Source organism: Megalobrama amblycephala, linkage group LG7 (genome assembly GCF_018812025.1).
Source record: "Megalobrama amblycephala isolate DHTTF-2021 linkage group LG7, ASM1881202v1, whole genome shotgun sequence".
In the NCBI taxonomy this organism is placed as follows: domain Eukaryota; kingdom Metazoa; phylum Chordata; class Actinopteri; order Cypriniformes; family Xenocyprididae; genus Megalobrama; species Megalobrama amblycephala.
The window spans coordinates 11,030,507-11,466,330 of NC_063050.1; the positions used below are offsets into that span (position 1 = coordinate 11,030,507).

At 37.4% G+C, this 435,824-nt stretch overlaps 25 protein-coding genes, 1 long non-coding RNA gene and 1 pseudogene across 40 annotated transcripts in view; 3 read left to right on the forward strand and 24 right to left on the reverse strand.

Annotated features, from left to right (window-relative positions):
• The window catches only part of LOC125271676, a 5,113-nt gene extending 4,079 nt beyond the window's left edge, over positions 1-1,034 (reverse strand). Inside the window, exons 1-2 of one of the 2 annotated variants that reach the window (XM_048195821.1) lie at positions 360-1,034; positions 6-124 (exon numbers count right to left, since the gene is read on the reverse strand). In XM_048195821.1, the coding sequence (XP_048051778.1) occupies positions 6-124; positions 360-366 (126 nt within the window). In that variant the 5' untranslated portion in view covers positions 367-1,034. The remainder of the gene's footprint in view (positions 1-5; positions 125-359) is intronic. The other variant, XM_048195820.1, reaches the window with a different exon arrangement.
• A 12,117-nt stretch (positions 1,035-13,151) lies between these two features.
• On the reverse strand, positions 13,152-14,357 carry LOC125273111 (CD209 antigen-like). Its single transcript, XM_048198380.1, has 4 exons — positions 14,154-14,357; positions 13,511-13,813; positions 13,313-13,434; positions 13,152-13,244 (listed from the first exon to the last, which is right to left on the reverse strand). The coding sequence occupies exons 1-4, from the start codon at positions 14,260-14,262 to the stop codon at positions 13,152-13,154; spliced, it is 627 nt and encodes a 208-aa protein (XP_048054337.1). The 5' UTR covers positions 14,263-14,357.
• A 14,037-nt stretch (positions 14,358-28,394) lies between these two features.
• On the reverse strand, positions 28,395-31,285 carry LOC125271372 (C-type lectin domain family 4 member E-like). 3 transcript variants are annotated; one of them, XM_048195446.1, is made up of 5 exons: positions 30,979-31,283; positions 30,336-30,641; positions 30,132-30,265; positions 29,960-30,063; positions 28,395-29,711 (listed from the first exon to the last, which is right to left on the reverse strand). In XM_048195446.1, exons 1-5 carry the CDS (start codon positions 31,085-31,087, stop codon positions 29,570-29,572), a joined length of 795 nt encoding a protein of 264 aa, XP_048051403.1. In that variant the 5' UTR covers positions 31,088-31,283; the 3' UTR covers positions 28,395-29,569. The 3 variants fall into 3 exon arrangements, with proteins under 3 accessions (XP_048051403.1, XP_048051404.1, XP_048051405.1); XM_048195447.1 differs by having other exon boundaries at positions 30,132-30,253; positions 30,979-31,282; XM_048195448.1 differs by lacking the exon at positions 28,395-29,711 and having other exon boundaries at positions 30,010-30,265; positions 30,979-31,285.
• A 16,613-nt stretch (positions 31,286-47,898) lies between these two features.
• LOC125271377 (CD209 antigen-like protein 2) lies at positions 47,899-53,050 on the reverse strand. The gene is made up of 5 exons (XM_048195452.1): positions 52,894-53,050; positions 49,822-50,058; positions 49,637-49,746; positions 49,463-49,566; positions 47,899-48,418 (listed from the first exon to the last, which is right to left on the reverse strand). The coding sequence occupies exons 1-5, from the start codon at positions 53,000-53,002 to the stop codon at positions 48,286-48,288; spliced, it is 693 nt and encodes a 230-aa protein (XP_048051409.1). The 5' UTR covers positions 53,003-53,050; the 3' UTR covers positions 47,899-48,285.
• Positions 53,051-60,639: 7,589 nt separating this feature from the next.
• On the reverse strand, positions 60,640-107,867 carry LOC125271369 (CD209 antigen-like protein C). Of its 5 annotated transcripts, none has more exons than XM_048195440.1 (5): positions 102,398-107,867; positions 100,130-100,513; positions 95,308-95,429; positions 62,152-62,255; positions 60,640-61,813 (listed from the first exon to the last, which is right to left on the reverse strand). In XM_048195440.1, the coding sequence occupies exons 1-5, from the start codon at positions 102,498-102,500 to the stop codon at positions 61,702-61,704; spliced, it is 825 nt and encodes a 274-aa protein (XP_048051397.1). In that variant the 5' UTR covers positions 102,501-107,867; the 3' UTR covers positions 60,640-61,701. The 5 variants fall into 5 exon arrangements, with proteins under 5 accessions (XP_048051397.1, XP_048051396.1, XP_048051395.1 ...); XM_048195439.1 differs by lacking the exons at positions 60,640-61,813; positions 62,152-62,255 and adding exons at positions 73,750-74,359; positions 74,679-74,782 and having other exon boundaries at positions 100,142-100,513; XM_048195438.1 differs by lacking the exons at positions 60,640-61,813; positions 62,152-62,255 and adding exons at positions 73,750-74,359; positions 74,679-74,782.
• On the reverse strand, positions 64,172-66,823 carry LOC125271365 (CD209 antigen-like protein C). The gene is made up of 5 exons (XM_048195434.1): positions 66,553-66,823; positions 65,789-66,262; positions 65,602-65,717; positions 65,419-65,522; positions 64,172-64,792 (listed from the first exon to the last, which is right to left on the reverse strand). The coding sequence occupies exons 1-5, from the start codon at positions 66,650-66,652 to the stop codon at positions 64,651-64,653; spliced, it is 936 nt and encodes a 311-aa protein (XP_048051391.1). The 5' UTR covers positions 66,653-66,823; the 3' UTR covers positions 64,172-64,650.
• LOC125271378 (C-type lectin domain family 6 member A-like) lies at positions 79,381-85,711 on the reverse strand. The gene is made up of 5 exons (XM_048195453.1): positions 85,444-85,711; positions 85,135-85,239; positions 84,936-85,057; positions 80,063-80,166; positions 79,381-79,912 (listed from the first exon to the last, which is right to left on the reverse strand). Exons 1-5 carry the CDS (start codon positions 85,628-85,630, stop codon positions 79,777-79,779), a joined length of 654 nt encoding a protein of 217 aa, XP_048051410.1. The 5' UTR covers positions 85,631-85,711; the 3' UTR covers positions 79,381-79,776.
• A 137-nt stretch (positions 107,868-108,004) lies between the features above and the next one.
• Positions 108,005-110,008, reverse strand: LOC125271384 (C-type lectin domain family 4 member E-like). Its single transcript, XM_048195464.1, has 5 exons — positions 109,808-110,008; positions 109,326-109,448; positions 109,126-109,229; positions 108,952-109,055; positions 108,005-108,622 (listed from the first exon to the last, which is right to left on the reverse strand). Exons 1-5 carry the CDS (start codon positions 109,908-109,910, stop codon positions 108,487-108,489), a joined length of 570 nt encoding a protein of 189 aa, XP_048051421.1. The 5' UTR covers positions 109,911-110,008; the 3' UTR covers positions 108,005-108,486.
• Positions 110,009-113,840: 3,832 nt separating this feature from the next.
• LOC125271381 lies at positions 113,841-115,115 on the reverse strand. Its single transcript, XM_048195460.1, has 3 exons — positions 114,543-115,115; positions 114,160-114,465; positions 113,841-113,907 (listed from the first exon to the last, which is right to left on the reverse strand). Exons 1-2 carry the CDS (start codon positions 114,871-114,873, stop codon positions 114,191-114,193), a joined length of 606 nt encoding a protein of 201 aa, XP_048051417.1. The 5' UTR covers positions 114,874-115,115; the 3' UTR covers positions 113,841-113,907; positions 114,160-114,190.
• A 9,142-nt stretch (positions 115,116-124,257) lies between these two features.
• Positions 124,258-129,528, reverse strand: LOC125271379 (C-type lectin domain family 4 member E-like). 3 transcript variants are annotated; one of them, XM_048195455.1, is made up of 6 exons: positions 129,335-129,528; positions 128,859-128,981; positions 128,659-128,762; positions 128,485-128,588; positions 128,181-128,305; positions 124,258-124,888 (listed from the first exon to the last, which is right to left on the reverse strand). In XM_048195455.1, exons 1-6 carry the CDS (start codon positions 129,453-129,455, stop codon positions 124,827-124,829), a joined length of 639 nt encoding a protein of 212 aa, XP_048051412.1. In that variant the 5' UTR covers positions 129,456-129,528; the 3' UTR covers positions 124,258-124,826. The 3 variants fall into 3 exon arrangements, with proteins under 3 accessions (XP_048051412.1, XP_048051414.1, XP_048051413.1); XM_048195457.1 differs by having other exon boundaries at positions 128,292-128,305; positions 129,335-129,527; XM_048195456.1 differs by lacking the exon at positions 124,258-124,888 and having other exon boundaries at positions 127,773-128,305; positions 129,335-129,527.
• A 2,211-nt stretch (positions 129,529-131,739) lies between these two features.
• Positions 131,740-136,057, reverse strand: LOC125271368 (CD209 antigen-like protein B). The gene is made up of 5 exons (XM_048195437.1): positions 135,889-136,057; positions 133,031-133,420; positions 132,832-132,953; positions 132,649-132,752; positions 131,740-132,395 (listed from the first exon to the last, which is right to left on the reverse strand). The coding sequence occupies exons 1-5, from the start codon at positions 136,013-136,015 to the stop codon at positions 132,254-132,256; spliced, it is 885 nt and encodes a 294-aa protein (XP_048051394.1). The 5' UTR covers positions 136,016-136,057; the 3' UTR covers positions 131,740-132,253.
• A 5,120-nt stretch (positions 136,058-141,177) lies between these two features.
• On the reverse strand, positions 141,178-144,293 carry LOC125271380 (CD209 antigen-like protein 2). Of its 2 annotated transcripts, none has more exons than XM_048195458.1 (5): positions 144,089-144,293; positions 143,766-143,870; positions 143,572-143,708; positions 143,398-143,501; positions 141,178-143,097 (listed from the first exon to the last, which is right to left on the reverse strand). In XM_048195458.1, the coding sequence occupies exons 1-5, from the start codon at positions 144,207-144,209 to the stop codon at positions 142,953-142,955; spliced, it is 612 nt and encodes a 203-aa protein (XP_048051415.1). In that variant the 5' UTR covers positions 144,210-144,293; the 3' UTR covers positions 141,178-142,952. The 2 variants fall into 2 exon arrangements, with proteins under 2 accessions (XP_048051415.1, XP_048051416.1); XM_048195459.1 differs by having other exon boundaries at positions 141,254-143,097; positions 143,572-143,693; positions 144,089-144,288.
• Positions 144,294-156,484: 12,191 nt separating this feature from the next.
• LOC125273112 (CD209 antigen-like protein E) lies at positions 156,485-158,419 on the reverse strand. Its single transcript, XM_048198381.1, has 6 exons — positions 158,278-158,419; positions 158,170-158,187; positions 157,771-158,103; positions 157,475-157,584; positions 157,303-157,406; positions 156,485-156,871 (listed from the first exon to the last, which is right to left on the reverse strand). Exons 1-6 carry the CDS (start codon positions 158,417-158,419, stop codon positions 156,724-156,726), a joined length of 855 nt encoding a protein of 284 aa, XP_048054338.1. The 3' UTR covers positions 156,485-156,723.
• A 9,881-nt stretch (positions 158,420-168,300) lies between these two features.
• Positions 168,301-170,514, reverse strand: LOC125271367 (CD209 antigen-like protein B). Its single transcript, XM_048195436.1, has 5 exons — positions 170,196-170,514; positions 169,507-169,947; positions 169,285-169,394; positions 169,111-169,214; positions 168,301-168,679 (listed from the first exon to the last, which is right to left on the reverse strand). The coding sequence occupies exons 1-5, from the start codon at positions 170,287-170,289 to the stop codon at positions 168,532-168,534; spliced, it is 897 nt and encodes a 298-aa protein (XP_048051393.1). The 5' UTR covers positions 170,290-170,514; the 3' UTR covers positions 168,301-168,531.
• A 481-nt stretch (positions 170,515-170,995) lies between these two features.
• LOC125271364 (CD209 antigen-like protein C) lies at positions 170,996-201,743 on the reverse strand. 2 transcript variants are annotated; one of them, XM_048195431.1, is made up of 5 exons: positions 201,518-201,743; positions 200,896-201,369; positions 172,274-172,395; positions 171,577-171,680; positions 170,996-171,311 (listed from the first exon to the last, which is right to left on the reverse strand). In XM_048195431.1, exons 1-5 carry the CDS (start codon positions 201,615-201,617, stop codon positions 171,176-171,178), a joined length of 936 nt encoding a protein of 311 aa, XP_048051388.1. In that variant the 5' UTR covers positions 201,618-201,743; the 3' UTR covers positions 170,996-171,175. The 2 variants fall into 2 exon arrangements, with proteins under 2 accessions (XP_048051388.1, XP_048051389.1); XM_048195432.1 differs by lacking the exons at positions 170,996-171,311; positions 171,577-171,680; positions 172,274-172,395 and adding exons at positions 199,502-200,297; positions 200,503-200,606; positions 200,686-200,807 and having other exon boundaries at positions 201,518-201,732.
• A 5,310-nt stretch (positions 201,744-207,053) lies between these two features.
• Positions 207,054-216,443, forward strand: LOC125271383 (CD209 antigen-like protein D). Its single transcript, XM_048195462.1, has 5 exons — positions 207,054-207,272; positions 214,348-214,449; positions 214,544-214,665; positions 214,734-214,837; positions 215,209-216,443. Exons 1-5 carry the CDS (start codon positions 207,149-207,151, stop codon positions 215,345-215,347), a joined length of 591 nt encoding a protein of 196 aa, XP_048051419.1. The 5' UTR covers positions 207,054-207,148; the 3' UTR covers positions 215,348-216,443.
• Positions 216,444-230,958: 14,515 nt separating this feature from the next.
• On the reverse strand, positions 230,959-237,543 carry LOC125273113. The gene is made up of 4 exons (XM_048198382.1): positions 237,407-237,543; positions 237,097-237,187; positions 232,567-232,712; positions 230,959-232,504 (listed from the first exon to the last, which is right to left on the reverse strand). The coding sequence occupies exons 1-4, from the start codon at positions 237,541-237,543 to the stop codon at positions 231,817-231,819; spliced, it is 1,062 nt and encodes a 353-aa protein (XP_048054339.1). The 3' UTR covers positions 230,959-231,816.
• Positions 237,544-251,583: 14,040 nt separating this feature from the next.
• LOC125271385 (C-type lectin domain family 4 member E-like) lies at positions 251,584-309,674 on the forward strand. Of its 3 annotated transcripts, none has more exons than XM_048195465.1 (5): positions 251,588-251,786; positions 308,581-308,682; positions 308,784-308,905; positions 308,974-309,077; positions 309,419-309,674. In XM_048195465.1, the coding sequence occupies exons 1-5, from the start codon at positions 251,687-251,689 to the stop codon at positions 309,552-309,554; spliced, it is 564 nt and encodes a 187-aa protein (XP_048051422.1). In that variant the 5' UTR covers positions 251,588-251,686; the 3' UTR covers positions 309,555-309,674. The 3 variants fall into 3 exon arrangements, with proteins under 3 accessions (XP_048051424.1, XP_048051422.1, XP_048051423.1); XM_048195466.1 differs by lacking the exon at positions 251,588-251,786 and adding an exon at positions 303,396-304,268; XM_048195467.1 differs by lacking the exons at positions 308,581-308,682; positions 308,784-308,905; positions 308,974-309,077; positions 309,419-309,674 and adding exons at positions 259,185-259,286; positions 259,373-259,494; positions 259,565-259,839 and having other exon boundaries at positions 251,584-251,786.
• LOC125271371 (CD209 antigen-like protein C) lies at positions 274,660-280,062 on the reverse strand. The gene is made up of 5 exons (XM_048195445.1): positions 279,914-280,062; positions 276,513-276,857; positions 276,317-276,426; positions 275,362-275,465; positions 274,660-275,246 (listed from the first exon to the last, which is right to left on the reverse strand). Exons 1-5 carry the CDS (start codon positions 280,020-280,022, stop codon positions 275,111-275,113), a joined length of 804 nt encoding a protein of 267 aa, XP_048051402.1. The 5' UTR covers positions 280,023-280,062; the 3' UTR covers positions 274,660-275,110.
• On the reverse strand, positions 286,086-288,055 carry LOC125271363 (CD209 antigen-like). Its single transcript, XM_048195430.1, has 4 exons — positions 287,342-288,055; positions 287,141-287,262; positions 286,814-286,917; positions 286,086-286,689 (listed from the first exon to the last, which is right to left on the reverse strand). The coding sequence occupies exons 1-4, from the start codon at positions 288,036-288,038 to the stop codon at positions 286,554-286,556; spliced, it is 1,059 nt and encodes a 352-aa protein (XP_048051387.1). The 5' UTR covers positions 288,039-288,055; the 3' UTR covers positions 286,086-286,553.
• Positions 309,675-319,028: 9,354 nt separating the features above from the next.
• LOC125271356 (CD209 antigen-like) lies at positions 319,029-324,152 on the reverse strand. The gene is made up of 5 exons (XM_048195419.1): positions 323,331-324,152; positions 322,063-323,241; positions 321,863-321,972; positions 320,873-320,976; positions 319,029-320,744 (listed from the first exon to the last, which is right to left on the reverse strand). Exons 1-5 carry the CDS (start codon positions 323,473-323,475, stop codon positions 320,609-320,611), a joined length of 1,674 nt encoding a protein of 557 aa, XP_048051376.1. The 5' UTR covers positions 323,476-324,152; the 3' UTR covers positions 319,029-320,608.
• A 4,094-nt stretch (positions 324,153-328,246) lies between these two features.
• Positions 328,247-330,588, reverse strand: LOC125271374 (CD209 antigen-like protein E). The gene is made up of 5 exons (XM_048195450.1): positions 330,379-330,588; positions 329,789-330,070; positions 329,603-329,712; positions 329,259-329,362; positions 328,247-329,162 (listed from the first exon to the last, which is right to left on the reverse strand). The coding sequence occupies exons 1-5, from the start codon at positions 330,485-330,487 to the stop codon at positions 329,027-329,029; spliced, it is 741 nt and encodes a 246-aa protein (XP_048051407.1). The 5' UTR covers positions 330,488-330,588; the 3' UTR covers positions 328,247-329,026.
• A 3,718-nt stretch (positions 330,589-334,306) lies between these two features.
• LOC125271387 lies at positions 334,307-365,335 on the reverse strand (annotated as a pseudogene).
• LOC125271386 (complement C3-like) lies at positions 339,380-343,673 on the reverse strand. Its single transcript, XM_048195468.1, has 6 exons — positions 343,482-343,673; positions 342,522-342,581; positions 342,339-342,429; positions 342,013-342,061; positions 341,581-341,671; positions 339,380-340,279 (listed from the first exon to the last, which is right to left on the reverse strand). The coding sequence occupies exons 1-6, from the start codon at positions 343,656-343,658 to the stop codon at positions 340,259-340,261; spliced, it is 489 nt and encodes a 162-aa protein (XP_048051425.1). The 5' UTR covers positions 343,659-343,673; the 3' UTR covers positions 339,380-340,258.
• Positions 352,855-365,374, forward strand: LOC125271395. Of its 2 annotated transcripts, none has more exons than XR_007185588.1 (3): positions 352,855-352,910; positions 357,342-357,436; positions 365,242-365,374. It is a non-coding gene; the product is annotated as an uncharacterized LOC125271395 (long non-coding RNA). The 2 variants fall into 2 exon arrangements; XR_007185587.1 differs by lacking the exon at positions 352,855-352,910 and adding an exon at positions 353,296-353,477.
• A 3,593-nt stretch (positions 365,375-368,967) lies between these two features.
• On the reverse strand, positions 368,968-405,289 carry LOC125271346 (complement C3-like). Its single transcript, XM_048195407.1, has 41 exons — positions 405,155-405,289; positions 404,465-404,657; positions 404,131-404,293; positions 403,951-404,024; positions 403,706-403,794; positions 402,335-402,417; positions 402,133-402,220; positions 401,885-401,990; positions 401,508-401,628; positions 401,300-401,415; positions 401,043-401,189; positions 400,735-400,938; positions 400,459-400,650; positions 400,227-400,382; positions 399,991-400,120; positions 399,834-399,905; positions 396,778-396,978; positions 396,488-396,602; positions 396,315-396,406; positions 395,430-395,569; positions 395,107-395,316; positions 394,614-394,671; positions 391,004-391,090; positions 390,689-390,892; positions 390,499-390,574; positions 388,702-388,861; positions 387,814-387,909; positions 387,526-387,676; positions 385,773-385,936; positions 385,489-385,647; positions 382,146-382,205; positions 381,866-381,956; positions 378,010-378,058; positions 377,628-377,718; positions 377,199-377,288; positions 375,285-375,390; positions 371,531-371,620; positions 371,354-371,434; positions 371,094-371,177; positions 369,817-369,952; positions 368,968-369,291 (listed from the first exon to the last, which is right to left on the reverse strand). The coding sequence occupies exons 1-41, from the start codon at positions 405,223-405,225 to the stop codon at positions 369,153-369,155; spliced, it is 4,935 nt and encodes a 1,644-aa protein (XP_048051364.1). The 5' UTR covers positions 405,226-405,289; the 3' UTR covers positions 368,968-369,152.
• A 603-nt stretch (positions 405,290-405,892) lies between these two features.
• On the reverse strand, positions 405,893-433,948 carry c3a.6 (complement C3a, tandem duplicate 6). The gene is made up of 41 exons (XM_048195405.1): positions 433,848-433,948; positions 432,928-433,123; positions 432,617-432,785; positions 432,419-432,492; positions 431,958-432,046; positions 431,738-431,820; positions 431,078-431,165; positions 430,802-430,904; positions 430,605-430,725; positions 429,276-429,391; positions 428,081-428,227; positions 427,651-427,854; positions 427,047-427,238; positions 426,760-426,912; positions 426,554-426,683; positions 426,404-426,475; positions 426,068-426,262; positions 424,516-424,633; positions 423,942-424,033; positions 423,683-423,822; positions 422,178-422,390; positions 421,875-421,935; positions 421,689-421,775; positions 421,407-421,610; positions 419,624-419,699; positions 419,369-419,525; positions 417,698-417,793; positions 417,463-417,619; positions 415,120-415,283; positions 414,205-414,360; positions 414,013-414,072; positions 413,819-413,909; positions 413,650-413,698; positions 413,390-413,480; positions 411,689-411,778; positions 411,260-411,365; positions 410,327-410,416; positions 410,158-410,238; positions 409,986-410,069; positions 406,722-406,857; positions 405,893-406,541 (listed from the first exon to the last, which is right to left on the reverse strand). The coding sequence occupies exons 1-41, from the start codon at positions 433,916-433,918 to the stop codon at positions 406,400-406,402; spliced, it is 4,944 nt and encodes a 1,647-aa protein (XP_048051362.1). The 5' UTR covers positions 433,919-433,948; the 3' UTR covers positions 405,893-406,399.
• Between the last annotated feature and the right edge of the window lie 1,876 nt (positions 433,949-435,824).

Consider the following 435,824-nt stretch of genomic DNA (forward strand, 5'->3'; position numbering starts at 1 on the left):
GTTACCTCATCAGATACTTCGTTGTTTTCTATGAGGGATTCAAAACTCTCCATGTAAAGTGGATAGGGTCCAATCCTTCCGATGCCTCTTCCATGCAGTCCTCCAGACTTCATAATTTGTAAGACTGCATAAATGATTATTTTCCCCTTATTTAAATGTTTTTAAGCTATTGTTTTAATATTCTATATTTTAGTGTTGAAATAATGTGCAAAGATCACAGAATAACATTTTCTACAGAAAATACAGGCCTATAAAGTACTCTTGTAGTCTTAGACTACACCCTTTTCCCTTTATTGTTTATTAAAATACATTGTATACAGGTAGCCTAGCTAATGCACATTACAAAAAAGCATACTTACCATTCATTTATCTCAGAAAGAAATGCTCCTTGAAAGCAGAGGAATAAGCTGATAATAAAACATTGGAAACATTAGCATTACCTATGGAGAACAATGACACCAATTTTAAAGCATCAAATATTAGGATAAAATTAAAGCTGAAAGCAGTGATGAAAGGGCCTTTGCACCCGGTGGCTTTAGGAAAACCGGTGGGCAACCGAATTTCATACTTGTACGTTAAACGTAGCACGAACTGTGCTTAATTGACATTTTGAAGGTGCCGCTGTCAAGCCATTTTGCCACACCTAATTGTGAAACCCTTATGAGACATACATTTCCACCACTTCTGACACGTGTGCAAAGTTTCATGAGTTTTCGAGAATGTTTAGGCCCTCAAAAATGATTTCAGAGAACAACAATAATTTACTGAGCAATTACAATAGGGTCCTCACACCATCAGTGCTCAGGTCCTAATAAAATAAGCTCTCGTGCTTCAAGAGCAACATGTCTATAATAAGTCACGCAGGTATTGTGCTACTCTGCAGTGGTACCTGAAGCAGTATAAAATAGTCATATGAATCTATTGAGTACTGCAGCCCTGAGAGCAGCATATAGTACACTAAAATAACACAGTAAAATGAATCTATTGAGAACTGCAGCCCTGAGAGCAGCATATAGTACACTAAAATAACACAGTAAAATGAATCTATTGAGTACTGCAGCCCTGAGAGCAGCATATAGTACACTAAAATAACAGCGATATGAATCTATTGAGTACTGCAGCCCTGAGAGCAGCATATAGTACACTAAAATAACACAGTAAAATGAATCTATTGAGTACTGCAGCCCTGAGAGCAGCATATAGTACACTAAAATAACACAGTAAAATGAATCTATTGAGTACTGCAGCCCTGAGAGCAGCATATAGTACACTAAAATAACACAGTAAAATGAATCTATTGAGTACTGCAGCCCTGAGAGCAGCATATAGTACACTAAAATAACAGCGATATGAATCTATTGAGTACTGCAGCCCTGAGAGCAGCATATAGTACACTAAAATAACAGCATATGAATCTATTGAGTACTGCAGCCCTGAGAGCAGCATATAGTACACTAAAATAACAGCGATATGAATCTATTGAGTACTGCAGCCCTGAGAGCAGCATATAGTACACTAAAATAACACAGTAAAATGAATCTATTGAGTACTGCAGCCCTGAGAGCAGCATATAGTACACTAAAATAACACAGTAAAATGAATCTATTGAGTACTGCAGCCCTGAGAGCAGCATATAGTACACTAAAATAACACAGTAAAATGAATCTATTGAGTACTGCAGCCCTGAGAGCAGCATATAGTACACTAAAATAACACAGTAAAATGAATCTATTGAGTACTGCAGCCCTGAGAGCAGCATATAGTACACTAAAATAACACAGTAAAATGAATCTATTGAGTACTGCAGCCCTGAGAGCAGCATATAGTACACTAAAATAACACAGTAAAATGAATCTATTGAGTACTGCAGCCCTGAGAGCAGCATATAGTACACTAAAATAACACAGTAAAATGAATCTATTGAGTACTGCAGCCCTGAGAGCAGCATATAGTACACTAAAATAACACAGTAAAATGAATCTATTGAGTACTGCAGCCCTGAGAGCAGCATATAGTACACTAAAATAACACAGTAAAATGAATCTATTGAGTACTGCAGCCCTGAGAGCAGCATATAGTACACTAAAATAACACAGTAAAATGAATCTATTGAGTACTGCAGCCCTGAGAGCAGCATATAGTACACTAAAATAACAGCGATATGAATCTATTGAGTACTGCAGCCCTGAGAGCAGCATATAGTACACTAAAATAACACAGTAAAATGAATCTATTGAGTACTGCAGCCCTGAGAGCAGCATATAGTACACTAAAATAACACAGTAAAATGAATCTATTGAGTACTGCAGCCCTGAGAGCAGCATATAGTACACTAAAATAACACAGTAAAATGAATCTATTGAGTACTGCAGCCCTGAGAGCAGCATATAGTACACTAAAATAACAGCGATATGAATCTATTGAGTACTGCAGCCCTGAGAGCAGCATATAGTACACTAAAATAACACAGTAAAATGAATCTATTGAGTACTGCAGCCCTGAGAGCAGCATATAGTACACTAAAATAACACAGTAAAATGAATCTATTGAGTACTGCAGCCCTGAGAGCAGCATATAGTACACTAAAATAACACAGTAAAATGAATCTATTGAGTACTGCAGCCCTGAGAGCAGCATATAGTACACTAAAATAACACAGTAAAATGAATCTATTGAGTACTGCAGCCCTGAGAGCAGCATATAGTACACTAAAATAACACAGTAAAATGAATCTATTGAGTACTGCAGCCCTGAGAGCAGCATATAGTACACTAAAATAACACAGTAAAATGAATCTATTGAGTACTGCAGCCCTGAGAGCAGCATATAGTACACTAAAATAACACAGTAAAATGAATCTATTGAGTACTGCAGCCCTGAGAGCAGCATATAGTACACTAAAATAACACAGTAAAATGAATCTATTGAGTACTGCAGCCCTGAGAGCAGCATATAGTACACTAAAATAACACGATATGAATCTATTGAGTACTGCAGCCCTGAGAGCAGCATATAGTACACTAAAATAACACAGTAAAATGAATCTATTGAGTACTGCAGCCCTGAGAGCAGCATATAGTACACTAAAATAACACGATATGAATCTATTGAGTACTGCAGCCCTGAGAGCAGCATATAGTACACTAAAATAACACAGTAAAATGAATCTATTGAGTACTGCAGCCCTGAGAGCAGCATATAGTACACTAAAATAACACAGTAAAATGAATCTATTGAGTACTGCAGCCCTGAGAGCAGCATATAGTACACTAAAATAACACAGTAAAATGAATCTATTGAGTACTGCAGCCCTGAGAGCAGCATATAGTACACTAAAATAACACAGTAAAATGAATCTATTGAGTACTGCAGCCCTGAGAGCAGCATATAGTACACTAAAATAACAGCGATATGAATCTATTGAGTACTGCAGCCCTGAGAGCAGCATATAGTACACTAAAATAACACAGTAAAATGAATCTATTGAGTACTGCAGCCCTGAGAGCAGCATATAGTACACTAAAATAACAGCGATATGAATCTATTGAGTACTGCAGCCCTGAGAGCAGCATATAGTACACTAAAATAACACAGTAAAATGAATCTATTGAGTACTGCAGCCCTGAGAGCAGCATATAGTACACTAAAATAACAGCGATATGAATCTATTGAGTACTGCAGCCCTGAGAGCAGCATATAGTACACTAAAATAACAGCGATATGAATCTATTGAGTACTGCAGCCCTGAGAGCAGCATATAGTACACTAAAATAACAGCGATATGAATCTATTGAGTACTGCAGCCCTGAGAGCAGCATATAGTACACTAAAATAACAGCGATATGAATCTATTGAGTACTGCAGCCCTGAGAGCAGCATATAGTACACTAAAATAACACAGTAAAATGAATCTATTGAGTACTGCAGCCCTGAGAGCAGCATATAGTACACTAAAATAACACGTATGAATCTATTGAGTACTGCAGCCCTGAGAGCAGCATATAGTACACTAAAATAACACAGTAAAATGAATCTATTGAGTACTGCAGCCCTGAGAGCAGCATATAGTACACTAAAATAACACAGTAAAATGAATCTATTGAGTACTGCAGCCCTGAGAGCAGCATATAGTACACTAAAATAACACAGTAAAATGAATCTATTGAGTACTGCAGCCCTGAGAGCAGCATATAGTACACTAAAATAACACAGTAAAATGAATCTATTGAGTACTGCAGCCCTGAGAGCAGCATATAGTACACTAAAATAACACAGTAAAATGAATCTATTGAGTACTGCAGCCCTGAGAGCAGCATATAGTACACTAAAATAACACGATATGAATCTATTGAGTACTGCAGCCCTGAGAGCAGCATATAGTACACTAAAATAACACAGTAAAATGAATCTATTGAGTACTGCAGCCCTGAGAGCAGCATATAGTACACTAAAATAACACAGTAAAATGAATCTATTGAGTACTGCAGCCCTGAGAGCAGCATATAGTACACTAAAATAACACAGTAAAATGAATCTATTGAGTACTGCAGCCCTGAGAGCAGCATATAGTACACTAAAATAACACAGTAAAATGAATCTATTGAGTACTGCAGCCCTGAGAGCAGCATATAGTACACTAAAATAACACAGTAAAATGAATCTATTGAGTACTGCAGCCCTGAGAGCAGCATATAGTACACTAAAATAACACAGTAAAATGAATCTATTGAGTACTGCAGCCCTGAGAGCAGCATATAGTACACTAAAATAACACAGTAAAATGAATCTATTGAGTACTGCAGCCCTGAGAGCAGCATATAGTACACTAAAATAACACAGTAAAATGAATCTATTGAGTACTGCAGCCCTGAGAGCAGCATATAGTACACTAAAATAACACAGTAAAATGAATCTATTGAGTACTGCAGCCCTGAGAGCAGCATATAGTACACTAAAATAACAGATATGAATCTATTGAGTACTGCAGCCCTGAGAGCAGCATATAGTACACTAAAATAACACAGTAAAATGAATCTATTGAGTACTGCAGCCCTGAGAGCAGCATATAGTACACTAAAATAACACAGTAAAATGAATCTATTGAGTACTGCAGCCCTGAGAGCAGCATATAGTACACTAAAATAACAGAATGAATCTATTGAGTACTGCAGCCCTGAGAGCAGCATATAGTACACTAAAATAACACAGTAAAATGAATCTATTGAGTACTGCAGCCCTGAGAGCAGCATATAGTACACTAAAATAACACGATATGAATCTATTGAGTACTGCAGCCCTGAGAGCAGCATATAGTACACTAAAATAACACAGTAAAATGAATCTATTGAGTACTGCAGCCCTGAGAGCAGCATATAGTACACTAAAATAACACAGTAAAATGAATCTATTGAGTACTGCAGCCCTGAGAGCAGCATATAGTACACTAAAATAACACAGTAAAATGAATCTATTGAGTACTGCAGCCCTGAGAGCAGCATATAGTACACTAAAATAACAGCGATATGAATCTATTGAGTACTGCAGCCCTGAGAGCAGCATATAGTACACTAAAATAACAGCGATATGAATCTATTGAGTACTGCAGCCCTGAGAGCAGCATATAGTACACTAAAATAACACAGTAAAATGAATCTATTGAGTACTGCAGCCCTGAGAGCAGCATATAGTACACTAAAATAACAGCGATATGAATCTATTGAGTACTGCAGCCCTGAGAGCAGCATATAGTACACTAAAATAACACAGTAAAATGAATCTATTGAGTACTGCAGCCCTGAGAGCAGCATATAGTACACTAAAATAACACAGTAAAATGAATCTATTGAGTACTGCAGCCCTGAGAGCAGCATATAGTACACTAAAATAACACAGTAAAATGAATCTATTGAGTACTGCAGCCCTGAGAGCAGCATATAGTACACTAAAATAACACAGTAAAATGAATCTATTGAGTACTGCAGCCCTGAGAGCAGCATATAGTACACTAAAATAACACAGTAAAATGAATCTATTGAGTACTGCAGCCCTGAGAGCAGCATATAGTACACTAAAATAACAGCGATATGAATCTATTGAGTACTGCAGCCCTGAGAGCAGCATATAGTACACTAAAATAACACAGTAAAATGAATCTATTGAGTACTGCAGCCCTGAGAGCAGCATATAGTACACTAAAATAACAGCGATATGAATCTATTGAGTACTGCAGCCCTGAGAGCAGCATATAGTACACTAAAATAACACAGTAAAATGAATCTATTGAGTACTGCAGCCCTGAGAGCAGCATATAGTACACTAAAATAACAGCGATATGAATCTATTGAGTACTGCAGCCCTGAGAGCAGCATATAGTACACTAAAATAACACAGTAAAATGAATCTATTGAGTACTGCAGCCCTGAGAGCAGCATATAGTACACTAAAATAACAGCGATATGAATCTATTGAGTACTGCAGCCCTGAGAGCAGCATATAGTACACTAAAATAACACAGTAAAATGAATCTATTGAGTACTGCAGCCCTGAGAGCAGCATATAGTACACTAAAATAACACAGTAAAATGAATCTATTGAGTACTGCAGCCCTGAGAGCAGCATATAGTACACTAAAATAACACAGTAAAATGAATCTATTGAGTACTGCAGCCCTGAGAGCAGCATATAGTACACTAAAATAACACAGTAAAATGAATCTATTGAGTACTGCAGCCCTGAGAGCAGCATATAGTACACTAAAATAACAGTAAATATGAATCTATTGAGTACTGCAGCCCTGAGAGCAGCATATAGTACACTAAAATAACACAGTAAAATGAATCTATTGAGTACTGCAGCCCTGAGAGCAGCATATAGTACACTAAAATAACACAGTAAAATGAATCTATTGAGTACTGCAGCCCTGAGAGCAGCATATAGTACACTAAAATAACACAGTAAAATGAATCTATTGAGTACTGCAGCCCTGAGAGCAGCATATAGTACACTAAAATAACACAGTAAAATGAATCTATTGAGTACTGCAGCCTGAGAGCAGCATATAGTACACTAAAATAACACAGTAAAATGAATCTATTGAGTACTGCAGCCCTGAGAGCAGCATATAGTACACTAAAATAACAGCGATATGAATCTATTGAGTACTGCAGCCCTGAGAGCAGCATATAGTACACTAAAATAACACAGTAAAATGAATCTATTGAGTACTGCAGCCCTGAGAGCAGCATATAGTACACTAAAATAACAGCGATATGAATCTATTGAGTACTGCAGCCCTGAGAGCAGCATATAGTACACTAAAATAACACAGTAAAATGAATCTATTGAGTACTGCAGCCCTGAGAGCAGCATATAGTACACTAAAATAACAGCGATATGAATCTATTGAGTACTGCAGCCCTGAGAGCAGCATATAGTACACTAAAATAACACAGTAAAATGAATCTATTGAGTACTGCAGCCCTGAGAGCAGCATATAGTACACTAAAATAACAGCGATATGAATCTATTGAGTACTGCAGCCCTGAGAGCAGCATATAGTACACTAAAATAACACAGTAAAATGAATCTATTGAGTACTGCAGCCCTGAGAGCAGCATATAGTACACTAAAATAACAGCGATATGAATCTATTGAGTACTGCAGCCCTGAGAGCAGCATATAGTACACTAAAATAACACAGTAAAATGAATCTATTGAGTACTGCAGCCCTGAGAGCAGCATATAGTACACTAAAATAACACAGTAAAATGAATCTATTGAGTACTGCAGCCCTGAGAGCAGCATATAGTACACTAAAATAACACAGTAAAATGAATCTATTGAGTACTGCAGCCCTGAGAGCAGCATATAGTACACTAAAATAACAGCGATATGAATCTATTGAGTACTGCAGCCCTGAGAGCAGCATATAGTACACTAAAATAACAGTAAAATGAATCTATTGAGTACTGCAGCCCTGAGAGCAGCATATAGTACACTAAAATAACACAGTAAAATGAATCTATTGAGAGTACTGCAGCCCTGAGAGCAGCATATAGTACACTAAAATAACACAGTAAAATGAATCTATTGAGTACTGCAGCCCTGACAGCAGCATATAGTACACTAAAATAACAGTAAAATGAATCTATTGAGTACTGCAGCCCTGAGAGCAGCATATAGTACACTAAAATAACACAGTAAAATGAATCTATTGAGTACTGCAGCCCTGAGAGCAGCATATAGTACACTAAAATAACAGTAAAATGAATCTATTGAGTACTGCAGCCCTGAGAGCAGCATATAGTACACTAAAATAACAGCGATATGAATCTATTGAGTACTGCAGCCCTGAGAGCAGCATATAGTACACTAAAATAACAGTAAAATGAATCTATTGAGAGTACTGCAGCCCTGAGAGCAGCATATAGTACACTAAAATAACACAGTAAAATGAATCTATTGAGTACTGCAGCCCTGAGAGCAGCATATAGTACACTAAAATAACACAGTAAAATGAATCTATTGAGTACTGCAGCCCTGAGAGCAGCATATAGTACACTAAAATAACACAGTAAAATGAATCTATTGAGTACTGCAGCCCTGAGAGCAGCATATAGTACACTAAAATAACACAGTAAAATGAATCTATTGAGTACTGCAGCCCTGAGAGCAGCATATAGTACACTAAAATAACACAGTAAAATGAATCTATTGAGTACTGCAGCCCTGAGAGCAGCATATAGTACACTAAAATAACACAGTAAAATGAATCTATTGAGTACTGCAGCCCTGAGAGCAGCATATAGTACACTAAAATAACACAGTAAAATGAATCTATTGAGTACTGCAGCCCTGAGAGCAGCATATAGTACACTAAAATAACACAGTAAAATGAATCTATTGAGTACTGCAGCCCTGAGAGCAGCATATAGTACACTAAAATAACACAGTAAAATGAATCTATTGAGTACTGCAGCCCTGAGAGCAGCATATAGTACACTAAAATAACAGTAAAATGAATCTATTGAGTACTGCAGCCCTGAGAGCAGCATATAGTACACTAAAATAACACAGTAAAATGAATCTATTGAGTACTGCAGCCCTGAGAGCAGCATATAGTACACTAAAATAACAGCGATATGAATCTATTGAGTACTGCAGCCCTGAGAGCAGCATATAGTACACTAAAATAACAGCGATATGAATCTATTGAGTACTGCAGCCCTGAGAGCAGCATATAGTACACTAAAATAACAGCGATATGAATCTATTGAGTACTGCAGCCCTGAGAGCAGCATATAGTACACTAAAATAACAGCGATATGAATCTATTGAGTACTGCAGCCCTGAGAGCAGCATATAGTACACTAAAATAACACAGTAAAATGAATCTATTGAGTACTGCAGCCCTGAGAGCAGCATATAGTACACTAAAATAACAGCGATATGAATCTATTGAGTACTGCAGCCCTGAGAGCAGCATATAGTACACTAAAATAACAGCGATATGAATCTATTGAGTACTGCAGCCCTGAGAGCAGCATATAGTACACTAAAATAACACAGTAAAATGAATCTATTGAGTACTGCAGCCCTGAGAGCAGCATATAGTACACTAAAATAACACAGTAAAATGAATCTATTGAGTACTGCAGCCCTGAGAGCAGCATATAGTACACTAAAATAACACAGTAAAATGAATCTATTGAGTACTGCAGCCCTGAGAGCAGCATATAGTACACTAAAATAACACAGTAAAATGAATCTATTGAGTACTGCAGCCCTGAGAGCAGCATATAGTACACTAAAATAACACAGTAAAATGAATCTATTGAGTACTGCAGCCCTGAGAGCAGCATATAGTACACTAAAATAACACAGTAAAATGAATCTATTGAGTACTGCAGCCCTGAGAGCAGCATATAGTACACTAAAATAACACAGTAAAATGAATCTATTGAGTACTGCAGCCCTGAGAGCAGCATATAGTACACTAAAATAACAGTAAAATGAATCTATTGAGTACTGCAGCCCTGAGAGCAGCATATAGTACACTAAAATAACACAGTAAAATGAATCTATTGAGTACTGCAGCCCTGAGAGCAGCATATAGTACACTAAAATAACAGTAAAATGAATCTATTGAGTACTGCAGCCCTGAGAGCAGCATATAGTACACTAAAATAACAGCGATATGAATCTATTGAGTACTGCAGCCCTGAGAGCAGCATATAGTACACTAAAATAACAGCGATATGAATCTATTGAGAACTGCAGCCCTGAGAGCAGCATATAATACACTAAAATAACAGTAAAATGAATCTATTGAGAACTGCAGCCCTGAGAGCAGCATATAGTACACTAAAATAACACAGTAAAATGAATCTATTGAGTACTGCAGCCCTGAGAGCAGCATATAGTACACTAAAATAACACAGTAAAATGAATCTATTGAGTACTGCAGCCCTGAGAGCAGCATATAGTACACTAAAATAACAGCGATATGAATCTATTGAGTACTGCAGCCCTGAGAGCAGCATATAGTACACTAAAATAACACAGTAAAATGAATCTATTGAGTACTGCAGCCCTGAGAGCAGCATATAGTACACTAAAATAACAGCGATATGAATCTATTGAGTACTGCAGCCCTGAGAGCAGCATATAGTACACTAAAATAACACAGTAAAATGAATCTATTGAGTACTGCAGCCCTGAGAGCAGCATATAGTACACTAAAATAACAGCGATATGAATCTATTGAGTACTGCAGCCCTGAGAGCAGCATATAGTACACTAAAATAACACAGTAAAATGAATCTATTGAGTACTGCAGCCCTGAGAGCAGCATATAGTACACTAAAATAACACAGTAAAATGAATCTATTGAGTACTGCAGCCCTGAGAGCAGCATATAGTACACTAAAATAACACAGTAAAATGAATCTATTGAGTACTGCAGCCCTGAGAGCAGCATATAGTACACTAAAATAACAGCGATATGAATCTATTGAGAACTGCAGCCCTGAGAGCAGCATATAATACACTAAAATAACAGTAAAATGAATCTATTGAGAACTGCAGCCCTGAGAGCAGCATATAGTACACTAAAATAACACAGTAAAATGAATCTATTGAGTACTGCAGCCCTGAGAGCAGCATATAGTACACTAAAATAACACAGTAAAATGAATCTATTGAGAACTGCAGCCCTGAGAGCAGCATATAAGTACACTAAAATAACACAGTAAAATGAATCTATTGAGTACTGCAGCCCTGAGAGCAGCATATAGTACACTAAAATAACACAGTAAAATGAATCTATTGGAGTACTGCAGCCCTGAGAGCAGCATATAGTACACTAAAATAACAGTAAAATGAATCTATTGAGAACTGCAGCCCTGAGAGCAGCATATAGTACACTAAAATAACACAGTAAAATGAATCTATTGAGTACTGCAGCCCTGAGAGCAGCATATAGTACACTAAAATAACACAGTAAAATGAATCTATTGAGTACTGCAGCCCTGAGAGCAGCATATAATACACTAAAATAACACAGTAAAATGAATCTATTGAGAACTGCAGCCCTGAGAGCAGCATATAATACACTAAAATAACACAGTAAAATGAATCTATTGAGTACTGCAGCCCTGAGAGCAGCATATAGTACACTAAAATAACACAGTAAAATGAATCTATGGAGTACTGCAGCCCTGAGAGCAGCATATAGTACACTAAAATAACAGTAAAATGAATCTATTGAGAACTGCAGCCCTGAGAGCAGCATATAGTACACTAAAATAACACAGTAAAATGAATCTATTGAGAACTGCAGCCCTGAGAGCAGCATATAATACACTAAAATAACAGTAAAATGAATCTATTGAGAACTGCAGCCCTGAGAGCAGCATATAATACACTAAAATAACAGCGATATGAATCTATTGAGAACTGCAGCCCTGAGAGCAGCATATAGTACACTAAAATAACAGCGATATGAATCTATTGAGAACTGCAGCCCTGAGAGCAGCATATAATACACTAAAATAACAGTAAAATGAATCTATTGAGAACTGCAGCCCTGAGAGCAGCATATAGTACACTAAAATAACACAGTAAAATGAATCTATTGAGTACTGCAGCCCTGAGAGCAGCATATAGTACACTAAAATAACACAGTAAAATGAATCTATTGAGTACTGCAGCCCTGAGAGCAGCATATAATACACTAAAATAACACAGTAAAATGAATCTATTGAGAACTGCAGCCCTGAGAGCAGCATATAGTACACTAAAATAACACAGTAAAATGAATCTATTGAGTACTGCAGCCCTGAGAGCAGCATATAGTACACTAAAATAACAGCGATATGAATCTATTGAGATATTATGGAACCTACTGACTCCAGCTCGGAGAGAGTTTTTCCGTATTTCTGTTTTGTTGTTTTACAAATAGTGACATTGATATTTTTAGGCTGCGGTCAGTAAACACACGGAACTAATGCAGGAAAGCACGGAACCATTATGATGAAATTTGTATAGATCGAGACGGGTATTTTATTATCATTCGGCGTGTGTGTATGTGTGTTCGTTCAAGAGCAAGGAGTAGCGAAATTTACACAGCAACACAACTTGAGTAGTTCTTTCCCTGACAGCAGCCATAGTTCACTAAAAATAACAGCGAGGCATAACACTGCAGCCCTGAGCAGCGACGCGCATAGTTTAACGTTACCAAAAATAACAGCACAACCACTTCTTGCATGCAGCGGGAGATGTATAATGTCACGGAGATCTGAGCCAGTTCTGTCGTAGCATATTGGCCTCATAGATCCTTTTTTTAATGCAAGCATTAAAATGAAGCCTATTTACCCCATTTTCACAAAAGCAGCATTGGTGCAGTCGACGTATAATGGAGCCGAATCAAAATTCATACTATAAGATGAGTGTTTCTTTGCATTTTAATGTTTATCAGTTATCTGAATTTTAACAAAATATATAGCAAAATTTACTTACCTTACATTACATGCGCTCTCCCAGTAACATCAGTTTGAAGTGTTCCCTCTAAAATTTCAAACGGCTTGACCCCGCCCCGCCTCTGCTTCAATTTCATTGGTTGAATCTGTAAACCAATCATTTTCTTTCTGCCCTTAGAACATGTTTGAGTAAGTAAAACTCCCATCTGCCTGAATGTCAGTCAAACCAATCCACACATTGTCCTTGACTAATGAAGATATGTATCTCTGTGTGAATAAAAACAGGAATAAGTGTGATTCCTCTCATTCATGAACAGACTCTCACACAAACTCACCTGCTTCTCTTCAGTTTTGATAATGACCAGATCACCACCTCGATCCCTGCAGTACTTCCTGCTGTCAGACCAGCTCATCTTATTATTAGAGATAAACAAGCCATCTAATCTGCACAGACATCCTAACAGAAACACTTGTTTTAAAGCTGTGTACATGAAAGATAAATAAATCTAGGAAAACAAAAAATGTATACTAACCTTTAAAAGCTTTTGTCTCCAGTGTATTACTCAAAGACGTGACTCTGGTCTCCAGCTCCAGTTTCTTCTGACTCAGAGAGCTGAAGTTGTTCTTCAGTTGGTCTTTTTCAGTCATTAGTTCAGTGTAATTGTGCTGTAATCTGTTGATGGTCTGATTGAACTCTTCAACTGTGTTCTTGTAACTCTTGAACAGAGATTCTCTCTCTGCTGTGTTGGAGATGTGCTGCAGTATGATGAAGACCAGCAGAACAACACAAATGATCCCGAGACACACTGTCATCAACACCAAACACCTGCTTCCTCCTGACAAACAGAGAGAAAACACACAAATATCAGTGAATACCCTTCATATTATAAGAAATTAAGTATCAAATCAACCTTTTTTCAGTAATCTACCTTTGTCTTATTGTGCTTTCATATTCCTTTACAAGACAAACATCACAGTACAGTAAAATATCTAAAGATGAACATATTGCAAAGGTAAATAAAATGAAAAAATTAAATATACAAGCAGAAACACTGACATATTGTTCTTAGAATTTTTTCTTTTGAACTTGTACGTGACACTTCCTCAAATACTAGTGACACCAATAACAATACCATCTGCGACACCATTTCTACTTTAAAGTAATTGTTTGCTTACTGCACTTTTGATCTTTTCCTTCATCCTTGCTGTGATTCAGTGTTTGAGGTCCAGTTGTGTCCACAATATCTCTGCGTTCAACATTTTGATAAATGTCATCAGAATCCATTATTAGTTGTGTCTGACAGTATGTCTTCACAATATGAGGTGTGGTCCTCAGAATGATGAGTAGTGTTTTTACATTAGTGTTAAACCTTCACAGGAAGTGGTTTCATTTCACAATGACCTTAAACAAGAATAAAGACTTGCAGACCAACTCAAAAACTCTTTGCAGACTCATATGACTACCCACGTAGAAGGCAACGTTCTTGTGACCTTGTGCAATGTTCCCTAAAAGTTCTCTAAAAGTGACGAAGATTCCGAACATTTAAAGAACATTTGGGACGTTCCTAAAACGTCCTCTTTTGGTACTGAAAGTGCTGCTGTTTAAGGTTCCTTATATTACTTTAGGGTGACGATTTTGGTTATATTATGGTCAAAAAAGAATGTTACAAAGAGGACATTTGGGAAGTTAACAGAACATCCCATAGTAATAGCCCCCTAAACATTTCCATAACATCCTGAATGTTCCCTGAAGGTCCACCAAATAACGTCCCCCAACCCTTAAAAGAACTCCACATCGTGACCGTCTCTGAACGTTCTGGGAACAGTACTAGGTGACAGGTTAACCCGCTAGAAATTTTCCCAGAACATTCTCTGAGAATGGATATGTTTGTGTATTGAACATTCAAGCACATGTTATCAGCTTCAAAATCCAACAAGAGGAATCTTTGACCACTCAAATGGATTTGAACACCTTTAAACAGGCCAAACTTTGTATTGATGATGCAGGAAACAGCAGCAAGTGCCCTGAATCTGATGTTTCGAGACATATCCAGCAGCATCAGCAGTTTCAGAACCGGAAGTGAGAGACGGGGCTTAGACAGTCATAGTTGCGCTACCCATACACATAATTTTCTTTTGATAAATATAAGCTGTTTTCACATGGATTTTGATCGAATTCATGACTACAATATTTAACAACAATATTTTTAAACAAAGTGCCTTTTCTGTTCATATAATATGCATGAGATATCATGATGTACAGTGAGCAAAATTTTCAAAATATTGATCATGCTTAATTTCAATGAATGGATAAAACACAGTAGTTTATACTTCAAGGATATAGGCTACAACTATACTAGTGATAAAGTAAGACGACGGAGTTTTATAATTCTTATGTTATTAATATCTGGAAATATTTCACCAAATCCTGGTCCTTACAATGATTCCGATCTCACTTTTAAAGTTCCTGCTGATTTTAAATCTAGATCAGGCCTGGGTTTTATTCACATGAATGTGAGAAGCTTGCTTCCAAAACTGGACTTGGTGCGCATTTGGGCAAAAAATACAAGCCCTGATGTCTTAGTAATATCTGAAACATGGCTTAATAAGACGGTTTTGGATAAAGAAATAGACATTGATGGTTACACTGTTTTCAGGGCTGATAGACCAAAGAGGGGAGGAGGGGTAGCAGTTTACGTGAAGGATAGATTTGAAGTTACACTATTATTCTCTGAATCTGTAGTAAAAAAATACGAACTACTAGCTTTAAACCTTATTGTCTCTAAAACTTTACATCTTACTGTAGTAGGATGTTACAGACCTCCATCAGCTAGTAAAGATGCCATTTCCTCGCTGATGCATGCGGTGACTTCTTTAAACTATAAGGAGCTTGTTCTTCTAGGAGATTTTAATATGAATTGGGTTCAGTCGGGGTCTGATAGTTTTAAATCAATTTGTGACACCCTGAACCTCTTTCAGTTAGTAGAGACACCTACTAGACCTAACTTAAAGGATCACAAAAAGTCCACATTACTTGATCTTATATTTACTAATGCTCCCCATAAATACTCTTTAGTCTCTGTATTTGCCAGTGATGTCAGTGATCACTGCGTCATTGCCACAGTCAGAGATACCAAACTACCTAAACATAAGCCACGTATTATCACGAGACGATGTTTGCGTCATTTTAATGAGCAAGGTTTTCTTTTTGATGTAGCACATTATAATTGGGATAGGATTTTTCTCATCCCTGACGTTGAGTCTGCCTGGAAATATTTTTATGATGGCTTTATATCGTCTGTCAATAAGCACGCCCCTTTTAAAAGATTTCGTGTCCAAGGTAGGGACAATCCTTGGTTTTCTGAAGCCCTATCTGCTCTTATCCGTGAGCGTGATGTTGCTTGGGCCAAAGCTAGACTAACTGACTCAAGCTCTGACTGGATCTGCTTTAGGCAGCTTCGAAATAGATGTACAGTTGCTGTCAGAAAAGCCAAGGCTGATTATTTTGCTGTTAACTCAAATAATCCTAAAAAATTTTGGCAGAATATAAAACTGTTAACAGGCCGTAAAAATATCTCTAGGTTTCCTTCGTGTATAAATACGGATTCTTCTAGTATCTCTGATAAAGAGCAAATGCTCAATTGTTTTAATAAGCATTTTGTTGCTTCCGGTTGTCTATTTAAATGTAAAAATACTACATGTCCTGATACAGATTTCATTAATGCAGAAAGTCGCTTTAAAAAGCAGGAGTTTAGATTTAAACAAATTACAAATTCAGATGTTTATAAAGCACTTAGATCATTAGACACAAATAAATCACCAGGTCCTGATTGTGTGGAACCTCTGTTTTTAAAATTAGCTGCAGATATTATTACTTCCCCTTTAACTTACATTTTTAATCTCTCATTAAATTCTGGTGTCGTTCCTGAAATCTGGAAATCAGCTTTTGTTGTTCCATTGTTAAAGGGAGGAGATTCTGCGGAATTAAACAATTATAGACCAATATCAAAGCTTTGTGTTTTAACAAAGATTTTAGAAAGTTGTATTAGCGAACAGTTAACTTGTTACTTGAATACAAACAAAGTGCTGTCTGTTAATCAATCTGGTTTTCGCAAAAAACATAGTACTACAACAGCTGTCCTGAAAGTTATGAATGATATTGTGGGATCAATTGATAATGGTGAATTTTGTGCCTCTCTTTTTATTGATTTATCAAAAGCTTTTGATACGGTGGATCACGAAATTTTGCTGCATAGGTTGAAAAGCGTTGGTCTATCAAGATCTGTTATCCTCTGGTTCAAAAATTATTTATGTAGAAGAACCCAACGTGTACAAATTGAATGTAATTTATCCGACTCACTGGAGACTGTTAAAGGTGTTCCCCAAGGATCTGTGCTGGGGCCTCTGTTATTCACTATTTATATAAACAGTCTCGATTATGACATTCAAGATGTTAACTTTCATTTTTACGCAGATGATACGATTATGTACTGTAGTGCTTCTTCTGGGCAGCAAGCCCTGTATAAACTTCAGTCTGCTTTTGATGTTATTCAGTCACGGTTCTCCAGTTTAAAACTTGTTTTGAATAGTGATAAAACCAAGTACATGGTATTCTCAGGTTCGAAAAAACTTGAAGGTAATTTAATTTCTCTACAGACCCCACAAGGTACCAAGATTGAATTAGTAAAAGTGTACAAATATCTTGGAATTATTGTTGATGATGCTCTATCTTTTGGTCCTCATATCACACAGCTGAAGAAAAAACTGAAAATTAAGCTTGGGTTTTATTTTAGGAACAAATTTTGTATGTCATTTGATGCAAGAAAGCAATTAGTTTCTGCCACTTTTTTATCTGTACTTGATTATGGCGATGTAGTGTACCAGTTTGCTCCATTATATCTTCTCTCTTCTTTAGATGCTGTTTACCATGGTGCTCTTAGATTTATATCTAACTGTAAATCTTCAACTCATCATTGCACCTTTTATAGTAGAGTGGGTTGGCCATCTTTGCCTAGTAGGAGAAAAATACACTGGTACTTAATCATCTACAAAGCCATCTTGGGGATGCTGCCCTCGTATCTTTCTTGTCTTCTTCAACAGAAATCTGTTACGAAATATTTCATACGCTCACAAAATTGTTTTAATTATTTTGTTCCATTTGCTAAATCCGAATTTGGTAAGAAAGCCTTTGTGTATGCAGCCCCGTTTGATTGGAATCACCTTCAATCGAAACTGAACTTTAAAAATTGGCTGTCTTTAGATCAATTTAAAACAGTTATCCGGCAAATGGAAGATGATGCAGTGAAATGTAATTGTTTTTAATTCTGTGTTTTTAATTCTGTATGTATGATGTAAATTTGTGATGAAACTATTTGTATTGCTGCCATTTTGGCCAGGTCACTCCTGTGAAAGAGATTTTTGATCTCAGTGAGTCTCTTCCTGGTTAAATAAGGGTTAAATAAAAATAAATAAAAAATATACACAGTTTTTATTTAAAAAAGAAAATGTGTAATATGTAAGTGTTTCCCATGACCAGCAGAAGAACATAAATGAGCCAGAGAAACATTATCATCAACATCAAACATCTACTTCCTCGTGACAGAGAGAAAAGACACGAATACCCTTCATATTAAGTTTCATTTGTCTCCATGTAAACTACAAAACACAAATTTGTGACAATGCTGACGTCATGCACATGTGTATTACGTGTTCAGTCTGCAGGCTCATAATGTTTCTTTACAAAGTGACATCGCCAACTACTGGCCTGGCAGCAGAAAACAGCTTTTTATTTGTTTTCACAGATCCATGTGAACGGGGATCATTTTGACAACATTGTTTGATGTATGCGAAAAACGCAAAGGAAAAACTTTTCCATTTTTAGTAAATTGTTGTTGTGTAAACATACCCTAAAATGTTTTAAAGGTGCCCTAGAACTAGTTTTAACAAGATGTAATATAAGTCTAAGGTGTCCCCTGAATGTGTCTGTGAAGTTTCAGCTCAAAATACCCCATAGATTTTTTTAAAATTAATTTTAACTGCCTATTTTCAGCCATAATTACATATGCACCGATTTAGCGCGCGGCCCCTTTAATTCTGGCGCTCCCTGCCCCCCACGAGCTCTCGACTGCCTTAAACAGCATTTAAACAAAGTTCACACAGCTAATATAACCCTCAAAATGGATCTTTACAAGATGTTCATCATGCATGCTGCATGCATTGCTTCGATTCCAGTGAGTATAGTATTTATTTGGATGTTTACATTTGATTCTGAATGAGTTTGAGGCTAACGGCTAATGCTACACTATTGGAGAGATTTATAAAGAATGAAGTTGTTTGTGAATTATACAGACTGCAAGTGTTTAAAAAATGAAAATAACGACGGCTCTTGTCTCCGTGAATACAGTAATAAACGATGGTAACTTTAACCACATTTAACAGTACATTAGCAACATGCTAACAAAACATTTAGAAAGACAATTTACAAATATCACTAAAAATATCATGTTATCATAGATCATGTCAGTTATTATTGCTCCATCTGCCATTTTTCGCTATTGCCTTGCTTACTTAACTAATCTGATGATTCAGCTGTGCACAGATCCAGACGTTCATGGCTGCCCTTGTCTAATGCCTTGAACATGAGCTGGCATATGCAAATATTGGGGGCGTGCATATTAATGATCCCGACTGTTACGTAACAGTCGGTGTTATGTTGAGGTTCGCCTGTTCTTCTGAGGTCTTTTAAACAAATGAGATTTATATAAAAAGGAGGAAACAATGGAGTTTGAGACTCACTGTATGTCATTTCCATGTACTGAGCTCTTGTTATTGAACTATGCCGAGGTAAATTCAATTTTTCATTCAATGGCACCTTTAAGCTCTGCCACTCTTGACCACTTCTAGAAGTAGTTGAAAACACATTTGACTGGACTACTTTCGTACATTCTTTAAACAGATGTGTTAAAAACAACACAACCTGGACCTGTACCATGATGGTAGTTGAACAAACTCAGGCTTATAGGATTAGTTTCGAGTTGACAAAACCAAACCACTCCAATCCGGCTTTGTTGGTACCATGATGCTGATCATCAACTATCTTTGTCAACTCAGGCTTTGATCCTGAGTCCATCGAGCGTGTGCACACCAATGAGTGACATCAGTGGTGAACAGCCAATCACATGCCTTGCAAAAGAGAGAAACTATGATTCACTTCTCGCGAGAGAGCCAGCGTGATTCGAAACTCTTTTGCTGAAGGTTAAGAGATTGAAGAAAATTTAAAAGTATTTAAACTCAGACAAAAATACTTGTCCATGAAAGATGATACCTAAAACCCAGGACTGGCGCAAACTAATATTAAAGCCAGCTAATCCGGCTTCATGGTACAGGAACCCTTAACAAACCTGTGTGTCTAGTTAAGGACAACACATTTTGTGTTACTTTTAACTCAACCATTGTGTTATTCTTCTAAACACAGGCAGAAAATATTTAACACACTAATGTGAGAGAGAGACCCACATGGAAAAAACCTATATAAACATATATGTTTCAATATAGGTTTTGATATAGGTTTTACATATATGTGACATATATAAAATTGGCCGTTTTCCTATATTATATGTACATATATGCACACATATATGTACACATATATGCACACATATATGTACACATATATGCACACATATATGTACACATATATGCACACATATATGCACACATATGTACACATATATATATATATATATATATATATATATATATATATATATATATATATATATACATATATGTACATATATGTACACATAATATAGGAAAACGGCCAATTTTATATATGTCACATATATGTAAAACCTATATCAAACCTATATTGAAACATATATGTTTATATAGGTTTTTTCCATGTGGGACCAATTTCACGTGTTCGTGTAGCGGTGTGTTTTCTGCGTTGTGTCGTAATCAAAGACAGACTGCGAAAAATCTTGCCATCAGGTCCTCACTTTATTCTGTATAACACAAATGGCAATATATGAGGACTTGTGCAGCATTCAAACAGCATGCGGCAACGCACAACGCTGAGAAAGAGAGATATTAAAAGTAACTTAAGTAAAGAAAAATAATCAACGAAACATCTGAATGTACATCACAGAGGGGTTTTGGATTACAATCATACAAATATATCATGTGAATTCAGCTGTTACATGAAACATGGCCTTAATTGAATCACCGCAAAAACTTTGTGCGACCTACCGCTGCGATGTCTCATGCAGACTGGGAAGCAGCAAAGTGCGTCAACACCCCAAGTCAGCATGGCGGCAGGAAACCCCAAATATGGTCATGGCAAGTGGAATCACAAAATAATTGTCTAAATACATAACTGCTACATTCGCACATACATAAGTTCTTGCATAATTTTTTTCGTTAATTCTTAGTTTTTGCCTTGATAATAGAAAATATGAGCTAGGCATCATGTATGACAGTCAAAAATGAGATATGAGCTACAAAATGACCAGATCCTGCCATTAGCTATATAGAAGACATATCTTGTATGTATAGGGCATATATATGGATATGAAGAAGCAATACAGGAGACCTATATTTCCTGTATATGCACATATATGCACCTCAATTTTGCCTATATGTGGCATATATACACATATATGCAGTATATATACGCATATATGCAGCATATATATAGCATATATGCAGTATATATGCGCATATATGCAGCATATATATAGCATATATGCAGTATATATGCGCATATATGCAGCATATATATTATCATATATGTGCATATATGCCGCATATATGTACATATACACTGCATATAGGTTTCATATATGCGCATATATCCACATATAGGTTCTTTCCATGTGGGAGAGAGAGAGACAGAGAGAGAAACAACACTGTGTCCAACACAACATGTGTTAACTATCATCCAATCACATTGCTGCTACGTCACTCCACAAGCCGTTAAGCAAGTTCACGCCTCTTTCTTCATCAGTGGATGACTTAACACACAAGTTTTAAAAACAACACAACCTGTGTTATATCCTTACACACCCGTGTGTCTAGTTAAGGACAACACATTTTGTGTTACTTTTAACTCAAACAGTGTGTACTTACACTGTAAAATAGTTTTTGAAGCTTTTTGAAGAATATGAAAGTGTGGTTTTGGCGGAACCACTTGGAAGGCGATCATTTGTTAATATAAAGCATATACATTTACATTTTTTTATCGAAAATGAGCGATCGTTTCGCTAGATAAGACCCTTATTCCTCATCTGGTATCATTTAAAGCCCTTTGAAGCTGCACTGAAACTGTAATTTTGACCTTCAACCGTTTGGAGGCCATTGAAGTCCACTATAAGGAGAATAATCCTGGAATGTTTTCATCAAAAACCTTAATTCATTTTCAACTGAAGAAAGACATGAACATCTTGGATGACATGGGGGTGAGTAAATTATTAGGAAAATTTTATTTGAAAGTGAACTAATCCTTTAAATTCTTACACATCAGTGTGTGAGTTTAGGGACAACACTCATTGTGTTAATTTTGACACATTCACTGAGTCAATGATTTTAACAGAGTAAATGTGTCAGGAAGGTGATCTGCTGTTAACAAGCAGAATCAGCAAAGAAAATCACAATTTTTAAGTCATCATAACTTTTTTTTTGTGTGTGTGTGTGTGTGTTTTAATTATAACAACCAGACCAGCAAAGAAAAAAGATGATCAGGGGCCTGTACCATGAAGCTGGATTAGCTGGCTAGCCAGGTAAATTTCAGATTAGTTTGCGCCAATCCTGGGTTTTAGGTACCATAAAAGTAACTTGATTTTTAGCGGTGTTCATCGCCATAGTAATTTACGCTCCACGGCTAACCTGCTCCGGGGCAGGTTATGTTCTGGGTTAGAGATTTCAAACTGAAATTGGACCAATCAGATGTAAGCTAATGACACTGACACACTCAACACAATAAAGTCACTCCCCCAGTTTCTCTTCCTCCAAATTAAAGGTCATTATATAGTAAAAACAAATATTTAACGATGAAATTGTCTGGTTTTAATGATAATACAATTTATATGATTTGTATAATTATATGATCAATATTTTTATATTAATCCATTACACACACGCAAGTTTAGTGTAACAGTAGTTATTAAGCACTTAATTTCAATGAATATTAATATATATATAGATCATATGTAATATAGGCCTAAACTTCACAACTTTCACTTGCACTGATAGAGAAAGATCATTTCTTTTATTTGTCCTCTTTCACAGACAAGTATTTTCCATTAGTGTAAATGCATTTAACTTCTTCATTTTCAGCGAAAGAGTTTTGAATCGTGCTGACTCTCTCGCGAGAAGTGAATCAGTTTATTTCTGTTGCAAGGCATGTGATTGGCTGTTCGCCACTGATGTCACTCATTCATGTGCACGTGCTCCACAAACTCAGGATCAAAGCCTGAGTTGACAGAGAAAGTTGATGATCAGCATCATGGTACCAACAAAGCCGGATTGGAGTGGTTTGGTTTTGTCAACTCGAAACTAATCCTATAACCCTGAGTTTGTTCATCCACCATCATGGTACAGGCCCCAGGTGGTGTTGGTTATGTTTTCACATAATCATTGTTTGATCTGAATCACTGAACTCATTTAGAGCCCAATCTCTGAGTTAGATTTACATTATTGATTACAGTAGCACTGTGATTCTACAGCAGAAGATCAGCTTTATCAATATAATCTGATTTAAAATAAAATAAAATAAAAAGCTCTTTCATTTAGAGACACAGACATCAAGAATCAGCCTGTAAATCTCAACAGTGGTGAGAATAATAAAGCATGTTGCAGTGCATTCTGGGAGCCACCAATCAAAATTCATCCATGGCTCCCATCATGCATTGCTGCATGAATAAATTATGAGCTTAACTGTCTTAGTAATTTCCTTTATTGTCACTATTTTATTTTGTTCTGTTTATGTGACTTTCAGTAGCTTGTTTTCTAATGTGATCTGTTTATCAGAATATGTTGCTTGTCACCGTTGTTGAGATTCACAGGCTGATTCCTGATGTCTGTGTGTGCCTAAAAGAAAGTTTTAGCTTTTTTTTTTTTTTACCAGCACAACAATTTGAGAAAATACTGGGTTACATTGAAAAAGCTGATCTTCTGCTGTAGAATCACAGTGCTGCTGTAATCAATAATGTAAATCTAACTCAGAGATTGGACTCTAAATGAATTCAGTGACTCAGGTCAAATAATGATTATGTGAAAACATAACCAACACCACCTGATCATCTTTTCTCTTTGCTTGTCTGGCTGTTAGACCTCAGTTAAAGCAACCAAACAAACTCTACTATTTAAAAGTCAAGGGTGAAGATCTCAACTAAAGCAAACCCTCATCTCCACGATGGTAACTTAATATTGTGATTTTCTCTTTTGGTGATTCTACTTGTTAACAGACAAACCTTCCTGACACAATTACTGTGTTAAAATCATGATACAATGAATGTGTCAAAATGAACACAAGTCATCCAACGATGAAGAAAGAGGCACAAACTTGCTTAACGGCTTGTGGAGTGACGTAGCAGCAATGTGATTGGATGATAGTTAACACATGTTGTGTTGGACACAGTGTTGTTTCTCTCTCTCTCTTTCTCTCTCTCTCTTTCTTTCTTTTCACACATGATCAGCTTAAAATGACACGAAATGTGTTAAAAAAGTTATAACACAAAAAAGTGTATTATTAATTAACATATCCTTTTTGAGAGTGTGGTGTAGATGCTCACGTGGTGGAATGTGTTCAAACAGCCACAAAAGACCACCTACTCTCCGCCTTCTAACCTAATGCATAAACAATATAGGAAGCACACTAGCCAGCCTGGATTTAAGTGTTGGCTGAAGACAAAAGTTTGGTTTGAGGGCAAAAAACTTTGCGTCAGCTTATTCTCCCTGCTGAAAAAGCTGGTATGCTGTTTTTTTCAACAGCATTGGATCGAAAGTGGACAAAAGAGACGGATTAAAACAGCAGTTGTAAACAGGAATGTGTCTCCCTCGTCTACTTGTGATCCGATCAACAAAAACACATCTTTTATATCTTAGCAGGTGTAAACAGAGTCTAACCCTTATGGAACAAAAATATATATGGGAATATACTGCAAAATATAATGCAATATATTACACAAGACATTTCCATATATGGAAAACTAGTGCTTATATTTTTTTAATATACTGCAATATATGCATTGACCATGTATGACTATTTATTGATACATATAAAATATTTAGAAATGAAGACAAAAATATCATTACATATTAATAAAGTTTTATTCTTTATTGTGTACATATATTGCACATACATGTTCTCATATAAATGTAAATATATTATCACACATATACATTCACAGAATGAGCTACAGCAGATTTCTAGTTCGCAGCATGATTTGCTTCTGACTGTTAAAGGAGAGTAAATGTTAAAATTAGGTGTTATTTTATGTGTTTTGCTCAATAGTAATATAGGGGGAGATCTGTTAGTGTTTAAAGTTATGTTATTTTGGAATTTAAAGGTTTTCTGGTGTGTGTGTGAGTTTTTGGGGTCAAGAGTAGAAGAGTAGAGCCTGAGGTTAGGTTGATGATCGGCTGAACATCTTTAGGAATATAATTGCTTTATTTAAAAGCTAACAGCGGTGCACTCTTCAGCACAGTGATAGTCCCCTTGATAAATACTTTAGTACATGCAGATGTGCTTTTGTTAGCTAGCTTAAAAAATTAAACATTTGTGATGTAAAAAGTAAAAAATCTGAGAAATATATTACATCATACGTGTCTCTGTGCATGTGTATTTATACTGCATGAATAGATATATCTGCATATATTACACGTGCAGTACCATATGATCACATATGTCTATTAAGTAACCAAATTAAAGAATCAAAATCTGTCCTTTCCACAGTCCCAAGATGCAGCAAAGATACTGAATGACAGCAGCAAGTGCTGTGGATCTGATGTCTTTTTCTTCCTCTCTGATCACTTTAATGGAATAAAACTGCTCTCTTCTGCCGCCTGCTGGACTGGAGGAAATCTCTGCTTTGAGCAATAAAGCAGATTATAGCCTACTCCAGAATGAAATATAAACAAAAAATGCTGTGATAATAGTCAACCATTTTAATGAAAACAGAAATCAATTCAAATCTCAAGCAGCTTCAGAGACACACAATATCAGCACAATAGGGGGAATTATTGTAATATGGAGCACTTTAGACTTGTAGTTTGTGATTTTCACCTCAACACGTCAGCTGGAATAAGCAATAAGTATGAGCAAGACATGAACACATTAGATGTTACTGTTTCACATGAAAACTGAAATAGACTGACATTGTTTTAACCTCAATCAGAAATGATACAATCACAATAAGAATGATTCGATAAGATAATAAAAGTTAAAGCATGATAAGACTTGATGAAACCTATTTCTCACAAATGTGTCTGAACATGAGAGATCATTCCAGTTGTTTTTCAGGATTCAGTTTAACACATTCCTCATCTCCTTTGACCCAAAACCTGAACAAAATCAGATTTTCAATTATCAATTAACACCTGCCAGCTGGAGTGGCCAGGATAACCACCAGAGGGCGCTCATTCAGTCTCCAGTCATCCCTCCACCACACGGGCCTGGCCCTCCGTCCCTCCTCCGATTCTGCCTCCGTGCTTCTCCTGGATCTATGTGACTATCTGCTCCTTAAAGGTGCAATATGTAAGAATTTTGCAGTAAAATATCCAAAAACCACTAGGCCAGTGTTATATATTTTGTTCACTTGAGTACTTACAATATCCCAAATGTTTCCAATTATTATCCTATCCTAATTGTTATCCTATTGTTTAAATCTATTTTTTTTTTTTTATTTCTTGCGAGTACCATGCTTTACCTTTCCTCAGAGAAAAACACTATTGAAAACTACCTGCTCTGCTTCATACTACAGTAACGTTAATAATCACATCCATGAACATGATTTCTTCCTGAGTCCTATCCCCATTCTTTTCCACCAGCCGTTGAGGTAAAGACTACATGTCCCAAGATTCCACGCTCAAACTTGGTGTCATCAAGCTACGCTTTTGTTTTGAATAGGTCTTTAGCCACTTGCCTGGCAAGGCCAGACTGATATATATTCTACAAGATATATCAGTCTGGTCAGTCTGCCATCCGTCGCGATTCGGGCCAACTCCAAAACGTACCGACAAATCAGATTTGTTTATTTCAGTGACGCAAACAGCGTCCAATATTTAGTGACGCAATATAGTGACGCAATATAGTGACGCAAACAGCGTCACTCTAGTGCGCCGAAAGTCCCTTCAATAACGAGCAGAGCAGACCATGTCTCTTATAGCAGCTTTTTTTTAGCCTTTTTAAATAAAAACACTCCAGCGATTCGACAAGATTCGATCACAAGAATGCATTAGAAGTGTACATTTAAATATTGGATGATGTTTTGAAAGAAACAAAGACTGCTCGCGTCTCTAATGAAGCTTGTGCTCGTCCATTCTCGCTTCATTGTGTTCAAAATACATGGCGAATCTCATTCAAGCGAGCACAAAAGCATTAAAGAGCTTCTTTGGTTTGTTTGACATCTGTAAAGAGGCTCGTTGTGTCGCCCGCGCCACTGCTGATCCCAGCACGAGCAGATTAGAGAGAGAGAGACCTAGTTTCGATTTCGTCCTCAGTTTGTCAAGATTCATTACATCTTTGTTTATGCCATCTAGAATCTCAGCACTGATCGGGTGACTGTATGTTTTAAACAGTTTATTGAACAGCTTGATGGCCTGATACGATGTCACACGCACACACAATTGGCAATAACACCACGTATTCTCAAATTCTTACTGCAACAACGACACAAGTCATTAACGTCGCTTTCTCTAGCGCTAGCCATGTTAAACTACTCTCCGTGCTTGCCAAAAAACTATTGTGCTTGCCCAGGGCCGTTTGTTTACTTTTCGCTGTTGACTCTCGTCGCTTTGCTAACGTCATATCCGCCCTTCTCTGATTGGTTTACTCCGCTTCCTGTTTGCTCGGATTTGCTCCGCCTTAGAAATCGAATTGATTCAGTGGTCGATCCGCTGGTACAGTGGTGAGGCTGGATTTTCCAGGCTATTTAGCCACCTCTAGCAAACAGAAAATATTAGATAGTGCACCTTTAAAGGATTAGTTCACTTTAAAATTGAAATTAGCCCAAGCTTTACTCACCCTCAAGCCATCCTAGGTGTATATGACTTTCTTGTTTCTGATGAACTCAATCACAGTTAATAAATATCCTGATGCATCCGAGCTTTATAATGGCAATGAATGGGGCAACAAGTATGAAGCTCAATAAAGCTCATCCATCCATCCATCATAAACATACTCCACATGGCTCCGGGGAGTTAATAAAGGCCTTCTGAACTGAAGCGATGCATTTGTGAAAAAAAAAAAAAAATCCATATATTAACAAGTTATGAAGTAAAATATCTAGCTTCCGCCAGATCGCCTTCAAGCGTAACTGATGTCGTGTCAATTACACTTTTTTTTCATAAGTTGAATAGGGAAGGCGTAGGACGTTGCATAATCGCTTTGAACTGCGAGAGGCGTTGCAATTTCTTCCTAAGTTGAATAACGTGTTAAATCAGTGTAATTGTGTTGATGGTCTGATTGAACTCTTCAGCTGTGTTCTTGTAACTCTTGTAATATTAGTGCAACGATCTGAAAGATGTTTTGAGGTAAAATAATGTGTAGCTTTTATCTATTAATGTTCAATTATGGAATTACATTAGTGTCAAAAGTAATGTTTAAAATTAAAACATAAAAATATCAGTTAATTGGTAGAAAGTCACTTGAGCTTCACTTTTGACCTGATGTTTCTGTTCCTCTCTGATCACTTCAGTCTGATAAACCTGCTCTCTGCTGCGCCCTGCTGGACAGGAGGAACTCTCTCCATATATAGTGCAATAAAATCCATTATGAAATAATAACAAAATATAACAAAAATGTAATAAATATAATTAAATAAATGTTTTTTAAATGCCATTTTATTCAAAGAGAAGGCAAATCGACACAAAAGAAGTTTCACAGACACTAAATATCAGAATAATAGGAGTGAATTATTCCAACAAACGAGATGCATGAAAACAGATCACTGTAAATTGTAATGTAGAGATGCATTTTCTGTAAAGCTGCTTTGAAAAAAAATGTATATTGTGAAAAACGCTATACAAATACTTTTTGAATATTGACATAGAGCATGACGGAGCAACACACGAATACATCAGAGGTTTGGTGTCCCAGATCATTTTCACTTTGTGAGAAACTGGATGTTGCGAGTTTATTATAGCAATAAAAATAATGACAATTTTACATTTCCTTTCATCTGAAAATCGCCTTGTGATTTTGTATATTACAGAAAATTATAAAATAAAATTGATATTGTGAAAGCAGTTTATATAAAATGAATGTAGCAGACTGTTTTAAAGGCAGGCACCTCTATCAGAAATTCAGAATTTACAATAAGAATGATTCCATAAAATAAAAGAAGTAAAACCACAACAAGACGGGATGAACCCTATTTCTCACAAATGCCTTTTCTCTTCTCAGAGCATGAGAGATCATTCCAGTTCTTCAGGTTAGAAGATGAACAAGAAGAGATCATTTCAACACAGTCCTCCTTTCCATGTTCATCATTCGGCTCACCTTCCATCCAAAACCTAAATAATTCTATTTTTTAATTATTCACAACCCCAAATTTTCTCATTCAGGAATACAAAATAAGTAGATGTTTTTTATTTTACTTATAAGTATAATTTATTGTGGTTGTTGTCATGATTGTGTTTGTAGAAAATATGTTTCCAGCTGTTTTCTTGTTGGGTTATGATCGTCTCATTTTTATAATGAGAGTACAAAAGAACAACTAACTAAATCCATAGTGATTTTCTGGGAGTGTTTTGTCACTTACCCTCGTCTCAGTGGTGAATTATCCACCCATTTCATGTTGCCCTCCTTCTGAATGTCAGTCAAACCAATCCATACTCTGTCCTTGACTAATGAAGATATGTATCTCTGTGTGAATAAAAACAGGAATAAGTGTGATTCCTCTCATTCATGAACAGACTCTCACACAAACTCACCTGCTTCTGTACAGTGTCGATAATGACCAGATCAGCTCCTCGATCCCTGCAGTACTGCCTGCTGTCAGCCCAGTTCATCACCTTATTGGAGATTAACAAGCCATCTAATCTGCACAGACATCCTAACAGAAACACTTTTTTTTTTTTTAAAGCTGTGTACATGAAAGATAAATAAAACCATGAAAACAAAAAATGGATACTAACCTTCTTTAAAAGCTTTTGTCTCCAGTGTATTACTCAAAGACGTGACTCTGGTCTCCAGCTCCAGTTTCTTCTGACTCAAAGAGTTGAAGCTGTTCTTCAGTTGGTCTTTTTCAGTCTTTAGTTCAGTGTAATTGTGCTGTAATCTGTTGATGGTCTGATTGAACTCTTCAACTGTGTTCTTGTAACTCTTGAACAGAGATTCTCTCTCTGCTCTGTTGGAGATGTGCTGCAGTATGATGAAGACCAGCAGAAGAACACAAATGATCCCGAGACACACTGTCATCAACACCAAACACCTGCTTCCTCCTGACAAACAGAGAGAAAACACACAAATATCAGTGAATACCCTTCATATTATAAGAAATTAAGTATCAAATCAACCTTTTTTCAGTAATCTACCTTTGTCTTGTTGTGCTTTCATATTCCTTTACAAGACAAACATCACAGTACAGTAAAATATCTAAAGATGAACATACTGAAAAGGTAAATGAAATGAAAAAATTAAATATACAAGCAGAAACACTGACATATTGTTCTTAGATTTTTTTTTTTACTTGTACGTGACACTTCCTCAAACATTAGTGACACCAATAACAATACCATCTGCGACACCATTTCTACTTTAAAGTAATTTTTTGCTTACTGCACTTTTGATCTTTTCCTTCATCCTTGCTGTGATTCAGTGTTTGAGGTCCAGTTGTGTCCACAATATCTCTGCGTTCAACATTTTGATAAATGTCATCAGAATCCATTATTAGTTGTGTCTGACAGTATGTCTTCACAATATGAGGTGTGGTCCTCAGAATGATGAGTAGTGTTTTTACATTAGTGTTAAACCTTCACAGGAAGTGGTTTCATTTCACAATGACCTTAAACAAGAATAAAGACTTGCAGACCAACTCAAAAACTCTTTGCAGACTCATATGACTATCCACGTAGAAGGCAACGTTCTTGTGACCTTGCGCAATGTTCCCTAAAAGTTCTCTAAAAGTGACGAAGATTCCGAACATTTACAGAACATTAGTGACATTCCTAAAACGTCCTCTTTTGGTACTGAAAGGGCTGCAGTTCAAGGTTCCTTATATGATTTTAGGGGGACGTTCCATTTTGGTTATTTTATGGTCAAAAAAGAACGTTACAAAGAGGACATTTGGGAGGTTAACAGAACGTTCCCACACGGTCCTCTGTTGGTCATTTAATAACGCTCCCAATATGAGTTTATTTTGGTTATTTTATGGTTGCACGAGAATGTTACAAAGAGGACATTTGGGAAGTTAACAGAACATCCCATAGTAATAGCCCCCTAAACATTCCCATAACATCCTGAATGTTCCCTGAAGGTCCACCAAATAACGTCCCCCAACCCTTAAAAGAACTCCACATCGTGACCGTCTCTGAACGTTCTGGGAACAGTACTAGGTGACAGGTTAACCCGCTAGAAATTTTCCCAGAACATTCTCTGAGAATGGATATGTTTGTGTATTGAACATTCAAGCACATGTTATCAGCTTCAAAATCCAACAAGAGGAATCTTTGACCACTCAAATGGATTTGAACACCTTTAAACAGGCCAAACTTTGTATTGATGATGCAGGAAACAGCAGCAAGTGCCCTGAATCTGATGTTTCGAGACATATCCAGCAGCATCAGCAGTTTCAGAACCGGAAGTGAGAGACGGGGCTTAGACAGTCATAGTTGCGCTACCCATACACATAATTTTCTTTTGATAAATATAAGCTGTTTTCACATGGATTTTGATCGAATTCATGACTACAATATTTAACAACAATATTTTTAAACAAAGTCCCTTTTCTGTTCATATAATATGCATGAGATATCATGATGTACAGTGAGCAAAATTTTCAAAATATTGATCATGCTTAATTTCAATGAATGGATAAAACACAGTAGTTTATACTTCAAGGATATAGGCTACAACTATACACAGTTTTTATTTAAAAAAGAAAATGTGTAATATGTAAGTGTTTCCCATGACCAGCAGAAGAACATAAATGAGCCAGAGAAACATTGTCATCAACATCAAACATCTACTTCCTCGTGACAGAGAGAAAAGACACGAATACCCTTCATATTAAGTTTCATTTGTCTCCATGTAAACTACAAAACACAAATTTGTGACAATGCTGACGTCATGCACATGTGTATTACGTGTTCAGTCTGCAGGCTCATAATGTTTCTTTACAAAGTGACATCGCCAACTACTGGCCTGGCAGCAGAAAACAGCTTTTTATTTGTTTTCACAGATCCATGTGAACGGGGATCATTTTGACAACATTGTTTGATGTATGCGAAAAACGCAAAGGAAAAACTTTTCCATTTTTAGTAAATTGTTGTTGTGTAAACATACCCTAAAATGTTTTAAAGGTGCCCTAGAACTAGTTTTAACAAGATGTAATATAAGTCTAAGGTGTCCCCTGAATGTGTCTGTGAAGTTTCAGCTCAAAATACCCCATAGATTTTTTTAAAATTAATTTTAACTGCCTATTTTCAGCCATAATTACATATGCACCGATTTAGCGCGCGGCCCCTTTAATTCTGGCGCTCCCTGCCCCCCACGAGCTCTCGACTGCCTTAAACAGCATTTAAACAAAGTTCACACAGCTAATATAACCCTCAAAATGGATCTTTACAAGATGTTCATCATGCATGCTGCATGCATTGCTTCGATTCCAGTGAGTATAGTATTTATTTGGATGTTTACATTTGATTCTGAATGAGTTTGAGGCTAACGGCTAATGCTACACTATTGGAGAGATTTATAAAGAATGAAGTTGTGTTTATGAATTATACAGACTGCAAGTGTTTAAAAAATGAAAATAACGACGGCTCTTGTCTCCGTGAATACAGTAATAAATGATGGTAACTTTAAGGTCCGTGTACGTTTTGATAGTTTGTTTTCCAATTTGAAATGAAATATGCAGAAACGAGAAAACGGTCGTTTCCCGTTTTTTCGTTCATTAAAAAAAAAAAACGGAAAAACAAGATTTTGACTCGATTTTCGTTTTTTTCGGGTCACGGATAGAAAACGGAAACACAACTTCAAAACTCGTTTTCCACATGTGGGCGATCATTACACGCCCCTTTCAGCTGTTTGGTCAATCAAATCTGAGCCAGTGACGTCATCTTCAGTTCGTTCAACAAAATAATAGTCCTCTGCTGCTATATCAGTAGATGTCATAAATCGGCTTTCTTCTGTGCAACCTAACACGTATTTCACAGAAATATGTTTGCACAGATAAAAAAAAAGTTTTAAAAAAACCTACAGTAAATTTAATTAAGTCTGTTTTTAAGCTGTCATTGTTTTTAAAATGTAAAATGTAAATGCCTCTACATCTGTTGTTACCAAGCGCATGACATCCTTTGGGATACTACCACCGATCAATAGGCTATACATAATGATAGACTATTCTCTATTATAGATCAGTGGCTACTGCACTCTTTTTTTTCTTTCTTATTTTAATGTTTTGTTTACATTTTATACATTTAAATTCAATCATTTAGCAGACGCATTCCTTGCAGTAGACTATGCAGTCATATTAGAAAATAGGCTATCCACTAGGTGGCAACACCTAATAACGGTATCACCATCGGGGGGCTTTTTAGTTTTCCTTACTTATAAATGGCCATGCTGATTTTATCTCTTAAATTAAACACTTTTATGAACACAGTGAACATTATTATATGTCACAGTTTACTTGCTATCCTCACTTTTTCTGTCTTTCCTTCGCTTTTGAATGAATTAGCTATAAATGGCCCCGAACATTTTACTTTCAATTTCGATTTAACGGCTATTGGCGATTCTGCGTCAATTGCTTTAGTGGACAACAGCAAAACAAAAACTCTCGTATATTGAACATAGAACTTTTATTATCTTTGTAATTATTTTATTATCTTTTATTATCTTTGTAATTATTTTATTTTGTAAATATTCGTGGCTTAAACAGCGGGAAAATTTACTGTATGCAGTTCTGTGGATGTTTTGAAAAACTTAAACTAAACGAAAATTATTGTTGCCTTGTCAATATAATTTCTGTTTTTTACCCTGACTTTCAACTGACGCGATCATCGTTTCATTACCCGACAAGATTATATTAAATTATAATTAAACGAAATTTGATAAATGTCTGTGAATCATTAAAAAAATCCCAGGGGGTTAGTTTTAGCCTACATGAACAAATAGCAGAATAAACAACAGAACATGAGGATTCATCATCATCATGCACCTGCCGCGCTTCTGTGTACGGAGAAAAAAGGATTCAATTATATAAAAGGAATAAATAGCCTATGTCTACACTCTTAAAACAGATGTGTTAAAAACAACACAACCTGTGTTATATTTTAACACATCTGTGTGTCTAGTTAAGGACAACACATTTTGTGTTAATTTTAACTCAACCAGTGTGTTATTTTTTCTTAATACAGGCATAAAATATTTAACACACTAATGTGTGTGTGAGAGAGAGAGAAACAACACTGTGTCCAACACAACATGTGTTAAACTATCATCCAATCACATTGCTGCTACGTCACTCCACAAGCCGTTAAGCAAGTTTGTGCCTCTTTCTTCATTGGCGGATGACTTAACACACAGGTGTTAAAAACAACACAACCTGTGTTATATCTTAACACATCCGTGTGTCTAGTTAAGGACAACACATTTTGTGTTACTTTTTTTAACTCAACCAGTGTGTTATTCTTCTTAACACAGGCAATGTGTTAAAATATTTAACACACTAATGTGTCATAAATCACACAATGTGTGTCATAGATGTGCTATTTTTGACCAGTTAAAATGAATGCAATACACACTCTTAAAACTGACTCAAAATGTGTTAAATTCTTACACATCATTGTGTGAGTTTAGGGACAACACTTGTGTGTTAATTCTGACACATTCACTGAGTCAATGATTTTAACACAGTAAATGTGTCAGGAAGGTGATCTGCTGATAACAAGCAGAATCAAAGGAAAAAATCACATTTTTAAGCCACCATTGTGGAGATGAGTGTTTGCTTTAGTTGGGCTCTTGAACCTTGACTTTTTAATTATTAGATTTTGTTTGGGCTGTTGTAACAGCTAGTCAAGCAAAGAGAAAAGATGATCAGGTGGTGGTTATGTTTTCACATAATCATTATTTGACCTGAACTCATTTAGAGCCCAATCTCTGAGTTAGATTTACATTATTGATTACAGCAGCACTGTGATTCTACAGCAGAAGATCAGCTTTATCAATATAATCTGAAGGATTTCTCAAAAGTTGTTCTGATTTAAAAAAAAGAAAAAAAAGAAAAGCTCTTTCATTTAGAGACACAGACATCAAGAATCAGTCTGTGAATCTCAACAGTGGTGAGAATAATAAAGCATGTTGCAGTGCATTCTGGGAGCCACCAATCAAAATTCAACCATGGCTCCCATCATGCATTGCTGCATGAATAAATTATGAGCTTAATTGTCTTAGTAATTTCCTTTATTCTCACTATTTTTTTTTTCTTTCTCTGTTTTATGTGACTTTTTAGGAGCTTCTTTTCTAATGTTTCTAAAATCAGAATATGTTGCTTGTCACTGTTGAGATTCACAGGCTGATTCTTGATGTCTGTGTGTGCCTAAAAGCAAGGTTTTTTTTTTTTTGATCAGAACAATTTTTTAAGAAATACCTTTGAATTATGTAGAAAAAGCTGATCTTCTGCTATAATCAATAATGTAAATCTAGCTCAGAGATTGGGCTCTAAATGAGTTCAAGACAAATAATGATTATGTGAAAACATAACAAACACAACCTGATCATCTTTTCTCTTTGCTTGTCTGGCTGTTATAACTCAGCTACAACAGCCCAAGCAAAATCTAATATTAAAAAGTCAAGGGTCAAGGGTTAACTTAAAATTGTGATTTCCTCCTTTGATTCTGCTTGTTAACAGCAGATCACCTTCCTGACACATTTAATGTGTTAAAATCATAACACAATGAATGTGTCAAAATGAACACAAGTCATCCACTGATGAAGAAAGAGGCACAAACTTGCTTAACGGCTTGTGGAGTGACGTAGCAGCAATGTGATTGGATGAGAGTTAACACATGTTGTGTTGGACACAGTGTTGTTTCTCTCTCTCTCTCTCTCTCTGCACATGATCAATTTAAATTGACACAAAAATGTGTTAAAATAGTCATAACACAAAAAATGTGTTATTAATTAACACATCCTTTTTGAGAGTGTATGCGCGAAATTTATTTCACTTAAGTAATTAACATATTACCAAAATGAAAGGGGGAAAAATGCGACAATATGCGTGTCGGTTCATTTTTGAGAAGTTCACAGAAAGGAAACCGAGACGGCAGAAAATGTCTTTGTTTATTTTACGAGCAATGTTTTTATTGTGAGTGTACAAAAATAATAGGCCTATTTAACCCTTCACAGATTCGAATGGTGTTACATATATTTGACCATAAATGTCTGAGTATTTTAAGTTTCCGCTTTTATAAGAAAATTCAAGTGAACGCGTCGGCGCCTCACGCGCACAACATCAGTTTGAGTAACTTGACATCACAGCCTGTTAACTGTCAAAATAACATAGCCTACATTCAACCAAATATATAAAAAGTTATACTGCTCATTTTAAGTAGTCTGTGTATAGGCTACAATAAAAGCGTTCAAATAATAAATATAGTTTAGCCTCCAAATCGTGAATATTGAAACATTTGGATTTGTGTCAAATTAGACAGGTAGTTATAATGCCGGTTTCTGTTTCAGTTCAGCTTTAAATTAATTTGTTTTGGCTTAACATTTATATATTATTTTTGTCATAACTAAAATAGCTATGTAGCTGTAATTTTGATCTTTAATGTTTGATCTTTACATATTCCCTCAATCTTTTAACCAAAGGGTTATTAACATTAGCCTATATTCAGCAGGCAATGTTAGGCTATATAAAATAAATAAAGAGAGATGAGCTATTGTTCGTTTTTCAAAATTGCTTACACTACTTATTTATTGTGATTTATTCTATTTATTCAAAATAGAATAAAATAAAAACTAGTTTTTTGTTGTTGTTTTTTTAAATCTGTGCTTTTCATCCGCTCCTCTGTGTGTGTAGCGCAGTTTCACCATGCATATTAAACTACAAACAGCATTACAACAGTCTGTGTGCTGATTAACATTTCTGAAATAAATATTTCTGTGAAATACGCGTTAGGTTGCACAGAAGAAAGCCGATTTATGACATCTACTGATATAGCAGGAGAGGACTGTTATTTTGTTGAACGAACTGAAGATGACGTCACTGGCTCAGATTTGATTGACCAATTGGCTGAAAGGGGCATGTAATGACCACCCACATGTGGAAAATGAGTTTTGAAGTCCTGTTTCCGTTTTCTATCCGTGACCCGAAAAAACGAAAATCGAGTCAAAATCTCGTTTTTCTGTTTTTTTTTTAACAAACGAAAAAATGGGAAACGACCGTTTTCTCGTTTCTGTGTATTTCATTTCAAATTGGAAAACAAACTATCAAAACGTACACGGACCCTTTAACCACATTTAACAGTACATTAGCAACATGCTAACGAAACCTTTAGAAAGACAATTTACAAATATCACTAAAAATATCATGTTATCATAGATCATGTCAGTTATTATTGCTCCATCTGCCATTTTTCGCTATTGCCTTGCTTACTTAACTAATCTGATGATTCAGCTGTGCACAGATCCAGACGTTCATGGCTGCCCTTGTCTAATGCCTTGAACATGGGCTGGCATATGCAAATATTGGGGGCGTGCATATTAATGATCCCGACTGTTACGTAACAGTCGGTGTTATGTTGAGATTCACCTGTTCTTCTGAGGTCTTTTAAACAAATGAGATTTATATAAGAAGGAGGAAACAATGGTGTTTCAGACTCACTGTATGTCATTTCCAGGTACTGAACTCTTGTTATTGAACTATGCCGAGGTAAATTCAATTTTTCATTCAATGGCACCTTTAAGCTCTGCCACTCTTGACCACTTCTAGAAGTAGTTGAAAACACATTTGACTGGACTACTTTCGTACATTCTTTAAACAGATGTGTTAAAAACAACACAACCTGGACCTGTACCATGATGGTAGTTGAACAAACTCAGGCTTATAGGATTAGTTTCGAGTTGACAAAACCAAACCACTCCAATCCGGCTTTGTTGGTACCATGATGCTGATCATCAACTATCTTTGTCAACTCAGGCTTTGATCCTGAGTCCATCGAGCGTGTGCACACCAATGAGTGACATCAGTGGTGAACAGCCAATCACATGCCTTGCAAAAGAGAGAAACTATGATTCACTTCTCGCGAGAGAGCCAGCGTGATTCGAAACTCTTTTGCTGAAGGTTAAGAGATTGAAGAAAATTTAAAAGTATTTAAACTCAGACAAAAATACTTGTCCATGAAAGATGATACCTAAAACCCAGGACTGGCGCAAACTAATATTAAAGGATTAGTTCACTTTTAAATAAACTTTTGCTGATAATTTACTCACCCCCATGTCATCCAAGATGTCCATGTCTTTCTTTCTTCAGTCGAAAAGAAATTAAGGTTTTTGATGTAAACATTCTAGGATTTTTCTCCATATCATTCATTTCAATGGGCACCAAACGGTTGAAGGTCCAAATGGCAGCTTCAGTGCAGCTTCAAAGGGCTTTAAACGACACCAGACGACACCAGACGATACCAGACGATGAATAAGGGTCTTATCTAGCGAAACGATCGGTCATTTAAAAAAAAAATTTTAAAAGTTTACGTTTTATAAGCACAAATGCTGGCTTTGCTCTTTTCTCCGATGCGATTACGTGACGTCACGTAATACGCAATTACGTTGAAAAGGTCACGGTTGACGTAGGCGTAGCAACCACAGTTTCATTCGCTCAGGATTGTGTATAGGAAATCTATGAAAAGTCACAAATTTCTGTCCTGACAAAAATTTTCTTTTAGGCTTTCTAATATTAAAACACCCTGGATACGCACACCTTTCAAGCGTGGGTTTAAAATATTCTAACTGACCGCCAGAGTGAGTTTTTTTTAAGGCGACCCTTATTTTAGAACGTTTGCTCTTATTGTTTCCATGGTGACGCGTGCGCGTCATGAGCGCTGAACGTAGCCACAATAACACTGTATGAGAGATGGATCACTATTATTTTGTTTTTCCTTTTTTATTTAAAATATTCGCAAACTTGCTTACGTCTTCAACTATATGATATTCCGATTCTCAAATATGTGTGAGTGAGTGTGTTTTGTCGTTTAAAAACCTTTATAAATGATCTTTATCTTGATCTATAATGCGAGATGGGCGCCGCCATCTTAGTTTGCACTGCAGTTCACAGAGTTCTGTCAGTCTGATTTACAGCAGGTGAATACTAGCCTGGTAATACCAGACTCTGCTACTTCACTTTGCTTCGTAGACAGAGTCTGGAATGGCATAATAGAGAAGTGTTTTCTCTCTCGCTAGGGGACGCTTGTCTGAAGTTTAAAATCATTGGTTACCCGTAAGCCAATCAGATACGTTTAGTTATGACGTATGTTATCCGCCTGTACAGCCGCATCGAAGCACAGACATCATGCATCGAACTCAAATCTATGATTGAACTTCCACTGTAAACCTGTTGTAAACACATGATGATGTGAGCGAAATACCGGAGTGAACATGGCTGTAAACGACTTTTGCAGATTATGCAAAGTTAATGCATCCCGAAGTTTGCATCCCGTGTCTCGTTTCCCATTTCCGCGGTCGTTTCGGTTTTCGATTTCTCTAACCTACAATGTAAAACTCAGCGCTTAGCATCTACGTCACGGCTCTCAGCCCGCCCTCTGTTCGTTGATTGGCCCGGCTGTTTCCAGACCGGTGGCAAACACAAAGCTCTGACGCTGTATCAGACTGAGTACAGAAGCGAAATGAAATTGAGCGGAAGTAGGAAGTCTGACGTAGTCAGGCTAGGTGAATACATCAGTTTCTCCTGAAATATATGCAAGTAAGTGGCTGGTGAACTAGAAGAATAAGAGAGTAAACTTTATAGTTACTTAGACCCATTATGTGTGTCTGATATGAATAAATGTCGGCAAATTATATTTGAATTCACTGTTTATTGATGCTTCCACTGACGTCTGACATCAGTGTGTATTTTATAAACTCCAAATGTATTGTTTAATGGTGCTTATGCGTATTTAAATGTCTGAAACCTTAAAAGAAACATTATGTGGCTGAAAACACTGCATAGCTGTGATGACAAGAGAGCGCGAAAGCACAGTTTAGCTGCGTTCCATTCGACAGGGTCCCTACGCAGTGTTCACTGCTCCTTACTCCCTGAGCACGGTATATCCGTTGAAGTGGACTTCGCTGACAATAATCACTCATTTGGAACACACTACAAACGTCATCAAAAAAGCCAACGACGGTGTCGCGCAGATTATGATATAACAAATAAATAGATATTATAATTTACTTTCAAATTTAAAATGGACTTAACATATTTTAAGCTTTAGCCTCTCATGCCATATGAAAATAAATTCTCATTTTGGTTAACTGTATAAATGTATTCTTAATCCACCGTCTGGGTCTCATCTTGTGCACTTTCTTTTCGACGCGCAGCACATAGCAAACACTTCTGAGGTAAATAAAGTAAAATAAAAAATGACAGAGCCTCAGCTGCTTTTCAACACTTTTACTTTGTCATGCCTATTCATACAATAAAATATGCAAATACACTCATCGCCATAACCATTCATACTTTCGTTCGTATAATAATAACAAAATGTATGAATACTCAAAATTCAAATGTAAATTCCTCCATTGGAGAGCCGTTAAAAAACTCAACGGCTCTGCTCCATCGTAGTTCTGAATGGTGAAGCGGTGCGGAATGACAGTTGGGTGATTTTACCTCTCTGCTTCCTGTGATGTGTGATGTATGCAATTGTGTTATTACTTCTTACCTGTTGAGGGCGCTCTCCATCTGTAAATGTGTGGGTGGTGACAACCTGTGGGAAACAGAACAAGACAAGAGTAAAAAGAGATTGTCACGTGTCTCTGTGACTTATTAAAATATACGCACTACAAATATTACAATATCACATGATGTATCGATGTTCCCTTATTCCCTATGCCTTTCGCAGTGCCCTTCGAACTGAACATGTTCGCTCCCTTCAGAATGGAATCTCACTTAAGATGGCGAAATACCCTGTGAAGTCCACTTCGCAGTCCACTTGCGGTCGAATGGAACGCACCTTTTGAATCTAGCAGTTCTGTGATGTCGCTGAACATTCTAAATCCCATATGTGGAACCGTACGCCCAGGGGCACAGAAATAAACATCCCATATGTGGGAACGTACCGCTCAAAGGGTTAAACAATAAACTGACACAAAGACATTTGAATATGTGTATACGATCCTCCTTCCGCACATTTGTAATGTAAACGTTAGCTGTGTCTGAAACCGCTCCCTATCCACTATATAGTCCATATCGGGTATCGGCCATTTTGTAGTGGTGTCCGAATTCTGAGTGAACGATTTCATTCCCTACATTCGTTCACTACTTTATACCCACAATTCTCTCTGATTTCGAGTGTACATTCGATGTACACTTGCTGAAGAACTATTTTCCAAACTCCAATTTATTTAACCTTTTTTTTTTTTTTTTTAAATTAATCACTACTTGAATAAAACCTACTAAAATGTATGGGGACATTATTATATAGATGAATTAAAAAAAAAAAAATTATATTTATAAAAATATTATTTTGTTAACACTGTTAACTCATTAAACTTTAAAAGATGATAATTTAGTGGATGATTTAAAAAAAAATCGTTAATCATAGGTAGCGTATTCAAATCATAACGGTCGCCTGAGGGCGCTCAAAGACCACTTAATCTGTGAGCGTGAGAATTTCTAACAACTTTATTAAAAAGGATAAATACATGAAATTAAGTACACTTGTTAATGTGTTTATTTTTGTTTGCAGTATTTTATAGTATTAAATGATTATGAACACATTAAGCATGACAAAAAAATTATACAATCGATTAAACTACAAAGCTGGCACAGAGGCATGTATGATTACAAAATGAAGTCATTATGATTGTTATTGTTATTAACATTGTTTTATAATGTAAATAACATGTAGGATAAAATAGTTTTATCGCGTGTCGAGCCGTTTCTGAGACGGATATCTCAGATGCACAGTGTATACGTCAGCGTCCGAATTCACTCACTTCATTTCGTTCACTCCATACAGATATAGTGCACTCAAATGTGCACTCACCTTTTCAACGTAATTGCGTATTACGTGACGTCACGAACGTGCATCGGAGAAAAGAGCAAGGCCAGCATTTGTGCTTATAAAACATAAACTTTTTAATTTTTTTTTTAAACGACCAATCGTTTTGCTAGATAAGACCCTTATTCATCGTCTGGTATCGTCTAAAGCCCTTTGAAGCTGCACTGAAACTGCCATTTGGACCTTCAACCGTTTGGTGCCCATTGAAATGAATGATATGGAGAAAAATCCTAGAATGTTTACATCAAAAACCTAGCCTTAATTTCTTTTCGACTGAAGAAAGAAAGACATGGACATCTTGAATGACATAGGGGTGAGTAAATTATCAGCAAAAGTTTATTTAAAAGTAATACTTTAAAGCCAGCTAATCCGGCTTCATGGTACAGGAACCCTTAACAAACCTGTGTGTCTAGTTAAGGACAACACATTTTGTGTTACTTTTAACTCAACCATTGTGTTATTCTTCTAAACACAGGCAGAAAATATTTAACACACTAATGTGTGTGTGTGAGAGAGAGAGAGAGAGAGAGAGAAACAACACTGTGTCCAACACAACATGTGTTAACTATCATCCAATCACATTGCTGCTACGTCACTCCACAAGCCGTTAAGCAAGTTCACGCCTCTTTCTTCATCAGTGGATGACTTAACACACAAGTTTTAAAAACAACACAACCTGTCTTATATCCTTACACACCCGTGTGTCTTGTTAAGGATAACACATTTTGTGTTACTTTTAACTCAAACAGTGTGTTATTCTACTTACACTGTAAAATAGTTTTTGAAGCTTTTTGAAGAATATGAAAGTGTGGTTTTGGCGGAACCACTTGGAAGGTGATCATTTGTTAATATAAAGCATATACATTTACATTTTTTTATCGAAAATGAGCGATCGTTTCGCTAGATAAGACCCTTATTCCTCATCTGGTATCATTTAAAGCCCTTTGAAGCTGCACTGAAACTGTAATTTTGACCTTCAATCGTTTGGTGCCCATTCAAGTCCACTATAAGGATAATAATCCTGGAATGTTTTCATCAAAAAACCTTAATTTCTTTTCGAATGAAGAAAGAAAGACATGGACATCTTGGATGACATGGGGGTGAACTAATCCTTTAAATTCTTACACATCAGTGTGTGAGTTTAGGGACAACACTTATTGTGTTAATTTTGACACATTCATTGTGTGATGATTTTAACACAGTAAATGTGTCAGGAAGGTGATCTGATGTTAACAAGCAGAATCAAAGGAGAAAATCACAATTTAAGTCACCGTTATGGAGATCAGGGTTTGCTTTAGTTGGCCTCTTGACCCTTGACTTTTTAATATTAGATTTTGTTTTGGCTGTTGTAATTTTAATTATAACAACCAGACCAGCAAAGAGAACAGATGATCAGGGGCTGTATTCACAAAACATTTTATCTTACCACTAAGAGTTCTCCTAAATAGCAGTAAAAGTTCTTAGCTAAGAGTTTTCTCTTAAAACCTATTCACAAAGCTGCTGAGACAAACTTTTACTAAGGAATAGACTGAAGTCTTAAGCTAAGAGTAAGGGCGGGGTTGACCTCGTTGATATGGAGTAAACAAACAGTGATTGGCTGATGGGGGAGGAGTCAGCGATTTAATCATAGAAATATTGTAGAATGAGGTGTCATGTTTCCATATTAAAATAAAGGTTTTAAAATACAAATGTTGACATATTCAAATAAATGTTTTTTAATAAAAATGTTCCCACAGTCAAAATAAAATGTTGAGATATTTTTGCCATAAAGGTTTTAAAATGTGGGCTAAATGTCACTAATTAAACTAGTAATTGTCCACCTCTTGGATGTCTTCATCTCAAGAGAATGCAGAATTCAACCGACAAATTATGTTTTATAAACAAAGTTTGGGAGAAACACTTTCAAACGGTCTTTCTAATCAGCTCGAGAAGAGGAATAAATACACAGACTATATATATATATATATATATATATATATATATATATATATTTTTTTTTTTTTTTTTTTTTTTTTTTACTCTATTAAATTATTTGTAAGTGTGAACCCATGAAAACCACTGCCACAGGTAATCAGACAATATTTATTTATTTGTTAAAGATTAATTTTTGGCGTCTCATCGTAGATTCAAATCTATAAATCAAATTTTTTTTATTGCATTGCATTTTATTGCATTTATGAAGAAAAGGTTCAGCACCTAAGGCTCTGTCGCTGTTGCCTCAATGATGTTTAGTGTCTTTGGGTGGATTAGGACTGTTTGTGATTTGGTCTTAGTGACTTAGGAGTCCTCTTGACTACTCCTAACATTTCACAGATTTAGGAGCTAGTTTTAGCGCTAAAATGCTTTGTGAAATACTCTTAGAGCAAAAATGTAGGACTCCTAAAATTAGGACTGACACGCCCATTATTTTTAAGAGCTTCTCCTAAATCGGCAATTTAGGAGCTACTTTTAGCCTTAAGATATTTTGTGAATACGGCCCCAGGTGTTGTTGGTTATGTTTTCACATAATCATTATTTGACCTGAATCACTGAACTCATTTAGAGCCCAATCTCTGAGTTAGATTTACATTATTGATTACAGCAGCACTGTGATTCTACAGCAGAAGATCAGCTTTTTTTAATATAATCCAAAGGATCTCTCAAAAGGTGTTCTGATAAAAATAAAAATAAAAAAGTCTTTCTTTTAGAGACACAGACATCAAGAATCAGCCTGTAAATCCCAACAGTGGTGAGAATAATAAAGCATGTTGCAGTGCATTCTGGGAGCCACCAATCAAAATTCATCCATGGCTCCCATCATGCATTGCTGCATGAATAAATTATGAGCTGAATTGTCTTAGTAATTTCCTTTATTCTCACTATTTTATTTTGTTCTGTTTATGTGACTTTCAGTAGTTTGTTTTCTAATGTGATCTGTTTATCAGAATATGTTGCTTGTCACCGTTGTTGAGATTCACAGGCTGATTTTTGATGTCTGTGTGTGCCTAAAAGAAAGGCTTTTTTTTTTTTTATCAGAACAATTTTTGAGAAATTACTGGATTATATTGATAAAGCTGATCTTCTGCTGTAGAATCACAGTGCTGCTGTAATCAATAATGTAAATCTAACTCAGAGATTGGGCTCTAAATGAGATCAGTGATTCAGATCAAATAATGATTATGTGAAAACATAACCAACATCTGATCATCTTTTTTCTTTGCTGGTCTGGCTGTTAGAACTCAGTTACAGCAGCCAAACAATCTCCACTATTTAAAAATCAAGGGTCAAAAGTTCAACTAAAACAAACCCTCATCTCCATGATGGTAACTTAATATTGTGATTTTCTCTTTTGGTGATTCTACTTGTTAACAGACAAACCTTCCTGACACAATTACTGTGTTAAAATCATGATACAATGAATGTGTCAAAATGAACACAAGTCATCCACCGATGAAGAAAGAGGCATGAACTTGCTTAACGGCTTGTGGAGTGACGTAGCAGCAATGTGATTGGATGATAGTTTAACACATGTTGTGTTGGACACAGTGTTGTTTCTCTCTCTCTCTCTCTCTCTCTCTCTCTTTCTTTCTCTCTCTCTCTCTCTCTCTCTCTCTTTCTTTCTCTCTTTCTCTCTCTCTCTTTCTTTCTTTACACATGATCAACTTAAAATGAAACAAAATGTGTTAAAATAGTTATAACACAAAAAAGTGTATTATTATTATGAGAGTGTGGTGTAGACGCTCACGTGGTGGAATGTGTTCAAACAGCCACAAAAGACCACCTACTCTCTGCCTTCTAACCTAATGCATAAACAATATAGGAAACACACTAGCCAGCCTGGATTTAAGCATTGGCTGAAGACACAAGTTTGGTTTGATGGCAAAAAAAACATTATGTCAGCTTATTCCCCCTGCTGAAAAAAAAACAAAAAAAAAAAACAGCATGTGCTGGTTAAGGTAGGTTTTGAAGCTGGTATGCTGGTTTGAGCTGGTCCATGCTTATGCATATGCTGTTTTATTCAACAGTATTAGATCGAAAGTGGACAAAAGAGACAGATTAAAACAGCAAGTGTACACAGGAATGCGTCTCCCTCGTCTACTTGTGATCCCATAATTTAATAAAGTATTCAATAAAGTAATAATCAAATTTTTTATAATCTCTAAAACGGGTGTGCCTCATACGTCCTGAAAAGTGAAGCTGCGGGCTCTTTGATCGCCCTCTGGAGGCTGGATGCAGTACAGGTCATAAACCCCGCCCGCTCAATGCAGACGAATAAGACTTAAGTTAAAACATAAAAATGAATTATGCTTCAAATAAAATTTTCTGACTGTCGGAGCTTCGAGGGGAGATTGAAGATAAATAAATAACTATTAATTTTCAGTTTCTGTGTTATTTCACACAGACAAAATGAGCTGTTCAGCAGTAAACTGTACTAACCGACCTACAGGATCTGACGGATATCTGAGCTTTTCTCGGTAACATTAAATGTGGACTTCATAAGCTAATTAATAAACGTTATTAGTTAAGATAACACGCCTAACGTTAGCCCTGACGGAAAAAAAGCAGGTGATCATTATCTGGCAATTATAATAATTTTTATGGGTATAAAATAATAATTAGCAGGATAAAACTAATGATAGCTTACTCTAATTAATTATAGAGCACTGTCTACAGCAATCGATCTCCTGTAACGTTAGTTTAAACCTTTTATTTAAAATGGCAGGACCGTTTCTGACATTTTAGAGTTTCTAGAGACATATTATATTGAGTTCATCTACTGAATTTGCTGTTTCAAAAATATTATTGCTCTAGAAACAGAATAGCCTATTATTTTATAGGTAGAATTTTAAATTACATATAATTTATAAAGAATAGTTAAAATACATCAATGATGACGCAGCCGTCTGGGCGGAAGTTTGATACCGCGACTCCGCCTCCGGGCTCCACTGACGAGTCTTTCTGCGCATGCCCAGGTTCCAAACCTTTTTTTTGGGACGTTTTTTGCGTAACGTGTCAGCGTCCATCGGCGTCCGGCTTCAGTTCAATACAATGGAAGGAAGCGGCATCGCGTCATCCATGTTTTTTTACAGTCTATGCTCTAAAATGAATACAGTGATATCTGTGTTACACCTGTCAGCTGCCCAGTATAACCAACAGAGGGCACTCATTCTTCCACCACTGGGGCCTGGCTCTCTGTCCCTCCACCGGTTCTGCCTCCATACCACTTCCCTCCTGGATTCAAATTTGCAGCATTAAATTTGAAATAAAAACAAAATGCTATGATAATAATGTCGAATGACAATTTTATTAAAACAAGCAATTTAAAAGCAGTTTCGCAGACACTCAATATCAGAATAGTGAATCAGAGCATTTAAACATCTGTACTTTACTGTGATTTTCACCTCAACACTTCAGACTGGCTCATGATAACAGCTAGAATAAGATCATGGAGCTGCTTGTGATGGAACAAGACATGAACACATCAGAGGTCTGGTGTCTCAGATCACCCTAATTCACATCATGAGAAACAGGATGTTGTGAGATTACAAAAGCAATGAGAAAATAATGACAATTTTACATTTTCCTTTTAACAAATTCATATAACATCACATGGCAGAAATTATACATTCAAGTATATAATTATACATACAAGACTAGATACAATTTAATTCTCACAAATCCCCTTTCTCTTCTCAGAGCATGGCAGATCATTCCAGTTGTTCACAGGGTCTTTTTCAGGATCCAGTTCAATACAGTCCTCATTTCCATCGTTATTCGGCTCACCTTTGAACCAAAACCTGAATAAAATGTGTCAGTTTTTCAGGTATTCAGAGCCCCGAATGTTCAATGAAAGTTCTTGCTAAAGCACATAATTTGTTGTAAAAAAACAAAAAAACAAAAACAGCAACAAAAACAAGGCAATGAGATGATAAAAGTTTTAATCATTGTAAAACAAATTGACTGTTTTGTCTTTTAACTGACTAAAAGTAGTTATTTGACATTGATAGACTTTCATCAATCTAGTTTTGTTGGCACAGATCAGACAGATCAGATTTTGGTTTGTAAATACATTGTTGGATTTTTAAAAAATTTTTAGATACAGATTTACAGAACCAGCATATGAATCTCAACAATAGTGACACGCTTTCATGCTGCAATGCATCCTGGGAGACACCATAGAATAAAACTCATGGCTCCCAGCATGCATTGCAGCATGAAGTATGTTACCATTGTTGAGACTCATATACTGATTCTGTATGTCTGTGTATCAAAAAATAAAATCCTACAGTGTATTTAAAAAAAAGAAATTAAGAATGTCTCATCTGTGCCCACAAAATTGTTAGTTAAAATGTATTAATATGAAATTAGTCTAATTTTTTAAGATTGTTAAACTTTTTCTGATCGTTTCTGTTCATAGTTTTTTTTTTTTTTTTTGCAACAAATTATTTGATTTAGTAAACACAAAGTCAAACTGCCCAACTAACACTGAAACAATGATCACCATAATGGTGATCAAATAATTTCAATAAAATAATAACATCTAAACCTGTTAATTCTCAAAAAGAACTGTAGATGAACTGTAGACCAATGTTGGCAATAAAAACCAAAGAGTTCTTAATTAATCTTTGAAGTCTGTCTGTTATTCTGATATTTTTGTTTAAATTTTTACCAATATTAAATGATTGCATTTTAAGGAATTAATTGATTAATTCTAACTCAATTCTTATTTGTTGAATTTAATTAATAATATTTCTTGTAATCTGTTGCCACAATTTTATTTATAAATGAGGAGCTTAAGGCTATTCATCATTAAAGAGCATCCAAAGTGTTTTAGCACTTACCCTTGTTTCAGTGTTGAATTATCCACCCATTTCATTATCTTCTCGTTCTCAATGTCAGTCAAACCAATCCACATTCTACCCTTGACGAATGAAGATATGCACCTCTGCATGTGAATAAAAACAGGAATAAGTGTGATTCCTCTCATTCATGAACAGACTCTCACACAAACTCACCTGCTTCTCTTCAGTTTTGATAATGACCAGATCAGCTCCTCGATCCCTGCAGTACTGCCTGCTGTCAGTCCAGTTCATCTGCTCAGCAGATATTAAGAATCTGCCACTTCCTTTCAATAAATACAGACTATTTTATTTATTGTGTTGGAAAGTGCAAATATACATATAAATCCATTTGTACAGACCTTGTTCATATAACTTCCTTAGTTCAGTCTCTAACTTCAGTTTCTTCATTAGTTCAGTGTAATTGCCCTGTAAGCTGTTGATGGTCTGATTGAACTCTTCAACTGCGTTTTTGTAACTCTTGAACAGAGATTCTCTCTCTTCTGTGTTGGAGATCTGCTGCAGTATGATGAAGACCAGCAGAAGAACACAAATGATCCCGAGACACACTGTCATCAACACCAAACACCTACTTCCTCCTGACGAACAGAGAGAAAACATAGATAATAACTGTCACTGTCTCCCAGCCAGCACACCCATGGAGGCCCCACATGGGTTAGCCCAGATCTCTTAGGTCCACACTCTTCAGTGTGCACACTACATGCTGTTAAATGTAACACTGAATCAGTGTTGGAGTTAATGAGATAATTAGGTGATAACGAGCAGAATCACTGAAGGACAGAGGAACAACAAGAACTACGACTTCAGCCACAGCCTTAGATGAAATCAACTGAAGATAAAAGACATTAAATATCTCAAGATCTGATCAAACATCTCCACAAACAGCATTACCAGCTTCACTTATTACTAACCAGACTGACTTTATTTCTGTCACACGTCTACAGAAGCTCTTACTGAGAATTAACAGAAGTTTAGATGTTGATGATTTGTTGAAAATAATAGTTTTGTTTGATGTCACCATTATCAAGGTCAGTGTTTGCTTTAGTAAGCCAGTTTTACACTTGGCTTTTTAAGTGTTAGTTCTTCTCTGGTTGTTGTAGCTGTTTGTTGGCATTAAAGGCAAGAATTAATGTGATCAGCTGCTGTCAGCTAGCCTGACGAGGTCATACTCAATTCTAGTTCGAATATGAGTCTGATACTGCTCCATTGGGCTTTGATTATGGGGGCGTATTTCAACCAATCCAGGAAAGGCCTCAAATGGATAGACCTACAACCAATCAGAGCTACAGAGTAAGTGACGTATGTTGAGCGACGCATAGTTGTCAACAGAACTCTTCTTAGCGACCATTGGGGCCAGCTGATAAATCAAACTTTTGCCGAATCCCGTAGGAAGGACGGCAAAGACATCTTTCCCATCGACAAATGCCTTGATCGCGGTCCTCTGTTCCTCTTTTAAAATTAATGCGCTGTCGATATCTTCTATAACGGACGCGATGGCGGAATCTACACATCTCAGTTCTTCAACAACAGCCATCGTTGTTGTAAACTAATTGACCTTTCGCAAAGACCCGCCCCCCTTAGTTACTGTTGCTTTGTCCGACAAGCCGTGGCGCTGTCACGCCACACAGAGTGGAAAATACATCGCGGAGCAAAGAGGAAACTGACAACACATCGACAGACGAGACAGAGCAGGTTACTTATGATATTAAACAAAGTCCCAGCTTTCAAACTGTGTAGTTATTAAAAAAATTCAAACCATAAAAACCGTTTTGTGGCTCTTTAATGTGTTGTGACCATGATCGTGACAGATTGCTGTAGCGCCTCAGCTCAAGAGGCTCGTTAACCGATCTTCCTACTAGTCCATTTATAGCATCAAATGAACATGAGAATGAATGTTGTTTCAAACGCGGAAAGACGTCAATATGCACAAATTTTCAAGTTTAACTCCACCGATGTTAACCGATGTTAACTCCTGACTGCTTTGTCAGACAAAATGGCGGATCGGCGTTCTGATTGGTTAGATCGCTTGTCAATCAAACTCCCCAAGCGCTCTTTGATGACGTGGCTGATTACGTTTCTGGTGATAATCTGTCAATCATCGCCCTGACAATGTGATTGGTCCGAACAGTTTCTGTTCGGGCATAATTACTCCTCTACGGATCGAGTCCAGACAGAACTCCCCGACCTCAAAATGTTGTGGGCGGGGCTAAGTTCGGCTGGCATCCAGGCTAGCTGTCAGCTGTTTGATGATAATAAAATCCTCATGATCTAATGACTAGAGTTTCATATGAGCAAAATCTTAAGTTTGTGTTGGGTCTCTTCTAGAAATACAACAATAAAACAGTTTTAATCAGAAAAGCTGAATGAGTTTTAAATCACATTGTTTACTAAACACTTTAAACTCTATCAAAGATTCTCACACACAGACATCAAGAATCAGCGTATGAATCTCAACAACGGTGACATGCTTCATGCCACAATTCTGGGTGCATCTTGCAAAACTCATCCGTGGCCCCCAGAATGCATTGCGGCATTAATCATGTCACCATTGTTGAGATTCATAGGCTGATTCTTGATGTATGTTTGTGAGTAACTCTCACCATAGTTAAATGTGAAACTTGGACATCCAAGTGTGACGTCAGAGACCCGGCCCATGCTGTCCTGCAGCCCATTCTTAAGATTTTGGCCTTGTCAATCACAGTACTGATTGTCCAGATAGCAAGCGATGATCGAAATAATGTTAAATCAACATTAATGTGTCAACCTTAACCTCATTGAATCAATATCACTTTTGCACCCTCAATTAACGTTGAAAAATGTTGAAATCTCAACAAAAAAAATCAATGGAAATGGCATTGAATCAATGTTATAATGTGATGTTGGTTCATCATGCTTGCACTCTCAGAAGCAAATGCTTTTGCTTCATGATGAAAACTATATCTCCTGATCATCATTGTTTCTGGTTTTCTTTGCAACAAATGATGTGTTTTGGTAAACAGTTACAAAGACCACAAACTCACATAAAAAGCCAAAAGTCAAACTGCCCAACTAAAGGAAACTTATATATATATATATATGGTAAATAAACCTACTGTATCTGAAAAAAAGTTTATTTAATTTGTATCTCTATTGTATTTGTCATACTGTTTGTAAATATCTTTTTTATATAACAATAATTATTGTGAAATACAATTTCTCATATTACAAATAAAATGGTCATATTGCCCACCCCTTGCTCACCCCACCATGAGAAATATGATCACCTACTGTTAATACATTAAATATAAAAGCAGAAACACTGACAAAATGTTCTAAGAAAAAATATTTGAAATTGTATGTAACAGTTCTCATTTCCTCAAAACATTTAACAACATCTACGACACCATTTCTACTATAAAGTAATTTCTGCTTACTGAGCTTTTGATCTTTTCCTTCATCCCAGCTGTGATTCAGTGTTCGAGGTCCAGCTGTGGTCTTAATATCTCTGGGTTCATCATTTTCATAAAAGTCCTCTAAATCCATTATTCACTGTGTCAGACAGTGTGTTTTCAAAGATGAGGTGTGGTCCTCAGAATAAGTAGTGTTTTATTATTATTATTATTATTATTTTTAAATAGTGATAACTATAAACAGGAAGTGGTTCCATTTCCAGTCAACAATTTGAACTCACAGTGATCTCACCATGTGGTCACAATGTGAGGTCACCCCACCTAGAAATTTTATTGTTCCAGAATGTTCTGAGAACATTGTTATCTGCTTGTAATGCTAGTTTTATTTTTGTTACCAGAATGTTTTCCTAAAAGGTAAGATAACATTCTCTAAAAATATTCTAAACATGTTTAGTGATAACATTGATAGCACATTATTCCCTAATCTTATTAGGTTTTAGTGGGAAGTTTCCAAGCGACACTGGACTCCGACGTTCAGATGTCAAATTTTGGTTGAAAGTGAAAATTGGGTTGAAGTCAAGCTCCATTGCCATTAAACAACTCCAAAAACAGCATTATCAGCTTCAGTTATTACAAACAAAATACTGGCAACACTGTTGCAGTTATTTAGTGTAAACTACAGTATGTTACTGTAAAGACAACCAGTCACTAAATTAAAACTCGAGCTACCTCATTTCATTTGCAGAAACGGACTGTCTTTAATTGTCCGACTGCCATTTAAATTTATAAACTAATATTTATATAATGCAAATAATTTCAACATATTATTAGTGTAAACTTATTTCATTAGAGTTCACTATAAATATTTTAAATAAAGAGATTATGACTGAAACAACAACTACACAGTCACTATCTATTAAATAAAGCAACAAACAGCATATCGTCAACAGTTTTTGATCTTCTTATGAACTTAAGCACAGGCTCTACTCTTCAGCACAATTGTGGCCCACAAAACTCAATTTTACAGTAAACTACTGGCAACAGTAATTTACAGCAGAATCACTAAAGAGAAGAGGAACAACAAGAACAGAAAAAAGAGATGAGCAGAAACACAAGAAACTGTCTTAAAGCCATTACAGATTATTACACTTATTACTAACCAGTTTGACTTTATTTCTACAGAAGATCTTATTGAGAATTAACAGAAGTTTAGATGTTGATGTTTAATTGAAAATGTTTGGTTTGATGTCACCATTGAGGAGATCAGCGTTTGCTTTTGTTGAGCTTTTGACCCTTGACTTTTTAACATCAGTTTTTTTTTCTCCCTCTTTTTTAATCCCTTGTGTTACATTGTTAATAGAAAGAAGTTTTACCAAAGATTATAGAATAACACAAGACGTGTCACTCATATTGCTTTGAATGGGAGAAAGTGAAACGCACAATATGGCGGAATAAGTCCTGCCTTCTAAATAAGAGCCAGTCGCCGGCTGGTAAAGTCATCGCGTCACTGCAGCGGCCATTAGAATCACCGGTTTCTATAGAAACAGTCAGACGCGCGCCTCCGAAGAGACGCGCATTTAGGTCTGCGCATGCGCATTAGCTTGATCCAGCCTGAAAAATACAGTTTTTTTGTCATGATTCGAGTGTTTGGAAAATAAATTATATGACAGTTGTTGTCAGATTTCATTGGTGATTACAAATATGAAATTTAATCGAAAGCTTGGCAAACAGCTGTGGAGAATTTGTTAGACCTTATTAGACCTGAATCACTGAACTCATTTAGAGCCCAATCTCTGAGTTAGATTTACATTATTGATTACAGCAGCACTGTGATTCTACAGCAGAAGATCAGATCTATCAATATAATCTGAAGAATTTCATTCCATAAATTGAATAGGGAAGGCGTAGGACATACAGCTTAAGCTTTTTGAAGATTACGGAAAGCGGAAGCACTTGCAAGGCGATCATTTGTTTATTAAGCATATACAGTTGTATTTTTTTTAGAAAATGACTGATCGTTTCTCTAGATAAGACCCTTATTCCTCATCTGGTATTGTTTAAAGCCCTTTGAAGGAGAATAATCCTGTAATGTTTTCACCAAAAACCTTAATTTATTTTCAACTGAAGAATGAAAGACATGAACATCTTGGATGACATGGGGGTGAGTAAATTATCAGGAAATTTTTAATTTAAAGTGAACTAATCCTTTAAGCCAGGACTAAGTATTAGTTAAATAAGCATATTTAAACTGGATTTATAAAAATATAAAAATTTATAATACATTTTGAAATCACCATTATAGAGGTGAGTGTTTGCTTTAGTTGGGCTCTTGACCCCTGACTTTTTACTCTCTTTTTGCCTGCCTGTTGTAATTGTGCTTCTAAATCACATTTGTTACAACAAATACCTTGCAGCAGAAGAACAGATAAGATTACTTACTGATCATCTTGGTTGCTTGTTGGTGATGATTAGGGCTGGCTAATAAATATGATTGAATCGAATTGTAATAGTAATCATAACCGTAATCGAATCGAAAGCATGTGAATAGAAATAGAATCATGAAAATTGTGTCAGTACTTTGATACACTCATCACAGTGGCCTGATATAGTATTCAGATCAAGTTGCTTCATATTATTATAGCCCTATAATACTGCTGCAGATTATCCTATGCTGCTTTGATATTTTGAAAGATTTAAAGTAATTACTCAGACAGCATCATGAAGACTCACACAGACATCAAGATTCAGCATATGAACCTCAACAATGGTGACAAAATATTCAGCTCAACAGATCAGCTCAACAGATCAAAACAAGCTACTAAAGTCACAAAAAAGTTTTTTTTGATTGTCACCATTGTTGAGGTTCATACGCTGACTCTTGATGTCTGTGCGAGTCTACATGACACTTATCAAAACACTGTGTATATCTCACTGTGACTTCTTCATGATTATTGTAAAGCTTATGTATATAATGCAAATCTAACAGCTGATGCAGTCAGAGATCACATGAGATCAATGAACCAAGACATGATTGCATCAGCATCAAGTAAACAGTTTCAACTGACCAGAATCTGTTTTGTATGTGTCATTATAATAAATGTGCTTTATAAACACAGTTATTGCAACAATACTGATGTTAAACACTCAAGGGTCAGGAGCCCAGCTAAAGCAAACACTTACCTCCATAATGGTGACATCAAACTTTATTATTTTGGGTCTTAACAGGTTCTTTATACAGTAGTGGTGCTACATAGCACCTCAACCACCCCAAAGAACCACTGAATAACCATACAGGGTTTAACCCTTAAATGCATACCTCGGGTCTTTAGTGACCCGGGACGTCATTCACTACCCTCCTCCTCGTTCATTTTTTAAAGTTAGACATCAACCTTCTTGGTATTCCTAAATCAATTCATTATAAAGAATATAACAAGAAAAAAATCATAAAATTATAAAAGAATGCCTATTTTTGTATCCATTTTTTGTAAAAATTGTATAGTGTCGCAAACGACCCGAGGAGTGTATAAGTGTACATATATTTTTTCTGCACAACAATAATTGAATCTTAGATGATGGAATAAGTGCAGTTCACCTTTATTCCACAAGGTGGCAATGTCTGATACACAATGCTGAAGTGACGACTCATTCAGACAGAAAACGAAATAATAAGAGAAACATGAAATGGCTCAGCGATTTACTGCAGAGCAAGTACTGAACGCAAACAAATATGACTGTAACTGTCACTGGATGGATCTGGTAAAGCTGTTAGCGATCGAAATATTGATTCTGAAGATGTTGAAAATTAGTTCTGAGAATATGTTTGAGATCGCGAATGGACTCATATTCATGACCTCAAACATTAAACTAGCCCATTATTTGCTGAATTTACTGGGAAATGAGCTCTGACGAGGACAGCGATGATGGCATAAAACATCTGCTCAAACGAAGCCCTTTCAAGCTCCAAAAGGTAACAAAATATGATTTATTTTATTCTTCTGTAATTGTTACTCTAATATCAGAGGAGTTTTATATTATCACGACAGATAGAGATCCTTCCCTGTTAGATATAGATCTGGGTCGATAAAGACCCGAATATGTAAGAATGATTGGCGAAACAGTCATGCATTTAAGGGTTAACAGACCTGGAGAGGCCTACGACCCACTGTCTCTCGCACCCACTGTGAAATTTGGTGGAGGATTGGTGATGATCTTGTTTTTCTTCAGTAAGGCTAGAATCGGGCAGATACATCTTTGTGAAGGATGCATAACTGAAGCCATATACAAGATTATCCTGGAAGAAAAATTGCTTCCTTCTGCTCTGACAATGATTCCCAACTTGAAGGATTGTTTTTTTGTGCAGGATAATGCTCCAATCCACACAGCCAGGCCAATCAATGTGATTTTGCATTAGGACATTACAGTGGTAACAAAATATAGAAATTGTTTATGGTACAAAAAAGTGAACTAAATGTCTTTGAAATGAAACATTAATAATGAATTATGTGATAAAAAATAAGACTGATTTCATAAGATAAAGCATGAAAAACAGGATGAAACCCTAATTCTCACAAATCCATTTTTTCTTAATTGAGCATGGATCATCATTCCAGTTGCTCAGGATGCTTCTTGAAGGATTCAGTTCAATACAGTGCTCCTTTCCACCAGTTATTCGGCTCACCTTTGAACCAATACCTGAATAAAATAAGTCCGATTTTCAGTTATGAAAAGATTTTCAAAACCCCAAAAGTTTAATCATATCAACATTAATGATTTTTTTTACTTATTCAGCAACTAAACTAACTAACAAAAAAAAAAAGAAGAAGGTCACAAGCAATTCACAAATCAAGAATAGCCGCAGTACCGCAATGACAAGTGTCACGTAGTTGCTTGAGCAGAAGTGAATGTGCAGAAAAGTAAAAGAGATGAGAAGGGTTATTTTTCTGCTGAAATGAAACAAAAAATGTCTTTGGTTATGGTGCTTGAGCTGTCTTCAGCTGTATTCTGAAGTGATGCTCTCGCATTTAAAAGAGAATAAAACAAATATGCAGTGATTCTTAGCACTTACCCTCGTTTCAGGAGTGAATTATCCACCCATTTCATTCTGCCCTCGTTCTCAATGTCAGTCAAACCGATCCACACTCTCTCCTTGATGAATGAAGATATGAGTCTCTGCATGTGAATAAAAACAGGAATAAGTGTGATTCCTCTCATTCATGAACAGACTCTCACACAAACTCACCTGCTTCTCTTCAGTTTTGATAATGACCAGATCACCACCTCGATCCCTGCAGTACTTCCTGCTCTCTGACCAGCTCATCGACACACTGAATGTGGGGTAAAAAACTGGACCACAAATATTTTCATATCAACACTTCTCAAAATTGGCTTTTCTCAACAGTGAGATCATTGACTCTGGTCTCCAGCTCCAGTTTCTTCAGTGTTAGTTCAGTGTAATTGTGCTGTGATCTGTTGATGGTGTGATTGAACTCTTGGACTGTGTTCTTGTTACTCTTGAACAGAGATTCTCTCTCTGCTGTGTTGGAGATGTGCTGCAGTATGATGAAGACCAGCAGAACAACACAAATGATCCCGAGACACACTGTCATCAACACCAAACAACACCTGCTTCCTCCTGACGAACAGAGAGAAAACACACAAATATCAAATAACAACCATTCATATTATTAGATAACATTTCAAATCAACCATTAATCCAGCTTTCTCTATAGATAATTGATTGGGCTATTAGCTTGTTCATGATAACCCTCAATATGCAAACAAGAACCGTCAAAATGCAAACAAATATGTATATTTGCACACATCTCTTCAAATTAAACTTACTGTACTTTTGAGTTTTTTCTTCTTTTCCTTCATTCTGGTTGTTACTTGCTGTTCCAGATCCAGTTGTGTCCTTAATATTTGTGCTTTCAGCATTTTCATAAACTGCCTCTAATTCCATAATTCACTGTGTCTTACAGTTTGTCTTCACATAGAAGCTGTGGTCTTTAGGATGATGACTACTGCTTTAAAATAGTGCTAAAACCACACAGGAAGTGAATTCATCTGACACTGATGGCCTTTGAGAGAAATATAGACTTTTTTTTATCCTGAAACTGTAGATGACCATGTCATGTGAACTACAAAACCATGCTTGCAGCTACAAAAGACAAATGTCAACAAAATACATTAAATCTCTCAAGATATCAGCAGAGGAGGATTAAACAACTCCAAAAACAGCATTACATCTTCACTTATTATTGTCCAGCTTGGCTTTATTTCTGCCATACATCTACAGAAATTCTTAGTGAGAATTAACAGAGGTTTAGATGTTTTGTCACCATTATGGTGATCATTGTTTGCTTTAGTTGGGCTCTAGACCCTTGACTTTTGTTATTTTATTTCTGTCAGCAATTGCAGATGTTTTCAGAAAATGATACTGTGTTGATAAAGGAAGAGATTGAAGAAAAGGCAGAATAGCAGTCAAATAATACTCCAATGATTAGACCACTTTCTGATAATGTCACTTTTAATTAACAGCCAATATCATCTTATAATGTCTCAAGCATTTCTGACAAATAATACAGAAGTCAGCGAAAAACTAATAAAACTATCAAGGGTCAAGAGGCAAACTACAGGAAACACTGATCACCACAATGATGACTTCAAATGTTTGTTCCTCTTTTCTTCAGTGATTCTGTTTGTTAACTTCAGGTGTTCATCACTAATGGTCACACTGAGCGGTGTTCATTAACACAGGATATTTTGCTGTGTAACATCCAAACTTAAGACATTTTTAAGCCAGAAAGTTAGTGATCCCTAATATTTAAAGGATGTTCAAAGAATCTTGTTCAAATAAAGTTCTTTCAACATTATGAGTACATTAAATAAATAAATAACTTTTAAGCAAACAATGTATTAATGATTTGAGCTAACCTTTTGAGAACATAATTAAAAAACAGATAACATTGAACAAACACTTTATTAATGTTAATGGAAAAACGTTTTTCGTAACTTTGAGAGAACCTTCCCAGAATGATAGCCAAAGTTATGAGAACGTTCCCTGTTAGCTGGGTCATAGCCTACATAAACTCGAAATCTCTCAAGTGAACACCCTGTGTCACATGCTCATAAATGGTACATTTATTTCCTTGAAGTGAACATGTGCCCTTCGCTAATGGCCTTGAGGGAGGCACTTCGTGCTTATGAGCCTATTAAAGGCACACAAATGCCATGTGGAATTTGCCATTAGTTTGTAATAGATCGTGTAATTCTCTGAAAACAGTACAAATTATTCTTGAATAGTACAAGCAGAAGTTATTCTTTAGAAGAATGATATTATTGGAAAAGGTACTTTCTTAAAGGGTTAGTTCACCCTAAAATGAAAATTGTCATTAATCACTCACCCTCATGTCGTACTCAACCTGTAAGACTTTTGTTCATCTTCGGAACACAAACTAAGATCTTTTTGCTGAAATCTGAGAGATTTTTGGTCCTCCATTGACTGGCTTTGCAACTACCACTTTGACAAAAAGTTCATAAAGAGATCAGAAAACTAATCCATATGAATTGAGTGGTTTAGCCCAAATTTTCTGAAGAGACTTGAACACTTTTTATGATGAACAGATTTAATTTAGGCTTTTACTCACATGTAAACATTGATCAGTGAACATAAACAGAAGCTCAACTGAACATGAATGAAGAACAAACCTCTTCTGGAAGTCCAAACATGCTGCGTAACACACGAGAATGAACCTAATTTAGAATCGCTTAAATAGCCAAATTTAATGTACTTAAAAATTTATTTTATTTCATTATTTCATTATTCATTATTTTAAGTGTATGAAGTAAAAAATAAGCAAGTATTATAGAAAAAAAAAAAAAATAGCTCAACGTGTTCTGTCCTATAAATTTACCCAGCCTGTGGGCTAACTAACCTAAACTGGTCACAATAACAATGATTCAGTAAGATAATACAAGTTAAAGCATGGAAAGACTAAATCTATCTCTCATAAATCCATTTTCTTGTGTCTGAATTAGAGGATGACACGGGAGTGGATTTTCACTCCTGTCCCGTCCCACTCCCATAGAAAGAAATCTTGTCCCGTCCCACTCCCAGACCAAAGTTTAAAAAATAATCCCATCCCATCCCGCTCCTGGTAAATTGACTCCCACTCCCATCCCGCTCCTGTTTAAACTGACTCCCGCTCCTGTACCGCTCCCATATATTTTTTTCTTCAATTAGTGTTTAGTTAATACATAGAATTTGATTTAATCTGCTCTCCATCCTGTTTTAGACCAGCTGCTGAGCCCCTGTTTCTAGATTTTCTTTTAAGTTTAAGCATGTCTTACAAGCAGCGTACATCGTGCTATCACCGTCACATTCTACTCTCATAAACTTAATTAATATTTCAGACTTTACGACCAGTTCTGTGAAACTAATAGACATGTCATTACTTCTGACTTTGCGCTGTAAATCATTTTTTGCCACATCGACTTCTCCGCGGCTGTTAGCTCCCTCCATCACTGCTCTTTGAATTCCGGCGGGAAGCCGTGACAAAAAGCACTGATGGCTTCTGGGACGGCTGGGTCGTGTAGTTATTTTTTAATTGCGTTACATTGTGGGCGTATTAAAAGGAAACTACAAAATGGTGCATTTACTTTTTTCTTTTTTTGTCGTCTTTGCTATTGGTTGATTCCCGCTCCCGTCTGCTCCCGTTAACCATTTATCCTGTACCGTCCAAATCCCGTGATTAATAGCAAAGATGACTCCCATCCTGCAGGAATCCCATGGGAATCCCGTGACCCGTGGGATTCCCGAAAAAATGTCAGCCTCTAGTCTGAATATGAGAGATCATTCCAGTTGTTCAGGGTTGGTTTTTCAGGATTCAGTTCAATACAGTCCTCATCTCCAGCCAAGTTATTCGGCTCATCTTTGACCCAAAACCTGATAAAAAAAAAAAAGTCAATTATTCAGAACCCCAAATGTTTAATCAAATCAGCCACAAACTGATCACTTATTCACAAACTAACAAATGAGGAGCATCACAAGCAACTCATGAATCAACAGTATTCAAAGTACCGCAATCATATGTTTCAAGAGTGAACTAAAGTTGTACTGAAGCAGAAGTGAAAGTGCATGAAATAAAGAAAAAGAGTTTTCTTTTTAGTAGATTTTTTTTTAAGTTGATTAATTGTGGTGGCTGTTATGGTAAAATGACATACAGTAAAAAATAAATACAGTGATATCCTTGTTTTATCACTGACAAGTGCTTTATCGCTTACCCTTGTTTCAGTGGTGAATTATCCACCCATTTCATGTTGCCCTCGTTCTCAATGTCAGACAAACCAATCCACACTCTCTCCTTGATGAATGAAGATATGAGTCTCTGTGTGTGAATAAAAACAGGAATAAGTGTGATTCCTCTCATTCATGAACAGACTCTCACACAAACTCGCCTGCTTCTCTTTAGTGTCGATAATGACCAGATCACCACCTCGTTCCCTGCAGTACTGCCTGCTGTCAGACCAGCTCATCGACTCACTGGATATGAAAAAAAAACCTTGACCACACACATTTTTGCATATGAACAATTTTTAAAACTGTATAAAAACTGTGATAAAAAAAACAACTTGTAGATGTGTAAAATGCTAAGTTGCACATCATTGGTGCAGAGACTGTGCCATATGTGTTTTGTAAAATGTTTTTAACTCAGGCACCACAATCACGCACTGGTTAAGTGTGTCCAATTGAGGGTACATTTACACAACAACAATGTACTAAAAACAGGAAAGTTTTGTCAAAATTCTTTGTTAAAATGCTCCCTGTTCACACGGATCCACGAGAACAACTAAAAACACTGTATTCTGCTGCCAGGCCAGTAGTTGGAGATGTTACATAGTTAAGAAATACTACACGTCTATCGACTGATCTTCTAATATGCATGTGCATGACATCACCATTTTTCCAAACTCACATTTTTGAGTTGATAACTGTATCATTTGAATCAACTTGCACTTTGAAACCTGTTTCCAAGAGTTTGGCTCCCAAAATGCCAATGACATGTAAATAAACAGCAAAAATGCATACAAAAGTTTTAGTTGAAAACAGTGTTGTGTAAATGATCTTAAAACACTTGCTGTCTTCACGCTTGAACACTTTGGCTGAACTACACTATATTTGCAACTTTAAGAGTCACCATAAGGTATGCCCAGAGACTAAACACAGAAAAAGATCAGTGAATTAAACACAGAGGTGTAAAGTCCAGGGGTCAGAAAGTAAAAGTCCTGCCATATTTTTTATTCCACCCACTGAAGCAGTGTTAAAGTTAATGAGATAATGAAGTGATAAATTGAGTGATGATTGACCATTATTGAAGACACCTGATGATAACAAGCAGAATCACCAAAGGAGAAAATCACAATTTTTAAGTCACCATTGTGGAGATGAGTGTTTGCTTTAGTTGAGCTCTTGACCCTTGACTATATAATATTAGATTTTGTTTGGGCTGGTGTAATTTTAATTATAACAGCCAGACAAGCAAAGAGAAAAGATGATCAGGTGGTGTTGGTTATGTTTTCACATAATAATTCTTTGATCTGAATCACTGAACTCATTTAGAGACCAATCTCTGAGTTAGATTTACATTATTGATTACAGCAGCACTGTGATTCTACAGCAGAAGATCAGCTTTTTCAACATAAACCAAAGGATTTCTCAAAAGTTTTACTTTCTGACCCCTGGACTTTACACCTCAGGGTATGCCTCCAATGTTAAAAATAAGCGTAATGCAGGATGCTGTGATTTAATGAGTGAAAAGAAGGGGTTAGCATGAAGGGCATTGTCACTTCCTTTAAAGAAAAAGATTCCCGAGCACATTGAGATGAGACTCAAGCTCTGAGAGCGCTCGTCCAAGGGATGCATGGGTGACCTACAAGTGCCACAATTGTGTTGTGTCATTTTGCACCAAACACCGCTTGAAAATTGCTCTTTTATACATGAGTAAATTCACTCAGTTACTTGCCAGACAGCCACAGGGAGAGGCATCAGTTTCACCTAAGATCGCTGCTTCAGTCTGATAAACCTGCTCTCTGCTGCGCTCTGCTGGACTGGAGGAAATCTCTCCATAAACCAGGGGTGTCCAGGCTCGTTCTTGCAGAGTTTTGCTCCAACCAGATCCAAAACACCTGCCTGGAAGTTTCTAGTATGCCTTTTGAACACCCCCACCATAGTGCAATAAAGCAGATACAAAAGAATGAAGTAGAAAAAAGTGCCAAATTTACTAGATAATGAAGGTATTGACCATTTATTCAATGAGAAGGCAAAAATCAATACAAAAGCAGTTTGACAGAAACTTAATATCAGAATAATAGGGTGAATCAGTTCAATTTGGGACATTTTAGACTTCTGTAGTTTACTGTGATTTTCACCTCAACACTTCAAACCAACAAATGAGATGCATGATAAGAGCTAGAATAAGATCATAATGACACAGAGCTGCTTGAGATGGTGCATCAACACATTAGAGATTTGGTGTCCCAGATCACCCTGATTCACACTGTGAGTTTATTACAGCAGTAAGAAAATAATGGCAATTATCATCTTGCAATTTTGTAATTTACAGAAAAGTTTGAAATAAAATTGATATCATGAAAGCCGTTTATATAAAATGAATGTAGCAGACTGTTTTAAAGGCAGGCACCTCTATCAGAAATTCAGCATTCACAAGAAGAAATGCTTCCACAAAATAAAAGAAGTAAAACCACAACAAGACGGGATGAACCCTATTTCTCACAAATGCCTTTTCTCTTCTCAGAGCATGAGAGATCATTCCAGTTGTTCAGGTTAAAAGATGTACAAGAAGACATAATTTCAGCACAGTCCTCGTTTCCATAAGCATCATTCGGCTCACCTTCGCTCCAAAACCTAAATACATATTCAATTTTCAATCATTCAAAATCCCAAATTTTCTCTGTTACGAATACAAAATAAGCAGATTCTTTTGAATTTATTTATATGAAGTATCTCTCATTGTTGTCATGTTCACTGTAAAAAAAAAAAAAAAGAAAAAATCTAAAAATCCATTCACTCTACTTAACTTTTCGAGTTATCTTTTTGCTCTGACTCAGTTAAATTGTCTTTACGTAGAATATTAAGTATGTTCAACTTGCCAAAATTTCCAAAATATAAGTTTGAACTTATAAAGTTTAGTTGGATTAACTTTATGAAAGTAAGGTGAACTTACTTTTTTAACTTTTCAGTATAAATGTTCCCTGTAAAATGTTTTTTGTTCACTCAACTTAACTTTTTGAGGTACTAATTTCCACTGATTTATTTAAGTTTTAATTACTTAGAATTTTAAGCAAAAAGATAACTCAAAAATTTAAGTTGACTGAATGGATTTTTAGATTTTTTTTTTTTTTTTTGTAGAAAATATGTTTTCAGCAGTTTTCGTAATGTTGCAATGGTTCAATTTTGATAAGGAGTGTACAAAAGAGCAACCAACAAAACACACAGTGATTTTCTCTTAGTGTAAGTGTTTTAGCACTTACCCTTGATTCAGTGGTGAATTATCCACCCATGTTAAATTGCCCTCGTGCTCAATGTCAGACAAACCAATCCACACATTGTCCTTGACAAATGAAGTTATGCACCTCTGTGTGTGAATAAAAACAATACAAAATAGGAATAAGTGTGATTTCTCTCATTCATAAAAAGACACCACAGAAACTCACCTGCTTCACTTCAGTGTCGATAATGATCAGATCAGCTCCTCGATCCCTGCAGTACTGCCTGGTCTTAGACCAGCTCATCTTCTCATCAGATATCAACAAGTCATCTAAACTGCATTCTAATAGAAATACACACATTTTTAAAACCATGTACATGTAAAGATAAAGAAGGGGGGAAATGGATACTAACCTTTATTAAAAGCTTTTAACCTCAGTTCAACACTCAAAGACGTGACTTTGCTTTCTAATTCCAGTCTCTTCTGTCTCAAAGAATCAATGTTTCTCTGAAACTGGCTTTTCTCAGCTGTAAGATCATTGACTCTGGTCTCCATCTCCAGTTTCTTCTGACTCAAAGAATCAATGTTTCTCTGAAACTGGCTTTTCTCAGCTGTAAGATCATTGACTCTGGTCTCCAGCTCCAGTTTCTTCTGACTCAGAGAGCTGAAGTTGTTCTTCAGTTGGTCTTTTTCAGTCATTAGTTCAGTGTAATTGTCCTGTAAGCTGTTGATGGTGTGATTGAACTCTTGGACTGTGTTCTTGTTACTCTTGAACAGAGATTCTCTCTCTGCTGTGTTGGAGATGTGCTGCGCTATGATGAAGACCAGCAGAACAACACAAATGATCCCGAGACACACTGTCATCAACACCAAACACCTACTTCCTCCTGACAAACAGAGAAATCACACAAATATCAGTGAATACCCTTCATATTATTAGAAATTAAGTTTCATATCAACCGTTTTAGGTAATCTCTCTATGTCTATAGATGATAGAGATGCCTTTTTAAATAGCATGTTCTTTTATAAGACAAACATTTGAAGAAAAAAAAAAACAGCAGAAACATTGACACATTGATCATGTAACACACTTCTTAATATTGTACAGAACATTTCTAATATCCTCAAACACTATTAACTAAAAATCCTCTTGGCTATAAACTAAATTTCTGCTTACCGTGATTTTGAGCTTTCCCTTTATCCTTGTTTTTACTCCATTTTTGAGGTCCAGTAGTGTCAGTATCTTCATCACTCTCATAAATGGCCTCTAATTCCATGATTTGCTCTTGTGTCTTACAGTACGTCTTAACAGATGAGGTGTGTTCATCAGAATCATGAGTCGTGTTTTTAAATGATTGCTAAACCCTCATGGGAAGTGATTTCACTTGGCACTGCATTTAATAAAAAAAATAGACTTCCAGTTGGAAACTCTCCTCAGACCCAAACTATGACTCTATCTTCTACATTTAACCCTCTACCGCACGCATTATGATAGACCTATAGAAACAAATATTTGACTTTTTTTCTTTTCTTAGAATATCTTAACTTGAAGTGCTGTAAAAAAATTGGGGAAAAAAATGTTATTTTAAGGTACTTTATGATAATGTTGCCATACGGCAACAACATACAATAGTAGAACAAAACTTAGAATAAGTGTAAGTGTATATAGTTAATATTTTTCCTCAGAGATGTTGTTTGTATTGAATCAATTGGTGCTATTATAAGCTTTAACAGTAATTATAAACAACACCTTATACATATTTTCCAACATCTTGTGCTTTTATTTATTCCATTCTCTTTTGCTGGATAATGCTTTAGATCCTTTCATCACATTTTTCATGAATATTTAAATTGTACATTTATACCGTTAAAAACAAATATAATACTGTTCATCATGTATCATAAAACATTGACATAAAACCAAAAACATTGCAGTTCATGAAAATTCAACATTACGCAATCTTATGAGAGGAAGGTTATGAACATGAACCCCCATAATCCTTGAAACTTCACCTTTTTTCTGTACGAAATTTCACAAAGCAGTTTTTTTCAGAGGTGAGGCACAGGTACACATCACATTTGGTGCACTTCACCCTAACAATACACTTACATCCACTTGCACCTGCCTTTTCGAGACACCATGGTAGGCCAGTGGATGGTCTGGTCCAGTATATGGCTGTGGTGGCAGTGGGCAGGCAGGTCTCCAGTGTTGATTTAATCCATAATACAAATGCCATGGCAGTCCATAACATATAACTAATCAACATTATATCTCTAGCATTAATGTTGTTATTGTTACAGCTTAACAGACTGCAGCTGACCTTTGATAGATAGCTAACCTATTATAATAACGTCATTCCATTATTGCACAGTGTTGCCGCTTGGCAACACAGACATTTTATCGATTTACCAAAAACTAATTTCATAAAAAACTTTTTTGAGTGGTGAATACGTCATCATAACTTACCTGAGATGATGTTACCAATTTTTTTTGTGAAAGTGACATGGGCGGGTCTTTGTTTGTTACTGACGTTTTAGTTTGCTTTCAGCTTTGTCTTTATATATAACTGGGCTTTTAGAGAGTGTGTTCTGTTAAAATGGTGAACTGGAATTATTAAAATATGCAGAAAAAGTAAGTAGAAAAAAATTCCATGAAATACACTTCATATAAAAGCAGAAACATTCACATAGTGTTCATAGAAAACCATGACTGAAATTGTATGTTCAGTTCCTCTATACTTTCCTCTATACAGTTCCTCTATACTGAATTGTATGTTTCAGTTCTTCTAGACTTTCTGCTTACTTTGCTTTTGAGTTTGTCCTGTATCTGTGACTCTTTGAGGTCCACGTGTCACGTCTTTGTGTTTAACATATTGATGAATGCTATCTAACTCCATTATGATTACTTCACAGAAGAACAGGTGTTGTTTAGAAATATGAGCAGTGTTTTTAAAACAGTACTAAACCTACACAGGAAGTGATTTTCTCTGCATGACGAATGGGTTACAGAATCATATGATGAAGAAGTGGTAACAGATGATGTAATCACTACAGATTTCTTTCTTCTTTGAAGCATAAGGATTAGCATGCTTCATTCAAACGTATACCTCTGAACAAATGAAAACCATGACAGTAAAATTTTAACAAACATTTGTCCGATTGCAGATCTAAGTAAAGAGCATCAAACTCTTTAACAGGTCTCTTTCTCTCTCTCTGCTGTGATGGTGATGCTTTCTGGGCCTGTCCAAATACCAACTCTTGTGGTCTTGGCTACTTGAAAGCATGTGTATGTCACAGGAAGCATCACTGTTAGAAATGTTACATTTCCAGAACATTCTCAGAGCATCCCCACTGGTGTTAAGGACGTATTCCCAGACTGTTCCGAAATGCACACGATGTGGAGTTCTTTTAAGGGTCGGGGGACGTTATTTGGCGGATCTTCGCAGAACATTCAGGACGTTCTCTGAACATTTAGGGAACCATATTTTATTTGGAAATTTGATGTTCCTAGAATGTTCTCAAAATGTCCTTGATTTGAAAATTAGATCTGTTCAAATAAAAACTATAAAATTAAGGTAAAATATCCTAATCTATTTTCTAATTTTTCTTAAATGTCTTACAAACTTCAGACAACAGCCTAATTCCACTCTTTCAAGCACCACAACACAACCATAAAATACTCTTTCCATACATAAATTCTCCTAAAAGAAAGCTCTTCTTGTGTAAAGTGTAAAGTGTAAAGTGCTACACTTTCACTTCTGCTTTAGCTTCTGCATTTTGTTTAACTTGAAGCAAGTTAAGGAGGCAATGTTTCCTCAAAAAATTGGATGAGAAAATAATCCGCAGTATAAAAATAAAATAATCTCGCTTCTTGTTTTCATACACTCTTAAAACAGATGTGTTAAAAACAACACAACCTGTTATATCTTAACACATCCGTGTGTCTAGTTAAGGACAACACGTTATGTTACTTTTTTTTTAACTCAACCAGTGTGTTATTCTTCTTAACAAAGGCAGTGTTAAAATATTTAACACACTAATGTGTCATAAATCACAGAATTTGTGTCATAGATGTGCTATTTTTGACCAGTTAAAATGAATGCAATACACACTCTTAGAAAGGATGTGTTAAAACTGACTCAAACTGTGTTAAATTCTTACACATCAGTGTGTGAGTTTAGGGACAACACTTGTGTTAATTCTGACACATTCACTGAGTCAATGATTTTAACACAGTAAATGTGTCAGGAAGGTGATCTGCTGTTAACAAGCAGAATCAAAGGAGAAAATCACAATTTTTAAGCCACCATCATGGAAATGAGTGTTTGCTTTAGTTGGGCTCTTGAACCTTGACTAAATAATATTAGATTTTGTTTGGGCTGCTGTAACAGCTAGTCAAGCAAAGAGAAAAGATGATCAGGTGTTGTTGGTTATGTTTTCACATAATCATTATTTGACCTGAATCACTGAACTCATTTAGAGCCCAATCTCTGAGTTAGATTTACATTATTGATTACAGCAGCACTGTGATTCTACAGCACAAGATCAGTTTTGTCAATATAATCTGAATGATTTCTCAAAAGGTGTTCTGATTTAAAAAAAAAAAATAATAATCTTTCATCTCTTTCATTTAGAGACACAGACATCAAGAATCAGCCTGTGAATCTCAACAGTGGTGAGAATAATAAAGCATGTTGCAGTGCATTCTGGGAGCCACCAATCAAAATTCATCCATGGCTCCCATCATGCATTGCTGCATGAATAAATTATGAGCGGAATTGTCTTAGTAATTTCTTTTATTCTCATATTTTATTTTGTTCTGTTTATGTGACGTTTTAGTAGCTTGTTTTTAATGTTCAGAGTTGATCTGTTTATCAGAATATGTTGCTTGTCACTGTTGAGATTCACAGGCTGATTCTTGATGTCTGTGTGCCTAAAACAAAGATTTTTTTTTTTTTTTTTTGATCAGAACAACTTTTAAAGAAATACCATTGAATTATATAGAAAAAGCAGATCTTCTGCTGTAGAATCACAGTGCTGCTGTAATCAATAATATAAATCTAACTCAGAGATTGGGCTCTAAATGAGTTCACGTCAAATAATGATTATGTGAAAACATAACCAACACCACCTGATCATCTTTGCTTGTATGGCTGTTTCAACTCAGATATAGCAGCCCAAACAAAATCTAATATCAAAAGTCAAGAGTCAAGAGCACAACTAAAGTAAACACTGATCTCCATGATGGTAACTTAAAATTGTGATTTTCTCCTTTGATTCTGCTTGTTAACAGCAGACACATTTACTTAGTGATGTTACGGTCTGTGCTGAGGCTTCGGAGCGTGTGTCGAAAAATCCCGAAAGCTTTCAGTGAAGCGCGTATCGAGGCTTGTATCGCTTTAGACCAATGACGTCATTGATGACGTTCGAAGCCTCGCTTCTGCCTGACTGGTTCGAATGGTTCGACTGGATGCGGTTCAAATCTTGGTGCGACATTTTGACAGACATATAAACCATGGGATCCCCTCAGAAAAATTGCAAAATAAAGTGTATCACAGATCACATCAGGTCATCTGTAATGAATCTGCTTGTTTTACACTCTTTGACCACCAGGTGGTATTGTGAGCAAATGAAGCCTCGAGAAATGAACTCTTTTGTGAACCACTTGGCTGAAAAGCTTCAATGCTTAATGAGGCTTCATCTCGCCATCACTACATTTACTGTGTCAAAATGAACACAAGTCATCCACCAATGAAGAAAGAGGCACAAACTTGCTTAACGACTTGCAGAGTGACGCAGCAGCAATGTCTCTCTCTCTCTCTCTCTCTCTCTCTACACATGATCAACTTAAATTGACACAAAAATGTGTTAAAATAGCCATAACACAAAAAATTTGTTAATTAACACATCCTTTTTGAGAGTGTATACATTCTGTATCTGCAAATCAGTCTGCAAAACTGATTAAAAAGTAACTAAACACCTCACCCACTTAGATATCAAGGCTTTGTGTCACATCACATTCAAACTTGAAATGACTTAAAAACACAACCTGTAAGGGTTTTTAATGAGCAACCAGCTTAGTGAAAAGCCTATTTTAGGCGTCACTGTTAAACCTTGCTGTAAAAAAACAAATCAAACAAAACAAACAAACAAACAAAAAAAAACAGCCAAATTCTGACACTGTAAAAATTGCTGTTAAAAACAGTCAAATTTCGACAATAACATACTGTTTTCCATTAAAACAGTAATATACTGTAGAAAACAATGCATTCTGGGTAACATTTGACGTGTTTGAGAAAGTAACCTACAGCAATATACCACGAAGTCGACACTCTGAGGCTGTGTTCCAAATCACACCCTATACCCTCATTCACTATTCCCTACATTAGTTCACTAATATAGTCCACTTGAGAGAGTAAATGAAAACACATGTGTGAATTCAGACACTGATGAACACCTGCTGTTAACAAGCAGAATCAATGAAGGAAAAAGAAACAGCAAGAACAGAAAAAAGATTAAATCAACTGAAGATGAAAGAAGACAAGAAAACAACTCCACAAACAGCATTACCAGCTTCACTTATTACTAACCAGACTGACTTTATTTCTGTCACACGTCTACAGAAGCTCTTACTGAGAATTAACAGAGGTTTAGATGTTGTTTGGTTTTGTTTGATGTTACCACGATGGAGGTCAGCATTTGCTTTAGTTTTTTATGTAGCTCATGGCATTTTTTGTAACAATAAAGGATGTTCATGACAAATCATGATAAAACAGGTGTAGCGTTTAATCCATTAAAAAATAAGAATGCCTATTATCGAATCAAAATCCACTTTAGATCACAATCTGTTATTACAAGCATTCGATGATGGTTTCAAATGGGTTTTATGCAAAGACAATAATCACACAATGCTTGATGCTTGATGCTTTTATTTATCTTAATTTAATGCTGTATATTATGTAGTGGACAATGTTAAAGCCACATATGAGATACATACATGAGGAAAAAAGCATTTTTCAAGTAAAGTGTTACAGTTGTTATAAAAAAAAAAAAAAAAAAAAAAAAAAAAAATATATATATATATATATATATATATATATATATATATATATATATATATATATATATATATATGTATATATATTAGGGCTGTCAATCGATTAAAAATTTTAATCTAATTAATTACATGATTAATTAATCTAAATTAATCGCATACATAATTTTTGCTGTGAAAGTATTAAATATTTCAATTCAAATAAATCAATGCAGGGTTTTTCCTGGGTCAAAAATGGTCTTCGTGGTGACAGACATGGTCATCCACACAAACGGTAAAAAGTGCCCTATTTTATAGCTTTGTAAGAGAAGATGTTTTTTACTAAACCTGAAAAGTTTTAAAAAGTAGCATTTAGAAGTTATATTAACTAATAATATAATTTTCCATATACATATACAATTGAATGCACCTAGCTAACAACAACTTGCTTTGTTCTGGTTTCACCTCACTCCAGTCTAAAGTAACTGATTTTATAGGTAGGCCTAATTTACTACACATTGTCATTTAAATAACCTGAAAATATTGTAGATTATTAAGACTAATTTTACTAACCTTACTCTTACTAAATGGGGTAAGCACACTTATGTTCTCATTTCAGAGTTGTTCAAGTAAAGGATTCATTATAGACTGTGTGGAAGAATCAGTTGTTGTCATGATTCATTAAAATTAATCTGTTCAAATGAGTCATTAGGTCGCGAATTGGACATTAGCGGACGTTGACGCGTTGCGTGCGAATCGCGACTGTTATTAGGATATTGCAAAAGATTTGTCAACACAGAAAACACTTCACCACTGGATAGGATTTTCTTTTTGTTTACTTAAAGTGTGGTTTATGTGACAGCTGCATGTGCAGGGTGCCTGTCAGAGAAGATGAGGTGACGTTCTTAAAAAACATTCTCCGAATGCGCCTCGTGAAACATGGATTCGGTCTTACAAACTTTTAGCATTGTGTCAGTTGATTTAGATGATTATGTGTGAGGTAGGGAGAGTGCAAAGACGGTGCTTACTTTGAGAGAGCTCTCGCGCACGAGGGAAGAGCTCTCTGCTCGTTCTGTCCGTCAGCGCAGCAGTCATCTCCCTCCATCATTTTACAGTCGAATGGTGGCTAGAACGGCTCCAGGTTCAAAGGTCAATACGGAATTAATTAATCTGCGTTAATTTTTTTAACGTGTTATTTTTTCTCAGATTAATTAATCGAAATTAACGCATTATTTTGACAGCCCTAATATATATATATATATACATATACATATATATATATATATATATATATATATATATAAAATAAAAATAAAAAAATGAAATGTATTATACGATAAATTGTTAATAATGTTTTTTTATTCAAAGAGAAAGAAAATCAAAAGCAGTTTTACAGCACTCAATATCGTAACGCTGAATAATAGGGTGAATCAGGGCAATCTAAAACACTTTACACTTCTGTACTGTGATTGTCACTTCAACACTTCAGACCAACAAATGAGACATGATAACAGCTAGAATAAGGTTATACTGACATAGAGCTGCTTGTGATGGAGCAAGACATGAACACATCAGATGTAAAGTGTGCAGCATCATCCTTTCACATGAAAGCAGCTCATGCAATTAAATCAACTGATATTGTCTTAAAAGACAGGAACTGTAATAATGAATTATGTGATAGGGGCCATATTCAAAAAAACATCTTAAGGCTGAAAGTATCTCCTAACTTGCTGATTTAGGAGAACTAAAATAGATAAAATGTTTTGTGAAAACAGCCCCAGAATAAGATTGAAAGATAAGCATGATGAAACCCTATTTCTCACAAATCCCTTTTCTCATCTGAGAGCATCTGAGATCATTCCAGTTGTTCAGGGTGTGTTTTGTAGGATTCAGTTCAATGCAGTCCTCATCTCCACCACGATAGTTATTCGGCTCACCTTCGAGCCAAAACCTGAATAAAATGTGTCAGATTTTTTAATTATGTATTGTTCAACCAAAGTTTATATCCATTCAGAAAATTACAACTAAAGAATGTCACAAGCAATTCTTAAATCATGAGTACTTCCACTTGCACAATGACAGTTTCAAGAGTAAATTTAGTACAGTAGCTCAAGCAGAAGTGAAACTGCTGAAAAGTAAAAACGTTATTATTATTTTTTTAATAGAATCTATTTTTTTAGGGAGTGTATTTTGGGTTTTGCTGCTTGGGTTTGTGGTAAAGCTGTTTTCAGAAAATTTCGGGAAATCACATATGATTTTTTTGCACTTACCCATGTTTCAGTGGTGAATTATCCACCCATTTCATGTTGCCTTCATTCTCTGTGTCAGACAAACCGATCCACACACTCTCCTTGAGGAATGACGTTATATGCCTCTGTGTGAATAAAAACAGGAATAAGTGTGATTCCTCTCATTCATGAACACAGGCGTTACAACACTGCATATTTTAAATCTCACAACTGTTTCAGGTCTTGGATTCGCTACTAATTAGCTGATGAGCTGAATCAGGAGTGTTTGTTTAATTAGACATGGAAAATGTTCAGTGTTGTGGGAGCTCCAGGAACATGGTTGGGAACCTCTGCATTAACGGACACTCACACAAACTCACCTGCTTCTCTTCAGTGTCGATAATGACCAGATCACCACCATGATTCCTGCAGTACTGCCTGCTGTCAGACCAGCTCTTCTCCTCATTGGACATGAACAAACCATCTGGACCCCACACATATCCTTACAGAAACACAACTTTTTAAAACTGTATACATAAAAGGAAAAACTAGGAAAAGGAAATGATGTACACAAACACTAACCTTGTTTAGAAGCACCCTTAATGTGCTGATATATAATGGCAGGAATCAGAAGAAGACAAAGGATCCCGAGACAGACTGTGGTCAGCACCAAACATCGACTTCCTTCTGAGAAACAAGATGAAAACACAAATATTAATGAATACACTCCATATTGTCAGAAATAGTTTCAAATCAAGCTTTGTAAGTAAATTATTTTGTTTTATAACGACAAACGCCTAGATTTACTATTGTAAAATATGCTAAAAAAAAAATCTTATTATTGGTTAATACATTTCATATAAAAGCTTCAAATCAGACTTTCTGCTTACTGTTATTTTGAGCTCTTCCTTCACACTGGCTGTGTCTGTCAGGTCCAGCTGTGTTCTTATTATTTCTGCGTTTATTATCATAATAGTCCTCTAATTCCATTATTTGTGCTTGTGTCTTGCAGTACGTCTTCCCAGATGAGCTGTGGTTCCTATAATGATGCCTACTCTCATTAGGTCATTTAATATAGTGCTAAATTTACACAGGAAGTGATATAATTTGACACTGTCCTTCAATGTGAATAGACTTCCTGAAACTCTCTTCAGACCCAAACTCTATCACCATATCATCTTGTACATTCAAACACAGTGAGCTAAAACCCCATTTTGGCAGGTAAAAACCTAACAGGAGTTTGTGACCACTCAAATGAACCACCTAAACAGCCTTAGCAGACCTTTGTATTCATGGCAATTAACAGAAAGATAATGAATAGTGTTTTTTAAGCTGCGCCACTGAAATACTGAACTGATTTACCTTTAACTCTGAGCTGACTGAGATTTGGTAGAATGAAGATGATACATTCTCTCCATATCAGAAAAAGTCAGTCATAACATCTCTGTTTCTACTGGCATTTGTTAACAGATATAGTCATTGAACCTGTTTTCCAACACAGTGTCTTCTGATTCAAGGAGTTGTCTTCATTTTTTAAATATGTTCACTTCTACACAATGGAAATGAGAATTAGCAAAATGGTGGATCTGTGCCTTTGTTACAGCTTTTCTCTCAAGTGACACACTCCAGATACTTCAAACCTTTCAGAGATAAACATATTTATTAAGCTAGTAGTCCAGTTCTTTCAAGTCCACAAGAATACTGTACACTGTGTATTAATGATCTACAAGTGAGAATGATCTTTAGCTCCCTCTAGTGTACGAACATTAGGGCACTTTCTGACATTCAGCTTTAACTGAGGTTCTCTTATCTGATAGATGAGATGCACATGAGGTGCTTGTCATCTCTTAAAGATGCACAAACCCTGCTATTGGGGCATGTTGTCACAAAAGGAAAATGTGTAAATTAACTGTCTTTTTCAAGGTAAGAGGAATATTCACTGGAGTAAAATGCATGATAGTTTAAGTGGTTCATTTGTTCCAAATAATTTGTGTTTTTAAAATTCTACATATTATCTGATTAAAACACTGGATCTCATGCTGTAAAAACACATGGTTACAATCAATAATATAAATATAATATAAATTTATAACATAAATTACATGATGATTATATCTTAATCTTTAACAAGCAGCCATTATCTGATCATATTTCTCTTGCTGGTCTTGCCATAACAAACAAAGTTTGAATGAAAAGCTAACACCGAAAAGTCGAGCATCAAACTGACCAACTAAAGTAAACACTGATCACCATAATGGTGATGACAACTATTATTTTCAATAAAACATTAACATCTAAACCTCTGTTAATCTCAATAAGAACTATGAAAAATGACAGAAATAAAGTCAGTCTGGTTTATAATAAGTGAAGCTGGTAATGCTGTTTTTAGAATTGTTTAATAACTCTGGAGCTTGACATCAACAAAGGATGGGTTTTCATTTTCAACCAAACTTTGATGTCTGAGCAATGCGAGTCCACATCCAGTACCCAAATGGGAAGCTTCCTGCTAAAAATGTTATAAGAATGTTTATTCTTTGTTTGCTGCTATTTGGACTCCTTGGAATTCTTTGTCTCATTGGGGCTTGTCTGGCATTTTTATGTGTTCTTTCAAGCAACAATAAATAAATAAATAAATAATTTCCAATAGGAAGTGCATTATCATCACACAGTATGTTTCTACAACAACGCAGCACTGCATCCATTGCTCCAAACAAAATGCTGTGGGTTTACGTTGGTTTTCAACAATTTTCTTCAAAGAGATATCAATATAATTCAAAAGCGGTTTCACATACACCCAGTTTAAGAATAGCTGAGTGAATCAGGGCAATCTGGGACATTTCAGACCATATTCTGTAGTTTACTGTGATTTACTGTGAGCTGCAGAGTTTAATTTGGATTTGTCTGTGTGTTTTTTGACTCTTATAGATGAAGTTTAGCCTGACGTGGTCATACTCAATTCTAGTTCGAATATGAGTCTGATACTGCTCCATTGGGCTTTGATTATGGGGGCGTATTTCAACCGATCCAGGAAAGACCTCAATTGGATAGACCTACAACCAATCAGAGCTACAGAGTAAGTGACGTATGTTGAACGATGCATAGTTGTCAACAGAACTCTTCTTAGTGACCATCGGGGCCAGCTGATAAATCAAACTTTTGCCGAATCCCGTAGGAAGGACGGCAAAGACATCTTTCCCATCGACAAATGCCTTGATCGCGGTCCTCTGTTCCTCTTTTAAAATTAATGCGCTGTCGATATCTTCTATAACGGACGCGATGGCGGAATCTACACATCTCAGTTCTTCAACAACAGCCATCATTGTTGTAAACTAATTGACCTTTCGCAAAGACTCGCCCCCCTTAGTTACTGTTGCTTTGTCCGACAAGCCGTGGCGCTGTCACGCCACACAGTGGAAAATACATCGCGGAGCAAAGAGGAAACTGACAACACATCGACAGACGAGACAGAGCAGGTTACTTATGATATTAAACAAAGTCCCAGCTTTCAAACTGTGTAGTTATTAAAAAAATTCAAACAATAAAAACCGTTTTGTGGCTCTTTAATGTGTTGTGACCATGACCGTGACAGATTGCTGTAGCGCCTCAGCTCAAGAGGCTCGTGAACCGATCATCTCTTCCTACTAGTCCATTTATAGCATCAAATAAACATGAATGAACATGAGAATGAATGTTGTTTCAAACGCGGAAAGATGTCAATATGCACAATTTTTCAAGTTTAACTCCACCGATGTTAATCTTCTAACTCCTGACTGCTTTGTCGGACAAAATGGAGGATGCAGCGTTTTGATTGGTTAGATCGCTTGTCAATCAATCTCCCCAAGCGCTCTTTGATGACGTGGCTGATTACGTTTCTGGTGATAATCTGTCAATCATCACCCTGACAATGTGATTGGTCCGAACAGTTTCTGTTCGGGCATAATTACTCCTCTACGGATCGAGTCCAGACCGAACTCCCCAACCTCAAAATGTTGTGGGCGGGGCTAAGTTCGGCTGGCATCCAGGCTAGATGAAGTTCCCATTGACATGCATTATATGACTGACAGACTGCAACAATTGGAGTTAAAACTCATCATTTGTGTTCTACTGAAGAAACAAAGTCACCTACATCTTGGATGCGCTGGGGGTAAGCAGATAAACATCAAATTTTCATGTTTGGGTGAAATATCCCTTTAAACAGAGATAGTACTGACTAAAACAAAAAGTAAGAGCCCAGATGACGTCACTCACCTGTGAATGATGAGGTTGCCGCGTGTTTGAGGTGGGGTTTGAGATTTGACTATAAACTCAGCGGTGTCTCTAGCTTTTAATAGTATGACTTTGGTGGTCAGCAAGCTGTCAAAAAAATCTTATAATGAACCAATACAACCAGAAACAACTGTTCAGACTTACATGTGAAAGGTAAATCCCCCATGTGTGGTTTGGATTGTGCGACGGTTTGTAAAACCTCAAAATAGTCAGGCATCTATTCTTCAGTCCACTTATGAGAGTTATGGCATGTTGCCCACACAATATGGCGGCACTGTTGACCTGCGATCCAGCGGGCAATGAGGCGTGGTATGTATTTTATTATGTCTATGCAGGAAATAGCAGCAAGTGCCCTGAATCTAATGCTTCAGTCTGATACACCTGCTCTCTGCTGCGCCCTGCTGGACTGGAGGGAATCTCTCCATAGAACAATAAAGCAGATACACAAGAATGAAATACGAAATAAAACAGAATTTTGTGATAATAATGTAAATTGACTATTTTATTAAAACAGGAAGCAGTTCAAAAGCAGTTAAATTTCACAGACACAAAATATCAGAATAATAGGGTGAATCAGAGCAATCTGGGACACTTTAATAACTGAAATTTACTGTGATTTTCACCTTCAGACTAACAAATGAGATGCATGATAACAGCTAGAATAAGATCATATTAATATAGAGCTGCTTGTGATGGAACAAGACATGAACACATCAGATGTAAAGTGCAGCATCACCCTTTTACATGAAAGCAGTTAATAAATGAAGAAATTAAAAGACAGGAATCTATATAATGTATTATATGTGAACAAAATAATATTGAAATTGATTCCATAAGATAATACAAGTAAAAGCATGACAAGACTGGGTGAAACCTATTTCTCACAAATACATTTTTTCTTATCTGAGCACAGGTAATCATGCCAGTTGTTCAGGGTGTCTTCTGTAGGAAACACTGCGATACAGTCCTCTTCTCCATATCTGTTATCTGGCTGATTTTTGAACCAAAACCTGAATAAAATGTGTCAGATTTTCAGTTATTCAGAACCTCAAATGTTCAGTCAATCTGGAGGTTTTGACGTCTTATTTTTTAAAATGAGAATTAAAAAAAGACAAAATAAATACACCTACATGATTTTCTGGGAGTGTTTTTGCACTTACCCTTGTTTCAGTGGTGAATTATCCACCCATTTCATGATCCCCTTGTTCTCAATGTCATTCAAACCAATCCACATTTTCTCATGTATGAATGAAGTTATATGCCTCTGTGTGTGAATAAAAACAGGAATAAGTGTGATTCCTTTCATTCATTAACAGACACTCACACAGCCACAGGGACATATTTTATCAGGGGGGTGCGGGGGGGGGGGGGGGGGGGTCAGGGCTTGATATTGCATGGTGGTGACACCTTATGATACTCAAATGTAGTTTGGTGCTCTGGAGTTTACACAGAAAGCAAAGACTGAAGACGTGAAAAAACGCAAGGTCTCAAGACGTGTTTTTTCATGAGTTGTGTCATGCGCAAGACACTGCAAAAGACACAATCCATGAGCGCAATGGTTGAACACGTCCTTCTAGCATGTTTACATAGAAAAACTATGGAAAAATAGCACCGTGAAATAGAAAACACGTTCTGTGAGAATGGCCCTAATGCTGATGAATGCTTTAATCAAGACCTCTTTATTTCACCAATGTCTGAAAATGCATTGTCAAATGAGTTCTGAGACATGCTGGTCCTCAACACTGTAAAAGATTCATCTTCGGTCTTGTAATTTTCATTAAAAAATTAAGGTGATAATTAAAAATAGTGTGTATATTTTATTAATAAAATTGTGGTTCAGTGTTGTGTCGAAAATATTGAGAACATTTCACTAATAAAACCAAGAGATACATTTTCCTTTTTTAAAGGAAACTTAATCGGTTTTGAGGCTTGAATTGAGGAAACAATTAAGCTAATAAAATTAAGAAAAGAAGGCTGCCTATTTATTTTAAGAGAATTCAATTATGCGGTTTTAGATGCAGCTTTGCATATGGCTGGAAATGGAGAGTGAATATTGAAATTGAGTGTTATTTTATGCGTTTTTGAGTAAAGGGAAATATCTGTTAATGTTTAATGTTCAGTTATGTCTGACATTTGAAAGAGTTTTGTTACCAACCAAAGCAGAGCTTATGGTTAGGTTGTGAATAATTGCATGTACCAATAATATGAAGCATGTTGTTTTGTTCAATGAGCAATAACTTTGCTATTGCCAGTGCATAGCAAATTATTCATTATTCATGATGATTCATGCCTCCACGCATACTGTGTTTCTTGACAAAAAGTGTCTTACAAAATTTAAATTTCTCTATTGTTTTATATGAACGAGTAGACAGAATAATTTTACATCATTTTGAAGCAAAAACTCTAGTCTACAACCTCCAATACCCAGAAGTCTTGTGAACACAGTTTTAATATATATTTTTGGCCTTATTTCAGTGACTTAAGTTTTTTGTTTTTTCAATAATCTTGCATAAACGTTATTCCATTAAAAATACAAACATGTACATACATGTTGCTCACATATAATGGTAGCCTAGTTTGTGCTGAATACAGTGTAATGACACTTTTGCCATTAATATGTTTATGAACAACTGAAAAAAGCACAAATGTCAGGGCATGTCAAAACTTCTCCAGGGCCCAAAATCAGCCTCAGACTCCAGAGGGTTAAAGTGGTTATGTTCACAAATCATAATTTGAACAGGCAAGCATACTGTATGCGGCTTACCTAATGTAGCAAAACATACGTTTTCTTGAATTCTGAATCATTATATAATACCTAGAAAGCACGCATAAAGGTGCTCCCTTTATAATCACTAAACTGTCACTCGTCTTAATTCATTCGATCTCACAGAGTTCTGCTAATTGATTAAGGTGACTGTATAATGAATATCTTATTTAGCCTACATATTATCTACACTTTTTTGTTGCAAGTTAAATTATAATGAGAGGATTTGAGTGCGCAGATCTCTGGACAAAAACTCAGGCGTTTTGAGTGGTGAGGGGATTCTAACTTAAACACGTCTGATTGGCCAATGAGCTCAAGAAATCATCAGATATGTTTACATTGCTCAACGCTGCAAAAATACATTGTAAATAGAAAAACATGTTTATATTAGTTTTGACGCTCTCAAGAGCACAATCACCAACTCTGTTTATGTTTATCAGTTTATGATGACACTGAGAGTATTCGTGAGCGTGCAGAATTCAGTCAGAGTTCTGAGTTCAGATCAAGCACTAAATAAAAATCCGGCATTTCAGTGATGACGAATTTGAATGCCTCTGATTGGCCATTGCAATTATATGCTGATCAGAATCATGTGTGATTGGTTATAGTGCGCAACGCTGTAAAACGCATAAAAAATATAATGCAACATGAGCAGGTCTATATTTAATGCCGCAATCAACGCTTTTCATTTAATTTTCATTTTCACTTTATTATTAGATTTTAAATGTGCAGGTGCATTTTTGGCTGAACCCCCGTTAATTTTTGATCCGTGGCCATGGGAAGGCTAAGCTATCCCCAGCCTTACACACCTATGTGTCTGCAGAAGCTCTTATTGAGAATGAACTTATTGAGGTTTAGATATTGACGTCTTATTGGTCAAGAAAAAAAAAAAAAAAAAAAAGAGAACATTAACTCCCTGAGGTCTGAAAACGCGCCGGCGCGTTTTGCAGGATTTTTTTCACATTGCAGCAAAACAGACTTAAAATACTCTGTCATTTCTTGTCATAGAGACATAAGTAATATATCAATTGAAACTATAGAATGTCTTCTTTTATTTGTGTACACTCAGAGTAAAAACACAATGTTGTGCTTTTTGTAAAATAAAGAAAACTAACATGATGCGTGATCTCTCCTCTGAACAAAGTCCAATCTGATAGTTCTCAGAAAATGAACTGTAACTTATGAATACTAATGACAAAAAAAGGACACTTACGTCTAAAGAAATGTTGAAATGTCAGGTTTTAAATCATGCAAGTCAAATCGAAAACAAACATTCTGTGTTTATGTAATCTGTATGAAAAAAGAGCCATGTCAGAAGTCCGTGATTCAGCTCATTACCCGCTAATGCGGCCACGCCCACGGAGCCAGCGCTATTCAGAGGCAAATTCAGAGGCAATACATGCATTCATCGTCTCAATCGTGTATTGTCTTGAAAAGTGTTTATTTGGATGTTAAAGCAATTGGTTAGTGATCTCTAGAAGACATGCCGTTAGTTCCTAGTTCCTTTTCTTCTTTAGAATAATTTGTGGACTAAATGTGCACAGAGAGCGCCCTCCGGCTGCAAGTATGAATTAAAAACACAGTATCCAACACTCATAGTGATGACAATAAATATTACTTCTCAGTATAGAAAATTGACATAAATATATAAGAATCCATCAATATTTCTCCAAATGTGCATGCTTTTAAGCTAAAAGCCTATATGAAATGCCATAGAGGTAACATAATTGTTCAGACACTTTGCACCACAGAAATACATTATATTTTAAAGAGTATAATAGAATACCATTATTTTGAATTGTAATAATATTTCACAGTATTGCTGTTTATGATGAGCTGAGACATAATTACAGAGGTTTTTTTTCACAGCCTACCTGACTGAAAGGCCTCATTAATATGCAAGTCATTTCAGGTCATTATTATGTGATTCTTTTGTCTTCTCAGGTGTAAATGGCCCATTATTTATGCAGATTCACGCCTCCACGCATACTGTGTTTCTTGACAAAAAGTGTCTTACAAAAACTAAATCAATATATTGTTTTATATGAAGGAGTAGGCAGCATAATTTTTACATAATTCTGAAGCAAAAACTCAAGTCTACAACCTCCAATACCCAAAAGTCTTGTGAACACAGATTTAATATACTTTTTTTGGCCTTATTTCAGTGACTTAAGTTTTTTGTTTTTTCAATAACCACGCATAAACATTATTTCTTCAAAAACACAAACATGTGCATACATGTTCCTCACATATTATTGTAGCCTAGTTTGTGCTGAATACAGTGTAATGACACTTTTGTCATTTATATGTTTATGAACAACTGAAAAAAGCACAAATGTCAGGGCATGTCAAAACTTCTCCAAGCCCCAAATCAGCCTCAGACTCCAGAGGGTTAACATCTTAGGCTGGCCATACACTTGAAGATTTTAAGCCTGGTTTTGAGCCCGATTTGCACCCCTGAACGATCGGGGGGCGCAGCCCGATTCAAGGCTTATCGCAAATGAATTTTTTGTCCAAAAATTCTCTATTATATATCATTACGATTATTTAACTGCTCCCAATCGAGACAGAGCATCCCCGATCTCAAATCCTAAATATCAAGCATGTCAAATCATCTTCTGTGTCCATTCAGAGGATTATAATGCTAAAAATCATCTGAAACTGTCATTTTGTCTGTGATCTCCCACAGTTTTAAAATTGGTTAAGATTTGAAAATCGTCTAGTATGTGGCCAGCCTTAACCTCTGTTAATTCTCAGTAAGAGCTTCTGTAGATGTATGTCAGAAATAAAGTCAATCAGGTTAGTAATAAGTGAAGCTGGTAATGCTGTTTGTGGAGTTGATTAATCAGATCTTCAGAGATTTAATGTCTTTTATCTTCAGTTGATTTCATATTCGAGGCTTCTCGCAACCAACTTTTTGTCCCAAAATTTTGTGGCATCGTTACGATTATTTTACTGCTTCCGATCACGTTGGGGCCCGCACAATCCCAAATCATAAATATCAAACATGTTTAATATGATAAATCTTGGTTTTGCTGTGTATATTCATCAAGTCATAAAACCATATTCAGCAGCATGAAATAATTTTTATGAATGAAGTAATTTTATGGATATAGGGGGAAAATAAAAAACAAAACAAAAACAAAACAAAAAACTTAATTTGAAGTCATGTCATCTTAAATTCCAATGTATTGAAACAGCTGTCGGAAGGGGGTGTTGCAGCACCCTCAGCATCACTAGTTCCCGCGGCCATGGAGTCACAAACTCACCTGCTTCTCTTCAGTGTCGATAATGACCAGATCAGCTCCTCGATCCCTGCAGTACTGCCTGCTGTCAGACCAGCTCCTTAACTCATTGGATATGAACAAACCATCTGGACCCCACAGATATCCTTGCAGAAACAAACATTATAAAACTTTATACATAAAAGATGACAAAAAAGAAAAAAATAGATACACAAAATCTAACCTCGTTTAGAAGTGCACAGAAAGTGCTGATATATAATGGCAGCAATCAGAAGAAGACAAAGGATCCCAAGACAGACTGTGATCAGCAACAAACATCGACTTCTTTCTGAGAAACAAGATGAAAACACAAATGTTAATGAATATTGTCCATACTGTCAGAAATAAAGTTTCAAACTCTGAAATAATTCTGATTATTCATTTCATATAAAAGCATAGATACTGACATATAGTGACTGAAATCTAACAGTTGTCATTTCCCGACACCTTCTTGATGCCTACTCTACTACTACAAATTAAACACTCTGCTTACTGCGATTTTGAGGTCTTCCTTCATTCTGGTAGTGTCTTTGAGGTCCAGTTGTGTTCATAACATTTCTTTGTTTAGCATTTTCATAATAGCCCTCTAATTCCATTATATCTTCTTGGGGCGTGCAGTACATCTTGACAGATGAGCTGTGGTTCTTAGAATGATGACTTATTTTAATAGTTAAATTCATATAGTGCTAAATTTACACAGGAAGTGATTTCATTAGGGGCTTTCACACAGAGGAACCTTTTCATAGTTCCTAGAACTATTGGCTGAAGTACCCGGATTTTGCCGTGTTCACACCGCAGGAACTAGGAAGCATTTTAGTTCTACTTTTGGGGGAACTAAATTAGCTCCTACTTCAGAGTAGGGTCTAAACCAGCTCTATGGAACTATCTGTGACATGAGTGTACATTGATTAGTCAAACACATTTCAAACACCAGCACTTGGTATTTCTAAAAAACTGTGTAAACTTATTTACTTCACGAACATGGAAAACAGTGATAATGGCATTTACCTTTTGGCTGCAGGGTTGTGTTATTTTTTCTGCCTCGGCAATACTGACAGTTGTCATAGGAGATGACAAACCTGATTTTGGCAGGTACAAAAACCCAACAAGAGGAATCTGTGATCACTCAAACGAACAACCCAAACAGCCCTAACTGAACCTTTATATTAGTGATAATTAACTGAAGGATAATTGTGGCAAGCAGGGCAGGGCCAAGAGCCGTGGGAACAGAGAGAGGCCGGTGGTGCGAATGCTAATGAACACCGGTCTGGAGTCCCACAGAGGAGCTCTGGAGGAATAAAAGGAGGAGTGACGACAACGAAGGACAAGAGAGGACCAGGCCAGGGACATTTATGTTGCGTTTTATTATGTTTATATAAATGGCGGTAGTCCATGAGGGGGTGCTGTTTTACTTTTGTTTTGTTGTTTGTCTATTTTTGGATTAAAGTTTATGTTGAAAGTCCAAAAAATCATCTATTGTGTGGTGTCATTATGATAATTTAACCGATCGAGACGGAGCATCCCTGATCTCAAATCGTAAATGTCAAAATATCAAAATCGATTAGTGTGTCCCAGGCATTAGATGAAATCAACTAAAAAGACATTAATTCTCTCTTATTACAAACCAGACTGATTTTATTACTGTCATTCATCTACAGTTTTTTTTGAGAATGAACAGAGGTTTAGTAATGATGTTTTATTGAAAATGGGCAGTTTGTGGTTTTTGTAACAGTGTTTCTCTTCAAATCATAAAAAGTCACCCATCAGTCAAAACTTTAAAAAAAAAAATAATAATTTGGTGCTGTTATGTGCAGCAGAGTAAACGACACTTGAGTTTACTGCATGTGCGTCGTGTGTAGATGTGTTCCGCTGCTTGCAAGCAGCCTATTTTGATTGCACTCGCAAATTGTGAATACACTGCAGGCTCACTCCTGCTCGAATCCAAGGTAAATCATCAACACTATCATCTCTTACATGGCTAAAATGCATGCGCAGCTTACTTTACTTCCTGAACAAGTGCGCACCCAAGTCTGTGTTGCTTTCATATTCACGCAAACCGCGGCACAGTTCGAGTGCAGCCGAACTCAGACCACCTCCTCGTCTCGGGTTCAGTACCCTGGTGTGCACCCGGGTTCGCATGAAAGCTTTCACATTAGTGATTTTTCATGCGGACCATGCCCCTTTCCAACTAAACTCCCAATGTGAAAGTCTCCTTAGAGTTTAAATGAGCTCATTTTAAATATCTTCACTTCTACACAATGAAAATGGGAATTTGAACATTAGATCTAAGCTTTTGAAAGGTTTATTTTCTTAAAATGTTTCATACTGCTTTGTGTGACTGTCTTCATACTACATTTAAAACCAGTCTTACGGATTAAAAGATTTATTATGCTACAGCATTCCAATTTCTACAAGTTTACACATTTTCTAATAAATTTTCTACTGTGTATTAATCTCATTGTGAGAATGATTGTTAGCTCTTCTAGTGTATGAACATTGAGACACTTTCTGACATTCAGCTTCGACAGTGTTTCTTTTATCTGGAGCTTTTATTTCTTAACTGTGCATCCTCTTTTCGTTTCCTTAGTTCTTTTCATAGCATCCTAGCTCATAAGCATGGGAAAATTCTGCCTTGTGGGTTATGAGGCTTCTGTAATTTTTAATTAAATTTTTTTAATGTAATTTAATTTTAATCTAATTTTTACAGTAGCATTACTGTAATTTTACTGTATTCTTTGATTACAGTAAATAACTATTTTTAAAAATGTGCTGTATTTTTTTACAGTAAACTATTTGAAAGTGTGTATTTGCTGTATTTGTTTATATGAAGACTGGCAGCTGAATTTTAAATTTAAACTATTAGCCGCATATGCTTTAAACATGTTTAACTGCATAAAATGTTGTATAATGCACATATAAACTTACTTCACCTATTATTTCACAAAACAATTAAAAAAAAAAAGACTCTTCTTAATCTTGAAAAACAGGTATTTTATTTACCTTTTTTTTTTTCTTGAATGGACATGAATTTACATAGTTTTAAATTTCTTGAAACATATCAACCATTATGGCCCTTCACACCAAAAAGAAATACACAACTGCATGACTTTAAATTTAGTTTACTCAAAAATGAAAATTCTGTCGTTAATTATTCAACATCATGTCATTCCACACTCATAAAACCTTTGTTCATTATCAGAACACAAATGATCATATTTTGAATGAAATCCGAGAGCTCTCTGTCTTTTTTTTTTTTTTTTCGCAAACAAAGCATTTGTGTCATTTCATAAAACTGAGGTTAATCCACTGGAGTCACATGGATTACTTTAATGATGTCTTTACTAGCTTTCTGGACCTTAAATGTGCGAGTTACATAGGCTGTCAACGGAGGGACAGAAAGCTCTCGGATGTCAATAAAAACATCAGTTGTGTTCCGAAGATGAACAAAGGTCTTAAAGCTTTCGGTCCCTCCATAGCAAGCCTTCACAACTGGAACTTTGACACTTCAAAATGTTCATAAAGAGATCATAAAATTAATCCATATGAACCAAGATCAAAGATCTTCACTTGTGTTCTAAAGATGAACGAAGGTCTTACGAGTTTTGAACAACATTAGGGTGAGTAATGAGTAATTCATTATTTTAACACTTCATGAACATTAAGCCACTTCCAACATGGCCAAACAACAAAGGCCCAAGTGAGTGCAACAAACTTTGATCCCAAAAAAAGGAGAACAATTCAGCTCCAGATGCTGTCCAATCACAAATGCAAAGTGTGGCTAGAAATAGGAACAAAGAGGACAATATATTAGATATGTAACAAAACATAATGATACAGTCATAACCAGATAGAGGGATGATAGATACAGTCAGATACAAGTATAGAATAATAAAAGTTTATAATAAAAGTAAAAATAGATCTTGGTGTGTGTGTGTGTGTGTGCGTGTGTGTGTGTGTGTGTGTGTGTGTGTGTGTGTGTTTCTTACTTTTCAGAAGTTCCACTGAAAATCCACCACAGAAGAGTGGCAACATGTGGGCTGACCACAACCCGTTTCTTCTGAACCGTCTGGCCTGTTGTTTTAGCACATTTTCTTTCGTCTTTGTTCCTCTCTCCGGATAAATACAGAACAGATTTAGATGTCCCACTAATTAAAATACATTATTTATCTTGTTAGTTTGCTAGCGTCAAATAGGGAGACATTCACCCTAAAAAAATTAGTTTCCTCTCTGTGTTAAAGGCCTCAATAGATATAAAATACATAGTATACATAAAAGACATGTTCGCGCACGATCAGTTTGTTCAAGTGTCAACAAACACACATATCTGTACATTTTATTTCAAGTTAAAAAAGATTTGGTTTTGCTATGGTAATAAATTATTTATACAAGGCAAACTTTATTTCAAACAGAGATGTTAAAGTCTTTGCATTACCTTAAGTTAGCAAATGTCCACTTGACGTGAACTATATTCCGTGACCGGGCTGATCACGAGGCTTTTTCGATTTGGCCCGTGTTAACAGATGACTGTCTGCCTAAACAAATGTGATTTACGCCATAAAATAATCACGACCAAGTGTGCTGATCAACACAAAGTTTCCATGGATTCCAACTGTTGTCAAAAAAACCATGCAATGATTAATTTTCGGGCCATAGTGCTATAGCGCCGGGGAATGTGTGAGATCCTATTGCGACCACGCTGAGGAAAACCCTGCGCAAATCTGCTTCACGCCCCGTGGACGGAGGATGCGTCAATCCGAGGTTACCAACATGAATTGCGAATGTAGAAACATATATAGTTACCAAAGATGGAGAAGGAAAATGAAATAAGTCACTTACCACAGTTGTAAATCACTCCTCTTAATGCTAACGTTACCTGAATCTCGACCGTTGGAGATCCCACAATGCCTTTGTATGTTTGAAATTTACACCAATATTCTGTAAATTTGAGGCAAACCGCCACGCCTCTCAGAATTCATTGCAATTTACAGCAATATGCTGTATTATTAAAATACAGCCAGCTGTTGTAAAATATTGCTGTAATTTTTACGATGAATTCATTACAGTGAATTCATCGGTTTCACAGATGACAAATGAAGCTTCACTTTAAGTGTGCTGGATTTTAAGTGGTGCTGCACCATACTGTCATAGTCATAATTTTAAATATACACCCTGTCTATAAAAAGGATATACATATCAAAAGTTTTATCACATGTAATACTAAAAATGTTATATATTTAATCAAGTGTCCTCGCAAAAAAGTACATGTTGGAGAAACATCACGTCGCTTAAGGGATCGTATTACAGAACACAGGAGCTCCATCAAAAGAGGTGATATCACAAAACCAGTAGCAAAACATTTTAAAGAATGTAATCATCCTATTGTCACAGAAACACCAGGCTCCACCGTCACCCAATCACAGCGCACCCCGTCACCCGAATACTAATCACGCACACCTGCACGTCATCAGCACACTCATCACTGGCAGGACTCTCAGTCATACACGCTCACTGTCTGGTCTCGTTAGCATCTTACCTGTATGCTCACCTCAAGGACTCCATTGGACTACTTACCTGTCTCCAGTGTTTCTCCTGTTCTCCTCCTGTGTGCTCCGTCTTCGTGTGTGTGCTCCAACGTCAACATTGTGTCTGGATACCTGCATTCTGCCATCATCCTTCACCTACAAAACAAAGGACAGTATTACCATTCTCATTACCACTATTCACCCGAAGATTTACCATTCACTCACCTGCTTCACTGTTGTTATTCTGGTGTTGAAATAAACATCTTATCATTATACTTCCTGTGTCTCCGACCTCCTGTGTTTGTAACACCTATGTCTTCCTTTTTATACTTTGGCATTGAGCATATAAAAATTCCACTAAGAGGAGGTAACATCAACTTAATTAGAAAAAGAAGGGAGGCTTTTTGTATTTATTATTTAAAAGGTTTGTTCCATACTGGGATTAAGGAGGAATTGGTCTTAAAAGATTTCTTACAAAAATATTTTTATATTCCGGTATAAAGGTGCAAATTTTGTATACAATTTTTTTTTTAAATAAATAAAACCTATATATATATATATATATATATATATATATATATATATATATATATATGTTTTTTTTTTTTTTTTTCTGTGACGTCAGAAGCCAGGCCCATGGCAACCTTCAGCCAATTGTTAAGGTTTTATTGGACATGTCACAGTACTGATTGCTTACACCACAAACTGATACATAAACCTACCCGACACTGTAACCTGCAAATTACCTGCATGGCTGGATTTCTGGTGAAGTGGTTTGGGGGAAAAATCGCACTTCACCATCAACTTTGAGCATCAAGAAGACTTAACCCTCACGCCTTATTCTTTATCATTTACTTCTTATATTAGTCTTTTTATGACAGACCACACTAAAACCTACCCTTAAAGGTGCCCTAGATTCAAAAATTGAATTTACCTCAGCATAGTTAAATAACAACAGTTCAGTACATGGAAAAGACATACAGTGAGTCTCAAACTCCATTGTTTCCTCCTTCTTATATAAATCTCATTTGTTTAAAAGACCTCCGAAGAACAGGCGAATCTCAACATAACACAGACTGTTACGTAACAGTCGGGGTGTACGCCCCCAATATGTGCATATGCCAGCCCATGTTTCCAACATTATGAAAGGCATTAGACAAGGACAGTACGTCTGAATGTGCACAGCTGAATCATCAGACTAGGTAAGCAAGCAAGGACAATAGTGAAAAATGGCAGATGGATTGATAATAACTGACATGATCCATGATATCATGATATTTTTAGTGATATTTGTAAATTGTCTTTCTAAATGTTTCGTTAGCATGTTGCTAATGTACTGTTAAATGTGGTTAAAGTTACCATCGGTTATTACTGTATTCACGGAGACAAGAGCCGTCGTTATTTTCATTTTTAAACACTTGCAGTCTGTATAATTCATAAACACAACTTCATTCTTTATAAATCTCTCCAACAGTGTAGCATTAGCCGTTAGCCACGGAGCACTATCAAACTCATTCAGAATCAAATGTAAACATCCAAATAAATACTATACTTATGCGATTAGACATGTTGCATGATGAACACTTTGTAAAGATCCATTTTGAGGGTTATATTAGCTGTGTGAACTTTGTTTATGGTGTTTAAGACAAGCGCGAGCTCTTGGGGCGTGGAGCACGAGATTTAAAGGGGCCGCATACCCTGAATCGGCCCATTTATAATGATGCCCCAAAATAGGCAGTTAAAAAAATTAATTAAAAAAACAAACTATGGGGTATTTTGAGCTGAAACTTCACAGACACATTTAGGGGACACTTAAGACTTATATTACATCTTTTGAAAACATGTTCTTCGGCACCTTTAAGCCTAAATCTTTTCAATCAGAAAGCAACATACAACAAACTGGGTGTCTGGGGCAACACAGGGATGGGAAATATGTATATTATATATATATAATAAACAAGTTTAAAGGTGCAGAACATAAACACTTCTGAACCATTTCTGGTTCGCAGATGTTCACTTTAAATTAAGGTTCACTTTCACAGGTTATTAATGTTCATAACTCATGAATTAATGGTTCACAAGTGTCCACCCTACATTACGATTCACAGGTAACTAATATTGGAATTAAACATTTCATTATTATCTAATCAAGTTATGCTCGTATTATCTTTGGGGTCTATTTGACCCCACGCAATGTTTAACGCCTCTAAAAATATGGTTGACATCTTTTTTTTTTTGCTTCATATTTGATGACTTTTCGTCATTTAATGGGGACAACTAGGTAAACATAAATTTTTCACGATGACATATTTTCAGTGTCCTGTACACAGTCCTATACACATCGATGATCCTTGGGCATTTACTGGATCATCAAGAACTTCAAGTTGAGAAATTCCACTGCAGTGAAGAAGCCTTCAGAACATCCCAGATTGTCCAGCAAGCGGCAGGACGGTCACCTCCTGAAGAGTCAATCCTGAACCATGTGCAGAGCTCAATATTGGCAGCAGGTGTGCATCTGTAGGCACAGTGAGGTCAAGACTTTTGGACAGTGGCTTGGTGAAGAAGGGCAGCAAAGAAGTCACTTTTCTCCAAGAAAAACATCAAGGACAGACTAGAATTCTGCAAGTACAGCATGGATTGGACAGCAGAAGACTGAAAGAAGTTATTTTTAATGATGAAGCCCCCTTCCGACTGTTTGAGAAATCTGGAAAATGAGTTGTTTTATTTAAAGAGCTATTTGAGTAGTCAATGAAGAAACATAAAGTACCTGATAGATAAAAATTTGAAAATAAAATTATATTCTGGAGGTTTTTAACTGCTGGGGTCAAATTGACCCCACTGGCAAACCGTATTCTGGCAAACCCCACTTTAGACCATATTCTGTAGTTTACTGTGATTGTCGCCTCAACTCTTCAGACAATCAAATGAGATGCACGATAACAGCTAGAAAAAAGGACATACTGACATAGATCTGCTTGTGATGGAGCAAGACATCAGATGTTTGGTGTGCCACATTAGCCACTGTACTAGATTACCCCCGTGAAAAACAGGATGCTGTGAGTTTATTACAGGAATAAGAAAATAATTACAATTTTACATTTCCTAATCTGAATATCGTCTTTGTATATTATAAAAAAAATCTGAAATATAATTAATATCAAGTGGTTTCAATAAAATGACAGTAGTATACCGTTTTAAAAAGTGGGAACCTCAGTTAGAAGTTTTGTGACCACAGTAAGAATGATTCATAAGATAACAGTAAAAGCATAACAAGGATGAACCCTATTTCTCACAAATTGCTTTTTTTCTCATTGAACATGGAACATCATTCCAGCTGTTCAGGTCTGAAGAAAAAAAAAAAAGACTTCAGTTCAACACAGTCCTCCCTCCCAAACTGGTCATTTGGTTCACCACGGGACCAAAACCTGAAGAAAATATAAGAGATATCAGTTATTTCATTACCCAAAAGTTATTTCAGCAACAAAGAAAAAATATTACATTTACTTTATGAAGATGCTTTTAAACAGAGTGGCAAATAAGTAACAAGAGACAAAAGAAAAGCATCACAATCAATTCATGTACAGCTCACAGTACTGCAATGAAAAAAAGCAAAGAAGCACAGAAACTAGAGCAGAATGAAAGTACAGAAAAGTTCCCAGACAGCAACATAGTGTGGCCCAGAAGATTTAATAATTTAATTTAATTTCAAGGAGATTTATTCTTTTTTTTATATATATAGGACGAGTCTTTTATAGTTGTGATGCTTCAGTGCATGTGGAATGTTTTAAAATGTTTTCTGAAGGTTGTGATGGTTTTCAACCCAAACAATGGTTGGGTAATTTTTTATAGTCATATATTTCAGTTTGTGTAGTTTTGCAGTTGAGTTATAAATATTTAGCATTTTCGCTGTTTTCATCCTCTTCAGGACAGAGCATTGGTGTATTTCTTCTGTGAAATACAGTTTCGTGTACATTTTATTTAATCTATAAAATAGTTGCTGTGTTGTAAATCCATTCATATTATTCAATATATTATGACATACAGGGATGCGATGTCAGTCACCTAATTGAGTGTCGCATTGGTCTTTCTCATGATAGAAATTCCTGATGTCTTGCATAAAAAATAAATTATTTTATTTGTAAAGATACTGAATCTAAACACTTTGGATTAAAAAAAAAATGTTCTCAGAACTCAGCACTGTATGTTTATGAGCAGATTATGGAGTCAGACACAGCATATACTGGTTGATTACACTTTAATTAGTTTTAAATGTTTAATTTTTACTTCTATAATGTTTGTTAAACATTTAAATGTAAGCAACATTGTATACAACAATGGTATAAAATGCTGTATTAAGAACTGTTCTCATAGAAAAAAAGTGATCATGCAAACCAGTGGCTGAATGGAGTACTTCATATGTTTAGAGGATTTAAGTTAATTTATAAGTACTAATTCATTTTGTGAAGTAAAAAAACATAAGCTAGTATTATTGTAAAAATTAATTAATAAAATCAACCCATTATGCAGGGTTCATTAAACAACCCAACTTGCTGGGTAAGATTAGCCCAACATGTGTTCTGTCCAATATACAAACAACCCCTTGGTTGTTTTTAGAATGTGAGAAATCCATAGTGATTTTCTGTGAGTGTTTTGTCACTTACCTTTGTTTCAGTGTTGAATTATCCACCCATTTCATATTGCCCTCGTTCTCAATGTCAGACAAACCAATCCACCCACTTTCCTTGACTAATGAAGTGATGTGCCTCTGTATGTGAATAAAAACAGGAATAAGTGTGATTCCTCTCATTCATGAACAGACACTCACACAAACTCACCTGCTTCTCTTCAGTGTTGATAATGACCAGATCACCACCTCGCTCCCTGCAGTACTGCCTGCTGTCAGACCAGCTCTTCTCCTCATCGGATGTGAACAACCCATATGGACTCCACAGATATTCTAATAGAAAAAAAATACCCTTAAAAAATCGTCTCGGTTACATATGTAACCCTCGTTCCCTGAAGGAGGGAACGGAGATGTACGTCAGTAGTGACCGACGAATTGGGATATCGCTAGAGAGTCCCTATCAGCTTCGAGATAACTAAAACAAGCCAATGAACATTGGTGTGCGATATTTGCATAATGCGCACCTCCCCTAACAGGGGGATATAAATAGGAAGCAGATGCAATCGCACTCTGTTTTTCGCTGAGGAGACAACTGGTGTCCGTACTGCATCGAGGGTACAGAAACTGTGGCGACGGGACGTACGTCTCCGTTCCCTCCTTCAGGGAACGAGGGTTACATATGTAACCGAGACGTTCCCTTTCAGTCGGTCACTACTGACGTACGTCAAACGTGACCGACGAATTGGGATCCCAAATAAAGCGCCACAGTTACGAAACCCCTTCCAGTGCCCAGCGCAAGCCCTGGCCACCCGTCGCACCAACTGGGATGGTGAAGGGGCGAGCTTACGCCGGGAGAGTCTACTGCTGTTCCGACATACCCACTAAGTAAACTAGACTACACTGGGGAAGCGAACCCGTAAGGGACGCTGCGGAGACCACCACCTACCCTGTGGGAAAGGAGTTTACGTGGAATGCACATAAGGACTGGCCCGAAGGGCAGTACGCATACAAAGTCCCTGGGATGGCTCCACCTGAGTAGGAGGAGACTCACCTGACAGGTATACGGCCCAGGGGGCAGGAGTGGCATTGCAAGCCAACACATAGAGCGGGCACAACGCATCTACCGGCTGGTGGAAGCGAGTACACGGGAAGATACCGGCTCTACACGTAAGCTATAAAACCTAGCAAAAAACCTGTGTGCCTGCGGCTTGGGAATAGAACCACTGGCAATGGGCAGTCTCCTGGGAGGCGAACAGATCTATCTGTGCCTCGCCGAAGTGCTGCCAAATCAGATGGACCACCTGGGGATGGAGTCTCCATTCGCCCGCAAGTGGAGGCTACCGTGAGAGCTCGTCGGCTGCACGGTTGAGCACACCTGGGACATGAATGGCACGAAGCGACCTCAGATGCTTCTGGCTCCATAACAAGAGATGGCGGGCGAGTTGCGACATGCGACGGGAGCGTAGACCACCCTGATGGTTAATGTACGCCATGGTCGTGATGTTGTCTGAACGGACTAGAACGTGCTTGCCTGTCAGCAGCTCCTTGAAGCGGCCCAGCGCAAGACGAACTGCCAGCAACTCTAGGCAATTGATATGCCAATGCAGCTGAGGCCCCATCCACAGACCTGAAGCTGCATGCCCGTTGTACGTGGCACCCCACCCCATGGTGGAGGCATCTGTGTGAACCACAGCATGCCTGGACACCTGTTAGAGGGGAACACCAGCCCGCAGGAATGAGGGGTCTGACCACCGGGTGAGAGTGCGACGGCAGCCCGGTGTCACAGGAACACGGAACATACCCCGCTGCCACGCCCATCTCGGGACCCGGCCGCGAAGCCAGTGTTGGAGTGGCCTCATATGAAGCAATCCGAGGAGCCTCTGAAAAAGTTTCAGTGGGGCTGCTGTCCTGCGCTTGAGCGCACTCAGGCAGTTCAACATTGAATGGACGCACTCCTCGGTGAGGCGCGCAGTCTGGGCAACTGAGTCCAGTTCCGTACCGAGATAAGAGATCCTCTGCCCGGGGGCGAGTTTGCTCTGGTCCCAGTTGACCCGAAGACCCAACCGGCTGAGGTGAGTCAACACCATGTCCGTGTGTTCGCACAACAGTTCTCGCGAGCTGGCCAGAATGAGCCAGTCATCGAGATAGTTGAGAATACGAATGCCCTGTTCCTTGAGAGGAACAATGGCCGCCTCCGCAACCTTCGTAAAGACGCGGGGTGACAGGACCAGCCCGAAGGGCAGGACTTTGTACTGATATGCTCGGCCCTCAAACGCAAACCGTAAAAAGGGTCTGTGGCGAGGCAAAATCGAGACATGAAAGTACGCGTCATTCAGGTCTATAGCTGCAAACCAATCCTGGGGACGGATGCATTCGAAAATGCGTTTCTGCATGAGCATCTTGAACGACAGCATGTGCAGGGACCGATTCAGGACTCGCAGATCCAGGATTGGCTGTAACCCACCTCCTTTTTTCGGTACAATGAAGTAGGGACTGTAAAACCCTGACTTCATATCGGCTGGAGGGACTGGCTCGATTGCATCCTTCGCCAGGAGGACAGCAATCTCCGCTCGGAGAACAGGTGCATTGTCCAGTGTCACCTGAGTGAAGTGGACATGCCTGAACACCGGGGGACGCCGAGTGAACTGAATCGCATAGCCGAGTCTGATTGTGCGAATGAGCCAGCGGGACGGGCTGGGGAGTGTTAACCAGGCTTCCAGACACCGAGCCAGCAGGACCAAAGGCACCACAGACGCACCGGGAGTGGGGCAGCGTGGCAGAGTACTGAGATTCGACTCGGACGGCACAGCGGCCCGAAGTGGAGTCAGACTCTGCCGAGTGGACGTGCGAATGGGAGACAGTACACAAAGTGCGGCCTTGACCATCACACTGCCACCCACTGGCGAGATGAGAGGGGGCTGCGGACGACAAGGCAGGGCCTCGGGTGCAGACAGCCACGCCCTCTTGTGACCTGGAGGATTCGGAAACAGCTCTTTTTGTGAAAAAGTGGGCGAGACAGACAAAACAAATTCCTCCCGGCCCTCCTCCGGCGATGGGAGAAATGGTGGAATCTTCTCCCGAAGAGCTGAATCTTCCTCCTCCAGGTTGCCCGTCTCAGGATCGTGACTTCCTCGATCTCTTGCCACCTGGCTTGGCCTGAGCGGGCTGGGCGCTCCGTCCACTGCCGGCTCCCTGCTGTTTGGCTGGCGGAAGCTGCTGCTTTGCCTTTTTAGCAGGGGCGGAGGACGACGCAGGTGGGCGCCCTCGGCGACGAGCAGGCTGAGGTTGTGCCGCCGGCGGGGTGGAGGCAGCAGCTGGCCGGCGGAGCAAGACATGTTTAATGGCCTCAGCCTGCTTCTGGGCGACGGAGAACTGTTGGGTCGAAGCTCTCCACCACGTCGCCGAAAAGGCTGGCCTGGGACATGGTGAGTCCAGGAACCGATATTTATCGGTCTCCCTCATGTCAGCCAGGTTCAGTCATAAGTGGCGCTGCTGGACTACAAGCGTAGCCATCGCCTGACCAACAGAGCCCGCTGTCACCTTAGTCGCCAGTCAAGGCCACCCTGGGGCATCTCCAATAGCGCTTTTGCCTGGTAAACCTGCAAAAGGGCCATGGCATGCAGGGCGGAGGCGGCCTGCCCACAGGCTCTGTAAGCTTTCTCCGTCAGATTCGAGGAGAATTTACAGGCCCGGGACAGAAGGCGTGGTTCTCAGTGCCAGCCGGCGGCCGTAGGACACAACTGCATCGCTACAGACTGCTCGACTGGGGGGATCCCCGTATAGCCTTTAGCCTCTCTGCCATCCAGGGTGGTGAAGGCGGACAAGGGACCTGGTCTCGAACGAACACTGTACGGCGTCAGCCAGGACTTAGTCACCTCATCGTGCACTTCCGGAAAGACAGGCATCGGGGCAGGACGCTGAGGACCAGCGCGACCCACTCCGAGATACCAATCGTTGAGCCGAGAAGGACCGGGACACGGTGGAGGATTCCATATGAGCCCAACCTTCTCGGCCGCCCGGGAAAGCACAGCAGTCAACTCAGGATCCGACTCTCCCGAGGACTCTTGCTCACCTTCCGATGCCGTGATCGACATCTGATCTTCTGCAGGTGCACCAAAGGACAGCACCGGACGCTCCGTAGAGGGCCCAGCATGGCATGGTGGTAACACCACGGGCTGCGGTACTGAAGAGGCTGCAGGGGCCCGCGGAGCAGCGCTCGGCGGGGAAGCCCTCACCGTGATCCTCAAATCACCCTGCCTACACGCCGACGAACCATCACTCCGACCGGAGCTGGAGAAAATGGCCGCACAGGGCATAGGGGAGGGGACCACCGCTCCCTGAGAACTAAGGAATGAGAGTCTCGATCTCAGCACCGCGATAGTCATGTTCCCACAATGAGAACATGAACCATCTACAAAAGATGATTGCGTGATGCAGCGACCCATCAGCAGGGACCAGGGAACGACCACACCCAGTAGCGCACAGACGAAATGACATCTTTATAAAGACGCAGGGTTCGTCTGTGAAGTCTCTTTTAGAAGGGGAATATTCTGCTCTTTTTGTGTCGAGACACACATGGAGGGTCACGAGTGTGTAAAACACAAGGGAGTACCGGCCCAAATCGCACACCAACAAACTTGGATTTACAGCGGAACGCTGTATAAACAGCAGTAGATTCTGCCCGGCTCGTTTTGGCTTGCGGACTCGCTGCAGTGTCGTAGCTCCAACACGGTAAGGCTGAACTTCTTAGAGGCTTGTTGAAGTTTTAGTCAGCTGCAGGACACCAATGGTTTGGCTCCGAAGCAAAAGACAGAGTGCGATTGCATCTGCTTCCTATTTATATCCCCCTGTTAGGGGCGGTGCGCATTATGCAAATATCGCACGCCAAACTTCATTGGCTTGTTTTAGTTCTCTCGAAGCTGATAGGGGCTCTCTAGCGATATCCCAATTCGTCGGTCACTACTGACGTACGTCGAACGTGACCGACTGAAAGGGAACTTGCAAACTGAACTAAACTTCTAACTTGTAATAACCTTCTTTACAACCTTTTATCTTCACTTCATCACTCAAAGACGTGACTTTGCTTTCTAACTCCAGTTTCTTCTGAGTCAAAGCATCAACACTTCCCTCTAACTGTTTTTTCTCAGCCGTAAGATCATTGACTCTGGTCTCCAGCTCCAGTTTCTTCTGACTCAAAGAGTTGAAGTTGGTCCTCAGGTCTTCAGTCATTATTTCAGTGTAATTGTGCTGTAAGCTGTTGATGGTCTGATTGAACTCTTCAACTGCCTTCTGGTGTCTCTTGAACAGAGATTCTCTCTCTGCTGTGTTGGAGATGTGCTGCGCTATGATGAAGACCAGCAGAATAACACAAATGATCCAGAGACACACTGTCGTCAACACCAAACACCTACTTCCTCCTGACAAACAGAGAGAAAACACGCATATATAAATTAACAACAATGCACTTCATATCATAATGTTTCACGTTGTAAGTTGTAAGTAAGTCTAGAATTTGCTACAGTACACTCTCAAAAAGGATGTGTTAATAACACATTTTTTTGTGTTATGGCTATTTTAACTAATTTTTGTGTCAATTTAAGTTGATCATGTGTAGAGAGAGAGAGAGAGAGAGAGAGAGAAAGAGAGAGAAACAACAGTGTTTCAAACACAACATGTGTTAACTATCATCCAATCACATTGCTGATACGTCACTCCATAAGTAAGTTTGTGCCTCTTTCTTCATCGGTGGATGACTTGTGTTCATTTTGACACATTAAATGTGTCAGGAAGGTGATCTGCTGTTAACAAGCAGAATCAAAGGAGAAATTCACAATTTTAAGTCACCATTATGTAGATCATTGTTTGCTTTAGATGGGCTCTTGAACCTTGACTTTTTAATATTTGATTTTGTTTGGGCTGCTGTAACTGAGTTATAACAGTCAGACAAGCAAAGAGGTGGTGTTGGTTATGTTTTCACATAATCATTATTTGACCTGAACTCATTTAGAGCCCAATCTCTGAGCTAGATTTACATTATTGGTTATAGCCGAAAATCAGCCTTTTCTATATAATTCAAAGGTATTTCTTAAAAAGTTGTTCTGATCAAAAATAAAAAAAATCTTTCTTTTAGGCACACACAGACATCAAGAATCAGCCTGTGAATCTCAACAACAATGACAAGCAACATAAACAAGATACTAAAAAGTCACATAAAACAGAAAAATAAATTAAGACAATTCAGCTCATAATTTATTTATGCAGCAATGCATGATGGGAGCCATGGATGAATTTTGATTGGTGGCTCCCAGAATGCACTGCAACATGCTTTATTATTCTCACCACTGTTGAGATTCACAGACTGATTCTTGATGTCTGTGTCTCGAAATGAAAAGGCTTTTTTTTTTTTTTTTTTAAATCAGAACACCTTTTGAGAAATCCTTCATATTATATTGATAAAGCTGATCTTCTGCTGTAGAGTCACAGTGCTGCTGTAATCAATAATGTAAATCTAACTCAGAGATTGGGCTCTAATTGAGTTCAGTGATTCAGATCAAATAATGATTATTTGAAAACATAACCAACACCACCTGATCAACTTTTCTGTTTTCTTGTCTGGCTATTATAACAGTTACAACAGCCCAAACAAAATCTAATATTATAAAGACAAGGGTCAAGAGCCCAACTAAAGCAAACACTCATCTCCATGATGGTGGCCTAAAAATTGTGATTTTCTCCTTTGATTCTGCTTGTTAACAGCAGATCACCTTTCTGACACATTTACTGTGTTAAAATCATTGACTCATTAACACAATCATTAACACAACAAGTGTCCCTAAACTCACACACTGATGTGTAAGAATTTAACACATTTTGAGTCAGTTTTAACACATCCTTTCTAAGAGTGTGTATTGCATTCATTTTAACTGGTCAAAAATAGCACATCTATGACACAAATTGTGTGATTTATGACACATTAGTGTGTTAAATATTTTTACCACATTGCCTGTGTTAAGAAGAATAACAACACTGGTTGAATTAAAAAAAGTAACACACCATGTGTTGTCCTTAACTAGACACACGGATGTGTTAAGATATTACACAGGTTGTGTTGTTTTTAACACATCTGTTTTAACAATAAAATATGTAACTAGAACATGTTGAAAAATTAAATAAAAAAATTTTGTGTTTATACATTAGATATAAAAGAAGAAACATTGATACATTGCTCCTAGAAAACCATTATTTAAATTTTCACTTCACAAACACAGCATTATCTCTGCTAAAGTAAATGTTCTGCTTACTTTGCTTTCGAGCTTTTGCTTCAGTCTGGCGGTGAGGTCTCTGTGTTGGAGGTTCTGATCTGTTATAATAATTTCTGCATACACTAAAGGTTCCTGATTCCATTATTTGCTCTAACTTACAGTCTTACAGTTCAGTGTGTGTTCACAGAGGAGGTCTTTAGGATGTGTGTCATGTTTTTAAACAATTCTAAACCTACACAGGAAGTGGTTTCATTGGTTCAGACACAGACAAATCTAGATTTCATTCCCACACTGAAGCTCTCTGTAGACTCACAATATAACTGCATGTTTATTACACATTAATGTAGTCAGAGAAGATTTTCTTTTTCTCCAAATTCTTTTCCATGATTATGTTTGCAGCTACAAAAGCCAATGAAAGGAATCTGTGGCTGGTCAAAAAGACTCAAACACCCTTAAACAGGCATAACCGAACCAATGATGAACGTAATTGAGTGACAATATAAGATATGTATATAGCCATTTACTCAGTATTTATGTAGGTTTTGTGTTCCCCAAGATTGAATAAATACATTAACACCCCTTTAACTTTGAGTTGAGCTTTGAATGATTATAAGCTCAAAAGATCTTTTTTTTTTTTTTTTTTTTCCCAGGACAGTCAAAACTTCTCTGTTACTGGTATTTGTCATCAGTTAAAGTCAGTAAATCTGATCATATCGATGATAACAGCTGGAATTAGGTCAAATTAACATAGAGCTGCTTGTGATGGAGCAAGACATGAACACATCAGAGGTTTGGTGCCCCAGATACCCCCAATTCAACATCATGAGAAACAGGATGTCATGAGTTTATTATAGAAATGAGAAAACTTTTACATTTCACTTTCATCTCAATATCCACTCACGATTTTGTATTAGATACAATTATTTATTATTATAATTAAAATGAATAAATTGTGTTTTTAAGTTGCTCCACATGACACTCAATGACAGAAAAGATGATCAGATACCGAGACACTGAACTGATCCCTCTGATTTCATCAGAAATATCTTAATTCGCGCACTAAAGATGAACAAAGGTCTTACAGGTGTGGAACGACATGAGGGTGAGTAATTAATGACATAAATATCATTTTTGGGTGAACTAATTTGTGTTGAATTAATTGTATGCTTCTGGGCTCTCAAACAGGCTTCATTCCAATCAAATTCATCTATATTTTCATTGATGTCGTTTCTCCAAGCATTTAATTTATCAATTGCGGATTCCTTAGAATTGAGCATAAGTAAATTATAATATTTTGAAAGTAATCCTTTTTTTCCCTGATGTTCGAGAGAAATTTCTTCTATTAAAGATAAATTTGGGATATGCATAATATCTTTATTTATAGTTGACATAAAATGTTTTAGTTGTAAATACTTGAAGAAATGTTTTGAATAAAACCTTGTTGGTCGTCAATTATTATTTTTGGGATATATTTTTCAAGTCTTCTGGCCAGTATTTTACATAGTATTTTCAAGTCACATCCTATGAACATTCTGTTTGTGGTTTATTGGGTTTTAAAATTATGGTAATTGTAGCTAATCTTAATGTGTCTGGCAGGGTTCCTCTTTGATATGATTCATTAAACATATCAAGAAGTGGCTGGGCCAACTTGTTTTTGAAAAATTTATAAAATTCTACGGGCAGCCCATCCGGCCCTGGTGTTTTGCCGCTATTCATATGCCCTATTGCTTCATAAATTTCGCTAACTGTTAAGGGGTTATCCAGAATTTGTTTGTCTTCCTCCGGCAACTTTTGAAATTGCAACTTATCAAAGAATGTATTTCGAGCCTCTTCATTTGGATTGCCTTCGGATTTGTATAGTTCTTTGTAAAATGTTCTAAATTGTTTGTTTATCTCTAGACGGTCGCTAAGTAAATTATTATCATCCGATTTTATGTTATAGATTGGTCTATCAGCTTATATTTTTTTTATCCTCCAGGCCAATAGTTTGCCTGCTTTTCCCCCCTGGTCGTAAAACGCTTGTTTTGTCCAATTTAATTGTTTTGCCACTTTATCTGTTATCAATTTATCATATTTTGCTCTCATAAGAGTTAAATCGCGCAGTTTTTCAGGATTTTTACTATCATAGAATTCATTTTCTAAAGTTTTAATTTGCTCTTCCATTGATAAAATGTCAAGAGTGCGCTTTTTGTTTTGAGCTTATAATCTCCCCTCGAATATAGGCTTTGAAAGCTTCCCATCTAGTACAAGCTGAGGTTTCTTCTCCATTGTGTTTAAAGTATATGTCTATGCATTGCTCTATAAATTGAACGAAAGTTGCATCTTGTAACAAGAAAGTTTGGAATCTCCATCTTTTTCGACCTTGTTCCCCTTTACCTAGTTTTATTTTTAACGAGACAGGTGCATGGTCACTCATAACGATGCTATTATACCAGCAGTCTTCTACTTGTGACTGTAATTCAAATGACGTTAGGAAATAATCAATGCGTGAGTGACTTTTGTGAATGCTGGAGAAACATGAATATTGTTTATTGGTCGGATTTTTGACTCTATAAATGTCTTGTACTCTTAGATCATGTATGTAATAATTCAGAATTTTTCTGGTTTTAGCGTGCGAGTTGTCAGTTTGAGAAGACCTATCAAGTATAGGATTTAGAGTGCAGTTGAAGTCACCGCCCAAGATATATTGGCCCTCTAAATTGGAGATTGTATGAAAAAGTTTTTCAAAGAAAGATGGGGAGTCCTCATTAGGACCGTATACATTGATAAAGTTTATTTTTTTGTGACAGAACAGGACCTTGTACTATAATATACCTTCCTCCTGGGTCCATTATGACTTTAGATTTTTGGAATGGTATTGACTTATGTATCAAAGTTACTACCCCTCTAGCATGACTGGTATACGGGGCATGAAATACTAGTCCTCGCCATCTTTTAGTTAACATTAGAATATCTGATTCTGTCAAATGTGACTCTTGTATAAAAATTATATTTGTTTTTAAACAATTTATTCTGTTCAATACTTTTTTCAACTTGACCAATTTTCGTATTCCCCTGACATCCAACTCGTGATAGTAATGCTAAAGTCCCTTCCTAGTTTTATCTTTTCCATATAGCCTCTTTATTATCTAATTAACACTTATATTGAAATACTAATGTGAAAGGAAACATTATTAAAGAAAAGTGAAACAAATAGGCATGTTTGCAGTGCAAGCACACACACACATTCACACAGCATACATACAGAACTATTTTGAACTTATTTGAACAAATCCCCGACCCTCCGACCCTTAGACCCTTAGAATACAGTGGCGTATAGGGACGTTGATCCTCAAAGAGTGAGGAGCAACTAATCGACATGACTTTACCGTGCACATTCAAATTTGCATCCATACACCATGTACTTTAAACTGTAAACATTAACCCTTGTAAGCTACAAAACATTGTTGATCAAAAAATAAAAACGTAACTGCCAAACTTTAACATAAGACTAAGAATAAAAATACATCAAATACTTACTGAGAAAGGAGACATTTTTGGAAAAACATAACCGGTTATTCACGTGTACAAAGCTATAAAGTGTCATTTTAGACTCTCCGCGTTTCAGTCCTCACCGGTGGCTTCTTCTGCCCGTGGGAGGTGTGCGTAAAACTTCTCAGCTTCCCGCAGAGTAGAGAATAGATGAATCTTCCCTTCCCTGAGCCTACACGGGTTGTAACTGAAGCCACGGAAAGCGTTGATCTCAATAAACTTTGGAATGATAGGTTGGAAGCCATTCCTGATACGGAGAGTTTCTGCTGCAAGATCTTGTACAAACTTTATTTCTTGCCCCTCGTGTGTGATCCTGTGCTTTCTCGTCTCCCGGTAGACAAATTCCTTGCCCTGGAATTTCAAAAAGCGTACGATGGGTACGTGCGGTGTACTCGTTCGAGTGTAAAAGTCTTTTGAGGGGGCAAACCCAACCACGTCGGCAGCTTCTCGGTAACAAAATCAATTAGTGGCTGTCTTCCCTCTGCTCCTTCACGTACACCAATAATGCGCAAGTTTTTTTCTCCTTGCTCGGTTTTCGAGATCCTCTGTCTTTGTTTCAAGAGAGGAGATTCGTTTCAAGGCTGCCTGTAAGGCTGTGTCAACTGCCTCTTGTGCCGTCTCGGTTGCAGCGATGTGGGACTCCGCTTGGTCAATGCGGACAATGTTGTCGGCAACCTCCTGTTTCGTCTCCGTCAATTTATTTTCAAGTGTTGTGAGCGTAGTTGTCATACTTGTTAGTCTCTGATCAATACCGTCCAGTCTTCCTCCAAATTCACTCCGCATTTCTCTGAGTTCGGACAGTATTTCTTCCATGCAATCTCCTCTGTGGATGTTACACTAGCTGTGCTAGCGCTATTCTTCGGAGGACTTGTTGAAGTTGTTTTAGAGGTCGTCTTACGTCCGCGTGTGAAAATTTCGCACTGTTTCACAGACGGGGTTTAGACATCTCCTTGATGTAACTTTTAAAACAAATGGTGGCAGTTAAGAAGGGTTTTCTTAATTTAAGTGAGTCACAGTGTCGGAGCTCCTCGGCTAAGCTGCCATCTTGGTCACGTGACCCCCAACGGTCCCACACATGAGACATTTAAATTATTTTTCACACTGTTTTGTGTGACACTCTACATACTAAACTAAATTTGATCTGATGGATTAACCAATTATGTTAAAATATTTCATATTTCAACAAGAGTAATAAACTGTACACTGTGTATTAATCTCAGTGTGATAATGATCTTTAGCTCCCTCTAGTGTATGAGCCTTTGTGGCACTGAGTTATAACGGTTGTTATCTGACACTCGGGTGGCTTCAAATGTCTTAAATTGTGCATCCTCATTTCGTTTTACATGGGGAAATGAAGCCTGATGAAGCTGTGAGGCTTCCCATGATTGTACCAGGAACGATTCAAAGCCTCTGCAGTGCCATCTGCTGCCTCGGAAAAATGCAGCCATACCACACATTCTTTTATAAACTGAGCATTTCTTAAATATGGCAAATTTTCATAGCAGATATAATTTATTAAGTAAGCCGCTGCTGTAAAAATGAACATGAAAACCTCATTGAACATGAAAACCAAAGCAAAAAAATTACCACACCGAGAAAAAGCTGTGGTCTTTACGATGATGACCACTGCTTTAAAATAGTGCTAAAACCACACAGGAAGTGAATTCATCTGACACTGATGGCCTTTGAGAAATATATATATATATATATATATATATATATATATACAAAACTGTACACAAAACCATGTTGGCAGCTACAAAAGACAAATGACAAATGTCAACAAAAGACAGTAAATCGCTCAAGATATCAGCCGAGGAGGATTAAACAACTCCAAAAACAGCATTACTAGCTTCACTTTTTACAGTCCAGCTTGGCTTTATTTCTGCCATACATCTACAGAAATTCTTAGCGAGAATTAACAGAGGTTTAGATGTTTTGTCACCATTATGGTGATCATTGTTTGCTTTAGTTGGGCTCTAGACCCTTGAATTTTGTTATTTTATTTCTGTCAGCAATTGCAGATGTTTTCATAAAATGATACTGTGTTGATAAAGGAAGAGATTGATGAAAAGGCAGAATAGCAGTCAAATAATACTCCAATGATTAGACAACTTTCTGATAATGTCACTTTTAATTAACAGTCAATATAATCTTATAATGTCAATATAATCTTAATAAAGTGCATTTCTGACAAATAATACGGAAGTGTGTAATACAGAAGCTCAACTGAACATGAATGACGTACAAGAACAACCTCTTCTGGAAGTTCAAACATGCTGCGTATCACATGAGAATGAACCTCAAAGGTTTAATAGCCACATTTAGAATCGCTTAAATAGCCAAGTTGAATGTACTTAATTTAAGGTAGCATTTTTTTAAGTGTGTGAAGTAAAAAATAAGCTAGTTTTATAGTAAAAAATAAATCAACCCATTATGCTGGGTCGAACAAACAACCCAATTTTCCTGGCTAAAATTGTGTTCTGTCCTATAAGATTTACCCAGCCCTTGGGATAAAAAAAACCCCAAACTGGTATAGCAAGAATGATTCGGTAAGATAATACAAGTTGATAAGACTATGCATGATAAGACTAAATTTATTTCTCACAAATCCATTTTATCGTATATGAACACGGGAGATCATTCCAGTTGTTCAGGGTTGGATTTTCAGGATTCAGTTCAATACAGTCCTCATCTCGAGCCAAGTTATTTGGCTCACCTTTGAGCCAAAACCTGATAAAACAATGTGTCAGATTTTCAATTATTCAGAACCCCAAATGTTTAATCAAATCAGCCCCAAAGTGTTCACTCATTCATAAACTAACAAATGAGGAGCATCACAAGCAACTCATGAATCAACAATCCTCAAAGCACAGCAATCACGTTTCAAGAGTGAACTAAAGTTGTAAAGAAGCTTGAGCAGAAGTGAAAGAGCATGACGTTTTTTCTTTTTAGTAGATTTTCTTTTTTAATGGGAAGTTTACCAATTATGGTGAAATGACAGTGAAAAATAATTACAGTGATATCTTTGTTTTATCACTGACAAGTGCTTTTTCACTTACCCTTGTTTCAGTGGTGAATTATCCACCCATTTCATTCTGCCCTCGTTCTTAATGTCAGACAAACCAATCCACACTCTCTCCTTGATGAATGAAGATATGGACTTCTGTGTGTGAATAAAAACAGGAATGAGTGTGATTCCTCTCATTCATGAACAGACTCTCACACAAACTCACCTGCTTCTCTTCAGTGTCGATAATGACCAGATCAGTTCCTCGATCCCTGCAGTACTTCCTGCTGTCAGACCAGTTCTTTGACTCATTGTATATGAAAAAAACACCTGGACCACAGAGATTTTCATAGATAAACACTTTACAAATCTGTATAAAAACTGGGAAAAATAAACTACTTAAAACAAAAACATATTTAAACTAACTTTTTTTAGAAGCTGCCTCTCTCTCTTCTGTGATGGAGATGTGCTGCAGTATGATGAAGACCAGCAGAACAACACAAATGATCCCGAGACACACTGTCATCAACTCCAAACACCTACTTCCTCCTGACAAACAGAGAGAAATCACACAAATATCAGTTAAGAACAATTCAGGTCCTTCTTGTTGGATTTAACATTTCAAATCAACCCTTGTTAGTAATTCAGGTGTGTTTTTAAATAACTTTAAATAACTTTTAGAGTGTGTATTCTGTTAAAATGACAAAATCTGGAATTGCTATACAGTAAAATATGCAAACAAGAACATATGCTGGGGAAAAAAAAGAAAAACTAATTCCATGAATTACACTTCATATATATCAAAGCAGAACCAGTAACATGGTTTTCATAGAAATTGTATATAACAGTTTTCAGTTCCTCACACATTAGCAACACTATATTTCCTTCAAACTAAACATTCTACTTACTTTGCTTTTGAGCTTGCCCTTCATCACGTCTGTGTATTTGAGGTCCACTTGTGTCCTTAATATGTTTTTGATCAACATTTTCATAAACAGTATCTAACTCCATTATTCACCTTCACCGATGAGATGTGTTTTTTTTAGAATGACGAGTGATGTTTCTAAAGCAGTGCTAAACCTACAAAGGAAGTGATTTAATTTCTCTGACAAATAGGTTACAAAATCATAAGATGAAGATGTGGTAACAGATGGTGCAATCTCAACTGACGTTCAAATTCTATCCGTTTTTTCTTTGAAGCATAATGATCAGCATGCTTTATGTACAGTGGTATGCAAAAGTTTGGGAACCCCTTGCAGAATCTGTGAAAATGTGAGTAATTTTAACAAAATAAGAGAGATCATACAAAATGCATGTTATTTTTTATTTAGTACTGTCCTGAGTAAGATATTTTACATAAAAGATGTTTACATATAAAAATGTGTAAAATATTAAACATATTAATAAACATATGAAAATTAGTAAAATTTAAGTAGAATTTAAACAAAAATATCTGAATAAAAAAAGTCAAAGATTAATTAAGAACTCTTTATTTTCTTATTGCCAACTTTGAAGACACCTGATGATAACAAATAAAATCACTGAAGGAAAGAGAAACACACAAATTAACAGAGGTTTAGATGTTGATGCTGATTTTATTGAAAAAGTTTGGTCACCATTATGGTGATCAGTATTGCATTTAGTTGCCCAGTTCGGCTTATTGCTTTTTATGTCAGTTTGTGGTATTTGTAATGGTGTTTGCTAATTTTACACATTTTAAATGGTTGACTTTTAAGGAATTCATTTGATTAATTTTAACTCAGTGTCAGCGTCATGTGTAGTGGAGAGATCACAGGCACGGACTTCAACATCAAAATGGGTTTAATCACAAGAGCAGGACTTCAACACAACATAAGTAAACAATATAACAGACAAGGAGTGCAAGGAGTGAGTCCAACTTAAAGGGAGTGCTAATGACGATACACAGATGCAGGGAATCCAGGGAAAAGCGGGAAGGCTGATGAGGGAAGTGCAAACAGGTGTGGAGCAGGAAGGATTCTGGGAAATGGAGTCCGGGAAGGCGTGACTGTGACACTCAGTTTGTATATGTTGACTTTAATTAATAACATTGCTTGTAATCTGTTACCACAATTTTATTGAGTAGATAGAGTGTATTACTTTTTACAGTGTACCTGACAAATGTAAATATATATATATATTTTTTTTTCATTTATCCCTCTCCGTGAGGAAGATCTGTTTAGATCCGCTCTGACAGACAACAAAAAACTCCCGGAAACTTCCTAACTCTTCCATCAAGACAGTGGCATTCTCTGTTTTTATTGTTATTTTTATTTCTTATGCATTCCATTTTTATTCTTATGTATTTGTTTCCTCTTTATGTAAAGCACTTTGAGTTAGAGACTCGGACTCGAGTCGCACTCGAGTCGCATTTTAACAGACTTCAGACTCGGACTCGGACTCGACATGAAATGACTTCAGACTTGACTCGACTCGGCACAAAAGACTCTGAATATTTTAAAAACGACTCAAGTCTTTTACCCTTAACTACCGAAATAATAAATAAAGAATTTGTGTTGTATTTAAATGTTTTTATAATATCTGCGTCACATATATTTCCTTACGTGTCGGGGTAGATTGGACCCTTGCCATAGAATTTGATTACGTATGTCCGTGCGCATAAACTCCTAAATGTCATAATAAGAGTCCCATGCAACATGACGGGAGCCACCGTGCCATATGTTTTTTCGTTTGGGTTTATTACGTCAGATCAGGTCTGATCACATCAGATCAGCTAGATGCACAGAATGTGGGAAAACAATTAAAGACACCGGAAAAACATCATCAAATTTTATGAGACATCGCATCCACAAAGGTTAGTCACATTAACTCACACAACTAACACAGGCACAGTGGTGTAGCTGCATGGCTCATTTGAATTGCCAGCCTGTTAAAATATGAACAAAAAAAATCTAGACTTTAAACCTAGCCCTACGTTTTATCAATCTTCGTATTATTTGCAGCTTTTCTATTTCTTAATGTGTGTCCATAAGAGAGAGAGATAGAAAGAGATGTTAATCCATTTATTACTTAAAGCTCATATTTTAACGTATCACAATCAGCATGTGTAGAGTTTTCTATTGACATTCTTTTTAGAAGGCGGGACTTGTTCCGCCATATTGCGCGTTACACTTTCTCCCATTCAAAACAATACGAGTGACACGTCTTGTGTTATTCTATCCGCTTATTAAGTCATGACGTAAGGAACGCCGTTTCCGGGTCCAAGCCTCGATCGTTTCACTTGAGAATGCCATCAATGGCTGTTTATGAGCGCTATTTATTCATATTAAACATCAATCATTTTAAAAAGTTAAACACTTTAAATACTTACAGTCTACACAACAGTCTCCGTGCTCACAGCGTCACACACATTAATATTTTAACGATTTATAAAAGATGAATCATTGTCTGGCCATCTGGAATATTGGTATGGAGATAAAGGTTATAATTATATATTTTTTGTAGTATTACACCACATCGTGTGTGTATATTAGCACCATTTGTTGTTTTCTTGTGGTATGAGATAGAGCGTTTGGACCCGGAAGCGCTGCCGTGTGACGTCAGACTTAACAACCGAATAGTCTTTGATAACAAACAGCTGTATAACAAACTCACTGGCGCCATCTTGTGTCCGTTTAGCGACTGTATTGAAAATGACTACTCGTGTTGCCAGGACGACTGTTTTGTACATTGTAATGGATTATAAAGCAAAAAACTGGATGTACACTATCCCTTACATCATAGGACCTTAATTTCAAATAAAACAGATTATAGAAAGATCATATAATTTTTCTATATAATACAACTAGGATAAACTAGGATTTGATTATGATATTTATTTATTTTTTTTTTAAATGACTCGAGACTCGACTCGGACTCGTGACAAAAGACTCCAGACTTGACTCAGACTCCAGTGATAAAGACTTCAGACTTGACTCGGACTCCAGATAAAAGACTCGTGAACATCTCTGATTAGCATTGTGTATGAAATGTGCTATACAAATAAAATTGCCTTGCCTTGCCTTCTTAAAGGGGCCATCCTACTACATAAGCATTCAAAACTTACAATCTCTCACTTCCGCCAATATGAATCAAGGATTTTAATGACATCACCACACATTTCAGCTTCTCATCAGATCTTCTGTCCAATCAAATGCTCTCCAGAATCTGAAGTCCCCAACGGGTCGGCCTGTAGGCCTTTTCACAATTTACCCAGAGGCATTCGGGGATCAGGGCACGCCGGACAACCCTGCTGTAGTGCAATAAAGCAGACACACAAGAATGATGTGGGAAAAAATTGGCAAGTTTACTAGATGATGATGGTATTGACCATTTTGTTCAATGAGAAGGCAAATCAACACAAAAGCAGTTCGACAGAAACTCAATATCAGAATAATAGGGTGAATCAGGGCAATCTGAGATATTTCAGACTTCTGTAGTTTACTGTGATTTTCACCGCAACACTTCAAACCAACAAATGAGATGCATGATAAGAGCTAGAATAAGATCATAATGACATAGAGCTGCTTGAGATGGTGCTTGAACACATTAGAGGTTTGGTGTCCCAGATCACCCTGATTCACACTGTGAGAAACTGGATGCTCTGAGTTTAATAAAGGAGTAAGAAAATAATGGCAATTTTACTTTTCCATTCATCTGAATATAAGCTTGCAATTTTGTAATTTACAGAAAAGTTTGAAACAAAATTGATATCATGAAAGCGTTTATATAAAATGAATGTAGCAGACTGTTTTAAAGGCAGGCACCACTATCAGAAATTCAGCATTCACAAGAAGAAATGCTTCCATAAAATAAAAGAAGTAAAACCACAACAAGACGGGATGAACCCTATTTCTCACAAACGCCTTTTCTCTTCTCAGAGCATGAGAGATCATTCCAGTTGTTCAGGATAAAACATGAATGAGAAGACATAATTTCAACACAGTCCTCCTTTCCATGTTCATCATTCGGCTCACCTTCGCTCCAAAACCTAAATAACATATTCTATTTTCAATTATTCAAAATCCCAAATTTACTTAGTCACGAACACAAAATAAGCATATTATTTTGAATTTATTTATAGGGAGTATCTTTTATTGTAGTTGTTGTCATATTTGTAGAAAATATGTTTTCAGCAGTTTTCGTAATGTTGCAATGGTTCAATTTTCATAAGGAGTGTACAAAAGAGCAACCAACAAAACACACAGTGATTTTCTCTTAGTGTAAGTGTTTTAGCACTTACCCTTGATTCAGTGGTGAATTATCCACCCATGTTAAATTGCCCTCGTGCTCAATGTCAGACAAACCAATCCACACTCTATCCTTGATGAATGAAGATACGCACCTCTGTGTGTGAATAAAAACAAAACAAAACAGGAATGAGTGTGATTCCTCTCATTCATGAACAGACACTCACACAAACTCACCTGCTTCACTTCAGTGTCGATAATGACCAGATCAGCTCCTCGATCCCTGCAGTACTGCCTGGTCTTAGACCAGCTCATCTTCTTATTGGATATGAACAACCCATCTAAACCGCACAAATATCCTAATAGAAATACACACATTTTTAAAACCATGTACATGTAAAGATAAAGAAAACTAGGGTGAAAAATGGATACTAACCTTCATTAAAAGCTTTTAACTTCAGTTCATCACTCAAAGACGTGACTTTGCTTTCTAACTCCAGTTTCTTCTGACTCAAAGAATCAATGTTTCTCTGTAACAGGCTTTTCTGAGCCGTAAGATCATTGACTCTGGTCTCCAGCTCCAGTCTCTTCTGACTCAGAGAGCTGAAGTTGTTCTTCAGTTGGTCTTTTTCAGTCATTAGTTCAGTGTAATTGTCCTGTAAGCTGTTAATGGTCTGATTGAACTCTTGGACTGTGTTCTTGTTACTCTTGAACAGAGATTCTCTCTCTGCTGTGTTGGAGATGTGCTGCGCTATGATGGAGACCATGCAGCAGAAAAACACAAATGATCCCGAGACACACTGTCATCAACACCAAACGTCCGAATACCCTTCATATTATTAGAAATTAAGTTTCATATCAACCTTTTTAGGTAATCTCTCTATGTCTATAGATGATAGAGATGCCTTTTTAAATAGTATGTTCTTTTGTAAGACATTGACACATTGATCATTTAACACAATTCTTAATATTGTACAGAACATTTCTAATTTCCTCAAACATTAGTGACACTATTAGCTAAAACCTCTCGGCTATAAACTAAATTTCTGCTTACTGTGATTTTGAGCTTTGCCTTTATCCTTGTTTTTACTCCATTTTCGAGGTCCATTTTCGAGGTAGTGAACTGCAAAACCATGTTGGCAGCTACAAAATCCAACAAGAGGAATCTGTGACAACAAATGAACAATTTTAAAAAATGGACCTTTATGTTGCTGACTTTTAACTGACTGGGGTTGAATCATAATTTAACCTGTTTTACAGAATGCGGAAGTTGTGCAGAACCCATATAGTGTCCCACCAGTTGAGAACCATGTCCAAATATTATTATATTATGATATTTGATATATCATGTATATAAATATTGGTGTTACCCACAATTGGAAGGTTTCTGTGACTTTTACTTGATTTTTATCCACAGGACAAAATAGTATGTGTCAAAATAGTATGTAGCTTTAATTCATTAATGTCATTCTTTAAATCTAAAAATATCTATAAAATTGGTGGAAAAACACTTGAGCATCTCTGTTCACTTCAGTCCTCCCTATAGGCCTAGTCCCTGGTCACAGACACGGAGATGTTCCTTCCATGTGACTAAGCTGATTTTTTCACTTAAAAACATTTACTGGTTGTGTTTTAAAGTCATTTCAAGTGTGATATTTGATATGTGATATTTATATAAATGAGTGAGCTGTTTATTTCCTTTTAAATTAGTCTCCCCTTTAATTTATTCATTCAGACTGATATGTGGATGGGGAACACACACAAAAACAAGAGGTGGGAGTTATCACGTGAACAGCTTTGTTTTATTTTTGTACTGTGGATTATTTTCAAATTTTTTTTTTTTTTTTTTTTTTTTAAAGGAAACACTGCCTCCTTTGCCTCCTCAGAGGGAAAGTCCCTGTTGCAAAGAAAACCTATATGGAATGCAGAAGCTATAGCAGAAGTGACAGTGCAGTAAAGAAGTAGTTCTCCTGTCCTGGGGATCCCCACCACTGCACATTTTTCATGTCTCCCTCATCTAACACACCTGATTCAGCGGATTAGTAGAGAGATTGTAAGACTTAGGCTGCATTCAAAAACCTAGGCAGCTGACTCATTGCCTCGCTGCCTTATCAGGCAGTGACTTAGTAGGCAGCTTTTACACACAAAGGTATGTGATTTCGGACAGTCTAATGAGGGAGCACAACGATTTAATGATCGATAACAAAACACAGAGAGTTATTAATTATTAAATTATTTAATATTTAATTATTACAATACTTGCTAGAAATGTCATCAAAAGTGGAAATGTGGGGAAAAAAGTGGAAACTAGCTGAAATGTCATGGAATGGAACACACAGCATTGTAGGATATAAAGGCAGCAAAGGATACATCTATGCTGCCTTCAAAAGTCAATCAGATGAAGGTATCTTAGGAGACAGGATGTGGAACGATCATTGGATTCGGACATGCCTTGTTACTTTCCTACCTCCGTATCCTGCCTGCAGGAGCAACATTTTTCAGTTTTCAGATGCAACCTTAAATTTGGTGTGTCTGATGAGGGAGACATACAAAATGTGCAGTGGTGGAAGGTTCCCAGGGCAAGAGAATCTTATGCTGTTGAATAACAGGTCTGCTGTAATCATTAAAGTAAATCTAAATTTTCTGTTTTTTTCCCACATAGTCAAACACACATCCTTGCAAAGTATACTTCATTTGACTCGTACATGTATACAGGCATTTGACATCTATGTAGGCCTCCATCGTCGCTGTGGCTTGCATGTGTTCCCATCTCTTCTGGTTATGCAGGTTTTTTTTTTATTACCTTACTCATGTGAGACCTCTGCATAAAAAAAGTACACGTGGTTACAAAAGTCCACTACAAAATCATAGTGGCTGACGGAACTAGGCAACATCGCAGGCCTGGAAGCCTGGCTCTGAGTTGCTGGCTTGCAGGACCATGGCGGCGATGGATGATGGGGAGGTCAGAGGAAGGGAGGAGCCCAATGACGCTGTAGGGGTGCAGGGTTCAGGCGCAGCTGGAACCCCGGAAGTCAGTGGTGGAAGCTGGGCATTGACAACCGGAGGCCGACCTGGAGGGATTAGTGAGCCCTCCACCAAAGCCTCTGCCCTCTTTCCTTATCATGAACTGTTTAAAGTAAATTTCATGGAAAATAATTCCCTATTAATACACTTCATTTAAAATCAGAAACCCTGACATATTCCTAGAAAGTTCTCATTTCATCAAACACATCTGCAACACCATTCCTTCTTTAAAGTATTTTCAACTTTCTCTGAACAAGAATATGTAATAAATAAATAGAAAAATAATAGCATGTTATTAAACTTCATATAAAAGCAGAACATTGAAAAAAACAGAACAAGTGCTAACCCCAAACAGGAAGTGGTTTCATTTCACACTGGCCCTCAACAAGACTACTTTCAGTCCAACTCAAAACATGGTTGGGAACCCCTGCTTTAGGGGATAAACAACAAAGGACAAAGGAAAAACACACACCGAACTTTACTGAATATCTGAGTAGCCTAGTAAGGGTTAATCTATATTTCATTAGCCTCATAGCATAATTGCCCAAGTCATTTTTTGGCCAAATTGTGATATCTGCCTTTGAAATATGATCTGGGCAATAATGCTATGATGCTAACGATGATGCTATGATGCTATGCTATGAGGCTAACGATTTAGTGAATACAGTAAGAGTATGTAATACTGAAATGAAATAAGACTGCGATCATATCACATAACCACCAATAATCGTGTTAAATAATCGTGATTAAAGGAACACTCCACTTTTTTTGAAAATAGGCTCATTTTCCAACTCCCCTAGAGTTAAACAGTTGAGTTTTACCATTTTCGAATCCATTCAGCTGATCTCCGGGTCTGGCAGTACCACTTTTAGCATAGCTTAGCATAGTTCATTGAATCCGATTAGACTGTTAGCATCTCGCTTAAAAAATTGACCAAAGAGTTTCGATATTTCTCCTATTTAAAACTTGACTCTTCTGTAGATACATTGTGTACTAAGACCGACGGAAAATGAAAAGTTGTGATTTTCTAAGCCAATATGGCTAGGAACTATACTCTCATTCCGGCGTAATAATCAAGGAAATTTGCATCCCACAACACTCAGTCCTGCTCTGCTTCATACTACAGTAACGTTAATAATCACATCCATGAACATGATTTCTGCCGGAGTCCTATCCCGATTATTTTCCACTGGCTGTGAGGTGAAGACCACATGTCCCAAGATTCCATGCACAAACTTGCCATCATCAAGCTACGGCTTTGTTTTGAATAGGCTTCTAGCGACCTCTAGCAGACAGAAAATCTTAAATATTGTTGTTACACCACGCCTGTCCTGGACTCCAGTTCCCATGATCCTCCTTGTTTGCACACCTGAACTCACTTCCCTCATCAGCCTTCCCGCTTCTCCTTGATTCCCTGCACCTGTTTATTGTCATTAGCACTCCCTTTAAGTTGGACTCACTTCTAGCGCTCCCTGTCCGTTCTTATTGTTAGTTTGCATGTGTTTGGTTGTTGTCTCTCTCCTTTATATTAATAAATACCCATTTATTGTGGAAGTCAGTGAATGTCTCATCCCTGCAGCACCATACACGTAACAGAAGAACAGACCAAACCGACAGGACTTCCACAAAGTTATGGGTATCTTCTTAGTCCTGGTACCCCCGAAGAAACGCCAGCCCAAGCTCTCTACAGAGGACCGTTTATGGACTTTATGGACTGTTTATGGACAGCACGGCCGCCCGCTGGAGAGATATGTTGAGGAATTCGCTGAGCTTTCTGGTAAGGCGAGCTGGCCAGATGCTATTTTGAATGTCTGCCTCCGAGCCTGAGCCATCGCTCCAAACAACGTCCATTCCAGTACCCGTAGGGCTTCTTATTGAGTACGAGGGGATGTCTTGGATTCCGTCTCCAGACCCCTCGCCGAGCCCGCTCCAGCCCTCCTCGAGCCCACTCCAGCCTTCCATGAGCACGCTCCAGCCTTCCTCAAGCCCTCTCCCGCCTTCCACGAGCCGCTCCAGGCTTCCACGAACCCTCTCCAGGCCTCCACGATCCCGCTTTTATTCTCCACAAGCACGCTTCAGCTTTCCACGAGCATGCTCCAGCCTTCCACAAGCACGCTCCAGCTGCCAACGAGTCCGCTCCAGGCTTCCACAAGCCCTCTCCCGCCTTCCACGAGCCCGCTCCAGGCTTCCACGAACCCTCTCCAGGCTTCCACGAGCCCGCTTTTATTCTCCACGAGCACGCTCCAGCTTTCCACGAGCACGCTCCAGCGTTCCACGAGCACGCTCCAGCTGCCAACAAGTCCGCTCCAGCTGCCAATGATTCTGCTCCCGCTGCCAACGAGTCCGCTCCCACTGCCAACGAGTCCGCTCCAATTGTTCCTGAGTCAGCTCCAGCAGCCCCCGAGCCCGCTCCAGCGGCCCCCGAATCCACTCCATTCCACAAGCCCTTCCAGCCCCCCCTAAATCTCCCAAAAAAAAATTATTTGGGGGGGGCCATGTACCCGTGGGTGGGGAACATGTGGGTGGGGCTCAAAGACCACCATGGCCGCCCACAGCTCCTGACCCGCCACGGCCGCTCGAGACTCCTGATCCGCCATGACGGCCGAGCCCCTAGAGCCCTGGAGCCACCCTAGACCCACCCCCCTCCCCCGTTGTTCCATCTGAGACATGAGGACGCGCCCACCGGGGAGGGGAAGGTAATGTTACACCATGCCTGTCCTGGACTCCAGTTCCCATGATCCTCCTTGAACTCACTTCCCTCATCAGCCTTCCCGCTTCTCCTGGATTCCCTGCACCTGTTTATTGTCATTAGCACTCCCTTTAAGTTGGGCTCACTTCTAGCACTCCCTGTCCGTTCTTATTGTTAGTTTACATGTGTTTGGTTGTTGTCTCTCTCCTTTATGTTAATAAATACCATGAACGTTTCATTTCTGCAGCATGTAACAATTGAACCTTTAATTATCAAACATGTATTAACATGTAGTTAAGGCTGCTGTTTATTCATGCATAAATACTTATGACTCCTGTCGTAGTTAAGGATAGCTCTTCATTAGTTCATATCTTCATTAATCATGAGTTCATGTTAAAGTAACTATTAATTCAGGTATTAGTACATGATTATTCATGTACTGTTATTGTAAAATGTTACCCAAATATCAATTAACAACAATTCATATTATTAGACATGACATATCAAATCAGCTCTTCTGTATAATCCAGCTTTGTCTTTATATATAACTGGGCTTTTAGAGAGTGTGTTCTGTTAAAATGACAAACTGGAATTATTAAAATATGCAGAAAAAGTAAGTAGAAAAAAAATTCCACGAAATACACTTCATATAAAAGCAGAAACATTCACACAGTGTTCATAAAAACCATGACTGAAATTGTCTGTAACATTTTGCAGTTCTTCTAGACTTTCTGCTTACTTTGCTTTTGAGTTTGTCCTGTATCTGTGACTCTTTGAGGTCCACATGTCATGTCTTTGTGTTTAACATATTGATGAATGCTATCTAACTCCATTATTCGTCTTCACAGATGAGGGGTGTTGTTTAGAAATATGAGCAGTGTTTTTAAACAGTACTAAACCTAAACAGGAAGTGATTTTCTCTGCATGACGAATGGGTTACAGAATCATAGGATGAAGAAGTGGTAACAGATGATGTAATCACTACAGATTTCTTTCTTCTTTGAAGCATAAGGATTAGCATGCTTCATTCAAACGTATACCTCTGAACAAATGAAAACCATGACAGTAAATTTTAACAAACTTTTGTCCGATTGCAGATCTAAGTAAAGAGCATCAAACTCTTTAACAGGTCTCTTTCTCTCTCTCTGCTGTGATGGTGATGCTTTCTGGGCCTGTCCAAATACTAAATCTTGGCCACTTGTGTGAACGTCACAGGAAGTATCACTGCTAGGGCTGTCGCGGTTAAGGAATTTCCCTTGTGGTATTTTTGAGTGGCTTAATAGCGCGATATGCGGTATTACCGCCATATATATATATATATAATAGAGAGAGAGAGAGAGGTCATATTCAATAACGAAACTAAATAGAGCATTGAAGTAAAGAGAATGTCAAAATAAGGGTCTACAAAACAGAACATAAACCTGACAATAAGATGGTAGAGCTATTGTTGTATGTATAATAGTTAGTTCCGATCCTCGAATCTGACTAAACAAGACTTTCTGCTGATATTTCACGAGTATAAGCAGAACTAACGTTACTCATCTCTGCGCGTTCTAGACTGGCTGTCAGTCAGTGCAGTTACATTGTTGTGACACAAGGTGGCGGCAAGGGACTGTCTTTGAGTCTTTAAACCATTCATTCAACTGCACGTTCAAAAACGTAGATTCATTCAAAGAGAGATGAAATGAAACAAGCTGTTGAAATCATTTTAACGTTGAGCGCCACTTTATAAGGCTCAGCTGACCAGTAATGCTTCGATGCTAAGGCAGAGATTTCGATATCCTTGGACACGACGACTTTTTTTCACGAATATATGTCTCGGCCTGAAGGACAGACGCAGGTAATCGCACGCCCTCAGTCGATCTTTCTCACATTCACTGTCTGTTCTGGCTTGTTTAGTGCAAATCTACGGAGCCTCTGTACAAATCACCATGGTACACATTATGCTATCATTATTACCTTATTTAGTACACGTGTATGAAGTGTAAAACGAGAAGGACATAGCCTTTCAAAAAATAGAAAACATGCAAATATCGCGGTTGCTGCGGTTTTTGCAGTGTTCTGCGGTTGGCTCGTCAAAAATGCGGTATTATGAAATTGCGGTTATCGCGACAGCCCTAATCACTGCTAGAAATTTTACATTCCCAGAACATTCTCAGAGCATCCCCACTGGTGTTAAGGACGTTGCCTAGTAACATTCCCAGACCGTTCCGAGATGCACACGATGTGGAGTTCTTTTAAGGGTTGGGGGACGTTATTTGGCGGATCTTCGCAGAACATTCAGGACGTTCTCTGAACATTTAGGGAACCATATTTTATTTGGAAATTTGATGTTCCTAGAATGTTCTCAAAATGTCCTTGATTTGAAAATTAGATCTGTTCAAATAAAAACTATAAAATTAAAGTAAAATATCCTAATCTATTTTTTAATTTTTCTTAAATGTCTTACAAAAAAGCACTTTACAGGTATTTCCTGGATTATTATTATGAAACCATTTCTGTAAAATGAAATTCTCTTGCAGTTAACCATTAGCTAACAACAGCACATGCAATGTAACTACTGTATTACTGCATCAACAACTACACAGTTACCACCATTAAATAAAGCAACATGCAGCAGAGCATCAGTGTTTCTCAGCTCATCACTGACTGAAGCACAGGCTCTACTCTCCAGCACAATGGTGACCCACAAAACTCAGATAACAGACCATTAAACACTAACAGATCTTTCTAGAGTTCAGCATCTTCACTAATTACAAACCAGTTTGTCTTTATTTCTTTCATACAAAACTTTGTATTAAGAAATAACTGAAGTTTAGATGTTGATGTTTTATTGAAAACAATAAAGCTTGAAATTACCGTTTCAGAAGCACCTGATCAGAACATCTCTTATAATTTTTGTTGTAACAAATGAGTTCTGAAAACACACAGTTCCAGCAGTCAGAAAAATTTTAGCATTAAAAAGTCAAGAATCAAGAGCCCAACTAAAGCAAACGCTCACCTCCATAATGGTGACTTTATTATTTTCAATAAAACATCAACATCTAAAGCTCTGTTAATTCTTATTAAGAAGTTTTGTATGAAAGAACTAAAGTCATACAGCTTTGTAATAAGTGTGGATGCTGAGATCTGTAGCATTGGTTCTCAAATCTGTCCTGGAGGAGCACCAGCCGTGTGTCTCTTACCCCTTTTCCACCAAGGCAGTTTGAGTGCTGGTTCGGAGCCAGAGCCTAGTTTCAAATCAGTTCTTTGTCTTTCGACACACAAAGCACCAGCTCCGAACCAGTAAAAAGTGGTTCGTAAGTAGCACCACAACATTGCTGGGCTAGAAGTAAGAACCGCTTGCGTCAGGGGCTGGGGGCAGGGTTACCGTGACCAACAAGACACTTGTGACTGCCATTTTTGAAATAGCAGCTAATCGACTAATAAAAGTAGTTAAAAAAAAACGACTAATAAAAGTAGTTATTACAAAGTAATAAAAGTCCACCAGTGGAGAACCATGTCCAAATACAGGATATTGAAGATAAAAATGGATAAAACTGTATATAAATATTGGTGCTACCAGCACTCTAACAAAATGCTGGGTTAAACTAAACCTTCTGCTTACTGTGTTTTCGAGTTGTGTCAGCACCATCTTCACCACTTTCATAAATGACATTAAATTCCATGAATTGTGTCTTACAGTAGAGATGAGCTGTGATCTTCAGAATGATGAGTATAGTGTTTTTAAATTAATGCTAAACCCACAAAGGAAGTGATTTCATTTCACACTGCAATAAGAAGTCCCTGTAATAAGAATTTAGACTTCCAGTCTGCAACTCTCCTTGGATCCAAATTATGACTGTCTCTTTTACATTCAGCCACATGTAGTGAACTGCAAAACCATGTTGGCAGCTGCAAAAGGCAACAATAGCGATCTAATTGACCCGTTGCAGGGAGTTTGATTGACAGGTGATCTAACCAATCATAATGCCGAATCCACCATTATGTGTAACAAAGCAGTCAAAGCACTCAGACCTGAAAAATGATGTATGCTGATGTCTTTCTGCATTAAAACAACATTCTTTCTGATGTTCTTTCATGTGTATTTGATGCAATAAATTAACTAGTAAGAAGAGATGATTGGTTCACGAGCCGCTTGAACAGGCGCTACAGCGATCGTTGGGCTATTGACCATTGACTTTTTAACATTAAGTTTTCTTTGTTTGCTGTAACTTGAGTGTTTATAAAACACATTTGTTATGATGAGTCTCTTGATTCACTGATCTCATACTTTGTTTAATTCTTTATCAAAAGAGTGTTATATTATTATACCCTTAAATTCTATTTTACCACCACAGCAAGACTTCCACCTGCTTAAGTTATTCAAGTAACCTATTGTTTCATCTCTCAGTTGTTATTAAAAAAAAAAAAAAAAAAAAAAAAATGAAATGTATTATATGATAAATAATGTTTTTTTTATTCAAAGAGAAAGCAAATCAACTCAAAAGCAGTTTCACAGCACTCAATATTGTAATGTTGAATAATAGGGTGAATCAGGGCAATCTAAAACACTTTACACTTCTATACTGTGATTGTCACTTCAACACTTCAGACCAACAAATGAGACATGATAACAGCTAGAATAAGGTTATACTGACATAGAGCTGCTTGAGATGGAGCAAGACATGAACACATCAGATGTAAAGTGTGCAGCATCAGCCTTTCACATGAACGCAGCTCATGCAATTAAATCAACTGATATTGTCTTAAAAGACAGGAATTGTAATAATGAATTATGTGATAGGAGCCATATAAAAAAAAAAAAAAAAACATCTTAAGGCTAAAAGTAGCTCCTAACTTGCTGATTTAGGAGAACTCTTAGTGGTAAGATAAAATGTTTTGTGAAAACAACCCCAGAATAAGACTGAAAGATAAGCATGATGAAACCCTATTTCTCACAAATCCCTTTTCTCATCTGAGAGCATCTGAGATCATTCCAGTTGTTCAGGGTGTGTTTTGTAGGATTCAGTTCAATGCAGTCCTCATCTCCACCACGGTAGTTATTCGGCTCACCTTCGAGCCAAAACCTGAATAAAATGTGTCAGATTTTTTAATTATGTATTGTTCAGCCAAAGTTTATATCCATTCAGAAAATTACAACTAAAGAATGTCACAAGCAATTCATAAATCATGAGTACTTCCACTTGCACAATGACAGTTTCAAGAGTAAATTTAGTAGCTCAAGCAGAAGCGAAACTGCTGAAAAGTAAAAACGTTATTTTTTTTTTTTTAAGAGAATTTATTTTTTTAGGGAGTGTATTTTGGGTTTTGCTGCTTGGGTTTGTTGTAAAGCTGTTTTCAGAAAATTTCAGGAAGATTTGATGTTCTTATTTTGAACCGAGCCTGAGCGCGATTGTCCCCCCTCCCCACTCCCCCGGTGGCCCGCAGTCACACTGCACTTAACATTCCAGGCCGAAGCACCCTTACGTCATATACGATGCAACTTTTTGAATGGAAGAAAAAGAAGAAATGCACAGATACTGCCTAATATATTTATCATTTATGCCGCACAGCGATTTTCTCTTGCACATATCAGAGGATTATTACAGCAGCTGACGTTAATGGAGGAATTTAAAGCTTTACTCGCAAACTACGATTTCTGTTCATCAATAAGGTGAGAATCAGACCCGTTATAAACCCACATACACTCAAATTAATTACATGAATTGATAAGTGTACTATCAGAGTAGTAATAAAGATGTTTGCTGTCTTTTTCAATTTGGCCTGTGTTAACAGATGACTGTCTGCCTGAACAAGTGTGATTTACGGGGGAATGTGTGAGATCCTATTGCGACCACGCTGAGGAAAACCCTGCGCAAATCTGCTTCGCGCCCCGTGGACGGAGGATGCGATGGTAAGCAACATAAGAAAAGTGGCAGTCATGAGATACTAATAAGAAAACCACAAATACAACACCCTTCAGTCTAATTATGATAGTCAATTTTTGCTGCATCATGAAATAAACCAGGAATCTGGTTTTGAGTTAATTAAGTGTGAATAAATACATTTATTAAGCAATTTTAACATGTGAGTTAAAAACGGCTCACTATTTGGCCCTTTTTATTCATGCAATTATAACTGCATTATTAATGATTTATAATGCATTTGTAAATGACCAATAGATGCGTCGTCAATCGAGATGGACCGCGGTGCAAGTGCGTACCGAACCGTAAGTGGAGAACCGTACGGTTCGATTTTTTACCGAGAACCGTTGAACCCCTAATACATATATCCAAGTCCTGATCGGGAGATAACGTCCGATTCCGATCGAGTCTAAAACCACCATATATATATATATATACAAAACCATGTTGGCAGCTACAAAAGACAAATGACAAATGTCAACAAAAGACATTAAATCGCTTAAGATCTCAGCCGAGGAGGATTAAACAACTCCAAAAACAGCATTACTAGCTTCACTTATTACAGTCCAGCTTGGCTTTATTTCTGCCATACATCCACAGAAATTCTTAGTGAGAATTAACAGAGGTTTATATGTTTGTCACCATTATGGTGATCATTGTTTGCTTTAGTTGGGCTCTAGACCCTTGACTTTTGTTATTTGATTTCTCTGTCAGCAATTGCAGATGTTTTCAGAAAATGATACTGTGTTGATAAAGAAAGAGATTGAAGAAAAGGCAGAATAGCAGTCAAATAATATTCCAGTGATTAGACCACTTTCTGATAATGTCACTTTTAATTAACAGTAGGGATGTCCAGATCCGATCATGTGATCGGAAATCGGGCCCGATCACGTGGTTTTAGACTCGATCGGAATCGGACGTTACCTCCCGATCAGGACTTGGATATATGTATTAGGGGTTCAACGGTTCTCGGTAAAAAATCGAACCGTACGGTTCTCCACTTACGGTTCGGTACGCACTTGCACCGTGGTCCATCTCGATTGACGACGCATCTATTGGTTAATATGGTTTGTTTAAAATAGCAACGTGGAAAACAGACATAGTTCAGATAATGTATGTTTCAGTCGATGGATGCGCAAAACGTTACAACAACGAAAATCAAAAAGCGTGGACAAAACAGTCACTCTTTGTAAACTGTTAACTGTGAGTGCCGTATGCTCTAATGTCCAGTCATTTACGCCGTCATCACCCGGGTGTTGATAGTGCGCGAGTGCAGGTGAGACCTGAACAGCACACGTTGCTATCTGTGTTTAAACTAAATTGATTAAAACCTTCAAGAACAAGACGTGAAAGAGAGCTTGCGCGCTGTGAGAAGATTTGTGTGAGCTCATCCAAAGCGCGCACACGCTTATATTTCAGTCAGCGCGCAAATACCGAGTTCTCTTTCAAGTCTTGCGCTTCAGCGGACAAATTCATACAAAAATTATGTCAACATGCCCGTCTTAGCGAGTATCCTAGCAAACATAGTCGGTTATGTCTTAAGTGAACGTATATTAGTCGAGAAAGACAGCGCATGTGTAACAGTATATGTACTGGATCGTGCATGTCTTATAAGGAACAAAACTATTCCTGCTGCCTGTTTTTAATGTCAAATCAAACAACAAATAACAAAGAAATCACTCACTGCTCTTGACTGAATAGTTTTTGTAACTTCAATAATGATTAATCTTTTTTTATTTTATACAGTAAAGATAATATGCAGTGATATTTTATATTTGATTACTTTATCCATTTTCTGTACCTGAAAACTACTGTTAGATACCTGAAAAACCTGAAAAGCATTGTTCCTGGATCCTGGATCTGTTTTTTCTTTATTCTTTTTTATGTATTATAGAAGTATCGGATACTCAAAATCAAATGACTCGGACTCGGACTCGGACTCGAGGGCAAAAAAACGTGATCGGGACATCCCTAATTAACAGTCAATATCATCTTATAATGTCTCAAGCATTTCTGACAAATAATATAGAAGTCAGCGAAAAACTAATAAAATTAATTTAGGCTTTTACTCACATGTAAACATTGATCAGTGAACATAATCAGAAGCTCAACTGAACATGAATGACGCACAAGAACAAACCTCTTCTGGAAGTTCAAACATGCTGTATATCACACGAGAATGAACCTCAAAGGTTTAATAGCCACATTTAGAATCGCTTAAATAGCAAACTTGAATGTACTTAAAAATTTAAAAAATAAATCAACCCGTTATGCTGGGTTGAACAAACAACCCAGTTTTCCTGGCTAAAATTGTGTTCTGTCCTATAAGATTTACCCATCCCTTGGGATAAAAAAAAAAAAAAAAAAAAAAAAAAAACTGGTATAGTAAGAATGATTTGGTAAGATAATACAAGTTGATAAGACTATGCATGATAAGACTAAATTTATTTCTCACAAATCCATTTTATCGTATATGAACACGGGAGATCATTCCAGTTGTTCAGGGTTGGTTTTTCAGGAATTAGTTCAATACAGTTCTCATCTTCAGCCAAGTTATTCGGCTCACCTTCGATCCAAAACCTGATTAAAAAATGTGTCAGATTTTCAATTATTCAGAACCCCAAATGTTTAAGTGAAAGAGCATGACATTTTTTCTTTTTAGTAGATTTTCTTTTTAATGGGAAGTTTACCAATTATGGTGAAATGACAGTGAAAAATAATTACAGTGATATCTTTGTTTTAAGTGCTTTTTCACTTACCCTTGTTTCAGTGGTGAATTATCCACCCATTTCATGTTGCCCTCGTTCTCAATGTCAGACAAACCGATCCACACAGTCTCCTTGATGAATGAAGATATGAGTCTCTGTGTGTGAATAAAAACAGGAATAAGTGCGATTCCTCTCATTCATGAACAGACTCTCACACAAACTCACCTGCTTCTCTTCAGTGTCGATAATGACCAGATCAGTTCCTCGATCCCTGCAGTACTGCCTGCTGTCAGACCAGTTCTTTGACTCATTGGATATGAAAAAAACACCTGGACCACAGAGATTTTCATAGATAAACACTTTACAAATCTGTATAAAAATTGTGAAAAATAAACTACTTAAAACAAAAACATATTTAAACGAACTTTTTTTAGAAGCTGCCTCTCTCTCTGCTGTGATGGAAATGTGCTGCAGTATGATGAAGACCAGCAGAACAACACAAATGATCCCGAGACACACTGTCATCAACACCAAACACCTACTTCCTCCTGACAAACAGAGAGAAATCACACAAATATCAGTTAAGAACAATTCAGGTCCTTCTTGTTGGATTTAACATTTCAAATCAACCCTTGTTAGTAATTCAGGTGTGTCTTTAAATAACTTTTAGAGTGTGTATTCTGTTAAAATGACAAAATCTGGAATTGCTATACAGTAAAATATGCAAAGAAGAACATATCCTGGGGGAAAAAAAGAAAAAACTGAAAAATAATTCCATGAATTACACTTCATATAAAAGCAGAACCATTAACATGGTTTTCATAGAAATTGTATTTAACAGTTTTCAGTTCCTCACACATTAGCGACACTATATTTCCTTCAAACTAAACTTTCTACTTACTTTTGAGCTGCTTTTGATTTTGCTTTTGAGCTTGCCCTTCATCATGTCTGTGTATTTGAGGTCCACTTGTGTCCTTAATATGTTTTTGATCAACATTTTCATAAACAGTATCTAACTCCATTATTCACCTTCACGGATGAGATGCGTTTTTTGAATGATGAGTGGTGTTGTGCTAAACCAACAAAGGAAGTGATTTCAAATCTCTGACAAATAGGTTACAAAATCATATGATGAAGATGTGGTAACAGATGGTGCAATCTCAACTGACGTTCAAATTCTATTCATTTTTCCTTTGAATCATAAGGATCAGCATGCTTTATGTAAACGGCATATTGGCTGGAGAGGGGACTTGCCGGCACCCTTTTGATACCTAAGCCCTACACTCTCGTGGACTTGGTCCCTGTGAAATCAAAACGTTTTTTTTAAACTATGTTAGCCTTAAGGTTATCAATAAGCTGATCTGTTCTAAACAATTACACAATTTGGATTTAAAAGAACATAAGAGTGATCAAGGCCTGATCAGATTATACCCCAAATGCCCCTGATAAAGACCCCCAAATTTACTAGCCTCCCGATAGCAGGCTTTCAACTAAATGAAAATGACAAGCAGAAACATAATGCCACAAGATCAAAAGTTTATTTATCAAAAATCACTAAAAAAACCCAATAACAAAATTCAAACAAACACCTAAACCAAATCGACTCTCAATGAAATACAAAGAAATACAATAAACAAACCAAACAAAAAAAGAAACTTCAACCTCACACACTCTCTCTCTCACACACGTTTGTTTTTGTGAATTGTGGGGACAATGCATATAGGTGTAATGGTTTTTATACTGTACAAACCGTATATTCTATCCCCCTACACCAATCCTACACCTAAACCTACCCATCACAGGAAACTGTGCACATTTTTACTTTCTCAAAAAAAAAAAAAAAAAAAATCAATTTATAAGCCTTTTGAAAAATGGGGACATGGGGTAATGTCCTCATAAGTCACCCTCTCCTTGTCATACCCATGTCATTATACAAATCTGTGTCCTGATATGTCACAAAAACGCACGCGCACACACACACACACACACACACAAACACACAGATTTGTTTTGCTATTAAAGTGAGGATATTCCATAGGCGTAATGGTGGATAGATCTGTTTAGATCTGGTCTGACGGACTACAAAGTTGAGTAGAGTTATCCCTGGATGGAGCCTTGGATAGAGTTAGTCCAGGAAGATTTGTCTGTAAGTGTACTGTTTAAACGCACAGCTACACTGTAAAAAGTAATTATTACACTGTAAATAAAGCTATATCTACTCCATAAAATTTTGGCAACAGATTACAAGCAATATTATTAATTAAATTCAACAAATAGAACTGAGTTAGAATTAATCAAATTAATTCCTTAAATGTCAACGATTTAAAACGAGTAAAATTTAAGTAACATTTAAACAAAAATATCTGAATAACAGACAGATGTAAAAGATTAATTAAGAACTCTTTATTTTCTTATTGCCAACTTTGAAGACACCTGATGATAACAAGTAAAATCACTGAAGGAAAGAGAAACACACAAATTAACAGAGGTTTAGATGTTGATGCCGATTTTATTGAAAAAGTTTGCTCACCACTATGGTGATCAGTATTGCATTTAGTTGCCCAGTTCGACTTATTGCTTTTTATGTCAGTTTGTGGTATTTGTAATGGTGTTTGCTAATTTTACACATTTTAAATAGTTGACTTTTAAGGAATTAATTTGATTAATTTTAACTCAGTTTGTATATGTTGACTTTAATTAATAATATTGCTTGTAATCTGTTACCACAATTTTATTGAGTAGATAGAGTGTATTACTTTTTACAGTGTACCTGACAAATGTAAATATTTTTTTTTCAGTTATCCCTCTCTGTGAGGAAGATCTGTTTAGATCTGCTCTGATGGATATATCAGTTTAGATCCGCTCTGACAGACAGCAAAAAACTCCCGGAAACTTCCTAACTCTTCCATCAAGACAGTGGCATTCTCTGTTTTTACTGTTATTTTTATTTCTTATGCATTCCTTTTTTATTATTATGTATTTGTTTCCTCTTTATGTAAAGCACTTTGAATTAGCATTGTGTATGAAATGTGCTATACAAATAAAATTGCCTTGCCTTGCCTTCTTAAAGGGGCCATCCTACTACATAAGCATTCAAAACTTCTCAAGCATTCATACTACAATCTCTCACTTCCGCCAATATGAATCAAGGATTTTAATGACATCACCAATCAAATGCTCTCTAGAATCTGAAGTCCCCAACGGGTTGGGCTTTAGGCCTTTTTACGATTTACCCAGAGGCATTCGAGGATCAGGGCACGCCGGACAACCCTGCTGTAGTGCAATAAAGCAGACACACAAGAATGATGTGGGAAAAATTGGCAAGTTTACTAGATAATGATGGTATTGACCATTTTGTTCAATGAGAAGGCAAATCAACACAAAAGCAGTTCGACAGAAACTCAATATCAGAATAATAGGGTGAATCAGGGCAATCTGGGACATTTTAGACTTCTGTAGTCTAAAATTTTAGACTTCTGTATAATGACATAGAGCTGCTTGAGATGGTGCATGAACACATTAGAGGTTTGGTGTCCCAGATCACCCTGATTCACACTGTGAGAAATTGGATGCTCTGAGTTTAATAAAGCAGTAAGAAAATAATGGCAATTTTACTTTTCCATTCATCTGAATATAAGCTTGCAATTTTGTAATTTACAGAAAAGTTTGAAACAAAATTGATATCATGAAAGCCGTTTATATAAAATGAATGTAGCAGACTGTTTTAAAGGCAGGCACCTCTATCAGAAATTCAGCATTCACAAGAAGAAATGCTTCCATAAAATAAAAGAAGTAAAACCACAACAAGACGGGATGAACCCTATTTCTCACAAATGCCTTTTCTCTTCTCAGAGCATGGGAGATCATTCCAGTTGTTCAGGTTAAAAGATGTACAAGAAGACATAATTTCAACACAGTCCTCCTTTCCATGTTCATCATTCGGCTCACCTTCGCTCCAAAACCTAAATAACATATTCGATTTTTTAATTATTCACAACCCCAAATTTTCTCAGTCACGAATACAAAATAAGCATATTCTTTTGAATTTATTTATAGGAAGTATCTTTCATTGTAGTTGTTGTCATATTTGTAGAAAGTATGTTTTCATCAGTTTTCATAATGTTGCAATGGCTCAATTTTGATAAGGAGTGTACAAAAGAGCAACCAACAAAACACACAGTGATTTTCTCTTAGTGTAAGTGTTTTAGCACTTACCCTTGATTCAGTGGTGAATTATCCACCCATGTTAAATTGCCCTCGTGCTCAATGTCAGACAAACCAATCCACATTCTCTCTTTGGCAAATGAATTTATGCATCTCTGTGTGTGAAAAAACAAAAACAAAACAGGAATAAGTGTGATTCCTCTCATTCATGAACAGACACTCACACAAACTCACCTGCTTCACTTCAGTGTCGATAATGACCAGATCAGCTCCTCGATCCCTGCAGTACTGCCTGCTGTCAGACCAGCTCATCTTCTTATTGGATATGAACAAACCATCTAAACCGCACAAATATCCTAATAGAAATACACACATTTTTAAAACCATGTACATGTAAAGATAAAGAAAACTAGGGTGAAAAATGGATACTAACCTTCATTAAAAGCTTTTAACTTCAGTTCATCACTCAAAGACGTGACTTTGCTTTCTAACTCCAGTTTCTTCTGACTCAAAGAATCAATGTTTCTCTGGAACTGGCTTTTCTCAGCTGTAAGATCATTGACTCTGGTCTCCAGCTCCAGTTTTTTCTGACTCAGAGAGCTGAAGTTGTTCTTCAGTTGCTCTTTTTCAGTCATTAGTTCAGTGTAATTGTCCTGTAAGCTGTTGATGGTCTGATTGAACTCTTGGACTGTGTTCTTGTTACTCTTGAAGAGAGATTCTCTCTCTGCTGTGTTGGAGATGTGCTGCGCTATGATGGAGACCAGCAGAACAACACAAATGATCCCGAGACACACTGTCATCAACACCAAACGTCTACTTCCTCCTGACAAACAGAGAGAAAACACAGAAATATCAGTGAATACCCTTCATATTATTAGAAATTAAGTATCATATCAACCTTTTTAGGTAATGCCAATGTCTTTATAAAAGTATGCACTTTTATAAAGACATTGACATTGTTCATGTCACACAGTTCTTAATATGTTTAAAATACAGAACATTTCTAATTTCCTCAAACTTTAGTGACACTGCTAACACTTTAGAATACTGATCCATCATTAATGAATAACTACACAGGAACAAATGAGTAATGCATTATTAACACTCTAGTAACTACTATTAACTAACAAGAAACTCTGATTAACCCTCAGGGGTCTGAGGATTTTTGGGCCCTGGAGAAGTTTTGACATGCCCTGACATTTGTGCTTTTTTCAGTTGTTCATAAACATATTAATGGAAAAAGTGTCATTACACTGTATTCAGCACAAACTAGGCTACAATAATATGTGAGGAACATGTATGTACGCGTTTGTGTTTTTGAAGGAATAACGTTTATGTGTGGTTATTGAAAAAACAAAAAACTTAAGTCACTGAAATAAGACCAAAAAAGTATATTAAATCTGTGTTCACAAGACTTCTGGGTATTGGAGGTTGTAGAGTTTTTGCTTCAAAGTGATGTAAAAATTATCCTGCCTTCTCGTTCATATAAAACACTATATTGATTTAATTTTTGTAAGACACTTTTTGTCAAGAAACACAGTATGCGTGGAGGCGTGAATCATCATGAATAATGAGGTAATTCACACCTGAGAAGACAAAAGATTTGCATAAAGACCTCTAATGACCTGCATAATAATGAGCTCTTTCAGTCAGGTAGGCTGTGAAAAAACCCTCTGTGATCATGTCTCAAGCTCATCATGGTGTATATCAAACATAGAAAAAAAACAGCAATACTGTGAAATATTATTACAATTTAAAATAATGGTATTCTATTATATACTTTAAAATATAATGTATTTCTGTGATGTAAAGTGTCTGAACAATTATGTTACCTCTGTGGCATTTCATATAGGCTTTTAGCTTAACCCTCTGGAGTCTGAGGCTGATTTGGGGCCTGGAGAAGTTTTGACATGCCCTGACATTTGTGCTTTTTTCAGTTGTTCATAAACATATTAATGGAAAAAGTGTCATTACACTGTATTCAGAACAAACTAGGCTACCATAATATGTGAGGAACATGTATGTACATGTTTGTATTTTTGAAGGAATAACGTTAATGCGTGGTTATTGAGAAAACAAAAAAACCTAAGTCACTGAAATAAGGCCAAAAAACTAATATTATATATGTGTTCACAAGACTTCTAGGTATTGGAGATTGTAGACTAGAGGTTTTGCTTCAAAATTATGTAAAGATTATCCTACCTACTCGTTTATATAAAACAATAGAGAGATTTAAATTTTGTAAGACACTTTTTGTCAAGAAACACAGTATGCGTGGAGGCGTGAATCATCATGAATAATGGATGATTTACACCTGAGAAGACAAAAGAATCGCATAATGAGTTGTAATGACCTGCATATTAAAGTATTAGTAAGTAATAGTGCTCAGTTGAATGCGGTAGTTCACTATTAGCTAATCAGTAACTACTTTACTACGTTTTTTAATACCTCCCAGAGAACTACTAAGAACTACTATATACAGGTTTGTAATTAATGTGAATAATACATAATTTCAAATTAATTCTAAAGTAAAGGTCATGGTAACACACTAGTAATGACTGAAGTATTACCAAATCCTTCAGAAGGAATTATTAATTATTTGGATCAGTATTCTAAAGTGAGAAACATGATAACTCTCTAGTAACTACTGAAGTCTTTGTAAACTTTTGAGGTTTTTGTACAGTTTTGTACAGTAATTCCTTCTGACGTATTTGGTAACACTTAAGTAATTACTAGTGGGTTACCATGATCTTCACTTTAGAATACTGATCCAAATAAGTAGTAGTTTTAGAATGATGTAGTAACTCTTGAGTTATTACTATTCAATACTTTACAAAAACCTCAAAAGTTTACAATGACTTCAGTAGTTACTAGAGAGTTATTATGCGTTTCACTTTAGAATACTGATCCAAATAAGTAGTAATTCCTTCTGAAGGATTTGGTAATACGTCAGTCATTACTAGTGGGTTACCATGAACTTCACTTTAGAATTAATTATACATTATGTATTATTCACAATAATTATGAACCCGTAGTTCTTAGTAGATCTCTGGAAGGTAAAAAAAACATTATGATTAGCTAATAGTGAACTACCACCTTCAACTGAGCACTGTTACTTACTAATTCATTAATCAGTTTCTTGTTAGTTAATAGTACTTACTAGAGTGTTAATAATGCATTACTCATTTGTTACTGTGTAGTTATTCATTAATGAAGGATCAGTATTTTAAAGCGTTACAGTGACACTATTAACTAAAAATCCTCTTGGCAATAAACTAAATTTCTGTTTACCGTAATTTTGAGCTTTCCCTTTATCCTTGTTTTTACTCCATTTTCGAGGTCCAGTAGTGTCAGTATCTTCATCACTTTCATAAATGGCCTCTATTTCCATGATTTGCTCTTGTGTCTTACAGAACATCTTAACAGATGAGGTGTGTTCATCAATATGATGAGTATAGTGTTTTTAAATGATTGCTAAACCCACATGGGAAGTGATTTCATTTGACGCTGCATTTAATAAAATTTAGACTTCCAGTCAGAAACTCTCCTCAGACCCGAACTATGACTGTATCAAAACCATGTTGCCAGTTACAAAATCCAACAAGAGGAATCTGTGACCACAAATGAACAATTTTACTGAACAAATAAATGGACCTTTATGTTGCTGACTTTTAACTGACTGGGGTTGAATCCTAATTTAAATCAACATGGCACCGGGTGTCAGAGGACAATGTCTTCATTTTATCAGATATAAAACACAACATGGTTACAACAAGATATTCATATTTTCACAGTATATACTGTATGTAGGTGTCAATGTTCTGCCTTTTATTCATCCATGCTTTTTGCAAATCACATGCAGGGATGCTGGTGATATGATTCCTGCTCCACGTTCCCCTGTCTTGTGTTTAAGACGTTTATGTTGAAGTGTATTTTGTTCCTATTGTTCCTGTTTTCTTTATTTCCAGTGCTCTCTTGTTTGTTCGCAATATTTACCCTAAGCTGCATCCCCCCTACTTATACTTTGTGAAGAAAAAGTACACAATTTTGTGTAAAATTGTGTCTTTAACAATCTTTAAATTTGAAATGCTTTGGCTTCACTTTTCAGGATGTTTGTGGCCCACTTGGGTTAAACATAGTACAGAAATGGTTTTTGACACCAAAATGAACTAAAATGTCCTTAAAATCAAAACGTGAAGTTAATGGGGGATATGTTAAATATCACATGACCAAATGGGAAAAGTGGTCCATCGCATCCAGTTGTTGGAAAAAGCGTTAACAGCAGCACAGTTCTTTTTATTTGATTATAATTTCCAAATGTTAGTGAGAAGATTTTTTTTTTTTTTTTAGATATCTGCATATGCAAGTGGCATTGATTATAGTCATATTTGGTAGTTCCTTTGAAGGTTTCTTGAGTAAAACAGCTCTTTGTTTAAGGAAACACATACAAAAGACCTGTTAGAATACGGAAGTTGTGCAGAACCCCTATACACAGCACATTTCCCAGTGTTAAATGAACACTGCTCAGGGTTTATATGAGTCCACACTCAGAGTGTTATAAGTAATACTGGAGCAGTGTTGAAGGCAAGTATTTACCTTTATGCTTTAATATATTACACATTTTATTAGACAAGGGAACAACTGTTTGGTCACATTTATAGACAGAAAACTAATTATTGTTATATTGCTTTTACAATGCCTCAGAGAAAATCACTATTGTGTCAAGTAGCTAAGTAATACAGCATTTTCTCCATCATACAATACATTTTAAAATTAATTGCATGCCATTTATCAACACAAGCCACCCAGCATTATGATATTCTAAAATCGATCAAGCTTATACTGCAGTGTGCAACAAGTGTCTCACAGTAACGTCATAACATAATTTCCAATACAGTAACACAATGCTGTGTTACCTCATGCTTGACACTAAGAAACGGAAGCAGTGACTGAGACATAATAAAAGTTCCACTGCTCTCGAAACATGTGTCGTGCTCGTCTCTCATTATCAATCATTATCTATCGGCCTCGTTCAGCTCCAACATCACTAGTCCTGCTCTGCTTTATAGTACAGTAATGTTAATAATCTCATCCATTAACATGATTTACCATCCCGTTTCTTTTCCGCCAGCTGTGAGGTGAAGACGGCATCTCCCAAGACTCTGCACTCAAACTCTGCTTCATCAAGCTACGCCTTTGTTTTGAATAGGCGACCTCTAGCAGCGAAAATCTACATATTGTAGCTTTAATTAGACTTCCCATTAATTTATTCATTCAGACTGATGTGTGGATGGGGTCATGGGGATCACACACAGAAACGAGAGGTGGGGGTTATCACTTGAACAGTTTTGTACTGTGGATTGTTTTCTAATTCTTTTTTTTTCTTTTTTTTGAGGAAGCACTTCCTCCTTTGCCTCCTTAAGAGAAAGTCCCTGCTGAAAAGACAACTTATATGGAATGCAGAAGCTATAGCAGAAGTGAAAGTACAGTAAAGTAGTATGAGCAAGTTTTGAGCAATCTCTTGCCACAAGTAGATAAATTTGTATTCTTTCATGCTAGAGTTATACAAATGATGGTACTTTCTAACCTCTTCGCACAATCTGTCGTTTATATAGGCCTCCGTTGTTTCTATGTTTCTTTGATTACCTTGTGAATCGACGGCCCCAGGGCAGGATTTCCACCTTGTAGATAAACTAATTAGTAATATATAATATATATATAGTAATATATAATATATAATCCGGTGATGTGCGTACAGTATGCACATACTCTTCTGATGACGAAATTTGCATCATGCACACTGTACGCTGACCCTTTCATACGTGTAAAAAGTTAAGTATACTTTGGACTTTACTCAGAGATTGGGCTCTAAATGAGGCCAGTGATTCAGGTCAAATGATGATTATGTCAAAACAAAACCAACAACACCTGATAACATTTCCTCTTTGTTTTCTTGGTTTGTCTGGCTGTTTTAACTCAATTACAGCAGCCACCTGAAACCATGTTAAAAAGTCAAGGATCAAGAGCAGAACTAAATCAAACACTAATCTCCATAATGGTGACTTAAAATTGTGATTCTTTCCTTTAGTGATTCTGTTTGTTAACATCAGGTGTTTTCATCATGTAATTATTCACATAATAATTTCATTAACTTTAACACTGCTTCAGTGTTAATTTCAGCACTCTCGAGTGTGGACTCAAATAAACTCAGAGGAGAGTTAATTAAACACTTTTTGTTGTGGGTTTTTGTGGTGTAATTGTCCTGTAAGCTGTTGATTGTCTGATTTAACTCTTCGAATGTTTTAGTAACTCATTAAGTGGTCTTTCTCTGCTTTGATGGAGATGTGTGGATGTGCAAATATCAAAATTGAAACAATTTACATCATATTTTTTTTAAATAATGTTTTAAATAAGCCTTTATCAAAAAAAACTAACAAACAAAAAAAAAACATTTTTCTTTAGATAAGAAACAGACCTTTGAAAAAAAAAAAGTTAATTTCATGGAAAATAATTCCATATTAATACACTTCATATAAAATCAGAAACCCTGACATATTCCTAGAAAGATCATTCAAAACTGTATGCAATTCTCATTTCCTCAAACACATCTGCTCCGCCATTCCTTCTTTACAAGACTATTTTAAAAAATAAATAAATAAATAAAGGGAAAAATAATTCCATGTTAATACACTTCATATAAAAGCAGAAACTTTTTTTTTTTTTTTTTTTTAAGTGCTAACCCCAAACAGGAAGTGGTTTCATTTCACACCAGTGTGATGAGACAGACTTTTAATGGATAGTATTTTTAGCGCCTGATTGTAATTCTTGTTATGATTTATATTATTTAAAATGTGTTATAATGGCCATTAATGCCTTTTAAATTAGTTAATATACTAGTATATAACTGAAGCTATAGGTTGTGAAATCAAGCATTTCTCATTCTTACTGTTTTTTTTTAGTTAACTTATGTACTAGCACATCATATATATACTCAATTAGCCTGCTATCTTAGCTTATATTATATTAGGTATGTTTTTTTGGTTCCAATATAGTTAGTTCCCACATGTTGAAAATTAATGATTGTTACGGTTAGTTCTATTTATATGGTTATTCTTTGTGTTTTTACTTGATTTTGATTTTTTCTTTCTGTCCTTTTAAAAAGGGGTTTGGCCGCTGACCGTTGACCGCTCCCGTCAGAAGTATAAAGGGCGAGATCGCATCTGTTTCCGTCGGGGGGACTGGTTTGGGCTGGGCTGTGCTGAGTTTGTTTGCCTCATGAAATGTTTGTGTAGCCCAAACGTATGCCTGTTTTGTTATCCCCCACATTGTATATTTGTTTTACTTTTGATTATCTTGTATATCCTTTTGTATTCTGTTTCTTACTGTTTCTTTGTTCACCAGCCTGGCCAGGTAAGATGGAGAGCAGGATACTATGTCACGTGACTTACATTGCGTTTCACGTAGGTTATTTTCTATGTATTAATTCATTAGTTTAGGAGTGTTGCCACCCGCTGTAAGTTTTGTTTGGTTTAGTTAGTATAGTTAAGTTAGGGCACGCTGAAGATGTTATTTTGTTTTTTTGTTTTTTTAATAGTCTAGGTTAGATTTAAAGTCCTTAGTTAGAAGGTTTTTGTTTTATTCTGTTCTTTGATTTGGCAACACTTGGTTCATTTGGTGAGTGTGTATTTATTTCAAAGTTCTTTCTTTTTCTTTTGGTTATTGTTAATTGTAAATACATATATTTTTGTATATATTTAAAGTTTTTCCTTTATTCTACTGGTGGGGGGGGGGGGGGGGGTAAATTGAATAAATATTCTCTGCTTGAACCTCTGTCCTCCTCTTCACTACGTGCCCACTGTTTGATTTTGCACTAATATGTTAAGTTTAATTTTGGTAATTTATTTTTCTTAAATGTTGCATTCCCTTAAAGGTCCTCTAAGCAATGTCACGCGTTTTTAGGCCAAAACATTTTTTGTCACATACAGCAAACATCTCCTCACTATCCGCTAGCTGCCTGTCCCCTGAACACACTGTAAAAAAAACTCTGTAGTCACCACAAGCTCCAAAAATGGCAATAAAAACAAACTGGTGCAGCCTGGACCACGAATCATAATAAACATGCTCCAGCCAATAACCGACAAGAATGATTTTAAATGCGCGTTCATGACTGTTTCAGGAAGCACGGATGGGAGGGGAGGAGGAGGCGGAGGGAGGGTCTAGCTAGCATCTGTTTTGTTTGACAACACTTCGAACGTCAACAGGAAGTTACTCCGCTCAGGATCGCTTAGAGAACCTTTAATGTCCCTAGGCAACGTGAGATGTTTTTGGGTCGTAACATTTAATGGGGGCTCGTCCGGGATATTCTGTAATTATTGCAGATGATCCGGAGTTGTTTTTTTCCCCCTCCCTTTTTCCTTGTAAAATTAATAATTTGTATTATGTGCAGATTGTAACAGTGGTGCTGTGTGAGGGAAGAACATTTGGGGTGTCTGAGGAATTGATTGTGTAAAAGATCAGGCAGCATCAGGTAAGAAAAAATGAGTTCTTTCGATTTCCATGTTTTTATTAATAATCTAACACCTGAACAATTGGATATATGTAGAAAAGATGATCTTATAAAAGTAGCTGAGCATTTTAAAATTTCTGTTTCGAAGCAATTGCTGAAATAGTCTATTAAGGCTTTGGTACTTCAAAAGCTGGTTCAGAGTACTTAGCATGACAATTAATTCATGTAAAATAAATGAATGTTGCAACATTCCTTATCCTTATAAGAAATACATTTTTAGACATGGTTGTGTTTCCAGTTTGTTTTATTAATCAATACATAGGCATTCATTTTATATTTCAAGCATGTTGTATGTGCACTTAACGTATGCCCAATTTCTCATGACAACGGCCTTCAGCAACAATAAAAACGAACATGGTTGGGAACCCCTGCTTTAGGGGATAAACAATATATGACAAAGGAAAAACACAATCTTTACTGAATATCTGAGTAGCTTTAGTAAGACTTAATCTATATTTAATGAAAGAGTATGCAATGCAAGTTTTGTTTTAGGCTATTAATTATCTGTATACCACTGTTACTGCATCCTCCCAAAAACCTTAAAAAAGTTTTTTTTTTTTTTTTTTTCTGTAATTAATTCTTTGCTGTTATTGTATTTCATACTGTTTACTTCTGTAGTTGTTTTTAATTTACTTAGTATCTTTTCTTTTTAGTTTTTGCTGAAGCATTGATGGTTGTGAAAATTCACTTACTCATATCGTGACATAAGACTGTGATCATATCACATCACCACCAATAATCCTGTTAAATAATCGTGATCAACTTTTGCCATAATCAAGCATCCGTAGAGCCTATTATGCAAAATGTACATTTACATAGTGTTTAAACGTAAATGTGTGTCTGAGTGTGTGTAATCAACCACCCTAACTAACCTTTTTTTTTTTATATTCCACATAAATCAGAAACAGTGTCTCAAAACAAGCTGTTCCAGTTTTCAAATAAATTACATTGCAGTGGTTCTCAACCCACAGGTCTGCACATTTAGCATGTCTCTTATCAGTTCAGTAATGGAGCTCTCTGCTAATACGCTGATGATCTGAAACAGGTGCGTTAAATAAGGAAGAAATACAAAATGTGCAGAGCGGTGGGTCCCAGAGAGAACCAGTGTTAAACTGCATTCATGATAAATATCCTCAAAATACAATATCTGTTCTGATATCCTTTTACGCATTTTTATTAACACACACAAAGGTTCAGGTAAAACCAGGAGTGTGAAAAAAATCTGAAAACATTTTTTAAATTATTTTTATAGGCTGGTGGTGCTTGAGATGTTATTGGTCATTCAGTGATTATGTGAAAAGACCAACAAGGAGGAGGTCCAAGTTTAAGAAAATGTTAAAACGTTAAAAAAAAAAAGTGTTTGTATCTATTTAACAAAACAGCAACACGTGTTTTCATCAAATGCAATGAAGCTGACAGTCATGAATGAAGCAAGAAATAAAAGCAAAAATGAAGTTTAGTAATTATGTCTTTGATTTTTAATTTTCAGCCTTTTAGGGTTCATTTTAATCTGGGACAGCTTAGACTGCTATGCAATGCCACTATATACAATATGTGCACAAATGAAACACTTGGTAACATTACATTAACATAGAGCTGCTAGTGATGGAGCAAGACATGAACACATCAGATGTAAAGTGTGCAGCAATTTCACATGAAAGCAGTTAAAACAGGATGAAATAAACTGACATTGTTTTAAAATATATGAATTGTAATAATAACTAATATGATCACAATAAGATTGATTCCATCAGAAGATGCAAGTAAAAGCATGATAAAACCCTATATCTCACAAACCCCTTTTCTCACAAAGCCCTTTTCTCTTGTAAGAGCAAACAAAATCACCCCAATTGTTCAGGGTGTGTATTCCAGGATTCAATCCAATGCAGTCCTCATCACCATGATAGTTATTCGGCTCACCCACGTCCCAAAACCTGAATAACATGTGTCAGATATCTATTATTCAAATGTTCAACCAAAGTTTTTATCCATTTACCAAAAGAGGAATGTAACAAAGAAAATATGCGCTGTGCAGGTAAAACCTCACTGATTTCAAGAGGCTCACTAGAGACTGTGGTTTCTAGTGTCATTGTTAGTGTGTGGGTTCGAGTCCCATTAAGAGCAGGGCAGTAAGGACCAGAGAGGTTACACAAGCAATTCATAAATCAGTACTTGCAGAATGACAGTTTCAAGAGAAAAAGTTAGTGATTTTCTGTGAGTGTTTTGTCACTTACCCTTGTTTCAGTGGTGAATTATCCACCCATTTCCACATGCCCTCATTCTCAATGTCAGACAAACCAATCCACACATTGTCCTTGACTAATGAAGTTATGTGCCTCTGTATGTGAATAAACACAGGAATAAGTCTGATTGCTCTCATTCATGAACAGACACTCACACAAACTCACCTGCTTCTCTTCAGTTCTGATAATGACCAGATCACCACCATGATCCCTGCAGTACTGCCTGCTGTCAGACCAGCTCTTCTGCTCAATGGATATGAACAAACCATCTGGACCCCACACATATCCTAGTAGAAACACAACTGTACACATGTAATTTAAATAAATAAATAAATAAATAAATGTACATAATATCTAACCTTTTTTAGAAGCACCCTTAATGTGCTGATATATAATGGCAGGAATCAGAAGAAGACAAAGGATCCCGAGACACACTGTGGTCAGCACCAAACATCGACTTCCTTCTGAGAAACAAGATGAAAACACAAATATTAATGAATACACTCCATATAACCAAAAATAAAATTTCAAATCAAGATTTGTAAGTCAAATATTTTGTTCTATAATGGCAAACATCTGAATATACTGCTGTAAAACATGCAAACAAGAACATATAATATGTCCAAAAAAATTATGTGTAATACATTTCATATAAAAGCTTCAAATCAGACTTTCAGCATACTGCGATTTCTAGCTTGTCCTTCATCCCGGCAGTGTCTCTGACGTCCAGTTGTGCCATTATTTCTGACATCATTTTCATAAAAGCCCTCTAATTCCATTATTTGTTCTTGCGTCTTCTTCATCTTCACAGATGAGCTGTGGTTCCTATAATGATGTCTACTCTTAATAGTTCATTTTATAGTGCCAACACAGGAAGTGATTTCATTTGAAACTAGAATACAAACTTCCAGTCTGAAACTCTCTCAGATCCAAACTCTATAACCATATCATCTTGTACATTCAACCAGATATACAGTGGTGAGCTAAAATACATTTTGGCAGGAACAAAATCCCAATTAGTCCGTGACCACCCAAATGACAATCTTACAGGACAGGTCTAATTAGACCTTTATATAATGACTGAAATCTAATGAAAAACATTTTTAAGCTGCACCACTGTGCCACTGAAATGCTGCAATGATTGACCTTTAACTCTGAGCTGAGATCAGGTGGGTAGAATGAAACTCAGATCCTGCATTTTTTCCAGATGGAGGGGGCGGAGTTATGATCAGGGGGCGTGGCAAGGCTGAGGGATAGTGCACAGTCAGCAGATTATTATGCAAAACTAACCTCTGCAGGGTGTGTAATTATTCCGCATATTATGTGGCTACTTGCCAGATCAGTAAATATTTGAACATGAAAAATGTATGTGACATCTTTAATATCTCAAAATGACTCGCAGTACCAGATTGAATGGTCTGTTATCAGTTGTAGCAGTTGTTGCCGTGAAATAACAGACCACTAGATGGCGTGACTGGAGAATCAAGATTGAATACTGCTGGGAAAATATAAATAAATGGAAAAATATAAATGAATGATACATTGTTCTGCACTAAGATTGGACAATTTTATGAAAGTACTGTCAGCGTCAGGTAAACGTAAGGCAGATTATGAATGTAGGCCTACTTCAAATTCACAAATACCAAAACAACGTGACCAGGCGTGAGCAGCACAACGCAAACCCATTGATGTTCAATCAGTGATGCTGTTACTGGATGCAGCATGACATGAGTAAACTGATGCCCTTTACCGTTTCTGACGAACTCCAGCATTAAGACACAAAGGACAAATGGATGTGTAGACATCAGCTGTTACAGCGCGGCCGTCGCATCCAGCGCGGTTAAAAGACAAGAAAATATTAAGAGGCATATCTCACTCTCACATTCACCAGTGCAAAGGTTAAGAAGCCAAGCAGGCTAGTTAAGTAGCTAGTTCTGTATTAATCGCAATATTTAAAATCATAATTTTACAATCAAGGTCATGTCTGAGAGTTCATTATTGAATGCATGTATATTCATTAAATAAAAAATATGTTTACTCAAAAATATGAAGGAACACAACTGTTTTCAACATCGATAATAAACAGAAATGTTTACGGAGCAGAAAATCTGCATATTTCTTAAGGGTCATGTGACACTGAAAACTGGAGTTATGATGCTGAATTTAACTTACCATCACATGAATTCATTATATGTTAAAATATTCAAATAGAAAGAAAAAAAAAAAAAACGTTTTATTAAATATAAATGTTTAACAATAGGCATATTAATGTGCTTTCTGTATTTTTAATAAATAAATATACAAAAAAATATTTGGAAGAAAACGTTTGGGAACCACTGTATTAACCCTCTGGAGTCTGAGGCTGATTTGGGGCCTGGAGAAGTTTTGACATGCCCTGACATTTGTGCTTTTTTCAGTTGTTCATAAACATATAAATTTAATGACAAAAGTGTCATTACACTGTATTCAGCATAAACTAGGCTACAATAATATGTGAGGAACATGTATGTATGTGTTTGTGTTTTTGAAGGAATAATGTTTATGCGTGGTTACTGAAAAAACAAAAAACTTAAGTCACTGAAATAAGACCAAAAAAAGTATAGTAAATCTGTGTTTACAATACTTTAGGATATTGGAGGTTGTAAACTAGAGTTTTTGCTTCAAAATTATGTAAAAATTATGCTGCCTACTCCTTCATATAAAACAATATATTGATTTAGTTTTTGTAAGACACTTTTTGCCAAGAAACACAGTATGCCTGGAGGCGTGAATCACCACTGAATAATGGGCCATTCTCACCTGAGAAGACAAAAGAATTGGATAGTAATGAGCTGAAATGACTTGCATATTAATGAGGCATTTCAGTCAGGTAGGCTGTGAAAAAAACCTTCTGTGATGTCTCAAGCTCATCATGATATATGAAACATACAGAAAAATATTATTACAATATAAAGTAATGGTTTTATATTATACTTTAAAATATAATGTATTTCTGTGATGCAAAGAGTCTGAATATAGGCTTTTAGTTTAAAAGCATGCACATTTGGAGAAATATTGGATTCTCAATGTCAATTTTCTATACAGAGAAGTTATATTTATTTAATATTCATTGTCATTACTATGAGCGCTGGTGTTTTCAATTCATCCTTGAAGTCGGAGGGCGCTCTGGGCATTTTTAGTCCACAAATTCATCTAAAAGAAGAAGAGGCTATTCCATGAATGGAGTTTCCAATTCATACTGCAGCCGGAGGGCGCTAAAGAAACAAAAACTCATCTAAAATTCATCTATAGAAGAAAAGAAAACAGGAACTAACTGCATGTCTTCTAGAGCTCCCTAACCATGACTTTTACATCCAGATAAACACTTTTCAAGACAATAAATACACGATTGAGACGATGAATGCATGTATTGCCTCTGAATTTGCGTCTGAATAGCGCTGGCTCTGTGGGCGTGGCCGCATTAGCAGATAATGAGCTGAATCACGGACTTCTGACATGGTTCTCTTTTCATACAGATTACATAAACACAGAAGGTTTGTTTTCGATTTGACTTACATGATTTAAAACCTGACATCTTAACGTTTTTTTAGACATAAGTGTAATTTTTTTGTCATTAGTATTCACTAAGTTACAGTTCATTTTCTGAGAACTATCAGATTGGACTTCGTTCAGAGGGAGAGGAGAAATCACGCATCATGTTAGTTTTCTTTATTTTACAAAAAGCACAACATTGTGTGTTTACTCTGAGTGTATACAAATAAAAGAAGATATTCTATAGTTTCAATTGATATATTACTTATGTCTCTATGACAAAAAATGACGGAGTATTTTAAGTCTGTTTTGCTGCAATGTGAAAAAAAACCTGCAAAACGCGCCGGCGCGTTTTCAGACCTCAGAGTGTTAAGCTAATACAAAACAAAAAGTCCTGTGTTAAATTAACTCTCTGGACTCTTTGAGTCCATACTCAAGAGTGTTAAAGTAATGAGATAATTATGTGAATAATTGAGTGATGATTGACCATTAGTGAAGATACCTGCTGTTAATAAAGGAAAGAATCACAATTTAAGTCACCATTATGGTGATCATTGTTTGCTTTAGTTGAGCTCTTGATCCTCAATCTTTTAACATTATAGTTTAAGTGTTTTCCTTATTGAGTTACAACAGCCAGACAAGCCAAGAAAGCAAAGAGGAAATGTGATCAGATGTTGTTTGTTTTGTTTTGACATAATCAACATTTGACCTGAATCACTGACCTCCTTTAGAGACTAATATCTGAGTTCGATTTACTTTACTGATTACAGCAGCACTGATTCTACAGAATAAGATACAGCATTTTCATATAAATCTCAACCAATGTGACAAACAGCCTGATGAACAGATCAACTCTGAACATCACAAAACAAGCCAATAAAAAGTCACAAAAAAAAAAAACAGCAAAAATAAAAGGAGCTACTAAGATAATTCAGCTCTGTTTTTATTCATGCTGCAATGCATGATGGGAGCCATGGAGGAGTTTTGATTGGTGGCACCCAGAATGCACTGCAACATGCTTTTTGATGATCACCGTTGTTGAAATTCATACACTGATTTTTGACGTCTGTGTGTGTGTCTAAACAAAATAGATCTGATAATATTGAAAAGGTTGGATCTTATGCAGTAGAATCACAGGGCTACAGTAATCAGTAAACTCAGAGATTGGGCTCTAAATGAGTTCAGTGATTCAGGTCAAATAATGATTATGACAAAACCGAACCAACAACACCTGATCACATTTCCTCTTTGCTTTCTTGGCTTGTCTGGCTCTTATAACTCAGTTAGTAGCCAAACAAAATCTAATATTAAAAAGTCCACTTGACTTTTTTCAAGAGCCCAACTAAAGCAAACACTGATCCCCACAATGGTGATCACTCAATCACTTAATTGTCTCATTAACTTTAACACTGCTTAAGTGTTCAGTTTCAACACTCTTGAGTGTGTACTTTGGGGGGAATTAATTTAACACTGGGGTTTTTTGCTGTGTATCAAAATTTCTGTCAAGTCCACTGGACGCTTTGTATTACTCCCAGTGTGAGAATGACCTTTGGCACCCTCTGGATATGAACTTTTTAAACTTTTAAAAACTTTGCGTCATTAAACTTTAAGAGTGGTTCTCTTATCTGACATGAGGTGCTTGCCAATTCTTAAACTGTGCATCCGCTTTTCATTTCCTTACTTTTCATTGTGTTCTAGCTCACAAGCATGGGGAAATGCTACCTCTTCTAGATAGACCAAACTAATTAAAAGCCAAAAAAAAAAAAAAGAAAAGGCAAAAGAAACAAAACAAATTCTTGATCATTTCAACTTACTGATTTGTGATTAGGCTACACGACACACCTCTCAATTCCCCAATAATATCCAGTTGCAGAACTGCAGCCACAGAACCAGAAGTGCGAGGCTGGGCTTAAATAGTCATAGTTGCGCTACACATACACGTGTTGAATTTTAATCAGATTGATGTCTAAAATATTTAACAACAATATGTTTAAATAAAGACACTTTTCTGTTCATATATGCATCATGATGTACAATAAGGATTTTTAATTACCATGTTAATGGTTAATACAAACTATTTTTTGTTAGGCAATCATACGGCATGATCTAATTTGTATAAACGGAGAACAAATACTTTTAACCATATAATTTTGAAATATATATTAAATATAGCTGCAAGCAGCAATTCGGGGCCAAGCCCCAGAAGGGGCAGTAGCGCAATACGGAGCAGGTAGAGCAAAAACAGCAGAAATTGAATGTACATGCAAAACAGCTGGTTCAGAAGGACAGGTGGAAATGAAATGAAAATCAATAGAAGTTCAGATGAGAATGAACACAGAATGAACTAAAAACACTTGTATCTAATTCAAGAGGAATAAAGATTAGTACAATGCTTATTTGGATAAAAAAGGAATCAAAATGACTCATTACACACAATTGCATAATGACCACCCAACACGGGATTCGAACCCACAACCTCCAGGTCCAGTGTCCATTGCGCATGTCATTGCACCACTGTGCAGGTAACTGTTGACACAACTGCCGAAGTTCACTAGTTTATGTGAAAATGGACTCAAAAAGAAGAATTTTTATGAAACTGCACTGAATGTTATATTTAATAACTTTACTTTAGATCATTCTGCAGCTCATCATGCTGTAGCGCAATACAGAGCAGGAAGAAGAAAAACAGCAGAAAATGAACAAACATGAAACACCTGGTTCAGAATTATGGGCGAGAATGAACTCAGAAAGTACAGAAGCTTAGATGAAAATGAACACAGCATGAAACAAAAAGCATTTATTTCTAATCTAGAGGCAATAACGGAATCAAAACACACAATTTCATAAAACCACTCCACCCGAGATTCGAACCCACTATCTTTAGGTACAGGGCTCGTCAGGTACCTGGCTTTACACATTGAGCTACATTATGACACATGTTCAACATGTTGTGGAAGAGAACTTTTAGTGTAACAAAGAATTTACAAAAAAAACATTTCTTAGCATGCTAACCATATTAGCATGCCAAGCTAACTTAATGCTAATGAAGCTCATGGTTAACTTGATAGCTGAAGAGCCACATTAAAAAGAATGACAACTGGTTAGCATGCTAAGCAATTAGCATGCTAAGCTAACTAGCATAAGATAACAATCACAAGGAAGGTCACATTCAGAGACAAATATCTCGGGAACGGTAGCGAATATCAAAAATCCGTTCAGTCATTTCTATGCGGCTCGGTCCAAAGATCTTCTGAGCTGATTGTGGACAAAATAGGACAAAATTTGTGGGAGGAGTAGCGAAAAAACTGTTTTTCATTTATTTCAATATGGCAGACAGGTACATTTAAGGAAAATGACAAATGACACATCGTTGGAATTGGCATTAGCCAGGGAATAAAATGACATAAAGTATACACGTTTTGGAAAGTGTTTTCAAAAGTTATAAGCATTTTTGCAAAAAACATTATATCTGTGGAACAGTAGGTGGCGCTGTGTTGAAACTTCTCAGGTACCTTCGGGACCTACTAAAGGTCATACATACTAATTTTTGTGAAGATATGTCAAATAGTTTAAAAGATATTGAAATTTATGACAAAATTCAAAATGGCGGACATGCTTTTCATCCGATGTTGACAAATTCAATATCCCCGGATTCGGCATGGCCCAAGGAATCCATAGACACCAAGATCTTGATTTTCTAATAAAGTGTTCAAAAGTTATTGGCCAAAATATCCATTTTACAGATCTCATGACCTGTAGGTGGCGCTGTTCCCAAATTCGGCAAGGAACCTCAGATCATGGTCTTGATCAAGTGTACGAATTTTTGTTTTGATCGCTCAAAGTTTGGCTGAGATACAGCCTCTATAGCAATTTTGGGTAAACCTCATTAACTTCGTGACATCATAACTTTTGAACAAAGATGAATAAAAAAAAATCTGCTCAGTCATTTCTGTGCGGCTCAGACCAAAGATCACCTGATCAAAGTCTGGACAAAATTGGACAAATTTTGAAGGAGGAGTAGCGAAAAAACGGACTACTGTACTTTTCAAAATGGCCGCTACTGTAATGGGTGGAGACTTAATGTAAGAATTTGAATAGAATCAGCATGAAGAGACAAATCAGATGTACTAAATTGTATTTTTCTAGAGCAAATGGTTCAAAAGTTATAACCTTTAGAATGTTGAATTTTTGAACTGGTGGTGGCGCTATAGAGTTGGTCCTTGAGACTCCAAAATTGGTCAGATTTCTAGACATGACCATCACTACAAGTGTGCCAAATTTCATCATTTTCTCATGTTCCGTTGATAGGGCTGCCATAGACTCCCATTCGGGAGGAAGAATAATAATAATAAAAGGGAAAACGTACAATTACAATAGGGGCTACAGCCCCTTTGGGGCTTGGCCCCTAATAATAAAAGGGAAAACGTACAATTACAATAGGGGCTACAGCCCCTTTGGGGCTTGGCCCCTAATGAAAATCAATAGAAGTTCAGAGAATGAACACGGAATGAACTAAAATACTTGTATCTCATTGAAGAGGAATAAAGATTAGCACAATCCTTATTTGGATAAAAAAGGTATCAAAATGACTCATTACACACAATTGTATAAAGGAACCCCACACGAGATTTGAATCCACGACCTCCGGGTCCAAGGTCCATTTCTCATCTCATTGCACCACTGTGCAAGTGAATGTTTCCACACCTGCCGAAGTTTATTAGTTCATGTGAAAATGAACTCAAAATGAAGAATTCTTATAAAGCTGCACTTTAGATCATTCTGCAGCTCATCATGCTGTAGTGCAATACAGAGCAGGAAGAGGAAAAACAGCAGAAAATGAACAAACATGAAACAGCTGGTTCAGAATTACGGGCAAGAATGAACTCAGAATGTACATAAGCTTAGATGAAAATGAACACAGCATGAAACAAAAAGAATTTATTTCTAATCCAAGAGGCAGTAAAGGAATCAAAACACACTATTTTATAAAACCGCTCCACCTGGGATTCGAACCCACTAACTTCGGATACAGGGCTCTTCAGATAACTGGCTTTACACATTGAGCTACTTGAGGATGCACATTCAACAGACTGTGGAAGAAACCTTTTAGTCTAACAAAGAGTTCACAAAAAAAGCATTACTTAGCATGCTAACCATATTAGCATGCTAAGCTAACTTAATGCTAATGAAGCTCATGGTTAACTTGATAACTGAAGAGCCACATTAAAGAGAATGACAACTGGTTAGCATGCTAAGCAATTAGCATGCTAAGCTAACTAGCATAAGACAACAAACACAAGCAAGGTCACATTCAGAGATGAATATCTTGGGAATGGTAGTGAATATCAAAAATCCATTCAGTCATTTCTGTGCGGCTCGGTCCAAAGATCACCTGAGCTGATTTTGGACAAAATTGGACAAAAATTGTAGGAGGAGTAGCGAAAAAACTGTTTTCCATTTATTTCAATATGGCGGACAGGTACATTTAAGGAAAATGACAAATGACACATCGTCGGAATCGGCATAAGCCAGGGAATAAAATGACATAAAGCATACACATTTTGGAAAGTGTTTTCAAAAGTTATAAGTGGTTTTGCAATAATCATTACATCTGTGGAACAGTAGGTGGCGCTGTGTTGAAACTTCTCAGGTACCTTCAGGACCTTCTAAAGGTCATACATACCAATTTGTGTGAAGATATGTCAAATTGTTTAAAAGTTATTGCAATTTATGACAAAATTCAAAATGGCGGACACGTGGTTCATCCGATGTTGACGAATTCGATATCCTCGGATTCGGCATGGCACAGGGAATCCATAGACACCAAGATCTTGATTTTCTAATAAAGTGTTCAAAAGTTATTGGCCAAAATAGCCATTTTTCAGATCTCATGACCTGTAGGTGGCGCTGTTCCCAAATTTGGCATGGAACCTCAGATCATGGTCTTGATCAAGTGTACCAATTTTAGTTTTGATTGCTCAAAGTTTGGCCGAGATACAGCCTCTATAGCAATTTTGGGTCAACCTCGTTAACTTCGTGACATCATAACTTTTGAACAAAGATGAATAAAAAAAATCTGTTCAGTCATTTCTGTGCGGCTCAGACCAAAGATCACCTGATCAAAGTTTGGACAAAATTGGACAAATTTTGAAGGAGGAGTAGCGAAAAAACGGAATACTGTACTTTTCAAAATGGCCACTACTGTACTGGGTGGAGACTTAATGTAAGATATTGAATGTGATCAGTATGAAGAGAGGAATCAGTTGTATTGACATTCATTTTTCTGAAACAAAGGGTTCAAAAGTTATAACCTTTACAAAAGTGAATATTTGAACTGGTGGTGGCGCTATAGACTTAGTCCTAGATACTCCAAAGTTGGTCAAATTACTTTTAATTACTATCACTACAAGCATGCCAAATTTGATAATTTTCCTTCTTATGGTTCATTGATTACCATACAGGGGGAAGAAGAATAACTACGAATTTGGACATAAAGGAATTGCATGTGATAGCTTCAGATTAGACCAGTTTTAGGCAGAATGCCTAGAACAGACACAAGTTCTGCATCTTTTCCTGCCACAGTACCTCATGCGGTCTGGGCATGTGTCACACTGAGTTTCAAACCCACGATGCAGAGCATTCGGGATCCGTGGCGTAACACATTGAGCTAATCAGCCATGCAAGTTCATCAGTATGCTAAGCAGAGGTTTCAGTGTGAGAAAGAGTTCACAAAAAAAAAAGCTTCATAGCATGTTAACCATATTAGTATGCAAAGTTATTTAATGCCAACTAAGTTTTGGTTAACCTGTTGACTGAAGACCACATTAGAAAGAATAGCAATAGTTTAGCATGCTAAGCAATTACTGTGCTAAGCTAACTAGTATAAGACAACAAACACAAGCAAGGTCACATTCAGAGATGAATATCTTGGGAATGGTAGCGAATATCAAAAATCCGTTCAGTCATTTCTGTGCGGCTCGGTCCAAAGATCATCTGAGCTGATTTTGGACAAAATTGACCAAAATTTGTGGGAGGAGTAGCGAAAAAAACTGTTTTTGATTTAATTCAATATGGCAGACAGGTACATTTAAGGAAAATGACAAATGACACATCGTCGGAATCGGCATAAGCCAGGGAATAAAATGACATAAAGCATACACATTTTGGAAAGTGTTTTCAAAAGTTATAAGTGGTTTTGCAATAATCATTACATCTGTGGAACAGTAGGTGGCGCTGTGTTGAAACTTCTCAGGTACCTTCAGGACCTTCTAAAGGTCATACGTACCAATTTGTGTGAAGATATGTCAAATTGTTTAAAAGTTATTGCAATTTATGACAAAATTCAAAATGGCGGACACGTGGTTCATCCGATGTTGACGAATTCGATATCCTCGGATTCGGCATGGCACAGGGAATCCATAGACACCAAGATCTTGATTTTCTAATAAAGTGTTCAAAAGTTATTGGCCAAAATAGCCATTTTTCAGATCTCATGACCTGTAGGTGGCGCTGTTCCCAAATTTGGCATGGAACCTCAGATCATGGTCTTGATCAAGTGTACCAATTTTAGTTTCGATTGCTCAAAGTTTGGCCGAGATACAGCCTCTATAGCAATTTTGGGTCAACCTCGTTAACTTCGTGACATCATAACTTTTGAACAAAGATGAATAAAAAAAATCTGTTCAGTCATTTCTGTGCGGCTCAGACCAAAGATCACCTGATCAAAGTTTGGACAAAATTGGACAAATTTTGAAGGAGGAGAAGCGAAAAAAACAAATACTGTACTTTTCAAAATGGCCGCTACTGTAATGGGTGGAGACTTAATGTAAGAAGTTGAATAGCATCAGCATGAAGAGACGAATCAGATGAACTAAATTTAATTTTTCTATGACAAACAGTTCAAATGTTAAAACCGTTAGAATGTTGAAATTTTGAACTGGTGGTGGCGCTATAGAGTTGGTTCTAGAGACTCCAAATTTGGTCCAATCACTATTCATGAGCATCTCTACAACTGTGCCAAATTTCATCATTTTCTCATGTTCCGTTGATAGGGCTGCCATAGACTCCCATTCGGGAGGAAGAATAATAATAATAAAAGGGAAAACGTACAATTACAATAGGGGCTACAGCCCCTTCGGGGCTTGGCCCCTAATAAATGTGTAACCATATAGTCAAATGTCTACCTTGACTGTATGTGATAATATTATTTCCTTATGTATGTTCATGTTGTGAACTTATTAAGTAGCCTACTTAAAGACAAAGGGGTATGGGCATTTAATGTCTGACCGATCATAATGCTGAAGCTGCCATTTTTTTTGAGAAACAAACCAGACAGGAGAGTTAGATTAACACTGGGGGACTTGAAACTGAAAAATGTTGTGTATTCACGTCTTTTCACAATTTAAACAGCATAGCTTATGATGTATATTCACATTTATTTCATGTAATAAAGAGGAAGAGATGATCAGTTCACATGACGCTTGAACTGAGGTGCCACTATATATATATATATATATATATATATATATATATATATATATATATATATATATATATATATATATATATATATATATATAGTGGCCTTTAATGTGTGGTGACAGCAATGTCACCACACATTAAAGGCTAAGTAAAAATGACACAGGTTATTAAAATAACATCAGATTAGTTTTCTCACTTAACAGTGCAATCGTTTTTTTCTTGAGCACAGAGTTCAAACGAACTTCTGTAACAGGTGAAGTTTAAAAATGAGGCATTCTTTGTAATCACTCTCATGAGGGGCGCTGAAATATGGCACTTTGCAAATGGGACCAAACTGATCAGCGCATTCACATTCAAGTTGTTTTGCATCTGTTTGGATTGTTGAGTTAGAATTGTATGGAGCTCTGCTTGTGCACATGATTTACTTTTTTCTCCTGCATGTCATATGCGGGGCTCCAGAGTTTCAGAATCTAAATTAAACATAACTCAATATGAGATCATATGATGCTTGCTGCTCATCAATATAAGAGCTGTATGGCATCTTTTGACATGACAACTGAAGAACGTGCAATCATGTTAGCAGACTGTAGTGTGTAACAGACAAACCTGTTGACCTTGCTAGTAGAGATAGCTAGTATACTGCTAACACACTTGTTACTCTATAAATTGATGTTCTTTGGTTGATTTAGTGATATTAAATGATATTTTACACTTAAAACCAGTTCATTTAGATGTTACCATATTTTCGGTGTACAGGATCATGTGGCAAATATTACTGAACTTGAAAGTTTAAAAGTAAATTTGTAAGTTTATTTTCTTCAGAATGAAAGGTGTGCCAAAGTAAAACTAAAGTAAAAACAAACACAATAGTCTAATCATTTTAAATAATGTAAGTATATGAAGCACTGTTTAGACCAAAGAACCTATTTTTACCAAAAGGGGTTCTTTCTCCTTATATAGGAACAATTATGTTTAAAATTGACAAGACCACAAAGGACGGAGGAAACATAAGACTTAAATACTGGGGATGATTACTGAAAATGTAAGCTCTAGCGTAAGTTCAGAACTACACTTGTGAGTTTATTCTTGCAATGGGAAAATAATGACAAGTTTACATTTTCCTTTCATTCGAGTATCCACTCCTGACTTTGTATTTTACAGAAAATTATATTACAAAATTGATATCTTGAAAGTGTTAAAAAATGAAATTAGCAGACAGTTTTAAAAGGTAGAATCCACAATCAGAAATTATTTGTTCTTAATAAAATGATTCCAAATTAGTAACAGAAAAAAAATGAACAGACCCTATTTCTCACAAAGTGCTTTTTTCCAGTCTGAGCATTGGCGATCATTCCAGACGTTCAGGTCAGAGGGACGACAATACGTGCAATACTGCATTTCAACACAGTCCTCATTTCCATGTGCATCATTTGGCTCGTTTGGAAAAAAAAACCTGAATAAAATGTGACATATTTTCAGTTGCTCAGTATACCCCAAATTTTCAAGTATCCCAAAGTTTTACTTATTCAGGAACCAAATAATAATAATTACTTTGAGCAGATGCAAAATAACTAACAAGTGAGATTTGTCACAAGCAATTCAAAAATCACCAATACTCACTGTTACCCATTTCAAGAATAAAAAAGAGTTGAGCAGAAACAAAAGCAGCTCTATTGAGTAAATGTTAATCATCACCCCATTGCTTCTTGGTAATCATTCTGCTAAATATTGCTGAAGAACTACATTACTTGGTAGATGATATTAATGAATACCATTTTTGTTGCTGTGGGTTATTTTAGGAAACCTTTCCAGTTATACATACTAACCATTTTATAAAACCAATAAGCCTTGGTTTATATTTTCTGTGAGTGTTTTGTCACGTACCCTTGTTTCAGGGGTGAATTATCCACCCATTTCATGTTGCCCTCATTCTCAATGTCAGACAAACCAATCCACACACTCTCCTTGATAAATGAAGATATGCACCTCTGTGTGAATAAAAACAGGAATAAGTGTGATTCCTCTCATTCATGAACAGACTCTCACACAAACTCACCTGCTTCTCTTCAGTTTTGATAATGATCAGATCACCACCACGATCCCTGCAGTACTTCCTGCTGTCAGACCAGCTCTTCTCCTCATTGGATATGAAGAATCTGCCATTTCCTTTCAATAAATACATTTTTTTAAATTTATTGTGCTGGAAAGTGGAACTGATATATATATATATATATATATATATATATATATATATATATATATATATATATATATATATATATGTGTGTGTGTGTGTGTGTGTGTGTGTGTGTGTGTGTGTGTGTGTGTGTCTGTGTATGCTTTTCTACAAACCCTGCTCAGATATCTTCCTTAGTTCAGTCTCTAACTGCAGTTTCTTCTGACTCAAAGAGTTGAAACTTCTCTGTAACTGGCTTTTCTCAGCAGTGAGATCTTTGATTCTGGTCTCCAGTTCCAGTTTCTTCTGACTCAAAGCGTTGAAGCTGTTCTGTAACTGGGTTTTCTCAGCAGTGAGATTACTGACTCTGGTCTCCAGCTCCAGTTTCTTCTGACTCAAAGAGTTGAAACTGCTCTGTAACTGGTCCTTTTCAGTTTGATGTCTTGAACTGGTCTGTAACATGAGCGTAGCTTGTATCTCTCTCTCTGCCGTGAGCTTGATATGCAGTACTATAACGGCCACCACAAGAACACATATGAGGCCAAAGCATACTGTGCTCAACACAACACACTTACTTCGACCTGTTAAACCTCCTGCCGAATATAAAAAAAAAAACAAGAACATGCTATGAACAAATGACTATTATTGTAGTGTATAAACATTACTGACATCACATGTCTTACTTTGGTTTTGAGCTTTTGCTTCAGTCTGGCTGAGATTTTGATCCTTATTAACATAAATATCTTCATCTCTGTCCAGTTCCCTCTCATTGCCCTTGCTGCAGGTCTCGCGGTCAACATTTTTATAAATGCCCTCCAGTTCCATTTTAACTTAACAACTCTTCAGTTGAGCTGTGGACTTTAGGAGTATGGGTTCAGGGTTTAAAATAGAGAACCTCCCCTAGAATTTACATATAGCTGACCAACAAGAATTTAAACTTTGATGCACTGTACATCTTCATAAAAAACAAAAAAAATGTGACCAATGTCAAACATGTTGGGTGCAGGGACTTTCCCCCCTTAATTTCACAAAAATTTCATTCCAGGTTCCAAACTTAACTGTAAATTAAGAAATTAACATAAATATGCCTACATATTCGTAAATATTTGTATAAATTGTGTTATTAACTGGATACTTTTTAATATATAATAATATATAATTGATTTTAGAGCTGTTTTGTCTTGCATAGTGACAAACAGCACAGCTCTTTGTGTAACTTTCTTCAAATACTGGTGAATATTAGTAAAATATTTCTTGCCTTCACAGATTTTACTCACAAAATTACTACAAACAGAACTAACATATTATTGATCTTTTATATAGTGCACTCTTTTGTTTTAAAAAAGAAAATCGTTCAAATGAACTTGTTGCGGCACAATTCTGAACTTTCTGTTGAGTACAATTTGTGCTCAGTGTCACTATGAGGTGATGAACTTCAGACTGATGTGCTGTGTTAAACACAAATACACATTCCCTCTAAACAAACTTACTTTCATTTCATTTTACTTTGAAATCCTGCTGAGCTTGAATTATTGGAAAATTGCACTTGCATAGCATAAGGTTCATCAGGCAACATAAGGTTACTCTAAAGGAAAGATTATAATATAATATTCGCATCTCAACATAAATCAGTTTGGTGACAGTGAATAAGTGAATGGTCAGAACAGATGATCTTGCTAGACTTCTTTTATTATGGAAATATGCTTAAACATGTATGTGAAGAATGGCAGTGTAAATAAATCATGCTGGTTTACATAATTTATTCACTGAGTAACAGGATAGCTGATTAAAAAAAAAAAAAAAAAAACCCTGAGCAACAGTCAAAATTAACTCATGTTTAACATACATTTGAAGCTGAAAATTAATCTATTCTGATTTTCCTGATTTGTAATATTTAAGTATGTCTTCAAAAGCAGTAGTCTGGCATTAGGGCCATTTTGACGGATTTTCTTTAAGTTCAGCACTTATTTTGCTCTGCTCTAAGCTAGGCCAACCCACGTCCTCTTGCCCAGAGCGTACTGAAGGAAACAGAGGAAATGCATGTTAAGGAAGGTTTTACATATACCTTTGCAGGTTGTGCTTAAGGTTAACATTCATCACAGGAGATGATTCCTCAAGTTCGACATTGAAAAATTTGATGTTGTCAATAGCATTTTAATAGTTGGCAAATATATTTTCCTGTTATAACTGTTATATTTTTTATATATTTCTGGATGAAATGATTTTTAAATTACCTGCACTGGAACGCCCCGGGTTACTTCACTGTAACCCTGTTCCCTGAAAAGGCGGGAACGAGAAGCTGCACTTGATCAGCACTATGGGAAGGTCTTTTAGTCGTGACCAGCTGTGAATATATGTGTAAAACAACGTCAATTAAATTGACCTATATTTATAGCCTTGCGTGACGTCATTGGAATGCGTCGTAACAAGGCTATAATTAGATGTGTAACCTGTGCATCAGCAGATATTTTGTCTGAAGAGCAGTCCTGGGACATCTCAGTGCAGCAATGAAGCACAGCTTCTCGTTCCCACCTTTTCAGGGAACAGGGTTACAGTGAAGTAACCCGGGGCATTCCCTTTCAAAGGCTACACTCCAAGCTGCGCTTGATCAGCGCTATGGGAATGAGAATACCCATGCCGCCGCACTGTGTGTCCGGACCCCCCAGGCTGTGAAGTGTCTCACAAAGCACAGAGAGTCTAAGACACTAGCTTGCGATGTTGACTCAAGGGCGCAAGAGCCCGGAGTAACATAAACATCCAAACTATAAAATCTTATGAATGTGTGTGGAGAGGACCAAGCTGCCACATCACAAACATTTTGTAAGGGGGCGCCCCAACCAGGCCGTCTAGGACTATTACTAGGTCCCATGAAGGAATCCTGGTTCTAGAAGGAGGCTTAACCCTCTGGAGTCTGAGGCTGATTTGGGGCCTGTAGAAGTTTTGAAATGCCCTGACATGTGTGCTTTTTTCAGTTGTTCATAAACATATTAATGGAAAAAGTGTCATTACACTGTATTCAGCACAAACTAAGCTACCATAATATGTGAGGAACATGTATGTACATATTTGTGTTTTTGAAGGAATAACGTTTATGCGTGGCTATTGAAAAAACAAATAACTTAAGTCACTGAAATAAGGCCAAAAAAATAATATTATGTATGTGTTCACAAGACTTCTGGGTATTGGAGATTGTAGACTAGAGTTTTTGCTTCAAAATTATGTAAAAATTATCCTTCCTACTCCTTCATATAAAACAATAGAGAGATTTAAATTTTCTAAAACATATTTGGTCAAGAAACACAGTATGCATGGAGGCGTGAATCATCATGAATAATGGGTGATTCTCACTTGAGAAGACAAAAGAATCACATAATAATGATCTGAAATGACTTGCATAATAATGAGCTCTTTCAGTCAGGTAGGCTGTGAAAAAACCCTTTGTGATCATGTCTCAAAGCTCATCATGGTGTAAATCAAACATACAGAAAAAACAGCAATACTGTGAAATATTATTACAATTTAAAATAATGGTATTCTATTATATACTTTAAAATATAATGTATTTCTGTGATGCAAAGTGTCTGAACAATTGTGTTACCTCTATGGCATTTCATATAGGCTTTTAGCTTAAAAGCATGCACATTTGGAGAAATATTGATGGATTCTCATATGTTTGTCAATTTTCTATACAGAGGAGTAATATTTATTCAGGATTTATTGTCATTACTATGAGTGCTGGATACTGTGTTTTCAATTCATACTTGCAGCCGGAGGGCGCTCTGTACACCTTTAGTCCACAAATGCCTGCTAAAGAAGAATAGGCAATCCAGGAACTAACTGAACTAACAGAGGCCAGAGATCACTAACTATGGCTATTCAAAACACTTTTCAAGACAATAAATACACGATTGAGAAGATGAATGCATGCATTGCCTCAGAATTTGCCTCTGAATAGCGCTGGCTCCGTGGGCGTGGCCGCATTAGCGGATAATGAGCTGAATCACGGACTTCTGACATGGCTCTCTTTTCATACAGATTATATAAACACAGAATATTTGTTTTCGAGAGATCATGCATCATGTTAGTTTTCTTTATTTTACAAAAAGCACAACATTTTGTTTTTACTCTGTGTACACAAATAAAAGAAGATATTCCACAGATTAAAATGGTGTATAACTCTTAATTGTATGTGCAACATTGACGGAGTATTTTGAGTCTCTTTCACACTAGCCACATAGAAAGGGAATGAAGCCGCAGCGCGTAACCCTTACCATAAACATGGATTTTAGAAAGTGCACAAAGCATTAGCGCGTGACTTACCATAAACATGGATTTTAGAAAGGGCACGAATCACTCAGCGCTTGCCCTTGCCCTTATTTGCCATAGGGAATTGCTTAGGCAAAACCTCTCGGCTCTGAGCCACAACTGAAATGTCTCATGTGCAAGAGGCCCATAGGAATCACCAAGGACGCTGATGCCATGAGACCTAACATTTCTTGATACTGCAGAACAGTGCAATCTTGGCCTAGCCTGACATTGTTCAGGGTGGTTAGAATGGTTTCGACCCGAGTGGGAGACAATTGTGCCCACATCACGGTCGAAACCCATATAACCACTAAATATGTTGTTCTCTGGGTAGGACAGAGAACACTTTCTTCTTGTTTAGTCTCAACCCTAAAGAAAATAGATGAGCTAGTATGACATCTGTGTTGTAATGCCATCTCGTGACTGTGCTAGTATTAGCCAGTCATCTATGTAACTCAAAATGTGAATGCCCTGGAGTACCATGGAGTCAGTGCTGCATCCATGCATTTTGTGCATGTGCGGGGTAATGAGGCTAGGCTGAATGGAGGAACCCGATATTGGTAAGCTTCACCCCCAAAAGCGAACCTCAGGAACCTCCTGTGTTGTGGCAATATTTTATATGTGAAATATATGCGTCCTTGAGATCGATCGTGACAAACCAGTCATGATGTTGGATTGGATTATCACGTTGGACGCTGCTGCCATCAGACCCAACAGTCTCTGAAACTGTTTTACAGTGCGTGACTTGCCTAGCTTCAATTCTTTCATGGCTGACAGAATAGAAGTGATGCGGACTGGAGAGAGACATGCTCGCATTGTCACTGAATCCCAAACCACGCAGAGAAAAGTGGTCCTCTGTAGTGGAGTAAGAATGCATTTCTTGGCATTCAGTCTCAACCCCAATTTCTGAATGTGTGCGAGAACGACATCTCGATGCCGAACCGCCATCTCCTCTGACTGTGCTAAAATCAGCCAGTCGTCGATATAATTGAGGATGTGTATACCCTGCAGCCTGAGCGGGGCCAGTGCTGCATCTACGCATTTCGTGAATGTGCGGGGTGAGAGAGCTAGGCCGAATGGAAGAACCTGAAATTGGTACGCTTCGCCCCTGAAAGCGAACCTCAGGAACTTCCTGTGCTGTGGAAGGATGGAGATATGGAAGTATGCTTACTTGAGATCTATTGTGACAAACCAATACTCGGATTTGATTTGAGTCGCGATTTGACTTATCGTCAGCATCTTGAATTTTAGCTTTTGTACTGCTCGATTCAGATGACGTAGATCTAAAATAGGACGCAACCCCCCATCCTTTTTTGGAACCAAGAAATACCGGCTGTAAAACACAGACTCCCTGTCGGCAACCGGAACCCTCTCTATAGCCTCCTTTGCTAATAAGGTTTTTATTTCTTGTTCCAACACCAAAGCCTGCTGTGGAAGCACAGACGTTTGCAGAACTTCTTTGAATAGAGGTGGACGGCACCAAAACTGTATTTTGTAACCTTTCTCTATAATTTGCAGGATCCAACATGATATATTTTGAAGAGATTTCCACTCTACCAGAAAATCTACTAAGGGAACCAGCCTCTCGAGGCTGGCCTCTGGTGTTTTGTTCACAGCACATTTTTGATGTAAATTTATCCTCCTCAGAGGATGTGACGCAATAGCGTGTTGATGTGACGCAGTGTCGTGTTGTTCTGAACACTGCGTCACTAATTCGGTGGGAACCGCTGCGCCCCGAAGCACCAGAGGTGGCGGGGTTGGCAGAACGGCCCCCTGAGGGCCACAAGGTGGAATGGGCACCGTATACTGAGGTGTGTACTGCACCACCCCGTGTGGGGCTGCCCTCAGAAGTCTGACGCCACAGCCTTCTTCGCCTGAAGCAAAACTCTCAGGTCTGTCTTCGACTTGGAAGGCTTGGGCTGAGAGTGCCATCCTGGCCCACCGTGTCTTTGGGGTGGAGCATGAGAGGCGACACTCTCTTTCTGCTGCGCTCGGTACGAGGAGCTATATGGCTGGGGCTGGTCACGCCCAGCAGCCCCAGAAGTTGAATGGCGGCGTGGTAGATACTTTTTGAATGCCTCCGCCTGCTTTTTAGCTTCCTGGAACCTGTCGACGACAGATGTGACTGCGTCGCCGAACAGGCCAGATGGTGCAAGCGGGGCGTCGAGGAGAAAGGCCCTGTCTTTATCCTTTAAATCAGACAGATTGAGCCACAGGTGCCTTTCTGTCGCCATCAAGGCTCTTATATTGGAGTAATGTTTCACATAGAGCACTTTGCTGAGGCAGAAAAGCTGAAGCCGGTCTCGCCGGATGTGTATTCATCCTTTCCTGGTCGTGACGTCACCTGCCCGTGACATTTACTCTCACCATTGGACCAGCTGACAGTCGTACATCAGACGCTATCACGCTGAGCTTGGTAAGCCAGGGCAATGGCATCCACTATCCAGTGGGCCATCCTCTGTTTGGAGACAGCCTTTCCCTTCTGCTGGCCTCCGTAACAGACAAAGAGCTGGTCTGAGGTCCTGAAGCTTTGGGTTCTGTCTATGTACAGTTGCAAAGTGCGAACTGGACAGAGCAAAGCCAGGGCTGGGTCTGCCTCCTCCAGAGGCAGCGCTTGCAGGCTCACTACCTGGTCCCTGAAGGGAGTGGTAGGAACCTTGGGCACATAGCCAGGCTGGGATCTCAGTACCATGTGCGCTGTGGGAGGTGAAGGTGCACGAAGGTGCACGAAGCGCTAGGTCCGTCGCAGCACAAAGTTCTTGGAGAACTTGTGGGTCATGACCACCCTCGTGCAAGTCCTTCAGTGCCTTGGCCTGATGGACCTGCAACAATGCTTTAGCATGTAGGGCAGAAGCAACTTCCCCACAGGCCTGATAAGCCTTGCCGGTAAGATCGGCTCCCCTCGCCAGGTGGAGTTAGGGCACAGTTGCATAGCAACGGCCCGTTCCACAGGAGGTATGCGCGTGTATCCCTTCACCGCTCCACCATCAAGGGTGGTGAGGGAGGAGGACCCACTGACACGGTTTCGGGCAGTAAAAGGTGCCGTCCAGTTCTTCATGCAGCTCCGGGAAGAAAGGAACTGGGGTGGGGGGCTGAGAACCAGCCTGTGCCACCCCGAGATACCAATTGTCCAGCCTCAAGGGTTCGGGACACGGTGGAGGGTTCCACATGAGCCCTACCCTTTCCCTGGCCTGGGAAAGCATAGCCATCATCTCCGGGTCTGAATTGGGCACAGTTGTAACCCCCGAAGGAGGCAGATGCACCGAATCATCATCCTCGGAAGTTTCAGGCTCACCCTCTGATGCAGCGATCGACATCCGGTCATCCTGGGGAGCTCCGAAGGATACGGATGGTACACACCTTTGAGGCGGTCCACCGCTTTCCCCCGGCAGCTCTACTGGCTGCGGAGTGCAGGAGGAGTGAGGGTTCCTAGGGGGTTGGTTCCCTGAAGGAAGCGCGCTCACTGTGATCCTCATATCACCAGCGCCGCTGCCCGAAGCAACCCTCTGAGGAGGATTGGAACGAGGCAGCGGCACTGGGACTCCGCCCCTTCGCAGGAAATGGAGTCTCGACCGCAACTCCGCGATGGTCATCTTCCCACAACGGGTGCATGACTCATCCACAAACGCCGCCCCAGCGTGCTTTAAGCCCAAACACGCGATACAGCGTTGGTGACCATCCCGTGGTGCCAGGTAACGACTGCATTAAGAAACACACAAGTAGAACGACATCTTTAAAAAGACGCAAATCTACTCGTGCAAGCTCTTTTAGGGACTTCGCTCTTTTAAGTGCCGAAGCACGCTGCAGCACAGACGCGGAAAAGTGCAGCCTGTCGTGTGCACTCTCTCGTTGAAGATGCTGCTCTTACCAGCTGTCAGAACAGCTTTTAAGCGCTCTAAGGTGCACCATCACCAGCTGTAAGAATGGCTTTTACAGCTGGGAACAGCTTTTGTGTTGCTCAGTAAAACAGGCAAAACAAAGACAAAAAAGAAAACAAAGAAGAGAGATCGGCCCCGCTGCAGTGCTGTCCTCCTGCACCAAACGAAGAGCAGTTTCCAGAAGAGCTGACTCATTTTTCACACACTCGCTCGTAGACACCACCGGAGTAGTTCGGCTCCGAAGCGAAAAGCTGAAGATGCAACGCACTTGCTGCTCATTATATACCCGCGCTGCGAGGCGAGCAGCTGATGCATATGATTGCATGCCAATGTGCATTGGCTCGTTTAGTTACACTCGAAGTAGATTGGCCTCTCTGGCGAGATTCCTATTTGTCAGTCTGTCCGACGTACGTCGAACGTGACCTAACTAAATATATATATTTTTTAATACAGAGATAATATATCAAAAACACATTTTAGTTCATCTTTCATGGTGTCTCAAAATAGCACAAAATTTAGGCATGAAAATATAGAGCACTTTAAGTAACTGTAATTTAACTACACATTTTTTTCTCAATAACTGCAATGGATTACAGTTATATTTATTTTGTAATTAAATGATGTAACTACATTACATGTAGCTAGTTACTCCCCAACATTGGAGGAGAGAGAGATAAAGAGTAGCTGGTATTGGTGTATTGATACTGCAGAAAAGCGGAATTGAACCGTTTAAAATATTTCAGTATAGATATGTAACAAAAAACATATTTTTGACAACACTATTAAGAAACATATGAGATTTGGGGCTTTTGAAAGAATATTCAGGGCTGGAGCACCAGAAGCCACCCCTTCGCTCTTGCTCCTATGATCTGCACCAAAACATGAAGGCTGAGGATCCATACACAGCAAATTATTTCAAGGATAATTCACAATCACAGTCCAAAAAACAGACAAGGGTCTTTCACAAACAGTCAATCCAAACAATTGTTGAATTCAGGGCTGAGGCATACAGAGTAATCTGAGATACCAGGCAGAACATATTTGGCAACAATGCTTTTAAATAAATACACTTTTCTGTTCACATATGCATAAGATATCATGATGTATAATGAGGATTTTTAATTACCATGTTAATGGATTTTGTTAGTTCATAGGGCATGATCTAATTTGTATAAACTGAGAACAAATACTTTTAACCAAATAATTTTGAAATATATATTAATAAATGTGTAACCATATAGTCAAATGTCTACCTTGACTGTATGTGATAATATTATTTCCTTATGTATGTTCATGTTGTGAACTTATTAAGTAGCCTACTTAAAGACACAGAAAAATGAAAAATGTTGTGTATTCACGTCTTTTCACGACTGAAACAACATAGCTTATGATATATATTCACATTTATTTCATGTAATAAAGAGGAAGAGATGATCAGTTCACATGACGCTTGAACTGAGGTGCCAAAGCAATGTCACCACACATTAAAGAGGCACAGGCTAAGTAAAAATGACACAGGTTATTAAAATAACATAAGATTAGTTTTCTCACTTAACAGTGCAATCGTTTTTTTTTTTTGTTTGTTTGTTTTTTTGTCTTGAGCACTGAGTTCAAACGAACTTCTGTAACAATTGAAGTTTAAAAATGAGGCATTCTTTGTAATCACTCTTATGAGGGGTGCTAAAATGTGGCACTTTGCAAATGGGACAAAACTGATCAGCGCATTCACATTCAAGTTGTTTTGCATCTGTTTGGATTGTTGAGTTAGAATTGTATGGAGCTCTGCTTGTGCACACGATTTACTTTTTTCTCCTGCATGTCATATGCAGGGCTCCACAGAATAGAGTTTCAGAATCTAAATTAAACATAACTCAATATGAGATCATATGATGCTTGCTGCTCATCAATATAAGAGCTGTTTGACATCTTTTGACATGACAACTGAAGAACTTGCAATCATGTTAGCAGACTGTAGTGTGTAACAGAAATACCTGTTGACTTTGTAGAGATAGCTAGTATACTGCTAACACACTTGTTACTCTATAAATTGATGTTCTTTGGTTGATGTGATATTAAATGATATTTTACACTTAAAACCAGTTAATTTAGATGTTACCATATTTTCGGTGTACAGGATCATGTGGCAAATATTACTGAACTTGAAAGTTTAAAAGTAAATTTGTACGTTTTTTTTTTTTTTTCTTCAGAATGAAAGGTGTGCCAAAGTAAAACTAAAGTAAAAACAAACACAATGGTCTAATCATTTTAAATAATGTAAGTATATGAAGCACTGTTTAGACCAAATAACCTATTTTTACCAAAAGGGGTTCTTTCTCCTTATATAGGAACAATTACGTTTAAAACTGACAAGACCACAAAGGACGGAGGAAACATAAGGCTTAAATACTGGGGATGATTACTGAAACTGAACAGCTGTGTAGGATTAATTAACAAACGAGGAGCAAATCAGGCAGACACAACAGGAAGAACACAGAAAAGGAAATCAAAACAGAACTACACTTGTGAGTTTATTCTTGCAATGGGAAAATAATGACAAGTTTACATTTTCCTTTCATTCGAGTATCCACTCCTGACTTTGTATTTTACAGAAAATTATATTACAAAATTGATATCTTGAAAGTGTTAAAAAAATGAAATTAGCAGACAGATTTAAAAGGTAGAATCCACAATCTGAAATTATTTGTTCTTAATAAAATGATTCCAAATTAGTAACAGAAAAAAAGAGAACAGACCCTATTTCTCACAAAGTGCTTTTTTCAAGTCTGAGCATTGGCGATCATTCCAGACGTTCAGGTCAGAAGGACTGCAATATGTGCAATACTGCATTTCAACACAGTCCTCATTTCCATGTGCATCATTCGGCTCATTTGGAAAAAAAAACCTGAATAAAATGTGACATATTTTCAGTTGCTCAGTATACCCCACATTTTCAAGTATCCCAAGGTTTTACTTATTCAGGAACCAAATAATAATAATTACTTTGAGCAGATGCAAAATAACTAACAAGTGAGATTCGTCACAAGCAATTCAAACATCACAAATACTCACTGTTACCCATTTCAAGAATAAAAAAGAGTTGAGCAGAAACAAAAGCAGCTCTATTGAGTAAATGTTAATCATCACCCCATTGCTTCTTGGCAATCATTCTGCTAAATATTGCTGAAGAACTACATTACTTGGTAGATGATATTAATGAATACCATTTTTGTTGCTGTGGGTTATTTTAGGAAACCTTTCCAGTTATACATACTAACCATTTTATAAAACCAATAAGCCTTGGTTTATATTTTCTGTGAGTGTTTTGTCACGTACCCTTGTTTCATTGTTGAATTATCCACCCATTTCATGTTGCCCTCGTTCTCAATGTCAGACAAACCGATCCACACACTCGCCTTGATAAATGAAGATATGGACCTCTGTATGTGAATAAAAACAGGAATAAGTGTGATTCCTCTCTTTCATGAACAGACACTCACACAAACTCACCTGCTTCACTTCAGTGTCGATAATGACCAGATCCCCACCTCGATCCCTGCAGTACTGCCTGCTGTCAGACCAGCTCTTCTCCTCATCGGATATGAAGAATCTGCCATTTCCTTTCAATAAATTTTTTTTTTTTTTAAATGATTGTGCTGGAAATGTGTGTGTGTGTGTGTGTGTGTGTGTGTGTGTGTGTGTGTGTGTGTGTATGTATCCTTTTCTACAAACCCTGTTCAGATATGTTCCTTAGTTCATTCTCTAACTCCAGTTTCCTCTGACCTTCTTTACAACCTTTTAACTTCAGTTCATCACTCAAAGACGTGACTTTGCTTTCTAACTCCACTTTCTTCTGATTCAAAGAATCAACACGTCCCTGTAACTGTTTTTTCTCAGCTGTAAGATCATTGACTCTGGTCTCCAGCTCCAGATTCTTCTGACTCAAAGAGTTGAAGTTGTTCTTCAGTTGGTCTTTTTCAGTCATTTGATTAGTGTTCTCATCCTGTGATCTGTTGATGGTCTGATTGAACTCTTCAACTGTGTTCTTGTTACTCTTGAACAGAGATTCTCTCTCTGCTGTGTTGGAGATGTGCTGCAGTATGATGAAGACCAGCAGAACAACACAAATGATCCCGAGACACACTGTCATCAACACCAAACGCCTACTTCCTCCTGACAAACCGAGAGAAAACACACAAATATCAATTAACAACAATGCACTCATAACATCAAATAACCCTTGTAAGTAATCCAGCTTTGTTTTAAGATAAATGTTTTTTTAAACAGTATGCTGAATTCCTATATTGTAAAATATGTAACATTTCATATAAAATCAGAAATTATTAAAATTGCACGTAACATTTCCGTCCCCTCAAACATTAGCAACACCATCTTTGCTTCAAACGAAACGCTCAGCTTACCTCGATCTTTTCCTTCATCCCGGAGGTGAATCTGTGTTCGAGTTCCTGATCTGTTAGTAATATTTCTGCACACATAAAAGGTTCCTGATTCCATTATTTGCTCTAACTTACAGTCTTACAGTACAGTGTGTGTTCACAGAGGAGGTCTTTAGGATGTGTGTCGTGTTTTTAAACAGTTCTAAACCTACACAGGAAGTGGTTTCATTAGTGCAGATAAATCTAGATTTCCTTCTCATGCTCTCTGTCAGCTCATACTGCTGTATGATTGAATATATAATGCATATTCAACCTCATATAGTCAAAACATAGTGGAGTTTTCTCTGTGATAGTATCAGAAGCTACAGTGTCCAACAAGAGGAATCGGGCCTCTAAACTCTGTTTTCTTTAGACCGATGAAGCACCTGGTATTTTTTAGCAGTTAGATCACTGTAACTGGCCTGCGCTCTGCTTCAAAATCAGTTCCAGGAGTCAACAAGAGGAATCTGTGATCCCTCAAATAGATTTAAACACCCTTAAACAGGCCAAACTGGACCTTTGTATTGATGATGCAGGAAACAGCAGCAAGGGCCCTGAATCTGATGTTTCTGTTCCTCAGTCTGATAAACCTGATCTATGCTGCACTCTGCTGGACTGGAGGAAATCTATCCATAGAGCAATAAAGCAGATACACAATGAAATATGAAATAAAAACACAAATGCTGAGATAATAGTCAGTTGACCATTTTATTAAAACAGAAAGCAATTAAACTCAAAAGCAGGTTTAAAGACACTCAGAATAACAGCCTATGAGAAACAGGATATTGTGAGTTTACTGTAGCAATGAGAATGGAATTAGTTTTACATTTTCTTTCTAATACATTCTTACAGACATCAGATGGCAGTGTTTTAAAGACAGAAACATCCATCAGAAATTACGCATTTGCAATTAAATGGAGTAAATAAAATAATAAAAGCAAAAGCAAAACAAGACTTGATAAAACTTATTTCTCACAAATCCCCTTTCTCTTCAGTGAGCATGGAAGATCATTCCAGTTGTTCAGGACAGGATTTTCAGGCATCAGTTCAATACAGTCCTCACTTCCACCTTGGTCATTTGGTTCACCGCTGAGCCAAAACCTGGATAATATATATAAAATTTTCTTTTTCTAGGACCCCATATTCTTATTGCAACAGCCCCAAAATTGTAGAGTAAACAGTACAGAGCAAGAGCAAAAGTGAAAGTGCAAAAACTTAATGGAGAGAAGTTTTTTTTTTTTTTTTTTGCTAAAAATTTTTGGTCGTGGTGTTCTTTGTGGTTGAGTTGGGTCTTCAGCTATTTTTAGAGGTTGTGATGGTGTCATGCTTAAAATACATGCACTGGTTTTCTGTTTTTGTCACTTACCCTTGTCTCAGTGTTGAATTATCCACCCATGTCATGTTGCCTTCGTTCTCAATGTCAGTCAAACCAATCCACACTCTCTCCTTGATGAGTGAAGATATGGACTTCTGTGTGTGAATAAAAACAGGAATAAGGGTACATTTACACTGCAATAATGTGCTAAAATTTAATCGTTCTTGCGGATCCACGAAAACGACTAAAATGACCATATTCTGCTGCCAGGCCAGTAGTTGGCGATGTCACTTTGTAAAGAAACACTATGTGCCTTTAGATTGCATGTGTAACCCCTCCTGTTCGAACTGCCCGCTTTAAGTGGGACTCGAACCCGGGTTCACCGGCATGGGAGTCAGACACTCTAACAAGGAAGATAAATACCACAGTCTGTAGTGTCAGTCATTTTGTGATCAGGGGAGTGAGGTTTACATGCACAGCTCTACGTCTGTTACATGTGTATAACATCACCGTTTTCACAAATTCACGTTTTTACACTCTACACAAAGATGATTTTTTTCAAAAACGTGCACTTTGAATCCCGTTTTCAAAATTTAGCATTTTCAGGCCCCCCAAAACACCACTGTCATGTAAATAAACGCCCAAACTGAATGAAAAGTTTCCCCTTATAGTTGAAAATGGTGTGTTATTTAAACAACCCCTAAGTGTGATTGCTCTCATTCATGAACAGACTCTCACACAAACTCACCTGCTTCTCTTCAGTGTCGATAATGACCAGATCACCACCATGATCCCTGCAGTACTGCCTGCTCTCAGACCAGCTCTTCAACTCATTGGATTTGAACAAACGAACAGGACCACACAGATTTCCTGACAGAAACTTCACTTATTAAAAATGGATAAAGATAACGAAAATTATGAGAAAATAATCTACTTAAAAAAACAGATTTGTACCAACCTTTAGATTTTTCTTTCTCTAGCTCTTCACTTAAAGACGTGACATTTCTTTCTAACTCCAGTTTCTTCTGACTTAAAGAATCAATGTTTCTCTGGAACTGGCTTTTCTCAGCAGTGAGATCTTTAACTCTGGTCTCCAGCTCCAGTTTCTTCTGACTCAAAGAGTTGTAGTTATTCTTCAGTTGGTCTTTTTCAGTCATTATTTCAGTGTAATTGTGCTGTAAGCTGTTAATGGTCTGATTGAACTTTTCAGCTGTGTTCTTGTAAGATTCTCTCTCTGCTGTGTTGGAGATGTGCTGCTCTATGATGGAGACCAGCAGAAGAACACAAATGATCCCGAGACACACTGTCATCAACACCAAACGTCTACTTCCTCCTGACAAAAATCAGTTAACAACAATTCACGTCATATTATTAGATATAACACTTCAAATCAACTTTTGTATGTAATCCAGCATTATTTTTAGATCAATTATTTTTAAAGAGCGTTGCAAAAAAAAAGTTGTTTTAAAGAGTATGTTCTTTTATAATGACAAACATCACTAAAATATGGAACATTTCATATAAAATCAGAAACAATGACACATTTTTTTTCCCCCAGAAAACAACAATTGAAATTTTACGTAACATTTCCCATCCCCGCAAACATTAGCGACACAATCTTCAAACAAAACGCTCAGCTTACCTCGATCTTTTCCTTCGTCCCGGAGGTGAAGCTGTGTTCGAGGTCTTGATCTGTTTTTTCAAGACTATTTCTGCACACATAAAAGGTTCCTGATTCCATTATTTGCTCTAACTTACAGTCTTACAGTACAGTGTGTGTTCACAGAGGAGGTCTTTAGGATGTGTGTCATGTTTTTAAATAGTGCTAAACCTACACAGGAAGTGGTTTCATTAGTTCAGACACACATAAATCTAGATTTCATTTTCATTCTAAAACTCTCCACAGACTCATACTACTCTATGATTTTATATATATATGTTACATATTCAAACTCATATAATCAAAGCAGAGTTTTCTCTCTGATCAAGTTAGCAGCTACAATGGCTAACAAGAGGAATCTTCGATCACCCAAACTGACTCAAACACCCTAAAACAGGCCTAAGTGGACCTGTATGTTAATTACAATAAACTGGAATGATATGATGATTTGCATTACCATGGTGCTGAGGGACAGAGAGGATGATGGTAGGAAATAGAGATTGTGGGATGATGACTTCCTGTTTGCAGTTAAACAAGTGGATGATAACAGGATATTCCCCATTTTCAAGTTCAAGATCAAGTATATTTATAAAGCACATTTCAAATAACAAAGTTGAACCAAAGAGCTGTACAATTAGGAAAATACAGTAAAAGAAACAAAAACTAAATTTGCTAAAAATGAACAGAGTAAGATAACAAGAGAAGAAAATAACTTAAAATAAACAAACAAAAATACAAATGAGACTCATTCAACCAAAACACATCTCAAACAATACCATGGGCTAAGGAGAAAAGATGTGATCTGAATGTGGACAATGTGGTAGCCCAGATGATAAAAATTGTTAGTGATGGTGAGATGAAGCCTCATGAAGCATTGAAGATTTGTGGTTCAAAATAGGGTTCATTTCTCGAGGCTTAATTTTCCTCACAATACCACCTGGTGGTCAAAGAGTGTAAAACAAGTAGAAACATTACAGATGACCTGATGTGATCTGTGATGCACTGTGTTTTTCACCAGATAAGGCTTAGAAATAATGGTGAAGAAAAAATCAACTTCCACAAAGACTATTCTATTTATGAATGAATATAATGTGTATTTTCTGGTGGTATATAATGATTGTATAACATAACTCTGTAATAAACATATTGGCTTGAAATGAATGGGGCTATCAAATGTGTGTAAATCAATTCTTTGGTCATAATAGGCAACCACACATTTATCACAACCACACATTTTGAGGGGATCCCATGGGTTTATACTGCATATCTGTCAAAATGTTGTGCCATGGTGGCGCTGATGGCCTCATGGGCAGCGCGTCGACATGTAGCGCCAATGCGCTTTGGGTGACCCGAGTTCGAGTCCCGGCTAATGGTCCTTTCCCAATCCCATCCCCTTCTCTCTCTCACACTTCGATTCCTGTCTAATCACTGTCCTATCATAAGAAAGGCAAAAATGGCAAAAATAAATCTTGCCAAGATTCAAACCGCTTTCTGAACCAGTCAGGCGGAAGTGAGACTCCGGACGTCATTAATCTGGATATGCATTTCACTGAAAGCTTCTGGGATTTCTCAACACACGCTCCGAAGCCTCGGCACAGAACATAACATCACTAAATATTATATTACCTGATCATCTTTGTTTCTTGTTTTCTTTGCAACAAATTATGTGTTTTGGTAAACATTGTTACAAAGACCACAAAGTCGCGTAAAAAGCTCAAACTGCTCAACTAGTTGAAACACCGATCACCATAATGGTGACCATTTTCAATAAGACATCAACATCTAAACCTCTGTTAATTCTCAATAAGAACTTCTGTAGATGTGTGACAGAAATAAAGTCAGTCTGGTTAGTAATAAGTGAAGCTGGTAATGCTGTTTGTAGAGTTGTTTAATCAGATCCTCATAGATTTAATGTCTTTTATCTTCAGTTCATCTAAGGCTGTGGCTGAAGAAAGTTGTAGTTTGTGTTCTTATTTCTCTTTCTTTCAGTGTTTGTTCACAGCAGGTGTTTGAATGATTGAAAGAATGTTTCAGGAACATCATACCAACCTTTAAATAACATTCTACTAACATTAAGGAAACTAAACATTTTCATGTTCTTGGAATGTTACAAATCAACATTTCTAGAATGTTGAATTTTAGATCAAAATTAAGTTGAAAGAACGTTTGAGGAACATCCTACCGTTCCTCTAACATCAAGACAACTGGAGTTTTTTACGTTCACACAACCAACACTGAATATTTAGAGACGGTTCTTAAATACAAACAAAAAAAAAAAAAAATACAAAAAATCTGCCACACCTCTTCAGGTTTTTAAATAGATGCTTAAGACATATCTTTTTAAATTGACTCATGGGCTTGAGTAATTGGGAAATAATGGTAATAATTTGGTAATAATTTTCTAATAGTTGTGTTTGAGTCCCTCAGTTGACTTCAGTGTGAAAAGATCTCAAATTAATTCAGTCACTGCTGTAAAGAGTTCAAACATGCAAAAAAATCCTTATAAACTGAAGAATCTGCAGGACCTGGAGGATTTTTCTGAAGAACAGAGCTCAGTTTAACTGTTCAGGACAAACAAACAAACAAACAGTTGCAGATCATCCAACGGCACATAATATTAAGAATCAATGGTTCCCAAACTTTTTAACGGGGTTATTTTAATAAATTCAGCTATTTTTTGTATTGTGGATTGTATGTAAACATCTTTTATGTAAAATATCTTACTCAGAACAGTACTAAAGAAATATAACATGCACTTTGTATGATCTCTCTTATTTTGTTAAAATTATTCACATTTTCACAGATTCTGCAAGTGGTTCCCATACTTTTTCGTTCAACTGTATAATAAATTATTCATATTTCTTTTGAATTAATTTGATACACCATTAAGCTTGAGGAAGTTTTCAGACAACCACAATTTTACTTCTTCTAGGCAGCAGATAAGATTTATGTAGCTACCATCGTTGGACTTGACAGGGAGATAAAGTTGTGTATCGTCCACAAAACAGTGATAAGAGACACCATACTTCTGAAAAAGTCACTGTTCTGCTATTTTCTCTGTGATATGTGATGGTCTCAATCAATCAAATAAGCTCAGAAGATCCATTTTGCCAGAACAGTCGTCAGGAGTGAAAACTTCTCTGTCACTGGCATTTTACAGAAGTTAAAATTATTCAATATGCCCTCTAAACTCTGTTTTCTGCAGACTGAAAGAGCAGAAGCTGGTCTGCACCTGATGTTTTTAGCAGTAGGATCACTATAACTGGCCTGCACTCAGCTTCAGAAGTCAACAAGATGAATCTGTGATCCCTCAAATGGACTCACACACCCTTAAACAGGCCAAACTGGACCTTTGTATTGATGATGCAGGAAACAGCAAAAAATGCCCTGAATCTGATGTTTCTGTTCCTCATTCTGATAAACCTGCTCTCTGCTGCACCCTGCTGGACTGGAGGAAATATATCCAAAGAGCAATAAATAGATACAAGAGAATGAAATATGAAATAAAAATCAAAAAAGCTGAGATAAGTCAAATGACCATTTTATTAAAACAGAAAGCAATTCAACTCAAAAGCAGGTTTAAAAACACTCTGAATAATAGCCTGTGAGAAACAGGATATTGTGAGTTATTGTACATCAGATGGCAGTGATTTAAAGACAGAAACATTCATCAGAAATTATGCATTTGCAATTAAAATGAGTGAATAAAATGATAAAAGCAAAGCAAGACTTGATAAAACCTATTTCTATGACAGCTCTCTGAAAATTGTTAGCATGGTAATGGATACGACAATGTTAATGTATTTGGTCTAGGCGGAATAGATCTGCTACACTGCTGATGATTATTGCTGCTGCTGTAGATTATTGTTGCTGATGATTATTGCTGCTGCTGCTGCTGCAAAGCAAGTACAGGAACTTGCTACTGCCAATACATATGCTGCTATGCTGCTGTGAGTATCCCATAGCAAATCTATACAGCTGGAGCTGGGGAAGGTGGAGGGTTTTAGAGGAACTCTGAAGCGTGCTATATGCGTGCACATTTAAATGTGTGAGCAACAAGCTCATTGGCTGCACATTTAAATGCGTGCACATTTAAATGTGTGAGCAACAAGCTCATTGGCTGCAGATGTGACATGGACCAATCAGCTCGTGCCAAGTAGTTAACGTTGTAATTATCAATAGCTTTAGCATTAAGACCCATCAGCCAGCGCCATCTAGAGTTTCATGACTGATCTATTTCTCACAAATCCCCTTTTTCTTCGCAGAGCATGGATAATCATTCCAGTTGTTCAGGACGGGATTTTCAGGCATCAGTTCAATACAGTCCTCACTTCCACCTGCGTCATTTGGTTCACCGCTGAGCCAAAACCTGGATAATATGTATCAAATTTTCAGTTACTAGGACCCCATATTCAAATTGTAACAGCCCCAAAGATTTATTCAGCAACTAAGCAATAAGAATAATAATTATTATTAACATTTATTATTTAGGCAGAAAGGAATTCAGAAATGAGAAGCATAAGACCAGCTTTTCAGGATTCATTTCAATAAAGTACTCATTTCCTGCATTAAATGAGCAGCTCAACGCTGCTGCCTGCCTGCTGTCTGACCTACGTTTGGAGCTTCGTGGAGTTTATCCTAAATCCTTCTCTTTATTCCTATTCACATAATATAACTTTAATATAACTTTCTTATTTTTCACTAGATTACCTATTGCATAGTATTACTAAACGGAACGATTTATTACTAGTAATCTACCAGCGTAATCACCTAGTGTTAGCCATAGCCCGCTAGCCTGCTAGCTACCGTCTACTTTCTTTTTTCCTCTAAACCAACCTTCCTTGTCGATTTAATGGCGGATTTATCTGATGTATGTTATTCTGATCTGTCATCGCCAGATCGGGAAGCTGTGGAGACGTTGCTGCCCGGCATTCATCGATCCACCGCGAGGTACAGCGTCCCGCACATCACCCTTGCCCCAGGCACCGGCAAGCGACCGAGACATCCAGCCAGCGAGTCCCGTGTGCGTTGCAGTTTTTCGGACGGCGTTCATCAAACACACGGTCAGTCATGTCCGACGATTATCATGTGTATTAAATGTAACGTACAGCTTAGCTCTTTCTGTCAGCAGTGAGACTTACACATGTGATAAATGCAGGGATATTGTCAGGCTGACAGAGAGAATCTCAGAATTAGAGACACGCATCCAAACTTTAATTGAGGATAGTGAGAATGAAAGGGCCTTAGATACTGCTTTGGATGCGACTAGCCTAGTAAACACTGCACATTCGGTTCCGGTTGTAGAAGCCACGCAGCAGGCTAACTGGGTGACTGTGAGGCGGCATAGTGGCAAGAACAAACACCACTCTTCCGTTCCGATTAGAACATCAAACAGGTTCTCCCCACTCAGTGACGCACCCACTGAGAATCCTGTTGAAAGTGCCCTAGTTATTGGCGATTCTATTACACGGAACGTGAAAATAGAGACACCAGCCACCATAGTCACATGTTTGCCGGGGGCCAGAGCACCTGACATCAAAGCAAATTTAAAAGTGCTGGCTAATGCTAAACGTAAATATTCTAAAATCATTATCCACGTCGGCACAAATGATGTTCGACTTCGCCAGTCGGAGATCACTAAAATTAACATTAAAGAGGTGTGTGAACTCGCAAATTCAATGTCAGCAGAAGTAATTTGTTCTGGCCCTCTTCCTGTTCGTCGGAGTGATGAGATAGTTAGCAGGTTATCATCACTCAATGGCTGGCTGTCTAAGTGGTGTCCGCAGAATAATATAGGTTTCATAGACAATTGGAAAAGCTTTTGGGGCAGACCTGATCTGTTGAAAAGAGATGGTATTCATCCCTCCCGGGATGGTGCTGCTCTTCTATCTAGAAATTTGGCAAATAGTCTTAGAGCTAAACCATGACAAACCAGGGCCCAGATCAGGACGCAGACAAACTGGCTAAACCGACCGTCTGCTAGCCGCCTCACGTCACAGAACTCAGATAACTCACAGCACATAGAAACTCTTTCACCTAGATATTATCACATAGAGACTGTGTCTGTACCTCGAACTAGTAAATACAAAAAACTTCCGAAACCTTTTAAGGGTAAAAATTTAATTGATGTTCAAAAAATGAAAATCACAGATAAATCAGATAAACAAATGATAAAGCTTGGGTTACTGAATATTAGATCTATTTCTTCAAAAGCACTTATTGTAAATGAAATTATTACAGACAATAAACTAGACTTGCTGTGTTTGACAGAAACCTGGCTAAAACCAGACGATTACATTACTTTAAATGAATCTAGTCCTCAAGGTTATGATTATCGACACAATCCTCGACAGAAAGGCAAAGGGGGAGGTGTTGCTGTAATTTATAGTAATATATTCAGAATCATTCAAAAGAATTTCAAATATAATTCCTTTGAAGTGATGGTGCTTTATGTAACATTATGTAAGTTGACATTTGTGCTGGCTACTGTATACAGGCCACCAGGGCACCATACTGACTTTATCAAAGAATTTGCTGATTTTCTATCAGAGTTAGTACTGGCTGCGGATAAAGTCCTTGTTGTTGGTGATTTTAATATCCATGTAGATAATAATAAAGACGCATTTGGATTGGCATTTGCAGACATTTTAAACTCTATTGGAGTTAGACAACACGTGTCAGGACCCACTCATTGTCGTAATCATACCTTAGATCTAATACTGTCGCATGGAATTGATATTGATGCTGTTGAAATTCTACCGCAGAGCGATGATATATCAGATCATTATTTAGTCTCGTGTATAATACAATTAGCCAAGGCTACAAAACCACCACCCAGCCATAAATATTGTAGAACCATCACGTCTACCACTAAAGATTGCTTTATAAATAATCTCCCCGAGCAGTTTCATCGCCTTAGTATACCTGACAACTTAGAAGAACTCGATGCTGCAACAGAAACTATTGGCTCTCTCTTTTCCAGCACATTAGATGCAGTCGCTCCTTTACGTCTAAAGAAGATTAAGGAAACTAATCCAATGCCGTGGTATGATGAGCACACTCGGGCTCTAAAACGAGCTGTTAGAAAAGCTGAACGTAGTTGGAAGAAAACAAAACTAGAAGTTTTTCGCCTTTCGTGGAAAGAAAAAATGATTGAGTACAGAACGGCTATAAGAAATGCTAGATCTACTTATTTTTCAAATCTCTTAATAGAAAACAAACATAATCCTAGGTATTTATTTGACACAGTGGCTAAATTAACTAGAAACAGAGATTCAACTGCTGACGTTTCCATAGAGCACAGCAGTAATGACTTTATGAACTTCTTTACTTGCAAGATTGATAATATTAGAGAGAAAATTAAAAACATGCAACCGTCTACAGTTTCTACAGTTCTACAGTCTACAGTTCATATGTCCCTGAGGTAAAACTAGAATCATTCGCCGCTATAGGAGAGGAAGAATTATCTAAACTTATCAAATCATCAAAATCAACGACATGTATGTTAGACCCAATGCCGACTAAACTACTGAAAGAAATGCTTCCAGAGGTCGTAGGTCCACTTCTTGATATAATTAATTCATCGTTAACACTAGGATACGTGCCAAAAACCTTTAAGCAGGCTATTATTAAACCTCTTATTAAAAAACCTCAACTAGATCCGAGAGATTTAGTAAATTACAGGCCAATCTCGAATCTACCTTTTCTGTCAAAGATACTAGAAAAGGCAGTTTCATCACAACTGTGCTCCTTTTTAGAAAGAAATGGAATCTGTGAGGATTTCCAGTCAGGATTTAGACCATACCATAGTACTGAGACTGCTCTCGTTAGAGTTACAAACGATCTACTCTTATCATCCGATCGTGGCTGTATTTCTCTATTAGTGTTATTAGATCTCAGTGCTGCTTTTGACACTATCGATCACAACATTCTTTTAAAAAGACTTGAAAACTATATTGGCATTAGTGGAATTGCTTTGGCATGGTTCAAATCGTACTTATCTGACCGTTTTCAGTCTGTAATAATTAATGAAGAGATGTCGTATCGATCACAGGTTCAGTATGGAGTACCACAAGGCTCAGTACTAGTGTTAGTTTTCACTGCTACGCTGACGATACTCAGCTCTATATTTCCTCGCGCCCTGACGAAACCTACAAATTCACAAAACTAACAGAATGCATAGCTGACATTAAAAACTGGATGACAAGAAATTTCTTATTATTAAATTCAGAAAAAACTGATATCCTAATCTTTGGACCAAAAACTTCCTCACGAAAAAACCTTGAATACTCTCTAACACTTGACGGGTGCTCCATTAAATCTTCGTCCTCAGTTAGGAACCTGGGTGTGCTCTTCGATACCAATCTTTCATTTGAAAGTCATGTTTCTAGTATCTGTAAAACCGCCTTCTTCCATCTAAAAAATATATCTAAATTACGACATATGCTCTCAATGACAAATGCGGAACAGTTGGTTCATGCATTCATGACCTCAAGACTAGATTATTGTAACGCTCTACTGGGTGGTTGTTCTGCTCGGCTTTTAAACAGACTACAGTTGGTCCAAAATGCGGCAGCTAGAGTTCTTACTAGAACCAGAAAGTATGACCATATTAGCCCAGTTCTGTCAACATTACATTGGCTCCCTATTAAACATTGTATAGATTTTAAAATCTTGCTACTTACTTATAAAGCTCTAAATGGTTTAGCTCCCCAGTACCTAAGTGAGCTCTTAATGCATTATAGTCCTTCACGTTTATTGCGATCTCAGAATTCAGGCCAGTTGATAATACCCAGAATATCAAAATCAACTGAAGGCGGCAGATCCTTTTCCTATTTAGCACCTAAACTCTGGAACAATCTTCCTAGCATTGTTCGGGAAGCAGACACACTCTGTCAGTTTAAATCTAGACTAAAAACACATCTCTTTGCTCTTGCATACACATAACACATTATCAATACATTAACATTTTTCAAATCCGTTAAAGGATTGTTACGCTGCAATAATTAGGTCGGCCGGAACCGAGAACATTTCCTATAACACTAGATATACCTGTACATCAGAATAAGAATGGCATCTACGCTAATATCTGTCTCTCTGCTTATCCCTAGGTTTGCCGGGTGCTGGATCCAGGCCGTATCCAGATCAGATGGAGAACCTGTGTCTGGACCTGACTACAACGTAGCCCAGGAGACAATGGGCCTACAGATCCAGTTCTGGCTGCATAGATTTTTAATCCCTGTATCCGCTTACAAATATATATATATAATCTATTTTTAATCTCTATAATAAAAATGTATAATTCAGATTTTGATCTCCATATCCATTTACATATATTATATATATCTTCCAAGGGGTTTTTTCCCTCCTAGGACTTTTTTCCCACGCTGGGTTTTCTCCTAGGGGGTTTTTTCCACCCCTGGAAGTCAGCCGACATTGGCTTAATGTAGCACCATCTTGTATATGTTACATATTACCACGCTTGTTTGTACAGCTTATTTTTAACCACTTCCCTTTTTTCTGTGCTTCTAATATGTAAAGCTGCTTTGAAACAATTACCAATTGTAAAAGCGCTATATAAATAAATTTGACTTGACTTGACTTGACATTATTCAGCTTACCTGTGAAAAAAACCTGAAAAAAAATATGCCAGATTTTTAGTTTGTACCAGATTTCCATATATAAATATAACGACTCGGATCAGATTGGATGCACAAAAATTGGAACATCCCTTACATACAGTAAAAGAGCCAACAATATTCACGGCACCACGATGGCAGAGTAGTACAATGCAAAAAATTAAAGGAGAGAAGTGTTTATCCATAGCATATCCATACCATTTCCATATGGAAAGTATTTTTCATTGAGGTTGTTGTCATGATTGTGTTTGTTGTTTGATTTATGAAGGTTGTGATTATGTATTTTTTAACGGAGAATAAAAAGGAATTTATAAATGCATCTGCAGTGATTGTCTGTGAGTGTTTTGTCACTTACCCTTGTCTCAGTGGTGAATTATCCACCCATTTCATGTTGCCCTCGTTCTCAATGTCAGACAAACCAATCCACACACTCTCCTTAAAGAATGAAGTTAGGTGCCTCTGTATGTGAATAAAAACAGGAATTAAAGTGTGATTCCTCTCATTCATGAACAGACTCTCACACAAACTCACCTGCTTCTCTTCAGTGTTGATAATGACCAGATCACCACCTCGATCCCTGCAGTACTGCCTGCTGTCAGCCCAGCTCTTCTCCTCATCGGATATGAAAAAAAACCCTGGACCACAAATTTTCAGACATAAACACTTTTCAAAACTGTATACATACAGTAAAGATAAAGAAAACTAGGAAAACAGAAACTACTTACACAAATCAGATTCATACTAACCTTGTTTAGACAATTTTCTGTTCAGTTCCTCACTCAAAGACATGGTTTTATTTTCTAACTCCAGTTTCTTCTGACTTAAAGATTCAACGGTTCTCTGTAACTGGCTTTTCTCAACAGTGAGATCATTGACTCTGGTCTCCAGCTCCAGATTCTTCAGTGTTAGTTCAGTGTAATTGTTCTGTAAGCTGTTGATGGTCTGATTGAACTCTTCAACTGTGTTCTTGTAAGATTCTCTCTCTGCTGTGTTGGAGATGTGCTGCGCTATGATGGAGACCTGCAGAAGAACACAAATGATCCAGAGACACACTGTGATCAACACCAAACACCTGCTTCCTCCTGACGAACAGAGAGAAAACACACAAATATAAGTGTAAACCCTTTATATTATTAGAAATTAAGTTTCATATTAACCTTAGGTAATCAACCTTTGTTTTTATGCAATGCTTTTATATTATTATACAAGACAAACATTGCTATACAGTAGATATATATATATATATATATATATATATATATATTATATATATATATATATATATATATATATATATATATATATATATATATATATATATATATATATTACTTCCTCAAACATTAGTGACACCATTAATAGAAACATCTGCGACACCATTTCTACTTTAAAGTAATTTTCAGCTTACTGCGTGTTTCATCTCTCCCCTCATCCTGGCCTTGATTCGGTGTTCGAGGTCCAGTTGTGTCCTCAATATCTAAATCCATTATTTGTTGTTTGGGACAGTACTGTACGTCTTCACAGATAAAGTGTGGTCCTCGGAATGATAAATATCATATTCAAAACAGTGTTAATCTCTCACAGAAAATGGTTTCATTTCACAAGAATAAAGACATTCTGTACAGCTTAAAAACTGCCTTGTGCAGTGAGTGCACTTTGACCACACATTGTGACCAGGGTATGAGCACAGTGAGGGCACTGTGAGGGTGCAGAAACAGATTTTGGTTTTACAACTTGCGTCCGATTTAAGATGAGGGCTGCGTTTAAGTTGCACAAGTGCCCAGTGCACTACTGGCGGAACCCTTACAATGTGTTTAAACAGAACACCTAAGCTCTTGATCACCAGAATCCACAATGGAGCTGATTAATTATTTAGTTTTTTTTTTTTTTTTTTTTTTCCCGAATAAATTTGTTTTACACACCATTCTATAGGCCTACAGGTCCTTCTCAAAAAATTTGCATATTGTGATAAAGTTCATTATTTTCCATAATGTAATGATAAAAATTAAACTTTCATATATTTTAGATTCATTGCACACCAACTGAAATATTTCAGGTCTTTTATTGTTTTAATACTGATGATTTTGGCATACAGCTCATGAAAACCCAAAATTTGAATCTCAAAAAATTTGCATATTTCATCCGACCAATAAAAGAAAAGTGTTTTTAATACAAAAAAAGTCAACCTTCAAATAATTATGTTCAGTTATGCACTCAATACTTGGTCGGGAATCCTTTTGCAGAAATGACTGCTTCAATGCGGCGTGGCATGGAGGCAATCAGCCTGTGGCACTGCTGAGGTGTTATGGAGGCCCAGGATGCTTCGATAGCGGCCTTAAGCTCATCCAGAGTGTTGGGTCTTGCGTCTCTCAACTTTCTCTTCACAATATCCCACAGATTCTCTATGGGGTTCAGGTCAGGAGAGTTGGCAGGCCAATTGAGCACAGTAATACCATGGTCAGTAAACCATTTACCAGTGGTTTTGGCACTGTGAGCAGGTGCCAGGTCGTGCTGAAAAACGAAATCTTCATCTCCATAAAGCTTTTCAGCAGATGGAAGCATGAAGTGCTCCAAAATCTCCTGATAGCTAGCTGCATTGACCCTGCCCTTGATAAAACACAGTGGACCAACACCAGCAGCTGACATGGCACCCCAGACCATCACTGACTGTGGGTACTTGACACTGGACTTCAGGCATTTTGGCATTTCCTTCTCCCCAGTCTTCCTCCAGACTCTGGCACCTTGATTTCCGAATGACATGCAAAATTTGCTTTCATCCGAAAAAAGTACTTTGGACCACTGAGCAACAGTCCAGTGCTGTTCAAAAGTGGCTTGACCTGGGGAATGCGGCACCTGTAGCCCGTTTCCTGCACACGCCTGTGCACGGTGGCTCTGGATGTTTCTACTCCAGACTCAGTCCACTGCTTCCGCAGGTCCCCCAAGGTCTGGAATCGGTCCTTCTCCACAATCTTCCTCAGGGTCCGGTCACCTCTTCTCATTGTGCAGCGTTTTTTGCCACACTTTTTCCTTCCCACAGACTTCCCACTGAGGTGCCTTGATACAGCACTCTGGGAACAGCCTATTCGTTCAGAAATTTCTTTCTGTGTCTTACCCTCTCGCTTGAGGGTGTCAATGATGGCCTTCTGGTCGGCAGTCTTACCCATGATTGCGGTTTTGAGTAATGAACCAGGCTGGGAGTTTTTAAAAGCCTCAGGAATCTTTTGCAGGTGTTTAGAGTTAATTAGTTGATTCAGATGATTAAGTTAATAGCTCGTTTAGAGAACCTTTTCATGATATGCTAATTTTTTGAGATGAAAATTTTGGGTTTTCATGAGCTGTATGCCAAAATCATCAGTATTAAAACAATAAAAGACCTGAAATATTTCAGTTGGTGTGCAATGAATCTAAAATATATGAAAGTTTAATTTTTATCATTACATTATGGAAAATAATGAACTTTATCACAATATGCTAATTTTTTTAGAAGGACCTGTATATGTATGCTTGAGCTGTTAAAAAATAAAATGTAAACAAATATTAATTATGCATATATTAATATATTATGTTATATATAAAATCTTAAAAAACACAAATGAAAATGACAATACAATAAACTATAACCGTGTTAAAAAAAAAAAAAAAAAAAAGCATAAGGTAACTACAAGTATCAAATTCAGTTAAATGTCAAAATAACTCCAATCATACAGTAGAGTTGTGTGGGGAGGGGGTAAATTAAGTGCAATCTGCTGTGACATCACAATTGTGTTGCATTGTGGTCTATGGATCTGCCTGAAGTATACATACTGGCTGCGTCAGAAATCGCATTCTTCCTTACTATATAGCAGGTGAAAAACTGTTTGTGACAAAAAAAAAGTATGTCTGCATTTACAGTACTTATAGAATAGGCAAAATATACCCAGATGACCTACTACTAGAGATGACGTCATACTATATAGAAAATACTTTTTTTTATCAGTGATGAATTACTTATTCAAAATAAGTACCTACTAAAGAGATCATGCGATTTCGGACACAGCCATTGAGTACTCCTTCGGTCAAGAACAAGGGGTCAAGAGATGGGCTGTGTTCCACTTAAGTTTTAGACAAGCACTCGCAAACTTTCCTAAGCACTTCCCCTCGGGGGAATCCCTGCCGCCATTTTGAAGTGCATTGTACTTGAATTAGACGAGGGAAGTTTATATGGATAGACTCTCACTCCCTCGATTTTGACAGAGGGAGCGAGTCTACTTCATATGTACACTTCATTATATATATATATATATATATATATATATATATATATATATATATATATACAGTACAGTCCAAAAGTTTGGAACCACTAAGATTTTTACTGTTTTTAAAAGAAGTTTCATCTGCTCACCAAGGCTACATTTATTTAATTAAAAATACAGTAAAAAACAGTAATATTGTGAAATATTATTACAATTTAAAATAACTGTGTACTATTTAAATATATTTGACAAAGTAATTTATTCCTGTGATGCAAAGCTGAATTTTCAGCATCGTTACTCCAGTCTTCAGTGTCACATGATCCTTCAGAAATCATTCTAATATGCTGATTTGCTGCTCAATAAACATTTATGATTATTTTCAATGTTGAAAACAGTTGTGTACTTTTTTTTCAGGATTCCTTGATGAATAGAAAGTTCAAAAGAACAGCATTTATCTGAAATACAAAGCTTCTGTAGCATTATACACTACCGTTCAAAAGTTTGGGGTCAGTAAGAATTTTTATTTTTATTTTTTTTAAAATAAATTAAAGAAATGAATACTTTTATTCAGCAAGGATGCATTAAATCAATCAAAAGTGGCAGTAAAGACATTTATAATGTTACAAAAGATTAGATTTCAGATAAACACTGTTCTTTTGAACTTTCTATTCATCAAATAATCCAGAAAACAAATATTTTGTACAATTGTACACATTAAATGTTTCTTGAGCAGCAGATCAGCATATTAGAATGATTTCTGAAGGATCATGTGACACTGAAGACTGGAGTAACGATGCTGAAAATTCAGCTTTGCCATCACAGGAATAAATTACTTTGTGAAATATATTCAAATAGAAAACAGTTATTTTAAATTGTAATAATATTTCACAATATTACTGTTTTTACTGTATTTTTAATTAAATAAATGTAGCCTTGGTGAGCAGACGAAACTTCTTTTAAAAACATTAAAAAATCTTAGTGGTTCCAAACTTTTGGACTGTACTGTATATATTATAAATATAACAGATATTTATAAGTTGATATATACAGAAGCCCTAAACGGCCATGGATTATTATTTTTTTTTATATCTTGTTTTGTCGTGATCACGACTTAATTGTATCGCAAGAAAATCTTGCGCCTTCTGAATGTTACTGGTGGCCTATATGCTGTATGTACGCTTTTGCGTCTTTGAAATTTCATAAATTTATCAATTGCTCGCAGCAGAGATGGATTTTATCTCCGTATTGAGAGAGATGGGTGTCCCAGAGGAGAACCTGACAAAAATGGTGTTAACAGAGTACGCACAAATAAGACACAAACGATTCCCATACCTCCAGTCACTCTGACTGGCACACTTTTATTAATAAGCACGTGTAATCGTTCAGTCAATGATTAGGTCACATGACATACATTCGGCACTGTGATTGGAATGCCTGTCAAAGAGGAAAAAAAAAAACAAAGCTGGGAAAATAGAGGGTATGCGTGTGACGTCACCGTCGACTGTTAGGACTGGCAAAAGTGGCAAAAGACTGAGCAGCAGCATTAGTTTCAGTGTGAATGCCACAAAAAACACACAAAACACATCCAAAACAACTGACTGTACAAATAGCTTTGACACAAAACCTGAGGTATATATTTAAAAACTGCCAAAAGCAGAAAAAAGAAGCAAATGGATCACTGCAATTCACAGAAACAGCTGGACTCCAGGCAGAGAAACATGGATTTCCAGTTATCATTTTGTGTCAAATTGTTGGATTTTGAGGTAAAATCATACCGTATATATTGTATTGTTATATATTATGTTGACTCATCAATTAAATATTTCCATCTTATATTCTGCATAATTGTGTGTTTTTAAATAAACACTAACAAAAACTATACTATAAAACTATATATGGTTTAGGGCTGGACAATATGACGATATAACATTGATAAAAGTGATTACGCGGATTTAAACCTACATATTGTATTTATATAAAATATTCACAGGCAGATTTGCTTTATGTATTTCCCCGGCGTCGAAATCAGGCACATATAATTGTCAGGAAACACGACTCCTGGCTGCATGTCAATATCCATTGGATTAGGTTTATTTGACAAGTAGTAAGGAACACTTTCGAGTCCAACCTTTAGTGTAATTCGTTTGTTTTACTCGCGTCTTTGCAGTTTCCCCTATTAAATCCAGTCATACAGCAGATTTTTTTGCCACTCAGTCCAGCTGAGGGAGCGCGTTCCGGCGGGAAAGTGACGTCGATGCATACCCTCTATAAGTTACAAATAAATTAATACAAATGAATACAAATGAGAGCATAATACTTATAAATCTTAACAAATGTAGGAAGATAAGCTTTAAAGGAATAAGCAGAGGAATAAGCAGAAAAATAATGATTCAAAGGTGCAAAGATAATTATACAGGTGCTGGTCATATAATTAGAATATCATGAAAAAGTTCATTTTTTTATTGTAAATTATTTTTAAAAATGAAACTTTCATATATTCTAGATTCCCTACATGTAAAGTAAAACATTTCAAAAGTTTTTTTTTATTTTTTTATTTTGATTTGAGTCCAAAATCCAGTATCTCAAAATATTAGAATATTTCCTAAGATCAATCAAAACATGGATTTTCAAAACAGACAAGTTCAAGTTCTTTAAAGTATGTTCATTTGTGCACTCAATACTTGGTCGGCAGCACATATTACAGCAAATGACTTGCTCCTAGCACAAATTACAGCATCAGTGAAGTGTGGCATGGAAGTGATCATCCTGTGGCACTGCTGAGGCACTATTGAGCCTTCAGATCATCTGTATATTGTTGGATCGACTGTTTCTCATCTTTCTCTTGAAAATATCCCATAGATTCAGGTCAGGCATGTTGGCTGGCCAATAAAACACAGTAATATCATGGTCAGCAAACCACTTGGAAGTGGTTTTTGCACTGTGAGCAGGTGCTAAAGTCCTGCTGGAAAAGGAAATCAGCATCTCCATAAAGCTTGTCAGCAGATGGAAGCATAAAGTGCTCCAAAATCTCCTGGAAGATGGCTGCATTGACTTTGCACTTGATAAAACACAATGGACCAACACCAGCAGACGTCACGGCCCCCCAAATCATTACTAACTTCAGAAACCTCCCACTAGACTTCAAGCAGCTTGGATTCTGTGCCTCTCCAGTTTTCCTTCAGACTCTGGGACCATGATTTCAACATGAAATGCAAAATTTACTTTTATCTGAAAAAAGGATTTTCGACCACTGTTCACTGTCCAGTTATTTTTCTCCTTAGCCCAGGTAAGATGCTTCTGACGTTGTTTCTGTTTCAGAAGTGGCTTGGTAGTCCTTTTCCTGAAGATGTCTGAGTGTGGTCACTCTTGATGCGCTGACTCCGGCTTCATTCTACTCATTGTGAAGCTCTCCCAAGTGTTTGAATTGGCTTTACTTGACAGTATTCTCAAGCTTGTGGTCATCCCTGTTGCTTGTGCACCTTTGCCTACCCAATTTCTTCCTTCCAGTCAACTTTGCATTTAATATGCTTTTTTTTCATTTAATATACATCACTCTGTAAACAGCCACCACATTCAGTAATGACCATCTGTGACTTACTCTCTTTGTGGAGGGTGTCAATGATTGTCTCCTGGCCAAGTCAGTAGTCTTCCTCATTAGTGTGGTTTCAAAGAACAAGAGATACCTGGAATTTATACTGTAGGGATGGTCATTTAATGAAACTCAAATGTAAATATTCTAATATTTTGAGATACTGGATTTTGGACTTTCATTAGCTGTACGCTCTAATCAACAAATAAAAAATAAAAAAAATAAAAAAAAAACTTTTGAAATGTTTTACTTTACATGTAGGGAATCTAGTATAAATGAAAGTTTCATTTTTAAAAATAATTTACAATAAAAAAATTAACTTTTTCACGATATTCTAATTATATGACCAGCACCTGTATTCAAAATTATATAATCAAAAAGGACACGAGTCGTTTTAAAATAGCTATACGATTTTTCGACCAATAGATGTCGCTTCGGCCACACTAATCATACTAAGGATAAGGATGTCTTTTACTACACTGTATCTTTACATTGCAAATAGTTGTTTGCCTATTGTATATGGAGAAATCCTATATTGCAACTTTAAAGAATGGTAGAACTGGCCCTGTCTTTAATATTATAATATTAATATATTGAGTTAACTAAAGCACACACTTAAATCACTGACTTGTGTAATTGTTTGCTCATTTTATTTTTCTTTACCACACTCTGCATAACACATTGCCAAAAAAAGTAAATTAAGTGTTTTTAAGGCTGTAATGCCAATTTTAGATGATTTGTAGACATTTTTGATACAAACACACACACACACACACACACACATATATATATATATATATATATATATATATATATATATATATATATATATATATATATATATATATATATATATATATATATATATATATATATTAGTATTTATTTTTGAAAACACTTTGACACGTAAAAACTAAATGCATACTAAAAGAATATTATGATGATGTGTTTCATATTGATCCTGCTGTTGCCAGACTTCTAAATGAAGAGGAAATGTCTAAGTATATACCTTGATATGGCGACAGGGTCTTTGCAAAGAACTGTATGCCGGTAAATGCAGAGGAACATAGGAATGAAGACAGAAATTGATTAACCTATTGAGAGAAAAAATTAAACTGCCAGCAATTCAAAATCAGAAAAAAAACAATATGGACTTGGCAATAAAAATGCTGAAAGCAAGACAAGGAAAATTGAACTTGGCTGGATGAACTACCAAGATGACAGCTACAAACAAGTTAGAAGACCAAAAGGAGGTGGAACACGAGAAATCGTTGTTAAAAAAGAAGACACTGTGTCAAATGTTCTGGATATCGGGAGAAAACTTTTTTCCCTGGTGGTGAATCAACTAAAGGGAATGCTGATGATTTCAACTTTATGCTCTGTGTCACTGGCTCTGAAGAAGCACTCAGAGAAGTTCAGACAATTGGCGACTTGTACAAGGCAACACATTACAAAGTCCTTAGACTGTATGTGTGCACAATACTGAAAGATCAGAATTCTGATCAGAGTGATGAAACTGACAGGAATCTGACTCTAAAGAGACCCTGCTTACTTCCTCTCCAGACATAAGTCCATGTACTTCAGGATGTCGCAATCAGAACAGAAGTGAAACTTTGCACTCCCCACCTTCTACTTCTGTAAGTTTGAATGATGATGCTCCAGTCTTCTGATAATGAAGTGGTGTTCCTAAGTAATGATTTGAACACATCCTTTGACATGGTCTCTGACACACTTGTATACTCACCTGTACATGTTGAGAGTGGGGACAGAACATTTGTAGAAACAATACTGGAAACCGTTCCATCCGAGTCAAATTCAGTCTTCATTCCAGGTAGCACTTTCTGTGAAGTTACAGATGCTGAAGTTACAGATGTGCCAGAAGATCCACCTCAGGCAACTGACACCCAGGAGCCAACAAACAATGACTCGTTCTTTGAAAATCCAAGGCATGTGACTGAAAGTGAAACAGTTATAATTCGCAGAGTTCACTGTATAAATGATATGATTCAAGCTTTTTCAGACAAAAACTTACTGCATGCAAATGTGACATTTATACGTGTACTTGAAAATGGTGAGGAGGAAGCTGGCATTGGTGATGGAGTGTTCCCGGACTGTATTACTGAATTCTGGGACATATTTTTTGCAACAAGAACATGTGGAATAACTTACAAGATACCTACTCTGCATCACACTTTCCAAGAAAGCGATTGGGAAGCTGTTGCACGTATTTTTTCCATTGGGTGGCTGCGCTTTGGTTACTTGCCAATTCAACTGGTACCTCCTTTTCTAAAAGAAGCACTGTCCCTTCCTTCACCAGAAACCAGTCTAATGGAGGCGTTTTTCAATTACATTAGTCCAACAGAGAAGGATGTTTTAAGTGAAGTGCTCCAAGACTTCCAAAGTGCTGACATGGATGAAGTCCTCAGTGTCCTCAGCAGTCACAGCTGCACAGTGCTTCCTAATTTCTAGAAGAAATTGCACATAAAGAGATGGTGCAACAACCAGCCTACATAATAAAGTGCTGGAAACCCATTCTGCGATCTATTGGGGAAACCATGACTACAGAAAGTCTGGACAAGATAACTGAAAATCTCCAACCAAAGGCAAGATATGTGGCAAAATCCATTATCTTCCCACAATCAATGTCCCCGTCTGAAACAATTGTATCAAATCATCTCTTGCGATTCATTAGGGAGAGAGACCAGAAGGAGCTTAGTCTTTTTGTCAGATACTGCACAGGGTCTGATTTATTTCTCTCCAAGACAATTCAAGTAACATTTAAAGAAATGAGTGAGTTTTCAAGAAGGCCCATTGCCCACACTTGTACACGGCACCTGGAACTTGCAAGCGACTACAGCAACTATGCAGAATTTAGGGCAGAGTTTTTCTCTGTTCTAAACAGTGGAGTGTGGGTAATGGATATGTCGTAGACATATGAAGTGAAGTGTTAAAGTTGAAGTGTCTGCACCAAGTGAAAAAGATGTCTGTAAATTAGCTTAAATTATCATTACAAACTGAAAGTAATGTTTAATGTTTAAAAGTTATATGCCGTTCATGAAGTTGAAAGAAGTCATTTTAAAAATGATGACGTTCTATGACTATGACGTATGACGTTCCTGAAACATTATTTCAAACACCTGCTGTGAACAAACACTGAATCTTGTTTTATTATTTTATTTATAGATGTCAAGACACATTTTGGTCGATCGGATCACAAGTGTATGATTCTGAATACAAGTGTGAACAGGGTGTAGAACATTTTAAGCTTGTCCTCTTTCAACCACTTCCAGAGGTAGTCGAAAACAATTTGACCGCAATGTTTCGTAGTGGAAACGCTCATGTGGTCGAATGTGTTCAAACAGCCACTAATGACCAAAAGCAAAAGCTAATGATCTCTGTATGTTTTTTTTTTTTTTTTTCCATCATCTCTGGGTATGTGGATAAAAGAGATGAATTAAAATACCAGGTGTAAACAGGAATGTGTCGTCATCGTCCACTCGGGATCCACTCGACCAAAACGCATCTTTATAACAGTCAGGAATCAGTGTATGAATCTCAACAATGAAGATAAACGAAGGTCTTACGGGTTTGGTTTGGAATGACATGAGGGTGAGTAATTAATGACAGAATTTTATTTTTGGGTGAACTAACCCTTTAATCCCAGTGTTATAATTATCTTTAGCTCCCTCTAGTGTATGAACCTTTCTGGCATTGAGCTGAAGTGTGGTATTCTGATCTCACACATGAGCTGCTTCTCATTTCTTACATTGTGTATCCTCGTTTGCTTTCCTTTGCTTTTCTTCCTTTCCTTGTGTCGCAGCTTCTGGGAAACGGTGCCATGTGACACTTGAGACTTTACCTAGAAAATATTCAAAGCCTCAGAGTATCGACAGCAACGCCATCTGTTGGTTTATGAAATTTACAACAGCCATAAAAGCCTGAAAAAGTACCAAAGTGAACTAAAATATCTGTTGATAAAAAGGGAGATCTCCAGTGCACTGACCTCACAGAACTACTTTTACAATTCAAAACTGTTTCTTAAGTCTCTTAAGTTTTTAATTTGAGCCAAAATAAAGTTTTTTTTTTTTTTTTTTTAAATCATTATTTTATTACTCAAAAAATGTTTTGCAGGTGCACAGACGTGAACAAATCAGGCTTCGGTATTCTGAGAAAAACTGAGCTTTCCCCATAAGCATCAGAAAAACACTTATCAATGTGAATGACCCGTATCAAAAGGGAACAGGGTGAATCAGGGTAAGTTAGATGGGTATATTTAGTATGAGGTTAGAGAAAACTAATTTTGCCAGCAGTTCAAACTATGAACAAGAACCCATATGTAACTTCAGGGCTAGGCCAAGCCAAAATAATAAACAAAAAGTGAACTACCTTAACCCAGCAACAATATATCCTATCAGGAACAAAAGATAAGAGAAAATTCAAACAGTTCCATAACTCCTAAATTAAAACTAAGTCAAAAAATAAATGGTATTCATAATTAAAGGCTGTCGCTCTTCCGTTCCTCTTTTAAAAGACGCCCGTGCTCCCCGTCAACCACTGTGCACTAGCGTCACGTCCAATCAGGGCTGTGACCTATGAGAAATGGGAAAGGAGAGAGAACAAAAGGGAGAGACAGAGGGAGAGAGAAACACACACACATATGCACCGGCACCAATACAGCCTTGGGCGTAACAATATATGTATTGGGGTGTTTCCTCCTTACAAAAATAAAACAATACAATATTACATAATGAAATTACAAAAAAGGAAAAAAAAAAAGAATAGAAAAAATAATAATACATGAATGTAAACAAATAAATAAAAAATCATGACAAGAACTTTTTATTACATCTTTATTCCATCTACTGTTTGTTTATTACAGTTTGTCTGTTCGTCGGAGTGATGAGATAGTTAGCAGATTATCATCACTCAATGGCTGGCTGTCTAAGTGGTGTCCGCAGAATAGGTTTCATAGACAATTGGAAAAGCTTTTGGGGCAGACCTGACCTGTTGAAAAGAGATGGTATTCATCCGTCCCGGGATGGTGCTACTCTTCTCTCTAGTAATATGGCACATAGTCTCAGAACTAAAACATGACAAACTGGGGCCAAGGACAGGAAGCAGACAGACTGGCTAAACCAACCGTCTGCTAGCTGCCTCACGTTACAGAAGTCAGATAATTCCCAACACATAGAAACTCTTGCACCTAGATATTATCAAATAGAGACTGTGTCTGTACCCCGAATTAATAAAAACAAAAAACTTCCAAACCCATTTAATGGTAAAAATTTAATTGATGTTCAACAAATAAAAAATAGAGATAATAATGATAAACAAATGATAAAGCTTGGGTTGTTAAATATTAGATCACTTTCTTCAAAAGCACTTATTGTAAACGATATTATCAGAGAGAAAGAATTGTCTAAACTTGTTAAATCATCAAAATCATCCACATGTATGTTAGACCCTATACCGACTAAGCTATTGAAAGAGATGCTTCCAGAGGTCATAGATCCTCTTCTTAATATTGTTAATTCATCTTTATCACTAGGATACGTACCAAAAACCTTTAGGCTGGCTGTTATTAAACCTCTTATTAAAAAACCACAACTTGATCCTAGAGAATTAGTCAATTACAGGCCGATCTCAAATCTCACTTTTCTGTCAAAAATACTAGAAAAGGCAGTTTCATCACAACTATGTTCCTTTTTAGAAAGAAATAGTATCTGTGAAGATTTCCAGTCAGGATTTAGACCATACCATAGTACTGAGACTGCTCTCATTAGAGTTACTAATGATTTGCTCTTATCATCAGATCGTGGTTGTATCTCTCTTAGTGTTACTGGATCTTAGTGCTGCATTTGACACTATTGATCACAATATTCTTCTAAACAGACTCGAAAATTATGTTGGCATTAGTGGAATTGCATTGGCATGGTTCAAATCTTACTTATCTGACCGTTATCAGTTTGTAGTAGTAAACGATGAGATGTCATATCAATCACAAGTTAAATATGGAGTACCGCAAGGCTCAGTACTAGGACCGTTGCTTTTTACTCTGTACATGCTACCCTTGGGAGATATCATTAGGAAGCATGGCATTAGTTTTCATTGTTACGCTGATGATACTCAGCTCTATATTTCTTCGCGCCCTGACGAAACCTACAAATTCACAAAACTAACAGAATGCATAGCTGACATTAAAAACTGGATGACAAGAAATTTCTTATTATTAAATTCAGAAAAAACTGATATCCTAATCTTTGGACCAAAAACTTCCTCACGAAAAAACCTTGAATACTCTCTAACACTTGACGGGTGCTCCATTAAATCTTCGTCCTCAGTTAGGAACCTGGGTGTGCTCTTTGATACCAATCTTTCATTTGAAAGTCATGTTTCTAGTATCTGTAAAACCGCCTTCTTCCATCTAAAAAATATATCTAAATTACGACATATGCTCTCAATGACAAATGCGGAACAGTTGGTTCATGCATTCATGACCTCAAGACTAGATTATTGTAACGCTCTACTGGGTGGTTGTTCTGCTCGGCTTTTAAACAGACTACAGTTGGTCCAAAATGCGGCAGCTAGAGTTCTTACTAGAACCAGAAAGTATGACCATATTAGCCCAGTTCTGTCAACATTACATTGGCTCCCTATTAAACATCGTATAGACTTTAAAATCTTGCTACTTACTTATAAAGCTCTAAATGGTTTAGCTCCCCAATATCTAAGCGAGCTCTTGGTGCATTATAGTCCTTCACGTCTATTGCGATCTCAGAATTCAGGCCAGTTGATAATACCCAGAATATCAAAATCAACTGAAGGCGGCAGATCCTTTTCCTATTTAGCACCTAAACTCTGGAACAATCTTCCTAGCATTGTTCGGGAAGCAGACACACTCTGTCAGTTTAAATCTAGACTAAAAACACATCTCTTTGCTCTTGCATACACATAACACATTATCAATACATTAACATTTTTCAAATCCGTTAAAGGATTGTTACGCTGCAATAATTAGGTCGGCCGGAACCGAGAACATTTCCTATAACACTAGATATACCTGTACATCAGAATAAGAATGGCATCTACGCTAATATCAGTCTCTCTGCTTATCCTGAGGTTTGCCGGGTGCTGGATCCAGGCCGTATCCAGATCAGATGGAGAACCTGTGTCTGGACCTGACTACAACGTAGCCCAGGAGACAATGGGCCTACTGATCCAGTTCTGGCTGCATCTATAATTCAGATTTTTAAATCTCCGTATCCGCTTACATATATTTATATATAATCTATTTTTAATCTCTATAATAAAAATGTATAATTCAGATTTTGATCTCCATATCCATTTACATATATTATATATATCTTCCAAGGGTTTTTTTCCCTCCTAGGACTTTTTTCCCAGTGCTAGCACGCTGGGTTTTTCTCCTAGGGGGTTTTTTCCACCCCTGGGAGTCAGCCGACATTGGCTTAATGTAGCACCATCTTGTATATGTTACATATTACCACGCTTGCTTGTACAGCTTATTTTTAACCATTTCTCTTTTTTCTGTGCTCCTAATATGTAAAGCTGCTTTGAAACAATTACCAATTGTAAAAAGCGCTATATAAATAAATTTGACTTGACTTGACTTGACTTAGAGTAGACCATGTCTAGCACAGGGAGAGTGTACCTGACATAGATCATCCTCCCATTCTCTCTGTGTAAAGTCTATGCCCAAATCACACTGCCAGGCCCTTCAAATACCATCTAAATTGTGTGGATCTTGTATCATGTATACATGAAATAAGCCCCTTGCTGTTTCGATTTAAATCAAGCAGCGTTTCAGTGGGTGAGGAAGAGGGGAAGCCCTGGAAAGGAGTTAAATACTTTCTTTATGAAGCATTTGATTTGCTAAAATCTGAAAAGAGGGGATCTAGGCAAAGCAAAACAACATTCAAGCTCTTCAAAAGAGCAAAAAGAGCCTGATACCATTCTCTTGCTAAACAAGGAATGCAGAATCCACATAGGGCGGAGGAAACAGGAACAGTTGTAAACAATAGGGCCCAAAATAGAGGCTGCCTGCAAATCAAATTCTTATTAAACTGAAACTAAATTTTTAGAGTACGTGCAACTACTCACAGTAAATTCCCCACTGTTAAAATTAACACCGCTCTGTGTTCATATGGGAACCACCGGCAGTGCATTAAAGTAACACTGAAGCAGTGTTAATTAGATACTTAAGTGATTAATTGAGTGATAACTGTTCAAATATTGAAGACACCTGATGATAACGAGCAGAATCACTGAAGAACACAAGAACTATGATGTTTCATCTAAGACTTTGACTCTCAGCCACAGCGTTAGATGAAATCAACTGAAAATACATAAAATCCCTCTCATTAGAAACCAGAATGACTCTGTCACTTGTCTACAGTTCATTTTGAGAATTAACAGAGGTTTAGAGGTTTATTGAAAATACGTGGTCACCATTATGGTAATCGGTGTTTCATTTAGTTAGACAGTTTGACTCTTTACTTTTTATGTCAGTTTGCATTTTTTGTAACTTATTAAAATGGTTAGGACCACAAATAAATCCTGTTTGATGACTTGAAATTAAAGTTGGAAGAACAGGCTCTATATGCATCGCTTACATAATGAAAATATATTTCCATATATTTGTGATCAATATTTTAAATTGTTTAAATACTCTGAAAAATATAAGAAATAATATATTGTGTTAATATTTTACAATATATTGAATAATTCATGAGGAATTGCTGCTTTTCATATATTGAAAAATGTGACACTATATTTACACTGTAAAATGTAATTTGTTGAGTGTACTTAGAAAACATGAAGCAAAACGATTGCCTTTTTTTCTCAATAATGTTTTACTCAAACTTACAAGTTGTTAATACAAAGATATACAAATAAACAAAAATAATAAATTCAGCCATCAACACAAACTCTTTTGTAATAGTTGAGACTCACTTAGACATCAACACATCATTCAAACCTTAACAATTGTGACAATTAAAAAATCATATATAAATAGTAAAAGAATTTAGCAGCATAATTTATTCATGTTGAAATGCATGCTGGGAGCCATAAAGAGTAGAGTTTTGTATGCTGGCATGTAGCATGCCACCATTGTTGTGTTTCATATGCTGATTGTTGAAATTTGTGAGTGTATAAATATTCAAAACATTCTTTTTTTTTTTTTTTTTTCAGAAACTCTGTTTTCCAAAATCGTGAAACACACTTCAGTGATTACATAAAAAAATGCTTTGGTAATAATGGTAATAATTTAAAAAAATGTTTTAAAAAGTTTATTAAGTTTATTAAAGCAATATCTATATATACATATATTTTGACATTCTACATTTTCATTTTATATCCATTTGCAGTTTTGTATGTTATAGAAAATTAAATTGTATTAATAAAATTAAATTGATATCATAAAAGCAGAATTTAGAATTTGTACTGTCACAATAAGATTAATTCCATAAAATAATGCAATTAAAAACATGACAATACCCTATTTCTCACAAATCCCCTTTCTCTTCTCAGAGCATGAGAGATCATTCCAGTTCTGGATGGTGTCTAAAGGCATCAGTTCGACACAGTCCTCATTTCCTCCTGCATTATTTGGCTGTTCATACCAAAACCTGAATGACATTTGGCAAGAGTGAACTTAGAACTGAAGCAAGAGCAAACGTAATAGAGAGAAGTGTTGCGTTTTGGTAAAAAAAAAAAAAATTTGGTTTTGGTGTTTGTGGATGAGTTGTGTCTTCAGTTGATTTTTAGAGGTTGTGATTGTCTCATGTTTAAGATACATTTGCATTGATTGTCTGTGAGTGTTTTGTCTCTTACCCTTGTTTCAGTGTTGAATTATCCACCCATTTCATGTTGCCCTTGTTCTCAGTCTTAGACAAACCAATCCACACACTCTCCTTGATGAATGAAGATATGGACTTCTGTGTGTGAATAAAAACAGGAATAATTGTGATCCTCTTATTTCTCCTTTAACACATAAACACATCCACACAAACTCACCTGCTTCTGTTCAGTTTTGATAATGACCAGATCACCACCATGATTCCTGCAGTACTGCCTGCTCTCAGACCAGCTCTTTGACTCATTGGATTTGAACAAACAAACAGGACCAGACAGATTTCCTAACAGAAACTACCTTTTAACAAACTCTATGTATAAAGAAAAGAGAGGTATGAAACAGAATCTACTTAAAAACATATTTGTACTGACCTTGTTTAGATTTTTCCTTCTTTAATTCTTCACTCAAAGATGTGACTTTTCTTTCTAACTCCTGTTTCTTCTTATTCAAATCATCAACACTTCCCTGTAACTGGCTTTTCTTGGCAGTGAGATCTTTGACTCTGGTCTCCAACTCCAGGTTCTTCTGACTCAAAGAGTTCAAATAGTTCTGTAACTGAATTTTCTCATCAGTGAGATCTTTGGCACTGGTCTTCGGTTCCAGATTCTTCTGACTCAAAGAGTTGAAGTTGTTCTTCACTTGGTCTTTTTCAGTCATTTGATTAGTGTTCTCATCCTGTGATCTGTTGATGGTCTGATTGAACTCTTCAACTGTGTTCTTGTTACTCTTGAACAGAGATTCTCTCTCTGCTGTGATGGAGATGTGATGCAGTATGATGAAGACCAGCAGAAGAACACAAATGATCCCGAGACACACTGTCATCCACACCAAACACCTGCTTCCTCCTGACAAACAGAGAGAAAACACACAAATATAAATTAATAACCATTACCCTTTAATCAACCTTTCTTTTTTTAAAAAAAAAAAAAAAAAAAAAAACATTATTGCTCAATTACCAACTCCATCTCAACTTTAGAATAAATTTCAGCTTACTGCACACTCGAGCTTCTCCTTCATCCTGGCAGAGACTCTGTGTTTGAGATTCAGTTGTGCCTCCAGTAACTGTGTTTAAAGTATACCTGCCTGATTTCATTATTTGCTCACAGTCCTGCAATACAGTAGCCTATGTGTTCACAGATGAGCTGTGGTCTGTACTGTAAGAGTGGGTTTCCTGCTAAGACAGAACATGGAATCAAACATTGTGCTATAGAACAATAAAACTCATTCATCTGGAGAATAAGGACCACCTTGCCCAGACTTCTCACCTCGCCCATCTATGGAGGGAGGGAGATCCTTTCCCCCTGATTCAAGTCACTGAAAGTTCACTAAGAATGTTGATAAAAAACATTTGAGGTATCTTGTGAATATCTTGTTTTTTTCCTGTTCATGTTTGGTATCACTTTGTCTCAGTGTGACTGATAAAATGGTCTCAATTTCACCAGATATTCATCATATTATGTGAAAGCTTAAAAAAAAAAATGTGAGAATTCTGTTCTCCTTTTTGGGTGGTCCTTCTGATAATCATTGCTCTTCTCCTCCGAAACCAGGTTCAACCCTTTGGGGCATGAGAGTTGGTCCAAGAAATCCCAAAAATATTTGTGTAATGTATATACAACTCTTTTGTTCTGATCTGGGTATTTAAGGAAACTGGCAGAACAGTCTTTGGGCTCAGACTTTCTGGCTCAGCTGGGACTCAAACCAGAGACCTTCTTGCTGTGAGGAGACGGTACTGAGACACTTGAGCTGCTCTTAGAAACAAATAGAATATACACATACTTATAAAATAATTATTTAAAAAAAGTGTGATTTACAGATTATAAGTTGTCTGAAGGTGTGAACGTGTGTTTTACTGTCTATGGATGGATCTGAGTTTTTTTTATTTATTTTTTTAAACTTGTATAGGGGTTTCATGAACATCTATATTGGACGTTCAGAGGATGTCAAGAAATAAACATCATAAAAACTTTCATTCTGGCTCCTCAGTGGATGTTTTTTCAATGTGTGCCAAGACATCTTCTGGACATAACTTTGCTTATAGGGTATCATGCATTTAAAAGTGAAATGACCAGCAGACAACACTTGATCACACAAATAATATTTCATATGAGTCAGACATGCATTTTGCATTTTGCAAAACCCCAGTAGGCGTATACTGCAGTGATGCTGAGGCTCGTACTGTCACATCACTGATGGACATTTGGATCAAAATGTGATCAAACATGATCTTTACTTAATATCCTAATGATTTTTGGCATAAAAGAAAAATAATATATTTTGACCTATTGTTGGCTATTGCTTTAAGTATACCCGTGCAAATTATGACTGGTTTTGTGGTCCAGGGTTTTTCAGAGTTTTTCCTGATGGAAATATAAAGAAACCTTAAACTCCAATAAACCTTTGGAAACCACACAAACAGCACTTCAGGTCAGTTTGAATGAAGCCCCCATATAATACAGTTCCTCTCAGGGGTGCAAAATTAATCTGTTCCCGCCCCCATGTCAAAACAATGCCATGAACTGAAACGGACAGAGAAGTGTTGGAAAGTCATCTGTGCAAAACAAAATGTTGCAGAGATGCGTTTCTTTTACAGCAGTCATTGATTTATTTTTATTTGCAAAACATATTTTTTCTCTCAATACTTTATTTTACTTTTGCATTTCTTTATTTTTGTTTGCAAAGCAACCTTTTATTTTGCTCAATATTTTCGTTTTCTTTTGCAAAACTTTATTTAATTACTTTATTCTTTGGCAAATATATGTGGCATTACATTGACTTCATAGTTGGGAAGTTATCCTAAGTTTTAGAAGTTATTTACGATGATTTTTCTGTTCTTCTTGTTCCCCTTTCCCCTGTGATTCTGCTTGCTAACAGCAGGTGTCTTTGATAATGCTCAATCATCACTTAATTAATCATTAATCATACAATTATTATACAATTATCATGCTGGTAACTACAAATTTACTATAACTCATTCAACCTGAGTTCTGTTTCAGTTGTTGAGTTCACATAACTTTTCTATTACCACAGGTCCTAAAGCTCTTGCCTGATCATAACCCTTCTTTTTCCAGTCATATTCCTCTGAGCTTTTTTTTTTTTCTAATGGCTCTCAGCCATCTAAACTTACAGTCTTTCTTCAAATCTCACTCTTGCTTACTCTCTTTCCTCCCACATTTGTCTGGACACACCCTCCCTACTGCTGATTGGCTCACTTTCTCTCCTCCCCCATCATGAGTAAACACACCCCTACTGCTGATTGGCTCGCTTTCTCTCCTCCCCACCATGAGTGAACCCACCCATACTGCTGATTGGCTCATCATGAGTGGACACGCCCCCTACTGCTGATTGGCTCTCTTGCTCTCCTCCCCCATCATGAGTGGACACACCCCCTACTGCTGATTTGGCCTCTCTCTCGCCTCCTCCACCATGAGTGGACACGCCCCCTACTGCTGATTGGCTCGCTTTCTCTCCTCCCCACCATGAGTGAACTGCTGATTGGCTCGTCATGAGTGGACACGCCCCCTACTGCTGATCGGGTACAAGTTTGTTGTGGTGCTCTGTCCTATACACTTTCAACAGTGTTTTTCAAAAATTGCTTACTACACCTTTATTTATTTTTTTTAAATAAAAATATTAAAACGTTTACTAGATTTGTGATGTTGATAACACCACAGACCGTGAAAAGGGTAATTTTTTTATGTCAGTGATTTTAGTGAATAAAATATATTTTATTGAAAAAAAAAAACATAGACAAGTAACTAAAAAAAACTACTAAATGAATATCATGAATGGGTTAACAAGAAACATACAATGTAATTTATTAAGTTGTTATGGATTAAGAGTTCCATTATCCTGTGAAAAGATAATCTGTTGTTTCTCTGAAACCAATATTCCACATATTCCTTCTACAAATGTGCAGAGGAACTATAAGGATGCTCTGTTAATGAAGGGAAATTGCTTGTACAAACAGGATTCTGTGTGGGTGGAGTGCATCCGTGTTGTGTGTGAAGGAGTCTGTATAAACCCTGATAATTTTACAATAAAGCTGAAGACTTAAATGAACACTTCTCTGTATGATTGTTTTTCTTCCCTTTGGCCAAAGCTGAACTGAGAGAGACAGGGTTCCCATGCATCCTGAAAAACCTAGAAAACCTGGAAAAAATAATGACCAAAACCACAACAAAAACACATGGGAAATGAGAGAAAACATCAAATGTCCTGGAAAATTATTTTGTCCAAAAAAAAAAAAAAAAAAAAAAAAAAATCCAATGAAGAACAAACAGTTTTTTGACCCCCAAGAGTTTTGACACAATTCGAACACTGCGCACATCTCAAATAAAATAAAATTATGAGCTTCCAGCGTGACAGCCATACGCATTCGACTTACGTGGTTGGTTTGTTGCTACCAACCAACAGCATATTTAAATACTGTTTAGAAAACACAAAGTACAGCAGCTGCTTTGTTATGGCTTACGGCTGAATGTACCATCAGCGCCATCTACTGTCACAGAGTGAATGTTATGTGCATTTTCATTCAGCGCATCTCCTTGATTTGTTCCGTTGCCATTCTTCTCATCCGTTTGGGCTTGTTTCGGAGTGCGCATGCACATTCATTTTTAATTGTATGCCTGATGAACGGCTTCGTTATTGTTTCTCATCTAATCACATTGTCACAAAGTATATCTCGTCACATTGACAGTTATGAATTATAATGAATCATGTAGCCTATATTTTCAACAAAAAATTGCTAGATTAAACAAAAGTTTATATTTTTATCCCTGAATATTTCTGTTGATCATTTAACATTTCTATTGTAAAACAGCTGACAAATATTAAATGCTGAGTTTGTTTATCTCACACTTTATGACCGAAGCGTCTCGCTTGAATTCATGATCATCATTCAGCAGCTTCTGTGAACATAAAGCCTGCCTACTTTGATTTGATTGGTCATTTCAAACATTTTTTACATTAATGAGCGGTGTTTGACTACTGACAGCTCAGATGAGAATGTCTGTAATCTTAGCGTTGTGCAATATACCCGTGCAGCACCAAAGTAGAGTTAATATTAGACAATCATTTCACAACCTTTATTATATCTACACCTCATTATTAAATACAGAGGTCCGGACCTCGTGGACCCTGATGGTGGGTGCTGCGTACGGCTGTGGCACACTTGAGCGTGTTTTTCATATGCAAACCTAATTTGGAGTAGCTTCTTATGAAATTGGGAGCAGCAGCGAAACAATTTGATTAAAAAAAAATATTGTTATATATACCTTATATATTATGTTTCTAGTATTCTAGTTTTAATGAAAAACCAGGGGACCCACAAGGTCTTTTTTCTGGGCCTTATGGGGGTCTGGGACATTAAAACTTTTTTCTTTTCTTTTTTTTTATGCAATTGCGATTAATCGTGCATGGTGCTACCGCTTAACCAGAGAGAACAGTTGTCATAAATAGACATAGCTTCACTAACAGTCTATTTTAACCACACAGTATCATTATTTCTGTCTTACAATAGTTCAGATTATCACAGAAGTACTGGGATACAAATTTATAGTTGGGATATAAACACTGATGTCTACGGAATCGATCAAAATAAATCACCTTTTGAAAGTAACTTGACACTTCAAATAAAGATTGTCTCAATTACGTTGTCACACCAGTAGGTGGCGACAAGTGACTGAAAAAAATGCATTTGATATTGAATCATTTAAGAGATTTGATCAAAAATGCTGATTCATCCAGTAATGAAAGTCAAGTGTTTATGAGTCATTGAATCATTCACTCGAACCATTTTTTTCATAATTAGATCATTTTAATTAACAATTTTTCATCCTCTAGTAAATTACATGTTATTTTGTTTAGTTGTCTATTCAGAATCGTTGGAGGATTGTGGCCTCTTAAAAAAAGGAAAAAAAAAAAAATGTGATTCTCACTTTATCCAGGATCGTGCAGATCTACTTAATCAATACAAAAGCCTTTTCTTTTATGTAAGCCTGTTTTTAATAAATAGTAGCCTTTATATTTATGCATATTAATATGTATATTGTACATATATTGTATATTTTGTAAAATTGTATATTGCAAAAGACACAAACTCCACTCACCCCAGCCAGAAACTATTTGAACTGCCGTTCAGATAATGCCTCAGATCACTGGGCACTAGAACATCTAGGCACAGAAACAGTTTCTTTGCACAGGCTATTTTTCTCTTGAACAGTTAAATGCCTTCCAAGTGCAATACCCCACAGTTTAGTGCAATAACTTTGTAAATCTTTGTAAAATCATTTAGTCCTATTTGTTCATATTATTATTCACAATACTGAAAATAAGTCGATTATCTGTAAGTGTTTTTTTCTGTCTGAATCTGTGACTTCATACTTTTTTTATTCTTAAATGTTATTGTGTCTTGTTATGTGTGCACTGGTAGCTTCACTATTAGGGTAAATTCCGTGTGTGCGCAAGCACTCTTGGCAATAAACCTCTTTCTGAATCTGATAACAAATCTGTCTTATTAAACACAGTGTACAGCAGCCAAGACCAGAGAGAAACAAAGACAGGAAAGGCTGAGACGTTTAGCTTACAAGTAGGCATCATTCTAAGAACCAAAGCTCATCTGTCAAGATGTACTGCAAGACCCAAGAACAAATAATGGAATTAGAGCTTTATGATAATAAATTCAGAAATAATAAGAACACAACTGGACCACAAAGATACTGCCAGGATGAAGGAAGAGCTCAAAATCGCAGTAAGCAAAGCATTTAATTTGAGGCATCAAGGAGGTTTCAGGAAATGACCACTGTTAAATTTTAATCATTGTTTCCAAGACAAATATGTCAATATTTCTGCTTTTATATTTTTATATGTATTAACACACATATATATTTTTCTTTTTACTTTTTCAGCATATGTTCTTGTTTGCATATTTTAAATTACCTTCTTATATTTCAAAACTCTTAGCTTTTTATACAAACAGTTATGGTATGCTTTTCCTTTTATGCCCCATTGGGCATGGAATGACGAGAAAACTTAAAATACTTAAAATGGAGTTCCCTTTCAGTCGGTCACGTTCGACGTACGTCAGTAGTGACCGACGAATTGGGATATCGCTTAGAGAGCCCTATCAGCTTCGTGTAAACTAAAACAAGCCAATGGAATTGGCGTGCGATATTTGCATAATGCGCACCGCCCCCGACAAGTGAATATAAATAGGAAGCAGATGCAATCGCACTCTGTCTTTCGCTTCGGAGCCATTCAGTGGTGTCCTGTTTAAGAAGACTGTTTGTGTGAACTAAACTGCCTCGAAGAGGATTCACAGCAAGCCGTGTGTGCCGGTGTAACGGTGCTACAGCGAGGTCGCGAGCTCCCGAGGATCCGAGCTATAGCTCTCAACTGCTGTTTTCACAGCACACGCCTAGAGTGAAAGTGTGTGTGTTGCGATTTGGGCCGGTTCCTCGGTGTGTCCAGGGAGTGGTGTACCTGGCACATCGCGTCACTCCCTGTGTGCTTCGGCACGAGCGAGTTGACTGTTTTCCCCTTCTAAAAGAGCTTTACAGACGAACCCTGACAGTATGTCATTTCGTCTGTGCGTTAATGGGTGCGGTCGTTCCCTGGTCCCTGCTGATGGGCACAATCGTTGCATCTCGTGTTTGGGCATTCAGCACGCTGAAGCAGCTTTTGTGAATGGTTCATGTTCCCATTGCGGGAACATGACTATCGCGGTGCTGAGGTCGAGACTCTCCTTCCTGAAGTCTCAGGAAGCGGGGGCCCCCTCCCCTGTGCCCCGTTCGACCGTTTTTTCCGGCCCGGGCCGGGATGACGGTTCGGCGGTGTATAGGAAGGGTGACCTGAGGCTTACGGTCAGGGCTTCCCCGCCGAGCGGAAACGCTCCTCGGGCCCCTGCCGCCTCATCAGCACCGCAACCCATCGTGCCACCGTTGGTTTCCGCTGGGCCCTCTACGGACTGTCCAGCCGTTACCCTTGGTGTGCCGGCGGCGGATCGGATGTCGACCGCTGCATCGGAAGGTGAGCCTGAGTCCTCGGGGGAGGAAGATCCGGACGCGCTGCCGCCCGGGACGGTAGCGTGGCCCGAGTCGGATCCCGAGCTCACGGCTGTGCTCTCCCGGGCCGCCTTGTGCGTCGGGCTTGAGTGGAACCCTCCACCCTGTCCCGGCCCATCTCGGTTGGACGATTGGTACTTGGGGGGGGTCGCGCTGGTCAAATCCAGCGTCCCGCCCCAATGCCTTTCTTCCCGGAAGTACACGATGAGGTGACCAGGTCTTGGCAAGCTCCGTATGGGGCTCGTACAGGGCCTGGTCCCTCGTCCGCCTTCACCTCCCTGGACGGCGGGGAAGCCAGGGGATACGCGAAGATCCCGCCAGTCGAGCGGTCTGTTGCGATGCAGTTGTGTCCAACGGCCGCTGGCTGGCGCGGTGAGCCGCGTCTCCCGTCCCAGGCCTGTGAATTCTCAGCCGGTCTGACTGAGAAAGCTTACAGTGCCTGTGGGCAGGCTGCCTCTGCCCTGCACGCGATGGCCCTTTTGCAGGTCTATCAGGCAAAAGCGCTGTCGCAGGTGCCCCAGGAAGGTCCTGACCAACAGCTGCTTGGGGAGCTGCGCGCTGCCACTGACCTTGCCCTCCGGGCAACGAAGGTGACAGCGCGTTCTGTTGGCCAGGCGATGTCTACTCTGGTAGTCCAGCAACGCCACCTCTGGCTGACCTTGGCAGACATGAGGGAGACCGACAAACATCGGTTCCTGGATTCCCCCGTGTCTCCGGTCGGCCTTTTCGGCGACGCGGTGGAGAGCTGTGCCCAACAGTTCTCCGCTGCACAGAAGCAGGCTGAGGCTTTCAGACATGTCAGGCCACGGCGGTCCGCTGCTGCCTCCACCCAGCCGCCCGTGGCTCAGCCTCAGCCCGCTCGTCGCCGAGGGCGCCCGCCTGCGTCTTCCTCCGCCCCTGCTAAGTCGGCAAAGCAGCAGCCTACACCAGCCAAACAGCAGGGTGCCGGTCGCGGACGTGGTGCCCAGCCCGTCTCTGCCAAGCCAGGTGGCAAGCGGTCGGGGAAAACTCGGCCCTGAGACGGGCGACCTGGAGCGGAAGGTTCCTGCCCTTCGGGAGAGTATTCCATCTGCTCTCCCATCCCCGGAGGAGGGCCGGGGGGATTTTGTGGCGTCTGTCCATCTACCGCCGCTGGCTCTCCGGAGTCCAGCGGTACCCACTTTGCCACAAAAAGAGCAGTTTCCTCAAACTCCAGGTCACAAGAGGGCGCGTTTGCCAGTGTGCCAGGCCCCGCCTCGCCACTCGCAACCCCCTCCCATTCCGCCAGTAGGCGACAGTGTGGTGGCGCAGACCGCGTTCCGTGCGCCGTCTCCCATTCGCACTGCTGCCTCGCAGAGTCCGACCTCACTCCGGGCCGCTTCCATGCCGTCCGAGTCGGGTCCCTCTCTGCCTTGCTGCCCCACCCCCGGTGCGTCTGTGGTGCCTTTGGTCCCGCTGGCTCGGAGTCTGGAGGCGTGGAGCACGCTTCCCAGCCCGTCCCGCTGGCTCATTCGCACTATCAGACTCGGCTATGCGATTCAGTTCGCCCGGCGTCCCCCGGTTTTCAGGGGTGTCCACTTCACTCAGGTGTCGTTGGACAGTGCACCTGTTCTCCGGGCGGAGATTGCTGTCCTCCTGGCGAAGGATGCAATCGAGCCGGTCCCTCCAGCCGATATGAAGTCGGGGTTCTACAGCCCCTACTTCATTGTACCAAAGAAGGGTGGTGGGCTACGGCCAATCCTGGATCTGCGCGTCCTGAACCGGTATCTTCACAAGATGCCGTTCAAGATGCTCACGCAGAAACGCATTTTCGAATGCGTCCGTCCCCGGGATTGGTTTGCAGCAATAGACCTGAAGGACGCGTACTTTCATGTCTCGATTCTGCCTCGACACAGACCCTTCCTCCGGTTTGCGTTCGAGGGTCGGGCATATCAGTACAAAGTCCTACCCTTCGGGCTGGCCCTGTCACCCCGCGTCTTTACGAAGGTTGCGGAGGCGGCCATTGTTCCCCTCAAGGAACAGGGCGTTCGTATTCTCAACTATCTCGACGACTGGCTGATCCTGGCCAGCTCGCGAGAGCAGTTGTGCGAACACAGGGACATGGTTTTAGCTCACCTCAGCCGGTTGGGTCTTCGGGTCAACTGGGACAAGAGCAAACTCGCCCCCGGGCAGAGGATCTCTTATCTCGGTCTCGAGCTAGACTCGGTTGCACGGACTGCGCGTCTCACCGAGGCGCGCGTCCAGTCGGTGTTGAACTGCCTGAGTTCGCTCAAGCGCAGGACAGCGGTTCCACTGAAAGATTTTCAGAGGCTCCTGGGGCATATGGCATCTGCAGCCGCGGTCACGCCGCTCGGATTGCTTCATATGAGACCGCTTCAACACTGGCTCCGCGGCCGGGTCCCGAGATGGGCGTGGCAGTGCGGCACGCTCCGTGTCCCCGTGACACCGAGCTGCCGTCGCACCCTTGTCCGGTGGTCGGACCCTTCGTTCCTGCGGGCCGGAGTACCCCTCGAACAAGTGTCCAGGCATGCTGTGGTCTCCACAGATGCCTCCGCCACGGGATGGGGGGCCACGTACAACGGGCATGCAGTGGCAGGTCTTTGGACGGGGCCTCAGCTGCATTGGCATATCAATTGCCTCGAGTTGCTAGCGGTACGTCTTGCGCTGGTCCGCTTCAAGAAGCTGTTGTCAGGCAAGCACGTTCTAGTCCGCTCAGACAGCACTGCGGCCGTTGCGTACATCAACCGTCAAGGTGGTCTACGCTCCCGTCGCATGTCGCAACTCGCCCGCCATCTCTTGTTGTGGAGTCAGAAGTATCTGAGGTCCCTTCGGGCCACTCATGTCCCAGGTGTGCTCAACCGTGCAGCCGACGAGCTGTCACGGCAGCCTCCACTTGCGGGCAAGTGGCGGCTCCACCCCCAGGCGGTCCAGCTGATTTGGCAGCGTTTCGGCGAGGCCCAGGTAGACCTGTTTGCCTCCCCGGAAACTGCCCACTGCCAGTGGTTTTATTCCCTGACCGGCGGCACGCTCGGCACGGATGCCCTGGCACACAGCTGGCCCCCGGGTCTGCGCAAATATGCGTTTCCCCCAGTGAGCCTTCTCGCACAACTCCTGTGCAAGGTCAGGGAGGACGGGGAGCAGGTTCTGTTAGTGGCTCCGTATTGGCCCACTCGGACCTGGTTCTCAGACCTCATTCTCCTCGCGACAGCCCCTCCCTGGCCGATTCCTCTGAGGAAGGACCTCCTGACTCAGAGACGGGGCACCCTGTGGCACCCGCGTCCCGACCTATGGAACCTCCACGTGTGGTCCCTGGACGGGATGCGGAGGTTCTGAGTGATCTCCCGCAAGCGGTTGTAGACACCATCACTTCCGCTAGAGCTCCTTCCACTAGGAGTCTCTATGCGTTGAAGTGGAACCTGTTCGTCGAATGGTGCGCCTCTCGCCGAGAGGACCCCCGATCATGTTCGGTCGGATCCGTGCTTTCCTTCCTGCAAGAAGGGTTGGAGCGAAGGCTGTCTCCCTCCACCCTGAAGGTGTATGTTGCCGCTATCGCCGCACATCACCACGCAGTTGAGGGTAAGTCCCTGGGGAAACACGATCTGATCGTCAGATTCCTGAGGGGAGCGAGGAGATTAAATCCTCCTCGCCCTTCCTCCGTACCCTCTTGGGATTTGACCCTGGTTCTCACAGCTCTCCGGGGTCATCCCTTTGAGCCTTTGCAATCAGTCGACCTGAAACTATTGTCTCTTAAGACGGTTCTTCTGGTTGCATTGGCTTCCCTGAAGAGGGTAGGGGATCTGCATGCATTTTCGGTCGACGAAACGTGCCTAGAATTCGGGCCCGGTGATTCTCACGTTATTCTGAGACCCCGGCCTGGATACGTGCCCAAGGTTCCTACCACTCCCTTCAGAGATCAGGTAGTGAACCTGCAAGCGCTGCCCTCGGAGGAGGCAGACCCAGCCCTAGCTTTGCTCTGTCCCGTCCGCGCTCTGCGCGTTTACGTGGATAGAACGCGAAGCTTCAGGACCTCAGATCAGCTCTTCATCTGTTACGGAGGCCAGCAGAGGGGAAAGGCTGTCTCCAAGCAGAGGATGGCCCACTGGATAGTGGATGCCATCGCCTTGGCGTATGAATCCCAGGGCGTGCCTTGCCCGCTCGGGTTGAGAGCCCACTCCACCAGAGGGGTGGCCTCTTCCTGGGCGCTGGCTCATGGCGCCTCGCTGACAGATATTTGTAGAGCTGCGGGCTGGGCGACACCTAACACGTTCGCTAGGTTTTATAGCCTACGTGTAGAGCCAGTATCTTCACGTGTACTCGCATCCTCTAGTCGGTAGACGTGTTGTACCTGCTCTAAGTGTCGGCTTGCAATGCCATTCCCGCCACTGGCCGGATACGTGCATACTTCACTCCAGTTGAGTTCCCCGCTTGGCGAACCCTGTCGAGTTCCTCCGCCTCCCCCTTCGGCTCGGACATTGCGGAGTGTCTGGTGCCAGGCCTACATCCGTCGCTGACGCTGTCTGTTGGCTGGGGCCCATATGTCGTGACCCCTCTACGTGAGCAGTCCCATATGTGTAATTGTCCACGGTTTAAAACTCCCTACGGGCCGAGTCCGTGTCTTTCCCTTAGCAGAGCCAGCTCTGCTGTCACCTGTCAGATGAGTCTCCCCCTAACCAGGTGGAGCCATCCCAGGGACTCCATATGCGTACTGCCCCCCGGGCCAGTCCATATGTGTATTCCCACGTAAACTCCTCCCCCATTGGGTAGGTAGTGGTCTCCGCAGCGTCCCTTACGGGTTCGCTTCCCCAGTGTAGTCTAGTTACTTAGTGGGTAGTGGTTAGACAGCAGTAGACTCTCTCGGTGTAAGCTCGCCCCCTTCACCGTCAGCCGGTGCTATGGGCGGCTGAGCTTGCGCTGGGCACTGGAAGGGGTTTCGTAACTGTGGCGCTTTAGTTGGGATCCCAATTCGTCGGTCACTACTGACGTACGTCGAACGTGACCGACTGAAAGGGAACGTCTCGGTTACGTATGTAACCCTCGTTCCCTGAAGGAGGGAACGGAGACGTACGTCCCGTCGCCACAGTTTCTGTACCCTCGCTGTAGCGCGGACACCAGTTGTCTCCTCAGCGAAAAACAGAGTGCGATTGCATCTGCTTCCTATTTATATTCACCTGTCGGGGGCGGTGCGCATTATGCAAATATCGCACGCCAATTCCATTGGCTTGTTTTAGTTTACACGAAGCTGATAGGGCTCTCTAAGCGATATCCCAATTCGTCGGTCACTACTGACGTACGTCTCCGTTCCCTCCTTCAGGGAACGAGGGTTACATACGTAACCGAGACGTTTTTTGTCGCCTTTGAATACTTTTAAATGTATTTTGTTTGAGCACACTTTTGTCCTTGTTTTTTTTTTGTGTGAAACTCTGTGTGCTGCCGTCTTGACCGAGTCTCCCTGGAAGAAGAGATTGTGATATCTCATTGGAATCTTCCTGGTTAAATAAAGGAAAAATTATATATACACACTTCTAAATATATATAGGCCTATAGTTCTGTCATGAAGATCTAGATGGCACAGGCTGATAGGTAAATCTGCTTGCAATCACATCATTCTCTATAGGGCACAGCTGATTGGTTGCTGCTCTATCAGTAGCCATTAAGCTTGCTTCGCAACTCTCAAATACATGCCTGCTGTTTGCTATAGGATTTGTAGCAGAAATTTACCATGACAGAACTGACAATATGGAGTGTATTCATTAATAATATTTGTGTTTTGTTCCTGTTTGACAGGAAGTCGATGTTTGGTGGTGATCACAGTGTGTCTCGGGATCCTCTGTCTTCTTCTGATTGCTGCCATTATATATCAGCACATTCTGAGCACTTCTAAACGGGGTTTGTTTTTGTGTACATCATTTCTTTTCTTTTTTTTTTCTTTTTTTTTGTCTTATTTTATGTTTACAGTTTTAAAAAGTTCAGTTTCTATTAGGATATCTGTGGGGTCCAGATGGCTTGTTCATATCCAATAAGGAGATGAGCTGGTCTGAGAGCAGGCAGTACTGCAGGGATCGAGGAGCTGATCTGGTCATTATCGACACTGAAGAGAAGCAGGTGAGTTTGTGTGAGAGTCTGTTCATGAATGAGAGGAATCACACTTATTCCTGTTTTTATTCACACAGAGGCATATAACGTCATTCCTCAAGGAGAGTGTGTGGATTGGTTTGTCAGACACAGAGAATGAAGGCAACATGAAATGGGTGGATAATTCACCACTGAAACATGGGTAAGTGCAAAAAAATCATATGTATTTATTTGTTCTTGATTCTCGTTTTTAAAAATTAACAACATCAAATCTTCCCGAAATTTTCTGAAAACAGCTTTACCACAAACCCAAGCAGCAAAACCCAAAATACACTCCCTAAAAAATAAATTCTATTAAAAAAAATAATAATAATGTTTTTACTTTTCAGCAGTTTCGCTTCTGCTTGAGCTACTATAATAAATTTACTAAGAAACTGTCATTGTGCAAGTGGAAGTACTCATGATTTATGAATTGTTTGTGACATTCTTTAGTTGTAATTTTCTGAATGGATAAAAATTTTGGTTGAACATTTGTGGTTCTGAATAATTTAAAATCTGACACATTTTACTCAGGTTTTGGATTGAAGGTGAGCCGAATAACTATCGTGGTGGAGATGAGGACTGCATTGAACTGAATCCTACAAAACACACCCTGAACAACTGGAATGATCTCACATGCTCTCAGATGAGAAAAGGGATTTGTGAAAAATAGGGTTTCATCATGCATATCTTTTAATCTTATTCTGGGGCTGTTTTCACAAAACATTTTATCCTACCACTAAGAGTTCTCCTAAATCAGCAAGTTAGGAGCTACTTTTAGTCTTGAGATGTTTTGTGAATATGGCTCCTATCACATAATTCATTATTACAATTCCTGTCTTTTAAGACAATATCAGTTGATTTAATTGCATGAACTCAGTGGCGTAACTTTGTTTTAAAAAGTGGGTGGGACAGGAATGTGTATGTGCCATTAGTCCCGAGAGTATGTATATTAGTTAATAAATACGAGGATCCGCAGTTGACATCAGATTGTCTTGATGGACTAGTGGTGGCATTTTTGTTTAGCGTGCAAGAGGTTCTGGGTTCTAACCCCAACCATGTATGATTTTTTTTTTATTTATTAAAACCAAAGATGTTCATTAAGATTGTATATCAAGAGCAGGGATACGTTTATGTGTAGCTATTTTGTTTTGTGATTTCAACCTAAAAAAATAGAGAGTCTCTGCAACAGAGCGATAGATTGAAGTGCTCGTCCGTGTGAACACTGCGCAGTGTGCACGAGCGCCAAGAGAACACTGTTGCGCCTCTGATAGCAGCAACAACGAGCACTCAACAAGATTTCAAAAACAACACATTCTAGCACCAGATCGCCTACTATTAACTCAAACGGATAATCAACTAGAGCTGTTTTTTTTGTATTACATATCCGTGCCACGAGAGGTTTCAAAAAGTGGTCGGGACAATATCGACCCTTTCAAAAAGTGGTCGGGACATGTCCCACCCATCCCACCCGTAAATTACGCCTATGCATGAACTGCTTTCATGTGAAAGGGTGGTGCTGCACACTTCATCTGATGTGTTCATGTCTTGCTCCACAAGCAGCTCTATGTCAGTATAACCTTATTCTAGCTGTTATCATGTCTCATTTGTTGGTCTGAAGTGTTGAAGTGACAATCACAGTATAGAAGTGTACAGTGTTTTAGATTGCCCTGATTCACCCTATTATTCAGCGTTAAGATATTGAGTGCTGTAAAACTGCATTTGGGTTTATTTGCTTTCTCTTTTAATTAAAATAAAAACGTTATTAATAATTTGTCATATAATACATTTCATTTTTTTTCATATATATATATATATATATATATATATATATATATATATATATATATATATATATAATTTCATGTTTTATTCTTGTGTATCTGTTTCACTGTACTTGATGCATAACAACTGAGAGATGTCTTCAGTCCAGCAGAGCACACACTGAAGTGATCAGAGATTAATATAAACTTTAGCTTCAAAACAATAGGTTACTTGAATAACTTGCAGGTGGAAGTCTTGCTGTGGTGGTAAAATAGAATTTAAGGGTATAATAATATAACACTCTTTTGATAAAGGATTAAACACTGTATGAGATCAGCGAATCAAGAGACTCGTCATAACAAATGTGTTTTATAAATACTCAAGTTACAGCAAATCGAGAAAACGTAATGTTAAAAAGTCAAGGGTCAAGAGCCCAACGAATACAAACACCGATCACCATAATGGTAACTTCAAACTTAACAATAAAATGTCAACATCTTTAACCTCTGTTAATTCTCAACGAGAACTTCTGTAGATACATGACAGAAATAAAGTAAATCTGTTTATTAGTTATATCACAGTTTAAAGTTAAAGTTATAAGCTGGTATAACTGCTGTTTGTGGAGTTATTTAATCAGATCTTAAGAGATTTAATGTCTTTTGTCTTCAGTTGATTTCATCTAAAGGCCCTTTCACATTAAGCGCGTTGTGAAAAAGCGCTGACAAACTGACCTTCACACTGCATGCGAAAAATGACTGATCACCCTCTTCTAAATCATGCATGCACAGGTTGCACCGACCATAAAAGCATTTTTCCACATGTATGTATCTCATATGTAGGTTTAACATTGTCCACTATCTGGCCTTACGCAGATCTAAAAATATAGCACCAACTACTCCATCTTTGTCAACTTTAGATTTTGTTTGCTCTATTAAAAGTAAAGTAGCTGTTTCAGCAGAATAATTTACTCTTAAACCAAACTCCATACAGTATAAACCAGACTTAACTGTGTTAAGATAGGATGCCAGTTGTTCAAAAACATCTTCTCTGCAACCTTTGAAAGTACTGGCAATATGCTTATGGGTCTATAATTGCTAACTTCATAATGATCTCCAGATTTAAAAATAGGAGTAACAATAGCTTGTTTCCATGCAGTAGGAAAAACACTATATTCAAATGACAAATCAATTAAGTGAGTAATAACAGGAGTTAAAATAGCATTGTGAGTTTTTACAAACATGGTGTCCAATTGATGAACATCTTTACATTTATATGTTTTTTGTTAACTTGCATTTCATTAGTCTTGGTAATATTACAACTTTTACTCCCATCAGCAGTTGGAAACATATTTATTTCCCTTCTTACAATTTTTCCCTTAATTCACTAACATCTTCAATTTGCTTTCCCTGAACTTTAAGCTTAAAATCTTCTATAAAAGTTGGCTCCTTCTGGAAAGGAGTTTTTATGTTTTTCCAAATTAGCTTGCTATTGCCTTTTGCCTCGCTCATTAGATGAAGATAATTACTAGATTAAGCTACTCTCATCTCTCGGATAACTTTATTTTGCAAACCTTATAACCTTATAACAGAGCCTATCTATATCTCTTCCAGACTTAATAGCTTTCTTTAAAGCTGAATCCCTATTTTTCATCAGCTTCCATAAAGTCTCATTGAACCACGGTAAATTATTTTTATTCTTGATTTTTTTTCTGAACTCTAACAGTAAATTGATCTCTTACAGATTTAATTTTATTAAAAATGTATTACAACCATAATCTATATCCTTAGAAGATAGTATGTCGTTCCACTTTAAACCAGCTATTTCCTCATTAAATGCTATTAATTTTCCTTTAGTAAAAATGTTCCATTAGTAAAAGTTACTGTATTCTTTAGAGGTAACGGCCACCTGGAACACAAACTTGTCTATACAGAGAGAGAGAGAGAGAGAGAGTATACACACAAGGACAGTTGATACAGATAAAATATCTCAGGGTCTTAACAATGAACAGAAATGATATTATATATGAAGAACATGTGAGAATAAATCTGTTCTCAGATACCAGTGATAACAAGTAGCCTACTCAGCATCCACTCTCTTCTCTCCTCCGGGATACTATTTTTCTGTGTTTACACTAGTTTTCAAAACAGGGCCACCACTCCCTCCCTTCTGTGCAACAGCAGCTGCTCCAGGCATGTAATCTAAGGCACAAATCTAATTGGACGGCCCATCATTGAAGGAGAAAAAAAATCCTTGCTTTTTTGTGTAGCGAATGTTTGCGCCCAGTGTGAACATTCCCCATAGGGATCTATTGTTTTGATTCAAGAGCATTCTAGCTCCGAACATTCACACTGTATTTTCATGTTCAGTCTGCAAGGGCCTTAAGGCTGTTGATGAAGTCAGTTGTAGTTCTTGTGTTTCTGGTTTTCTGCTCATCTCGAATTTTTCTGCTCTTGTTGTTTTCTTTTCTTCAGTGATTCTGCTTATAAACAGCAAGTGTTCATCACCAATGGTCAATCATCAATTAACCAGAGGTGTAGTCCAGACCAGACCCTCCAAGACCGAGACCAAGACCATTCAAGAGGGAAGTTAATGAGATAATTAAGTCATTAATCAAGCAGTAGTGATGAACACCTGCTGTTAACAAGCAGAATCATTGAAGGAAAGAGGAAAACGACAACAAATAAAACACCTGTGCTACTTCTGAACATGAAGATCAAACTTGCAAAAAAAAAAAAAGAAAAGAAAAGAAAAAAGTCTTACACGTCTATGCTTGTGTTTTGGGAAAACACTTGTGTTCATTTTTACACATTCTCTGTGTCAAACACAGACATTCAGAATGTGTCAAAAAGCATTTGTTAAAAACCGACTCAAATTGGCTAAATTCTTACACATCAGTGTGTGAGTTTAGGGACAACACTTGTTGTGTTAATTTTGAAACATTCATTGTGTGATGATTTTAACACAGTAAATGTGTCAGGAAGGTGATCTGATGATAACAAGCAGAATCACCAACGGAAATCACAATTGTTAAGTTGCTATCGTGGAGATCAGGGTTTGCTTTAGTTAGGCTCTTGATCCTTGACTTATTACAATTAGATTTTGTGTGAGCTGTTGTAATTTTAATTATAACAGCCAGACAAGCAAAGAGAAAAGATGATCAGGTGGTGTTGGTTATGTTTTCACATAGTCCTTATTTGATCTGAATCACTGAACTCATTTAGAGCCCAATCTCTGAGTTAGATTTACATTATTGATCACAGCAGCACTGTGATTCTACAGCAGAAGATCAGCTTTATCAATATAATCTGAAGGATTTTCACAAAAGTTGATTTAAAAAAAAATAAAAATCTTTCTTTTAGGCAGACACAAACATCAAGAATCAGCCTGTGTATATATATATATATATATATATATATATATATATATATATATATATATATATATATATATATATATATATACATGGGCGACATTTGACTCTCGAGGTGGGGAGGCAAGAATTTTTTTTTTTTGCAAGTACAAAACGTTTTTTGTACCTGCATGAGCAAATTATTCGCAGAAATTTTAAGCAAACAAGTTTAAGTTTGCTTGTTGTTTATTTACTCATTTATTTAATAATTCACTAATTTAATAATTCACTAATGATTCCATTCCACAATAATTCCATGACGTGGACAATATGTGAATCAGTGTCCATAATTGAACTGATGATAAAGAAAAATGCCACGTCGCAATATTGAAAATATTTCCATTTTAAACCATGAAGGCGAGCCAGTTGATATCACACAAACAGTGTGTAAACTTTGCGTGAGAGTTATGCGGGTGAAGAAATCTCAAACTCGAGTCAATTAGGCCTATTCACTATAGAAACTGAAAGTAAAAACGCAATATTAATTTAATAATAAAAGTAGACAGATCACATCGAGATCACACAAGTTCTCCAGTCTCCGCCGAGCCGAGTTCTCCAGTCTCCGCCGAGCCGAGTTCTCCAGTCTCCGCCGAGCCGAGTTCTCCAGTCTCCGCCGAGCCGAGTTCTCCAGTCTCCGCCGAGCCGAGTTCTCCAGTCTCCGCCGAGCCGAGTTCTCCAGTCTCCGCCGAGCCTGCATCTCCAGTCTCCGCCGAGCCTGCATCTCCAGTCTCCGCCGAGCCTGCATCTCCAGTCTCCGCCGAGCCTGCATCTCCAGTCTCCGCCGCCGAGCAAGCAGCGCCAGTCTCCGCCGCCGAGCAAGCAGCGCCAGTCTCCGCCGCCGAGCAAGCAGCGCCAGTCTCCGCCGCCGAGCAAGCAGCGCCAGTCTCCGCCTCCGAGCAAGCAGCGCCAGCCTCCGCCTCCGAGCAAGCAGCGCCAGCCTCCGCCTCCAAGCAAGCAGCGCCAGCCTCCGCCTCCGAGCAAGCAGCGCCAGCCTCCGCCGAGCCCTCAGCTCCAGCCGCCGCCGAGCCCTCAGCTCCAGCCGCCGCCGAGCCCTCAGCTCCAGCCGAGCCAGCCGCTCCTAGTATGAACTGTGTTGTAGAAGTCTCCAGCCCTAAGACTGTTTACCCTCCCTGCCTCCCTCTCCCACCTCCATCCATTTGTGTTTACACTGCACCTCAACCTCAAGCCCCCTCGCCCAGATCTCCACCTCGGACCTCTGGGCGATTACCTACACCCTGGCTCCAACCTCCCTCGTCTCCACCATGGCCCATCAATCCTCCAGCCTCACAAGTCTCCATCCTGCCTCCGCTCACACCTTGGTCCCTCGTCAGCCTGCCTTCCCCTCTGGACTACACTCCTCCGTCTCTGCTCCGTCCCTCCGTCCCTCGTTTCCAGTTGGCTTCCTCACTCCCCCTGGTGTTCACTTTTGTTGTCTGTCGTCCTTATTCAACTGCGGCCTTCTGGAGCCCCGGCTGCGCTTCGGTCGGCGGAGCCGCTGGTTCCGCCATCTCCCGCCGGTCCTTCAGCGCCGCCTGGGCTCAACGGCTGGAAGGTTTCGGTTCCTGACCCGCCATGGCTGCCTTCGGCCCCTGACCCTCCATGGCCGCCCTCGGCTCCTGACCCGCCATGGCTGCCCACGGCTCCTGACCCGCCATGGCTGCCCACGGCTCCTGACCCGCCATGGTGTTTGAGCCTGCCCTGGAGACCTCCTCTCCAGTCTACTCCTCCCCCTGCACCGGCATGAGGTCTCCAGGGCGCCCGCCCCCCTCCCGGTTGTTACATCTACGGCGCGAGGACGCGCCTACCGGGAGGGGGAGGTACTGTTACGGATCCCTTGTTTCCCTGGACTCCATTTCCCAAGATCCTCCTGTTCTCCTCACCTGCACTCACTTCCCTCGTCAGCTCCTCATCATCACGGATCACCTGCACCTGGACTCTATTATCTGCACTCCCTATATATTGCACTCACTCCCTGCACTCCTTGTCCGTTCTCTGTTTATGTTAAGTGTATGTGTGGTACTCCTTGCCTGTTGTGAATTAAAGATATCGTATGATTGTGGAAATCCGTATCTGCCTCGTCTCTCTACCAGCAACACGTAACAGTATCATATCTGATCACATATACATCTATATATTATGAAGTGTATTAATGAATATAAAGTTACATACATTATGATATATTTTTAAATATTTTGTCACTATTTTTCAATATGAAAAGCAATTCCTTATGTATTATTCAATATATTATTCTGTATATTTTCAAATATACTGTTATATAATTTAATATATTGATCATTCATATATAGGGAAATATATTTTCTTTATATAAGGGATGTTTCTGCTTTTAAATGAACATGGATTTTTTTCGAATTACTTTTTAAACTTTACTTTATTCTATTCAATTCAATTCAAATTTATTTGTATAGCGCTTTTCACGATACATATCATTTCAAAGCAGCTTTACAGAAAATGGATGTCAACATTACAATTTAAAGAATGTAGTTAGCAAATAATATACTTTAGGTAATTACAATCACTGTTAGCAGTTTAACTGAAGGTAGAAGCAATGAGCTCCTGGAAAATGAATTACATTAACAATAAATTAGGATATAGAGATTGTGCAATGTGAATGTTGATCTAGATGATTGCGTCTTCTGAAGTCCTCGCAGGAGCTGGCGCCGTCTCTTCACAGGTGATGGTCATCTGAGGTCTTCTTAAGAGGCTGGATCCAAACTGAAGCTGATGTACTCTCTAGTCACCTCAGGGCGGGTGTCCCGAGGTAAAACAGAAAAGCAAAAGGAGAATAATTAGCGTAGCTGCTGTTCATAACTTTAAGCAAAGATAGTCATGTGCAGTTGATCTGGTATGAGATGCATTATGTGAATGCTTGGCTAAAGAGATGCGTCTTTAATCTAGATTTAAACTGGGTGAGCGAGTCTGAGCCCCGAACATTATCAGGAAGGCTATTCCAGAGTTTCGGAGCCAAATGTGCAAACGCTCTCCCTCCTTTAGTGGACTTAGATATCCTAGGTACAACCAGAAGTCCAGAGTTTTGTGATCTTAAAGAGCGTGAAGGATTGTAGGGCGATAGAAGATTGGTTAAGTACACAGGAGCTAAACCATTTAGAGCCTTATAGGTCATTAGCAATACTTTATAATCGATACGGAACTTAATAGGTAACCAGTGTAGAGATGATAAGATTGGTGTTATATGATCATATTTTCTTGACCTGGTAAGAACTCTAGCAGCTGCATTTTGTATTAATTGTAGCTTGTTTATTGAGGAAGCAGGACAACCAGCTAATAATGCATTACAGTAATCTAGTCGAGATGTCATGAAAGCATGAACTAACTTTTCTGCATCAGAAATAGATAACATATTCCGTATTTAGGGGCCAAGCCCCGAAGGGGCTGTAGCCCCTATTGTAATTGTACGTTTTCCCTTTTATTATTATTAGGGGCCAAGCCCCGAAGGGGCTGTAGCCCCTATTGTAATTGTACGTTTTCCCTTTTATTATTATTATTCTTCCTCCCGAATGGGAGTCTATGGCAGCCCTATCAACGGAACATGAGAAAATGATGAAATTTGGCACAGTTGTAGAGATGCTCATGAATAGTGATTGGACCAAATTTGGAGTCTCTAGAACCAACTCTATAGCGCCACCACCAGTTCAAAATTTCAACATTCTAACGGTTTTAACATTTGAACTGTTTGTCATAGAAAAATTAAATTTAGTTCATCTGATTCGTCTCTTCATGCTGATGCTATTCAACTTCTTACATTAAGTCTCCACCCATTACAGTAGCGGCCATTTTGAAAAGTACAGTATTTGTTTTTTTCGCTTCTCCTCCTTCAAAATTTGTCCAATTTTGTCCAAACTTTGATCAGGTGATCTTTGGTCTGAGCCGCACAGAAATGACTGAACAGATTTTTTTTATTCATCTTTGTTCAAAAGTTATGATGTCACGAAGTTAACGAGGTTGACCCAAAATTGCTATAGAGGCTGTATCTCGGCCAAACTTTGAGCAATCGAAACTAAAATTGGTACACTTGATCAAGACCATGATCTGAGGTTCCATGCCAAATTTGGGAACAGCGCCACCTACAGGTCATGAGATCTGAAAAATGGCTATTTTGGCCAATAACTTTTGAACACTTTATTAGAAAATCAAGATCTTGGTGTCTATAGATTCCCTGTGCCATGCCGAATCCGAGGATATCGAATTCGTCAACATCGGATGAACCACGTGTCCGCCATTTTGAATTTTGTCATAAATTGCAATAACTTTTAAACAATTTGACATATCTTCACACAAATTGGTACGTATGACCTTTAGAAGGTCCTGAAGGTACCTGAGAAGTTTCAACACAGCGCCACCTACTGTTCCACAGATGTAATGATTATTGCAAAACCACTTATAACTTTTGAAAACACTTTCCAAAATGTGTATGCTTTATGTCATTTTATTCCCTGGCTTATGCCGATTCCGACGATGTGTCATTTGTCATTTTCCTTAAATGTACCTGTCTGCCATATTGAATTAAATCAAAAACAGTTTTTTCGCTACTCCTCCCACAAATTTTGGTCAATTTTGTCCAAAATCAGCTCAGATGATCTTTGGACCGAGCCGCACAGAAATGACTGAACGGATTTTTGATATTCGCTACCATTCCCAAGATATTCATCTCTGAATGTGACCTTGCTTGTGTTTGTTGTCTTATACTAGTTAGCTTAGCACAGTAATTGCTTAGCATGCTAAACTATTGCTATTCTTTCTAATGTGGTCTTCAGTCAACAGGTTAACCAAAACTTAGTTGGCATTAAATAACTTTGCATACTAATATGGTTAACATGCTATGAAGCTTTTTTTTTTGTGAACTCTTTCTCACACTGAAACCTCTGCTTAGCATACTGATGAACTTGCATGGCTGATTAGCTCAATGTGTTACGCCACGGATCCCGAATGCTCTGCATCGTGGGTTCGAAACTCAGTGTGACACATGCCCAGACCGCATGAGGTACTGTGGCAGGAAAAGATGCAGAACTTGTGTCTGTTCTAGGCATTCTGCCTAAAACTGGTCTAATCTGAAGCTATCACATGCAATTCCTTTATGTCCAAATTCGTAGTTATTCTTCTTCCCCCTGTATGGTAATCAATGAACCATAAGAAGGAAAATTATCAAATTTGGCATGCTTGTAGTGATAGTAATTAAAAGTAATTTGACCAACTTTGGAGTATCTAGGACTAAGTCTATAGCGCCACCACCAGTTCAAATATTCACTTTTGTAAAGGTTATAACTTTTGAACCCTTTGTTCCAGAAAAATGAATGTCAATACAACTGATTCCTCTCTTCATACTGATCACATTCAATATCTTACATTAAGTCTCCACCCAGTACAGTAGTGGCCATTTTGAAAAGTACAGTATTCCGTTTTTTCGCTACTCCTCCTTCAAAATTTGTCCAATTTTGTCCAAACTTTGATCAGGTGATCTTTGGTCTGAGCCGCACAGAAATGACTGAACAGATTTTTTTTATTCATCTTTGTTCAAAAGTTATGATGTCACGAAGTTAACGAGGTTGACCCAAAATTGCTATAGAGGCTGTATCTCGGCCAAACTTTGAGCAATCAAAACTAAAATTGGTACACTTGATCAAGACCATGATCTGAGGTTCCATGCCAAATTTGGGAACAGCGCCACCTACAGGTCATGAGATCTGAAAAATGGCTATTTTGGCCAATAACTTTTGAACACTTTATTAGAAAATCAAGATCTTGGTGTCTATGGATTCCCTGTGCCATGCCGAATCCGAGGATATCGAATTCGTCAACATCGGATGAAGCACGTGTCCGCCATTTTGAATTTTGTCATAAATTGCAATAACTTTTAAACAATTTGACATATCTTCACACAAATTGGTATGTATGACCTTTAGAAGGTCCTGAAGGTACCTGAGAAGTTTCAACACAGCGCCACCTACTGTTCCACAGATGTAATGATTATTGCAAAACCACTTATAACTTTTGAAAACACTTTCCAAAATGTGTATGCTTTATGTCATTTTATTCCCTGGCTTATGCCGATTCCGACGATGTGTCATTTGTCATTTTCCTTAAATGTACCTGTCCGCCATATTGAAATAAATGGAAAACAGTTTTTTCGCTACTCCTCCTACAATTTTTGTCCAATTTTGTCCAAAATCAGCTCAGGTGATCTTTGGACCGAGCCGCACAGAAATGACTGAATGGATTTTTGATATTCGCTACCATTCCCAAGATATTCATCTCTGAATGTGACCTTGCTTGTGTTTGTTGTCTTATGCTAGTTAGCTTAGCATGCTAATTGCTTAGCATGCTAACCAGTTGTCATTCTCTTTAATGTGGCTCTTCAGTTATCAAGTTAACCATGAGCTTCATTAGCATTAAGTTAGCTTAGCATGCTAATATGGTTAGCATGCTAAGTAATGCTTTTTTTGTGAATTCTTTGTTAGACTAAAAGGTTTCTTCCACAGTCTGTTGAAAGTGCATCCTCAAGTAGCTCAATGTGTAAAGCCAGTTATCTGAAGAGCCCTGTATCCGAAGTTACTGGGTTCGAATCCCAGGTGGAGCGGTTTTATAAAATAGTGTGTTTTGATTCCTTTACTGCCTCTTGGATTAGAAATAAATGCTTTTTGTTTCATGCTGTGTTCATTTTCATCTAAGCTTATGTACATTCTGAGTTCATTCTTGCCCGTAATTCTGAACCAGCTGTTTCATGTTTGTTCATTTTCTGCTGTTTTTCCTCTTCCTGCTCTGTATTGCACTACAGCATGATGAGCTGCAGAATGATCTAAAGTGCAGCTTTATAAGAATTCTTCATTTTGAGTTCATTTTCACATGAACTAATAAACTTCGGCAGGTGTGGAAACATTCACTTGCACAGTGGTGCAATGAGATGAGAAATGGACCTTGGACCCGGAGGTCGTGGATTCAAATCTCGTGTGGGGTTCCTTTATACAATTGTGTGTAATGAGTCATTTTGATACCTTTTTTATCCAAATAAGGATTGTGCTAATCTTTATTCCTCTTCAATGAGATACAAGTATTTTAGTTCATTCCGTGTTCATTCTCTGAACTTCTATTGATTTTCATTAGGGGCCAAGCCCCAAAGGGGCCAAGCCCCTATTGTAATTGTACGTTTTCCCTTTTATTATTAGGGGCCAAGCCCCAAAGGGGCTGTAGCCCCTATTGTAATTGTACGTTTTCCCTTTTATTATTATTATTCTTCCTCCCGAATGGGAGTCTATGGCAGCCCTATCAACGGAACATGAGAAAATGATGAAATTTGGCACACTTGTAGTGATGGTCATGTCTAGAAATCTGACCAATTTTGGAGTCTCAAGGACCAACTCTATAGCGCCACCACCAGTTCAAAAATTCAACATTCTAAAGGTTATAACTTTTGAACCATTTGCTCTAGAAAAATACAATTTAGTACATCTGATTTGTCTCTTCATGCTGATTCTATTCAAATTCTTACATTAAGTCTCCACCCATTACAGTAGCGGCCATTTTGAAAAGTACAGTAGTCCGTTTTTTCGCTACTCCTCCTTCAAAATTTGTCCAATTTTGTCCAGACTTTGATCAGGTGATCTTTGGTCTGAGCCGCACAGAAATGACTGAGCAGATTTTTTTTTATTCATCTTTGTTCAAAAGTTATGATGTCACGAAGTTAATGAGGTTTACCCAAAATTGCTATAAAGGCTGTATCTCAGCCAAACTTTGAGCGATCAAAACAAAAATTCGTACACTTGATCAAGACCATGATCTGAGGTTCCTTGCCGAATTTGGGAACAGCGCCACCTACAGGTCATGAGATCTGTAAAATGGATATTTTGGCCAATAACTTTTGAACACTTTATTAGAAAATCAAGATCTTGGTGTCTATGGATTCCTTGGGCCATGCCGAATCCGGGGATATTGAATTTGTCAACATCGGATGAAAAGCATGTCCGCCATTTTGAATTTTGTCATAAATTTCAATATCTTTTAAACTATTTGACATATCTTCACAAAAATTAGTATGTATGACCTTTAGCAGGTCCCGAAGGTACCTGAGAAGTTTCAACACAGCGCCACCTACTGTTCCACAGATATAATGTTTTTTGGAAAAATGCTTATAACTTTTGAAAACACTTTCCAAAACGTGTATACTTTATGTCATTTTATTCCCTGGCTAATGCCAATTCCAACGATGTGTCATTTGTCATTTTCCTTAAATGTACCTGTCTGCCATATTGAAATAAATGAAAAACAGTTTTTTCGCTACTCCTCCCACAAATTTTGTCCTATTTTGTCCACAATCAGCTCAGAAGATCTTTGGACCGAGCCGCATAGAAATGACTGAACGGATTTTTGATATTCGCTACCGTTCCCGAGATATTTGTCTCTGAATGTGACCTTCCTTGTGATTGTTATCTTATGCTAGTTAGCTTAGCATGCTAATTGCTTAGCATGCTAACCAGTTGTCATTCTTTTTAATGTGGCTCTTCAGCTATCAAGTTAACCATGAGCTTCATTAGCATTAAGTTAGCTTGGCATGCTAATATGGTTAGCATGCTAAGAAATGTTTTTTTTGTAAATTCTTTGTTACACTAAAAGTTCTCTTCCACAACATGTTGAACATGTGTCATAATGTAGCTCAATGTGTAAAGCCAGGTACCTGACGAGCCCTGTACCTAAAGATAGTGGGTTCGAATCTCGGGTGGAGTGGTTTTATGAAATTGTGTGTTTTGATTCCGTTATTGCCTCTAGATTAGAAATAAATGCTTTTTGTTTCGTGCTGTGTTCATTTTCATCTAAGCTTCTGTACTTTCTGAGTTCATTCTCGCCCATAATTCTGAACCAGGTGTTTCATGTTTGTTCATTTTCTGCTGTTTTTCTTCTTCCTGCTCTGTATTGCGCTACAGCATGATGAGCTGCAGAATGATCTAAAGTAAAGTTATTAAATATAACATTCAGTGCAGTTTCATAAAAATTCTTCTTTTTGAGTCCATTTTCACATAAACTAGTGAACTTCGGCAGTTGTGTCAACAGTCACCTGCACAGTGGTGCAATGACATGCGCAATGGACACTGGATCTGGAGGTTGTGGGTTCGAATCCCGTGTTGGGTGGTCATTATGCAATTGTGTGTAATGAGTCATTTTGATTCCTTTTTTATCCAAATAAGCATTGTACTAATCTTTATTCCTCTTGAATTAGATACAAGTGTTTTTAGTTCATTCTGTGTTCATTCTCATCTGAACTTCTATTGATTTTCATTTCATTTCCACCTGTCCTTCTGAACCAGCTGTTTTGCATGTACATTCAATTTCTGCTGTTTTTGCTCTACCTGCTCCGTATTGCGCTACTGCCCCTTCTGGGGCTTGGCCCCGAATTGCTGCTTGCAGCTATATTTTAGCAATGTTTCTGAGGTGAAAGAAGGCTGTTTTTGTAACATATGAAATATGATTTTCAAAGGACAAGTTGCTGTCTAATATAACACCTAGGTCTTTAACTGTCGAGGATGGAGTAACAGTACATCCTTCTAAATGCAGATTGTAGTCTGAGAGATTCTGTGTACAGGTTTTTGGTCCAATAAGTAATACTTCAGTCTTATCTGAATTTAATAGAAGAAAATTACTAGTCATCCAATGTTTTACTTCTTTAACACACTCTGTCAGTTTGGATAATTTAGAGATTTCATCTGGTCGTGATGAAATATATAACTGAGTATCATCGGCATAACAGTGGAAACTAATCCCATGTTTTCTTATAATATTGCCGAGTGGCAGCATGTAAATTGAAAATAGCAGAGGGCCTAACACAGATCCTTGCGGCACTCCATAGTTTACTATCGTTATCTTAGATTTTTCCCCGTTTCTATATAAACAAAATTGTGACGGTCTGATAGGTACGACTTAAACCACCGTAATGCCTGTCCCTGAATACCAGTGTAATATTGTAGTCGATCTAAGAGTATTATATGATCTATAGTGTCAAACGCAGCACTGAGATCAAGTAACACTAGCATTGAGACACAGCCTTGGTCAGAAGCTAGAAGCAAGTTTGTAACTTTAACGAGCGCAGTTTCTGTGCTATGATGAGACCTGAATCCTGACTGGAATTTTTCATAGATAGAGTTTTTTTGCAAGAAGGAGCACAATTGGACCGACACCACTTTTTCTAGTATTTTAGACATAAATGGAAGATTTGAAATGGGTCTGTAATTTGCTAATATGTTTGGATCTAATTGTGGTTTCTTAATGAGAGGCTTAATAACTGCTAGCTTGAACGGTCGTGGGATGTGACCTAGAGATAAAGACGAGTTGATAATATTGAGAAGAGGTTCTTCTGCTACAGGTAACAGTTCTTTCAGTAGTTTAGTGGGTATTGGATCTAATAAACATGTTGTTGGTTTAGACGCAGTAATAAGTTTATTTAGCTCTTCCTGTCCTATAGTTGTAAAGCACTGCAACTGTTCTTGAGGGGTGATAATTGAGGCTGAATCATAAAACTCTGTCAAAGGTTGTACATTTACAATTTTATTTCTGATACTTTCGATTTTTTCATTAAAGAAATTCATAAAGTCATCACTACTAAACTGTAATGAAACATTTTGTTCTGGTGATATCTGTTTATTTGTTAATCTAGCTACTGTACTAAATAAGAACCGTGGATTGTTTTGGTTATTCTCTATAAGTTTGCGAAGATGCTCAGCCCTGGCTGCTTTTAGAGTCTTTCTATAGCGGGACGAACTGTCTTTCCATGCGATTCTGAAGACCTCTAAACGAGTTTGTCTCCATTTGCGTTCTAGATTACGAGTTTCTCTTTTCATAGCGCGAGTAATACTGTTGTACCATGGAACAGTATTTTTCTCTCTAACCTTTTTTAATCTCATCGGTGCAACAGTATCTAATGTACTAGTAAAAATGGTGCACATACTGCTAGTCATTTCCTCAAGATCATTTGCGTGTTCGGGTACGATGAGCAGCTGAGACAGATCAGGCAGATTATTTGTGAATTTATCTATAGTTGTCGGGAGAATTGTTCTGCCTAGTCGATATCGTGGCGCAATTTGACAAATATCATCAGTATGCAGTACGCATGTTACAAGGTAGTGATCAGAGACGTCATCACTTTGCGGTAGAATTTCTATATCAGTAGGATTTATTCCATGTGATATAATTAAATCTAGAGTATGATTAAGACGGTGAGTGGGTCCAGTGACGTTTTGTTTGACCCCAAATGAGTTTAGTAAATCTGTAAACGCAGCCCCTAATGCATCATTTATATTGTCTATATGAATGTTAAAATCTCCAACAATCAGCGCTTTATCAACGTTGACCAATAGGTCTGAGAGAAAGTCTGCAAACTCTTTTAGGAAATCAGCATAAGGCCCTGGAGGTCTATAAATGGTAGCCAAAGCAAGAGATAGTAGCGACTTTTTACTTATATCTGAAAGTGTAACATTTAGCATAAGAATTTCAAATGAATTAAACCTGTAGTTTGTTCTCTGAGTAACATTAAGTATCTCTCTATAGATTGTTGCTACACCACCGCCACGGCCAATCAGGCGGCATTTATTTTTATAACGGTAGCCAGGTGGACAAGACTCATTAAGACCAAAATAATCATTTGCTTTAAGCCATGTTTCAGTAAGGCAAATTACATCAAGACTATTATCCGTGATAATTTCATTTATGATAACTGCCTTAGGTGTCAGCGATCTAATGTTTAGTAGCCCTAGTTTTAGAGATTGTTTTTGTTCAGTAATTTTACAAAAATCTGGTTTGATCACGATTAGGTTTTTTCTAGATCCTTTATTTTTATTGTTAAACCTCACTATTCGGGGAATAGACACAGTTTCTATAGACTGTACTACACTCACATTTCTATCAATGAAGTGGGCAGAACACAGGCTGTGATTTGAGGTTTGACTTACTAGTCATATGGTGCGAAGCGTCTTGGAGATGTTCTCTGACAGAAGATCAGCTCCGATGCTGCTGGGGTGCAGGCCATCAGCACGGAAAAGCCTAGGACGCTCCCAGAAAAGATTCCAATTATTTACAAAGAGCAGCTTCTGTTCATTACACCAAGACATCAACCATTCATTTAAAGCAAATAATCTACTGAACCTTTCATGTCCTCGTCGGTACGTCGGAAGCGGTCCGGACACGATGATCTTCGTCGCGGGCGATGTGGCTCGTACCGTCTCGATCAGGCTTCTGAAGTCCTGCTTCAGCACCTCCGTCTGCCGCAGCCTGGTGTCGTTCACCCCCGCGTGCAGCACTACAGCTCCGATGGTCTCGGCACCGTTGAGGATCGCGGGAATCTGCGCAGAGACATCGAGAACACGAGCACCAGGAAAACAGTGACTGCGCACCTTACCTTTGGCTGTGGAAGCGTGGACGTGGCGGACGATGGAGTCTCCGATGACCACGGCGTCGCGTTCTGCCTCGCGAAGAGGGGAGAAGCAGTTCCGTGTCGAGACGTCGAAGACCGGGGGCGGCGGAGGAGAGGTCCTGGTCCGAGGCCTGGCTCGCGTCTTCCGCTGCTGAAGCACCCAAGGTCCCTGGTGTGACGGCGCCGGAGTGAACGAGGGCTGGGATGAACGCGTTCTTGGTGCTCGGGCCCTGTGCAGAGAAACACACGGCGTAGAGGAAGCAGGAGTGTTAATATCGCGCTGCAAACTTACCGAGGGTTGGTGAGCGTCAGCGCGAGAAGTTTCCAGCGCTGTCTGCCGCTCGCGTAGCTCGGCCTGCTTCTCGAGAAGGATCCGGATCTGCCGCTCCACGGCCTCCAGTTCCAACTGCACCGTATGCAGCTCAAACGTGTCCTCACCTGCACACAAAGGTAGAGAAACATCCAATACACTCGCCATTAGAGTAACTTAGATGAAACAATAATATTGTGAGAGAGAAGAGTACAAACGCTAGCGTAGCGTGGGCGTGGCACGCCGCTAATGCTAACGGGCTAAAGCTAGTAGCGAAAGTTCGGGAAGTCGGATAAAACTAGCGATATCAAGGTAATCCAAATGTTTTTTATATAAAATAATGTTGGGGATGTGTTCCCCCACCGAAAAAGAAAGAGTGATAGATTATAAGTTAGATTTTACGAGGCAAAAACAAACAATTAGGAATCAGCTCGACGGAGCTCTAGCTCAAACAACGCGGCAGCAACAAACAGGACGTGACGTATGACTTTATTGTGATTGTTTATCACAGCAATTCCAGATATTTGTTTTATGAAATAACATACTATTTAAAAAGTCCTGTCTATTATCTAAAGACAAATTATCTAAGGTATGAAGAGTATTCACTGATATTTGTGTTTCTGTCCTGTTTATCAGGAGGAAGTAGATGTTTGGTGTTGATGACAGTGTGTCTCGGGATCATTTGTGTTCTTCTGCTCGTCTCCATCATAGCGCAGCACATCTCCATCACAGCAGAGAGAGAATCTCTGTTCAAGAGTTACAAAAACACAGCTGAAGAGTTCAATCAGTCCATCAACAGATTACAGGACAATTACACTGAAATAATGACTGAAAAAGACCAACTGAAGAACTACTTCAACCCTTTGAGTCAGAAAAAACTGGAGCTGGAGACCAGAGTCACGTCTTTGAGTAAGAAACTGGAGACAAAATCTTTTAAAGAAGGTTAGTATTGTCACAGACACGCCAGGCTCTACCCTCACACAGACACAGCGTATGTCGTCACCGGAGTATTAATCACGCACACCTGCAACCCATCAACACCCTCATCAGCAGCACCATAAAAGACTCACGCTCTCACGCAGTCACTGTCCGGTCTCGTTTGCACATGGTTCTTACCAATCTGCTTACCTTAAAGGTCCCGTTCTTCGTGATCCCATGTTTCAAACTTTAGTTAGTGTGTAATGTTGTTGTTAGAGTATAAATAAAATCTGTAAAATTTTAAAGCTCAAAGTTCAATGCCAAACGAGATATTTTATTTAACAGAAGTCGCCTACATCGAACGGCCAGTTTGGACTACATCCCTCTACTTTTTAAACAGTTTTTTGACTAACCTCCGCCCACAGGAATACACAAGAGTTGCGTTTGTAGAGTGTGTTTGTCGCCATGTCGTCGAAACGCTGTTATTTTCATCCCGCAGTCCAATCACCGGGTCTGATTCCGGCTCAAATTGATAGGGTAAAATTAAAGACATGTTTACAATAACACTGAGCGCATGCATCTCCACGTTATGGTAAGAGGCATGACTTTTCCGGGCACGGTGCGCTCAGAGCTGTCGAATCACAACACAGGAACCGCTGGCACAATCAGAACTCGTTACGTATTTCTGAAGGAGGGACTTCATAGAACAAGGAAGTCATCAGCCCGTTTTTATGACAGTGAAAACAGCGGTATACAGATAAGTAAATTATGTGAAAAATACTGTGTTTTTTTACACGCGAAACATGAACACGTTATATTGCACATTATACACACAATCAAAGCTTCAAAAAACCATGAAAAATGGGACCTTTAAGGACTCCTCCGAAGATACTTACCTGTCCTGCAAAACAAGACAAGTATCAGTTCTACATCTATATCTGCCATCGTATCAACTTGCATTCACTTACCTGCACTCTGTCATCAATACTGGTTGTTCAATAAACATCATTTCCATTATTCCTGTCGCTGTCCCCTTCTGTACATGTAACAGAAGACTGGACCAACACCGCTGAACAGCCAGTATGAGTGCTCCAGATCCATTCCAAGAGCTCGTAGATGTACTACGCCGAGCACTCACCACCATTCAACTGGCATCTGCACCAGCGCACAGTTCCGCAGTCACCGCCTCTTCTCCCTCACCACCTGCGGTTGCCAGTCCCATGGCCAAACCGACGCCCTTCTCTGGTTCGGCGGAGGATTGCAACGGATTTCTCCTGCAGTGTTCGCTGGTCCTGGAGATGCAACTGCATTTGTATCCTGATGATCACGCTAAGGTAGCGTTTATAATTTCTCAACTAGAAGGCAAGGCGCTTCGCTGAGTTGAACCGCTCTGGTCTAAGAAAAATCCCATCACCCAGTCTCTCTCCAGTTTCACCGCTCACTTAAAAGAAGTCTTTGGAAAACCTGCTTGGGATTCATAGATTGGTGAGAAATTATGTCAGTTAAAACAAGGTTCCCTGTCTGTAACGACTATGCTCTCCAATTCAGAACCCTTGCTGCCTGTAGCGGTTGGAACGAGCAGACCCTCATCACCACATATCGCCAAGGATTGGATCAACGCGTGCCGTTGCATCTCACTGCATACGAGGATTCCATCAGGCTCGAGCGCTTAACTCAACTCTCCATCAGATTCGCCACTCGTATGCAATCATGTCTCGAAGAGCACCAGGGCCAGCCGTTATTCCCATCATTACTCCACTGACCAGAATCTGTCAGCTCCCCAGAACCAGCCAACGAACCCATGCAAATAGAAAACACTCCTCTATCTACGGCGAGTGGCAGAGACGGCTGACCCAGAACCTCTGTTTATATTGTGGTCAATCTGGGCATTACATCTCTGAATGCCCCACTCGCCCAGCTCAGCCCATGTTGAGTGTGATAATTCCTTCGATTATTAAGATGAAACCACTTACCACTGTTGTAAACATTACTGCTGCCGGTTTATCTCTTCAAGTCAGTGTCCTCCTCGATTCTGGGTCAGCCGGGAACTTCATCTCCGGAGCCCTCTGCTGCCAGCTCCAGCTCAAGACAACAGCCACGCCGTCGACTTATCAGATCCACTCGGTAACTGGAAGACCACTAAGCTGAAGACAAGTGCGCTTCTGCACCGGCCCCATCCAACTCGGCATCCTCCACATTGAGCAACTACATCTGCTGGTTCTGGAGGAATCCACCACTGACGCGATTCTAGGGTGCCCATGGTTGGAGCAGCACAACCCGGTCATCTCATGGAAGACTGGTGAAATCCTGAAGTGGGGTGACAAATGTTTTCTGGATTGTTTTCCTTAGTTTCCTGCTCCAAGTTCCCCTTGTTCTGAAGAATTACCAGTCTGTGCTACTTCCATAGAAAGTCCCCTAGAGAATCGTTCTGTGGATATTCCCCAGTGTTACTCCCACTTCAGTGATGTCTTCTGCCTCCACACCGGCCATGGGACTGCGCCATTTATCTGCTTCCGGGTGAGCCAGTGCCCAAAGGGAAAATCTACTCCCTGTCCATCTCGGAGAAGAAGGCCATGGAGGAATACATCAAAGAGGCTCTGTCACAAGGTTACATCCGCCTGTCTACTTCCCCTGCTGCTTCCGCTTTTTCTTCATGGCGAAAAAGGATGGAGGCTTGCGGCCCTGCATTGATTACAGAGTCCTCAACAAGATTACTTTAACCTGTTAGCCAGCACCCCCGCTTTTGGAAAATCCCAAAAAATGACATACCCAAACTAAAACGGATACAGTTCATGAACCCTTTGCACTAAAAGCATAAGTAAGGTCTCATTTGAAAGCAGACACTTTGCAGTTTATGTTAAACTCATAATTAATTATTGTCACAATGAAGAAAATAGTTAAAAATAGCTTTGAAATTTTGAAAAGTTATTAGAAATTAATTTTTATGAAATATATTTATGAAAATAAAAGTGAAGTTGGCCTTGTGGCAATCTAGAAATGCACTGCAGCTAAAGCCACGTGTCTGACCATGTTATATTTCAAATCTGAAGATGATAGGTTTAAAACTCTGAGTTTTATTACATGTTTTTCAAGACCATGTCATGAGACTTTATTTAGAAAGGACTCTAAAATGTTAACTGATGTTTATTGTAGATGATGTTATGAAAAGAAATTCGTTACGAAATTAAACATTGAACGCAGCAGAACTACTTTGACAAGCGGATTAAGTCCAATAAAAAAACGGAAATGTTATGTTATTTCACAGGTACATGTTTTTCCACATTATTTTACAGCAGATATGTAAATTTACATTATATTTCTGTGATTTTACAGAATATTCAAAATACAGAAAAATCTGTAAAATATTAATCAACATTTTATGTAAAATTACACATTATTCTGTAAAAATACAGAACATTTCTTTTAAAAAACAGAAATTTAATGTAATACTAAAATACATGCAATTCCCTTTAAATTTAATAGTGCAAAATAAATAACAGCAAATATCAGTAAAACAACAGGCATTTCAGTGTATAATGACAAAACGGGAAAAATCTGTAAAAAAAAAAAAAAAATAAAAATACAGACCATTACCTGTAAATTTACATTTATTTTTAACAGTGCAGCAGAAGAACACAAATGATCCCGAGACACACTGTCATCAACACCAAACACCTGCTTCCTCCTGACAAACAGAGAGAAAACACACAAATATCAATTAATAACCATTGCCCTTTAATCAACCTTTCTAAGTATTTGTCTTTAGATACATAATTTCATAATGATAAATATCTGTAATTGGTTGTAAAATATGCAAACAAGAACATATGCTTATAAATTAAATATCTTTTTAAAAACAAAAAAACTAACAAACAAACAAAAAAAAACATTATTGCTCAATTACCAACTCCGTCTCAACTTTAGAATAAATTTCTGCTTACTGCACACTCGAGCTTCTCCTTCATCCTGGCAGAGACTCTGTGTTTGAGATTCAGTTGTGCCTCCAGTAACTGTGTTTAAAGTATACCTGCCTGATTTCATTATTTGCTCACAGTCCTGCAATACAGCAGCCTATGTGTTCACAGATGAGCTGTGGTCTGTACTGTAAGACTGGGTTTCCTGCTAAGACAGAACATGGAATCAAACATTGTGCTATAGAACAATAAAACACATTCATCTGGAGAATAAGGACCACCTTGCCCAGTCTTCTCACCTCGCCCATCTATGGAGGGAGGGAGATCCTTTCCCCCTGACTCAAGTCACTGAAAATTCACTAAGAATGTTGATAAAAAACATTTGACTTTATTTTACAGTACATGTACTTTCCTGGTACATATATAGTAATTATGTTGTACTTACAAGTAAAAGAGTGGTAACACAAGGTACTTACCTGACATGTATGTATATGGAAACTAATAAGAAACACTGCTGTACTTTCCAATGGTAAAGTAAATGGTAATTACTTTGTAACTATATACAAGTGTTGGGTAATAACAGGTGCTTACTTATAGTGTCCGTATATGGTAACTAACAGACACATTACTGTACTTACTAATGAATGTACATGGTAACTACGTAGTACTTACGGACAATTGTGGGTAATAACAGGACCCTCCCCAATCTAAGTAATGTATAACTTACACATTAACTAACTGGCATATTCACTAGTACATACATAGTAAGTACATGGAAATAGGACTGTAAAATAAAGTGCATTCTTGTACATAAACATTACATAGGAATCAGTGATGCGCGGGTTGATCCAAAATGAGCGGGTGCCTGCGGTCACCCGCGGTTACGAGTCATCCAAAAATATTTTTAATGATATTCGGGTCTCGGTCGGTCGGGTCGTTTGAAATAAAGATGCCAATTAAACCTTTGTAATTTTCAGTTTTACTTACTAAAGGTTTCAGTTTTACTTTCATGAGTATTTGTGAACATTTATTTATGGATATTGTAGCCTCAGTCTTTGGCTTAGCCTACCTGTTTTTGTTCGTCTAAAATGCGTTAATAAATACTTTATTAACATATTCTATCCCTGCATTTTGTGTTTGTGAGAGCTTCAATTGGGCATTCACGTGGCGAAATAGCCTAAGCCTACTAATACAAGTGGGAAATCCTTATTTACCTTTTGAATGTTGAGCGTTATTAACTTTTGAATAAATGCTGACGTGGGACAAAATGCCCGATTTCCCAACACGTTGAACTGAGCAATGCCATTGTACCATTTTAATAGGCTACTTTTAAGCTCAGTAATGTCAGTTTTATGTATTTTCTGAGAGGGGGCGGGATTTTTGTTGGGAAAGTCCGGGGGAGAGATGCACACTTCGATTAGACTGGATAAACACATGCAGCATCTTAATTGTTAAGAAAATGAAACGAAAAAAATGAATAAATCAAGCCTTTATTATATAACACTAGGCTATATCATACAACATTCAGAAAAAGAACAGTTTGCGCTCCTAAGGGCTTTCACACTTTTCCAAAAGTGGGCCTTCTCTCAGTTGACCTGCTGATTAATTCTTCAAGTAGGGTCGAAACATAAACATCGCATTCATCAATAATATGCATCTCTAGACAGCTGAAATGGAAAATTATTGGCCGCCTCAAGAACTGCCTGCTCTCGCCGCTGCACCTCTGAGCGCACCACGTCAGGTCCTGAAACATTTCTCTCCTACACAGGCTGGATTAATGGATATTATTGGCCAGAGAGGCTGATGGGGGGCGTATGGGAGGGGGGCAGCCACACCCCCCCCGCACCCCTAGTTCTTACGTCTATGGCCCAATGACACTACAATGAGCATTTACTACTTTTAAAAAAATGCGGGTCAGGAAGCGGGTCGGGTACAATACTTTCCTTCTTTTTTTTTTGCGGTCCGAGTTGCGGGCGGGTTAGTTGAAAACGTTGGTCGGGTGCGGGTTGTTTATACATTGACCCCCGCATCACTGATAGGAATTACCAGCTCTTACAGTGGCCAGTTGCATAAACTGCTTAGACTAGTCTTAAAACTAAAATCATCTATTTTTGACTGGTACTAACTTTGTAAAGTCAGTTACATAAAAAGGTAGATCAGTCTAATCAGAAAAGTAAGACTGATTAGCCCTAACTAAGTGCTAGTTGGTCAAACTAGATCTTAAGTCACAGTCTTAACTTAGAGGCTAAGTTTATGCAACCGGCCACAGGTGTAACTTACACATTAACTATTTGGTATATTCACTAGTACGTTCATAGTAAGTACATGGAAATAGGACTGTAAAATAAAGTGCACCCTTGTACATAAACATTACATAGGAATTACCAGCTCTTTAACCTTTGTAATAATAAGCTTAAGCATATTAACTAGTAAGGACTGCAAAGTAAGATGCACTATTGTGGAGAGCAATTTATTATTAACAGTGCATAAAACACTAAATAAAGTACATAAATAGTGCAGCAAAACAATTACTTTATTTCTTGAGAATTATGTTTTTTAAATGGCATCAGTGGGAAAACACTATTGGTAAGCCTCTGTTTTGTACTGTTGTTAACATGCACACACTGTAAGTAAGTGTCTGTTATGTGTGTCCACACTAGTCTGTGAGTACAACATAGTTGCCATGTATATACCACTACTAAGTACATTAATGTGTCTTACTAGTTGCCACACATAAGTGCCTGTTATTACCCACACTTGTCCGTAAGTACTACATAGTTACCATGTAAACACCATTAGTAAGTACAGTAATGTGTCTGTTAGTTACCATATACGGACACTATAAGTAAGCACCTGTTATTACCCAACACTTGTCTATAGGTACAAAGTAATTACCATGTATGTACCATTGTAAAGTACAGCAGTGTTTCTTATTAGTTTCCATGTACATACATGTCAGGTAAGTACCTTGTGTTACCACTCTTTTACCTGTACGTACAGCATAATTACTATATATGTACCAGGAAAGTACACGTACTGTAAAATAAAGTGCTACCGATGTATCTTGTGAATATCTTGTTTTTTTCCTGTTCATGTTTGGTATCATTTTGTCTCAGTGTGATTGATAAAATGGTCTCAATTTCACCAGATATTCATCATATTATGTGAAAGCTTAAAAAAAAATGGAATTCTGTTCTCCTTTTTGGGTCGTCCTTCTGATAATCATTGCTCTTCTCCCCCGAAACCAGGTTCAACCCTTTGGGGCATAATATTTGTGAAATATATATACAAATCTTTTGTTCTGGTCTGGGTATTTAAGGAAACTGGCAGAACAGTCTTTGGACTCAGACTTTCTGGCTCAGCTGGGACTCAAACCAGAGACCTTCTTGCTGTGAGGAGATGGTACTGAGACACTTGAGCTGCTCTTAGAAACATTATTTTTTATCTTTTTTAAAAACTTGTATAGGGGTTTCATGAACATCTATATCGGACGTTCAGAAGATGTCAAGAAATAAACATCATAAAAACTTTCATTCTGGCTCCTCAGTGGATGTCTTCTCAATGTGTGCCAAGACATCTTCTGGACATAACTTTGCTTATAGGGTATCATGCATTTAAAAGTGAAATGACCAGCAGACAACACTTGATCACACAAATAATATTTCATATGAGTCAGACTTAATAGTTTTTGAGTTAATTACAGCATCCAAAACAAATGCAAATTTGTATTTTTCAGCATTGCAAAAATTTTATTTGCATTATGCAAAACCCCAGTAGGCGTATACTGCAGTGATGCTGAGACTCGTACTGTCACATCACTGATGGACATTTGGATCAAAATGTGATCAAACATGATCAAAAATCAAACATGATCTTTACTTAAAGTTGCCCTAGAACTTCTTTTTAAAAGATGTAATATAAGTCTAAGGTGTCCCCTGAATGTGTCTGTGAAGTTTCAGCTCAAAATACCCCATAGATTTTTTTTTTAATTCATTTTTTTAACTGCCTATTTTGAGGCATCATTAACTATGCACCGATATATAGGTTGTGGCCCCTTTAATTCTCGTGCTCCCCCACCCCCGGAGCTCGCGCTTGCCTTAAACAGCAGAAACACAGTTTACACAGCTAATATAACCCTCAAAATGGATCTTTACAAGATGTCCGTCATGCGTGCTGCATGCATACATCGATTCCTGTGAGTATTGTATTTATTTGGATGTTTACATTTGATTATGAATGAGTTTGATAGTGCTCCGTGGCTAAAACTAACATTACACACTGTTGGAGAGATTTATAAAGAACATTTATAAAGAACAGACTGCAAGTGTTTAAAAATGAAAATAGCGACGGCTCGTCTCCGTGAATACAGTAAGAAACAATGGTAACTTTAACCACATTTAACAGTACATTAGCAACATGCTAACGAAACATTTAGAAAGACAATTCACAAATATCACTAAAAATATCATGTTATCATGGATCATGTCAGTTATTATCGCTCCATCTGCCATTTTTTGCTGTTGTTCTTGCTTGCTTACCTAGTCTGATGATTCAGCTGTGCACATCCAGAGGTTCTGCCCTTGTCTAATGCATTGATCATGGGCTGGCATATGCAAATATTGGGGGCATACACCCCGACTGTTACGTAACAGTCGGTGTTATGTTGAGATTCACCTGTTCTTCGGTGGTCTTTTAAACAAATGAGATTTATATAAGGAGGAAACAATGGAGTTTGAGACTCACTGTATGCCATTTCCATGTACTGAACTCTTGTTATTTAACTATGCCAATATAAATTCAATTTTTAATTCTAGGGCACCTTTAATATCCTAATGATTTTTGGCATAAAAGAAAAATAATATATTTTGACCTATTGTTGGCTATTGCTTTAAAGGAGTACTTCACCCCTGGAAAGATGAATGTGTATTTAAAATTGGTCATTTATGTAGTAGAAATGTGAAATTATTTTTGAATTTGGAGCTTTCTAGACTGAGAAAAGGCAGAAAATGTATTTTTGACTAATGTGGATGAAAGACAACAACTCCCAGAATGCACTTCTTTCGCTGCCCTTTATGCTAACTTACCACAAAAGCCTGTTGCTGTATTGGTTGAGATGACTGCAGAGACCGATGAATTTGCGAGAATTACCACTGATGTAGTGCAGACTATAACAAAATAATGTTAAAAATATAACTGACACCCACTTTTGATAAAATCTTTGATCTATGTCCGTGAGTAACCTCAAACGTGCATATGGGCGTGGCGAAAAAATGTCGAACTACTTGCTATTACTGGCTGTAGTTTTAAGCCTCTGGCCAAAAAAGCCTCCGATGACGCAAAATGACGATTTTTGCGTCATCAGAGGCTTTTTTACAGAATAAAAATGCATAAATCTCTCATCTCGGGCTGATATGAAGGGGGAAAGCACGGTAATTCGAAAATACTGGTGGTATTCTACTAATACAAAGCTTAATGCTAAATCCTGAAGTAACCCTTTAAGTATAACTGTGCGAATTATGACTGGTTTTGTGGTCCAGGTCACATTTGTGTATAATCTTGAGTTTTTCCTAATGGAAATATAAAGAAACCTTAGTGTCCAATAAACTTTTGGAAACCACACAAACAGCACTTCAGGTCAGTTTGAATGAAGCGCCCATATAATACAGTTCCTCTCAGGGGTGCAAAATTAATCTGTTCCCGCCCCCATGTCAAAACAATGCCATGAACTGAAACGGACAGAGAAGTGTTGGAAAATCATCTCTGCAAAACAAAATGTTGCAGAGATGCGCTTCTTTTACAGCAGTCATTGATTTATTTTTATTTGCAAAACATATTTTTTCTCTCAATACTTTATTTTTCTTTTGCAAAACTTTATTTATTTACTTTATTCTTTTGCAAATATATGTGGCATTATATTGACTTCATAGTTGGGAGGTTATCCTAAGTTTTAGAAGTTATTTACGATGATTTTTCCATTCTTCTTGTTCCCCTTTCCTCCATGATTCTGCTTGTTAACAGCAGGTGTCTTTGATAATGCTCAATCATCACTTAATTAATCACTTAGTCATACAATTATTATACAATTATCATGCTGGTAACTATAAATTTACTATAACTCATTCAACCTGAGTTCTGTTTCAGTTGTTGAGTTCACATAACTTTTCTATTACCACAGGTCCTAAAGCTCTTGAATGATCGTAACCCTTCTTTTTTCAGTCATATTCCTCTGAGCTTTTTTTTTCTAATGGCTCTCAGCCATCTAAACTTAGTCTTTCTTCAAATCTCACTCTTGCTCACTCTCTCTCCTCCCCCATTTATCTGGACACACCCTCCCTACTGCTGATTGGCTCAGTTTCTCTCCTCCTCCATCATGAGTGAACACACCCCTACTGCTGATTGGCTCAGCAATCTGTTGTTTCTCTGAAACTAATATTCCACATATTCCTTCTGCAAATGTGCAGATTAACTATAAGGATGCTGTTACGGCCAAAGCCTTTGTATTTATTATTTAGTGTGGTGTGTATTCTTTCTTTATATTAATTTGTGTCTTTCTCTTCCCCCGAGGGTAAGCTCCGCCCCTGTGCACCTGCGCCTCATTCATTTACGACGCGCTGGGTTCAATATAAGACGGGAGCGTGTAGACGCGGGGGTGTGCTGTTGAGTGTCGAACTTGTGCTGCCTCCATCATAACTCCAGTCACCAGGTCACCACTGCCGCTGTCTTTAGCTCTATGTGAGCGTGGTGCACACTTGAGATTCCAACGACTACATCTCCAGACGCCAGGCCGCCACCGCCACTGTCTTTGGCTTTATGTGAGCGTGGTGCGCACTTGGGAATTCCCTATGACTACAACACCTGTCGTGTAGCTGCCACTGCCACTGTCTTTAGCTCTACGTGAGCGTGGCGCACACTTGAGAGAGGGCTCGTGTGGTAAGCTGACGCGGACGGCCAGTTGTGCCTGACGAGCTCTGTGTGCGTCCTTATGGCCCGCTGATGTTATGAAGCTGTTTGTTTTGTTTTATGTTGTCTTATTTTGTTGATCTGTGTGTTTGTTTATTTCATGTTCGTTGTATCAGAGTGCTGGTTCTATACTATCTGAACAGTTGCCTGTGATACGCGAGTGCTGCGGCATTAATAAACGGATAAATTGTTACTCTTTTGTCTTGCGTGTCCTTTTATGTTGCTTACCCCCTTCCCTAGCGAGTTCTTTAAAAGTGGGGTTCGTAACATAAATGGGGGCTCGTCCGGGATCCTTTGTAAGTATTGTTTCCCGAGAATTTAGCTGCCAGTAATTAACGTGATTTGTTTGGTGTGGAGCGGATCAGGTTTGTCCTACACATTCTCCGGTTAGTCAGAGTAAGCCAACAGGGCTGTGCTTAGCGCCAGTTCTGGCTACGGTTTACTGTTTGTTGTTTTCTTTATTATTTTAGTTTGTTTTGTTTGGAGGTATTCCGGGGGAGAGAGCAATCTCTTAATCGGTACCCTCCGAAGACTAGCTATAGGAGGTAGTTAGACTTCTGGGTAGGTAGGTAGGTCCGGAGTGTGTGTGGATTTTCCTTATTTGTTTCCACACCGGTTTTGTAAAAAAAAAAGGCAACTTTTGATTTGAACAAATTCATTTTAAAATTTTCATTTCATAGATCAGCCTAGTGTTGAGGGGTTAGAGGCGTGTCGAAAAAATGATCTGTTTCTGATTGCTCAGCGTTATGAGATTTCTGTTTCTAAAACACAGCGTAAAGCGGAAATAAAAGCCTGTATTGCGTCTGCTTTGGTTGCTTTGGTTGACAAAGGGGTGTTTCCTTCGATGGAAGCAGTTTCTGGGGAAGCAGCTGGTCCCGCGATAACTGCTGCAGGAAGTCCTTCACGAGTGCCGGTTGGTGATCAGTCCACTCCAGTGACTACTGGTGCAGGGGTGAGTGCACCATTTTCAATGCCTAAATTCGAACCGATTTCTCTTTCTACAGAGGCATCGCCTGAATTTCGTTCGGATTTGCGTTTAAAAGTTCGTTTAGCTCGTCTACAGTTAGAGACTCAGGATCGAGCTCAGGCGAGACAAGATGATTTAAAATGGCAGATTGAGATGTATCGAATTGATGCTGATACAAAAGTGCGACTTCGGCAGGTGGAGTTGCAGGCTGCTCAAGATCTCTCTAAACAAACGATTCCTAAAACATCTAGTTTGAACGATTGCTCTGAGACAGCTGCTGGTCCATCAAATTCGAATATTGTCTCTAATAATTCTGTTCCGTCAGGTAATGTATCCGAGTCTGTAGTTGTATCGTCTCCTCATTTCGACGTGGCTAAAAATATCTCGATAGTCCCACCTTTTCGGGAGAAAGAAGTGGAAGCTTACTTTCAAGCGTTTGAACGAATCGCGAGTGCTCTGAAGTGGCCAACTGAAGTTTGGGCTTTGATGTTACAGTGTAAACTAACAGGTAAGGCACAAGACGTGTGTGCATCTCTTTCGTTAGACGAGAGCGTTCAATACGAAGCCGTGAAAAATGCGATTCTGAGGGCGTATGAGTTGGTCCCCGAGCATTACCGACAACGTTTCCGTACCATGAAGAAATCCGCGTCTCAAACTTATGTCGAGTTTGTTCGTGAGAAAGGAATGTTGTTTGACCACTGGATTAAAGCGTGTAAGGTCGCAGACTACACTTCTCTGCGAGAGTTAATGTTGATTGAGGAATTTAAGAACTGCATTCCGGAGCGCACTGCTTTGTATTTAAACGAACAAAAAGTCAGTATGGTGCAGCAGGCTGCTGTATTCGCAGATGAATATGCTCTGATGCACAAACCGGTGTTTTTTAAGCGTTCAAGTGATTCTGGAGGTTCAGTACCAAAGGAGAATGAGATGGTCTCTGATGGTAAATGTAAATGGGTTCCTAATGCTCCGAAGTCCCGTAAAGAGTGTAGTTATTGTCACAAACTTGGACATGTAATGGCTGATTGTCATAGCCTAAAACGAAAGCATGAGCGACAAGAGTCTTTCTCTGTTCAACCTCGAGGTACCGTTTTGGTTAAAACTCTCTATTCCTCCGGCACTACTTCTACTCTGGATCCCTGTTTCCAGCCTTTCGTGTTTGACGGTTTTGTATCTTTGAATGATGTCGAAAGTCGTAAACCAGTGCGAATTTTGCGTGACACTGGAGGATCTCAGTCTTTTATATTGTCGGACGTTTTAGATTTCTCTGCGGGCTCCGCGTGTGAAACCAGCACGATTGTGCAGGGTATTGAAATGGGGTTCGTAACTGTTCCTCTTCATCGCATATGGGTAACTTCTGAATTGGCATCTGGGTGCTTTGAAGTCGCAGTTCGCCCATCCTTGCCTGTGAAAGGTATTGATTTTATAATGGGGAATGATATCGCTGGTGGCCAGGTTATGCCGGTCGTAAAAGTGACTGATGCTCCGTGCAGAGATACGCAGTCTGATGTACTCGCTGCAACTTTACCTGATGTGTTTTGAATAAGTGCTGTTACGACACGAGCACAAGCAAAACGTGACGTTCAAGATACTAACCTCAGTGACACTATTTTTTCAGAGCTTCTAGGAGATGATGTATCTCCAGAATCTTTGGATGAGGCTAAAGTAATGCAGAGTTCACACGCTTACTTTGATTTGGCTGCTGATGCGTCAATCTCACGTGAAGCCTTGATTGAGGCGCAGAAAAACGATCCGACTTTACGAAAGTGTCGTGCCAGTGCTGAGAACAGTTCGATGTCGCCGCGTAATCAAAGTTTTTTCTGGAGTGACGCAGTGCTGATGCGCAAATGGAGCAGTACGTTGTGTGCTGAGCAGGCAGATGATTGGAACGTGGTGCATCAAATTGTGGTTCCCTCGCAATTTCGACAGCAGGTATTAAGTTTAGCCCACTATCATCCTTGGTCTGGACATCTAGGAATTAATAAAACCTATAATCGTGTGCTCCAACATTTCTTCTGGCCAGGATTAAAAACTGATGTCTCCAAGTATTGTAAAACATGCCATATTTGCCAGGTTGGGGGAAAACCTAACCAGGTGGTGCCACCCGCTCCTCTCTGTCCTATTCCTGCCGTAGGAGAGCCGTTTGAGCGCGTTTTGGTAGACTGTGTGGGTCCACTTCCCCGCGCCAAGTCTGGTTGTCAATACTTATTGACGATAATGTGAGTGGCTACTCGGTTCCCAGAAGCGATTTCTTTGAGAAGCATAACTGCCAAATCTGTGACGAAGGCCTTAACGAAATTTTTATATCATTGCGCATGATATAAATGTTAGTAGTGCATTACCCATTAAGCAACATGCATACCGCTGTCCGGTAAGTAAACGGGAAGAAATGAAACGCGAGGTAACGTATCTTTTGCAAAATGGTTTTGCTGTTCCGAGTGCCAGCCCTTGGAGCTCGCCATGCATTTTAGTGCCAAAATCTGATGGGACCGTCCGTTTTTGCACTGACTTTAGGAAGGTTAATTCTGTCACTGTGCCTGATGCTTTTCCATTGCCGCGCATCGATGACTGTATTGATAATCTTGGAGTAGCGAAATATATCACAAAACTAGATCTATTAAAAGGTTATTGGCAGGTGCCTCTAACCGAACGCGCTTCTGAGATCTCCGCGTTCGTTACTCCAGATTCGTTCCTTCAATACACACGGATGGCTTTCGGCCTGCGAAACGCACCGGCGACGTTTCAGCGCTTGATGTCCATGGTTTTGGGCGAAGTGCCCAAGTGTAACGTCTATCTGGATGATGTAGTCATCTATTCATCCACCTGGGCTGAACACTTGTTGACTTTGCACGATGTATTTCATCGCTTATCCATTGCATCTCTTACGTTGAATTTGAAAAAGTGCGAATTCGCTAAAGCTTCGGTCACATACCTAGGAAAACAGGTAGGAAACGGGCAGGTTCGGCCCTTGGATGTAAAAGTGACTGCTGTTCTTGAGTACCCGGTACCTACTACGAGGCGAGAGCTGCGTAGATTCCTTGGAATGGTAGGATACTACCGGTGTTTCTTCAAGAACTTTTCGAGTGCTGTTGCTCCTCTAACTCATTTGTGTAGCCCTAAAGTGGATTTTAGTTGGACTAGTGACTGCCAACAGGCATTTTTGTCTGCAAAATCTCTCCTGTGCAGTGCTCCTGTTCTCTCGGCTCCGGATGTGACTCGGGCGTTCCAGCTGGAGGTGGATGCCAGTGCTGTCGGAGCGGGAGCTGTTCTTCTACAAGAGGGTGCTGACGGAATAGCTCATCCAGTATCCTACTTTTCGGCTAAGTTTAACTGTCATCAGCTTAACTACTCGACAATCGAGAAGGAGACCTTAGCACTCTTACTGGCATTGCAGCATTTTTATGTTTACGTTGGAGCCAGTATTTTCCCTGTTATAGTTTATCGGATCATAATCCACTAGTCTTCCTCAGTAAGATGTACAATCACAGTCAGCGCTTAATGAGATGGTCACTAATGGTGCAGCCGTATAACCTAGAGATCCGTCATAAAAAGGGATCTGAGAATGTGGTCGCCGATGTCTTGTCACGGGGCTAGGCTTTATCTTTAATACTCAGAAACAGTTTTTTTTTTCCCTTGTCTCTCCAACAGGCTATAAGGAGAAAATAGGAAATCTGTTTCTGTTTTCAGGGGGGGAAGTGTTACGGCCAAAGCCTTTGTATTTATTATTTAGTGTGGTGTGTATTCTTTCTTTATATTAATTTGTGTCTTTCTCTTCCCCCGAGGGTAAGCTCCGCCCCTGTGCACCTGCGCCTCATTCATTTACGACGCGCTGGGTTCAATATAAGACGGGAGCGTGTAGACGCGGGGGTGTGCTGTTGAGTGTCGAACTTGTGCTGCCTCCATCATAACTCCAGTCACCAGGTCACCACTGCCGCTGTCTTTAGCTCTATGTGAGCGTGGTGCACACTTGAGATTCCAACGACTACATCTCCAGATGCCAGGCCGCCACCGCCACTGTCTTTGGCTTTATGTGAGCATGGTGCGCACTTGGGAATTCCCTATGACTACAACACCTGTCGTGTAGCTGCCACTGCCACTGTCTTTAGCTCTACGTGAGCGTGGCGCACACTTGAGAGAGGGCTCGTGTGGTAAGCTGACGCGGACGGCCAGTTGTGCCTGACGAGCTCTGTGTGCGTCCTTATGGCCCGCTGATGTTATGAAGCTGTTTGTTTTGTTTTATGTTGTCTTATTTTGTTGATCTGTGTGTTTATTTCATGTTCGTTGTATCAGAGTGCTGGTTCTATACTATCTGAACAGTTGCCTGTGATACGCGAGTGCTGCGGCATTAATTAACGGATAAATTGTTACTCTTTTGTCTTGCGTGTCCTTTTATGTTGCTTACCCCCTTCCCTAGCGAGTTCTTTAAAAGTGGGGTTCGTAACAATGCTCTGTTAATGAAGGGAAATTGCTTGAACAAACAGGATTCTGTGTGGGTGGAGTGCATCCGTGTTGTGTGTGAAGGGGTCTGTATAAACCCTGATAATTTTACAATAAAGCTGAAGACTTAAATGAACACTTCTCTGTATGATTGTTTTCCTTCCCTTTTGGCCAAAGCTGAACTGGAAGAGACAGGGTTCCCACGCGTCCTGAAAAAACTAGAAAACCTGGAAAAATAATCAACAAAATTAAATAAAATTATGAGCTTCCAGCGTGACAGCCATATGCATTCTACTTATGTCTGTTGGTTTGTTGCTACCCCAAACAGCATATTTAAATACTGTTTAGAAAACACAAAGTACAGCAACTGCTTTGTTATGGCTTACGGCTGAATGTACCATCAGCGCCATCTACTGTCACAGACTGAATGTTATGTGCAATTTCATTCAGCGCATCTCCTTGATTTGTTCTGTTGCCATTCTTCTCATCCGTTTGGGCTTGTTTCGGAGTGCGCATGCACATTCATTTTTAATTGTATGCCTGATGAACGGCTTCGTTATTTTTTCTCATCTCATCACATTGTCACAAAGTATATCTCGTCACATTGACAGTTATGAATTATAATGAATCACGTAGCCTATATTTTCAACAAAAAAATAGCTAAATTAAACAAAAGTTTATATGTTTTCATCCCTGAATACTTCTGTTGGTCGTTTAACATTTCTATTGTAAAACAGCTGACAAATATTAAATGCTGAGTTTGTTTATCTCACACTTTATGACCGAAGCGTCTCGCTTGAATTCATGATCATCATTCAGCAGCTTCTGTAAACATAAAGCCTGCCTACTTTGATTTGATTAGTCATTTCAAAAATTTTTTACATTAATGAGCGGTGTTTGACTACTGACAGCTGAGACGAGAATGTCCATAATCTTGGCGTTGATCGTGTTTTTCATATTTCATCATTTTTAACCTAATTTGGAGTAGCTTCTTATGAAATTGGTAGCATCAGCGGAACAATTTGATTAAAAATATATATATTGTTATATATACCTTATATATTATGTTTCTAGTAAATTTCTTTAATGAAAAACCAGGGGAACCCCAGGGTATTTTTTCTGGGCCTTATGGGGTCTGGGACATTAAAACTTTATTTTTTAACCCTCTACCGCATGGTGTTGCCATATGGCAACATACTCTTTGCGTTCATTTCCTTGCCACTGTCTCTTGAAGAGAACATTCTAGGTTTTTTTGTTGGTAAGAGAAGACCTTAGTTTAGCCAATAATGTGCTTTGGTTAAGTCACATGACATGCAATTTTTTTCTGTGTTTTTTCTCCATATGGCAATTACATTGTGACACCAGTAGGTGGTGACATGTGACTGATAAAAATGTGTTTGTCATTGAATCATTCAAGAGATTTGATCAGAAATGCTGATTCATCCAGTAATGAAACAACTCAAGTGTTTATGAGTAACTGAATCATTCACTCGAACCATTTTTTTTTTTTAAATATTTGATCATTTACTTTGTAAAATCATGTAGTCCTATTTGTTCATATTATTATTCACAATACTGAAAATAAGTTGATTATCTGAAAATGTTTATTCTGTCTAAGTCAGTGACTTTATACTTTGTTTTATTCTTAAATGTTATTGTGTCTTGTTGTATGTGTGCACTGGTAGCATCAACATTAGGGTAAATTCCGTGTGTGCGCAAGCACTCTTGGCAATAAAGCTCTTTCTGAATCTGATAACAAATCTGCCTTATAAACACAGTAAACAGCAGCCAAGACCAGAGAGAAACAAAGACAGGAATGCCAGGCTAAGACGTTTAGCTTACAAGTAGGCATCATTCTAAGAACCACAGCTCATCTGTCAAGACGTACTGCAAGACCCAAGAACAAATAATGGAATTAGAGGACTTTTATGAAAATGAACTCAGAAATAATAAGAACACAACTGGACTCCAGAGACACTGCCAGGATGAAGGAAGAGCTCAAAATCGCAGTAAGCAAAGCATTTCATTTGAGGCATCAGGAAGGTTTCAGGAAATGATAACTGTTAGATTTTAATATTTTTTTTCCAAGACAAATATGTCAATATTTCTACTTTTATATTTTTTTTATATATCTATTAACACATTTTTTCTTTTTACTTTTTTTCAGTATATTTTCTTGTTTGCATATTTTACAGTAGTAAAAAAAATAATAATTTTGATTTGAACATTCATATTTCAGGTTTATATTTTAGGTAGATAACTTATTTTTAGTAAATTACCTTCTTATATTTCAAAACTCTCAGCTTTTCATACAAACAGTTATGGTATGTGTTACATGACGGTGGTGTATCAAACATACAATGAGGAAGATAAGAGTTAAACAAGTCCTTACTTGATAATTCACAGGGAGAATCCAGAATCCAGATAAGAACATACACCAACTCAGAACAAACAAGACCCGACAAAGACACACCAACAGAACTGAACTGATATACACAGACTAATAAACTAAAATGACTAACAGCTGTGATGAATATGATTAGTGTCCATGGTAACAGATTGTGATGGGAAACTAGAACAAAGAAGCACATGACAGAAGAAAACAAACAAACTGAAAGTTCATGTAGAGTGTGGATGTGACAGAATGCTTTTCCTTTTATTCCCTGATTGGGCATGGAATGACTTGCAAAAGGTACTCTAGTTTGAGTTTTTTTGTCACCTTTGAATACTTTTAAATGTATTTTGCAAACTGATTTAAAGGAGTCTTGTAAGTGCTTTTCTTGACCCTATTTTTATTAACTGTGTTTTTTTTAGCACACTGTTTTTGTGTGAAACTCTGTGTGCTGCCGTCTTGACTAAGTCTCCCTGGAACAAGAGATTGTGATATCTCAATGGGATCTTCCTGTTTAAATATAGGATAAATAAAATTTTATATATATATATATATATATATATATATATATATATATATATATATATATATATATATATATATATATATATATATATATACACTTCTAAATATATACAGTGGGTACGGAAAGTATTCAGACCCCCTTAAATTTTTCATTTTTTGTTATATTGCAGCCATTTGCTAAAATCATTTAAGTTCATTTTTTTCCTCATTAATGTACACACAGCACCCCATATTGACAGAAAAACACAGAATTGTTGACATTTTTGCAGATTTATTAAAAAAGAAAAACTGAAATATCACATGGTCCTAAGTATTCAGACCCTTTGCTCAGTATTTAGTAGAAGCACCCTTTTGATCTAATACAGCCATGACCCACACAGCAGGGGACTCCTAGGCGGATCCGCATTCAAATTGCCAAATCCGCGTGACTGTCACATTCGTTTTGACACCGCCCAGAGGATCAGATCCGCCTCCGGGCGACGCCATAAATTCTACTGTCAATCAGCGGGTTTTGAGCGGACCCATGTTGGATCCGCGGACGCGCACGCGCCTTTACTGTAACGGTTGTATCAATTTGCGGGTCCCAAACGGACCCGCCGCGGAGGTAAGGTTTTAATCGCGGATGCAGCGCGGAGCCAAGGCGGGGTCCGCGATCCGCCTTCGTTACAGATCCGTCACTGCGCGCAAGTGAACTCCGATACGGGTCCGTTCGCGGCAGAGGTGTATAGTCCAGGGGTCAGAAAGTAAAAGTCCTGCTATATTTTTTTTTCACCCGCTGAAGTGCTGTTAAAGTTAATGAGATAAATAAGTGATTAATTGAGTGATGATTGAGCATTATTGAAGACACCTGATGATAACAAGCAGACTCGCCAAAGGAGAAAATCACAATTTTTAAGCCACCATCACAGAGGTCATGGTTTGCTTTAGTTGGGCTCTTGACCCTTCACTTTTTAATATTGGAATTTGTTTGGGCTGCTGTAACTGAGTTGTAACAGCCAGACAAGCAAAGAGAAAATATGATCAGGTGGTGTTGGTTGTTTTCACATAATCATTATTTGATATGATCTCGTTTAGAACCCAATCTCTGAGTTAGATTTACATAGTGATGGCGAAATGAAGCTTTGTGAAGCACCGATGCTTTCCCCTCAAGTGTTTCATGAAAAGGTTCATTACTCGAAGCTTTTCAACACGGTGCACACTAACGACATCTTGTGGTCAAAAGGTAGAAAAAGGTAGAAAAACCCAGACGCATAAATCAGTTTGTGCTATGAAAAGCGTATAAAACAATGTAAATTATTATTATACATAAAAAAGTCTTTCACGTGTCATTTTACTTACACAATTTGAATAAATGAGTCTGAATAAAATTTCGGGGGAGAAATAGGCAAGCTTTGGCATATATTATCAAAATAAATGATTGTCATAGAATGAAGTATGAACTGGGAATAAATACAAACTGAGCACTTGTAAATATTTATTCGTATTATGGCATATTCTTTTGCTAAAATGCAAATGACACTTCACATTTGCGCAAGGGTTCACGTTATGTGAATCAGATTACGAAGCAGTCACGTGGTCGTGTGCGAAAACGAAGCTTCGGACGTCACCGATCACGTGGTTATAGCAAAACGAATCAAGCTCCGATACAGTGCTTCACTGTGAGATGTTTCGTTTTTTTGATACAAGCTTCGAAGCTTCGGTGTCAAACGTCACATCACTAGATTTACATTATTGATTACAGCAGCACTGTGATTATACAGAAGATCAGTTTTATCAATAAAATATGAAGGATTTCTTAAAAGTTGTTCTGATCAACAAAAAAAAAAAACCCTATTTTTAGGCACACACAGACATCAAGACGGTGACAAGCAACATATTCTGATAAACTGATCAACTCTGAACATTAGAAAACAAGCTACTAAAAAGTCACAGAAAAACAGCAAAATTTAAATAGTGAGAATAAAGAAATTACTAAGACAATTCAGCTCATAATTTATTCATGCAGCAATGTATGATGGGAGCCGTAGATGAGTTTTGATTGGTGGCACCCAGAATGCATTGCAACATGCTTTATTATTCTCACCATTGTTGAGATTCACAGGCTGATTCTTGATGTCTGTGTCTAAATGAAAGCCTTTTTTCTCAGAACAACTTTTAATGATTGATTTATTTTGAAAAAAAAAAAACTGGATCTTGTGCTGAAGATTCAAAGTTCTGCTGTAATCAATAATGTAAATCTAACTCAGAGATTGAGCTCTAAATGTGTTCAGTGATTCAGATCAAATAATGATTATGTGGAAACATAACCAACACCACCTGATCATCTTTTAACTTTGCTTGTCTGGCTGGTTTTAATGCAGTTAAAACTGCCCAAATAAATTTTAATATTAAAAAGTCAAGGGTCAAGAGCTCAACTAAAGCAAACCCTGACCTCTGTGATGGTGTCTTAAAAATTGTGATTTTCTCCTTTGGTGATTCTGCTTGTTATCATCAGGTGTCTTCAATAATGGTCAATCATCACTCAATTAATTACTTAATTATCTCATTAACTTTAACACCGCTTCATTGGTGGAAAAAAAAATTTGGCAGGACTTTTACTTTTTGAGCCCTGGACTTTCCACCTCTGCGCGATACCTCCGCGGTGGATCCGCCACGGAGTCCTTTTGCTGTGTGGGGAGTCTTTTTGGGAAAGATGCAACAAGTTTTTCACACCTGGATTTGAGGATCCTCTGCCATTCCTCCTTGCAGATCCTCTCCAGTTCTGTCAGGTTGGATGGTAAACGTTGGTGGACAGCCATTTTTAGGTCTCTCCAGAGATGCTCAATTGGGTTTAAGTCAGGGCTATGGATGGGCCATTCAAGAACAGTCACGGAGTTGTTGTGAAGGCACTCCTTCGTTATTTTAGCTGTGTGCTTAGGGTCATTGTCTTGTTGGAAGGTAAACCTTCGGCCCAGTCTGAGGTCCTGAGTACTCTGGAGAAGGTTTTCGTCCAGGATATCCCTGTACTTGGCCGCATTCATCTTTCCCTCGATTGCAACCAGTCGTCCTGTCCCTGCAGCTGAAAAACACCCCCACAGCATGATGCTGCCACCACCATGCTTCACTGTTGGGACTGTATTGGACAGGTGATGAGCAGTGCCTGGTTTTCTCCACACATACCGCTTAGAATTAAGGACAAAAAGTTCTATCTTGGTTTCATTAGACCAGAGAATCATATTTCTCACCATCTTGGAGTCCTTCAGGTGTTTTTTAGCAAACTCCATGCAGGCTTTTATGTGTCTTGCTCAGGAGAGGCTTCTGTCGGGCCACTCTGCCATAAAGCCCTGACTGGTGGAGGGCTGCAGTGATGGTTGACTTTCTACAACTTTCTCCCATCTCCCGACTGCATCTCTGGAGCTCAGCCACAGTGATCTTTGGGTTCTCCTTTACCTCTCTCACCAAGGCTCTTCTCCCCCGATAGCTCAGTTTGGCCGGACGGCCAGCTCTAGGAAGGGTTCTGGTCGTCCCAAACGTCTTTCATTTAAGGATTATGGAGGCCAGTGTGCTCTTAGGAACCTTAAGTGCAGCAGAAATTTTTTTGTAACCTTGGCCAGATCTGTGCCTTGCCACAATTCTGTCTCTGAGCTCTTCAGGCAGTTCCTTTGACTCATGATTCTCATTTGCTCTGACATGCACTGTGAGCTGTAAGGTCATATAGACAGGCAGAGATGGGCATAAATACATGGAAATGTATTTAAAATACAAATACAAAATACTGTGTGGAAAAATTTATTTAAATACAAATACAAAATACTGTGTGGGAAAATGTATTTAAATACAAATACAGTATTTTGTATTTTGAAAATACACAAAATACATGTGAAATTGAAGATTCAGTGCAGGTATCCCTATTAGGCTGAAATCTATCTGGGCCTATTCTGAATGCCAAAAAGCATTTAGATGTGTGCAACTACTTAGAAACTTTCGCTTTAATTTTATATACCTCTTCCCTTCCCCTGCCCTGTAGGAAATAAAAAACTACAAAAAACCCCCAAAAAACTAATTTTTAACTTTTATTATGTTTTATCACCATCATTAAAAGCCAATGTGACAATGTGTAATTTGTTAAGCTAATTATAAATAGTCACTGTGAATTAAGAAACTACATAGGCCTACTGACTTTTAATTCCTTACCTCATTTCTGCACTCTCTGTCATTCTCTCTCTGTCATTCTCTCTCTCTCTCTCTTTCTTAAGTGCTTGCTTCCTTGCTGGTAAAACTTATGTAGTGCAAAATAGCAGCCATTTATATACTTACTTCTGACAAGGTTACAATGTAGTCTATTACTTATGGTGAACACTATTAAAAAAAACTGTAAAACTGTGGGAACCTTTTCTGCTATATAGCAAATAATAGGGATGGGTGATATGACAATATATGGCATGGTTTCACAATTATCAATATCAGTTTTGATACCACAGCAAAAACTGAATTTCAAACTCTTTTGATGCTTTTTTTTACGCAAGTAGTATAGTATCTTTTATATTTATTTAATGTAAAGTTTATTTGTTTCTATATACATAATTAGAAAATATAAAGTTTATCTAAAATAAAAAAATTTTTAATTAGAAATCATTTGGCACTTTTTTTGGTGAACAATAAAACTAAAAGTGTAGTGTATCTTTCATCATTGTCATCACAAATGCACACAATTACTACGCTAAACTGATGGAGACAGACAATGATTAACCTAATTATTTCGTTTCTACATAAACAAACATTTGCATAGATGGGTAAAAACAATCAGAATTTGGAAATGTGTCCATTTAGATTTTCATAAAGCACCATGTTTGTAAAATTTTAAATGATTACATTTACAAAATGAGCCTGCATAGCAGAAATAATGAATAAAGTAATGGTCGGTGTTTAATACAATCGTTAATTGAAATAAAATAATTAATGAATTAAAAAACATATATAACACAGTATTGTTCAATTTAGTGTTATACATATGTTATCATATTAATATGTTTTGTTCTAATGTCTCAAGTCACAATTTCAAGTTTACTGGGTTTAACTTGATTATTTGGGTAGGGTTTAAGAAGTGTACTAAAAAACTTTTTCACATGTGTCGTCAAAATGACCTACAACCTAATCAGTTTACATGTGAAGAAATCCATTTATTCACAAACTTCTCACGAGACGAGTGTTTGACATAGTATAAGAGGTGTTTGACAAATTATTCGGCAAATTACTTCCTCTCATTGCTGCTTTTTGGTGGTTTGGAGAACAATTACTCAGAGTCGCCCTCTGTCGATTTTCACAGAATTATACAATGGAGAGCACGTCAAGCATAAAAGCCTAACCGTGCGTTCACACCGCCGCCGGCGAGAGCGTCAACAGTCGCCTTGGCCGCCCTGCCAACAACGCTGTACTGTTCGTTCAAACCGCCGCCGACGGGAGGGTCAAAGTAAATGACAAGTCGCGTCAACCAATCGGAACCCTCTCAAGCGAGGACCTCTACATTCCAATTGGTTGCCGCCGAACCGCGTCATAGCTCATTACCATAAAGTTAACCTGATTTCAACTCTCCTCGACGCTCTCACCGTCCAAGAGCTCGCCGCCGGCTCTCATTGAAAATGAATGACTAGCGTCACTTTGACGCTCTCGCCGCCGGCGGCGCCGCCGCCGGCGGTGTGAACACACAGTTAACACACAGTTAACACACACAAAATACTCAAAAAATGAGTATTTTGAGTATTTTGAAAATACAAAAATACTCATCTTAAATGTATTTAAATACAAATTACATTTGATTTTTTCCAAAGGCTTTAAAATACAAAATACAAAATAGTATTTTGTATTTCAAATACGTATTTTAAATACATGTATCTGCAATACTGCCCATCCCTGTAGACAGGTGTGTGGCTTTCCTAATAAAGTCCAATCAGTATAATCAAACACAGCTGGACTCAGATGAAGGTGTAGAACCATCTCAATAATGATCAGAAGAAATGGACAGCACCCGAGTTAAATATATGAGTGTCACAGCAAAGGGTCTGAATACTTAGGACCATGTGATATTTCAGTTTTTCGTTTTTAATAAATCTGCAAAAATGTCAACAATTCTGTGTTTTTCTGTCAATATGGGGTGCTGTGTGTACATTAATGAGGAAAGAAAATAAAATTAAATGATTTTAGCAAATGGCTGCAATATAACAAAGAGTGAAAAATTTAAGGGGGTCTGAATACTTTCCGTACCCACTGTATATAGTTCTGTCATGAAGCTCTAGATGGCGCAAGCTGATAGGTCAACCGGCTTGCAATCACATCATTCTCTATAGGGCACAGCTGATTGGTTGCTGCTCTATCAGTAGCCATTAAGCTTGCTTCTCAACTCTCAAATACCTGCCTGTTGTTTGCTATAGCAGTTGTAGCAGAAATTTACCATGACAGAACTGACAATATGGAGTGTATTCATTAGTATTTGTGTTTTGTTCCTGTTTGGCAGGAAGTAGATGTTTGGTGGTGATCACAGTGTGTCTCGGGATACTCTGTCTTTTCCTGATTGCTGTTATCATATATCAGCACTTTCGGGGCACTTCTAAACAGGGTTTGTTTTTCTGTACATCATTTCTTTTCTTTCCTTTTTTTGTCTTATTTTATGTTTACAGTTTTAAAAAGTTCAGTTTCTATTAGGTTATCTGTGGGGTCCAGATGGCTTGTTCATATCCAAAGAGGAGATGAGCTGGTCTGACAGCAGGCAGTACTGCAGGGATCGAGGAGCTGATCTGGTCATTATCGACACTGAAGAGAAGCAGGTGAGTTTGTGTGAGAGTCTGTTCATGAATGAGAGGAATCACACTTATTCCTGTTTTTATTCACACACAGAGACACATAACTTCATTTGTCAAGGAGAGTGTGTGGATTGGTTTGACTGATGCTGTGTTCATATCTTGCTCCATCACAAGCTTAATTAGACCTTATTTGAGCTGTTATCATACGTCATTTGCTGGTCTGAAATGTTAAGGTGAAAATCACAGTAGACTTGTGCCGATATTCGGTAATACGATATATCGCGCTGTGGTGTATAAAGTACTTGAAAACCATACTTGAGTAAAAGTATAGATATCTTACCAGAAAATGACTTTGGTAGAAGTTTACTTGAGTAAAAGTTTTAAGTACTTAAGTACGAGTATTTTTTTATATATTAAACGTACTTAAGTATTGAAAGTAAAAGTACAAGTAAATGTAAAACACAAAAAGAGCAAAAAAAATTATTAAAAATTGTTCTATACACAGTTTGAGCAGCAAGATTGTGTTCAATTTTAACTCTTTCTTACATTTTGTTTCTTTGAATTTAAAAAATAGCTGAATGTTCATTGTAATTTTTAAATATAAAAAAACTAATATAATTATACACTGATCGTTCATATTAAGTCATAGTGCATTATAACTAATGTAAGAGACAACTTTAAAATGTTAAAATGTAAATGTAGAAATTAAAAATGAACAATATTAACCTTTATTAACCTTATTTAATGTTACAAATGGACTATTATTGTGGTGTCACAATTTCATATCCAAACGGTCATGCCTAAAAATTACCATCTTTACACGCAGACATAGCATGGGTCTATTATATGTATACTTTCACACATTATTTGCCTCTATTTTAGAAAACTTGATTATCTAATCAAAATATGTGTTGCAGATAAAAAAGAACTGAAATCGAATGCATTTCTGATTTATGTTTCTGTCGCTGTATGATGAGAATACAGTTTAAATATGCAACTTTGCTGGATAACGAATGCATAATAGTGAACAAATGGATATAAACTAATACAAATGAATGGTAACAATCGTGACATTAAACAGTGTTTTTGTCATATTGTTTTAAGCGCTTGAGGTACTACTAATAATGTTAGCATCCTCTCAGCCTCGATGGCAAACATATTACTGTTCTCCACTAATGCAGCATCTAGTCAACAAACTAATTACTTTATAATGATATGAAATCATCTACTGTAGTGTACACTGTATAACATACCATTTTGTTGTCTGTTTTAAATCTGTTTTTGAAGTGTCCCACTCTGTGCAGCGTGCAGCCTCACATCACGTGTCAAAACAAACTCTACGAGGCATCAGTGATAGTTTTTATTTTACCTCTAGAGGTCGCTCTCGCAACGCACGCAACCCAGAAAATGAAATAAACTGCGGTTGTGCGAGCACTTGTTTGCACATGCTTGCTTGCCTTGCAGTCTGTGTTCTTTCGACTTTATTTTGTAGTAAGTAACGAAACTGCTTTGGTAAAATTTATCGGAGTAAAAGTATACATTTTATTTAGGAAATGTAGTGGAGTAAAAGTAAAAGTTGACAGAAATAGAAAAACTCAAGTAAAGTACAGATTCTCCCAAAAAATACTTAAGTACTGTAACAAAGTATTATTACTTCGTTACATTACACCACTGATATCGCGATAATGAATATGCACAATATTGTTATTGTGGGCATTTCAAAATACCGTAAATAATAATTTATAACCAATTATTAAATTTTTTATAATGCATTTAAGATCACTTTCCCCATCAACCGTTCCCAAACACCGCTGTTTTCTGCGTCAAAAGAACACACGCTCAGATGTAAACAAGCCCAATGTGCATGAGAAGCACATGGCGCGAAAGTGCACGTTCACCCTCTGTCAGCAGAGGACGCTGATGGAACAGCAGAATGCAGCAGTTTCCCCAGAATCCTCGCAAACAAAGCAACTGCTCTAATGAAGAGTATTTAAAATGCTTCAAACAGCCATTCATTTTTTTTGTAATCTTAATGTTGTTCATCACAGCACCAAATACTTAATACTTAAAGACTTAATAGGCTATTTATTTTCAAACTTAAAAATGTTTATATTTTAATCTGGACTACAACATGCCCTAATGATTAGAAATGTTCTGATTACTTGTTATTGTTCAGTAAAACTTTGAAACATACAGCTTTATTAGTTAACATGTTAATTCATTATTACCAAACTGACAATGAAAAATACTTATATAGCATTAATTAGTCTTAGTTAATGTTAATTTCTTAGTTACTGTTTAATAACATTACTAAAATCAAAAGAACTTATTTAATGGATCTGAGATAAAACTAACAATGATCAGTTGTATTTCTTAACTAACATTAACAAAAAATAATACTCTCTGTAACAAATGTAGCTATTGCTCAATCTTAGTTAATGCATTAAATAATGAGGTTAATGCATTAAATAATAATAATGAAACGTATTGTAAAGTGTTGCCTGTTGTTCTTTATAGCCTAATTCTTTTGCACTTTAATCTGTTTGAAAATTTTACTTTATATATTTTTAATATATTGTATTATTGCATTTAAACATTCAGAGGTTTGTTTGTTAATACAAAAATAGTTCTTAAATCTGTTATACTATAACACTTTTTTTTTTTTTGCAACTTATTTCTTCAGCAATTAATCGCAACATGAAAATTTGATACCGTCACATGCCTAAATCACAGTAAAGTACAGGGACTGTATTAACAAAAAATTTATTGTGCCATTAAGAGTTATCCTAAATAACAGTAAAAGTGCTTGACAGCGGCCAAGTGGGGCATGTGCCCCAGTAAAATCTTGTTATGCCACAGTAAAATTTTCTTAATAAATATTTTTCTGATGAGGTAGATTACACACAGTAAACTCCCCAGTGTTAAATCAACACCAGTCAGTGTTCATATGGGAACCACCAGCAGGGTGTTTTGCACCTGCAATTAATGTTGAAAAAATGTTGAAATTTCAACAAAAAAATCAATGGAAATGACATTGAATCAATGTTACAATGTTATATTGGTTCAACATCATTCTTGCACTCTCATAAAATGAAACACAACTACAACTGAATTAAAGTCACACAGCCTGAAATCAACTGAAGATAAAAGAAAACAATAAATCTCTCAAGATCTCAGCAGAAGTCTTTTTTGAGAATTAACAGAGGTTTAGATTTTGATATTTATTGGTCACCATTATGGTGGTCAGTGTTTCATTTAGTTGGACAGTTTGACTCTTAGCATTTTGTGTGAGTTTGTGGTCTTTGTTTAAAGAAGCCAGCAATGACAATGACGATCAGTTGATATAATTTCCATCATCATGAAGCAAAATCATTTACTAATTGTATTCCTGATCAAAAGTGTGTATTTGTTTTTAATAGGTTGTGTTCACCAACAATACTTTCTTCTTACATGAACTTTCAGTTTGTTTGTTTTCTTCTGTCACATGCTTCTTTGTTTCAGTTTCCCGCCACAATCTTTTACTATGGACACTAATCATATTCATCACAGCTGTTAGTTATTTTAGTTTATTAATCTGTGTATATCAGTTCAGTTCTGTTGGTGTGTCTTTGTCGGGTCTTGTTTGTTCTGAGTTGGTGTATGTTCTTATCTGGATTCTCTCTGTGGACTATCAAGAAAAGACTTGTTTAACTTTTATCTTCCTCGTCATGTGTTTGATACACCACCATTCTGTAACACAGACATCAAGATTCAGCATATGAATCTCAACAATGGTGATATCCTTCATGCCGCAATGCATGATGGGAGTTGTATATTACGGTGGCTCTGAGCATGCATTGCGGCATGAAGGATGTCACCATTGTTGAGATTCATATGCTGATTCTTGATGTCTGTGTGTGTCAAAAAAAAAAAAATTTTCCCAATGATCATGATGGCAAGAATCTGTGAAGCATGATCTGTGCCAAGAAAGTATTATTGGTGAATATAATATTTTAATATCAAACTATAGAAAACTATATCACTGGATCATTTTTTTTATTTTTATTTTTTTATTATTTGCACAAATGATGTGTTTTGGAAAACACTGTTACAAAGAACTCACATGAAAAGCCAAGAGTGAAACTGCTCAACTAAAGGAAACACTGACCACCAGAATGGTGACCAAACACAATAAAACATCAACATCTAAACCTGTTAATTCTCAAAAAGAACTTCTGCTGAGATCTTTTAAGAAGATTTAATTTTCTGAGAGTGCAAGAATGATGATGAACCAACATCAATGCCATTTCCATTGGGTTTTTTTTTGTTGTTGAAATTTCAAAAAATTTTCAACATTAATTGCGGGTGCAAAGTGGTATTGAATAAATGCCATTAACATTGATACATTACCAACGGCTATTGGTACACAATAAAAGCTCCTTGTGGTTTCTCTGTTTGATTGATTACAGCAACCATAAACAATGCAAAACATAGGTATTTCATAGTGCTTCCCTAAGTAGAAAATCACTTCCTGCCCTCAATCTGCATTTTGCCCAACACTGTGACGTCATGTGCAAACAACCTATTTGCCTTGATTTGATTTGGTCTTAGTGACTTAGAAGTTCTCTTGACTACTCCTAACTGTTCACAGATTTAGAAGCTAGGTTTAACACTAAAAAACTTTGTTAAATATTCTTAGAACAAAAATTTAGGAGTCCTAAAATTAGGACTTACATGTCCATTATTTTAAGAGTTAAGAGCTACTTTTAGTCTTAAGATGTTTTGTGAATACAGCCTCAGATGTCTAAAGTGTCCCAGACTGCCCCGATTCACTGAATCATTGAGTGTCTGTAAAACTGCTTTTGTGTTGTATTGTTTGTGCTTTTAAATAAAATTTCACATTTCATTCATGCATATCTCCTTCATTGTACTTGATGCTTGACAGCAGAGATGACAAAGAGAGCAGAGAGCAGCTTTGTCGAACTGAAGGGATAAGAGAAGAAGAAACTGGATGCGTTTAACTCCACTTTTTTTAGACAATGGCAGCAATCAAAATCACATACTTCCCTACTATATAGTAGGCAAAAAACATACGAAAAAGAAGTATGTATGAATTCACAGTACTCATAGGCAAAAAAGTACCCAGATTATCTACTTCTGGCAAGATTCTGAAGTGCACATCCGAATGAGGCCACGGGAGAAGATTTGTGAATGGCAGTAACTGATGAATGTAGTATGTCCAGATAACATTCATCCCCTTCATTTCATATGTTCCACAATCCATGCATTCGGCAAATAACAATGAGAAGTGTAACAAGCTATTCATCATAAAAGAGCCAACAATATTCATGGTACCACAATGGCAGAGTAGTACAGACGTTAAAGTGCAAAAACATTAAAGGAGAGAAGTGTTTATCCATATAATTTATTTCTTTATGGAAAGTATTGGACTGGAAAGTTTTTTTCATTGTGGTTCTTGTCACATGCAATCCACATGTACCAGATGGGCCAGATCTGGGCCACACTATGGGCCTGTTTATACCTGGTCACTTCATGTGTTTTCTCTGATCAGATAGCTATCCGATCATGAAAAGACCATGAAAAGTCCAAAACACATTTGAGAGGGATACAAATCTGTTCACTCAAACCACTTTGGAAGGTGGTCTGGGACACATTCCAGTCAAAACTGAACAAGTCTAAATGCATCTGGTTATTGAAACCACATATGTAAATTTAACTCCTACTAAAAATGCTAAAAAATGTGTGAGAATGTGTTATAGGCTAAATAAGATGTTATAGACAGATATGACAGTGTCATATCTGCGCCATGCATCACCGCAGATGGAGCATCTCTTCAACACGCAGACTGCCGCATATGAAACTGAAAGTAAGTTGCAGACGCTCAGCACACAATTATCTTCATTAAAAGTAATGAGACTAATGATCTTAGCAGTGCTGTGGCCACGCTCTCTCCTCCCAGCTAACAGAATTTTGTCATAAGAACATTCTCTAAATATTCAGTGTTGGTTCTGGGAACATTAAAAACGTCCAGTTTTCTTGATGTTACAGGAATGTTTTTATAAGGTATAATGTTCCTCAAACGTTCTTTCAACTTAATTTTAATCTAAAATTCAACATTGTTGGAACGTTGATTTGTAACATTCCAAGAACATAAAAATGTTCAATTTCCTTAATGTTAGCAGAATGTTATTTAAAGGTTAGTATGATGTTCCTGAAACATTCTTTCAATCATTCAAACACCTGCTGTGAACAAACACTGAAAGAAAGAGAAATAAGAACACAAACTACAACTTTCTTCAGCCACAGCCTTAGATGAACTGAAGATAAAAGACATTAAATCTCTGAAGATCTGATTAAACAACTCCACAAACAGCATTACCAGCTTCACTTATTACTAACCAGACTGACTTTATTTCTGTCACACGTCTACAGAAGTTCTTAATGAGAATTAACAGAAGTTTAGATGTTTCGTTTGAGGTCACCATCATGGAGATGAGCGTTTACTTTAGTTGAGCTCTTGAGCCCTGACTATTACTGAGTTGTATCTTTATCAGCAATTGCAGGTGTCTCCAAAAACATTTCTGCATTGATAAAGAAGATCAACATGACTGTTTTAATAACAGATAAATGACTGCAATAAAGTGGTTTAATAACTGCTTTATTGTAGTTTTCTTTACTTTTAGTATTGAAGTGTTATATGGTAAGGAAATAATAAACTAAAAAATTGTGTTAGAAATTGTTTTGTTTTTTTAACACTGAACTGATTTATATTGGATTGTTCAAAACTATTTAAAAAACGACACACTTGGACATCAGCACTCATCATACAAACCTAAACAATGGTGACAATAAAAAAAATCAGCTGTATAATTTATTCATGTCACAATGCATGCTGGGAGTCATGAATGTGTTTTGTATGCTGCATGAAGCATGTCGCCATTGTTGTGTTTCAAATGCTGAATGTTGATGTCTGTGAGTGAATAAATGACACAAAACAATGTTTTAAACAAAAAGATAATAATGATAGTGTTGCAAATGATAATTTTCACATTTTTTAGAAAATGAGCGATGGTTTCTTTAGATAAGACCCTTATTTCTCATCTGGGATCACTATAAACTGTCATTTTGACCTTCAAACGTTTGGGCTCCATTGAAGTCCACTATATGGAGAAAATCCTGGAATATTTTCATGAAAAACCTTAATTTCTTTTCGACTGAAGAAAGAAAGACATGAACATCTTGGATAACATGGGGGTGAGTGAATTATCAGGAAATTTTAATTTGAAAGTGAACTAATCCTTTAAGGAAACTGGACAGTTTTATGTTCTTGGAATGTTACAAATCAACGTTCCTACAATGTTGAATTTGAGATCAAAATTAAGTTGAAAGAACGTTTGAGGAACATTATACCTTATAAAAACATTAATCTAATGTCAAGAAAACTGGACTTGTTTAATGTTCCCAGAACCAACACTGAATATTTAGAGAACGTTCTTATAACTAAATTCTGTTAGCTGGGTTATTGCAGTCTTGGATTTTGATGTTAGCTGATAATCAATAAAATGCAGCTCATATGTGTTGCTTTCAATGACGTGAGTTCCATGAAATCTGCATATAGTGCGGGAACTGAAGATCGGATTTATAGTTGTTTTGCAGAGACACATTTATGTGGCCAAGTGTAAATGGAATCGCTTTGATAAATCATATAGCTATCTGATCAGAGGAAATGCATGAAGTGACCAGGTGTAAACAGGCCCTTTGTTGCTGTATGGGCATGATTGTGTTTGTTGAACAGCTCTATCTGATTTTTGAAGGTTGTGATGATCTAATTTTTAAATGAGAATAAAAAGGAGTTATTTTGCAGTTATTTTTTTCTGAAAGTGTTTTTGCACTTACGCTTGTTTCAGTGTGAATTATCCACCCATTTCATGTTTGATGCAGTATGATGAAGACCAGCAGAAGAACACAAATGATCCTGAGACACACTGTCATCAACACCAAACATCAGCTTTCTCCTGACAAACAGGGCAAAAACTCACAGATATCAGTGTATGCCCTTCATATGATTAGAAATTAAGTTTTGAATCAACCGTAGGTAATCTACCTTTGTATTATAGTGTTTTATATAAACATTGCTGTATTGCAAAATATCTAAAGATAAGTGTATTGAAAAGGTAAATAAAAAAAAAATAAAAAAAAAATCCATGTTAACACATTATATAAAAAAAGCAGAAATAATGATACATTGTTATAAAAATTTTTTTTTAAATTAAAATAGTGACACGATTAACTACACCATCTGACTCATTAGACTCTGTATGAATTCAGTGATTCAGGCAACTACACGATGATAACGCCATCATCAATAAACAGCCAACATCATCTGACCACATTTTCTCATGGCTGTCCTTGTCATAACAAATGTGCTTTATAAACACATAGCTACAGCAGCCAGATAAAATCTAATATCAAAAAGCAAAGGGTCAAGAGCACAACTAAAGCCACTGCTGAAGAAATCCAGACTCAGTGATTGTTCATGCCTATGTCCGGGATTGTCTCCATATTTACATATAGTTATGGTGATATGAAATGACTTAAAGGTGCCATCAAACGTTTTTTTACAAGATGTAATATAAGTCTAAGGTGTCCCCTAAATGTGTCTGTGAAGTTTCAGCTAAAAATACCCCATATATTTTTTTTTATTAATTTTTTTAACTGCCTATTTTGGGGCATCATTAAATATGAGCCAATTTAGGGTGCTGCCCCTTTAAATGCTCACGCTCCCTGCCCACGGAGCTCGCGCTTGCCTTAAATAGCATAAACAAAGTTCACACAGCTAATATAACCCTCAAAATGAATCTTTACAAAGTGTTCGTCATGCAACATGTCAAATCGCGTAGGTATGGTATTTATTTGGATGTTTACATTTGATTCTGAATGAGTTTGATAGTGCTCCATGGCTAAAGCTAACATTACACACTGTTGGAGAGATTTATAAAGAATGAAGTTGTGTTTATGAATTATACAGACTGCAAGTGTTTAATAATGAAAATAGCGACGGCTCTTGTCTCCGTGAATACAGTAAGAAATGATGGTAACTTTAACCACATTTAACAGTACATTAGCAAAACATGCTAACGAAACATTTAGAAAGACAATTTACAAATATCACTAAAACTATCATGTTATCATGGATCATGTCAGTTATTATTGCTCCATCTCCCATGTTGTCCTCGCTTGCTTGCTTATGATTCAGCTGTGCACATCCAGACGTTAATACTGCCTGCCCTTGTGTAATGCCTTGAACATGAGCTGGCATATGCAAATATTGGGGTCGTACATATTAATGATCCCGACTGTTGCGTAACAGTCTGTGTTATGTTGAGATTCGCCTGTTCTTCAGGGGTCTTTTAAACAAATGAGATTTATATAAGAAGGAGGAAAAAATGGAGTTTGAGACTCAGTGTATATCATTTCCATGTACTGAACTCTTGTTATTCAACTATGCCAAGATAAATTCAATTTTTAATTCTAGGGCACCTTTAAACTGTGATATAGGACATATTGTCCATCTCTCATCAAGTCATTAATTTCCTGTTTGACTTGCAAAGGCATGTCATTGCCCTTGCCAAGTTTTGTGCTTTGTACTTTGTACCCCCCTCAAAAGAAATGTATAAATAATAAATGCAAGAATAAATGTATTAATAAATAAATGAATGTATACATTCATTTATTTCCGCATTTATTTATTGATACATTTATTTATTCTTGCGTTTATTATTTCTACATTTCTTTGTCTGTATGGTCTTTGTCTTAAGACATAAATTAATTAATTAATTAATTAATTAATGTGGAAACACATAAATGTATAAAAAAAGAAAAAAAGACAATTATACATAAATAAGGAAATGATGGTATAATTTTTATCACATTTCTTTCTATATTTATTTATTATCTTTTTTCCCCTTTTTTTTACGTTTCTTTTTATATTCATGTGTTTTTTGTTTTTTATTTCAACAGCTTTGGCATTCCATACTGCACATGAATGAAGGGAAATTGCTTGGAGAGCAAACATGATGTGTACAAACATGATTCTGTGTGGGTGGACTGCATCTGTGTTGTGTGTGAAGGGTCTAAAGCTGAAGACTTAAATGAACACTTCTCTGTATGATTGTTTTTCTTCCCTTTGGCCAAGCTGAACTGAGAGAGATTGACTCGTGCCTGATAGGGTGATCGATGGACGTCGAATAAAATCTAACAGATAACATTATTGTGTCAAGCAGGATGAGGCTGAGGGCTGTGAGACAGCTTTTACTTTCTTTCGTTTTTACTTTGAGGGCTGCCGCTTTTACTTTCGTTTTGTGTTTGTTTATTTTATCATTAAAGTTGTTGAACATTCACCGTTCCCGCCTCCTCCTTCTCTGAGCAACAAACCTTGCTACATTTATTATAATCCAGTGGTCTCAAACTCAATTTCTGGAGGGCCACCGGTCTTCAGAGTTTTGCTCCAAACCTAATCAAACACACCTGATCCAGGTCTTCAGGATTACTAGAAAACTTCCAAGCAGGTGTGAGTTCACAGTAAATCCACCGGTGTCAAATCAATTCTGGTCGGTTTTCATATGGGAACTACCAACAGTGTGTTAAAGTAACACTGTAGCAGTGTTAGAGTTAATTAGATACTTCAGTGATTAATTGAGTGATGATTGTTTGATTATTGAAGACACCTGATGATAACGAGCAGAATCACTGGGGAGTTGCAATGCATGCAATCACTTTAACATGTCTGTCATTGACAGGCCTAAATAATCAGTTTCCTTTGTGATGGAGAAAACCATATCATCTGACTGTCTTTTTTTATTTTCTTATTGAGTTTTGTAAACACTGTTACAAAGACCAGAAACTTAACATAAGAACCAAGAGTATATGCCCAACTAAATGAAACACTGATCACAATAGCGGTGACCAAACATTTTCAATAATACATAATCTAAACCTGTTAATTCTCAAAAATAACTGTAGATGAATGACAGAAATACAGTCAGTCTAGTTTGTAATAAGAGAGAGCCACAGTCTTAGATTAAATCAACTCAAGATAAAAGAAGACATTAAATCTCTGAAGATCTGATTAAACAACTCCACAAACAGCATTACAAGCTAGTTAGTTTTTTTCTGCAACAATGTATATAATGTAGTAAAGCAGTAAAATCAGCAGATTTTTTTTAAATGATAATTGCTAGTCACTATTTTGTGTGTGTTACCAACCCTGTTAAACTACAACATGAGAACAAAGAGTGATGCATCAATTATTTATCGTGTGTAATTTTTAAATTACTCATGCTTACATTTTAAGATTAATTTTAAAATTGTGTAATGCTTAATCTTTTTTTGAACTACTGTCTTTTTTTTCTCTCTCTCTTTTTTTTCAGACACAGACATCAAGAATTAGCATCTGAATCCTAACAGTGGTGACAAACATAAAGTATCATGCTGCAATGCAACATCGGGTAAGGCAAATCCCCTGCATCTTCATTATAAATGAAAAATAAAACATTGAATGTTGTTGTCATGGTTTTATGTTACCAAAAATTATTTGGGTCGTACCTTTGTGATAGAATTTCGAGATTCATTACTGCAGGATCCTGGCTACCCTCCACTCCAGCATTGTCCTCCCCAAGTATGCGCTGCACCACCTCACAAAGGGCGCTCAGTGGTTTGCCTGGGGGGCCTCCGGTTTGAATATCAGTTATAATACTGACTACAAGTAAATCAGTTAAGGCTAATGGCAAAGGACACAGGCATGCAAATGGGAACTATACCTGTGCACAAAACGTTGGATTTGAAGGTGGCTATTTTTAGTGCGGCTTTTGCTGAGAATGTCGCACCATTTCTTTGCACAGTCAGATGGTGATCGAGTACATGAGATCTGTGAAGAGTTTAAATGTCTGGAGATGTCCTCCCATGCCTTTTTCTTGTCAGTGCTGGTTAATGTTGGGCTGAACTTGTCTTTTATAACATGTTTCCGCTGTTCGACTAATTCAGTGCTTCTTCCTCTTGCCAATTCAGTTTTCTTTTGGAATCCATGTTATTGTGATGCTTCTAGGTGCACCACATCTGCTAATTAATTAATCAATTATAATTTAATCAATCAATAAGACATTAATCAATCTAAATTTGATTCACTAAAATCACCGCTATAAAAAAGGACCCTTTACTTTGTGTTATATTACCTTGGCAGACAAATGAAAAAAATAAAAATAAAAAATAACGCTGATGCAAGGGTGTTTCTAATCTGGCTGAGGGAGTGACAGCAACCCAGATAGCAACATTATGTCGGCCCAGATCCGGCCCACATGCTGCAATGAAATACGGTCCTTGTGTGGGCCGCTTCTGTTTGCCAGATCTGAGCCACATGTCAGCCAAGAGCAAAGAAATAAACCTAAACTAGAGTCATCTGAGTCTTAATAAGCCTGTTAACAAGCAGAATCACACAGTTCCAGCAGCAATCAGAAGACTTTAACAGTCATGAACACTAAAAGTTATGATGACACACACAGACATCAAGAATCAGCGTATGAATCTCAACAATGGCGACAATCAAAAGCAGGATGCATGCTGGGTACCAGCATAGTACAAAACACCCAGCATGCATTGCAGCATGGCACTTTCGAATGTCACCATTGTTGAGATTCATACGCTGATTCTTGATGTCTGTGTGTGTCATCATTTTTTTAATCTTCTGATTACTGCTGGAACTCATGCTGTAGTAACACTGGGTTTATAACATAAATGTATTAATGCACAACACAGTTGTTAGATTCAAATGGCATCTGACCATTTCATGATAACAGCCAAAAGACAACCATTTTCTGATGTTATTTTGCTTTAGCTTCCTTTGTTACTGCAAACATGTTCAATGAACACACCATCACAACAACCAGAAAAAATCAAATGTATAATAAGAGTTAAAAGCCCAACTAATGTAAACACTAATCACCATTATGGTGATTTCAAATGAAACACATTAGAGTTAAACCTCTGTTAATTCTCAGTAACAATTTTTGTAGATGTTTAACAGAAATAAAGTCAATCTGGTTAGTAATAAGTGAAGCTGGTAATGCGGTTTGTTGAGTTGTTTCTGTTCTCTTATTTCCTTCAGTGATTCTGCTTGTTAACAGGCTTATTAAGTCTGAGATGACTCCATAGTTAATATACATACATTTTGTGGCTCAGATAAGGTATTGTTTAGGTTTATTTCTTTGCTCTTGGCTGACATGTGGCAATACTGTGGCCTGCTCAGATCTGGCAAACAGAAGCGGCCCACACAGCATGTGGGTTCATCATGCCACATGTGCCAGATGTGGGCCGGATCTGGGCTGACACAATGTTGCTATGTGGGAAATTTGATATCTTTCCCTCTTCTGACTGCTGTATTCAATCTCTCTATATGTTTCCCTCTTTTGTAAAGTCATGTAAACACTATAACGAATTTTGTCTTTTGCTATTGGAGCAAAAGGAAATACAAAAATTATATTTGCTGTTGTCTCATTCACTGCTTGAAGTTTTCCCAACTATGACAACTTCTGCTTCTGAGAACTCTGGGAATGTGAAAAGGGTCCATAGCCTGCTGAACTCACTGAGACGACTAACCTCTGATAAACCTGTCCTCTGCTGCGCCCTGCTGGACTGAAGAAAATCTCTCCAAAGTGCAGCAAAGCAGATACAAGAATGAAACATGAAATAAAAATATGGGTTTACAATGTTAATGATGTAAAAGTGACCATTTAACTCCCTCGAGTCAGAGGTATCGCCGGCGATACCACCTCGGTTTTTTCTTACCAGCGTGAAAGAGACTCAAAATATTCTGTCAATGTTGCACATACAATTAAGAGTTATACACCATTTTAATCTGTGAAATATCTTATTTTATTTGTGTACACTCAGAATAAAAACAAAATGTTGTGCTTTTTGCAAAATAAAGAAAACTAAAATGATGTGTGATCTGTCATCTCCCTCTGAACGAAGTCCAATCTGATAGATCTCAGAAAATGAAGTGTAACTTAGTGAATACTAATCACAAAAAAATTAGACTTATGTCTAAAGAAACGTTGAAATGTCAGGTTTTAAATTGTGTATGTCAAATCGAAAACAAATATTTTCTGTTTATGTAATCTATGAAAAGAGACACATGTCAGACGCCTGTGATTAAGCTCATTATCCACTAATGCGGCCACGCCCACGGAGCGAGCGCTATTCATGTGCAAATTCTGAGGCAATACATGCATACATCGTCTCAATTTTGTATTTATTGTCTTGAAAAGTGTTTATCTGTGTGTTATAGCCATGGTTAGCAATCTCTGGAAGCCTCTGTTAGTTCCTGGAATGTCACATGGCCTGTTCTTCTTTAGAGTAAATTGTGGACTAAAGGTGCACAGAGCGCCCTCCAGCTGCAAGTATTAATTGAAAACACAGTATCCAGCGCTCATAGTGATGACAATAAATATTGAATAAATATAACTCCTCTGTACAGAAAATTGACATAAACATATGAGAATCCATCAATATTTCTCCAAATGTGCTAAAAGGCTATATAAGTTAAGAGGTAACATAATTGTTCAGACATTTTTCATCACAGAAATACATTATATTTTAAAGTATATAATAGAATACCATTATTTTAAATTGTAATAATATTTCACAGTATTGTTGTTTTTTCTGTATGTTTGATATACACCATGATGAGCTTGAGACATGTTCACATAGGGTTTTTTCACAGAGCCTACCTGACTGAAAGAGCATATTACAGCTCATTATGCAAATCTTTTGTCTTCTCAGGTGTGAATCACAGCATTATTCATGAAGATTCATGCCTCCACGCATGCTGTGTTTCTTGACAAAAAGTGTCTTACAAAAACTAAATCAATATATTGTTATAAATGAACGAGTAGGCAGGATAATTTTTACATGTTGAAGCAAAAATTCTAGTCTACAACCTTCAATACCCAGAAGTCTTGTGAACACATATATAACATTAGTTTTTTGGCCTTATTTCAGTGACTTAAGTTTTTTTTTGTTTTTTCAATAACCACGCATAAACGTTATTTCTTAAAAAATACAAACATGTACATACATGTTCCTTTTATTGTAACGTAGTTTGTGCTGAATACAGTGTAATGAATACAGTGTAATGACACTTTTTCCATTAATATGTTTATGAACAACTGAAAAAAGCACAAATGTCAGGGCATGTCAAAACTTCTCCAGGCCCCAAATCAGCCTCAGACTCCAGAGGGTTAATTTAAAGGGAACCAACTGAACTGAAAAGCAGTTTCACAGTAATCCTGTATTAGAATAACAGTGTGAATCAGGGTAGCTTTAGACTTGTGTCATTTATTGTGATTGTCTACTACTAAGAAAAATATGAGAAACAGAATTTTGTCATTTATTATTGCAGTTAGAAAAAAAATACTTTTCTTCTAACAAATTACATCTTAATAGCTACTCTTTGTTTTGAAAATTATATAAAAAAAAGATTAAAAAATGAAATCCTAAAGTTAGTTATTTATTAAATGAACTACTAATGAACTAATGAAGCTGGAAGCTATGAGTCAAAGCTATCATGAAGATGAAGGAGCAGATGTTAATTCTCACAAACCCATTTTCTTATCACTGAGCATGGGATGTCATTCCAGTTGCTCAGGACGGGTTTTACGGGATTCAGTTCAATACAGTCCTCATTTCTACCAGCATCATTCGGCTCATTTCTTTCCCAAAACCTGGATAACAATCAGATTCAGTTCCTGAAGAGTTCTAAAAGCATTTACTCACTCATGCTATAAAACTAAATGCAAAAAGTAAACAGTGATTTTCTGTGAGTGTTTTGTCACTTACCCTTTTTTCAGTGTTGAATTATCCACCCATTTCATTCTGCCCTCGTTCTCAATGTCAGACAAACCAATCCACACTCTCTCTTTGACAAATGAAGATATGCACCTCTGTGTGTAAATAAAACAATTAAAGAGTGCGGGTTATCATAACATTTAAGATCTTTATGGTATTATTTGATGGACAGAAATCAAAGACAATTACCAGCATTAAAAATGAATATTCAAAAGCAAGAATAAAGCATTTATTTTCCAAGCAGTTTTAAGACACAAGACTTTGGTGTGACTGTTTCTTTTAATTACTGCCCAGATAGCAAACAATGATCTAAATAATGTTAAATCAATGTTAATATGTCAACGTTAACCACACTGAATCAATATCACTTTTGCACCCACAATTAATGTTGAAAAATGTTGAAATTTCAACAAAAAAAAAAAATTCAATGGAAATGGCATTGAAATGTTACAACGTTATATTGGTTCAACATCATTCAAGGAAACACTGACCACCAGAATGGTGACCAAACATTTTCAATAAAACATCAACATCTAAACCTGTTAATTCTCAAAAAGAACTTCTGCTGAGATCTTGAGAGATTTATTGTCTTCTTTTATCTTCAGTTGATTTCAGGCTGGGTGGCTTTAAGTCAGATGTAGTTGTGTTTCATTTTCTGAGAGTGCAAGAATGATGTTGAACCAACATCACATTGTAACATTGATTCAATGCCATTTCCATTGCTTTTTTGTTGAAATTTTTAACATCTTTTCAACATTAATTGTGGGTGCAAAAGTGATATTGATGCAATGTGGTTAACGTTGACACATTAACATTGATTTTACATGATTTCGATCATTATTTGCTATCTGGTTCTTTGGTTGTTTGTATGTGACAAAATCTATTTCAGTACAGTATGTTCATTCACAACATTGCGGTAACTAGATCTATTTGCCACTGAACTCACCTGCTTCTCTTCAGTGTTGATTATGACCAGATCAGCACCTTGATCCCTGCAGTACTTCCTGCTGTCAGACCAGCTCATCAAAACATTGGATGTGAAAAACCTGCCATTTCCTATCGATAAACATAAACAATTGTATTTATTAATGTGTTGTAAAATGCCAAATATACATATTACACATAAATCTATTTGTACTAACCTTTGCTTTCTATCTGCAATTTCTTTTGATTGAAAGAGTCAACACTTTTCTGTAACTGTCTTTTCTCAGCAGTGAGATTTTTAACTCTGGTCTCCAGCTCCAGTTTCTTCTGACTCAGAGAGTTGAAGTTGTTCTTCAGTTGGTCTTTTTCAGTCATTAGTTCAGTGTAATTGTCCTGTAAGCTGTTGATGGTGTGATTGAACTCTTCAACTGTGTTCTGGTAACTCTTGAACAGAGATTCTCTCTCTGCTGTGTTGGAGATGTGCTGCAGTATGATGAAGACCAGCAGAACAACACAAATGAGCCCAAGACACACTGTCATCAACACCACACATCTGCTTCCTCCTGACAAACAGGACAAAAACACACAGATATCAGTGTATACCCTTCATATTATTAGAAATTAGGTTTCAAATCAACCAACTGTAGCTTTAGTTGGCATTTGCAGATGGCACGGCAGATTGTGTTTACAGTGGTTTCTGGAAGTATTCCAGGGACCATTTAGTAATGTCATTGACACAATCATGCCGATAAGTGATGCAGTGTCGTCTGAAGGGCCCGAAGACCACGGGCATCCAATAAAGGTCTTCCACCTTGTCCCTTACACACAGAGATTTCTCCAGTTTCTCTGAATCTTTTGATGATGAGATTTGCAAAGCTTTTACAATTTGACAAAGATGAACATTGTTTTTAAAGTTTTCCAAAATCTTTTTACAAACTCTTTCACAGTTTTGCCCATCTTTACTTCTTACATCTTTACTCTGCCTCTCTATGACATCTATTTTATAGCTAATTATGCTGCAGACCTGATATCAATTAACTTAATTAGTTGCTAGATGTTCTCCCAGCTGAATCTTTTCAAAATCTCTTGCTTTTTCAGCCATTTGTTGCCCCCGTGCCAACTTTTTTGAGACCTGTAGCAGGCATCAAATTTGAAATGAGCTCATTTAGTGGATAAAAGTGTAAAATTTCTCTGTGTTTTATTGTGAATAAAATATTGGCTAATGTGATTGGAAAGTCTTTTAGTTTTCATTTTATTCAAATTTAAAAAACACCCCAACATTTGGGTTGTATAACAGCCCTGAGACTTTACAGTATCAGACTCTGCACAAAAATGTATGAACTACTGTGTCATTTAGACACACACAATGAGTTTTGATTGGTGGCTCACGGAATGCACTCCAACACAAAGCTTTTTTTTATAGTAATCACTGTTGAGATTCATACGCTGATTCTTGATGTCTGTGTGTGTCTGAATGAGTTTTTATTTCTTTGAGAAAATGAACTTTTAAACTTTTAAGGAACTTTTAAAGGAACTTTTTTCGTTTTTCAAGCACCTTATTACAACCTATATTTACATTTTAAAGTCATGCGCCCGCTAGCTGGCGTGACAATAATGACAGTCTAGTGTTACGTCTGTCATCATGAAATTACGTATGACTGTCGTTACCAATCAAAATGTGTGTTCAAAAAAAAAATTCTTTTTTTTATTAACAACTACACCCACCCCATCCCTAAACCTACCCTAAGTGATTTATAGTGCATATACACTTTATGAGCACATGCGGAACGCATCCTAACCCTGGGATCGAACTCACGATTGTATGATCACATGATTGCACATTGTTATATATTGCAATGCTTTGCCAACTGAGCTATGTGAAACCCCAAATATGATGCAGATAAAAGGCAACAATGCATTAAAATGAAATTGTCCTGTCGTCGATATGGGGCACAACTTTACTAAATGCTTCTATGGGTTGTATTTAAGGGAAATGACAAACGACCTATAAAGGCATGTTGCTATGTTCATAATAAAAAATCTGTTTGAATGTCCACTGCGATTTTCCCGTGCCCTGCTGACACTGACAGCGCTAGTCAAAGCATTTGTCATTTGTGTCTTGTTCCGTGTTCACAACAAGTTTCAATATAAAAGTCTTTGCGACTGAGTGACTCGCTCATAAAGACAATCTTTGCCACCATCTAATGGCATAAAAAATTTAACTTCTGTTGCTATTCATGGTCAGGGACTATTTTTTCCAGCGGAATGGAAGGCTTTTAATGATTCTACTTCATGAAAGTTGCATTGATACATATTTTTTTGGCTTTAATATTGTATTGTGTGGCAACCATTTTATAAAAGCAATAAGCCCCATGAAGCCGTGGTTTACAGTGAATTTATATCAGCTAAGGGGGTTTTAGGCACTCCACTCCGCATCGTGCCTAACAACACCCCTCAGCTGTTATAAATTCACTGTAAACCACAGCTTCACAGGGCCTATTGCTTTAGTTTAAAATCTGCTGATCCTATGTCCTGACATAACATTGCATGAGGTGAACTACATTATATTGGGCATTCAATGTGAACATGATTGATAAAAACAGACACTGTGAGCAGTGCATAAAGTACTGAATGAAAATGTCTGTGTATTAGTCATATAGTACATTTATTTAACTTCAGCTGTGATAAAGTCTGCAAACACAGTGCGAGCATCACTATTGGAAGCAGAAATTGTCCGATTTCACGTCTCCGATTTCAGCTCCACCCCGACTGCACGCGGATACTCTAGCCGATCGGTTGCATCCAGCCACAGCCGATGCCGAACACACCTAATAGATTCTTTTGAGATGAGCAAAATCTGTGCAGAATCGATCACCGGTGATCACCGTGAGATGTATGCCGGTTAGAAACATTTCTGAGTGTGGTCTGACTTGGGATTGTCATCATATTTCTAAAAAATATATAAAAACATTCATGTATTAATGTAAAAATGATTAATAAACACATCTTTTGAATGGAAATAAATAAGTACTTTGGGTATCTTTTTCATTATATTTATTATAATGTAACAGCAAAAGAACTTAACATCATATTTATTAGAAACACAGCGCATGAGTGTGAATCCCGCAATATCCGCCTTAGATCTTGTGTCTGATCCACTATGAGATGAGAGAACTGTCCGATTTGCCTGCACTTTTTTCACTCCTCCCCTCGCTGCAGCCGCCTACCTTCGCTTACATTTCAGTGGAGGTGAGGCACATTCTAAAACGAGTCTAATTTAACTGGGTTTTTTGTTGTGTACAAACTTCTAGGCAAGTGTTTTGGAGCTGAGTTAGAGCTAAACTCTGAAGAATGTAGACCCTCCAGGAGGGATTTAGATAATGCTGTAAATAGAGGTTTTACTGTATATTCTGTATATCCAAATAAGAACATGGTGTAAAAGTAAAAAATAAAAAAAAGAATTCTCTGTTAAATGTAAAAGCAGAAACACTGACATATTGTTCTTAGAAAATATATTTGAAATTGTACATAACAGTTCTCATTTCCTCAAAACATTAGAGACACCTTTAACAACACCATCTGCAACACCATTTCTACTATAAAGTAATTTTCTGCTTACTGAGCTTTTGATCTTTTCCTTCATCCTGTCTGTGATTCAGTGTTTGAGGTCCAGTTGTGGTCTTAATATCTCTGGGTTCATAATTTTCATAAAATTCCTCTAATTCCATAATTCACTGTGTCGAACAGTGCGTTTTCAAAGATGAGGTGTGGTCCTCAGAATAAGTAGTGTTTTATTATTATTATTATTATTATTATTTTTTTTTTTTAATAGTGCTAACCCTAAACAGGAAGTGGTTCAATTTCCAGTCAACAATTTGAACTCCCAGTGATCTCACCATGTGGTCACAATGTGAGCAAAGGAACTTTGTGGAACAATGTGAGCACAACGTGGGCTGATTTCAGAGTCTAATCTCTGATACCAATTTTATGTGATCATAAAAATCCTGGCATTCTACAGCACTGGAGAGACAAATTTCTCATCTTTTGCTGCTAATTATTTTTTATATTTTTATTATATGAATTAGAATTATGTATAATTCATATTCTAGTGTTGTAGTCAAGACCACATAATCCAAGACCATGTCGAGGCCGAGACCAAGACCAAGGCACGGCAAGACCAAGACCAGACCAGCACTAATCAAATTCATCTGAACGATCCGCATTTACTCCCTGAGAAATGTCTTAATTTTAATCATTACATACAATTAGAATAATACAACACTATACAATATATATATAATAGACACTGTTACCAATCAAATGAAATTACTAACAACAAAATTCATATTTGCGCAGCAGAGGTGACAAAGAAACTGCATCTGAATTGGTAAAATTACAAATGCAAAAATAATGTTGAGAATAATGTTTTAAAAATAGCGCTGTCAATTGATTAAAAATTAATGAAGTAGGCCTAATCACACATTTTTTCTGTAATTAATCACGATTTCAAAACATTGGAATTTTTATATTGTAATAATTTCACATTTACTTTCCAAATTAATGTAGAAACAACATAAAGATGGTATATTTTAAATATTTGTTTAATTGCATATTTCTTGAGTGAAGTGGCCATTTGTTTCCGGTTTGCGCTGTACGCGGTAAACCAATCACAACTGATTGGGCCGTTTGGCCAATCAGAGCCAATAAAAACAATAATACATTGACACCTAAACTTCTGTTAATTCTCAAAAGGAACTGTAGACGAGTCAGTTTGGTTTGTAATAAGAGAGATTTAATGTCTTTTCAGTTGATTTCATCTAAGGCTGTGGCTGAAGTCAGTTGTAGTTCTTGTTCCTTCAGTGATTCTGCCTGTTATCATCAGGTGTCTTCAGTATCACTCACTTAAGTATCTAATTAACTCTAACATTGCTGCAGTGTTACTTTAAAGGCAGGAACACACCAAGCCGACGGTCGGCCATCAGGCAGTTTTTCTTCGTCGGCCGACAAAGTTTTCTCAGTGTGTTCCACACCGTCGGCTGAAGTTGGTTCTCGTTGGCTTTTTTCGGAGCTCGTCGGTCCGTCGGGCCCTCTGATCATTCGGATTCAGCTACTGCCACCTGCTGGTACGGAAAGGCATTTAATCTTACGCAGGCACAGAACGGACGTGTTACTTGGCCATCGGCTGTCGAGCGTCGGTTTGGTGTGTCAGGGCAACTTTGGACACAGATGCTGCCGACATGAGCCAACCCGCAGTCTGCTTTCGTTGCCACTAGTTCGTCGGCGTCGACTTGGTGTGTTCCTGCCTTAACACCATGCTGGTGGTTCCCATATGAACTCTACATGTTTGTGCATGTTTAAAGCCAAACTCGAGAACTTGGGTATCATGTAATTATCCTCAAGCTTCCAAGTGGTATATACGACTTGAGAGGGCATCCCATTTTTAAGCTCATATTTACGATAATTTCGATAGCATGTGAAGGCAGCATTAGTTTCAGAGAAACAATACGAAACTCTGCAATAACAACTTAATCAGTTACATCTCATACATCTACTTCGATAAAATCATAGTATAATTTAGTATTGGTTACTTATATCTTTTCATCAGTAAAATGTATTTTATTGTATTTTATTGTATTGTATAGTTCATTTTATTGTAAAAAGCGCTATATAAATAAAGGTGACTTGGCTTGACTTGACTATTCACTTAAATTGGTGATATAAAAAATGGACCTTTTACACACTAGTTTAAAGTTATCAACATTGCAAATCTAGTCAAGTTTTTAATATTTCCATTTAAAAAAAAATAATAGTACACATTTATAAAGCTATACTTTGTGTTATATTACCTTGGCAGTAAATGATTAAAAAAATAAAATAAAATAAAAAATATATAAAATAAATAAACGCTGATGCAAGGGTGTTTCTAATACAGCTGAGGAAGTGACAGAAAATTTGACATTTTTCTCTTCTGACTGCTCTATTCAGTCTTTATATTTTTTTCCCTCTTTTGTAAAGTCATGGAAACACTATCACGATTTTTGTCTATTGGAGCAAATGGAAATACAATTATAGTTGCTGTCGTCTCATTCACAGCTAGTTTTCCCAACTATGACGACTTCTGCTTCTGAGAACCCTGGGAATGTGAAAAGGGTCCATAGCCTGCTGAGCTCACTGAGACGACTAACCTCTGATAAACCTGTCCTCTGCTGCTCCCTGCTGGACTGAAGGAAATCTCTCCATAGTGCAGCAAAGCACATACACAAGAATGAAACATGAAATCAAAGCAATAATATTGTGGGTTTACAATGCTAATAATGTAAAACTAAAAGTGACCATTTAATTTAAAGGGAACCAATTCAACTGAACACAGTCACAGTTTCAGTATCAGAATAACAGTGTGAATCAGGGAAACTTTAGACTTCTGTCATTAACTGTGATTGTCTAGTATTTCAGAAAAATATGAGAAACAGAATAAATCCATAATTTATTTAATTTTGCAGTAAGAAAAAAAAAACTTAATCTTGTCTTTGTTACAATCACAGAAGAGGACAGCGACACAGGAATACTGGTAATATAGTTTATTATAACAACCAGGACGGCAGACAGAGTGCAGGTGAGTTAATGCAAGTGGATACGTTGGCAGATAAGGATGATGGCTTACGGTCACACCTAGGAGTTTGAAGAATGCCTTCCAGACCCTGGAGAAAAAACTGTGGTCCTCGGTCTGATACAATATCCTCAGGAATTCCATAGTATCTGAAAATACAGTTAAACATTAATTCAGCAGTCTCCATAGCAGTAGGCAATCCTCTTAGAGGGATCAGACGACATGACTTTGAAAATCTGTCCACAACCACAAGTATGCAGGTACAGTTGTCTGATACTGGGAGGTCAGTGATGAAATCAACCCCTTGGTGTGACCATGGGCAATTAGGAACGGGCGAAGGCTGGAGTTTGCCAGAGGGAAGATGGCGTGGACTCTTTGAGATGGCACATTCCTTGCATCCCTGCATGTACCTCCTGACGTCAGCTGCCATGTTCAGCCACCAGAAGCGTTATTTAAGCAACAAGAGGGTTTCATTGACCCCAGGGTGGCCAGTGCCCAGTGATGAGTGAGATGCGTGAATGAGGGGAGTGTGCCGTGTCCAGGTGACGTAGAGCAAACCTGAGGGAAAACCCGGCGGAGCGTTGGTGGAGGCATTAGACTCGGGAAGGGTCTCTTCAGACCAGACAATGGGATTTACAAAGATTTTCTCTGGCAGAATAGATTCAGGGACTTCAGGGTTGTCATCAGGACCATGGATGCGAGAGAGAGCGTCAGCCTTTACATTTTTGGATCCTGGACGATACGTGATGGAGAAATTGAAATGGGTAAAGAACGGAGCCCATCTTGCCTGACGTGGGTTTAGTCTCTTTGCATCACGAAGATATTCCAGGTTTTTATGATCGGTTAAGACCACAAACGGATGTTTGGCTCCTTCGAGCCAATGCCTCCACTCCTCGGGGGCGAGCTTGATGGCCAAAAGCTCCCTATTCCCAGTGTCATAGTTTACTTCCGCCGGGTTGAGTTTGCAGGAGAAGAAGGCACATGGGTGTAATCTACTTGGGTTCCCATGCTACTGTGAGAGGACTGCTCCCACTCCAAGAGGGAGTGTCGACTTGTTGTCGAGGCGTCGACTTCCATGACGAAGGGCTTGTCGGGATCAGGGTGATACTGTAACCTTGAATGAAGCGTCGATAAAAATTGGCAAATCCAAGGAATTTCTGAAGTTCTTTTACTGTTGTGGGAATGTCCATGACTGCAGAGACCTTCCTCTCGTCCATCCGGATGACACTGCGAACGATGTAGTAGCCAAGGAACTGCACTGAGGGCTGGTGGAAGATACACTTCTCTGCTTTCAGGAACAGGTTGAACTCCCTCAGGCATTGCAGGACCTCTGCAATGTGGTGGCGATGGTCAGCCATGCTCTGGGAGTAAATCAGGATGTCGTCGATGTATACTAAGACTGACTTGTGCAGGAACTCCTGGAGCACCTCATGGATGAAATCCTTGAATACTGAGGGGGCGTTGACAAGTCCATACGGCATGACCAAGTATTCGTAGTGGCCAGTAGGGGTCACAAACGCAGTCTTCCATTCATCCCCCTCACGTATCCGGATGAGGTTGTACGCGCTGCAGAGGTCCAACTTGGTGAACACAGTGGCACGAGAGGAAGTGGATACCGAAACTTTACAGTGATTTTATTGAGGGCTCTGTAATCTATGCAGGGCTGCAAGCCTCTGTCCTTCTTCGCCACAAAGAAGAAGCTTGAAGCAGCAGGGGAAGTAGACGTAGCCTTGGGACAGAGCCTCTTTGATGTAATCCTCTATGGCTTTCTCCTCCGGGATGGAAAGTGAATAGATTTTTCCTTTGGGCACTGGCTCACCGGAAAGCAGATCAATGGCGCAGTCCCATGGCTGGTGTGGAGGCAGCGTGGAGGCTTTCTTGGGGCAGAAGACGTCGCTGAAGTGGGAGTAACATTTAGGGAATTCCATGGAGCGATTCTCTAGGGGACTTTCAATGGAAGTAGCACAGACTGGTAATTCTTCGGGATGTAGAGAACTTGGAACAGGAAATTCAGGAAAACAGTCCAGGAAACACTTGTCACCCCACTTCAGGATCTCCCTAGTCTTCCATGAGATGACCGGGTTGTGCTGCTCCAAGACCAGATGGAGTTGCTCTATGTGGAGGATGCCGACTTGGAGTTGAATGGGGCCGATGCTGTAGCGCACTTGACGTAGTGGTTTTCCGGTTACCGAGTGGATCTGATAAGTCGAAGGCATGGCCGTTGTCTTGAGTTGGAGGTGGCGGCAGAGGGCCCCGGAGATGAGGTTCCCGGCTGACCCAGAATTGAGGAGGGCATTAACTGGAAGACAAAAACCGGCAGCAGTAAGGTTTACAACAGTGGTGAGTGGTTTCATCTTATTTATTGAAGGAATGATAACACTCACCATCAGCGATGTAATGCCCAGAATGACCACAATACAGACATAAATTCTGGGCCAGCCGCCTCTCCCACTCAGCTGAAGACAGACGAGCATTTTCCATTTGCTGATGAGGGTGTAGATTGATGTCAGGTGCTGTGTGAGGGTAGAGCCTGGCGTGTCTGTGACAGTCTTCTTAACATACATCTTAATAGCTACTCTTTGTTTTCCTATATGAGATCATGCAATGATCACAGTGACATCACACCATTCTCATACAGTGACACTCACAGTGAGAGTAATAAGTGAGCAGGTTGAGAGGAGGCAGATCAAATATCGGTCACCGGGGGAACATTCTACTTCCTGTTTCTCAACACTATCACAGTGATATCACAGTGATGTCACATGGTGAGCTCATAGTATAAATGCACACCTAGATAGATGATTAAGCAACTCAACTGTGTTAAGCAACACAAACAGCATTACCAGCTTCACTTATTACTAACCAGACTGACTTTATTTCTGTCACACATCTACAAAAGCTCTTATTGAGAATTAACAGAGGTTTAGATGTTGGTTTTATTGTTTGGTTTGATGTTACCACCATGGTGATCAGTGTTTGCTTTAGTTCGGTTTTTGACACTTGACTTTTAATGTTACATTTTCTCTGGCGGTTGTAACTGTGTTTGTAAGACACATTTGTTATGACAATGAAAGTCAAAAGAGAATGTATCCAGGTGATGTTGGTTTAATTGTAAATATTTAATATAATAATCTTGTAATTATACAATTTCAGATCCAGCAGTGTCATAATCATTTATGAAGGATTTTAAAAGCATGATAAGACACAAACATTTTGAACTGCTGTGTTATTTAGACACAAAGAGACATTAAGAATCAGCGTATGAATCTCAACAATGATGACAATCAAAAGCTTCATGCTGCAATGCATGCTGGGTACTTTGTGTAGTGAGTGCACTTTGACCACACATTGTGACCAGAGTATGAACACAATGAGTGCGCTTTGAGGTTACACTTTTAGATCACTAGCTGTGACCTCAAATTGTGACCACATCACATGTATCATGGGAGCTCATGATACATGTGATGTGTGATGTGGTACATGTGAGATCAAATTGTTAATTTGGTTGAAAATTACATAAAAAGATTTTTTTTTTAAAATTAATCCTAAGGTTATTTATTAAATGCTGACAGTAACCTTCATCAGAAATCATTACTACTAATGAAGCTGGAAGATACGAGTCAAAACTATCATGAAGATGAAGGAACAGATGTTAATTCTCACAAACACATTTTCTCATCACTGAGCATGAGATGTCATTCCAGTTGCTCAGGACGGGTTTTGCAGGATTCAGTTCAATACAGTCCTCATTTCTACCAGCGTCATTCGGCTCATTTCTTTCCCAAAACCTGAATAACATACAAATATAATACAATTAAATAATAAATTATAAATGTAGTTCCTGAACAGCTCTAAAAGTAATTACTCACTAGAACAGAGTATGTGGTTTTCTGTGAGTGTTTTGTCACTTACCCTTGTCTCAGTGGTGAATTATCCACCCATTTCATGTTGCCCTCATTCTCAATGTCAGACAAACCAATCCACACAAACTCTTTGACTAAAGAAGATATGAACCTCTGTATGTAAATAAAAAGAGTGAGAATCATAATTTGCAGTCTTCATCTGGTATTAGTTGACTGTCAGAAGACAAGAACAGTTTTATGAAAGATGTTTGTTATCATATTACTCTTTGCATTTATTTTCCAAGAAGTTTTAAAACAAGAGACTTTGGTGTGATGGTTTCTTTTAATTACTGTTTGTATGTATGATTTTATATGATCTATTTCCCAATGAACTCACCTGCTTCTCTTCAGTGTTGATAATGACCAGATCAGCTCCTCGATCCCTGCAGTACTGCCTGCTGTCAGACCAGCTCTTCCTCTCATCGGATATAAACAAACCATCTGGATTCCACAGATATTCTAATAGAAACTGAACTTTTTAAAACTGTATACATTAAAAAAAAAAACTTAAAAAGCTTGCAAACTGATTTGTACCAACCTTCTTTACAACCTTTTATCTTCACTTCATCACTCAAAGACGTGACTTTGCTTTCTAACTCCAGTTTCTTCTGATTCAAAGAATCAACACTTCCCTGTAACTGGTTTTTCTCAGCCGTAAGATCACTGACTCTGGTCTCCAGCTCCAGTTTCTTCTGATTCAAAGAATCAACACTTCCCTGTAACTGGTTTTTCTCAGCCGTAAGATCACTGACTCTGGTCTCCAGCTCCAGTTTCTTCTGATTCAAAGAATCAACACTTCCCTGTAACTGGTTTTTCTCAGCAGTGAGATCTTTGACTCTGGTCTCCAGCTCCAGTTTCTTCTGATTCAAAGCGTCAACACTTCCCTGTAACTGGTTTTCCTCAGCAGTGAGATCATTGACTCTGGTCTCCAGCTCCAGTTTCTTCTGATTCAAAGAATCAACACTTCCCTGTAACTGGTTTTCCTCAGCAGTGAGATCATTGACTCTGGTCTCCAGCTCCAGTTTCTTCTGACTCAAAGAGTTGAAGTTGTTCTTCAGTTGGTCTTTTTCAGTCATTAGTTCAGTGTGCTGTAAGCTGTTGATGGTCTGATTGAACTCTTGGACTGTGTTCTTGTTACTCTTGAACAGAGATTCTCTCTCTGCTGTGATGGAGATGTGCTGCAGTATGATGAAGACCAGCAGAAGAACACAAATGATCCCGAGACACACTGTCATCAACACCAAACAACACCTGCTTCCTCCTGACAAACAGAGAGAAAACACACAAATATCAAATAAAAAATTCACTACATATTTTTTTTTTTTTTTAGAAATAAAGGCTCAAATCCACCTTTATTTTTAGATAATACACAGGCCTTTTTAACAAAAATTAATAATGGTAGTGAAATTTCTATCTGATTCAAATAAGAACATATCTAGAAAAGCTCAATAAAAATAATTCCATGTTAACAAATATAAAAAGCCGAAACATGGACACAATTTTCTTTTAAATTATGAATAATATTTTTAATTTCTGCTTCAAATTAAACTTTCTACTTACTGCACTTTTGATCTTTTCCTTCATCCTGGCTGTGATTCAGTGTTCGAGGTGATTGTCAACATTTTCATAAATGTCCTCTAACTCCATTTTCTCTCTTATGTCTGACAGCAAGTGTTCACAGATGAGCTCTGTGGTTGAATGATAGACATGGTTTCTTTTAAATAGTGCTGACCTTAAACAGGAAGTTTAGGCTTTATTGGTTTAGACAGAGCAAAATAATTTCATTCCCACATTGAAACTCTCTAAAACTCTCTGTGTACATACTCAAACACTTTTAAATAGTTACATTATATAAAGTGATCAAAGAATGACCCCTTTTGTCAATCAAACAGTGCAAGTTTTTAATGACTGAGTTCTGGACTCGAGCCAAAACTCCCATCTTATTCAACAAATCTCTTACTTACATTGTATTTGCACGTTTAGTTATGATGAAAGTATTCGTTAGTGTGCAGAAATTGAGATGTAATAACGAGATCACTGCTTTCATGCGCTCAACATGTCTGTGATCGGCAACAATGTTCATCTCTGCAACCTTTCATGCCACGATCTAAATATAATGCCATAGATCTAAATGTAATGCAACACTTTTCACGATTAGTAAACCTTGAGAGTTGTAATAGGAAAAACGTGCTAAAAGTTTTTGAGAGTGTAATACTTATCTGTTTCATATGCAAATATGTCAGCCAATCACAGCAGTGGGCATTTACACTGAAGTCTCACAGCAGACACGCCCCTTAAAACAGAGCGTTCAAATCAGAAGACTAAAATCAGCCTAGTAATAATGCCTTTTATTTCTAAATCATGACAAGTTTGATGTAAAAATCATACTAACATTATAAATGCACCCCAGGAAACGTTATAAAACAATAAAACAACGCAGTTCATGATTCCTTTAAACAAGTGGGTGACAACAGGATATTAACATGCATTTACTCAGTATATAGGGGTCAAGTCAAGTCAAGTCAAATTTATTTATATAGCGCTTTTTACAATTTGTAATTGTTTCAAAGCAGCTTTACATATTAGGAGCACAGAAAAAAGAGAAATGGTTAAAATAAGCTGTACAAGCAAGCGTGGTAATATGTAACATATACAAGATGGTGCTACATTAAGCCAATGTCGGCTGACTCCCAGGGGTGGAAAAAACCCCCTAGGAGAAAAACCCAGCGTGCTAGCACTGGGAAAAAAGTCCTAGGAGGGAAAAAACCCCTTGGAAGATATATATAATATATGTAAATGGATATGGAGATCAAAATCTGAATTATACATTTTTATTATAGAGATTAAAAATAGATTATATATAAATATATGTAAGCGGATACGGAGATTTAAAAATCTGAATTATAGATGCAGCCAGAACTGGATCTGTAGGCCCATTGTCTCCTGGGCTACGTTGTAGTCAGGTCCAGACACAGGTTCTCCATCTGATCTGGATACGGCCTGGATCCAGCACCCGGAAAACCTCAGGATAAGCAGAGAGACAGATATTAGCGTAGATGCCATTCTTATTCTGATGTACAGGTATATCTAGTGTTATAGGAAATGTTCTCGGTTCCGGCCGACCTAATTATTGCAGCGTAACAATCCTTTAACGGATTTGAAAAATGTTAATGTATTGATAATGTGTTATGTGTATGCAAGAGCAAAGAGATGTGTTTTTAGTCTAGATTTAAACTGACAGAGTGTGTCTGCTTCCCGAACAATGCTAGGAAGATTGTTCCAGAGTTTAGGTGCTAAATAGGAAAAGGATCTGCCGCCTTCAGTTGTTTTTGATATTCTGGGTATTATCAACTGGCCTGAATTCTGAGATCGCAATAGACGTGAAGGACTATAATGCACCAAGAGCTCGCTTAGATATTGGGGAGCTAAACCATTTAGAGCTTTATAAGTAAGTAGCAAGATTTTAAAGTCTATACGATGTTTAATAGGGAGCCAATGTAATGTTGACAGAACTGGGCTAATATGGTCATACTTTCTGGTTCTAGTAAGAACTCTAGCTGCCGCATTTTGGACCAACTGTAGTCTGTTTAAAAGCCGAGCAGAACAACCACCCAGTAGAGCGTTACAGTAATCTAGTCTTGAGGTCATGAATGCATGAACCAACTGTTCCGCATTTGTCATTGAGAGCATATGTCGTAATTTAGATATATTTTTTAGATGGAAGAAGGCGGTTTTACAGATACTAGAAACATGACTTTCAAATGAAAGATTGGTATCAAAGAGCACACCCAGGTTCCTAACTGAGGACGAAGATTTAATGGAGCACCCGTCAAGTGTTAGAGAGTATTCAAGGTTTTTTCGTGAGGAAGTTTTTGGTCCAAAGATTAGGATATCAGTTTTTTCTGAATTTAATAATAAGAAATTTCTTGTCATCCAGTTTTTAATGTCAGCTATGCATTCTGTTAGTTTTGTGAATTTGTAGGTTTCGCCAGGGCGCGAGGAAATATAGAGCTGAGTATCGTCAGCGTAGCAGTGAAAACTAACACCATGCTTCCTAATTATCTCTCCTAAGGGCAGCATGTACAGAGTGAAAAGCAACGGTCCTAGTACTGAGCCTTGTGGTACTCCATATTGAACTTGTGATCGATACGACATCTCTTCATTAACTACTACAGACTGATAACGGTCAGATAAGTAAGATTTGAACCATGCCAAAGCAATTCCACTAATGCCAATATAGTTTTCAAGTCTTTTTAAAAGAATGTTGTGATCGATAGTGTCAAAAGCAGCACTGAGATCTAATAACACTAATAGAGAAATACAGCCACGATCGGATGATAAGAGTAGATCGTTTGTAACTCTAACGAGAGCAGTCTCAGTACTATGGTATGGTCTAAATCCTGACTGGAAATCCTCACAGATTCCATTTCTTTCTAAAAAGGAGCACAGTTGTGTTGAAACTGCCTTTTCTAGTATCTTTGACAGAAAAGGTAGATTCGAGATTGGCCTGTAATTTACTAAATCTCTCGGATCTAGTTGAGGTTTTTTAATAAGAGGTTTAATAATAGCCTGCTTAAAAGTTTTTGGCACGTATCCTAGTGTTAACGATGAATTAATTATATCAAGAAGTGGACCTACGACCTCTGGAAGCATTTCTTTCAGTAGTTTAGTCGGCATTGGGTCTAACATACATGTTGTTGATTTTGATGATTTGATAAGTTTAGATAATTCTTCCTCTCCTATAGCGGCGAATGATTCTAGTTTTACCTCAGGGACACTACAGTGCACTGTCTGAAGCGAAACTGTAGACGGTTGCATGTTTATAATTTTCTCTCTAATATTGTCAATCTTGCAAGTAAAGAAGTTCATAAAGTCATTACTGCTGTGCTCTTTGGAAACGTCAGCAGTTGAATCTCTGTTTCTAGTTAATTTAGCCACTGTGTCAAATAAGTACCTAGGATTATGTTTGTTTTCTATTAAGAGATTTGAAAAATAAGTAGATCTAGCATTTCTTATAGCCGTTCTGTACTCAATCATTTTTTCTTTCCACGAAAGGCGAAAAACTTCTAGTTTTGTTTTCTTCCAACTACGTTCAGCTTTTCTCACAGCTCGTTTTAGAGCCCGAGTGTGCTCATCATACCACGGCGTTGGATTAGTTTCCTTAATCTTCTTTAGACGTAAAGGAGCGACTGCATCTAATGTGCTGGAAAAGAGAGAGCCAATAGTTTCTGTTGCAGCATCGAGTTCTTCTAAGTTGTCAGGTATACTAAGGCGATGAAACTGCTCGGGGAGATTATTTATAAAGCAATCTTTAGTGGTAGAAGTGATGGTTCTACCATATTTATGGCTGGGTGGTGGTTTTGTAGCCTTGGCTAACTGTATTATACACGACACTAAATAATGATCTGATATATCATCGCTCTGCTGTAGAATTTCAACAGCATCAATATCAATTCCATGCGACAGTATTAGATCTAAGGTATGATTACGACAATGAGTGGGTCCTGACACGTGTTGTCTAACTCCAATAGAGTTTAAAATGTCTGCAAATGCCAATCCAAATGCGTCTTTATTATTATCTACATGGATATTAAAATCACCAACAACAAGGACTTTATCCGCAGCCAGTACTAACTCTGATAGAAAATCAGCAAATTCTTTGATAAAGTCAGTATGGTGCCCTGGTGGCCTGTATACAGTAGCCAGCACAAATGTCAACTTACATAATGTTACATAAAGCACCATCACTTCAAAGGAGTTATATTTGAAATTCTTTTGAATGATTCTGAATATATTACTATAAATTACAGCAACACCTCCCCTTTTGCCTTTCTGTCGAGGATTGTGTCGATAGTCATAACCTTGAGGACTAGACTCATTTAAAATAATGTAATCGTCTGGTTTTAGCCAGGTTTCTGTCAAACACAGCAAGTCTAGTTTATTTTCTGTGATAATTTCATTTACAATAAGTGCTTTTGAAGAAATAGATCTAATATTCAGTAGCCCAAGCTTTATCATTTGTTTATCTAATTTATCTGTGATTTTCATTTTTTGAACATCAATTAAATTTTTACCCTTAAAAGGTTTCGGAAGTTTTTTGTATTTACTAGTTCGAGGTACAGACACAGTCTCTATGTGATAATATCTAGGTGAAAGAGTTTCTATGTGCTGTGAATTATTTGAGTTCTGTGACGTGAGGCGGCTAGCAGACGGTCGGTTTAGCCAGTTTGTCTGCGTCCTGATCTGGGCCCTGGTTTGTCATGGTTTAGCTCTAAGACTATTTGCCAAATTTCTAGATAGAAGAGCAGCACCATCCCGGGAGGGATGAATACCATCTCTTTTCAACAGATCAGGTCTGCCCCAAAAGCTTTTCCAATTGTCTATGAAACCTATATTATTCTGCGGACACCACTTAGACAGCCAGCCATTGAGTGATGATAACCTGCTAACTATCTCATCACTCCGACGAACAGGAAGAGGGCCAGAACAAATTACTTCTGCTGACATTGAATTTGCGAGTTCACACACCTCTTTAATGTTAATTTTAGTGATCTCCGACTGACGAAGTCGAACATCATTTGTGCCGACGTGGATAATGATTTTAGAATATTTATGTTTAGCATTAGCCAGCACTTTTAAATTTGCTTTGATGTCAGGTGCTCTGGCCCCCGGCAAACATGTGACTATGGTGGCTGGTGTCTCTATTTTCACGTTCCGTGTAATAGAATCGCCAATAACTAGGGCACTTTCAACAGGATTCTCAGTGGGTGCGTCACTGAGTGGGGAGAACCTGTTTGATGTTCTAATCGGAACGGAAGAGTGGTGTTTGTTCTTGCCACTATGCCGCCTCACAGTCACCCAGTTAGCCTGCTGCGTGGCTTCTACAACCGGAACCGAATGTGCAGTGTTTACTAGGCTAGTCGCATCCAAAGCAGTATCTAAGGCCCTTTCATTCTCACTATCCTCAATTAAAGTTTGGATGCGTGTCTCTAATTCTGAGATTCTCTCTGTCAGCCTGACAATATCCCTGCATTTATCACATGTGTAAGTCTCACTGCTGACAGAAAGAGCTAAGCTGTACATGTTGCAGTTAATACACATGATAATCGTCGGACATGACTGACCGTGTTTTTGTACGCCGTCCGAAAAGCTGCATCGCACACGGGACTCGCTAGCTGGATGTCTCGGTCGCTTGCCGGTGCCTGGGGCAAGGGTGATGTGCGGGACGCTGTACCTCGCGGTGGATCGATGAATGCCGGGCAGCAAAGTCTCCACAGCTTCCCGATCTGGCGAGGACAGATCAGAATAACATACATCGGATAAATCCGCCATTAGATCGACAAGGAAGGTTAGTTTAGAGGAAAAAAAATAGACGGTAGCTAGCAGGCTAGCGGGCTATGGCTGACACTAGGTGATTACGCTGGTAGATTACTAGTAATAAATCGTTCCGTTTAGTAATACTATGCAATAGGTTAAGTAATCTAGTGAAAAATAAGAAAGTTATATTATGTGAATAGGAATAAAGAGAAAGATTTAGGATAAACTCCACGAAGCTTCGAGCGTAGGTCAGACAGCAGGCAGGCAAAACACTGAGGGGTCAGTGTTCTGCCATTTATTCTCTAAATAAATATAACAGGCTCACCATATGAGAAACTGGATGTGAGTTTATTAAAGAACAATGTAATTTCTTGCATAATGGCTATTTTACTTTTCTCTTCTAACAGAATGTCATCTGAATATCCACATTTTGTACATTACAGACACTTATAAAACAATAACAACTCGATAATTTATATATACAGTGAAATCAGCTGACATTGACTGGACAGAAACCTCAGTCAGGAATGATGTGATTACAAAAACGATTCCATAAAATAATACATAAAAGTGAACATGTTATCAAATGTGTCACAACAATTAGGTGTGGAAGATCATTCCAGTTATTCAGGACCGGATTTTCAGGCATTAGTTCAATACAGTCCTCACTTCCACTTTGGTCATTTGGTCCACCTCTGAGCCAAAACCTGAAAAACATGTATCAAATTTCAAATATCAAATTAGGATCCCATATTTAAATTATAACAGAGTCGTAACAGAGTACTCTTTCAAGAGAAAAGTGTTATGTTTATAGAAGGTGCATTTGTATTTGCAGTTCAAGTGGTTGCAGAACAGGTGTGTCTTCAGTTGTGGTGGTCTCACTTTAAGAGAGAGAGAGAGAGAGAGAGAAGCAAAACTCAAAAATTAAGCACAAATAAGATGTTTTAGCACATACCCTTGATTCAGCATTGAATTATCAACCAATGTCAGACATTGTGCTCTGTGTATTTGTTTTTTCCCTCTCTCCGCTTTTCCCTGTCACTTTCGCTTTCTTAGACGCCGCTCATTGGTTCAGCCACCTGTCACTCATCATCCGCTGACGTCATCCGCCCATCCTTTCACCAATCGCAAAAGACCACCGCTAATAAAAGAGCACGCCAGACCACCCACAAGCCCCCCATGCTGATGATTGTTTGCGCTGTAGTTTTTGCTAGTGTTGGCGAGAAGAAGTCTCACGAAGCATTGAAGCTTTGCAGCCAAGTGATTCACAAAAGTGTTCATTTCTCGAGGCTTCATTTGCTCTCAATACCACCTGGTGGTCAAAGAGTGTAAAACAAGCAAATACATTACAGATGACCTGATGTGAGCTGTGATACACTTTATTTTTCACCAGTTATGGTTTAGAAATAACGGTGAAGAAAAAATCAATTTCCACAAAGACTTATATATTTATTTGAATGTAATGTGTATTTTCTGTATGTATGTAATGATTGTAAGTATAACATAACTGTGTAATAAACATATTGGTTTTTAAATGAATGGGGCTATTAAATGTGTGTAAACAAATTCTTTGGTCATAACAGGCAGGAGGGGCGATATTATTATTCTAAAACCACAAATTCTGAGGGTATCCCATGTTTATGTCTGTCAAAATGTCGCGCCAAGATCGAACCAGTCGAACCATTCGAACCAGTCAGGCAGAGGCGAGGCTTCGAACGTCATCAATGACGTCACTGATCTAAAGCATACAAGCCTCGATTCGCGTTTCACTGAAAGCTTCCGGGATTTCTCGACACACACTCCGAAGCATCGGCACAGACCGCAACATCACTAGTTTTTGCTGTCATCTGCCTTAATCTCTGTATCCCATTTTGTTCATGTTGTCTGCTTTGTGTGTAGGCTACGTTCGTCCTCGTTTGATATATTCGTTTCTTTCCCTTTTATGTAACCCTTGTCAGAGTGTTACCAGGCCGGGAAAAAGCGGACAGGTAAGGACGTCACGTGACATACATTGCAACACACAGGAGCTTTTTGTATAGTACATTAGGTTAGGGGTGAGTGCCACCCCATGTATTTTGGTTTTTGACTAGGCAGCGTAGAATAGTTAGGGCGTCTCGGACGCTGAAGACTTTTCTTTTCCATATTTTTCTTTGTTAGTTAGTCTTAGGGGGGATATTTATAAGCTGGTTTGGTTTTGTTATTTTCTTTTCTTTGGCGCCGCCCGCGTCCCTTCTTCCCTTCCTCCCTGTCTCTTGTACGTTTGTTCTTGTAAATACTGTATATATTTTCAAATATTCTTGTCTGTTTACGCTTACCAACATACCTTTATACCCTTACCTTGTATTCACACTTAATAAATAATTGCATGATTGTTCTTTCGGCTTCGTGGTTCTTCGCCCCATACATTGCTTATATGTGTTTCATTTTAATGTCAGTTTTATAATCTTATGCCCCTGTACCCCCTAGACCTTTTCAGGGGTCGTAACACCAATCCACACTCTCTCCTTTACTAATGAAGTTACAGTACGAACCTCTGCGTGTGAATAAAAGCAGAAATAAGTGTGATTTCCCCATTTGCACACAATGATGAGAAATTAAAGAAAATGAGAAAATAAAAGTGTGGTGTGACTGTGATGGGGAACATCCAAATACAGGTAAATAAATAGTCACACTGTTAAAGGATTAGTTCACTTTCAAATAAAAAGTTCCTGATAATGTACTCACCCCCATTTCATCCCAGATGTTCATGTCCTTCTTTCTTCAGTCGAAAAGAAATTAAGGTTTTTGATGAAAACACTCCAGGATTATTCTCCTTATTGTGGATTTCTAGCTTACTCTGTATGTCCTACACCTTCCCTATTCTACTTACGTAACGAATGCAGCACCAGTTAAGTCCACTATAAGGAGAATAATCCTGGAAATTATCAGAAAAATTTTATTTAAAAGTGGACTAATCCTTTAAGTTTATTGTAATTGCTATTATTTTTCAAAGTTGTAAATAAAACAATTATTTGAGTATGTTTTCAAGAAGATACTATTTCATTTCTTCTACTTCAAAATTTAATGTTTAATTGAATGTGTTACTTGCCATTTTTTGTAATTGTTTGTAAAATGTTTTAGCAATTTCTAACTTTCGTTGTAAAGGGGCACATTTACTGTGATTTGCTGATTTAATTTGGTTAAAAACTATTCAGTGTTCAGTCTGAATAGGTGAACCAGTAAAATTGAACTTCGGTAAAGTTGGTTTTATATTCGCACATTCAGACTTCTGATAAATTCAGACTTTCCAATAAATGTGCAATAAATTAATGTTTGCGAATTTTAAGCAGCGACATGATATTGACAACCAACGATTGTCAACTTACAACATTTTTCACAGTCGATCAAAATGGCAAGTATTGTTTTAATGGCATATTTACTTGTGAATGTTCACTGAATGTCCAATGTAGTGTGATTAACAAGGCTATTGAATACGGATGTCCGAATGTGCGAATACCAACTTTACCGAAGTTAAAATTGACTGGTCTAAATATCTCACTCACTCAGTCATCACCCCTTTTATTCAAGTGTATTCAAATATGTTCATTCACAAGAGAATTGCTGTAAATTAGATCTATTTCCCAATGAACTCATCTGCTTCTCTTCAGTGTTGATAATGACCAGATCAGCTCCTCGATCCCTGCAGTACTGCCTGCTCTCAGACCAACTCACTGGATATGAACAAACCTACCATTCCCTTTCAATAAATACAGTACAAACAATTTTATTTATCATTTGTGTTATAAAGTGCAACTATAAATATAAATCCACTTGAACAATCCCTGTTCAGATAACTTCCTTAGTTCATTATCCAACTCCAGTCTCATTAGACTTGGAAGAGTTGACCCAAAAATCTACTTCTTCCTGCCAAACAGGACAAAAACACACAAATATAATTTATTAACTTTCACTCCATAATATTATGATATGGTTTTTAAAAGTGAATGTTTTGACATCTGGAAATCCTATACATTAGAATATGCAATCAAAAACATACTGAAAAATTAAACAAAAATAATTACATGTTAAAATATTTCATTTAAAAGCGGAAACAATGACATATTAATCATAAAACAATGATTGGATTTTTATGCAACGTTTTTCATCCTCTCAAACATTAGTGACACAATGTTATATTTCTGCACACATAAAAGGTTCCTGATTTTGTTATTTTCTCTAACTTAATCTTACAGTACAGTACTGTGTGTGTTCACAGATGAGGTGTGTGTTTTTAATGGTTATTAGACAGTAAATGGTTCCATTCAGAAAAACATCTAGGTTTTTATTATCACTTTGAAACTCTGTAGGCTACACTCATACTATTGAAAGTATATATTACATTTAATGTAATGTAGTCAAAGTCAAAGTGTGGATTTTCCCATGATCATATTGTAATATAAAAGCCATAGAAATTAACTCAAAAACTCTAAAATAGGTGAAACTTGGCCTTTAAAGGTCCTTTAAATACAATTGTATTTATGGCAACTAACTAGATAGGAATTAATAATATTTTCACATGGCAGCATCACAGTGGCATTGGAGTGACTGTAGAAAATAGAGACTGTGAGATTATGATGATTTCATGCACTGTAAAAAAAAAAATAATAATAATAAAATAAATCTAAATATTAATTATTTTTGAAAAAAAAAAAACTTTTTGAGTTATCTTTTTTTGCACTGACTCATATTATAGCATATTAAATATGTTCAACTTGACAAATGTAATGTTGTTTAAAGTTTACTTTGATTAACTTTATGAAATTAAGGCAAACTTACATTTTCAGTATAAACATTCCCTGTAAAATATGTTTGGATTTTTTTTTTTTTTTTTTCACAACTTTTTGAGGTACTAATTTCCACTGACTTATTTAAGTTTTAATTACTTAGAATTTTAAGTATTTTCAACTTGACAAATTTAGTGATTTAAACTTACAGTTCAATAATTTTCAATACCAAAGTTCATGTTTATGTAACCTAATGTGGCTTATTTTATTAATTCAACTAAATAAGTAATTGTTTTATTTAAATTATTTAATGTCAATTGTAAATAATTATTGTATTTCAAATGTTTCTGCCATGTTTCGGTTGAGAACTTTATTCCCATTTAAATTAATTTCTATTGCAAATAATAATTGATTTGATTTCAGCCCCTGAAACATCAACTGCAAATCAAATCAATGACATTTCTCAAGATCCGAGCAGAGGAAGATTAAACAACTCCAACAACAGCTTTATCAGCTTCACTTATTACAGACCAGTTTGCCTTTATTTCTTTAAAAAAGTTGTTTCTGAATCGGGTCACCAACTTCTTCAGACTCAAAGAGCTGAAGTTGGTCTGCAGCTGATATTTTTCAGCAGTAGATCACTGTAACTGACCTGCAATCTGAAATATCTACTTCCTGCTGCCAAAAAGAAAGAAAAAAGAAACCACAGCCAAAATAAAAACAAAAGACACATTCATACGGAGAGCAAAAGGCTATCAGTGGCTGTTGGTGGTGCATTAGACGTTATCAATCATTCAGACATTTCTGTAAAAATGTGATATGATTCATGCTTAAAAATCACTAAATATTACTAAAAAAATTATTTTATCACTTCGGAAATATCAAATTATAATACAATCAAAGACACCGTCCCTCTGAAAAACAGCATATCTGTCTTCTGCCCACTGCCCTCTGTTCTGAAAGCATGCGAAGGCAGCATAAATCTCAAATAATTCCCGGGTAAGTATGCATATTTTACTCTTTGATAGCACAATAAAAAATGAGGACAGGTACCAGAGATTGAAGCAACTACAATGATTTCATAAAAAGATGAGGTACAAAAGAGTTTTGTACCTGTAAATGCTTTTATTTTATTTTACATATAAACATGAAAAACTAGACTGCAAAGGGCAGCACAAGTGGCTCAGTGGGAAACACTGTATCTTCACAACAAGAAGGTTTCTGGTTCAAGTTCCAGCTGAACCAGAAAGTCTTTCCTTCAGGTTTGGTTTCCCTCAGTATCCAAAGATGTGTGAATTACAGATGCTAAGTTGTCTAGAGTTGTGAAAGTGTGTTTTACTGCCTACGGATGGATCCATGGCTTTTATTTTTTAACCTTGTATGGGGTTTCAATGAACGTCTATATCAGATGTTCAGAATATGACAAAAAAAAGACGTCATAACTTTCATTCTGGATCCTCAGTGGACGTCTTTTCAACGTATGACTTTTGTGACAAAAACGCTGAAAAGACGTCAACTTTGCTTAGTGGGAATATAAGAAGGATGCTCTGTAAATGAAGGGAAATTGCTTGGCAAGCAAAGATCTGTACAAACAGGATTCTGTGTGGGTGGAGTGCATCCGTGTTGTGTGTGAAGTGGTCTGTATAAACCCTGATCATTTTACAGTAAACCTGAAGACTTAAAAGAACACTTCTTTGTGTGATTTTTTCATCCCTTTGGCCAAACAATGAGCTTCCAGTCCATGGCTGCGGGAACTCATTATTTCATTATTTCCGTTATTTCATTTATTCATTATTTCCAGGAGCTCATTGCTTCTACCTTCAATTAAACTGCTAACAGTGATTGTAAATTAAATTGCCTAAATTATTACATTGTTAGCTAACTGCATGATTATATGTACATTTCTGAAACTACATACATTGGACAGTCACCTCTGATACCAGATTCTCTAAATTGTAATGTTGACATGCATTCTCTGTAAAGCTGCTTTGAAACTATATGTATAGTGAAAAGCGCTATACAAGTAAAAGTAAAAAATGGTTCCTAGAATGTTACATTTTAAAATGGTATGGGGGGTCCAGTTTATTTCTTTGTTCTTGGCTGACATGTGGCATTGCTGTGGCCTGCTTGTGGCCCAGATCTGGCAAACAGAAGCGGCCCACAGGACCGTAATTCATTGCAGCATGGGGTCCAGATCATTGTGCCATGTAGGCCAGATTTATAAAACTTTGAGTACACACAAAACAGAGCCTGAACGGTTCTTATGCATAAGTTGTGATTTATAAAAACAAACTTGACAGGAAAATTTCTGACTCTGACCCATGTGTACAAACATTTTGGAGACAGGGCAGTTTGGCGACACCGATGGTGAGCTGAGGGACTGACAGCAGATGAAGGAAAACCATATAACAGTTTAAATAAATAACAGAATGATTTAAACTCGCATGGAAACTCACGTTTTCATTTTGATATACACATTTATATTAATATTACATTTTCACTATTGGTGATAAGCACTGAAATTACATTACGCAGTCATTACAGAGAAGTTATATGAAACATTGAATTTAGATGTGCTACTTTCGATCACTTTTCACGCTGTTTTAATGACAGCGAGGAGCGCTAGGAGCACAATAATTCCTCTTTAAACTAAACTGCAGATGTTATGATGAAATATTTTAGCGAGAACAACGATCAGTGATGCACACCTAACTTGGATATTATGGAAGACGCTGCTGGATTGGGTGGTTGAATGGTCCGTTGTACAGTTTGAAGAGATCTGATAATAATAGCTTACTGTATAACCACAGCTGCAGGGAGGTGTCTTCAGGAAGGATCTTCAAACAATTACCACTGTATTTGAAGGATATAATTTGAGGAAAACAGTAAGATTTGCATGTTTTCTTTTTAAAATACTTTGTCAGTGATGCACCGAGTCAGACAATTGTATTTACACTGCAATAAATAAGTAGGCCGATCTGTTTCCACTTAAAATAGCCTATAAACTTCATAAGCGATATGTTCACCTTATCAGCATAGATTTGATTTGAATTGTTTAAAACTATTAAAATACTATTTGGCCATTGGAAATGAATGAAACAACTCTATTCTAAAACCTTTATCTGAAGTATTTTATACAATTTTGTTTTTATGGATATTTTGATATATTAATTCTAAAACATAAAGAGGATATTGGATGTTTTTTATCAGTGTAGTGTATTGCACAAATGGCATTTATAGTCTACATCTAATATTTTTCAATGTCTTGTACCTTCGACGGTGTTGACCATGGTGTCATGTGGATGGGAACATGCTTGGAAATGATATGCAGATGAGGTTATGCATAGTAATGCCGCATTCCAGGCAAACCGTAACCCGTGTTTTTCCAACCTTCTACCCGTGAAAGTGCACTGGAACAGCAGTCAAAGCCGTGACTTCCCACCCGTGAACTCGTACTAGATTGATGTACTCCCAGTTACGGGTTCTGACGTCACATACCCGCGAAACAACAATGGCAGCCCCTACGGATGCCGTGTTTATGCAAGTGCACGGTAAAATAAAAGGTATAACAGCTTCTCTTGCCTTATGCGCCATTTTCCTCCTCTGTTTCCTTCAAATAAGCAATGAGTAAGCACCTTTGGCGATAGAAATAATTGTTAATGAGCATAAGCCCCGTACGGTCCGCCATGTTGGTTTGTTTACACTTTTACGCAGTTTGGCGTGACTTTCCTGGAACGCTACAAAGTCGTGAGTCGTGATTTGAAGTCGTGACTTACGGGCTGCCTGGAACGCAGCATAAAACTAGGCATTGTAAGCTCCATATATGGTGATTTCGGGGAGGAGACAGGGTGGAGATGCACGTACACACAATCTTCCGCTGACTGGGATTTATAAAGGGATTTGTGCGCAGGTTCTGGCATACGCATGGTTTTATAAATCGGATTTTTTTTTTGTGTGTGTACACAGAATTTAGCTTTTGTGCATGCGTACACTTTTAGGATGAAATCTAAGCAAAGTTTTATAAATGAGGGCCCTGGGCCGATACAATGTTGCTATCTGGGCTTCACCACCACCATGGTGCCTGTGGCCAACTCCTCCATTCCATCACCAGTTCAAAGGGTATGGGGGGGATTTTGGATTCAGCCCCCATCCCATATATATATATATATATATATATATATATATATATATATATATATATATATATATATATATATATATATATATATATATATATATGATTTTGTTTATAAGAAATTCAAGATAAAATTATTTGGCATAATGTTATGTTTGATATCTTATCTTAATATTTTACATATACATTATCTTCTTTTAAAGCTGTTTAAAACTTTTGCCCAGAATTATTATCAACTTCAACATTTTATTAGGCCCCCTGAGGGGCAATTGTTTTGCAGACAGTGGCAACAAACAAAGAAATACATGCATCCACCCAGTCGACAACAGGACAATGAGAGCCATTATCCACAAATGTTGAAAACATGAAACAGTGGTGAACCTTCCCAGGAGTGGCCGGCCGACCAAAATTACCCCAAGAGCGCAGCGACGACTCATCCAAGAGGTCACAAAAGACCCACAGCAACATCCAAAGAACTGCAGGCCTCACTTGCCTCAGTTAAGCTCATGACTCCACCATAAGAAAGAGACTGGGCAAAAATGGCCTGCATGGCAGAGTTCAAAGATGAAAACCGCTGCTGAGCAAAAAGAACATAAAGGCTCGTCTCAGTTTTGCCAGAAAACATCTTGATGATCCCCAAGACTTTTGGGAAAATACTGTGTGGACTGACGAGACAAAAGTTGAACTTTTTGGAAGGTGTGTGTCCCATTGCATCTGGCGTAAAAGTAACACAGCATTTCAGAAAAAGAGCATCATACCAACAGTAAAATATGGTGGTGGTAGTGTGATGGTCTGGGGCTGTTTTGCTGCTTCAGGACCTGGAAGACTTGCTGTGATCAATGGAACAATGAATTCTGCTGTCTACCAAAAAATCCTGAAGGACAATGTCAGGAAGGGGGCAAGCACTTTTTCACACCACTGTATGCGTGTACCAATAGCTTCAATAGGGCAAATTCTGTGTGTGCGCAAGCGCACTTGGCAATAAAGCTCTTTCTGATTCTGATAACGAAACTGTCTTATAAACATCAGCCAAGACCAGAGAGAAACAGAGAAAGGAGTGTCAGACTGAGACGTTTAGCTTACAAGTAGGCATCGTTCTGAGAACAACAGCTCATCTGTCAAGACGTACTGTAAGACCCAAGAACAAATAATGGAATTAGAGGACTTTCATGATAATAAACTCAGAAATAATAAGAACACAACTGGACTCCAGAGACACTGCCAGGATGATGGAAGAGCTCAAAATCGTAGTAAGTAAAGCATTTAATTTGAAACAGAGTAGGCATCAGGGAGGTTTCAGGAAATGACAACTGTTAGATTTTAATCATTGTTTCCAAGACAAATATGTCAATATTTCTGCTTTTATATTTGTATGTGTATTAACACATAATATTTTTTCGTTTGAATTTTTTTCAGTATATTTTCTTGTTTGCATATTTTACAGTTGTAAAAACAAAGTTACTTACAAAGTTTGATTTGAAAATTAATATTTCAGGTTTATATTTTAGGTAGATGGTAAACTCTCAGCTTTTTATACAAACAATTATGGTATACTTTTCCTTTTATGCCCCATTGGGCATGGAATGACTTGAGTAGAGTTTTTTGTCACCTTTGAATATGTATTTTGCAAACTGATTTAAAAGAGTCTTGCAAGTGCTTTTATTGACCTTATTTTTATTAACTGTTTGAGCACACTTTTGTCCTTATTTTTTGTGTGAAACTCTGTGTGCTGCCGTCTTGACCAAGTCTCCCTGGAAGAATAGATTGTGATATCTCAATGGGATCTTCCTGGTTAAATAAAGGATAAATAAAATCAATTAAAAAAATATACTTCTAATAAATATAGCTCTGTCATGAAACTCTAGATGGCGCAGGCTGATAGGTCAACTTGCTTGCAATCACATCATTCTCTATAGGGCACAGCTGATTGGTTGCTGCTCTATCAGTAGCCATTATAAGCTTGCTTCTCAACTCTCAAATACCTGCCTATCATTTGCTATAGCAGTTGTAGCAGAAAGTTACCACACACACACACAAAGGTTCTTCAGTGGTTGAGGTGCTATATAACACCACTCCTGTATAAAGAACCTATTAAGACCCTGTACAGTATTTTAAAGGTTCTCTACACTGTTAAAAAAATAAATAAAAATAAATAAATGCATGACAGCACAGGGTGCCAAACATTAACCATTAATGAAATAATTGTTAAGATAGTAAAACAAAAAGAGAGAGAGAGAGAAATAAACAGTCAATAACTGGTTGAAGTGTCTGCCAAACCAAAAATAAAATGGATATTTTCTGGATTAATATTGTGAAACATTAAAACTCTGTGTAAATCTCACATGCAATATCTAATGTAAATGTCACTGCAGTGACAACTACACAGCTACTGTCTTTAAATAAAGAAGCGTGCAACATGACATTAAAGCTTCTTCTCCTGGACTGAGGCACAGGCTCTCCAGCACAATGGTAACCTCAAACAAAAATGGTGCTAAATAGCACTAAAAGTGGTTAATTTGCTTGTAATCATAGGAGAACCACTTTAAGTGCTATATAGCACCTGTCAAATGAACTCTAAATTAACAACTTGACTTTTATTTTATGTATTATGACATTAATAAAAAATTACAGTAATTCACTTTTTTTGTACAGAAAAAAAAAAAAAAAACTTTATTATTGAAAATAATAAAGTTTGATGTCACCGTTATGGAGGTAAGTGTTTGCTTTAGCTTGGCTCCTGACCCTTGAGTGTTCAATATCAGTCTTGCTACTCTGGGTTTAAAGCACATTTGTTAAAGCAACACTTACAAAACAATTTTAGGTCAGTTAAATCTAGGGCTGCACGATATATCGCATGAGATTGTCATGCGCATTTCGTCAGTAAAGCCGGTTCCCTGATAACTGCTAAATCACCATCACCTGCTTTCAAATGGAGCGGCATTTAATACACAGAGCCGTAGATCACTGACAAGCCACGCAATATTGTGTTCATTATCGAAGGCGATTCGTCTGCGATATGAACGTGATATTGCGTGGCTTATCAGTGATCTACGGCTCTGTCTATTAAATGCCGCTCCATTTGAAAGCAGGTGATGGTGATTTAGCAGTAATCAGGGAACCGGCTTTACTGACGAAATGCGCATGACAATCTCATGCAATATATCGTGCAGCCCTAGTTAAATCTGTTTGTTTGATGATGATGCAATCATCATCATCATCATCTTCTGTCCTGGTTCACTGCATCAGCTGTTAGCGACTTTAAAACTTTCAAAATATCAAAGCAGGAAAGGATTATATGCAGTATTATAGGGCTATAATGATGTTATATTGTATGTTGCTTTATTTAAAGGCAGTAACTGTGTAACTGCTGATACAGTAATTACATTTTACATTACATTTTACAGACAATGTTTCAGAATAATAATCCTGGTCAATATCTGTAAATTAACGGTTTGTTTTTTTAAACTAAAAAAAAAAAAAAAAAACTGGATATTTTACCTTAAGTTTACAGTTTGGCAGATGCTTCTGCCAGTCATTGAATTTCTTTTTTAATGATCATTAACCATTATTTTCGTTTTTAATTGTTTTGTTGTTGTTGTTGTTGGGGACAGGATTAATAATGGCTTTAAAATACAGTGTATTTCCTGAAGTTAACGTGGTTCTCAAAACTTTTTTAGGAAATATTTCAGGGCCCCCACATGAGACTCTTATTTTTTTTTTTTTTTTTTTTAAAGAGACAGGGACAGCGCACAATAAACATTAACCTCAAAGGGAGAGATGCATTGTACCGGGTTTTAGCTCAAGAGCTACTTTTCACCCGTAGTCCCTGGGCAGGCTGATGTTAAGCTACAGAATATAAAACATACATAAGTAATAGAATTTACAAACAAATAACAGCATAACACACACAAAAAAAAAAAAAAAAAAAATACAAAAGTTCATATTCACACCTTTCAAATACTTAGACCTTAGAACACATATTCACACACACATACATATATCTGGTCAGATGTGAAGACAGATTTGATTTGATAAAAGCCATTTCTTTGCTTGGCGTGTGAACGTGTAAAAATTTGTGGGTTTTTTTTAGCTCTACAGGCAACATATTCCACTGACGAGCAGCCATACAAGAAAAAGCAGAGTTTCCAAATACTGTCCTGCGTTTAGGGATCCTGCATTCACCTCGCACTGTTGATCTTGTGGCTCGAGCTGTCGTTTCAGAGCCTAAAGATATGAATTCTTTTAGTGGAGGAGCAGCATTATCATAAAGGATCTTATACATCAAACACAGATTGGTGTGAGTTATCAGATTTTCAAAACTAAGAAATTGGTATTTTACAAGAATATGACAGTGATGGAATCGTCTGCTTTTCTTATCATGAATCTTTAAAGAGCTTTTATATAAGGACTCAAGTGGCTTGAGGGCAGTTTTAGTAGCCTGTGACCAACTTGTCATACAATATCGAAAATAAGGAACAATCATTGCATTTAGGTAGGCCCCTGAGGCCTCGATTGTAAGGGAATTTCGAATGTATCTAAACTGTGCCATATTAAATTTTATTATATTAGTTAACTTTTTTATATGCTTTTTAAAGCCTAAATTTGGTTCCAATATGACACCTAAATATTTTACCTGTTCTTGATTTGAGATGATTTGTCCATCTATTAAAATATTAGGGTAAAATTGTATTTTAAAACGATTTGTGAAAAACATAGAGACAGTCTTATCTAAATTTAGAGTAAGGCATGAATTTTTCAGCCACAAAGAAACTTTCTTCATCTCTTTGGTCAATTTGTGAGCGACTTCTTCAGCAGTTTTACCATGTGCATATAGCACCGTATCATCAGCATACATAATAATTTTACTTTTACACACAGTAGGTAGGTCATTTATGTAAAGGCTAAAAAGCAGGGGGCCCAGAATGGAACCTTGTGGCACTCCCATGCTACAAGGTCTTAATGGTGATTTTTGATTTATCAACCGTAACACATTGTTGTCTATCATTAAGGTAAGATTGAATCCATTTTATTGTATTTGTGTCAAGAGAAAAATCAGATAGTTTGCTCATGAGAAGCTGATGATTAACTGTATCAAAGGCCTTTTTCAAGTCCAGAAAGACCGCCCCTACCACACCTCCACCATCAAGACTGGATTTGATGTCTTCTAGTAGGTAGCAGCATGCAGACTCAGTGGAGTATCTTTTCCTAAACCCAAACTGGCAAGGATGTAATGCATCAGTGTGGTTGAGATGCTCTACCAGCTGTTCTGCCACCACCTTCTCAAAGATCTTGGAGATGGCTGGTAGAATGCTAATAGGTCGATAGTTTGAGACACAGAGCTTGTCTCCTGACTTGAAAAAAAATGGTTCTACATAGCACCATTTGACCTTTAAATATAGGTGCTATATAGCACTTAAAGTCTTAAAGTGGTTCCCCTATAATTACAAGCCAGTGAGCCACTTTTAGTGCTATTTAGCACCATTTTTGTTTAGAGTGTATGACAGAACTGACAATATGGAGTGTATTCATTAATAATATTTGTGTTTTGTTCCTGTTTGACAGGAAGTCGATGTTTGGTGGTGATCACAGTGTGTCTCGGGATCCTCTGTCTTCTTCTGATTGCTGCCATTATATATCAGCACATTCTGAGCACTTCTAAACGGGGTTTGTTTTTGTGTACATCATTTCTTTTTTCTATTTCTTTCTCTTTTTTATGTATATTATTTTATGTATACAGTTTTAAAAAAAAGTCGTGTTTCTATTAGGATATCTGTGGGGTCCAGATGGCTTGTTCATATCCAATAAGGAGATGAGCTGGTCTGAGAGCAGGCAGTACTGCAGGGATCGAGGAGCTGATCTGGTCATTATCGACACTGAAGAGAAGCAGGTGAGTTTGTGTGAGAGTCTGTTCATGAATGAGAGGAATCACACTCATTCCTGTTTTTATTCACACAGAGACACATAACTTCATTAGTCAAGGAGAGTGTGTGGATTGGTTTGTCTGACATTGAGAATGAAGGGACCCTGATATGGGTGGATAATTCACCCCTGAATAAAGGGTAAGTGCTTAACACTTACTTAAAATCGTGTATTTATTTGTTTTGGTCTTTGTAATTGTCATTTTAAAAATAAGAACAACAAAACCTCCATTAAATTGCTCAAGACAGCTTTTCCACAAACACAAAACCACAAAAGGCAAATTAATTATATTTAAGAAAAACTCTCTTTTACTTTCCTGCACTTTCACTACTGCTTTAGTTAAGTTTATTCTTGAAACTTGTCAATGGACTGTTTATTTATTTATTTATTTATTTTGTGTGACATTCTTAATTTGTTAGTTGCTGAATGGATAAAATCTTTAGTTGAGGTTATGAATAATTAAAAATCTCATTTTATTCAGGTTTTTTGTTGAAGGTCAACCGAATAACTATTATTCAGATGAGGACTGTACTGAACTGAATCCTACAAAACACGCCCTGAACAACTGGAGTGATTTCCAATGCTCTTACAAGAAAAAAGGGATTTGTGAGAAATAGGATTCATCCTGATTTTGTCATGCTAAAACTTGTATCATCTTATGGAATCAATCTTATTGTGATCGCATTTTCACAATCTTATTGTGATCGCATTTATTGTGAATAAATAACATATTAAGATTCCTGTCATATAAACTCAATTTATTTCATCATGCTTTCATGTGAAAGGGTTTATGCTGCACACTTTACATCTGATGTGTTCATGTCTTACTCCATCACAAGCTTAATTAGACCTTATTCGAGCTGTCATTTGCTGGTCTGAAGTGTTAAGGTGAAAATCACAGTAAAGTACTGGTGCCGTATTCACAAAATTTAAGAGTTCTTCTCCTAAATAACAGTAAAAGTGCTTGGCAGGGGCGTTGCTAGACCCTCTTTTCACCCTCAGTAAAATCTTGCTATGTCCCAGTAAATATTTTTCTGATGAGGAAGACTAAACAGTAAACTCCCCAGTGTTAAATCAACACGGTCAGTGTTCATATGGGAACCACCAGAAGAGTGTTAAAGTAACACTGAAGCAGTGTTAGAGTTAATTAGATACTGAAGTGATTAACTGACTGATGATTGTTCAATTATTGAAGACACCTGATGATCACGAGCAGAATCACTGAAGGAAAGAGAAACACAAGAACTACAACTGACTACAACTGATTTCCTTCACTTTTCGCAGTGGAATCTGAGCTGAGAAGTACGGAAGAGGATTAGGGCCAAGCAATAATAAAAAAATAAAACCATCTCGAGATTAAAGTTGTTCAATTTTGAGAAAAAAGTCGAAATAAAATGTTGAGAATAAAGTCATTAAATTACGAGAAAAAAGTCGTTAAATTATGAGAACAAATTCGTAATTTAACAAATTTGTTCTAGTAATTTAACGACTTTTTTCTCGTAATTTAACGAGTTTATTCTCAGCATTTTATCTCGACTTTTTTCTCGAAATTTAACGATTTTTTTTCTTGTAACTTAACGAGTTTATTCTCAACATTTTATCTCGACTTTTTTCTCGAAATTTAACGACTTTTTTCTCATAATTTAACGAGTTTATTCTCAACATTTTATCTCGACTTTTTTCTCAAAATTTAATGATTTTTTTTCTTGTAACTTAACGAGTTTATTCTCAACATTTTATCTCGACCTTTTTCTCGAAATTTAACGAGTTTTTTCTCGTAATTTAACGAGTTTATTCTCAACATTTTATCTCAACCTTTTTCTCGAAATTTAACGAGTTTTTTCTCATAATTTAACGAGTTTATTCTCAACATTTTATCTTGACTTTTTTCTTGAAATTTAACAAGTTTTTTCTCGTAATTTAACGAGTTTATTCTCAACATTTTATCTCGACCTTTTTCTCGAAATTTAACAAGTTTTTTCTCATAATTTAACGAGTTTATTCTCAACATTTTATCTTGACTTTTTTCTTGAAATTTAACAAGTTTTTTCTCGTAATTTAACGAGTTTATTCTCAACATTTTATCTCGACTTTTTTTCTCAAAATTTAACAACTTTAATCTCGAGATGGTTTTATTTTTTTTATTATTGCTTGGCCCTAATCCTCTTCCATAGAGAAGAAGCTTGTTTCTGCACAGAATAAAAAAAAAAGAAAAGAGAGAGATAATTGCCACTTTTGATCTCGAAATTCTGACTTTTTTTCCTCGGAATTGCATGATATAAAGTTGCAATTGCTGGTTATAAAGTAAGAATTATAATTTTTTACATTTTTTCTTGCAATTGCAAGTTATAAAGGACAAAATACTTTTTTTTCCTCAGAATTGTGAGTTTATAACATGCAATTCTGTCTTTATAACTCACAATTCTGCAATTCTGAGAAAAAAGGCAAAATTGTGAGATAAAATGTTGCAATTATCTTGTTTTATTCAGTGGCAGAAACCAGCTTCCATAGGTTACTGACAGATTAACACAGTGTTAATGAATTGTAGCCTATGTGAATTTGTAGTTTAATGAAGACATCCCATTTTCCAAATCTAATTTACCTTGCACAGATTTGATCTGTTGTTAACTGCTAAAAGAATGCTTGCTAATCTCTTCTAATTTGACAGAGGCGTGAAAATTATTTTCACAGGTATATAAACACAATGCTTCCCAGTCTAGAATCAGCACCAACGACATGATATTATCATTCAATGATTTTCCCTGTACATAAACGAAACTTTATGATTTGTCATCACAGATTAAAATCTATAAATCAAAATATTTATTGCATTGATGGACAGGAAGGTCAGGACAGGAAGTGAAAAGCAAATGGAGAAGATGGACGGAAGTCCTTAATGTACTGGTTGAGACACTATTACAAGACAGAAAATCACAACATATGTTTGACGTGATCGTTTTCCAGTCATCGAGATGGTAAGTAACATCTCCAGCGCCCGGTTGCATAAAGCACCTCAAGTTAAGGCATGATTTCCCCTTACCTAATGGAATATCTATATTATTTGTCTATATAATATATAAAGTCTTTAACATAATCCCTTAAAAAGTTCCCTTAAAATGTGTTTTACGACATCGACCCAGGTTTTGCCATTATAAAATTCTATTGTTGCCATGGACGCATTATTTGTTAATATAATTAGGTAATCCATGTATGTAATTTGATCTATGTTTATGTGAATAAACGCTTAAATTAAAATGTTTATCATATAAATCAGCCAATCATGTCTCGTTAGAAGACTTTGATTGCAAGTTTTGCAAAACATGTTATAGGAAAATTACACTCAAGGTGCTTTATGCAACCGGAAACAGAAAGCAAATTAAAGCATAGGTATACTACTTTTTGCTTTGTGGTTGTATACGCAAACCACTTGTATTAACTTGTATTAACTATATTAACTGTATTAACATTTGACAAAGCGGTCACTGCACACACAAAGGATTATCCGACTCGGCTCCTCCCGACCACAGACGCAGGATTACAAGCCACTTTTTCCTGCATTTTTCAGTGAATTTCTTGCATTTTTTCCCCGCCGATGAACAACACGATGGCACACGATATAAGCTCCTTGTGGTTTCTCTGTTTGATCGATTAGAGCAACCATAAATGATGCAAAACATAGGTGCTTCCCTAAGTAGACAATCACTTCCTGCCCTCAATCAGCATTTCGCACCACCCTGTGACGTCATGTGCAAACAAACTATTTGCCTCAGTGGTGCACAGTGTCTTTTGGTAGATTGCTGATGCAGATTGCCAGCAAAAAAATACAAAAAAACATTTCAGGATGGTGTGTGATTTGGTCTCAGTGACTTAGAAGTCCTCTTGACTACTCCTAACTTTTCACAGATTTAGGAGCTAGTTTTAACACTAAAAAACTTTGTGAAATATTCTTAGAAAATGTAGGAGTCCTATAATTAGGATTTACATGCCCATTATTGTTAAGAGTTAGGAGCTACTTTTAGCCTTAAGATGTTTTGTGAATACAGCACCAGATGTCTAAACTGTCCCAGACTGCCCTGATTCACCCCTGTTATTGAGTGTCTGTGAAACTGCTTTTGTGTTGTATTGTTTATGCTTTTGAATAAAATGGTCAGTAACACCATAGAAAACTTCATTTTTGTTTTTATTTCACATTTCATTCATGCATATCTGCTTCATTGTACTTCCAGCCCAGCAGAGAGCAGCTTTGCCAAACTGAAGGGATAAGAGAATAAGAAACTATGTGTTTAAATCCATTTTTTTTTAGACGATGGCAGCATCCAAAATCACATACTTCCCTACTATATAGTAGGCAAAAAACACGTCACAGAAGAAGCATGTACGAATTCACAGTACTTATAGGCAAAAAGTACCCAGATTATTTACTTCTGACAAGATTCTGAAGTGCACATCTGAATGGCGGTAACTGATGAATGTAGTATGTCCAGATAACATTCATCCCCTTCATTTCATGTTCCACAATCCATGCATTCAGCAAATAAAAATGAGAAGCGTAACAAGCAATTTGTCATAAAAGAGCCAACAATATTCACAGCACCACAATGGTAGTGCAGAAGTTAAAGTGCAAAAAAATTAAAGAAGAGAAGTGTATCTATAGAATTTATGGTAACACTTTAGAATAACTCACGCTATGAAGCATTAGTTAAAGCTGCTGTAGGTAACTTTTGTAAAAAAAATTTTTTTTACATATTTGTTAAACCTGACATTATGTCCTGACAGTAGAATATGAGACAGATAATCTGTGAAAAAATCAAGCTCCTCTGGCTCCTCCCAGTGGTCCTATTGCCATTTGCAGAAATACACCGCTCCCGGTAAGAAACAACCAATCAGAGCCAGGAGGAGTGTCTTAGCAGTGTCAATCAATCAAGCTCGCGTGCGCGCTGATCTCACCCCTCCCATACACAGCGCCAGCGCATACAGGCTTCAAGATTACCGGTGTGCCGCAGCTTTGCTTATGGCGGAAAAACAATCCAAACTGCCAATTCCTCGAGTGGCACCTGCTCATAAAATAAAGACGGGTAAACGGAAAAAGACAGATGACGATGATAAAAAAGCCAAAAAGAAAGAATTAGATAGAGCCCGAAATAAAACGAGGGTAAATATCGGAGCGGCTTTTCCGAGGTGGAGGGAGCTACGTGTCCTGAACGGATTAAAAACCGATGCAGAGTCAGCCACATTTCTGCTTGACAAGTAAGTATCCCTGCTTGATTTGTTTAATTTTTTAGGAACTACACAACTAAGATAATTTCAAAACAGGACTGACAAATTATGTATGGCATGGTTTCTTGTAGATTTCAGGGTGGTCCTTTGCATATAACATCGTTTTATTTCGCCATAAGCAAAGCTGCGGCACACCGGTAATCTTGAATTTGACGCCTGTACACTGTGCATGAGAGGAGTGTGATCAGCGCGCACGCGAGCTTGATTGATTGACACTGCTAAGACACTCCTCCTGGCTCTGATTGGTTGTTTCTTACCGGGAGCGGTGTATTTCTGCAAATGGCAATTGGACCACTGGGAGGAGCCAGAGGAGCTTGATTTTTTCACAGATTATCTGTCTCATATTCTACTGTCAGGACATAATGTCAGGTTTAACAAATATGTAAAAAATATTTTTTTACAAAAGTTACCTACAGCAGCTTTAAGCATTAGTAAATAGTCAATTCATCATTTATAAAGCATTAATAGACATTAGTAAGCTGTTTATAAATACAGCTATAAATGCTTTATTCTTGATTTATAAGCATATCTATAATGAGTTTAATAATAGTATTTTCGTACTTTATTAATGATCAATTTATCATTTCTAAATTATGTATTACATTATTCACAAACCAGTTATTTAGGAGTTGTCAGTGGTTCATAAGATCATTTAGGAAGTGTAAGTAAATGATTAATAAAATATTTAAATGTACATTTATGCATCTTATTATTTAGACATATAGTATTAGTTACTTAGTGTGTTAATAAATGCTTTATTAACATATTCCTAGTGTCAAAACTACCTCTGTACTAACTTTAAAACATTAGAGAACAGCAGTGCAGACGATCACTGAACCTTTAAATCTCATTTATAAAAGCTTTACAAAGCATAAATTGTCCTCACTTTAGATGAGCTCACAAAAATAGTTAACTGACCTCTAAATGTTTTATAACTACCTGAATTAATCATGAATTGCAGTAGGAATATGTGTTAAAGCATTTAATAACACACTGAGTAACTATTACTATATGTCTAAATAATAAGATGTATAAATGAATGTTTAAATAGTTTATTAATCATTTACTTACACTTACTAAATGAACCACTGACAACTCCTAAATAACTGGTTTGTAAATAATGTAATACTTAATTTAGAAATGATAAATTGATTATTAATAAAGTATGAAAATACAATTATTAAACACATTATAGATATGCTTATAAATCAAGAATAAAGCAATTATAGCTGTATTTATAAACCACTTACTAATGTCTATTAATGCTTTATAAGTGATGAATTAACTATTAACTAATGCTTAATTAATGCTTCATAGTGTGCAGTTATTATAAAGTGTTACCGAATTTATTTATTTACGGAAAGTAGTGGACTGTTAAGTTTTTCATTATGGTTGTTGTCATGCACATGCAGTCCACATGTACCAGATGGGCCGGATCTGGGCCACTATATGGGTCTGTTTACACTTGGTCACTTATGTGTTTTCTCTGATCGGATCCGATCACAAAAAGACCAGGGCCCTCATTTATAAAACTTTGCGTAGATTTCATCCTAAAAGTGTACGTATGCGCAAAAGCTAAATTCTGCGTACGCACAAAAATATTCAGATTTATAAAACCATGCGTATGCCAGAACCTGCGCACAAATCCCTTTATAAATCCCAGTCAGCGGAAGATTGTGTGTACGTGCATCTCCACCCTGTCTCCTCCCCGATATCACCATATATGGAGCTTACGACGCCTAGTTTAACTATCCATAACCTCATCTGCATATCATTTCCATGCACGTTCCCATCCACGTGACACCATGGTTAACACCGTCAAAGGTAGAAGACAATGGAAAATATTAGAAATGGACTATGAATGCCATTTGTGCAATACACTACACTGATAAAAATCATCCAATATCCTCTTTATGTTTTAGATTAAATATATCAAAATATCCATAAAAACAAAATTGTATAAAATACTTCAGATAAAGGTTTTAGAATAGAGTTGTTTCATTCATTTCCAATGGCCAAATAGTATTTTAATAGTTTTAAACAATTCAAGTCAAATTTATGCAGTTTTACTGATAAGGTGAACATATCGCTTATGAAGTTTATAGGCTATTTTAAGTGGAAACAGATCGGACTACTTATTTATTGCAGTGTAAATACAATTGTCTGACTCGGTGCATCACTGACAAAGTATTTTAAAAAAAGGAAATGTGCAAATCTTACCGTTTTCATCAAATTATATCCTTCAAATACAGTGGTAATTGTTTGAAGATCCTTCCTGAAGACACCTCCCTGCAGCTGTGGTTATACAGTAAGCTATTATTATTGGATCTCTTCAAACTGGACAACGGACCGTTCGACCACCCAATCCAGCAGCGTCTTCCATAATATCCAAGTTAAGTGTGTGTCACTGATCGTTGTTCTCGCTAAAATATTTTGTCGTAACATCTGCAGTTTAGTTTAAAGAGGAATTATTGTGCTCCTAGCGCTCCTCTCTGTCATTAAAGCAGCGTGTCACAGGAAAAGTGAAAAAAAGTAGCACATCTACCATCTAAATTCATATCATTAAGTTCTCCGTAATGACTGCATAATGTAATTTCAGTGCTTATCACCAATAGTGAAAGTGTAATGTAAATGTGTATATCAAAATGAAAACGTGATTTAAATAATTATTTTATTTATTTAAACGGTTATTGTGAATGTGCACTGTATTTATGATTAGGACTCATCATTTGGATTTAAAGTGGTTTTCTTTAAAACGTTCGTACGCATGGGTCAGAGTTTGCGTGGAGGTGCGCAAATTTTCCCGTCATGTTTGTATTTATAACTCAACTTATGCGTAGAAACTGACGTACGCACTTTCAGGGCCTGTTTTGTGCATACGCAAAGCCCCTGGTCTGAATGCCCTCCGAAACGCATTTGAGACGGATATAAATCTGTTCACTCAAACCACTTTGGAAGGTGGTCTGGGACACATTCCAGTCAAAACTGAACAAGTCTAAATGCATCTGGTTGTTGAAACCACATATGTAAATTTAACTCCTACTAGTGTGTTATAGGCTAAATAACATGTTATAGCCAGAAATGACAGCACTACTGCATCATGTATCACCGCAGATGAGCAGCTGAGGATCTCTTCAGACCAACTCACTGGATATGAACAAACCTACCATTTCCTTTCAATAAACACAGTACAAAGAATTTTTTTATTTTTTTTTTATTAGTGCAACTATACAGTTGTGGCCAGAATTATTAGACCCCTTCCTAAATATGATCAGAGATGACTCTAAAAATAAATCTGCATTGTTTATCCTTTTGATCTTTAATTCATAAAATTAGCAAAAATCTAACCTTTCATTGAAGGAAAAGAATTGAAAGTGGGGGGAAAATAACATTAAGAAATAAATGTTTTTCTCCAAAACACGTTGCCCACAATTATTAGCACCCCTAGAATTTTTTATGAGTAAAATATCTCTGAAGTATATTCCCATTCATATTTAATTTTTTTTTAGCTCACCGGGGTGATCATGAACATGAAATTGTCCAGCCATGACTTCCTGTTCCACAGGAATATAAACATGAGGAAACACAAAGGCCAAATTCCCTTAATCATTCATCACAATGAGTAAAACCAAAGAATATAGTTCTGATGTGTAGCAAATGATTGTCGAGCTTCACAAAATAGAAAGTGGCTGTAAGAAAATAGCTGAAGCATTGAAAATCCCCATTTCCACTATCAGGGCAATAATTGAGAAGTTCCAATCAACTAAAGATGTTACAAATCTGCCTGGAAGAAGACATGTGTCTAAATCATCCTAATGCGCAGTGAGGAGGAATGTTTAAGGGGCCAAAGACTCTCCAAGGATCACAGCTGGAGAATTGCAGAGATTAGTTGAGTCTTGAATCTCAGAAAGCCTAAAAAAAATGATCAAAAGCACCTACATCCCCACAAGTTGTTCGAGAGGGTTTCAAGAAAAATCCTCTGCTCTCATCCAGAAACAATCTCCAACATATTCAGTTGTCAGACATGACTGGATCTTCAAACGGGACGAGCTTCTATGGTCAGATGAAACTAAAAAAGAGCTTTTTGGCAGCAAACCCACCAGATGGGTTTGGTGCACACATGGATAAAAAGTGCTCCATGCCCACGGTTAAATATACTGCTGGATATTTAATGTTGTGGGCCTATTTTTGTGCTGGAGGTCCTGGACAACTTGTTCAGATATATCATATCATGGATTCTATCAAATACCAACAGATAAAAAATCAAAACCTGACCGCTTCTGCTAGAAATCTTATAATGGGCTGTGGTTGGATCATCCGTCGGGACAATGATCCAAAACAAACATCAAAACCAGCACAAAAATGTGTCACTGAGCACAAAATGAAGCTTCTGCCATGGCCATCCCAGTCCCCTGACCTGAACCCTAAAGAAAATGAGTGGAGTGAACTGAAGAGAAGAAGCACCATCATGGAGCTGGAATCTGAAGGATCTGGAGAGATTCTGCATGAAGGAATGGTCTCTGATCTCTTGTCAGGTGTTCTCCAAACTCATCAGGCATTATAGAAGATGAATCAGAGCTGTTATCTTGGCAAAAGGAGGTTGCAAAAAGTTTTGAATAAAAGGGTGCTAATAATTGTGGGCAACGTGTTTTGGAGAAAAACATTTATTTCATAATGTTATTTCCCCCCACTTTCTATTCTTTTCCTTCAATGAAAGGTTAGATTTTTGCTAATTTTATGAATTAAAGATCAAAAGGATAAACAATGCAGATTTATTTTTAGAGTAATCTTTGATCATATTTATGAAGGGGTCTAATAATTCTGGCCACAACTGTAAATATAAATCCATTAACAAACCCTGTTCAGATAACTCTTCCTTAGTTCATTATCCAACTCCAGTCTCATTAGACTTGGAAGAGTTGACCCAAACATCTACTTCTTCCTGCCAAACAGGACAAAAACACACAAATATAATTTATTAACTTTCACTCCATAATATTATGATATGTTTTTTAAAAGTGAATGTTTTGACATCTGGAAATCCTATACATTAGAATATAGCAATCAAAAACATACTGAAAAATTAAACAGAAAAATAATTACATGTTAAAATATTTCATATAAAAGTAGAAACAATGACATATTAATCATAAAACAATGATTGGATTTTTATGCAACGTTTTTCATCCTCTCAAACATTAGTGACACAATGTTATATTTCTGCACACGTAAAAGGTTCCTGATTTTGTTATTTGCTCTAACTTAGTCTTCCAGTACAGTGTGTGTTCACAGATGAGGTGTGTGTTTTTAATGGTTATTAGACAGTAAATGGTTCCATTCAGAAAAACATCTAGGTTTTTATTATCACTTTGAAACTCTGTACACTCATACTATTGAATGTATATGCATGTATTACATTTGATGTAATGTAGTCAAAACAAAGTGTAGATTTTCCCATGATCATATTGTAATCTAAAAGCCATAGAAATTAACTCAAAAACTCTAAAATAAAATTTAGGCCTTTAAATGTCCTTTAAATACAATTGTATTTATGTCAACTAACTAGATAGGAATTAAATATATTTTTATATGGCAGCATCACGGTGGCATTGGAGTGACAGTAGAAAACAGAGACTGTGAGATTATGATGATTTCATGCACTGTAAAAAGTGCATCTCTGTGGCAGAATTACAGCGCCACATACTGGTCTGGCATGTATACGACATTGTTTTTAGTCGTTTCTGTGGTTTCGTGTGGACGCAGATATTTTTTGAGACGAGGGGAAAAAAAAAAGATCGGTTGGGGTAAGCTCCGGCTTCGTGTGGACGTAGCTTAGTCTGAGGCATGATGCCTTTTCGTTGTATGACTGAGGTTTGAGAATGTCCTAAAATGGACACCGTACCAATGGCATTGCGGAGTATTTAATAGTTCTGCCCACTGCCCTCTGTTCTGAAAGCATGGGAAGGCAGCATAAATCTCAAATTATTCCCAGATAAGTATGCATATTTTACTCTTTGAATAGCACAATAAAAAAATAAAAAAGATGACAGGAACCAGAAATTGAAGCAACTACAATGATTTCATAAAAAGATAAAATCATAAAAAGCAGATAATTCACAGGAAATCTATTTTAGAAAGCATTTCTCAGGATGTCATTGTTATTACTGCAGTGAGAAATCTAGAAAATCAAGAAACTACCTTTTTATATACTGGAAGATACATAAAATAAAAAAAATAAGATACATAAAAACTGAAACCAGTAAATCAGTTATAACAATTGTAAGACATTAGCTTTGCTGACAGGAACATTTACCAAGAATAAAAATGTTAAGGTGAAACAGGTATTTTTAGAATCAAATTATTATTAAAAAGTGTGAAAATTAAAGAATGAATTCTAAATCTCACAAACACATTTTCTCTTATCTGAGCATGGGATGTCATTCCAGTTGTTCAGGACAGTTTTTCCAGGATTCAGTTCAATACAGTCTTCCTTTCCACCTGCATCATTCGGCTCATTTTTTTCCCAAAACCTGAATAATATACAATCAGATTCAGTTCCTGAAGAGCTAAAAGTATTTACTCACTCATACAAGTATAAGAAGAAAAAATAATTTAAAAACAAACACACAGTGCTTTATGGGTGTGTTTTGTCACTTACCCTTGTTTCAGTGGTGAATTATCCACCCATGTCATATTGCCTTCTTTCTCAATGTCAGACAAACCAATCCACACCATCTCTTTGATGAATGAAGATATGCACCTCTGTGTGTGAGTAAATACAGGAATAAGTGTGATTCCTCTTTCTCTCCTTTATCACACACACACACACACACACACACACACACACACACACACTTACTTAGCTATCTAGAACCCGAATTCCGGAAAAGTTGGGACGTTTTTTAAATTTGAATAAAATGAAAACTAAAAGACTTTCAAATCACATGATCCAATATTTTATTCACAATAGAACATAGATAACATAACAAATGTTTAAATGAAGAAATTTTACACTTTTATCCACTAAATGAGCTCATTTCAAATTTGATGCCTGCCACAGATCTCAAAAAAGTTGGCACGGGAGCAACAAATGGCTGAAAAAGCAAGAGATTTTTGAAAAGATCCAGCTGGGAGAACATCTAGCAACTAATTAAGTTAATTGATATCAGGTCTGTAACATGATTAGCTATAAAAGGAATTAGAGAGGCAGAGTCTCTCAGAAGTAAAGATGGGCAGAGGCTCTCCAATCTGTGAACCAGTGCGTAAAAGAAATTGTGGAAAACAATGTTCCTCAATGTCAAATTTCAAAGGCTTTGCAAATCTCATCATCTACAGTTCATAACATCATAAAGTTAAGTTCAAACAACATTAAATTTGTCAAGGCAAACATACTTAATATTCTACGTAAATACAGCTTAACTGAGTCAGTGCAAGAAAAGATAACTCAAAAAGTTCAGTTAAGTGAATTTTTTTTTTTACAGTGTGAGAGAAACCTAAAACTCCCTCAAAAGTTGAACACATTCCATGCAAACTTGAGACTTAGATGTGAATTTTGGGTTTAATACTTATTAGCTGTTAGTATGACAAATTATGTTTAGAGAAATTTTCAGAATTTATTGGATCTGGTTCTGTTTTCCACTGAACTCACCTGCTTCTTTTCACTCTTGATAATGACCAGATCACCACCACGATCCCTGCAGTACTTCCTGCTGTCAGACCAGCTCATCTCCTTATTGGACGCAACAAGACAGCCAATTGCTTTCAATAAACAAACAAATACAATTAGGCTTTTTTTATATATATATATATTTGTAAAGTGCTTCTATGTACAACTCAATATTTGCAAACCTTGCTCAGATAACTTCCTTAGTTCAGTCTCTAACTCCAGTTTCTTCTGATTTAAAGAGTTTGAACTGTTCTGGAACTGGCTTTTCTCAGCATTGAGATTACTGACTCTGGTCTCCAGCTCCAGTTTCTTCTGACTCAAAGAGTTGAAGCTGTTCTGTAACTGGCTTTTCTCAGCATTGAGATTACTGACTCTGGTCTCCAGCTCCAGTTTCTTCTGACTCAAAGAGTCAGAATTTCTCTGTAACTGGCTTTTCTCAGCATTGAGATTACTGACTCTGGTCTCCAGCTCCACTTTCTTCTGACTCAAAGCGTTGAAGCTGTTCTGTAACTGGCTTTTCTCAGCAGTGAGATCACTGACTCTGGTCTCCAGCTCCAGTTTCTTCTGACTCAAAGAGTCAGAATTTCTCTGTAACTGGCTTTTCTCAGCAGTGAGATCACTGACTCTGGTCTCCAGCTCCAGTTTCTTCTGACTCAAAGAGTCAGAATTTCTCTGTAACTGGCTTTTCTCAGCAGTGAGATCACTGACTCTGGTCTCCAGCTCCAGTTTCTTCTGACTCAAAGAGTTGAAGCTGTTCTGTAACTGGCTTTTCTCAGCAGTGAGATCACTGACTCTGGTCTCCAGCTCCACTTTCTTCTGACTCAAAGCGTTGAAGCTGTTCTGTAACTGGCTTTTCTCAGCAGTGAGATTACTGACTCTGGTCTCCAGCTCCAGTTTCTTCTGACTCAAAGAGTCAGAATTTCTCTGTAACTGACCTTTCTCAGCAGTGAGATTACTGACTCTGGTCTCCAGCTCCACTTTCTTCTGACTCAAAGCGTTGAAGCTGTTCTGTAACTGGCTTTTCTCAGCAGTGAGATTACTGACTCTGGTCTCCAGCTCCAGTTTCTTCTGACTCAAAGAGTCAGAATTTCTCTGTAACTGACCTTTCTCAGCAGTGAGATTACTGACTCTGGTCTCCAGCTCCAGTTTCTTCTGACTCAAAGCGTTGAAACTGTTCTGTAACTGGTCCTTTTCAGTTTGATATCTTGAACTGGTCTGTAACATGAGCGTAGCTTGTATCTCTCTCTCTGCCGTGAGCTTGATATGCAGTACTATAACGGCCACCACAAGGAGAATACACATGAGGCCAAAGCATACTGTGCTCAACACAACACACTTACTTCGACCTGTTAAACCTCCTGCTGAATATAAAAAAAAAAAAACAAGAACATGCTATGAACAAATGACTATTATTGTAGTGTATAAACATTACTGACATCACATGTCTTACTTTGGTTTTGAGCATTTGCTTCAGTCTGGCTGAGATTTTGGTACTTATTAGTACCAAATATATCTTCATCTCGGTCCAGTTCCCTCTCATTGCCCTTGCTGCAGGTCTCGCGGTCAACATTTTTATAAATGCCCTCCAGTTCCATTATGACGTCCGTCTGCGTATCTTCAGTTGAGCTGTGGACTTTCGGAGTATGGGTCAGGGATTTAATATAGATAACTTCCCCTAGAATTTACATATCGCTGACCAACAAGATTTTAAACTTTGATGCACTGTACATCCTCATAAAAAAAAATGTGACCAATGTCAAACATGTTGGGTGCAGAGACTTTTCCCACCTTAATTTCACTGAAACTTCATTCCAGAGTCAAAACTCAACTTTAAATTAAGAAATTAACATAAATATGCCTACATATTCATAAATATTTCTAGAAATTGTATTATTAACTAGATATCTTTTAATATATAATAATATAACATTGGTTTTGTCTTGCATAGTGACAAACAGCACAGTTCTTTGTGTAACTTTCTTCAAATACTGGTGAATATTAGTAAAATATTTCTTGCCTTCATAGATTTTACTCACAAAATGACTACAAACAGAACTAACATATTATTTATCTTTTATATAACACACTCTTTTGTTTTAAAAACTGCAAAGAAAATCATTAAAATGAACTTTGAACAACACAATTCTGAACTTTCTGTTGAGTACAATTTGTGCTCAGTGTCACTATGAGGTGAATGAACTTCAGAATGATGTGCTGTGTTAAACACAAATACACATTTCCCTCTAAACAAACTTACTTTCATTTCATTTTACTTTGAGATCCTGCTGAGCTTGAATTATTGGAAAATTGCACTTACATAACATAAGGTTCATCAGGCAACATAAGGTTACTCTAAAGGAAAGATTATAATATAATAATTACATCTCAACATAAATCAGTTTGGAGACAGTGAATAAGGGAATGGTCAGAACAGATGATCTTTCTAGACTTCTTTTATTATGAAAATATGCTTAAACATGTATGTGAAGAATGGCAGTTGTAAGTAAAGAAAGGCAATGTAAGTAAATCATGCTGGTTTACATCATTTGTTCACTGAGTAAAGGCCGACGTGAAAAACCGTGCACACCGACGTTAAAAAACGGCAGGCGTAAAAGCGGCATTTTTAAAAAAAAAATCGTTTTTTTTGGTTTGACGCGCCACGTTAAAAACTGGCAGACCAATGAGATTGGCGCTTTTGTTTCCTGGCATGGAGCTGCTGAAGTTACAGTAAAACACGACTTGGTGGCGCTCAAACACAAAACAGTCTTGACAAGCACACATTGATAACAAGACGACGAAGCCAACTCCCTGATCAGTGCCCATAGGGAGCTGATTGAGATGCACGCTATGGGTGCTCTGCCAGTTCTTGGCCACACCAATAGATGTGAATTATTTCTGTATTTTTACTGTTTTTTTTTTTCTTTTGCATTCAAGAAATATAGTTGAGAATGTCTATTTCATAATATGTTTATTTGCACTACCGTTCACTTGCGCTACTGTCATTGTGACTTTTGCATTACCGTTTCTGACTACCATCTCTCATATATGCCATTTTTATCTTCTTTAACTTTCATCATAAATATGTTTATTTGCACTACCGTTCAGCACAAGCGCCACATACTGTCAGGAAGTGAATTTGCACATTTACTCTGCACATCACCAGTGAAAATCGCTTGGGTATGAACATAAAAAACCTCTCGAAAAACGCAGGCGATAAGCGTGTGGGATATTCGTCCCGGTGTGTACAGGCCTTAACAGGATAGCTGATAAAAAAAAAAAAACCTGAGCAACAGTCAAAATGAACTTGTGGTCTGCAGTCTGAGAGGCAGCTTTCTGTGTGTGCACAGAAAACCTGATTGAATTATGTTCTCTTTTGTGTCGTCACTAGCGGTCGACCGAAATTGGATTTTACCTAAACCGATAACTAGGTTGGACCATACTTGCCCATAACCGATTAATCAGCTGGTAGTTTTTAAAATGGATACTGGATAAAAATAATAATAAAATGAATAAAAAAATAATAATAATAAATAAAATAACACTAAGTAAATCAAAGGGTTTTGAACAATGAAAACGTGCTAAATTAAATAAATCTAATATGAAATTATATGAATAAAAATTGATGTAAACAAAAGACATTCAAACTGAAACAGAATGTAGCACTGAAAATGTATTAGTAAATGTTAAAATTAACAAACTATAAATAAACAATACTTCTACAGCATTTATTAACCCCAAGTGTTGTCATTTCAACAGTCATGCTTAAAGATGATCATCTTTAAATATCTACAGAGAGAACTGAAATATTATAAATGTATATTATTTGTAGTGTCTTACTTTCTTTGCCTCTATTTTATAACACTTGATGATCATCTAATCCAAATACCAAAATATGTATTGCTGTCATGAATACGGCTCCCGCAGCTCTTCATCCCGGCCGCCGGAGGGAGCCGTCACCGGAATATTGACTTGTTCCTATCTGGACTACATTACCCATAGGCCCTCATGCACCACATCACACTCACTCCTTAAAACACTCACACACGCATCCATGCACCACGAAGTCTTGATTTGCCTTGGTGATCATTTCTGAGCGTTTTCTTGTGGACTGTTACCCTGTTATCGATTGGACTGCCTTACCTCTGTGAACCTTTGCTGCCGACCCTGATCTCTGCCTGTTTCCTGGACTCTGTTTGCTTGCTGCCTGCCACGATCCCTGCCTGTTGTAAGACCTTGTTTCTGTGCCGCCTGTCTCGACCCAAGCCTGTCCCTGTTTACGTTACTGCTTTGTCCGTTTGCATTGTGCTGTCTTGTCTTAATAAAGATGCTGCAAATGGATCCTCACGCTGTTGACCCATCATTACAATTGCAGTGATGATAAAGAAATGAAATTGATTGCATTTCTGATTTGTTTATATTTCCGTCGGCTGCATGAACTTATTTGCTGTCACATGTTGCTTTAAAAATGCAACTTCACTGGCTAATGAAAGCATAAAAGTGACCAGTTGAATATACAGGTGCTGGTCAAATAATTAGAATATCATCAAAAAGTTGATTTATTTTACTAATTCCATTCAAAAAGTGAAACTTGTATATTTATATTCATTCATTACACACAGACTGATATATTTCAAATGTTTATTTCCTTTAATTTTGATGATTATAACTGACAACTAAGGAAAATCCCAAATTCAGTATCTCAGAAAATTAGAATATTGTGAAAAGGTTCAATATTGAAGACACCTGGTGCTTCACTCTAATCAGCTAATTAACTCAAAACACCTGCAGAGGCCTTTACATGGTCTCTCAGTCTAGTTCTGTAGGCTACACGATCATGGGGAAGACTGCTGACTTGACAGTTGTCCAAAAGACGACCATTGACCATTGGACTGCAGCTGGAGTCAGTGCTTCAAGAACCACTACGCACAGAGGTATGCAAGACATGGGTTTCGGCTGTTGCATTCCTTGTGTCAAGCCACTCTTGAACAACAGACAGCGTCAGAAGCTTCTCACCTGGGCTAAAGACAAAAAGGACTGGACTGCTGCTGAGTGGTCCAAAGTTATGTTCTCTGATGAAAGTAAATTTTGCATTTCCTTTGGAAATCAGGGTCCCAGAGTCTGGAGGAAGAGAGGAGAGGCACACAGTCCACGTTGCTTGAGGTCCAGTGTAAAGTTTCCACAGTCAGTGATGGTTTTGGGTGCCATGTCATCTGCTGGTGTTGGTCCACTGTGTTTTCTGAGGTCCAAGGTCAACGCAGCCGTATACCAGGAAGTTTTAGAGCACTTCATGCTTCCTGCTGCTGACCAACTTTATGGAGATGCAGATTTCATTTTCCAACAGGACTTGGCACCTGCACACAGTGCCAAAGGTACCAGTACCTGGTTTAAGGACCATGGCATCCCTGTTCTTAATTGGCCAGCAAACTCACCTGACCTTAACCCCATAGAAAATCTATGGGGTATTGTGAAGAGGAAGATGCGATATGCCAGACCCAACAATGCAGAAGAGCTGAAGGCCACTATCAGAGCAACCTGGGCTCTCATAACACCTGAGCAGTGCCACAGACTGATCGACTCCATGCCACGCCGCGTTGCTGCAGTAATTCAGGCAAAAGGAGCCCCAACTAAGTACTGAGTGCTGTACATGCTCATACTTTTCATGTTCATACTTTTCAGTTTGCCAAGATTTCTAAAAATACTTTCTTTGTATTGGTCTTAAGTGATATTCTAATTTTAGATACTGAATTTGGGATTTTCCTTAGTTGTCAGTTATAAAAATCAAAATTAAAAGAAATAAACATTTGAAATATATCAGTCTGTGTGTAATGAATGAATATAATATACTAGCATAGCATAAAAAGTATAATCCTTTTTGAATGGAATTAGTGAAATAAATCAACTTTTTGATGATATTCTAATTATATGACCAGCACCTGTACACTAGTGCAAATAGATGAAAACAATCGTGACATTAAACATTTGGGTTGGATTTGCATGCATTTTGTCATATTGTTTCAAACGCTTAAGGTGCTAATGTTAGCGTCCTCTCAGCCTGATCGCAAACATAGGGTAGCCTAGTACTGCTGTTCTTTCTCTGTTAATGCAGCATCTAGTCAGCAAATTAAATACTTCATAATGATATGACAACATGTACTGTAGTGTACTGTATTCATACCACTTCGCTGTCTGTGTTTTAAATGCGTATCTGAAGTGTCAGCGATCTCCTGCCACGTGTGCCCTATTAGCAGTGAACAGCCTCACATGTCAAAGTACTGTAAACAACAGCGCAGTGTTAGTATTTATTTGGCCTCTAGAGGCCACTATTCTACTATATGATGACAAGCAGACTCTTTTCAGTTGCTCCAGTCTATGCTCCAGTCTCCTAATATAGCTCTTGCAACGGACGCAACCCGGAAAAACTATCTGCAAGGATTTTTGCAGATAACCGATTGTTCCACTGATCAACTATCGGTGCCGATTAAATGATAAAACCAATAAATGAGTCAATCTCTAGTCGTCACCCTTTTTCAGATTTATGTCTCTCTCCCAGAGGTTTACATTTTTGAGCGTTTTTATGCAGCAAGTGTATGCCAACTTATGTCCTGCCGGGTAGATCAGCACATTACAATTCAAATCTCAGCCAGGACATCAGTTCTGACTGGACCTTTTTTGACAAAAAAAAAAAAAAAAAAAAACATGACACAGGTACAGTCCTCAAAACAACAACAAAAAAATGCTGTGGGTTTACAATGCTAATAATGTAAAAGTAAAAGTGACCATTTAATTTAAAGGGAACCAATTCAACTGAAAATAATCACAGTTTCAGTATAAGAATAACAGTGCAAATCAGGGAAACTTTAGACTTCTGTCATTTACTATGATTTACTAGTATTTCAGAAAAATATGAGAAACAGAACATTGCCATTTATTTAATTTTGCAGTAAGGAAAAAAATACTTAATCTTGTCTTCTAAAAAAATACATCTTTATAGCTACTCTTTGTTTTGAAAATTACATCAAAATTGTAATCCTAAAGTTTGTTATTTTATGAAATGCTGATAGTAACCTTCATCAGAAATGATGACTACTGATCTACTAATGAAGGAAGATATGAGTCAAAACTATCATGAAGATGAAGGAACAGATGTTAATTTTCACAAACAAATTTTCTCATCGTTGAGCATGGGATGTCATTCCAGTTGTTCAGGACAGGTTTTGCAGGATTCAGTTCAATACAGTCCTCATTTCCACCTGCATCATTCGGCTCATTTATTTCCCAAAATCTGATTAACACACAATCAGGTTTAGTAGAACAACCCTAAAAGTAATTACTCACTAGAACAGAGTATGTGGTTTTCTGTGAGTGTTTTGTCACTTACCCTTGTCTCAGTGGTGAATTATCCACCCATTTCATGTCACCCTCATTCTCAATGTCAGTCAAACCAATCCACACAAACTCTTTGACTAAAGAAGATATGAACCTCTGTATGTAAATATATAAAACACAAAAAAGTGAGAATCATAATTACATTTGCAGTTTTATTAGTTGACTATCAGAAGACAAGAACAGTTATGTTTGTTGTGTGTGTTAAAATGTGAGACTTTATTGTGACTGTTTCTTTTAATTACTGTGTGGATGTTTGTATTTGTGACCAAATCTATTTCAGTGTATCCGTTCACAACAGAATTGCCTTGAACTGTTTCTGTTAGCCACTGAACTCACCTGCTTCTCTTCAGTGTTGATAATGATCAGATCAGCTCCTCGATCCCTGCAGTACTTCCTGCTGTCAGCCCAGCTCTTCAACTCACTGGATATGTTAAACCTGCATTTGCCTTTTCAATAAACATAAAAAATATATATATTGTGTTGTAAAGTGCAAATACATATAAATACATTTGTAGTACTGACATTGTTCATATAACTTCCTTAGTTCAGTTTCTAACTCCAGTTTCTTCTGACTCAGAGAGTTGAAGTTGTTCTTCAGTTGGTCTTTTTCAGTCATTAGTTCAGTGTAATTGTCCTGTAAGCTGTTGATGGTCTGATTGAACTCTTGGACTGTGTTCTTGTTACTCTTGAACAGAGATTCTCTCTCTGCTGTGTTGGAGATGTGCTGCGCTATGATGAAGACCAGCAGAACAACACAAATGATCCCGAGACACACTGTCATCAACACCAAACACCTGCTTCCTCCTGACAAACAGAGAGAAAACACACAAATATCAAATAACAACAATTCACTTCATATTATTAGATATAAAGTCTCCAAACCATGTTTCTTCTTTAGATAATACTCAGTCCTTTTTAACAAAAATGTTTAATCCTTGATAATGATGGGAACATAATTATGGTTTAAGTTAAACATAATTCATTTTAATACAAATAAAAAAGCAGGAAAAAAAGCATTGACACATTGTTCTTTGAAAAAAGACTGATATTATTTCTTAGTTCCTCAAATATCGATGACACCATTTCTGCTTCAAATTAAACTTTCTACTTACTGCACTTTTGATCTTTTCCTTCATCCTGGCTGTGATTCAGTGTTCGAGGTTTAGTTGTGTCCTCAATATCATTGTTTTCAACATTTTCATAAATGTCCTCTAATTCCATTTTTCTCTCTAATGTCTGACAGCAAGTGTTCACAGATGAGCTCTGTGGTTAAATGATAGGCATGGTTTCTTTTAAATAGTGCTAACCTTAAACAGGAAGTGACTTTATTCATTTAAACACAGAGAAAAATACTTTCATTTCCACAAAAAAACTCTCTGAAACTCTAATGGTGATAACGAGCAGAATCACTGAAGGAAAGAGAAACACAAGAACTACAACTGACTTCAGCCACAACCTCAGATGAAATCAACTGGAAATACATTAAATCTCTATTATTACAAACAGACTGACTTTATTTCTTTAATTCGTCTACTGTTCTTTTTGAGAATTAACAGGATTAGATGTTTATCGAAAAATGTTTGGTTACCATTATGGTGATCAGGGTTTTTTAAGTTTGTCAGTTGGGCTTGTTTTTTGGTTTTTATGCTAGTTTGTGGTCTTTGTAATAGTGTTTATGGAACATAGTTTCACATAGTTTATTAAAAAGAAGACCATTAAAAAGAGCAATCAAGTGATGCTTTATACCATCAAAAATAAAACTAATGGCCTAGCCCCATCACTGACTGAAAACTAAGTTATTTTCCCCAACAGAACCTTCATGATCAGACATTTTGAATTAGAATTTGTATACAAATTGTGGGAAAAAAATATATTAGACACACCCACAGACAGGCTGAATTTTCGCTCCTTATTATAGCATAAATATCGTCATCTCTGTCCAATGCCCTCTCATTGCATTTGCTGCAGGTCTCACAGTCAACATCCAGTTCCATTATGACGTCTGCGTCTCTTCAGTTGAGCTGTGGACTTTAGGAGTACGGATGCAGGATTTAATAACCTCCCCTAAATTTACATATCGCTGACAAGAATTTAAATTTTAATGCACTGTATATCTTCATAAAAAATGTGACCACTGTCAAACATATTGGGTGCAAGGACTTTTCCCTCCTTAATTTCACTGAAACTTTATTTCAGACAGGGTCCAAACTCAACTGTATACCTTTTAATATATTTTGTTTCTGTGAAAATTGATTTTAGAGCAGTTTTTTCTTGCATAGTGACAAACAGCACAGCTCATTGTGCAACTTTCTTTAAATACTGGTGAATATCAGTACAATAATTCTTGAATTTACACAATTATTGCAAACATTAATTAATCTTTTATATAATACACTCTTTTTGTTTTCAAAAAACGTAAAGAGATGCATTGAAAATAAACTTGTTACGTACCAAGTCCATTCTGAACTTTCTGTTGAGTATTATTTGTGCTCAGTGTTACTACGAGGTGATGAACCTCAGATTGATGTGCTGGGTTAAACACAAATACACATTTCCCTCCAAACCCAAACAGCAACATAGTGTGGCCCACATCTGGTACATGTGGATTACAACACTATGGGCCTTTTTACACCTGGTCACTTCATTCGTTTCCTCTGATCGGATAGATATCCGATTTATCAAAGCGATTCCATTTACACTTGCCCTCATAAATGTGTCTCCGCAAAACAACTATAAATCTGATCTTCAATTCCCATGCTATATGCAGATTTAATATAGTTCACGTCACCGGAAGCAACAGATATGAGCTTTTATTGATCAAAAGCTAATTTCAAAATCAAAAACTGTGAAGAGGGTGTGACAACAGCACTGGTAAGATCATTTAGTCTCATTACTTTTAATGAAGATGATTGTGTGATTTGAGCGTCTGTAACTTACTTTCAGTTTAATGCGGCAGTTTGCACGTTGGGTTGCTGAAGAGATGCTCAGCTGTGGCGATGTGTGATGCAGTAGCACAGTCATATCTGGCTATAACATGTTATTTAGCCTATAACACACAGTAAATTCCCGTGGTTTTAAATCAACACCGCTCTGTGTTCATATGGGAACCACCAGCTGGGTGTTAAAGTAACACTGAGTTAATTAGATACTGAAGTGGTTAATTAAGTGACGACTGTTTGATTATTGAAGACACCTGATGATAACGAGCAGAATCACTGAAGGAAAGAGAAACACAAGAACTACAACTGACTTCAGCCACAGCCTTAGATGAAATCAACTGAAGATAAAATACATTAAATCTCTCTTATTACAAACCAGGCTGACTTCATTTCTGTCATTCATTTACAGTTATTTTTGAGAATTAACATGCTTGGATTTTAATGTTTTATTAAAAATGATTGGTCATCATTATGGTGATCAGTGTTCCTTTAGTTGGGCAGTTACTCTTGATTTTTATGTTAAATTTGTGGTAATTTGTTAAGAAGAAGACCATAAACAAAAGCAGTCAGGTGATATGGTTTACACCATCAAGAAGAAAACTGATTATTTAGTCCTATCAATGACCATGCCACAGATGAGACATTTTGAATTTGAAGAGTCAGCATGTTTCTCATCAATGGTGACATGCTTCATGCTGCAATGCATGCTGGGGGTCATGAATTTTATACTATGGTGGCCCCCAGCATGCATTGTGGCATGAAAAATGTCAACATTATTGTGATTGATTTGCTGATTCTTGACGTCTGTTTTCTTTAATAATAATAATAATAAAAAATCTGAAAAAAAAAATTATCACACAGGACACACAGACATCAAGAATCAGCATATGTTTCTCATCAATGGTGACATACTTTTAACACCCTGCTGGTGGTTCCCATTTGAACACCGACCGGTCTTGCTTTCCGATCAGCGAAAACGCATGAATTGACCAGGTGTAAACAGGCCCTATGTTGCTGTCAGGAAAGAAAAGTAATTTAATTTCTTTTACATCCTGTTGAGCTTGAATTACTGGAAAAATACACTTACATAAAGTTCATCACACAACATAAGGTCACTTTAAAGGTGCCCTAGAACCAGTTTTTACAAGATGTAATATAAGTCTAAGGTGTCTCCTGAATGTGTCTGAAGTTTCAGCTCAAAATACCCCATAGTTTTTTTTTTTAATTAATTGTTTTAACTGCCTATTTTGGGGCATCATTAACTATGCACCGATTCAGGCTGCGGCCCCTTTAAATCGCGCGCTCCCAGTATATTCGTCATGCATACTGCATGCATGCTTCGGATCATGTGAGTATGGTATTTATTTGGATGTTTACATTTGATTCTGAATGAGTTTGATAGTGCTTCGTGGCTAAAGCTAACATTACACACTGTTGGAGAGATTTATAAAGAATGAAGTTGTGTTTATGAATTATACAGACTGCAAGTGTTTAATAATGAAAATAGCGACAGTTCTTGTCTCCGTGAATACAGTAAGAAACGATGGTAACTTTAACCACATTTAACAGTACATTAACAACATGCTAACGAAACATTTAGAAAGACAATTTACAAATATCACTAAAAATATCATGTAATCATGGATCATGTCAGTTATTATTGCTCCATCTGCCATTTTTCACTATTGTTCTTGCTTGCTTACCTAGTCTGATGATTCAGCTGTGCACAGATCCAGACGTTAATACTGGCTGCCCTTGTGTAATGCCTTGAACATGGGCTGGCATATGCAAATATTGGGGTCATACATATTAATGATCCCAACTGTTACGTAACAGTCGGTGTTATGTTGAGATTCGCCTGTTCTTCGGAGGTCTTTTAAACAAATGAGATTTATATAAGAAGGAGGAAACAATGGAGTTTGAGACTCACTGTATGTCATTTCCATGTACTGAACTCTTGTTATTCAACTATGCCAAGGTAAATTCAATTTTTGATTCTAGGGTACCTTTAAAGTAAAGATTGTAATAATACATGCATTTCAGCATCAATATTAAATCAGTACCCTCTAAAAGTTTCTTGTTTGGTGACAGTGAATAAGGGGATGATCAGAATGGATGACCTTGATAGACTTCTTTTATTATGCAAATTTGCTCAAGCATATATGCGTTACAACACTGCCTTAAGAATGGCTCTGTAAGTCAAGCTGGTATACATTATTTAATTGGCTGAGTAACAGGATAATTACTAAAAAAAGCAACAGTCAAAATAAACTCATGTTTAACATACATTGAAAGTTGAAAATTAAGCTATCATGAGTTTTGTAATATTTATTATTTTGTTATCAAAAGCATCAGTCTGGCATTAGGGCCGTTTTGACGGATTAGCCGCAGCCGAAGCGCAGATCCTGCTGGAGACTCAACATGCCCTCGTATTTTTGTTTGAGCTCAGCACTTATCTTGCTCTGCTCCAAGCTGGGCCAAAACTCCACCCACGTCCTCTCACCCAGAGCGTACTGAATTCTGAAGAGGAATCAGAGGAAATGCATGTTAAAGAAGACATGACTAAAATGAATACATTCTATCCTTTTTCCTTGACTCAAAATCAAAAAGTTTAACATTTCTTTCACTCTTCTTACAGTATAATTCACTTGTGTTACAACTTATTTGTTGACTTTTGATAAACTGTTTTGATTACAGTCAAATGCGTGTGTTCTCTCAAACTTGCAAAGATATTCACGTGCATTCAATGACTGCAATAATGAACAATAACTAAATCTACAATGACATCAGAATGTGCACAGTAAGAAATATATACAATATAATATGTCTGATTAATACATTATTACAATGAATATAACTAGATTAAAAAAGTTAGTCAGAACAAACTTTGATATTGGCTTAATGAGAACACCTGACCAGAAAGTTTGAAGAAGTTTTTAAAGCTTAACATTTGAAGGTTTTCAGTCTGAAGTTTTTTAAAGTTTAAAGTAGTTTTAAAGCTTAAAGTTTGACCATTTTTGAAGGCAATACGGTAGGCTATATTAGAAAAACAGACAGACAGTGTGTTTTAACATGCTGCTATCAGAGGTGTAAAGTCCAGGGGTCAGAAAGTAAAAGTCCTGCCATATTTTTTTTTTTCACCCACTGAAGCAGTGTTAAAGTTAATGAGATAATTAAGTGATTAATTGAGTGATGATTGACCATTATTGAAGACACCTGATGATAACAAGCAGAATCAAAGGAGAAAATCACAATTTTTAAGTCACCATCGTGGAGATCAGTGTTTGCTTTAGTTGAGCTCTTGACCCTTAACTTTTGTTTGGCTGTTGTAATTGAATTATCACATCCAGACAATCAAAGTAAAAAGATGATCAGGTGGTGTTGGTTATGTTTTCACATAATCATTATTTGACCTGAATCACTGAACTCATTTAGAGCCCAATCTCTGAGTTAGATTTACATTATTGATTACAGCAGCACTGTGATTCTACAGCAGAAGATCAGCAGAAGAAACCTGCCTCCTTGTAGGTTTAATTTAAGCCTCAGTTTAGTCCTGGAGTAGCTCTACTCTTCCTCCAGGAAATCAGTTTATTAAACTCTGGACTAGACTAAGTCTAGGACTATTTTAAACCATGACAGAGAAAGCAGATTTCTGTTAATCTGGTTTAAAGGGCCATTTTAATCTAGGACTAGGACTAATCTCTGTCCGCGAAACTGCCCCTAAATATTTGTACTGTACCACACACTGTATGTCATTTCAGTATCTGCCATTAAATATGTGTATAAAAGATTTAAAGGTTATCAGACATAAACACATTTAGGTCATTCTGTGTCAAATCAACCAAATTTCAGAAACTTTCCCAGCTCAATTTTGTGTTTTTGTTAATATATTTTTTTTGAAGAATGACAAACATAAATGAAGAAAGACACAATATTAAGTTTAAAATATTCTAGCTGACCTCCCAGCATGAGTTTAAGGCGACCATTATTTTAGAATATTTCACTTTATTATTTCCATGGCGACTCGTCATGCTTGACATGTGACACACCGCAGCCACAATAGCACTGTATGACAGATGTATCTCTTTTATTCTTTTTTTATTCAAATTATTCACAAACTTGTTAGCTTTCATCATCTACCTGATATTCCGATTCTCAAATACATGTAAGTAAATGTGTTTTATCATTTAAAAACCTTTGTAATGATCACATTAGCTGACCTATGATGCACAATGGGTGCCGCCATGTTAGTTTTCACCGTAATTCAGAGAATTGTATGTTTTATTTAGAACTCGTCAGTTCATCCACTTCTCCTGGAATACATGAAAGTAAGTGGCCGTTAGATCAGTGTAGCAGTCAATAAATGGGACAAGGGAGGTCACGTATGGGACAAATCAATTACTAATATAAGGGACGTCCCAGCTAACACGGGAGAGTTGGAAACCCTTTTTTAGCATGTTTTGTTAGCATGAATTAAAACATTGAATTATAATAGCATGAATTAACACAATGCCTGCATGTTTTAACATGTTGTCATCATGTTTATAATGTGATTCAGCACGTTGCTAGCATGTTTTCATATTAGATTGATTTTGTGCATTTTCTATTGATCATGGAAGCAGCAATTTATCAAATTAATTCAGATACATGCTTTGCTGCTGAGTGCAGTTTAAATGCACAATATGGGAACTACAGCATGCAACTTTTTGCACCATTACCAGACTTGCAAACCATGTCAAACAATGTGAATGCACACTAACCACTTAAAAAGTGTTTCATATTTCACACTCTCTCATGAATACAGATCAAGACACACACACTTTGGATCACAGTTCAAGTGCACTTACTTTCCACCTTCCAGTTGGACATCATCAGACTGGCCCATGATCAGATAGCTCTCACCCCGCTTCAGATCCAAAGCTTCTTTGCAAGAGATCTGTATGGTGAAAACGCGCTGCTTCCCCACCACGCTGTTTTCCGTCTCTACACAAATATGCAACATTTAAATTCATTGTGTTAAATATGTAACACAAATCACAAATACACAAGTATGTGACATGTTTGATTTCTCTCTGAGGGATTCACAACAACTAAAAAAATCTATTAGTTTTTCCCAAAACGCTGTAAAGTCTATTAAGGACGTTAGTTGCTTATTTCCAGTGGGTTAAATTTAAATACAATATCAATAGAACATCTGTGTATCACTTTACATCATACTGCTGGGAATATAAGTGGGACACATAATCTTTAAATTGACAGAATTTACAAACATCAGATGATGGTTGGAGTGAAGAATTATACCTGATTTGAGGGCACTTTCAATCCTCATATTGTAATAAACCGTTGAAGCGTCGTCATCTTCCCTCAGCAGAACAGCCTTATAAACTGTAAAAATTGATAAGTTTGATGTAGCATCTTACTGATCACCTCATTAACTAATTATATATTTTCTCATTAGATGCAGTGCATTGTCTCTACACAAAGCAAAATTGTGCACACACACATAATAAATTACCGTAATTTATTTTTGGTTCACATGCTTTCTTATTACGCTGAGCCTCCTGAATTTTCTCCTTTCGTTGAAGACTGCAGTTTTCTGCATCAGCAATAGACAGAGAAATAAACCTGCTGTAGATTAACAGCATATAACTCTTACTTAAACTTTCTAACATGAAACAAAATTAAGCACATTACCTTCGGCACACTGACAGACATCTTGCTTACAGATTTTTTGAAGAGCTCCTTCCTTTCTGGTCGGATGATAAAACTTCACACAGCGATTTTCTAAAAATGGAGGAATCAGGAATCACATGTGTCACGCTGAAACTGTATTCAGTTTTCATTGTGTTGTAGCATCAGAGATATAGCAGTCAGCCATGAAAATAATCTCCAATAAGTCATAAATAGGTCAAATAATCAATAAACATATACAACATCTTTTACAGTAATCATGATTTGAATTAGAGTTAATCATAATTTAAAGATAGTTATTGCCATTTAGAGGAGGATTACAGACAGAGCTATTTGATGTAATATGATACATTCATGTATTTTGATATATTTGTATAAATTTTCTTTATATATACTGTTGTAATGCAAAGATGTATTGTCCTTGCCAAAAAAAAAAAAAAAAAAAAAAACATTTTTACAAATGAAGACATCGCAAAAGGGAGGGTTTTGAGATGACAGGTTTTGTCAGGTTTACTCAGTTCTGGGTAGTGGGTACACATTTGTACCCAAAATATGGTACATCGTTATAACTGAAACAAAATCGTGTTCTGCATGTAGGTTATAGTTGCTAGTATTTGGCCAGTATTTGATGCTAGGCTTGGAAAAAAAAGTAGAAGAAAAAAAAACGAATAAACAAACAAAATCAAGAATAAATAACACTAAACGAACTGAGTGCACTTCATTGAGGCAAGTATCTGCAGTAGGCTCCACATTAAAGACAGCTTATTCAGAAGCATTTATGGTTGGTTCTGGTAAACAAGGCTTGTTTACTGATGGACTGATAAAATATTTTTGCAATTTATGTCAGGTTACTGGAGTGTCTGCATGCACATCAGTTTCATACCTATAGAGTAGTATTCATATACAGTGACTGCTGCTGGTTGAATATAGCCTCCATTCATAATCCTGTGCAGCCTGAAGGTGATCCAATCTTTCCTTTTATGAGAAATCTGCAAATGTAAGTGCAAATAGCAGACACTTTAGAGTAGGGATGCAGGAGAGACTTTGTAAGTTTATTTTTTAGTTTAAATAAATAAATGGGTGTTTGCGCTACCCAAAATCATTTTGAAATCATTGTTAGTATTCTGTTTGGAGTATTTAAAATGTATTGGCTAAGTGTTATTGTCACAGCATCAGTGTAATCACTTATTGCTTGTTATTTATAGTAGTTGGTCAATTTAGGGAGTAATTTAGGACTGTGGGTCATATTCAGTTGATGACAGTCTCACTTAGCCTTTAGCAATGATGTGATTTTTTTTTTTTTTTTTTTTTTTTTTTTTTTAACATTACAACACTTTTATATCAGTGTTTTCAGAGTAAAACTGACAGAGACCTTGTCCAGGTAGATGATGAGGGATCCTCGCTCTGAAAGCTGCTTGTTCATCTCAAATTTCTGAACCAGCCTGTCGCGTCCAGTTGACAGCTACAAACGGGAACAGAAAGTTATCATTGGAGTTTGACAGCTTTTCTCCTTAATATGCTTATTTATGACCTTTAATGCAAATCGCATCCGCATTTAGCCTCAGTGGTCACAGCTACTTTCAGTGCAGTGCAGTGTATGGAAATTGTGAGAAAATTTGACATAAACTCTTAGAAAGGATGTGTTAAAACCAACTCAAACTGTGTTAAATTCTTACACATCAATGTGTAAGTTTTATGACAACACTTGTGTTAATTTTAATACATTCACTGTGCTAATGATTTTACAATTGTTGATTGAGCATTAGTGATGAACACCTGCTGTTAACAAGCAGAGTCAACACTGCGTTACCACTGTGAATGTGTCAGGAAGGTTATTTGCTGTTAACAAGCAGAATCACTGAAGGAAATAAACAACAACATAAAAAAAGAGAAACACAAGACCCTAACCCTAACTGACTTCAACCACAGCCTTACATGAAATCAACTGAAGATAAAAGAAGAAATTAAATCTCTTAAGATCTCAGCAGAGGATGATTAAACAACTCCACAAACAACATTAACAGTTTATATTATTACTAACCATTTTGACTTTATTAACAGAGCTTTAGATGTTGATGTTTTATTAGTTTTTTAAAAATGTCACCATTATGATCATCAGTGTTTGCTTTAGTTGCTTGTTAACAGCAGGTGTTCATCACTAATGCACAATCACCACATGATTAATTAATTATCTCATTAACTCTATACTTTAATGTTCTTGTTTTGGTCTTAGAGGATCTGGTCTTGACCACACCTCTGGTCTTGAATGGTCATGGTCTTGGAGGACTGGTCTTCACTACATCTCTGAGATTAACACGTGATGTGTAAATGTGTAATATTAGCACATTATGGGTGTTCTTGGCTACACAGATTGTGTTGGATGCTGTGAACAAATAGACAAGTTGTGTTAATTTTAAAACTACACATATGTGTAAAACAAATTAATTCTTCCAATACAATTTTATTACAATAATACATTTATTCATTTTGTGATTAAAGGAAGTGAAAGTTTAGATTTTTTTTTTTGTTTGTTTTTTTTTTGGATGAGATTAAGTGTTCTTGAAAGTTAATATTGACAATTAGGACCCTAACATACACCCGGTGCAATGCAATACAAGTGATTTTTGCTTGTTTCAGCCCGATGGAATTATAATTTTCATGTCCAGAGCCCACATTGTTTAAATAGCAAATGCACTCTGGCCCATATGTTCACTTATGGGTGCGCTGTGTTTAGGCGCATTGTTGGCGTGTTGCTATTTTGAGGCAACTGAAAACAACTGCCCCATTGACCAACAAAAACCTGGTCTAAAGTCAGTAGTTTTTTTTAATTTAAAGGGTGCGTTAGTAATATAGGCGGGTCCACAGTGTGCATACACTCTTCTTGTTACGTACACACAGCTAATTATTTGACCAATCGTGGCAATACACACATGTGTTTAAACTGACTCGTCAGGTTGAGGGTGTCTATATTCCGCCATGCAAATAGCAATCTGCCATGCTGCAAGCGCACATGGCTTTTAAATGGAATGGGAGATGCCACTCTGATTGGTTTATTGCACGTTACGCCCAAACCACACCCATGACTCATTAAGAGAATAGGTACAACCCTTCTGGACCATGCGCCTGGTGGGCCGACCTTTTTTTTTCTGTCGTTAAACTAGCAAAAGTGGATGTGCCATGCACTTCAGACCATGTGCTTAGTAATTTTAACAATTAAAATAAGGCCCAAAGTGTGTAAACTAGAGTGCTACACATAACATGTTTTTTTGGTTTTTTTTACACATTTCTTCTCTAAGAGTGTAAAGTTAAATCTTGGAAATATCCCACAACAGGACAAAGCAATATTGATAAGATCCACCTTTACGTAAGGTATGCTTTATGATACATAATATAAAATGTTATGCTTACTATAGTTAATAATATATATTATATTATTATTAGTTGTGACAGAAAGAGTTTGCTACTTCCACAGTTTGCTGTGGGACAATACCATACCATAACTCATGTGGCACTGAAATTGTAGCGGAAATATGTAGTCAGCTGACATACGTAGAGTCCATGCATCCTTTTTCTTAGTGGAAAAAAGTTTGTTGGGACTAACACTATTTCGGTTAATGCCCCTTCGTAATGTTTATTCAATTTTGTCAACAGCAAATGTGATAATAATGAAAAAGTGATCCATACCGCCTTCAGATCATTCTCATCCACAACAAATCCTGTCAGTAATGATATGTCCAGTATAGACATGGTGGCATCCCTGTCAGCAGACAGATACCTGTGGAGTCAAAGAAAATGTGAGCTGTCTATAGCCCTAAAATAAGAGGTTCAGACAGTTTTCTCCAGCTCTCCTCCAAATGTGAAAATGGGGCAAGAAAAAGTATATTAAACATCAAAACACACATCAGCTTTAACAGAATAGAATAAACGTCATGATAAAGTACTGTAATTCTGGCCAAAACTTTGGACTGTCTATGATGTGAGTTAAACTAAACTTAGTAATTGATTGAATAATTTTCGTGGATTATTCACTGAACTTTGAAATTTGAAAGTTTATAGTTTTATATTCACTTGATTAAAACAGAAACATTGTGATGAAAATAGGACAGATTTGCACACCTGGTGGTGATAGTGAGTTTGTAACTCTCAGTTGCTCCTTGATATCTCACTAAAAAGAAAGAAACAAAATGTGATTTTAGGAACATTAATATTACTTTCATGACAATTAAACAGTTTTCTTGAAATAAAATTGTATTTAATTTTGGTTACAATACAAAATATTGTAATACATTTTTACATAAGCACCAAATGACACCTGTGAGGACCAGCATGATCATACATTTATTTTTTTATTTTATTTTATTTTTTTACATTTGAAATATATCACATTGATGATCATGTCTCCCTCTGCAATTTGAAGACACAAAATGTTGATAAAATCTAACCTTGATCATCCTTTTCAAAAGTCAAATCAAGCTCAAAGTTCTTGCAGGTGCCACTACTCTCTTTTGGTGTTGCATAGTACTCAGTCACAACCTGCAGAGGAGAAAACAGACAGTATTCAAGGTCTGATGTATTGGTCATTTTTTTGTTTTTAGCTTTCATTATTGCTTTCTTCAGTCACTTACAGTTACAGAGGCCTCTCCATAACCCTTGGCACTGATGGTGATCTGTCTGTTAGATGGAAGCTGTTGATGTAAAAAAAAAGAAGAAAAATACAGCAAAATAATATATGTATACAGTATGTGTAATGTATACAGTAAATTAATGAATCTTGACAAAATATATAAAATGTAGCAGATAGGGTTAGTATAAGATTTACAAGGTTAAAGGTTCAACTTATACCAGGTGTGCGTCTATGACAGTTGCTCATACAATATGACTTGTGTGAAAGTAAAGCTACACTCTAAAATCAACAGTTAAATCAACTCTGCTCAGATAACATTTGGTCCCTCTCTGAATAGTGTTAAAATAACACTGAAGCAGAGTTAAAATTAATGGGATTATTAAGCTATTAATTAAGGGATGATGCTCCTTTAGTCTTTTGATTCAGCAATGCACAAGTGTTTGCTGTGAAACACAAATTATTTTAAAAACATAAAAAGGTCAAGAGCCAAACTAAAACAAACAATTTACTGACCAATAAAACACCAACATTTAAACCTCTGTTAATTCTCAATAAGAAATTATTTAGACATGTGACAGAAATAAAGTCAATATGGTTAGTAATAAGTAAATCAGATCTTGAGAGATTTTTTACCTTCAGTTGATTTCAATTAAATGGTTTTGGCTGAAGTCACTTGTAGTTCTTGTGTTATTCTGCTTGTTAACAGCAGGTGTTCATCATTAATGTTCAATCATCCCTGAATTAATAGCTTAATTATCTCATTAACTTTAACTCTGCTTCAGTGTTATTTTAACACTATTCAGAGAGGGACCAAATGTTATCTGTGCAGAGTTGATTTAATTCTGTGGATTTTACTGTGTACACTCTGCCATAAATGGTAATTGTACGATATACATCGTAGGACTTTATTAACTCATCCCTCAAATGACATTAAAATGGTACCACACAAGCTCAAACTCACCTTTGCTGTTTGTGCGAGATGAGCATCTTCTTTGCTGAACTTCAACACAATCGGCTGCCGGCTGCCTTCCACTTGGATCGTCATCTCCAGTTCTAACTGCTTTATGTCTTTCACTTTAATCCTGTATTCAGCAACAGCCTGGAACACCATAATGGTGGCCTGGGAGGGAGGAGACATGTTTCAACTGTTTTTCTTGTGTAGGTATCACCCTTTTGGTCTTAAGGTGGATAATCTGTATCTTACAGGGNAGCTTTTCTCCTTAATATGCTTATTTATGACCTTTAATGCAAATCGCATCCGCATTTAGCCTCAGTGGTCACAGCTACTTTCAGTGCAGTGCAGTGTATGGAAATTGTGAGAAAATTTGACATAAACTCTTAGAAAGGATGTGTTAAAACCAACTCAAACTGTGTTAAATTCTTACACATCAATGTGTAAGTTTTATGACAACACTTGTGTTAATTTTAATACATTCACTGTGCTAATGATTTTACAATTGTTGATTGAGCATTAGTGATGAACACCTGCTGTTAACAAGCAGAGTCAACACTGCGTTACCACTGTGAATGTGTCAGGAAGGTTATTTGCTGTTAACAAGCAGAATCACTGAAGGAAATAAACAACAACATAAAAAAAGAGAAACACAAGACCCTAACCCTAACTGACTTCAACCACAGCCTTACATGAAATCAACTGAAGATAAAAGAAGAAATTAAATCTCTTAAGATCTCAGCAGAGGATGATTAAACAACTCCACAAACAACATTAACAGTTTATATTATTACTAACCATTTTGACTTTATTAACAGAGCTTTAGATGTTGATGTTTTATTAGTTTTTTAAAAATGTCACCATTATGATCATCAGTGTTTGCTTTAGTTGCTTGTTAACAGCAGGTGTTCATCACTAATGCACAATCACCACATGATTAATTAATTATCTCATTAACTCTATACTTTAATGTTCTTGTTTTGGTCTTAGAGGATCTGGTCTTGACCACACCTCTGGTCTTGAATGGTCATGGTCTTGGAGGACTGGTCTTCACTACATCTCTGAGATTAACACGTGATGTGTAAATGTGTAATATTAGCACATTATGGGTGTTCTTGGCTACACAGATTGTGTTGGATGCTGTGAACAAATAGACAAGTTGTGTTAATTTTAAAACTACACATATGTGTAAAACAAATTAATTCTTCCAATACAATTTTATTACAATAATACATTTATTCATTTTGTGATTAAAGGAAGTGAAAGTTTAGATTTTTTTTTTTGTTTGTTTTTTTTTTGGATGAGATTAAGTGTTCTTGAAAGTTAATATTGACAATTAGGACCCTAACATACACCCGGTGCAATGCAATACAAGTGATTTTTGCTTGTTTCAGCCCGATGGAATTATAATTTTCATGTCCAGAGCCCACATTGTTTAAATAGCAAATGCACTCTGGCCCATATGTTCACTTATGGGTGCGCTGTGTTTAGGCGCATTGTTGGCGTGTTGCTATTTTGAGGCAACTGAAAACAACTGCCCCATTGACCAACAAAAACCTGGTCTAAAGTCAGTAGTTTTTTTTAATTTAAAGGGTGCGTTAGTAATATAGGCGGGTCCACAGTGTGCATACACTCTTCTTGTTACGTACACACAGCTAATTATTTGACCAATCGTGGCAATACACACATGTGTTTAAACTGACTCGTCAGGTTGAGGGTGTCTATATTCCGCCATGCAAATAGCAATCTGCCATGCTGCAAGCGCACATGGCTTTTAAATGGAATGGGAGATGCCACTCTGATTGGTTTATTGCACGTTACGCCCAAACCACACCCATGACTCATTAAGAGAATAGGTACAACCCTTCTGGACCATGCGCCTGGTGGGCCGACCTTTTTTTTTCTGTCGTTAAACTAGCAAAAGTGGATGTGCCATGCACTTCAGACCATGTGCTTAGTAATTTTAACAATTAAAATAAGGCCCAAAGTGTGTAAACTAGAGTGCTACACATAACATGTTTTTTTGGTTTTTTTTACACATTTCTTCTCTAAGAGTGTAAAGTTAAATCTTGGAAATATCCCACAACAGGACAAAGCAATATTGATAAGATCCACCTTTACGTAAGGTATGCTTTATGATACATAATATAAAATGTTATGCTTACTATAGTTAATAATATATATTATATTATTATTAGTTGTGACAGAAAGAGTTTGCTACTTCCACAGTTTGCTGTGGGACAATACCATACCATAACTCATGTGGCACTGAAATTGTAGCGGAAATATGTAGTCAGCTGACATACGTAGAGTCCATGCATCCTTTTTCTTAGTGGAAAAAAGTTTGTTGGGACTAACACTATTTCGGTTAATGCCCCTTCGTAATGTTTATTCAATTTTGTCAACAGCAAATGTGATAATAATGAAAAAGTGATCCATACCGCCTTCAGATCATTCTCATCCACAACAAATCCTGTCAGTAATGATATGTCCAGTATAGACATGGTGGCATCCCTGTCAGCAGACAGATACCTGTGGAGTCAAAGAAAATGTGAGCTGTCTATAGCCCTAAAATAAGAGGTTCAGACAGTTTTCTCCAGCTCTCCTCCAAATGTGAAAATGGGGCAAGAAAAAGTATATTAAACATCAAAACACACATCAGCTTTAACAGAATAGAATAAACGTCATGATAAAGTACTGTAATTCTGGCCAAAACTTTGGACTGTCTATGATGTGAGTTAAACTAAACTTAGTAATTGATTGAATAATTTTCGTGGATTATTCACTGAACTTTGAAATTTGAAAGTTTATAGTTTTATATTCACTTGATTAAAACAGAAACATTGTGATGAAAATAGGACAGATTTGCACACCTGGTGGTGATAGTGAGTTTGTAACTCTCAGTTGCTCCTTGATATCTCACTAAAAAGAAAGAAACAAAATGTGATTTTAGGAACATTAATATTACTTTCATGACAATTAAACAGTTTTCTTGAAATAAAATTGTATTTAATTTTGGTTACAATACAAAATATTGTAATACATTTTTACATAAGCACCAAATGACACCTGTGAGGACCAGCATGATCATACATTTATTTTTTTATTTTATTTTATTTTTTTTACATTTGAAATATATCACATTGATGATCATGTCTCCCTCTGCAATTTGAAGACACAAAATGTTGATAAAATCTAACCTTGATCATCCTTTTCAAAAGTCAAATCAAGCTCAAAGTTCTTGCAGGTGCCACTACTCTCTTTTGGTGTTGCATAGTACTCAGTCACAACCTGCAGAGGAGAAAACAGACAGTATTCAAGGTCTGATGTATTGGTCATTTTTTTGTTTTTAGCTTTGATTATTGCTTTCTTCAGTCACTTACAGTTACAGAGGCCTCTCCATAACCCTTGGCACTGATGGTGATCTGTCTGTTAGATGGAAGCTGTTGATGTAAAAAAAAAAGAAAAAAAAAGAAAAATACAGCAAAATAATATATGTATACAGTATGTGTAATGTATACAGTAAATTAATGAATCTTGACAAAATATATAAAATGTAGCAGATAGGGTTAGTATAAGATTTACAAGGTTAAAGGTTCAACTTATACCAGGTGTGCGTCTATGACAGTTGCTCATACAATATGACTTGTGTGAAAGTAAAGCTACACTGTAAAATCCACAGTTAAATCAACTCTGCTCAGATAACATTTGGTCCCTCTCTGAATAGTGTTAAAATAACACTGAAGCAGAGTTAAAGTTAATGAGATAATTAAGCTATTAATTCAGGGATGATTGAACATTAATGATGAACACCTGCTGTTAACAAGCAGAATAACACAAGAACTACAAGTGACTTCAGCCAAAACCATTTAATTGAAATCAACTGAAGGTAAAAAATCTCTCAAGATCTGATTTACTTATTACTAACCATATTGACTTTATTTCTGTCACATGTCTAAATAATTTCTTATTGAGAATTAACAGAGGTTTAAATGTTGGTGTTTTATTGGTCAATAAATTGTTTGTTTTAGTTTGGCTCTTGACCTTTTTATGTTTTTAAAATAATTTGTGTTTGAGCAATTGCAATAGTGTTTCACAGCAAACACTTGTGCATTGCTGAATCAAAAGACTAAAGGAGCATCATCCCTTAATTAATAGCTTAATAATCCCATTAATTTTAACTCTGCTTCAGTGTTATTTTAACACTATTCAGAGAGGGACCAAATGTTATCTGTGCAGAGTTGATTTAATTCTGTGGATTTTACTGTGTACACTCTGCCATAAATGGTAATTGTACAATATACATCGTAGGACTTTATTAACTCATCCCTCAAATGACATTAAAATGGTACCACACAAAAAAAACATGTGTTTTTTGCTTTCAGCTCAAACTCACCTTTGCTGTTTGTGCGAGATGAGCATCTTCTTTGCTGAACTTCAACACAATCGGCTGCCGGCTGCCTTCCACTTGGATCGTCATCTCCAGTTCTAACTGCTTTATGTCTTTCACTTTAATCCTGTATTCAGCAACAGCCTGGAACACCATAATGGTGGCCTGGGAGGGAGGAGACATGTTTCAACTGTTTTTCTTGTGTAGGTATCACCCTTTTGGTCTTAAGGTGGATAATCTGTATCTTACAGGGTTTTTTTTTTTTTTACTATCACTAAGATTCCTTTCTTAATACTTAGGACACTCAAAACTATCCACCTGTTGTTCAAGTTTTATTTTGTTAGGTCATTGTTTATGAGAGTGACTGTTTGTTGGGTGAAAAACAGCTAGTTTTATGGAAGAATTAATTGATTTGAGACATGAATTAATTATACATTTTTAATGTGAAATTAATTGCTGTGCCAAAGTGAAAGCTGGTAATGAGAACTGTTTGAAGAGTTTTGAAAAGATTGAGAAATGTGTATTGAGTATTGAGAAATGTGTCCTAGCTATTGTAAAATAACTGTAAATGTCGCATATTAAACATACTGCATGGCCAGATAAATAATGTTTAATGTTCACTACAAACCTGAGTCGTGCCATATCCTCCATTGTACTGCCTCTGGCTGTTGAGCCAGTTTACAATGGGAGCTGCCCTCTGAAAGTCTTCAGCTTTTACAAGAGCCAGGAGCGCATAGGCCGAAGCCTCCAAAGTAAAGCTACTGCTTCCAGGGACGGGCCAGTAACTTCCATCTGTATAGGATTAATTCTGATCAATTTTATTTGTATAGCACTTTTTTTGTTGAAATAGGGTAGATAAAAAATACAAGACACCAAGCACATTTTGTACTTCTTGACTTTTAGTTTTATATTGTGTCATCATTGTTGATTTGTTCATGTGAATTTTATGTTTATTTCCATTATCATTATACACTAGCGGTCAAAAGTTTATAATAATTAAGATTTTTGTCTTCATCGATTTGAACCAATATGTTGCTCTGCATCTTAATCATTTTGCTTTGATACCTAGGCTGGTAAAACAAGAAATGTTAATGCCGATAGGATGATATGTGAGCAGCGTTGACGCCTGAACATTTCAAGCACAAATAAACATACAGAAAAGGCTGTATCTTTACCTGCAGAGGCTTTTCTCAACAGGGCTTGTTTGTCAAGTGCGTTTCCATTGGCTAGAGCATAAGATGTCATAGCCACTGAGTATGGATTCGTCAGACCATGTATCCGAGATCTAAGGTACGCAACGGCTTTAGATATGCTACCGTCCAGACTCTAAAGAGGAATAAAAACAAGAAAATTGCAGAGAATAAATTACACGTGTGACAGATAATAAATGAACATTGCTGATATTTAGTTAAATGAAGCTAGAAACATATGAACTCAAAGCAGGACTCACTGAGATTTGGCCAGCACAAAGGTTTCTCCCCTCCTGCAAGGGCGATGAGCACAAATGCCGTCATGGATGCTTCTGTGTCTGTCCCACGTACGTTCCCCTGTGTCACAGTGATGGCATAGGGATGTCAAAAATGTTACAGAAATGAAGGTGTGGTCACATTTACCATTGCTGTGTGAAATTTTGCGGGTGAAATTCAGTCATTTAAATGAAAACTGGCCCAATGAAGAAGAAAGAAAAATAAATTCTCTCAACACAACACAGCACTGCATTGGTGACCAATAAAAAGCTTCTTGGTTGATATTTGGAAGTGACTTCTGTGTGGGCAGAGACTCATAATGTTGCAACACAGCAAAACAAATGATCCACAATGGAAAAGCTGCATCTACCTTGCCATTTTTGTACAACACTACACTTAAATATTATGATATAAATATATTATATTGATAAAAGAGAATGTTTTTAAAGCAGTTCATTAGGGTTGGTCTGTTTGATAGCTGGTAAAATTATCCTTGGATGTTTGTTATGTCATTATTCTTGTATTTCATTCAAGGTATTCTGTCACATCAGGTGCCACTTTCTTTCGCCTGCAAAATTTCACTGAGCAACAGTAACCACACCTTAAAACTGAAGATAAATAAGGTATTTTGGTAGTAACCAGAACGTTCTCTAAATATTCAGTGTTGGTTCTGGGAACATTAAAAACATCCAGTTTTCTTGACGTTAGAGGAACGTTTTTATAAGGTATAACGTTCCTCAAACGTTCTTTCAACTTAATTTTGATCTATAATTCAACATTCTTGGAACGTTGATTTGTAATATTCCAAGAACATGAAAACGTCCAGTTTCCTTAATGTTAGTAGAATGTTATTTAAAGGTTAGTATGATGTTCCTGAAACATTCTTTCAATCATTCAAACACCTGCTGTGAACAAACACTGAAAGAAAGAGAAATAAGAACACAAACTTTCTTCAGCCACAGCCTTAGATGAACTGAAGATAAAAGACATTAAATCTCTGAAGATCTGATTAAACAACTCCACAAACAGCATTACCAGCTTCACTTATTACTAACCAGACTGAATTTATTTCTGTCACACGTCTGCAGAAGCTCTTATTGAGAATTAACAGAAGTTTAGATGTGCTTTAGTTGAGCTCTTGACCCCTGACTATTATAGAGTTGCTTCTTTATCAGCAATTGCAGGTGTTTTCAGAAAACATTTCTGCATTGATAAAGCAGATCAACATGTCTGTTTTAATAACAGACAAACAACTGCTTTATTGTAGTTTTGTTTACTTTTGGTATTGACGTGTTAAGTAAAAAAGAAATAATAAACTCAAAAATGTGATAGAAAGCATTTTTAACACTAAACTGATTTATGTTGGATTGTCCAAAACTATTTAAAAGTTAAAAACGACACACTTAGACATCAGCACTCATCATACAAACCTCAACAATGGTGACAAGGAAAGAAAAAAAAAAAAAAAAAAAAATCAGCTGCATAATTTATTCATGTCACAGTGCATGCTGGGAGCCATGAATGTGTTTTGTATGCTGGCATGAGGCATGTCACCATTGTTGTGTTTCATATGCCGAACGTTGATGTCTGTGAGTGTATAAATGATACAAAACTATGTTTTAAACAACAAGTTAACAATGACAGTTTTGCAAATGATATTTCTCACATTGGTTGAGTTTGATACAGTATTTCAATCTCTTAAGTTAGCAATTACAGAAAAAAAGACAGTTTAAACCACTTTAATGCAGTTATTTGTCTGTTATTAAAACAAACATGTCAATCTGATTTATCAGTGCAGAAATGTTTTCTGAAAACATGCAACTGCGGATAAAGAAGCAACTCTATGATAGTCAGGGGTCAAGAGCTCAACTAAAGCAACCACCAACCTCCATGATGGTGACCTCAAACGAAACGTAAACCTCTGTTAATTCTCAGTAAGATCTTCTGTAGACATGTGACAGAAATAAAGTCAGTCTGGTTAGTAATAAGTGAAGCTGGTAATGCTGTTTGTGGAGTTGTTTAATCAGATCTTCAGAGATTTAATGTCTTTTATCTTCAGTCCATCTAAGGCTGTGGCTGAAGAAAGTTGTAGTTTGTGTTCTTATTTCTCTTTCTTTCAGTGTTTGTTCACAGCAGGTGTTTGAATGATTGAAAGAATGTTTCAGGAACATCAAACTAACCTTTAAATAACATTCTACTAACATTAAGGAAACTGGACATTTTCATGTTCTTGGAACGTTACAAATCAACGTTCCTAGAATGTTGAATTTTAGATCAAAATTAAGTTGAAAGAACGTTTGAGGAACTTTATACCTTATAAAAACATTCCTCTAATGTCAAGAAAACTTAATGTTCCCAGAACCAACACTGAATATTTAGAGAACGTTCTTATAAGAAAATTCTGTTAGCTGGGGAATTAAATGCTTCCAAGTTAACGCTGAATTTTAATGTTTTCAAATGTTAAAATACTTTCTCCATATTCTAGCTTAATCTGCTGAGAAAACACACGCTCTGTTTCTTTGAAGAGTTAAAAATGTCCACATCTCAGTGAATGCCAAAGGCAATGTTGGCAAAATCATGTGTTGTTGTTTTTGCCTTTTTATTTTTTATCAAGGAAGATTTTAGTATATATGTAACAGGGTTGTATTAGAAAATGATACCCCCCCAAAAAAAAAAAAAAAAAAAAAAAAAAACAGATGTACTTCCCCTTTAGGAGAGCGGCCGCTGATGATGACGCGCTAAGTGTGCGATACAAGCGGCAACCTCCCCCTTTCTCTCGTGAAGCCAATACGGAAGTAACTTAAACTGCGATTCATCGACTGGCCGCTAGGGACAGGCTCCAAAAGAGAGCAGAATCTCATAGAGTCCCATGTTAAATTGGCCAAGTTTATAGCAGAAAAAAACAAGTTTACAAGTTGGTTCAAATTGTGGTTTTGGTCTATACTGCTATTTTTGCCCTTCATGACAACTCTGAGGGGGGTGAATTTTTTTATAACTTATCCGTTTAAATTATATTAAGCCTTAAAGTTCTGCATAATTAAGGGCGTGGTCACTTGAGTGACAGGTATATTGCGCTGTCATGTTACCTCAGCTGCCGCTGAATTTGGCATCTCAGCCGTATTTGTGCTCGATTATTTTATACAATTATAAAATATGGCTTGCTGCATAATATTCGAGACTGATGTGTGTCTGTGTAGATGTGCATGCATGGGGAAGAGACACAGAACACACGTTGTTGGATCGTGGCATTGGCTGAAAGTTTTGGTTGTGAGATTTACTGCAAGGACAATGGCGGGAGGATATCAAAATCCGACAGCACTGCTTGGATATTATAACTAAAACTGCTGCACTATTTTGAAAAAAATATACTTTGGACACAGGCTCATTTGTTTGTTAGATACGATCGTATACAGTTTTACAACATAAAGGCTGCTCAGATTGCATCCTTTCTTGAAGAACGATGACAGAGAGCAGATCATTCAGAAGAAATGTGACATGTTTTTTTGTTTTGCAATGGACATTCATATTTTACCCAAGTGCCACGGATTGGATTCATCTCGCGATCTCTATTTCATTATAAAGGTATGAAGTCCCATTTGATTTTCCATGTTGTTATTTGCACAACCAACACTACTGGTGTTGGAGCATCTATATCTTAAAAAACACCGTAGATTGACAGTAAACCTTTAGAACGTTCTGATGATAAAACTTATCTTCATTAATATTTTAGATCGTATCTTAGATAGATAGATAGCTCCTTTGCTGCTAACATGGTCGCGTCGAGCTAGGCTGGCATGGTTTCAGCAACCAGTCATATCAGGCAAACCGCCTCTTTGCCCATTTTCAGTTATCCGGGAGTGACGTGCTGTGACGCGCAGCTAAGATGGCCGCGGCCTCATTTAGGCGTCGAAACTGCTGTTCAGAACTCTATGGGTGACGTCACGGACGCTACGTCCATATTTTTTTACAGTCTATGGTGCGATATTGAGACAGACGGCTAATTCTATGAATGTGATGATAATCATTTAATTTGATGTAATAGTCTTCATTTCACCCGGTTTATGTAACGTATGTTTTACGGTTAGGGTTCAAAGATTGTGTGAAATTGCACGTCAGGGGTGTTACGAGTTCTCTGTAAAACAGAATTCGGTAAGTGTTCAATGTGATGTTCATGTGCATAACGTGTAAGAATGATGTGCATAAGATCGTGAGCATGTTATATTTGATTTCTCTATATTGGTATTTCAATTAATGTGATGAAAATGCTGATGGTGGGGTTTGTGTTTGTGTAGGGTGTCACTACCAGTGTTGGGCACGTTACTTTAAAAAAGTAATTAGTTATAGTTACTAGTTACTTCTCACAAATAGTAACGGAGTTAGTAACTGAGTTACATCATTATAAAAGTAACTAATTACCAGGGAAAGTAACTATTGCGTTACTTTAAAAAATTCTTGTTCTGGATTTAATAAATAAGAAGCAAATATAGCAGGCAATATAATCATGGCAGGCGCGGGCGCAATCACTGTCGCGTGAACTGAACGCGACTTACAGGCTAACCAAAACTCAGCGTATAGGCTGCTTGCCTCGCAGACATGAGAAATATATCTATAGAAAGCTTGAAATATCTAAAAACGAAAAGAAATGGGCTAGGCCTACTCTGATTATGTAGCCTAATCCGAATGAAATGTACATTTTCTCTCTAGGCGTGTCCAGTATATGCGGAGATGATGAGAGTCAGCAATGTCAACTTCATCTTCGCAGCCGACACTGATTCAGAAAACATTACTTTATTAATAAACAATTAAAATGTCTCCTTGCTGTGTTTTATCACATTCATAATTATTACTTTTGCCGGTTCTTTATGGCAAGCTTTATGCGTGCTCTTGAGTCATAGACTATATTTCGTAAACGCTCATTATTATGGTTTATTCTCTCTGGTATTTAAGAAATTAAATGAATATAAATGTGATGAGTCAACTAATGGCTTAAATTAATAAGTACTAGTCGACTAGAAAAACTTATTTCACATATTTTCGAACCAGCATGTCACAAAGGTTATTCTGGTTTGAACTCGCATGCTCACAGACACACACACAGAGCATCGTTCATTATTATCAGTTTAAAATTATATTTGTGTATGATTAACCGCAGCACAGAAAACACTTTGCAGGTCCTATGAGAGAGAGTTTAGGCTACTCGGATGAAAACCGCTTCAGTGAGCTCAATTATAGTAACGTGCCATTTTTTTGTCAGTAACGGTAACGGGAGAAAAAGTAATTCGTTTGATTACTCGTTACTGAAAAAAGTATAGGCGTTAGTAACGCCGTTTATTTATAACGCCGTTATTCCCATCACTGGTCACTACCGTGTTTGTTTAGCTCTAAAGTGTATTGTTTCACCCTAACATTTGTAATTTAAGAAAATTGGTACAAATTGACACTTTATTTTAGTTTGCTAAAGTTTTCGTTTAATATTCCTGTGAAATCCGAGTTTGGAGATTATATGCTGTTATAGTGACCCCGTGTGGTGAATTTTGAGTATTACTATCTTTGGTTTGTTAAGTGATACTGAATACCTGTTATTTGTGAAACTATTAATTTCATATTTTTTAAGACCACAACAAAGAAACTCCAAACAACTGATTGAGTTGAACAAAGTAAATCACCAAAATGTAAAACGTGATTCGGTATCAATTGATTTCTTTTTGTTAACTGGCAACATATAACAACTTGAATTTTGTTCTGTTCCTCAAACAAATCTATTATAAACTTCATATGGAGTACTTGGTGGCACTTTTGGAGTATGACTTGAATTTTTCAGTCTATGAAAGAAAGAAGGTCATACATGCTGGGAACAATATGAAGGTGAAAGATTAACACATTTTCAGTTTTGGGTGAACTATCCCTTTAGTGTTAGTGTTTGAAACAGGTCACACTCACAGTCATCTCTCCGTGAATTACAGGAGCATCTTCTTTGAAAGCACCATCAGGTAACTGCTTGTTCAATATGAGCCACCTGAGAGCTGAGCAGATCACATTCTGGTCTAGGTTTATGATGTTACTGGCCATGGCAAATACTTTCGCAACATATGCTGTCAGCCTTTAGGAGAAAGAAAACAAACTCTTAATCATGGCGAGATGCCTGGTTAATAATTCTTACCAAACAAACAGAACTATTGAGAAATATATCAGGTACCAGGTGCTGCTTGGCCAATTAATCCATGCGCCATAGGACCCGTCAGATTTACGATACGCCAGCTGTTGATTGTAACCTGTACATCAACACAACAAGATGGACAGGCTCTATACAAGAATGTGAAACAAAAGTTTAGGAGCAGAATAGTTTGCATTCCAGTCTTGAGTTCAGTTTACCTTTGGTGATATAGTAAACAGCTGTCTGCCTAAGTCCGGCGTTCACAGTGTGCCACTGATTCGTTTTATCCAAGTAATGCGTTGCAATGACAGGCATCGTTAGGCCAATCATGTTCTGCTCCCCGCAGCCACCAGGCTGGACAACCAGGGACCCCATGGCATGACCACTAATAGCCGCCTCTATTGTTATACTAATTATATCTCCTGTGCACAAAGAGATCAACATACTGGTACAAAAAAAGGCATATTTTTGTTTTACGTACAGCATGTGATAGAATAATCACCTATCGCTGATACATATGTGCTCGCAGGTGTGTTAGGTGCCTGGTCCCTCAGTATAAGGCTCCTGATAACCTCCACTTGTTCACCACCTGTTTTAGAACAACGGGAACTGTACAGTCATGCTTCACTCTGATTTGTACATAGAGACAGAGCGCATTTAGGCCACGCCCACGCGCGGGGGGGGGGGGGGGGGCAATCCAACCGTCTCCATTGACTTTGTATTGCGTGAGGCTGCCTCCTTGTCATTTCTGACTTATAACAAAAAACAGAACAAGGTCTAAAAGCTGCTATGTGACAAGGTGTGCAGCAAACAAGCTAAAAAACCCAGAACTAAGTTTTTATAAGCTGCCGAACCGTAAAAGCCAGACTTTAAGGTGAAAAAGTGGATACAGGCAATAAGAAGTGAAGCATCAGCAGGACGAATGGGTAAATTTTGGGATCCTGACACTCAGTATGCCTCAGTAAGCCCACGTGTGCAGTAAACATTCAGTCACTGATAAGTCAAATATCCTAATGTCAGTTTTATATATTATATTTCCTGTCGCTGATTACGTTCCCCTCCAGTGGGCGTAGTTCTCAGTGTAATATAACATGTCGCGCTCCGTCTCAATCGCCTGTATCCACTTTTGTGTCCTTAAACGCTTGTTTTTTGGGTCGACAGCTTATAATAACTTCTGGGCTTTTGGTTCTGGCTTTTTAGCTTGTTTGCTGTACACCTTCACATAGCAGCTTTTAGGAATTTTTATGTTTTTTGTTATAAGTCAGAAATGACAAGGAGGCAGCCTCACGCACTACAAAGTCTCAATACAGGACAGGAAATTGACTAGTGTGGCCTAGACATTATCCAGGGCTTAAGAAAAAAAATCATAAAACATGAATGTGAAGAAAACACTCCCAGTAACTCATGAAATACCCATATAAAAGAAAAAAAATATCCTTGACTATCAGTTCCAGAGGCTATCAGAGGAATCATCTTACCTTTCTTATAAGGACTGAATTGTAGATTTTCATTCAGTTTGGTCAAAACACCTTCAGACTAAAGAAATAAAGTGAAGAGTGAGTAAGTGAGAGAGAGAACAAATGCTGTGTAAAAAAAAAAAAAGTACACCCTAAAAAAAAAAAAAAAAAAAAAAAAAATCAAATAGTGCATATTTGCGACTAACATTTTATACAGTCTTTAAAACTTGAGGAAAGCTGTGGGAAATGTATGCCAGTCCATTTCTTTATGTCCCTGTATGAAATCTGCATGTTTCGGCATCTGTTGCGTTCTCTTCACAATATGTTAAACCTACACTCTGCAATGATATAATGTCTTTTTGTTTTCTGATCAAGATGGTTTCTCTTTCTTACCACCACTAGGAGATCTTTCTTCACGCCATCGCTCCCACGTCCCGAGGCAGATGCCTTCACCTCAATGGCGTGGCGTCCCAAAGCTATTGGGACGATGACAAAAGGTACAGAAAAAGATGATTTAGCATCTACTGTCACTACAGTTTGGAATTTCCCTCTGTTACTGGCCGGGCTGCAGATGTCCTTGGTTTCCTTCAGTTCCACACGCACCTACAACAGGAAATGAATATAACATACTCCTTAAGAGGAAAGGAAGGCTGGTTATAGCCAAAGCATATTCTGTAATAATGCTGAGCGCCTGTCCAATATTTGCCATAGTAATTCATCTTACCTTTACTTTTCTGCTGTAGAAGTTGTGGATAATGGCCTTGATTTCAATTTGCTCATTGCGCACAGCTGAATATGGAATCTTTAGGTCAATAAAGAAGTTCTTCATCACTGTCATCTCATGGACATCTGCCACACAGATACCTTTGTAGAGAAAAAAACAGAGCCAGCTGTCACAGAAACCATGAGATGTATTGAAGGCCTAGTTAATCTTCTCTCCACTGTGAGATTGAACCGGACATAAAAAAACGGAGCGATGAATTAAAATTAAAAAAAAAAAAAAAAAAAAATGTCTGGGGTAATCAACAGCATGCCACAAATGCAATGCATAAGGTTGGAAAATTCCCCAGGATATTCCTTTAATATGGATAAGCGACTTGTGTGTTTACATCAACAGTTTGTACCATGAGTCTTGGACAAGCTGATGGCTGTGATTTCCCAGGTAGTTATGGAGTCTTTCAACTGGAGGCCGTCCTTGGGTACGGTGGTTGTTTGACTAGGAGAGATCATCTTTTACTAAAACGGGGACATCACTGGCTGAGCACTGACTGTTGGAATCTGCAAGTCACACTCACCACTGGCGATTATTTGACGGACAGTTGGGCAACACCACTTCCTCCCAAAGCCAACTTTCAGGGAAGAGCGTACGTGACACAATGTCATCTGAGTTCACAAACTCTTCAGTTTCACCTGTGAGTGAAAGAGTGTTTGATTTATTTTCACAGAACAGGAGCAACCCTTAAACTAGGTAATTTTCCAATTGGATCTGTTCCTGCAATTGCAGAACCACAACTTGTAACAGCTCTGGGGTTAAAATATCCTGCTCAAGACACACCTGAGGCAGGAGTGTTTAAATTGAACTGTGTATTCTGTTATTGAGAATGCTCTTACTGCGGGCTAGAGTCTCTTCTCCTTGTTTATCCGACTCTTTGTTGCGGGTGGTCATCTCACTGCAGCAGTGCAGGAAAGCCCGTCTGCACTCCTCTCCATCTATGATGAATCCTGCCCGATACTCACAAGTGTAGCTCAAATCAACCATATTCTTCATTCCATCCATACAGCATTCCTTTTCAAGGCCAGAGTATTTGTTCACTAGAAGTAGATCACGTAAAAATGAGAAACGGACAGAGAATGATAACAAATTATGTTGCAAACCCAAGATTACATAAAATTTTGTTCGTCTTTTTTTTGCTTTGACATCTTTTTCATCTATTGATTACAAATGTCTATTCAATTGGGGGTCAGCACCAAGGATGCATAGGCACATATTGTTTCTGTTAGTTTTCTGGTCATCGTCTTAATTTCTGGCTTGGAGTCCATGCCCAGCAAACAAATTCCTGCACTGGCCCTTTACGGGCCCACTTAGGCCTGCCAGCTCAGGGCCTCTGAAAATGTGCTCATTTGCAAAACTTTGGCCCCTTAGCGCTGGTCCTGCACGGGCAGCCCTCACTTAGCCTCCATGAAGCCTTAGTGCTGTTTTATTGAAAATAATAAAGTTTGAAGTCACCATTATGGAGCTAAGTACTTGCTTTAGTTTGGCTCTTGACCCTTGACTTCTTAACTTTCATGTTTCTCTGCCTGCTGTAATTGTGTGTTTCTGACACATTTGTTATAACAAAAGTTGCAGAAGAAAAACTGATCTGATGATTCAGTCATCATGTAGTGGCCTGATTCACTGATCTCTGAGAACATTATTTAGATTCAATAATTTCACATTGTAGTAGTCTTAGAATACCACTGCATGAAATTTTGTCATGCTTAATATTCAAGGGTCAAGAGCCCAGCTAAAGCAAGTGCTTATCTCCATAACGGTGACTTCAAACTTTATTAAAACAGTGCTAAGGCTTCCTGGAGGCTAAATGAGGGCTGCCCATGCAGGACCAGATCTAAGGGGCCAAAGTTTTGCCAATGAGCAAATTCTCAGGTTTGTTTACAGGGTGAACTGTATGAACCCCTAGAACTGTATGGTAAAAAAATTGTCATCGATGGCACAATAATTGTGGCAAATTTGAGTTCTCCGTCTCAAATTATCTGGTGCCATCAGTAGCTCAAGGTTGAACTTGCAATTTTCATTATAATATTTGAACTGTGAGGTTACAAATTCCTTCCCCTCTGATTCCTTAGGTCATGCCAAAATTGAATGCCAAATATGTAGTTTCTCAAACTCATCCTAGACCTATCTTCGTACCATCTTCATCACCAGTGTGAAATTTGAGGTTTTCTTTTCATGTGTCAAAATTTGTAAATGGAGGGATGTAGCTTTCTAACCTAGAGTCTCCTTGAGATTTGTTATGGTTACTTCTCGTTTTTTCCTTCGAGATGAAGAAAGGCAAGCGGCATCTGGAACAGACCAATTTTAAAAAAAGATGCAATCATTGATAGTAGTGAAGTTTGTACATAGGTCATTTTGAATAGGAAAAAGTACTTGTTCTGATGCTAGTTCCTCCAGCAGAGCTGGACTCAAACAACAGGCCGGCATCGCTGAAAACTTGCATACTGTCTTTTCCACTTCCTGCTGTGCAGCCAGTGTCATGTGACTCAACAACATCCCAGATCTTTTGGAGGAATCAATGACAAAGTGGATGAAGTCAATATGTTCAGTTAAGTAAAATGTTCCTTCTTTCCAGGTACAATGGAAAGATTCAGTTTTGATCTACCAACCTTTGTTTGAGTTAGTCTGTTCTTGTTGTTGAGAACGTAAACACCTTTATCGACAGCAACCAACCCAACCTTGGCACCAGGGTCTCCTGTTACTCTCAGGCCAAACTCTTCACCAGGCTCATAGACATTTACTGGATCGTGAACTTCTACTTTAAGCTGGGAGAGCAAAGAACATAGATCATAAAACAAATGATGATGGGTTCATAGTGTTGTATGACCAGGGCCAAATTACCGTTCCCATGCACGTGTCCTTCACGTCGACCCAGACTGAATCAGACACCACCTCAGACGAGCCCACATGGTAATAAGCCACGAAGCGGAAGGACGGCACCATGTCTTTGGTTACAGGTAGAGACAGAGTCACTAGAGCTTGTCCTTTCCTCTTAAATCTGTCTGCTTGAACGATCTGACCTTTACTCAAGATCTGAAAATGAGGCAGATGAAAGACACTGAATACATTTCTGAAAAAAAAAATTCTGCTTGAATCATGACATGACTGTCTCTCACCATATAGGTGAAATCCTGATCTCTGACTCCTGGACTTCTTCCCATGTTCAGATTGACTTTCATTTGATCACCGATCTGAAGCTCTGCAGTATCAATGCCGATGTGCAAGTAGTTGTTGGAGCCGCCTTTGGGAACATAAGCCTGAGCCGTCATCTTCTTCACTGCCTGCTGTTCATCGCTTAATTGTGGATCTTTGGTCTTTGCCTGGAAAGAATCAATACATTGTTTTCTGATGTGCTGCGTACAATATACTCCATCGATTTTTCAATCTGACTGAACATCAGTGCAGTTGAGATGGCAGGTCTTACAGTGATCTCTAGAGTAGAAGATCCTCCCGGAGTGTTTATGGTGACCTTTGCAATGCCATTGTCTTTTGTTTGACCTCTGACCCCTCCAGGATTGACCTCCACTTCCACATTTTTAGCAGGTGTCTGGTCAGGATTTGTTACATAGACCTTGACACAAAACCCAGAAAAAAATACAGCAATATTTGCATAAACATTGCACTTAAGGTTATTAAGTTAGTTTTTTTTTGCTTCTAGTCTACGCTTTATACCGAGACATCGAAAGGCATTCCAGGTTTGAAGAATTGTGGTGTTCTTTTGAAGTGGATGGTGTACGGTGACGTCACAATCTGAATGCCTTTCTTGTGAGCTTCCACCATTTCACTGCCTGAAACAAACACGTACAATAATAATGGGAAATAAACACATGCACATTACATAATGTTTCTGAGGCCTGAAAATGTCCATATTGTTTCTTACCAGACTCGGTCAGCAGACTCACTGTAATGTACAGTGATTGGCCAACAAGCTGCATGATGTTTGGGAAGGTTTCTAGGATGTGTCTTCTTCTCAGTTCTGCTCTTCCACTTCCATCCCAGATCTGACATTCAACACGGAAACGAGAGAATTAGAATTGATCAGATCTGTGGAATTTCTGGTGTATTTCTCAACTTTTTTCTCAATATATGAACTCATTATACTTTGTGTGTGTCTGCATATATTTAAGTAAACATTATGAACACATAAGACACGAGTTTCTGAGGAAGGCCTTTTTTATACATAAAAAACAACAGAAATGATTCATACATGGAGCAAATAATCATAGAACCTAAATTTAATCCAAATTCAATCTGCTATTTTCACAAATATATGCATGTGTGTGTTTGTGTGTAGTACCTTCACTCTCTGTAAGGATCCTGGTAAACTGATCTTCCCTTTATCTTCAGTAATCACACCAAATACAACAAATCCATGACCATTGACTGTCTCCCCAAACAAGTACCTTTAGAATACACAAACACACTTATATACATTAATAACTACTGTATTCTAAAATATTGCTACTGTACTTGCTAGCTATTAAAAAAATGCATATGGTCTTAATACAATAAAAAGCACTGTACTTGGCTTCAATATCGACTGCTAGACTGTCATCGTTTACATAGAAGAACGCTTTCTCTGGTCTCAAAGTGACCTCAAAGCTTGGCAGGACTGCAAGAAGAAAAGGAAGAAACTGAGCTGATAACGCTGGATTGCAAATATCATGGGTGTATTGTGTAATGTTGTTTTGTAATAGCTCTCAAAGACCCAACCAGAGACACCTACCGTATTCCTTGACTTCAAACTCACTGGAGAAGTTCGTCTGCGGGCTGTTCTGGTGCCACGCCATAAGTTTCCACATCCCTGGGCTGATAAAATTTTTTAAATGTCATTATTTGTCATTTCACAATCTTTTTAAAAGTTAACTGGTACTTTCCACAAAAAGAGAACAAAAATGTAAAAAAAACAAAAAACAAAAAAAAAAGGTCAGTGAAAAAGTTGTCTACTCTTCAGAAAATTATATTATCATATGATATGATATATTTTAAATGAGGTTTGAAATTTACTTTCAAAATAAATAGTCAACATACTAAACAGCCCTCATTCGAAAGGACATGAGATTTGTGGCTTTAAAATAAAGGCAAAAAGATGGAATACCAATTTGTACAGTACTCTATTTTATGAAAAGTGCCAACAAATGCACATGGCAAAATTAGGCATTAATTTGAAGTATCTTCAATACTTTTGAAGTACTCTAATAGGAGGCTCACACATACTCACCTGGCTGGATCAGTCAGGCTGAATGTTCCTGACACCATTCCTCCACCGGGATAAACAGATTTGCTCTGAAGGCTGATGCCATCAGGTGTCTGTCAACATTGAAGATTAATAATTATTCTCTTGTTGCATCAAAACTGTTAGACGAACAAATATATATACATTTGTGTGAAGCAAATTTGAATTCACATGCACAAACAAACAAAATCAGTACAACACATTCACATGAAATGCACATACTATGTATGAGTACAAATGTCTCTATAAAGAGACACACAAATACACAGACGGTGGGCACATTTACCAAGATCTCCACTCTGACTCCACTTTCTACAGGCCGTGTCATGCCTGCACTCAGTGAAAACACCCTGTAATAAACTACAAGGAGAAGACAAACATCTATGCCATTGCATCTATGATCTCAAGTATTAAGAGACAAAACAGGTTCAATAATAATCAAATGTTGAACAGCAAATATTTCCACCTGTGCTGTCTGGAGTGTAGATGGTCTTATCAGTCTGTAAAACTATGTGCCCAGATTGAAAAATCACCATGACCTGTTTCTCCAGCACCTTCTGTGGAAACTGAGCTTGCAGGATCACATATTGCTGGATTCCTTTCTCAAAGGAATACTCATTCCCGGGTACCTACAGGCACAAGATACACTGACAACTGAGAACAAACACGCTGAAAAACAGTGTTCACCCACAGCACAACAGAGCAAACAACCATCCACAGTTTAAGTCCACTGTAAAACACATCCTCTCTGATATGCATTAACACTTTTGACATATAGACAACATTCTCTCAAACCACAGATTTTCACCTCACCTCTATCTCAACCAGATCCTGGTAGTTCGTGGCAGATGTCAGAGAAACTGTTGTACTCGTCACTTCACGCTTATCTTTAGAGCTTCTCACTGAGATTTTAACATTCAGACTGGCTCCAGAATAGTCCTGCGCCTCCACAAACACTTTCTCGGGGGACCCGACTCTCAGCAGGTTCGGGGCCGTGAGAACGTAGCTGAACAATACAGGTTCATTTAGGAAGAGCAGGTAGGAATAATCTTTTCACACTGAGGACAATTGAGGGACTCAAACTCAACTATTAAAAAAGGTTCAAACATTCACTGATGCTCCAGAAGGAAATACGATGCATTAAGAGCCAAGGGGTGAACATTTTTGAATTCAAAGATCAAGGTAAACTGTACTTAATTTTTCTGCTGGGAAACATGCAAGTATCTTGTGTTGCTTCTGGAGGGCAGTCCTAAATGAAAAAACAATGATATTTAAACAAAATAAAAATTGTGACATCTTCATCCTGTTCAAAAGTTTTCACCCCTCAGCTCTTAATGCATCGCGTTTCCTTCTGGAGCATCAGTGAATGTTTGAACCTTTTTTAATAGTTGAGTTTGAGTCCCTCAATTTTCCTTAGTGTGAAAAGACGGATCTCAAAATCATACAGTCTGCTGGAAAGGGTTCAAATATGCAAAAAATGCTGGAAAACTGAAGAATCTGCAGGACCTGGAGGATTTTTTAACTGCTCAAAACAAACAAGGGACTCATGAACAACCATCACAAAACACACAAACAGTCGTGGATCATCAGGTAACCACACACAGTATTGAGAATCAATGGTTCACATACTTATGAATGGGGTTATTTGAATAAATTCAGCTATTGTTTTGTCTTGTGAACTAAATGCAAACATCTTTAAAATATCTTACTCAGGACAGTACTAAATAAAAAATAACATGCATTTTGTATGATCTCCCTTATTTTATTAAAATTATTCATATTTTCACAGATTCACCATTTACCAGTTAAAAAATGTAACATTTAAACATTTATCTACAACTATCTCATTCTGTTCTGAGTGATTTGGTTCTGTAGCTAGGCTCTAAATGCTTAAAGGGTTAGTTCACCCAAAAATGAAAATACTGTTATCATTTACTCACCGTCAAGTTGTTCCAAACCTGTATGAGTTTCTTTCTTCTTTTGAATACAAAAAAAGATATTTAAAACAGTTGTGGAGCATCATTGCCTTCCAAAGTATGGAAAACAAAAATACTCAATGGGGCCCATTAACTGTTTGGTTACCAACATTTTTTTCAAAATATCCTCTTTTGTGTTCAGCAGAAGAAAGAAATTTATATAAGTTTGAAACAACTTGAGGTGGAATAAATAATGACAGAATTCTCATTTTTGGGGTTTCCCTTTAATGACAGAAAGATCTTAACAGCTTTTTTTTTAAATCCAGTTCATTATTATTACAACTCAACAAGTAACACTTGTGTGTGTTATACTCACAGGGGGTCGCAGAGGGAGAGGAGCGGTAATGAGACGACTACAGCCGCCAGCCACACAGAGTCCACGCGCATCTTTGCCCGTCTGTCTCTGACTCTGAACTATCAGACGCTCATTCACAATGTATTCAGCCCTGCTTGAGTCCCTCCCTCAGTAAAAACAGCTTCATCACCATCATCATCATCGTCAGTGTAAGTTATTGGGTAACATGGGCGGAGGGACCTGCACTATGATTCAGCGGTAGACTATATTGTGTAAGTAAGTTGTGACACTTTGCTTTCTTCACCTCTGGTTCAGATCATCACTGCAACATCATGCTAGCATGGAATGATGTGCCTTTAAATCGATCGATCAATCAATCAATCAATCAATCAATCAATCAATCAATCAATCAATCAGTTTATGTAATGTAATTTGTGTCCAATAGCCTCTAACATACATCCAGCACCCAGCTTATCTGTTGTTATCTGCCTACATACTGTATGCAATCTCATGATTAAAAATAAAAACCGCAATTGCTCAACAGGTCAAGTTACTGGCATGTGTTTGTAACACCGTAGCTCTATGTTTTATCTATACTATGGCTCTAAAGGCCTCATGTGTCTTTTACCATCAACCTGAAGTAAATTATGATTAATACAGAACTGAGTTGTTTGATCACATATCATTATTGTGATGTATTAAATGCTTTCAGTTAAGCATTTGAGACAATTGAAATTCCATAACAGCATGCTAGGAATGTTGAGAACTGTTTGGGCGCGAGTTTGGCGGAAGTTAAAAAAAAAGAAAAAAGAAGCAAAGTCGTTGCTAGAAGAAAGACGTGCCTTCTCACATGTATTCTTTTAAATGGATATTACAATTATTAAGGGTTTGAAAGTTGAGAAGTTGATGCAGACATTCGGTCTAGGTCAGATTTTAATTTTGTAGAGGAGACTGGGGCAAGTTGTCACTTGGGATTACATCTCAGTACCTGAGGTTTTGAGTCAAACGTGGCATTACACAAATTTGTGTTTAGGGTATATGTCGAACGTCACATGACTAAACCGGAAAACTGGTCTCATCGCATACATTTGTCGGAGAAAGTGTCAACAGCAGTATGAACTGATGGCGATGTCTACGGTCTTTTAAGGTAACCTACTTTTAACCTATCTAGTTCTTTTAGTTGTTGACATTTTATTCAATATAAATATCTAAATGTTGGTGAGAAGATGAAAAATAAAAACTTTTAGATTTCAATCTGCATATGTGAGAGACATCGGTTATGCTTCTTTGAATGTATCTTGAGTAATACGGCTTTATATTTGATGTGATCTGTTTTACAGAATGTGGAAGTTAAGTTGCACATAACCCCACTGTGTTGGTTTCAAACTTAATACAGTAATTCATCTTAATTATTTACACATGCTCTTCTTTTGAGGCATATTGTCATAAAAGTTCAATGAGTTTTAAATTAACTGTTGTTGTTGTTGTTTGTCTTTTTTTATCCCTGGGCAGTGGTTTCTTTTTTCTTTTCTTTTTTTGTAGCTGAGTCCTTAAGAAATATGTCTAACTTTTAAGAATAATACATTTTCACTTGAGTAAAAGCTACTGTGTGAATCGCAAACTTCAATAAAAGCAGTGAAATACATTGCCCGGCCAAAAAAAAAAAAAAAGCCGCTGTTTGGATTTTAATAGGCAAATACTTATCTATGAATGGATCATTTTTACAGTGATTATTATGTTTCTAGCATGTTATATGTTTGGCAACAGTTCTTTTAACCCTAAAAGATGGAGTGTGTAGCTTTTCATTTCTTAAACAACCATGTACTAAGATGTATCATGGCCATATCCCAGGACAATGTCAAGATTCATCAGACTCAAACTGTGTAAGAATTGTTGGGAGGGAGCATGAAGAATCATTTTCACACATGATTTGGCTCTGACCTTAACCTTAGTGTAAGTCTTTGGGATGTGCTGGAGGAGACTTTACAGAGTGCTCACCTCTTGCATTGTCAATACAAGGTCTTGACCGGTTGTGCCTCATACGTCCTGAAAAGTGAAGCTGCGGGCTCTTTGATCGCCCCCTGGAGGCTGGATGCAGTACAGGTCATAAACCCCGCCCGCTCAATGCAGACGAAAAAGACTTAAGTTAAAACATAAAAATAAATTATGCTTCAAATAAAATTTTCCAAAAGATGGTTTTGGTTATTTAAGGTAGTTGTTATCACGCTGATTTATATTCAATTGTTCGTTTTTGTGATAAGTTTGATTTTAGCTAGCAATTTGGTGCTATAGAAACGGGGCGTGTCATCGTGATTCACAGTTGATTGACAGCTTGTTTGAGGACTGTCGGAGCTTCGAGGGGAGATTGAAGATAAATAAATAACTATTAATTTTCAATTTCTGTGTTATTTCACACCGACAAAATGAGCTGTTCAGCAGTGAACTGTACTAACCGACCTACAGGATCTGATGGATATCTGAGCTTTTCTCTTTTAGAGTTTCTAGAGGCATATTATATTGAGTTCATCTACTGAATTTGCTGTTTCAAAAATATTATTGCTCTAGATACAGAATAGCCTATTATTTTATAGGTAGAATTTTAAATTACGTATAATTTATATAGCCTATTTAAAATACATCACTGATGACGCAGCCGTCTGGGCGGAAGTTTGATACCGCGACTCCGCCTCCGGGCTCCACTGACGAGTCCTTCTGCGCATTCCCAGGTTCCAAACTTTTTTTTTTTTTTTTTTGACGTTTTTGCCTAACGTGTCAGCGCCCATCGGCGTCCGTTTTGGCTTCAGTTCAATACAATGGAAGGAAGCGGCGTCGCGTCGTCCATCTTTTTTTACAGTCTATGGTCTTGACCAAAAAATGATGCACCTCTCAAAGGAAATAAATGTGATGTTATTTCCATCAAATGGTGCATCATTTTTTGGTCAAGATCTTGTATTGACAATGCAAGAGGTGAGCACTCTGTAAAGTCTACTCCAGCACATCCCAAAGACTTTAAAAGAAATTAAGATCTGGACTCAGAGGTGCCAATTCATGTGTGAAAATGTTTCTTCATGCTCTCTGAAACATTCTTTCACAATTTTAACCCTGATGAATATTGGCATTGTCATTCTGGAATATGGCTATGATGTGTCTTCCTACAACTGAAAAGCTACACACTCCATCTTTAAGGGTTAAAAGAACCATTGCCAAAAATATAACAAAGTTTTTTTGTTTTTTTGTTTTTTTTGGCTGGGCATTGTAGAATCTCTCCTGTCTAATGAAATGATTGTTAAGTTCCAAGTCTAATGAGTTATGTCTAAGGCCTGGTTTCACAGACAGGGCTTAGATTAAGCCAGGATTAGGCCTTAGTTCAATTAAGGCATTTAACCAGCTTTTATAAATGTGCCTTAGAAAAAAATGATGTGCATCTTGAGACAACAATGCCATTGACATATTTTAAGATATGTCAGTACAAGTTGCTTTCAGTTAAAACCGCTCAAACATGCATTTTAGTCTGGGACTATCTTAAGCCTTGTCTGTGAAACCTGGGGTAAGAGTTTTAAGTATATGTTTGTATGATGTTCATAAGCTTTATCTCACCATTGAGTTAACTGTAAATATAACTGGAATTCAGAAATACAATATACTTAATTTGTGATCATAGATAAAAAAAAAAAATCAACTACTCTAAACATATCAAATCATACATTTATTGTTTTGGGTTAGTGAAAAATGTAATGATCAGAACACTCTTTTGATCAACTTAGAATTTTTTTATTATGGAAATCTGCTTAAACATGTAACATTTCTTTTATGCGTTTATGCAATTATGTTTAACAGTTATAAGCAAGCTATACGGACTTTGTGAATTGTAATATTTAATTATGTCATTGAGCATCTCAAAGCATTAGTCTGGCATTAGGGCCGTTTTGACGGATTAGCCGCAGCCGAAGCGCAGATCCTGCTGGAGACTCAACATGCCGTTGTATTTTTCTTTGAGTTCAGCACTTATCTTGCTCTGCTCCAAGCTGGGCCAAAACTCCACCCATGTCCTCTCGCCCAGAGCGTACTGAATTCTGAAGAGGAATCAGAGGAAGGACATTTCTAAGTAAGTTTGTAAAGTCCTAATAAAAGAAACATGGACAAATTGCACCACTTTGAGTGTTACTTCAGTGAGAAACCCTGCATTTTACACGCTTCCGTTTCTTGTAAATGAGGTTTCTGATCCCAGACAGCAACATAATGTGACTCAGATCCGGTCCACATCTGGTACATGTGGATTAGACACGGACCAGATCTGGGCCGACACTATGTTGCCGTCAGGGATAGAATGCAGCATTTTAAGAAAAATCAGTGCTATTTGCTTGGTGAAATTATTTTGTACTAATACCTTCCACTTAAGCATGCTTTAAACAATTTGATTTAAAAGAGATATTTGAGTAATTTTTCAGTTTGCATACTTCCTTCAGTGAATTAGACACATGCAGACAGTGCAAACAAATAACAGACACCGTCAGCAGATACACATGCAGTATCTCACACTCTCTCATGAATACAGATCAAGACACACACACTTTGGATCACAGTTCAAGTGCACTTACTTTCCACCTTCCAGTTGGACATCATCAGACTGGCCCATGATCAGATAGCTCTCACCCCGCTTCAGATCCAAAGCTTCTTTGCAAGAGATCTGTACGGTGAAAACGCGCTGCTTCCCCACCACGTTGTTTTCCGTCTCTACACAAATATGCAACATTTAAATACTGTATTTAACACAATACACTGTATCACACTGAACACAAATCACAATCACACAAGTATCTTGACATGTCTGATTGTCTCTCTGAGACATTGAGTTTGTACTGGCACAACACAACTAAAATCATCTTTGTTTCTCCTAAAACACTGTAAAGACCATTAAAGGGATAGTTTAGCCAAAAATGAAAATTCTGTCATCATTTACTCACCCTCAATTTGTTCCAAACCTGTATGAGTTTCTTTCTTCTGTTGAACTAAAAAGAAGATATTTTGAAGAATGCTGGTGTCTGATTACAAATTTAAGAATCTGTTTAGGATCTGCTGATCCTACATCCTGACATAACCTCACATGAAATACTAAGGTGAAGTACATTGTATGATGACGACATCCGATTAATGATTCTGTTTAGCAAAGTTTCCAGCAAGAGTTTTCTGCCAGATCCTGCTCTCTTTATTGTATGTCTAATGAGTGATTACTGAAATTCTCACCTTTTGTCATTAATGGCTCTTGGAGCCCCTGTCCCATTCTTTGAATAGGTATGCTGATTGGATTAGGACTTGCGACACTCTGGAGTCTGGGGCGGGTTCCTATCCCTGAATACTTCATTTGCATAAGCACTGCCCCCTAAAATGTATATAAACTTCAGTGTACACTGCCTTAGTTAGACTTGATGACTGCAGCTACCGACAGCACGTGTTCTCAAAGAATCCTGCTGAAGATACATCCAAGTCTCCTGGTCTTCTCTTCTGAGACTTTCAACACTGGTAATCAAACAGTTGACGATAGCAATCGAATTCCATAGTTTTTTTTTTTTTCCTACAATGGAAGTCAGTTACTACAGTCAACTGTCTGGCTTCCCATATTCTTTAAAATATCTTCTTTTTAGTTCAACAGAAGAAAGAAACTCGTACAGGTTTGGAACAACTTGAGAGTGAGTAAATGATGACAAATTTTCATTTCAAGACCAGACGTGGGTAGCTTATTGTTTGTTGGTTAAACTTAAACCAGATATTAGCAGAAGATCTGTAAACACTTTACATCTTACTGCTGAAATAAGTGGGAAACATAATCTTTCAATTGACAGAATTTATACATGGTGGTTGGAGTGAGCAACTATACCTGTTTTGAGGGCACTTTCAATCCTCATATTGTAATAAACTGATGAAGCGTCATCATCTGCCCTCAGCAGAACAGCCTTATAAACTGTAAAAATTGATAAGTTTGTAGCATCTTACTGAAAAATTGATAAATATGTAGCATCTTACTGATCACCTCATATATATATATATATATATATATATATATATATATATATATATATATATATATATATATATATATATATATATATATATATATAGACACAAATGATAATTTACCATAATTTATTTTTGGTTCACATGCTTTCTTATTACGCTGAGCCTCGTGAATTTTCTCCTTCCGTTGAAGACTGCAGTTTTCTGCATCAGCAATAGACAGAGAAATAAACCTGCTGTAGATTAACAGCATATAACTCTTACTTAAACTTTCTAACATGAAAACAAAATGCACATTACCTTCGGCACACCGACAGACATCTTGCTTACAGATTTTTTTAAGAGCTCCTTCCTTCCTGGTCGGATGATAAAACTTCACACAGCGATTTTCTAAACATGGAGGAATCATGACATCAGATGGTCACACAGGTACTGTATTCAGTGTTCATTGTGTTGTAGCATCTGAGATATAGCAGTCAGCCATGAAAATATGCTTGAAATAAGTCATAAAATATTCAATGAACGTTTATAACATCTTTTACAGTAATCATTATGTTTATTTTAAATGATGTTAAGCTCAAAGTTAGTGCAAATCTCAACTAAATTCTTCAGTTGTTAGATTTGTGTCAGTGGAACCCTGAGAAATGTATGTTGCGAATATAGCAGGAATTTAACCTTAAGATAAATTGTATTAATTATGATTCAATAGATATATGTTTAATAGCTTTAATTAGAAGCTCAACAGGCTGCAAGTGTAAAAAACACCAGCAAATTAAGAAAACCAAATACAGAAACGTGTTGCAGATACTGACAACAATACAGAAATGTGCTGCAAATAGCACATACCATTTGAACTATTTTTTTACTTTTGAAAAATGATACTTTTTTTTACTATATATATATATATATATATATATATATATATATATATATATATATATATATATATATATATATATATATATATATATATATATTGTAAAATGTAATTTATTCCTGTGATCAAAGCTGAATTTTCAGCATCATTTTTGTCTTCAGTGTCACATGATCCTTCAGAAATAATTCTTTTGAAAATAGTCATAAATGTTTCTTGAGCATCAAATAAACATGTTAGAATGATTTCTGAAGGATCATGTGACACTGAAGACTGGAGTAATGATGCTGAAAATTCAGCTTTGATCAGTGGACGATATGACAAATCTTTCACAGTATGAGAAATTTTATTTCATGATAATGATATATATCTCTGTATAGCTATGTTTATGTTTATGTTAATAAAAATAAGAACAAAGAAGCAAATTAAAAACAGTAAAACAAATAAAATAGAGCAAAGATACAAATTAAATAAACTTTACATTTTTCATCTACAATAGGTTTATTTAACGTGTAGTAAGAAATAGTGAGTGATTTTCTGTTTGTCTTTTGTTGTTGATTAACATGAATGAGACAGACCGCATTTTATTAAGCTGCACCAACCGCATGGATTTATTTTCCACAGCTTATTGCGCTTAATATATTTCTTATAACTAATACACGTTAACAATTAGTGATTGCATGCTGTCTGAGAGAGGTGGCTTTTTGTGCTCACGCGTCCCACTCTTTATTTTCTCATTCATACATGTTTCTTTATACAAGTGTGCTACGTGGATAGATTTACATACCGCGAAATAAACAATATTGTAAAATATCAAATGGTAAACACTTTATACCGTGGTCACAATATATATACGGCCCAGCCATAAATCATAGGAAAAAAATACATTTTTAAATATATTCATAAAAAAACAGTTATTTTAAATTGTAATGTTACAGTTGTACACAGCAGAATCCCCAGAGTTAAATCAATTCAGAGTACATTTGGTCCCTCTCTAAATAGTGTTAAAATAACACTGAAGCAGAGTTAAAGTTAATGACATAATTAAGCGATTAATTATCTGATGATTGAGCATTAGTGATGAACACCTGCTGTTAACAAGCAGAATCACGAAGAAAAGAGAAACACAAGAACACAGATAAAATAAGACATTAAATCTCACAAGATCTGATTAACTCCACAAACAGCATTACCAGCTTCATTTATTACTAACCAGTTTGACTTTATTTTAGTCAGACGTCTACAGAAGTTTTTGTTGAGAATTAACAGGTTTAGATTTTGTTTTATTGGTAAAGAAAAAAGAAGAAAAGAAGAAAAAAAAAAAAGCGATGCCACCATCCTGGAGATCAGTGTTTGATTTAGTTGGGCTCTTGACCCTTGACTTTCTATGTTAGATTTTTCTCTGCAACAATGCATATTATTTTGTAAAGCAGTGAGGCCAGTGCTTTACAGTGAGCAGATATTAGCTGCTTTTATATGATGATACAGTCATTGTGAGTTGGCCTGATTGTATCCAAAGCAACTAATCATTGCCATTATCAACCCTGAGAAACTAAAGCTTGAGAAGAAAGTACTGCAGTAAACAGTTATGTTTTCAAAACCGTGTAGTGCATACATTTTTTGAACAATTGTATTATTTAGACACACACAGACATCAAGAATCAGCATATTAATCTCAACAATGTTGATAATAAATAAATAAATAAATACATAAATAAATAAATAAATGCTTCACACTGCAATGCAAGCTGAGTATCACCATAGTACAAAATTCAAATCAAGCACTGCAGAATGAATAATTGTTCTCTCCGCTGTTGGGGAATTGTATGATATGTATTCATGTCTAAAAGCCTGAATGGTAATATTTGTTCATCTTCAGAATTAAGGTGCCATTTGTTTAATGTTTTATTTTGTTTTATTTTTTTGCAACTGTGTAATAGCCAAATCTCAGTCAAGCAACCAAAGAAAAAAAAGAGAGAAAGAGACCTCTTTGTGAATTTAATTTGAAAAGGCTTTCAAGCAGAAAGTTCAACCAGATCTGCTCCTTCAATCTTTTGATTTAACAATGTGTAAGTGTTTGTTGTGAAACTTTTGTAATTGCTCAAAAGCAAATTATTTTAAAAACTTAAGAGTCAAGAGCCCAACTAAAGCAAACGCTGACCACCATGATGGCCAATAAAACATTAACATCTAAACCTCTGGTAATTCTCAATAAGAACTTCTGTAGATGTCAGAAGTAAAGTCAATCTGGTTAGTAATAAGTGAAGCTGGTGATGCTGTTTGTGGAGTTGTTTCATCAGATCTTGAGAGATATACCCCCATTTTCACAGACAAGGCTTAAGCTAGTCCTAGACTAAAATTCATGTTTGAGCTGTTTTAACTGAAAGTAACTTGCACTGACATATTTTTTTCAGTGATTCTGATGTGATTGTTAACAGCAGGTGTTCATGACTAATGTCCAATCATTACTTAATTAATCGTTTAATTATCTCATTAATTTGAACTCTGATTCAGTGTTACTTTAACACTATATAAAGAGACCATATGTACTCAGCAGAGGTGATTTAACTCTGAGAATTTTGTTGTGTAACATTACAATTTACACAATGTTATGCAATGTTACTGTTTTACTGTTTACTTTGTGAGCATAAGATACTTATTTGAAAGACACTTAAAATCTCACAGACCCCAAACGTTTGAATGGTAGTGTAAAATGCGATTATGTGACCTATGTTTCTCCCTCTTAAATGATACTATATGTCCATTCCATAGAGACTCTGTCTGTTCCTTAAATAATGAGGAAAATAACATGTTTACTAAGGGATCTGGAAAAAATCTGATTGTGATTAAACCAGATAATAGCAAAATAAGGTCACAAAACACTGGACTATTGATATAAATGCTAGTATTTGTCAAAGTATTAAAAAAAAAAGAAAAAAGAATAATAAAATAACATTGTTTCTAATGTTCTAAATGAGTGCACTTCATTGAGGCAAGTATCTGTAGTACACACATCTGTAGTTTTACATTGTGAAGTTTACATGCCATCAAACAAATCAATATTTAGAAGCATTTATGGTTGGGTCTGGTAAACACAAATTTGTTTCCTGATGGACTGATAAAATTATGTGCAATTTATGTCAGGTTACTGGAGTGTTTGCATGCACATCAGTTTCATACCTATAGAGTAGTATTCATATACAGTGACTGCTGCTGGTTGAATATAGCCTCCGTTCATAACCCTGTGCAGCCTGAAGGTGATCCAATCTTTCCTTTTATGAGAAATCTGCAAGTTCAAGCGCAAATAGCAGACACTTTAGAGTAGGGATGCAGGAATGATTGTTAAAATAAATAAAAAACAAAACAAGTATTAGAATCAAACAGCCTTGTGTGACTGTGCAGAAAACCCCTATATCACCACCTATATATAAAATGTAGATAAAAAATTAACTAATTAATCACATTTTGTTTTCTGTAATTAATCAAGATTAATCGTTTTTGCCTTGTTGTGAAGAACTAATTTCTTTTGCATCTCATCCACACCTCTGTTGCTATAATGTAATTTTAGAGTTAGTAACAGAGGCTTGAGCCACTGATATGAGATAGATAGAGAGAGAGAGAGAGAGATTAAGTGTGTGTAAATTACCTGAGTCCGTTCGTCTCTCTCAAAAATGTTTGGCAGCAGAATCTCTACTAATAGTGAAACTGCAAGTTTATCTGCTTCAAGAACAGTGATGCTACTACCTGTTTACTGAGAAATGTAGCTTTTAAGGTTTGAAACTATTTTAAGTCGTGGGACAGCGCTAACAAGTTTTTGTGCACGTGTATATTTCCGTGAGAGTGCACTTGCATCTATCTGCCGCGAATGTAGAACGCTGAAGGCGAGCAGAAATGAGATAGGCTACACTACAGCTCTCTGCTTGCAGCACCTCAGTCACCCTAAGTGCAGTGCAATCAGTGCAGTTGAACTGGTTTGTAAATTCTGCTCTGTTTCATTGGTCCATCTCTTTACAGCTCTTACTACAGTCTTGGCAGATTTAAGTTTCTGCTTATAGGCTGGGAGAAGATAAACAAAACAGTGATCAGAGGGTCCCAAAGCCGCTCGAGGGACAGAGTGATACGCATCCTTTAAAACAGTGAATCAATGGTAAAGTATGTTACTGTCCCTGGTGGGGCATGTGATGTGCTGTCTGTATTTAAGCAGTTCATGGGTGAGATTAGCTTTATTAAAATTAAATATATATATATATAGAAAGCTTGATATGTCTAAAAAATAAATAAATAAATTCAAATTGAAAACAAACACTCTATGATTGTGTAATCCATTTGAAAGTTGCATTTTTTCCCCACTGTACTGTGGAGATGGTGAGAAAAACACTAGTTTTTTAATAGATAATTAAAATATCTCCTTGCGGTTTATTTTCTGACACATTCATAATCATTACTTTGCCAGTGTTTTACACAGAATAGGCTATTTATTACACCTATATTTAATATATTATAGACACTATAATAAAGATTATATTAACAGGGGTTAAAGTATTAAAATAATAATAATAATAATAATAATAATAAATATATATATATATAGTAGTCAACATTTGAAGTGGATCAAAACCTTTCATCAAAGTTGTCCTAAAACCTTCTTAGGACAACTCTGATTAACTTTTTTGATCCACTTCAAATGTTGACTACTATATATATATATATTATATATATATATATATATATATATATATATATATATATATATATTTGACTGAAAATGTTTTCTCAGCCAAACCCCATTCAACAGGTTTTTATTTCTTTCTTGTAATTAGGAATATAGTGATTATTTGATTTAACCATGTAAGGCAGTGTATTGTGTTGTCCACAAGATGTCGCTATAACACTGTTGTGCTAAGACAGATTCAAGTACCTTTAGTACTGTTTGAGCCTCTTGATGTACCGTAGCGTTGTAATATTTAAGTAATAAAATTAATATAAATGTGCAATTAGTTCACTAATGGTTTTAATGAGTGACTACTAGTCGACTAGAAAAAAATATTTAGTCTGGGACAGCCCTAGTTTTCAGAGTAAAATTGACACAGAGACCTTGTCCAGGTAGATGATGAGGGATCCTCGCTCTGAAAGTTGCTTGTTCATCTCAAATTTCTCAATCAGCCTGTCATGTCCAGTTGACAGCTACAAACAGGGACAGAAAGTTATTATTTGAAAGTTTGACAGCTTTTCTCCTTATACTTCTTTATGATCTTTAATGCAAATTGTGTCTGCATTAAGCCCCAGTGGCCAGCACAACTTCAGTGCAGTGTATGAAAATTGTGAGAAAATTAAGCACAGACATTGTGTAACATTGAAATTGTAGCTGAAATATGTAGGCAGTTGCCGTACATGGATAGAGTCCATGATAGGTCTGGACTTAACACTATATGTACATTTCAATTAAAAGTCCCTGGACTTCATATATTGTTTATTCCATTTTGGCAATAGCAAATGTGATGATAAAGAAAAGCTGATACTTACCACTTTCAGATCATTCTCATCCACAACAAATCCTGTCAGTAATGATATATCCAGTATAGACATGGTGGCATCCCTGTCAGCGGACAGATACCTGTGGAGTATAATAAAGTAATAAAGTACATAATAAAGTACTGTAATTCCAGCCAAAACCTTTGACTGGTCACAATGTTAAATGTTAAAATGTTAGAGGTTAAAGGTTAAGAGGTTAAGAACTTAAAATGTTAGAGGTTAAACTAAACTTACATTTTATATTTTTTATAATTGTCAAGGATTATTCACTGTATTGAGGTACTGTTTAGTAAACTGAAATTTGAAAGTTCTACTAAATTGATATTTAGCTGGTTAGAACAGAATGTGATGAAAATGGCACTTATTCACACACCTGGTATTGATAGTGAGTTTATAACTCTCAGTTGCACCGCGATATGTTACTAAAGAGAAAGAAAGAGAAAAGTAAATCAATAATCGGTGAATCTCAAAAAAAAAAAAAAAGAAAAAAAAAAAAAAAAAACTGTCAAGAACATGTCTAGGTCACATTTCACCCCAAAACCAAAATACAAATCTAGCGTAGCGTCAGTTCTGGCAGGTCACGTCAGTCAAGCTTGCATCAGCTGACTCCCAGGTGACTTGCGTCTACCTATAGGAATACGACGCCTATTACGGCATCTATATATAAGCTCCTCCGTATTATCAGCAGCTATTGCATTTCTCAGGAGCAAATTAAATGGCGAATTCGACAGGCAAACAGCATCATCTCACTAGGAATTGTGCAATCGGGAATTTAGCGAGAGGGATTTGTGGATTTCACCTCTCATTAACTGCATTGATCATAAGCCGACTGATTGGAAATGACTGAGTTAACGTTAGCATTGCTTCTTGCATCGCTGCAATTAGACATGGACTGGCAGTTCAGATGATCTGCACTCCCCGCATGAAGAAACGTTTCAAGACAAGCTCAAACATCCACGTTACAGCCGGCTATTTCACTCTCCTTCATCTCTGAATGTTTCCACGAAGCTAAGCTAAGTTCCTTTTAATGCTCATTGTTTTAAAGCTAACTCATGATGTTGTTAAAGCTATCACTCTTGCTTAGGCTTCTAGTCCTTCTCAGTAAAAATGTTTTTGCAAAGCTTTTGCGATCGTATTTGGCGATGTGCGTTACTATCTGTTGTCATTGGCAACCGGCTTGATCGCCGCACACGCCAGTCGGGGCGCTTTCGTTTGTATAGCAACATACACGCTGGTCGGATCGCCGTGTTTAGCGCTATACGTCGCAGATTCAAGCAGCTTTGCAGTAGAGACAGAAAAACAAAGATTCATGGTGCAAACGGCTTTTCTGTTGTGGTGCAGCACATAGTAAACATCGTTTTTCTTAAAGCTATAGACCACTTTGGAGCAGACGTCACAATGACGTCACTTGCAGCTGCGCGCGCATAGTGGTTGCAGAAAAATAGCGGTAGCAATTGGAGGAAAATAAGAGAATAAGAGAAAAATGTTTTGTTGTGCCTCTGGATGTTGGAATCGGAAATCAAAAAATATAGTCTTAATTTTGAAAGAAAACCATCGTTGAAAACGTCCTTTGAAGCTAAACGGAGACGTTTCACAGACTGGACTGATGACACCTGCAAGGATTAGTCTACTATTAAAGCAGGAATTTGATGTAAACAGTAAGTCTACATAATATTCACATATGCAGTTCAGAGGACATACATACATAGCAGTTACAGCATTGAAATAATATTTAAACCTATAACATTTCACATAGATAACTTTTAAACAGTCTATACAATTTTAATTTCACAATTCTGACTTTTTTCTTGCATTTGCGTGTTTATTACTCCCAGTTCGGACTTTATTCCTCGCAATTGTGAGTTTATTTCACAATTCTGAGGGGAAAAAAGTCAGAATTGCGGGATAAATTGCAATTCAGAAAAGACAGAATAACGAGTATATCTCACAATTGTTTTTCTTTGTAAGAAATGTGAGATATAAACTCAGATTTGCGAGAAATAAAAGTCAGAATTGTGAGATATAAACTCGAAATTAACTTTTTATTCTTTTAATTCATGACAAACAAAAACAAAACAAAGTTGTACGCCTCAAGAGACTTATACGCTTTTAGCTTCTCCTGAGTATAGGCTATACACTTGAGGTGTCAATCAGGTAAATATATATCTCTGGCCACTGGATGCTTGGCCATTTCGTTTCATCATTTAACCACTGACAAGGTGCTATGGCAAACGGATCCGTAAGCTGTATCCCACTCGGTAATGTTAATTTTTTTGAAATAACAGTGCTTATCGCTGGGTGAAGCTGCTGTGATATGCCGACAACATTTAAAAAAAAAATAACAAATCAAAATATTCTATAATGTTTCTAAATCTTAACTACTTTGAACCGCTTCGTCGTAACTCTCTAGTCGTACTGGTTATCACTCCCGGGTTTTCTGCAACCACGATGCGCGCGCATCCCGAATGTTTACAAACAGTAAATAGGCCTATAGTGCCACTGGAAACGCTCGTTCTTAAAGGTCTAGTTGCTATTTAGAACAAGCTGATCTTAAGGCTATCTAAAAAATTGCTTGTTACCGAAGCTCTAGTGTCATTGCTGCATACTATAAGCACTACTGTGGTAAGTTTATTCAGGTACATGTTATCTTAAGCTGTTGTCTTAGACTTATGCTCTTTATGATATCCAATCATATCGCAACATTCTGTGATAAGTGAACAAACGTCTGTGGCTTGAAAACTTATCAGAGTATTGTAACATGCTTTTCTTTAAATACACAGAGGTTTCTTATTCAACCCTAACAATGTCTAACTTGATGGTCCTGTAAGGAGTGTGATATCATGGGAGTCGCCATCTTGTCTTTCGTAGCCAAAGGAATCGGCCCGACTGGAGCAGAAATCGTGCTCATGATGAGGAAGCACTGCATTTCATTTCTTAGCTGCACGCTGCATCTAACTCCGAGCTATTGCTGCGGGTGTATGCTTCCCCAACCTGACTACCACTAGTTTAATACTAGTCTGTGATTTACAATATGCTTGTTGTAACAGATTGCTGCCACTAGGGGTGTAAGCTTCCCCCAATAGGAGAGAGAAGAGAGAAAAAAAAAAAAAGAAAAAAAAAATTATTAAGCAATGGGTGTATGCTTCCCCGACTAGATTGCTGCTAACGGTGTAAGCATATATGATATATAAAAATCGCTAACTAAATGCGCTACAACATGCTTGTATCAGATTTGCTGCCTCTACGGGTGTAAGCTTCCCCCATTTATTTAAAAAAAATAAAATAAATAAATAAATAAAAAAAATTCAGGTCATTCAGGTAACTGCATTTTGAGGAAAAATGGCATTCATATTTTCGCACTCAGTTTGTGTTGGGGGATATCAGCATATGGTTTGTTTTGGGGGTTTATTGCTGCTCTCCCTGCTCTTATCCATGCTAGGCTGCATGGATGCGCAGGGAGTTCTTGCCCAGAACAGAACCATACCGCCAATACAAACTCTATGCATTATCTATCATATTTGACGATAGTGGTCCTGACAGAAATCTAGCGTAGCGTCAGTTCTGGCAGGTCACGTCAGTCAAGCTTGCATCAGCTGACTCCCAGGTGACTTGCGTCTATCTATAGGAATACGACGCCTATTACGGCATCTATATATAAGCTCCTCCGTATTATCAGCAGCTATTGCATTTCTCAGGAGCAAATTACCCTCCTCCATCCCCAGCTCCTCCTCTCTTCAGTCAGGATTGGCCTTATTATTTCCCCTGAATCAGACTAATTCTCGAAAAATGTGTATGTTAAATCATGACATTTAATGATATCTGCATGTTGGTCCTGTTCTGTTTACCCTGTGGGGTTTATTGCTGCTCTCCCTGCTCTTACCCATGCTAGGCTGCATGGATGCGCAGGGAGTTCTTGCCCAGAACAGAACCATACCGCCAATACAAACTCTATGCATTATCTATCATATTTGACGATAGTGGTCCTGACAGAACTATTTTACTTAATTGTATTAAGTCTGTTGTTGGACCAATTTTTTTATCCTTGTGAAATTATTTATGACAATTAAACAATGAAAAATGCAAACAATCTCTCATTATGCAATATATTTTGACATTTCACTCTCCACCATATGACACCAGTGGAAGTATTGAAATGACATATTTTGTATTTATGATCATCATGTCTCCCTTTCAGAATATAAGACCCAAAACAGTAGACTAAATTTTACCTTGATCGTCCCTCTCAAAAGTCAAATCAAGCTCAAAGTTCTTGCAGGTGCCACTGCTCTCTTTTGGTTTTGCATAATACTCAGTCACAACCTGCAGAGGAGAAAATATCACAAAGTCATTTCTTGAATGCAGACTAAATACAAGAAGACTTAGGAGTAAAAGCTAGTGTAGATGCTCATTTGCTTTCAGTCAAAATCAACTACTGAGGTCAGTAGTTGGTTTTGTTATTAGTAAATTCTCAGTTTTCTGTTTTGATTATTGCTTTCTTCAGTTACTCACAGTTACAGAGGCCTCTCCAGCACCCTTGGCACTGACAGTGATCTCCCTATTAGATGGAATCTGTTGATGAAAATAATAATAAAATGTACATTTTTAATATAAAATACTCATCTTGATAAAATGTATCAAATGTAGCTGATTAATATCAGATTGAGAACTAAATTGTTATTTCATCTTAAGCCAAGTATACATCCACAATTGTTGCTCATACAATATGACTAGCAAATATACAAACCCAATTCCAAAAAAGTTGGGACACTGTACATGTCATGATCAGGGGCGCCGTTGGCACGGGGGACAGGGGGGGTCAGGACCCCCGCAGTTTTGAAAAGAGAGAAACCGACCCCTGCACTTTTGATAAGGGCTTCAATCAGTCAAACTATATCATCTTTTAGCTTAGGATATTTTCTTTCAAATGAGACCATTTTCACGTTTCTGTGAGCTTTTGTTCGTAAATAATCAACTGTTTTGTCACTGATGTGAACAGGAAATGCGCTCTCGAACGGAGAAACACGCAATCTCCAAGCAATCAATCAGAGCGTGCTAACGTTTTAGGACAGGTCGATGGTATATAAATCGTGGCCGAATGTTAGCGTTTGTCAATCAAGCCGAACCGTCCATTCAGAAACCGAGAAATTTGAGGCTGATCTCTCAGGTTGATGCGCGAGCTGGATTGACTGAAGTTTTCGTGAGGATTTATAGTTTATGGACCGTTTTGATTTCGGTAATTACATCTAGAAAGGTAAAAGCATTGATGGCATCTATAAAAGAGATCTCTGAAAGCGAAACAAAAGTGATTATTGCCTTGACCAGCAACGCAGTGGGGAGGACGCACGAGAGGAGCGTTTAATAGGTATGTGTATGGGCTACTGTAATACTGCATAATGCTTATCAGTGGCATGCACTTTGATCGCGAAAGTGAAAGTGCCCTTTGCGGTCGCATCGCGGTGCCCCTGTGTTCCCATTTCTCCCGATGTGAACCGTGAGCTCCAGTCCATTACAATGTAAGGCGGTTAAGGCCCGGGCATGCTTCATTTCCGGCATTCCGCTCAGCCTTTCAAAGAACCCCCCCCAAATGCAGTTTGGTCCCCCGCACTTTGAAAATGTCTCCTGCGCCCCTGGTCATGATCACCGTCTGTTCCTGTCAGTTCCCGGACTACACTTCCCACTATCCTCCCTGTCAGTCACATGTTCACTCCACACCAATCACCTGTTGCCACATACAGCCTAGCACACTACACTGATCACCACACCCAGCTGCAGCTCATTACCAGGACTATAAAGGACTTTCACACACACCACCTCACCGTGAAGTCTTGTTAACACTGTTACAATTCCGAGCGTTATATCCTGTTTGCCTGTCTGTTACCAATCCTGCCTGTTTCCTGTTTCCTGTTTCCTGTTTATTGACCCGTTGCTGCCTGTCCTGACCTTCGCCTTGTATACCGACCTGTGAGTGTTATCTGCCTGCCTCTATCTACTGCCTGTACCCTGATTACGACTCTGCCTGTCCCTTGCTGTTCCTGTTTGCTCCTGATTGACCCTGCCTGTACAACCACGCTCACTCTAAATAAAAGCTTGCATTTGGATCTTACCTGTGAGTCCCGCCTTTGTTACAGTACAAATTGTGAATAAAAAAGGAATGCAATAATTTACAAATCTCATAAACTTATATTTTATTCACAATAGAATATAGATAACATATCAAATGTTGAAAGTGAGACATTTTGAAATGTCATGCCAAATATTGGCTCATTTTGGATTTCATGAGAGCTACACATTCCAAAAAAGTTGGGACGGGTAGCAATAAGAGGCCGGAAAAGTTAAATGTACATATAAGGAACAGCTGGAGGACCAATTTGCAACTTATTAGGTCAATTGGCAACATGATTGGGTATAAAAAGAGCCTCTCAGAGTGGCAGTGTCTCTCAAAAGTCAAGATGGGCAAAGGATCACCAATTCCCCCAATGCTGCGGCGAAAAATAGTGGAGCAATATCAGAAAGGAGTTTCTCAGAGAAAGATTGCAAAGAGTTTGAAGTTATCATCATCTACAGTGCATAATATCATCCAAAGATTCAGAGAATCTGGAACAATCTCTGTGCGTAAGGGTCAAGGCCGGAAAAACATACTGGATGCCCGTGATCTTCGGGCCCTTAGACGGCACTGCATCACATACAAGAATGCTACTGTAATGGAAATCACAACATGGGCTCAGGAATACTTCCAGAAAACACTGTCAGTGAACACAATCCACCGTGCCATTCGCCGTTGCCGGCTAAAACTCTATAGGTCAAAAAAGAAGCCATATCTAAACATGATCCAGAAGCGCAGGCGTTTTCTCTGGGCCAAGGCTCATTTAAAATGGACTGTGGCAAAGTGGCAAACTGTTCTGTGGTCAGACGAATCAAAATTTGAAGTTCTTTTTGGAAAACTGGGACGCCATGTCATCCGGACTAAAGAGGACAAGGACAACCCAAGTTGTTATCAGCGCTCAGTTCAGAAGCCTGCATCTCTGATGGTATGGGGTTGCATGAGTGCATGTGGCATGGGCAGCTTACACATCTGGAAAGGCACCATCAATGCTGAAAGGTATATCCAAGTTCTAGAACAACACATGCTCCCATCCAGACGTCGTCTCTTTCAGGGAAGACCTTGCATTTTCCAACATGACAATGCCAGACCACATACTGCATCAATTACAACATCATGGCTGTGTAGAAGAAGGATCCGGGTACTGAAATGGCCAGCCTGCAGTCCAGATCTTTCACCCATAGAAAACATTTGGTGCATCATAAAGAGGAAGATGCGACAAAGAAGACCTAAGACAGTTGAGCAACTAGAAGCCTGTATTAGACAAGAATGGGACAACATTCCTATTCCTAAACTTGAGCAACTTGTCTCCTCAGTCCCCAGACTTTTGCAGACTGTTATAAAAAGAAGAGGGGATGCCACACAGTGGTAAACATGGCCTTGTCCCAACTTTTTTGAGATGTGTTGATGCCATGAAATTTTAAATCAACTTATTTTTCCCTTAAAATGATACATTTTCTCAGTTTAAACATTTGATATGTCATCTATGTTGTATTCTGAATAAAATTTTGAAATTTGAAACTTCCACATCATTGCATTCTGTTTTTATTCACAATTTGTACAGTGTCCCAACTTTTTTGGAATCGGGTTTGTAGAATGGATGACATCAACGGTTATTTATGTCAGACTGTATGATATACAATTTCAACATTTCAGATTGTTGATTGGGCCATCAGTTGTGTCACTGTTTCCTGATTGACACATAACATGGTACCACACAAACCCAGGTTTTCTAATTCAGCTCAAACTCACCTTCGTTGTTTTTGCGAGATGAGCGTCTTCTTTGCTGAACTTCCATACAATCGGCTGCCGGCTGCCTTCCACTTGGATCGTCACCTCCAGGTCTAACTGCTTTATGTCTTTCACATGAATCCTGTACTCAGCAACAGCCTGAAACACCATAATGGTGGCCTGGGAGGGAGGAGACGAGGCTTTAACTACTTTTCAAAGCCATATTTTGGTTTCCCAGATGTTGCATAGTTAACACGTGGACAGATATGCAAAGCAGATGTGAATGTTTAATGTTCACTACAAACCTGAGTCGTGCCATATCCTCCACTGGACTGCCTCTGGCTGTTGAGCCAGTTTACAATGGGAGCTGCAGCCTGAAAATCTTTAGCTTTAACAAGAGCCAGAAGCGCATAGGCCGAAGCCTCAAGAGTAAAGTAACTGTTTCCAGAGATGGGCCAATGACTCCTATCTGTATGGAATTAAATCAGTTCAGTTTTATTGGTATTTGTTTTGTTTTTTTACCATACAAAGTGTTTCAAAACAGCTTTACAGTGAATTGTTTTTTTAAAGTAGTTGCCTGAATGAAAAGTAGATATGAAATTGAAGACCTCACAAAGACAAACATCAATGTTCTATATCAGGGTTTCTCAAACATTTTTGAACTCCTTTCACAACCCCAGACTTTAAGTAGATTTTTATACCAATAAAATATAAATAATGCATTATAGATATTATACGATTTTTGAGTTTGTTAAGTAATAGTATAAGCATCTTTATAGGGGTGGGTGATATGACCAAAATCTTATTTCATGATATTAGACATTTTGTTTCATGATTGTTTCATGATAACGATGATATGGGCCACTCTACAGAATTGATGCAAAGTCAGATTTGGAAACGTCTTGAAATTTTGTTTGTATGAAAACCGTATAATTTCCAAGGTACACATTTCAAGTAATTGTGCAGTTAATTCTCATATTGTATTTTTAGAAATTTTTGGACTCTCCCCAAATTTGACATTACCAAAACACAATAATAAGTAATTTATATAAGAAGGCTTACATTGACCTATTAAGATTTTGTTTACATCTACCTTGTAAATATATATTTTTTGCTATTTTTTTTTTTTTTTTTTTTAAGTTCTCACAGGTAAATCAATAACAATTATAACAATATTTCAAGTGTGATTTATGAGATTTGTTGTATTTTGAATCCAGTCTTTCTTTGTAAAAGGCATAATGTTTATCATACTGATTTCAAAGTGAAGGATTCATTACCTTGAATATACATTGAACCAAACACTAGAATACCATCTTAGTTGATAATTCAATATACTTTATTTTTGACAAAACATCCATGTTTTGGTCATGACTGCAAATTTTCGGTAGTGACAGTGATGATTTGGTAGCGACCACATAACATTACAGAATATTCACTCACATTTTATAACACTAATGATTTGCATAATAAAACATACTAAAATTCTAATGATTTGCATAACTGTACTAAAATTTTACTAAAAACAATTTGTGTTCCTTTTTGTCACTACCAAAATAATGATGTCACTACCGAAACAACATATGGTGATGTTTCAGTTGTGACAATTTTTGATACTTTTGAGTCTAGCTCAAAGATGCTAATCAGCACATGGTTAGCTAGCACAGTTCTGAACAGTTATACACACATAACAACTAAGATTTATGGAATAACACCCAAACAAGTTTGCTTAATTGCAGAAAAAGATATTTATTTATTTATATATTTATTTATTTATTTATTTATTTATTTATTTATTTAAACCTTTCTGATATTTTAAATATTATTGTGGGATTCAATAGATAATAAAAGGATCTTAGTAAACATCTAAAATTTAAATACTTAAATGCTTTTTAAATGTGCATGGCTAGCACCATGCTCTACTGTTTGAGCTACAGGAATACAGCCTTGAACATTTAAGAACAAATAAAGAGACAACAATTACAGTGTTAACAGCCAGAAATGCATGATTTACAGCTGAACTTTTTTTCATGGATGTAGCAGAAAAGGCTGTATTTTTACCTGCAGAGGCTTTTCTAAACAGGGCTTGTTTGTCAAGTGCGTTTCCATTGGCTAGAGCATAAGATGTCATAGCCACTGAGTATGGATTCGTCAGACCATATATCCGAGACCTAAGGTACGCAACGGCTTTAGATATGCTACCGTCCAGACTCTAAAGAGGAATAAAAACAAGAAAACAGTTGATTGAAGGGAGTAAATTACATAGAGTGAGAGGAAAGACACTTGTAAACATTGCTGATTTTTAGATCAATGATGCTAGAAACACATTTACACAGTAGCAGGACTCACTGAGATTTGGCCAGCACAAAGGTTTCTCCCCTCCTGAAGGGCGATGAGCACAAATGCCGTCATGGATGCTTCTGTGTCTGTCCCATGTACATTCCCCTGTGTCACAGTTATATCAGAATTAAAGACTGTGAAGATAAAGAATCGTGTTTTGTGTATTTGTGTTGTGAAGTAAATGTTTAAGTTTATTTGCAAGTGGCTTTCTATTCAATATATGTTCTTTTTATTTCTCTTTCCTTCAGTGACTCTGCTTGTTAACAGCAGGTGTTTGAATGTGAACAAATGTTTCAGGAACATCATACTTATGTTTAATTGATATTCTGTTCAACTGGACATTTTTATGTTTTTTTGGATGTTACAAATCAGTGTTCCTGTAATGATTTAAAAAGTTAAAAGTCACATGATGTGTGGCCAAGTATGGTGTGTCATACTCGGAATTTGTGCTCTAATATGTATCGTTACATATTATATGGTTATATTATAATGTATTATATTTTGTGCAAGGAATTAGCTTATTTTGTTGCAAATAAAAAAAAAAATACCTGACAATGTCACTGCTAAATAATAAATAAAAAAAAAACACACTTTTCTCACTGACACATCCCCAACTTGTAAAGATCAGGGCTGAAAGAAAAAGAAAATTCTGAGTTTCCCACTCATTTCTACGACTTTGTGGTGGCATTCATGTGCATTCAACTCATAAATGCGATCTTTTCGACATGACTTGAATGCAATATTAGCTTCTACATTAAAACAAATCATGCAAGGCTTGACAACATGCATTTTTTGAAAACATACTAAGAACGCATTGCTGATAAATGATAACATAATTTTATTTTTTGTATAAACTAACCCTTTGATGTTACAGTGTTTGAAACAGGTCTTACTCACAGTCATTGATCCAGACATTACAGGCGCGTCTTCTCTGAAAATGCCATTAGGTAACTGCTTGTACAGTATGAGCCACTTGAGAGCAGAGCAGATCACATTCTGGTTTATGTGTATGATGTTACTGGACATGGCAAATACTTTAGCAACATATGCTGTCAACCTTTGGGAGAAAGAAAACAAAACTTCTTAAAGAGTTAGCTCACCCAAAAAATGAAAACTCTGTCATTAACTGCTCACCCTCATGTCATTTCAAACCCATTATGTGCTGATACAGTGTTAGAATAATGCTAACGCTGTGTATTCTTGAATGTATTATGTATGTAAAGTGATTTTGGTAATTTTGTAGTAATTTTTGGGGTTTTATCTTATGGGGTAGATTGTGGGATATGGGATATGCTGATTGTTGTGCGATTGGGAACACTGGCACGCTGGTTTCCCTCTCTACAAAAACAGCCTCTTCCTCTTGGTGGGGGCCTCTGTTCCTGTGTTGGACTTTGCGACGGCTCAGTCTTTGTGTCCATACCTTTTGGCTCATGTCGAATTTAATATTGATAAATTTTGATAATGTATGTCAAATAAAAGTTCAGATGCTTCTGACATATTGCACTCATCCTCTCCTTATATGTGGTGATCCTTTGGGATTGCAACATTCACATATAAACACTAATCAGCAAAGAGAAACTGTTTGACATGCGAGAACAAACCTCTTGCAGAAGCTCAAATGTGCTTCGTAACACGAGAATGAACCTCATTGGTTCTTGCGGAAGCTCAAACATGCTGCTCAAACGTTTACCAGCGTCTTATGGGTTTGGAATGACATGAGGGTGAGTAATTAATTACAGGATGTTTATTTTTTGGTGAACTATCCCTTTAATCTTAAAGGTGCCCTAGAATTAAAAAATGAATTTACCTTGGCATAGTTGAATAACAAGAGTTACGTAACAGTTGGGATCATTAATATGTACGCCCCCAATATTTGCCTATGCCAGCTCATGTTCAAAGCATTAAACAAGGGCAGGACGTCTGGATGTGCACGGCTGAATCATCAGACTAGGTAAGCAAGCAAGAACAACAGTGAAAAATGGCAGATGGAGCAATAATAACTGACATGATCCATGATAACATGATATTTTTAGTGATATTTGTAAATTGTCTTTCTAAATGTTTCATTAGCATGTTGCTAATGTACTGTTAAATGTGGTTAAAGTTACCATCGTTTCTTACTGTATTCACGGAGACAAGAACCGTCGTTATTTTCATTATTAAACACTTGCAGTCTGTATAATTCATAAACACAACTTCATTCTTTATAAATCTCTCCAACAGTGTAGCATTAGCCGTTAGCCACGGAGCACTATCAAACTCATTCAGAATCAAATGTAAACATCCAAATAAATACAATACTCACATAATCCGATGTATGCATGCAGCATGCATGACGAACACTTTGTAAAGATCCATTTTGGGGGTTATATTAGCTGTCTGAACTTTGCTTATGCAATGATAGAGTCGAGAGCTCGGGAGGGGGCGGAGATCACGAGCAATTAAAGGGGCAGCAGCCTGAATCGGCGCATTTCTAATTATGCCCCAAAATAGGCAGTTAAAAAAATGAATTAAAAAAAAATCTATGGGGTATTTTGAGCTGAAACTTCACAGACACATTCAGGGGACACCTTAGAATTATATTACATCTTTTAAAAAAATGTTTGATGGCACCTTTACGTCTTCTGGTCAGATGCCTGAGGGACTATGGAGAGGTAAGAAAAAAAGAGAACCATGAAGAAACACATCAGTTACCAGGTGCTGCTTTGCCGACTGATATATGCCGCATATGAGCCATCACTTTTACGATACGCCAGCTCTTGATTGTAACCTGTTGGTTAACATAAAAAAGGTGAGCAGACTCTGTAAAAGACAAGACTATGAAACAAAATGCCTGAAGTCTAGGAGCAGAAGAGTGTCATTTCCAGTCTTAAATTCAGTTTACCTTTGGTGATATAGTAAACAGCTGTCTGCCTAAGCCCAGCCTTCACAGTGTGCCACTGATTGGTTTTATCCAGGTAATGCGTTGCAATGACAGGCATCGTTAGGCCAGCCATGTTCTGCTCCCCGCAGCCACCAGGCTGGAAAATCAGGGACCCCATGGCATGACCACTAATAGCCGCCTCTATTGTTATACTAATTATATCTCCTGTGCACAAAGATATATATTAGTAAATACTATACTTGTATACTAGTAGTCATACTAGTAAAATAAAATCACACATAGTATTATGTTACAAACTTATGTTAGAGGAGTCACCTATTGCAGATATATATGTGCTGGCTGGTGTGTTGGGTGCCTGGTCCCTCAGTATAAGGCTCTTGATCACCTGCGCATGTTGACCACCTGCTCCGAAAAGACAGCATCTGTTCAGTCATGCTTTTCTTTTTTTTCTTTTTTTCTTTGTGCATGCAGGACAGAAATTTGAATTACTAGTGAAGGTCACAAATTAACAGGACTTAGGAAAAAAAATAAATAGATTGTGATAGATTTTATAGCTTGTGGATTTTTGTAGATTTTTACCTAACCCATCTCAGATGTAGTGTACACAGCAAAATCCCCAGTGTTAAAGTAACACCACTCAGTGTTCATATGTGTCTACACTACAGTGTTAAAATAACACTGAAGCAGTGTTGAAGTTAATTAGATAATTAAGTGATTAATTAAGTGATGATTGAGCATTAGTGATGAACACCTGCTGTAAACAAGCAGACTGAATGAAAAAGGAACAGCAAGCACAGAAAAAGAGAAGAGATGAGCAGAAACACAAGAACTACAACTGACTTCAAGCCAATACACATTATTGTACTTATTACTAATCAGTTTGCCTTTATTTCTGTCATACATCTGCAAAAGTTCTTATTGACAATTAACAGAGATTTAGATATTGAGGTTTTATTGAAGGTTTTGTTTAAAGTCACCATTATGGTGATCGGTGTCTGCTTTAGTTGGTCTCTTGACCCTTGACGTTTTAACTTTAGCTTTTTCTTTGGCTGCTGCAACTTTGTATTTATAAAGCACATTTGGTTATGGCAAATGAAACTATAACCTGGTCATGATGGTTAGATTTTGATAATGAAGATTTCAAAGATTTTGTAAAGCTCTGATTATATGCTTGATGTGCAATTTTAATTAACCTCTAATTCAAATGTGTTGTGATTCTATAGCTTGAGATCCAGCAGCGATAAACTGAACTATTTCATAAATAAATTGTCTAAATTATGCAGTAGTTTCCATGCACACACACAGACATCAAGAATCTGCATATGAATTGCAACAATGTGACAATAAACAAAATATTCTGATAATCTAATCATCTCTGAACACTAAACAAGCTACTAAATTCGCAAACAAAACAACAGCCAAATAAAAGCAAATATTAAGAATTAATGAAAATAATACAACAATTCAGCTGCATAATTTATTTGTGCCGCAATGAATGCTTGGAGCCATGGGTTTTGATTTATGGCTCCCATCATGCATTGCAACATGAAGTGTTTTTTTTTTTGATTGTCACCATTGTTAAAGGGGTGGTTCATTGCGATTCCACTTTTTTAACTTTAGTTAGTGTGTAATGTTGCTGCTTGAGCATAAACAGTATTTGCAAAGTTACAGCGTTGAAAGTTCAATGGAAACTGAGAGATTGACTTTTAAAGTTATGGCAGTTTAATGCCTACAAAAACGACTGTTTTGGACTACAACAAGCTTCTTTCCGGGTTGGTGACATCATAAACCCTGCAATTAACATTGCACTGCCCCAGGGAACACGCAAAAAAGTAGGCGAGGCCATGTCACGTCCATACAAGTCTTCTTCCTAGGGAGGGACGCTGGACTTTGGGAACAATGTTTAAAATTTATGTTTAATTCTGTTCCAACAATTATAATGCTAATTTAGCTGTCTGTGCTGCACATTTTACTGAAGACAGCTTCCAGAATTTACAGGAGTTCAATGCTTTATTTGCACCAATGCTATTACTGAAAGATGGAGGCAGTTCCCACTTTAAAAGCAGAAGCTGCTGTTTATGGGCCCCAACCTGTAAGTACCTCTCCAACAAATGCCTACAAACTTCTACAAACACCAGTGAACTTCTGCTGGTGTTTGTTGGCGTTTCTGTTAACAGTGTACAGCGTTGTTTCATTACGGCTTTTATGTTGTGTTTACCCACATGCTCTTTCATGCTATAAATTAAGCAATACCTTTACAAAAATGCTACTACTCAGTCATGTATTCCGCTACAGTAAAGCTTTAATCAGAACACTATGGGGCAGCAGTAACATTTACAAGTGACAGCATATCTAAACACTTTTACACAAATACAAACAAAAATACTTAACATTCATAAATGTCCTTTAAAAGCCGTGCTTGCAGAGGTTCTGCTTGACCCTCTTCATCATTACTGCTATCTGGGTCTGATTTGGGCTCAAATTGATATGCCATATTGATGCCATTATTTACAATTCCACTGGACTGGACTTGAGCACTGTGCTATGTCCGACCTGTTTGCATTTTTATTTTATATGTATTATCTTTTTTATCCTTTTAATTCCTTTATTTCGCTTTTAATTTATTTTACTATTTTTATTTTTGTTAATTTATTTTTTATCTTTTATGTATCATCTTGTTATTTCTGACTTTTAATGCATTTTAAACCTTGTTGTCTGGTTGAAAGAGCTGGGAGAATTAGGAAGAAACCATTTGTGATTTTGGGAAGAAAGCATTTGTGACAAATTTGGTAAGTTTGTTTAAGGGGACAAACCATGATGGTTGGGCTATCTGACTCTGTGGTACGGGAAAGGGGTTTAGGGGAATTGCGATCACTTGCAAAGGCAACGTGATTAACACATTCCGGAAATCAAAACACGTTGGTTGGGGCACTTTCCAAAGGGGAAGTTTCCAGAGGGGAAATTTGAGCTGTGGTGCATAGTTAAGATATCTCTGGATTACAGTCAGGACACTTTCCAACGGGGAAATTTGAACTGCGTTGCATAGTTAAGATATCTCCGGAAGGGGGATTGGGGCTGTGTGGTGCAGTTTGAGGTGTCTTGGTAAAAGGGGAGATTGAAACTCTGTGTATCACTTCGAAGTGCCTTAACAGGTAGAGCTAGACAGCAGTCCTGACGTGTGAGGAAGATCCATTTAGATTCGCTCTGATGGATAGATCCGTTTAGATCTGCTCTGACGGACAACAAAAAAACTTCCGAGCTCTTCCATCCAGATAGCGGAATTCTCTGTTTTTACTGTTATTTCTATTTCTTATGTGTTCCATTTTTAGTATTATGTATTTGACTCTTCTTTATGTAAAGCACTTTGAATTACCATTGTGTATGAAATGAGCTATACAAATAAAATTGCCTTGTCTTGCCTTGGACTTTGACCGAAGCACATGCAACGTTTGCCCATAATGGTAAGGGGCGTGGCATTTCCGGACAATGTGAATCGTGACAATGATTCATTTCTGAGGAAGGAGCTTCATAGAACCAGGAACTCAACAGTGTTTTTAGGAGAAGGGAAACAGCCGTGTAGAATAAAGGTAAAATATATGAAAAATATGGCTTTTTAAAAACAAAACAAAACAAAAAAAAAACAGTGCACAATAAACACAATCAAGCCTAGGGAAAAAAAAGTGAACCACACCTTTAAGTTTCATATGCTGATGATGTAGTGTGTTTTAAAACAATAATTCTTCAGATTATAACAGAACTGCTGGATCTCAAGCTGTAACATCACAGAACTACTATAATTAAACATTTAAACATCATCTATATAATCAGTTATTAAATGCAGGATGAGATCAATAAATCAGACTACTATACATGATGACTATAACAATTTCTTGTGTCTGTGCCTGTTTTGTTGGAATCCTCTTACCTCGTTTAGAAGGACTCAATTGTAGATTCTCATTAAGTTTGTTCAAAACACCTTCAGACTACCAGGTGGAGAAACATGAAAAGAAGAGAGAGAAATCAAAGTTTGTGTTCAGTAAAAACCTGTCAAATTTGTTTAGTCAGTTATTCATTTTTTAAGTAATATTTTCTTTTAAAATTAATGGTTCATATTTGTATGATAAATCCTTCTTGGAAATCTTGCTGTTTTTTATTACTCAACTGATGTTGCTAGAGTTTAAACTTTGAGGAATTCTGTGGAAAATGCATCCATTTTATTAATGCATGTCACTGCAAGGAAATCTACAAGTTTTGGTATCTGATGAGATCCCTTTTTAAAGGGAATTCATAGCAACCCCTAGGGGATGCAACATCTCGTTCCCTATTCTCAGGGAACCATGGTTACATGTGTAACCTGTGACATTTTCTTTACCATATGTTAAACTAACACTTTGTTTGTCATGGTTTCTTGTTCTTACCACCACTAGGAGATCTTTCTTCACGCCATCGCTCCCACGTCCCGAGGCAGATGCCTTCACCTCAATGGCGTGACGTCCCAAAGCCATTGGGACGATGACAAAAGGTACAGAAAAAGATGATTTAGCATCTACTGTCACTACAGTTTGGAATTTCTTTCTATTACTGGCCGGGCTGCAGATGTCCTTGGTTTCCTTCAGTTCCACACGCACCTACAACAGGAAATGAAAATAACATACTCCTTATGAGGAAAGGAAGGCTAGTTATAGCCAAAGCATATTCTGTAATAATGCTGAGCGATGTTTGCCATAGTAATTCATCTTACCTTTACTTTTCTGCTGTAGAAGTTGTGGATAATGGCCTTGATTTCAATTTGCTCATTGCGCACAGCTGAATATGGAATCTTTAGGTCAATAAAGAAGTTCTTCATCACTGTCATCTCATGGACATCTGCCACACAGATACCTTTGTAGAGAAAAAAACAGAGCCAGCTGTCACAGAAACCATGAGATGTACTGCAGGCCTACACAGCAAAAAACCACTGTTTAATTAACTTTCATCAGAGTTTATTTATATAAACGGTGGATACAAATTCTCCAGCAACAGGCCTCCTGTACTTTAATTCGGCAACTTTCACTCATGCCACCACGACAAACTCAGAGGTACTGGATGAGAGATGAGGTGAGAGGAATTTGATTTGTGGCTTCTTGCTTGACGCTTGCTCTCTTGTTTGCCGTCAAAACGGTTGGCCACTGCCATGTGTGTATTATGTGTCCTGTGTCAAAATGTGGCGAAAACTCCCACATGACGTTAATAGTGTGAATAAGGTGTGTACGTGTCTACAATGCACTCCAATAATATGACTAAAATAGGAATACTCCACCTTAATTCGATTTGTGTTAACTGTGAGTATGACTTTAGTCGGATTAAGGTAATAAAACATCGCTGTTTACATGGTCCTTTCTTAATCAGAGTATTGTCTTAATCATATTAATATCGGATTACTGCTGTCCATGTAAACGTAGTCATTGTTACCCCTCTGTATGACCGAACAGAAGATAGAAAAAGGAGCAATGCTTTGAAATTATTGTCTGGGGCAATCAGCATGCCACAAATGCAATGCATAAGGTTGGAAAATTCCCAAGGATATTCATTTAATATGGATAAGCGACTTGTTTACATCACTTGTGTTTACATCAACAGTTTGTACCATGAGTCTTGGACAAGCTGATGGCTGTGATTTCCCAGGTAGTTATGGAGTCTTTCAAATGGAGGCCGTCCTTGGGTACGGTGGTTGTTTGACTAGAAGAGAGATCGTCTTTTAGTAAAACAGGGACATCACTGGCTGAGCACCGACTGTTGGAATCTGCAAGTCACACTCACCACTGGCGATTATTTGACGGACAGTTGGGCAACACCACTTCCTCCCAAAGCCAACTTTCAGGGAAGAGCGTACGTGACACAATGTCATCTGAGTTCACAAACTCTTCAGTTTCACCTGTGAGTGAAAGAGTGTTTGATTTATTTTCACAGAACAGGAGCAACCCTTAAACTAGGTAATTTTCCAATTGGATCTGTTCCTGCAATTGCAGAACCACAACTTGTAACAGCTCTGGGGTTAAAATATCCTGCTCAAGACACACCTGAGGCAGGAGTGTTTAAATTGAACTTACTGCGGGCTAGAGTCTCTTCTCCTTGTTTATCCGACTCTTTGTTGCGGGTGGTCATCTCACTGCAGCAGTGCAGGAAAGCCCGTCTGCACTCCTCTCCATCCTGGATGAATCCTGCCCGATACTCACAAGTGTAGCTCAAATCAACCATATTCTTCATTCCATCCATACAGCATTCCTTTTCAAGGCCAGAGTATTTGTTCACTAGAAGTAGATCATGTGAAAATGAGAAACGGACAGAGAATGATAACAAATTATGTTGCAAACCCAAGATTACATAAAATTGTTAGTCTTTTTTTGCTTTGACATCTTTTTCATCTATTGATTACAAATGTCTATTCAATTGAGTGCCAGCACCAAGGATGCATAGGCACATATTGTTTCTGTTAGTTTTCTGGTCATCGTCTTAATTTCTGGCTGGGAGTCCATGCCCAGCAAACAAATTCCTGCACTGGCCCTTTACGGGCCCACTTAGGCCTGCCAAGCGCAGGGCCTCTGAAAATGTGCTCATTGGCAAAACTTTGGCCCCTTAGCGCTGGTCCTGCACGGGCAGCCCTCACTTAGCCTCCATGAAGCCTTAGTGCTGTTTTATTGAAAATAATAAAGTTTGAAGTCACCATTATGGAGCCAAGTACTTGCTTTAGTTTGGCTCTTGACCCTTGACTTCTTAACTTTCATGTTTCTCTGCCTGCTGTAATTGTGTGTTTCTGACACATTTGTTCAAGGGCGTAATTTCCACTGGGGACAGGGGGGACATGTCCCCCCCACTTTTCAAAATCCCGTTTGTGTCCCCCCCACTTTCAAATTAATTTATGATTTTTTTAACCGAACGCCGTCATGGAGGAGCAGAACACAGAGAGCCTGTCTGTGTCGATGCGCGCGTTCGCGTCCAAGAACGTTGCGTGCACACTCTAAAAATAGCTCAGTGAAGGTTCTAATGAGCAGGTATTTTATACGGCAAAAGTGGGAGTAAAGTTTCCGTGCACTATATTCAAAGTCATCTGAAGCCATTCCATAGCTTCATGTGAGGGACAGAAGAATATGTACATCGTTAACTTTTAAGTTCACGGAAACTCTTCTTCCCTCCGCTGCAGCTGTCAATCATTCTCTGTTCAGCACTCAAACAGCGCGTCGCGTTCAGTAAAGACAGTCATCACGGTAAAACTATTCCGATTATAATACTTGATATGTAGATAAAGGGCTGTGGATTGGCATAAACTAACTTGATCTTGCTGGAGTTTAATGCTGTTTCTAAACGATGTCATGACTGTTAGATGCAGATGTACACAGGGATTCTCTTTGTGCCAAACATTTATAATGCGCAGCACAACTGCGCGCTCTGACTCGATATTGCTTCAAGCGGTTTTTACTGCTGTTTTGAAGCGTTTCATATTATTATGGTTTTGCACACTGAAAGATTATTAATAGCATATTTTTTTCTGTCGTATCTATCATATCTTGTTGCCCCATTAAAAAGCTGCACAATACATTTAAAAATAAATGTCTTTTAATCTTACATTAATATAAATACATATAATTCTATACATAGCTATAAATATAAATCTAATCTATTTTTTTTTCTTCATTTTATAAGAATACAAATAGTAATTTTAAACTTTTTGTTAACATTTGGATTTTATAAAATTACTGTGCAAAGTTTGCTGCTGAATTATATACTTACCTAGTTTATTTATTTATTTATTGTTCAGCTTATGATTATATATTTTTATTCATTTGTTTTCTGGATTGTCAATGAGTGACCACTAATTGCACAAATACAGATGTATGGATACAGGCCCCTGCTAATAAATTAATTCAACAAAGGTAACCTCTTTTGCTACATATTTTTAATGGTTTAAATGTGTACTCTACATGTTTGACCACTTATGAACTATCATTTAGCCTACTATATGTTGTGTATGTGACCAATGTGCTGTACCATCACCAATAAATAGATACTATTAGAGCACAAAATTGTTTACAAGAGAACAAATTTCTTCATTGATCTAGTCACTTAATTTTGCTCTCAGAATGCACCAGATTTATGCATTTAAATTTAAAATGTACAAAGCTTTCCTACAGGGGGGCATGTGAACAACTGTAATGGGATGATCAGGTTCAGATATCTAAATTAGAGAATATCATCGGGCGTTTGGCGGGTGGATGATTTATTTTTGACAGTGGATTCAGGTACACCTCAATGCACAGACTTTTTCTTTGTTCAATTTGGATACTGAACATGGGTTGGAGCTCTTTATTTTGAACTCTCAAAGTTCACCAGACTAATGAATTTATCTTTAAAATGTACACAATTTTCTTCCGGGGGGGCATGCCCCCGGACCCCCCTAGAGGGTGTGTGTGTCCCCCACTTTTCAAACCAAAGTTACACCCTTGCATTTGTTATAAAAAAAGTTGCAGAAGAAAAACTGATCTGATGATTCAGTCATCATGTAGTGGCCTGATTCACTGATCTCTGAGAGCATTATTTAGATTCAATAATTTCACATTGTAGTAGTCTTAGAATACCACTGCATGAAATTTTGTCATGCTTAATATTCAAGGGTCAAGAGCCCAACTAAAACAAGTGCTTATCTCCATAACAGTGACTTCAAACTTTATTAAAACAGTGCTAAGGCTTCCTGGAGGCTAAATGAGGGCTGCCCATGCAGGACCAGATCTAAGGGGCCAAAGTTTTGCCAATGAGCAAATTCTCAGGTTTGTTTACAGGGTGAACTGTATGAACCCCTAGAACTGTATGGTAAAAAAATTGTCATAGATGGCACAATAATTGTGGCAAATTTGAGTTCTCCGTCTCAAATTATCTGGTGCCATCAGTAGCTCAAGGTTGAACTTGCAATTTTCATTATAATATTTGAACTGTGAGGTTAGAAATTCCTTCCCCTCTGATTCCTTAGGTCATGCCAAAATTGAATGCCAAATATGTAGTTTCTCAAACTCATCCTAGACCTATCTTCGTACCATCTTCATCACCAGTGTGAAATTTGAGGTTTTCTTTTCATGTGTCAAAATTTGTAAATGGAGGGATGTAGCTTTCTAACCTAGAGTCTCCTTGAGATTTGTTATGGTTACTTCTCGTTTTTTCCTTCGAGATGAAGAAAGGCAAGCGGCATCTGGAACAGACCAATTTAAAAAAAAGATGCAATCATTGATAGTAGTGAAGTTTGTACATAGGTCATTTTGAATAGGAAAAAGTACTTGTTCTGATGCTAGTTCCTCCAGCAGAGCTGGACTCAAACAACAGGCCGGCATCGCTGAAAACTTGCATACTGTCTTTTCCACTTCCTGCTGTGCAGCCAGTGTCATGTGACTCAACAACATCCCAGATCTATTGGAGGAATCAATGACAAAGTGGATGAAGTCAATATGTTCAGTTAAGTAAAATGTTCCTTCTTTCCAGGTACAATGGAAAGATTCAGTTCTGATCTACCAACCTTTGTTTGAGTTAGTCTGTTCTTGTTGTTGAGAACGTAAACACCTTTATCGACAGCAACCAACCCAACCTTGGCACCAGGGTCTCCTGTTACTCTCAGGCCAAACTCTTCACCAGGCTCATAGACATTTACTGGATCGTGAACTTCTACTTTAAGCTGGGAGAGCAAAGAACATAGATCATAAAACAAATGATGATGGGTTCATAGTGTTGTATGACCAGGGCCAAATTACCGTTCCCATGCACGTGTCCTTCACGTCGACCCAGACTGAATCAGACACCACCTCAGACGAGCCCACATGGTAATAAGCCACGAAGCGGAAGGACGGCACCATGTCTTTGGTTACAGGTAGAGACAGAGTCACTAGAGCTTGTCCTTTCCTCTTAAATCTGTCTGCTTGAACGATCTGACCTTTACTCAAGATCTGAAAATGAGGCAGATGAAAGACACTGAATACATTTATGAAAAAAAAAAATTCTGCTTGAATCATGACATGACTGTCTCTCACCATATAGGTGAAATCCTGATCTCTGACTCCTGGACTTCTTCCCATGTTCAGATTGACTTTCATTTGATCACCGATCTGAAGCTCTGCAGTATCAATGCCGATGTGCAAGTAATTGTTGGAGCTGCCTTTGGGAACATAAGCCTGAGCCGTCATCTTCTTCACTGCCTGCTGTCCATCGCTTAATTGTGGATCTTTGGTCTTTGCCTGGAAAGAATCAATACATTGTTTTCTGATGTGCTGCGTACAATATACTCCAACGATTTTTCAATCTGACTGAACATCAGTGCAGTTGAGATGGCAGGTCTTACAGTGATCTCTAGAGTAGAAGATCCTCCCGGAGTGTTTATGGTGACCTTTGCAATGCCATTGTCTCTTGTTTGACCTCTGACCCTTCCAGGATTGACCTCCATTTCCAAATTTTTAGCAGGTGTCTGGTCAGGATTTGTTACATAGACCTTTACACAAACCCAGAACAGAAAATCAGGAACACAGCAATATTTGCTTAAACATTGCACTTAAGGTTATTAAGTTAGTTTTGTTTTTGCTTCTAGTCTATGCTATATACCGAGACATCGAAAGGCATTCCAGGTTTGAAGAATTGTGGTGTTCTTTTGAAGTGGATGGTGTACGGTGACGTCACAATCTGAATGCCTTTCTTGTGAGCTTCCACCATTTCACTGCCTAAAACACACACGTACGATAATAATGGGAAATAAACACATGCACATTACATAATGTTTCTGAGGCCTGAAAATGTCCATATTGTTTCTTACCAGACTCGGTCAGCAGACTCACTGTAATGTACAGTGATTGGCCAACAAGCTGCATGATGTTTGGGAAGGTCTCTAGGATGTGTCTTCTTCTCAGTTCTGCTCTTCCACTTCCATCCCAGATCTGACATTCAACACGGAAACAAGAGAATTAGAATTGATCAGATCTGTGGAATTTCTGGTGTATTTCTCAACTTTTTCTCCATATATGGAATCATTGTGTGTCTGCATATATTTAAGTAAAAATTATGAACACATAAGACACAAGTTTCAACAGAAATGATTCATACATGGAGCAAATAATCCTAGAATCTAAGTTTAATCCAAATTCAATCTGCTATTTTCACAAATATATGCATGTGTGTGTTTGTGTGTAGTACCTTCACTCTCTGTAAGGATCCTGGTAAACTGATCTTCCCTTTATCTTCAGTAATCACACCAAATACAACAAATCCATGACCATTGACTGTCTCCCCAAACAAATACCTTTAGAATACACAAACGCACTTATATACATTAATAACTACTGTATTCTAAAATATTGCTACTGTACTTATATTTGCTAGCTATTAAAAAAAAATGCATATGGCCATAATACTCAGTACAAAAAAAAAAAAAAGCACTGTACTTGGCTTCAATATCAACTGCTAGACTGTCATCGTTCACATAGAAGAACGCTTTCTCTGGTCTCAAAGTGACCTCAAAGCTTGGCAGGACTGCAAGAAGAAAAGGAAGAAACTGAGCTGATAACGCTGGATTGCAAATATCATGGGTGTATTGTGTAATGTTGTTTTGTAATAGCTCTCAAAGACCCAACCAGAGACACCTACCGTATTCCTTGACTTCAAACTCACTGGAGAAGTTCGTCTGCGGGCTGTTCTGGTGCCACGCCATAAGTTTCCACATCCCTGGGCTTAAATGTCATTATTTATCATTTCACAATCTTATTCAAGATTAGGATTATTCAAAATTATTCAACATAAGGTACTTTCCACAAAAAGAGAACAAAATTGTTCAAAAAATGGTCAGTGAAAAAGGTGTCTACTCTTCAGAAAACTATATTATCATATGATATAATATTATATTTATTTAAATTAGGTTTGTAATTTATTTAGTCTACCTTCAAAATAAATATTCAACATATTGAACAGCCCTCATTCTAGAGGACATGAGATTTGTACCTTAACTGCTTTCAAATAAAGGCACAAAGATGGAATACCAATTTGTACAGTACTCTATTTTTTGAAAAGTGCCAACAAACTGACTCAGGTATTAATTTTAAAGGATTAGTCCACTTTTAAATAAACTTTTCCTGATAATTTACTCACCCCAATGTCATCCAAGATGTCCATGTCTTTCTTTCTTCAGTCGAAAAAAAATTAAGGTTTTTGATTAAAACATTCCAGGATTTTTCTCCTTATAGTAGACTTCAATGGGCACCAAACAGTTGAAGGTCAAAATTAGTTTCACTGCAGCTTCAAATTGTTCAACACGATCCCAGATGAGAGATAAGGGTCTTATCTAGTGAAACCATTGCTCATTTTCTGAAAAAAATTGAAAATTATATAAGTTTTAACCAGAAATGCTCATCTTGAACTAGCTCTCTTCTTCTCCTCTATTTGAATTCCAGCAGTGTAGACACTGCTAAGCGTAATACTGCCCTCCACAGGCCAAAGTTTGAACTAATTGTTATATACTGTACTACTGAACTAGCATATTGCATATAAAAATTAGTTCAAACTTTGACCTGTGGAAGGCAGTAATACACTTAGCAGTGTCTACACTGCTGGAATTCAAATAGAGGAGAAGAAGAGAGCTAGTTCAAGATGAGCATTTCTGGTTAAAACTTATATAATTTAAATTTTTTTTTTTTCTTTCTTTCAGAAAATGAGCAATGGTTTCACTAGATAAGACCCTTATTTCTCATCTGGGATCGTGTAGAACAATTTGAAGCTGCACTGAAACTAATTTTGACCTTCAACTGTTTGGTGCCCATTGAAGTCCACTATAAGGAGAATAATCCTGGAATGTTTTCATCAAAAACTTTAATTTCTTTTCAACTGAAGAAAGAAAGACATGGACATCTTGGATGACATGGGGGTGAGTAAATTATCAGGAAAAGTTTATTTAAAAGTGGACTAATCCTTTAAGTATCTTCAATACTTTTGAAGTACTCTAATAGGAGGCTCACACATACTCACCTGGCTGGATCAGTCAGGCTGAATGTTCCTGACACCATTCCTCCACCGGGATAAACAGATTTACTCTGAAGGCTGATGCCATCAGGTGTCTGTCAACATTGAAGATTAATAATTATTCTCTTGTTGCATCAAAACTGTTAGACGAACAAATATGAACATTTGTGTGAAGTAAATTTGAACTCACATGCACAAACAAACAACTATACTTTAATACACACAAATACACAGACGGTGGGCACATTTACCAAGATCTCCACTCGGACTCCACTTTCTACAGGCCGTGTCATGCCTGCACTCAGTGAAAACACCCTGTAATAAACTACAAGGAGAAGACAAACATCTATGCCATTGCATCTAAGATCTCAAGTATTAAGAGACAAAACAGGTTCAATAATAATCAAATGTTGAACAGCAAATATTTCCACCTGTGCTGTCTGGAGTGTAGATGGTCTTATCAGTCTGTAAAACTATGTGCCCAGATTGAAAAATCACCATGACCCGTTTCTCCAGCACCTTCTGTGGAAACTGAGCTTGCAGGATCACATATTGCTGGATTCCTTTCTCAAAGGAATACTCATTCCCGGGTACCTACAGGCACAAGATACACTGACAACTGAGAACAAACACGCTGAAAAACAGTGTTCACCCACAGCCCAACAGAGCAAACAACCATCCACTGTAAAACACATCCTCTCTGATATGCATTAACACTTTTGACATATAGACCACATTCTCTCAAACCACAGATTTTCACCTCACCTCTATCTCAACCAGATCCTGGTAGTTCTTGGCAGATGTCAGAGAAACTGTTGTACTCGTCACTTCACGCTTATCTTTAGAGCTTCTCACTGAGATTTTAACATTCAGACTGGCTCCAGAATAGTCCTGCGCCTCCACAAACACTTTCTCGGGGGACCCGACTCTCAGCAGGTTCGGGGCCGTGAGAACGTAGCTGAACAATACAGGTTCATTTAGGAAGAGCAGGTAGGAATAGTCTCATTTCACACAGCACTTTTACAAAGGATACAGCACTAAATCATTTATTATTTACTGAAAATTAAAGTTAATTAAATACAGTACTGTATGTTGAACACCATTTACCAGTTAAATTTAAACATTTACCTACAACGATCTCATTCTGTTCCGAGTGATTTGGTTGGACTAATTAGAATTCTTTGCAAAAGCAAGATAAACAAGAAGAATCCTGGCTCTAATTGCTCTAATTTAACTGTTTGGTTACAAACATTCTTCAAAATATCTTCTTTTGTGTTCAGCAGAAGAAAGAAATTTATACAAGTTTGAAACAACTTGAGGTGGAGTAAGCAATGACAGAATTTTCATTTTTGGGGTTTCCCTTTAATGACAGAGAAAGATCTTAACCGCTTTTTTTTAAATCCAGTTCATTATTATCACAACTCAACAAGTAACACTTGTGTGTGTTATACTCACAGGGGGTCGCAGAGGGAGAGGAGCGGTAATGAGACGACTACAGCCGCCAGCCACACAGAGTCCACGCGCATCTTTGCCCGTCTGTATCTGACTCTGAACTATCAGACGCTCATTCACAATGTATTCAGCCTCGCTTGAGTCCCTCCCTCAGTAAAAACAGCTTCATCACCATCATCATCATTCTCAGTGTAAGTTATTGGGTAACATGGGTGGAGGGACCTGCACTATGATTCAGTAGAAGAATATCCTGTGCGATTGAAGTTACGACACCTTTGCTTTCCTCTCCTCTGGTTCAGACCATCAGTGCGGCATCATGCTGGCATGGAATGATGTGCCTTTAAACAGACTGATCAATCAATCAATCAATCAATCAATCAATCAATCAGAGTATATATTATATAAAGAAAGCAGGTTTGTGTCCAGTAGCCTCTATCAAACATCCAGCACCCAGTTTATTGGTCGTTACCAGCCTGCATATGCAAACTCATAGTGAGCATGACATGAAAACCACAATTGCTCAACAGGTCAAGTTGCTTTAAGTGTTTGTAATGCTGAAGCTTTAAACGATATCTCTATTGTAGCTCTAAAGGCCACATGTGTCTTTCAAAGTTCAGAAGTTGATGGAGACATTCGGTTTAGACTTTTATCATCATGCATGTCTGTCTTTCATAGCCACTGCATTTTGCTGTTGTGTGTGTGTGTAGGTCACAACAAAATGTCTGGTTTCACAACCAGAGATGAAAACTGAGAACATATTAATTTTATTTGAATAATTTGTTCAAAGCATAATTAACTTCAAAAAGTACAAATGGTACAAATAGACTGGGGCGAGTTGTCACATGAGGTCAATATGAATATATCACAGTCTAGTACCGTTACACTAATGTATTTTCACTATAGCAGTGGTTGCAGATTCAAACATTAAGACATTTGTCAATACAATAATTCATGTGAATTCAGTGCACATACCCTGCCATTGGAGCATGCTATCACAAAGGGAAAATGTGTTAAATGAACTGTATTCTTCAAGGTAATACTTTTCTAATTTTTTTTTTTTTTTTTTTTTGTAGTCGACTTTCAAGAATTAAACCCACCCTGAGAAATGTTCACTGCAGTAAAATCTGTGACAAGTTTTCCCTATTACAAAAAGGCTGATGTCAGTACATTGATCGTTTCTTTCAGCGAATCTGGAGAAGAAATACAAGATACAGCAAAGTTTACAGATTTCACACATGATTAGGATCTTTATGTTGTGCATCCAAAGTTGAACAGCTGGTCAGCGAGTGCAGCGATGCCGATGTACTTGTCTTTGTATTTTTCGGTTTGGGCCTCCTCTTGTGTCGGCCAGTATTCAATCCAGGTCTGCTCACCCAGGTTGTACCTCAGTCTAAAAAAAAACACATAAACACGTGGAGATCAATCCACACTGTGTGTGTTAACGCAAAACTCATTGAGTTAGTCTCATAGATTATGTAGTTTGGAGCGTCTGAAACTAAACTCGAGTTCAGACCAAACAACTGTAAGTAAGTAAGAGAGATCGTTCTGGTAATGTTCATAAAGCTCCTACCTTCCACCGATCCTAGGAAGTGATGTGGTTTGGCCCATGATCAGGTAGGTTTTGCCTTCTTCAAATTCAAGAAAGTCTCTACAGTAAGGATGAGCCAAGAAAGACCTGGTCTGGCCTTCCACAGCTGGATCAGTACCTGAAAACCATACAGTCTTAAATGTGTTTTAGATTTACTTTATAGTAACATAAGCAAATAATATGCCAGAGTTTAAATATGAAACTTTTTGCTTCCTGCAATGCATTCATTAAGCCTTACATTACTTTTTCATAAGAGAATCTATGTTAATTTATTATCAACGATCAGTATCATAATGCTATTGCACCTCTGCTACCCTTTTAACCCTTTAAGACCTTCTGCTTCATTAAGATTTCCCACATACAAGCCAGCTGCTTTGATATCATTGATAATAATTCAGCCTACACTATAAAAATGCAGTGTTAATACAATTAAATAAAATTATAAAATTAAATAAATTTTTTTCAAAACGTTTTCAAGTAAAATGTCAAATTACTACAAATATTTTTTTTCTTAATTGTTACAATTAAAGGTCCAGTTTTTCGTGTTTTTTTGAAGCTTTGATTGTGTTTATAGTGTGCAATATAACATGTGTTCATGTTTCGCGTGTAAAAAAACAGTATTTTTCACATAATTTACTTATCTGTATACCGCTGTTTCCACTGTCATAAAAACGGGCTGATGACTTCCTTGTTCTATGAAGTCCCTCCTTCAGAAATACGTAACGAGTTCTGATTGTGCCAGCGGTTCCTGTGTTGTGATTCGACAGCAGCTTAGCGAACCTTGCCCGGAAAGGTCACGCCTCTTACCATAACGTGGAGATGCACGCGCTCAGTGTTATTGTAAACATGTCTTTAATTTTACCCTATATCAATTTGAGCCGGAATCAGACCCGGTGATTGGACTGCGGGATGAAAATAACAGCGTTTCGACGACATGACAACAAACACACTCTACAAACGCAACTCTTGTGTATTCCTGTGGGCGGAGGTTAGTCAAAAAACTGTTTTAGTGACGTCATTAAAGAAGGAAGTAGAGGGATGTAGTCCAAACTGGCCGTTTGATGTAGGCGACTTCTGTTAAATAAAATATCTCGCTTGGCATTGAACTTTGAGCTTTAAAATTTTACAGATTTTATTTATACTCTAACAACAACATTACACACTAACTAAAGTTTGAAACATGGGATCACGAAGAACGGGACCTTTAAAATTAAGTGTAGATTAAGTGACTCTATGAACATTTCTGAGTTGTGCAATCTTAAAAAAAAATCTGTGCAAATTGTTCCCTTTATGTTTTTACATGCCAAACAATTTTGCATTCTGTTCTATAATTATAAAATTATAGAAGTTAAAGGGTTAGTTCACCCAAAAATGAAAATTCTGTCATTTATTACTCACCCTCATGCCGTTCCACACCCATAAGACCTTCGTTAATCTTCAGAACGCAAATTAAGATATTTTAGTTGAAATCCGATGGCTCAGTGAGGCCTCCATAGGGAGAAATGACATTTCCTCTCTCAAGATCCATAAAGGTACTAAAATCATATTTAAATCGGTTCATGTGAGTACAGTGGTTCAATATTAATATTATAAAGCGACAAGAATATTTTTGGTGCGCCAAAAAAACAAAATAACGACTTATTTAGTGATGGCCGATTTCAAAACACTGCTTCAGGAAGCATCGGAGCATAAATTAATCAGTGTGTCGAATCATGATTCAGATCGCGTGTCAAACTGCCAACGTCTGAAATCACGTGACTGGCACTCCGAACAGCAGATTCGACACACTGATTCATAATGCTCCGATGCTTCCTGAAGCAGTGTTTTGAAATCGACCATCACTAAATAACTCGTTATTTTGTTTTTTTGGCGCTCCAAAAATATTCTTGTCGCTTTATAATATTAATATTGAGCCACTGTACTCACATGAACTGATTTATTAAATATGTTTTTAGTACCTTTATGGATCTTGAGAGAGGAAGTGTCATTGCTCCCTATGGAGGCCTCACGAAGCTATCGGATTTCAACTAAAATATCTTAATTTGTGTTCTGAAGATGAACAAAGGTCTTACGGGCGTGGAACGACATGAGGGTGAGTAATAAATGACATTATTTTCATTTTTTGGGTGAACTAACCCTTTAATGGCAACAGTGGCAGAATCAATAAAATTACTGATAAAAACAAATATATTTAAAGATAAATATTTAAAGGGAACCTATAATGTCCCTTTCACAAGATGTAATATAAGTCTCTGGTGTCCCCATAATGTGTGTGTCAAGTTTCAGCTCAAAATACCCCACAGATCATTTATTATAACTTGTCAAATTTGCCCCTATTTGGGTGTGAGCAAAAACACACCATTTTTGTGTGTGTCCCTTTAAATGCAAATGAGTTGCTGCTCCCGGCCCGCTTTCCAGAAGAGGGCGGAGCTTTAACAGCTCGCGTTTCAGTCGCTCAACAACAACAAAGCTGGAGAATCTCACGCAGCCAAAATGAGGATTGTCAGTAACGGTGTTCAGCCTTACATTGTTCAAACCGGAGTCGACACTGATGGAGAGACTCAGGAAGAAGTTACAACTTTTAGAATGAAACTGGACGTTTCTGAACGGTTAGTGGATAAATGTATGTAGTTGCTGTGGAGTGGATTCAACTCATTGACTAGCATGTGCCGTCATGTTAATCTTTTGTGCAAATCCAGTGTTGAATTGACCCTCGTTTGTGAAGCAGTCCGGCGTAAAATGACGGCATGACAACAAAACTCTACTACAACAACTCTTCCTCTTCTCTAAAACAGTCCAACATGGCCCCGCCCCCTTTGTTGCGTGTTCTCGTTTATGCGGGGTTTATGTAAATTTTATGGTTAGTGATGTCACTAACCCAGGAAGAAGCTTGTTGTAGTCCCTATCATCTGTTTGTTGTAGTCCTTAAACTGAGAATTCTTTAAAAGAAACTATCTCTCTTTGCATTGAACTTGGAGCGTCGTAACTTTGCAGATGTTGTTTATGCTCAAACAGCAACATTACACACTAACTAAAGTTAAAAAGGTGAAATCATAACCACCCCTTTAAAAAGTTGATGCACTATTTACAAATTCATGCATATTCATTTGTCATATTTGCATATTCATACTTTCACAACTGAAACTGTATTTCCAATTGCCCACAAAGGTTGATTATTTGATATTGCGACATGTTTTCTGCAGATTACAGCGCACATTTGGATGGTTGTGCAAGAAGTCATCATACCTTCCTTCAGCACTTGTTCAACAGTCATGTTGTAGATGTCTGCTTGCAGTGAAAGCTCCTTTCCCACCACCCTGGTTTTATAAACTATAAAAGAAGTGAGTTACAGCATATAAGTCCCAGCTTTTCGCACAGACAAACACATTTACAAAAGCAGAAAGCCGTGTGTGCTTACCGTATTCAACTCCATGCGCACAGGCCTTATCAGCACGCTGAGACTCTTTAATTTGATGCTTCTTTTGGAGACTGCAGTTCTCTGTAAACACAGACAAGTTTATCAAAAGTGCCCACAGACACGAGCCACACAAAATAACAGTATGCATTCAGTTCATAAATACATGTACCTTCAGCACACTGGCACAGGTCTTCATGGCAGAGTCTGTTCAGCGCTCCATCTCTCTTATGAGGATGGTAGAACTTCACACACCGATCATCTGTGTGTTAGATTAAAGTCACGATGAAATCTTGTTTTTATATGTAATATTGAAGTATTTAATATAAATGACTTATCTGTACACATTTTTTAAAGGTGACCTATTATGCCCTTTTACAAAGCCTTGATTTTGTTTTTGGGCTCTGCTAGAATAGATTTCCATGCTTGAATGTTCAAAAAAAAACATTATTTTTTTCCCATATTCTCCATTGTTGCAGCTCCTCTCTTCCCAGTCTGTCAGTAACGCTCTGTCTCTATGAAGCCCCTCCTTCTGAAAAGCTTTATGTGCTCTGATTGGTTGACTGGACCAGTGTGTTGTGATTGGTCAAACGCTTCAAGCGCATTTGGAAAATGTCCCGCCCCTTACCATAACCACCAGTTTCAACACACTACTAACTAACTCAACCAGGCCCGCCCATTTTTGCCTATACTTTGGGCGGAAATTATTTAAATGATTAAATTATCAATTTTAAATTTATGTTTGTTCCCAGAAGAAAACTCTTACAATTGAGGCATCATAATCTTCAGTTAAAATAACTTCCCCTCCCTCTTGCAGCGACATATCTTATCTTCTCTAATGACGAGGGCGGGACCTGTCACTCACATGAGATCCACCAATAGCAAACCACAGCCATTTAATCAATTCCTTACAGACAAAATCAAGCCCTGTCCTACATTTGATCTTGTTTAAGATGCCACTTTGCTCAGATACATGTCACAATAGTAAAGAAAAAGACTTTTTTTTATGTTCTTAGCATGAATACATCTTCACTTTTCTACTTTCTTACACTGTTTTCACTGTACGCTGTGTAATGTGTGTGAGTGTCCATGTGACACCATGCACCTGGAGAGCTGTACTCGTACACAGTGACTCCGGCAGGCTGCAGCATTCCCACTTCGTTGATCTTGTGCATTCTGAAGGCAATCCTTTCCCTCTCTTTATGAGAAATCTAATGAGAGACATGCACTTGTGACACAAATGCTTTTAAAGTTATGCAATCCAAGTATTTCCAAACATAGGTAATAACTTTTTTATCAGCCATCATTTTAAAGAGATTCATAGAGGTCGTACTGTACCCCCGACCGTTAAATGTTATTTTAAATTGAAGAATGTCTATAAATTCAATGCACATCATTTTGTTTATGTCGCAGTGTTATGTTATTTATGGAATCATACAGATCATAACATTTAATTAGAAAGCAGTTTTTCTAGATGTTCACTTGTTTGGTGGTGTGAGTCTCTTATTGGCGTTAAAGGTTTAGTTATCAGTACCTTATTCAAGAAGATGATTAGCGATCCACGCTCTGAAAGCTCCATGTTCATCTCAAATCTCTCAATGTACTTCTCTTTCCCTTTAGACAACTAATGGAATTAAATCAGAAAGTTCAAACACTGAGAAAATTATTCATATATATATATATAAATCATTCTAATATGTCAATTTGCTGCTTAAGAAACATTTAATGTGTACAATTGTACAAAATATTTGTGTACAATATTTTTTTTCAGGATTATTTGATGAATAGAAAGTTCAAAAGAACAGTGTTTATCTGAAATCTAATCTTTTGTAACATTATAAATGTCTTTACTGTCACTTTTGATTGATTTAATGCATCCTTGCTGAATAAAAGTATTCATTTCTTTAATTTCTTTTCAAAAAAATAAAAATAAAAATTCTTACTGACCCCAAACTTTTGAACGGTAGTGTATAATGCTACAGAAGCTTTGTATTTCAGATAAATGCTGTTCTTTTGAACTTTCTATTCATCAAGAAATCCTGAAAAAAAAAAAGTACACAACTGTTTTCAACATTGAAAATAATCATAAATGTTTATTGAGCAGCAAATCAGCATATTAGAATGATTTCTGAAGGATCATGTGACACTGAAGACTGGAGTAATGATGCTGAAAATTCAGCTTTGCATCACAGGAATAAATTACTTTGTCAAATATATTCAAATAGAAAACAGTTATTTTAAATTGTTATAATATTTCACAATATTACTGTTTTACTGTATTTTTAATTAAATAAATTAAGCCTTGGTGAGCAGACGAAACTTCTTTTAAAAACATTAAAAATCTTACCAATCTCAAACTTTTGAGTGGTAGTGTATATATATATATATATATATATATATATATATATAGATATATAAAATGAATAAACGTGTGGATGAATGACATTTGATTGTGGCTCACTGAGTTTCAAGTAGCACCCAGTTACCAAAAATATGTTTTCAAAAATATGTTTTCAACTAAAAACGGGAATTTTTATGTGTATTGGTCGCTCGTTTATACAACAGTCTTTTGAAAACGATACTTTTATCCTCTGTGTAAACTACAAAAACATGAATTTGTGTAAACGGTGACATCCGCATGTGTACCACGTGTTCAGTTGATAGTGTTTCTTTACAAAGTGACATCGCCAACTAGTGGCCTGGCAGCAGAATGCAGCGTTTTAACCATTTTCACGGATCCGTGTGAACGGGGATCGTTTTGACGTTTTCGTCTGTACATGAAAAACACAAAGGAAAAACTTTTCTGTTTTTAGTACATCCTTGTCGTGTAAACGTACCCTAAGATACAAAAACATTTTCTCAATGTTCTCTGAACGTTCTGAACGTTCAAAAATGTTTTAAAAACATTCCATTTTATCATTCTGCAAACATTCAAAAGTGTTACTTTTGAATTGTTTCCTCAGAACATTCTGAAACATGTAGTTACATTGAAAAAAGTTCCATGAATGATCTATAAATAACATTTTTGTGCTAACGTTTTGAGAACATTATTAAAGACCAGATAACGTTGAACAAACACTCTATTAACATTACTAGAAGAAGTATGTTTGTTCATAACTTTGAAAGAACCAGCTCTGAGAACAATTCCTGTTATCTGGACAGACTTATTTACTTGCTGTTTTGCAACAGTTGTTTTGAAGTTGTTGGTATTATTCAATTTCTGAATCATTTTTACCTTTGAAAGATCAGTGTCATCTACTTTAAATCCTGTTAACAGGCCAACATCCAAAACAGACATGGCAGCATCTCTCTCTGGGTTCTTGAAACTGCACAGAAGGATAAAAACAATACATGAGATGCAGAATGATCCAACGCTCCTTCAATTCATGCTCACATTCAGCTGAAGATGCAAATCCAAGTCAAGTCTTAGAGCTGGCATACGGATGGACGGAAATGATCAGCATCAGCTCATACTTTACATTAGCTTTTACTCACTAGGTTTCAATGGTGAGCAGGTAACTTTCAATGGCTCCTGGATGGGACACTGGAAACCGAGCAGATTGAGAAGATAAAACACTGTTAAACGTCACTAATAAGTGAGGTCTTTGTGAACAAATGTATTCACTGAAGACATAAATACAGATGAACGCATGGTGAATCCTACCGTCAAACTGCTTCTCCATCTTCACACTGAGATCAAACACATTACAGTCATTTTCTCTCTCTTCAGGCAGAGCGTAATACATAGAATACACCTGAGAGAAGACAGATACAGTCCCTTTAAAGCTGTAATTTGTTTCCATGGTTGTATTGTAAATAACATGTAACTGAAGTTGCGAGCGTTTCACGAATACTCACCGACAGGGTGGCCATGCCGTTCCCATGAGCAGTGATGTTGAATTTCTGTGTCAGTTTGACCTGTTGTGAGAACACAGAAACATTTGGCATAGTTATGTTGTATGATTTAAAATCAGAGAAACGCACAATTAATAAAAATTAAACATAAAGAGGGCAAAACTGTGAACTGTTCACTCATATTTGCTCGTTCACCTTGTCTGACCGCGTCACATGCGTGTTGGATCGAGTGAAAGTCCATCTGTTATGCGTTTTTCTTCCCTCCACAGAGAGTTCAATGTTCAGATTCACGTCCTGCTTCTTCGCTTCCATGCGATATTCAGCCACGGCCTGGAAAACGATGATGCTCGCCTAATAGACAAGGCAGAAAAATATACAGCGTTCCCTTATTTATGAAGCTAATAAAAAAAGCGTTAATAAAATTTAACTAATATTAATTTACAATAACAGATCATTTACATTTTACTAGTGTATTAATAAATATAATAAATATAGAAATTAACATGATATGAATTTAATAAATGCTTTAAAAGTGTTTTTCATTGTTAATTTTAACTACTATAGTTACTAACTGTTAACAAATGGATCCTTTGGCCGTGTGTCCACCAAAGCATTTTTTTTTTTTTTCAGTGGCTAGCATACTTTTCCAATTGTTTTCAATGTTTTTTAAACACCAGGAGCATAATGAGGTCGCCTCAAGTTAAAAACTGTGCTTATCACTGTCACTTTTAAGCCTCCAATCACAGTGGAGGAGGGGCGGGACAAAGACAACATCGACCAACTGTCACAACATGTCACTTGCTGTACAACATCAACAAGCAGAGAACGGCACAAAATGGATGAGAAATTAATATTGCTGGTCTCCGAATATACATACCAAGTACTCTACATTGTGTAAATATTTTTTTCAGATGATATTGTATACATTTTTAACATTTAACACATTAAGGAAAGGGGTTCCTTACAAAGGCAACATCATATTTAAGGATCAGTGGCATTCAAAAGTTTGAAAACCCATGTTTAAGTCCAATGAACTGGCCATTAAAATGGCGCACTGTTTATTAAAGCTTGTGAGCAGGGATTATTTTCATGCAGTAATGATTTGTGTACCTGTGTGGTTCCACTGCCTCCATACTGAACTCTCTGTGCTCTCAGCCAGCGTACGGCCGCTCCGGCTCTCTCGAAATCCTTCACCTTCACCAGGGCAAGAAGTGCATAACCTGTGGCCTCCAGAGAGTGCTGACGCACTCCAGGAACTTGCCAAAATGTACCGACTGTTTAGAAGACACAAACGGAAAAGCTTGACATGGGTTATTATAGTTGCAAAATGTCGCAATTTCTTTTTTCTTTTTTTTTTTTTTAATCAATAAACAGTTATTTTCAAATCGGTTAGTAATTTGATTGTCATTTCAGTTTAGTTTTAGCACGTTTTATTTGTTAAAGTCACTATGAAATCAAAATTGACATCACTGATTTTTGTATGAAATACTGCCGTATTTATTTTAAATGATTTATCTGTGAACATAATTTTTTTTTAAATTCACATGCCTTCATAATCGTTAATCAAAATAACTTTCCCTCCCTCTTGCAGCGATACTTCTTCTCTGATGATGAGGGCGGGGCAAGCTGTCACTCACATGAGATCCACCACCATCCAGCCAATTCCCCATGGACAAAATCAAGCTCCGCCCTACATTTGTTCTTGTTTGAGAAGCCATTTCTATGGAGTCAAATTAATGCCTTAAAGTTTTGCACAAAAATAAAGTTTTGCAAAACAAAAAAAGAATTGAGCAATAATAAAATGTTTTGCAAACAAAAATAAAGAATTGCAAAGGAAAAATAAAGTATTGAGCAGAAATAAATAAGTTTTGCAAACAAAAATAATAAATTGCAAAATAAAATAACGTAGTGCAAAAATAAAAATATAATCAATTACAAAAATCAATGACAGCTGTAATCCTATTTTATCTTTGCCACATATTTTTCATGCTCAAACCTACTAAATCATTTGCAACGCTCATTTTAGTCTGCGTTTCAGTCAAGCGTGCGCTCACGATACCGGTTTTCTTTTGCGCTGCACTTTTCTGCGCGGTTCTCTTTATGGCACTGGTTTGACGTGGGGGTGGAGTCAAGAAACGGGGGCACACCCCTGCGAAACACGTCATCGGCAGGAGACGCAGATCGGAACAGAACAGATCAAGCATAGAGACAGAGCGCATTTATTATAATCTGAAAACCACGCCCAAGCTGCCTTCTTGTCTTTTCTGACTCATTACAAAAAACAGAACAATGCCTAAAAGGTGCTGTGTGACAAGGTGTACAGCTAACAAGCTAAAAAACCCAGAAATAAGTTTTTATAAGCTGTCGACCCCAAAAAACGAATGTTTAAGGACACAAAAGTGGATACAGGCAGTGAGACAGGGCGCAACGGGTCATATTACTATAAGAAATGCATTGGAGGGGTCGTAATCGGCGACAACATATGCTAAACAAACCAACAAAAACAAACCATTATTTTTAACCACGTCAAAGAATTATTTCACCTGTCGCCGATTACGTTCCCCTCCAATGTATTTCTTGACTCCACCCCCACGTCAAACCAGTGCCATAAAGAGAACCGCACAGAACAGTGCAGCGCAAAGGAAAACCGGTATCGTGAGCGCACGCTTGACTGAAACGCAGAATAAAATGAGCGTTGCAAATGATTTAGTAGGTTTGAGCATGAAAAATATGTGGCAAAGATAAAATAGGATTACAGCTGTCACTGATTTTTGTAATTGATTATATTTTTATTTTTGCACTATGTTATTTTTTTTTGCAATTCTTTATTTTTGTTTGCAAAACATTTTTTTTATTGCTCAGTTCTTTTTTGTGTTTTGCAAAACTTTATTTTTGTGCAAAACTTTAAGGCATTCATTTGACTCCATACATTTCTCTCAGATATACGTCACACTAGTGAAGAAAAGACTAATCGCAACTTCCGTTTCATGTCGATTTTAATGATAGTGATTATGATCTTGTGATCTTATGTATATTTTTAGTATCAGTTTTAGTTTTTCCTCCCTTATAACTCAAACCACAAACTGTTCCATCTGGTTATAACTACACAACTGACACTTTATCAGAAAATGCAGGAAGTGAACAGTGGCTGGTTGTTTTACATGTCAGTCTGACAGCTGATTGGTCCTTTCTGTAATACACTGATAGTCTAAAGGCTTGGGAGGTTAACTGAAAATATAAAAAGTCTTTAACTCAGTAATATTATTAGTTTTTTTGTTTTCCATTTGTAATTTATTGTCCATTCATCCATCCATCCATCCATCCTCAAAACCGCTTGTCCTATGTAGGGACTTATTTTATTTTCTAGGTTTATTTATTTCTTTTCGAATTTCCTACATTTTATGCATACAGTCACTGAAGTTGAGCTGCTGATTTGTCTCTAATGTTACTGACCTTCATTCTGGGTGGAACGACTCATCAGGATGTCTTTATTGAGTTTTCCAGCATTAGCCAAAGCATAAGAAGTCATAGCGACAGCATAAGTGCTGGTCAGACTCCGAACTCTCAGCGTCAGGTAATTAACGGCTCTGTTTATGCTGTTCTGAAGACTCTAGTATTGAGAGAGAGAGACTCAGTGAAGCTGATGTGATGTATCGTAGCGCTGTTTGTTTTTAGGAATCACACTTACTGGGACAGATCGAGCACAGATCTCACTGCCCTCTTGCATGGCAATCAGGACAAATGCAGTTAGTGAGGCGTCGCCGTCTTTCCCCTGTACGTCACCCTGGAATAAACATGCACTCAAATAAAGGAGATCCCAAACAATTGTAAGGAACAACTCGGACATTTGTTTGCCAACTGCAGCATACTGATGACTTCCTTTAGAGCTTTTTTGATTCAAATTATTTAAAAATTATTATATATTCAAATTATTCTTTCGACACGTCCGGCCTTTTGGACACTCTATTCACATTCTCACTAGTTTATTCAATTTTTATACTATTAATGTCCTGCAATGGACATACAAACATCACAGGAGAAGTCATTTTTGTAATTTTTTCTGAAACACCATGAACATTTTGACAATTTCTTGTGCTGTATTGTGTTTGACACCATTCTCTGTTGGAAATTACATTAGTCACATTTTTGGGATAAAATGACTTCTTTTTCTAGCATTTTATGTATCAAAAAAAATCTAATTAAAAATATTATAAATATACAGTACAGTCCAAAAGTTTGGAACCACTAAGATTTTTAATGTTTTTAAAAGAAGTTTCGTCTGCTCACCAAGGCTACATTTATTTAATTAAAAATACAGTAAAAAACAGTAATATTGTGAAATATTATTACAAATTAAAATAACTGTTTTCTATTTGAATATATTTCACAAAGTAATTTATTCCTGTGATGCAAAGCTGAATTTTCAGCATCATTACTCCAGTCTTCAGTGTCACATGATCCTTCAGAAATCATTCTAATATGCTGATCTGCTGCTCAAGAAACATTTAATGTGTACAATTGTACAAAATATTTGTGTACAATATTTTTTTTCAGGATTATTTGATGAATAGAAAGTTCAAAAGTGAAATCTAATCTTTTGTAACATTATAAATGTCTTTACTGCCACTTTTGATTGATTTAATGCATCCTTGCTGAATAAAAGTATTCATTTCTTTAATTTCTTTTCAAAAAAATAAAAATAAAAATTCTTACTGACCCCAAACTTTTGAACGGTAGTGTATAATGCTACAGAAGCTTTGTATTTCAGATAAATGCTGTTCTTTTGAACTTTCTATTCATCAAGGAATCCTGAAAAAAAAAAAAGTACACAACTGTTTTCAACATTGAAAATAATCATAAATGTTTCTTGAGCAGCAAATCATCATATTAGAATGATTTCTGAAGGATCATGTGACATGATCTGATGAGCTGAAAATTCAGCTTTGCATCACAGGAATAAATTTCTTTGTGAAATATATTCAAATAGAAAACAGTTATTTTAAATTGTAATAATATTTCACAATATTACTGTTTTTTACTGTATTTTTAATTAAATAAATGTTGCCTTGGTGAGCAGACGAAACTTCTTTTAAAAACATTAAAAATCTTAGTGGTTCCAAACTTTTGGACTGTACTGTATATTATTATTATTAATATTGCTTTATTGTTTATTAATAATAATAATAATAATAATAATAATGAATCATACATTTAAATAAATTCAAAATATGTTTTTGAAAATGGCTGCATACTACTATGGAAGAGAGCAAAATTAAACTGAGATAAAACAGTATTATTAATAGCAAAACCTTGTCATTAAATAATATACATTTGTTTCCTTAATCAAAATGTCACTTACAAGCATCTCTTCATGTATAATAGGGGAGTCTTCTTTAAACTTGCCATCTGGCATCTGTTTTGTGGCCAGCCACTTGAGGGTGCTGCAGATCACATTCTCCTCTATGACGATCAGATCACTGGCCATCGTGAACACTTTCGCCACATATGCTGTCAGCCTGTAACGACCAGAGAAAACAAAACCACAAAAGGAAGAGGTTAGAAATTACATATTAACTAATTGAGCAGATAAATATGGCAGGGATGTTCATCTCACCATGTGCTGCTACTCGTGCTCATCATGGCAGCAAAGGACCCGTCTGGTTTCTGGAAAGTTAGCTCTCGCTGATAGCCTTGACAAGAATGGTAGAATAAATATCTTATGACTTCATAGCTTTTGTCAGCATAATAGAGAATATTCTGTCTCTGAGGGATCTATTAAATGGGTTCAAAATTCAATTTTAGATGGTTTTTGAACATAAATGTGTGTTGGCAGTTTCGTGTACACGACCACCCTATAATAATAAAAATCCCCCCACTCCTTTTTTATACTCCTGTTATAAATCAGAAAAAGTGCCTACTCTCCAATCACCTGACTCCATTCTGCAACGCCCACTTTCAGTGATGCAGTCATTTCCTAGTGGACAATATGGATGCCCATTTCTACGGAAGAGGATTAGGACCAAGCAATAATAAAAAATAAAACCATCTCGAGATTAAAGTTGTTAAATTTCGAGAAAAAACTCGTTAAATTTCGAGAAAAAATTCGAGATAAAACGTTGAGAATAAACTCATTACATTACGAGAAAAAACTTGTTAAATTTCGAGAAAAAGGTTGAGATAAAATGTTGAGAATAAACTCATTAAATTACGAGAAAAAACGTGTTAAATTTCGAGAAAAAGGTTGAGATAAAATGTTGAGAACAAACATTAAATTACGAGAAAAAAGTCATTAAATTACGAGAACTAATTTGTTAAATCACGAATTTGTTCTCATAATTTAACGACATTTTTTCTTGTAATTTAATGAGTTTATTCTCAACATTTTATCTCGACTTTTTTCTAAAAATTTAACGACTTTTTTCTCATAATTTAACGAATTTGTTCTCATAATCTAACGACTTTTTTCTCGAAATTTAATGAGTTTATTCTCAACATTTTATCTCGACTTTTTTCTCGTAATTTAACAACTTTTTTCTCGAAATTTAATGAGTTTATTCTCAACATTTTATCTCGACTTTTTTCTCGAAATTTAACGACTTTTTTCTCATAATTTAACGAATTTGTTCTCGTAATTTAACGACTTTTTTCTCGTAATGTAATGACTTTATTCTCAACATTTTATCTCGAAATTTAACAACTTTAATCTCGAGATGGTTTTATTTTTTTATTATTGCTTGGCCCTAATCCTCTTCCGTACATTTCTACCACATCATAAAAAAAACAAAAAACAAAAAAAGTTGAAATTATGACACAAAAAGTTGACATTATGACATACCAAGTCTTAATTATGAAATTACCACAAAGTCAAAATTATGACATTAAAAAGCCGAAATTGACATACTAAGACATATTTGAGATAAAAGTTAAAATTATGAGTCATAATTATGACATAAGTCAAAATTATTACATTAAAAAGGCAAAACTGACATTACAAAAAAGTTCTCAATTTTGACTTTTTAATGTCAGAATTATGTCTTTTTGTCATAATTAAGATTAAGAGCTAATTTACCAAAATTAAGTTGTGCAATTTGTTTTTCTGTGGCGGAAATGGGCTTCCATAGGATAAAGCTATGCACCGCCCTTCAATTTCACTCATTAAATATCATGTATCTCTCATAAATGCATCAGACTAACATTTACATTTATGCATTTGGCAGACGCTTTTATCCAAAGTGACTTACATTGCATTATATTTTACATATTGGTATCTGAGCATGTGCAATCCCTGGGATCGAACCCATGACCTTGGCATTGCTAATGCCACGCTCTAACCACTGAGCTACAGGAAAGCATGACTAAAAGTGATGTGTTTATATGGTTGAGAGCAGTCAGCTGACCTGTGTTGATATGGTTAATGGCTTCACTACGGCGGTTCATGCCAACAGCCTCCCACTGATTGTTGCTGTCCAGATAATGAGTGGCAATGACAGGTAGAGTCATGTAGATCATGGTCTGCTCTCCATCACCACTGGGCTTGACAATAAACTGATCCATGAAGTCTCCACTGATGGCCTGCTCGATCATCTTACTGAACTCCTGACCTTGAGTAACAGACAGCGGTCAGGACGGGACGAGCAGATGGACAGGCAGAATAAACAAGTGTAAAGATTTCTCCTTACTCCTCACGGTGATGTACGTGTTAGCGGGTGTGTTGGGAACCTGAGTGTCTGGTTTGAGAGTCCTGACAGACACTTGTTGTACTCCACCTGTCGCACAGGTTCAGATCGAAAAGGTGAACAAAAGGTTTGAATCGGTCATAGGAGGGGCATTTTTGTTATTTTGGAGGAAAGACTCCAATAACTCACCCATCTTAGCAGGATTGAGCTCGACATTTTTCTCCTGTATCATAGTGAGCACACCCTCAGACTGAAACAAAGAGATTAGATTTGATCTGTTTAGGGTCTTTAAATCACAAAATGAAATCAAACTTCTACAATGACAGTAAATGAATGGTTAAGTTTATTAATTGGTTAAGTTTATTCAACATTCAGAAATATGGCTTTCCATTTTTCGAAGTCCATTTTTTGGGTCTTAAGTATAAATTATAGCAATATAAAGTAGAGCTCAATATAAAAAAGAGCTCTGATCTGTTAATTTACTTCACTCACCACCACCTTCAGGATCTTCTTCACTCCATCACTGTAGACAGAGTCATACACCGCTGCCTTCACATCAATCCAGTGATTGCCCAACTCCAGGGGAATAATCACATATGGGATGGACCTGGTGGACATGGACTCGACCTCCACTTCTATTTGGTAGGAGCCCTTTTTGCTGGCGGAGCTGCAAATATGTTCAGTATCTATGAACTCAAGCCGTGCCTGAAGGAGAAGTCAACAGTTGAACAAATGTACCAATTAACTGATGTGTTACTGTGCTGTGTTTGAAAATGTTTTGAATGTGTGTGCTTTGCGTGACATTTACCATTTGTTCAAAAATTAAGAAGGTGCAATACGCATTTGTGCTTAAACTATATTAAAATAGAAAACCATTATTTGGTTAGAGACTTGAGACTTCTTTTAAAAACATTATAATGTCAATGTGTTCAATCTTTTGACTGGTAGTGTAATTTAACATAGGCCTATACACAATTTTCTTCATATCATGTGCAATAATACGTGCATGCATGAGATCACAAAAATCATGTTTTTTTTTTGTCCTGAGTGGACTTTAATCCTGTTATCAGCATGATCACAGAGGGTTTTTTCACAGCCTACCTGACTGAAAGGCCTCATTAATATGCAAGTCATTTCAGGTCATTATTATTCAATTCTTTTGTCTTCTCAGGTGAGAATCACCCATTATACATGAGGATTCACGCCCCCATGCATACTGTGTTTCTTGACCAAAAGTGTCTTAGAAAATTTAAATCTCTCTATTGTTTTATATGAAGGAGTAGGCAGCATAATTTTTACTTCATTCTGAAGCAAAAACTCTAGTCTACAACCTCCAATACCCAGAAGTCTTATGAACACAGATTTAATATACTTTTTTTGGCCTTATTTCAGTGACTTAAGTTTTTTGTTTTTTCAATAACCACGCATAAACATTATTCCTTCAAAAATACAAACATGTACGTACATGTTCCTCACATATTATTGTAGCCTAGTTTGTGCTGAATACAGTGTAATGACACTTTTGTCATTTATATGTTTATGAACAACTGAAAAAAGCACAAATGTCAGGGCATGTCAAAACTTCTCCAAGCCCCAAATCAGCCTCAGACTCCAGAGGGTTAAAGATACCTTGTTTAGTTGTCACCTCAAAAAAAAAACAAAAAAAAAAAAACTAAAAATTTGGAAGATTTAGCACCTATTTCTAGTCCGTTCTGTACTAGCCTGGGGTGCATTTCTTAAAGCGAACTGTGATCGCAAGTTCTGTTGTTACCAATAGAGTTCAATGGGACTTACGACCATAGCTGACTAACAATGTTTTCGGGAAATGCACCCCTGGTTACAACCATGTAAAACCTGTGAATTTGGACTCCCAGAGGTAATGCATGATTAAAACAACTCTAATTTGGCTCATTGGCACTTTTATCCTGTTGTTAATAAAGTATCTGACACTACATTAGGTGATTATCGAGGACCAAAATGTCTGTGTGACTGTTTACCCTAACTTTCTTGTTGGTGTAGTTGTGAAGGATGGCCCTGATTTGTAGCTGTTCATTGCGCACAGCTGAGAACGGCACCTTCAGGTCAATGAAGAACCTCTTATAAACTATCATCTCATATGGATCTGCCACACAGATGCCTTAGGGGAAAAAACAAACGAACAAAAAAAACAGTAATGGAGTAGTAGCATGATGCTAAAACAAGGTGAAAAAAGTGTACTATATAAGTGTACTTCATCCTAACATAAAATGTTTTTACCATGAGTTTTTGACAGGCTGACAGCAAAGATTTGCCAAGTAGTGATAGATTCTTTCAGGTAGATTCTCTCTCTTGTGATTGATGTTGTTTTACTGGGACAGGAGGAAATAGAAAAGGGTTAAAACAGCTAAATACCCACATAAAAGATGCATATGTATAAAATCAGTCAGTGTTCTACCTGCTACCATGAACAAAAGTTTGAACAGAAGAGAAAAGCTACACAGGTGCATTCAAGCTGAAGGATCATGTCTATGTCTATATTCAATATAAGTAGAGTTTCCATTTTACCTAAGTAGACCTATGGAGAAATAAAACAAACAAACGCTTTCTTTTAAAAACTAAAATCTGTATGTTTGTTGTACTGAAATCCTACTGATATGTCACTTGCATAATAATTTGGAACACAGTGTAACCATTTCTTTTTTTAACTCAATTTCATGCACATTTACTTCATAAGGTTGGCAGTGCATGTGACTATCTACAGATAATAAGTAACTAGTAACTAAAAAACATTTCGCATAACTTCTGCTCATTTAAAATCACTCAAACTCTATAATATTTGTCTCATACTCACCATAACTTGTTATTAGCTGGGCAGGACGGCAGAATCTCCTCTGTCCAAAGCCAGCTCTCTGGGAACTGTGTACGTGATGTGATTTCATCAAAACTCTCATAATAGTCGCTATCCTCACCTGTCCAAGTTAACAGGAAAAAAAAATATTGATCTGGTCAGTTAAGTAGCAGAGGGGGTTGTTCATCAGTTTCAGCTGCTTTGGTGTTAATGACATTAACAACAGGTGCACTGGATGGGCAACAATGAAATGACCCCAAAACAGGAATGGTTTTACAGGTGGAGGCCACTGAGAGCTTTTTCCCTACTCATCTTTTCTGATTGTTTTTCACTAGTTTTGCATTTGGCTTAGGTCAGTGTCACTACTGGTAGCATGAGGCGATACCTGGACCCACAGCCCTACAAAATGACCTCCAGCAGGCCACTGGTGTGAATGTCTCCTACCAAACAATCAGAAACAGATTTCATGATTTCCTCTAGTGGGCCCTGTGCTCACTGCCTGGCACCGTGGAGCTCGATTGGCACCAGAATTGGCAGGTCCGCCACTGGTGCTCTGTGCTTTTCAGATGAGAGCAGGTTCACCCTGAGCACATGTGACAGACGTGAAAGGGTCTGGAGAAGCCGTGGAGAACATTATGCTGCCTGTAACATCATTCAGCATGACCGTTTTGGTGGTGGGTCAGTGATGGTCTGGGGAGGCATATCCATGGAGGGACGCTCAGACCTCTACAGGCTAGACAATGGCACCCTGACTGCCATTAGGTATCAGGATGAAATCCTTGGGCACATTGTCAGACCCTACGCTAGTGCAGTGGGTCTGACAATGCCCGGCTTCATGTGGCGAGAGTATGCAGGCAGTTCCTGGAGGATGAAGGAATTGATACCATTGAATGGCCGTGTAGAATGTCTACTTTTATCCTCAAACACTGTAGTCTGGAAGATTGGAGTTTGATTTGTGTTGTCAACATATCAAGAAGACGCTATTTTTTGCTTCCAAAGCAAATCCACTTTGATGCACTTCCAAAGGATGAAACTGATACGGTAAAATGGCGGCATTGTTACCGTTCGTATCACTGTATATCAAGTGCTGATGGCTGTTTGGTGGTCAACCAAGCGGTCAACCAATCACATTAGCCTGGGCCATCTGACCAATCAGAGAAGAGTAGACCAATCACAACAGACTGGGCCATCTGACCAATCAGAGAAGAGTAGACCAATGACAACAGAGTGGGCCATATGACCTATCAGTGAAGAGTAGACCAATCACAACAGACTGGGCCATCTGACCAATCAGAGAAGAGTAGACCAATGACAACAGAGTGGGCCATATGACCTATCAGTGAAGAGTAGACCAATCACAACAGACTGGGGCATCTGACCAATCAAAGCATAGCAGTCTCCTGGAAAGGAGGGGTTTATGAAGATCAAAGACTCGCAGTGTTTTTTAGCATCTTATATCTTATAAAGAAAATGGGGTTGTTAGCCTGTGGAAACATGACACATGGTGATAAGCTCACGATTATGACAGTCAGCAGAACAATATTTAGATACGTACTCCGAGCCAGAATCATCTCCTCCTCTCCAGCTTCCATACTATGAGCCACCACGTCATTGCAGCAGTGCAGGAAGGCCCGGACACACTCCTCTCCATCTAAAATGTACGTGGCTCGCCGTTCACATGTGTAGCCGAGTTTGATATCCCTCATGCCGTCCACACAGCACTTCCTCAGATCACCAGAGTACTGACCAGCTGAGAAGACAATATTGGACAATCAGAAGGAGAAGAACTGCTGAAGATTAAGCACTGGAGCTATTCATTCATCCTCTCTCTATATATGATTTCCTTTCATCCTTTACTGTCTGTCAAATAAAAGAAGCTCCAGCTTCTCACCCAGTATAGTGGTGATCCGCTGAACACTCTCAGCTCTTCTTCTTCTCTTTGAAGGAACAGGACACTCTGGCACTAGAGGATGTTTAAATAACAGGCTAAGACACTTCATACAGCTTGAGAAAACTGAAAGAGCATTATTTATATATATACCAGTTCTGGTGTTTGTTCCTCCTGCAGTGTGTGAGTCAAACATCAGTCCTGCATCACTGAAAACCCCCATACTGTCCCTTCCACCTCCTGCCGTACAGCCAATGTCGTGTTTCTCTACAATGTCCCAAATCTAGAGCAACAAACAGACCATTTATAAAGCCAATTCCAAGTGTTCACTCACTGTTGAGGTGTTGAAGGACCTTCACCTTCGTCTGAGTGAGTCTGTTCTGGTTCAGTCCATGCACAGCTTTATCCACCGCCACCAGCCCAACTTTAGCTTGAGGATCTCCAGTTATCTGCAAGCTGAACTCTTCTCCTGGCTCGTATATCGGTCGAGGCTCCTTCACCTGAACCTTCAGCTGTGAAGCATAAGAAATTATAAGAGGATCTACTGGATCCTAATAGTATCTATTCCTGCTGATCATGCATTAATATAATTGAACTTCTGAGGCCACCAATTTCCAAATGAGCCATTTTTGCAGCTGTGACCCACCGTTCCCATGCACGTGTCCTTCACGTCGACCCAGACTGAATCAGACACCACCTCAGATGAGCCCACATGGTAATAAGCCACGAAGCGGAAGGACGGCACCATGTCTTTGGTTACAGGTAAAGACAGAGTCACCAGAGCTTGTCCTTTCCTCTTAAACCTGTCTGTGTGAACGATCTGACCTTTACTCAAGATCTGAACATAAGAGGGAAATTTGTCATTTAAACTTGACATTCATGCAATAGGTTTTATTCTTCTAGTAAACCAGTATTTATTAATTATTTGATTAATCAACGACTATTGAATGGGCATTACAGAAAGTGATTTTACAAGTCGATGTATTGTTTGTATATTGTAATTCAGTCTGACTTTGGCACCTGTTCAATCTGTGCTATTTTTGGATTGTTGGTCTACAGTATGTACAGTATTTAAATGCTATAGTAACTCACTTTTCCATAAGATGGCACTTTTCAGAAAAAATTCATGCTCTATTTGTTGTGACTGTTTTTTGTGATTGTTTAATCACCAGCATTTCTAATTTGATAGCAGAATAATGATGCTAGATCATTTCAATTTGTCCAAAGACTAAAACATGACTGTTTCTCACCATGTAGGTGAAATCTTGATCTCTGACTCCTGGACTTCTGCCCAGGTTCAGATTGACTTTCATTTGATCACCGATCTCAAACACTGCAGTATCAATGCCGACGTGCAGGTAGTTGTTGGAGCCGCCTTTGGGAACATAAGCCTGAGCCGTCATCTTCTTCACTGCCTGCTGGTCGTCGTCTAATTTTCGATCTTTGGTTTGTACCTGGAAGTAAAGCGATTGATAATTTGATGCTATTCTCGTGTTAAAGACCAGCTTAAAGCAGTTAAGACCAGTTTGGCCAAACTATGAGACAAGCTAGACTAGCTTAAACCACTTAAGACTGGCAAGCAATCTTAGGCTGGTTCTGGAAGAGTTTTTTTTTTCTTCCAGTAAGCCTGAGACACATCAAACTCGGTAGATCAGTAGTAAATCCGACAGCAGGTCTTACAGTGATTTCTAGTGAGGAAGATCCTTCGTGAGAATTGACAGTAAGCTTCGCAATGCCATTGGCTCTCGTTTGACCTCTGACCACTCCAGGATTGACCTCTACTTCCACATTTTCTGCAGGCATCTGGTCAGGGTCTGTTATATAAACCTGTGAAAACATCAATTATGTTTTTGCTAGAACTGTTTCTTAATGCCATTTAATGGTGTGTTCAAGTCATGTTGGGTAGACAGTATTTATAAGTTGGGAGCACATGAACGGAACCACAAAATCTTAAAGGATTAGTTCACTTTCAAATAAAAATTTTCTGATAATTTACTCACCCCCATGTCATCCAAGATGTCCATGTCCTTATTTCTTCGGTTGAAAAGAAATTAAGGTTTTTGATGAAAACATTCCAGGATTATTCTCCTTATAGTGGACTTCAATGGGCACCAAACGGTTGAAGGTCAAAATGTCAGTTTCAGTGTAGCTTCAAAGCGTTCTACACGATCCCAGACGAGAAATAAGGGTCTTATCTAGAGAAACCATCTGTCATTTTCTAAATAAATAAAAAATTATATAAGATTTACCATAGACGCTCATCTTGAAATACCTCTCTTCTTCTTCTTCTTCTTTGGTATTAGAATTCCGGCAGTGTAGACGCTGCTAAGTGTAGAGAGCTAGTTCAAGAGGAGCGTCTATGGTTAAAACGTATATAATTTTTAATTTTTTATTTAGAAAAGATAGACAAGACCCTTATTCCTTGTCTGGTATTGTTTAAAGCCCTTTGAAGCTGCACTGAAACTGTAATTTTGACCTTCAACAACCGTTTGGGGCCAACTGAAGTCCATTATAAGGAGAATAATCCTGGAATGTTTTCATCAAAAACCTTAATTTATTTTCGACTGAAGAAAGAAGGACATGGACATCTTGGATGACATGGGGGTGAGTAAATTATCAGGATTTTTTTTTTTTATTTTAAAGTGGACTTTAATAACAAGTGGGGAAATCCAGTCAAGATTTTCTTTGAGCCCAGAGTTTCTGAGCTGGAGGCGTGACAATGAAATAACATGGCAGACAATGGATGCTGTGCATGTAGATGCTTGACCTCATAATTGCGAATTACAGAAACAGCAGGCCAAATATTGTATTTTCACCAAGTGTTTTATGAATATAGACTGCTTATTCTTTTTGTAAGAACTGAAATATTTTATACCGAGACACTGAAGGGCATCCCAGGTTTGAAGAATTGTGGTGTTTTTTTGAAGTGGATGGTGTACGGTGACGTCACAATCTGAATGCCTTTCCTTTGAGCTTCCACCATTTCACTGCCTGAAACACACACCAAATTGTGACTAAAATTTTATATAATATAATATTTAAAATTAATATAAAACAAAATAATATTTTAAAAATGTATATTATTATTTTATTAGATTTTTAAAGCATAATTACGGAAGAGGATTAGGGCCAAGCAATAATAAAAAAATAAAACCATCTCGAGATTAAAGTTGTTAAATTTCGAGAAAAAAGTCAAAATAAAATGTTGAGAATAAACTCATTAAATTACGAGAAAAAACTCGTTAAATTTCAAGAAAAAAGTCGAGATAAAGTGTTAAGAATAAAGTCATTAAATTATCAGAAAAAAGTCATTAAATTATGAGAATGAATTCGTTAAATTCTGAGAAAAATGTCTCATAATTTAATGAGTTTATTCTCAACATTTTATCTCGACTTTTTTCTCAAAATTTAACAACATTTTTCTCATAATTTAACAAATTTGTTCTCGTAATTTAACAACTTTTTTCTCGTAATTTAATGACTTTATTCTCAACATTTTATCTCGACTTTTTTCTCAAAATTTAACATTTTTCTCATAATTTAACGACTTTTTTCTTGTAATTTAACGAGTTTATTCTCAACATTTTATCTCGACTTTTTTCTCGAAATGTAACATTTTTCTCATAATTTAACGACTTTTTTCTTGTAATTTAACGAGTTTATTCTCAACATTTTATCTCGACTTTTTTCTCGGAATTTAACAAGTTTTTTTCTCGTAATTTAACGAGTTTATTCTCAACATTTTATCTCGACTTTTTTCTTGAAATTTAACGAGTTTTTTTCTCGTAATTTAATGAGTTTATTCTCAACATTTTATCTCGACCTTTTTCTCGAAATTTAACGAGTTTATTCTCAACATTTTATTTTGACTTTTTTTCTCGAAATTTAACAACTTTAATCTCGAGATGGTTTTATTTTTTTATTATCGCTTGGCCCTAATCCTCTTCCGTACATAATAGTTTGGCCGTTGGAGTTGTTTTTCAGCATCTCACGCCATTAGTGCTCCATTTTTTATTTTATTTTTTTTGGTGTAAAATTAAAAATAGTACTTCTGAAAAATATATCTTGAAATCCTTGCATTCTGGTGTGCACCATTCAGAAAAATTTTCAATCAGATTTTATGCTCTATTTGTTGTGACATGGTTCAGAAGTGCATGACTTACAGTAGTTTGGCACTGCACATTTAATTACACAAGTCTCTTACCAGTATCTGTTAAAACACTGGCTGAAATGTAGATTGATCTTCCAACCAGTTGGCCGATGTCTGGGAAGGTCTTAAGTATCATCTCCTTTGTCAGATTGGCAGTACCTTCTCCATCTGATATCTGTGGTTTATGTAAATGCTGACATCAGTCTGCATCACTTTAATACCTCAGGTTTGTTCTCGTCTGTGAAGCTCACCTGAATTCTTTGAAGAGAGGAAGGAATACTCGTTTTCCTCTCAACTTCAATCACACCAAACACCACAAACGCATGTCCGTTTACATTGTTTCCATGCAGGTACCTAGAAAAACAGACTTCATCTGTGACTTCAGGATTAAAGTGTTTTGGTAGTTATACAGCTTTATGGCGTAAAAACAGCAAATGTGAGAGAATATGAAATGAAACACATATCAATACTTGGAGAGAATAATAAAACATACTGAAGTAGATCAAGTGACAAAACAATTACCTTACCTAGCTTCAATGCTAACTGTCAAACTAGCATCTTTCACAGAGAAGAACGACTGACTGGGTGATAATGTGACTTCATAAGTGGGAAGCACTAAAACAATAAACCCACATAACAATAATGAACACTACATAGATGATCATACAGTATGTATGCTGTTGGTTCCAAAATCAAATGTCATACTGCAAAATCTGACATTTGTAAATCGTTTACGTAAAAGGAATAAATCGTTTATGTAAAAGAAAGTTCTGGAAACATTCATGTCAGTTTCATTGCTATTGTTAACTAAAACTATTAAAAGCATATTTGGTAACTGAAATAAAATAAAAAATTAGAAGAAAAGCTTGAAGTTGAAGTTTAAAACTAAAACTGAAAGCAAAGTAAAACAATGGCAAAAACACATAACATTACTAAAACTTAACCTAAAATTAAATATAAAAATAAAAACTAAAATATTAATAAATACTACAATACTTCTAAAATAAGTGCTGTTGACATTAAAGCAAAAGAGACACTAGTCTTGCCAAAAAGACATTCTCAAATGATCTATTAAATAATAATAAAAAAAACGAAATGCGAAAGAAATGTTTCATATTTTGGGTCATACTGTACAGTATATATGCAACACACAACAAAGATGTAATAAATATAGATAAAGCTTCTACCATAATCTTTGACTTCAAAGTCAGCAGTGTAATTCTTTTGTGGCGTGTTTGTGAATCTTGTGACAACCTTCCAGATCCCCGGGCTACAAATATAAGCAGATCAAAAACAGACGATGACAACATGAACATCCTTCTCCTCTCAACAGATAAACCGAGTGATAATCCAGTCAATTAACTCGTGTCTAGATACGTCAGGTCTCAGTTTTCAACATGAATGCACCTGGCAGGCTGAGGTACTGCATATTTTCCTGATCTAATCCCTTGCTGTGGAAATATGGTTTCTCTCATAGTTGTGATGCCTTGAGGATCCTTCAAGGAAAAAAAAAAATAAAAAATCATTAATAATTATATAGTCAATGTTTTTAATTATAATATTTGTTTGTTTAGTTACTGTCATATAGCTAATTATCAACATTCAGAAACGGGGGGAAAAAAATGATTGTACAAAGTGAAAACAAAACAGAAAAATAGCAGCTGTGGTTGCCAGAACTTTACCGCAAAAAAATACAGTAGCAACAATTTAAGTGAAAGACTGTAAAATGCTATGATAAAAACCTCTTAATATGTTAATAAGTTATGTACATTAGAGTTTTATGTTGCATCTTATGTGTTTACGATGACTTTTTAAAGTGCATGCAACATTTTTAGGAAAGTTTTGGTGCAGTTTTATTTTAAGAGTACCATGATTTCCACTGATATTCCAGCATGCTCAAGTGGTTTCAGACCAGGCGTCAGCGAGAAGATCCTGTACTGAACTGCAGAATGGATAAAGGATTTTTATAATTTTTTAACAGAAATAGTTTATTTTGTGCTTTGCATCATGACATTCAAGGAGGCATCTAATGTTGAAGCTTTAAGTCATTGCATACTTTTTCTCACCTGTGCTAGCAGGTGTGTAGATGGGCTTGTCTGTCTGTACAAATATATATCCAGACTGGAATGAGACCATGACCACTTTCTCCAGAGTGCTGGATGGAAATCGGGCTTGTAGATACACATACTGCTTCTCCAGAGGATCATCAGAGAAGTAGTCCCTATCGCTGGGAATCTGAACAACAGCAAATAATGATCTACAACATGCATAAAAACAAACTAACTGCAAATAAAGTAGCAGATTGTACAAGTCTGAAGTTTGACCTCTGATTAATGACACACATGCTTACATAAGGACAAAGTCAGAGTGGCATCACCTTTATATCAGTAAGGATCTGGTAATTGTTGTCTGCAGTCAGTCTCACTGATTTGGACAGTATTTCCAGGTTCTTCTTTGGGTGGTTCTTTACTACAATCCTTACGTCCAGGTTTTCTCCAGAATAATCCTGAGCCTCCACAAACACGTTCTCTGAGGAACCCACTCTCAGCAAATTAGGAGCTGACAGAATAAACCTGAGGAGATCAAATCAAACAGCTGTAAATCCTGAACATAGGCTATGTAAAGGCTAGTTGTCACTTTTTATTCCAGTGAATATTTTGCATGGTAGGTTTATTTTTGAAAGTCACTCTCTGAGGGATATCTTAAAATGTCACTGCTATGCAGAAAAAGAAATACAATGAACACATGTTGATGCTGTGACAACATGCCCCAATTGCACTGCACAGAGCTGTCTCACTATATGGGGCAAGTTGTCACAGCGAAATCTGCCCGCCAAAAAAAGGATATTTATTCAATATTTAAAGCTGCAGTCCGCAACTTTTTTTGTGTTCAAAATTTACAAAAATGATATAATGAGAGACAACAAGAATCCATTTTCCAAACCGTGTTTTTGTCTTATCCTGAATCATTATGGTACCCTTATAATAAGTGTTTATATTCGGACTATTTCAGACCAGACTGGTAGGACTCGCCGCAGAGTATCACAGTAACTGCGTGACTCGCCATAGACATACACGGAGAAAAGTAGCTCCGGCTAGAATGTTCCTCCGCAAGACGCGTGCAGTTCTGTTTATTAACCGCTAGAGGGCCAAAAATCGCGGACAGCAGCTTTAAACAATCGAATGAAATACAAAAGAGTTGTAACTCAATATAGGCACTTTAGATTAATGAACCTATAGCCCCAGTATCACCCCAAAAATAAGTAACCTATTTAAAAACAATGTGTTTAATACTCACAGCGGGTCACACAGTGTGAGGAGGGGTGAGGAGAGAAGAACAACAGTCAGCCACAGCAGCTTCACGTCCATCCTGTCTGTGTGTGTGTGTGTGTGTGTGTGTGTGTGTGTGTGTGTGTCTGTTCATGTTTGTGCAGCTCTGATGTAAAACTCCTCCCATAACAACCTGCGAAAACACTAGGGTGCTCTACATTACAATGTTTATGAAAGTAATATTAATGTTATTTACGTAATAGATGCAATACGCGATCCGAATCCTGATTCGATACACTGATTCATTTGTGCTCCGAAGCTTCCTGAAGCAGTGTTTTGAAATCGGCCATCACTAAATAAGTTGTTGTTTGTTTGTTTTTGTTTTTTTTGGCGCACCAAAAATATTCTTGTCACTTTATAATATTAATATTGAACCACTGTACATGAACTGATTTAAATATGTTTTTAGTACATTAATGGATCTTGAGAGAGGAAATGTCATTGCTGTCTATGAAGGCCTCACTGAGTCATCGGATTTCAACAAAAATATCTTAAAATGTGTTCCGAAGATTAACAAAGGTCTTACTGGTGTGGAACGGCATAAGGGTGAGTAGGCTAATAAATGACAGAATTTTCATTTTGGGGTGAGCTAACCCTTTAAAGCGCGCGCCGCTGACGCTGAGGTAACTTTTTGAATCAATATTGTCTGCTGTTGGTGTGGATGCTAATAGAGTAATTATCGTTCTTGGTGTGAACGAACCTTAAATTAAAACTTGAGCTCGTTGTCAAATCTAACGGGTTACTTTGATCAGAAAATAGATTCTTACGAAGCTTTATGGGGTGAAAACAGTTCACTGCAGTGAGATTTCCCGTAAATGATATACACAAACATGTTGTGCAAATTCAACCTTTGGTAAGTCTGCTGCTCATCTATTGATCAGTCCGGGTTGGAAAACATCCCAGTATTTACAAAGTTATAACGTTATTTTGGGGTTTTCAGAAATTGTCGGTGTTGAAATACATATTGGCAGATAGCCTATGCTGTGATCTACTTTTACAACCAAGATTCAAAACTAGTAGAAAAAACAAAACCAAAACAGATTTTGCTGAATAAATCTCTTTTTAGGAAAAGTTACAATTTCTCTAGCAACAGTTTAGTGACACAAACATGCTCTCTCCATTTCTTTTTTTCTCAAACACTGAAGCCTTGTTGGCCAACCCATTAATGAATTCACAGAGACAGCATGTGTATGAAGACAACTCCTGAGGAAAATGCTTTTAGACTTCCAAAGTACCATAACACCTAATGATCTAGAATTTGGACTTCTAGCATATTCTAGAAGTCCAAATGAGCTTAAAATAAAACCAAAAAATATTTAGTAACTTGAAATAAATGAACAACTGCCTTCAGAAATCAACCAGATGAAAGCAGTAAACAATTTGCTCTCAGATGTGTTTGTAGGTTCTCTCAATTGTCACAAGAGGTTTCTGTCCCCTAGCTATCCAATAGCCCCTCATTGCAGAACATGAGATCCAGGGGGTGGAGACGGGTAGGTTTAAAGATATGTAAAGTGGGAGGAGTTGGATCCAGATCCAGGATATGGAGATGGGTAGGTTTAGGGATATGTAAAGTGGGAGGAGTTGGATCTGGATCCAACCTCACCCCCTAGATCTCATGTTCTGCAGTGAAGACCATCTCTCGCTATTTTCTTTGATCCATCTATTCATTATTATAATGCATCATTAACCTGATTAAATACATGTAGGCCTACTGTCTATTTATAAATACTGTGCAGTATCACTGTAGTAATGTGCTCTGGTTTCCTTGCTTCCTCACATATAATCCTCTGATTGGGTTTTGGAAATGAACTGTTTTTAATTTCCATTGGTTTGGTATTTATTTACTAATTAGCCATTATTACATTAAACAAATAGCTGTGCTCTTACTTGCAGATTTTTCTTTTAATGCAATACAACTTTATTGTCAGTTTACACTAAAATTCAC

Coding starts and splice junctions, on each gene's coding strand:
- LOC125273111 (XM_048198380.1), bottom strand. CDS start 14,262: ATGGATTCTGATGACATTTATCAAAATGTTGAACGCAGAGATATTGTG. Junction 13,814..14,153: donor AGGAAAAGATCAAAAGTGCA/GTAAGCAAACAA, acceptor TCTGTTTGTCAG/GAGGAAGCAGGTGTTTGGTG. Junction 13,435..13,510: donor GGAGACAAAAGCTTTTAAAG/GTTAGTATACAT, acceptor TGTTTCTGTTAG/GATGTCTGTGCAGATTAGAT.
- LOC125271372 (XM_048195446.1), bottom strand. CDS start 31,087: ATGGATTCTGATGACATTTATCAAAATGTTGAACGCAGAGATATTGTG. Junction 30,642..30,978: donor AGGAAAAGATCAAAAGTGCA/GTAAGCAAAAAA, acceptor TCTGTTTGTCAG/GAGGAAGCAGGTGTTTGGTG. Junction 30,064..30,131: donor TCGACACTGTACAGAAGCAG/GTGAGTTTGTGT, acceptor TTATTCACACAG/AGATACATATCTTCATTAGT.
- LOC125271377 (XM_048195452.1), bottom strand. CDS start 53,002: ATGGATTTAGAGGACTTTTATGAAAATGATGAACCCAGAGATATTAAG. Junction 49,567..49,636: donor TCAAAACTGAAGAGAAGCAG/GTGAGTTTGTGT, acceptor ATTCACATGCAG/AGGTGCATATCTTCATTCGT. Junction 48,419..49,462: donor AATTCAACACTGAAACAAGG/GTAAGTGCTAAA, acceptor CATTTTATTCAG/GTTTTGGTTCAAAGGTGAGC.
- LOC125271365 (XM_048195434.1), bottom strand. CDS start 66,652: ATGGAATTAGAGGCCATTTATGAGAGTGATGAAGATACTGACACTACT. Junction 66,263..66,552: donor AGGGAAAGCTCAAAATCACG/GTAAGCAGAAAT, acceptor TCTGTTTGTCAG/GAGGAAGTAGGTGTTTGGTG. Junction 65,718..65,788: donor GTTAAAAGCTTTTAATAAAG/GTTAGTATCCAT, acceptor TATTTCTATTAG/AATGCAGTTTAGATGACTTG.
- LOC125271378 (XM_048195453.1), bottom strand. CDS start 85,630: ATGAATTTAACTATTAAAATAAGTCATCATTCTAAGAACCACAGCTCA. Junction 80,167..84,935: donor TCGACACTGAAGAGAAGCAG/GTGAGTTTGTGA, acceptor ATTCACACACAG/AGGCATATAACTTCATTCAT. Junction 79,913..80,062: donor AATTCACCACTGAAACAAGG/GTAAGTGCAAAA, acceptor CATTTTATTCAG/GTTTTGGTTCAAAAATCAGC.
- LOC125271369 (XM_048195438.1), bottom strand. CDS start 102,500: ATGGAATCAGGAACCTTTAGTGTATGCAGAAATTATTATAACAGATCA. Junction 95,430..100,129: donor GATAAAAGGTTGTAAAGAAG/GTTATTACAAGT, acceptor TTTTTCTATTAG/AATATCTGTGGAGTCCATAT. Junction 74,360..74,678: donor AATTCACCACTGAAACATGG/GTAAGTGCAAAA, acceptor CATTTTATTCAG/GTTTTGGCTCGAAGGTGAGC.
- LOC125271384 (XM_048195464.1), bottom strand. CDS start 109,910: ATGGAGTTAGATACTGTTTATGAAAATGTTGATCAAAAACATATTAAG. Junction 109,449..109,807: donor AGGGCAAGCTCAAAAGCAAA/GTAAGTAGAATG, acceptor TCTGTTTGTCAG/GAGGAAGTAGGTGTTTGGAG. Junction 109,056..109,125: donor TCGACACTGAAGAGAAGCAG/GTGAGTTTGTGT, acceptor ATTCACACACAG/AAGTCCATATCTTCATTCAT.
- LOC125271381 (XM_048195460.1), bottom strand. CDS start 114,873: ATGGTCTCCATCATAGCGCAGCACATCTCCAACACAGCAGAGAGAGAA. Junction 114,466..114,542: donor GTTAAAAGCTTTTAATGAAG/GTTAGTATCCAT, acceptor TATTTCTATTAG/GATATTTGTGCGGTTTAGAT.
- LOC125271379 (XM_048195455.1), bottom strand. CDS start 129,455: ATGGAGTTAGATACTGTTTATGAAAATGTTGATCAAAAACATATTAAG. Junction 128,306..128,484: donor AATTCACCACTGAAACAAGG/GTAAGTGAAAAA, acceptor TTTTTTAATCAG/GTTTTGGATCGAAGGTGAGC. Junction 124,889..128,180: donor ATATACGATAAAATGGATTT/GTGAGAAATAAA, acceptor CATTTTATTCAG/GTTTTGGCTCGAAGGTGAGC.
- LOC125271368 (XM_048195437.1), bottom strand. CDS start 136,015: ATGTTCTGTAAGACACAAGAGCAAATCATGGAAATAGAGGCCATTTAT. Junction 132,954..133,030: donor GTTAAAAGCTTTTAATGAAG/GTTAGTATCCAT, acceptor TATTTCTATTAG/GATATTTGTGCGGTTTAGAT. Junction 132,396..132,648: donor AATTCACCACTGAATCAAGG/GTAAGTGCTAAA, acceptor TATGTTATTTAG/GTTTTGGAGCGAAGGTGAGC.
- LOC125271380 (XM_048195458.1), bottom strand. CDS start 144,209: ATGAAGAAGACGCAAGAACAAATAATGGAATTAGAGGGCTTTTATGAA. Junction 143,502..143,571: donor TCAGAACTGAAGAGAAGCAG/GTGAGTTTGTGT, acceptor ATTCACATACAG/AGGCACATAACTTCATTAGT. Junction 143,098..143,397: donor AATTCACCACTGAAACAAGG/GTAAGTGACAAA, acceptor CATGTTATTCAG/GTTTTGGGACGTGGGTGAGC.
- LOC125273112 (XM_048198381.1), bottom strand. CDS start 158,419: ATGGAACTGGAGGGCATTTATAAAAATGTTGACCGCGAGACCTGCAGC. Junction 157,407..157,474: donor TCAAAACTGAAGAGAAGCAG/GTGAGTTTGTGT, acceptor TTATTCACACAG/AGGTGCATATCTTCATTTAT. Junction 156,872..157,302: donor AATTCACCCCTGAAACAAGG/GTACGTGACAAA, acceptor CATTTTATTCAG/GTTTTTTTTTCCAAACGAGC.
- LOC125271367 (XM_048195436.1), bottom strand. CDS start 170,289: ATGGAATCAGGAACCTTTTATGTGTGCAGAAATATTACTAACAGATCA. Junction 169,948..170,195: donor GGATGAAGGAAAAGATCGAG/GTAAGCTGAGCG, acceptor TCGGTTTGTCAG/GAGGAAGTAGGCGTTTGGTG. Junction 168,680..169,110: donor AATTCAACAATGAAACAAGG/GTACGTGACAAA, acceptor CATTTTATTCAG/GTTTTTTTTTCCAAATGAGC.
- LOC125271364 (XM_048195431.1), bottom strand. CDS start 201,617: ATGAAATCAGGCAGGTATACTTTAAACACAGTTACTGGAGGCACAACT. Junction 172,396..200,895: donor GAAGGAAAAATCTAAACAAG/GTCAGTACAAAT, acceptor AGTTTCTGTCAG/GAAATCTGTGTGGTCCTGTT. Junction 171,681..172,273: donor TCGACACTGAAGAGAAGCAG/GTGAGTTTGTGT, acceptor ATTCACACACAG/AAGTCCATATCTTCACTCAT.
- LOC125271383 (XM_048195462.1), top strand. CDS start 207,149: ATGTACTGCAAGACCCAAGAACAAATAATGGAATTAGAGCTTTATGAT. Junction 214,450..214,543: donor TCTGAGCACTTCTAAACGGG/GTTTGTTTTTGT, acceptor AGTTTCTATTAG/GATATCTGTGGGGTCCAGAT. Junction 214,666..214,733: donor TCGACACTGAAGAGAAGCAG/GTGAGTTTGTGT, acceptor TTATTCACACAG/AGGCATATAACGTCATTCCT.
- LOC125273113 (XM_048198382.1), bottom strand. CDS start 237,543: ATGAAATCAGGCAGGTATACTTTAAACACAGTTACTGGAGGCACAACT. Junction 237,188..237,406: donor CTAAAGTTGAGACGGAGTTG/GTAATTGAGCAA, acceptor TCTGTTTGTCAG/GAGGAAGCAGGTGTTTGGTG. Junction 232,505..232,566: donor CTGACGCTCACCAACCCTCG/GTAAGTTTGCAG, acceptor TTCTCTGCACAG/GGCCCGAGCACCAAGAACGC.
- LOC125271385 (XM_048195465.1), top strand. CDS start 251,687: ATGGAATTAGAGGACTTTTATGAAAATGAACTCAGAAATAATAAGAAC. Junction 308,683..308,783: donor TCTGAGCACTTCTAAACGGG/GTTTGTTTTTGT, acceptor TGTTTCTATTAG/GATATCTGTGGGGTCCAGAT. Junction 308,906..308,973: donor TCGACACTGAAGAGAAGCAG/GTGAGTTTGTGT, acceptor TTATTCACACAG/AGACACATAACTTCATTAGT.
- LOC125271371 (XM_048195445.1), bottom strand. CDS start 280,022: ATGGAATTAGAGGAATTTTATGAAAATTATGAACCCAGAGATATTAAG. Junction 276,427..276,512: donor ATTGCAGATAGAAAGCAAAG/GTTAGTACAAAT, acceptor GTTTATCGATAG/GAAATGGCAGGTTTTTCACA. Junction 275,247..275,361: donor AATTCAACACTGAAAAAAGG/GTAAGTGACAAA, acceptor ATTGTTATCCAG/GTTTTGGGAAAGAAATGAGC.
- LOC125271363 (XM_048195430.1), bottom strand. CDS start 288,038: ATGACAGTGTGTCTCGGGATCATTTGTGTTCTTCTGCTGGTCTTCATC. Junction 286,918..287,140: donor TCAACACTGAAGAGAAGCAG/GTGAGTTCATTG, acceptor ATTTACATACAG/AGGTTCATATCTTCTTTAGT. Junction 286,690..286,813: donor AATTCACCACTGAGACAAGG/GTAAGTGACAAA, acceptor TATGTTATTCAG/GTTTTGGGAAAGAAATGAGC.
- LOC125271356 (XM_048195419.1), bottom strand. CDS start 323,475: ATGGAACTGGAGGGCATTTATAAAAATGTTGACCGCGAGACCTGCAGC. Junction 320,977..321,862: donor TCAAGAGTGAAAAGAAGCAG/GTGAGTTCAGTG, acceptor ACTCACACACAG/AGGTGCATATCTTCATTCAT. Junction 320,745..320,872: donor AATTCACCACTGAAACAAGG/GTAAGTGACAAA, acceptor TATATTATTCAG/GTTTTGGGAAAAAAATGAGC.
- LOC125271374 (XM_048195450.1), bottom strand. CDS start 330,487: ATGGAATTAGAGGACATTTATGAAAATGTTGAAAACAATGATATTGAG. Junction 329,363..329,602: donor TCAACACTGAAGAGAAGCAG/GTGAGTTCAGTG, acceptor ATTTACATACAG/AGGTTCATATCTTCTTTAGT. Junction 329,163..329,258: donor AATTCACCACTGAGACAAGG/GTAAGTGACAAA, acceptor TGTGTTAATCAG/ATTTTGGGAAATAAATGAGC.
- LOC125271386 (XM_048195468.1), bottom strand. CDS start 343,658: ATGTCTCCTCCCTCCCAGGCCACCATTATGGTGTTCCAGGCTGTTGCT. Junction 342,062..342,338: donor TTTTGAAAAGGATGATCAAG/GTTAGATTTTAT, acceptor CTTTCTTTTTAG/TGAGATATCAAGGAGCAACT. Junction 341,672..342,012: donor AAACTCACTATCACCACCAG/GTGTGCAAATCT, acceptor TTGACTCCACAG/GTATCTGTCTGCTGACAGGG.
- LOC125271346 (XM_048195407.1), bottom strand. CDS start 405,225: ATGCGCGTGGACTCTGTGTGGCTGGCGGCTGTAGTCGTCTCATTACCG. Junction 400,383..400,458: donor AGGACACGTGCATGGGAACG/GTAATTTGGCCC, acceptor TTGCTCTCCCAG/CTTAAAGTAGAAGTTCACGA. Junction 390,893..391,003: donor CACATATATATCTGCAATAG/GTGACTCCTCTA, acceptor CTTTGTGCACAG/GAGATATAATTAGTATAACA.
- c3a.6 (XM_048195405.1), bottom strand. CDS start 433,918: ATGGACGTGAAGCTGCTGTGGCTGACTGTTGTTCTTCTCTCCTCACCC. Junction 426,684..426,759: donor ACAGACTCACTCAGACGAAG/GTGAAGGTCCTT, acceptor TTGTTGCTCTAG/ATTTGGGACATTGTAGAGAA. Junction 426,476..426,553: donor AGGAACAAACACCAGAACTG/GTATATATATAA, acceptor AACATCCTCTAG/TGCCAGAGTGTCCTGTTCCT.